Below are 536,434 nucleotides of genomic sequence, written 5' to 3' on the forward strand. Positions count from 1 at the left end.
GAATGCAGGTTTTGGAAATGCACATCTATTTTTGAATTTTATCAAATGCTTTTTCTGCTTCAATTGAGGTAATAATTTGGTTTTTCTCCTGATGTGATGAATTGTTAGTTCATTTTCTAGTGATAAACTAATCTTGCATTTCCAATATAAGCCCAACTTAATTATACACACACACACACACACACACACACACACACATATTTTATGCATTACTGGATTCAGTTTGCTATTATTTAGGTTAGGATATTTACATCTATTTTCTTTTCTCTTTTTGAATGAGATTGCTGTTTACTTTTCCTCTCGAACTGTTTTTATATTAAATTTAGGATATTTGCATCTATGTCCATGAGCAATTCTAGTCTTTAATTTTTCTTTTTTGTTCTGTCCTTTTAAAGTTTTGGTATAAAAATTGATCTGGATTCATAACATGGAATGCAACTGTTTCCACTTTGACTCTATAATCTGGAATATTTTGTGAGATATTAGGTTTATTTGCTTGTTTGAAAGCAAAGTCATTTGGGCCTGTAATTTTATTAGCAAAGAGATTTTGAAAGACTGACTAAGCTACTTATTGGCTGTCATTAATCCTAGCTGGGCTATTTCTTGTCAAATAAGTTTTTATTGCATTTTAAAAAGAATGTATCTATTTCATCCATGTTTTCGAATGTGTAGCTAAAGTTGTTCAGAGTATTTACTTATCTTTTAAATAACTACTAAGTGTGTAGTTGTCTCTTTCACTTATAATATTGCTGATTTTGCTTTCCGTTTTGTGCTTTATAAATAGTAGCAGAGAATTGTCAGCTCTTAAGAAACTGACAGTTCTCAAAATATCTAACATTTTTTGAGCCTCAATATTTTGCTCTTTTTAAAATATTTTTTTCTTTCATCTTAGTTTTTTCAATTTTTATTTTTGTAACAGAATAGATGTTTTGCTATTTAACTCTTAATATTCTTCTTTTCTAAGTTTTAAATTTCTACATATTTCATTCATAGAATAGTTTTGACTATACTCTTACAAGTTTTAAATTGTGATATTTTTCACTATTTTGAAGTCCTCAATATTTATTTTTTCATTATGACTCTTTAAATCGTAAATTTAGAAGTGTATTTAATAATTTACAAACTTATTTTTTTTTTCTAGTTAACATTTTACTATTGATTTGGAGTTAATTGTATTGTGATCCTAGAATGGCATATATAATAGTAATCCTTTGAAATATATTTAGGCTTGACTTTTTGTATAGCATAGGATCAATTTTCATCGGTGTTTTAGTGTGTTTGAAAAAAATGTATATTCCTCTGACATTGGCTTCAGTGTTCTGTATATTGCCATTAGATTCAATTTATTAATAAATGAACTTTATTTTTTCTGCTTAATCTATCAGTTACTGAACATGTCATACAATATATGTTAATATCCTACTATGATGGTAGATTTGTCAACTTTTTTTATTATTCTTATGCAAGTTCTCAAATTTGTACTTTATATATATATATTTACCATTGAATATATGATTTCAGAATTATGTCTTCATGATGAATTAAACCTTTTATTATTATGTAGTGCTCTTCTATCTCTTGCAATGTTTTTTTTCCCTAAAAATGCTTTTCTTTTGTGTAGTTATACTGGTGTAATCTAATTTACTCTTTGTGTGATAGAATTTTTCCCTTCCTTTGCTTTCACCTTTTAATATTCTAATGTTTCTGGTACATGTAGTATTTAGTTGGACTTTTAAATTTCAATATGACTAACTTCCTGTTATAATTAAGAAACTGTATTTTTTATTGAGGCACACTTTATAGACAGTAAAAGACACAGATTTTAAGTATAATATACTTAATATAATTACAGATTTACTTAGATTTAAATTCATCATCTTCCTTTGTTCTTTCTATTGCTCCTCTTTGTTCAATTTTTTTCTCTATCTTTTCTTGCCTTTTTTTTATTCATTTGGTATTTTTTGTCTATTATTTTATTTCACTTTTAATAGTTTGAATTTACATATCGTTAATGATTTTTATGATTATCTGAGAAAGTACAACATGCATCCATATCTTAGAAATCTTAAAAACATTTTACCTGCAATTTATATTCAAAATATTTAATATTAGCACATGACGAGCGTAGTCATTCCAAACATATACTTAACAGTCAGAACTGATACCAGCCAAAACATCTGATGATCAGCTCTATCTACCTGCTTACAAAATATACGTATACCTTAGGATACATTATCTCCGTTCATCCTGTCCCAACTTATTATTGCCATATAATTTAATGTTATTTAAAAATATTATGTCTTATTTACCGTTATATGTCTAAGTCTGTTTAGAATTATTAAGATATCTAATTTATTTTTCCTGTTCATTCTTGAAATTCAGACCTGTTTTGAGATCACATTTATATGTCTGAAATAGGTTCATAATTTCTTTTAGCGAGAGTTTGTTGGTAGAAAGCTTAAAACTTTTAATTTTCTGTAATGTCTTTATATTCCCCCTATTCAGGAAAGTTACTTTGCTGTAATAACCTGGGATGAGAGTTGTTTTCTTTCTTTCTAATGTAAATATCTTCCACTGTCTTGCTTCCATTATTACTGAAGCAAAACCAACCAACAGCCTGATTGATGCTCCTTTGAATGCGGTCTGTCTTTTCTCTCTAAGTTTAAGACCTTTTTTCCTTAACATTTGAAAGCTTCAACATTCCTCTTGCTTGGCAATTTTTGGGGCCCTCGAATTTGTGATATTACGTTTGCCTTGTTCTTGAAAGTTCCCAAACATTATTTATTGAAATACTGTCTTTGTCCTATTCCCTCTCATCCTTTCTGTAGGAATTTCACAGATTATGTTAGCTTTTGTCACTTTATCCATGTCTCTTGACACCTATTTATCTCTCCATGTTGCACGCTGAATAATTTCTTAAATGTTGTCATTCAGTTTACTGATTAGCTGTTCTCAAGTTAACTTGATCTATATGCCCAGTTTTTACTTTCTGTTATATTTTAATTTCTGGAAGTTCTTTTTAGTTACTTTTCAAATAATTTGACTCTTTACTCATAATATTAAACCTCTATTTTATTTCTTAAAACATATGAGACAGGAATGATCAGTATATGAGTTTTGCTAAATTTAGTATTTAAATTTTGTGCACATCAAGTTCTGTTTGTTTGTTTCTTTTCTGTTTGTTTCTACCTCATTACACATTTTGTCCTTTACTGTTTATTAACTCTTGATGGTCAGGTACATTATTTCTGTGGAAACTCTTTAGAGCCTTAATAAAAGAGGGTTGCTCCAGATAGATTTAGTGTTTGTTTCTGCCAGTTATCTGAGGGCCTTACTATATTAAGACTGTTCCCAACAAATTCTTGGCTTGAGGCTTTTTGACCACCAATGCAGTATGAACTCAGTTTGCAAACCATATGAGGTGTAGCTTTTGATTATTTTTGAAGATAGTTTTTATTTACTGACAAAGTTTTAAGATTAATTTTTTGTGTGTGGTCGGTCCATCAGTATAGAGATGGTAGAGTGTTGCCCTTTGGTGACTACTTTTTTAAGTAGGGTGATCTTCTATTTGACTCTCTCCTTTGAGTGGGCCCTAGAATTTTCATTCCTATGTCTTAAGCTACATAAGGATGAAAAATCAGGCATAATTTTCCTTGGTTATGTAAATACTCTCAAAAAACTATTTTAATCATCTTAACCTCCCTAGATTCTTGTCTTCATCTTATTTTTGACCTACTATTTTGTCAGCTTATGGATAAATTTAAGATGTGTTAAAATGATTTTCTGTCTTTATAAACTGATTTAAATAAGGTAGTTTACCCAGTTCCCTAGTATACCATATTCCTGAAAATAGAAATTTAATACCTTTTCTTTTCAACCATCTTATGAGCATTTATTAGCTACCTGTTTTGTGCCAATCATTGTGGAAAGAGCTTGGGATACAGTATTAAATAAGTTGTAGGTAGGTCCTAACTTCAAGTTAATCATGGCCTGAAGAGAGGTAAGAGTTCACATAAGAATTCACAACTTATATGAAAAACAATGAAAGAATTTTACTGAGAACATTATGATGTCAGAGAGCAGATACACCAATCCTGTTTTCAGTTAAAGCAGACGGTATGAGAGAATGAGTTTTGAAGAGTTAATGTCTGAGAAGTATAACTTGCTAAATATTTTATTCCTTATATCTACAACAGAAACTTAAATATTTGGTAAATTAACACATGTTCGAATAGGATGTAATTAAAATCTGTTTACTTTTTTTGCCTTTGCCTGAAAGCATTATGACTGTTGATGAATCACACTTGTCTTTGTTTTTCTAATTTTCAATCTATCCTTCCTCATATGAAAAATCATGTGTCTGCCTTTATCAGGTCTTTTATACGTATACAAGAATAGAAGAATGGGAAGTGGCTCTAGAGTTCAGAGGGCCCAAGGCCTATGACAGATAAGTTATTTGTCTAGTTCATTATTTTTCTTAATATTTTCATTTATCCTTACCTTTCTTTAAAATACAAGGAAAGAGTTCACTCTGACTCTTGAATATGCATTTAAATAGTTATGTCATAACAGAAAGAACTTTGGATACAGAGTTCTTCATTTAAACCTTAGCTCTAGAACTTATTAGCTATATGAACTATCTAAGCCTCATTTTCCTTATTTATAAAATAGAGTTAATAAAACTTCTATGCAGTATTTCAACATTTAGAAATAATATATATTATATGTAACATACTAAATATATAAAATATAAATAATATATGTAAATCCAAATGATAATGATGTATATAATATAAATAATACATTATATATACAATTTATATATAAACTTCCAAGCAGTATCAATATATGCAGCATTGTTATATTTTTTATCATTATTATTCTTGTAATATGGCTGAACATTTTATAGCTACTTTCCTCTGATTATCTCCTATTAAATAATGGCAGATTATCAATCAAAAATTAACTAATAAATTAAAAATTTTAATAAGTCAATATGCTTTAGGAGGTTGTCTATTACACTTTCCTCAAATATAGTTACTATAAGTTTTTGGTGAGTAGATCATATAATTTGGAGTTAAAAAGGTTGACGGAAATCCTTCTCTTCTTTTTTTATCTCTCCAGCTCTAATCTGGACAAATAGAAACAAGTTCACCTCATTAGATACATAGGGTGATGAAAGAAATTCATAGGAGAGGAATCTGGGCACATTATAAATTTCCAAATAAATGGTTTTTGGAAAATATATTTTTTATATTCCTAATTTATTTTTATTAAGTGGACTTCTGATATATTTAATAACAAAATATAATTTAGATTAAGTTATATTCTCTATCCTCTCCATAGTGTACGTTTTTATCCTACATTATGTATCCTGCTTTTTATAATGCATAGACATTTCTTCCCAAAGGTAAAGTAAGACAGTAAATGACCATGGAAAGAACATAATACCATTTCCTTCTTTTTTAGTACATTAAAGAAAAGAAACACAAAATTCTGATCAGAACCTCCTGATATATTTTTGTTAATATAAGAAATTCAATGGATCAAGAAATATGTACTGCAGTTGATATATATATTAATAATAACAAGGATCTTTTATTTTTCTATTTTTATTTTATTTATTTTTTAAATTACTTAATCTATTTTTTATGGTGACATTGGTTAACAAAATCCAAGAAGTTTCAGCTGTACATTTTAATAGTAAGGCATATATATGTTTACACTGCATGTTTATCTCCCATAGTTAGATTTCTTTCTTTTACCATATATTTGACCCCTTTTGCCTCATCTACCTCCCTGTTCCTCCCTACCCTCTGGCAAACTAGTCTATTGTCCATGTTCATGTATCTCTGTTTGTTTGTCCTGTTCATTTGTTTCTTTTAGGTTTATATTCCACATATAAGTGATATCATGTGATTTTCACCTTTTTCTATATGGCTTATTTCACTTAGCATGATTATCTTGAGGTCTATCCAAGTTGTTGCAAATGGAAGTATTTCATCTCTTCTTATGGCTGAGTAATATTCCATTGTCTATATGTACCACAGCTTCTTTAGCCAATCAGCTATAGCAGGACACTTCGGTTGCTTCCATGTCCTGGTTACTGTGAATAATGTTGCTATGAACATCGATGTGGAAATATCTTTTTGGATATGAGTTTTCAGGATTTTGAGGTAAATACCCAGTAGAGGGATTGCTGGATCATATGGTAGATCAATTCTTAGTTTTTTTGAGGACTCCCCCCATACCGTTTTCCATAGTGGCTGTACCAATTTGCAGTCCCACCAGCAGTGTACGAGGGTTCCTTTTTCTCTGCATCCTCTCTAACATTTGTTATTACTTGTCCTGTTGATCATGGCTATTCTAACAGGTGCGAGATAATATCTCATTGTGGTTTTGATTTACATTTCTCTAATAACTAGAGATGTTGAGTATCTTTTCATATATTTGTTGCCATTTGTATATCCTCTAGGGAGAAGTGTCTGTTCAGGTCTTCTGCCTATTTTTTGATTGGGTCATTTGTCTTTGTTGTTATCGAGCCATATGGGTTCTTTGTGTATTTTGGATATTAGGCCCTTATCAGAGGCGTTGCTTGCAAATATATTTTCCCATTAAGATGGTTCTCTCTTTACCTTGTTGATGATTTTCTTTTGCTGAGCAGAAGCTTTTTAGTTTGATGTAATCCCATTTATTTATTTTTGCTTTTATTTCCCTTGCCGTTGAGGTCAAATTCATAAAATCCTCTCTAAGTCCGAGGTCCCTGAGTTTAGTTCCTATGTTTTCTTCTATGCATTTTATTGATTCTGGTCTTATATTTAGGTCCTTAATCCATTTTGAGTTAATTTTGGTATGTGGTGATAGAAAACAGTCTAGTTTCATTCTTTCGCATGTGGTTTTCCAGTTTTCCTAGCACCATTTATTGAAAAGGATTTTCTTTTTCCGCTGTATGTTTTTGGCTTTTTGTTGAAAATCATTTGCCCATATAAACATGGATTTACTTCTGGACTCTTGATTCTGTTCCACTGGTCCATGTGTATGTTTTGCTGCCAATACCATGCTGTTTTGATTACTGTTGCTTTGTAGTATAATTTGAAGTCGGGCAGTGTGATGCCTCCAGCCTCAAACGACTTTCTTTTTGAGTGAATGCCTAGACTATTTCTTTCTGCACTACCAAAATTATGACTATTGGAAGACTAGAGAACTGTGGAAATGTAACTCTGACTTCGTATAATATTTAGGTACCTTTTTGGTCACCTATTCTAACAATTAATTTTCCTCTTTCATTTAAGTACCTTCTTCAGTTTGGAACATACTTTCAAGTTTTGAAATTAGTAGAAGCACGTTGAAATGTTGTCAGGTCAGTGAGGCAGTGTCCAGGTTTACATTCTTGTGTTATGGGAGTACAGTCATCCAAGTACTTTTGGCAGGCTTCACAAAAAGTTTAATAATCTTTCTTCATGTTTTCCAACACCGCCTTTCCATTTTTCTCTCAGGATTAGCAAGGACAAAATTCAAGTACTTAATGGGAAAAAAAGAAAGAAAACTAAGGAAATTTTCTTATTCTCCAGAAACTTGATGGAAAAAAGTTACTATGTTTAAGACAACAAATATTTACTGAGTGACTTTTATGTTAAACATTCTGTTACATCTGCAGGAGATATAAAAATAAGAAAGACTTTTTTTTTTTTACTTCAAATAACTTCTAATCTTTGAGTAATTGGACAAATAAGTAATGATCTATTAAATAAGGTACACAACAAACTCTAAGAGCATTTGGATGAGGAAAAGTTTGTATCTCCTTATAGGTAGAAGAATAAAAAATGAGATCATAAATTTGATGGCTTCAGAGTTAAGCTTTAAGGGCAAATATAATTTTGACAGGTGAGGATATGAGAGGTTTCAGAAATGGCAGTTTAGGGTAGCAGCGTATGATGACAAAAGACAAGGAATTCTGGGCATATTTAAAGAATAGCAAGTATAAGTTTAATATATAAGGGATCTTGAGAAGCTTAAAATGTGGGCTTCATCAGGTAATCAAGAAATTTAGGCTATATTAAATGTTCGCGGATCAACCTGCAGAGATTTTTAGCAGGATAGTGACATCATACAAGCTATTTTTCAGGTATTCATTTTTAGCATTATGTTCAAAAAGACCTAGAGAATGTAATGACCTGATGTACTCTGAGAAATGCAAAGACTTTGATACAAAAGGATTGAAAGAGGCACTTTGGGGAAATTCTAGAGAAGTGGTAAGAACCTTAGGTTTTAGGAAGCATTAAATTAATCTTAATAGTGAAAGAAAATCAAGGAACATCTTTAGAGTTAAAACAGTAAGTGCACATTAGAGATTTGAGAGCGGATGCACTGTATCCATCTCTCCCTCATCTTGTGCTTCTGGCCATGGACTATTCTCTTTTGCCTTCTTTCCTCAAGCTTACTTTTCGTTTTTTTTCTCTTTTCTTTTCTTTCTTTTCTCTTTCTTTTCTTCCTTTCCTTTTCCTTTTCCTTTTCCTTTTCCTTTTCCTTTTCCCCTTCCCTTCCCTTCCCTTCCCTTCCCTTCCCTTCCCTTCCCTTCCCTTCCCTTCCCTTCCCTTCCCTTCCCTTCCCTTTCCTTCCCTTTTCTTTCCTTTCTTTCCCTCTTCCTTCCCCTCCCCTCCCCTCCCGTCTCTCTTGTCCCAGGAAGATCTTCTGTCAGGACATCTGTCCTTCCCCATTTTTCTATTCTCAACATATTAAGACCTCACATTTGTGGACAACAAGCCACAATAAGGAAATAGCCTCAGCTGATTCTAACCTTCACAAATGACATTTCACGGCGCAAAGGAGAAGTTGAAACTATTTCATTGGGTGAGACTGTCAAGGGAGACCATGCATACAGAGGAGACAAGAAAGTCAAGAACAGGGCCTTGGGGAATGCTTATTTTTAAATGATTAGACCTTGAGAAAGAGAAAGAAGGACAGATCAGAAAAGTAGGAGTAGAACCAAGAACAGGAATGCAATGGAATAGAAAAGAGAGTCATCAAAGGAGTCGTAGTGAACAGGATCGATGGCATAAGACAGTGGTAAGGAGACCCCTTAGGTTAAACAGGTGAATTAAGAGCAGATTTAGATGGTTGTGAAGTGGGGCTGGGAAACAAATTCTAGATTGCAACAAGTCAGGGAATGGATTTAGACTGAAGACAAAGAATCAAAGATGGTTGGATAGAGAAAACATGGAAATAAGACCTGTCATTCAGAAAACAATAGAAGCAGATAGCCTGAGAAGAGAGAACAGAGACCAAAAAGAAATAAGAGAGGGACAACCAAGACAGAGAGAAATTTTAGGTATGTTACTTGACAACCTAAAACTTCAGTTTTCTTTTTTCCTTTTCCCCCAAATAGGGATAATGACAGTACTTACAGAATTGGAGCGAGGACTAAATAAGTTAAAACTTAAAATGGTACTTTTCCATAGTCATTACTACCACAGGGGACAGTGTGATATTCTCTGTAGAGTTTCTGGTGAGAACATCATGGAAAAATGAAGGTGTAGAGGTAGAGCTAGGGAATGGAGACCTTTTGAAATGGTTAATGTAAGTGAGTAACCAAGTCAGGTGGAACTAGAGCATCACTGAGATAGACTTTGAGAATATGGGAAGAAGTGGAAAGGAATTGAAGACTAAATGAGAAAAAAAGAGTCTTAAACCTTATATAATTATATATGTGAAAGAAATATAAAAATGAGGAACAGATCATCTACAAGAGTAAAGTTTGGGTTTTCACAAGTCAGATAGGCATAACCCTGCTATCCTCTGTATTACTGGTGGTTCGGGGCTTGTCCATGCGAAGCTTCTCAGATTTCTTGCAACCTGGCTATTTTTTTGAAGCAGCTTGAATAAATTAACAGAGAGAACCAGGTAACATCTGGTCTATAGTGTATGTATAACATTAGAATTCCTTTTCCCCTAAAGTACAGAATAAAAGATCATAGAACCTCAGGGTTAGAGGGTGCTTGAAAAGTTATCCAACAGAATCAACTAGCAGAGTATCAAATTCTATGTCATTGGAGCAAGTGATTGTTTTCTGTTTTTTTTTTGTTTTGTTTTGTTTTGTTTTTTAATCTTTGTTTTAAACTACTAGCTGCTCTAATCATTAGAAAGAAAGGGCTAAAACTTCCCTTTTTAAGTCAAATTGTTTTTCTGTAACATGCACTCATGATCACAGAGCTACCAGTTGGCACTCAATAGAATATGTGTAATGTTTTGTTTTTTTTTTCTTACCAATGTGTTCGATATTTAAACAGCCATTTCTTTCTTTCTGTAACTTTCCAAGTAGAGGGAGGTGGTGTGGTGAAACGGGTTTAGCTTACCCTATCATTCCTTCCCCGATACGTTTTGGAGTTACTGTGTTGCTTTGACTATTTTGGACTTCAGTTTGCTTCAGTGTTCCAGAAAAGTTGTTCCCAGGAAGGAGAGGATAAAGGCAGTGAACGGGTTAGGTTTGATCAGCGTGAAGGAGAGAACTGGAATCTAAATTTGTATTATTTTATATAAACTTACCTACTGACCAAGCAGAAACAGGGTAAACAGAAAGCTCTTAAGAGTTTCAGTTATCTTCCCTGTGAAGTAGGAGTGACAGTACCTACCTATTAAGGTCTCTGTAAGGATTAAATGAGCCTGTCACCAGAGACATCTTAGAGGTACTCATTAAAGAGTGCCTGTAATGGTTGTTATCATTATTATCAAATGGTGTCACCAATAATGGTAATAAAATCTATTTTTTTGTATGCGCATGGATAAATTTCACTTCTCTTCTAAGTTTTCAGTATGGAGAACATGTACATAGACATTCTTAATACCTTTAATGGAGCCACCTATTTGGCACTGTAATTTTTTCATTTAAAGTGGAGATTATTTAAAAAGTAATTATCATATATCATCAGGCTTCTTGTTGATCTTTATGTCCAGAATTTAAATCCATGAGATAGATCACTTCACAATTTACACTGGTATACAGAAGGAAATGGCAGTTCTGTTTTCATGATGGTCTATTTAAAATGGTCAGGAAAGAGTTTCTTATAACAAAGTTCTATTGTATTGATTTGCCTTTCAAGTATTTATTTATTTATTATATGTGCCATTTATGAAAAATGAAAAGTGCAACAAAAATTCATGGCTGTTTCCAGCTTCCAGCGAGCTGAATAGATGTAAGGGTATATTTATGGGATATTTATTTCCTAATATATGCAATAGAGTTGATTCCAAATGATTTGACTTAGAAGCAGAATATAAATCTCTACAGGCGCAAGTAGAGTTAAGGTTTGTACTAAATCTTTGCCTAAAATATGGCAAACCAAGTCATGAAAAGTTCCTTTTTATGTATCAAATTAAATGTAACCTTACTGGGAAGCCAGTGATGAAGCAGGACCCCTGGATGACATTGTATTTATCACAACATCCATCACTAACTTAATATTTGATTTATGGAGGAAATATCTTATTTCTGCCGCTATAATGTACATTCTTTAAAGACCGTCTTTGGCCATTTGTGCTTTACATATAATTGAAGATTTGGGGGGGAGGAAACTACTTACCCTGCTTCTCCTATATGCCAGGTACTGTCCTGGGCATTTTGACAGTAGTTACCATTTATGCACCATGGGCTGGGTATTGTGTCCCAAAACCTTTATATACATTAAGAATTTAATCCTTTCAATAACCATGTGACTAGATATTATCATCTCCATTTTCCAGGTGAGGAAACTCAGATTCTGAGAGATTAAATAACTTGCCCAGAGTTAGCCAGTTCTTAAATGGTCAATCCAGGCTGAGAACTCAAGTTTGATTAATTGAAAAGCCCATCTTCTTTTCATTATTTCTCAAATAATATTTAATATCTTTTGATCTAGGAATAAATGCATAAATGAGAATTTTCAGACTATATCTTTTTTTAGACTAAGACCACTGCTAAAACAAAAATTCTCACTCACCTTTGAGAAAGAAAAATAAAGAATATAATACTTATTCATTTATTTAATAAATACTTATTGCCAGTTTACTTTATGCCAAGCATTTCACTAGGAGTTGAAGACGTAGAGGTAAAAGATTGTCCCTGATAACCACTGACTCTGAGTCTTTAGGGGCTTCAGACAATAAAAAAGATATCTTTGAATATGCAGCTAACAGAGAAACTTTCACAGCTTGGGGGTACAGAGAGGTTATTAAATACTTTCCAGAGTGGCTGACAGCCAAGCTGAGTCTTGCAGACTAGGATCACTGAACCAAGAGAAGAGAGAAGTTGGGATGAAAGAAAGCAAATATAAAAACCTTTTTTTAACCTCTTATTTCAGTCAAAAGCTGTTTTTAAACTCATTTACTTGCAACTCATGGCAGCAGTTTGATGTGAGAAAACTCTTGGCAGAGGAGAGAGAGGAGAGAGGAGACAAGAGAGGGGAGAGGAGACAAGAGAGGGGAGAGGAGAGAAGGGGAAGGAGGTTGGGGGAGGAAGATGGGAGAGAGGGAGCGAGAGAGACACAGAGACAGAGACAGAGAGACATGAGAGCCTTCTGAGATTTCACTGCAGTTTGCACCTTGGTGTTGTCTTTTTATCTGGTTTGGGAAATTATACCCTTTCTCAGGAATTGATTGTCATTTTTGATTTTCTGTAAAGGAGGTTGACAGTTGAAAGACTGCTGAACTTTTCTGAGATTCTGCACTGTAACTTGCTTCCCTTCTCTTGCAGTCCTTTTCTTTCATAGACTGACATCATCAGCCACTGCAAAGGAGGATGCTGATTTTCTTGATAGCCAGACTGGGCTTTGAACACAAAGGCTCCTCTGGACCAGGGAGGGTGGGAATAAAGAAGTGGCTACTTAAACAACAAACCAGGTGTTTGGAGAATGAAATACAGGGTTGCTCCAAGTGCCACAAGAGTGCATTACAAGAGGGAGGCTCCAACCCTTATGCAGACTACAAAGATGGCGATTGTCAATTATTTCAGTCACAGTGCAGTCATCAAGGAGACCCTTTTCCTTGGAACGTTGTACTTTCCCCTACTGCTATGCATTTGCAGTCAATAGTACAGCGTTTAACATTCAATGTGAGCTCAAGAAATATATTCCCTAATAAATATTACACCTAAGGGAAGAATGATAAGGCTTTCTCTGGTTCATTCCCCTCTTAATACAGCACTATGGCAGATTTTCTTGTTTTTACATTTTCTATGCCTGGGCTTTTTTTAGCACTCTCATGACAGACTAAGTATTGTTTTCTTTTAGTTCTATTCTTGTTGACTTGCATATTGTCTAATGCAAACCTTATCCTCTTAGGAAACTGTAGTCCATCTTATTGCCGCCCCCTCAGCAGTTCCTTTTCTCTCTATATATACACCTTTGATGGTGAGCAGTTTTCCTATCCTGTCACAGTTCCATGTAGAGGCAAATCAACTGCAGCATCTGTGTGGACGACTTTCTCTATTGTGAAGACTTGAATTGCTTGGGTTCTGTCTTTGAAACTTAATGATTTCCCTGTTTAAGATTTTACAATTGACAAGATTTTTCTTCTTCACTATGATTTTATTTATTCCTATTTCCCTCCCTTGAAGTGATCCTAGAGGGTGTTTACTGATGGTTTGGTACAATTGTAAAATAGAAAGAGAAAGTTGGTTAAATCATTCTTCCCTTTAGGCAGCCCTTCTGTCACCCAAATACTTTCTTCTCAGAAAAATGTTTAGTTAAAAAAGGAGAAAAAAATCCAGTAAAGAAATATCTTAGATCTGGGGTGCTATTATTATTAATTTTGAAGGCACCTGATAACAGGTAAATGTGAAATTTTCTATATTTTTCATACCTCAATCACACCTCATATCAGATGTGTGTCAGTGATTAGTGTAAATTTCTCTCTTATTAAATAGTGTGTACTTTAAGAATAGAGGTTTCCCCCTATTTATTTTTATGTTCCTAGTACCTAGCATAATGCCTGGCTAATAGCAGGCCCTACATAAAGGTTCTTGAATATATATTTATTGTTGTTATCTCCTAGGAGTATCAGAGTTTTAATTTTCTCAGTGAATATTATATAAAATCCATATAGTTCAAATTCACATCATTCTTGTTGATTTACACTGTTGTGTCAGAATTTAAGCAACTGTTCTACACATCCAAATGCCCTTTTAAATTGTGAATACATTTTGCACAAACACATATTAGAACATTAAATTATGCAACCAACTTGAGAGAATACTTTTGAAAATATGAACATATGTGATTTAAAAACAGAAAGGTGAAAATTAGCATCTCCAAATAAAAGTTCTAAGGAAACATAAAGGATTTAAGAGATAGGCTATATTATACCATATAAAACGTTAAGAAGAGAGTTAATGTTACATCCAGATGTATAATTGTTAAGTCAAATGTTTAGATGTTATACTGTCCTCACCCAGATTTCTATTATATATCAAAAGCCAAGCCTGCTTAGCCATTATAGATAGATTGACTAACTGTTCTGATTGTAATCAACCATAAAGGAAACAAAATGCCCAAATGTATTTGTTTCCATTGATTCATCTGGGGTAGAATAGGAGATAAAAAAAAAAAAAATGTACAAAGTGCTGCTTATCAAGCACAAATACAAAGGTACCACTCTTGAAACAGAGAAGTAAAAAACCTGAATAAGAATCCCCAAATATCATTTTCATGAAGACAAAAATGCTGCAGTCTGAGGGGGAGGCATTCAAATTGGAACGAGCTAGCTGAGTTGCTGTGCCATGGAAACTCCTCAGCTTCTGCGTGGAAGAAATCTTCAAAAGCCCTAAAAAGGAAGAAAAAGCATCTTCAGTATGAATATGATGAAAAAAAATAGAGAGGGAGAGAAATTTAGAAGCTTGTTTGTAGATAGGCATGAATGTTTCCAAGATACTCCAACTAGGGAGAGGAGAAGCATTGGAAAAAGTAAATCCTGGGTGAAGTGTTTTTGGGGAAGACTAAAATATCTCAATATCAGGGTATTCTTTTGACTAGACTGGGGTTATAGTGTCAGCTTCTTAATTCATGTTGCTTGAAGTAGTTCTCTCTAGGTATGTTTCATGGTTTTATAGTTAAAAGAAAAGTTAGTTGCTATCTAGCCCCTTCGTGTTTCATTAGAGTTTCGTTTACATGACAGGGAAAAAAGTCAATGAAAATTTAAAGATAAATCTGAATAATTATCTATGCCTTGCTGAAAATAAAGATATGCTGAAAATGTAACTGGATGGATTGTTTGAAATTCATGATGGCAGGAATAGTTTGTGGAAGAGAATGGAGTTAGAGGGGAAAGCATGGGTTATGGAGTCAGTCAAACCTTTAGTCATTCATTCAGTAAATATTTATTGAGCACCTACTATAAGTCAAATACTGTACAGGCTTCTAAGTGAATAGTAGAGAAAAAGAGAAGGTCCCTGTCCCCTTGACTGTGAAGTAAACAGTCACACAGTGAACCTATGATTGCATTTTTTCAACAGATACAAAGGATAAAATATTACAAGAGAAAGAAATTGAAGTGTTTTGAGTTCCTTGTTTTTTGACTGTGGAGAAGTACTTTATCTCTTTGAAGCTCAGTTTTCTTATCTATAAAATGGATTTTAAAATATCTGCTAAATTATGTGTGAATAAAATTTAATGAAATGGGTAAAGTGTCTAACACATCCACTTTGGATCATTTGCACAGCTAAGAATGAACTAGAAAACACTTTTGTTCTAGTTATATGGCCAATGATTTAATCATTTAATCAATGTTTTCTCTTCCCTAAGTAAATCCCAAAGAACCTGACCCCAGACCTAGAGCAATATAGATTACTGACAATTGACCTTCAAGGTCAAATCCATTACATTCCCTGTGCTCTTGTTACCATTTGGGGCAATCTGAACTCCAACTCCCGGTAACATGTGATTCTCGATTATTTTCACTAACTTAGAGATAATTCCAGCACAGCAAGATTTATGAGAGGTAAGATTTATTAAAAGTATATTTTAGAAGGAGACAGGCCATTCTAAGGAAGCCTGCAGCCCTGTGGAATTTAGGAGGTGAAAAGATAAAAGGTAGAGTATGCTCCAAGGAAGGAGTGGGTTCTCAGTGAATAGGGCTGGAACCCCACAGAAGTGGAAAGATCTGTATTATATTAGGGCTGCAATGAGTTGTTATGAAGGCATTCCTAGATGATTGGCACGTGAGGTCAGTTTGATTGTAATTTGGCTGCTATATAACGCTTTGCCTGGTACGCACGTGTTTACCCAGAATCTAGTCTAATTAGGTTCATGAACTTCCAGGCATAGGCATGGTATTATAATAATGGTAAAATGAAGTTGAGATTATGAGCAGGTTAGGGTAGTACTTTCTGCTCAAGTGTCTGGGGCTGGTTAAACCCGTTATAGGTTTATAGCCCTCTAGTCTTTTGTCTCTCAGAATGTGGAAGTTATTTATTTTTTTTTAACTATAAACAGAATGTTCTTTGGGCAGTCTCTGGGCCTTCACTCTTTTGTTCCCCCATCACTTATGTCTGACTGACTACCTAATATTCTCAAGGAGGATCCTTTTCTTTCTTGGCCAGTTAGCAATAGATAGAACTTCTATATCAAAATGTGTCCAAAATCTTCTTACTAATTACTCTGTTACCAGCAAACAATCCATACCTTATTTTTTAAAGAAGTAGAAAGGAACTTAGTTCTTTATTTTTTACACTGGTGTCCTGATCAATTTATTGTCGGCCTATGGATTTCATATTTTAAACACCCTTCAGGGGACTGTGTGTAGGAGGTTCATTCTTGGTGCTGGGCATTCAGGAAGGCCTGAAGTCCAAGGTTGTCTGACATAAAGAAAAGTGTTAACATTTCAGGCTAACAGCACAGTGGGGTGAATAAAACTGGATAATACTTAGAAGATGCAGAGTCCTTTAATACCCTAGGGTTAACACACTAATGAATTGATAATCCAGCATGCTAAGATCACAAACCCTGGCCCACACCTCAGAAACTGATTTATTTAAAATGGAATCTTTATATGTCCTTATTTTATAATGTTCTTCTTTTTCTTAAAGGAATGAATTTTAGTTCATCAAATGATATGGAAAATATATTTCTGGTTATTTCATTTTTATTTTTTAATGCCTACAACACCTCGTCTTCCTAGGTGGTCTCCCATCCAAGTACTAACCAGGCCTGACCCTGCTTAGCTTCTGAAATCAGATGAGATCAGGCATGTCAAATTTTAAGAAATGAATTTGGGAGAATCTTAGCATTTAAAGTGAAAATTGTTGATGTGTAGATAGATTTTCTCCATCTATTCTTCAGCCACATATTTTAATAGCATATGCCATAGATTCATAAGTGAATTTTTCCTAATCTGGAAGTCATTTCTAGTTCAGGCAATATAATACATAACTCAATTTAGGGAAGCAATGACTGCCAAATCTTATTACACATCATCCAGGAAGAGCTTTTAACAATACTGCTTCCTAGGCCTTATCTCTGATACACAGACTGAGAAATTCTAGAAGTGGAGCCTCAAAATCTGTAATTAAAAAAAAATCCAAGTGATTTTGGTGCATGAGGTTCATGAGTACGCCTTTGAGAACTAACTGAGAGCAAGTAGCTGTGTGTGTTTTGTGCTAATGTGAATCCCTTTTTGCCCACAGGCACATCTCTGGCAGTCATTACAGGTGTAATCAGTGATTCTGCTGATTGCAGTTGTTCCTCTCTTTCTCTAGTTATGTCCCAGATGTGTTGTAATTCAAAATGAAGCTCTATTTCAAGTATTGGGAGGAAAGGTAACATTGCTCACAGAAGGGAATCCTTGCTCACTTATAAATATTCTCTTTCTTTCTTGGTAGTTACTCTTTTGAGAAAACACTGAAAATAAGGTGTGTTTATATGGGTTTGTGTGCATATATGAGCATGTATTTTTTTCCTGGAATAATAACAGCCTTGATGAGAAGCCCTTTCATTAGGATTATAACGTAAGAGGCTATAAAAACATTCCTAGGTAAATTGCCATTTTGTAAACTCCTCGGTTTGAATTATTCAGCTGTGGTTACTATGGAACCGCAAGCCTTGTTCACTTTGCAGAGGAAAATACTAATGGTCCCCCAGTGTCCCCAGACTGTGGAAGAGCTCATTAAAGGAAAAGTACTGCTCTCGCTGTTAAAGACACACAAGCCAAACACAGAACATCCACATCAGGGTTTTAGGTGTACCTTTCATTTGATAGAACTTGTGTTTTTAGACAGGGCTTGTTCTTTGAATTGATGGAAATAGTTATGCTTAGGATAACTCAGTTTTAGAGATGTGGCATTTGGAATAATGAAACTAGCTTGGTCTTCTTTTTGGATATGATAAGCGAAATAATTATTTCCCATTTATTTACTTAACACTTAATATTTTCCTTTTATACTGCTAGCGGTTTATGCATGTAAGTTAATATAATTCTACTGATGATTCTAAGAGAGGACTACTCCATTTTACAAAGGAAGAAGCAGATTCAGAGTAGTTGGGTAAATTGCCCAAGTATGTAAAGGAGCCTAGATTTGAAGTTCTAACTCTAACTCCTGGACTTAATCACTGAGTTAGAATATACAGTATAGACTCAATGGCATAGAAGACCTTGATTGCTACCCAGTTGCTCTCCCAAGAACCAGCGGTATAATAACTGCTGTCCCAGGGGAGATTCTGAGCAAGTTGCAGTCAGCAAAGCCCACACCCTCATCCCAGTACTGCTGTCAAAAATTTGCACCCTACTGTTAACTGCAACTCTACCCTTCATATGGATTCATGAGGTCCTGTGATGTTGTAAAGGAAATGAGTTTGTGGGTCCCCATCTCCTACCCACACAAGGTAAGTTTGATGGCAAGCAAGGAGGGTCTTGAGGCATGAATGAGCTAATGTTAACCTTGGAAGCAGACAGTAATCAGAACTTGGTAGGATAAAGGTGGGGCAGTCAACTAATATATTGTTAGCCTAATCTATTGAGTTGAAGTTTTTAGGTTTACGAAGGATACTGATGAAATTTAATTCAGCAATAGATCCAAAGCTTTTTTTAATTCAGTTGTAAAATCAAAGTATTTTATTGGCTGCAGAGATCTGAGAGATAACCTAGTTCAGCTTTATTTCACATGTGAGGAAATAGTAAGCCAGAGATAACAGACTTACCTGAGGAGTCCTAAGGCCTGCAGAGTGGAATCCCAGGTCTTATCTCCAACCTTCCGAATCACAGTCTACATTTGAGCAAGATTCTTAGATGATTCTTGTATACCTCCGACTTTAAGAAGCACTAGTTTAAATGGTGCATTTATTTGCTATTCTGCATATATCCTGCCATAGAACCACAGTCTCTGACAGCAAGACTGGCCTTTTCACACTAGATTATTTTTCTCTTTTATCAGGGGCCAATCCTGTGTGAAGAACAGCAGCCTATGGCTGGGTGTGGAGAGATGGAATTTGGAAAAGAACAGGAGATAGTTGAGAGGGTAGGTGGAGATGAATATAAAAGAGCAAGGCACGGGGATGTAGATGACAGGCAAATAGCACCTACTTACAATTGTGTCCAGAATTGCCTTACCGTCTAGAGGTGGTACACTTGTTTCAGGCCTCCAGAAAGTGTGAAGCTTCAGTCAATGAAGCAAATTGCATTCCTTAGAAGAAACTTGGAAGTATTCTCACAATTTTTTTCCCTTCTGGGCTTTATAACCTCAACTTTCACCTTTCATATGCAAAAGCAGCTTGGTTAAAAGCCTGAGAGTTTCTCTCCAAATTACTTTTGCCACTGTGCGGTGCTTTTAACTTCTATCCTGAGTATCAGTCCCAAATATTACAGGCAGTGACTCTCCACAAGAGGTGCCTGGGTTGGTGTCACTGAGGTGACCTGTGTTCTCAAAGTGCGTTCCAGCTTTCAAGGGAAAAATTGCAAGGTGACAGATGAGGAAAAGGATTGAATTTTTCTATGATACTTGAGGATCATCTTGGAAAGTAAGTCTCAAATTTTGGTGTGCATAAAATTGCTTAGTAAGCTTGTTAAAAATGTATATCCTTGGGACCTACTTCCTGGCCTAGAGTTTTTGATTTTGAAAGCTTGGACTCGGAAATCTGTCTGCTTAATGAGGCCCTAGGTTTTTCACCTCTAAAGAGTTCCGGGATTGCACTTTGAGAAATATTCATTTAGAGTATTGCTGCTCAAAGTGACCAGCATGTGCATCACTTGGGAGTTGATACAAATACAGAATCCCAGGTCTCACCTCCAACCTTCCAAATCACAGTCTTCATTTGAGCAAGATTCTTAGGTGATTCTTGTATACCTCCGACTTTGAGAAGCACTAGTTTAAATGGTGCATTTATTTGCTATTCTGCATATATCCTGCCATAACAAAATACCAAACTGGGTGGCTGAAGCAACAGAAATTTATTTTCTCCACTTCTGGAGGCTGGAGAGCTAAGATCAAAGTTTCATTAGGTGTGGTTTCTCTGAGGCTTCTCTCCTTTAGCTTGCAGATGGCCGCCTTCTCTCTGTGTGTTCACATGGTCTTTCCTTTGTGCGTGCACATCTCTGGTGTCTCTTCTTATATCCAAATTTCCTCTTCTTATAAGGATACCAGTTAGATTGGAGTATAGCCCATCCTAAGGACTTCACTTTAACTTAATCGCCTCTGTAGAGGTTCTGTCTCCAAACACAGTTACATTCTGAGGCACTGGGTCTTGGAGTTGCAATATAAGAATTTTGCGGGAACATATCTTAATCCATATCAGAGGGTATGGTGACCATTAACAGCCCTACTTACACGCAACTCTCTCATCGAGAAGAACCCTGAGAAATTCAGAAACTCAGATCTAATATGGCCCTGAATCCCCTAAACCATTCTTTATCCTGTGTTCTCCGTCTTTGTAAATGGCACTATCTTTGACTTAATTTGTCCAAGCCAGGTATCTTGGAACCCAACGCTCCCTCTCTTGTTATCACATTTAATTAGTTCTACACCCTGCTATATTTATTTTTACTATCTTTCCAATACAACAATTATTTTTTCCCATTCTAATTTCCTCTACTCTGGTCTGTGCCTCCTCATTTCTCATCACCTTGGGGATACCCCTAACCATGTACTGGAAATATTAGTTCATTTTTCATACTGATACCTTGCCCTCGAGTCCTATTTTTTGTTTATAGACCATTATTTATATTAGCTAATATGTGTGTTATAAAATAAAAATCTTATACTGTCACTCTTCTGCTTAAAATTATTAATGGGTTGCATTGCCTTAAAAAGAAAATGCAGTCTTCTTAGGATGGCCTACGAAGCTGCTTATGATCCAATCTAGTAAATGCTTCCTTTTTCAGCCACGTCTTCCCCTTCCACCCTGATTCGTTTTCACAACCACTCTGTTCTCTAGCTATACTGTCTTTTTTTTTTTTTTTTTCTTTCTGGTTTCTCTAACATTTCACACTGTCTCATGTCTGAGACTTTGCAAAAACTACACCCTCTACCTGGAACTCTATTTTCTATTTCTTTCTTTCTTTCTTTCTTTCTTTCTTTCTTTCTTTCTTTCTTTCTTTCTTTCTTTCTTTCTTTCTTTCTTTCTTTCCTTCCTTCCTTCCTTCCTTCCTTCCTTCCTTCCTTCCTTCCTTCCTTCCTTCCTTTCTCTCTCTCTCTCTTTCTCTTTTTCCTTCCTTCCTTTCTATTTTTTTTTGTTTTCTGTCTCCAATTAACTTTTTATTATCTCTCAAATCTCAGACCATATGTCATATTCTCATAAAAGCCTTATTTACCTCATGGTCTAGCATAGGTGGTCGCTTTCTTCAGTGCCCCTGGCATGTCACTCATCACAGGATGTCAGGAGTGCCTGTTTGCCTGTTTGTTTCCTGCAGTGGACTGATAACTCTCTGAGGCAGAGGTTGTGTTTCACTTACAGCTATATTTCTGAAACCTGTCCAGTGATGACAAGTAGCCAGTTCTCATATATATTTGTTGAATGTACTATTGAAGGAGTCATTGTTTATATGAAGTGTAAAAGTCTAGGGAATGGAGCGCCTAAATTCGAGTATAAATAATTGTCGCTAATGTGACATTCTTACGAGTACCTTCTAATTGGAAACAGGTGTTAGAGAGAAGCACTTGGTTTTCCCCTGAAGAAATTAAAAAAAAAATATTAGCCCTATAAGCATGTAGTTGTAGAACTTTGAGTGTCCTTATAGGGACAAAGGGACAGACTCTGAGACAGAGCCAGACACTGTGCCACCATAGCACCATCAAGCATCTCAGTCTTCTATGAATGTCTAAAGTCACCTGCCTCCCAAACTGCTATAAATCCAGCCTGGTCCTCCCTTTCAATGAGGTGTCACAGAAGAAATTCTATCAGACATGCTTTATTTTATGGCTACCCAGTGAAAAGAGCAGTCTACTGGGAATCCTTGCTTTTTCTTGGGCTCCGTTTTTAGAGTCCGAGAAACCTCTATTGTAACTCAGTCTCAGAGAGTAGTTACCAAGTCATAGATGTTATTTGATATTAGTTCAATATCTGTTTTTCCCGCACAGCTATAAAGTCCATAAAGTCAGAGATCAAATATATCTTGTTCAACATTGATTAACTAGCTGTTAAGAGCTAGTTAAGCACGTAGCATGTGCTTAATAAATACTGATGTTGAAGAGTTTTGCTTAGATAATTAGGAGGTGGCAAAGCCATGAGCTAGGACAGAAACAGAAGGAAGTACCCAGTTGACAAGGGAAGATAAAGCATGAAGGCAGTCAAATCGCCATGCAGATCTTGAGCCTCAGAAATATCCTGACACAGAGTTGTGGAGATTTATCGTCATGGAATATTGCCAAGATTCAAAACTTTGGCTAAGTATGAGAGTACACAGTGAGAACATTTTTAGCCTGTGTATATAATAATTATAATATTAAGTAAGACGTATTAAACACTTACCATATGCTCTGCATTGTTTTAAGTTTTTTACAAATATCAAACTAATTCTTAAAACTCCTTGCTGTAGGTGGTACTATTAGAGTCCTCTTGAACACATGAAGAAACTCAGCCAAAAAGAGGTTAAGGAATATATGCAAGTTCACACAGCTTTTACGTGGCAGCGACAAGCTTCAGATACTGCCAGCCTGGCTTATGAGCCAAGATACCTAAGGAAATAACAGGGAGAAAGATGGTTCCTCCTGTTTTTTTCCCATCATATATTAGTGAATGTTGATGAAAAAGTCATCTTTCGATTGAAATAGCAAAGTAAATGTAAACTTTGATACCTTGTCCGAAGAGTTTTGTGCTTTTATTCTTATTGAATGTATATCTATAGACTGGCAATGGCTTTGTTTAAGCTGCTTTAGGTACTGAAATGACCCACAGATAGTGTGATAGCAAAAGGCTTTCTATTACAGTGCCTTGAATTGTTCTTGGCAGCTTATCTTCCAGAAGGAAGGAGCATCAGAAAAATGAAACGAAACGTTCTTTGCATTGCTATGCCAGCTGCCTGTCACAGTCCAAAATAGTTGAGACTCTTCAGAAACTGTAAAATTGTCTTAAAGGTCCAATTATACTTTTTGCTTATCTGATTTTTCTTTTAAAAAAAAGTTTAAATCATTTAATATTCCTTTTTAAAAAAATGGTACCATATTCTACTTTGAATTGAGTTGACCCTAATATAGACTAAGGTGAACTGCTTGAGGACCCATTATCATATTTAAGTCACAATTGACATGCGCTTTTATTTTATCCACCTCTGTATTTTCATGTTGTATTTTAATACACTTCTTGGTACCTTATTAGATGTTTCCTATTCCCAGAAGAGCAATAAATACACTGAATAGAATACTTTCATGTAAATATGTTGAAAATACTTTTTGGGGGATGATAAATCTGCTTATCAAATGTTTAAAGAAACAGTTTTTGCTGAATTGTAGTTTCAGATAGATATTTGTGCTTCTAAATAACTGCTTTAAGGGAAAAAAAAAATACCCCTTCAAATCCCCAAAGACTGTTAGCATTTTAAAATCAGGTTCATAAATTCTGATTTCTAAAGATATGCCTGGTGCAACAGACCAGCATGATCACCAGCTTTGCACCTCATTAGGAGATTTCAGACAGAATCTGTACCAAGGAGCTGCAGCCAGCTGACTCTCCAGTGAAGACATACATTTTAAAGCATCTTCTTATATAGGTTCATTAAAATTGGGTTCAATCTTACGTTTGGCTTTTTAGTTAGCAGTTTATACCAAGCAGTCAGTTTTATCTGCATCATTGGAGGATTATTTAAAGAAAGTTTCACTGTTCATTTTCGTGTACATGTGTGAGTGAGTGTGTGTGTGTGTGTGTGAGAGAGAGAGAGAGAGAGAGAGAGAGAGAGAGAGAGAGAGAGAGAGAGAGAGAGAGAGAGAGACACAGAGAGAGAGAACCAGATTTTAACAATTAACTGTTAAAATTGAAAGCAAAAGTCCATCCCTGCATTTTTCTCACTCATCACTCATTTTGTGGTTCTCTTTGTTAATATTTAGGGGAGCAGAGGCATGACTACTGGAAGAGCTCCCTGCCTTAAACATGGTGATATAAATGTCCCTGCAATGGCTGTGGCAAATACTGCAAGATTCCCACTGTGTTTTTACTAAGCTCAGCTTGCTCTTTCCTGGGGCTTTGGAGAGAAGCCCATTTATTCACTTGAGCATTCTGAATATCGTTGACATTTTCTTTGACTGTGCCTCAGGCTGTTGTAGTGGTGAGGACTTTTAACAGGAGGGTTAACTGCTTGAATGTCAGAAAGCTTCAACATCCACATGTTTTACCAGCAAATAAATTTTTGTATTTTTGTATTTTTGGGTGGGTCTGATAGCTGGTTACATATTAATGGCTGTGTGAGGGGATGGGGAGAATGGGGTGGGGCTTTGAGGAAAGTTTCTGGCCTTACGTTTGAATATTGGCAGTTACACCCTCTTGGGGATTATGGTGATAGAGGATGGATTGGAGTTTATGGAGCAACCTTGATAATTCTATATTTATTCTATCTTATATTCTGCACACTTCAAAGCCCAACTTTAAATCCATCAAATACGATGAAAATCACTGGATTAATCAGAACCTAACTAGTCTGGTCTCCAGATTCTTCCTGGTAATTAGAAATGAGACCTACCTGCCAGGTTTCTCTTGTTGATTGCCTCAGTGTCCTCAACTGAGAAACAGAGATAATAATAGTACCTTCCTTAGAGAGGTGTCATGGGGATACAAGGAACTAATACATGTAAAAGACTTAGATTAGTGTCTGGCACATCTTCCTAAAGTGTTCACTCTCCTTATGTTCATCGCTGGTCATAACTCCATCTTGCTGCTGTATCAGTCATATTGGCCTATTGGCCCATTTTCTATAGGAAAGGTGAGGTTGCTTGTGCCCCCTACTCCATGGGTAGTGTAATAGGGCTGACTTCCTTTCTCTTGCAATGTACCTAAAATGCCGAGTCTGATTTGCTGTGGGATATGGATGAGGTGAAAGTCAGAGGTAAGGAGAACAGTCTGATGTAGTGGAAAAAATTCAGTTATAGGACTCTGCATGACATCCAATTTCTGCTTCCCGATCTTATGTATGACTTTAAAAATGAGACGAAGGGAGGAAAATTTCAAGTGTGAGCACCCTCTATAGGTTAACTACTGCGCTGTTGTTTTGTTTATATTCTCAAATGTTATACATTCTTATAACTAATTTAGTAGGTAACTGAACTCAATGAGATTAAATGAATAGCCTGAGTCTCTTGGCAGAGCTGAGGATCAGACACTCTGCCTCCCAAGAGTTATTATCTCTTGGGTTCTTTTTTTGGGAAAAGGAAGGCATTGGATTTAGGCAGTTCAAGATAATTCTCAGCTGTTCTGGAGGAATTTTACAATATCAGCTTGTTTTTCAGTACTACTTGGTAGGACTCCTTTCCCATTTGACACAATTCCTATGTCAGACTTCTCTCTCACACTCCACATTCAGGAATGTCCTCTGCTACCTGAGAGGATGATGCCACCTCCAACTTCACTGAGCATGTTTGGTTTCCCAGGACTGAAATGCCGCAGTCTCCCAATCTTGCCCTCATAAACTCATCCATGATTATACCCATTATATCTTATATTCTCAGAAGTATAATAACATAGAATAATATGAAAAGATTTATTGACCCTTTACTATATGCCAGGTACTTTATGTGGATTAATCTTCACAACTCTTTGAGGTAGATACTATTACTATTTACATTTTAAACATAAGGACAAAGAGAAGTTGCTGGAGCAGAATTGTGTCTCTCAAAATTCATATTTTGAAGTCCTCATTCCCAATGTGATGGCATTTGGAGATGGGGCCTTTGGAAGGTAATTAAGTTTAGATGAAGCCATGCGATTGGGGCCCTCATGATGGGATTAGTGCCTTTACGAGAAGAGACACCTTTTTCTCTTCTGCCATAGAAGGACACAATGAGAAGACAGCCATTTGTAAGCCAAAAAAGAGCCCTCACTGGGGAGCTAAATCAGCTGGCAACTTAACCTTGGCCTTCCCAGCCTCTAGAACTATGAGGAATAAATTCCTGTTAAGCCCCCTAGTGTATATATTTGTTATGTTAGGCTTACACTGACTAATATAGAGGTAATTTGTCTAAAGTTCAACAGCTACATGAGAAGAAGCCAGGCCTCAAACCTGGGTCTGTTCTTAACCACTCTGTCTCATGGCTGCTCACAGAGCCGCCCCTTTTCTGATCAAGGAATAGGCCTTACCTGGATTCTTGCTCCTCCAATCTGACTTTTACCATCTAGAACTTGCACCATCACTTTCTTTTTTGCATTTTACTCTCAATTGTCTTCTTCCTTCCTTAGATATATGCGCTCTAAAACACTCTTATCTTAAAACGTATTGCAGTCCTTTGCCGCCTCAGTAAGCTCTCTTAGCTGCCAGAATCAATGTGTTCTGTTCATTTGCTATGCTTAGTAATCTCATTTTAATGTTTGACGATGTTGAGCCTTTTTGTATGCTAATTTTTCTCTTGATTTACTGACATGAAACCATTCTCTACTGATATACATCCTTATCTGTTTCTTCTTGATTCTCTTTGTTCATCCTGGCCAAATGTTAGTATTTCTCAGAATTTGGTTCTCTTCTCTTTCTACAGCCTCAACCCAATAGATCTCACTTAATCTCACACCATCAGATTGCTGATGACTTCAGGATCTACATGAGTGGTCCAAATGAGTGTGCAGAGCATGGCTTGCTCTCTCCATCCAAGTTTGGGTTTTGTCGTTGTTTGGTTAACTCCTCAGAGAGGACTGCTTTACCTACCTAATTTAAAATGACACCTCTGTCCACTGCCTAATCCTGCAATTTCCTTCCTTTTTTTAATGAGGTATCATGACCTGCCTTTATATTCTATGTTCATTTATTTCTTGGTTTCTATTTACCCCACTAAATGAATACTTTAGGAGTAAGGGTACAATATTGTGATAAAAACATAGTTTTGCAGAGCAGATTGCTTGAGTTTGAATTCCAACTTTGCCACTTAATAACTATAAATATGGCAAGTTATTGAACTCTGTGCCTCAGTTTCCACATTTATAAAATGAGGATGAAATTAATAGTGCTTTTTGACATTAGTTAATGAATGCCTCCTATGTTCCAGGCTCTGTTCTAGGCATTGGAGATATAACAGCAGACGGAAATCTAGAGATAAAAATTCCTGCCCTTATAGAGCTTATAATTTAGAGAGGAGAAACAGACAATAAGCAAGATGAATGAGCAAACTGTGTAATTTGTCAGCCAGTAGTAAGGCTGTGGAGAAAAATAAAGTAGGAACTGGGGTGGAGAGTGAAGGTATCGTTCAGGATAATCCAGGGTGTTCAGTGGAGCCCTCCCTATTAAGGAGACCCTTCAGCAAAGATCCGAAACATGTAAGGGCACTAGCCATGTGCATACCTAGGAGAAGAGCTCTCCAGGCAAGGGGACAGAAAGAGCAGGGCCCCTTTCTCTGGGTTCATCTATTTTTTTCCCTTCCTGTTCTCATACGGTCCCACCAGCATTAAATTATATTTTGCTCATTCTGAACTACCAATGTTTTACACTTCTGTATCCTAACTTTTATCTCCTTCAGTTGGTAATCTCTGCCTCTCTTTATTTTTGCTGGAAAATATCCATGCATGTGTAAAATAGGGATAATGACAGCTGTATCAACCTCAAAGGTGGTTGCGAGGATTTAATTATTTTTATGTGTAAAGTGCGTACTAGAGTGTCTGAGTCATAGTATGAGTAACAGAAGTGTCAGTTATTATTTCTAAAATGCAAATATGTCATTCTCATGCCACTTTCATTGATGTGCCTGCTTGGCTAGCTCTTGTCCATTCTTTAGGTCCTGGTTTCCCTCAGCCTCATAGTCTGGAATGGTGCTTTTCTTAGGTAACTCTTGTGCTTCCTCTAAAACTGTATTTGTTGTAAAGAATTACATTTCTTGTTCATTTGACTGCATTCCAATCTAGATTTTAAGTGACTGGAGAATGGAAACTGTATCTGGTTAACTGTAGTATCTCTAGTACTATGTGTCTGACTGGCATGTGGTGAGAACTCAAAATAATTAATTATCATTATAAATACTAAATAATCATTATATTATATTAATAAATAAATAATAAATATTTGATGAATAAAAATTATCTAGGTAGATTATATTCTATTGAAAAGATTATTGAAAAACATACAATAAGGAAAGCTTGTCTGAAAGGATTTGATTTCTCAGAGCTTAACTGAGTTCTGAAATTCCTTAATATGGCCTTTTTTCCCTTCTGTTCTCCCACAGAAAGTGTACTTTTCCAAACCAATTTTTGTCCTGAATATCTATTATTGTCAATAATGTGTCTCTTAAGGGATTTATATTGCATTAGTCAGAGATGGTCAGGTTATGCTGAAGGAACAAATAATCTCCCAATTCTAGAGGCTTAATATAATAAGGTTTCATTTTTTTTTTCCTTTAGTGACCTGAGGTAACAGAAGCTCCACCAACTTGTGACTGCAATATTAGGAACAAGTGACATCCTAAGCCTTCATAATATAGGAGAAAGTCTGGAGAATTTTCATAGGCTTTTCCCTGCTCCTTCTGCAAGTGAGAGAGCTGCGTCTCTTCCACTCCTTTTCATTGGCTGTAATGGGCCATATGGTTCTACTCCCTGTGAAGTTCAGAAGTGCAGTCTTTGTGCCCAGAGAGGCAGGAGAACTGGATATGAAACATATGTTAACCCAGGACCAACAACTATGGTACAGGTTTTCTGCTTACAGAAAATGGAGCAGTGTGTCATGGTAGCTAGGAACAACAGTGAGGAGGCAAGGAGATATGGGTTTGAATCCTGGCTCTACTGCAGCCGAAAGCCTGTGGGCAAGTTAGCAAAGCTCTCTAAGACACATCTGTAATCTTCAACCCATAGTGTTCCCATGAGGTTATTTTGAAGATTTACTGAGATAATCCTTATCAAGTGCTGAGTATAGCATCTGGCATCTTAAAAGGCTTCAATTGATGTTAGCGCTTCTCATTCTCTAACTGGACTTTTGCCAGTTTTTTCCCGAGGATTTAGGCAGGATAGTAAATGAACATGAATATTTATTGAACACTTGTGTGCCAAGCACTGTGCTAAATGTTACATATTACATCCACATTTAATTCTTACAATAACCTTATAGCACTCCTATTATTTCTATTTAGAGAAACTGAGTTCTAAAGTATGTGCAAACTTAGCCAAGGTCATGCAGCTGATAAATGATAGAGCTGAGAATTGGACTCAGAACCACTCAACCACTTTGTCCCAACCACTGATTTAAATTCCAAGGGTTATCTTTTGGTTACCATTCTGAGAAGATGCTTCATCTTTATTAAAGTCCATTCTGTTTGCTTTGCTAACAGAAATAATTAAACCAGTTATTAAACTGAACCACTATGACAAGTGTTTCTTTTATCTGAGCTCATTGGTTTTTATATTCAACGTGGAAGCCTACTTGTAAATGACAGAAAATAGCCAGCTTTATTGCCACTCACTAGATGATTAAAATTTAACCACAACTATAAAAGTATTAGTAGTAAATCTGGGTTGCTGAGATTCTGTGTAACTATTGGTTTCTATTACCCATTTTTAATATTTATGTTTCACTTTGGAACCATTCTTAGTCCCATTTTGTAGTGTGGTAAGCTGTAGCACAGGGTCGATTTCTCCATATCATCCGCTGAGCTGTTTGCAAAAGCCAGATTGCAACTCTAAACCCCCCAGTGGTGGTGAATTACTTTACAACTATTTCTCACACCCCAGATAGTCTAATTGTGACCAGCTAATTGCAAATGAGGTAGTCATTCTTATTTATTGTTTATAAAAACTTAGTCTTAGAATGGGTAATAACTTGACCAAGGCCATACAGCTAGCTGTTAAGTGAAAAGTTGACTTAGAACCATTGGCCTAAAGGGAGCAATGTGATAATAATCTAACATAGCCAAGACATTTTAAGCTTTGTGTCCTGAGTTATTTGATGGAAAGAATTTCTTTTGTTCTTTTGTTCAACTGCTCATACTCTAAGCCGGTTATCTTTTTTTCTGTTAATAGGATTCTCTTCTTCTTTTTCCTCAGTTAGAATGTAAGTTGCATGAGAATGGGGAGTTTTGTCCGTTTCATTTCTCATTGCCTCTCCAAGACCTAGAGCTGTGTATGGTACATAGTAGGTGCTAAACATATAAATAAATTTGTTGTTCATCTGGAGCTGTAGTGTCAAAAGGTGAAAAGTTTTGAATTTTAATAAATACCTAGTGTGGATGGATGAGTGCTTCATTGGTCTCATGCCTTCCTGCGTCTATATCTTTTGTCATGTGGCCTTGTAATTCTTCCCACTAAAGGAGAGGCGATTATTTCATCACCCTTTCATTTTCAGTTCTACCATATGACTTGTTCTGGTCAATAGAGTGAGAAGGAAAAAACATGAAGCCACATCTGAGTTTAGATCTCAAACGGCCTTGTATGTTTCCTTCTTCTCCGTTTGTGCCTTTGCTATGAGCAGTGGATGCACTGGTCAGCTGGGTGCTCCAAAGAACATAGACATGTAGGGCAGATGAGAACTGAATGCTTGCAATGTAGTTCAGAACTACTGCATTAGCCTAGCATCTATGAGCCAGCCAGAAAACTACAGACATGTGAGTGAGCCAGCTAATATCAGCGAAGCCACCCCACAAAACCCAGCTTCGTAGCTGATCTATGGTCAATCCATAGATATTTGAGCCATAATAAATACTTGTTTCAAGTCACTGACTCTTAGCTTTTGACGTTTTGTTAGGTAGTATTTTCACAGAAATTATTAACTAATACATCCTATTTACTGTTGATAATTCATTTATAAATATATAAAATATGATATTCTGTGATATTGTGTGATTAAATCACTGCTTACATATTTTGATGTTGTTCGATACCACTAATTCTGACATAGGTTAAGACATAAAAATTAAACATTGATATAATTAAATGTTATTTGATTATATATATTATAAATTTTATTTAATTATATGCTAATACATTTGAGACTACTAAATTAAATGTTGCTGAATGGTAGAGTTTTAGGGACTGCTACCTTAGAATTGATTTAATGTATTATGATTATTATAATGTAGTATTTATTAATATTCTTACAGAAGACGAGTGGGGATAAAGAGGTAATATACATGACAACATGTAATATTTTTTATTTTAGAAAATGAAATGGTAGATATTTTGTATTCACAAGCTTGTGATGGAATTTTCCAGTAATTATTAAGAAGAATATATTTTAAGATTATGTAAAATATTTTTTGATAAGAAAAGCACGTATATATGAATCTTAAAGATTTCCTATTTCACCTTTTAACCACTTGGAATGAGGTTTACCATTCTTGGAGACAGAGAGGGACAGGGAACAAAGTATGAACATAAAGCTGTTAAAAATGGCCACAGTTTTCAAATAACTTCCTCAGGTCTTGTGCAGAATGAGCTCTGCAATTTTGTAGTGGAAAATACCTTCCACTTAGTTATGTCAACCTGTTGGAGAAGTAGAGAAACATGATTCTGCAATACAATAAACTTTACTTGTAGTGACTTCAACCAAACAAGTAAGATGACCAGCATGTACAGCACCTAGGAGGTTCTCAAATGTGTAGGCCATTAGAATTGTTTTCATCTCCAGCTACATTGATCTTGCAATCTTATTCTCTTTTACGCTCCTCTCAAACTTTTCTTAGCTAAAGTAAAGTTAGCTAGTTGATTGCTCCTTGTCTGATTACTATTTATTTATATGTATTTATATTGATAATGCTTGTGTAGATGTCTGCCAGCTGTGTTCTAGACATACTGTATTTTTGTAGATGCATATGTGCAATGTGCTTGAACTTTTCCATATCATCTCACTTTTATCACCCTATTCATGCGTTCTTCTGATTTAACTTAGTGGCTGAGGACCCAACAGAGTAAAAACAACATGTCTCCAAAGATCTGAGCTCTTTTACAAGGCTTTTAAAATAAATATAATTGTTATATCTCTACATGCATTTCACCAAATATTACTATTATATTAAAATTGATTACACTTTTTATATTGTCAATTTTAATGAACACAATGATCAATTGTGCTTGAGGAGATGACTATTTGGCACAAAACCTTCTGCCCACAAATTCAAATTCAGTACAATTCTTACATCGTGTTCTCATCCTTTCATTTCTGACCTAAGCCTTTTAAGCTACATAATGTCCCAAGTGGTGTCTTTAAAGCACATGGGTAAATAAGAGGCATGACGGTATATTGGGATGAGCATAAGTTTTTTATTCATATAGACTGAAATTTGAGTCTTCGATCTGCTATGTGATTTTGTACACATGTAATCACTCTGAATTTCAATTTCTACACCTGTAAAATGTGAATAATACTTCTCAAAGGTGGTGTGAATATTAAATTATATTAACAGTACCTATCATAAACACTGCTGTGAATAATAGTAAGTGCTCAGTTAATATTAGTTCCCTTTCAATCAATATTGGGATCCTAAGGAAGCCAATCATACTCTTCTCTCCAAGTTCCTAAGCAGGGGTGGGGAGTAGTGAGAGGAGTGAGAGAGAGAGAAATAGAGAAAAAGAAATAGATGGTAGAGTCATTTAGGGATCAAAATATCCACTTATTGCCAGTTAAAATGCAATAGAGAGCTCATCTTACATCTGAGTAATGGACTCTCAGTAATTTTTATATCATTTATGGTAGGTTAGTAACCTACATAGTTATGAGGTAGAGACGACGTCAGTCTTTTCCTTCAGGAATAGAGACTTCCCAACCTTAGTACCTTTTTACCTGGAGTAGATAAAAACATGTCATCCTGACATCGAGCTGAATCTAAAGAGAGCCAACAAAGGGGCTGAGTTATGCACACTTGGACTCTTCCCAATCTCTTTAGTGAGAGAAATCATGTCTTCTTCTTATGGAAAAAGTAGGTGAGATGGGCGTGGAAAATAGCACATACTTTCTTAGTGTTTCCGAAATTAACAAATGTACTAAATTTATAGATGGGCCTAGTAGGCATTTGGGCAGAGGTAATGAAATGTGCTACTTCGCTGTGGAAGCTTTGGGCTGTGATTCAAGCCTGGTGCATAAGAAAGAGGTAGTTGAAACCATTGTGTTATTTACCTTTTGCTTTCAAGCTGACATTTAGTTATCAGATTTTTTTTTTTCTGATAATCTTTCTCTTCATGGTAATTACCTTTAGGGATATTATAGGCATAGTTGAATATAGCATTGAGGAGCAAGGCAGATGGGGCAGATGTCTAAAAACTCTGACTGCTAAGATGTGGCACAGGTGGAGAAAGCATGATTTTAGTTGGACATAGCAAGACAGTCCAGTAGGCAGAGTGCCATTCTGAAGGGATAGCAGTAGTGAACAGTTCAGTTCTGCCTCTCCAATGCACTGCTATAGTCCCCTCCCTCCCTCCCTCACTCCCTCCCTCTCTCCTTTCCTATTCTTGAGGGAGGGAGGAATGGATGGGAGGGACTGTGCTGGCTGGGTGAGGCTGTAGGAGGAGCTGGAGGTATGGAGGGAGGGTAGGGATGGATCTTTGCTTTCGTTTCTTTCTTTCTTTATTTTCGGTTTCTTTGATTCTAGTTCGTAGGTGCTTTTCTGCTCTTTCTTTAGTTCTTTCTGTACTTTCTTCATTTCTCTTTCTTTCTTTCTTTCTTCTGTCTTTCTTTACTTCTCTCCTACTCTCCTCTCTCCCTTTCATTTTCATTTTCCTTTCCTTTCCTTTCCTTTCCTTTCCTTTCCTTTCCTTTCCTTTCCTTTCCTTTTCTTTTCTTTTCTTTTCTTTTCTTTTCTTTTCCTTTCTTCTTTCCTTCCTTCCTTCAGTCATTTATTCAAGACCTAGTATATGCCAGCTCTTATTCTAGATGCTGGGAATATATCAGTAAACTAAACTATCAAAAATCCCTGACCTTATGGCATTGCCTCACTCCGTCTTATTATCCTCCATTAGCTATTGAGCTCATTTAGGGTAGAAATTCTGTTGTATTCATTAGCAAATCTCTATCATTAGCACTGTGTCTGGGACTCTGTCTGGCCTGTGTGTACTCAATAAGTGTTTGTTGAATGAATGTTAAATTTGCTAACATATGCTAATGATGTGTCCTGATAGATGGAGAAATCAAGTAAAAGGGATTCATGTAGCATTCTGTAGTATACCATAATATTAATGGCTTTCTATAGGATTGTTTGTTTTATGCTTTCAAAATAAATAACTTTCGGAGATCGAAGGTGCAGGTAGGTAATTGACATTAAGAAAATCTTTCAATAGGAGTGCCATAAATATATAGGGGACTCAAAAAGTGAAGCACAATCCATTTAGCCTCCAGCACAGAGGTTTGAAATGACTTAGAAGAGGTAACACTTGAGCTAAGTCTTGCAAGCTAAGAAGATATTTCTAAAATTGAATTTTAAAAAAGACAATATGTTTATTAGAAATAGGTGGCAGTGGAAAATGAAGACCCATCACATGGCTCTCTCTAGATGGAGAACCTTGGGTGACTTTTAGATGTACAGACCACATGTCTGTGTGTCTGGGATTTTTTTTGTGTGTTTATTTCTGTTTGGTACAGTCTTCAGAAAGGAGATAACAGTTTCTCTTGCTGATTTATATTTGTTATCCTCTAATGGCTTCCCTGAAGGTTCAGAAATACCCATGTTAAAGAGAAGGCATTTGACATGAGAAGAGAAAATCAGCTGATCTTGCTAACCAGATCCTCCCTTTCCCCTGTGCCCTGAAAATGATGTTTTCTGGCGGTGGAGAAACTGGGCATTGTGCCACCATGGAGGTGCCTGGGCTTTGTTTAATAAGCAGCGTCATTAGATTGTCCTCAATTTCATGGGAGGTAATCCCATTAGACAGTGTTTATCAGTCATTGTGTGCTCTGTGTGTCATCATTTCCCTGTTCAGTAGCACCGGTACCCCCAGAAAACTATGGCGTGTGCACGTGTGAGTAGTGTGTGTATAAAAACAAAGCTGCCTGAGCTGACTTTTAGAAGGGATACCTTCCCAAAGTAGAAAATAAAGGGACTAAGCAGTCAGTACCTAAAATGCACACACACACACACACACACACACACACACACACACACACACACACTCATGCACAACAATGCAATAGTGCTTCCAGTTCAGGAATCAGATCTGTGGCAATAACCAGAAAGCACCTGGAAATATCACGTGTTAATTATTTAGACCATTTGATTGACCTAAGCTACACATGCTCTTATGAGCCTCCTGACAGAGAACTTTGTCCACAATTATTTGACATTATTTTCCCGAGGAATAATTTATTTCCTGATACTGGAATATTTTTCTTTTCCTTTTATTCCCTCTCTCTCATATTCATTTCTAATAGATAGACATAAGGCATATGTTAAAAAATCCTGTCATATGCTCCCCAACTCTTTTGCACTCAGACTTGAGTGGATGATATTTTTTTTATCTGATATTTCTGGTAAGCGTGCTGGAAGAGCCGTGTGCTCTCTAGTTCATACATCCTATTGATCATCTTTCTTTCATTTTCCTCTTTATGTAGATAGCTTTATTCCCCTAACCTTACTGATCGATAGACTATATATTTCATATAGTCTCAGTCTTACATGAAAATTTTTATCTTTTATGTCCTTACTTAAATCATAGCTGTTTTATTGCCTTTTTCTCCTCTTAGAGATTTAGAATTCCTTGAACATAGTATTAATTAAAAATTCTCTTCTAGGTATTATTTTTTTAGCTTCCTAAGTTTTCAAGAAATGAAGGCATCTTGTTTACTTTGTTGTTGACATTAAGAGTTCTTAGTGACAGGCCTCAAAACAGTAATGTTCACTTACCCTCAACTCTAGCTATTTCACTACCCACTATTCCCTATCTTCTAATTGCTTTTCATTTCTTCACCTTTGCCCATACTGGCCCTTCCTCTTGCAGCACCCTTCCTTTCTTCTCTGAGATCCAAAGCTTCTCATCCTATTCATCTCAATGTCCTTCTGACCAAAGGTTTGCTCCATCCTTTCCTCTGAAAGTTCATAGAATTTTATCTGTATTTTATTGATGGAACTGATTAGACATAAATGCCTTGACAGCAGAACCGGTGCCAAAGTTAACTTCATATCTTCACAGTGCTTAATATGAGATAAATCCTCAATATTAATTCTTGAATAAATACTATTTTTTGTATATTTCATCTACATATTCCCTTTAAAAATATTTAATGAACTAGTCAATTTTTGAGCACTCTGTGTATTATGCTGTAGGGATCATATTCCTGGTTCATAATGTCAGTAAGACATTATGAATATATATATATAAAATCATAATTATATATATAGTCATAATATGATTATATATATGTAGGAATATAATGCCCACACACACACACACACACACACACACACACACACACACCCCTATATTATTAATATCCCCATTTAAGCTGTTGGAACTGACTGGGCCTTGCCCTAAGACAAATGGAAAACTTAATAATTCTATTTCCTTCTTCTAACTAATAACTACCTCCCCTTCCCTTTATGTCTGGTTCTGTTCACACTCTGGTACCTCCAGGTAATTTTTTTTTTCCCTAGTCTATTTTTCCTCAGAATTTATCATTGTTATTGGTACGAAGTTTGGTTTGCTAGGATCTATTCAGCTATTTCCCGCATTATTTTTAAAGCAATCACTTTATTTTATTATTTTCTATATTAGTCCTGACCAGTAGTAATTCCTTTGTAGCAAATAATATTTACTCAAATAAGTAAGTTCTGATACTTTATAAAATCAATCTTGTTCTTTTGTGGCCACATGCCTTTACCATTATGCATTCATTGCTTGTTAGTTTCAATTGAGATTTGCTTGATTCTTGGCTTCTTCTTTTTTTTTTTAAATGTGTCTATAGCAAATATCCTAAATACTGTTTGCTTAATTCTTCTGTAATGCACACCAGGTAAAGTGAACGGACTCTGTAGTATCATCCTTCATTATTTCTCATTTAAGTTTTGGCCTAAACTGGCCTTTCCCAGAAGCGTGAACAACTGATTTCTTTCATCTTCTCGTAACATATTTTCCATATTTTAAATGTAAGTATTTAAGGCTATAAATTTCTAAGTAATTGTACTATTTGTGTTTTGTAGGTTTCAATGTTTCTTTATTTTTGTTGAATTCTTATACGTTGAAATTTAAAGTTTATGATTTCTTCTTTAGTTCATGAGTCATTTAAAACTTTTGAAATCTAACAGAAAAAATTTAATTAAAAAATTTTTAATGTTTTTTTGCTGTATGAAAAAATAATTTGTATGATATTGATTCTTTGACATGAGCTTTATGCCACTTGGTAAGTGGTCAAGTTTTGTAGATATTCAGGTGCACTTAGAAATATGTGTATTTTCCAGTTGATGGGGGTAGAAACAAGAACTGTATTCAATAAATCAAACTTACTAATTGTGTTGCTCAAATACTCTAGATTGTCATTTTTGAATGTCTTTTCAATTGAGAGAGTTATGTTGGAACATGCACTGTGATAGTGGATTTGTCCATTTTTTCCCTGTAGTTCTTCAAAATTTATCTACAAAGTCTGTAGCATTTTTATTATATTATATTTAATATTTTATCTTCCTAGTAAATTTAATAATTAACTTTTATGTAGTGATTTGTTCATCTCATAAAAATAATTTTCTTAAAATCTGTTTTTTCAGACAATATTATATTAATGTGCCTTTCATTTAGAGTTATCTTGTATCATTATTCAGCTTTGAACTTCTAACTATATCATCCTTATATTCTTGGTAGTTCTCTTAAACAGCATAAGTTGTTTAATAAAAAAAAAAAAGTTAAGCCTTTTTGTATTTATTGTGAGTATTCATTTATTTGAACTTGTTTCTAGCATCTTTCTTCTTCTTTTCATATGTCCATTTTTTTTTGTTCATTTTCTTCCTGGCCTTTTGTCTTTGTCATTGATTAAGTTTTGTAGTCATTTGTTTATTTGTTTTCTTATTCCATTTCTGCTTACTCCAAAGGTATGGAAATTATATACCCTGTTACTATTTTTTTAGTGCTTAACATCAAAACTTTATGGAGCATACTTACCTAACAAATTCGAAGATTAGTATTTTTGCTCCTTCTCCAAATAATCCAAGGGCCTTGAAACATTTTAATGACCTCATCTCAAGTATATATTATTTTGTATTTGAGATTTACATACAACCTAATACATTTTTTTGCATACAATTCCTTTTTGCTTATCATTCCAAGTTTATAAACTTCTTCGCTTACTATTATTCTCAGACTTTTTTTTTTCTTTTTTTGTAGAAAGATAAATGCTCTCCTTTTATTGATGTGTGTAAATATGAAACACGATCACCTAGGGAAATTAAAATATCAGTCACTTTACCCTTATGACAGATGGTGCTCAAGGTCAAGTATCAATGTTGTTCTGTTAGCATGCTGGTTTAGAGTCTTTTTAATTGATCTTTTCTTCTGCTTGGTAATGTCTGTACTTCGGCTTCAGCTCTCATGTGTTTTTGTAGACCCCTTTTACATTTGAATACCAATTTCTTTTAAGATTTCCTTCAGGTTATTTTGTGATGTCCACCAAGTCCTTTAATTATAATACTGATGTTTCTCAAAAGTAGAACCAGCATGTCTAAAACATATTGTTATCAACTCAAGCTCATTTTCAAAATTCTTTTTTCTCTCATATTTAATATTATATTGATGATTGGCAACAGGTTTGCAATTGGTTGTCACAACTTTGTTTAGTTCTTGTAATAGCCTCACAGGTTTGGAATATTTTTCTGTTAGCAGTCTCTTTAATAAAATGTAGGTTTTACTGGCAACAGATCAGCATTCAGCTCTTTGTTCCGCTATGCCTTCCAGTGAAAGCTTGTCTGATGAGCTCTCAGTAAATGCTGTTAATGTTTGTCCTTCAACACTTTCCAAAACAATGGATGTTCTCTAGGAGCACTGACTGAAGCTGGTTTTTCATTAGTCTCATGAACATTTGCAAGATCCTCATTCAAAGTAAATGACACCTCCATCCTCTTTGATTCTTGACAATCTGCAGTTTCCCAACTTCACCTATTCCAGAGGCCTTTAGCCCATCGCTGAGACAAAGATTTAGGAACCTTGAGCAGCCACACTCTGATGCTGGTCAGGGCAAGTTCTCCACACTTGGCTCTGGGTCTGTCTCCAGTGGAGGCCTGAGACCCAGAGCAGCAGCTTTGAGAGCTGGGCAGTTAGTGTCTGGAGCACCGGGCAAGCCTTGGCAGGAGACCTACTGTGCAGCGCTGGCATCCACCTCCCAGGAAGTTGGGAAAACAGGGAAAGAATTCCGACATTCTTTCTGGAATAATTTTTAAATGAAACACATCCTTTAGAATTATTTCAGCACATGACTGTTAGTTTAAAACACTTTTTAAAAATTGACTGCTGGATTTGTGCAGCTCTCATTCTTGAAAAATAATAATGATTTTTGGGGTACAAAGGTAGAAGAACTTGATGGCTATTTTCTCTCAGCAATTGGAATATATTATTTTGCTATCTTTAATTTCCATTTTTGCTGCTAAGAAGTATGGTATCCGCCTATTGTCTTTCTTTTCTAGATAAACTGTCTTTTTCATTCTTCTTAATATTTTCTCTTTGCTTTTGATTTTATGCAGTCTCAGTATAGTGTTTCTATGTGTGGACTTTATTTATTATGTATGGCATACATTGCACTTCATGTATAATGAATTCATGCCTTTCTTTTAGCTTTAGAAAATTCAAAGTTGTTATCTCTCCATATATTATCTCTTCTATTTTCTCCATTATTTCCTTCTGAGACTTCAATTAGCTTTATGTTAGACCTTTTTATTCAGTCTTCCATATCTCTTAATTTCTCTTGAATTTTTTCTATCTCCTGGCTCTCCACGTTATCCTGAGCAGTTCCTTCAGTTCTTTTGCTTTTTAATTTTCTCTTCATCTGTAGATAATATGCTCTTCAACCCCATGTGTTACATGTAAAAAATTTTAATAATTTGGGAGGCTCTGCATATGCAGGGGTAGGTGAGAAACCACCGTACTTTCTCCTCAGTACTGCTCTGAATCTAAAACTGCTATAAAAGAAAATCTTAATAAAAAAATAGGTGGGGAATTTTTTTTAACAACTATATATATTTTTTTCCTGAAAATTTTAGTTTTTAGGTATGTATGTATGTATGTATGTATTTATTTATTTAGAGAAACAAAAGCCAAGTTTATTTGTTCATTTCTTGCATGTGAAGTACTCTTCAATGCCATCGTTGGCCCTAGCCTCTTTGCCATAGTCCTTAACCACCACACACGGTAAGTATTTACTTTACGGGATTTTCCCTCTCTGTTTTACAGAGACCTACCTGTTTCTCTAGTTTCCTGTTGTCATCAACCTTACTTAGGTGGATTTGGTGTTCATTAAAAGGGCCTCAACCCACGGGACATACGTGGACTCATTGCAGTTGGATGCAAGAACACAAAGGTGGGACTGACACTTGTCTAAGATGTTGGCAAATCTCACATGCTAGGGCCATCGTGGATGAGGGCTGTCTTCAGCACCTGTTGTAAAGCAGCATTAACGTCCATTACACCTCCACAGCACTACTTTTCTCAGTCATGGAGATGGGTTACAAGTGGAGCTGTATTTTGAATGCGCTCAAGCCTTCGCCTCTGAGCGACTCCTCTGTGGCAGGGAAAGGGCTAGTTATTGTTTCCTTTAAAATTTACTTAATTATTTGGAATAGTTTCTTATTACTTACTCACTATTTTTATACCACTATTTATTACTAAATAGTTCATACAATTGTTAAATATTATACATCTCTTTAAGATCTAAAGTCGATGATTGTTATTTTATTAGCAATCCCTTAATGCTGTTTTCATGTGTATTTGGTGTTCTCTGATTGAGTCCATTCTTCACTGATCTTAATCCATGACAAATATGGGTGCTAAAATTGATTATTATTTCATTCAGTGGTTTAATGTTTGCTTTCTTCAACAACAGGAGCCTTCTGTCTTTGAACCTCTTTGTTTCTTTACATTATCCATAGCCCTCATGACTCAGGCAGGTTCAGTTTCATCAATTTGTTGCTATCTCAAAACTTAGTCTTCCAATAAATGGGAGTGGCCCTCATGACCACTCTGCATTTTGTATATAGTTAGCAGGATGCCTATTGTTTTACCTCATATTTTTTCATAATGTTTTTGCTTGAGAATGTCTTACTTTCTTTAAACCTAGAATAAATGAAACATATTTTATACAGGATCTTGTTTTGTAATGGGAGGGCCTTTCAGAGTATTTACTTCACAATACCAACTTACTCTCTTACTCTTTTCATATTTGGAATTTTCCATATTATTTTTATGATATTAATGGATACATACTCTATATTTAGAACATTATAAATCTAATTGTGTTGTTTTTTCTTTCTACTAGCTCTTCCTCCTGGTGTCTTATTTTTTGTCAAGTTAAATTATTTTATATTATAATCATATTTTTTTAGAACTTTATCCCGGTAATTCTTTGAGATCTGTGATGGAGGTACATTTTCCTCTAAACAAGATCTGTTTTTGCTTATTTTGGGTACCTGGAGATATTTAAAATATGAGGCCATTTATAGTTAAATTCTAAGATTGAGATTTTCAGGCCATCCATAGTGTGCTTTCAGCATATTAAGTTAAATATAGATGAGGTTGAAGTTTCAAATTATCAAGGGAGCTTTTATCCCTCATTAATTCAGTGCCAAAGTTCATGAAGAGCAGTTTTCCTTGCAAGACCCTGGAAGCACTGGGAGCAGTGCTGGTAAAGATAATTTCTAGTTTTTTTTTTTTCCCTGGAATCCCCAATTTACATGGGAATCCTTGATTTACATGAGGTGGTCTTCTGTTACACTCAACATTATGGGTTGGCTCCAAGCTTTGTCTTCCATTCTGTATGTTCATGAAAAACAAAGCTCAAATTCACTAGCTTAGCTTAGTTATTTTTATTTTTTATTTTATTTTTTTGTTATTTCTGAGCATTTCTTGCTTGCTTGCTAATTGATACATCAAATATTTCAAAATATATTTTATTCATCATTTTTAGTTTCTTACAGTAGGAGGGTCAATCAGAGTATATAGTTGCCAAAGTGCTGGAAACAGAAGTCAACCTATTCATTTGGAAAATTAGATTTTTACCCCAAATAGAGTGAGTCAGTGTTTTTAATTTAATTTGCTTGCTTGGTTAGTCAAGAAATTTAAAGAGCTATCCAATCAGTTTTCAAATGACAAGAGACCATGCTAAATAAACAAATAAAATTTTAGATTCAGTTTTATCATTTTAAGAGAATGTGGAAGTATCATTATATGTGATGGTACTGAGTTTGCTTAGCAAAGCTCATTTTATAAAGTAAAAATGACGGTGTGAGAGATGAGCTTAAGTGTCAAGTGGGTCATTAAAAATGAGTACATACAGAGAAGGTTATGTCACTAATTTCTATAGCATTTTTGTTAGACTTGAGCTTGATATTTAACACTCAGGACAGTTTAACACATTCTTTGCTGAAGCTCTAGGGAGGATGAGATGAATACATATACAGAGATATATAGTGTGTACGTTTGTGTAGTATATGTAAAGAGTGTACTGCTTTATTCTTCTTAAAGAATACTTATTTGAGACCGTACTATGTGGAGGGTTTGTCAACATGATGGTTGAATTCAGTTGTTCTGCTTTGAGGAAACGTACATTTTCTAGTGAATATAGTCTATGTGTTCTTTCTTAAGCTTCCACCTTCACATTTGCAGTATTCTCACCCATGTGCTTTACTTCTCATTTTCCTCTGGATGAATTGTCTATGCTCCATCTAGACATTGGCACCTTTACCTGTTGTCAATCCATACCATCCGTTTAAGGCCACTGCCCTATCAATTCTCTCCTGTCTCTCTCCTGCTCCATCAGTTTCTCTCCTTTAACTGGTTCGTTCTCTTTGGCAATATTAATGTTATTATTTTTGTCTGTGTTTTCCTCTTTAACTATAATTTGATTTTTTAGCTCTCTGAATACTTCTTAAAGAGTTTTCTAAACTCTGTCTACATTTCCTCTCTCATGCTCTCCAAGATTCACTTGATTAATTTTTTTGGTACTAACCATTAACAAAATTACTCTCTCAAGGTCAGTCATCTCTATGTTGTTGAATACAAGGATTGATTCTCAGTCTTGATCTTACTTGAAGAGCCTGAAACAATTGAACAGTCATTCATTCTTTGTATCTTGAAATGTTTTCTCTACTTTGTTTCTAGTCCAACCCACTTTGCATTTCTTCTGCTTTAATAACTACTTTTGCTTAGTTTCCTCTGCTGGTCTCTCCTTGGAGTGTCCAAAGGTTCATTCCCTCTTCTCTTTGTACATTCACTTGAAAATCTCACCGAATATCATTTCTTTTAATGCCATCTCTCTGCTGAGAACTCCCAAATTTAACGCTCCAGCCTGGTTTTCTCACCTCAACTCCAGACTTTTTGTCTAACCACCACCACAACATCTCCAGAGGATATTTACTGATCATATCAAACCTGGTATGACCAATAGTGATCTTCCTTGTTAAACATTTTTCAAATAAGTCTTTTACAACTTGGTAAATTACAGTTCTGTTCTTCAAATGGCAACCCTGCTCTTCCAGATGCTTAGGGAGAAGAAGCAAACCAACCCTGAAGTCATTACTAACTTCTCCTTTTCCCTCACAACCCACATCTAACGCATCAGGAAATCACGTGTCAACATTGTTTAGTTTTTGCCTTCCCTTTTACTACCACCCAGTTAAAGCTACTATCAATTTCTTACCTCTCTTATTGCACTAGCCTTTTAACTGGTCTCCCTAATTCTATCTGCCATCCATTCTCAACTCAGTGAATATACTGATTTTTTTAAAAAAACTCAAGTTATATTATGTCACTTCTCTGTTCTACTCCAGTGGCTTTCCACTTTACTAAGAGAAAAAGAAAAATAAAATCCTTAAAATGGCCTACAAAGCTTGGTATGATCTAACTTATCTCTTTCTCTTTCTCCTTATACATTATTTTTAGCATTATATCCTGCATGATTTATTAATTTATGTTATATATTAGCTGTCTCTTACCATTAAAGTATAAGCTTTATTAGTGCAGGGATTTTTTTTGTCTGTTTTGTTCAGTACTGGATTTTCAATACATAGAACAATGCATGATGTATAGGCAAGTATCCCTCTCACGATGTAAATTTCTTTCTTCCTTCCTTTCTTTCTTTCTGTCTTTTTTTATTATTATTATTATTATTTTCACTTTGAACAATTTCTCCAAATCTCCCTAGTGTCTTTCCCATCTCAGGTCACTTTTTTCTAAGAGGCTTTTCCTATTTCAAATCTAGATTAGAAAAAGGCTATTATTCTATAATGACTTATTTTCCTTCATAGAATTTAGACATGTTAGTCATAAGACATCACCATTTCTTTATTTTATTTAAGCATAGGGTCTGGTTTGTGGTATAAACTCTATATTCAAATACCCTAAATTGAACAGGCTGTGGCCCTTCATATTTAAAGGAAGCTTTTAGAATTCAATAACATTTTTCTTTCTCAAGAGACTTGGCTAACAAAAATTATAACTTTTAAGGCTTTTTTTACTTTTATAAATTTCAGACATTTCAATTAACTTTTTCATTTGACCTGTATCTGTTTTCCCCTTATAGAAACCCTTTAGAAAGCCATGAATGGTGGGAAAATAATGGGAATAAGGAAAATAATTATCCAGCTACACTAAGAATGTGGGAGAGTGTGCCAAGTGACAACAATAACAAGGAATGAGCCTTATCTATAGGGACAGCATCTACTTTAAAGAAAAATGGACTCACGATGGGATGAGCCTAGCACTGAGGAGCTGGAGAATGCCTATGCTACTACTGATAGACTATACAATGAAAGTAAAGGGAACCACTCCTCGTGGAAGAGAGGAGGCAAGAAAGTAGGGGTGTCCTATTAAGAAGCATGGAAACCAGAAGAGATTTGTTACTATATCAGAGAGCATAATGTGGAAAAATTGGGGCATGTGGCCAGTAGAGGGAAGGTAGACCAAGGGAGAAGAGAATAATATCCTGGTATAGAGCCCTGGGGAGAATGGATCCTAATATTTTGTGATGTGATCACAATTTGCACAGGTATGAGGCAGGGCGAGGTGGCCTTAAGGCCCCACAAGGAATGCTGGGAATGTTTGAGTGCTGGCAAGTGTTAAGGCAATTTTTCTCAGCATATTAGTTTCTGGATAACAGGATTGAAATGTACTGAGGACATTAGAAAAAATGTGGGCACAGTTATTAAAGCAGGAATAATAAAAAGGACTTGGCTATGAAACATATGGTTCAGTTGTTTTCATTTCTACCAGGCTTAATGCATGCTCTTTGTAACAGATATATTTAATGCTCTCTTTAGTATCCTTAAATGAAATTTAGATAATATAACAATTATATGTATTCTAATAAAAATCAATGTTACTCCATCAAGTATAATAAATATAATGGAGAAATCCTGAAAAAGTAATTTATGAAGATAACAATATATATTTCAACATATATACTTTCTAGAAAGACCACATTAGAAGCCTAAAATTGTTCCCTCAGATTCTCAAATCATACCCCACCCCTTGCAAATACTAATCTACTGTATTTCCTTGCCTAATAATGATCTACAGACAACTTTTTAGCCTGCATAGAGCCTTTGAAAGGAGAAAGACGGAATGAGGCAGGATGAAGTTCAGAATAAGAATGGAATATTTATACAAGCATGAGAAATAAGTTCTTTATTTGCTGACTGAGTGAATTCTATGCTAAGCACTTTGTTAACCATATATATGCTCTATCTTGACCTTGAATTTTGTAATAACAGCTCTAGCGAGTAGGTATTATATTATCTTCATTTCGTAATTGAGGAAACTTAAGATTAGAGATGTAAAATAACTCACTTATTGTCAGATAAGTGGGAGAGAAGGGATTCAAACCCAATTCTATATGCTTCTGGAGTGAACATTACAGTGGTTGCAATATATATTTCCATCATGGCGGGGCTCAGAAGGAGATGATTTCATAAACAACTGTTGAATGAATAAATCGATATGTAGAGATTTGGGGGAAGAATGTAGTTAATCAATCAGTAATTTTTAAAATGCTTACTCTGATAATAAGATTAAAAACAAAAACAAGAATGAAAGGCTGTAAGACATATAAAACATCTTTGGAAATCATCCTATAAAATCTTTATCAAGTCCCAGGCCTGGCATACTGTGAGATTCTCTAGATTGCAGTCTCACAAGAACAAGATCTGGTTTTCGTGGCTTCTGCCCACAGGGCAGCAATATTCTTTCAGACCTGAAAATGAATATAGCTAACCCTTTGAGACAAGAGGTTGAAGAAAGCAGCAGCACTCACAATATGGAGCAAAAACTACAGCGAATGATGAACTCGCAGAGTTCTGTTGGTGTCAGACAGCTCTCTCCAACCTCACCATTAATGGACGTGATCTACAGAAACGCTGGTGCAGGATGAAGAAGCCTGCTCTCCCTAGACAAGATAAAATTAACCACAAGATTGAGATTGCTTAATCTAACCATCTGGAGGTTGTGTAGACTGACTTTCCCTTTTTTATTTTTTATTTTTTTTTACTTTACTAAACTAACCTGGCACTTTGAACTTAACTCAGAAATACCAGTGATTCGGCCACCAGTGCTGAGCCCGAGAAGAGAGTCAGACAGCCAGTCAGAACCCTTCTACTTAGGGGGCCTGCCAAGGAGGGAAGAGTTCTGAATGCAAACATTGGACTCAAGAAACAAACGAAACAAAAGAAAGCACACAGTTTCTTTATCTTGCACCAGTGTGTTCTTTTAAAGTTTGGCTCTTATTCTTTAAAAAGCTGATTTCTTATACCATCTATACTATGAACAAGCAATCCTTTCCCATTCTTTACTTTCACATTTGGAAAGCCTTCTAATATGACATCCTGGCCAGCTTGTGACCCCGAACTTCCTCCTATTTCCTCTGCAGCCACTGAGGACTATATCTGTGGAGGAGCAGACTTTTAGACAGGTAGCAAAGTGATTTAAATCTGCATGGTTTTCTATGCCCCTGGGAGCAGGCCGGTCCCTGCTATGATTTTGGCACCCAGCCTTAATGTTTTTTTTTTTTTTTTTTAATGAAACCATCTGGCAGCCTCAGTTCTCTGGTAATAAGTGTGCTACTTACTCCATCTGTACTTGTATGATAACTAGTTGTCTTTACAAATTAAGCCAGCCCCATCTGTTTTCCTACCTTATAAATGAGTACAAGGGCTTCACACCCATCCTGGAATATGGACAACATGAAGCATCGAGAGACATGGGTGGGAGAGAAGGAGGGTTTCTCTTCCTACTACAGAGAAGTACTGAGTTCTGAGAGCCCAGCAGTTTTTATCCTGGGTTTGCAAGGGTGCAATGAGTCCACAGTGGTTGCTCTCTCCTGTTTGCATCCAGGCTGCTAGACTTCAGAAAGGCATAGTTACTCTGATGTATTGGCTGTTTGTAGGCTCTGTGCTCAGTTAAGAACCAAGGCAGATAATGCTGATGCAGTGACTATTCTGTTTTCTGTAAGTTTGGAATTGAGAAGAGAGAGGTTAAGAGAGAACACGAATAGGACCTCATCGAGTTGTTCTGATCCCCTTGCTGCTCTCAATCTGGGTCCGTGGAACAAAAGCCTAAATTTGTTTCATAACATGGTAGGACTTATAAGAGTTAACATGGTTTCCTAAAGTGACTAACAGAGAGTCGTTGACACATTTTGAATTTCAGGCTCAATATTTGATATAGCACATCGTCTTTCTGCCACCAGAAATCACAGGGAGACTTTTCTTGTGTTTCTAGGGAAGGTATTAGAGCTTGCTGAAATCTCCCCTGCATTAAAAGATAGTTTATTAAAAAACAAAACGAACAAACAAACAAACAAAAAAGCAGTAAAATTATGACTCTACTGCAAATATAAAATGAATGCATGTGAGTGATTCTAATAACTATCTTGTTAATTAATGAAGAAACCAGTAAGATATTATATAGCTGGTTCAAAGGAGCATCCAAAGAGTAAAAATATTTATAGGCAATTAGGGTGCTTAAATGAACCTGCCTAATAGATGTATTACTGACTTTTGCAGTGGGGGTGAAAAAAAATCAGTGCACCTATACCAGTCAAAATCTATTTACATATACATGGACAAGAATTATTTGCATGCATTATCAATTATCTACAGTTTACAGAGTTGTAAAATAGCTCAAACACAATGATACACAGGGATCATATAAAATAAGGTAGTGAGAAAAGTTTGTTCATTGAAGATACCCAGTAATAATTTTTGTTTATTTCAAAGTTATTTATACCTGCTTTGAGAGTAAGAATTTTGAAGTAGTAGCTGGGACCCGGGCTGTAGAGTTAAAGACTTGGGTTTGGGTTCTGGCTCTGTCACCTGTCAGGTTTTTAATTTTTTAAAACTAAATTTGTTAATTCATATAACCTTTCTCTGAGCCACTGGTTCCTCAACTATAAGATGGCATTTTAGTGCAATATTTACCTCACAAGGATGTTTTAATCATCATTTATGGATGTAGCTTTCTATAACTTCAGATATGCCAAGTGTTTTTCTATACAAATCTTACTATCAGTAATAGTGGCATTTTATTGAATTCTAAGTATGTACCAATCGTTGTTAAATACTGTCCATGGGTTGCCTCATTTAACTTTCATGTCGACTGTATGCAATTCTTACTATTATTATTGTCATATTGCTGATGACAAAATTAAGCTTAAAGAGGTGACTTACCACCCAACGTCACAGAGTGGCAAAGCTGGAATTTAAAGGTCAGAAGCCTGAATCAAAGTCTGTGTTCTTAATCCTACTATCCATACCATAGCAGGGATATATATGGAAAGACTTCGGGGCAGTTCACTATCTCTTGAACTACAAATAATTCCTTAGGCATTTGAGATAATTGCTCATTCTGGGGGTATAGTTGGGATGTTTGTGAGGGGGGTGGGAATCTTTGCTGAAGGAGTGGGTGGAGAAAGCTGACCTTTGTAAATGCCACTTTAGGTGTATCACATCATGCCTAAAAGATCTTTACATTGTGGTGTCTACAACTTAGTGCTGGCCTGCCATCTTCTCTTCTCATTTTAGACAATAGTCTCCAAGCAGAAAAGGAAGGACCCTGGCATATTTTGCCTGAGGCATGTCATAGATGACAAATTTGGAATGAATATTCCTACTTTTCTTTGTTATCCAAGAGTTTCCTGAGAGTTAGAGATTTTCTACTCTCCCACGTGAGAAACTCATAAAGAGTACATCATTTTAACAGCTATTTTATAGCATTGACAATATCTTTGGCATTTTTTTATTCAGAAGACATTGATTGGATTATCCTAATATTAACAATCTGTCTTTATCATTTCTTTTTGTATTCATAGATGGAATCATATAAAAATGCTGAGGAAAATATTATCCCAACTGTTAACATTTATTTCTGAAAAAAAAATATATTTATGAGTTATTTAACAAAACTCAATGAATTTAATTTTCATTGACATGTTTATTCTTTGGTGAGCTGAATATTTATAAATACTTTTACACATGTAAACTGACTTTTCTTTTTTTGAATTTTAACTTTTTAAAATTAAATTTATTGAGGTGACATTGGTTAATATACTCATATGTTTCAAGTGTGCAGTTCAGTAATATGTCACGTATATTGCATTGCGTGTTTACCACTCAAAGTTAAATTTCCTTCTGTCATCATTTGACCTCCTGTATTTTATCTACCTCCTCCCCGACCCCCCTTCCCTCTGGTTAACCACTAAACTGTGATCTGTGTCCATGAGTCTCTGATGGTCTTATTTGTTTTGCTTTCAGTTTTGTATCCCACCTATGAGTGAAATCGTATGGTTCTTAACTTTTTCTTTCTGACTTATTTCTCTTAGCATAATCTCATGATCCATCCACGCTTTTGCAAAATGGCAGTATTTCATCTTTTCTTATGGCTAAGTAATATTCCATTGTATATATATACCACATCTTTGTCCAGTCATCTATTGAAGGGCACTCCTGTTGTTTCCATGTCTTGGCCATCATGAATAATGCTGTGATGAACATCAGGGTGCATATATCTTTACAGATAAATGTTTTCATGCTGGGTCATATGATAATTCTATTCTTAATATTTTGAGGAACTTCCAAATAGTGGCTGTACCAATTTACATTCCTCCCTAACACTTGTTATTACTTGTCCTGTTGATAATAGCCATTCTAACAGGTGTGAAGTGGTATCCAATGTGATTTTGATTTTGATTTCCCTAATGGGTAGTGGACTTGAGCAGCTTTTTATAGGCTTCTTTTGCCTTTGAGGTCAAATTACTAAAATCCTCTCTAAATCCAGTGTCTGTGAGTTTAGTATTTAGTTTTCTTCAGGTCTTATATTTAGGTCTTTGATCCATTTTGAATTAATTTTGGTGTATGGTGACAGCAGTCTAGTTTCATTGTTTTGCATGTGGCTTTCCAATTTTCCCAGCACCATTTATTGAAGAGACTTTTCTTTCTCACTTGTGTGTTTTTGTCTCCTTTGTTGAAAATTATTTGTCCATATATACAGGGTTTATTTCTGGACTCTCAAATCTGTTCCATTTGTCTATGTGTCTGTTTTTCTGCCAATACCATACTGTTTTGATTATTGTCACTTTGTACTATTATTTGAAGTCAGACTGAGTGTTACCTTCAGCATTGTTCTTTCTTAGCGATTATATTTAGCTAACAAAAAGGTAAAACATAATATTTCTTTTTTAGTTTTGTTTTGTGTGCTCCTCCAGACACTAGTCAATTTTATAGCATTCTTTCTTTGTATTCAGGTGACACTGAATGATGGACCTCGGAAATGGAGAGCCAATCTGCTCTCATCCTCCATCATTATTTTATAGGCAGATAAATGAAGCCTAGGTTATTTTATGAGTAACATTATTGAAAAAATGAATATGTTTTAATCGCTCAGGCTCTATAAATCTTCCATCATTGTCATGAAATCTCTATTAACAAAAATGACTGATGCATTGGTAAAACTAGGCATTTCTCTTTCGCCATTCCTTAAAGGAGAATCATAGACATTTATTAACTTCTAATGTGTTTGATGTCAGCTGTTTGATTTCTTTTAAATATTGGTTATCTAGTTTAGGCTTATTAATTGTATAACTATCAGTCTCTTCTCTTTTTCTGTGAATGTGATTCTGGACGTGTGTAGAATAGCACCACAGTTGAATTCTTTAGGCACATTCCAAGCACTCTAGAGATTTTTTGAAGCATATTCAATTTCCACCTAAATATTTCAAGCCTAAAGAAGTGAATGCTTCAGTAACATTTTTGCATTCTAGTGTGTGGTTAGCTGACTGAAGCTAGGTTAGCAGGAAGACAATTTAAAAATGTATGGCTAAGGGGAAAGTGGCTGCCTTTCAAACTGAATGCTAATACGTAAGTATTTCTTTCTAAATTAGTGTTAAGGCTTCTTTGGTACTTACATGGATAGGTGTTAGGGAAAAATCTTTCAGTTACTTTTGAAATCCTGGGTCAAGAAGAAGAGGCCCTGATTTTTCTCCAAACCATAGCAATGCTGTTATTTAAACTGAATGATGAAATGATGAATTCCAGCAAGAAAAATAATTTAGCTATGTCAACATAAAAAATGTTCAAACCTGTGGAGAATTTCAATAAGCACTTATTTGAGCCAAACTGACTATATACATTAGGGAGCAAGATCTTAAATGCGCCAGAGAAAAACAGTTTTGCAGTTTATTTTATGTGTTTGCAATTAAGGAGGGGACATAAGGAAGATTGAAATTGGAGAAAGCAAGGCAGGAAATATTACAGGATAGTTATGATTATTTGCCCCTTTGAACATAGTTAAGTCTTATAAGGAGTGGTCTGAAAATGGGCCTTTTTAAAGGTTTGTTAACCTATATGCACAGAAACAATGGACAGGGCGTGCTTGGGGCAAAGATAAACCTTTTAGTAAAAAGTCATATGCCTGAGGCATGACTACCCACTGTGACCAGCCCAGTTAGGAATTTATGATCAGGTCACCTGTGAGGTTACTTTCCATAGAACCCCTTTTTTGTTCACGCCTACCTCTGGGATATTGCTGCATATTTCAAAGTTCTGCAAGGTTCTAGAAATAAGCTACAGTCATTTTACAGAAAGAATGACTTCTGAACTCAAACACCAGTATGTACGCACATGTATAGACACCCATGGCTACATCAAGAACTGAGAAACAGTTCATCACAGAATTTACTTCAGAATCTCACACAGGCTTCTGGATGGGTTCCTGTAAATTTCATCATTGCCATGAAATCTATCAGCTTTTTCTTTCTTGTTCACATACCACTTTCTCTTCACCTCTCTTTGTCTCTGAGAGCTTGCTCATGTCTTTTTTTATTTTTTTAAACTTCAGTTTGCCTTTCACTGATGCTTCTTTCAGGGATTGAAGCAAGTGGACCAGAAACTCGTTAGCATCATTCTTTTTTGTTGTTTAGAGCTAAGAGCATTTGAAGTCAGGTGAACAGAGTGTGATCTGTTCTCTTCTGTTCATCAACTGTAGGACCTTGGACAAATCATTCGAGGTCTGTGAGTCTCACTTTGCTCATCTATAATATGGAGCCAAGCATGTTTATCTCATTACCATGAGGATGACCGATTATAACTGTGCTTCGGTGAGTGTCTGCTTTTAACAGATACTGTGCAAGGTACTTTATATACATTTCCCAAACTTGAAACACCTCTCTAAAACAGGCTATTTTATCACCATTCTTCTGTATGAGGAAACCAAAGTTTTTAGAAGTTCCTCCGGCTACTGAGTGTCTGAACAGGATTCAAACCCAGGTATCTACCACCACAAAAGGGATTGATGTCTTAGAATCTGCTAGTGCTACAGTTGTTTTTAAATATTGTCTATAATCTATCCCTCTAGTTCATGACAAATTAAACCATATATATGAACTTTCTGCACTTGTTGGACTGTGTCCATTGGATTGTCTGTTTTTATAGCTCTAGCCTTTAGAATCAAGTTATTGTATCACTTGGTCAGGCTTTTCTTCCTTTTTAGTTGATAATTAAGAGCATAGACTTTGAAACTAGACAGGCTGGGTTCAAAGTCCAGCTTTCCAGCCCTGTGACCTTGAGCAAGTTACTCAACTTCTCTTTGTCTCAGTTTTCTCATATGTAAAATAGAGATAGTAGTACCTATGTCAGGGTTTTTGGTGAGATTAAACTAGTTGTTTTATGCAAAGCACTTAGAATACTGTCTGGAATGTGGTAATGCTGTATCAGTGTTGGCTATGTCATAGTCACAACATGCCTTGCCCATTCTGTGCCCACTCGTGCTATAACACCCAACTATAGCTTCCTTTCCTAACTTGCAATTGTCATCTTTGAATTTTATTTTTCGAGGTATATGGTATGGTATGAGTTACTCAGGCGGATATGTGAAAACGTGATGCCTCCCTTCTTTTAATGTGTGTTTAGTTCGGTATGTTGTTCTCTGACCGTTTCACAGAGGTGTTAATATCATATAAGGGAAAAAAAAGGTTCTCTTTATGTCATGAATTTCTGTCATTTATGTGTCAGATAAATTTGGGAATTGCTATAAACTATAACCTCTGCCTGGGGATTTATGAAGCATATTTGCAAATTTAATTATCTGAGAATTCTTATAGTAAAGGAGTCTGTTTAATTTTTTTTAAATAGTGTTTCTCAAATATTTTTTCCTAGAAGCTCAAAGAAATATTTGAAGCCTAAATAGGGCAATTTTGTTGTTCTTTATATTTGACATTTTTATACATTTTTCCTTGATCCTAGTTTTCTTTTTCCATTTAAATATTTGATTGCTGTGACTTTTATTATAAGCCACCTCAAGGTCTTTGTGGAAAGATGTAGGCATATAGTAAATATAAACATATTAAATAAGAATCACTTTAAAAAGGAAACACTTGCTATCAAATGAAGCAGTTGCAATATAAATTTCTGTGAGAGGCAAGGGCAAAATGCTTAGGAGCTCAGTTTTCAGATGTGGGAGTGGGTAGGGGAAAAGCGTCAGAGAGGACCTAAACTGTGAGATGCATCATGAAGGACGAAGCAGAGGAAAAGGTCTTCTTATTAAGAGAATAACATCTCTAAAGTCAAAGAAACAAAAAAGTGTCTGTGTACTATATTTAGAAATAGTCTGGTAGTGCAGCAGATCTGAAACATAGTGCTGTTGGGAGCAATAAAGAAGGTGTATTGAGTAGGCCTTGTAATGTGCAGTTTCTTTTCATCTCCACAGTGATTAGCAGTGTGCTCTCAGAGTCATTGTGACTCCTTGGTCCTTGAAGAACCTCCTCCCTACCCTAACGTATGATGGTGTTTCTGTGTCCGGTAAATTCTAGGGAAACTGCGATGACAGTGTTTTATAATCATTAAGAACCATCATAGGGCTTATAGGGCATATTGGGTGAGAATTTACATATTATAGAACTACGAAGGTCATAAGTCACCTGTGGTTGTATGAAATGTTCTAGGCAGCAATTACATCATAATAGCATTCCCGTCCCCCCCTCCTCGCCCCCAGTTTGTTTTCATTTGATGTTGTTCTGTCTGATTCTATACACTGTCTTACTACAACCTCTCACAGAGATTTTATTTTATTAAGGTAAATTAATTGCCTTGCCATTTTGTGCATTATCAACCTAATAACAAAAGAAGATACAGTTTTCCTTTTTAGTTAACTGAATCTTCTGCAAGCTGCTGTTTTAATGTTTTTCTTTATAGCACAGTTCCCAAGATGATTCACAGAGAACTCTTAACTTTTCCACTGCATGTTGCAATAAAAAGACATCTTTGTAACTCTACCAAAAGATGACAGTTCCAGGGTGGAGCCAGTCAGGGGCAATTCTCTCCAGTTTTTTTTTTTTTCTCTTTTTGTAAAGGACAGTATGCTATTTGGGGTCTCATGTCCCTTTTGCATACATTTCCTCATACTAATTCTTAATTTTTATACAAGGATATTTTCTGAATTATTAGAATATCTGATAACTTCTCTAAATGACCATTTTTACTTTTTTGTAAATCATAAAATGTGTGTTAGAAAAAAAAATGATTTATTTGATCTATAAGAGCTTTGCTTATACAAAGTCAATTCACAAGAGGAAAATACTCAATCCACCGAGTAATATGACATATGGTTTAAGAATTCTTTGATGTTTTCTGCGGAATTTTTATTTTTTAACCTAACATTTAGTGCTAAAAAGATATAAGATACATTGCAAACCTCTCTATACATTCTAAGAAGAGTATTGGTGTTACCTTTTCAAAATTCCTAGTCTTCTAGGATAAATTCTCAATGTCCTTAACATATTGTCTTCTACCTGACCTAAATAAGACTTTTTACCAATGCTGGCAATTTATGGCAATTGGGATGTTCTGTTTATTTATCATAATGGAACTCTTGATTTATTTGGAAATCTTTGTAAAAGTGTTATTTGGTTCCTGCCTTTAGAATAAATAGCATTTGGGGTGCTATTTTAAGTTTGTGTATAATTATTTTTCTTATTGAATTTTATTCATTTGAAGGTAATAAATTCCAAAATTCTACTCTTCCTCCACACATTTTATATATGTATTCATATAGAGAAGTTTGAACAGAGGGAAGGGAACTAGATTTAAAGCTCTCAGAATATTATGGAAAAATTCTAAATAACACAAATCCTGTGTTTTACAATATACTCCATGGATGAAATCTGTTGTTATTGTGTTATTGGAACAGAAGGTTGTGAATACATGATGCTTGTCTGATAATCCACAAAAGTATGATTTGGCTTCTGATTAATTATTTTTATTTCAATTCTGTGGTTTTATTCTTGATTTGTTGCACTCGCATGCACCTGAAGTTCACTGAAGATCAGGCCGCTGTCTCACATTCTTTGGAATAGAAGACCTTTAACGCAAGCTTTACATTTTAGTATTTCCTCATTTTACCAAGCGAGGCCTTTTGCTGAGGATGGTGAGGTAGAAAGTTCTTGTTATATAGTAAGGAATTTTGGAAGTTAATTTAAAGTAGATTTAAACCAAATCGTATCAATATTAACATTAAATGTGAATAGTCTAATACCATTATTTGAAAGTAGAAATTGCCAGATTGGATAAACTTCTCTGTTGCATGTAAAACATTCACTTTAAATAGAAAAAATACAAATAGATTAAAAGTAAAATGGTGATTTAAAAAAATGTGTCATGATAACACTAATAAAAAGAAAGTGCATATGGCTAAATTAATATAAGACAAAGTAGATTTTAGAGCAAAGAATATTACCAGAGATAAAGCAGGTCATTTCATAATGATGAAGGGGTCAATTTGTTAAAAGGACATAATAATCCTAAAGATTTATGTAACAATCCTAAACATTCAGGTAATGGAGCAAAAACTAACAGAGTTCTGAAGAGACATAGACAAATCTACAGATATACTTGAGTATTTTAATCATTTTAAAATACTCAATAAGAAACTGAGCAAGTAAATGAAAAAAACAGTAAATATACATACGATCTGCACATTATCAATCAATTAAACATAATTGACATTTATAGAATACTGAACTACAGAACAAAAAATATATTTTCAAGTACACAAGAACATTTACTAATATAGCCCATATTCTCGGCATAAAGGAAGTCTCTATAAATTTTAAAATGATCAAGTATATTCTCTGACCACTGTGGAATTAAACTAGAAATCAATAATGTAAAGGCATCTCAAAACTTCAAATATTTGGAAATTAAATAACACTTACAAATATCCTATGGATTAAAGGAGTAATCAAAAGGAAAATTAGAAAATACCTTGAATGGAATAGAGACAAAAACATAATCTATCAAAATTTGTGGATAACACTAAAGCAAGAATTACAGAAAGTTTATAGCCATAAATGTTTATGTTAGAAAAAAAGATTTTAAATCAATGATCTCAGCTTTTATTTTCAGAAACTAAAAATGGAAGAACAAATGAAATCCAAATCAAGTATGTGAAAGGAACTAATAAATATCAGAGCAGAAATCATTGAAATAGAAAAAAAGACAGTAAAGGAAATCAATGAAATAAAACTGGGGTTTTATTTTTTTTTGTAAATATCAATAATATTGATAACTCCCTAGCAAGATTTATGAAGAAAATAAGGGAAAAGACAAAAATCAGTTACATGAATGAGAGAAGTGATAGCCCTACATATTCTAGAGACATTAACAGGATAATAAGTGAATGTTATGAAAAGCTTTATGCCAATAAGTTCATCAAGTGAGATAAAGGGAACAAATTCCTTGAAAGGTGCCATCTATCACTGAAGAAGATATAAATAACTAAATAGTCTAATATTTATTAAGTAGATTAAATGTTTAGTTGAAATTCACTCAACAAAGACAACTACAGACCCAGATTGCTTTGCTTGTAAATTCTATCAAATAGTAAGGGAAAAAGTACATAAATTCTATATAAACTCTTATAAAAAATAGAAAAAGAGAAATAAAATTTTTTGAGGCCAGCATTATAATCGATACTAAAACCAAAGACATTACAACAGTGGTGACAACATATAACACTAATGAACGTAGATGCAAAACTTTAATAAAATTTTAGTAAATATAACTCACCAATGTATACAAAAGGTAATCTCCTTGACTAAGAGGAATTTCTTCCAAAAATACATTGTTGGTTTGGGATTCAAAAATCGACCATTGCAAGTCAGTATATTAAAAGGCAGAAAAATAAAACCCATTAAATCATCCCAATATATGCAAGAAAAGCATTAGACTAAATTCAAAAGCCATTAATTAAAAAACAAACAAACTAAAAACTACGTATAGAACTATATAGATACGTCTTTAACCTGTAACATAGGAATATATGAAAAACTATAGCCAAATCATGACGAAAGATTGAGTTCTTTCTTCTGCGGAGCAAGGATATCCTCTTTCACCATTTGTATTTAACCATACTGGTGGTTTTAGCCAGTACATTAAGACAATACAAGAAGTGAAAGGTATCCAGAAGGGAAAAGAAGTAAAACTGTCTTTATTTGCAAATGATATGATGATCTTTGCTGAAAATCCAAAGAATCTACAAAAATGCTACTAGAACTAATAACTATGTTTACTCCATTCACGGGATATGAGATCCATATATGAAGATCAATTCTATGTTTATAAACTAAGAGCAAAAATTTGGAAATTCAAAAAAGTTTACTGTAGCATTAAATAATGTGAAATACTTTGATGTAAATTTAGTGACATATGTACAAGACCTCCACACTGAGAACTATGAAATATTATTGAGAGAAATTCAAGGTGACCTAAATAAATGGATGGATATATCATGTTAATGGTTTAGAAGACATCATATTTCCAAGATGTCAGTTCCCTCTTAATTATCTGTAGATTCAGTGCAGTCTCAATCAAAATCTCAGCAGGCTTTTTTTTTGTTTTTGTTTTTGTTTTTTGTAAAAATTGACAAGCTGAGTTTACAATTCATATGCAAACGTAAAGGGAAAGACTAGACTTGCCAAAACAACTTAGAAAAAAGAAAAAATAAAGTTAGAGGTCAAATACTAACTGATCTCAAAATTATTATAAAGCTACAGCAAACAAGGCGGTGTGGTGTTACATATGATAGACATATAGGTCAGTGGATCAGAATAGATTCCAGAAATAGACAAAACATATAAAGTCAATTGTTTTTTTGGCAAAGATACTAAAGTTTATCATGAACTTGTTGAAAAGACTCAACATATGATGCCAGAACAATTAGGTATCTATGTGCAAACAAATAAACTTTAACGCGTTCTTCACATTATATATAAAAATTAACTTGAATAGAGTATTGATGTAAACATAACAGCTACTATTACAAATTTTCTAGAAGAAACCATAGAAGAAAAAGATTTTGTCATTGGGTTAGACAAGGACTTCTTAGATAGGATACTTAAAGCATAGCACATTTTAAAGAAATTTTATGTTGGACTTCTTTAAAATTCATATGCAAACTTTCAAAAGATATTGTTAAGAATCTGAAAAAGTAAGCAACATACTGATAATATCTGATAAAGGATTTGTAATAAAATATATAAACAAATCTTATAACTCAATAAAATCAATAAAACCTGAAAATTTAGACATTTTGCAAAGGGAGATATAGGAGTGGCAAATAAGCACATGAAAAAATATTTAACATCATTAGTTATTAGGTAAATACTAATTAAAATCATGATGAGTTATTACCACTACATACTAGAATGGCTAAAATGAAAAAGATTGACAAAATTAAGTATAGGCAAAATTATGGAGCAACTAATTGTAACTCTCATACATTGCTGTTGGTAATGCAAAATTGTACAACTACTTTGGAAAAAAAGTTTGGCAGTTAATTCTACTCTAAAGTATTTACCCAAGAGATATGAAGACATAAGCACACACACAGACTTGTTTATAGTAGCTTTATCCATAGTAGCCATAAAGTGGAAAGCCCCAAAGATCTATCACGTGGTCAGTGGACCACACACAAATTGTGATCATATCTCAGATGGTTTATTTAGCTCAAGGCTTCACATGATAAGGTCTGAAACAAGAGTGGAAGGGATGCTGAGGCGAACAATTTCTCAGACTGGCTTTTACCAATTGTGATTCAATTTTTGAATCTGAAGCATGGAGATAGATCCAACTTTTGTAGAGCTGAAAGGTTCTTTAAGTAAAGGAATCAAAATTCTGAACACCAACTTGCTAGGGTCCCTCTTAAGGCCTTAGAAGCAACCATGTGATTGAGGGGTCTTGAATCTTCATAAACCCACCTACCCCTGAGTACTTGTCACCTACTCTTTGAACAAACTCAAAGCTATGTTGCTAAGGGTCAGATAGCTGTTACGTGATCAATGAATAATTTCTGCCACAAGTCTCTTTTTAAGGAGTTTTGGAATATGGACAATCCTCTAAGGATATGATGCTGGAATTTATGGGAACTGGAAACTGCTAGGTATGGTCATTCCTGTTTAAACCTCCTTCAACAATTAGATGAGAAATGCTGCTAAATGCAGCCCCTTTGTAGGCCTGATAAAAGCAGCAGCATACAATAGGGTGTAGTGTGTAGTTAAAGATAAGGCTTTGTTTAGAGTTTCCTGGTTGCCATTTTCAGTTGCATGACCTTAAGCAAGTTACTTAATGTTTCTGGGTCTTAATTACTTTCTATATAATAGGGGTAATGGTGGATAGAAAAAAGCTAGATTTGAAATGTCTGCTCACTGGTTCCCTGATGGTATTTCCTTGTGAGGAGATTATTATGGGCATCTTGGAAGAAATATTCTCTTTGTATTGTTATACCTGCTTTTAGTTAATTAAATGAGGCTTTTTCATCTTTCTAGGCCTGTGCTACAAGATTAGGTTTTTTTTCTTTTTTCTTTTTCTTTTTTTTTCTTTTTTTTTTTTAATGACCATTTAATTCCAAAAATCCAAGTTACAGATTGTTGGGTGGGTGGTGAGAAGCAGTATATTTTTTCTTTCAAGTGCTTATTTAGAGTGATTGTTAACATGTATCCTTAGCGATTAAATCATTAAGCAAGAACACAGTTTGTGAAATAATGTTTTCTCAAGCTACTCAATTTTTTTAAAGCATAGCACAGCAAACATCAACTCATAGCTTTTATTCTGACTGATCTAGATTCCTATTACCAAACACTTCATAAATAATTCAAAAGGAAAACAATGGATAACTCATGTTATATTTTTCTTTCATAAATAATGCTTTCAAACCATTAAGTTGTATCTTCACAGCAGCTTGTGAAATGGAGACTTGCCCACTCTTTGGTTCAATCTAATCAGTTGCAGTCAGAGAAGATACATAATTATTATTTAATAATTAGGAAAGTTGCCTCCATTTATTGGGTACCTTCTGGATGTCAGGGACTATTTTAGGCCCTTTACATTATTTATTTCATTTAATTTTTACAACAGTCCTGCAAAGTATTAAACATTTCTTCCTTTTTACAAATGAGGAAACTGAAACAACAAAAAGTTAAATAACTACCCCCAGATCTTGCAGTAAAAAAAAAAAAGAAAGTCATCTCTATCTGATTTTAGACCAGAACCCTTAATCACCATGCCATTGTGTGCCCATCACCACCAGGTGACACTGCCGCTGGACAAGTAAACACCACCTGGAAGACAGAAGTTTGTGGAGTTCTTGGTTCATCTCTCTGACACTAAATTTATGGGTTCATAGTGGATTTGTATGCCTTACTCCCACTCCTCACTTTTTCCACCTTTGGAAATTCTTATTAAAAGACCTTAACAGTAGAAATAATTGGCAGACTATAAACAAATAAATATTTTTATTAGGTGGTCAGATACTCAGAATCCTCAAGATTCAGGGCGTATAGACATTAGACTCAGTCATGGGGGTTGGTCCCAGCATAATCTCCTTCCTGACGCCCACCCTGAACGTGGAAAGGCTTTTTTTGCATGGCTGAATGTCAAGTTCCAATAGAAATCATGAGATAATTCACCCAAATGACAGCATGGTCTAAGTGCTAGATCTTTGCTGTGTGCTTGTTGCATGAAAGAGGAGAAAATCGAGGAGGAGGTAGATACATGGGCCACTAGGAAGGAATAGCGGAAAAGATAAAGTGTGAGCAGACTTCTGTAGTAAGGAATCTTTGCATCTTTTCTGGTTCATGCAACACCAAATAAGCAAAGAAGGATAGCATTTGTTTTAGCCCCCATGGTGCAGTATTCCTGTTGTCTAATTAAATCATGGCTTCAAAAATATATTTGGCTGAGACAATTGTAAGAGAATGGTAGTATTTCACTTATTTAAGCCAAGAAACAATATGGTAGAATGGAATGAGTGCTTGTTTTCAATCCAGCCCTCACTGCTTACTTGCTCTGTTACTTCAGATATGGTATTTAGTATTTCTGAACCTCATTTTCTCATTGATTTATAATATCTATACTATAGAGATAGTATAACAATTGAAATATTTATAAAGTAAATGTTATTAGATATCTAGTAAGCATTCAATAAACATAACCTTTATTATTATTGATGTTATTGTTATAAATAATAATAAGACAAGTAATTGCCCATGAATTTTTAGAATAATAGGTTTAGACTTAGGAAACCATTATCTCAACTAATATTTACTGAATTTGTGCTCAATTCCAGGCATATATGAGGTATGGACTATTGTTATACCCTTTTTATACATAGAAAGCCATACAGAGGATGTTAATTACCCAAGGTGACATAGGTAATAAGTGGTAAAATGGTCACGTTCTTGTGTTATTCTATACCAGCTTGATGGGTTATTGATTTTATTTGGTTTATCTCAATATCTGAAAATCTTATTTTCAAAGTTAGTATGGCCTAAATATATAATTTCTGACTTAAATAGCTCCACTGTTTCTCCATTGCTTTCAGGATAGAATACAAACACTTTGGCGTGGTATTTGACATAGTATTTAGCATAGTCTTCCTCTCTGATCACATCTCCTGACAGTCTTCCTGCCCCACCCCCCTCTCTAAACCACTGCAGCCACAGTCCTCTCTCCCTTCCTTAAATATGACTAGCCCCTTGCAGGATTCCACACCTTGCATATTGCTTTACTGCTAAGAATATCCCTATAGCCCTCTATGTACTCTCCACCCATTCTTGAACTTAGGCTCTTTGATTAAGACTTGGTCAAATGTTATCTCCCATGTGAAAGCTTTTCTGAATCTCCCATGCAAGATTAACAGTATTCTCCTCAGTGCCTAGGTTTAGCATTTTTAATATTGTATTGTAGATATCTGTTTTATGTCTGCTCTTCTTACTAGAATATGAGTCCCTCAAGAGGGAGACTCCTGACTTATTCTGCTCTGTAGCCTCAGTACCTACAGTTGACTGTGAATAGGTTACAAGTCAATGTTGGCTGACTGAATGAATGAAATATACTGACTGATCTCCTCAACCCATCTCTGCATTGATGTGTAATCTATAGTTCTTTGAGTGACTAGGCTAGTGGTGACAGAGCTTGTATAGGAATCCAAGGTGCCACTGAATCCAGCCATATGTGTCTTCTGTGCTGGACCACACTTGTCTAGAGTTGACAAGGCAGCATTTTGACAGGACTTTTGACAAATAATCACCTTGGAGGAACACATATTTGTTTGTTCAATAGCTTAGCCTGAATACTTTGTCTTTTCTTGTTCCTAGTGGGGTTCCCACAGCACTGGAAGTATAGTGAAGCAGGTTCACATAAAGGGAAATGTGAAATCTTTGCTGACATTCATCTGTACTTCTGCAAGGCATTTGACAGACTCTCCTGATAGGCAGATAGACCAGATGGAGAAAAGCTAGCTGAATGAAAGTAGCATTTAATGGGTTAGTAGCTGGTTGAAGAGTTATACCTAAAATAAACAACCACACAATGGAATTCCTGTTTCCAGGTGTATTCACTCCTCTTCTCATTCTTTCTGGGTCTACTGAAGCACAGTCAAAGTTCTAACTTCTCCCAACAGCCAATTTTTGACTATTTCAGTCTATAATTACAAAAGAATTGAAAAATAATTTTAGGTCTTTTTGTTTGTTTACTTCACATGTGTTAGTTTTATGATCCTCAAAGCTCTTTATAATAGGACCTGAATTTCATTATTTTTCCTTTCACAGAACTTTTATAGGCCTGGCATAATGGAAAGACCATAGGACCTAGAGTCAGATAAGCTCGGGTCAAATCTCAGTTCTGCCATGGATTAGCCATGTAATAGTAAAGTCTTTGTTTTGATCCCCGTGTGTAAAATAGGGGCAAGAATATTTTTGCTGCCATAAATATGATCATTTTATGTCTTTTCTTGTAATCACCCCCTCAGGGTAGCATTTCTTGAAGCTTCATATACTATGTTAGCTTCCCATTAAAATGTTCTCATAACACTGTGTTTTTATATGGCCTTTCAGATAAATTACAGTATTTAATTTTATACGTAATTATTTGTTAAAAGTCTTGACCATTAAGTAATCTCTATGAGATCATGGATCGTGTTTGTGTTTTGTACTTTTCTATTTGCAGCTCCTAACTGAAAACAACCATGAGAGGTACTTAGTAAATAGTGCTTGGATAAAAAATCAGCTTTAACACTGTCTGCATGGTCCTGCCTGCCTCAGCAGCCCCATTTTGAGCCATCCTCCTCATCACTCTCCATGTGCCAGCCACATTGGCCTTCCTCAAAGGTGTCATGCTTTTTCTCTATTTGGAGCTTTTTCACACGCTATTCCATCTACTTGGAAGAGAATGCTTTCCTGGCCTCCTCCCACTCTAATCTTTGTCCAGCAAATGCCTACTTTTCCTCCAGGCATCTTCTTAATTACCTTTTTCTGGAAGAAGCCTTCTTTGCACACCTTTGCACCTACCTCTACCCTAAGGTGACTAATTTAGAACCCCAGTACAACCTATACTGCTTCTTCATTGCTATTATAATAATTGTACTAATTTATTTAATGTGAAGTCCTAGATACATAGTAAGCCTCAGGAAATCAGACTGCATTTATTGCTGCAGGAATCCCTAGGGTCCATCCAGCACAGTGCCTGGCGCATATGTACTAATAAATATTTGTTGCCCAAGAAATTTAGGATTTTTAACTGCAGGCAAGAAGACTAGGGAAGAGAGATGGGGAAATGAACAGCGTTGCAGTGGCAGAGACCTAAAGATGCTCAAAAGAAGTTCCTTTCCACTTCTTCTTTGGCATCCAGTGCAGCTAAATGTGACTGTGCTTTAGCAAAAGCAAAATGTGCCCTGTGCCATTTCAGACCTGACCCATACAGAATCTTACTCATGCTTCTCCATATTTTTTCCCTATTCTTGATGGCTGGATGGAGAATGCTGCAGTGATCTTGGAAGGTACATTTTTTAAGGTTTCATAGGCTCCTTTAGCCTGTGTCCCTAAATGTCCACTGTTTTGCTGACAGGAACACCTGCCTTGGACCATCACATGAATGAGAAATTAACCTCCTTTGTATTTGAGCCATTCTTCATTTTAGAATATATTGGTTATACCTAACCAATAAAATATCTTCTTAAAAACATATGATGGACCCTACTTCACACACTTACTCTGTGAAGTAGGTCGAATGTGTACTGAGGCAGTTGCCTTCAAAGTATGCATGGCAGCCTCACCATCCCAGTGAACCTTGTTAAAATGCAAATTCTCAGGCCACAGCCCTATAGAATCAGAAAACCTGTGGTCTGTGTTTTAACAAGTGTTTTAGGTGATTCTGATACACATCAAGTTGGAAAGCCATGGCACTTTGAGTTTAGAGGAGCTGAACTCTTGGAAGCTTTTTGACATTGAACAAATTATTTAATTAGTCTGAGTGTAATTTTTTTCCAACAAAATGAAAGAGGTATTTACTTTGTGACATTGTTTTTAGAGTTTGAATGAATGCTTTTTATAAAATACCTAGCACAGAGTAGATTCTCAAACCACATCTACTCTCTTCCTTCCATTTCTTTGTGGCTTCCTATGAAATTGGGCCATGTGAAGATTCTAGGAATTAGGGGAACAAGGATGAATAGAACATCATGAGTGTAACATGCGGAAATTAAGATGTCCTGGACAGCTATGCCAAGCTTAAGGGAAGAGGAACAGTGGGTGATCAATTAGAAATGATAATCAGCTCTGCTTGTCAGGTTAGGTTGACCTGTTCAATGTTTAATATCATGTTTTAACCTGATGATTTTTGAACATTTTCTTCAGCTACTAACTTCTTATTTTCTTGTGAACTACATGTATAAAAGGCTTAGAGAGCTCTTACTACCCATTAAGCACTCAGTATGAGTTAGCTAGTCGCTGTTACTCAATTACATGAAGTCAGGGATTGTTATTGTTTTATTTCCTGTAGTATCCTCAGCAGATAAAACAGTTTTCCAAACATGGCATGTGCTTAGTAAATATATGTTAAATGAAAATATGAAATAGCATGTTATATAATTTGCACAGTTCTATGCATAATGGCCTTTCTCCTCTTCTACCCACCCACTCTGGCTTTAGTTTACAAGAGTGCTGTGGAATCCTCCCTGACCTCTAGCTGACTGAGCCCCAAAGTTCAATTTGCATATCAGTCACAGGAGAGGTTGTTAAAATACAGATTTATATGCACAAAGTCTGGGGTGGGCATTTCTGACAAACTCCCAGGTGATGGCGGTGCTGTTCTTGCCTGTGTCCAATTCATTCCCACCTGTTCAGGCCCTTGAAATTCCATCACTATCATTTATTGTTGCAAAAGGCTTAATAATACCCTTGAATTTGCAGACATCGATTTTGAGTAATATTGGTCCATTGTATTTTGAGCGAATGAGCTTCCAATTCTTTTTATGGCAATTTTACATTTTGGGAGTGTTTTAGCTTTTTATTATAGAAAACCTCAAATGTAAACATAAGTGAAGAGAATGGAATAATAAACTCCTACATAACTATCATACTAATTTGACAGTAATTAATTTATGGCCAATCTAGTTAATCTGTAACTCTCCCCACCACAAGATATTTTGAAGACAATCCATGTATCATTTGATTCATATGTAATTCAGTATGTATCTATAAAATATAAAAGAAGTCTTAAAAATATAACAATAGTCTTATTCTCACAGCCCTTGAGTTGATAATTTCTTGTTATTATCAGGTAAGTTTTCAATGTCCAGATTTTCCTGATCATCTTTTTTGTTGTTCTTTTTCCAACAGTTGGTTGGTTTGTTCAAATCAGGATCCAAACAAAGGTTGCACATTGAATTGCTTGAGGTATCTCTTAAGATTATTTTAATCTATAGATTCTCCTTCCTTTTGTTTTCTTAAAAATATATTTGGTGAAGAAATAGGTCATTAGTTGTGTAGACTTTTCTACATTCTAGAATTTGATGGTTGTATTGTCATCATGTCCTATTAAATATTAATTTGTCCTCTGTAAATAGGTAGTTAGAGTTAAAGGCTTTATAAGTTTCAGGTTTTATTTTTTTAAATATTTTTGTCAAGAATGCCTTTGGAAACCTTGTTTTTTCCTAATGTGAAGATGTTACCTTGTTAGAGATATCTGACTCAGAAAGTCTGCTGCGAAATGCTTGTAGGGTTATATCTACTGGTTTCTTAAGAAAGCGGTGTGAGTCAACACAAAATTATCCTGTATGAAAAAGAAGAATGGAAGCATGTTTTCAAATGTCACAAGGTTCTTGGAATTGATTGATTGTTAGAATTTAAGAAGTTAAGAAAGGAACTAATCTCATTGGCTTTGACCTAGATGATAATAAAAAGTGCTACCCCTTTTTAATGAGGGTTGTATAGTTATTTCTGAGTGCCAGAGGTTAAATAACCAGTCTAAGGCCACACAGTTAATAACTGCTAGGAGTGAGCCAGATTCCAGAGTTTATGGGCATAACCACTGTACATACTACCTTCCAAGGAATTACATCCCTACTCTGCTAAAATCCTTTAGTGTCTCCCACTGAATATGTCCAAATTTATTAATATGGTGTACAAGGCTCTTCATGTGTGGACTTCACTATTTTAGACAGCTTCATCTCTGGACACTACCTCCTTCTTCTCTGGTTCCTCCCTAGAAACACAGATAATACGTGATCCAATTCTACTGAAATTCTTTCAGTTCTTTGAATGCACTCTGCTTTCCCACTTCTTGGCTTTTACACATGAAGTTTCTTCTCCTTGAAACAATATCTCCTTCTGTTTCCTCCCCTCCACCATCTCTTATACTAATTTTTACTTATCCAGCTGGCTCCTGGTTCAACTTTTTTCTTTTAAGTGTCTTCTATAATCCTCATCTGAGGTTAGCAGTTCCCATGAGCACTTATAAAACCTGTGTTTCTGTCATGAGACCATTTAGTGTACCATATTTCCATTTCTTATCTTACAATAAACTAGAAGATCTGCAAGGCCAGAGACCACTTCCATCTTATTTACTGCTCTGTCTTAGGTACCCTAAGAGTTGCTTACTACATATTAGAAGCTTGAGGACTCTGATTTAAATGAAGGATAACAGATTAGCACCCTTAGGTACAAATAGGCTTAGCCAGAATATCTCAATGGATATTCAAACCCCACTTCTCAGATCATGTTGCGTTCCTTCAAGTGGACGTCTCAAAATGAGGTTCTCGATCCTTGCCCATGACCCCTTCCATGAAGCACTCACACCTTTTGGCAAGATGATCAATTTTGCCTCAAATTCCTTCCAACAGATAGATGAGACAGAGGAGGCACATAGGATCTGCACTCCATAAGTACTAAAACCTTCCCATGGCTGAGAATTTTTTTTAATGAGGCGTGTTTTTACACGGAATTGCATTTTATAAAGTCCCGTTAAGAGGCGTGGAGGCAGCAATCTGTGGTGATCATTCATCACCCTGCCCACACAGCAATTTTAAGTTTGAAGCAGTGTTTTCTTTCATCCACAAACTGATAGTTCACCAGGGGGCTGGCAAGCTGACTAATATATATAGTATTATTGGCGGCTGTTTAGAAACCCCCCAGTTTCCCAGAATCATGTAAATTGTATTATTTTGACTCCCACTGACGAGATGTGACTTCTGTTAACTTTTCTTGCCAAACTCTGTTCTTCCCCTTTTGTCAAGTTCTCAAAGCACTTACTTCTCAGTAGGACACAGAAAATTACTGAGGATGTTATTAGAGCATATGTATTTTTATGTATAATACAACCTATAAATAGCATGTATATTATAGGGGGAAACCTAGCCTCCCTTTCCCTTTTCTGTTTGAAATTACATATGAAACATTTAAATATAAGAGGATATTTTCTCATCGTTAGTGTTATGTTTTAGCTACCAAGAACTTAGTGACACATCATCCACTAAACATGCTACTATAGAGTTGCAGATGAAGATGGTTGTTGATGCCCAAATAGAGGTCATAACCCTGAAATGATTAAGTTTTCAGAAATCAGATCCTTCCTTAAAGAGTGGAGATAATGCTGTGCTTTTCATGATCAATAAATCTATTAAACAGTTCCAAAATGATAATTGATTGGATTGATAGATTTGATCCTAATTTCAACTCTCTTGTTGGAAAGTTAATTTCTCAAGTATGAAAAAATGCTTTATTCACATTAGTATCCCCTTTGGTGCATAGCACTGTTTTATGTATTAAATAAGTATTCAATATATGTTTTCATGGATAAAACAAGTATTCAAATAATTGAATATTCATGGCCCTGAGTTGTGAAGACTTCATCCTTATTAGAAAGCATTAAAATATAAGTACTTTTTCAGATAGAGCAATGCAATTAAATTGATATGATTTGAGCTTTTTAGATATTAAAATATTCGGCATCAACACCTTAATAAAAACATTCTGTTAGGTACTTGGGATACAAAGGTAACTGTGATGTGATATCAGAATTCAGACGCATTACAGTCAAGCATGGTGGACAGCAAACAGATGATAAGAATGCAGTTACACTAGATCTTCTAGACATTTCTAAAATTACCGGAGGATAAAGACTAGCCACTATTGAGGATGGTCATAAAATTGTGGTACAGATTCTTATTTTCAAGACGGCTATTCTAAAAGTTAGTGATCTTGCCTGTTTTTAGATAGGACTGTCATCCCGCAGAATGCAGGAGAGTTCCTGCATTTGAAATAAGACCACCTTTCTGAAAGATATCTCAGCTTAATCAGCAGTAATAAAGGGGAGGCCTAAAACTCTTCTTGCCCTGGGAAATATTTTCCCTAACCCATTCTTCCCTTCTCTATATATTTATAACTTCTTTATCACTGTGTGCCTTGGATTTTTAGGACTCATCTCCACATGCCTCTAATCCAAATAAAGTCAGTCATCCCAAGAAAACCAGAGTCATATTGCATCCCCAGGACTCTAATCCCTAATGACTTTCCTAACTCTTTTTAAAGCTTTTCCATCTCCTAAACCTCCTGAACTACTGAAGTTCCTCCCATTCCTGCCTGAAACTCATCACTGATACTCAGCAAATCTTTAAGCTCAACCCATTTTGTGAGCCTCTCTTTATTTTCTTGCTTTGACAGAAAGCTGATTCTCTTCAGGTGTTTCCCCGACATTGCTCTCAATCCCAGGCTGTTTTGTCACCCAAATCTTGCCTACTATAGGCTCTAGGAGTAGATGGCATCCTTATTTCTCTGTGCTGCTTCACACCATTTTCCCTGTATCCTCCATAAAGACACCCAGCTTTGATTCTCATGTCATCAGGCTATCCTGCCCTTGTTTCTCAAAGATTTTAGCCCCCGGCTCATTGTCATTCTCCAACACCAATCCTGTATTAATTCTTAATGATTTCAATATACATAGTGATGATTGTTCCAATACTGTAGCTTCTCAGTTTTTAGAAATTTTCTCATGCAGTGATTATATCTTCCCCTCCCTGATACACTACCATGGTCATACCCTATACCTTGTCATTGCTAGTAACTGCACTCCGTGTATAACTGTCATTTTATATACTGTGTAAGCACCACCACCTTTTATTCTAATGGCTTACTGCTGTTTGTAAAACCAACTACAATAATCCTTCATACTCATTGGAACTTCCAATCCTTCAATGCCATATCCTTGTTCTTTACTACTCTCAGGGCTTCTCACTATATCCTAATCTTGACTCTGCTACTGACTTTCTTGAACATCTTGAATAAATCACTTTATTTCTCTATGTATCAAATCTTTACCTGTAAATTGAAGAAACTGCTAAAAGTAATAATGATGATAATAATAATATGGTCAACTTTTATTGAGCGCTTACTATGTGTTAAGGAATATGTTCTAAATACTAATTTATTAACTCAATCTTTCAATGTACATGCTATTATTCTCTTCTTCAGATGAGAAAACTGAGACAAAGCGTGGATAAATAAGTAGCTTGTCTAATGTAGTTAAGGTATCCTAGGACTTATGAGCTAATGGCTCATTAAGAATGTGGACTTCTTTAGGAAAAGTCTAATTTCAAGGTCATTTTTAAAATAATTTGTTTTATTGCTGTTATTTGTACCCTTCACTGACTACAAGGAAGTGGATAAAATTTGTCTTCTCTTCTAGACTTCAACTACTCTCAAATATTATGAGATCTAATGGATATGCCTTATATTCTAGATAAAGAAGAAGGTGTCCAATATAATATGATGTGGTGGTCTAGAAGATGGGAGAGGGTAAGAACTGGAAATATTTTTTTCTTTGTTAAAAAGAAATGGTGATACAGATGTAATACTTATTGACTTTCAACTCAAAGGCCTGCAAAGGCCAGTGATACAGTTTGAGTAAACATGCTTTTTTTCTCTACTTTATGAACAAAGCAAACACAACACAATACAAAACACACTAAAAAACAGAGGTAAGGGGCATATAAAAGAAACAACAACTACAACTGGGCTTTGAAGTAAACAGCATTTAACATCCTTTTTATCATCCCCAGGTTTGCGAGGCAACATATTTGTGCCTGTTTAAGAATGCACTTAAATAGAAAGCCCACCACACTATTTTCTCAGATTTCAAAGTTTCTCTGTAAACCAAAGAGGGGAAAACATCCCAACATGAGGTAGTCTGGCTGGTAGGTAAGGGTTTTCTTTCTGAAGTTCTCCATCCTTCTGTCTTTTCCCTACTTTTTGTCAATTTGATATTCATTTCAACATCATGCAAATTAATATTCATGATAGAGGATAATTACATTCATTAGAGAAAAAAAAAAAAAAACAGCAACATGGGTCATGGGGATCTTTCTGATCCAGAGGCAGTAGAGTCTATATTCCACAGGGTTTCTCTTTCTTAGGGGATACTGTATCTTAGGGGATTGTTGGGTGGACTTAAAGGTTCTATGAACTTTGGGAAATCATTTGCCAAACTGTTGTATATGTGAGCTTATTTTTAGGGTGAAAGGTTTTTAGTCTGAGGTTTTGTCATATTGTCAAATAGGTCTGTAACTCAATACAGAGTTTTTTGGGTCATCTCAATTAAGACGCCATCATCTGCCCAGTGGCCAAAGCTGAAACCCCACCACCATCAGTTACTTGTGTGTCTCCTCACTTGCCTCCCCATTTAATCAACCTCCTAAGTGACTCTAGTAGTTCTTAGTATGTCTCTCTGCCAGCATATTTGAAGGATGCACTCATTTTCATAAGTAACAATGACTTCAACAAAAGTAATCTCCAATTATAAGTAGAGCAATCCTTCTTAAAACATTTATCTCATGAAGGAGAGGCAAAGTGAATGTAATTTACTTTCTAAAAAAAATTTCAGTTTATTCTGATTTTTCTTTCTGAGAGTATGAACCAGGTAGTCAAAAAGTATGAGTCTAACTGACTCATATATTTATATATAATCTCATTCTTTTACTTCATTTCCACTGGCATTACCCTAATCTAGGCCTTCATCATTTCCTACTGAGATGATTATAATTTCTCTCTACCTGATTTTTCTGCCTTTAGTTTCTCCCCTCTCAGTTCCATTTTCCACCTGTAACTAGAATGATTCTTCTGTTAGGGTGAACCAGAGGAAATTGCTGGTATTTGAATATTTTGACTAGCAAAAATAAAAAAGACAATTTAATATGGTTCAACCTGATATAACAGATACAATCATGTCATACCTTGGCTTAAAATCTTTTCATAGCTCTCTGTTGTCTTTATAAAACAATTTAAACTCCTCAGAGTGACTTATAGGAGCATGCTCTATCAACAACAGACCGTGAACTCGACCATCTGACCAGGGTTTGAAAACTCAAATGTGCAGAGTGATTAAATAAACAGTGTAAATGTTTGACATGACTTAGAGCAAGACCTCGGGATGGTGCATGTGGGGTGTGGTGGTTGTGAGGCAGCATGCTCTCTTGGAAGGAGCTTCTCCAGTAGATTGCTTCAATGGTTCTATAGTTCTATTCTTTCAGCAAAAGCTGGAAATCTAGAGTTGCATGAGGAATATTTTTCAATATTAGTAGCAAGCAAGTATATAGCATACATATGAGTTAGACATTCTAATAATTCTTTACAATGTGGCCAGCTAATTAAAAATTTTAATAATCATTGCACAATCAAAACCTAACACATCCATTAAGAAATGGATGAAATTCATTTGTTATTGACCAGACATTGACCTGAAATTCATTAACCTGAAATACCTGGCTTCTTCCAGGCAATTCTACCAATATACCAAACTATTCCCAATCTTAGAACAAACAAATCATTTATACACCTCAGAGTTTTGCTCCTGTGTTGTTCTCTGCATTGAATTCCTTTTTCCTTCTTTCGCACTCCCTTTTCCCATTTCAGCTCCAATTGGCCACTTCTCATTCATTCTTTAAAGATAAATTCATGTATACTTCGTTGTTAAACTTTCCAGATTTCCTCCCTAACCTTAATTGTTTTCTCCCTTCCTTCAATAATGCTTTTCCCTACAATTTTCCTTAGCACACAGCTCACACGTAGTAGGCGTTCAAAACTGTTTATGAAATAAGAGAATGACTATTCTAGAGAATTATATTTAAATAAATTCATTTTTTTAACAAATGTGTTTGGTCATGCATTCTGCCTGGCATAGTTTTAAGGGAGTATAAAATACTTTTGTTAAAACTTTATACATTACAAACTCTCAAGGTTTATACTTTCCCAAAGCATCAGTTGTGATATGATTTCATCATTTACCTAAATCCTTTACAAGGAGCTAGTTCCTTGGAGACTCTATCAGGACCTACTGAATACTGGATTTTGTTACATCTTGAAAATAGCAGTTAGGTAGGAAGATGCAATTTCTGAAAGTTAATCCTTTTTAAAAACTCAACTAACTTTATTAGGCAGCTTCCACTAGCTGTATGGAAAAACAGGGAGAGTGAGTTGCAATCAGGTTGCTTATTGAATGCTTCATGGCAATCTACTGGAGTTTATTTAAGAAGATATTCTCGACTTTGTTGAACACATACACACACGCACACACTTGCATGCACATGCATGTGTACACACACACAAAGCTAATAAACAAGGAGAGAAAAATGAGGCAAAAAGAAAACAATAAGTAGTAGAGACATCACAGGAACTAGGAAGGAAGGTATTAAACTCTCTCTCTCCTCTTTTAAGATTGAGTGACTCTGTGTCTGAAATTATATTTCTAAGTTTCCAGATTGCTGCATCTCAAATGGTAATGAAATCACTGTAGCTGTGCCTTAATTATCTGTTGCTGAGTAACAACTTGTCACAGATTTAGTGATAACACATATTTATTTAACAACACATATTTATTATCTCACAGTTTCCAAGGGTCAGGATTCTGGATGTGGTTTAGCAAGGACCTCTGCTCAGGAGCTTACAAGGCTACGATAAAGGTGCTGGCTGAGCTACATTCTCATCTGGAAGCTGGGGAGGGGGGGAATCCACCTCCAAGCTTAACCTTCTTGACAGAATTCATTTCTTTGCAGTTGTATGACTGAGGGCCCTAGCATTTTGCTATTGGTTGTAGGATGTGTTCATGTCCTAGAAGCCACCTATAGTTCCTTGCCACATGGACTTCTCAATATGGCTGCTTACTTCATAGAGCCTCCAAGAAGAGGTTCTCTCTTTAGAAAGGGCCCACTCCCATTTTGAAGGGCTTAGGCATGGTTAGCTTAGCCCCATTCCAAGTCATTTCCTTTTCATTAGCTTAAAATCAACTGATTTGAGGCCTTAATTACATCCACAAAATTTTTTCACCTTTGCCATATTTAATTGGCTAGAAGCAAGTCACAGGTTGTTATAGACCGAATTGAATCCGCACCCTATACGCTCCCTGCCAGATTCATATCATGTTGAATTCTTAATCGCTAGTTCCTCAGAATGTGACTGTTTGGAGATAGGACCTTTAAGATAAGGTAAAATGAGGTCATTAGGATAGGCACTAATTCAATGTGATGATCTCCTTATAAGAAGAGGAGATTAGAATATAGACACACATAGAGGAAAGAGTGTAAACGCAGAACCCCAAAATGTCTTGTTACAGTTGTAGCATTTTACCATGGTGAACATCCATTAACCTGGGTCCCTGAATACTTATTAAGAACAGAGCCCCATCTACCAACACACTCTAAATATGTTATGAGCAAGAAATAAACCTAGATCAATTTTAAACCACTGACATTTGGGGGTTCTTTATTATAACAACATAATCTAGGTTAACTTAATGGATAATGGTATAAAGTTTTATACCATTAATGAATTCCAGGAATTAAAATAACTAAACAGTAAAAACCAAAGTTCTTGCACATATTTGTGAAAAATTGTGAAGTGAGGTGGCCACTTCCTTTATACCCAATGAAGTGCTGTGCTATCAGATGGTTATATGATACCAACTGGAATTGATGAAATAATAACTAGAATTCAGATGAAAAATTAGATGTGCTTCCCCCCCCCCAAAGATTCCTCTGATTAAACTATATAAACAAATTAACCATCTGAGTCATCAGCTTCTATAATAGAGCTGCATCTAACTCTAATAATGTGGTAGAAGGAAACTATATAAGACTATCTTAGAAAATCCACCAGTTTTAAAATGAATAATCTTCAAAGTGAATTAAAATTCTGCACCATATTGCCTCAAGTTTGCTTTTCATTTCACTTTCTTTTCTCTCAATCCTCTTGAATCCTTTTTTTTTTTTTTTCTATAGTGGTTTCTGTCTAAACAGAACAGTGGAAAAATTGTCGTTTGATTTTTTTTTTAGCTTTTTATGATTTGAGATCAAGAAAAAATAAAGTTAAGGAGGACCAACAAGGGTGTGCTTTTGTATAACTGTGCAAAAGAGTTGTGATGAGATATATCTGAAGCAATGAGAAAGAACTGAAGGGGCAAGCTAGAAAAAGCTCTTATAAGATTAATTTCTAATTTCCAACTAGTCTCCATGAATGGAGGCAGACAGGTCTATTCCATGAAGTCATCTTTGCCTTTCTGTGTGTGCTATCTTCAGATAAATGCTTTGAGATAAATACTTAGCTCAGATAAAAGAGAGGGTGGCTACCTTGTTTAATGAGAGGGAAGTAATGCAATTTATCCGCTTTTGGCAAGTGACATAATAATATGTCAAATTGTGTGCTCTACCTCCTTTGTGAGAAGCAGTTCACTTTCTCTTCCTAGTCCATCATGCCTACTGAAGCATTCCTTGGAAATGTCAAAGCCTCCTGGAAAAGATCAATCTTTTTTGGTTGAGAAAGAAGAGACATTAGGGGAAACCTGGAGAAGAGAGAATAGGTTAGATAGCATATTACTTAAAGAAAGAGCTGTTCTCTCTGTTACTATTACTTAGATATATATTCTTATATAAATATAAACTCTTATAAAAGTATATATTATATATTTTAATATACATAATTTATATACTTTAAATATATTATATATTTATACTATATATACTATATATATGTGTGTGTGTGTATATATAGTCAATTAACAGGCCAGTAAGTATTCTGGTTACTATGGATACCAAAGTGGAGCCTGGGCAAAATAAGAATTTTGATTTTTGAATGTTAACATTTTGCTACCATTCTTGAATTAAAAAAAAAAATCTAAAATTGCTTTAATTGGAAGCATTTAACACCTACTGTGAAATGGGTTTGATTATGTCTAGACAAGCATAGAATTTTTAATGTGTGTGTCTTTGTTACCCCCCAGATGTATCTATTTTCCCATTTTGAAAAGAAAGAAGTTCTGAAAGCATACAGTCCATTTCCTGAACATTGACAAGAAGCAGAGCATTAGACTTCATTTGAATATATTTATATTCTTAAGGTTCAGGTAAACAAATAAGAGGGTTAAGTGAAACTAGAGAGAAGACCCAAAAAAAGGAGCAATGATCTTATCTCTGTATATGATGGATCTATATATTTGGGTGTTTCTATGTGTATCTATGTGTGGGTTAATCTTGGTTTATGTGCTAGGATAGAAAAAGGAAATAAAATGAAAATTATTATATCTTAAAAAAAAGTACCTAGAAACTTAAGACTAGTTTTCAAATGACTTGCTTAACTGTAAGATAATTGATCAATTTTAGTTTCAGTAATTTTAAAGCGTGTTTTAGGTAAGCTGCTTTTTGAACTTTGAACTATAAACTAGTATATTTAGAAAATAAAGCATAATCCATGATTTTTTCCTAGTCTCCTAAGGATTAATTTCATGTGTATGATAGAGACAAAGTGATTTTTTTTTGTTTTAATCAATAGACTTTATTTGTATTGAAACATAATTGACCTATGACATTATATTAGTTTCAGGTGTACAACATAATTCAAATGTTTATATATATGTATATATGTGTGTGTATACACAGACACACACACACACAAACACAATCACCACAATCAGTCAAGTTAACATTCAGCACCATAATAGTATAATTTTTTTGTGTGTGATGAGGGTTTTTGATGGTAATAATACTAAGTTTTATAGTAATGCCTACATATGGTTGTCAAGTATTCTCTTTATTGAGTCCTTTTGCCTTTTCCCCACTCTCATTTATAATCCATTTCTATAAGTTTTTTGACTTTTAATATAATTTTTTTCTCAAATTTATCTTAATCTTTCCATTTCCGTGCAACCCTTTTTCTATCATCTCATCGCTTTTGTACTGCACTAGCCACCTACATAGTTTCCATGCTTTTGTTCTTGCCTACCTTTAATGTAATTCCCTACATTTCGGTAGAATACGATTTGTAAGACGGATCTGATTGTGTCACTCTCCCACTTGGAATACAAAGGGGTCTTGTCATTCTCGGTCTGAAAAGCGAGATGCATAACATGGTTTACAAGTGTCTGCAGAATCTGGTTGCTGCTCGTCCTCCTCCCACCGCCAAACGTACTCCCTAGTCTCACATGTCTTTGTGTTCTCTACCATGCAACTGTCTGGCTGACTTCTGTGGATATGTCATGCTCCCTCCTATATCAGGGTCTTTGAACATGCTGTACGGTGTGTCCAGAGTGCTCTTATCTTTTTCACCTCAGCAGTTTCATGCCTCATATCCTTCAAGCGTCATTTCAATATCACTTCCACAGGGAAACCATTTCGTATATCCTAGACTAGATTAGATCTATTGTAGTCTTGTACTTTGCCTTTACTTCAGAGGTCCCCAACCTTTTTGGAACCAGGGACCAGTGCTCCTATGAGAATCTAATGCCTGACGATCTGAGGTGGAGCTGTGGTGGTGATGCTAGAACGCTGGGGAGTGGCTGCAAATACAGATGAAGCTTTGCTGCCTTAGCCGCTGCTCACCTCCTGCTGTGCGGCCCAGTTCCTAACTATCCACAGATTGGTACTGGTCTGCAGCCTGGGGGTTGGGACCCCTGCTTTACAGTACCTTTCACAGACTGTAATTATGAATTGTACTATTTGAACTTTCATAGTTCGAAAATGCAAATGTGTACAAAGATGCGGTCTCTTCATTTCTGGTTGCTAGGATTATCTCCTGGGATTCCATTGTCATCCACGGTGCAACGAAATCTTGCCTCAAATGACTTCCAGAATATTTTCAGTCTCTTTCAGATAAATGCTATTTTTTCAGTTCAAGAGTTTCCTATCTCCAACCTTCTCCCCCCACCCCCACCCCCGCCCCATCTCTTTTCCCTGTCTCAGGGGTATATGAGTCCTTGGACTTGAGATGGAATGAGGTACTCTGTTCATAATGGTTTTCTATTCTCTATGACCTGTGCTGGAATCCACCTGCTTTCCATTATTCCTTCCTGTGCTGGCATTTCCTGCTACTACTCCTGGTCCTGCAGCGATGGCCGATTGCCACATCAGTGCCCTCTGTCTCATCCTAATCTCTACTGCAGAGGCCTGCTGACCTGTTTTTAGGACTTGTTTTTTTCTTACTTGGAGGGAGTCAGGGGGTTGCTTTCAAACTCAGTTGGCTTTTTATATCCTCCTGAGTGTGCTGCACTCTGTGAGGCTGCCCTCAGGCTCATCTACCTAGGATATAGCTCCCTGAACCGTAGCTACAGCAGGACTGTGATGCTATGGTAGAATTTGGCTTTCCTATGAGCCTTGCTTTCTTTCTAGAATGCAGCAGAAGAGATGAAGCCTTGCTCTAGCCCAACTTTTCTGTGGTTTTCTCAGGAGGAGGCAGAGCAGTCAGCAAGCTGTACCAACTACAGGCTTACTCTCTTGTTTTCTCTCCCAGTTCTGAAGTGCTTCAGTTATTTACTCTCAGTTACCCTAGATGAAAACTGGCTCTTCCTTGATTGCCTTTCAAATATAAAGTTATGGATAAACTGCGTACCCACCTCCTTAACGCTTTGCCTTCTCCTGATATTCAAACTTTTATTTTAAATCTTTTTTCATTGTCTTTAAGACAATTGTTCTTGCAATGAGATTTTCAAAATCCATTCAGAATCTCTATTGACTTCTTTTTTTTTTTTTTAAACTGATTCACACTTTCCCAGAGTGTCAAGGATACTTTTGAGAATGAAACACTTGGTTATTTTTCAAAATGTTATCTTTCCATAGGTGGTTAATTTTTGTATTGTTCGTAGAACTCTCTAAGGTCAAGAGTCAGGTTTTTGTATATCATTGTATCCGTTAGCCCATATTAGAGTTCTCTGTTAATAATTATTAGAGAAATGACTGTATAAACGTGAATCTTAGCAAAGGAGAATAAACTTATACTTTACTATTAATAGGTTGGTTCCAATATTCTATGTAGGAATCTCATACGCTCTGTTAGAGTAGTAGCCTGACCTTGGGTTTACCTATCTCTACCATCTCTGCTGGGAAGAGTGTTTTATCTCACTCTCTGGCCCTGTTCTGAGGGCCGAAAGATCATGGTCTTCTTTTGTCTCTGGCTACATGGAAAGAAGAATGAGATTAAAAAAAAAAAAGTGTATGTGCCAGAAAAAGCTTATAATCCACAGAAAGGGTCCAGAAAAGAGAGGAAAACACTAGAGGTTTGTCTAAACTTCTTTTCAGACAGAAAAAAAGAAAAAATACAAAAAAAGTTATGGGCCACTTTTTGGCAATAGTTGTGTGGAAGAAAGAAGGAAGAAAGTAAAGAAACATGTTCATTCATTTTGTTTTTAATGTGCAGTGACTTATCATTTGTAAATGTCTCTCAGCTGGTAACTTGGGATCTGACTAGTATCTGTTTTTGTGGGGGCTAGAATAGGAAAAAGAGGGTGGAGAAAGCTCTCCCCGCTGTATTCGTTTGTTTAAGCTTTTATAGGAAAGACTAAACCTAAACTGGCCCAAAGAGCAACCAGTTCTTTCACTGTGTGTGACAGCAAATGAATGTTAGGGCATGGCTCTCTGATGGGAGCATACAGTGTTGGGACTTGGAATCTAAACATCAAATGGGATTCCATCTTATTTCTCCTCCTGCTTTTTACTATTGACTTTTATAGTGTGAGAAATATTCAGTGAAATTTCTATTTTAGAGGTCAAGTCCCTCTCTGCTTTATTTTGACCACATTTCAGATTTCACAAAGAAGAACATTACAGAGGAAAATAAAACTAAACCGTCTTGAGAATCACAGTACAGCACAGTTTAGAAAGAGGTTTGGGAAAATAACTGAAGAAACATTCAGGAGGTTTCTTAAGACTACTACGAAATATAAAAGGCCCTAAATTTTATTTAGATTATAATTTCAGAGCTACAAACAATCACTGAAGTAATTTTGTTCATCATGCATAGTAATCACTTCATTTAGTGATTTGCTCAAGGTCAGACTCTATCTAATTCAGTGCCATTCGTTTTGTCTTTGACTCCCAACTAAGCCAGCCAGACTCTCTGTTCAAGTAAAGTGAAGATAAACACAAAGATGGAAGGGAGAAGGGAAAAGAAAGCTGGAGCCAAGGTAGCTGACAGATGTAGCTTAAAGAATAACCCACAAATTCTTGTGAAGATGCCCAAATCTGCCTTAACTAGCCCCTGTTCTGCTAGAGCAGGGGTCTCCAACCCCTGGGCCGCAGACTGGTACCAGTCTGTGGCCTGTTAGGAACCGGGCCACATATCAGAAGGTGAGCGGTGGGTAAGCCAGCGAAGCTTTGTCTATATTTGCAGCAGCTCCCCAGCTCTGCCGTCACCGCCTCAGCTCCACCTCAGATCATCAGGCATTAGATTCCTATCGGGGCACTGGTCCCTGGTGCTAAGAAGATGGGGACTACTGTCTAGAGGATTCCTTTATTTTCTGTTAGAATCCATGAGTTCTCCATCTAGAAGAATTTCCAATAAATTCCTTTGATTAAGTTAAAGAGTCCATTTAAGTTGCTTTCAGTCAAAGAACACAAAAGGCTTCATTAAGTATCTTTTTTTGTAATTTTTTTTTTGTTCTGTAAGATTTCTCAAAATCTTTTGTTTGCTAATGTAAATTTTCAAAAGGAGGTGTGACTGACATACATGTGGTGATTCCTATATTATTTTGACCTTCCTCATAGAGTATTGTTGTTGTTTTGGCAGAAAGCACTCTGGAAAACACCACATGACACTTTTACTGCAGTGCTGTCCCCTTAAGGCACTGCCATAGCCCTAGAACTAATTCTCAGCCTACTTAGAAGAGCTTCCTAAGCCTTTCATATTTATTTCCTGCATAAGGGTACTGCAATGGTGTAGTGGGAGGATAGTGTTGCCTCTAAGTTGTAATGTTTCAATGGTTAGGATACTAGTATCATTTTACTTGAGGCATTCTGGTTGAACTCCCTGGGTAGAGCTCCAGGTTTCCTATGATTCGATTTTTGTGTTACTGACCGTGGTATATTCCAATCAAGGTTTTATGCCTCAGGTTTCCAAGAGGTAAAACAGAGAGGAATGATACTTATCTGATATCTCTCTGAGTTCTGGCAGGTTGAATTAGGTAATGCCTACAACATGGCCTGAATTCTACAGCGACGAGACTTCTAGAACACCAACAATAAATGTTTGTTAAAGAAAAGACTGCAAAGAATTTTTCATGTATTTTAATCCAATGTTTAGGTAATTGCGTAACCAGTCTGTTAAATCCTTTTAAGAAAAGATAAAAATACCAGTTCACACCGAGCTCTGAATGTGCTTAAGAAAGTCAGACCTGTGGCAGGGCTATTGCTTCCCACTAACCCTGAGAGTGGAGATGTCAGTCACCCTGCAATCAGCATCAATGGGGCATGTATTTAATAAAGCCATGCATGGCTGGTGAGGAAATATAAATTCTTCATTGTCTTTGGTCAATACTTTGTCCCTTCAATTTGCCACAGTTGTTTCAACCTGAGGCAAAATGCTTGGGAGAAAGTACGAAAAGTTTTAGTAGAAGCCAGTGATTCATTCTACTCATTTATCACCATAAAATCTCTCACATTCAGCCTTCCCATTGAACCAATGTGGTTTTGAATCTTTATGTGAGAAACACCACTCCAAAGCCATGACCTCTTTCATTGGTCTTCACAGAGAGGGTTTCTACAGATGGAAGAATGCTCATAAAAGAGTGAGTCTGTTGCTTTCTCCAGTAACTTGAATGCTCAGCACAGGGCCTACAAGTGGGAGCTTGATGAACTCTGAACCACACAAGGGTGGAAGCAGTGATAGGTGAGCAGTGTCCGCATTGAGGAAAAGCGCACTGACAGTGACACCACTGAGCCTTTAAGGAATGGGGTGGGTTGGAGGTTGATGACATTGGTGCGTATAAACCCCTGAGTTCTCTACCTCTTGGTAAGGGAGCCACAGTAAAAGAATATAATTTGGTCATCCCTTAGATAAGGTTTCAAAACTTGTTATTAGCTGTTGCTTCTCTGCTTGGGGGACTCCCAACTGGAATCATATAGTTACTCAGAAACACTCCTACATGGAAAAAAGTACTTTTAATGTCAACCTGAATGTATCAGTTGGTGACATGTAGATGGTGCTTGCTTCTCTTTCTTATAAAATTTCCCAATGTATCTCACATCCGAGGTGAGGTACTCTTTCATGATGTTTGTTCATTAATTCATTTATTCAACAAGTACTTGTTAGGCACTACTGCATGAAGTATTTTCTTATTTTCTGGTAATATAATGACAACTAGGATACATCCCTTTCCCTAAGGTATCTCCTGTACTAGCTGTAAATTTAGACAGTAAGAAGTAATTTTAACTTTACTGTATGGTTTGCTAAAATAGGTAAATATCTGAGATAATGGACTTGTTAATTAACTATATATATTTTAACTATATATATAAAATACATCAAATTATCACATTGTGCATTCTAAGTATCTTACAATTTTATATGTCAGTTATACCTCAGTAAAGGTAAAAAAATAAAATCGAATGCAATTAGGAAAAAAGTGATTTTAGTACAGTGCACAAGGTCACATAGTGATTAAATAAGCGGAGGAATCTAGATTGAAACTCAGGTTGGTCTGGCCACAAAACCTGAGCTTTCTTTATGTTGCATACTGGCTGTCATTTCCCCCTAACTAGCCATCTTTAGCCAGACACAGGATAGGATTGTGATACAAGGCCACCAGTTGATTGACTGGTTAGGATCCAGTCAGATTATCTATTTCATGAATTCCACCAAGGAAAGACATAGACACTGTGGTGAGCTCATGTTTGGCACAGAAGCTGAAAGCTGTGATTTAATGATCCGGGATGGCCAGGATGGGACATGTGTAAAATGAACACATGGAAAAATCTGTTTAACAGCGAGTGAAGAATGGGGTGGTTTGCATAGAAAGGAGCAGATAGGTGTTATCTATGAGATGGAGAGAGGAGACTTGGTAGCTGCCTTTTAGTCCAGTGTCTATGAGGCCATTTCCCAAGAAAGTGTCAAAGGCATTATTACAACCCATGAATATAAGTCAGTTTCCATTTCTGGATGCCAAAATGTTTCAACTGAAACATATTCTACATGCCAGACATTATGCATATAATTGTACTAGTCTTCATAAACTCCTCCAAATTCAGTAAGTATTATGGCAAGTTTTCTTATTGTTCCTAGCTAATAAGAATGCATAGATAGAAGCCAAGACACTTGCTCAAAAATTAAACAGTTGGTAAATACTAAAGCTAGAATTTGGGTCCAGGACACTCTTAGTCCAAGGACTATTCCACACTCTGCACAAAATCACAAATCACATTTTTGGTACTTAAAGAGAGCAGAGTTCTCGTTATGCTCCTGCCAATAAGTCACTGTGATCTTGGGCATTTGTCTAAAATTCTCTGGGTCTCATTTTTATCTTTTGTAAATGATGAGATTGGTCAAAGCAATGTAAATATGTAAGTATGCATGCTTTAAAAAGTCTGCAAACATTTTTATAGTAGGTGTCTTGGTTCTTTCTCTCTCTGTACTAGACCTTTATTTTATTTTATTTTATTTTATTTTATTTTATTTTATTTTATTTTATTTTATTTTATAGCAGCTAGGGCATGGATACCATGTGAAATATGATACCACAACTTTGTGACTTTATGTACACGTTTTAACTTTGCTGAGCAGTGACTATCATATTTTCAAAGGGAAAATAGCAATATATAAGTTACATGATAGTCAAAAGGATTAAACAAAAGAATTAAGCAAAATAAAACAAAACAAAAAAACCTGTTGATCCAAATGCCCCAAATGTTGTGTCTCCTCCTTTTCTCCTTTGATCCTCTCTTGTCACAACTTCTTTTCTTCATTGCTGTCTTCTCATACTTCTTCTTTTCAAGGGTGCTCCTTAGAATGTTCAGGGCTTATGTTTCAGGTATCCTTTTTAGAGGGAAATGAGAGACACATTACAAAAAGTTTAATGGTGAGAGCCACAGGAGGAGTAGGAGGGCAAGAGTTCCTTTCCAGTGTCATTGTTTTTTCAGAGAAGTCCCAGGGGAATGAAAAAGAAGCTGAGCTCATGTGTCATAGCCTCTAATTTCCATGATCATTGCTTCTGGAACTGACTGATGCAGAGCCAGATGTGGTTCAGAGAGAAAATGTACATTTGACTTTGGAAGAAGGCTTCGGAGCATTTAATAAACTCTTAAGAATGTTTGATTAACCTTAGGGAGGTCCCTAGGAGACTCCAACAGACTTGTCATTTTTCTCATAAAGAGTATTTGGAAGAGGAGAGATTATATGCGGGGGCGGGGAGGGGCAGTAGGAATGATAAAGTATAAATGTTAGGGTGGGTCACGTAAAAGGTATCCATGCCAGATCAGAACTAGAGAGCTCTAATGTGTGTCTAGAGTTGTCAAGTTGGCTATGAAAGACTATGAGAGGATAATGAGAATGGCTGACACTTTTAGGAATAAGTGATTAAAATCTTCTCCCAGTGTCCATTTAGAACCAGGCTAATCTAGAGTCAGCCTCTTAGGGCCGGAAGTTTCCTGAGCAGATCTGTGGCATTGTATAGCTCCCAGGAGCAATGTTTACATTGTAATATATGTGAATGTCACTCCTGGGGTTCTGCAGTTGTGCAGTGCAAAGCCTGACATAGAGTCCTTCAGTCCAGAGCCTCCTTTGTAGATGAAAGGGGTATGAAACTCAGAGAGGACAAGTCCCTAGCCAAGGTAACATAGGCAAACAGAAAGCAAATTTCTCTACTCTCAGTTTAGTGATCTTTCAGCTACACTTGTGACTCCCGGCCTATGGGTTGAAGTTCTCTAAGGACCATGGAATCATTACAAGGACCAGTGTGTGTGTGTGTTTGGGTGTGTGTGATCTCTCTCAGTATGTCATGTCATTTAGAAGTACCATTTGAGAATTGCATATTAGCACTGATTTGTAATAATGGAAAACAAATATCGTTACTTAAATATAATTTGTTAGACAATTCTCTCAACTACAGGATGAATAGAGGAAGATGTGATTAAATGCATGGGGTTCTGGGGTGTTCTTATATGCTTTTGAGAAGCAGGACATTCATTGATGTACCCAGCTTATATATATTGCTCGAGTCACATGTTGAATTAACACATAAACATATCTAGGTTGTAGGCAATATGGCTTAGTGGATTCCCTTAATTCCTTGTTTTTCATTAGCTTTCAAATCCATGTTTCATTTACTCCTTCCCTCTCTGAGATAACGTTAAGCAAGAAACAGATACTAGGCAAATGTATCAAAATGTCTGGATCACCATCTCTTAAAATAAAATTTATTAATAAAGTCAATAAGAACTCGAAGTGTCACACTAGTAAGCTAGGCTTCTGCATAGGATAAGGATACTGAAATATACTTACTAGGATAAGACTTCTGCCTATTTTGAATTACAGGTCAATTTAATGACAACTTGTTTAGATTATAGGATACATAAGAATTTTAAGATACGGGATCCAACTTAAATGTATTTGCAATTAAATTAGGTACAAATCAATACAGATGAAACACTTCAAGAAGAGAAACTAAATAGTCATGGTGGCTGTCCTTCACTCCACCTTCTGTTTCCTAGTTCCCCTCAAACTGATGCAGGCTTCGGTTTGGGCTATAACTCCACCAAACACACCACTTTGTCATCTATATTACAGCCTCTGTAGTACCATTTAGTAAAATAGGAATAGTAATGTAATACTAACTTTGTAAGATTTCTGAGAAGGTGAAATGAGGTCACACATGCAAAACTTCTAGCACATAGAACACATTAAACTTTGGTGGTTACTAAGGGGTCGGTAGCAAGGAGTAAATGTGAGTGGCTTGAGTTTGAAATGAGAGCAACTGCTTATATACTTTTTTCTCTGTTTGTTACCAGTTTTGAGATCTCAGGTAAGTTAATTAACTTCTAAGAACTGCTTTTTCTCGATGTGTTAAGTGAGAATAAAACTCTTTTTCTGGAATTTATGTGAAGATAAAATTAACCAATCTATAGTATAGGCCTAGCATAGTTCTCACAACATAAAAGACAATACAAAGCAAACATTTTCTTTCTTGCATACTGGACAGTAAGAAACTTAGAAGCAGAGGCTTTCATTGAACTATATGCCATTTTATCTCCAGTATCTAGGACACAGCTTGGAACCCAGGAAGTTCTTAATATACGTTGAACTGAACTGAATTTTTAAAACACCTATTTAGTTAAGCTTATTTAGTGCATAGAATATATAGTCATTCAATTTAAGATTTCTCAAATGAAGGTACATACAGATTAGAGACATGAGAAATCTGGAAAATTAAGATCCAGAATTCTAATGGTCAAAGAATTCATTGTGTTGTTTTGTATCTAAATCGGAGGTTGTTCTGTGTATAAATGATGGGACGTTAGCAGCAGACTTTTGGGAATCTTGAGAATCTGTCCTAGTGCTCAGATGTTATAGACTCATCTGCGCTCCAAATGCTTGCTAATCTCTCTCTTTGCTCTAAACCAGCAAATTCTTCATATTTTTCCAGTTCAGTTTCCCCTGAATGGACACTGAGGTGCCTCAACTTATCTTTGGGAGCGAGCTTTGAAGTACTTCTCTAATCAGGCCACTTCTGGTCTACAGAGGCCGTACTGCCTCGTAGAGAAGGAAACCTGGGTAGTGCAGGTGCAGCTGGAAGAGGGAAGCTGGGCCAGTTTAGTATTCTTCATCTTTTAACTTTCATCCACTCACACCCTCATTTCTTAAAGTTCGTTGGTGATTACATCCTCCTGGGCCGAGAAAAGAATGGTAAATGCAGTGTTGGCCTCTCTATTGTGGGGTCTATTTAAAGTATGATGTTATGTTTCTCACCTGTACCTCCTTGAAGAAGAGATGCATGGGCTATGCTAATGTTCTTTTTAAAAATATACAGTGAATAAAAGATGATTATGAATTGCTCAGCATGATCTGGCCAGAGAAATATTTTGATTTCTAATGCTGTAAATCTAATGCTGTAAAGTAGTTGAGCTGATTAAATAAGAATCCTCCCACCTTGAGGGGAAGGGAGAGGTAAGATGAGAGGTTAGCTTTGTTCTAATAGTCAAGACTGAGGGAAGGGGAAGGTTAGTATTTAGGAAAGACTGAGTCTCAGCCAGGTATGGTTGCTGCAAGGCACAGCTTGAGATAATGCTTTAAGATCCAAATGGATCCCACTCCATTTCCTTGATAAGAACAAGAAAAGCAATTGGTAATGGAATCCAAGCAATAGTTCTTGGTTGTACAGGGGTTATTGCCACCAATCTATTACACGCTGCATCCTGAGCAAGAATATCCAGATTAGGAATATCTACCTGGGGACCAAAGGTTCGGGATTAAGAAAAGTGCAACTGGTGCCTTTTAAATTTTTTTCTCTTTTCTTCGCTGTACCTAATAAATACTTTAATGCCTTCTTTTAAAAGGATGTTTCATTTGATTAGACCATATAAGTTGTCTAGGGAGAATTGAAATAGACTATGTGGAAATTAAGGTGACTAAAAATTATTCCTAGCTGCCTTTCTTCCTAATAGTTACACAGATACTATTATCTCACATGATCCAATAATCATGCAAATTTAATGCATTTACCTTGTCCATAGTAAGAAACTCAAAATTATATGAAGCCACTACATTTAATGGTTGTGATATCTTGAAGGCCCTTTAAAGATCTTCATCAGCATTACCTACAAACTCCAGGTGATGCTAATTTTTCCGTTAGAGCTATCATACTTCCATCTTACTATCATGTGTCATTATTTCGCAACTGATAAACAATGCCAGTAATACACCTCATATATAGCAGTGGAAAAAGAGAAGTTTAAGTTAGTAATAGCTACCTTAACTATTCTTATGCTTAAAATGAAAAAGAGAGAGGGGACCAGTATCTTTTATTGCCATTCTCCTGCATTCATTTAACCTTCAGGCAACACTTCAGCTAGACAGGGATTTTACTTCAGGAACGTAATCTTCATCCCAGTGGGGTCTAAGTCCTCGGTTGTCTTGCCAATATGAAATTGAGGTCATTTTCCATTAACCTGCTTCTTTGGATATGATGAGCCAAAGAGTTGCCCAGGAAGTCTCCAAGTTCCAGGGGTTTACCCACACTCCTTACAGGCATACAATATAGGAGGAGCTAATTATCTCTTTAGACTTAGTGTCAACAATTTGGCCAATACTGGGACTATTTCCCGATGATTCCATCAGTGGCTTGAGAAGCTAGAAATGTCCACATGGCGATCTCAACTGCAATTTAGTATAAGCATTATTGTGTACCTAATTGGATAAGTCATCCTTTTGGGAACTGAATACTGCAGGCCAGCAGAGTTCAGAGTTATTGGGATGGGAAACAAAATTTGAAAGTGACTGATTCTGAGACCTATGTAACTTGGCTGTGGAAGAAAGAATGCCATTAATGGGTCACTGGTTCAGGATATGTGCCTTTAAGATTACACAGTGACTCAAGGGTTGATGTCTATAGCTGTCATTGAAGGAAAGTTTTAAATCAGTTTTTCCACCATTTTGTAACTCTAGCTGTTTTTAAATTTGTTTAATTAATTAATTAATTAATTAATTAATTAATTTTTGCATGATAGTCTATCTAGTAATTCCAGTTATCTCAAGGCTATCATACTATTGCCTCCCTACTTTCACTATGAAATGATGTCCTTTGATTAGAGACAATGCTGTGTCTTTAAAGCCTTTAACAAATTCGTGGATAAATGTTCTCTCAGAAGCAAGTCCAGAATAAGATTATATTTCAGTGGCAGGTGGGGCAGTAGATATGTGTTGGAAGAAGCTTGATGTAACTGATATAAAACAAGATAGCAGCAGAGCCTCTCTGTTTAGATGTCAGATTTCTGGGGTAGCTAACATTGTTCTCTGCCATTGGGAAATTGTATGTTTAGCTGTGATGGTATTCAGGTTAGCCAAAGTGAAGTACCCATGTAAGTCTCCCATTTCTTCCAATATCAGCTTTTAACTCTAAAGTATGTTCTAGTTGTTTGTTTGTTTGTTTGTTTGGAAGGGGGTAGGAATCATTAAATATGACAATAAACAGAGGTTTCTCATATCTAGGGAACCGTGCATGTTTTTTGAGTGGAAATAAAATTGCAAGTTAATCCTATTTTTCTGGTTTGTAGTTCTGAATTACAGAAATGGTATATATTTCTTGAGTTGTCAAAATGGAACTATTTGGAGGCCTTCAGAGGCTAATTTTAGTAAGAGTGGTAAACTACGGAAATCATCTTATAGGACTCAACAATGGAATAAAGAAATAACAATATGGGTATGAATATATTTAGGGAAGTCAGGAATTGAAAAGAAGCAAAATGGGGTCGAGCAGAAATCAGGCTCAGGTTAAGGCCCTTAAAAATGAGAAATGAATGATTGCATTTGAAGGCAGGGACCAAGAAGCCGGAAAAGAAGGAATGGATCAGGAATCGTGAGTCCTAGTCTCAGTTCTGTGGTTACCTACGTGACCTTGGGCAATTTGTTAGGCTTCTCTCTGGCTCAGATTACTCATTTGACAATGATAAATTAACTTCTTTCATCAAAGCTTATCAGAGTAATTGCCTTTGGTTCAGTCGCTTGCAAGTTATCTGTGTAATTGGGAAGGGGATGGATTATTACTTTTTTGAAGATCATGCTGTCCTTGATAACCCCTGGAATTCTGGCCATTTAGGATTAAAGTATATAAATAGCTATGAAAAACATCTCTTTGGCTCGCAAGGTATATAATTGGTGGCCTTTGCAAACCTTAGCTAACATCCTACACAGAAAATTTCCCCCTGCTGTCAGCCTTGCAAAGACAGCATCGTGTGGCCGAACAAAATGCATTCTGTTCTGCGTCATGCGTCATCAACAAAATTGCCCTGATTCCAGAATCTTTATTGTTAGTTCTAATTTATGGAGCAAACTCCAGAACACAGCTTGCTTTTTCAGATACCAAGATGAGTTGGCATTTGCTGAAATCTTGTTTTGACTTATAAACTGATTGTACTTGAGCTTAAAGCATGAGAAGGGCACAAATATGAGACTCCAGGGCCCTGTGAAAAATCCTACATTTATTGTTCTAGCTTTTGAACCTTTGGAAATTGTGTTAGGAAGGGAAAAGGATTGGGAATAGTCTTGCAGAATTCTTTTTTTATTAGTTTAACATTTGACTCAATACATCCATAGGTACATACACACATACATACATAAACAGTGCTAGCACTTAAACGTACATTTAATTGACTCATCCTTCAGTGTAGGAAGCAACTAGGAGCTTTAAGTTGTCTAGAAAACTAAGAACATATTTAGGTCAAACTGGCTGGAATTTGTCAGGGATGGGAAATATTAGGGCATCCTGTATGTTGTACAGAGAGAAAGTAGATGCCTATGAACTGTGGTTTCAGAAGGTGTTAATTGAGATAGCTGCCCATCTTCCACCTGTTTATGAAAAACTTCTGGTATAAATGAGGTTTGAGAAACAGTTTGAGGTAAACAAGCGGAAGGACTCTTTAAGAGAAGAGCTCTTAAGACCTAGTGATGAGGGCTGCCTGAGAAAGATTTAAAATTTGATTCCAAGTACCACATTACCTTTTTATCTGGTTATTCAAAGCCTTCTATAATCTAGTCTCATCTCACTTTTCTGGCCTAAGCCCTCATGTTTTCTTTCATGTGTATATCATGCTTATCAGTATAATGACAATATATAAAATTCCACCAGTCTTTACTGAACAGCCTGCAAGGGGCATTCCAAATATTACCTCAATCAAATTCTATAAGAAATGTACACGGTAGATATTATAATCTGCCTGGAGATAAGGAGAACTAAGGCAAAGGAAGGATAATTCACTTGCCAAGAGTCATATAGCATATCCATGGAATGGCCAGGATTAAAAATTAAGCCCGATTCTCTAGATTACAAGTGAAGGGTAAAAATATTTTAATACTATTGGTAGCCCAAGAAACTGATAGAATAAGGCAGCACTGATTAGTAGCCCAATCCAATAGTTTCAACACTGGTGGAGAGGCTCCCCTCACCTCCCATGTCAGCTTGAGCAATTTATGTGATTACCTGGGGCCAAGCCTCCTACTGGGGATAGCAGTAGTTCATATACAATGATGTTAGTAACCAAGCCAGTGAGGTAGGGAAGAAAAAAACAAAACAAAAGAAAACAAAAAACAAGAAGAACAAAAGCCCTAGACCACCATATTAAGGTCATGCTAAGACCAGTTCACATCACTGCTCTATACAGTGAGGGTACAGAATCGGCTAATTTAAGGTACAAAGTAGGAAGAATGTCCTAGTGGCTGCAGAAGAAACCAGTTATGTCTATCATAAACAGATCAACAGTCCCCCAAATATTTCCAGGTCCTAATCCCAAGAATGTATGAATATTTTTTCTTACATAGTGAAAGCGATGGTAAATATGATTATGTTAAGAGTTTTGAGGTCTATGGCCATGCTATCCTGAACAAGCCTGATCCCTTCTGATCTTGGAAGCTAATCAGGGGCAGGCATGGTTAGTACTTGAATGGGAGACCACCTAAGAAGACCGGTGCCATAGGCGTAAAAAATTTTAAAAAATAAGGGATTGTAAACTGACAAAGTCCTTGCAATCTGTAAGGTCAACCAAGGGTTGCCTCGCCAAAAAAAAAAAAAAAAAAAAAAGGAGTATTGAGATAGGGAGATTATTCTGAATTTTCTGAGTGGGTCCAGTGTAATCACAAAGGTCCTTGTAAGACGGAAGGTGATGTGACAATGAAAGCAGGGGTGGGGAGAGGAGAGAGAGAGAATGAAGGAAGGAAGGAAGGAAGGAAGGAAGGAAGGAAGGAAGGAAGGAAGGAAGGAAGGAAAAAGAGAGAGAATGATTGATTTGAAGAGCTGGCTTTTAAGGTGGAGGAAGCTGTTATGAGCCAGGAAATTCAGGTGGCCTCTAGAGGATGGAAAAGGCATAGAAATGAATTCCCCCCCTAGGACCTCCAGAAGGAACACAGCCCTGTCAACACATTGGTTTTAACTCAGTGAAATGCGTTTCAGACTTCTGACCTCTATAAATGCAAGAAAATAAATTTGTGTTATTTTAAGCCAGTAAGATGACAAACAAGAAGACTATGTGAGACTTCCTAAAAATATAACATTTACATGTGGGGGCACTTTAAACAATTAATGAGTGTTGAATGAAGGAAGAATAGAGGAAATGGATTAATAAAAAGAAGAATCCCTGTACTTCTTTCCTCTAAAGTTGCAAAATTTGTGTTGGTTCTTTATTTGCTTTACATCCTCATTTTAATTCCCGAGAGAACAGTCGTTTGCTTCAGGAATCACTCAAGTGTACCTACAATTAGAAGAATTTAAAGGAATGGCTTTCTATGGGTGTATCGATGTGTCAGAGGAAAGGTTTCTCTGCGTGGCTCAAGCATGGAGCCTGGAATGATAGCTGCAATGCCTGAGGCTTTCACGTATCAACACAGGTGCATTTCAGAAGTAGTACCGGTCTTAGGAGACCGAGAACGCTTCCTTGAATTGATGCTAAGAGGAAACCTGAAGGATTTATAGAAGAAACTAGGTCAACTGCAAGGGTCTAAAAGAAAAGGGTGTTACAACAAGTGATGCTGAACATGCAAAACTGAGAGCAAGAAGTGCACACGTCAAGCTCTGCAAGTAAGCAGTACTCTTGCTTAGTGTGGACTCAGGTGCTGAGCACTAAGAAGGAAGTCATGGTGAGTGATGAGGGATAAACCTGGAGGGTTAAGCAGGTGTTTGGATATGACAAGCAGCCGGCTGCTGAAGCCTTTGTGTTTTAGAAGGCTCATTCCTGCTAAACTGTATCATGAAGACAATGACCATGTTAATCTCATCTACTTCCTCACTATTCCTCCACTTCTAAAGCTTTGGTATTTTCATGGATACTGATGGCATTAACCATGATGGGCATCAAAGGACACATTAGTGGACAAGACCAGTTGGAGAAGACCTCGGTAGATACATGATAGGATCAGCTGGGATCCCATCTAATCTCTCCCTCAGGAAGGGGACGAGGTCTAGTTATGTGCCTGTATTGGAAAGCTGCAGAATGTGTGATTGTCCCCAGCTGTGAGGCACATGTGTGGCTTGTAAGTTTCTGGGTTTGGTGTCTTTGGAGGACATTGGTTGGTACTGACACATACTATGTGACTGGCATTAGATGTATTTCTGATATACTTATTCTATCATAATGCCTGCCTGCCTGCCTGCCTGAGTGAGTGACTGAATGAATGAATGAATGAAATGAATACGAGTCTAGAAACTTGAAATGTAAAATTAGGTGCTAGAGTCACCGTAGTACCTATGCAGGGTAGGGTTAAATCTTGCATGTTCCCAAGAAATGCCTGTTTTTAGGTTTGGGCTTTGGTCAGACAGTTTATGTTAACAATATGATTTATGGTAAACACCTATTTTTGGTTTTGATGTCTGGAGTCTGAGTAGGTGAGCTAGTCATGCAGATAGTACCTGCTTAAGTGACTGACTAACCCCTAATAAAAACTTGAACTCAAGGCTAGGGTGAGCTTCCCGGTTAGCAACACTTCACACGTATTGCCACACATCATTGCTGGGAGAATTAAGTGCTTCCTGGTGTTACTATTAGGGGTCAACACTTAGAAGCTTGTGCCTGGCTTTTTCTAGACTTTACCCCATGTGCCTTATCCCTTTGCTGATTTTATCTTTATCCTTTCACTGTACTAAACCATAACCATGAGTATTTTACCTTCTGAGTACTATAACCCCTCCTAGTACATTAATGAACCTGAAGGTGGTCTTGCAGACCCTTGACACAGTACTTTTATCCAAAATGTAACAATATTTTTTAGACAGTTTGCCCTGATTCTGTATAGTGTCAAAAATATAGAATAATACTTTTCTGTATTATTCAAAAGGTTCCATAGTTTTTAATCAAAAATATTAAATAATAAATGTATTAATGTTTTCTCAGGATAAGTTAAAGCACCTCTATATAGTGAAGATACAAAATATATTATCTCAATGACTGGCACTAGAATTCCTTTTAGGAGATAGCTCTTTTGGTTTAGGAGAAAGCGTTGAAAGCTGTTTGGGATACAAAAGAGACTCTGAGTATATGAGTATAAATGCAATAGAGAGCCTCCTGTTTACAAAAGAAAATGGGAGGGAAATGCTCCTGAGAAAGGGAAAGGGAAAAAAGAGGAGTGAATGATAGTTGGAAAAAAGAGGGAGAATATAAGTACCAGTAAAATGGCATGGAGCTGCAGTTAAGTGGCCATGAAAAAAATACGCTGATGGGAAGGTTAAAGGAAAATTTAAGGCCAAGGATATTTAACGCTCAATTAAAAATATTGCCTTATTGAAATGTCAACCCCTTCTTGGTGTTCTCAGATATTCAACAAAATCTACTGTACTCATCAATGAGTGAGATTTTTGTAAAAATTGAGAAAGTTTTCATTTAGAGTAATATAGTTCAAAATAAAGGCACTACGCAGGACAATAATATGTGTAAACTAATCAAACTGACAGTGGAAGCCTAAGAAGATTACTATACCTATTCCTCTATAATTTATAGAAATACCAGATAGAGCTTTCAATTTTCAAATGTCAAGGAATGGAGAGGGGCTTAAATTGAACTTATCTCATTCTCAAGAGTTAGGTAAAACCTAGATTATATCTAGGTTACAGTTATATCACAAATGACTAGACTAACTGCATGTGAAGAAAGAAGGGTTATTGAATATTATTATCTCCTTGACAGTCAACTTTCTTGTTTGAATTCACCACAAAAGGTGGACAGGCAGATTGCACAGGAAACAGATTCTGAGACTGAAATTTGTTTTCAGGTTTATTGGGTAGTGCTCTTGGTAATCCTACCAGCAGGGAGGGGACAGGGAAAGCAAGATCGGGTAGTAAGGGGATGTGAACTGGGGTACAGTGGCCTCAGCTGGTCCCACGGGATACTATGGAGCTAGAATACCTTTAAGAGATGTCCTGAATAAAGCAAAGAAACCAGGTTTTGTATCTTCACATAGATAAGTTCTTGGATCTGAGCTGCCCTTAGGGAGAAAGAATAATAACCTGTGCAAACCAGCTTTCTGGCAATGGGCAGTTCCTGGTGAGGGGCTCGCGTGTGATCCTCAGCAAGCAGCATTTCCTGGAGCTGCGAGCACGAATGCTTCCATCTTGAAAAGGGGGATCTGGGATCAGATTTTAGCAAATATGTGAGTCCCTGCTATGTACCAGTAACTGCTATTGTTGAGGCTAAAGAAATTGTTGAGCGATGCTGCTTGCTGCAATATTGCTCATAGCCCAACAGGGGGAGATAGATATATAAAAACAAAGAAAAACAAATCACAGTAATAAAAAAATGGGTGCTCTTATAGGATGTGTAGAAGGCATAGAAGTAAAGAAAGGTTGGTTACCACCAGATTCAGCAGTACCAGTCCTAGATATCTACCTAGTAGAGAGGAAAACATGTCCTTGCAAAGAATCGTACACGAATGTTCATAGCAGCATCATTCACAATAGACAAAAGCTAGATTGAGCTAAATGTCTATCAACTGGTGAGTGGGCAAACAAAATTTGGTGTATCAATGCAATAGAAAACTATTAATAAAAAGAATTAAGTATTGAAACAGCTACAACACAGATAACTCTCTGCTTGATCTTTGCCAAAATATCAAGAAGCAGTAAGTCAACTGAGATGACTCAAAATAAGATATGCTCAATGAAAGAAGCCAGATACAAAAAAACACCTATTGTATGATTTCATTTATATAAAATGTCTAGAAAAGGTAAATCCTAAGGAGATAAAACGTAGATTAGTGGTCGAAGGTGGGCCTGGGGAGAAACTATAAATGGGCATGATGTTTCTTTCTTGAGTGATGCAAATGTTCTAAAATTAGAGTGTGGCGATGCTTGCATAACTCTGTAACTATACTAAAATCACTGAACTGTAAACTTAACACAGGTGATATTATGTTATGTAACTCATTCCTCATTAAAGCTATTGATAATAATAATGATTTCAAAATATATGGGAGTGAGGGAAGAGAGAAAAACTGAGAGAATTAATGTCACCTGAGAAAAGTTTTTCCGAGTAAATATATTTTTCTTCTGTGTAGAGATGCCAGGAAAGGGTTTTTCAGGTAGAGGAAATAACATATGCAGAAGTGTAAAGGAATATGCAGTTCAGGAAATGTTCAAGGTGTTTTCTTTGAGTGTAAAGAGTGAAAGGGATAAAGAGCAGTTGGCATGTAATCAGTTCTTAGAAGCTACTTCACGGAGAATGTTTTATGGCATGGTAAGAGGTCCGAAATTTTTTATTTTAATGTCTTTGCACAAGCCTGTTTCTCTACCTGAATGCACACCCCCTCTTTGTTTGTTTGTTTGTTTGTTTGTTTGTTTGTTTGTTTTAATGTCCAGCTCTTTTTCATTCTTCAGGCCTTAGCTTAAAAATAACCTTTTCCATGATGTCTTGCCTGATCACTTTATCTCAAAAGGCTCTGCTCTCTGCTCACTGTTATTCTGCATCAAAAAACACTACTTGTTCATTCATTTTGTTTATGGCTTTTCAGTGCCTCATCAGGCAGCAAGTGGAGGCTAAGTCTGTTTTACTTACTGGAATTAGGCCACTAAAAACTGGACCCTGACTTTTCTACTTTTTAGCTGTGTAGCCTTGGAACATCCTGACACATTTACTTTCAGCTTTTTCTTCTGTGAAATCTGGTAGATTTAATTTATCCATCTATCTATCTATCTATCTATCTATCTATCTATCTATCATCTATCTATCTATCTATCTTTTAGTCTTAATGTAAAGATTATGTATCATAATAGATGAAAAAAAGCTTTGTAAATTTTAAATCTCTGAAAATTTCTTAAATGATTACAAACTAATAATACATAATGCACTGTTAATAATATTTATTAATAATTTATTAAAAGTAACACTCCCTGTAAATTTATTGAATTATTGCAACCACACAATAAATATTATTAATAATAAATAACACATTAAACTATTTAGAACTCAGAATATATTTTATGCACATAAGTTATTCTTCTGACTTGCATCATACTAAAATCCTCAGGTACATAAGAATTTTTTTCTCCCATATAAATGGTACCAGCGAGCTGTGTTTAGGGGAGCCTTGTGTTTGACTTTTGTGCTTCCTGACTTTTTATTCTTTCATATCTAACTTCTTAAAATTGTGTATAAACTATAAATTAAAAGACCTAAAGGATAATCGAAGAGATTCTCTTATAGGTAGAAAGCATTCTTTAAAAAATACATATTTATGTGTAAAAAGTACTGCACAAGATGTTTGTGGGACAAAAGTGTCTCAGACATGGATCCTGTCTTTAAAGAGTTTGTATTCTAGAAAAAAATGATAAATTATAAAACTTAGAATGCAAGACAGAAAAAGAATGGTACCATAGGAGAAGTGAAAACAAAGAGATGTGTTCGGAGCAGGGAGAAAGTACCATCAACTAGAGTGAACAAGGGGTGGGAGGTGGACTTAAGTTAAGTGACAGTGTTTGGAATGACACTGATAATAGATTAGTTTTCCACCAGGCAGTGTGACAGGCATGTGGTTCAATAGGCATTCCAAGCTGCAGAAATAGTATAAATCAATCCAGAGATGTGGACAAAGTATGAGATCTCTGGATATATCTGTAGCCAGGTGGATAGGAACATGGCAAAGAAAAATAAAGACAAATCTTAAGGATTAAAAGGAGATTAATGGATTACTCTGTCAGGAGCTAGCTGATCACTTAGGGGTAGCAGTTAAAATGGAATACTTCGCCCATTTGACAAGCATGTACTGAGCGTTTAATTTATGCCATCCAGAAGCCAGATTGCACTGCTTGTGTATATTAATTAAATTGTATGAGCTCTGTGAAAGCTGTATATAGCATGAAAAATATACAGATGTTATATATTATCGACTTTTTAAAATAGGGAAACAAAATGGACAAACACATCTACAAACACACATACCATTTGAAGGACTCAGAAAAATACAGATACTTGAGAAGATGCGATGTTTGAAAGGTAATACTGCTCTCACAGAGTTCTATACTTTGTTTTTAAAAAGCTACCAGTTTCTCTCTATTTTTTTTTTTCTTTTAAATTAACCATGCATCAGCATCTGGCTATCTAGCACCTTTCAGTAACAAGAGCAGCCACTTTGAATATTTTTAGTTCATTAATAAGTAAAGAAAATTGAGGCTTCCATTTGCACACTATTTAAGAATAACATAGGCTTTTAAAATTACATTAAAAATGGATTCATTTTAGGGAATTCTTTTAGGCTTTTAAACTATAGCCTTTTCTAAATTTAGTTCAGAAGGAATGTTGGTATTTTTTCAATTAGTATTTTAGAGCATACTGTGTTTCTATTTTTTTTTTTTTTTTTTTTTACTAACTTCTGTACCTTAGGGCAAAGTCCTTATGCTGCAGTTTGGGTAGAGTCTGTTTAGGATTGTGTTATCCTGTCCTTCTCCCTTCTAATTTTTCTCATCAGTACCTAGCCAAAAGAATACTTAAAACTAAATGTTATAGAGAGAGGCAATTTTCATAAATTGTATATAAACCATTAACCACAAAAATTAATATTTCTTCATCTCTGCTCTCTTCACATCCAATAAAGGTAATAGATACAGCCCAGGACATACTTGGTTAGGGGTGATTGTGGAACATCTGAACAGAGGTGTTTAGTAAGCAGCTGAATATTTAGGTCTGATAGTCAAGAGCTTATAGGAAAATATCTGAGGATCATTGGTTTATGAGGAGTGGAAGCTATGCACATTGATGGCTGGCCTGATTACTGACTGGGTATATAGAACATAAGGAAGAATATGATTATAAGAATAACACATAGATATAGATATAAATATAGATCTAGGTATGAAGACATATGTCTATATGTATACATAGAGATAGAGGAAAAATAAGGGAGGGGGGGCTCACAGAGAGGATGATGGAATGTTTGGTTTTCAGGCCTCTGCCATGTATATTTATGGGCCAATCTCATTAAAACCCATAGCTTTGGCCTCCACTTACACAGTATTAACTGAACCCTGGTGGCTGGTGACATGATACTCATGTTATGGTTACACAATAAAAAGTGGCCGAGGGAAATAATGAGACCACACCTGAGTGACACAGGTAAAGTGCTAGCATATTTTTATTTCTTTTCACCTTCACTGCCCATCCCCTAAACAACGTTTTGAAGCTATAAATTACTTAGCCATAACTGGATAATTATAGTAGCCTTTCACCTGTGACCATTCTTCAGAAAGCTGTTATATTAGTGTTTCTAAACAATGGCTTTTATTCTGTCATTTCCTTGCTCACATTTACTTGCTTTCCATTCCCTACGGAAGTCCAAAATCACTAGTTTGGCATTTTCGACCTCCTAGCAAGACTCCAACCATTTGTAACCTAGTAAGACTCCAAGCATTTGTAACCTCTTTTTCAGTTAACTTAGCAAACGGCTAAGCAGCTTTTATTGTCAAATACTGTTAGGCATTAGAAATGGAGAGCTTTTTAAACCAGTTATATCCCTGCCTACCCTCACAGATCTTAAAGTAGAAAATATAGACATTGAACAAAGAATTCAGATTGTGGTAAGTATTATGAAAGGGGAAACATAAGGTGATATAACATATGTATCTGGAGGGCACTATATTCTCTGTACTCTCATCATTTTAAAGGGATATTTGTCTCTTCAATAGGCATTAGCCTGATCACTGTGAGAGAATGATGATTTGGGGTCAGAGTTCAGAATAACTACGTTTCAGAGAACAAAGATGAGATTGAGGAAAAAGTAGAGGAAGCAGAGGTTTGATATAGAGGCAGTACTAAGAACCAGGATGACTGCCTAAGCCACATTTGGGGTTTGGGACTTTAAAAGCAATGGAAATCACTGCAGAGATTTAAGGTTTACAAACAATTGATCACACACACTTGTATTAAAAATGATAGTTTGGTTGAGGGTAGAAGACTAGAAGGAGACTCTCTGGAGGCATGGCTGTCGAGGGGATTTTTAAGGAATCCGTATGTAATTCAGTGTTGACCTTCATTATCTTTCTGGAAATGGAGATGGAAAGAAGTTAAATAGATCAAAAAATATATTGAAAGAAGAATTGGCAGAACTCTATTATTGATTGTGTATTCCTTGAGTGTGCTTTTTTCATTCATATTTTCTTATTTGCTTATATACTCTTTATGCTGGCTGGAGAGACAGTTCTAACATGGCTGAGAAGATGGATTGAATAATCTATACTTTTTATCCTTCCAATTTAAAGAATTCCTACTTTCATATTTGGGTTCAAGGTTGATAAACTTGCTATGTCAGAATATCAACTTGCTAAGCTGAGGTCAAATGGTAGACTTCCATAAATACACCTAGTCATTTCTTAATTTTTAAAAATCCATTTTGTGATTTCAAAATGCATTTAACAAGTATCTCGTACATTTGCAGTTTAATTTCAAGGAACACCAGGTTAAAGCATAGACAATCTGCCCCACCCTACTGTGACAGAAGCAACACAAAACTGTCATGTCAGAGACACCAAGTTAAGAGCATTCTCTCTGAGAAAAATGGCTTTAAAACAAAGAAGAATGAGTACATCTCAGACATGATAAATACCTATTTTAGCTGTGATTTTTCATTTCATTCTTCATAATATTTCATATTATGTACTGCCCAGATATTAACATGAAAGATCCATGACCTATGTGTACTATTGATGCATGGAAACTGTTAATGTTTCTCATGAGCACAATAAGCACCATCAGCATTCTTCACCATGAAAAATTGCATTTTCATTCTCAGAAGTGTTATACATTAGAGTGGATATGTCTGGCACATTCTTGAATTGGTTAGAGTGTTTAGCAGAGAGTATCTTTGTGCCCACTCTAAATTCTGTGATATTATACAGAGACATTCAGATTTCCTTTCCATATTTTCTCTGTAGTTCACTGACTTTTCATACAGTAGAAGGAGCTATTTAGAATGTGAGTGGTCTTGAGCCGACCTCTGAAAAGTTATCTGCATATTAATATGTTTCTTTTCAGGAAAGAAAAATAACCTTGACCTTATGAATCATACCTATTTGGGAAGGCTATGGATCGTGAATTGCTAACCTATTCATATTAATAAACTTCGTGCCAGCAAAATCATATCCGTTTGCATGAGCTTCTTCTCTCTGTAGCCCATGAAATTAACATTGTTTAATGGCTGGAAATAAGATTACCTTTGGCTGTACCAGTCATATTCTCATCTTGAAAGGAACAGATAAAGGGAACTTGACTCAGTAACTAGAAAACTTTAAAATTACAAGTACTTTCATTAAACAACCAGTGTGAGCCCAAGTGACATAAGCAGTGCCTTCTCTAAATGAGTGTAGAATTCTAAGGCAAATCTTAGAATATAAAGCCCTTTTCTACTTAGCTTCTGTGACCACCTTCTCATTCAATGAGTTTTTTACTGGATGCCTACTTATGTGGTAGATATTGTAATAGTTCTCGGGTCCTGTCTTCAAAGGCCTTACAGTTTATAATGGGAAAGAAATCCCCAACTTTGTCCTAAAGGCTTCAGGAAGATTTTCTTAGAGGAGATGATATTTACATTGGGCTTTGAAGACTGAGGAGGAACTTTCAAGTTTAGAAAGAAAAGAGCAATGCAGGTAGAAGAGTATCTGTGCTGTGAAAAGGGGCTTAGTATTTTGAAGAGCGGGAAGTTGAGTTACACAGGGCTGGCTACATAATTTTCAGGGCTCAGTGACAAAATGAAAATGTGGAGCCCTTTGTTTAAAAAAAATGCTGTTAAAGGTTTCTTTCAGTCTTTCTTTTGAATTGTCATGGTGTTTCTTATTTGCCTTTTAATGCTGTCCTAAGCAAACAAATATTAAAATTTTTGTTTTCATTAATTTTGCCATTCATCTTTACATTATGCAATGCCTGTTTTAAATGCAAATATGAGTATTTAACTCATATGCAGAATTACCAAAATTACAATATTCTGTCATAGAAAATACATGCATATGTATTTTGTTCTTACCATAATAATGGAAATGCCACACAAAACTGTTTCTGTTTCACAACTTGATATGTGCACGTTCTGCTGCTACTCTCAACCTTCAACTACTGATGAGTAAAAAGGACTGAAAGGAAACTATAGGTTTTCCTATTTCTGTCTTTCTTCCACATCATCATGATCAATAAGTAGGCGGTTAATACAGGGAGGTAACACAAAAAAGGATATGATAGGATTATTTTGGCATTCTAAAAAGTACAAATGGTAAGTACTTTTTAGAATGCCATTGCCTTGTTTTTGCTTTTAAAGTAAAACTTGTTGAGATAGAAAGTGTGGACTCTTAGAGCTATCAGTGAACCTAATTGCTTCATGTTAGATGTGACACACATACCTTACTCTTGCTTTGGGTCCCGCTAAATTCTCACATATTTGGGTTCACTGGAATGCTTGCTTATTGGGACATCACAAAGCTATTTGTGCATAGAGCAGCAAAAAACCGCAGACTTGCATAACGTGTATCTTATCTGCTCATGCACATACTCCATTGTTCCACTCTACTTCATTTACAGAACACATATTCAAAGATAAAATTATTAAGAACTTCAAGAAGGCAACAGCAGAGCATTAAACCAAGTGAAGGGCCCTCCTGAGAACAGGACCCTGTGTGACAGGTTGAATAGCCATGAGCTGGCTGTGATGTAATAACTACAGGGCGCATGGAAGAGAAGAGATTATGTTCGAGATAGGTTGGGCCCAGATTGTAAATGATCATGTATGCAGAGCTATGAATTTTGGAATTGATACTGTTGGACATATGGAATCAAAGCCATTCACGTATGGCAGTACTGTATCATATTTGGGTTTTACAAAGCTAAGACTGGAGGCAGTATGGAAAATGGATAGGAATGGTGGCAGAGACGATGGGAAGACTGAATGATGCCAGTGGCAGAAAGACTGTGAGGGAGAGATGCAAAGCTGTCTATGGATAACAGCCCTGAGAGAGAGAGGATCCTTGAAATTTGGTACCTGAATTTAGGAAATGAGGTAGAGAAGTATGTGAATAAATCTGACTTCTAGAGTAAGCTTAGCACTTAATTTTCAGCCTACAAATCACACCTTCTAGCTCCAAGTTTCCTAAATTATAATCAGTAAATGTGTAGCATTATGTTTTTCCCTCCTATCAAAGTCTTGAAAAATTGATGACAAGTGCTTAGATATATAGCAGATCTCATTTAGCAAGAACTCCGTATGCTCTGAACATGTGTTGTAGCTGAGCATATTGAAACCTTTTTAAAATAGTGGATCAAGGTTGCCATTGTGGCTCAGCATATAATAGGTGATAAATACTTTGTACATAAAGGGCAATGACCTGGTCATATTCCAAAAGCCAGAAAATATGTTACATATGCGAACCAACATTCTAAATCCCATGGTTTTGTTTAGTTCACTGATAATTAGAGACTCAATTAAAGACATTTTAAATAAAGAATATTCATTTAATGTCTTGATTCAATGATTGAGAGTGAGAACTATGAAAGATGTTGCCCTTCCAGCTGTCAGGAGCAGCTAGCTCTCTCATAGCTGGAATGGGTGAGACGTGTTAATCATTCAGTTGGTAGTATACTTCAAAGAAGGTGTTAATTGAAAAGGTGACATACTCGACTTTTCATTTGATTAACCAAGATGCTTTTCTTGGGACTTTTTCATTGTTTTATTTTACTTTAAAGCATTTTTTAAAATGTTGTCTTTTATTGTAAGATTATTTTTATTAACCTTTTTTTTTCTTTTTTTTCTTTTTTTTTTTTTTTTTTCTCTGGTCAATCTCCTATTTCCTGTAAGGATGGTAGTTTCATCCCTGGCTGCATATTAAAATTACCTGAAGAGATGCTTCCTAATGTATTTTTGCCTAGCCCCACCCAGACCAATTAAACGAGAATTTCTGGGAGAGAGTCCCAGGCATCTGTGTTTTTCAAAAAGCTTCCTGGGTGAGTCTCAAGCATAGCCCACGTTAAAAAAAAAAAAAAAAAAGAAAGAAACTAGGATGCTTTTCCCTTGGACACACAATTTTCACCCTAGTTCAAAGTATCTGATAAAAGTAAAAGATGGAAAAAATTGTTTCAATCAATTGCAGGTGGAAATAATTCAACCAGTAAAGAAAACAAAGGATTTTTGTTGTTGTTGTTTGGTATTTTTTCCGAATAAAAGAATTCACAAATGTATTTCTTTAATAATGATTAACCTGGTCAGAGATCAGCAAGAATGCTCAGATACTGTGGTTTTAAAGGTCATTAATCTCCTACTATCTCAGTTTTATTACATACCTATTAAAACATGTTGTTGTTGTTGTTGTTTTTCTCTTTGCTTAGAGCCTTATATAATTGCCTTTAGGAGTACTAGCTTAGAAGATAAGAACACCATTCTCTAAAATCCTATATACTTCTATTATTATTATTGAGTTGTTTTTTGAGTTTTCTCTATTGTTTTGAGAAATTTTTAAAGGCCTATGCATGGAAATTACTATTTTTCACAAATAAGATTATAACAGTGTAGTAGTCAGGAATTGCTACAATAATACTATATGACAAACAACCTTCCCAAATCTCAGTAGCTTATGTAACAAATATTTATATTTCTCATTCATGGACTCATGGGTCATCTACAGTTCTGCAGATCTTGGCCGAGTTAGTCTGGGCTTGGCTCTAGGCTGCACGTCAGGTCTGGGTGTTCACATGTCCCCTTCTGTGGCTAACTGAGGGGCAGAGGAGAACTGGGACACATTCCTTGCAGGACAGGTCTCAGGAGGTCAAGAGAGAAAGTGGGAATACCTGATGCCTCTTAAGTCCGCAGCTAGAAACTGTCACAGTGCCACTTGTGTCCCTTTCTGTTTGACGAAAGAAATTCACTTGTCTAGGTCCAATTATCAGTTTGTTAGGGCACTATACCCTGACAACAGTGGAGGCCTTAGAAAGTCAACATGGCAAAGAGCTCGAAGTCTGATTTCATTAAAGAACGGGGAACAGTAATCCAGTCTTTCCCAAACAATTATTTTGCCCTTAAGAAGTGATTCAGATGCATAGAAAAAGATAATTTCAAGTGAATGTAAAAAATAAGAGTTCAAAAGGTGATTATTCTGGGCTGTCTGCCTGGGATATCAGTGAATTTGAGAGTAGGGTAGACAATTTAAAGGCGTTCAAGGCACCAATACACCAGTTCTCAAGTCAAGACCCAGTTCTGCCATATATTTGAGTGACATTAAGGCAGTCTTTCCGGATCTACTTTCCTCAGCTATAAAAAATATAATATCTGCCCTACTTGTGAGGAAAATCTGAGACAATGTGCTTGATAACCCTTGGCAAAACTTAAAATACAATAAAAAATAAGTTTGATGTAATTATTAGCTTCGCTTAGTTCTTTGAATTTCAATTCAAAATTACTCGTAATTATATAACTGAGAGTGCCAAATTTTTCCTCGGGCTTGTTTCAAATGTGACAGATGAAGAAGCTGTGTCAAGGCCAGGAAAACTCCATGATGCCTAAAGTTGGGGTCACTCACTTAACAGTAGATGGGCCACATCTGGTTTGGTTTGGCACACATAGTATTTTGCAAACATCTACATTCACTGCCAATGTCAAAAAATTGGGACATTTCTCATTTAAATCACAATTTCTGGATTCTCTTGAAATACCAGAATATTTAGCACCCTCAGCCTATACTTCCACATGACAATGGTCTTTCACAACTGCATAACAGCTTCTTTAAGGGGTCTATGCTCTGCAGTTTCCCATACTTTTCATTACTTCCATTTGTTTTACACCCACATACTTAATCCATTTCCATTATTTTCTGACATTCTTTAAACAGGGCTAATATTCAGTATGTTTAGTTACTGAAGCCAAGAACCAATCAATCAGAAAGGATACCAGTCAGAGAGTGCTGAAGCGGGAACCCAAGGCACATGTCATTACGATGCCAGACAGTAACTGTTTAGGTGCTGGCATGTGGGAAAATTCAGGGGTTCTTGGAGATGGTGCCCGGGTGGCCATGGTGGTGGTGGGAGCACTCTGGGGGCTTAGAGTAGGTGCTTTTTATCAAACACTAAAGAAGTATGTCAACATTTTAATAATAGATGTGCCCTTACTGTACCTGTCTCTGAATATCAGTCTTATTGTAAAATTTGCATTTCTATCCTCGAGGGCAAGGATATGGATTGGAAAAGCTGTTTGTTTGTCCTACTATGTCAATATTCTTATACTATCTCTCTTAGGACAATCCTTCAGTTATCCACTAGATGAGCTTCTTCTTGGACCTCAGAATTCTTTGACTTTCTTCTGATAAGTCCATCTCAGCCTAACTCCTCTTGCTAGAAGTTTAGGTGGTGTCAGTGGGATTCAGATACTTGGGAAACCGTCTGACAGCTTTTGATCTTTTAGAGAGAAGATAACACCAATTTGTAGTGTCTCAATGAAATATAATGGGTTTAGCCTTGGAAGTTATAGCTCCTTTCTGAAAGTCTCCATGAAATATCTATGTTTGGTTTATTAGTTGTTTAAGCTTGCCGTCCAAAAAAAGTTAAGTTTGCTATTTCATCCCCGCCCCATGATTATCTAGAAGATTTTGTGCTCGTGGCAGGAGAAATTAGTTTTTTAAAAAATGTCAATTTTATGATTCTTCAAATAGCATATTTCTCTGAGCTTCCATTTTTAGATGGAGTAGAATGTGCCATTTAAATAGAATAGTCTATTTTATGGTGAAGAAAATCTGATGTTAGAGTGAAAAAAGATCAATAATTCAATGCTACAGCATGACATGCAGCAGAAAAGATGGCATAGGACAGTTTGAAGGACCTCAAGGTAACCCTACAGTCAATTCCTACTTCATACGCCTCACACCTGGCACCAAAACACTGCCAATTCGCTTTCTTTAGAACTGTGCAGCTGCAGGCTACTGAGCTCAGTCAGTCTTTGTAGCGGTGGCATGATTTGCACTATTTCTCTGGGAGCCCTGTACACTTAGAAAGCTTGGGATATTTTCATGAAAATTACAGTAAAGAAGCTGTGATGTGATCTGTTCTGCAACGTTTTCAAGTCTTCATGAGATCAAGGATATTTGCTAGCAGATTAAACCCACCACTCCTGAGTTTGTAAAAAATAGTAATAGTGGGTTTTGTGAAACTGTAACAGGTGATACAAAAAAAATTCCTGTTAGTTGTACTTACTCTGCCAACACAACTTCTCTGCATGCAGTTATAGCTGGGATGTTTCTCCATGTTACCGAAGTTTCCATGCTATTCTGGGGAGTATAAAGTAAAAAAAGAAAAAAAGAAATCCTGTACATCTGTAAATTCATTATTATTTTCTCTTTTTATTTCCCCTTTTTCTCTGGCCCTTGCCTCCTTTCTTCCCCTTTCCCTCACATTCTTTTTTTTTTTTTCTTTCTCATTTATTTCTCAAACTTTTTTGGTTATTATTGAACAAAATTTTAAGTAATTGGAAATGAAATGAAGTTCCAGGACCTTGCAGGGAAATGAAGCGAAAGAATACCCATCATTATGGAATGTCCTAACCAGGTCATCTCATTCCCCTTCACAAACATACATGACATGTTTGTGTTTTCCACTTGAAGAAAATGAGGGCAAAGGACCTTAAGTTAAAGGGTTTGACTGTAGTATTTGTATCTAGGTCTATTTTACATTAAATCTCTCCCTTTTCCCACCTCTGCCACTGTGGTGAAAAGTGAATTGGATGAAAAAGGAATTGGATGAAAAAACAATTCATTCTTTCTCATGATTTTTCTTTCATCCTTTCTATCTACATTCCTCTCCTCTTTCCATTTGACCTTTCTTAACCTCAATTCTGAATAGGATAGAAAAGTAAATCTCATGATTAATAGGGTGACAAGGATCTCAAATTTAGGTATAAAATGAATGAGCTATGGGATGTTATAATATTTTATTTTAGAGAGCAAAGAGTAGGTCATGGGTAGACAAATCTTTTCTCGAGATAATTTTAGAATTAACTGAATCAACTTACTCTTGAGCACCTACCATGAGTGAAATACCCTATTGATAATGTAGGAAAAAAAAAAGATGATTAATTCAAAATTTGTCTCTTCAAGAAGTGTCCTTAAATAGGCAAACACATACGGATATCTTAGTCTATGTAATACAAAGTGAACTAAAATAAGTTCTATGGTTGAGATACAATTAATGGGTAGGAGAAACAGAGGACAAAGGAAATTTATTTTTATCAGAGTTAATTGGGATCCATTTGTCAAGACTGTGGCATTTGAAATTTTTCTTGAAAGATAAGAAAATTGATGGAAGGAGAAGGTGGATATTAACATTCCAAACTGAGAATATAGCATTAAATAAAAAACACAAGAAGCTGTTTTGGTCTGGCTAGAGCATAAAAGGTTTATTGGGGGACATAATAGAAGATCATACTGAAAAAAAAAAAGGATTGATATCAGATTCTGAAGAGCAATGTTAAAAGTCTGGGCTTTAATAAAGAGGCAATTAAGAATTATTTTAAGTTAGAAAATAACATGACTTGACCTGTGCCAAAATGATTCTGACACAGTAAGAAGGATGTCCTAGGGAGAGTCTGTGGGCAGAGAGATATTTTAGAAGGCTATTGAAACAGTGTGGATGAGAGAAGAGAGATAATATGTTACTTATGTATTGCTGTACAATAGATATCCCCTAAACTTATGGTTTAAAATACCTAACATTTGTCTCAAAGTTTCTATGGGTCAGGGATCCCAGCGTGGCTTCACTGGGTGCTCCTAGCTCAAAGTCTGTAATAAGGTTGAAAGCGGGTTGTTGGCCCCAGTTGCAATCATCTCAAGGCTTGATTTAGGGACAGTCAATTTCCAAGCTCGTTCACATGACTGTTTACAGGCTCATGTCCTTCGTGGCTTTGGGCTGGGAGCATTAATTCCTTGACACATGAGCTTTCACAGGGAAACTCACGCATGGCTGCTAACTTCCTTCAGAGTAAACAAGCAAGAAAGGGAGCCCAAGACAAAAGTCACAGTCTTTTTGTAATCTCAACTTGGAAGTGACATGTTATCAATTTTGTCATATTTTGTTCATTACATGTAGTATATTTTAAAAACAAGTCACCAGATCCAGCTCACATTCAAGAAGAAGGGATTATACAAGGATATAACTTTGATTTTGGATTTTCAGCCTCCAGAATTGTGAGGAAATAAGTTTCTGTGTTAAATCCCCCCAGCCTGTGGTACTTTGTTATGGCAGCCTTAGAGAACTAAAACAAGGACAAAGGTCTAACCTTGAGCAGAAAGAGGAGTTTTGAAAAGAGAGGAAGCTTATAAGAAGCACTATGCTTTGTTAAACAAGTACTTTGTTAGTTCTTAGAAAAGAAATTGGTAACTCCCAGGTTACAAAAAGAGATTCTTAGGTAAAAATCAAGTTAAACAAAGCTATTTGTCTTTGTTCATGTATGCATATGTATGTATATACGTATGTATGTAAATATGTATGAATGAATGTGTTTTTATATTTGTTTGACAGAGGTATAGAACTGGTAGAGCATAAGCACTATAACTTGATTCCAGCCACACATTCAACAATACCATCTGTCACAGGTTTAAAGATTGAGATGTGGGATTTAGGGATTAACACATGCAAAAGAAAGCGAGAGGAGGCAGGACTAGCCAAAAGAAGTCAAACTGTAATGTGATGCAAATACATGTTAGGAGCTATGGAAAAATTATTGCCTGTTTAAGTTGTCCCACATTGGACTGAAATGGCTGGGCCTTAATAATCCACCACATCTAGTCACTTCATGTGACCCAGGGCTAGGTGCCCCTGTAGCTGAGGGCAGAAAGTCCTCTCTTGAAGAGGATCAGGTGACACATCTCCAGGTTTACCAAACCCTCTTGTGTTATGGAGTGAAAAACATGTTGTGAGATAGCATGGTTACCTGAACTTGAAATTAGGCTACACGTAAAAATATTGGCAATTAGAATAATTACACTTAACATTTTAACAAAGCCGATTATGTGCCAGTCACATTGTTAAGGTCTATAATATAATTTTATTTTATTTTTTAATAAAGCTTTCTGAAGATGTCTTATCATTATTTCCATTACACAGAGGAAAGGCCTCATGATTCAGACAAGTGAAGTTACTCTCTCAAAGTTGTACAATTGGTGGCAGACTCGGGAATAATATCTAGGTCACTTGACTGTAGAACCCATGGCTTAACTACTAATCTGTACTTCATGTTGATTAATAGATAGTGTTAAATTTAAAGCATTTCTTAAATGATGTGCTATAGAATTTCGTTCATATATCTATACTATTGGATAGCAGTGACTAAGTGAAGGCATAGCAGACGGGCTTGTCAAATCTAGATGACAAAAACTAGGAAGGATGGAAAAAATACTTTGGGCGCAGAAATCAAAGAGTTTTTCTTAGACTGTAACAATGTTCGACATTATGAAAACGTAATTTAGAAGGGATACGCATTAAATTTTATACTTGGGTTCGACATTTTTCTATACAAATTATGAATGAGGAAAATCTAACTTAAGAGCAAGTCACGTGAGAAAAAAGCCATAGGGGATTTAACTGACTCTAAGATGACTTGGCAAAAAGGAAATATATTTAGCTTGGATATCATCTAGACATGAATGTGAATACTGGTTCCAACATTTGCACTTGGCCAGGTACTTTGACTCTCTCAAGCTGGATTTGTTCATCCAAAATGGGAATCGTAATAACATTTGCTTTGATTAGTTCAGATACTTCTCAAGAATATTTTGTGAAAAACATAAGTAAAAAAAGCTTTATGAACTGTTCTATAGTGTATAAAAGCCAATTTTTTGCCATTATTTTATCATTTCATGTCAGACACATAGCAGACTGGCAGTGTGAAAAATGAGCTTAGAGCAGGTTTGTTTAGTATATACCTAATTTTTGCTAGGCTAGATCCACTTCAGCCTTTTCCTGTGTGATTTGAGGTCTGGCACTGGTCGAGAGCATAATTTTAAATGTGTAGACTTGGAAAAAATAGGCATCCATGAATGGTTGTGGTTAGATTTAGGCAACTTTCTGTGGAAATCTAACAAGAGGAAGAATAGCTACAGATTCCAGGAGTACTGAGAGTAGCCAAAAGAAGGAAAAAAATGCATATAATAAAATTTCATACTCAGAAAGTCTTTGGTAGGAAGTAGCTTTAAACGTTATTCACAGACTTTCTGAATATGAATTTTGTTATAACCGATTTTTCTTTGCCCCTCTTAGTCCTCCTGGAATCTTTAGCAATTCTGATTATTTGATTTCCACAAAAAGTTATCTAAGTAGAGAAATAAAGATAAAAATTAGTAGTGAGTATCAATTTTGTGGTAATCATTGTACAAAATAGTCTCCGAATATTTTGTCTCACCCTGGCCTTACTTTGCAACTGGAAAAATAGCCTTGGTGTAAATAAATATTTTAGGAATAGATAAATTATTCAATTGGCACTTTGTGGTGTTGGATTGGCACCCAGATTTCTGACTCCTAAAACCTGAACATCTTTCTATCCCGACCTTAGTATAGACAACATTGAACGAAGTATGCTTTTAATTCATTCCCCTTTGTGTTAGTGTCACCTTTGCCACTTTGTAAGAGGAGAATAGAGACAGTTATTCCCAGGATTGTCACAGTTCTTGTTTTAAGCAATAACCTCTTCTACAGAATGAGATAAAGTTTTAATGGCACGTGAAAGTTAATTTCTACTCTCATCCTTCGTATAGCTGTGACCTCCGTGGAGCTCCAAAGACTAGTCAGGCTTAAATATTTTTAAGAAATTTTATGAAGGCTATGAGTCATTAAAATAGATGGTGTAATATCTCAAGTCCAGCCCCAAGGAATCAATTGCGATAACAATGATGTAAGTTATAGGCCCTCTGAGACCCTCCAGATTGCAACAATATTTATTATACCCTCTCGGTTTAGTTTCTTACCTACACCATAATCCATATTCCAGAATAATACTGGGGTCAGTTTAGGGTAAGGTCTATAATATAATTTTATTTATTTTTTAGTAAAGCTTTCTGAAGATATCAGCGAAGATAGAGGAACTTTCTTGCATGTTCAGCTAGCAATCCCGTTTCAAAGGTGCTAGGTCTCTTCAGATGGCTAGGTAGGCCTTTAAATCATAGGCCAATCAGCAAGTCAAGCATCCTCATGTGGTACTGGATGTCACTGATGCTCACTATCTCAGTCAGTCCAGGCTTCTATAACAAAATACCATAGTCTGGGTGACATACACAGCAAACATTTATTTCTCACAGTTCTGAAATCTGGAAGTTTGAGATCAGGGTACCAGTATATTAGGATTTTGGTAAAGGGTCCTCTTTCTGGTTTGCAGATGACTGTCTTCTTGCTGTGTTCTTATATAGTGGTGTTTGGGGGGGAGATATTATCTCCTCATGTTTCTTCTTATAAGGTCACTAATCCAATTCATTAAAGTTTCAACCTCATGACCTAATTACCCCCTGAAGTCCCCGCCTCCAAATACCATCATGTTTGCGATTTAGGCTCCAATATATGAATTTTGGGAGCTACAAATGCTTAGACCATAGCACACATCTACCAAGAATATTGTTCAAATCTATAGATGCTCTCCCAAACAAACCACCACTACTAAGGGTACATAACTCCGGAGAGTCTCAGCTCACATTCTCTAACTATACGTGTCTTAGTCTGTTCAGGCTGCTATACCAAAATACCATAAACCAAGAGGTTTATAAACAACAAACAATTATTTCTTACAGTTCTGGAGCCTGGGAAATCCAAAATCATGGGTCTGACACATTCTATGTCTGGTGAGAGGCTACTTCCTAGATGGCCGTCTTTTCATTGTAACTTCACATGGCAGAAGGGGCAAGGGAGCTTCCTAGGGTGACTTTTATAAGGAGACCAACTTGATTCATGACTTAATCATCTCTCGAAGGCCCCACTTCCTAACACCATCACCCTGGGGATTAGATGTCAACATGTTAATTTTGGGGGAACACAAACTTTCAGACCACAATACCACCCAAATCATAAAAGGACTATAAAATGCTCTAATGTAAAAGGGAATGTGAGATGACACCAAATGACACTATCTATAGGTACAGAAACAGATCATATTGGAGAACTATAAAAGCACTCTTCCCAGCTTCAAAGGGAGAACATTCAGGTCTCGGCAAGTTTAGTTCTCCTAATTTAGTTTTCCAAATTTAGTTCCTTATTCTTGGTAGCGAATGCAGCCCACCCTTGTTCTATCTTTTTAAAACATTCCCTAGATAATAGTTGGAAGTGCTCTGCAAATATGAAGTACTATTTAAAATGCTGGGATTGTTATTATTTTCATTATCATATCTTTGGCCAGGAGGAGAGTGATATGTTATTAGGGTTGGACCCCACTGAGAGAAAGAGCATTTCTCTCTGATCGATTCAAAAAAGTTCTCTGAAAGAGGTTAATCAGTGTCATTATTCCATGACCTCAATAGGCATTCCTGGCATATCATATAAATGAACCCTGGGGAGCAAAAGCAAAGGAAGACCACAAACCTCCTCTCCTTCTTCTAAGGAATTTGATGCCAACAAATATTACTTATTAGAATGAAAAAAAAAAAAACAGTTGAAAGTTGTTCTGATTCGAAATTATTACTTGACACATAAACATAGACTGTGCTTGTAAGCTTATGTTTAAAAAATCACATATAACAGTAAGCTTCTCTGTTGCTAGAATGAACCTTTGACATCTGGAGAGCATAAAGTAAATTTCACATTAACCTTATCAAACATGAAAATGAGCCAACACAAAGTTAGTGCAATGGTTGATAAGAAGCCTTTGAAATTCCTTGTTTTTTATGTGAGGTAAAATAATTAATGAATTCAACTTCTTTTAAATTCCATATATAAATGATAGCATGTAGTGTTTGTCTTTTTTTGATTGTCAGGGGCTAGAGAGGCAGGATGCTGATGGTGATGGAGGAAATAGAGAGAGGTTGGCGAAAGGGTACAAACTTTTTGTTTTAGAATGAATACGTTCTGAGGATCTAAAATATCACATGGTGACTATAGTGGATAACATTGTCATGTTTAATTAGAATTTGCTAAGATAATAGACCTTAAATGCTCTCAACAACAAAAGAAAGAAAAGACAGGGCAAATAGATGGATGTGTTAATTAACTCATCATGTTGTGCACTTTACATATCTTTAAATTTTATTTGTCAATTACACCTCAGTAAAGCTGAAAAAAATAATCAGAACCCAAACAATCAGAACATTTGAATAAAATATCTTATGTACTTCCTCATAGTCTCCACTCTTGAATAAAGAGACACATAACAAGAATATTATCTGGTTATTTAAAAGCTTTTTTCCATAATTGCCCTAACAATAAAATAATGTCAGAATTAATGATGTAATTAATTGTCCAAACTCTGCTCTTGATCAGACAGCTACCTGTAGGTAGCCTACTGGGTGGTCAAAAATGCCATCAAATGCTAAAATAAAATTTATGTCCTTAAAAACTTCTCTTCAGTGAACATAATTCTGCCTTCTTCCTTCTGGTGTCACAAACCCTGGTCAAGCATTGATGCTCTCTTATCTATTGACACTGCTCATTTCAACATCACCAATGACCTCCACATCACTAAATACAAGGGCTAATTGTTGTCTAGGGTTGTCACAACAAAGTACCACAGACTGGAGCCTTAAATAATAGAGATTTATTTTATCACAGTTCTGAAAGCTGGAAGGTTGAGATAGAATTATTGACAGGGTTGGTTTCTCTTGATGCCTTTCTCCTTGGCTTGTAGATGGCTGTCTTCTTTCTCCCTGTGTCTTCATATGGTCAACCCTCTGTGCATGCCTGTGTTCAAATTTCCTCTTCTAATTAGGGCACTAGTCATATTGTATTAGGGTCCACCCTAATCACTTCATTTTAACATAATTATCTCTTAAAAGACCTTACCTACAAATATAGTCACATTCTGAGGAACTTGGGGTTTAGGACCTCAACATATGAATTATGAGGGGCACAATTCACCCCATAACACTAATTTTTCCAAATCTTATTTTGACTTAAAAAAAAACATATTCGAATTTTTTAATTTGACTTCTTAGTATCATACTCTCTAGCCTTCCTTATATTCTGTTGGTTGTTCCTTTTTATTATCCTTGCCTGATTCTTGATTTTTGTAATTTCCAAACCTTAGAATGTCCCAGGGCATTTTAATCACCTCTGTCTACACTTATACCTTAATGATCTCATCCTGTCCCAGAGATTAAAAACTATCTTTATATGCTAATGGCTAGCAAATGTATTACTGCAAGTCAGCACATTTCTCCTGACACCCATACATGTAAGGTATGTATGTAACTACCTATTTAATTCATTCAAAATTAAATTCCTTATCTAAGTCCTACCTCAAATCTACGCCTTAATTTCCTTACCCATCCCAGGAAATGACATATTCACCCAGTTGCTCAGGTCAACAATTTTGGAGTTATCTTCAGCTCAGTTCTTTCTTTCATGTCCCACATCATTTCCAGCAACAAATCCTGTTAGCTTCACTTGTCAAGTACATCCAGAACATGTTTTCTTCTCAACACCTCTACTGTGACTCCTTATGCAAACATCTCTCATCTGTAAAATAACTGTAGCCTCTTACTTCGTCAACTTGCTCCCATTATAAGCCTTCCTTTTAGTCTATTCTCCACACAGAAACCACAGTAATTTTCTTCAGACTCATTGTATAATGCGACTTCTATTTTCAAACCTTTCAATGGCTTCCTGTCATACAGAATAAAAAGCTAGAGTCTTTACCATAATGTACAATCGCCCAATTATTCTCCCCTTTACTTTTTCTAATCTATTTCCACTGAGCTCTTTGGGATGTTTCTTAACCTCTGTGCCTCAGCTATTTTTTGAACATGCCAGGGGTGCTGCCATGTCAGGGTTTTTGTTGTTATTGTTTTCCTCTGTCCGAAAGATTTTGCCCTGGTTAGCCACATGGCTTCCTTCTCACTTTCTGTATAGGTCTCTGCTCAAAAATCATCTCAACAGACAAGCCTTCATAACTTCATTTTTAAACCAGGATCTTCATGACTCTTTTTCTCCATACTCTGCCCTATTGTTTTAGAGCCTTTATCACCTTTATTTGCATTTGTGTTTATTTGTTGACTGCTATTACCTACCCCTAGAATGTCAGCTTTAGAAGTTAGGATATTTATTCCGTATTCCTTTATTTATTCATTCATTTAGCAAATATTAGATATTAGACAATCTTGGGGTAGAGTAGAGTGCATTATTGAGCACTACTACTATATACATGCACTGTTCTGGATGTTGTGAATTCATCGGTGAGTCAAACAAAGACTGAGTACGTGATAGCCTTTTAGGTACACTCTTTGGAGATCATGCATTTATGTCTCAAAATAATTCTTACACAGGTCCATAAGTGACAGAGAGAAGGATATTCGTGCCAGGTTATCTGTGATTGCAAAGAATTGGAGGAAGTCCAGAGGCCCACAACAATAGAAAGTAGATAGGTAAAATACGGTTGGATGAACATTATGAAGAATACTGCCACCGTTAGACACAGATTAGTACACAGCAATAAAATGGATTCCAGTGGCATAGTGCTGAATGGAAAGAGCAAGCTATTTAGTAAAATACCTTTTTATGTGAATTTAAAATGTATGTGCACAAAACACCAAAATGTTTCATAATAGCACATAAAAATAAATATATTGAATACATCAGAATACTTCCATGAGGGGAGGAGAATGAGAATGGAGGATGAAGAAGAAAGGCAATGAATGAGTCAGTGACTGAGTGAGCAAGTTAGACCTAAAAGACCAGCTTCAAGTGTGCCAACAATGCTAATAAGTCATGATCACTTTAATCAACACCTAAAGTCTTTTCATTTCCAGTGAAAGTAAGGATCTTTGAGCAGTTCCTAATGTGTCACAGTTTTCAGACACCTGGATCCAGTATCCTGTGTCATCTCTTCTGAATCATTTCATTCTTATCTCCAATTTATCTACTACCCCTACACGTTTTCCAGGTTTCTTACAGCTATGTGTGGAATAATAATTACTAAAATTAAAAATTATGTCTTTGAGGATGTATTTCCATAGTGTAGCAGTTAGCACATCTGCTTTACATGCAAAAGGTCCTGGGTTCATGCCCCGGTGGAGCCACAACCCATGGTCTATGGCCACACCACCCTGAACAAGCCCAATGTCTGATCTTGAAAGCTAAGCAGGGTTGGACCTGGTTAGTACCTGGATGGGAGACCACCTAGGAAGACCAGGTGCTGTAGGCATAAATAATAATAATAATAAAAAAATTATGTCCTTGAGAACCTAGGAGATTCTAAATTTGAAAATGAGTATTAAATCGTATTCCGTACTTACTAGGCAGAATGTTTTATTAACATTACTAAAATGTTAATAAAAAAATTTAATTAGCTAAATGCTCAGTTTTCCAGTTGACTGATATTTTATGGTATGTGACTTAAAGTTACAGAGCACACTTGACAATCATGAGCAGCAGTAAAAATAACCCAGACCATTGAATATCGAAGAGATTAAGACAAGGTTTCTGGATTCAGCCTGTTAATGTCTGAATTCTTTTTCTTTTCCTAGCTAACCATGTGTCTGGTATGTTTATATAACCTCACCAAGCCTCAGTGCCTTTATTTTTTAAAAACTGATGATAACATTACTGGTTTATAGGGTTGCTCTAAGAATTAAGTAAAGTTGTTCATATAAAACACCTAGAATACTGCTTAGTACACAGTGCATACTCAATAACGTTAGCTTTTTCTATCTCAGAAAAGTAGCTTATTCCTTATCTAAGATACATTCAGATTTCGCTCCCATGCCAAGAGCTGTATTTGATGCTGAGAGAAAAGAAACAAAGAGCTCAATTTTTTCTGTGGTATTTCTTTGATATTTCTAGTGATACAGTAAATAAATACACAAATCCTTCTGTGTAATTTGTGAAGAACTTACTATGTACAAGATGCTGGACATAATGGATTAATTCTATGTGAAGGAGTCTGGGAGACTTTTTAGTGGTGGTGACACTTGGAGATAAGACATTCAACCATTCATTCAACAAATATATGTTAAAAATCTAGTATGTGACAGATGTAGAAAGTAATAAAGGCAAGGAATATAAAATCAATAAACATAGTTTCTGTCCTAATAACATCTCCATTTAATGAGAGAGGTAGACATATAAATATACAGTGATACAAATTATAATATTCCATGGTGCATGGTTTGACAAAAGTATGAGTAAAATACTATAGGATGTTATGTCACATCATGTCATGGCAGGCACCTCCAGAGATTAGGTAATATGTTAGTGTATGGAACAATGAGCAGGAGATGGCAAACAGAGAAAAGGAAGGAGAGACTTCTGGCAGAAGAAAGAATGCCTGAAAAAAGAACCATAGAGAAAAGATTTGAGTAGGAGTAGATCTACCATGAATATGTGAAGCTTAAGTTTCAGGACCTCTTGCTCGAGAGTGCCCCTTCCATTTTTCCTTTGCAGTGCAGTACATCAAGCCTCTGAGTTCTTCTCTAAGATGGTAGGATTCAATAGAAAATTGGGATATCGGAGGCATGGAGCGCTGCCCTTGTTGGTGGTCCTGGGACTGTGCATGGGACCAGTAGGCTGTCAGCACTCCTTCGACTTCTGCCTGGTCTCCATCAACACCCTGCCTTTATTGATCATCCCAATCTTATTTTAGATCCCAGTAAGATGGAACTGAACAAGATGCTGCTCTGCATCCTATTTAGGGCCACTGTGATTCAAATAATAGCAACCTGCATCCCCTCAACCAATTCCCAGATCATCATGGTAGCACAGTATTATACTAGGGGAGGGGTGCTCAGGTAAGTAAGGAGCTGCCCGGACTGTGCAGGATCTAGGGAGGGTAAAAGGCTGCAGTTCTCACTGTGCTTGCCACTGAGCCAGAAATGGTACCTGAGCAGAACCACTGTTGGGACCCATTTCAAGGTAGTATGAAACTGCCAGTAAAGCTGGGAGTTTTGCAGAGTCGGCAAGCTGTGCAGTCTGCTGACTCGGGAGGAGGTGCACCTGGCTTGGGGGAGAGAAACTGAAGGTTCTTCGACCATGGGGAAGAGCATGTTAAGATAGCTACAAGGTTTCAGTGATTGTTTGTATTCTTAGAGGTCTTTGCTTCTTATGCACTCTGTAGGGTATAAATACGCTGTGCTAAATAAACTCGGGTCTGCTTGGTATTGACTGGGGGCCCCCCTGACTTTATCTCTTCTCTCTGTTTTTTTCTTAATCCTTACCCCTCCTCTTCAGGTGCTGTTCCACTTTAGCCGGCTGGCTCCGGTAAACCACAAAGTTACACACGAAATGGAAACACTTCTAAACTATCAACAATAATAATAAAAAAAAATCTAGATCAACCAATTAGAAGAAATTCAGAATGATCTTACTATTCTACAGTAAATATTAAAAATCATTGAGTGTGAAGAGACAATCAAGAAATTATAGCCGCTCAAATTTAGAAAAACAGATATTAAAGAAGTCAGTATATTAGTTAATAAAAAAGTTAATTTTCTGGATCGTTTTTTATATTTATGGTATTTGTCAACTTTCTAAAATTTGTAATTTATTATGATTTTTTTTTTTTAGAATTTTCTAATTGTTATTTTAACAAAGACCACCTGCCCAAACTTACATAAGCATCTGGCCTCACAAAAACTAGATTCTGTTCTGATTAATGGCATTAAAAATGAGAAGTGAAGCATTTTTTGTTGTAGTTTTCCTCCTCCTTTCCATGTAATTTCTGACCAAAAGAGCTACATGAAGGACAATAATCAAATGTATATATGTATTTATGAACACGCTCATACACACACTTAAAATTTGTTAATAGCTAGGCAAAGACTGATACCTTCCCGTGTAGTACTTTCTTGCAGAATGTGGTTTGGGAAACATTGTGTAGGCTAGGAGTATGGCCTCCTGCTTGTTTTCCCTTGAACTTGATATAGTTGTAGTTATAAATCATGTTCTAACTTAACCACTGAGTTGCTGGCGGTATAGAGAAAATGAAGCACAAGACCTGGCTGGATCTGACAGCTGAGTAGCAAGAGAATAACTGTTACATCTAATGAACTCACTCACTAGTAAGTATGCCCAGTCACTGTACTAGACTGCTTAATCCAAATCATCAGCTACTCTTTTCCTGGCCAGTGGTGCTAAATGAAAGAAAATGGTCAGAGGGAGATAGTTTTTATTTAGTAAAGGCAATTGTGAAGGGCCCTGCATGATAAACCTGATTTTATACTTTTACAATTGGGCATAACTGTAGGTTTTCAAGAGGTAGAGCTCAATTGCATAGATTTATGTTTGAGGAAAACAACTGAGTAAAATGAGTGAATAAGTGATTAGAAGTGAGAAGGACTATTCAGAGACATTGATGTCACATTTCAGACAAAAGTTGGTAACGATCTGGGTGGAAAGAATGGCAGAGGGAATGGAGAAGGTGGATTTCAAAGATTTTCTTAATAGATGTTTGAAGGTAGCAGACAATTAGTTTTATTCTGATACTGAAGAATTCAAAGGGACTTAGGTTTTCTTCTAGGCTGCTAGTTTTGGAGAACAGATAACTTGTAATATTGTTTGGAGAGTACAGTAATCCAGAGAGCAGGTTTTATTGGGAAAATAATGAGTTCAGTAGGTAGACAGAAATCTGAATCTCAAGCTTGAGTGAGATGTCAGGGCTTGAAATAAAGATGTGGGTGTTGTCAGCATATGGATAATAGTTGTAGTCATGCAAAAGAGGAAGATTTATAAAAATATTAAAGAACAAAGAGGGAAATTTGGGGGGGGAAATACAATTAAAATGGGAAAGTAAATAAAGCCAATGAATAGAAATAAGAGCAAACTGTCACAAAAGTTGGAACAAGAAAATTGTGTAACGGGAAGGCCGAGGAGAGAATGTCAAGAGATACAGGATGGCCAACTTGAAGAATTCTAAACAGAAATAGACTCCAATCAATTTTGCTTTTATAAATTGAACTAAATGAAAGAAAAACTTGAGACAGGAAAGCTAGCTGGAAGCTATCATAATACTCTGAGAGGAAGGGAGATGACTTCTACCAAGCAATAGAAGTTTAGATAAAAAGAGGAAAAAGAGACATTTAGAAATCCCTTTGGCAGAAACTAACTGAAGCTGGATATGAAGAGTAGGGAGGTAGGGAGGTAAAAGTCAAGGCCGATTTTGAGGTTTTTGTCTTGAATGGTGCTACTATTAACTGAGATGAAGATTGGCAGAGAAGCTGGCTTGAGGAAATTTGTGGGGAGGTAATGAGTTTTGTTTTAAATTTGTTGACTGTGACATACTTAAGACATTCAGGGAGAGATGTCTTGAACTAGTCTAGAACTGAGGAAAGAACTTTGAGCAGGAGTTAAAATGAGAGTGAGAAGAGCACAGGTTCTAGGTTAAACTAGAAGAGAGATTGAGATCTCATAGGAAAAGCATATGTGTATGTGAGAAAAGTGCTTAGGACAGAAAACAGACACATGCACAACAAAAGTGGAGTCAATAAGTAGCCCTAAATAAAAATCTTACTAAATACCTTCATGGAAGGTAACCGGCAAAGTCACAGTGAAACAGTAAGTTCACACTAAGCTTGGGATGTGTAATGTTTACTAATAACATATAAGTGGAAGGAGGAAAAAGAAGTAGACTTAAGAGTGTTTCAGAGTTGGATTCAGATCCTGGCCCTGCCAGGTACATGTTGTGGGGCTTTGCACAGAGTAGGTTCTCAGTAGTACCAACTCTCCCCAACTCTCACTCTTTCATGCTTCTCTTGTTCTCATCCCTCTCTCCCTTCCTTTCCTATTGTATTTAGTCATTGGAAATGAACCTTCTGTGGCTTTAAAAATCCCTAGTTGAAACACAAGGATTCAATTGTGTACTGTGCTGATAAGGAATAAAGAGTTCTAAACAGAGATAGACTTTAGGGGATGTAACTATAATTTAAAATAACTGTCCTAATACCCAGGTAAGTGGCACTCTCTTGAGAATAGCAATTGAACAGATTCTCTTCCTAGGACGAATCACCTACACACAAGGGAATAACTCAAAAGAGAAAGAGAAAGAGGGGAGAGAGTGGTGTGTGTTATGATGTTAAGACAGGCTAAATAATTTCTACTTTCAAAATAAATACAATTAAGAAATATTAGGCATATTATTGAATTATTGATGGAGCTGGTAAAGAATTGAGAAATCATTGAATATGATATTTTCCCTTTTATTTTCTTTTGCAGCAGAACCTTTCTTCTGCAAATGAAATCATACAAGTGGCAGAATTATTTTTTAAGAAAGTTAACGGAGTTTTTCAGATTGATGCAAGAGTGGGAGGTTATTTGCTAGGTTACTGTCTACCCCATTAGAGAACCCTGTTTTCTCAGTTTTCCCTAACCCCCTACTTCATCTGACCCCAGAGTACCCTGTGAAACTCTAGGGCTCGACAGAAGACAGTTTCTAATTATTGCTTTAGTCCAACTGCCTCATTTAATAAAAGTGAAACTGAGTCACATGGTGAGGATAAGTAGCTTCCTCTGAGTGCTGTTGGTGAAGTGGCAATACTCTTTTGACATCTCTTCCAGGGCTTTCATTGGAGGGGCCTTTTTAAACCTGCATATTGAGCAAATTACCATCTTCCCACTTTATTTTTATATCCAATGTTCTATAGAAATAAGAAAAGATTCAGAATGTTACTCCATCCTCTCCATATCCAGGCAGAGCCCCAGGAGGTTGACAGCCTCATGAGAAAATACATAAAGCTTTTAATTTGGGGAACTGACTAGCTGTCTGCCAAGTTTGATTAGGTAGGTGTGGTAGTTGGCTAAGGAGATGGAGCTGAATGAGTGGATTCCTTGAGGGCAGCCAAGAAACAGAAGTCTCCCACGAGGAGATGCGGCACAGAATCCCACTGGGACTGAATTCCTGTCTGGGAACCTGGACTTAAGGAGCACACATTCATCTTTGGTGCTCAGATGAAAATGCTTTCTGAAGACTGTAAGAACATATATGGGAGACAGGCTGAGCTCTGCCATGGGCAGGAGGGTGTTAAAAACAATTAGAGGGCGCTGGGAAGGGTGTTTGCTAGTATTAGGAAGAGGGAAATGGAATTAATGTTGTTTTTCTGAGTTGAAGTCTTGGACTTTGCCCCAGTGGAACTGGTTCAACATCATTTTCACAACATTTTCTGAGCTTCTACAGCGTCCTAAAAGTTGTGTGGTAAGCTTCGGATGATCAAAATGTTACTTCCCTAGAGAATTGTATATCCAAGAGAAATTAAATCAGCTTCTTGTTTTTTAAATTTACTTTTTAAAATATAAATTTATTTATTTATTTTAATTAGTTTCAATGGTTAGTACATTGGTTAGACACTTATATAGTTTATAAAATGATCCCCCTAATTGTTCCTCCTCTCTGGTTTTCCACCTAGCTATATATTAATGCTAACTGCATTCCTTCTGCTGTGCTCCCATCCCTGTGACCATCTATCAACTACTAATTTGTACTTCTGTAACCCTTCACCCCATTCTCCCAGCCTCCCAAGCTCCCATTCCCTTTGCAGCATCAAATTGAAAGTTCATGAGTCTCTTTTTGATTAGTTTGTTCTTTTTATCCCTTAGATTCTGCATATAAGTGAAATCATATGGTATTTATCTTTGTCTGACTTATTTCACTCATCATAATAACCTCTAGGTCCATCCATGTCATTGCAAATGCTAGGATTTCATTCTTTTAATGGCTGAGTAATATTCCATTGTATATATGAACCATATTCTTTATCCAGTCATCTGTTGATGGGCATTTAGGTTGCTTCCATATATTAGCTATTATAAATTGTGCTGCCATTAATATCAGGGTGCATAGATCTTTATGAATTATTGTTTTGGTTTTCTTTGGATAAATACCCAGACGTGCAATTGCTGGGTCAAAAGGTATGCCCATTTTTAATTTTTTGAGAAACCTCTATACTGTTTTCCATAGTCACTGTACTAATTTGCAATCTCACCAACAATATATTAGGTTTCCCTTTTCTCTGCATCCTCACCAACACTTGTTGATTTCTGATTTATTGATGATAGCCATTCTGACAGGTGTCAGGTGATATCTCATTGTGGTTTTAATTTATGTTTCGCTAATGACTAGTGACTTTGAGCATCTTTTCATATGTCTATTAGCCATCTGTATTTTCTCTTTGGAGAAGTATCTGTTCAGGTCTTCTGCCCATTTTTTAATTGGATTAGTTTTTTGTTGTTGTCGTTGAATTATATGAGCTTTTATATATTTTGGATATTAACCCCTCATCAGATGTATCATCAGCGAATATCTTCTCCCGAACTCCAGTTGGTTGTTTTTTGTTTTGTTGATGGTTTCCTTTGCTGTACAAATTACTCTTAGTAATATCAGAGAGTTTACTACCTATGTTTTTTTCTAGAAGTTTTATAGTTTTGGGTCTTACATTTAAGTCTTTAATCCATTTTGAGTCTATTCTTGTATATGGTGTAAGAAGGTGGTCCACCTTCCTTTTTTTCATCTATCTGCCCAGTTTTCACAACACCATTAATTGAAGAGACTGACTTTACCCCCATTGTATATTCTTACCTCCTTTGTCATATATTAAGTGGGCTTATAGGTGTGGATTTATTTCTGGGCTCTCTATTCTGTTCCATTGTTCAATGTATCTGTTTTTATGCCAGTACCATACTGTTTTGATTACTGTAGCCTTGTAGTGTAATTTGATATCAGGTAATGTGATACCTTTAAGATTTCTCAAGCTAGCTGTGGCTATTCGGGGTTTTTTATGGCTCCATATAAATTTTAGAATTATTTGTTCTAGCTCTCTGAAAAATGCCTTTGGTATTTTGATAGGGATTGCACTGAATTTATAGATTGCTTTGGGTAATATGGTCGTTTAATGATGTTGATTCTTACTACGCATGAACACAGTGTATGTTTCCATTAATTTGTATCTTCTTCAATTTCTTTTTTCAATGACTTATAATTTTATGAAAACAGGTCTTTTACCTTCTTGGTTAATTTGATTCTCAGGTATTTCATAGTTTTCAACACAATTGTAAATGAGATTATTTTCTTAATTTCTCTTTCTGAAAGTTCAGCATTGGCGTATAAAAATGCCACTGACTTCTGAATATTTATTTTGTAACCTGCTACTTTACTGAATTCATTGATCAATTCTAACAGTTTTTTGGTGGAATCTTTAGGGTTCTCTATGTAGAGTATCATGTCATCAGCACATAGCGAGAGTTGTACTTCTTCCTTTCCAATTTGAATACCTTTTATTCCTCTTTCTTGTCTTATTGCTATGGCTAAGACTTCCAATACAGTGTTGAAGAGGAGGGGGGAAAGTGGGCATCCTTGTCATGTTCCTGATCTTAAGGAAAATGCTTTTAGCTTTTCCTCATTGAGTTTGATGTTAGCTGTAGTTTTGTCATATATAGCCTTTATTATTATTCCCACTTTGCTGAGAGTTTTTATCATAAATGGACGCTGGATTTTGTCAAATGCTTTTTCTACATCTATTGATATGATCATATGGTTTTTATCTTTTGATTTGTTAATGTGGTGTATCACATTAATTGATTTGCAGATATTGAAGCAACCTTGCATCCCAAGAATAAATCCAACTTGATCATGGTGTATAATATTTTTAATATATTGCCAAATTCAGTTTGCTACTATTTTGTTGAGGATTTTTGCATCAATGTTCATAAGATATATTGGCCTATAGTTTTCTTTTTTTGTAATGTCTTTGCCTGGTTTTGGAATCAAGGTAATGGTGGCCTCATAAAAGGAGTTAGGGAGCTTTCTCATTTCTTGAATTTTTTTTTGAATAGTTTGAGAAGAATAGGTGATAATTCTTCTTTGAGTGTTTGGTAAAATTTGCCTATGAAGCCATTTGATTCAGGACTTTTTTTGGGGGGGAGGTTTTTGATTACTGATTCTATTTCATTGTTGGTAATCGATTGGTTCAGATTTTCCGTTTCTTCTTGACTCAGTCTTTGGGAGATTGTATGCTTCTAGGAATGTGTCCATTTCTTCCAGATTGTCCAATTTGTTGGCATATAATTGCTCGTAGTATTTTCTTATGATCCATTGTATTTCTGTGGAGTCCCTAGTTATTTCTCCTCTTTCATTTCTAATTTTATTTATTTGAATCTTCTCTCTTTTTTTCCTTGATGAGTCTGGCTAAGAGTCTGTCAATTTTGTTTATCCTTTCAAAGAACTAGCTTTTGATTTCATTAATCTTTTATATTGTTTTTCTAGACTCTATTTCATTTATTTCCACTCTGATCTTTATTATTTCCTCATTTCTATTTATTTTGGGCTTTGCTTGCTGTTCTTTTACTAGTTCTTTTAAGTGTAAAGTTAGACTGTTTATTTGAGCTTTTTATTGTTTTTTAAGGTAGGCCTGTATGGCTATGAATTTTCCTCTTAACGACTGCTTTTGCAGTGTCCCATAGATTTTGAGTTTCATTTTCATTTGTCTTTAGGTATCTTTTGATTTTTCCTTTGATATCATTAATAACCTATTCATTGTTTCATAGTATGTTATTTAGCCTCCATGTGTTCATGTATTTTCCGGTTATTTTATTGTAGTTGATTTCTAGTTTCATACCATCGTGAGCAGAGAAGATGGTTATTATTTCAATTTTCTTAAATTTATTGAGACTTGTTTTGTGTCCTAACATGTGATCTGTCCTAGAAAATGTTTCATGTGCATTTGAGAAGAATGTATATTTTGCTGCTTTGGGGTAAAGTGATCTGAAAATATCTATTAAATGCATCTGGTCTAGTGTGTCTTTTAGGCCCATTGTTTCCTTGTTGATTTTTTGCCTGGAAGACCTATCCATTGGTGTCAATGGGGTGTTAAAATCTCCTACTATAAGTGTATTACTGTTGATCTTTCCTTTTATGTCAGTCAATAATTGCTTTATGTATGTAGGTGCTCCTATGTTGGGTGCATATATGTTTACTGGGTTATATCCTCTTGATTTATCGATCCCTTTATCATTAAGTAATGACCTTTTCTGTTTCTTATTCTAGCCTTTGTTTTAAAGTCTATTTTATCTGATGTAAGTTATCATTACCCTGGCTTTATTTTCATTTCCATTTGCATGAAATATCTTTTTCCATCCCTTTACTTTCAGTCTGTGAGTGTCATTTGATCTGACGTGGGTCTCTTGAAGACATCATGTGCATGGGTCTTCTTTTCTTATCCATTTGGTTACCCTATGTCTTTTGATTGGAACATTTAATTCGTTTATATGTAAAGTGATTACTGATAGGTACATAGTTACTACCATTTTATTATTCATATTTGTTATTTCTATTTTCTTTTTTACCCCTTCTCATTTTACAGAAGTCCCTTTAACATTTATTATAATACTGGCTTGTCGAATTCCTTAAGCTTTTCCCTGTCTGGAAATATGCTTCCATTTTAATCAAAAGCCTTGCTGGGTATAGCGTTCATGGTTGTAGATTCTTATTTTTCATAACTTTGAATATTTCTTGTCAGTCTCTTCCGGCCTGCAAAGTTTCCATTGATAAATCAGCAGACATTCTTATGCAGGTACCCTTGTAACCAACTAGCTGCCTTTCTTTTGCTGCTTTTAAGAAATTCTCTTTGTCTTTCACCTTTAGCATTTTAATTATGATGTGTCTTTTTGTAGGTCTGTTTGAATTCCTCTTGTTTGGGGCTCTTTGTACTTCCTGCCTTGTATGTCTAATTCCTTCGCCAGGTTAGGGAAGTTTTCTGTCATTATTTCTTCAAATAGATTCTCAATCCCATGCTCTCTCTCTTCCTCTTCAGATACTCCTATGATCTGGATATTTTTACTTTTCATGTTGTCCCAGAGGTCTCTTGAACTATTCTCATTTTTTAAAATTCTTTTTTCGCTGCTTCAGTCTTCTGCTTTGTCCAATCTACTGTTGAATCCTTTTAGTGTATTCTTTATTTCAGTTACTGTATTCTTCATTTCTGTCTGGTTCCTTTTTATGATTTCAAGGTCCTTTTTTATGCTTACTGTCTCTCTGTTGAGGTTCTCATTTTGCTCATCCATTCTCTGTATAAGTACATTGAGCATCCTTATAACCATTATTTTGCACTATGTTTCTGGTAGGTTGCTTGCCTCTATTTCATTTAGCTTATTTTCTGGAGTTTTCTCCTGTTGTTTCATTTGTGGCATGTTTCTTTGTTTCCTCATGTCATTAGCTTTTCTGTGTTCATTTCTATGTGTCGGGAATGTTTGTTTTGTCTCTCAGCCTTAGCCAGATGGCCTAATGTGGAAGGTGTCCTGTGTGGCCCAATGGTGCACTATCCCCGAACTCCTATGCAGGGGGCTCTGGACATGATCTTTGTGTGAATTGTGTGTGATCTTCTCTTGTTGCCAAGCCTTTATTGTTGTTAGTAGATCAGTGGATGAGATTAATGCTCAGGCTGACTAATTATGGGAATTGGCTGCACCCATAGGATAAGAGTTGCTGTGTGACGGCTGACCTCACTGAGTGGGATTTGCCCTAGCAGGCTTGTGTACTTGTTGCAACCACCCTTTGTGTGTACCACTAATGGGACTAGTCGGGAGTTGCTCCATTGTGGCCTGGTGCCAGCCTCCAGATGCATTGGATTTGTGGCCCCTTGGGAAGGGCTCCCCTGTAGGCCAAGGTAAGCAGCTTCTTTTGATGGCTTAGGTCTACGCGGTGAGAACTGCAAAGTGATCTGTTGATGGTTGTCGCCTATTCTGGATCTATAGGTAAGTGGAAGAGACAATGCTGTAGGCAGTAGTTGGTTGTCTTCCCCCTCCCCACCCCTGGTCTGTGACCTATGGCAGTTTAGCAGAGGGACCAGTGCTCCCCAATGCCTGACACTACCTTTCAGTTACCTGTAAGTCTCTAAAACTGGATGAACCTCTGGGTAATATGCATGTTGGGTGGTATAGGGATCCTGGGAGTAAATTTCCCCCCTGCCACCGTAGTGTCAGTTTACATTCCAGTGCTGTCCCTGTGGCTCTCTGAACAAGTTTCCACTCATAGCAAGGTCAGCTGCTGCCCACCTTGGACCTGATTATGCCACCCCAGGGTAGGGGCAGCTGCCTATCAACATGCAGCGGGCACACTTTGTATATTGGTTGGGTCAGAAGCAGCTCAGGGAGTCAAGGACTGCCAGGCCAGTACAGACCCCTACAATCTCCTCATGAGATATTGCAGCTTGTACAGGCAACAGTGATCTGCCCACAACTGTTTTCCCTGAAATGCGCTCACTGTGCTAGCCAAGGTCTGTTGCCAGCCCAGACTGTGCAACCCCAGAGCCAAACAGGGCACGGGAGGCTTCCTGTCAATGGGCCGTAGGCACTCTGTGGCTTGGGTGAAGCAGGAACTCAGGGAGGCAAGGGCTATCAGGCCAGTACAGCTTCAGTCTAACTGCAACTTCTGTGCCCAGGCATTCCCGTTGTAGTCACAGATTGCAATGAGACCAGCTGCCATCTGGGGCAGTCCCACAGACCCCTGCACTCCCCTGACACAGTATTGCAACTCTCACAGGCAGCAGAGGTCTGCCTGCCACTGATTTCCATTCAGTGCCCACACAGTGTTTGCTGGTTGCCTTTGTGGATTGGGAGATTAGGGGAAGGGAGGGGCAGGGCAGTTCGCTGTCAGTGGACCACCTGGGGCAATTTGTGGGTAGGGTGGAGCGGGGTCTCAGAGAGATAATGGCAGTCAAATCAATACAGCCTCAGTCTTGCTGCAACTTTGGTACCATTTACAGGGTCCGGAAGAAGTCCCGGATCACAGCTACATCAGCTGCTGTCTGGGACTAGCCCACAAATCCCCGAGATCCATCCAAGTTCTTGTTGGCAGCAGTGATCTGCCAGACCCTCTCTCAGAAATGTGGCTCACAGTGCTGGCCACCTGCTGGGAATGTTTGGCCTTGAATTGGAGCAGGGTTTGGCAGCCATCTAGCCCAGGGCAATCTGCAGGCTGGGTGGGGCAGACTGATCCCCTCAGGCCAGAGCTTCCTAATAGCTCTATGGGAGGGGTCTGCACAGTCAAGCTGGCTAGGTTTGTAGATTGCCTGGTAGGGGGGCAGGACTAAGACACAATGGTGGCTTACTTTCCAGCCCTCGTTCTGGTGCCAGGTAATTCAGACTTTCTCGGTATGAATTCCATGTGAGCCTCTGACCCACCTCTGGTGTTCCAGGTGAGTGTCTGCTGGTCAGAAAGCCAATGCATGGGTGTTTCAAAGGGGCATCTAGGGTTTCAGTTTCCTTCAGTCTCACCCAGATGGTCTGAATCCCTTCTGGTTTTTACAGTCACAGTTATTGGAATCTCCTCTTACCTGGGCTAAGACCCTGGACTAGTCAGTGATCTTCCACCACCCAAGGGTGTGGATCCAGCCAGCTTTACAACTTTGTACCTCCTTTGGGCTTCATTGTGGCTTCTTTATATTGTCAGATGTAGGTGTTATGATCAGCCGGACTTCAGGTGATTCTCCACGTTGATTATTTTATAATTCAATTGTAATTTCAATGCAAAGTCGGGAGCGCTGGTGGCAGGGGTGGCAGTGACGGCGGGCGGGACAGTCCGTGCTGGGCAGCCTGCAATCCCCTCGAAGAACTATGTGCCCTTCCACGTTTATGCAGCACTATTTACAAAAGCTAAAACATGGAAACATGTCTCGTGTCCATCTACGAATGGATGAAGAAAATGTGCAATATATACGTATCTTTAGTTTTCTTCTACTTGCATACCTGTAAACCATGAAATATTATTAGGCATTAAAAATAGGAAATTCTGCCATTTATGACAGCATGGATGGACCTCAAGAGGATTAGGCTAAGTGAAATAAGTCAGACAGAGAAAGACAAACACTGTATGATCTCGCTTATATATGGACTCTGAAAACATTGAACTCATAGAAACAGAGTAGAATGGTGGTTGCCAGGAGATGAGGGGTGGGATAATGCAGAGATGTTGGTCAAAGGGTACAGACTTTCAGTTATAAGAAGTTCTGGGGAATCTAAGGCAAAGCATAGCGACTATAGATTTCAATACTGTATTGTATACTTGAATGTAGCTATGCGAGTAGAACTTTAATGTTCTCACCATAACAACAGCAACAAAATTGTGACTGCGAGGTGAAAGATGTATTAAATTAGCTTTATTGTAGTAAATATTTTGCAATATATATGTGTATCAAATCACCATATTGTATACCTTAAAATTACATAACATTACATGCCAGTTATGTTTCAACAAAGCTAGAAAATAAGAATTAGGTATAGCAAGAGAAACATATGTATGTAACAACTGAAATAATGGCTCATTCATCCTTTATCTTCATAGCCTAGCAAGATGCTTAATTTAGCATATTTATTGAATGCATTTATAGTCCATCTATACATGAAACGGATTCTAAGCATTTACAAAATGCTTAATAAGTACATTAATAGAATGGAAAATCAGGACCAGGATGGGAAAAATAACATAATTTTAGATTGCAAAGGAGAATCGAAATAAATTGGTTCAAGTTATGTGGACATTAGAAAGTTATTTAACCTCTTTACGCTCAGTCTCATCTATAATGGTGATAATAAAAGTTTCTACCTCACGGGTTATTGTGAAGTTTAAGTAACTTAACACATGCTAAATTAGTAACTGGTCAATAAAGTTTATATAGTATTTTGCCTTGCTTTCTGGGAATTTCTTTCATATTATTCTCCTTCTGTTTTATGCAGTTTTAAATTACTGTCCCATCTTGATGGTATTGTTTAACTTTCAAGGGTTCTTTATGGTTCGAGTATTCCTTTTGTTTTTTTGTAACTTGTTTAATTAGTACAATTATAATTTCTCTGAATATAGTAAGGTCTTTTACTTATAATTAACTTAAGTTTTTTTCTACCTGCATAGGTTCTGATTCTTCCTGGTTTTTTCTAAGCTTTTTTTGTTGTTGCTCATTATCATTCAAATTAGAGTATTGATTTTCAAAAACATTTGATTAGGATTCTTAATTAAAAAAGCACTTTTTATATCAGGACCTGCTACAAATCATACATTCACACATCCAGGATTAGACATTTATGTGATAGTGCTTAACCTTACTTTGTGAACTATCAGACATCTGATAACCTATGATTTAAAAACCTGATTGAGAGCTCTGGGTGTGCAGGTAGGCATTATTGACTGAGTTTGCTAAATTGGCCTGGCAGGGCCATTCGGTTGATGAAGCTTCAATATTAATATAAGTCTTTTTTCTTAGGCTGAGCAGATTCCTAGGGAGGTTACTACCAATTTCCTGTCTGAAAGGTCAAGGTACTGGCACAGCTGCCAGCATAGAGAGCTTAGTTAGGGATTAGTACTCAGGGTCTCAACATCTAAATGATTGTTTATTTCCTTTGCAACGCAATATATCAAGCCTCGATTCTATCCGGTCTGTTATTACAAAAAATCTGTGGTTACATGTCTAGAAAATAAACTCAATCTTTTGCCACAGGAAGGGAGGAATAGTCACCGGGTTACATGGGGTTCTATATGAGATCTGATGTTTATAATTGATTCCTAAACAGATTTTCAACCTATCTTCCTAATTTGGCCCTTGTTTACCCCCTCTTTCAGAGTACTGATATTGCCAATTCCTGAACCTTTTGAAGATTCTGCAGCCTTCAAGTTGATTAGGTTCTCAGTTTTAAACACCTGCTGGCCCATGACTCAGTACTCTTAAATCTCCTGAATTATTTACTCCTCATCCATCTGCTTTTTAGATTCTGTAATTTTGTTGCTGATGTCCTCTCTACTTTTCTCCCCATCCTTTGTGTTTATCCCTAAAAACTCCTTTATCATCAGTTTAATGGAGTTTTGGGAAGAGGTGAAAGTAAATATGTACATTCCACTCATCTTCTTTACTTGAAAATCCTGGATTCATTTTCCATCATTATACTTTAGTAGCTATGTGTCTTTGAGCAAGAATGTGAAAATATTAAGACCCTATAAAATAATGAGATGCCTCTTTGAATGTGAAAAGCACCTTACTGAGTTCCTGTAGCATTAAAGGCAGAGGTGATCTTTCAAATACTCGATACATATTAGAGTGTAGACGCTGACTACCTACATTTTCCATGATTTTTGTTTCCTTTATTTCCAGACTGTTAGGGTCTCAGGAGTAGGGAGTTTATTTCATGTTTTCTATATCTTCCCCTTAATGCACAGCATGGCCCAGTGTTTAGTGTAAGTCAATAATTGTATGGATCTTGCAGATATATGACTTTTCACTACCTTTTTTGATAACTCCTATAGATTTATACTTTTAAAAAGCCATTATCCTCATTCAGTTTAGACATTATCACCATGATTGTGATTTTTTTTTTTTTTTTCAAATGCTAGACTCCTTATTAGGATGGCATGACTCAGGTAGAAAGTGAAAGAAACATTTGGGGATCACTGAACTTTCTTCTCTCCAAAGAAACATTTGGGGATCACTGAACTTTCTTCTCTCCAACCAGAGACTTGAGAGTAAGAATCTTCTTTGGTTGGAGCAGATGGAGATCACTCTTTCTCCAAATGGAGTGAAGAAGTGGGTGAACTTGATCAGGAGGAAATATGGCCACTTCTCTGTGCTACCATAAAGAGTGCAAGCTTTAAAAGGATGTTAATGAGAAATAAGAAAAAGAAAAACATCTCAGTCAATGCAGTTTTCTACTCTATAAGTTTTGGGCTTTTCTTTACGATCTTTTCTGGGTAGCGCAGGGCACTATATTCTCTTAAGAGGTACTTTCTGGTCTAGTTAAGTTTTTCTTTTTCTTCATCATGCTTACAGTTATACAGGTACTTTTGCAATTTCAGTGAATTGTTGCTCAGCATAGATCAATACCAGTTTTGGTACTGACAGTTTCTCAAAGCGCATGTGCCTTTAAAGCTACCTTGTGAACAATTTTATACAAGCTTTGTTTCAGGCTCCCTCGAAACTGAAGTACTCTGTAAGGATGATGTCTGATTAGTTTTCTACAGCAAATCGACTCCCTCAGACCTTGGGCAAGCATTGGCGCTTGCCACAATAAAGTGAAATGGGAACCCTTAGGATAAATGATTGTAGGTGAAAGAGAAGATTCAGAGGTGCTGACCTGACTGGAAAATGCTGATTAATTCATCCTCCCCAATATTATGTTAGCATGGAGAAACTCTCACAGTGGTGAAAGAGATAACCATAGTGCCTAAATTCCTTTATTTGGTGAAAACTCCAGAGCCTTTAATTCACATTTTCTTGATATTTTTCTCTTCTTGATAGAGAATTCCATTAGATATGCTGATCATATTTTTTAAAAAAATGTAAATTTTTTTCCATTAAAAGAAGAGTATATACTCATAAAAAAAAAATGTAAAGACCCCAAAAGCAGGGAAATCATCTTCCTGCTATGTTCTTAACCTGGAGAAATAATCGTTGTTATGTGTATGTATTTTGTTTGTTTGTTTGTTTTTCCAAATGTAAATTTCTGAATATTTGAAAAAACATAGTTGTAATACTGTTGTTTCTAAAATTTAATTGCTAGCTCCCCTCTGCATTTATTATAAAATAAAAGCATTTTAATATTGCAAATTAATTATAAATATATTTAATTACAACTTAATATACTATGAAGTAGATGATTTAATTATCTTTTACTGTGGGATATTTAAGTTATTTCCAATGATTTCAAATTTAGAATATAATAAAAGTAGCTTTTTATAGTAGTGGGGAATAAAAAAACTGTTCTCACTGCCATCTTCTCATAAGTTAGAGCCCACTTTCTACCTTATTTCTAAATGAATTTTGGATAGATTAATAACTTAATATTTAAAATCACATTGTAAAAGGGCTAAAAGAATATAGGATGACTATTTAAATAATCTTGATATAAAAGGGTCTTTCGAAACAAGAAAACAAAACAGAAACTACAGCAAAATAATTGGCAGATGTAAAGCCGCTTAGCAATAAATAATAAAGCAAAAGAAAAAAAAAGAAGAAAAATGTTCTAAATTTGATGTATGGATGATTCATTATAGAAAAAAAGAAAAATTTACTTAAAATATTCATATATACTAGTAATAAAATATATGTAAATTAAAATAATGATATATCATTTCCTCTTTCATACTTACAAAGTTTAAAATGGTTAGAATACCTCATGTTGTCATAGTGTGAGGACATAGGCAATTCCAAACACAGAGTGGAATTGTAAATTGATATAACTTGCCTGGAAAATATTTTGACAATATATATCAAAGATCTTAAATATTGAGTACTTACAAGAAATTCTTGTAATTTATCCTAAGGATATATTTAAATAAGCGTCCCTAGATATGTATGTATAGATAGTTATCTCGGTATTCTATACAATCAAGAACAATTGGAAGTAACCCAAATGTCAACAACAGTGGGTTGTTAAAATTGTGTTGACTTGATCATGAAATAGAAAGCCTTGTAGTACTTAAATAAAATGATGTAAATTTATATACAGTGTTATAGGGTTGAGGACAATTATTATCTATTGAATGGAAAAAGAATAGTGAAGAAATCATATGATATTTGTTTTGTGTGTATACATTTCTGATTCCTTAGGGAAAAGTCTGGAAGAATAGCCAAGAAAATGTTAACAGTGGTTATTTTTAGGTCCTACCTGCCCAAATCTATATTTTCTATTTTTTATCTATTAGAATTATGCACTTCGTTTATACTTTTTTTGAATAAAAATATATAAATAATATTTTGGTAAATACTTAGGTCCATATGTTCTTATGTATATTTATTATTTTTTCCCTTTAGGATAAATGGCTAGAAGCGGGAAGGTTAGTTCTAAAGATGTGAATAGTTTTGAAACTCTTACATACCTTGGAAGTTGCCCTGTATCAACATAATACCCCCATGGCCTAATTAACACAAAAGTGCCATTTTCACCAAACTCTTATCATCATTGGTGAAGTGATTATTTGTAAGAGTACACTTTTAAACTTTAAATATTTGTTAATACGTTGAATTTTCACTGTTGGAGATTTTTTTCTTTGAGAGCATATTTTATAAACTATAACAATAGAGCTTATATTATAGGTGATGGATTTTCAGATAATTATTAAAACAAGCAGGCTTTTCACAAAAATGCTGTAGGATTACTATGATTTGTTTTTTGTGCCTTTTTTAGCTAAGAGTATACAGTAGTAGGCAAATTTCCTGATCTTTTCTTATTGCTTGCCTTTTGCAGTTCAGCTGTGCCCTTTGGAGGATCTCATGCCTTTCCCTCTTCATTCCAAAGAACAAAAATCAAAATTAAGGTAAAGGATATTTTACTGAATCCTGTTTCTAGGAGGCGACATTTTCACTGCACTGAACAAATGTGTTAAAGATTGTGGTACCTGGCAACAACTGTCTGTTTTATTCATCCTTTCCTCTTTAAATCACTCTTATGCAACTGGTGAAAGATCTGGATTTTCTCTTGAGAACAATTATATGAGTTACCTATCAGCTTTAGATGCTGAGACAAATGTTCTTTCTCTTTCTCTCCATCCGTTTTATTTTCCTTTCTCCCTTTCTTTCCATTTTTCTTCTCTTGTACCTGCCGTTTCTCACTGACTACCTTGCTGGCCCTCGTACTGGCCTTTCTTCACCATTGCTTTTGGAATGTACAGAGAATCAAATTTGAAGTTAGGCTTATGTAGAAAGGATCTAGAAAAACTAGTTGGCCTTATTTGGTTTATATCACCTTGGTAACAAAACATTTCTTTCTGAGGTCTACATTGGCTCACAAAGGTACTACATTTGTATTATAAGCAAAAAAGCCTCAAAGTTTTATAGAGCATGCATTTTACCTAGCTCTGTCCCCTGGGCAGTAGAGTTTACAGGAATCATGGGAGTATTGGGCTATGCTGTTGTAGTAGAGAATGCTTGCTGCTCACAAAGACCAGTACTCTCCTCTTCTTCTTAGGCACCAAGTTAGACTATACTTCCCAGCTTCCTTGATACTGAGTTGTAGTCATATGACTGAATTCCAGCTAATTCACTGTGAGTGAAGTGATTAATGTCACACCTAGGCCATGCCATGAAAACCTCCTACATATGCTTTTCCATGAATTTTCTACTTCTAGTTGTCAGGAATGGTACCTTACCTATGGAGACCTTAGGATCCATGAGTTAACGGTGCTATAGCCTCTAAGTTAGATAAAGAGTATTTATCAATGCGGGAATATTTTCATGTGATATAAGACTTACTATGTGGTCAAAGATCCTGGGTAATGTTGCTAAAATGCTGTTAGGATGGCTCTAGCAAGTCTGGAAAGGGTAATGGCCTGCAGTAAGTGGAGAAGAAAGGCTGGATGGTGGAAAGGGATATCTAAAGTTTCAGAAAAGTGTACGTGCCAGAGTGACTATAAGATTGGAAGATCCACCAGCCAACCATGATGGATGAGAGAGTCCAGAGTGAAATAATTATTCAGGTGAGAGGATCACCAACATCACTGAGCAATTCAGTATTGCCTGTTCTTTATAGGCCGAGACTGACACCAGGAGAAGCTATTACAGAACTAGTTTCCCTATAGCAATGGAAATAATAAGACCTCGAAATAATAGATGCGAAGTAGAGGCACTTAATCATTAGATAAAATATCAATTATAATGACTGGATGGTCAGGGTAGCATAGAAAAGGGCCCCACCTGTAAAGAACTGTGGCAGTGATTAATAAAACATGGCATTCCTAAGGGCAAGTAGATGGGCAGTCAATAAGGAAATTACTCAATTTATTCAAACAAAAAAAATCAAGGATAAGTGATAGGAAGGTGAGAGCAGCCTCCCCAGCAGAAGTCACAATTGTTGGCATGGTTTCTGGACATGAACCTCTTTTTAAACCTATAGCTCAGTGGCTGAAGGAGATACTGCATCTCTAAGAAGGACCCTGCAGCACCATAGTAACTGTACACAGTAATGATTTCCTTTGCCTTCTTCAAAGAGACCTACCATCATTTACTTAGGTATCCACATGCTGAGGCAAGGGGCAATAGTTAGCCATTTCATTGGATCCAAGCTGAGAGTGATGCCGTGTTATTATGCTCCCCTTGCAAAAGGGTGGGAATATATGGTGTCCAAGAAAAAAATAGACTCCTGATCCGGGTCCTGTTCACGGTGGATGCACTGGTTCCACAGATGCACATAGTGGTTAATTCTCTGTCCCTGAATGGATAATTGGAATGAACATACTTGATAGTTGGCAGAACTCCTGTATCAGCTCCTTGGCCTATGGAGTAAGAGCTATCCTATAAGGGGAATCAAAACAGAAGTCTGTGGAGCTAGCCCACTCCAAGGAAGGACAATAACAAAACAAGAAAATAACAACCTCATCCTGAGGGGTAACAGTAGAAATAGTGCCTACCTTAAAGTCTTCATGGTTTGTGGGGATGGTGATCTCATTATATTCACCAGTAAATTCTCACCATGAGAAAGCAGACAGGTCCTGAAGGATGCTAGTGAACTATCATAAATTTAAATAAGTACTAGTCCCAATTGTAGTTGCTGTGCCAGCTGTAGTATCTTTGCAAAAGCTGATTAGCACTGCCTCAAGATATGGTATGTGTCCACTGACTCTGAAAATGAATTCTTTGCTATTTCTATCCAGAAAAAGGAATGGAAGCAATTCGTGTTCACATGCTCTGGACAACACTTTATATTTATGATTTTGTTCCAGGACTGTGCTAACTTACTGGGCTTGTTATAATCCAGCAGGACCTAGGTAATCTGAATATTTCACAGAGTATCAAATTTAGCTGAACCTGTGGTACCATAGTTATAGGACCAGATAGGAAAAACTTGGCATGTATCTTAGAAGCATTCCTCTATGGGAGAAGAGGGTGGAAGATAAATCTTATGAAGTTTTAGTGTCCTGCTAAATCAATGAAGTTTTTGGAAGCTCATTATTCTAGGACATACTAGAATACTCTCTCTACATTATGGACAAATTATTTTATTTTGGACTTTCCACTACTAGGAAGGAAGCATAACACTTGGTAGATATCTTTGCATTCTAGAAGCACATATTCCACACACATAGCTCTAACCCATTTGCTAAGTGATTAGAAAGACTGATAGCTATTAATGAAACCAGAGCAGTAAAGTTCTCCATATTCAATGAAGGCTACAATGTAGGCAGCTCTGACTTTAGGTTGTTTACTGGACAGTTCCTATAGTGTGATAGATATCTGTGATGGAAAAAAAGATGCTATGTGAACTGCAGTAGAAAAATCACAATACGGGCCTCCACTGTTGTGAAGCAAGGTCAAGCCATCTGCAGCAGTGAGTTGTATGCCCTTTAATAAAGTGCTCGTGCCACACTCTGGGTACTGATAAAGACAGAGCTCCTGACCATGAGCTGTTAGGCAACTCTGTGAACAGAACTGCTCATTATTTGTTGGGTTCTCTCAGATCCATATGGTTGAACAGGTTTCACCAGGAATAAGATTGATCTGAAGAGTGCCATTCAAGAGCCCAGGAGTCATGATGGAACAGAGGACTGAGAAAGACTGGCTAGAGCTGGCCAGCCCACTGACTGAGTGGGAGCATTTTCAATCATGCTCCAAGATGTTGTTCTGCAAATGTTCATGAATTACTGTCAAACTTCTGATATTCAAATGGGTAGGGTCATTTTTTCTACAAGTGCTTTGAGACTCAATATTTTAAATAACATTATGAGATTGACTCTCAGTTAAATCTCAGAGCTTTCATAAACATGAGAATGATGCTGACACTTAAAACATTATATACATTCTTCACCTCTAATACTCTATCTACCTTTAATTTCTTTACCACAATTATCATCATATAACACATGATATATTTTATCTTGTTCATTGTCTCTTCCCCTCACTTGGATGTAAACTCAAGAGTATTAATTTTTTGTCTTTTCCAGTCATTGCTATATCTATCCCTAGGACCTAGGACTGTGCCTGGCATATAGTAGTTGCTCAGTAAATATTTTCTGAATTAATGATATAGAGGAGTCTAGTACAGTATCCTATTTCTGTTCTCTTTAGTTAATGTGGGTACATGAATGCACTGAACTTGGAGGGAAATAGAATACTCCAGTTCTAGCGACAGTGAGGAGATGTGGGGGAAGCCATTTTATGAATGTGTTGACTGTTTCTTGACTATTCCTTTGTATCCTCCCTTGAGAGGGGATACCGGCAATCCTGTTAACCATATACCCAGCTCTGAACTGTTTGTCTAAGTAAAAGGAACACCAAAAGTAGGAAAATGCTGGCCTCTAGGATTATTTAAAAAAAAATTTTCATTTGTCGAAGGAGTACAAGTGCAGAGGACATACCTACTGGTTTGTGGGCTGCCCCTTTGAAGGCTGTGGATAAACAGCCCAGATTTGCTCTACTCTGGGTATTGTAAAATTCTCTCTTACACTTGCCTCTTCTTTTGTGTTTTTATTTTCTTTGAACTGGAATAACTTTGTCCTCAGAGTGATAGATACAATGGGCAAGGTTTAGGGTAGATAAATAGAAATTTATAATTTGGTTAGCATATGAGCATGCCAAAAATGACACGTGGATTTACCTCAACCCCCCAGCAGATACAACGCAAAATGGGTAAAAGGAAATAATTTCCTAAGTCCAACAGCATGCATGAAGGCAAAATAATTTAATGTGAGGGTGAGAATACAACTATTTCAGAGAATAGGGAGTTAATAATGATGCTTCTGTATTCTTAGACTCAGACTTGAATTTGGTGGTTCCTGAGGATTCCAACAGATACTCATCCACATTCAAATTAAATTCATATCTACATCAGGCTAAGGGAAAGTATATCTGCTAATTTATTCCTATAAATTATCATATATCTACTTTCTATCTTAAGGAATTTATCACCTAAAACTTCTATGTGACACATGGCAAGTCATGCAAAGCAAGAATCGGAGAACCCTTGCCTTGGCACAGTAGTGGAAGTATATTTAGGTGAGAATTTTTAGCTAATGCTTCATTCCAGTCCCAAGTGAAAAAAATAACAAAATAATTTAAATTTACTCAAGTTCTTGATAACCTTTTCAATGTGCTGATACAAACTTCCATACTGTTCCATTAGAATATAATCACTTGAAATTCATTTTTTGTTGAGGGTTCTTTAAAAATGATGAAATTACGCCTACATACTATCACTAGAGTGAACTATAAAATGAGTTTTTGAGGCTTCAGTGTCTAAAATAAATATATATACATATATTTAAATTTGCCAAAATGCCAATGGTTTGTAGCGTGACACATGATGGAGTCTATCTAGCACAAAAACCCTGACTTTTGCATCCTTTGAATTCTAGAAGAATGCAGTAAATAGCTTGAAGGAAGTACCATGTACTCTGAAGTGCATTATACTCCATCCTAATTCCAGCTGTCTTTGCTGAATGAATGACCCAACACCAATAGCAACAGCTACAATAGCTGCTATTAGACTGATGGTTATTAAAAGTCAGGAACTTAATGAGGTAATATATATAAATTAATTCATTCCTCATAAATTCTACTATGGCTACAACTGTGGACAGTTGGTATTAGTATCTCCCTGTTACAAGTGAGGGAACTAAGACTCAATGAATTTAAATAATTTTATCCCAAATGTTCTGCAATCGGTAAGTGTGTTTGGCACATATTCCAATGCAGATTTGCCCAACAACAAATCCCATGCTTACCACCCTTATTTTGGTTGCTAGTTGCTATTGTGGTTACATTTTCTGACATCCATACCATTGTTTAATGTTTACCCAAAACTACCTGAAAAGGTGGTAGAAAGATAGCAAATTATTTTCTTGTTTCTTTTTTAACAGTCTCTGTATCCTATAAGCTAAATGGCTTTTAAAAGGTAAAAACAATTAGAGCAAATATTTAATATACTAAGAGAGAACTATGTTCCCTTGAGAGACATAGCATATTAGAAATACCAGATCTAGCTGTGTTGTGAAGGCATACAGGTCTGAGTTTCAAATATAGGTTTGCCAGTTATTGGCTGAGAGCCCTTGGTTGATATTCTGGTCACTTGCCTATTTGCTCTTAGATCCATTCCTTGCGTTTCTCTTGATCTATTCTGTGTTACAGGGCACTGACATCAGCAAAGAGCCTCTCACATGTTATTTTGCCAGTTAGAGTCTAGCTAGGATCAGCTAATGGAGGGCATTGGGAGAAGAATGGAACTGAGAGGAAATCAGGCTCTTTCTCTTTGTATTAGGGAGCACCTGAGCGGTGTTCCATCTCCCTTATAGTTCCCAGTTCCTTTAGGATAGTGGTTTTAGCTTACACTGGGCCATCTCAGTCCTAGGGCTAGTGGTGGTTTCCTGCTCTTCCTGAGCTCTGGGTTTCTTCATTGTCTTCTGTTTGCCCTTCCAGTTCCTCTAACCCCTTGATGAATAGTTCTGCATGTTAAATCTCCCTTATTGGACAACTTAATGTGGCTTCTATTTTATTAACTATACCTGACTGATACAGTATTGCCAAATACTTAACTTCACTGAGACTCAATTTCCTTATTTATAAAATAAGGATGATAATAACTCCTTACAAGTTACTGAAACTCTCAGTGCTTCAGTTTTATTATCTGTGAAATGTGAATAAGAACACCGCTTACCTGGGAAATAAGTAAGCTAACTGCTATAAGAAATAAACCATCCGAATTCAGCAACTTATCCTATCAGATGAACAGTGTAATACAAATCTAGGCAACACAGTATTGAGATGTGGAGTTGGGGTCATGTCTCTAATTCACAGTCACTCAGTGCCTCAAGTTGAGGGCAACTTTGGTGTCTTCAGCACCCGGCTTCCAGGATTGCCTCGGGGGTCATGCCCATTTCATTAACCAGAAAAATGAAAGGTCATATGCATGATTCTTATGGGCCGAGCCTGGAAGTGGTTCATATCACTTCTACCTACAATCCACTGATTAATTCAACTACACTGCCTCCTCTAATAGTTAGGGAGACTTTTGGTAAGTATCAAGAAGGAAAAGAAAATGATTTTGGTAATCAGCTAACAATTTCTGCCACAGTTTCCTAGGGATTTTATGAGGATTACATTTTTTAATAATCTAGACTATTTAGAACAGTGCCTAGTGTATAACTAGCATTATGTTAGTATAAGGTATTACTGTTATCATTTGTATTAAATGAGGTAATGTTTATAAAGAGTTTAGCAATGAGTCTGACACAAAAAATACGAGATGTAATAAATATATCATCATCATCATCATTATCATAGACATAATCATCATCTCAGAATTGAGATCTGAATATAAAATTTGGGTTTGCCACTATCTTGGACAGTGATTTTCTTTTTAGTTTATAGTTTCGCATCTGAAATATAAATGTCAGTATTTTTATTGATGATGAAAAATAATGATAAATTATAGAGTAATGTGGATATGAAGTTACCTACTGAAATACTTAATAATGATATATACTAAAAAATTATTAAGTCTCATCTCCTTCCATAGATTCCAAGGATAAGATGAAGGTGGAAAAGACCCAAGATCAGTAAGAATAGTTTAGTGTCCATAAAGTCAGATAAAGTCTGGAGGGAGAGAAGAAATATATCGTACAATATTCTAGGTACTCTGGCTGGCCTTCTCGGAAGATACATTCTAGTTGTGAAGAAAGTGATAAAAAAAGTAAGTAAGTAAATATGTGTGTGTGTATATATATAAATATATATATATACACACACACACACACACACACACACATATATATATAGACGCACACACATATGTATGTATGTTTGTTTATGTATACGATATATGTTCAGATAGCAAGAAGTGCTACAACAAAAGAATAAAGCAGAGAGAAGGTGTATAGAATAATGGTGGTGATGGGAAGGGCACTAGTTAAGGCTTTCTGCAGAGAGGCATTTGAGCAGAGGTAAGAAGTCCGTGATGGAGTTGGTAACGAGGGGAAAGGAAAGTAGGGTGTTGACTAACATAACCTGATGGCCTCAGGATCAAAACTGGAATATAAGTATGGTGGGATGTCCTGATTTTAATTTTTAGACCACCAGTGTTTATTGTAATAATCTTTCCTATGATTAGAGAAGGGAAAAGAGGCCAAATACAGGGGACCATTTTTAAATCCTAACTCAATGATTTGATCAATGGTAGGGATCATTCCTGAGATTAGAGGAAGGGCAGTACTAGGAGATTCCCACCCCAGCTTAATCCTTTGACATGACTCTTTCCGGCACTTGGGGAATGGCAAAACTGAGTCAACTGAACGTGCTTGGTGTGGTCAGTATAGAAACTTTGAACCGAGTTTATCAAAGCAAAGATGGTATGTAGGGAGGGATGTTCTGGAAATCCTCCTATATATTGAACTGAGGAGAATCATGTCTTGGATCCTCTAAGTGATATCCAGTTAGAGTTTTGTATCAATTGCAGGAAAAATGACACTGACAATAGACCTTATGTGGTGTAGTGGCAAAAGTCATGGACCAAAAAATGGACTGTGTCCTTGTCTCAACTCTTACTGGTTTATTTGGTGATATTCTGTTTCTCCATATGCAAATACTCTAACCCACAGGACTGGCCTCTGGTATTGTGAAATTCAAATATTTGTTGATCTTTTTTATGTGCTAGGCAGTGGTATACTTCTGAGGATGCAGCAAGGAGATTACATTTCAGAGGAGTCAGAAATAGAAAACAAATATATGAGTAGCATGGATAGTACATTAGATGGTGTTAATTATTGTAGAAAAATAAATAGGCAATGTGAACAGTGAAGGCCTCAATGAAAATATGAAATACAGGTAAAGACCTAAGAAAATGAAGAAGCAAGCAGTTGGTTTTCTGGGAGATAGATTATTCTAACAGAGGAAGTAGAAAGAGCAAATGTCCTGGTGCAGAAATGTACCTGGAGTGTTTATAGAACAAGAGAGCCAGCATGTAATTGAGAGTGAGAGGGCAGGGGATGATTCTGAGAAGTGGTGGAGTAGGAAGGGCAGAGCAAACCAAAGGATGGAGCCAGGTCAATAGGACCTTGGAGGCCACTATAAGGACTTTGGCTTTTAGTCAGAATGAAATGCAAGGCCATTCAAACGTTTTGAGAAGAAGAATTATATGATCCAATTTATGTTTTAACATGATGCCTTATTGCTATTTGTTAATAGAATTAAATATGGCAAGGGTAGGAGAAAGGACACTGGTTAGGAGAATACGCCTTCTGCTTATCAAGTCCTGGGGTGTCTGTCAAGCCAAATTAGAAGGAAGAAGATTGTTTAAAATATGAAATCAGAACAAAAGAAAATAGTTGAACAGGGATGGTATAGGGTATGTGGAACCCAGAGGTTGGTCATTATTCCAGAGTTCACCAGTTTGATTCGCAAAATGCAAATTTTTCATATAACATCTCTCTCTTCCTCCCTCCCTCCTTCTCCTTTTCTCTCTCTGTCTTTTCCGCTCTTTCCATGGGAGTGCAAACTCTGAAAGATGTTGCTTTCTAGCCTCTGGTCTCTCATTTCCGAAAGAGCATCCTATTAAACTTATTTCCAGTTACACAATTTCTTTATGATAAGCATTTTCAGGTTTTTATATTTGTCTCTTTTTAGGTATTTCTTTCTTTTTAGGAGCACTCACTTGTCTCCTTGCCAATCTGAAGAAAACATCCCGACCTGTTAGCAGTACACTTATAATAATCATGTCTTATTTCTTAGAAAATCTTATATTGTTTTTTGGGAGGAGGATTAATGCTACCTACTTTTTCTTTCATCATATGATCTACATTCAGAAAATGATGTTTTCTATCCTGTCTTTTGATTCTAGGAGTTTTTGATTGGAGTCCTGCTACCCTGTCTTACCTCTGTTCTTTGGAAATTAATGTTTAAGCTTAGTAAAGGCCCACTAATGAACTGAAGAATGACCTAGCAATCGTTGTTCCAATGGGGAAAAAAAACATTCAGGGGGTGAGGAGTATGGGTTTCTTTGGTTTCAATAGTAGCAATTAAACTTCTAATTAAAATTAGTCACTCAATTGCTTTCTAAATGAGTCTGGTGACTTCATTAATCTGCAGCAATAAGTTACCTCTGTAATATTTAATATTCTGACAAGACAAGCCATATATTACCAAGTACGAGCTAAATTTTAGTCAACCCTCCGATATTTCTGGGCTCTAGGAATCTGTTGCTTCTCTTGTATGATGAGGGCATATTTTGAGACATAGTTCATGTCCTAAATAGACTGAACACTTGTCTAACATTGTAAACTCCCAGAGGGCAGACACCAGTGGCAGCTATAATGCATTTTAGTTCACTTGAAGGAGTACTAAGAGGAGGTGATAAAGCTGTTCATCAACTTTGTCACTCGGCTGGAACTCCCCTGGTTTTGAGGGTGAAGAGGCTGTTCTCAGAGGTTAAAATACATCTTCCATCTCTGAGGTCAGAGTCACACTCTTGTATCATGATTCTTAAGAACAACTTAATGTGATGTGTCCAGAAGTTGCTTTTCTCACATAACCCCATCCCTATGATCCCATCATGTTCCTAACCATCCAAATAATTTCCGTACATCACTTGAATAATTAAGAGTTAGGGCCACTTCTCATGTTCAAAAGTCAACCTATCAGTTCTACTTCAAAATACACTTGTCCTCCAGGGATCCCATTTATTCTTCTCAGAAAGGTGAGAATGTGATCTCAATTCTCTTCTTCACTTCCCACATTCAATCAGCGACCAAATCTTTATCTTCCATTTCTTTAACATTGCTCTGCCATCTCCTTTACTTCATCCCTGACACTTCTTTCATTCAGGCCATCACCATAGAAGGTAGCTCCTGATGGCTGCCTCTTAAACACTCCTCTCCCCTTTCTAATAGTAATCTAAATCGTGTTTATATGTAAATCCTACCTCTCTATGGCCTGAGTTATTCAGAGAAAGCTGATCCAGTTCCCAGCTTCCAGTGTAGGTCTTATCAATCCAATAGTACTTTTACACTCCGTATCCCAGTGACTAGTTCAGAAACCCAGGTCTCCACATTCTGTGAACAATATGTTAGATTAAGAGCACATGATCCATTTTGCTAAGGAAATGCAAGAGGATGATTTGTGGAATATCGTAGTGGTGACATAAAGCCTAGACCCATTTACCACCATAACGGAAGCCAGCCAGAGGATGAAGCATAGCCAAAGGAAAGAAAATAAGTGGATCTGAAGAAACAGCATTAAGCCATACTTGAAGCTCACCCTACTTCATTATTTTCATTACATGAGCCAATAAGTTTACATATTGATAAACTGAATTTGACTAGGAGTTTGCAAAATAGAAATCCTAACTGATACATCTCTTGCCAATGTTTTCACGATTGTGTGGCAATTCATTTCTCTATCTATGGTATATACCCCTCCAGTTGACCACCCACTCTTCTGACAGGGTAATCTTTCAGAAAGCCCCACAAATCTATTCATATTCTTCCTACTTAATCCCCTACCATGGTAACCTATTATCTTCAGAATAAATTAAACCTCATCAGCATGACACACAAGGTCCCACATTATTGGATTTTTTTTCTACCTCCCTAACCTCATATCTCATTTTCTCCCAAAATGAATTCTGTGCACAATTCTGCTTAAATAATTTTGGCTCCTAGAATAGAAAGTCTACATCACTCACCTCTGTCTTTGTACACACAACTTCCTCATCTTAGAATTCACCTAACTACAGTCTATTCGTCAACCACCTACTTTGGACCTACGGTGTAAATATATGCGTTGTGCTGGTAAACTCCTCCCCTTGCTTTTTACTTGGTGAGGTTCTGCTGCAAAACCCGGCTGCTCCACAGAAGACTGTGTATGCTCTCCCTTGTCTTATGCCTCCCTTCCTGTTAGCACTTATCACTCTTTGTTTCAGTAATTGGTTATAATTGGTCTCTATTTGGTTCTTCCCTTGAAGGCAAGAGCTTTTTCTTATTTATTTCCATATTCCCAAGTTTCTAGCATTGAGGTTGGTATAATAACTTTTCCATGAACTTAAATAAGCAGAAAGCCAGTTGGTACATGAGATGTCAGGTAATCCTAAAGTTCAGTGAGGGAGGTGACTTGCTGCTTGATGAAAAATGGCTCCTGATACTTGGTTTCCATGTGAGAGGTCATAGCAAGTTAAGGGGCCAGAATGACTGGCAAACACATGTAGATACAAGGGACATTCACATCTCAGCTGAGGTGATCATCATCAGGGAGAAAAGTGGGGCCTGTATTGCTCACACTTCTGATATTTGTTCAAAGAAAAAAAGAAACCTACTGTGCAGGCTAATACAGTAGGTGGGTCTCCCATGTATGGGCTAGATTTGGCCATGGCCTGAGAGTCAGCATCCTTGGATTTATTCCAACTCTTTTGTTTTACAGGTGAGGAACCAAGACCAGGACCAAAACAGTTTCCCCTAAGAGATCCTTTAATCCAGAGTATGTGCCTCTTCTATATGCCATCATGCCCTCCTGCGCCCTTAACTCAGTGTCTTATAGCAGGCTATGTCTCCCTCCTCTATCGCAGTGCATATTCTCTGAGTACAGAGAATGCCTGTTCATATGTTGTCACAGGACCTGGTACTGAGAATGTGCTCAGTAGATATCTTTTTAATGAACACTGAATGTAAACCAGGCTCCTGTCAGACAGCATTCAATTTTTGACATGACCACCACTTTTAACATGTAGATTTGTAGATTCATCTCACAGGAAGTTTAATAAAGTTTTCCTTCCTAAGACCTTGGAAATTGTGAGTGGGATAGATAGGGGCTACTAAAATACTGGGAGAGTTATATAGATAACATCTCTGCTTTAAGACATAAACATCAAGTAGAACAATGTGTTGTGTTAGGCACAGAAGAAGGAGCATTAGTTATGTAGGGGAGTGTGGAAAGCTTCCTAAGCTGAGTGACCAAGGATATGCAGGATTTTGACAGGTAGAGAATTAGCTATTGGCCTGGGGAGTGAGCCCTGGTCATACACTCACAGTGTCATGCTTTCATTTTTGCCTCTATGAGCATCTCTGTACTGGTTAGCCTTTATAGAGAGCCTTGATTTAGGGACTAGAGCAAGACCCTCAAGCAAAGGGTCTCCGGATAGATTCATTTTATTTCCGGTCTGTGTTTTTGGCCCTGGGAGAATGTAGTCAAAACAAATAAAACACAAAAACACAAATAAAACAAAGAAAAACACCAACAAAATGAAAGTCCCTAGAGATTCTAAGAGAGTTTTAAAGCTTCTTGCTAAGTATCTGTAACCCAGTCCAGTTCTCCCTTCAGGTGAATCCAAGCAAGTCATAAAATGAGTCTGCATCTTCCCGTAGGAGCAAGTTTTTGTCATTGAATGGAAAATTATGCTTGTCTTGAACACTGAGGAAGCTGGCCCTAGCTCCACATTTGCTAAAAACTCTTTCAACATGATATTTGGTGCCATCCTGAGAGAGGTTGTGAATCTAACTGGTTTTTTATGTAATAATAATGATACCAATATTATGTACCTATTAAGTGCCAGGGTGCTTCTATCATTATCACTATCTCACCTAACAAGCTTTCAGAGTAAGTGTTACTGTGTTCCATTTACAGATGAAGAAACAGAGACTCAGAGAGGTTGAGGGGCTTATTAAGGGCCACACAGCCAGAATGTGGAGTTGTTGCAAATTGAATACGACGGTAAATGACTTTTTAAAACTAGAGTTCTTTCAGTTTTATTTGGCATGGGAAATGTATACAAAGACTCCAGCTCAAAACCTCAGGCTTTTATTAAAAGTGAAACTCTGCTCATGACACTTATTTCCTCTGATCCTAATATCTGAAATAGAGAATAATATTCTTTCTGCTGTCCACCGTACTGTGCTCTTGTGCTAAAATAAGATTATATAGTGTGAGATTAACAACAATTAATTATTTAGGTTTTTGGGAGAATGGACCTGGCAGGAACCATGAGAACTGTTCTGTTATTTCCTTTTGAAGGTAAAGACCTGATGTTTTTGCAGTAGTTTATTATAGTTAAGAGATGTGATGCCTTCAGAATCAGATATATTTGGGTTCTTCTTGCTTTACCCATTTCATATTAGCTGTGACAGGCAAAATAGTGGCTTTTCAAGGATATCCATATGCTAACTGCCAGAACCTAGAATATATTAGGTTACATGGCAAAGTTGCAGATGAAATTATGGATGGTAATCTGCTGATTTTTTTTTCAACTAATATTTTTGCTCCATTCCTACCAGTAAAAATTATTTAAAACCTTTTACTTTTCATTTACAGTTGACATACAATATTATATTAGTTTAAGGTATACAGCATAGTGGTTAGAGGTTAATATGACTTACATAGTGATCCCCTATAAGTCTTGTACGCACTTGACACCATATATAATTATTACAATATTATTGACTATATTCCCCAAGCTGTACTTTACATCTCTGTGACTGTTTTGTAACTGCCAATTGGTACTTCTTAATCCCTTCACCTTTTTCACCCAGCCCCCCAACCTCCCTTTCATCTAGTACCATAGTTTGTTCTTTGAATCTACGAGTTTGTTTTGTTTTGTTAATTTGTTCATTTTGTTTTTTAGATTCCACATATAAGTGAAATCATTCAGCATTTGTCTTTTTCTGCCTCTGACTTATTTCACTTAGCATAATACGCTCTAGGTTGATTTTTGTTGTTGCAAATGGTAAGATTCCGCTGTATATATGTGTCACTACTTCTTTAGCCAATTGTCTTTTCATTGGAGCATTTAATCCATTTACATTTAAAGTAATTATTAATAGGTATGTACTTATTAACATTTTATTAATTGTTTTCTGATTGTTTTTTGTAGTCTTCTAGTCCCTTTTTATTGTCTTGTGTGTTGATTGTTTTCTGTAGTGTTGTTTTTGGATTCCTTTCCCTTTATTTCTTGTTTATCTTTTGTAGATTTTTGGTTTGTGGTTATCATGTGCTTCGTATATACCAAGGTATCTTTGTAGCAGTCTATTTTAAGTTAGTAGTCACTTAAATTAAAACACATTCTAAAATCACAATTTTTACTCACCCCATCCACATTTATTTTTTTTATCATTTTTTATTTCTTTTGCATGTGTGTTTGTGTAATATCCTTTAATTTATTATTGTAATTACTCCTGATCTTTCTACTTTTGCTTTTTAATCTTTGTACTAGCTGTAGTGTTGGTTAAACCACAGAACAGGTTTTATTATGTGTTTGCCTTTGTCAATGATAACTTTTTTTTCTTTATAGTATTTTCTTATTCATATTTTTAATTTCTTTTTCTTTTTAAAGAAGTCCCTTTAACATTTCTTGTAGTACTGGTTTGGTGGTAATCAACTTCTTCAGCTTTTTCTTGTCTGGGAAGCTCTTTATCTCTCCTTCAATTCTAAATGATAGCCTAGCTGGGTAGAGTAATCTTTCTTGTAGGTCCTTCTTTTCATCACTTTGAAAATTTCATGCAAGTCTCTTCTGGTCTGCAAAGATTCTGTTGAGAAATCACCTGATCATCTTATGGAAGCTCCCTTGTAGGTAACTAACTGCTTTTCTCTTGCTGCTTTTAAGATTCTCTTTGTCTTTAATCTTTGATATTTTAATTACGATGTGTCTTGGTGTGGGTGTCTTTGAGCTCATCTTATTTGGGACTCTCTGTGCTTCCTGGACTTGTATGTCTATTTCCTTTGCCAGGTTAGGGAAGTTTTCAGTTATTATTTCTTCAAATTGGTTTTAATCCTTTGCTCTCTCTTCTCTTCTGGTATCCCTATAATCCAAATATTGTTGTGTTTAATGTTGGCCCAGAGTCCTCTTAAATTATCTGCATGTTTTTTTGATTTTTAAAAATTTTTGCTGTTTCAATTGGTTGTTTTCTGCTACCTTGTCTTCCAAATTATTGACTCAATCCTCTTCTTCATCTAGTCTGCTGTTGATTCAATCTAATGTAGTCTGCATTTTGATTATTGTATTCTTTTTTTTAACTGGTTCTTTTTTAATGTTTTCTATCTCCTTTTTTGTTTGTTTCCTATCTCTTTCTTGAAGTTCTCACTAAGAGTATCTATTATTCCCCTAAATTCATTGAGCATCCTTATAACCAGTGTTTTGAACTCTGCATCTGGTAGATTACTTATCTCCAGTTTGTTTCGTTTTTTTTTTTTCTGGAGTTTTGTCCTGTTTTTTCATTTAGGACATGTTTCTTTATCTCTTCATTTTGACTGCCTCCCTGTGTTTGTTTCTATGTATTGAATAGATCTGCTACATCTCCCAGTCTTGGCAGAGTGGCCTTATGTAGTAGGTGTTTTGTGGGGCCCAGTGCTGCAGTCTCCCTGTTTGCCTGAGCCGGTGCTTCGGGAGTGTCCCTTGTGTGGGTTGTGTGTGGTCCCCTGTTGTAATTGAGCCTTGATTGATGTTGGCATGTCAATGGATGGCATTGACCCTTAGGCTGACTGGCTGTGAGGACTAGCTGTGATTACAGCTGATAAGCTGTTGTGCAGGGATTGACCCCATGGAGCAGGATTTGCTTTAGTGGGGCTCTGATGCCTGCATAGTTCATCCTTTGAGTAAATCCTTTGTGGCACTTGTGTGGTCTGAGGCCAGCTACCAGATATTGGTTCTGGGGCCTCTAGGGAGGAGCTTTGATGCAGGCCAACATAAGCTATTTTCTATATTCAGCCTAAGGCCACCTGGTAGAAGCTCCAGAGTGATCTGCCAGTTAGTAGCTGCCTGTGCTAAGCATGGAGGTGCCTGAGAGAAACTATGCTGCAAACTGAGGCTGGTTGCCACTAGTGCTGGGCTTGGAAACTGCTCAGCAAGAGGTATAGGGTGCCTTGAGTCCACCCACTGCTTGTTTGGGGTTTGTGGACCTTTGAGAGGTTTTTGGAAAGTCTGCAGCATGAGTCTATGCTGGCAGCTTGTATAACTTAGCTTTGAAAAATGTTCCCTTCCTTACAGGAGTTGGGTGGGGCAGGGTCTCCAGGAATCACCAGGTTGGGGTAAGCAGAGTTGTCTAATTTGTTGAAGATTTAGGTTTGGTTCCTGCCAGCACCTGCAGACTGGGTTGGGAGAGGGCTCAACAAAGGAATAATGGCTCCTGCTGGCACTTTAGTCCTGGAGAGATGACCCTTCAGCCCTCTCCCCAAAGCTAGACAATTTAGTTCTCCATATGTCTCTGTTGCTTTTTGAGCTTATATTCCTTCACTGGAGCTTACGACAAGTGTTTGTCAGTGAGTGAGTCTGTACTTGACCCTTTAAGAGGACATCTGGGTCTACAGGAGCCCTCCATCTCACCAGGGCTAAGTCCCTTTTGATTTTCACAGCCAGCTATTGTGGGGACTTCTCTTCCCAGCAGTAGAGCTCTGGGCTGGGGAATTCAGTGTGGGGCAGGAACTCTCACTCCTCAGGGGGATCTCCACAAATCAGAGGATTTCTCCTGATTCTTTACCACCATATATCGATATGAGAGCAGCCCGTTTCATGTCTCTGCCTCTCTTACCAGTCTCGCAGAGTTTCTGCTTTATTTCTTTAGTCATAGGAATTCTGTTTAGCTAGTCTTCAGATGGTTCTCAGGGTGGTTCTATAATTGCAATTTTAATGTGGTCATGGAAGGAGGTGAGCACAACCATAGGCTGGTTACCATAGCCACGGCCCATTTACCTACTCCACTGTCTTGGCTTGAAGGCCACTAATCCACTGACCTTAAAAAGGGGAGATTATCTTGGATCATCTAAGTAAGACCAATATGTAATCATAAGGGTTCTTATAAGTAGAAGGAAGGAGAAGAGCCAGAGTGAGAGAAAAAGATATGACCATGAAAGCTAAGGTCAGAATGATGAAGTTGCTGGCTTTGAAGACTAAGGAAGCAGGCCATGAGACAAGATATATAGGCAGCCTCAAAAAGGTGCAAAAGGCAAGGAGATGGGTTCCTAGAAAAGGGTTTTAGAAAGAAATGCAGCAGCCCTGTTGATTTCTTGATCTTATTTATGATACTTTTGTGTTTCTCATCTCCAGAACTTTAAGAAAATAAATTAGTATTTTTTTTTTTTTTTTTATCACATTGCTATAACATATTATCACAAACTTAGTAGCTTTTACCACAAAGCTATTAATTTTGTGGTAATGTGTTATAGTGGCCATGGAAAACTAATACACTAGCTATGTTACTTTGGAAAAATTAGCAAACCTCTCTGAGCCTTGCCTGTAAGTAACTGATTAGTAAAAAGGAACTTCACTATTATGATAATAACATATAGACAATATTACTGGACAAACAATAGTTTTAGCAGGACATAGGACCCTGTCTTTATTATAATTAGGGTCAACCTTGATTTTCCTGTTTACGTGGCACTATCAACCCTGAGAAGCTCCAGGCAGAGAAATCTGGCTGACTCATTGCAAATATAGCTGAACACCCACTGCACTGCACGTTGCCACATTACTGACTGACGTTCCTGCCAGAAATATTGGTTGCTTAGTTAAGGGAGTGTTCCCTTCTTTGGAAGCCTAGGCAACTGCATATGTGAAAGTTTCTGGTTTCTGGGACTGCAAATTAAATGTCAGGGAAGATAGAAATGCTGTAAAAGGATTCTAAGAAGCAGTGCAATGAATTAGGCAAGGAGAAAGATCCTTGTTTGGCTCAGGAAGCCCTTTCATAGAAGCCATTAATAGATAAGTCTTAGACAATGGCATTCACCTCATCTACAGTTCCCTACATATCATGATGAAATTGGAAGTTGTGCTGGATGGAAGTCATGCACCCCTTCTCTCCTGCTAAGATCAAGTTTCGAAATAGCCAGAATTTGTGCCATTGACAAATAACCTAGCTTCTGTTCAAGATTCTTTTTCTCTTCTGTACCTTGGCATAGAGTAATAAAAAGCACTGTGAAATTTAAACATGCTAATGATAACTAATATTTATTGATTCTTTTATATATGCAAGGAATTATTCTAAGGACTTTACATGTAAAATCCCATTTAGTCTTAAAGCAGCACTACAAGACTATCCAACTTCACAGGTAAGAAAAGTGAGGCACAGAGACATTCATTTCAAAAGTTCACATGGCTCATAATTGGTGAAAACAGTTAACTTTTGTGCTCCAATGTCTCTCTAAGACTTGATACATGGCATTGTAATGGGTCAATAAATGTGAGCTGTTGTTAATATGGACCTACCTTGCAGTATAGTTGTTAGGATTAAATAGGAAGTCTTTAGAAATTAAAAATAAAAGCAGTTAAATAGATTCTATAATTGACATGCTGTTGTTTTTCCTCTTCCATATACTTCTAGCTCACCTGGGTTTTTGCAATGACCTACTATCTTTTTTTCTAGTGTGATTCCTGATCTCATAGTGCCTTGATAGTGGGCCTTCTAAAACACAACCCAGAGGATGGCATTGCCTGTCTGAAAGCATATATACGATACATTCAAGTTTTATATAGTGTATCATAAAATTCTTTCTATATGATGTGGTTAATGCCCACCTTTCCAGTCTCATCTTGAGCCTCATGTCCACAAATCAAGACTTGCCATTTCTTCATCATGTCTCCTTACCCTTCAGCTGAGCACACCTGCACATTATACCTGGAATATGCTTACTCCCGTTTCCTACCAGGTGAACTATGCCCATCTTTACATTTTAATCACTAGACTGGTACACCATTTTTAATGAGCATTACATGCATTGTGTAAAACACCCATTCTGCAAATAAATCTTTGTATAAAGGAAACATCTAGACTTTTGTTTATTGTTCTTATTTAGTTTCCTTGTCCCTTGCTTTATTTATGCAAGTTCCCTTGGACACTTATGATAGTTATCATCCTTATCTTTCTGCTTAGTACACAGAGTTCAGGTTCTCCTGACTCTGGGGTCCACCTTCCTTTCCCCTACATCATTATTCCCATTATTCACAGTCAATCATTATTGTAACATCTCTCTAGGCTTTCCATGGCCTCAGGACCTTCCCTTACCAAATGCTGGAGGTTAGGATCTGGTATCAAGGGTAGCCTTCTTTGTGGAAGCCTTTTCTGACCTTCCCAAGACTAGCCGTGGTCTTTTCTTACCTCCCATAGAGCTAGTTGACTACTTTATTATGGTGTCTGCCTTGCTGGGGTGACTATTATGCACTGAATTAAAATAATTATTTTAATTTAATACTTAATATTTAACTTAATATTAAAAATAATATTTATTATTATTATTATTATTATTAATCTGGAGTAAGCCCAGCCTCTGAACAACAGGAATAATGTTCTAGTTACTCCCGTTCTAGACCTCCACACTTAATCTTGAGTGAATCATTTAGCCATCTCTTAATTTCACTTTTGTAATCTAAAAAATGAGTATAATAATTATTTTGTAGAGTTATGCAGATTTAGGATAGTCTATTAAAGGGGTCCAGAACAGTGTCTGGTACATGGTCAGAACTAATATTTGGTGGCAAATATTACCACCCCAATTTAGAGAGAGACCAGACAACTTGCTCAAGTGGAGATGAAAAGAAGAGAGAATATTAGCTTTTGCCTTTTCCAACTCATCCAGGGACCACAACTGATTCAACATTAGCTATAACATTAGTCCTAACTGCCAGGATAAGAGGAAAATGTTTAGGGTTGTAAATTTGTGTCTTGTCATTAAATCTGATATCTGGTATGTCTGGAGTGTCCTGGGCACCTATTTACTGATCAATATTCATCCTTCCCCAGCCCACCTTTTTGGTGTTAGCTGTTCACTCTGGTGTTTGATTGGCTGTTCAAGCCATCCACAAACCTTGTCTATGTTCTTACCTGTACCCCAATTGGTTCCTGATTTGGAAATTGCCAACTTTCTTCTTTGAGGGACCGATCTGCTCCCTTCTGGGTCTTGGCTGAGGTCTCCCAAAAGGGGTTTACTCTACCCCTTGGCACCACTGATTGGATTACTGCCTAGGAAGAACTCAGCCCTTAAACTCAGTTTGGGCTCTAACCCTGTCTTCCTCCTACTACTCACCTATTGGCACTTTTAATGTTCCAGAATTTCTTGCAACTCAGAGTTCACATGAGTTATACGAGGGGATGACTCATCTTTTTCCAAGGGTAGAAGACTGATGACAATTAGCTAGATTCTGATGTTCTTTTCTTTTCTTCTCAAGCCAGTTTATGAATTCTGGTGATGCATATATTGGCAAAGGATCTGCCTTCACTTTAATAAGCCCTATTTCTATGTGTTCAGAGACCATCACTATCACTAACTATATCTTGTGAGAAGGGAAGCTATTTGATCAAGCTTCTCAGATTGCTTGGTTCCTTCAAGTGCCTTTTAAAAATTTAGAGAGGAACATATGTTTTCTATGAGACCTAGATATTGATACAAGCTATTAGTTTAAAAATAACTTATAGCAAGTACTGTTCATTAATACTATCCCGAAAATCTGCCTGGTACCTAAATTCCTACTGTTATATGAGGTTTTGTGGCAGAAAACTTTCTAAAGGAGATTTTATATAATGGAAAGGAGTGTAACTATTAAAAGAAGTGAGTGTTCGCCCATGCCCACATTTTCTTTTTTTTTATAAAAGGTATCTTTGAAGCAGAGGGATTCATCTTTTGCTATACTTTTCAATGCATAGATTGCCTCTTTCTTCTGTGCCAAATAGCAAACCTCAAGTCAGGGACCGGATCTCATCTGTAGAAATTACATTCCTCCCTCATTTATAAGTCAGTTGACAATTCAAAGGCAGTTTTTTCTCTTAAGTACTGAATTCCCAAAAGACCTTAAAAGGTAGCTCCTTGAAAGTTTCTTTAGTGAATTCAATTGTGAACTGGACTATATGACTTATCATTGCTTGAACAGTTCAACTTGTGTTCCTCTTGATAAGAGCTGAGGGAAACTGAATCATCAAAAAAAAAAAAAAAAAAAAAAAAGAGAGAGAGAGAAAAGAAGAAGAATTAAGTAGCCAAGTATGAGAACAGGGATGGGTAATAATGCAGTCTTGTAATGGATTTTTAAGAATATAACAGGGAACTCTCCCTTTATACATTGGTCTTTTCACACTTATTCATTCTGGGCATGAAATATTATTGGTTGCTGTTTTCCACCTGAAACTTACTTCTTCTTTAGATTTTGAATTCATATTATCATTTCTCACCTTTAAACTAGTTTATGTTTCTTAATGCCCTTGATTTCCTGATTGCAGGATTATCAGGATTATCTTCAGATCTTCCTTCTTCCGTACTTTACAGTCAATCAGCAAGTCCAGCCAGGTTTGCATTTGAAATACTTTTCTAGTTCATATCCACCATTACCACCACAAGATGCACAGGCTCATTCCATTACATTGCTAGTATTGTGGTCTAAGGGTCAGCAAACAACTGCCTGTGAGCTTTATTCAGCCTGCCAACTCTTTTGGTTATTTTAAGTTTTATTGGAATATGGCCATGTTCATTTCTTTATATAGTATCTGTGGCTACCTTGGTGCTACCATGGCAGAAATGAGTCGTTTCAAAACCTGAAATATTTACTTTCTGACCCCTTTACAAAAAATATTTGCTGGCCCCTGTTCTAATTCACGCTCATACCATCTTTCACCAGGGTAATTTTTAAAAGCCTTTCAATTGGTTTCCTTGCTCTTAGTCCTAACCCAGTCAATCCCCCATGTTGATCCAAAGTCCCTTTCTATCTCAAACCCTAGCAAGTGTTTTCTAATCCTTCAAGGCTTAGTTTATTTATAACCATTCTTTTTCTCTGGCACGAATTTCAGCCCTGGAGGTAAAATAGTGAGCAAGATAAACCAGATTCTTGCTCTCACAACTTTTGTTTTTTATTATGGAAAAACAGGCCATTAAACCAGCAATAATGTAACAGTGTGAAATGTACCGTAACAGGTATGCTAATATAGACAAACTCTCTAGATTTAAATAATAGTTCCATTCCATACCAACTATGTGACCATGAGAAATCTGCTAATGTTTAGCCTCAATTTTTATATCTCTACTCTGGTTCAAGTGATTGAATGAGATAATCCATGTTGGGCATGTGTCCTGGTGGCAGGTATATACTCAGTAATTTTAAATAATTATTGGGCAAGTATACCTCTTTGGGAATATTGAGCAGGAAAATTTAAATTAGTCTTGAATGTCAGGAATAGGCTGGTATGATTGTTGTTCATACTGAGATCTTAAGGCTGTTAGCAATAGTCGGACAGTTTCTGAGTGCAGGGATTGACTGGCACTTGTAAAGAAATGGAGGGGGACATTTTACTAGTTAATTATTAATGCTAAATAATTGCTGTCATGTCTGTGCTCCCCAAAGGTCTTTGTTTATACTGTGAATATAGCTATCATTACAACATATTAGAGTTATAATTTTGAGGGTAGAAGCTATACCAATATTTTCATCTTTGTATTCCTAACACTTGAATGAATGACTAACACACTGCAGCCTAACACACTACGCAGGTGCTTGAAAAAGATTGTTTCACGAGAAATAGCATAGCTGAGTCAAACAGCGTGATTTTTGGAATTTAAAAAACCCCATGCTTAATCTTGTTTCTGCCATTAAAGCAGTGGATTGACCTTGGATGTGTTAAATCTCTTCTCTGACCCTCAACTTAGCTCTTTAAAATGGAAAAGAATACCTGCCACATTGACTTATAAGGTTTAATTAGAGAGCATAAGTAAAGTTCTTGTTGTGCCTACATATAGTAGCTTTTTAATAAATAATTGTTGTTAATAATGAGATTTTTTGTTAATTCCAACCCAGGGTATTAGCACAATTTTTTTTTTTAGTGATAAATGAGCTGAACAACTGAGAGATACCAGTTGGCTTTACAAATATTCAGTCCATTCAAGCTCAGAAAAATATCCAGGTTTCATGCCCGCTTCTTCTTATTTCATGCCACAAATATTTATTGAGTTTCTACTATATGATGGATACTGAACGAGATGTCAGTACATTGAATAAGAGCCCAGCCCCTGCCCTCTTAATGCATATAATCTAACACAGTGTAATTATTAAGCATGTCATGCATTTTTTTCTGTTATTTTTTTTTAGAGAGAATATATCTTGGTGAGTAGCTGTGTATATCCCCTACATAAAAGTAAGTAAGCTCTTTCTAAGTGTCTTTAATTGAGGAGATACAGGATGGAGGCAGATATGACACACTGGGCCAACAAGAGTGAATATCTATTTTGTTTTTTGTTTTTCCTGTTTATATTCTGAAATGGTGATTACTCATTTTTGGCATCATTCCCACCGAGTAACCTTACTGAAGGCAACTTCCATTCCCATACATAGGTTTCTATTTCTCTTTACTACCTCCTGTTCACTTTTCTGTACATCGGATTATTTGATAATTAACTAACTAATAAATGTTTATTATTTAGTTAATATGCATCCTGGAAAAGAAGGTAAAGATCAAAGAAAATGGCATATTCTAAATTAAATAAGATTGATAATGGCTACTCAACTTTCTTTCTACCATGATTCAGGAATTTTATATTACTTCTAGTCCTCCTGATAAATCTTACAAGTTAGGAATTACTAAATTAACTTTTTGAATAGAAAACTAAGACTCAGGTTAAGTTATCTGGCCAACTCCTTCACTTGGTAACAGGCAACATCAAGATTCTACTATAGACCCACCTGACATTAAAGCCTACACACTTTCCATTGCACAATACTTTCTGTGGGAGGAAGAATAATGTATCATCCCTCAAATGTCCACATGCTAATTTTCAGAACTTATGAATATGTTACCTTACATGGCAATAGAGAATTATTTTTCAGATGAAATTATCTTGATTATCATGGTAGCCTTGTATAATCACAAAGGCCTTAAAAGTGGACAAGGGAGACAGAAGAGTAGGTCAGAATAATATGGTGTGAGGACTCAATCGAATTTTACTGGCTTTGAAGATACAGGAGCAGTTCACAAGCCAAGGAATGCAGGGAGCCTGTGGAAGTTGAAAAAAATAAGGAATCAGATTCCTCTCTATAGTCTCTTGAAAATAATACATGGCTACAGACACCTTGATTTTTGCCAGTGAAATCCATGTCAGACAACTGGTCTATAGATATTTGTTTAGCCACTAAACAATATTACTGTTATGATAGCAATATAAAACTAATACACTATTAATTTAGGCACAAAATGATTTAAAAGTTTATACAAAGTAATGATTAAAGGTTATCTTTTATTATCCTACTGGAAAGGACTATAGAATGGCAGAACTCAGAACAAGATACATTCAGTGTCAATTTTGATATATGAGTAAGACTTCAAGTAGAAGTAAAGGATTGTAAGAGTGATTTTATTTGGAGCTTATTAAGAAAGTGATTGAATATTATGGCTGTGAGTTATCTCATGGCTGAAAGCAGGGAAGAAAGGGGAGGAGGAAAGAAAGAAAGGAAAGGAAAAAGAAGGAACAATCTTTAGATTGTGTACTATTAAAAAAGAAAGATTAGATTTAAATATTTTAGTTTTTTAATTATTGAGAAGGAAGCAGCCTGGAAACAAAAATAATCGAGCAGGAAACATCTTTATCATTCCTTTCAGTTCTCAATCTTTGCATTAAATTAATCCAGTGGGGAAGTTTTTCTTCTTCTCTCTATGCCTTATCTAAGCAATCATTTCATCTTTAAAAAAAAAAAATACAAATAGGCTTCATGGAGATCTTGCATTCATTCATGAAAATAATAGAATTGAATTATTTATAAAACCAATTATTTTTACAAAGACAGTGAATGACAAGTAATAGTGAAGGAGTGCTTTCCTGGTAATTTAATTTTTAAAAAAATGTGAAGAAATTTATGCCAGTTTTTAAACTTTAACAGTAAATCTGCAGCGGATCAATAGAAACTCTTCAAAAGAGGCCTGTCTGGTCACGACTTTTTATTAAACTGGGAAAGTTACAGGCAAAACCAGTGTTACAGTATTACCTACATGAGGTCATAGGTGTTTTCCAATGGGAATTTGGTATATAAAAATTATTTGTAGCCTAGAAAGTTTAGGCAGAGGCTCATATTCTTTTCCTTGGAAAAGATGAAGTGCTGCCAAACAAGAATGGGTAAGGTAGAAAAGAGGTGAGTTTCTGTTGGCATCTTAATATTGGATCACGACAGGCAAAAGCAAAGAAATGCATCTCATTAGCTGGTCCTGGCCCACATAAGCCAGTCTAGCACTAATGTACAAAAGGTCAAAGTAGCAAAGAAATTTGTAATAATTTTCTCCTGTTCTTTCTCTTCTTTCTTTTCTTTACTAAAAGAAAAAAAAATCAGTAAAGTTTCTTAATAATTGTCCTCAAAAATATACATCTTGTGTGTGACTACTCACAGTTTAAATAATTCCAGATGAGAAGCTGAAGCTAGTAGAACATTTTCATGTTCAGTGAATACTTTTTCTTGCCTATAATGGTTCCTCTTAGACCTTTGCCTAAAAATCAGTATAAAAATGTGTGATGATTTCAACAATATTCTGAATTATATTCCAGGAGAAAAGCTGAGTTCCAAAGGCTAAGAGCTAGAAGACCTGATATAAGTTTACTAAACTTGTAAGATTTACTGGTTTTCCAGAAATCCAAAGAGATACAATTCCTTCTCAGTTGAAATATTCCTTAGGCTTTCTATTCTTTGTCAGAGACAACTCTTTCTGACTTTAAGAATAAATAGCTGCAATTACATTTTTGTGATAACAGCTTTTTGCACTCTTCCATATCAATTGAAAACTTTGATTGATTGGGTGACAATTTTATTTATTTATTTTAATCTAAGGTAAAACGAGCATGAGGGAAAGGAACTATCAGTGCTAGAGGATTTTTAGTAAAAACTAATTTGCCACCATTCCAGACTAGTAAGCCACATTCCAGTGGCAACCACTATTGTTAATCAGCCACCTAGAAATAGTATGTTTATACTTGAACCACATGTCCATTTTTTTTACACATTATTTTACAATGAACAGTATTCTGAAACTTGCTTTTCTCATTTAACAGTGCACTTCAGAGATAGTTAGATATCAGTATCTATAGATTTTACTTAATACTAATCATCAGAGGCCAGTTATTACATTGAATAGATATATCATAATCTCTTTAATATATGCCCTGTTGATGGGCATTTATATGATTTTCAGGCTTTTGCCATCACAAACAGTTCTGCAGTGAGTGAACATGCTTGAGCATGTATTTCTGCACACATGCGAGTGTATCTGTTGAATGCATTCCTGGAAGTAGATCAACATGACTAAGTGGGGAATATACATTTAAACTTTTAATAGAGATTTCTAGATTTTTCTTCAAGAAGATCATACCAGTCTCACGCCCACCAATGGTATCTGAAAGTCTTGTTTTACCGTAGTCTCTCTAACATAGTATCATGTCTTACTGGTCATTGTTAACATGACAAGAGTAGTGGAGACTCATTGTTGTAATATGTACTTGTTTAATTACACATTTATTCAACAAAACATTTTTTAAAAATATATTTTTCAATAAAAACAATTATTGAGAGAGCCTGTTTCAGGTCTCTATTGCTACGAACAAACTATGCTCAAACTTAGTAGCCTAAAACATTTTGTTCCTATTTTATCTCCTGATTCTGTGAGTGGGGAATTTCTGTAGAACCTACTTGGAACAGCCTGTCTCTGTTCCATAACCTCTGGGGACTCAGCTGAGTTAAGTCTAATGGCTGGGGCTAGAATAATGAGTTAGTCAGAGAGTCTAACTGTCTGTCTGTCTGTCTGTCTGTCTTTCTTCTTCCCTATGCGCACAAAAAGCTCTCCATTAGGCTAGCTTAGGCTTTTCAAACGAGGTTGATAAAACTCAAAAAAGGCCTAGTAATTAAGAACTTTTTTAGTTCTGCTTCACAAGTGTCTCTTTTGAGGATATGCATTTTTAAAATCCTTATAATTGTGCTAATTTTAAGATTTGTGAAACATTTTATTTATCGTATGAGGTTTTGAAATATGATTAACTAATGTAGAGGACTGGAACAGTTCTCAAATGGAATTCTTTCTTACCCTCCGAGGTTTTAACAAATTGGGGTGACTATTTGTTTCCTGGATTCTTTCCTCAAATTCTGTATAACTATTGATAATAGCGAAAGTAATTTTTTGATGCAATGCAAGCCATGGTTTATATATTAAACTGAATTTAAAGTGAAAATTTTTTTCAGCAGATGTTAATACTTTACTTCCCAACAAATTCATTTCTTGTCTTCATTGAACTTGTGTTTTGATAAGATCACAGTGAATAGTCAATAGTTACAGAAAATACAAACTTTGCTAAGTGCTATGACATGTATAATATAAGAGCCTTTTGTGCTTTTGGTGATTAGGGGGAGGTTTTCCTGAGGAAGTAAAATTTGAAATGGGATCAGAAAAAGAAGAGGAATTAAGTAGGTAAAGAACACCAATGTAGGAAGTGGAACTATAGGGAGAGGGTAGCCTGGGAAGAGAGGGTAGCAATAGGTAGGGCATATATTTCAGGAAGAATGCCAGAGCATTTAAAAATCCCTTGAAGTGAGAGAGAACATGATGGCTCAAGGACCTGAAGCAAAGCCATAATAGAGAGCCAGAACAGAGAGAGCTGAGACAGAAGGCACAAAATGAGTCTGAATTATAGCCTTTCTAATGGGCTATATTAAGGACTTGATCCTTTATCTTAAGATCACCAGGAAATAAACAACTAGGAAATGCCTCTCAACTCCAGGTCCATGTTCATTGCTGTGCTGACTTCCAGCCTCCAGACATATTAAGCCAGAGACTGGGAGTAGGAAGGAAAGAGATATTGTCCCAGGAGTTTGGATCCTGAATGGAGTCTAGGGTCTGGGAACGAAGCCATAGGAGTTTTAATGAAAAGATTTTATATCTGAAAGGTTTCACTTTCAATTAATGACTGTATTAGGAGATAGTGTAGGAAAGAGAAAAAATTCCGTTTTTCTAGAAAGAAGGGTTTTAGTGTAGGAAATTAGGTGCTTAGAATAATTATGTTTAGGGAAGTAGAAGTCAGGAATTCTTCTACTGGACTGTTGATTTCAAGATTCAGCTTCTGTTGTTGCGAACCGCATATCAGGATGCTACTGCTGCTATGACGATAGTCACAACTGCTTCACATTCATGTAGCTGGTGACTAGACATGGGAACAAGGAGTCCAGCCACCTCAAACACCGACATCTGTTGGAACTTGAGGAAAATAGACACTACCTCTTTTCCACCCTCCAAATCTTGACTAAGTGCATCTCGTTGACAGAAACCAAACTGTATAACATATTCCTATTTGCAATATAGCTGGGGTTAAGTTGTCTTCAGGCTTGTAATTGCTGTAATTTATAAAGGTAGTGGGAATGGATGAGTCGATAGATAATATCCACTGAGCAAACCTAATTCTCCTGAAAAACATTGACAAATAAGCCAGGGATGAGAAATGAAGAATGAGCCCCATAGAAAACTCTCAGTGATCTCCAGCAAAAAATGATAGCTGTGAGCTGAGGAGTTAAAAATTTAAAATTTCTAATACTGTGTTGGACATTAAATACATAATTCTTGCATGGGTGCCCCAAATAGATAATACCTTCCCTAATCTATTTGTGAATAAATTGAAAACATTCTAAAGAGGAAATATAGAGTTTTCCCTCACAGGTCACTAAAAGATGAACTTTTATGTATAGGATTTTTTTTTTATGGGTAAAAGTGTATAATGTGTGACAGTTCTTTTAATTATGACCACAGTTTTTATTTACTATAATCCTAAAAATAATTTATATAATTGCCTTACTTGGTTTTAAGAAATAGTATAAATTGTCTAAAACTGAATATGTGATAGTGGAGAAAACATGATAATTAGCATTAAAAGATATGTGTTCTAGTTCTTGCCTCTTCCTTGGAAAAGTTACCACCTCTTGGTGTCTCAGTTTCGTCAGATGTAAAATTAGATATTTGAGATTTAAAAATCTCCCGTGTCTTATGTTCGAAAATTCTACTTTATTATTTTATAAATGGACTAACTTGAGTTATATGCAGACATAACCACACTGACACTCAAAAAGATGATGTATCAAATGACTTTGACTCTCTTCCGCTTAGTTTGAAGTCTAGAGATCGCTCAGAAACTTTGATCTATTTTTCTCTTGCTGCTTTAAAGAAACGGAGCTTTATGGAGCTCCTTTTCTCCCCACATCTCACCACACAGATTCCTTTTCATTCCTGAGTTAAAAAAACAATCAGCACAATGTATCTATTTTTCAAGAAGAAAGTTTGCAATCATGGAAACATCCCTTTAAATCACCTGTGTGACCTTTTATGACGAGCAGAATGTCCAACAATTCAGCATCCATAGCACAGTTTCTAAATACCATGAGAGCAGCTGAGGACTAACTAGATCCTCATGGGAGACAATGTAATCATTTTGAACTACAGAGGACTCCATACACATCCGTCCATTCAGCTTTCTCAGGAGCCTCTTGTGCTGCTGTCAAACAAGTGAATGAACACCTTCCTGAGATATGAGCCTTCTCATTCGAAAAACTAATTTCATAAACAATAAAATTTTATGTTTTTTTTGGTCCTTACCAATTGCAATTGCTTGAGATTGATGCTGGGTTTTCATGGGCTTCGTTTTGAAATACGAAGAACAAAAGCCTCCCAGGCTTTTCCGGAGGTGCCAGCTGTAGCCTTACTATGAGGACTTATAAAATGCTGGCTTATTCCATAAAAGAAAGTGGAAAATTTGAATTTGTTTTAGGCATTTTCCTCTTCCAGATGCAGAGTTATCTTTTTTTTTTTTTTTTTTAATGCAAAGATATTTTACTTGTGCTGATGCTTCTTCTATCCTTATTTGGTCAATGGAACAATTTATTGAATGTCATCTTTCTAGAAAGATCTGTCTCTCAAGAATTAGCATGCTGAGTCAGAGGATGTTCCATAAATCCACTAAGCAAAAACATTAAGACTTCTGATTATATCAAGCTTACCCTGTAAGAGGAAGATATGAGCAAGGAATGCTTACCAACATTCATAACTCCCTTCAAAGAAATTAATTGCCTATCTTATTTTTCTACTTGATATTTAACATTATTGAAGTAAGGAAGCACAATAGGATTCAGGGACAGACTTAGAAGAGTTGAAGAGAGAGTGCTACACTTAAAAAAGGAATAAAAATAATAAGAGAGAGCAGTAATCAGAGAGGCCAGAGGGACGCAGAGAGGTTCCTGTAGCAAGAAATGGAAGGATGCTTTCTTCTCTCCATGTTTCCCCTTCCACTTGCTCCTAACTCAATTCATGTTTGGCTTAGTACTCCTAACATTCTCTGGATTAACTCCCCCCGCCCCACTTCTCAGATGTCCAAGGTTATATAGTATTGCTAATCCTACCTGTAAAACAGTTCAAAAATAGCTTACTAGGAGAGTGAAGGAGAACCTGAAGGAGTCATAAGATTGATGACTACTGAAAATATTCCCTAGAAACTGTTCATTTATTGATCTCATGTTTCATGTTCTGCTCTATACCAGAAGCTGAGATACAAAGATAAAATGAGATTTTAAGAAGCACACCATGTAGTGGACAAGTGAACAGGCTATTTCAGTAAATTGAGACAAGTACTAAACTGAAGGGATATGCCAGGTGTTTGGGGAATAAAGAAGGTTGGCTTTAAGAATAAAAACAGGGGACATTTGTGCTGAATATTCAAAGGGGTACTGGTGCTTCACCAAGTAGTCAAAAGCATAATAAAGGAAAGATATGATGGGATCAGCTGTGGGAGATATAATATGCAAAACTATGAAGAAACACATCCTCAGAGAGGTATAATTGGCTTGGCATGGTCGAATCCCCAGCTGAGTGGTGGTTATAGAATGAGTTATAAGATGAAATAAATACATATTGAAACAGTGGAATTTTTCCTCATTGCTTTGGTAGCTATACTACTTTTTGTCTAATTGAAGTCTTTCCCTCTTTTTCTTCCACTTATTCTTCTTCCCAAATCATGGATACATTCTTTAGATTTTTAGGACTCCTTATGTTTAACTTCGATTTTCAAGCAGATCTTTAAAACCTTTGTTTATTAAGGTAGGTGAGGTGATGATAGGTGCTTTTTAGGGAAAGACAACCCATCTGTAATTGTGGCAGGCAGTGGGGAGAAAAGCCCAGGGTGGTTACTGATGGGGTTGAGGAGGTGGGTATTGAGAAAGAGTGACCCTGAAGGAGACAGAAGTAAGTCTTCATGGAAAAGATGGTGGTGCCGTGGAGCTGCCTGAAGTGAGTATAGAACTAATAGGGAGTAAACTGGGATCTTCTCTTTCTACTGGAATAGTGGTATTCTGCAGCTGGAACTATAGAGACAGAACAGGAAACATATATGAGGATTGAACATCAGTGGATTCATGGACTAAAGCAGAAATTTATGCCTTCATGGAACTAGGGACAGGGATAAATGGGGGAGTTTTTGGGCCAGAGTAATGGATAAGGCTTAAGGAGAGATTGAAACTCGAGAGGAGATAAAGGTTGGGAAAAGGCAAAAAGTTGGTTAAGTGCTCAGAGATGGTTTGAGGAATTAAGATAACAATCAGGTATGTCTGTCTCCTGGCTCGATAACAATGTGGTTGTTGTGATGTGTCTATATCAAAATCGCCTTTGAACTTTGCACTGGAGTGTTCTTCTTTGAGTTAGAAATACCATTGCTAACTCAGGGGATGGTGTTGGGATTAGAGAGGATTTTCATCCTAGTATTAAAATTTAATGTATGTTTCCTATAGGGGAAAAATACATCAGTTACATCAGAAATCTGGCAAAGGAAATAATTTACAATATGTACTGGAGTAGATCTCAAATTTCCATTTAGGAAAGCGTAAGAACTTTAAGGATAGATGATTAGTTTTATAGTCTGGGCATCATCAGGAATTCTCAACATCTGAATGCAGTCTACATATTCAGTGTTAATAAATGTTCTCTGTGGCTTTTCTGTTAATTATAGTTAATATACATTTATGTTAAGAGCTCTATTTCAGAGATTCCCAGAAGTTCTGGTAAATGATGAGGTAGAATGCCTTTCCCACTTATCCGTGAAAATACTTGTATAGAGAATTCATGAAGAATTTCATTGTTGAAAATGCTGTAGAATTTTAGTTTTGTTTTATACTGTATTGCTTGGTTGTGAGCAGACAAGCATTTTGTATAAACAGGAAATCATGCAATATGAGTTGCAGAAAACTTATGTTTTAGTTCTAAGAGAGTTAATAGAGTTTGAGGATAATGGGTCAGTAATGGGAAATCTGAAGAAGAGTTAGCCCAATGCGTTACAAGAAGGTAACATGGAAACCAGAGTTCTTGGCAGACTTGCTCATAACCCAGCAGAACAAGAAAATATTTGAAGTTAAGAGGACACCTGATCAGAAATCTAAAAGCAGTTGGCATGGTTGTATTTAAGCATATCTAAGATTCAAAGATAATAAAATTAAAGGCATAAACTAACAATCATTGTACAGAAGAGCAGGATAAAAGGCATGATAAGCTTCAATGCATTTCTGTAACTGTGCTGTCATGATTCTAGCATGATTTTAATGCCTCTGAAAGCAACAGAGATGTAGCACAGAGCTTTGTACCCTAAATTATTTACCCTTTATGCAGCCTTCCTGAAGGATCCATTCAAAAAAGACAACCAACCTCGTAGGCAGGTTCTCTTGGACACTTCTTCAAATATCCTCATAGGTAACAGGGAGGCAGGGAAAAAAGACCTCTTGGTCATAAGGCTATGGATGACCAATGAAAAGGGCAGGGTGGCCTGTGCCATAGATAGTAACTAGGGAGAATGAGCATGCTGATTCTTAACTGCATCCCATCAATGACAGATGAGCACAGATGAACCGAGAACTTTCATTTAAAATTTCATGGCGAACATAATGTACAGCAATTCAAATTTTATCTATTTTTGAAATGTTATTCCATCACATATTTACAAGGAGGAAAAATATTATAGATGTAGTAAACAGTAGAAGTGTGACAGGTTCCAGAAGACATTAACCAGTCTCATGTAGCAATAACTCTCACACATTAACACTGCAAATGCCTGGCCAGAAAGTACTCCATCACCTGGAGGAGGATTTTAAGCTTGGCATTTCCACTGACGCTTTGCTTTGATTAAGGTTTCTGCCAATAGATGTGATCAATGTTCCGCTTGCCTAGTGGAACCTCCTAAATTCTCATTTGCAGCTGTCACTTTTCAGGGACTTGCAAACTCTCAGATCATTAAAGTGGCATGCCACGTGACTTGGATTTGACAGACAATCGCTTACTAAAAATATCTGTCCCTATCAGTGCTGATGTTCTAAAGGGATATTTTCAGCTTCTTGTTCTCTCTCCCTCTCTGTGATGACACTGTACCCGGTGAGTTGAAAGCAGCAGAAGAAATAGCATTATTAAAGGCAGCAGGTTATTGTGGTGCACAGCCTGCCAATGGGATTTGGGTCAAAAACAGGAACCCAAGCAGTCCTCTGAAGGGCTAATCTCTGTTGATCCCTGTAGACCATGGCCCCGTCACTGCACGCTCCCATGCTCCTCAGACAGCCATAACTCTTCTCTCCAAATGGCCTTTAATTAGAACTGCAATCTCTGTTGCTTGGTTGGGTAGGTTGGATCTGACTTTATTCAAGGCCATTATAATCGCTCTCAGTTCATGCTCAATTGGTTATGTCAGAGATTAAGGCCTTGCATGATTTCTCAAATTGACGAGTAGTGATGGTTATGGGTTGAGAAAGCTAGATACTTGTGAGAAATGGATCTCAAAAGACAAAGTAACTCTAGGGTCTCCTCAGTTCCTCTTTGCACATGTCTTGAGTTTTTCAACAGGGTAACACACAGCAAAGGAGAAATTCACCTTTCAAACTACATTCTTTTGTGAATTCTACTTATATGATCTGCCCACGCTGGACTTTGGAATTTTATCTGCAGTTGCCATTAGGATTTATCCCTTTCAGTGTATATCTTCACTCCTGAAGGGGCTGCTTTATAAACGCTCCTGGCATTTCTGTTGAAAAATACCTCTTTTCAAGCTGATTACTACCTCAATAAAGATTCCCCAGCCGAATAGAAATCAGTTGCTATTTTCCCCTGTCATATTTTCAAAGATTCTCTTTACTCCGAGTGTAGATGCCAAAGTTGTGATGTTTAAATATTTTACCCTCATATGTTATATTTGCTAACAGTTGCTTTTACCAAGTACTTAAATGAAGATGATGAAAATGTAATTGTTATTTTTTTTTCTTTCCACTTGTAACTTCTCCAGAACTCTAGAATTATATTGAATGAGGCACTCTATCAATAAGACAAGGCCCACAGACTACCCAGATTACTGAGTTTATTAAGGCAGGGGTTAGAGAAAATATAATGAGAGGTTATCAGTGTCACAGTATGATTGTTTTTAGATCAACGGTTTGTTTTAGTTGGCCCACTATCTGATGGGTTACAGATAAGGCCTATGAATAATCTCTTGAATTAAAGAATCCTACTTGCACTTCCTGGTTATGTCAGAGGAGTCTAATTTTAAATTGGATTCTTTGCCCAGAACTTCACATGAACTAGAATACTTCCTGAAATATCATCTCATTGCATGGGAACTTTCGTGTGGCTTCCATCTACTCCTTACCTTCAGGATTTGCATTCTCCTCTAGGTTACCCTGTGACTAACTGAACCCTTCAGCAAATAGTCTAGAAGTTCTTTCCACAATATCGATTCATGAAATTAAGTTCCCCCAACTCTCTCTCATGCCATATACAAAGGCCTAGCTTTTATAGCCTGTTTTCTCCAACCTATCCAATAATCTGTAGTGACTGAGGCTATATCTAAACCTAGAGTCCTCTGATTCCCATTGGCTAATTGTGCTGAGGTCCTAGGAGACTTTATATACAAGACTTCTCTCATTATGACCCATTACTGGTAACACCAGTAATGCTGTAGGATTTGAGAAGAAGGAAAAGGTTATTCAGTTACATTCTGGAAAGGCTGTTCAATATTTTCCTGCAGAGCTGTATTATAATTTTTTTTTCCATTTATCTGATTTGCAAAGTTTTTAATTTAATTTTTATCTAAGTTGCATGGAAAATATCAGTTAAATTCTCTAATGCTTATAATAAAAAAATCAGAAGTTTCTTTTCCTAATTTGCCTTTCGCCTAATTCTCAATTCATAGGGGCAACCCCTTTAAGTGCCTTTAGCTGTTTCTTCTGATATTTAATAATACTGTATTCCTAAAATAATCTGTATATTATTATTTTGGGGGTTATTTTTTTCAGGTTTCGACATTATCTTTGCATTTCGATGAGGCTTACCATTTTCACTCTCTTCCCCTTTCTGTACACCCATGCAAATGTTCTACATTTTCTCAAAATATATCTATGTCACCATTTAGATTGTACAAATTTTTTATATTTATGTCATGCTTACTATTGACTCTGTTCATAGCTTAGCTATGGAGTGTACTATGATTATATTTTCTTTCTTTAACTTTTAATTTTTCTTGGAGTTATCAATTGTTGTATTTTTTTGTTAACTTACTCTTCTGTTTATATATCACTAATTCATCTTCAGACTCTCCAGCACAGCTATGAAACTCCTCCCAATACTGTCAAAATGGTTGAGTAATCTACTGTCTTTTTTTTTTTTTTTTTTTTATTCTTCATGGAGGTATCTTCCCAGGAGCCCTCTCTTATCTTTCAGTCTGGACCATTTTCTCTCTGGGTTTGTTGCACAGCTGTCACCGTTAAGATTTCCTTTCATTTTCTTTCTAAAATTCTCTAAACTAATGCTGGGCAAAGGGCAGAGTGGGGGGCTGGGGGCGGGCGTGTGTCGGGGGGGGCGGGAGGGGGTTCGGTGCGTGGCGGCGGAGGGTCGGTGCGGGAGCGTTGGGAGGGGGGGAGGGGAGGGGCGGGGAGTTTCTGGGGTGGGTGTCGTTTCAGGGGGTTTAGGTGCGGCTTGAGGTCTTTAGTTATTCTAGTCTCTGGCTACCCTCAATTCTCCCTTCCCTTCTCCTTCCTTCCCTCCCCTCCCTTCCCTTCCTCTTCTTTTTTTTCTTTTTTTTTTGGTTTACTTTATTTGTTTGGGTAAAGCTTATCTGTGGCAAGAGATTCTAATCCCCATATCCTGGTGTCATGCCTCTTTGTGCTGTGGAATGTAGTGACTTGCTTCTAGGCAATAGAATATGCAAAGGTAATGGGCTGTAGGTTCCTTGGTTACATTGCATAGGCCGTGATTCTGATCTTGCTAGAAGGCTCTTTCTCTTACTGGCTTAAGAAAACTAGCTGCCATATTGAGCTACACATACTATGGAGAGGACCACATGGAAAGGAATTGAAAGCAGCCTCAGGAAGAAACTGAGGTCCTCAGTCTGGCTTCCTGCAAGGAACTGAATGCTGCCAACAAACAAGTGAACTCAGAAGAAAATTTTTCCCTAGCCAAACCTTTAGATGAAAACCCAGTTCTGGCTATCACCTTGATTGTAAACCCTGCACAGGACACAGCTATGTCACACCCCCAGATTCCTGACCTAAGAACATGTGAAATAAATGTGTGTAGGTTTAAACCACCACATGTGTGATATTATTACACAGCAACAGAAAATGAATATATTTTGGTACACGGAAAAGAAATGTTGTTATAACAAATACTTAAAAGTGTGGGAACAACTTTAGAATGAGGCAGTGGATGATGCCTGCTAGAATTTTGAGGAGGGTGATATGGAAAGCTTAAGTCACTTTGACAGATAGCTAATAGAAATCTAGACTTTAAGGATACTGCCAGTGAAAATTCAAAGGTAACAAGTAATATATTGGACACTGAATAAAGGGGTATCACTATTTTCTAATGGCAGAAAGCTTAGTGAAATTGTTACTTGCAGTTTTGTGAAGACCAGAACATGTAAGTGATAAACCTATTTAGCTAAGGAGATTTCTAAGCAAAGTGTGAAGATTTGACCTAGTTTCTTCTTGCTGCTTATAGTAAATGTGAAAGGAGTGACATATATTGATAGAAGAACTATTAAACAAAGAGGAACCAGAAATTGATAATTTCGAAAAATTTCAGCTTTTCCAGATGACAAAAGAGTAAAATTAGGAGGTGGCTTCTGAACACTATTAGAAAAGTCTGCGTTACAGCAGCGCCCAACCTTTTTGGCACCAGGATCCGGTACTTCTAAGAGAATATAACTCCTAACCTGAGGTGGAGCTGAAGCAGCGATGCTGACATCGGGGGTGGCTGCAAATACAGATGAAGCTTCGCTCGCTGGCTAGCCACTCACCCCCTGCTGTGTGGCCTGGCTCGAAACAGGCCATGGATCAGTACTGGTCTGCAACTCAAGGGTTGGGGACCCCTGATCAGGAGAAAAAGTCAAGGGTATGACTGTGTTATCTTTTGTTAAAAAGATTGGAGGACAAGAATAGTATTTAGTCACACAGGGAACCAATGAAAGAGATTAAGAGTATATTTTCTGAAATTTGTCAATTAAACCATTGGGCCTCTGGGAAGAATAAAGATGTTGTCCCTCAGCTATTTTAGCAGGAGCCCAAGGTAAAGAAGAATTCATCTCAAAAAAAAAAAATAATAAAATATTGCTTTTGCCTAATCAAATGAACCATGGACAGGCCACAAAGTTTCAGAGAGAGTTGTTTCAGCAAAAGCACTTACATGTTCTGGTCTTAGACTGAAAGATATAGTGAGAGTGCAAGATGAAAGGAGACTGACAGTCCCCAAAGTTTTACTGGCAGGAAGCAGGCTGATTTAACTACTCAGCAGCAAACACATATTACTTTTCATCACTCAGAGGGTGAAACCAAGAGCTCATGGAAAATTATTCCTGGATCTTGAAAGCTAGTTAAGGAGCTCTCAACATTTGCGCAGCTGGATTTCAGAATTCCCATGGACCAGCGATTCCTCTATATCTTTCTTTTATTTTTTTTTTAATAGAAATGTTCATTGTTGTTATCTTATACTTGTCCTACCCTTCTGTATTGGTTGTATGTGGGACAGATAACTTGTCTCTTCAGTTTTACAGATTGTGCATTAAGAGGAACTATACCTGAAGAACATCCTCTAGACCTGTACTTAATATAGATGATGAGATTCTGGACTTTGAATAGATGTTATAATGAGATGAGACTTTGGGAGGTTGTGAATGTATTTTGCATGTGAAAGAGACTTGAATCACTGAAAGCCAGGAGATGGATGGTGGCCAACAGACTCTAAGATGGTCCAATGGTCTCCACCTCCTGAGATCCATGCCTTCTGTAATCCTCTTTCTTTATCCAATAGAATATGATACAAAGAATAAGATATCACTTTTGTGATTATATTACAGAAAATTGTAATGCCTGTCTTGCTAGGAGGCTCTCTTCTTGCTGGCTTTAAAGAAAAGCGCTGTGTGTTGTGAGCTGTCCCATGAAGAGAGACCTCTGATAATAAACCAAGGGTAGACACTGGCCAAAAGTCAGCAAGAAACTAATGCCGTCAGTTTTGCATCCTTCAAGGAATTGAATGCTGCCAACAAAAATAAGAGCTTGGAAGTAGATCCTTCCCTAGTCAAAGCCTCTAGAGGGGAGAATAATCTTGGCTAAGACCTGATCCCAGCCATGCAGAGGACCCAGCTAAGCTGTGCCTGGACTTCTGACTCACAAATTGTGAGATGAAAAATGTGTGTCATTTAAAGCCACTGTTTGCAGTAATATTGTTATGCAATAGAAAATTAACTAATGCATTATCTTTAGATACCTCACTGAGAAGGGGTACACATTTTGTCTGTGTGCAAATGCTTTCCTTTTCTCCTCATTCTTGATTGATGTTTGTTCTGTATAAAATGTAGACTGGAATTTTTTTTTTTTAATTTGGAATTTTGAAAGCTACATTGTCTTCTAATCCATAATGCTGCTACTTAGAAATCTGATGTGTTATAATTTTTGAAGCCCTGTTTTTGTCCCTTGTTTCTGTCTCTATCCAAGTTTGTAGAATCTTTGCTTTATGATAAATATTTTAAAGGATACGGTTGATGTGCATTGATGCAAGTCTTTTGGATGGCCCTTGCCAATTTGAAAACAGGTATCCATCAGTTCTAGGAAACTGCTTGTGATTTTTAATGTTAATTTCATCTTTTTTTTTTTTGCCAGTTTTTTTCCCCCCTGGATCTCTTATTAACCACATTCCTGAATTGATTTTCTAAATCAAGTCTTTTATTTTTTCCCTCTGTTATTTTCCAAGACTTTTTATCTTTTTTCTCAACTTTACCTACCAGTCCATCCAGAAAATATTGTATTTCTATCATACTTTTAATTAACAAGTGTTCTTTATTATCTTTTTTTATAGCATTTTTTGTTTATCTGTTTATTTTCATGTCTTAAGACCAATCATTGACTTCATTGTAGAAGTTGTCGTTTGTTTTCTGAATCATCTCTACTACCTCCAAGTTGTTTGCTTGTATAGGTCTTTATCTTTCTTGTTAGTGGTATTTCTAAAATGTTTGGTAGTATTTGGCTATCCAGTCATGTTTCACAGTGAGGCACTAAAAGAAGAAATAAAAGCTGTGGATGGTAGGGGATAGTCACTTGTATTCTGGTGCATTTCACTGTGAGGTGATGTGTTTCTCCAAAATCAATACCTGTGGATCTTTTCTCTTTGGCTATTTTGTTTTCCAAAATAGAATCCTTGTAATCTCCATCTGCCCACATTCAGAGTGCTGAGTGAATGAAGGAGACTCTTCTGAGTCTATCATTCATGTCAGTATGGCTTCTAATCTTCAGTCTCAGCTGTGCCTGCTATTCTCAAGTCTGAAACCTTTCTGAACCAATGTCTACAGAATAATACTTTGATCTTCTGCTATAGTAAGGGAAGAGGTAGTTTGCTACCCAGTATATTTTCTACCCACATCTTGAGACAATTTCTTATAACATGTTTGGGAAATAAGTTTTAGTAAGCAAAAAGAATCACTGTAGGATAACTTATTACCATTTGAATGGCATGTAAGTTTTTTACTTCCCAGTATGTGTGCAGTGACACACTGGTATGCTGTGAATGGATTACAAGTATGTGAGCCAGTCAACCACCTTATCCCTTAAAGAGACACCAGGCCTCTAGCCATGAGCATCATAGTCCGTTCACCCCTGTGGAGCATAAAAAAATGAATATTTTCTATATGTTATGACATGAAAAACATTAGAAGCTCCATCCTCTATAATCTCACCTAACCTACATTTCTAGTCTTGCCACTCACAACTTCCCAGAATAAACCTCTGTTTCTAGTCAATACCTGAAATCTCTCATCGCCATACTTTCCCCCTCCTCTCTCACTTTTGCTTATTTACCTGGTCTCCCCACCTGCATATCTCACTTAACCTTTAAGACTAATCTCAAATTTCAACCACTATAATGTTTTCCTGGATCATTTCAGCTGTATATATTTCTAAACGAATTCTCTTAGTATTAATTTTCCATAATATTCATTTTCCTCATTCTTGTTTTGTTTATATTGTACTGATTTACATATATATATATTTTTTTCTTTTTTTTTCTTTTACGTAAGTTGTGAGCTTACTGGGTAATCCAACCATGTCTTATTTATTGTTTAGAGCTCTTTACCATTCCATTCCCTCAATAATCTTTTAAATGAATGAATGAATGAATGAATTTATCAATTAATGTGGTTAGTGCACTGTCATATTCTCTGACAACTTTTATTGCTAAATATAAGGTCAGATCTCTTCAGACACCCAAGTGCACTTTCTATGGGAGCATGCTCAGTAGTGATTTCTTTGTTTTGATGGAATGGTAATGTACTATCTGGATATGGGGAGTGATTTTGCCCTTTACTGAAACTTTTATCAGCAGAACATTGTTTTTTTTTTTTTTCCTTTCACTGTCCTCAGAATATAAAAACCAACATGATTCTGTCAACTGTGTTTATAATTTATTTAGAAACACTTTTTATTTCTTTTAAAATGATATGTGAAAAAAAAGAGAAAACCTTAGAATTAAGCAGAACATAAATCTGTGCCATGCAGAATTTCACCTTTTGTTTTCTCCTTAATCAGATTTGCATGTATAATGCATTTCAAAACTACCAGCCCACTCAGATTCTCCTCTGACTAGCCAAAGGAGTTGCTGTTGTTTTCCAAAGCAAGCACTTTTATTAGCTCTTTCTCATAATCTTATCCGTCTGGATGTGTTTACTTGCTTTGTTTTTGACTTCATAGTGTTACATTTCCACAGCTTTCATCCAGAGTTCTTTGACAACTTCTTTTTTTGTTTTCCCACTTTCTAACATCTGTCCTCATCTGGCTCTGCCCTTTGACCTACATTTGATAAGGCAGAGCTGTAAGTTCTGTACGCATTCTCTGCTTGCAAGTTACTTATTAAAATAATGTGATGTTCTTGGAAAAGTAGGGACTAGGGTTAAAAGCTCTGAGTTTGGATTCTGATTCTACTAATATTCAGTCAGTAACCTCTAGCAACTTTTGTCCTCTCTTAGGGCATTGTCCTTCATCTAGAAAGTAATAGGTTCTACCAAACCAGTGGTTTTCAAATAATAATTCTTAATAACCCAAGGAACACAGAAGAACAAGTTGTATACACATCAACAAAATAGTTCTAGCTAAAGCTAGAGTGGAGAAGTTGGGCTCCACAACAGGATGAAATTACATTGTCATATTCTACAGCCACATCCCTAATGTACAGAAGAGTTAAAGAGTTACTATGGAGAGAAAAATCATTTAAATTTTTGGCAAAATATTGCTTTTAGAGTTTGATAGTAGAAGTAATCAAAGAACATGATACAATACTATCATCATCAGTCTTGTGCAAAGATATTATAAACCTTCGCAAGAATTTATTTAAGATAAGTATTATGTAGCTAAAAATTCAAAATAAACTCTATAAACCACTGGATTATCTGATGCTATGGTTCCTTTCAACTCTAGATATTATGCCTGACTAACTAGGCAATGTAATAATGACTGGCCCAATGGGGTCTATTTTGATGTCTCTGGGTTGAAAGTGTCACAAGGACACTGGAGGAAGCGAATTAAGGGACAGCATATGACATCTCTGAACCTCTTATTGTAAAATTCTTTTGTATGATTGCACATGCTTTCTCATCTCTGACTTTATTTGTTCTTCCAGTCACCGAGGATTAAATCCCTGGTGGTTATAGAAATGGAGTTTCAGAGTCAGTTGTATCTGGGTTTAAGTCCTGGTTTTGTAGCTTAATCAGTATGATGTCTTGGGAAAGTGATTTTACTTTCTTTAATGTTTCACTTTTATCATCTATAAAATGTGATCAATTACACTTTCTTCAATTGCTTAGCATTAGGTTACAATTATATAATTGTTATCAAGTTCTTAATATAGTACCTGGTAAATGATCCATAAATGTATCTGTTGTTGAAGGTGCTGTTGTTACAAGCCTTTCTTTAGCCTTAGCTGGAGGAATACTTCTACAAAGTCTTCTTTGACAGTCTTTATCATACCTTAGGTATTTGTTTCCCTGTATTTCTACCTCACTAGTTCATGACCGCATTAGGTAATTATTATTTGAATATTTCAGATTCATACTGGAAGCTCCTTGAATTAAGCTCCATGTCTTTTCATTCATGTATTTCAGTGTCTAATGCAGTATCTGTGTTACACTAATGTTCATTAAATATTTTTTGAGTGTATGATGAATACATCCTCAAATGAAGTTTACATTTTTTTGAACTGAAACTTGTTCTTAATCAATTTTTGCTCTGTGTTGCATCCACACTTATCTGAGGCAGTGGAGGCATTGTTGATATAAATAGATTTATGCAGCTTAATATGCTATAAGCCACAAGCAAGATAACTGAAGCAAAATTGCATGCAAGCACAAATCTTGCTGAAAATTTTGTTCAACTCAAGGGCATAATTTCTTTCTATTCTTTAGATATACAGAGTTGTAGATGAAGCACCCAAATAGCCCTTTATATTAAAAAATAATTATTCTTTTAGACCTAACTAAAGCCCCGCCTCTCCCAAAGGGACTTTCTTGGTAAACCTGATCCAAACAGATTTCCTTTCCTCTTTCAATCTATCTTTCTTTTCCTGTTTGCATCCTTTCTTTACATATATTTATTGTGCATTTACTTACAAAATGTCAGGCATTATGGCAAATGCTAGATATGAAGCCATCAACTTGAGAGACATGATCTCTGCCCTTGTAGAACTCAGCCTTCTATTGAAGGGCTTATGGATTGGAAGATACTTTTGCAAGCATGGTACATGAATTATTTCATTTATTACTTATAAACATATGAAGTAGGTACTATTATTGCTGAATTTACAAATGAGAAAATTGAGACTCAGGAAAGTTAAATGACCAGCTCAGGGTCACACAGGTAGGTTATAGCAGATCTAGGACAAGAACCCAAGTGATCTGATCCCAAAGTATATGCTTATGTGTGTCTCACATATTTACCACTTCTCTAATTATTGTGTCTATTAATCTGTCTTTTGATTTGACGTAAGCCCTTTAAGGGCTAAATGCCTTGTGCTTGTTTTATACTAACCCCGAAAGCATTGGGTATGGGCGCCCCTCTGGGCAAGACTTTCAATAGTTAACTGCATTCTGTCACCCTAATGCGCTACTTGCTGCACTCCTTCACTCCCAGACCCTGTCACTCATGCATCTCAGGCGGTTACATTGTCTACTACTTCTTCAAACTATGTATCCTGGGTAGTTATTTACTTAGCCTGATCCCAACTGTCACATATTCCAATGTGTTTCTTCTTTCCTCCAAAGAAGTTTCCACCTCTTTAATACAACACCTTTTCATCAAGTGTATGGAGGAGAGGTATCTACCTAAGATAACTCAAGCCTGAAATCATTCCATAATCATTTACTGAATGTTTATTTTTTTTTAAGCACTATCATCAATAAGACTCAGTTTCTGCCTTAATAACTTCATAAACTAGTCTAGGTGCTGCGGTATTTGTAGTGAGCACTACAAAATTAGGTAGAAATGATTAAGTATCCAATTTGTGGTATAACAGGAGAATTCAGAAAGGGAAGAAATAACTCTGGGCTTGGGATACCAAGGCAACATAAAAGTGCCATTTATAATGGTCCTTGACATTTTGAAATACAGAGAAATGTTTATGTTTTGGGGAAGGGGCCAAGGTCAGTCCAATAAAAGAATCCTTTTATTCTTAATTTTTTAAGTGAATGTCTTTTAATTCAAATGGTTCTTTAATGGGTGAAACTGCTGCCAGTAAGAAAAGGGAATGAGCTCTGTGGATTTGACATTACTGTCTACATTCATAGATGAGAATATTATGGTTTAGAAGTTTAATAACTTGCCCAATGTTCTAAGTTAGTAAATGGCTGAACTAGGAGGCAGATTCAGATCTGCTGGGCGTAGAAATGGACTTTCTTCTGCCCAACTATTTCGAAGTGTATGCCAATGGGCATTACCAAAAAATAAGTGGGAGGAAAAATTTTAACTGGAGAGGAAGAGTTAGTTCTATGCCTCAAATAAGACTGAGAAACTATATTAAGGGTAAGCAGATACTATTACTTAGAGTCTTACCATGAATAAACATTAAGAACCTCCAAGAAGAGTTATAGGGTGTATTATCTCCCTAACTGGACCATAAACTGGATATTTGTGGAGCTTCTCTGGGATGAGTGTTTATCAAATATATCTTGGAGAGTGCTGCTAGGAAATAGCCCAGAAAATGGAGCAGAGCCTCAGGTGGTATAGAGGAAAAGAGGAATGGAGAGGTAGATATTTAGGACCCAAGAACCTTCCTTTTTCTTCTTGAAGCATAGCATGTAGACAGTCACTTTCTCTAGCTTCAAGTCAGGTCAGCCTCGGCTGCACACATCTTAGGAGCTCAATCAATACTTAGAGAATTGAATTGAATTAGAGAATGTGGCAGATCCTCTTATTTCACTGGAGGTGCTACCAACAGCAGAGCTATTTAGAGAGAGAAGCTGCGTGAAGAGCTGCCCTGGCAACGGCTTTGATTTTGCTGCTCTTAAGGCAGCAGAGGTCGTGTTATGGGAGTCCTCTGTCCCTGCAGTAAATTTCAGAGTTTCTCTTCCTTTCTCATCTCTGCTCCTTACACCCATCACCAAATTGTGACTTAAAGCCATATGGTGTGTTTTCTTAATGTTTCAAAGGGAGACTAGTTCACAGTTCTCTCTTTTCATCAAACGTTTTTACGGTAGTTCACGTTGAAGACAAAATATTGAACTCCAGGCTCACTCAGAGATAATTGCAACATTATGGACTTGATTTGAGCTGCAAAACCCATAGCATTTTTTATGAAAAATGAAACCACTAGAAATTTGAGTCCACATACTTTCCTGAATTGGTGGAGAGAAAATAGGATTTCAAAAACAAAGAGGGAAGATGTCTGACCTATATGAGTTCAAATTTTATCCAGTTGCCGTTTCAGTTTTTAAGGGATGGTGGCTTTTATGTTTTGTTTTGTTTTGTTTTGTTTTCACAGGGTATGGTCAGGAAGAATAATATCTCTATTTATATAGCACTCTTAGCTTATTGGGAATTTTAAAATATCCATTATCTCGCCAGCCTTGATTGTTACTGCAATCCTATAAAGTGAAAGGTCGATTATTGATTTACCTCCATGTCATAGAAAACTGACACTTGGATGGAAAGTGACTCTTAATGGCCACAACCTTAGTTAACTTGTTCAAACATATCTATTATGCAACTAATATGTGCTGAACACTGTAGTAGGACCTGAGATTATGAAGATGAAGATGAATAAGATACTGTCCCTATCCTCAAAATCTAGCCATCCAGGGAGAAAGACCAACATGGAAATGACAAATTAGAATCTGTGGTGATAAAGTCTGCTCCTGGTACTGAAGGAGCATCTGCTTTCTCAGTAATATATGATAAACGTGTGTTGAGAGTGATTCAGAGCAGTGGTTCCCAAATTTGAGTGTGCACCAGGATCACCAAGGAGTGCTGGATCCCTCTGCAGAGCTCCTGACTCAGTAGGCCTCACGTAGAGCCTGAGAATTTGCTTTTTTCACATGTGGTGCTGATGCTACTGGTCTGGGACCACATTTTGAGAGTCATTGATTTAGGGTCTGGTTGATGCAGAGTCTTAGAAGTGTGGCAAAAATCGGATTCATCATTAAAGGGACAGGGAGAGGCTGTTAATTAAAATTCAGAAAGAAGGCTGTCAAGTCATTTTAAGACCCCAGTGAGATGGGAAATTATACAGTTTTAATGGGATAAATTGCTACTTCTGCAATGTTGCTACCGAAGTTTAGGAGGATGTGAAGGGAAGTGGAAAAACAGTAAGTTATGGATAGATCTTTTCTTAAGACTGACCTGGGAGTAGAAAAATTATAGATGCTGGTAACAGTGGTTTTGGACATGTGGTCTTGCTTGGGTAGGAGGGAAATAAAGACAGGCTGGAGTGGTAGGCTTACCACAGTTGTTTTCATACTGCAAAATGATGGGAATAATTCTTAAAACAGCATATCTATGAAGATTTCTTGAGGGGAAGAGACAGGTTTTATGCCTGCCATGATTGCTTCAAATAGAGCATTTGGCTTTTATTATATGTTGCATCTATTGGGATTCCTTACAATAATTCGTTTCCATGAAAAGTTCTACAACTAACTGGAATTTGGTCAAAATTAAACTAGAATAAAAGGAAGAGGTCAAGGATTTGGGGATCTTAATGGCTTTTGCTGAAATGAGGGTTCTTTGTACTTCCAATCACAGCTCATGCTCCTTCTGGTTTCCAAGGTGAAATTTTCTTTCTGTAGCAGTGATTCTGAAATAATGTTTTCATGGAGAGTACCCAAGTGAGAGATAAACACAGCTGTCTGCTAGTGAAAGGTTATACATAATTACTCTCAAGACCCTTGGGAAAGCAAGAAATATGTAGCCCTTTTAGCTGGAAACTATTTCCAGGGGTCATTTTATTGGGAACATAGGGTAATTAGTAAATTCTCTGGCCCATTTGGTATTTGTATTATTGATCTCTTGCTATTTTATAAATGTTTTCATTCATGTAATGCTATTTGCTCTCCTTATAAAACCATTTCTAGTGTGTTACTGGAGAAAGTGTTTGGGGGAAAGACGAGACAATTATATACAAAGATATTTATATATTAATGCATCTATCAAAATAAGAATGAAAAGGAGACAAAATAAAAACCATGTTATAATTTAATCCAGTGTTTCCAAAATATATATGGATAACAAATCATATTAAATACTTGTTAAAAATAAAAAGTCTAGATTTGAAACTACAAAATCAAAATTTCCAGTTCTACTTGCTAAAAAATTCTCTTTTTAACAAGTTATGAAATCATTCTTATGCAGTCAACTCATTGTTAGGTATTTAAAAACTATAGCTTTAGGCCGCTGAGGCATTTATATGTGGCCTTATTTGATGTATTCACCCAGGGCCAGTCTACAATGTGGGAAGCTAGGTACAACCTGTAGGGGCAACCTAATCTCATCACCTACCACTCAGTCAGCACTACTATTTTTATTTGCCAACTTCCCACACATAATATTTTCACAATAAATATTCTCTAATGATCCTCTGGGGGAACAGGCAGCAAAAACTAAAAAGAATATAGTTTACAGAATCACCCTTAGGGAAAAATGTAAACCATTTCTAGGCCTGTAAATGTCACCTGATTCTTAAGTATTTAAGAATAGGTTTCAGCATTTTGGTGCCACTGAAATAATGCAGTCGCTACAGCATCTGCAGAGAATATGGGAAGAGTGACAAATTACGTTATCTTTTATTTCGCATTGTAGCGTTATGATCTCTCAGCATAAATAACTACTTCGTTGTCACACAGCTAAAAAGTGCTGATGTTAGGGCTCAAATCCAGACTTTTGATGTTTCAGAGTCTGTATTTTTTCATTATATAATTTAATGCCTATGCAGCTTATCATGTTCTCAGCTATCATTAACACTGATGAATGGCCAAGATGCATTCTAAGGAAGTAGATGTGTATCTGGGATTGCTTGACTAAGCCTCCTGTAAAGGAGGGCTGTCGTGTGTATGGAAGCTTTGGTGCACAGACGAAGAGAGATTATGCACTCTAAATTCAAGCTTAAGGTTAAATACTTCCAATAGCCATCTGTGTGACCTTAGGCAAGTTATTTTAGGATCACTAAGCCTTCGTTTTCTCATCAGTGAAATGGGCGTGCTTATTTTACCACTGGGAGGATTGTTGTAAGAGGCGTGTTACAATTTACATAAAGTACTCAGAACAGGGACTGGAGAGTAGTAAGCATTAAATACACTGAACAAGTTGGAGTCGTTTTCATACCCAAGTGGTCATGTAGGCCCACCTGACCCAAGTCCAGCACACTGAGAGTTCATTTTATTAAAGAAGTTCTTTTTATTAAAGAGGTTCCTCCAATCATATTAGTAAAACCATTTTTTTCAGTGTAATTTTGCTTCCATATAATTAAATGATTCTTGATGAATGTGTTTTTAACTATATAATTAAAAATAGTTTGAGTTTGACTGGTAAGGGCTTGAATTTTGAATTCATACAGGATTGGGCCCAAAATGTCTCCATTATCCTCTAGTTGTGTGAACTTGGGCAGTTTCCCTGAGACTCAGTTCTCATTTATAAAATGAAGATGATAATGTTAATGTCAAATGGTCATTGTGAAGATTAAATGTCGAAAGGATCTAATAATGTGTAAAATACCTGGCAGTTAGTAAAAATATATTTAAGAATGTTTCAGCAGTAAGTAACAGAAATCTAACAGACATATGTTACATAAAAAAATAGGGTTCTATTTTTATTTTTTTGATAACAAAATGCCAGAAAGATAGTTACTGACATTGGATAAACTGCTCGGTAATGATGTGAACTTTCTATTCTTTCTACCAGACTTGGAATATTTCCTTTTATCCTAAAGTTATTACCTCGTCATCACAAATGATATTCACAACCTCTGACTTCAGTATTAAGAAGGAAGAAGAAGAAGAAGAAGAAAAGAATTTAAAAATCTCTTCATGAGACTTGGGCTTTGTATTCAGAAACAGAATCCTCCTCTAGCAGAGTGCCTTTTATAGATTATTAGCCTTTCCTTTAGCCTAATCAATGGCCAGTGGTAATAAAATTACCATTATTTATCACCTGGTCTGGACAGGGAAAGGTCTGTTCTACATAAGATAAAAGGATCTCAAACATAGTAGGTTTTATCAGTCAAGTAGAAGGAAATGGGATGGACAAAGGAGATGCCATGGAGTAGGCCACGGAAAGCATCTTCCACAGTGGTCTTTCAACAAAGGCTAATTTCCCTCTCCCCATACTGAATAAAAATTAATAAACATAAGTGTTAAAAAATCTCTGACCAGATTACAAGTCCTGGTATTTAATTCATGAAAATATGACCCCTGAACCCAAATATACTGTAGGATCTAGGAATTTTCAAGAGACAGACTTTCAAGAAATAAGCTTAATAACTTAGACCAGGATTTTTTTTTTTTTTTTCAAGCATGGATTCCAAAGAATTGATTTCAATCTAAATATTAGAGGAGCTTAATAGCAACCATTGGGCTACTTTCAAAGAATGCTAGTCTTGGCTAAAGACTTAGGTAATAGAACTGTCTGTGAAGGTAAGATTTGCACTGGACCTTTTCCCAGAATTGCATTAGTCAGGCATGGTAAATGGAGGGGGGAAATGCTGGAGACATAGCTAAGAGTCAAAAACTGCTGCTTCTTATGTGGAAAGGTTTGATTTAAAAAGTCTGGACATTATTTTATTAAAGGTGAATCCCAAGCCAAGACCTGACTTTTACATTTCTAGCCTCAGTTCTCACCACTCTCCACTCTATCATCTCTCCCTTTGCGCCACAGCTACTTGCCTCCCCAGAAGGTTAGTCTCTCTGTACAAACTGCCTGAAAGCTTGGTGCTTTCCTTTCTATCACATACAACATTTATAAGTGATTGGTTACTTGTGTAATTATGGTTTACTGTCTCTTACTTAGGAGAATATAAGCTCCTTGAGGTGCTATATCCTCGACACCAACAATATTTGGTATATGGTAAGCAATCCATAAATATTTATTTTTGAACATGTATATTTAGAATGTACCAATTAAGAAATTCATCTGAAAGTCCAAATATACTGACAGATTGGGGAGGAGGAAGTGAATTTTCACTTCATAAAATAACTTCCCAAGGGAGTCCTTTAAACACGGAGCTTCTTTCAGGCATTTAAAATAAGATTTGATTTACCAGAATTTGATTCACATTACTTTTCAGGAACACGCACACACCTAGTGCAAAGCCATATGTTACAAACACACCCTCTAAATTCCTCATTTCCAGGCATGATCCAAAATTAGAATTAAAAAAAAAATGAAAAAGAAGGGAGGAAAAAAAGCTAGTTCTAGAATACCACCAGCCCAATGATTAACAGAGTAGAATAGTCATGAGAGAGATCAGATGCCTCCTAGGGACATTAAGAAAGGAGTATGTAGCCCAAAACAATTATCTCCCCCTCTTTCTCCTAACAGCCAGGTTGATTTTGAGTCAGTTCTGGGACATGAATCTGTTCTGTGGAGGACTAAAATGCTTGCTCTTGTCTGAAACAAGTCATTTTGCTGCTGGCAGAGTACAGTGTCGGGTTGGGGCTGGGGCGGTGATGGAGTACCAACATCTGAGTAATAATGATAATGACATCTACCAGTCCCGTGTGCTCACTGTGTAACACACATCGTGCTATACACTGGACTTGGATCATCTCTCTTAAACTTTGAACTCCCATCTGCCACTTATTTACTGTATAATTTTCAGAAAGTCATTCGATTTCTTATTGTTCAGGAAGTGAAACAAATGATGCCTACTTTAACTTCCTCACAAAATAAGGCTCAAAGGAAATAATGGATGTGAATACGCTCCATCACCTGTGAAGCACTGTAGAAATATAAGGCATTTATCCATGGTTTATGTTTGTATTTACTTATATAGATTAAATATATAGTTACATATGTTACATACACTTATATACTTTATGCTTTGATTTGCATTTGTATTTGTTTTATTTTAACGAACACTGAGTTGTATCTATGCTCAAGATATAATGGTAGCTGAGAAGCCACCTAGCTCACCAGCCCTTGAAATTAAAAAAAAGGTGTCTTGGAGAAAGAGCATCTAAATTTGCCTTTTAAAGTATGAGGAGGAGTCGCCCAAGTGAAGTAGGGCAGAGAATTCCTGGGCATGCCAGACAGAGGCAATGGAATAACAAAAACTAAAAAGGCATCCAGTGGTATCCAACAGTTGGTACTGGGAAGAAAAGCAGTTTAATATTACTAGATTTAGGACTTGAGTTAGAGTGTCAAACAAGGAGGCTGGAGAATTACACAAGAGCTAGGTCATCTAGGGCATTCCATACCCTACTAATGAATTTGATCTATACAGAGGACAAATGAACTGCCTTAAGCCAAGGAATGACACGGTCATATTTGTATTTTAAAAGAATCAATCTGGAGGCAGCTTGAAAGATAGATTTGAGAGGGACCAAACTAGAAAAGAAAAGTTAAGTCAGGAGGCTAAAATAGTAATTCTAGCCTGATGAGAAGGCCTCAACTGGAGAAATGGTAGTTGGAATAGAGAAGAAGGAATGGATTCTCTAAATATATATGTATAGGGTAGGAGTTTCGAGTTGGTAAAATCTGATTCATGATTAAATATGACAATAAAGAACATAAGATAAAAGAAAGTTAATGGTCAATCCAAGATCCATAAATGTTTCTCTGGATGGATAGATGGATGGGTGGATAAATAATTTGGGTATGTAAATGTTGAAAGAGTTTGATTTGGCTTTGGACCTCATGAGGTACTAGAGATTTGATTTTGCTTTTACTCCAATAAGTCTGATTATTCAGTCAAATTATTCAACCACTCAACCACTCAAACGTGAAAATTCCATGAGTCTTACCATGTACCAAACACTGTGTTGGACTCCATTGGCATGCAAAAATGGCCATTCCTTTTAAGAGGTTTATATTCTTGGTAGGAAAACAAGGCTTTTGTAATCTAAGACATCCTGGAAGCAAATGATATGTGCAGCATATCAGTGATTCAAGACCTCAGAAATGAAAGGGAGCGGGTAGGGTGGCATGAATGGCTTCACATTACATGCGCAATCTTATTTGGGCTTTGGAGAAGGACAACACAGTCAGGTCAAAGGAACAGGGAAGGAATTAACAGCAGGGAGAATGGAAGGAGTTAAATGGAGAGGGGATTGGTAGAGCTATGTTCGAAAATTATAAGTAGGCTAGTGTGTCTGGAGAAGCTCCCCCTCCAGTCTGGGCGCATGTCAGATATTCTGGGTGGTCCAGTTTTGCATGATCCTCTTTGCTCTGTCACAGCAAATCTTTGCAGGGACCTTTAGCTATCAAATCACTGCCCCTCCATGTTGGACAGTGAACTCCAAAATAGAAAATAGATAAAAGGAGAACTGCTAATTGACAGTGGAGGTGAGGGAGTGGTTTCTGTGCAACCAACCTCCTATGCAATAACTCCTAAGGCAGCCATAAGGAAACGCTAGTGTTCTAAATATCTCATAGTTTGGAAACAATGGTTTAGTTCAGCCCCTTCATTTTATAGGTGAAGAAACTGAGACCTAGAGAGAGTATGAGACTCATTCGAAGCCACGTACACTGATATTTCCTGACTCAGTGGAGTTAAGATGTAAATAAACTCATATTTCCTGGCGCAAGGCCATGCTGGAACAGTTTCCACATCCTTGGTGGGAGACAGGCACCTTGTTAAATTATAAGCTGGTCAGTTTTTGACCCTTTTTGGACATTTTTAAGTTGCCTTTACCTCGGTGAATTCAGAGTCTGCAGAAACTCCATATGATTTTTAAAAAGGGTGGTCAGAAGCCACTCAGCCGGCTTCTTCCTGTTTGAAAACAATGGGCAGAGAGAGGGAATATTAGCTCTTGGCAGTACGCACAGCCCTGATATGCCTTGTTCTGCTTTACAGAAAAGCTAATTTCCCCTGCTCTGTGTTCTGAGGAAAATATCCCCACTTTTGACAGATGTTCTAATTCAACAATTAGCAGTGACTAGGACATGCAAAAATTACCAGTTGCTAACGCCTTACTTAGCCAAATGGGAGACATAGAGTATTTTTATACCCGGCAGCCTTGGGCTGTGTAGCTTGAAGCACACACTTGCCCAGCATTTCTCTGGCTTATGTGTTTCACCACTAACTGTAATTTATTTTTAAATATTCTAAAAATGTGCCCATCGCAACAGCTTCTGGGTGGTGGGAGGAGAAAAGAAAAGCATGCGATGCTGTAAGAAATGGCATTCACTAAGGAGCTTGCTTTCCAACCCCTGGTACCATTATATCATGGGAAAGGCTGGCAACCCTTCAGCCAAAGGGCAGTTTTGTTAAGAGAGCGCCCAAGTGGGACATTTCTGCTCCAGCAAATGAATTAGTTCCTTCCTTGCTACTCAGATGTTCTGGGTAAAATTAAGACAGGAGATTTCAATGCTCCCAACTCCTCTCTCTGCATTCTTTCCCTCCCTTATTGATAATCTTCCATTTGTCCACTACATGCCAGGTTTTCTCATATTTCCATTTTTTTCTCCACAAAGTCTTCTCTCAAATTCAGTCTTAGTATTTTGCAATAATCACAGGGTTTCAGGTTTAGAAAATCATCGATAGCTTTTAGATGACATCTGTTTTGGTAAAATAAATAAATTCATACAGGTGAACAGGTGCCCACGATGTAAGTGTATTCATAAAATATATACACAGTATACATCTAGGAAAATAATGGCCATAGTGGATATAAGTAGTATTAATAACTTCAATGATTTTGACTAACTTGCTGTCAAGTCTGGTTTGAATGCTGCTCTACTTTTTGATGTAGCTACTGAAGGCCTCATGCCAGGAATAGGAAAAGTCTTACTTGTACCATTTATCTTGTAGATACTGCCTGAATTATTTGCACTATCTTCACTATGCAGTTTCTCAGAGGGGATTGTTATAAACCACAAGTGCGTTTTGTGAGGGGTAGCACGTTTAATATCAGATGATCTGCTCTGTACGCCTACTTTATGCAAATCAAAATATGTGGCAATATCCCAAAAGCAATCTTCTAGTGCAGGTGCTACTGCCAACCTCTTTCCACCTGTGAAATCCAGCTCTTCCAACAGGTACTTCTTTCACTGTCATAGGGACTCTAGACAAGAGGCTCATCTCAATCCAAATTTTAATAGTATTTTTTCCTTTAATTCTTTTTTATATTAAAAAAGTTATATCCGTTTTTCATTCCTTAGTTGCACGTGGATGGGCCTTGGTGGGTGGGTCCTTTTGTCCTCTCTAGTGGTCATGTATGCACCTGGGTTGTGTGAATGGTCTGCGTTGGTTGTGAGGCCTCAGAGAGAAGTCATGTGCAATAAGGACAGATACTTAGTTGTCAGAAACCTAGTTTCTAAGAGTTGAGGGTCATACACAATCCAATTCAAATTCTTCAAATTGACATTTTAGGTGGCCCTGCGTTTAGCCCAGGACAATATGGTTAGCCTGGTTGTGAATAACCCATTGACGGTGTGTCCAACCCAACCTCAAAGGCTCTATATTCTAAAGCTCAGTGGGGCTCCCTTTCTATGTGGTCCTATTTCTCTCATTACAATGTGTGTTCTCTTTCTAATGGTGTGGTCCCCTCACCACTTTCTGGAAGTCAAGTTAGGTGCTGTTTTTTTCTGCTCACCATTCTGGACACCCATAGTACTTTCAAATAGAGCATATCTTGCTCTTTACACCTAAATTCTTAACAATTTCTGTGGTTTCTGTTCTACAGTGTCTCTCTCATTCGTCTACTCTTCTCCATCTTCACTGTTAGTACCCTAATTTGGGCCTTATTATCTCTTGCCCGAACTGATATAACAGCCCCCCACTAACATTCCTGCTTCTCGTCTCTCCTCACACAAATTTTTTTCGCACCACTGCCACCTCCAAATGTACCTCTTCCTTGCCTGCAGATTTCCAGTGGTCCTCCAGTCACTCTACTCTAAATTAATCAGCAACTGAGGATGGCATTCATGTTCACTGTTGTATGTGCCCTTTTCTGACTTCTAGCACATCTCTGAGGTTCATTATTGTCCAAACAAACAAATCCTTCTGCTATTCATTTAACAGTTTCCACATTTTTACACCGTTTTGTTGTTGTAACTAGTTTTCTCTGCCTGAAAAAAAATCCCTCACCTTCATACTCTAATTCATTTATTCAACCATTATTTTTTTGAGCACCAATAAGATTTTCAAAAGGCTCTTACCTGCAAAATGTCTACCTGTTCTTCCAGGTCTATGTCAAATATAACCTCCTCCATTAAACCTTTTTGTCTTCACAAAACAATGCCATTCTAAACTTTTTCAATATTTTTTCTTATGGCACTTTTTTTGTTTGTTTGTTTTTGCCTTACCCTTTGGCTAAAACCACTTAACAAATATATAGTCTGTGCTGAGCACTGTGATGGGTCATATAAGATTATATTTAAGACTCTCTATACCCTTGGTAAGTCTATAATCTTCATTTTAAAAATCAGGAAAATGTAGTCCAGAAGAAAAAATAACTTGCCCAAGGCCAAATCACTAATGAAGTTTAGAGTCGGAAATCAAACCAAGACTGTTCTCTTTCCTGATTATTTGATGCCCTGATTATGATCATTATTGTACTTTTTCATCACCAGTAATGTACCTCAAACCCCTTGAAGATATGAGCTGTGTCTTATTTACCTCAGTGCTAGCCACATCATATTTATTAAGAACTGAATTGATTGATTTTTAATCAATTAAGCTGTACCCAATGCACCTTGGAAAAGGGGAGTCAAAAGAGTTGGTGGTTTCGGCACCTTTAGATTGGGCCTTTGCACACACAGATCAGAAAAGGGTTTGAGTAACTCAGTCATCCTCAGTCCACCTAGGTCTTCATTTTCTAGCTTTCTAAAAGTCACTGCTGCCTAGCTCTTGGCTGCCACGCAATCTGTTGTAGCTTTAAATATTCACTATGTTAATGCTCATTACTGAAAAAGTGGTAATTAAGTTTTCATGGCATAATTTCTATGTTTCACTGGAACAGTGCTAATAGTACATTGTGTCTGTCCCTTCAAAGAACCCACCTGTTTTTGGGGGGGAGATGGCAGCAGGCTGGAGATGTGGGATGCTCAGTGAAGTGCTGGTGTTAGTTACAGGATTCAATCACTATATCAAGAGCCACACAAGATCTGAACTACAGGAATGGTTAAGGATGTCTCCCTTCCTTCAACTCTGCCCTGGGCCTGACTAGAGTTAAGTTTGTCATGAGACTCAAAGGAAACATTCCTGGTATTTCGAAAGGTAACAGGAGCCCTATTTTATAGGCTGGTTCCCTCTGACCAACAGGCAAGAACACAAGGCTTCCCTAAATTTGTACCTTTGTCACAAGGACTTTCTCTTTATGTCGTGTATGAATTACTAAACTTGTAGTCTTAACCTTCATTTCCCACTGCAGTTTCTCAACCTTCAGCTAATTTTCTCTTCTCTGCTCCATCCCTGTGGGCCAGAACCCTTTTCCAAACTAAATCTTCATTTCTCCAGCCCACTACTATTATTTAGGAAGCTGACTTCTGTTTTTCTTTGCTCTGGCTTTAGGCCCCAGAACTAAGGGCCAGGCCCAGATCCTGGACTGCAGCCCAGTTTAGAGTCCTAAATATACCATTCCAGCAAGCTCTGCTCTGATCTGTGCTGGGAGCTGAATGGCAGGCAGGCTGGAGCAGAGCTAAAAATGAGAATGGGAAGAACTACAGATGGTGGGGACTGGCCCAGCTACAGAGATGACCAAGAGGAAGGCCATCAAACCAAATTTTACTTCCTTAGGAGCCTGAGTGACGCAGCCAGCACTGAGGCCCATATGGTTCTGTCTGGTCATCAGAGCCTAGAGATTAGAGCCCTAGTTAGTAGCCATATGCAAAGTCCAGCGTTGCTTTGTCAATGTGAATGGTTTGTATAATTTTGAGAAGTCTACCCTAGACAAAGGTGAGTTAGGCATAATGCAAAGGAGTTTGGGCTTTGGAAATAAAAAGACTTGGATTCTTAATCCTGCCCGTCCTTAACTAGTTCTGTGATTTGGGGGCAACTTAATTAATTTCCATGAGCCTTGGTTTCTTCACATTGAAATAGGGGACATAAAAATTACCTAATAAGGCTGGGATGAGACTTAAATGTGGTAATATATATCAAATACCTTACATGGAGGCTAACAATAAAAGATAGTTACTCATATTTCTGGGAAGATTGAGACCCCAGGAAAGGAGCAAGGCTATAGAAATACAGTTCAAATCAGGAAGTATGATCAGAAGATCAGGGATACAGATGGGGCACAGTTAGCCAGAGACAGAGGAAGATAATGTCAGGGCTCCCTAGTACACTTGACTCAGACAAGACACATTTTACACTTCATCAGCTTGTACATCAGAGGCTGCTTAATGTCCTCACTGCTTCTATCAGATTTGGTTCAAGTACTGGGCAGGGGGCCCTTGGCACCTATGGATGAGCAGGCGAGAGCATTTCAGAGCTAGCCAGCCTCTCAGGTTGATGATGAGAGCAGGTGCCTGAGAAATTGCAGGAACTGTACCACCTCACCTCTGCCAGGAGCTGGTGCAGCCACCTTGTATTCTGTCCCAGGATTCAGGAACACAGGTTGCAATGGCACTGTACTTGGCTCTTGTGTTAGAGGAACTGAGTAGGGCAGGAGATGATTGGTGTTCAGGACATAGCTTGGAACGGAGTAGAGTAATCCTCCAAGGAGGGAAGCAGGTTGGAAGTCACTACTGAGATATGCTCATTGACAAGGCCTGGCTGGTCACTTCTCTATTGTTTTTACTGGTTCTTGGCTAATTTCTGTATACCTGATTTTCTCAGCTCTTGCCACAGCCATAGTGATTGGTGTGTGTGTGTGTGTGTGTGTGTGTGTGTGTGTAAATAAGACAAGAGTGAACATTGGAAAATCAACAGGTGTAGTAACCAAGTTGCCTACATATTTTAAGGGCCCCATTATTTCAGTCTTTCTTCCCATATTAATTATAGTTTCTATAAGCATCCCTACCCCAAATATTAAACTTCATGAGGGCAGAGAGAATCTCCATTGTCGGCCTAGACAGAACAAGTGCCTGGAAAATATTAATTAAATGAGTCACCTGCGTTTATGTCCCTGTGTGGGACACTTTATTTTTAATTTTTGTTATAACCCTGTGAAATATCATTAACTAAATTTTATAAATGACAAAACTGAGATACAAAGAAAGTTCATACAAAATTTATAAGTGAAAGAGGTGGGAAAAAATGTTTAAGCATGTATCATATGTCTAGATTTGTGATTTGGAAATATAGTTATTCATCCCTGTAGCTGTAAAGTAGAAGGGAGAAACTTAGGGATTCTGGGGTCAATTGGGGATAATGAAGTTCAGACGGGGAGGAACAGGAATCTGCATTTTCTAGAATGACAATTAACATTAGCTCTCTTTGCTTGGTGTAGTATTCCAGATTTCACAAACAAACAAACCAACAAAAGATTCCCAGGTAAATTTGAATTTCAGATAAACAACAAATAATTTTTTATGTGAGTAGATCTCAAAAATTGCATGGGACACACTTAGACTAAAAAAAATAATGTATCATTAATCTGAAATTTAAATCTGAAATACTGAGCATCCCGTATTTTATCTGGCAACCCTATTCTTGTTTGATCGATAGAGTAGTTCCAAAAGACAATGGTTAAGATTGATGGGAATGGATTTCTGACCGAAGAAGTCATCTACAGTTGTAATAAGTTTATATGACTGTGTGTCCTTTCAGTCACTCAATAGACATTTGAGGGGCATTTGTCCTATGCTAGGCACTGTGAAGAAGGGAGAAATGTCTGGGCACCATTTAATCCTTCTCCAGTGCTTAGATCCCAATAGAAGAGCAGAGGAATGTACATAAGTTACTGTGATATTAGGTTATAGGAGGTACGTGACACATTGCTAGGGAAGATTTAGTATGGCCTGGATACAGGGAAGGCTTATTGGGGAAGATTTTACTTCGAGTAGGGATAACTTACTTCCCTCTTTCCACTCCACAATTTAAGCTCCACCTCCTACTGAAATGATCTCCCAAAATACAAGTCTATATACATCCCTGCCCTTGCTTAAACTCTTTTAATGGTCTTCATAACCTTTTTAATTAAACAACCAAAGCTCTCTGCTTGGGATAAAAGTCTCTGTATGACAGAGAGAGACCCTATGTATTGGCCCAGCCTCATCTCTACTCTGCCCTGGCTATGAAGAAATGTCCTGCAAGATCAATCAGTATTCCTCGACTTCATGCCTTCCCCTCAGGCTGGTCATCTCCCTGATGTGACTTCAGTTTTGCCTCACCTGCTTAAAACCTACTCTCATCTATGGCTACTAGGTATGAAACACCTTCTAGTTGGTCAGCTCTTTACTAGATATTTAAATTATTTAATCCTTCAAGACTCTCTTGCAGAGTCATACCTCCTTGAAGCACACCTTTCTCTGCCTGCAATCCTGTGGGCTCCTGCTATTAGCTTTACTTTATCAGAGCACCTGCTTTCAGTGTGGTCACTGTCAGTTTGCTTCTTTACTACAAAGTACACTTTTTTAACAGAAAGATAACATATTATTTTTGTCTGTATATTTAGGATCTAACACCATACCAGGCATGTAGGAAGGACTCAGCCATGTGCTGTATAAATGAATACACATCGTGAGGAAATTAGGTAGTCTTTATAATAACATTCCTACTAATGACAATAGCTATATCTTTACTGAGCCTGACTCTATGTTAAGTATTTTATATACATAGCTTTATTTAATACTCTCAGTGATTATGTGAGGTAGAAATTTTTTTATAACCTTCATTTCACAGATGAGGACACTAAGGTTAAGAATATTAGGTAATTTGCCCAAGCTAGTGGTGGAACTGGCATTCAAACCCAGGTGTGACTGACTGAAGAGCCCGTGGTTTTAATCACTAGGCAATCCTGCCTCTCTCAAAGGCTCCCTAAGGCTGTCATCATCTTCTCTAAGCTAGTCTCTTACTCTTTTCCTAGTGGGTTAAATGCACTTGTCACATCTCCCTACTCAGAAAAACCCAGCTGGCCCAAAGAAAACATCTCCATTGGAAGAATCAGGGCTTATGCAAATATCCAGACTGTGAGGGGGCCTGCAGTTTTCCTTTGAGCCCTGCTGTAATAAATAAGTTATGGCAGCGTGCTTTGGTCATTAACAGAGATAGATGGAACCAGCCAAGTCACTGCTCCGCACTTGACAAAATGGAAATGCTGCTTCCCCTTTGTGGAGCAGGGCAGTGAAGAAACTCCACAACCTTTCTGTGCTTTAAGAAAATGATTGCATATGGGCGGTGGGGGGGGGGGGGCAGCAGAAATGGGAGGGAGGAGATGCCTCTAAAGGGATTTATTGGGGAAGCCATTACTGGAGAAGGCAAATGAAGGGCCTGGCTAGCACTGCACTTGTATAGTAAAATTGAGTTTGGAATCTGTGTACAAGTCCCTCCACCCCCGGGACTTCAGCGTTCTCTATAAAGTGAGGTAAGTAATGTCACATTGGTTAGGGACTTTCCACAGCGTGTCCTTATGTATACTAGTTCTGTGTTGTGTTAGACGGCATTAAGTAGTAAGAATCACTTCATATTTGAAACAAGAACAGAAAGATCTGCTTATAAAATATTCGTTGTTGCAATTTTTCCTTTGTTGTTAACTGCAGGATTTCTCAGGGCCTTTATATGCTAATGTGAATTACTAATATCCCAGAGTTCATGTATTGGGTGGCATTTTCCAAACTTGATGGATCACCAAACCACATTTTCAAAGAACTTGTTATAGGATAGATTTTCACAGGATCTAGCTCAGGGGAATGTTATACTAAATGGTGTCTGAGGGTCATTTGTCTGAAGGAGAGCTTGGCTGCCACTTCTGTTTGTTAAGGAACATCTGGGACAGGGTAGCAGAGCTGATTTATCTTCTGGTAGAGGAGAAAACACACACAAATGTACTTTCTTGGTGCAAAAGGTCTTTGCTCAGATATGTTCCCAAAACTTACCCACTTACTTAGTTCCTAAAATCCTGTCAGAGACAAATCGAGCTATTGAGTTTAACAGTGTGCTTTGAAAGATAGAATTTATGACTCTATTGAACACTTACATGGTACCACATATTTGATATACATTTTATATAAATGATCTCATTTAATTTTCATAAGACCCCTTACAACTAATGGTTGTGTTTATTGTGTAAGAGATGACATTCACAGTCCTGCCAGATTTTATATATATACATATATATATGTATATATATGTGTAGATATATATATGTATGTGTGTGTGTGTGTATGTGTGTGTGTGTGTGTGTATAATTTGTTCCCATTTAACAGATAATTAAATTGAGGATCATAAGCATTAGAATAACCAGCAAGTATTGGAACCAGGACACAAACCTAAGTCTCTTCCTATTGAAGCACCAAAGATCATTTCAGTTCTTTTTCAGTTTTTTGTTTTGTTTTGTTTTTAAATTAGACTGACCTAGATAAGTAGTTATTTTATAAATGAAAGCTTTGGTTCAATTCAGGATTCAGTTTTTAGTACTTTCTTGGTCAGACAAAGAACAAAGAAGATTATTAAAATGTATGAAAATTTTTATCAGTTATCCATTTCTGTATAATAAACCACCCCCAAACATAGAAGCTTAAAACACAGCACTTTGCTCACAGCACTTCCATTGTACTCATTTGAAGTCACTCATGTGGTAGCTAAGCTGGGGCTGGAAAGTCTAACACAGCCTTGTTTTCATATCTATTGGTTATTGCAGGCTTACTGCGGTACCTTCTGTATCCAACAGGCAAATGTGGGAGTCTTCATGTGGTGGTGGCCGTGTGCTCAGGCCTCTTCAGAATTAGGCTTAAGAACTCCCACATGGTCACTTCCCCTGCATTCTGCTATCAAAGCAAGTCATAAAGCTAGCCCAGAATCAAAGGCCAGGAAGTGAACCCTCATTTTTTATGGGAGAAGCAGCAAAGTTACACTACAGAGGGGCCTGTGGAGAGGAATCGTTGTAGCCAAGTTTGCAAACTTTCGACCACTATTTTAACAGACAATTCTTTCGTAACCTGCTTGAGCAATGCACCCTTTTCTGAGAGTCTGCCTTTCTGTTAGATAGCGCTCCTTAGTAAGAGCTGATTAGACAAAAGATAGACCCTTACCCTAGAGGAACTCGATCTATTGCCAAGTAGAGTCAACCAGATTCTTTCTTAAGAATTTTGAACTGTGAAGCAGAGATATAAGTTAGTGATGCTGGAATCAAAAACCCTTCCATGAAGCCATTTCTCCTCCATATTCACGGATAAGCAGTGATATGACATTTATTCATTCACTCAAAATTATTTATAGCATACCAATAATGTGCTTGGCGCTGTGATAGTCACTAGATCCATTCAACTGAGAGAAAACAATGAAAGCGTTTCCACAGGGGTGAGGGATAAATTCCACCTATTTCCAAGAAACAGAGGCTCTGGTTCTTGGACCTGGATATGGCTGATTATCCATCTTTTCCTTGTCTGCTCTGAGTTGCCTCTGGAACTGGTAGAATTGGGTTCTGTTATTTCTATCTAACTGAGCCTGGATGGAGTATTCTCTTGAGCTAAGCTACCAGTTATTTTATGCATTGGCATAGAGAATATAATGTTGGAACAAATTGTCCACTATTCTGGGACTTTTAAGAATTAGTGCCTGAGTAACATGGTCATTTGGATTTTGTAATAGCAGGACCTCAAGATGTCAAGCGGATTCTCCTTTATTTTTATACAGCAATACACTTCTAAATATAGCAGATATTTTTTCGCTTACTAGGCACAAAATCACTCAGGAGGAAATTATCCTATCTTTCTGATAATAATTGTTCATTCAGTTTTACAATGGTTATTTTTCTAGTGCCTGCTATGTGCCAGGCACTACTCCAGGCACTTAACAAACATCAACCAATCAAATTGACAAGGGTCCCTGCCCTTATAAAGTTTACAGGCTAGCACATTGTTCCCAAGTTATGAAAAGTGAGAAAAATATAGAGTTCATTTTCACTCTTTTGATCTATTTAGAAATAGGCTTTTTCTAAAATAGCTATTTTATAGAATAGGTATTTTCTTACTGAGAAATCCAGTATCTAGTTTTAAGATAAACATTGTAAAATTTACAAGTACAATAGAAAATGAAAAACAACAACAAAAATATTAAAAGAACTCCATTAGTGTTGATATAATTTTTTCTGTGAAACAACTCACTGACTGTCTTGTAAGTTTGAGTCTATGCTTTTGACCTGGTGAAGTGCTAAGCTGCATTATGCATTGGGATAGAACTGGTAAGTTTGAGGATAATGTTCATATATTTTAGCAGGATTTGAGGCATTGTAACTCACCTACTGTATTACTGTTAAGAGCCCAATTTCACTCTCATCAGTCCTGGATAGGGTTTGTTTCTCCTCTGGTAATTACTGTTAATATAGGTTTAAATCTGTTATATCGTCTATCTTGGCTATACCTTGTGTAAAAAGCCTACTTAGGTTTTTAGTTGTTTTAAAAATGAAAAATCTTAAATATTTTCTGAGTTGTTTTTATGTGGAAGAAGCTTCAAATTTTATAAAAACGTGGCTCCTTTTATGAGAATCAAAATATTTCTTCTCAGGTGACTGACTGGATTTTATTCTTGATTCTGGGAGTTCAAACAATATCTTTTCTAAATATTCTACATGGGTTCACATATGAATATTTACTAAATCAATTGTTATGACAAACTCTCCAGGATATTGAAGATATTTCTACAGTAGGAGAATAAGGGAAATGGATAGATAGATAGATAGATAGATAGATAGATAGATAGATAGATAGATAGAGATGGATGATAGATGATAGAGATATGGATAGATATAGGTATTGTATAGATATATGGCTTCTGTTCTTGCTGCATTTGCAGCTTGGGGAATCATTTTCCTCCTGGTGGATGCTTTGAAAGCTTAGGCAAAACAATTGATGGTATGTATGCCTATGCTTGGTATTACCCCTTTTTGCTCAGCCCACAGAAACATGTCTGTACAATTAGCCTAGCCTATCAGAGGACATTACATGCACAGAGAGATCATGTACTAACTGTTCAGAAGGAAGAGAGGCGATAGGGCATAAGAACTAAGACTACAGGTCTTAAAGATAAATTGACAGGTTCAGATCCAAGCTTGGCCACTTACTGGCCACATAACCTCAAACGAATTACTTAACATCTCTAAATCTTGAGTTTCTCCATCTGTTATGTGGTCACTTTAATAACATCTAGTTCATAAGCTTATTGTAAGAAATGAATAAAATAATCCAAACAAATCACAAGGGCACAAAGTAAGGCAGTGTTTTTGCTAGTATAAGATGACTAAGAGGATACAAGTTAGTAGAACAAAGGTTTATGAAATCTTAAAGCAGGAAAGGAATTTACCAATCAGTTCTTCCAAGTTCTTTATTTTGTGGGTTGGAAATTAGAGGTTCAGAGAGGTTAAGCCACTCACAGAGTCACCGGGCAAGGTGGTAGAGCTATGACTTACACACTAGTCTATAGTCAGAGGTAAGATGCTTTTCAAATGGTCTGTTATTTTATGTTCCCCTCTCATAACAAGAAGGAAATATCTGTGATCATCACGGTCAGATTATCCGAGTGACCTTCTGCAGTAACTTTAGTCCAGGGGTTTACCACTTAAATGTGGCTTTTTCATGAGGAAACTTTTGTATCATCAGGATAAAAGGGAGCACAGTGGTTAAAGAACAAACTCTATCTCTAACTCTATTAACACTATTTGTATGTTTTCAAAAGGAAATTCTCTTGGGCAGATAAGTTGGCGTGCTGCAAGGTAATACATAAATTTCCATGCTTGATAGTCAGGACTTGAACAGGCTTGTCTGCAATGCAGCCCACGCCAACGATAGCTTTCCTCCAGCTTCCCAGCTCCTGTGCATTACTCATGGCTCTGAGCAACAGAGTGAAGCAATGCTTATTGTTCAGCGTACAAATTCATTATCTGAGGAGGCTGTTCTGAACAGAAATATACCTCCTCTATCTCCCCATATATCTCCCCCTTCAGTTAATGTGAAGAGGTTGTGGGGGCTATGGAGGAAGTGGCAGTTAGCACTGTATTGTGTGGACCCTGAGGCTTCCTGCTGGACCAGGATGCTGAGTTTCCTGTACTGAGCATCTGTGCCTTATAAATAGATCCTTTAAAAAAGTACATCCGTGACTTTCCCAGGTGATGCTCTCATGCAAACCTGGATAGAGGCGGAGGTATGAAATATCCATCTCAGTTGGGGATAGCAGCTCAGAAATGCCATAGTAATCAGCTGTTTTGTTCTATGGGCATGTTCTCCCATGGTCTCTAATGGGAAAATGTTTCTTTAATCTCTTCTGATTGCTAGGCCAGGCTGTTTTCAGGGGGAAAGGTCAAACAAAGAAAATAATAATATTATAATAAGTTAAGTTAGTTGCATATAATTGTTCTATAAAGACATCATCTGTAATTTATTCGAATTTATTTTTTAATTAAAAGTCTTTAATATTTTATAGATACCTGTTGAATGAAATGGCAAAAGGCTGTTTTGCTAACTATTATTATTCAAATAACTGGGAAATGAGTTTAGCCTTCCAAGCCCAAGTTTTCAGTCTGTGTTCTTAGAAGAAGAGAACTAATACAGACCTTTTGTCTCTGGTGTCCTAAGGATTACGCATATTTCATCTTAATCTTTATGTAGAGGAATTTTAATGAATTTAAGTTGAAGAGGCCAAATGATGCTAGTAAATAACATTCATTTAGTCAAATGAATATTAATTATAATATTCTAACTAAATTTATATGAAGGGGCAGAAACTATTTGAATTTGAGCTCTGACCTCCACCCACACTGGCTAGCATTATCTCCTGAAGCAGAATAGCTGTGAATGGCCCTAAATGGATTTCTCCTTGTTTCTTTGTTCCTCATTTCCCTTAATCACTTAGAATACCTAAGCTAAGGTATCTTAAAAGTCAGTTATAGCCCTATGAGAACAAGACTGTAGTCTGGGAAAGGTGTATTTTTCTACTAATGTAAAATAAAATAAAATTCAGTTTTCTTGGTATCTTTAAATCTCAAGCCTGGATATTTTTGCTGGTGCTGTGGATCATGGAGTAGCTAAGGAGACAAAGTACTCCCACCCCTCTGGATAAGCATCAGCAACCTCTTCTCCAATCTGTTTTGTTATATAGTTGCCATGGTGTTGGAAGGAGGTGGCCTAGATAAAGAATTGCAATACTGGGGCTCTTAGAAATGCTTTGTGAAATATCCTGCCTCTCCAAAAGGCTTAGATTAGCTAGGATCCTCTCTAACTTCCATGATTTGATGTATGCAACGTCAACGTTATCAGTACAATTATCTAAAGTCTCCTACATAATCTCTGCTATCTTTTACATTTCTGAAGGTCCTAAAAGTGCCTTGGCTGCTATCCTTTTCCTTCTCTCTCTCTTTAGCTTTTCTACCCCTACCCATCACAGCCTCCTGCACCTTTCTCTCTCTCTTTTACATGTATTTATTGAGTATCACATAATGTACTGTGCTTTAGGAGAATGGTTCCTGGTAACACGACACTACAACACATGTATTATTTTCCTTTCCTCACACTGATTGCACCTGAATGTTAGGGAGTTTGAATGCCATAATCAAGAACATATTGCCAAGAGGTTTAGCAGATTCATATTTTCAAGCCAAATTCTATTTGACTTCACAGCCCCTGCACTTTTTATTGCACCTGGCTACCTAAGGATGGGAGCATCTAAAGTGGTCTGATCACTACAGATGCCCCCTAAGGCTTTGCCAGTAGTTGACTTGGTAGTAATTTGTAGATCTCAGGATCTTCTTATCAGTGAGGAAATTGATAGTAAAATCTAAAAAAATAAAATAAAATATAATACTTGAGGTGCTTGAGGGGATTCTACAAGAATCAGAAAACGCTCAAAAGATTTTTATATTATCTACGTAAAAAAATTTAGTGTAACTTTAAATATATGTCATTCATCCAATAAACATTTTTAGTACTAAGATGTCTTGGTTACAGCCTATCATTTAATTTTGTGTCTTGAAGGAATTATTCCAGAAGTTAAGTTTATCTAAGTTTTGATTCAGAAAGCTCAAAACATGTAGTTATATTATAAAAATATTTAAAATTTAAAAAATAGTTTGCTCTAACCTTTTCAAAGACATTTTGGAAAAGTGACGACTGGCAGACCATCTTCTCTCTGCGATATGAAACCAGAAAAAAATCATAGTTTCACATTATGTATGTTTAATGTCTTGAAAGAGAAGACGATAGGACCAGCATTTGTTGATATTCCATTTGGAGCCTGTTTTCATTATGCATATTTTACATGATCTTGTTTAGTGTTTACATTCTACAGATGAGAAAACAAAGGAGAAGACCAATTTTCTTAGGTGAATAATTTTTAAAAGTAATTCATCAAATTTTAATCTCGATTTCTAGCTAGATCCACGTCACTATTCTCCTGTACTCCCTACCTGTAGAATATACTATTGTTCCCATTTTTGTTCTTTAAAAATGAGCTCAAGTATCACTTCCTCCAAGAAGCCTTTCAAGACTAGCCCAGCCCACACTGATCTTTCTCTCAGTTCAGAATTCCTGTAGGACTACTTTTCAGAATTACAAATGTAGTTTATCTCATACTGCCTTAAGTTTGTCTTTGTTTCATTAGAATATGTCTTGCTTCTTTGTTTAAGTTCCTGAGCCCCTCGAGAAGCTGACCGGAATCTTGTTCTTTTATTATTTCCTATTACAGCTAAAGTCTACAAGTCACATCCATACTTACCAAATGTTTTTGAATACAGATGAGTTCAAAGTACCCAAGAAGGGTTGAACGTTGTTATTGGATAATCATGTGTCTTTGGGCAGATCATCTAATTATTTTCTGGGTGTCCACATCTCACTTCTAAAGTCAGGGTGCTTAATTAATCCAAGCTTACAGCAACATTTCTTAATTTTATAAGTGCTACTTGGAGGATGCTCTTCAAAAAATTAGATTCTTTTTACTATAGCTCTTTTTCGTGATTTACTAAGACAGAATGGGGCTGGGAATCTGAATTTTTAGAAGTTTCCCTAGGTGATCCTATTCAAGTAGTTTGGAAACCATTCTTCAGTATTCACTCCTGGAGGGCAATGGTTACCAAAGTGGACAAGATTGGAATAACCTGAGTTGCTTAAAATAATATAGATTTCCAAGCCTTACTCTAGGCCAATGGAATCAGAATCTTTGGAATGGGCAGGACGTGGGAAATGAGAATCTGCACATTTTAAAATTTCCACACATGATTTCAAAATGACTGGTCTTTTGAATTTTTTTTTGTGCTTTAAAAAGCTTTATTGTTTTCATTTGGTCTATGGCTTTGGAGAGGCTCTAAAATGGTTAAAAAAACTGCCTAGTGGTTGCAGGTAGAGGCTCAAGCAGAAGTCTGGACACCAAGGATGAGGGTGAGGAGATACAGAGGGACCCCACAGGGCCCTCTGGGCTCCAAAAGCTCCTACTCATGCTTGGGGGTCAGTCTTTTGAAGGGATACACAGCCAAGCTTGGAGACTAGCCAGCCTGCAGAGATTAGTCAGATGGTCACTCATCTCCTTGATGAGTTTCACCTGGTCATCTGGGAAGTAGTTCTCTACAAGTTGCAAAGACGAGAGGCCAGAAACGAGAGCATGCCGATCTGGAAAGGCCTGGTTCAGGTTCTTCTCCACGGCCATGCGGCTTCCATGGCTTCCAGGGGTTTGGAGACAGCTTCTGTACATCCTGGAAGAGGGCACATCTTCGAGAGACCCTCGGTACCCTCTAGAGCTACATCTTCGTGGTCAAAATAGAAGCCCAGAGAGAGGTAGGTAGAGAAAGCCCGCAGATACAGTTTGGCGAGTTGGTTGACGGTGGCCTTCACTTTGGTAGAATAATTCTGGTGAACCTAGGAGTTCATGGTTGGTCAGTAATAAGGAGCTAACAATAACAAAACTGTGTTGCCTGGTATTAGATTGTCACTGGAGAGGAGTTTGAAGGGTTGTCAGAGGCTGAAAGAAGGGGAGTCCTTCGAAACACTGTTGAAGTGAGAGAAAAATATGTGTCATGCTCTGAAATAACCAGTTTCGTTACCATTATACAGGAATGGTTTGTTTGTTTGTTTGTTTTGTTTTTTAAAGCTACTTTTCCATTCTGTTTTGTTAGCATCAGGTTCGTGGTACTATGTCTGCAATGTTGACACCTTCTGCCAGGTCTCTGGCGGTATCCCATCACTGCTTTGTCTCTAAGGGGTGAGAAATGCCTAAAACCAGACTGCCATTTTGAAAAAATTCTCCACTAGGAGACAAGCACATTTCAAGTACCATTCTGAGCTAAATTCTTGATTCCAGCAATAAATATTTTTAAAAATTATGAAGAAATGTTGCTTACTGAAACTATTGGAAATTCCATAAAATTTATCTTACATGACTCAGCTCTTGGCAGCTTTTTGTATCCAGTTTAACCCACATGGAAAATGTTAAATTACCATATCAACAACACAATCCAGCGTTAAATAGCATGGCAGTTACCATGGAAATGTGCCAAATACAGGTGGGTTGGCAGTGTGTGTAGGGGGCATGGAAGGGGGGGATGTATTGTAGGTTCTTTCAAACTGCTGTGCCCCATTTTTGTATTTAAGATGCTTATGCAGTCAACTGATTTAAAGAGATGCAGCTGGGCTTTTAAAAGTACGCTCTCCTGTCTCTACCTGGTCAAACAGTTGGAAGGAATTATTTAATTGCTGTAAATGCAACCTCATTCTTTGGGTGGAAACATGGTTATGTCTTTCTTCTGCCAGAATCCCTGATTTTTTGTAGAATTTTCTAGGTGTAATAACCACTACCCCCCCCCCCACCACCAGAAATATAAACTCCTAATACATTCTAAGGCCCTAGATAAATGGAGCCCTCCCTACCTCTCTGATGCCGTTTTGTGCCAAAATTTCCCTTTCACCTTGTTTCAGCCACACTGGCCTGTCTGTTCCTTAATTATGCCAAGTCCATTCCTCCACCTGAGAGGTTGTGATTTGGCTGAATTGTATCACCCCCTAATTTATATGCTGTGGTCCTAAGCCCCAGTGCCTAACAGTGCAACTGTATTTGGAGATAGGGTCTTTAAAGAGAGAATTAAGTTAAAATGAGATCATTAGGGTGAGCCTTAATCCAATATGACTAGTGTCCTTTTAAGAAGAGGAGATTGGGATACAGACACACAGTGGGACAATTATGTGAAGGCACGGGGAGAATGTGCTATTTACAAAACAAAGAGAGAGGTCTCAGAAGAAACCAACCCTGCCAAAACCTTGATCTTGGACTTTTTAGCTGCCAGAATTTTGAGAAAATAAATTTCTGTTGTTTAAGCCCCCAGTCCCTGGTACTTAGTCCTAGCAAACTAATATCCAGGTGTTTGTACTTAACTTTGTGCATGAGAAGTTCTTCCCCCCAATCTTCAAAGGGCTAGATGTTTCTTTGGCATTCAAATCTCACCTCAGTGGTCACCTTCTCTGAAATACCATGATTATCCTAAATTTTGCCCTGCCCCATTCGCTCACGAAAGTAAAGACTGGAAAAGGGAATGGAACAAAATTTTCAATCAGGACAATGTGATTCCTTGCAGCACAGTTTAGTTTGAGGAACCCAGTCCTAAGCCAGTTAACTCAGGATGTTGTCCTAGCCACAAGAATTTGTGTACAGGCAGCCCAATCAGTGCACAGTATTGGACTTTTGTTCAGTGATTATGGGAAGTGACTGCCAGGGAAGCCTGCCTTGGTACTGGCAGTCATTTCGTGACCATAAGAACCACCACTTGAAGATGAAGCAGATGTATAAAGGAGAGCAGGCAGAGACAACCACAGAGAGACAAAGCCGGGACCTTAAATAACCATACTTGAATCCTACTCTATCATTTGACTTTAAGTTACCAATAAAACCCTTTTAGTACTTAAGCCAGTTTTATTTGGATTTCCTGTTCCTTGCAATGGAAAGAATACTAATGGGTGCACTTACTATCCCATTATTGTACTTTAGCTTCCTCATAGAGAATATTAGAAATTGTCCCGTACAATTATTATTTTCTTATTAGTTTGCTGTCTAATAGAATACGGGCTTTCTGAAAGCAGATACTCTTTCTTATTCTCTGTATTTTCAACATGTAGAACAGCCTGACACATATTGATGTGCACAAAATATTTGTGTAATAAACAGTATTATATTAAGGGTGACAGATACTGTGCTTTTTTTTTGTTTATGCTAAGTGTTTTACATGTATTATGAGTTTCCTCTCCTACCCACTAGAATGTGAGCATTATGAGGCTGGAGATTTGTTTCGTTCAATGCTGTAATCTATGGACCTAAAACAATGACATAGAGAAGGCTCTCAATGAATACTCGCTTTTGAACGAACGAATCTTACTAGGTCCTTATAAGAATCCCATGACATAAATGCCATTCTTATGCCCATTTTACAGATGAGTAGGGAGCTTACTAGGTATAAGAGCTAAAAAATAAGCCTAGTCTTTTGGACTCCAAGTCCACAACAGTGTAATGTCTCCTGACCAAGTAACTTATAGATTAAAACAGCAGCAGTAAAACTGAATGTTAAACTTGCTAAAGGAGATTTTCCACCCAGGCATAGCTAGATTCATTACTCATACTAGTTTGATCAACTAGTGGCACATTGTGAGTCTACTTCATAATCACTTGTGTATATTATTAACAATAATGATGAATCCACCCCAGGACTCCTGGAAAAGATTCCCAGGATCTGATGGAGAAGTAGGGGCATACAGAGCTCAGGTAAAAAGCAAATTATGTTATTCTGATGCACAACGGTTGAGAATCACTGTTGAATTAGAAAATAGCTTATTCTGCTATTGAGACAATAGAGAGAGACCTGTTGAAAGGAACTGAAAAAGAACCTTCTGAGGCCACTTCCATGTCCGATTCACCTTCGTACTGGCAATGCCTAGCCCACTGTTAGGTCAATAATAGCACTAAGACTGCTATTGTTAGTATTCCAAATAATGATAATAAATACTAATATAAACTTATTTCCCTGAACAGGTGCTGTACTAAGTTATGCATACTCTCCTAATTAATCTTACACACAATCTGGAGGCAGGTACCAAAATTTTCCGCATTTTTTAGATGAGAAAACTAAGGGTCAGCCATGCTAAGTGTTTAGTCCCGTGTCCTACATTAAATGTGTGAAGCAGGTTTTTTTCGTATTCTAACTTTAATCTTAATTTCTACATGGTATTCCTTTTCAGAGACATTCAATTTATGGTTTTGGAAGTGAGCAACTAGCAATAAGAAAGAAGGGAAAGACAGAAGGATGCAAGGAAGAAAAAGAGGGATGAAAGGAGGGAAGCGGAAGGAGGGAGGGGGACTCAGATAGGAAGGTGAGGGAATCCTGACGCTGTGAAAGCTGAAATACAAGTCGATTCTGAAGTGAACTCAGATCTGCTTTTTTTTTTTTTTTTTTAAAAAGGTGAGGATTTTTTTTTTTTTTTTTTGGTTACTTACCAGTGGTATGTCTTAGACCTGTTACCTGTGAGGTTGCTGGCTTCCAGAATTTTCTGAAACACCACCTCTCCCTGTTTCCCCCAGGAAGAGTATCAATATGGAAGGGTCAAGTTCAAGCACATTATTAGGTCAAGGGACTTGAGTAGAATTTTTGGTATGATGAGCAAAGAGAATTCTGTGGGGAGTCTTTTTTGGGGAGCCTCCTACCCATTAAATTTCTTTCTCTGAGTTTCATATGGAAATATAAAATATTCCCTCCTACCCTATACCTAGGTTGTACTATTGACCCTAGGTTGTACTATTATGGTAAGGTTGAGGGGAAAAGAAGGGGGAGTCAGCCAACTACTTTGGGTTTTAGGAGAAAAATCTATTTTTGGATTTATCTTTCATTGTCTCTTCTCACCATAAGAGTGGTAATATTTAGAAGGCTAAAGTTAGAGTGAGGGCCTGGGGTAAGGTGCCAAGGAGGTCCCAAGCTTGCTTTTGATCTGGGCCTTTCAGCTCTGCCTACTGTAATTTAACATTGTTCCAATTTCTCTACCACATGAGGTCAGGGACCAGTGTGCCAGAGGAGAATACAATGTGTGTACTTGCATGAAGTGTTTTTTCTACATATCTTATTTTGGAATCTGAGTTAGCAACATAAGGCTAGTCAAAAAATTCATGGATGCTGGGTCCTTGTCAAATATCATCTCTTCATGACCAACATGACCAGATGTCATCTCTTCATGACCTCTTCCCAGAGCCTGCAGTGAATAGAATTTTACCTATCTCAGGAGTGTCTAGCATCAGTGATTACCAAAGTCCTTGGTGACTAAACAACACTTGCTTTTGTTAGGGAGACAGCAGCTTTCTGGACAGGACTTCACTTGCATGAATCAAAAAGCTTTCCCAAGCCCCAAGTCTCTCACTCCGTGAAAAATGCAGCTTGCATTTTCCTTTAATGAAAAGTATGATATGTGAGAGCACAGCCTTCAGAGTCAGACATACCCTAGTTTTATTCATGACAACGTTATTTAACATGGCTATGGATAAACATTATCTAATATCTGTAAACCTCTGATTCCCTATCTCTAAATTGGATATAACAAAAACCTCATAGGGATTTTTTGATAATCAAATGCAATAATCCATGGCACATACTAAGTAGCAATGAACGGATGCCGTTCTTTACTACAAAATTTTATGGAATCAGACGCCAAACCCAAGAACTAGGTCCAAGGGTTTTGACTTTAAGTTGGGCTTCCTCTTCCAAATCTTGCTCTTTTGGCCTCAGAGGGCTTAACATGTTGCAGTTGAGTTCTACAGGAAGCTGACTCTGAGATGTAGTTTAGTGTACTCTGTGCTCAGATGGGAGGGTCCTTGGCACCGATCCCTATGAAAAACAGGAAAAAAGAAGGAGGTTTGAGCAAAGGGAGGAGTTGAGCTAGAATGCAGGCCAAGCAGCTTCACTCGACCCCACAACAAGTTCTAGACTAACATGGTAGTCAGAGCTGTCCAGCATTGGGACAAAATAAAAAGACATTTATACCTCTGGCTTAGTGGTCATTGGATGTGGCTGCCCCTAGGAAGACTCGATGTTGAGCGGGAGGGCTCTGCAGCTGAGGCAGCCCTTGAAAGGGCAGACAGCTGGAGTGTGTCTGCTGGCAGCACTCCCTGCAGCCTAGCAACAGATGCTCTTTGAAAAAGGATTTGTGTGGGCCATCCCTGCGTCCACCATACTGTATCCCTGCCATACTGTTGCATAATGAAAGCTAGCTTATGGTTTCTGTGTTCCAAGTAACGTTATTACAGATATTAATATCCTCATCTAACTACCTATCTAAATTGAGGCACAAATAAGTAAATTGCTCAAGATAAACTACCTGGTAAATGCCTTTTGAAACAGAAGAGTCTAGCTGCAGTTCTTACACACTTAAACACTGGTAGAATCTGTTTAGCAGTGAACTGGGTCTCCAAAGAGATTTGCTGATACTGTCAGATACAGATGTGTATCTCTATTACAGTGGTTCTCAAAACCCAGGTCAACAACATCAATATCACTAGACATTTATAAGAAATGCAAACCTGCTAGCCTCACCTAGACCAGAATCACCTAGACCGGTACTGAGACTCACAGCAGGAGGTGAGTGGCGGGCAAGCAGCAAAACTTCATCTGTATTTGCAGCTGCTCCACCTCAAATGATTAGGCATTAGCTTCTCATAGGAGTAGTGGTCCCTGGTGCCAAAAAGTTTGGGGACTGCTGCTGTAGGGGATTCAAATGCATCCTCAAACTTAAGAATCATTGCAACAGAGTAGAGGTACAGCCTACCAGAAAGGACCTACCAGATCTCTTCTAATAGCCTTTTTCTTTAATATTCCTTTCAGCTACCTGACTGACTCATCCCTCTCCCATGAAATTCTGTCCCCTCCTTGCCATTGGCTCCCATCTATGAGTACCTTCCCCTGCTAGATTTCACATTTGGAATAGAAGGTTCCCTGTTGCATGATTGTTACCATCAAACCCTTTTAGCTTAAGGGTAGCATTTAATTTATTATTTACAATTTGCTGTTATCCCAAGGCAAAGCTTTTCCCCCCAAACCAAGTGTGCTGGTTTTATTGGCAAGTTAAAGAGTCTTAAGTTCAAATCAACCCCATGATTGACTAACAGCATGCCCTTGACCAAATTCAAATTCAGCAAAAATGTGAATGAAAAAAACCATCTCACAGACTTGCTCTGCATAATTAGATCATTTATTTAGATAACTGCCTAGGTCTGACATACAGAATATTTTCTATAAGAAAATGTTTAAAACTTATGTGGATACTGTTTCTCGCTTATTTCGAAAGATCAACTGGACTTAAGAATTAATAGCATGCATGTGTGTATGTGTATGTGTGTGTATACATAATCATCTTCATGCTAGGTAAAGCATCCCTATTCATCTATCCTTATTCTTCCCCAAGAAAAGCATTTGTTGAAATATTTCACCTTGCTTTTTCTAAAGAAATTCCCAGGAGAGTGCCAGAAATATATTAGTTGCTCTAGTGGATTGGTCGAATCTGAATATATGTATATCTGTACACACACACCCCTAAGCTATTATAACAAATGTGTATAAAATCACATAATCATACCTTGAGTCCTATATCAGCCCTATGAGATATAGACACCTCCACTTTAGTGATGATAAACTATTATTAATAGTGGTTATCTATCTTGCCAGATATCACACATAGTTAATAAGGGACAGAACCAGAACTGTAGGTTAGAATCCCAGTGTAGTCTTCTGTCTGTTATAAAGCCCTCCCTCAAAGAATTCTGATCAACTATTAAATTATATATATTTTTTAATTGCAAAAGATTGTTTAGGTTGTTGATGATGAATAAAGACAGTATCAGATAATGTCATCAGATAATTCACCATCTCTAATCAGAGCATCACTAAAGTTCTCTTTGTGGACTGTAGTTGAGAATCCTACAGAAAAAAAGTAGTGATCAGTAGGGTCCAAGAAGGCTATGATGTGGAAGAGGCTGAGAAGTTATTTAAATACCCAGGGATTATTATTTACACCTAAACTTAGGAACCTATGAATAGAGGGAAGAATTATTCTCTCCTGGAGTGAGGCTCATATTCTGGGAAGAGCTAACTGTGGAATAGGGCACAGCTAGGAACCGAGAGTTTTCTAGAGGTTGAGGACCCAGTTAGTCTTCACAATGATCTTGATCCTCTGACTGAGCTAGAGTTCCCTGGGGGTCAGTTCACATAGGAGAAACCATACAGTAGTTCTTAACCTTGGCTGCATGTTAGGATCCTCTGAGGAGATTTAAAAAATGCAAACTTTCAAGGCACATCTGGATCAATTAAATCAGAATCCATGGGGTAGGACTCAGCCACTAGTATTTGTTGAAGTTCTTCATAGGTGATAATGTGTAGTTCAGGTCAAGAGTCACTGTTCTGGAAGCTAAAATGTTTTCCTGTCTTTTTTTTTTTTTTTTAATCTCTTGTTCCTTTTTTGCATTTCTTACCTTCATTGCTCCATTCCTTCTTCTCGTCCTTCGTTTACTTCTTTCTTAAAAACATGGTTGAGGGTTCATGAGAAGCCATGTGATACAAAGATAAATAAGATATGATTTTTATCCCTGTATTACTTGTATGCATCAGTGTAACAAATGAATACAAAGACCCATTTTTATAGTTTTATAGTTCAGAAGTCCAGCACAGCATAAATGGGTTCCTGGCTCAAGATATTACAAGGCCAAAATGGAAGTACTGACCAGGTTGAGTTGTTATCTGGAGGCCCTGGAAACAAATCTTCGAAGCTCATTCAGATCATTGGCTGTAGGACTGAAGTCCCAGTTTCCTTGCTGTTATCTAGATGCTGAGAACCGCACATAGATACCACTCACATTCCTCACCACTTAGTGCCTTACATCTTCAAACCAGCAGTGGTGTACTGGATGTTTTCCATGCGTTGAATCTATAATTTTCTGTGAACTGCTGGAGAAAATGCTTTGCTTTCAAAGATCTCACATGGTTAGGTCGGACCACTTAGATAATTTCCCCATCTTAAAGTCAGTGGATTTGTGATCTTAATTATGTTTGTAAAACCCTCTTTATAGCAACACCTAGATTATCATTTGGTGGAATAACTGGAAGAAGATTTGTAGTCACACAGGATGGGCATTTGGGAGGCTATCTTAGAATCCTGCCTACCACAAGTCCCCAAGGAGTTCACATTCAGGGAAACAGACTTGAAACCCCATGTAAAGCAGTAAAGGATGGTAATAGATACAAGGAATAGAGGTGGTACTAATGATTTATTGAAAGAGGGATTAACCCCATGGTAAACATGCAGAGAGTCATATTAGTCTCCTTAGAGGTGATGCCTGAGCTCATTCATACATTGGACAATCACTACTGAGCACTTACTGTATGCCATGCACTGAACTGAGTTTTGAGAGATGTATAGTTATTTTCCAGGTGAATAGGAACATGGATGAAGTTTCTAGAGAGGAGACACCATATGATAAAGTGTGTGTCCAACAAGTGACAACAGAGAGAGGTATTTAAGGGATGAGATGCTATTCATTTCTGCTAGGACATAAAACGTGTGGGAGAAGTGGCTGGAGATGAGGCCAGAGTGAGTCCGGGGCCTAAGTTATGAAAACCCTGTCACACAGATTTTACTTTACTCTTTCATGACAGATAACCACTAAGCGTGCCCCCCCCACACACACACACAACTTCGTTGAGGTATATTTAAAGTACATAAATTGCACATATGTATAGTGTGTAATTTGATGAATTTTGACACATACGTGCCCATGAAACCATCACCACAATCAAGAAAACGCATTTTCTATTACTCCAATTGTTTGCTCATGTACTTTTATAATCCATCTCCCCCAGTACTCTGCTCCAGGCAACCAATGATTTGCTTTCTGTCACTATATTAGTTTCTATTTTATCTAAATAGATTTATACAGTACGCACTCATTGTGCTTGGCTTCTTTCATTCAACATAATGATTTTTAGGTTCACCTCTGTTGCTGCAAACAGCAGTAGGACATTATATCTGGTAAACATTCCCCAGGTCACAAAGGCTTCCATGTTTTCTTCTGTATTGTTTTAGGTTTTATATTTAGGACTATGATTCATTTTGAGTTACTTTGAGGGTAAGGTATAAAATAAGTGTCAATGTTATTTTTAAAAAATATGTTTATTCAGTTGATCTAGGATGATATAAAGATTTTACATTCCTCATTGAACTGCTTTGATAAATATTGAAAATCAATTAACCGTATAAATGTGGGCCACATAGGAGTTTTAAGTAGAAGAAAGATAATGATTCATGCACTTTAAAGCCATCTATTTTTTATTAGTTCAACCTGTAATTTTTTAAAAAATATCCTACCAAATACTCTTCCAGGGACTGAGTCTTATTTGTTTCTGTCATCAAAGTTGGAATAGCATCTGTCACAGAATAGGCCCTTAGAAGTGTTTGTTTAACCAAAAAGACAAATAAGGTAGAGCCTCTGTCTTCAGGGTTCTTATAGTCTAGAGTAGAAGGAGCATCCTTGGTGAGAGTGAGTGAAACTACAGGCTAGGAGATGAATGAGAGTGAATGCTGTTCTCTAGCTGAAGAAAAGATGGAAAAGCATTGAATTAGGGTAGTGGTAGTAAAAGGAAATACAGAGAATGGCAACTTAATGAGAAGGAGTTTAAGATGCTTCTCAGGTTTGCCACTTAGAGGATACAAAAGTTAGAGTAGATTTAGTGGGAACGGAAGCTGGGAACCATACATTTGTCTGAGTGTCCTTAGGCAAAAAAGGGAATATATGGTGACTCCTGACTTCTAAGAGTTTATATCCCACTAAAGAATGGACAACAGTGAAGGGAATGTATGATGTATGTGGAAAGAAAGGAGTCAACATGAGATTAAGAGAAAGCAAGGAGAAGACTGTGTGGAGGAAATGGTATTTAAGTAAGACCTCAGATAAAGATGAGTTTTGTTGTTTGAAATGAGAGAACATTTCAGGCAAGCAGAGGGGCAGTATGAGTGAAAGCAGGAGGGTCTGGCTGTATGTGGCACATTTGCAGGTCAGTGAATTGTGTGTTGTGGATAAAGCAGTGCAATGTGGGTAAATGAGGGACTGGTGGGTTTGGTGGGATTTGAGGCGAGAAAGAAAGAAAGATTGAGACCAGATAGTGTGTGATTTCAGGTACTTAGAAATATAACACATTGCTTGTCAGGTCTTGTATTGGACTCATCTTATAGATTAGCAAGATGTGGCCCCAGCCTCCAAGAAATTTGTTTTCTAGTGAATAAAGTCACCCAACAAATAATTATAAAGAGACTGAAATATGTGACAAGGATATGTGCTTGGAAGGCATAAAGTAGGAAGTAACTTTATGGAAATCAGAATATCTTCACGCAGGAGAATTTTAAAGGGCAAATGGAGGATTCTGGAGGGTGTGGGGTGGAATATTGTTCCACTGTTTAAAGAAGGTTTTCCAAACAGAGGCAGCAGCAGCAGCAGCATCTGTGTAGAAGTATGTGTCCTCAGGCTCCATGCATCTTTCTTATTTCTTTTTTCCTTGCTTCTAGCTAGAGGAAATACAATCCTAAAATCTGAGTGGGGCTAAAGAAGAAAATGGAGATACTGCTTTGGCTTCTAGTCCTATCTCAACGAGATGATTTTAATCTCTCAATGGCAGAGAGACCTTGTTGTGGTATCATGTGATGGTCCATCTTTAATGATAAAGCAGTACTTTCTCTTCTTGGCACTGATGCTTGTGAAAATCTGCCTCAGAAATCTGATATGAGTAAGTGGCGATTACAAATCGTGATTTAGGTTTTCCCATATTTCCATAAACACTTTACCACCTGTAATAATTAGGTGTACAGGACTTAGTTCTGCTTAGAGCAGACAAGGCTTTGATTAGAAATGCTAAATTTCCAGAAGCTTCTATAAAGTTATTTGTTGTTTTCTTGGCAATATGGGATCCCCTTATCTCCTTTCTCAGACCTCTGCAGTTTGTCTTGAATCCTGATGGTAAGAAGCCTTTGGGAGGACAGTGCAGGTGTTTGGAATTTTAAGTGATTCAACTCCACTGGGGACATGGCGTACTGGAAATGACAGTCTATCCATTTCCGCCTGCCAGAAACTTGGGGAGCAGTGGCAGCCTCTCCTCAAGTCATGAATATGATGAATAGCCTGTGCTCACCAGGTAGTTTTCTTCTTAGGATAATTTAGGCTGAGAAGATACTTTTTAATAGAAAGATTGAGTTTCAGTTCAGAAAGTACTTAAGTACATTGGAGTCATTATGTATATAATTTGTTTCACTGAGTTTATTATTTTCATTTGGCTCCAAGGAATTGTGAATCCACAGTCAGTGGTGGTGCAAAGGCACACAGTCACAGGCTGGGTTTCCCGGGAAGCAGATGCTGAAGTGGAGTGCGTTAGTCAGCTGAGACTGCTATAGCAAAATACTGTAGCCTAGGTGGCTTAAATAACAGAAATTTATTTTCTCATAGTTCTAGAGGCTGGAAGTCTGAGGTCAGAGTGCAGCATGGCAAGGTCATTGTGAGGGTTCTCTTCCTGTCTTGCAAGTATCCACCTTCTCGCTGTGTGCTCAGACTGTTTCTCTGTGCATGCACATGGAAAGATATTTCTCTCTCTCCCACTCCCATCTTTCTTCTTATAAAGCCTTTAATCCTATTGGTTCAGGACTTTACCCTTACGCCCTCATTTAACCTTCATTACCTCCTAAAAGTCCTATCTCCAAGTGCAATCACACTGGGGGTTCGGGCTTCAACATATGGATTTGGGGCAACACAGTTCAGCCCATTGTACAGAATTTTATCCTGCAGGAAGTTTGTCAGGGAGTGCTTGAGTTCACTACTTCTAGAAGGGAATATAGGAAATAAGATTGAACAGAGATCGAAGTTGGCCTATGAAGTAGTCTCTCCAAAGACATCAGTTGACCCTACAGGGAGCTTTAAAACTGGAGAAGACCTTTCAGGGTTGTCCCAAGTTGAGGTCTTTTATTACCATGTCAAACAGTCATTGGATGTTGACTATCCCTTGTGAGAGTTTTCATATTCTCTCTTTGTTTATTTGTATGTATTTTGAGGATAGAATAGATTTCTAGACAGTTGTCATTATTCCATGGGACTGTGGAAAGCGTTTTTCAGATTCTTGCTGTAGATGATGATTTTAATGACTCATTCTTGACGTGGGGCGGGGGGAGAGGGAAACAGGCAAACAAACAAACAGACAAAAACAAGAAGAATTCAGGCAAATGGATTGTGCTTGTGAAGTCAAATGAAAGATGAGACACTAAAAATCTTCCAGTCTTGGGTGAAAATGCAGAAGATACCAGCATCAAAAATATATGCCACATTGCGTGACTCAGCCTCTAACCTATTCATCTGTATTTTCTTAAAGTCTAAGTAGACTGGCTCAGTTAGCTAAATTGACTGTTTCAGATTTTCACCTCTCATTTAGGAAATATTTTCATTAGAAAACACTGTCATTTCTCCACTCTTGTGTTTCACCCCTACAAAACTTTTGGGCTTTAGCATTCCTTAATCTCACAGAAATAACACTTCCCATTATGATCTTCGCATGCCTGTGCCATCTCCTTTGTAGTAATCCTCACGTGTGTAATTACTTGGCTAATCCTGTTACTTGTTAGTTCCATGAAGCTAGGTAACCATGCTTGTCACAGTCACCATTGCATCATCATCTAGCACAGTGTTTAGCACTTAGTGTTCAAATATTGTTTGTTGAATAAATAAATTGATGAGTCAATGAATATTAACAAGGCAAATTTATCAGTCAGAACTTTTGGGGTCATTTGATACCTCTAATCTGGAATTTAGTGTCTCTGTCCACATACTAAATATGCGACTTTTTAGTAATTCATTTGAAAAATGAATTGCCCGAATTTTACTTTGTCATATCTTTTCCTTGGACCATTACTTTGGGCAAACAACAACAATAAAAAATGATCTGTTTGCCTGCCAAATCAACAGCAATCTGTAATTATTAAAAAGTCAATGATTTTAATTTGTCCTTCATGGTACCTGACAACATGTTAGGAGGTTCCCACAGGTAGATGCACACACATATTCATATCCCTTTACTGAAGAGTGGTCCTTCGTTGTAGGAAGTCTGCCTTTTTGACTGGAGCAATGTGAGGAATACTTACCTCACTGGTCAGAGCATCAGAGTTCACCTGCTTTCCATTGAGTCAGTTAGATCCACTTAGCATACAACATTCCTTGTCTATTTTTTAAAAAAATTCTTAAATGGCATCCATAACTTAAAGTCATACAAAGAGGCCATACCATTAATTACCTTTGAAAAGACTATGTTAGGTTTGTCTTGGCCATGTGGGAGAGCATGATGTTAAGTAATATAAATCTTTTTTGTGCCGGTGTTAATAATGCTGATCTTAGAGTTGACAAGGAATATCTAGTTTATTGGAGTAACTGTTTTGAATTTTAAGGGAATTACTGCAAATATGTGGCATGGCTGCTCGTGTAGCCATACTGGTCCCTGTGGGAGATGTCATTAGTTATTTAAAATGTTTATGCCTATTAAACCTATTAATTCTTTGAAATTCTTTCCAATATAGTATTTTAGGCATCCACTATTACTTATCGTATTGATATGTGAGATGAAACCTCTTCTATCTTTAAGATAAGACATGATTTAATTGGACAAAACTATAACTTAGAAATATGAACGTAAAAGATGGATTCAGAGGATAGTGTAAATATACAGTTGAATATATTGAACACATTTATATACTAGTTACCAGGACTTTCATGTACATTATTTCATTTGATAGTCTAATATCCCTATAGAACAGACAAATCAGACATTTTCTTTCCATTTTGTAGATTAAAAAACCAAAACTGAGAGAAGCTTATGGACTTATTTGGGATCAAAACCTGATAAATAATAATTAAAAAAAGGTCTTTTGATTTCAAATTATTTTTATTTTCTATAGAAATAATTGTTTCTAATTATTTTATAGTTAGAATTATTTCCTATTGTAATTATAGAATTTTTTCTATATAATTAGAATTATTTTATTTTCTACATTTTATAATGACCTAATCTATTGATTGATATTTAAAGAATATGAGCAGGAAATTCATAAGGTTGAAAAATATACTGTGGCAAGCATACCCTTCCCTGACAAAACACCAATTAAAGACATCAGGGATAAAATATGATTCTAGTATGAACTTTACTCAAGACATCTGAAAAGGTCTTCTGACTCAGAGAGGAAAACTGGTTGTTTTCCAGCACAATTGTCAAAATATTGGCTGATTATGATCTTTCTGGCAAGTAAGCTGCAACCATTGTGGAGTGCTCAGGTTAAGCTGCATCACTAAGCAGGAAGGCAGAGAATGTTACCATGCTTACTAGGCATGGGCGCAGTCACTCAGGGAAGGAAGACAACACTGAAAATCTGTTTCTGGCTGTACTTCTATATTTTCCCCAGATCATTGCTCTCAGGGTGTTCTAGACAGGTTCAATACCAATGAGTCTGTCTCTTTGATTTGTTTTTGAGGCTACTTGAAATACCTGAATTTTACCAGTTTAAAAAATAATTGAATGACAGCCAGAGGCTGAGAAGTAGAGGTCAGGGTATGAAGGATTTCTAAAATAAACGTGTGTAAATGTGTGTGTGTGTGTGTGTGTGTGTGTGTGTGTGTGTGTGTGTGTGAATTTTTGGAAATGACAGACCTAAAAACAAGGCATGAAATTTACTAAATTTAGAGGGCCTTACAAATTTATATGAGATATATTTTAAAAATAATGCTGGGGAAAAGAACTACTCAAGAATAACAAAAGTAAAATGTCTTTGATAAAGATAACTATATCCAATATTCAGACCAAACATATAGGGTAATTAAAGACAAATTCATGATTTTAGGTACATTGATCAATCAAAGAAATATAAACCAGCGGGCATAAAAAGAAAGAAGTTCTATTTAAAAGCATAAAATATATAAAATATATAGATATTCATTTTAGTTTTACATTAGTTAATCAAGTCTCATTTGCTTTGGTTTTGTGATCCATACCTGCTCTAAGTAGTCCCTTTCTCTTTTTCATAAAATGGATAACCTTAATCTGCACACTCAGTCCCATCAAGACTGAGCCAATCCTTATGAAGGCCTATATAATAACAAAATTCTGGAGAACCAGGTAGTATGACCTAGATATTCAAAGGCTAGCATTGATTGTGCTTAAGTTGAACCCTGAGTAACATTCCCAGGAAATTATTTTTCTCTGTGTCTATTTATCTTAGAATAAAAGCATAAAGAAAGAGTGCCTAGAACAATGCCAATTGCATAGACTCATTTTCTATGATGGCTATTCTTAAAAGCAAGTTAATAATCTATCATAAAATAGCCAAACATTGATATCCTAAAGGTGTCAAGGAAAATCCACTGCTGTTACTTTTGATGTTCTTTGTCCTCCATACTTTTCAAGAATATGAAATATTTCTTTACAGTTGTATTTGCATATGCTGCACAGAGCTTTTCTTTGTTTTGTTTTGTTTTGCTTTGTTTTTTTGATGTTTCTATCACACGTCATATGATTATTACACAGCGGTATTTCAAAACTCAGAACAAATTAAAACTCCTTAATAGTGGTTAAAGAATCTGTGTGGTAAAATGACATGAATTCTGAATTTTGATTCAGTGATTCTTGCTTAGACTCTGATAATGTACCAGGTAGAACCAGGCATTATTGCATAGGGGAACATGCATGCACTTAAAATCAGAGGTATCAATTGAGGTTAAAAAGAAATGGTCTGAGTTGTCAAAACTGACCCAGCAATCAGGTATTTGGTACTGAACTTTACTCATAATTCAAAGGATATGAATGATAATAAAACACAGGCAATGCATCACTTCTCTCTTAGAAAGGTTTGAGATGATGACCAATGCAGCTCCCTAGGTTCATTAGGACCTATTCTGATTTTGATTAAATATGCGATGTTCTAACATGTAGGACATCACTTGTTGTAGAAGGAACCATATTGGTTATGGTTCATTTTTATACTTCAATATAGTTTATATGACACTTTCCAGTGGGCCATGTCCCATATTTCTATGAAGTCCTAGGATATATACAGTAAGCAATCTAGACAGATCAGATATGTTCTGCTAAAAGTATTTCACATATAAGGACTTTCTGTTATCTTTCTGCTAATGAGTTTGCAAGGGGCTTTGACCAGTGCAGCTTGTTCTTTCTCTGTTATCAGTGGTAAAAAAAGAAAATATTTCACGGATATTATAGCCTTGCTACTAACTCTTTCTTTCCCATATGAGCTCAAATCCTTCATTACTTGCTCACTGAGTGCGATTTTTCTAGAAGACTTTTGTCGTTTTCTACTAGTTATGTCTAAAACTCCAGGTATTCAATGTTCAGATTATTATTTTTTCCTTTTTTAGGTAAACAAAGAGAATAACAAAATGTAACTGTTAAGTATTGTTCTCAAAGATCTCACACCAAGAAGTGTGTGCACCTTCCCCAGAAATACATATTTCACTTCATTGCAAAAAAATAACACAAGAAATACTCTCACAGTTTTTGTAAAAATTCTTTGTTTAAAAAACTCACTTTTAATGCTACTACTAATGAAACCAAAACTATCTAAATTAATAGAGTTATACTTCATTACTACCATTGCCAATTATTTCTGTCCTTGAGCCTAGATCACCAGTGGGAGACAATAGGAGAAAGATGAAGCAAACATGTAAGTAGGTAAGAAAAAAAATCTGATAAAATTTTAATGGGTTACTAAAAGCCAAGTGTGAGCTGATAATATCATATAGTTATGCCCCACATAACGATGCTTCGGTCAACAATGGCCCGTATATATGATGGTAATATACCATACATCCTAGGTGCATAGTAGACTATACCACCTAGGATTGTGTAAGTACACTTGAGGATGTTCACATGATGACGTAATCATCTAACAATGCATTTCTCAGAATTTGTCCCCCTCATTAAGTGGGGCATGACTGTATAGAATCACTGGGAGGCCTGATGCATAGCGAGTTTGCATTTGCTCCTAAATTAGGAACAAGTCAGGAGTGCAGAGAGAGCTTCCCTAAGTGGTGGTATGTAGGAGAGGATCTTCTGCCACTACAGGAAAGGCATGAAGCCCCATCTCCTGCTTAGACTCTTCTCTGAAATCAGGGGGAAAAAAAGACTTGAACAGGGGAATGGCACAAGTCCCTGTCAATTCCCATTGCTGCAGAAAGGTGTGTGGGAAAGTATCCTCTACTTATGAGGATGCAGTAGACAAGAGTCCTCTGCCCCAAATGCTATGAAATTATTAGAGATCTCCTACCACTGGGAGAGGAGCAAAAACCTCTCACCTGCATATGACCCACAAGAGGCATAGTAGAGTTTGGCTCCATGAATACTGAGGAGGCCCCATACCCAAGGCCCACAGATCCTACCTACATTGATCTTGACCAAGCAACAAAGAACCTCCCCACCAGCATAGGAAGCACTGAGGAATAAACGACAACAGCTGATGCAGAGAAAGGGCAAACTGTCAAGAGATTCCCTATATGGTATAAGCATATTGGAATGGCAAAAACCAAAGGTGCAGCACAAACATTGGGACAAAATCAAAGAGGAATTTGAAGTTTGTTGTGCCCAGAGGGCAGCCACAGCAAGAAATCCCAAATCCAGTTTTACTTGACTAGATTAACTAGTCGAGTTAGATTAACCAGTACTCATGGCCTAATCAAAGAGGCATGCCCATTTTCAAGTATAAATTCTATTTACCTTAGTGTCTATTGTTATACACAATATCTGGTATTCAGTAATAATATAAAAAATATACAAGGTACAGGCACACACATAACCTATTATCAAGAGAAAAAAAAATCAGTAGAACTAAAAGATGACTCTGATTTTGGAACTATCACACCATGACCTTAAAACAACTATGTTTTCATATCTTAAAACATCTACTGAACAAGGTGGATAACATGCCTAAAGAGAGGGGGACTTTTAGTAGAGAGATGGAACTATAAAAAAGTGAAGTCGAAATGCTAGAGATAAAAGCCTGATATAAAAGATGAAGAATACCTTCGCCAGGTTCATCAATAGACTCAATACAGCTGAGGTAATAACCAATAAATGTAAATGTAGTTGAAGAGAAAATATTGAAACTGAATCATAAAGAGAAAAACAGTGGAGAAAAATAAAATCAAGAAAACAGAACAAATATCCACCAGCTATGGAACAATATTAAATAATTTAATATTCATGTAGTTGGGAGTCACAGAGATAGAACAAAACAGAATATTTGAAAAGAAAATATTCACGAATTTTCCAAAAAATAATATTATATAAAACTGTGGATTTAAGATGCTCAGAGAAACAAAGATAAGTAAAACATAAAACACACCTAATAGAGCATTTTTAAATTTCTGGGAACTAAAGAAGAGAAAACAGTAATATAGACAGAAAAAGAGATATTATAGACAGTGAAAAAAAGATGGATTACAGGAGGCTTCTCACCAGAAACTATGTACTAGAGAAGACAAGGAGTGGCATCTTTAACTACTGTGAAAAAAATTTTGGCTCTTAAGTTTATACCAAGAACACATCATGAACAATAGCTAGTGATAAAGTCAACCACAGATAAAATCCCTGGTATAATTTAGAGACATATAGAGATGTTAAAGGAGAAAGCAGCAGGTGATTTATTTAAAATGCATATGTTTGTCCAGGGGGGAAAAACACAATAGAACTTAATTTTTTTCCCTGAGATCTGCTTCTAGAAATTTATGTTGACACACTGGAATGCAGTTAGTTGGCTAATAATTGTGTTATTCCTGGTGCTAGTTTAGAAAAAAAAAAAAAATTCTGGGAATCCCAAGTTTCTTGTTACCTTGGCAACCACAGGTAGAATACAACAGGGATGAGATTGACTCACTAAATCCCTTTCTAAATCCTCTCAAAGAGTTAAGTTTGTTAGTTTATCAAGTCTATCTCTGGAATCTCATGCCTCTAAAAGACTTAGAAAAATCCTTTGATTAAGATCCGAAATGATTTCCATGTATCACTGATGAACTTTTATAAAGCCTGATCTTTTGAACACATATCAAACTAAAGTTTGAGCTTTTTTTCTAGTGGCAAATCACAGCTTCCAAACTAGGTTTTAGATATTTATGATTTGTAGATGTGGTCCACCAAAGTAGAAAATTTCCCAAGGAGATTTTAACCAAAGAGAGGCTCACTTTGCCTTAGTGTTTATGTTCAGTACTTAATGAATATTTTAAGACAAATATGATTGTTGTTATATAATAATCAGACAAACTTAACAGGCCATTAAAATTTCTTCTGCACTTATATTTACTAATATCCAATGTTCCTTCTAAATCTCTCCTACTTTTCATGTTATCCAGCCATTGAGCAAATGGATCAGCATTTTAAATATATCACCACACATTTATTTTATAAATAAAACCAACAACTATCATAACATGACAACATAAAATAGTATTTATCTTGCATTTCTACAGAATCTTGCAACCTAAAGAGAACTTCAGTATCACTCGTGTTAAACTTCAGGGCAATTGAAATGAATATTATTATCTTTGTATAAATGAGAGAAGTGAAACAATCCAAGTGATTTTTCCTAAGATCATACAAGTTTCTAAGCTAGAATTTAATACCACATTTATTGAGACTTCTGTTACATCAATTTAATAATATCAAAGAGGTTGAATTCCATCCTGTAAATTTTAGAGAAACATTGAAAGTCATTAAGTGAGAGAGGAATATGTATTTGTATTTTGGAATAGTTAGGAGTCATCAAGAAATAAAGATTTAAGTGATGCATGACGATAGGTGGAAAAGTCAGGATCTTACTTTTATTGAAGTGGTCCAAATAACTCACAATTATAAATGAAACAAATGGGTGTGACAGGGTAGAGGAGAAAGGCACCTACTAAAGAGCCAGATATTGCACAAATACTGTCTTTAAACCTCAGAAAAATCCCTATCATGTACTTTTAATTTCATGCCCTAGAAAAGTTACATATTTCATTTCTTACAGCCACCAAATAGTATGATTAGAATTTAAAATTAAGGTTTGTCTGTTCTAAATCTCTTAATTTTTCATTAGCATAATTCGAGTGCAATGGGATGGAATATAATCAGGTCTTATTTAGGAAACAAAACCTAACATTTGAATTCGAATAGGAAGTAAAGGAGAGAAGACTCCAGAATACTCAGTTTTATGGTTCAGCCATGGTTGAAATGTCTCTGCCTTCTCCCCTCCAATGTGCAAAATTTATGGGTTACTTTTCTTCACTCCGTGCCTTAAAAATACGTGTTTTCATGTACTTTCGTTCAATATAATACTTAATATACTGATAATTTGCTATATAATTTGCCATTTAATTCTGTTGTGTTTAATAATAACTTGTAATGTGTTTTCAAATCAGTGTTGTCACAGATTATACTCTTAAAGGTTATGACCACTTTACCGGTTCAAGGTATGTTATTCACAAATTGTACTCAACAAAAATCTAACCAGTTCTTAGAATCATAGAAGAGTGGAAATACTCTTCCAAGGAAACTAAATACCACCTAGTCTAATCTGTCACTCAGTGTACAAAACTCTTTCCTAATGTCTCAAAAACCAGCTATCTGGATCTTTATGGTGATGTAGTTCTTTCCATTTTTTTCTTTGCTCACAGATCAAATATTCAATCATTTCATGTGTAGAATTTATTTCCTTGTAATATGTAGCCAATTAAATATTCCTTATCAGATGAATAGCACAAAGTCATGATTCTGCTAGCCTTTACTCAGGCAGTAGATTATTTCTTTTCTGCGTAAATGCAAGACTAATCTCTCTAAAATGTTACCATGTTTATTTCAGTCATGTAATAATCTTTTATCTCAATTGTATCATCTAACACATAAGCCAAATTTCTCAGCTGTGGGTACCTCAGATAATAAAAGGGAGGGATTCTATGTATTAATTCAAAACACTGTTAAAATATGGGGAAAACAATTAGAATGAAACTGTTGGGTAAATCAGTACAATCCTGGCTTCAGCTGGACCTCAATCATTTAATGTTTGTTAAATTTAGCTACAAATCCACTTAACGAGCAACATAGTTTACATATATCAGTTTTGCTCAGAAGACGTCACATCTTGCTGAAATTCTTTAAAAATATTTTATTGAAATATAATTGACATACATTGAAATACACAGATTTTAGATGTTACTGTTTTATGAATTTTGGCAAATGCGACCATCCAGGTAGCATATCCAAATCAGGATAGAGATATTATCATCAACCCCCTAATTTACTTTATATTCCATCCCAGTCAAATCATACTCTCCTATCTCCAAAAGGAACCAATTAGATTGATTTTACTATAATTTCGTTTCATCTGTTCTAGAAGTATGCATAAAAGAAATCAATCAGTGCTTATGCTTTTACGTGTGCTCTTTTTTCTCAGCACAATGTCTTGGAGATTCAGCTACATTGTTGCATATCTTAAGTCATTGATATCTTTAATTAATGGCCAGTACATCATTATATAAATGTATTGTAATTTTGTTAATCCATTCTCCTTTATATAGATATTTGGATTATTTACAGGTTTGGTTATTATGAATAAACCTGATATGATCATTCTTATATAGGTATTTTTTGTTGACACATGTTTTCCTTTCTCTTGGACAAATACATAGAATTTCTGGATCATTGTATATGATTTTTCCAAAAATGATTGTACTACTTTATATTAACATCAGGAATATGTGAGATACTTGGATACTTCTGACCTTCATGGCCAATGTTTACAGTTTTTTGTAGTTTAATCATTCTAATGTGTGAATAGTAATATTGAACTGCATTTCATGTGCTTATTGGTCATTCATATATCTTCCTTTGTGATGGATGTTTCAAGTAATAAACTCCTTTTGTAATTAGGTTAGTTTTTAGCGGCAAAGGAATTCTTTATATATTTTGGATACGAGACCTTTGAGACAGAGGGAGAGAGACAGACACAGACACAGACACACACACACACACATATACATGCACACTCACACACTGACTGTTATATCTTAGTCTCTGACTTGCCCGCTCATGTTCTAATATTGCTTTTTTTATGAGCAGCTGTTTTAATTTTTTTAAGTACAGTTCATTATTTTTGATAGTTCCTTATTTCTGTGCTCTATCTAAATTTGTCTCCCTCAAGGTCATGAAAATATTTTCTTATGTTTTCACCAAAAATGTTTCTAGTTTTAGCTTCTATGCTTACGTCCATGAAGTAAAGGTTTAGTTTATATTTTCTCAGTAGTCTTATTACTATTTGTTGAAAAGACATTCTTTTCCACATTGAATTACTTTGACAAATTTTGTCTAAAAAGAAAAAATCAGCTGACCATACAAATGTGGTTCTAATTCTATTCCATTCCATCAATCAATTTGTCTGTCTTAACGATAATGTCAAGCAATTGGAATTACCACGCCTTAATAAAAAGTCTTGAAATTACACAGACCATTTATTTTTGCCCTGCTTTTTTTTTTTTTTTCAAAATTGTGTTGGCTATTCTAGGCCCTTTGAATTTCCATTTAAATTTAGAGTTGCCTTATTTCTACAAAAAGAAGTCTTCCGGGAATTTGCTGTGGATTGTATTGAGTCAGTGGGTCAATATGGGGAGAATGCATATCTTAACATCATTCAATCTCTTGGTTTATAAACATGTTATTGTTCTACTTTTATACAGGATTTCTATCATTTGTCTCACAGTATTTAATAGAGGTGCACTCTTTCAGTAAAATTAAACAAATTTTATACTTGTTTTTGCTATATAAATGGTATTTTTAAAAATTTTACATTTTTTGTTAGTATAATAAAAATAAATATATTTTTATATTGATATTAGGTACTAGTACCTTGCCAAATTCACTTATTAGTTTTAACATTTTTTCTTTGTAGGTTTATTGAGATTTTCATAGACATCATGTTTTTCTGCTTGAGAGTTTTGCTTCTCCCTTTCCAATCTATACAGCTTGTAATTGTTTTTCTGGCCTCATTACAGAGGCACAAATCTGCAGAACAGTGCTAAAGAGAAGTGATGAGAAATGATATTTTTCAGTTATATCTCATTTTATGGAGAATATATTCAATTATTTAGTATTTCACCATTAATTTTGATGTGAACTTTATCAAGTTGTTTATTATAAGGTTGAAGAAAATTCTTAATTTTCTGAGAATTTTTAAGTATGATTCGGTACTGAATTGTGTTGTTATTTTTCTGCATCTATTGAGATAATTATATGAATTCCCCTTTATTCTTTTAATACAGGAAATTACACCGATTTTTCAATGGTAAACCAACTTTGCTGTCCTTAGGCACAATATATTTTACTTTCAGGTATTTGGATTGAATATTCTAATATTTTGTTAAGTATTGAGCGTGCTTATATTTCAAATGTGTCTCTTAAAAAATAGTTGATTATTGTTTTTTAAATCCAGACTGTTGACCTCTGACTTCTAATTCAAGTATTTAATCTATTTACATTTAGTAAAATCATTATATGGTTGGGTTTAAAATCACAATTTGCTTTTTGTTTTGTCATTAAAGAAAACTGGAAACCTGGTTTTGTTCCTTTATTCTTCCTTTCCTTCCTTCATTTTTGTTATAGGGGGTGTTTTTTCCCCTCCAGAATTTATATGTTGAAACTCTGATCCCCAACATGATGGTATTTGCAGACACGGCCTTTGGAAGCTAATTAGGTCATGAGGATAGAGACCTTACCATGCTATTAGTGCCTTACAGAGCTCTCTCTGGTCTCTTCCCCCTTCATGTAAGGACACAATGAGAAGACTGCCTCTGCAAAGCAGGAAGAAAGTCCATACCAGAAACCGACTCTGTCAGCACCCTGATTTTAGACTTCCCAGGCTCTAGAACTAGGAGAAATAAATTTCTAAGCCATCCAGTCAATGATATTTTGTTATAGCAGTCTCAAGTAAGACAGTTATGTTAAATTTTTTAAGTATTTACTGTTAAATCATCTATTTTATTTATTTTTCTTACTAGTTGTTTAGGGATTGTACATGTATTTGTAACTAATCACAGTTCACCTTGAATTGATATTATATTTCCTCATATTATATATTACAGCAATATACTTTTACTTTCCTCCCCTCTTTGTGCCTTGTCAAATAATTTGTTCTACGTATTATAAACCCCTCTTAACAGTTAATTATCTGTTAAGTAAATTTTTCTCTTAACAGTTAATTATCTGTTAAGTAAATTAAAATATGAAGTACAAAATGTTTTTTATATTCACCCACATATTTACCTTTGAAGTAAAAAAAAAAAACCTTTTGTTTATATCTAACTTTTCTTGTGATGTTATTTTCCCTCTTTTCACGTTTTGTATAGTACAGTTTGTCTTCTGAAGACATTCTAGCAGTATTTTTTTTTTTAAGTCTTAAAAAATTTTTGCTTTGATTTCAAAGGATATTTTTGCAAGGCATTTTATTTTATGTTGGCAGTTTTTATTTTATTTAATTTTAGCACTATAAAGGCATTATTTCATTATTCTCTGCCTTGAATTGTTTTTGACTGGAATTCAGCAGCTAAGCTTATCTTTTTCTTTCTGTTATTTTTATTCTGGATGCCTTTAAAATTCTCTTTTCATCATTGGCTTTCGGCAATTTTACTGTGATTAATCTGGACGTGGTATTCTTTCTGTTTATCCTGCTTGGGATTCAGTGAACTGCTTATATTTTTGGTTTGATAGTCTTCCCTGAAATGTGTTAGTGGCCATTTTTCTTCACATTTTTTTTTTTGTGTGTGTGTGTGTAGCAATCTATGTGTCTTCTGGAACTGAACTCCAAGTCCATATATGTTAACCTGCTTGAGATTGCTCTGTTAACTTTTTCTTAACTTTTTTTTCTTTTAAATCTGTGTGCTTCATTTTAAATGATTTCTATTTTATTGTCTTTAAGTTTATAGGTCTTTCTTTTGTATTGCCCAATCAGCTCTAAAGCTTATCTACCAAATTTCTTATTTCAAATATTGTATTCTTTAATACTAGAATTTCTATTTTTTAGGGTATAAATTGGTTTTCTGAAATTTCCTAGCTCTTATATTGTTCGTCTTTCTTTTAATTTCTTAAAATATTTATAATAGCTCTCTTAACATCATTATCTGTTAATTTATCCAACATTTCTGTTACCTCTGTGTATGTTTCCATCAAATGCTACTTTTTTCTTGGTTATAGGTAACATATTCCTGCTTCTTTGCATGAGTAGTAATTTTTTATTGTTTGCTGAATATTGTCGATAGCATGGTATAAGGAATCTCGATTATATAACCTTTTTTTTTAAAGAATGCTGTGTTTTGTCCTGGCAGGAAGTTAATTTATTGGGTCATGTTTCTAAGTTTTTCTAGGGTGGGTCAGAAGTAACTGTTACCATAGGATTAAAGCAGCCCTACCTGCTTTTCTGTAGAATCATTTGAATTTTCAAGGTGTTCACTGAGCTCTTCATTCTGATTGGAACAACTCCTTTTCTTTGAACTATATGATTTCAAGAATTTCCAATCAGCTTTCATTTCCTCAGTAATTGTGCCCTGCTAGGCCTCAGGGATGTTCAACTTAGTATTCGGCCAGAGACCAAAAGGGGACCACAGTAAATTTTGTAGTGCTCCTGTTCTGCACAACACTTTTCTTTCCAGTATCATGTTCCACAGATTCTATCTGCCTCAGTATCCCCGAACTCTGGTCTCTGCCTCATCAGCTTAGTGAGAATATCATGCTCTGCTTATCTCGGCTCATGCTGTAGTACAGCCAGTACCTGCAGACAGAAAGGCAGGGTGACTATGGGTCTTACCTCATACATTATCCCTTATTCAGGGGATTATAGTCCTAAGTCAGTTCTTATTAAATATCTGATGACTGTCATTTATTTTGTCCAGCTTCATGGTTGCTCACAGTGGAAGGGATAGTCCAGTATTTATTCAATTATGTCCAGAAACAAAAACCCTTAAAATTCTACAGCTATCTCAATCTCTCTCTCTCTCTCTCTCTCTCTCTCTCTCACACACACACACACACACACACACACACACACACACACACACACACACACAGTTTACTCCTACTTCTAGAGTCAAAATAATATTCTTAGAATCAGTCTAAAGTAGAGACTTAAAGTTGCCTGAAGTTAAGAAAGAAGACAGTATATATTGATTTGGCAACTTCAAGATGACTGGCAGTTTAGGACATTTGTCCTGATAGCACCCATTATGAACAAAATTTCAACTTGGAGAAATCTATCAGGAGAGTAATTGTAAGAGGATGTGAATTGCCACAGGTGGAAAAAGCCTACCTGTGCATCTGTCTTCTGCTGGCAGAGAATAGTTTGAGATTTTGCTACATTTTTTATGCAGTTTTATAATTGCAGTGGTCACAGTCCCAACACTAAATCTTATTTTGAGGTGTCTTTCTTTCCCACCTAGCATATTCAAAACCTCTTAACTGTTATTTTACATTTGGCCCTGTGTTTCTGGAACTAGTACTGAAATGACTATAAGTTCTGTTTAGTGACAGCTTCTTTATTACATTTGAGCAGGCATTTTTAGTTTTGAGCTGTGGTAGCTATTGACAGCCTTGCTACGGGATTGCTAACACCTGAGAAAACTGCTTCCTTGGAAAGATACCTGCAGTCTTCACATTTGTTCCATCTGGATAATCATCCTCAGTGCATTTTAGAAAAGACGCTTGACTTTTCTGAAGCCTGTTTCCTCAAGGACCTAGTGATGCTATTGGCCTCTTCCTTGTACTCATCCAGTTATCACTTCTTTCTTATTTTTGGAAGATTTTCTGCTACTAGTCAGTCAAGTGAATTCTAGGGACAATAGGAGCAACCGATGAAGAAATAAATGTTATCAGCGTTAGCTCTTTGATCTGGGTAATTTCACCCAGGGATTGCAATCTCCTTGGACTAACATTTTGTCTAGGCCTGGACTCAATTTATTCTTGTCTTCGTATCTCCCTTTTAATTTGCCTTATTTTAGCAGTGTCTACCTATAGGGTGATAATTCAAACTTTTGGGAGGCAAAATTTCTCAGGACACACTCCATCATGTCACTTATAATGGGTGTCACCTTGAAGCTCACCAGCAATTCTTAGAGTCTGTGTTCATAGGGGACTTTCTGACCTTTTCATCTCAAACCTATACAATTTGTAACTTTCTAGTTTAGCTGTAGGAGCGATGGGTGGTATTTGCTACTATTTAGTATTATTTGTGAAATCTCCAACTGCAGCTTTCAGAGGGTATTCCTCAACGGTTTAGTGGGAAGCTCATTCTTTCTGGACAGCCTGTCAGCTCTTTGAGAATTTGCCATTTTTCTTTTGTTGGTTACTTTGTGCTCTATCCCACTTTGCTGGTTATAACAACATCTCCCTTTTTTCTAACACTCTCTTTAAGAATAACTAGATCTGGGTGATTTTTGTTTCCCCCTTCACATATTAGTTTCTTTAAATCTTTAAAATCTCATTTTCTTTTGTCATCTTTGACTCTATCCCCTGAAATCTTTATCATTACTTTCCAAAATGTATTTCTTCTTTCAGCCTCTTAGTCTTCATTTGTCCACCTTCGTTTACTCATTTGCATTCCTTTGCTTTAGTTCTATTTAAAAATCTAAAGATTATTTTTAAATATGCCAGTTCTGCTCTTGTTTTCTAGGCACTTGAAATTCTTAGAAATAAGGCTGATTTAAATACTGTTCGGTCCTTTGGATTTGCCACAATTTATTTTGATTCGTTTCTCTACATTAACCAAATAAAATTTACACACACACACACACACACACACACACACACACACCAATGAAATAAAATTAAATATATATTTAGGAAGCCTATTTTATTTTTTATGAACAAATTTTTTAATTCTTTTGGGGATATGCCACTTTGGTTGTCTGTAATCAAATTCAGAACTTGTATAATGAACAAAGTCCTTTATAAGTTGTAGCCGTGGAGTGGTGAGTAATTGTTGAATTTGCTGGAGTTCTGATAGCTCTACTACCAAGGCTGGCACTAAAGATTTAGAGCTAGACACTTAGAAAGGCTCTGCAGCAGGAGGATCTCAGCTTCATTTATAGTTTTAGGTCCGGATCCTGTGACCAGATACCTGATTGAGAAAAGGAGTAAAAGTAGTAATTATTTTTCCACAATACTCCCTGGCAAGTAATCCTTTCTAGGACAGGGGAGTAGGCAGCTTTTTGGTTATTCTGTTTATTTTTTAAAAACTCCAACCTATGGAAAAACTCACAAAAAATGACAAAGAAAACACACACATATACTTTACCTAGGTTCACCCAATGTTAACATTTTGCCACGTTTGTTTTCTTCTCTCTTTTTTCTCTTTCTCTCTCCACATGCACATCTATATACATCTGTGAATCTGTACAATATATACAATATAGCTATACATATCAGATATAATAGGTTATATAAATATATAATATATATTAGTTGAGAAAACAGTACAAAAATTATGACCTTTCACTTATAAAAACTTTAGCTTAGATTATGTATCTCCTAACAACAAGGGCATTCTCTTATATAACTACAGTGAAATGATCAAATTCAGGAATTTAACATCTAATGCTATTACCTAATTTTTATAATTATACAAATATTATCTTTTATAGAATTATTATTATTATTATTATTTTTTTTACCAGTACAAGATCCATTCCAAGATCTAGCACTATATTCAGTTGTCATATCTCTGGCATCCTTAAATTTGGTAAGTATGCTCAGCCTTCTTTTTTATAAAACTGACATTTTTAAAGAGGAGAGGCCCAATGATTTTTATAGCGCTCCTCAATTTTAGCTCGTCTGATGTCTCCTCATGTAAGTTTCCTCATCCTCATTTTGTGATTTCATTCCAGTATAAGCAGTAATATGTAGTTTAAGCTCAGCTCTAATTAGCCAGTACACTAAGGTCCCTACAGCTGGCATTTGCTAAGATCTGCACCTGCATTCTACCCTTTATGAAAACAATTCTTACCTGAACAATGTAGACAAATCTTACAGTCATCTACCAAGATTAAAATCCTACAGGTCTCCTACAGGTCTACTGAAGCCTTAGGCTTAAAGCCACTTACTGAGGCCATGTGAGCTTAAAACCATCTGTATAATTATAAATGATCATCTGCCTAGCACAATAGAAAGTGCCACAAACCGGCACCTAAAAAATACCTAGATGGACTGCTTTCATGAATATGTCTCAAAAGTCTAAAGTCACCTACCCTAGTCAGATTAAGAGCTCTAATATTTCAATGTTACCTTATTTTCAAATTATTCTCTTATTTCCCAAGAATTCCAATCCATGTGTACCAGTGCCTATCACTAGTGAGGTCTCAGTGTATGGTTGCTACATTGAATTGGATAGCACTAGATTAGATCGATGTTTAAATATTTGAGCCTAAAACAAGATGTCTTTTCGCACAGTGAGAGCATAATTGTCTACTAGTGTGGTAAAAAAGGTACCTCCCTTTTCCAATTAGATTATCCACCCACATAGACAAAGTCAATTTTTATATTTCAACAAGGCATCCCCACAAGTTCAGTTAACCAAAAAATTGGACATTCAAATAGAAGCACTCCTTAAGTGATAGGTTGTCTCGAGGGCACTCATCAGACCTTGGATTTTGACATTCATGAAAAAGAATAGTAGGCACAGAGAGCACAGATGTGTTGTTGCTGTTGACAGAAAAAGGCCCTGCAGTACTGGAAAAGAGAAATGGAAATAATGAACAAATCAACCCGGAGAACAGGTGCTGACATGTGGCTTCATATCAGATGAAACACTTCCTTCACTTGTGTGACAAGGAAATTAAGGACAGAATGCCCAGCAACATTACACAAAAACAAAATCTCAAAAAAAAAAGGAACACAGAGAGGCATGAAATGATAGATGATGGGACACTAAAAGGTGGCCTGATCTAACGATTTGAAAACTATTGTGGTTGAAGGCTGGGTGGTACTTTTACTTCTGGCCTCATTTGGCCTGTGGTGACTTCACCTCAGCTGGCTTTTGTATTGAAAGAAGGTCGTAATGTAGAAGGTTTTTTTTGTTGTTGTTGTTGTTGTTTTTTTTTTTTTTGGCCGACTAAAAAGGATCTTTCAGTTTAAATGTGGATTTGAAGAGTCCTGGATTTCTAACCATGAAAAAAGATAAAAAACTAGGACCAGGAAACCTATTTTAGCACATCATAATGCAGCATTTTCTAACCCACAGAGGGGACGTCAGCCAGCAATTCTCAAAGTTAGAAGCCCCAGAGACCCTTTAAGGATGGGTTTAAATGCAGTTAAAACTATTTTCATACTAATGATAAGATGTTATTTGCCTTTTTCACTCTTATTTCCTTATGAGGGTACAGTGAAATTTTCTAGAGGCTACCTGAAATGTGAAAACATTCTCACTTTGATAGCTAATTGGATGCTTACTTACGTATTTTGAAGTTTCTATAGTAGTAGACTTAGGATCTAAGTATACACTTTTTCAGGGACTAAATCAGTTTGTTCTCAGTGATTTTACTTTGCTATCACTGGCTATCTGTAATTATACCTTCCTTAATCACATTAACCTTATTGTCATCTAAAAAATTCCTTATTTTGAGATTCCAGGATATACTAACATTTTTTAAAAATGCAAAAGCCAAGTTTTAGAATTTCAGGATAATCATTCAGTAGATAACTAGGTTAGAGAGCTTATGGGAGGTAAAATTGCTCATTCAGCACTGGCAACAAGCTGTCCTAGCTTTTTACCATCACAATTTTTTTTAATGCCAATTTCACTTAAGAATGTCCTTAAGTAGTAAAAAATTGCTATATTAAATATTGATTCTTGACTACTTTTTAATACATTGAATGACAAAGTAGGAAGCACACATAAAACAATTCCGCATACCAAAGTACAAGATTGCATCAAGGAAAGGCACTTGTGCGATTGTTTGAGTAATGAACTAACTGCTTTTTTTTTCTCATGGAACAACAGACTTTGGTTATTCAGGCTTAGATATTTGGCAGGCATTTTTTTCAAAAATGAACAATGTGAGCCTGTCACTTTAAGGAAAATAACTGAAAGTATTTGTTGCCAATGATAAAATTTGAGCTTTCCAGCAAACATTAGAGTTTTGGCAAACTTGTATTCTCCAGAGTGAGTCTGGCAACTTCATAATACTTAAAAAAACTTGACTACTGAGCTCAATGATGATATTAACAAATGTGATCTATTGATGATATTGTCTAATGAAATACATTCACATTTAGAAGATCCTCATTAATTATTGAACTTATATTTTCCAAATGATCCAAGCATGATGTTTCAAAATCATATATGAGTAAAAGATTCATTCAGCCTACAGATAAACTAACAGAATTTAATGTAACAGAATTCATTGACATGGTTTCAGATTCCACATTGTAAATAACTTTGAAAAAACTGCCATTTCTTGCATTTGGGTCTAGTATTAAATAAGAATATTTAAAATTATCTGAAAATGCTATTGAAATACTAGTCTTTCCAACTCAAATCTTTGTGAAACTGGATTTTCTTCATACTTCAAGTAAAATTGCATATCGTATGTAATTAATTGGATGCTGGAGCCAATATGAGAATCTAGTTAACTTCTATTTAATCAAATGCATTAAAAATGTTTTTAGAAATATAAAACAATACCATGTTTATAACTAACTTTTTGTTTTGCTTTGGAAAGTTGTTATTTATGTTAACAAGTAGTGGTTTTATTTTTATAATTAATTGAATTAATATTTGCTTTTAACCTACAGTACAGTATATACAGATAGATATGACCAAGATAAACAATAGCTCTTTGAGGTCTTCAATAATTTTTACAGTATAAAGGGATAATGAGACCAAAAAGGTGAGAATAGCTGATATAAGCTATTTTTTATCCAGATAATAACAAAATTATTAGGTACTTTTATGTGTTAAGAATTATTCGAGGTGTCAGAATCTCAGAGAAAAAAGGCAGAACGTATATTTAAGATGTATATTGTTAAATGTAGTAAAGAAAAACATATTGAAATGTGTCTGCCCTTACTTCTGTACCACCAATGGAAACTTACAATATGTTGGGTGCTTTATATACATCATTTTTAACTTTTACAAGATCTTTGTAAAGTATTCTTATTTGAAAGATGAAGAAGCCAAAACCTAAAGAATTAAAGTGATATAACCATGATTATGTGGCTACTTATTGGCAAAACCATGAATCAAACACAAGTCTGTTTCTAAAATGGAGATTTCTTCCATTATATAAACTTGCACTTTATAGGCGATGCTTAAGTAGAAGTCTGATGACCCGTAGGAAAGATGCTATGTAAAATTTTCATGAGGTGGTTGGACTAGTAAGCATTTGGGTGTTATCTAAACTAGTGATGTTATGATTCAGAGATTCATATTTATTCTGTTAATATGGTGGTTAACTCAGAAAAGAGTTGCAGTTTGAATTCAAGACAGACTACTGGAAAAGCTGATATTGCAGATGAAGTGTGAAGGCAGCTTGCTGGAGAACATTTTCTTGACCAGTGAATGTCAGTCAGTCTTTTGTTCTAATCAGGCCTTCAACTGGTTGGGTGAGACCCAACGACATGACAGAGGGCAATCTGCTTTACTCAAAACTCTCCAGTTTAAATGTTAACCTCATCCAAAAACATTCAGGATAATGTCTGATCAAATATTTGGCACTGTGGCCCAGCCAAGTTGACACATAAAATTTACCATAACTGGGTTAAGTTTCATTAATTTCTCGATTTTTCTCCTGATCTCAACTTCATTGAGTTCTGCTCTTTTCCTTCTTATTTTTTTTCTTTTGCTTTCTATGGGCTTTGTTTTTTTTCTGTTTTTTTAGAGTGAAAAAGTAAGCTATTGATTTGGACCTTTCTTCTTTTATATTTCTATATTTAAAATTATACATTTCCCAATAAGAACTGCTTTATCTACATCATATAAATGTTGATATGTTACATTCTCATTTTCCTTCAATTGAAAATATGTTTTATTTCTCTTGAAAATTCCTCTTGTCCTTAGTTTAACTCCCAACTATTTGAGAATTTTGTTCAAATCTTTCTGTGATTGAGTGCTAGTTTAATTCCATTTTGGCCAGAGGACAAACTTTGCATGATTTCAATTCTTAAAATTTATTAAAATTTGTTTTATGAGCCAGGATATAGTCCATCTTGATAATTGTTTTGTGTGTATTTAAAAGGAATGTGGATTCTGCTGTTGTTACGTGGAAAGTTCTATAAATGTCAATAAGATTTAGATGATTGATGGTGTTTTTCTGTCATCTGTATTTATGCTGCTTTTTATCTACTTGTTCTATTGATCAGTGAGAAAAGAGTGTTGAAGTCTCAAACTATAATTTTGAATTGGTCCATTTATCCTTTCAGTTCTTCCTTCATTTCTGAAACTTCTTTATCTGAAGTTTTCTTCTACCTAAAGAACTTCCTTTAATATTTCTTTCAGTGTAAGTCTTCTGATAACAGAATCTCCTTGTTTTTCTTCATCTGGGAATGTCTTTATTTCATCTTCAGTCCTGAAGGATGTTTTCTTTTGATATAGAATTTTGGGTTGAAAGATACTTTCTCTCAGCACTTGACAAATGTTTTACTGTCTTCTGGTCTCCATGGTTTCAGGTGAGAAATCCACTGATACTTGAATTATTATTCTTCTAGAGGTAATATGTCATTTTTCTGTGGCTGATTTCAAAATCTTTTTTTTGTCTTTGATTTTTACTAGTTTGATAATCATGTGTCTGAATGTGGACTTCTTTGAGTTTACCTATTAAGGGATTTTTTAAACTGTCTTTAATCTGAAAGTTTATTTCAGACATTATTTCTTCAATTTTGTTTTTTGCACTATCTTCTCCTTCTGGAGCTTCAATAATATGAATATTAGACATTTTGTATTGTCTCACAGTTCAGTGTAAAATTAATGTTCCAAAGTATGAGGGAATCTTCATGGGCTACATGACAAGATAAAAGTTCATAGGCAAAGTAGACTAGAACTGGTCCTTGATAGATCAAAAGGATTGAAATATACTGAGAGCAATGGAGAAAATATTATTGGTGGTTTGAAAATCCTGAAACCACACTGCAAAACTAATGATTCCTATAATTCTCTATAAACCATACTTTTATTGAAAGAAGCTATCTTCAGATAAACATACTATACTCTTAGATCATAAGGTCAGTCATGAAAAGGGTGAAGATGTTGGCTGGCTTCACAAAATTGGGAGATGAGCACACACTTTCTTGGCATCTCATACCTGCCATCTTTCTTTATCTGCTCCTTGGCCATCTTCTATCTTGTCTTGTTCCTTGCCTACTAAGGATTTAGAATACTTCTTTATCTCAGGCTGCTTGTGAATTTTGGGTAGCAAGCTGAAAACTTCAAGCAGTAGTCTTCAATGAGGTTTGCCTTTAAAGAAAAATAGTAATTAGCATATAAAATGACTTATAAATGGTAGAATGTCATTATTAACAAATGTGTAAAAATTTGAAGTAAAGACAGTCCTTCTCTTCAGTTACAATATGTGGGTGAAAGCCCATGTACATAGAGCTGACCCACTGGTATTAGAAATCAATATTTCATCTTCATAAAATGTTTTTATGTGCTCACAAGACAATATAATTATACACACATATATACACACATAGATATTTATTATATACATATATTTTTAAGAAATGTTTGTTCAATGGCTTAAAATTTATCTCTGATAACAAAGGCAGAAGAGTAGAATGCAGTGGAATAGGTTTACCTCAAAGTAGGCATGAGAGTAATGATATGTTCCTCAATATAATCTGTGTATAAAATTGAGAGATGATTCAGAAGAATGTAGTTCTTTGATTCCAGATCACAAAGAAAACATCCAATTATAGATCAGTATTCTAGTCTCAAAGAAATATGAAATTTGTTGTTGTTCAAGACACAATGCTTCTGTCTTTCATTTCCTTGTGTGGTAATGAATTTTCTCTATAGAGCATTTTATTAACATTAAAGGATGGAAAGAAAGAACATTCATAGTCAAATCTAGGTTATGTTATCAAGTACTGTATTGTGAATTTAGGATTAAATTACATCCTTAGAAATCCAACTGAGTACCTATGATGTGGCCATCATTGTATAAGATGTTTAACAGCTATACTTCATTTATCTGTGATATTGTGATATTCCATCATATTGGTGTTATAATCCCTGTTTCCTTTTTTACAAATATGGAAATTAAAGTTATGAGAAGTTAAATAATTTGCACAAAGTAATACAGCTGGTCAGAGAAATGACTTGAACCCTATCCTTTAATTCTGAATCATGCACTTCTTTCAATTTACCTTTTTTCTCTCTCCACTATGAAAAGGAGTAGGCTATACTTTTTCTTCAAAAACTTTTAGTTTATTGAATTATAAATGATAATGTACAATGAAATGAGAAGTAGGATTAGCTCATCTCTTTACTAACTCAACTTAGACCTAAAACTCTGAAGAAAAAAAGAATGAAGGAAAGAAGGAAGGAAGGAATAAAGGCAGTCCTATAGGAGAAATTTGGAAACCTCAAAAAAAAAGTTAAAAGTACAAGTAAAATCTCAAAAATATTGTTGATACTAATGCCGTCTTTCTCTAAATTATCCAAATAGTTAAAATTATCTTTTGTGATCAGTTTCAATTAACTTTATAGTTTTAATTCCCCATGACATTAAGATTTCTTGAGAATGTAATTTTTAATGCTACTTAGGGATAAGCTATAATTTACTTAATTTTTTTACAGCACTATTGGAAATTTTGATTTCAGTTTTTGACACTACAAATAATGATATAATGAAATATTTGTACATGTATTTTTGTAAGCATTTCTGATTATTTTTATAGTGTAAATTCTGAAAAGTAGAATAAGTAGGCCAAAAGGTATGAATATTTTTAAGACTTCTGGAAAAGTTTTATCCTTGTGCATTAACATCAACTATATGTTAGAGTTTCTGTCTTAACACACTTTCTAAAACAGTTATTTTTACATTTGATAATTTATGAGTGAAATATGATATTGTATTTCAGATTTTTTAAATTACTGGTAAATTTGAAATATATCTTTTATGGTTATTGGCTGTAAAGAATGAAACATTTTTACATTTCTCAGTGCAAGGCTAATTTTTCTGGAACAGTAATATCTTTGTGTAGGCACTGTTTCAACACTATGTTAGTTTCAGGGGTACAGTATTGTGGGTACTAAGTCTAGTACCCCCTGGCACCACGTATAGTTATTACAATATTATTGACTATATTCTTTATGCTCTACTTTACATCCCCATGATTCTTTTGTAACTGCCAATGCGTTCTTCTTATCCTTTCTTCTTTTTCACCCAGCCTTCCTTTCCATCTAGCAACCATCGGTTTATTCTCTGTATCTATAAATCTGTTTCCATTTTGTTTATTTTGTTTTTTAGATTCCACATATAAGTGAAATTATATGATATTTGTCTCTGTCTGACTTATTTCACTTAGCATAATACCCTCTAGGTCATTCATGTTGTCACAAATGGTAAGATTTCATTCTTTCTATGGCCAAGTAATATTCCATTGTCTATATGTACCACTTCTTTATCCAATTATTTTTTTATAGACACTTCAGTTGCTTCCATGCCTTGGATATTGTAAATAATGCTGCAGTGAACATATGGATGCATATATCTTTTTGAATTAGTGTTTTGTATTTCTTCAGATAAATACCTAGAAGTGGAAGTGCTGCATCAAAGGTAGTTCTGTATTAAAAATTTCAAGGAAACACCATACTGTTTTTCATAGTGGGTGCACCAATATGTAATCCCACCAGCAGTGTACAAGGGTTCCCTTTCCTCCATATTCTCGCCAGCACTTGTTTGTTGAGTTATTGATGATAGCCATTCTAAAGTATGAAGTTATATCTTATGGTTTAAATTTGCATTTCTCTAAGGATTAGCGACATTGAGCATCTTTTTATGTCTATTGGCCATCTGCATGAACTCTTTGGAGAAATGTCTATTCAGATCCTCTGCCCATTTTTTAATTGGGCTGCTTGTCTTTTGGTGTTAAATTGTATGGGTTACATGTTTCAGATGTTAACCCCTTGTTGGATATATCATTGGAAGATATTTCTTCTTCCATTTGTAGGTGGTCTTTTCATTTCGTTGGTTTCCTTTGTTGTGCAAAACCTTTTTAGTTTGATGTAAAAGAAAAAAGTAAGTGTTAATATGTATCTTTAATGTGTAAGTTTTCTTTTAAATTTTACATTTTTGATATTCGGAAGATTTAAATTGCCTATATTTTAAAATCTTTTTAATAGTTTTTCTAATTGCTTTTGTCCTAAGTATATCATTCCATAAACTGTCTCTCAAATATTCCTCTCCTTATGATAACGTTTATAACTTTATAATTTACATGTTACTCTTTAAGTCATCAAGAATTTACTTTGATCTGTGGTGAAAACTAATAATCTGATTGTCTTCTAATAATTTGGAAATTTTCTCAACACTGGTTTTTTTTGTTTGTTTTACAGTGAGTGTTGTTAATTTTAGAGCTTTATTGTACTGTGATCAGAGAATAACAGTCTTACAAGTTTTACCTCTAAAAATTGATTGAGATTATTTTTCTCATTTGTTTTAAAATATTACATGAGCTTGGTAACACACATATTTTCTGTTCAATATACATCTAATAATTAAATTAGCATTAGGATTATTCAAATACTCTATATTTATTTTGGTTTAGTTATAACAATTATACTATGGGAAAAAGCATCAGGAACTTCTAGTTAATTGGCATTTTTGAACTTTTGAAGAGGTTGTTATATGAAGATTAAGTTGGACAATTAAAGAAACAGAAATGATTTTTGAAGTGATATAAAAATTCAAGTAAATTCAATCACAAATAATAGAACTCAAATAAAAGAATGTGAGGAGATGAAACAGCGATTAGATAGGGCTGGGTGACATGGAGTCTTGCTCTCCGTAGAAAGTAGATGAGACTTTATTCTTTAGGACAGCCATTCTTAAACATTGGTGTTTATATTAGCTGCATAAAAATAAATGGGGGATTTTGATAAATATACACTGAAGTCATATTAAAGTGAGAATTAGGTTCTAAAAGCAATTTTAAAAGGCAAAAATCATGGATTATCAAAATAACTTTAGAAAATCTTTTACGTTGACTATAAATTAGAGTATACCTGATGTGTGTGTATCTTATACAGTAGTTTTTATAAGTGCTAAAGTTTTAGGGTCAGCAAAGAAGGAAGTTGATATGAAGATTGGGCATTAAAACTTTTCTACATTTAAGATAATTATCAATCTATATTAGTGAATGTAGACTGGGTTAATATACTGGTTCTGGCCCAATATTTCTCTCATTTTCTTCTGGGACTCCAATTACTTGTGTGGTCATCCTTATTAATATAGCCCCTATTTCTCTTATATGCTTTTTTTAAAAAAAAAACTTCAATCCCCTGTCTTAATGCTTTAGATATATCTTTCTGAACTACCTTCTAGTTTATTTATTTATGTCTACTCTTAAGGCAGTCAATCAAGTTTTTAATTTTCATCATTTATTTTCAGTACTAGAATTTCTATTTGGTCTTTTATATAATTCTATTCTTCTGTTTATATTCTCCCTGTTGTATTTTAATTATTTGAGCATATTTACCACATTTATTTTAATGACTCAGTTGAAATTTTTATTATATATATATCTCTGGTGGCTCTGTTTTTTTTTTAAATTCATTTTCTTAGTTTTTTAAAAAAGTATTTTTCCTTTGTTTGATAATTTTTTACTGAATGTCAGATATTAAATACAAAAATTATAAAAATAATTCAAGACTATGTATGTTTTCTTTCTCTAAAAAGATTTAATTTTGTTTCTAGCATGCTTCTAGGCTATAGACAAGAGCAATACCAGGTTGTCTTAATATAATGAAGGCCTGAGGTAATTCGAAGAAGAGATTTAGTTCTTTTCATGGCTGTCACCCCTTCTCCTATGATTAAGAAGCTTTGGTATGTACCAGAGTCATGCCCACTTGGTGAATCCCGAAGTCCAGGTTTGGTTCTACCAGCCCAAAACTGTCAAAAACTATCTGCCTTCTGAAAATCTTCAGTATGACTTTTAGAATTAGCAAATTCCTTAACAATAAAACCAGTACTAATTGTCTAGTTTAACTCTTTGGCTCTCCTCTCCCACATTTTGGTCCTCCAAATTTTGTTGTTGGTAACTTTTCAATGCCTTTAAATTTTTGTTTTTTTTAAGACTGATTTGGCCAACTTTTAAGTTGTTATCAATAGGAAATCATATCTGAAATAACCCAGTCTAGCATTGCTGGATTTGGAACTCAATTTTGATTTTATACATTTACTCTGATTAATGGGAGTTGTTAAGAAAGTAAAATGTTGGGCGATAAGGGTTTAATAAGAGATTCACACAATAGTGTAAAAGTATAGGGAAAAGATAATGATGATTTAAAGCAAGCTCATAATGGTAAATAGAGAAAATCTGAGAGATTTTAGAAACATTTAGGAAGTAACATTTACATCCCAAGTGAAAGCCTGAGGTCATCTGAGACCTCTTCCTTTGTGCATTTGTACTGATTGTTTAGATGTGCCCAAAGAGGTATTTACACTAGATTTTTGCTTTAGATAACACTAAATGGTGATACTATTACCTGGGAAAGGAAACATTATATTTGAGGTATCTTGAACATATACACACAATGATAAGCAGAATTCTAAAGATGATCCCTCCAAGATTTTTGTCTCTTGGTGATTTTATCAAACACTATATATTGCTGTGAAGGGCCTTTGCAGATATAGGTAAGATTACTAATCAAATGACATTAAGATGGAGGGTTTAATCTGGATTATTCAAGTGGACTGAATATAATCACATGAGTCCTTAAAAGCAGAAGAGGAAAGTAGAAGAGTCAGTTGAAGAAATGCAACAGAAAAGGGCACTAGAGAAATTCCAAATATGAGAAGGATTCCTGGTGCCATAGTTGGCTTTGAGATGTAGGTGCCCATGTTCAGGGATTAGACTGAGTTTTCTAGGCACTAAGAGCAGTCCCCGATTGACAGCCGACAAGTAAGGGAGACCTCAGCCCTACAGCCACGAGGACCTGTATTCTGCCAAAAATCTGAAGGAATTTGGAAGTAGAATCTTCCCCAGAGTCTCCAAGATAGGAACACAGCCTGCCAACCCCTTGATATTAGTTTTGTGAGACCCAGAGCAGAGGAACCAGGTGAACCGTGCTCAAAATTCTGACTTATGGAAACTGAGAGCTAATAAATGGCTGTTGTTTTAAATTGATAAGTTTGCAGTAATTTTTACAACAGCAGCAGAAAACACATAGGTTACACACACATATATACACAAACATCTCTAAGTCAGGGCATAAGACAAGGATAGAATTACGTAGAGTGAGAGAAATAGTTCAATCATATGTACTTGGGAAATAATAATGTTTAAAGGGCAGATAAGCATAAGAGCATCCCAAAGAAGGAGAAAATCATAAGATATGTTATGGAGGCCAAAAACAGAAAAATCTCAAGTATAAAGGCATAAACAGCAGTATAGCAATGTGCAATGCCATAGAAGGAAAAAGTTCTTGACAAGGATTGTTACTATACTATATCCCTTTTTCGCTGTATCATTTTGTAAATTACTGTGCTTTTTTTCTTCTTGCAATGGTACTCTATTAGATCTTGGTGTGAATCATACTGTGAATTGTGTCACATACTATCTTTCCCACTCTTTAGTAGTGCTAAGAAGCTCAGAATCAAGCATGGAGTCCACCTCTAGGAAGCAGAAGGAATTGGTGTCAATTAGGGTCTTCCAAGAAGCAGAGGCCAAAATAAAACCCTTGCAGGAGATTTATTGGGACCAATGCTTGTAAAGATAAAGAGGAGTGGAAAAAGGAGTAGGTAAGGAAACTATAATATAGCTGAGCCCTGCAAAAGAGAGGGAAGGAAAAATTAGGCTGTAAGAGCCTCAAACTGCAATGTAATTCTGAAACAAGGTTGGCACAGGAAAGGGGAGGCTCAGAGAAAAAAATCATCTATCAGAGGGGTCTCAAGTTTGCAGAAATGGTGTACCAATTATACCCCCACCAAGCTCAGTCATTAGATTTGACCAACTCAGGGTGAGGGTCGGCTTGGAAGGAACACTGTAGTGGATCCAAAGATGTGGTTAGCTGGAAGTTACCTGCCAACTGTGCTCTGCACAGCAGGTTCTCTTAAACAGATATCTGATACCTAAGGCCACCACGAACTATACAGCATACATTTACTGCATAAATATTACCAAAGAATTATTCCCCAACCCCTTTCCTTCTTTTTGTTATTTTATTGATATGTATTTTTGTAAGGCTGCTTCAAAATATTACTGACATAAAGCAGATTATACTAATTTTTAACTTGAAGACTAAACTAAAATGTAATATTATAAAAATAAATGTTGAAATATAACTTTTGATTGTTCTTGTATCTGTATATAACATTATCAGAGTCAGTTTTTATTTGCATATTTCATTCACATAATTTCAGGCATTGAGGAATGCTCAAATGCATTTCCTTCTTTTCCCAGCTATTGCCTGATGCCTGAAATTACACAATCTGATTAGTTATACAGTCTCTTGCATTTCATGTTTCTTTTCCCTCTCCTCAGAGTGCTCTCCAATTCCTCCTACTCTGCTTATCCATCTTTCAAGGACCAGTTCAGGCGTCATCTTCTCCATGGAGCTCCCACACATACCCTTCCTCTGCCTCTGTATACCTCACATGTATATACGTTGCCACTTATCCCACTGTGCTTTCATGATTGTTTGGACTCCTTGAGCAGTGATCTTGTGTTTAATCATTGCATTCTTTACAATGAACACTTTTCTTAGAACATAATAGGAGCTCAGTAAATGAAGAGTAGAAATTCCACTAAAATATGTATAACCACAGGTATGTTTAGCCTTCTGTTTAGTTATTTTCACTTGAAGATGATTAAAAGACAAAAGCAGATTTTGATTGGGGTGGGGAGTGGTCTGGGGGCTAGAGATGGGGGTGCTGCTACTGAAGAAGGTTTTACAAAAGGCCATCCTCTTAAGATTGGAGAAAATGTTCAGAATTATAAAACCGAAACTGAGTTACTCATTCCATAGCAACTCTCAATTTTTCACAAAGCTGGCCGTGGGATAGGTTCATTTTAATTTCAATATGTTACCTAAGCCAAATTTGACTGGTTTCATAAACTGAGCTTTTCAGCCATTAGTCAAGGTAAATGACATTCACACACCTGCTTGAGGGGGAAAAAAAATGTTTTCTTGGTTTCCTACAGATGTGTCCTCAAGAATGGCATGTTAGTTAAATCCAAGAGCAAATAAATCAATACCAAACGTGAAGTGGCATTTAAAGGCTTACCGCATTGCCAGTTTTCCTTTCAGATCTGGCTTGATTTCTTTCAGCAACAGACCCTCTGGGACTGTACTGATTTGCATGGTGGTGTGAAGTCGCTTCCTCTCTGGAATACTTACTGACCTTTTGAGAATATTCCCATCTCCTCTTGTTTCTGTAGTCTCGGTCTCCAGGACTCTGTTCAGCTTGAATGAGAACTAGGTCCGAGGAACGATGTATCTTTGCCTAACGCAATACTGCACTTAAACAGTCGTTGGTATATTATCATGTTTAAAAAATTTAATGGAGTTATGACATGCTAGAGATTTTATAAATATGCTTATTCTGAATGATAATTGCCTCTTTTTTTTTATTTTTTTTATTTATTTATTTTTTTACCTTACAGTGAGCTTAAGATACTTAGCTGTTGAAAACTTGTAAGAGGGTAAAACAGAATAGTTTTCATTAGATTTGTGGAGATTAACCCTCTGCTTAAAACCTTCCAATGGCTTTGAATGGCAAATAGCATCAATTTTAAATGTCATTATCTATAAGGCCTTATGTCAGCTATCCCCAGCCTTTTTGGCACCAGGGACTGGCGCTCCTATGAAAATCTAATGCCCGATGATCAAAGGTGGAGCTGAGCTGGTAATGCTAGTGCTGGGGAGTGGCTGCAAATACAGAAGATGAAGCATCTCTTACTGGCCTGCCACTTACCTTCTGCTGTGTGGCCTGGTTCCTAATAGGCCACAGACAGGTACAGACGGGTACTAGCCCGTAACCCCGGGGTTGGGGACCCCCGCCTTATGTGATCTAGATGCAATTTGTTTTTATGACTTCTCTTAACATTCTCCCCTGTTTCCTTGGCCCCAATAGACTTCTTTTTGATATGTAGACAGACATGTCTAGGGCCTTTTTGCCTTAAGAACTTTGCATATGAAGGTCCGTATTTCCTCCGGTCTTCATGTGTACCTGCTTCCTTTTCATTTGATCTCAGCTCAAATGTATCTTCTTAGAAAGGCCTACTCTGACCATCATAGAAAGTAGACCCCACTCCATGCTGCATATACTCTATTATTTTATTTTATTTTATTTATTATTATTTTTATTTACTTTAAAGCACTCTGAAATTACATTAGTCTGCTGATTACATGAGGGCATGGGCTTCACCTGTTAGGTCACAAAGAAAGGAACACTTGGCTGCAAAGATAAACAGCTTATATGTGATCCTCTCACCTTCAAGTCCAGTTCTTCAAAAAGTATCAAAATTAACCTTCGTTGGCTGACTTGTATCAGGGGACCACACCTGAACCAAATATTAAGGCCAACAGGGCAGAACACATATTATACAAGCTGGGATTACATGCCACTTCTTACAAGCGTAGGACAAGCCCAGATAGTGATACCCAGAATGTGAACAAGGGTGATTAAAAAAAAAAAAAATTACAGTAATTTTTCTGAAAAAAGATAAACAGAGACCAGGAAGTGAAGGCAGTAGCATCTCACTATAAGAAAAAGAAATCGATATGGTCACTTTAAAGGTTGGCAAGGCATTCCTCAGTGGGGATGTATCCTAATTTAGTCAGCCAGTTTCCTCTGAATGGATATTTTATGTTGTTTGCAAAATGATGTTGTGATGAACATTATTATAAGTGTTTTTGGTTATATCAGGATAATTCCTAAAAGTGAAGTAGTTGGATCCTAGTGTATACATTAAACGTTCGATTTAGGAAACTTCTGGTAAATGAAAACAAGATTCCTTATGAAAACTCATTCTCCTTGTTAAGTCCTATCTTATAGAAATATAATATGAGGCACATACAAAATTATAATTTTTCTCATAGCCATATTAAGCAAGTAAAAAGAAGTGAAATTAATTTTAAAAATGTATTTTAACCCAATATATCAACATATTATCATTTCAACATTTAATCAATGTAAAATGTATTCATGAGATATATTACATTTTTTTCATACTACAGCCTTTGAAATCTGGTCAGCATTTTACACTTACAACACATCTTAATTTGAAGTAATGCTCAGTAGCCTTGTGGAATTAGTAACTGTCTTATTAGTGACAGCACAGCTCTAGAGAATTGTAGTTCTAGTAAGCACATAGAGAGCTTTATATACCCAAGTGCTCTCAGAAACGGGTTTCTGGGTGACTGTTCAAAGTTAGCTCTAAGTTGAATCTAGTAACCTAGTACAAATCGTACTAGGTTAACCAAGAGACCTCAGTCTAAGCAATAGGTTGTAAATATGTAATGGAGAGGACTTGGTAACATCTGATATCAGTCTTGAAGACTTACGGGGGGCGGGGGGGCTTGATAGAAAAGCTGAGGCCTAGAGTAATGAAAGGTTTGCTAGTAGGTATGGTGAGAAAGAGTATGAATATGGTCAACTAAAGTTATTGGTTACCATTAGAATGGTAAACTCCACTGTGATCACAGAAAATTTATCAGACACTTAGGGAAGATTGATTAAAATATGTATTTAGACTGTAAAAATCTTTTACTTTGATTTCAAAAAAATGTTTAACATATACTGCATTCTGGATCCACTTGTTCTATCCACAACACATGAATTAGATACTATTGTTACACCCATTTTACAGATTAAAAACTGAGATACAAAGTAATTAGTTTCTTAGCTTGTAATTCCTAGGGCTAGAATTTAAACCTCTGACTTCTAACTCCTATGTCCATGTCCATGAGCTCTGGTCTACATTCTTCTTACTATACTATGCATGCTCATACAACCCTAAAGTCTTAAACATAAATATTCTATCACCAAATTTATATTCCTGTTTGAAAATTAACATTTAGGAATTTAACTTACATGTTAATGTCTTACAAAATGAGCAAGTCAGTCTGGAGACCCTGATCAACTCTGGATGTACTCCGTATGCACCTCCCACCACCCCCAAAAAGAAAATGTTATTTAAAGTTAAAGATCAAATCCTGAATCCCGGGGATTCCATCAGACGCTAGCTGAATAGCCAGCCTCCTCACTTTCTTTATGGCATTTCCATCTTTCAGACAATTCCATATAGACAATTTAGGAAAAATATGCCCCGGGATAAATAAGAAAGTGTTCATCCTCTTAATGTAATAAAAAAGCAGCGCAAGACCAGAACAATAACCATTTAATTGTTTTTGATTGCTTTGGGAGATGCCGCTGAGCCTCAAAGAAATGCCGAGGGGAATATGTGATAAAAATGTTGGTGTCAGAATGTGCATTATTTGATTCTCATTCCCAAATCTAGTTGGAGACACAATATTATGACAAAAAAGTCAATAGCCTGTGAATGCAAAGGTTTTTATGTTTCTTTGCTATCAATGACTTTGAGGCTTTTTAAATAGACAGATTTGACTTTGAGAAACTTGTACCTTTCTCACCGGTCACATAAGTAATATTCAAAAACATGCCTAAGTACTTATTAATTGTCCACTTACGAAATTTTGGAGCTTGCCTTTGTAGCAGAAGTGTTAAATAATGGGACCATTAGACTGACATGGTTTGTTGCCTTAATAGCCTACTAAGCAAACCAAACCTAAACCTGTAAATGCCTCAAGGTTAAGAAGTTGAAACCAAAGGTCAACCAATGACAAACAGCAGCCAGGTTTTTCCAAATAAGGCAACTGCTTGAACTATAGTTAATCAAATAATGTTCTTGCTTTGCTTCTGTGTCTTCTCTGTAAAAAAGTCTGTCCTCTAGCTCCTGTCAGTAAGGCGCCCCTAACCACTTCTGGTTTAGAGCTGCCTGATCTGAATTGAGTTTTGCTCAAATAAACTTCTAAAACTTTCAGTATACCTCGGTTTATCTTTTAACATCAGCATAGAAAGGGTCCGTATAGTTATCTCATGAAGCACTTAAGTAACGGGCACTTGCTTGTGATTCCAAGCTTGGGGTCGATGGAAATAAATAAACAAGAATTCTTTCTACTTATAATCCAGGAAAGGAGCTCTGTTGTGCAGTCTTTATAAACAATCCATACAATGATTATCAAATTCAAAGACAGTTTATGGAAGGTAATTACAAATTTGAAAGTTTAAATTGCAGAGAAAATGATTCTTCCTTTCAAGGGGATTTATTTTTTTTTAAATGCTTGGAATATATTTTCCAAAAGTTAAAAAAAAATAGGGTCGAACAGATTTTTATAGCATCTCAGAGGTAGTGCTTGCGGAAAGCAGATTTCAAACTTCCTCAATCTGTTTTCGAGTCCTAACAGCATGGTAGGGAGAGGTATGGTTAAGCTGTTTCAGGTGGGGGTCTGTGTTCCTCTGGTTTTGTCACTGTAGCCTCAGGGTGTGGCACTGACAAGGATTATGCTAACGAGAGACTTCATCTCATTGTTCAGAACTTTCTTTTGTTAATGGCAGTTTGGCTACATAGTTGATATTAAATGTAAGCTGGTAGACCTCTTGGTGGCTGCCATAGAGGAAATTTAGGAAAGGTCCTTGATATCATTGTTTAAAATCTTTATTAAATTTATTGGGGTGACATTGGTTAATAAGATTATGTAGGTTTTGAGTGTGCAATTCTATAATATATCATATGTATATTGCATTGTGTGTTAACCACCCAAGGTCAGATCTTCTTTTGTTCCCATATATTTGACCCCCTTTACCATTTTCTACCTCTTCTCTCCTCTTGCCCTCTAGTAACCACCAAACTGTTATCTGTGAGTTTTTGTTTTTCTTTCTTGTTTTTTTTTTTTTTTTTTTTTTTGCTTTTAGCTTTATATCCCACCTAGGAGCAAAATCATGAGTTTTTCCATATGACTTATTTTGCTTAGCATCATATTCTCTAGATTCATTCATATTGTCACAAATGGCAGTACTCAGTGACTTAGTCCCAGAAGCACAGCCCCTCTGATAGAATATGGTGGTCTATTGATGAAGATAAACATTTCCAAGGATTGCTCTCCCTTTCAGATACAGGCTATAACACAGTGTTTGTCTGACACAAGTTTAAAATTAGAGCCTCCAAATACTTTTGAAAAATAATTTTTCATTAATATGAGACTCAGAAATGACCTCGTTAAAATGCTGGAGGACTTCTCTCAAGGCCCAGAAGCCCCATGGGGACCTTTCGAGTCTGGGGGAGACCTGAGCTTAGTTGCCTCCTTTTTGTGGCTCCTCTGAGACCCTCTGCCTCACTGCACACATGGAGGTAATGACACTTGCCACCTTGCATTCGTTAGTATAATAGCTTTAATGATTTGATTTGCTCCTATAAAAAGTACTATGTAAATGCAAATAATCACCAGGACTGAAAATTAACAGTCTTTACCTGCAAACCACTCACATCTAATGTCCTTACATCAGAAAATGAGAAAAGTAGAAGTATTATTTAAGAACACTGTCCCCTCTTTGTGCTAAATATGGTGACAGTCACTTGTAAAAGCTGTGCCTTTTCCAGTTTCATAGCCTGAGTATTTTGCTGACTGAGGGAGATTCTGATATAATTCATCTTTCAGAAATGTTAAATGCTAGGATGGCAAGATGCTGCATTAAATACGAGGGAAGGGAGTGGGGCATGGAGTCTATTTCCAGGTGGGGGAAAATGCAAAATCCCCAAACCCTAAGTGTATTTAATAGAGGGAGATTTATCATGGTTTGTACACTGCCAGCAGTGCACACAAATAGCTTTACAGGATGAGAAAAGTGCCAAAAGCAGGACCTGGGCGTCTCAGACTAAACTTGTAGCTCAGCCTCATACATACTGTTTTCTCTACCCTGTCTGATGTCACGTCCCACATACTGACAGCATTTGTTATCGCCATGAAACCAACACTCTGATTAACTAGCAAAAGCTTCAAGTCTCTTGATTTAAATCTGGAAGGAAGAGGGAATTTTCGTTACTAGAAATGTGCTTCATTTGTCTATTAAGAGCAACTGCTCATTCTGCTGATATATTATTTAAAAAAAAAAAGAGGCTAAAATGAAGGATAAAGGTATCCAGGCTTTCATTCCTTTATCAGGTTGTCTCCATTTTTTTTTAAAGGATAAATTTTGTGAGGTTTTTATTTTACTCTGTGAGCTGGAGTCTTTTGTTTTTCCTATTAACTCACATATTTAATAACTCCGATACTGATGAATATGTGACAAAACCATCTTCTCAGCATAGTACCCAAACAGAGCATTCATTTTGAGTAAGGAATCTTTGCCGTTAGCTTAGGCCCCTCATAGTCCTCATTTTGTCGTGCACTGTTATTCTTACATTCTTTGGAGATTTCTCATTGATTTCTTGTAGTGTCACAACTTGATTAGATCATAAATGCTTGCCTTCTCTTGTGTAGCCCATTCTAGTTTTACAGTTTGGCTTTTTCATGTTTCTTGATCCAAGATCAGGTTTTTCATCTGTTTATAGATAATTTACTTCTACTGGTTATTTGGGATTTTCAAGCTCAAAATCGAAGTGAGAATTTCAGAAAAGAAAAGAGACTCAAGTACCTAAGAGCTTAAGACATTTAAAGTTCATCCCAGGGAGTTAATTTTCCAATTCAAGGTGAGAAAGTTTATAAAGTTAGAGAGGCTGGTAAATTCATGAATTGACTTCTTAAAGTCTCATGTAATTTGCTTTTTAAAAAGAAGCAGAACATTAGTAATTTGGGTTCAAAGTAGAGTGCACACAGCAAGAGAATTACTCCTGAACTTTTTAAAAATATATTCTTCCATTAAAATAGGGATGTTGGTATAGAAAATAGGAGAAATTGACCATGTATCCAGCTAATGGTAAATCTTAACATATAAGTGGTAGTATTTTAAAAGCATAATTTAAAGCAGTCCGACCCCAGTTACAGCATTAGAGTCATTTGACTCCTCAGCAAATTTTCACAAGTTGAAACTTGTTTTTGTTTTGTCTTTTTTTTTCTCCATTTTTTTTTCATCCTGGTGCTGTTCTGCTTCACATATTTTAATTGTTCAAACCTCAGCTCACCACTTACCTGCTATCCCCCTTTTCCCCATATACCAATCAAAATTCCTTTCTCTGTAAGGTGATTTCAGTTGAGTGTTAGGAGAAAATAACTTGACTAAACTCCCCTTTACTAGGCTCTGTGAAAAATGTACATAGGAGACAATAAAACTGTCAAGCAATGACATTCTAGAATTAGTGGGGTGGCTACTTACTTACAGGTTGTGCCTACTCTGACAACAGAATCCTGACTTCAATGGTTAGAAAGGGTCTCCCCAATGAAAGAATGTATGTATAACAGAAGTGGCAAATTCATCTTATTAGGCTAATTTGAGCTGAGAGTGACTGCCTGAAGCTCTGTGTTAGGGTTTGTACAATAAAGTTAAGGTGCAGTAGGAAAGAGCAGGGCAATCAATTAGAGCTGTCATCTGTAGATTAGGAACGTGGGAATGGTGGTCCCAAGGCTAAACTTTTACCCTTCCTACTATACTGAACTACACTGAGAGAACTTTACCTTTAAAAAAGTCGAAGCTATTACATGAAATAATGCTTAGGGAGTATTTAGCGTGATGGTTCTCAACTCTAGCTGTTCATTGGAGTTACCATTTTGTATTGAGATTTTGATTTGGTATGTCTGAAGTGATTAAAATAAGACAGCAACAACATCCACAATAACAACTGACTAGATGTAAATGATTTTCCACTGGGATTGAGACCCATTAGGCCATTAAGTATATTAGCTATTGTTATTATCATTATCGTGGAAAAGCATTTCCCAAATGGTATACTCTCAACACTAATGTGTTCAATGACCTATGAGAATAAAAATTGTGATCATATATGTATGAGAAATGCTATATGATCTGTTCCCTTCTTCACAGCTAAATGGCACACTTACTATTAAAGAAGTTGAGAATTCCTTTAGTAAGTACATTTATTTCCCAACTTTTTTGTGAATTCGGAACTCTATCCCTGAACGTCCACTGATATTCTTTGAAAGTAGATTTTGGAAGAATATGTTCTGAGTATAGTTCTTAAAGGATTAGGTTAAGCAGGAGTATGTAAATCAAAATACACACACTATGTAATTGTGTTCTGTATAATTTCTTATTTTGCAACATTAAGTAACTATTCCTCCTACCAGATCAGTCATAGCAAAATGAAACATCATGCTGTCATTTCTGCCATAAATACAACAGAAAAACCTCTTTTTTTACTGAACTCAATCTGCATCCCCATTTTTTGTCCCTCTGTACAGCATATCTCCTCAAAAGAGTTGCCAATATGTGCTGCATTATGGATTAAATTATGCCCCTCCCAAGTTCATATGTTGTAGTCCTAACCCCCAGTATCTCAGAATATGACTATAATTGGAAACAGGGCCTTTGAAGAAGTGATTCAGTTAAAATGAGGTCCTTTGGGTGGACCCTAATTCACTCCTACTAGTGTCCTTACAAGAAGAGGTATTTAGATACATAAAGAGATACCAGGGATGCACACACAGAGACAAGACCATGTGAGGACAGTCAAAAGACAGCCATATGCAAGCTAGAGAGAGAAGGCTCAGAAGAAATCAAACCTGCTGATGCCTTGATCTTGGGCTTCCAGCCTCCAAAATTCTGAGAAAATACGTTTCTGCTGTTTAAGCCATTCAGTCTGTGATATTTTATCATGGCAGTCCTGGGAAACATGCTGCTTCCAATTTGTCTAATCCTTTTTTCTTTTTTCTTTTTTCTTTTTTTTTTTGGACCTGCTCCTTTTAGGTTTTGCCCTCACCATTTTTCCAAAGGCACATATCAGGACACCATAGCATTGGACACAATTGATGACCCCACCTGCTTGGAATTCTTTTTTCCACTTTGCTTCTAGGGTATCAGACTCTACTGTTGTTCCTCCTACTTCATTGAGCACATTTCCTCATTCTTCATTGTGGTTTTCCCTCATCTCCTTGATCTCTTGCATCCTGGGGCTCCCTATCCCCCTTTCCCTCTGCTTTTTCTCATAGCACTATCACTTATCTTAAATATCTATTATTGTTATCTAATTGCTTCCATAGGGATGTGAGAGGTTTTTGCTTCTTATTACTAATTTATCATCAGCATCTACAGCAGTGGCTAATACATACTAAGTAAGTTCAAGGAATGCTTTTTGAGTGAATAGGATAAAACCAATCCTTTGTACTTAGGAAAATGATCTCTTGTGCGGTCTAGAGTCTTCCTTATTATGTCATTTTCTAGTAAACTCTTCTTGTGTTTCACTCTGTTTGGATGCAATAGAGGTCCGTTCCAGCAGTACTTTAGTAAATTCTAGCATAGTCTAGTGGTCAAGAGCATAGGCTCCAGATCTGGACTCTGTGCCTTCACTGGTTGTCATAGCAGGGGCACATTCTTTAACCTTTCTCTGCCTGTTGCCTCCAATTGAATGAAAGCTAATGATTATTTTACCCTATAAAGTTATTGAGACTAAGGACGAGAATGCATATAAGGTACTTAACACAGTGCCTGGTACCTTGTAAACACTCAGTAAGTGTTATCTTCCATCATTATGGTCAGAATTTCTGTAGCAGAGCTATGCAAATTCCTTGAATGCAGAGACCATGACTTCTAATACCTTTACCAGTGCTAGTGCTGTAATCTGCATAACAAAGTTACTTTGAAGTGCTCCCATTAGTAGATGGAACACTAACCAACTACACAGATGTTATAAGCTACATCAGAGTCCCAAGGATTAACTGAACTTTCTAAATAGAAGAGTACTAGCACTCATTTTTTTTCCCTATTCAAGTGTCAGAATGTCCAAAGTATCTTTTATAATTCTGTGGAAAAGACTAAAGAGAATCTGAGATCTTCAAATTTAAGAGTTATGAGTCAGTAAAATGCTTTTTCTTTGATATGGAAATACACCATAAAATAGTTAAATAACCAGGGCATATAACATAGGAATTGTGATAGTGTCTGTATCTCTATTCAATTGAGGATGAGGGTAGTGTAGGTAGGAAGGGAGCTCTTTTAAGCTCACATTCTGTGAAGGAGTTTAAAAAATCTTTTATTTGCTGTGCTCCCCCTTGTTTGCAGCAGAAAGCAAAGGAATTAGTTTACAAGGCTATGGGCCAGAAAACATGGAGTATCCCGAGGGAACAGGCTTCGGCATTAAACACACAGACAAGTGAACCCAAACACAGGATGTTAACACATGCAGGAAGCCTATATTTGGCAGAGGGCTTTGGAGGGAACAAATCTTCTCAGCAATACTGATAATAAATATGCTGTTGAAAATTCACATTAAGTGTTAGAATAAAGAAAGGCTGGGCGTTTTGTAAATTTTAAGAAGGGAATTATAGGTAAATAGAAAAACAAGTGTAAAGCAGGGTCCAACTAGAACAAGTGGTTTAGTATGGTCAGAATATATTGTGGGGCTGAGGTTTTCAAAGCATTTTTATTATAAGGTCACTTTTAGATTGTTGGAGTTACAGGCTCTCCTCAACCCTGTAAATTCAAAGTAAACTGCAGTTTTCCTTTGCTGGGTAGTACATGAAGGGCTTTGGTCACTACAATGTAAAACTCTAACCAGGAAATGGATCAAAGTTAACAGGAGAGGTTGAAACTCAGCCTTGCTATAATACCCAAAAGATGGGCTTCGAATTCAGGCAGACTAGGATCAAATTAAAATCCTGTGACTTGCTAACTTGTGAAATCATGTTATTTCATGTCTTTTAGCCTAAACTCTATTTTACGTAACATGGAGATAATATTGTCTTTCTCGCAAGGTAGTTGTGAGAATTAATGGAATTTTGTGTAGAAACCATTTAGCACAGTTCCTACCTTTTAGTTATGTTTGGGAAGGGTAATTGATGGCATTGCTGTTGACAAGAGCAATGACTGAAAATGGCTTAGGAGGGTTATCTTAGGAAAGAATCTGTTAGTATCAGAAAATAGACATAACAAGCCCATATTCACATAAATAAATACAACTCAGTACCTAGATTATAGTGGGTACAAAGGAGAAAATCATAGCTTTGCAAGAGAGAATGTGCTGGGATATGGGACCTTCTTACATAACTGGAACTTAGAGAAGTAAGAAAATGTAATCGACTTTCATCATCTGTACTGTGGACCTAGCTCACTTGAGCATTCTTCGCTTTTGCCATCTGGCCAGCTTGTATCAGAAGATCAATGATAAATTCAGTAACTTCTGGAACTTCAGAAAAAGATGGGGGTGGGGGGGGGTGGTAAGCCCAATAACTGAGAAATAATCTAGTTGATTTGTCAATGGTAAAAAAATATACATATACACACACACACACATACATACACACACACACACACACGCATACTCAAACATAAAAAAAATCCTTTGGACTATAAAAGAAGGTATGCTTTTTGCAGTGGTCTTCCATAGTTCAGTGGGGCTAGCCAGATCTTATACTAGAAAAGATGCGCAAATGGTGGCCCAGGAATGCGCTGCCTGCTCTTTGTTCTAAATTTTCCCATGCTGCCCTTTGAGACACATTCCCCATGTAAATGTTATGTAAGGCCCTCTTTTATTTCTGAATTGTTTCTCAAGACCATTTTTAAAACGGTGAAGATTTTTATCTATGCTACCGCCATCCACATCGGTAAAACATTTTCCAGCTGATCCTTCCAAGTGTTCAAGCAAGGCTTCTTGCTATTCCGTAATATGCCCTGACTCCCGTGATGATTACATTTTACATTAGCTCATGACATAAACTTTCAAAACTGCCCGCTGAGTTGTCATTGTAGTACAGCTCATTCTTTGATTGATGTCTAGTATCTGAGATGTCTTTCTTCTCCTAGCTTCCCACTGGTTATCAGATTATAGATAAGAAAAAAAGAGTGTAACAATCAGAGCAACATAAGGGTCCCTAATGATATTAGAGGTTACCTTCTCTTTAAGAGAGCATTTGTTATTTTAAAATGATTGGATTTCCCAAATATGTCATGCTGGGCAAGTCAACTCAGCTATAGACTGGGACTTTGGAAAGCTTTCTTCCTATCCCAGAGTTCATCTCATTTTTGGCTGCAAGAAATCTACGCCCTGAGAAATTAGATGTCTGGAACAATCTTTAATCTCAGAGGATGGTTTTTTTTTGTTGTTGAAGTGTTGCTCAACTGTGAGGAAAAACACAATTTTCCTTGCTTTTAAAAAATTTTTGTTTAAAGGAAAGTGCTTAATGCTGGCCTACAACTTTGCAGAAAAGATATAATACTTTCCATATGCTCTGAGAAAACTTTTGTTTTTTGTTTTTCCAAAATGAAGGAAAATTGACACATTGAGATGATCTTTGAAAAGCATATAGGATATTTAGAGTTGGCTTGCAGTCTGTAGATACTCAGCCTATCAAAAGATTCAAAAATAAGCCTGGTTAATTAACCAAATTTCCTGTTTTGAAAACTTCTCTGAATCTGTTATTATGTAAAACAAATAAAAAAAAAGTTTTTCCTTCTAAAGATGTCTTCTAATATCCACTGTGCTTCAGTACCAGTCAAAATTGCAACTTCCTATATGTGTATACCATTCTCCTTACATAACTGGGAATTCTGCCTCCTTCTCTTCCCCATGGTACAAGACCAGGTGACTGTGACTGGGTAAACTACTTTTTGTTTAAAATGTATTTATGACTCACAGCTGTCAGGTTTTAATCTTCAGGGAAAACACAGATCTTATGTATTTGTGTCATGCAACAGCTACTTGGTGAAGGAAGCTGGCATGCCTAATACAGGGAATACTAATACCTCTAACAGGGAAACTGAGACAAATCACAGCAAATTGAACTGAAATAGCTGGAGGCCGAGGTCACCACAGAGAAAATGTACAGTGTGTAATTCAAATGGCCAAAGCAGATTATTTAAAACAAAAATCATTAGGCTGAAAATATTCTACTCAGCTATAAAATTTGAATGATCTTTCCATCCCCTCAAACAATCTCATCACATCCTACTCAGCCCAGGTCCACCAGGCTTAGGGACTCCAGTCACAGTCTGTAGCTAATCTATTTCTCCTAGCAGGTAAGATTATTCACGGAGAAGTTGCTGATGACAATAGAAAGCATTCCGCTTTCTTACAAGCAGACCCCGAAGGCTCTGACTTTTTCAGATAACTCAGGGTGATGTACCTGTCTGATTAGTCACAGTGGGAGAAATGTCCAGCTGATCCCTCTGATCAATCTCACCGACAGTGTGATTGTAACCAAAAATTTCCCAGAGCTAATGGGCAAATGGGCTCTGACAGGTAGCTTTGGATAAGAGAGTAGGGAGCCAACACGTGGATATTTCAGAATAGCAGCTCTAGCCGAGGAGAGAGAAGGGTAAGACATGGATAAAGTGAGCTCAGAGAAACCATTTCCAGTAAGAAGAGACTTCCCTTGGGTCTCCTGGTTCCCCTAGGATCAAATTCTTGTGCTGAACTATACATTGTGTTAATGCTTCTGCCCTGTGTCGCTTATGTAAATGACTGCTATTTGCTCAATGACTGTGTACCAGACACTACATACCTTAACTTAAAGTTTATTCTGTCACATATTAGCATTATATTCTTCTTGTTTTACAGATGAAGAAAGTGAGGCTCTGAGAGAGTAAGTAACTTGCCACAATTCACACAGGTAGTACTTAGGGATTAGGATTCAAACCCACGTATATTCAGTTTCTGTGTTTTAAGTATAATACACAGTGCCTCATTTCCTTTCCACTCTTTGTGGTCTCTTTTCTACCCTGAAAAGTCTCATTTTATTGTGAAGTTACTGTCCGAGGGCAGGATTCTGCCTGGAGTATCCTCACTTGAAGAGTTGCCTGGAGTGGTAGGTCATCAGAACAAGGACAACCACCGAGGCTGCTATTAACTGCTTGACCACAAGGTTCCAATGCAAAGCGGGCAATGCTAGGTGGACCTCTGCAGAAACAAGGTTAATAAAAAGTAACATTTGGCAAGCAAATAGCATCCACCGTGTGATACTCACTGAGTCCATATTATTCCCGTGCACTTCAGGTCTAATGAAAAACAGGCATTGAGATTTAACTTTTTTTTTTTTTTCTATTTAAGTGGATCTGTACCAGGTCCAGGCACATGCTTTCTCTTATGGCACAGTATTATATACATAATAGAGTTTAAATTACTCATATTTAATAAAGATATGTATTCCTAGCCTCATAGGTCTTAGACCAAGACATTGATGTATTCCTATCATGCTGTATATTCCTATTATGCTATTCCTAACAAGAAACAGAATTTTTCCAATTTCAGATCCTCAAATTAACAATGAAATGAGCTTAACAAGAAGAGCAAGAGAGAAGAGTTGAAGGTGTTACTCTAGCTGAGATGCGGTGGCATTTGTGAAGTCTGTCTCCAGCCACGAGTCCTTAGCTTAAATATAGTCCCTTCTCCTTCAGTACTACCACTTTGAGGCTGCTAAGGGACAGATCCTATTCCTAGGAAAGCAAGACTGCAGGCCTGTTGAATTAAAAAAAAAAAATTCTAGTTGCTTCTACTGGACTAGCACCATTCTTTTGGGTTTGCTCAGAGCAAGACATTGATAAAGAGGTAGATTTAAAGAAGTTTAGGATATGATGCCTAACTTAAGAAGCACAGACAAGGGAGAGAATGGGACAGAACAGGACATATGTGAGATGGGTACAGTATTTAATATAGATGCTTGTACTTGTAAAAAGTTGAGTGCCAGAGTTGTGGGATGGCAGTTCAGAAGGGGAAAGCTTGTATATTCCAACCATGATAACAGCTCATAGTTACGAGTACATCTTTGAGAGACCCTATGAATTTTTTTTTTCTCATTGCCCCAGAGTCAAGCTGTCAGGTTTTGACACTACCTTCACCACCAAGAAGTTGTGTGATGATGTCCAAAATCACTCTCTTTCTGTGCCTCTATCTCCTTACCCGTTAAGCAGCAACAACAACAACACTATTACTATTACTAAACACCTCATCTCATTAAAAGTGAAGAGTAAATGAAATCAGTCATATAAAGCACTCAATGCAGAGCTTGGCACCTGAAAGTGTAAGTAATAATACTATTACTACAGAAATTGTTGATTGCCTACTTAATATCCATTCTTACCATCCTTGCTGACAAAACCCCAACTGAATTGAAAGGCAATATGCATAGATAAGTGCTCACTTTCCAGCCTTTTGAACCAGACATAGTCACACAGTGTACCTCTGGTCAAATTATTGTAGGTGGAAGTCTCCTCAAAGTTTCTAGGGAAGGTTTCACTTCTCTGTTCAAAGGGAACACATCTGCATTTTTTTTCTTTCTTAAATATGGATCTAATGTCAAGAATCAAAGCCACCATTTGTGATGGAAGCAACAAGCACAGGGGATTCAAGAGAATTGCAGAAATCCCAGCCCAAACACCATCAGTCTACTAAACACTAGCAGTCACCCATATCCAGGTTTCTTTTTATGTGAGGAAAGTACTCCCTATTTTTGATTTTTATTGTTTTTATATTGACTCTGCAAGACAGTCTTCTGTTATTCTATAGAATGTTATTCTATAACATTCTTTATAGAGTTATTTATTATTATTTTGTATTTTTACTTAAGCTAGGCATCATTTAATCATTTATTTAATCTTTGTAAAAATTCAGGAAGGGTCTCTGTTCATGCCACCCCGAACAAGCCTGATCCTGTCTGATCTTGGAAGCTAAGCAGGGTCAGGCCTGGTTAGTATTTGGATGGGAGACCACCTAGGAACACCAGGTGCTATAGGCATAAAAAAAATAATAATAAAAAATAAGGGATTGTAAGCTGACAATGTCCTTGCAATCTGTGAGGTCAACCAAGGGTTGCCTCACTTAAAAAAAAAATTTCAGGAGGGTAGGTATTGTTATTCTCAGTTTTTTTTTTTTCAGTTGAGACTTAAATAAGAAAAATAACATTTTAATATTAAAAATAATATGATAAAGTATAATAAAATAATGTTATTACATTAATGTAATAATAGCTGCCAGTTTTTGAGTGCTTATTATGTGCCACTTGCATTGTATGTGTTTAATCCTCACAACTTTAGGAGGTACTGTTATCATGTCCATTTTATAGATGAGGAAGTTGAGGCACAGAAAGGTTAAGTAACTTGTTCAAAGTCACAGAATTGAGATTCAGATTCAGATAGTTCTGACCACTGAGCTTATGTGCCTAATTATCTAACTAATTCTATCCGCTTTTCTGTAGTTCCAAAATGCTTTCTTTTTCCTCCAGATTTTTTACATGCTTGTCTTGTGGCTGAAGGTTTTCTCTCTACTATCTTTTCTTGGCCAGATCTCATTTATGTTTGATACTTCAGCTTAAATATACCTTCTTGGAAGCCTTCTCTGACACTCCCTCCCCTCTGTGTGATTGCATCTTCTTGTGTTTACTCCTATCATAGCACTTAGCCCACTCTTTTGCATGTTCTAACTATCTTACCCATCAGAATGTTGTCTTCCTGTATGCTGGTTCTATTCCTTGTGCCCCATCATCCTCCTAGCATTTGACTCATAATAGACATTCAATTAAAGGTGTCAGAATTGACTGACACTTTGTTTTAGTTTGATGCTTGAGAGAACTGATGATGCCTGGGAGACTGGTACAAAAGCAGATTTGGGGGAAGTGGGAATGGTGGGCTCAATTCCTGGGTACCCAACAGGACTTGCATGCAGGTCAGTTCATGTAGTGCCAGAGACATCATGATCACTGTTTTAGCATTTACTGCAATCGGCCTAGGAGGGCCTCTTAGTCCATGGTCAAAATAAAAGAGAAAAAAAAAATGCTCAGAAAAGGTGGCAGTATGTGTCTCTGGAAGGCAAGCTAGACATGTGGTGGGAGTTAAAGAAATGCAGAATTACAAAAAAGAATTCCTCCCACGGATGTCTAAAAATGATGTTCCTAGCAGCTTTAGGTATCACAGTTGTGCAGGCAGAAAAGTATTTGATTAACTCACTGGCATTATCTCCAAGGTGTGGGTGTCTTAGAAATCTGCATGCCCAATATTCCTTTCAGATAAGCTATTGGGCATTGTTCTACATATACTACATCACTGCTCTTTAGCCCCGTGTATATGGCTGAAGTCATACACTTTAAACATTGTCCCTCCCAAGGTTAAAATAGCTGTGCTATCATCATTTTGTGCCTGGCATTTAGGAATAAGATTTAAAGTTGACTTGAAATAGAATTTCTGAATGTTCCAGAATGGGCAACATGCTCCACCCTACCTTCTTCCTTCTCTATACACTTCTTTCTCCTGAAGGTTTTCAGATGGATCTCTCTCATCTGCATTTTTCCTTCCGTATTTAGGTATATGGTGAATCAGGCTTGGTGCATTAGGTGGCATAGTTAGTCATAGTGCAATATTGAAGTCTGCAGGGGCCACACATAGGAGGATCTTCAGAAATAAAGTGATGAGAATATAGTTTGCACAGTATCCTAACCACTCTGCCCCCTTTCCGCCGCTGGGTGAGAAATACTTTTTAACTGAGTGATTCCGTGGTTAGAGAAGAGAACTTTCCACCCCAAGTTTAAGAAGGAGAAGCCCAGGCAAAAAGAAACCCAAGTTCCCAAATGTGACTAGGTATTCATGAGACCTTACCTGAGTCCACTGACGTATTAGTGATTCAGTTCCTGTATCTGATTTAGTAGTATTGATTGATACTTTTAGATCACAGGAATAGCTAGTAGGTTTATTTCTTTGTCACGTTTCAATCAGCCTGGTAGTGAATTCCAGGAGCAATTTATTGATGACTATGAAACTGTGTATTGGTTAGTAGAAAATTATATTCTAATCCAGGAGTTGATAATTTTTTTTTTTTTCTGTGTGGGCCAAAAAGTCAATATTTTGGGCTTGGAGGCCATATGATCTCTGTTGCTGGGATTCATCTCTGCTGTTGCAGCCCCAAAGCAACCAAGACAATACATAGACAAAAGGGTGTTCTGATAAAATTTTATTTACATAAACAGGTGGCAGGATCTGGTCCACTGCAGGGCCATAGTGTCTTCAGTGGACAGAGGTGACATGATGTCATACATTTCCCACCCCTGATATAGAGAGTTACAGCATCCAAACCTTTTCACTTTTATAGTCTCATTGGTTCCTCCCAACAAACACATGGTACTTGAGCTGCAGGTATTTTTAGAATAGTGGTGCATTCTGGTTAAGAGCACAGGCTTTGGAGAAAGAGCAGTGTTGGAATTCAGTTCTGTATTTATAAGACGAATGAATGGGCAGACTGTTACTTTCTTAGTGCTTCAGTCACCTAATCTGGTAATAGAATATAATAATAATATCTACCTCATGTATAAAGGGCCTTTTAATAGATGCTCATGATAAATTCAATTAGTATTATCATCTTCACTATCTATGAACTGGGGCTATCTTCATGGCATTTATGACTATTACATGTGGTAGCCTATATAAAGCTTATCACACAATGCTTAGTACATAGTAATGCTTAATAAATTAACTAGTATTCATATTCCCATTTTACCAATAAAGGAAGTTTAAAATGATCAAATAGTTCTGCCAAAGCTTTATAGTGAATAATCAGAAAAATGGGACTGAAATCTAGTCCTTAACACACCAGAGATCATGCTATGCCCACTAAAAATGAGCAAATTTATGTTAAGACTCCTTGAAAAGGTACAAAGTAAAACTCAAATGGATTTTTTTTTATTAGAAAGTAATAGGATATAGTCAAATCCTAACTTTTCTTTAGTTTTATTGATTGTTTGATTAACTTTTAGTCATGTATTTTCTTGTAAAATTCCTTAATTTGAGATATATTTTCTTTATATGCCAGTCAGGAAGCAACTCGTTTCTAGGAATGGAACACAGGCTTGAGAACTGTGAGGCGGGCAAAGATTTTATATTGCCTTGTCATCTAGAAATATTTCACTCTTTATGAAATAAACCCCACTACTCTAAATGCTCATGTTTTATTCCATGTTGGTACCATAATCTTGACCTCTTTTGAGTAAAGAAAATGGTGGATTTATAACCCAAAGTAAGGGGATGCTAGAGACCTCTGACTTGTGTGCTTGTGTGACTCAAAAAGATGATCTGGGCCAGTTAGATTACTTCTCACCTCCCTTCTCTCTCTGCTGTAGAGAGTGGCAGAGCAGTGAAGGACTTTGGAGAGGAGATGGCACTTGCATTAAGAGTGAATAAAAATTCAGAAAGAGCAGAAAGGGAAAGTTATTACAGGTATAAAGCACAGGCTAAGCAAAGAGGGATTGACTGGAAAGGAGAGAGAAATCCTAAAGAGAATTGCCAGGAAGCTTTTGAGACTGTTGCTTGGTAACCACCTAGCACAGTTGGGTGGCTGTTAGCTGAATCATTCAAATAACTCTTGGCTGCCCAATCCCATTTTCCACCCCCATAAGGGTGAACACTTGGAGAGGATTCTAATTCTAAAGCAGCTCCTGATACTGACATCAGTGATGGGAAGTAAGTTATCTCAGGAACATCTCTTCTTAACTCATAGGTTAAGTTCTTGCCTCCTCTCTTAGGGACACCCACAGGTCCCATAATATTAGTCAAGCTGGCCCTGGGATTAAATGAACTGCGATTGACTTGAATGAAACTCATCTTTGTAAATATTGTTTTCATGAAAATACCTAACTCTAGAAGAAGAAATCAAACTTAAAACAGAAGGGAGATGAGGAAGTAAAACTCAGGGGAAGGTGGAAATGAGCATCTTCGTTTATTAAAAAAGAAATGTAAACATTTTCAAAAGATGGCACTTTTAACACTGGCAGGCAAAGAAGAAAGAGAGTTGTCAAGATCACATGTGTTTTCTCGATGATACTTCTCCCTCAGTGAATACATTGATAAAATACCAAGAGCTGTTTTGGAGATAACAGGCACACAGGAACTTACAGTCGATGTTGTATATTGCAGTAGTGACTGTATCAGTTTGCTTCTAGCCCAAACAATCACCTACTCACCTATGGAGAGGGTGGAGATTCTGGTCATGACTCACAAGTAGGGGAGACCAGCATGGGCATCTCAGGCTTGAGTGGGCCTTATGTACCTTTACAAGCCTGGGGAATTGTGGGAGATAACTCCCTCCATCTGCCTCCATTTGTTTTTTATTTCTTTTTTACTCTCCACCCCCACAAACACATGCACACATTAAAGAGAAGAGGCTGTTTCTGGCTTGCTAGCAAAGACAGAAATCATAACCAGACACAAAAAAGCTAGGAGAGTATACTGCTAAGAGTGGACCACATTTTTGAATAACTAAGTTGAGGACCCTTCAGAAGGAAGAAGATTTGTAGGTGTCCTTTGTTTCTTCCCATTTGATCGACTTGTTTTGCTTCAGTGGTTAAAATTCTTGTGAACTTCTGTAATTAGCAATTTCTGTGACAGTTTCTGAAAAAACAATGGAGTGGCTCCATCAAACAGAATTCCCTCTCTGTAATACATTTGAATGTTTAATGTATATTTCTTTAATTTCCTGGAAGAGTGGCATTACCCAGCCAATGCCTGGGGGTCTGGTCATGTACTATTCTTTTTGATTCATATATTGGGAAAGAAATGAGTCATACTTGATTAGGGGTTGATACCACCTACTTATGCTAATTATGTGTATGGATGGGGACAGGATGAAATAGAATGCCATGGAGTGCACAACATTTCTTTCTGTACTTGAGTGTTGAGTTTGCAGACTGCAACTTCTGGCATCTTGATCCATGAGCTGTTGGGTCCACAGCCAACTCTGCAAAGAAGTGGGGTATGTGTGTGTGTGCAGCAAGGCTCTGGTTCAACACAAAATGTCAAACTTTTATGTTTGTGTGATCCTTATTGCTTCTGTAGAAGAGACTGTTTGCCAAATCAGAGTGCCAGACACAAATTACGATAATAACAATAATGGCTATTTATTATTTGTTTTGCACTTGGAAGTGTGCTAGGTGCATCTCCTCATTTAATTCTCTCAATATTCTATGAGTAGATATTTATAACCTCTACTATAATAATCCCAAGGAGACTAAATGAGTACATTCAACTTTAGGTCCGCTTACCTCTGAAATTTGTACTGGTTTATAGCCTTTCTGATCCAATTTTGGAATTGCACTGTGAAACCCTCCCTCTTTTTAAAACCCACCATAAAGTGTAAGGCAGTGATTTAGAATATTTTATTCATACTGTATGACAAAGCCAGAAATTTAAAATGCTTCAATATCTGTACTACTCAATTTACCACATCGTTTTATGTTCTCGCAAATTGTTCTGTTTCCTTTATGGAGACCAGTCCTTGCGGGCAGATTGTTTTTTACTGTTTTTTTTTTTTTTTTTTATTGTTTGTTTTGTATTTGTGTGTGTATGAGTGTGTGTGTATTCTCTTCTGGGCTTACCACAAGATAAGAAATCCAATTACAGCAAAGACAAAGGAGCAGACAGGACATCAACCCATGTTGCCCAATGCAAAGTGAGATATTTTTACATGGTTCCCATGGAGTTTATGTGGAAATTCAACTCTAAAGTCAGTACACATGTGATTATTTGTTAGCCTTTTCCCCAGCATCAAGTTGCCTTTATAACATAACCCCTTATTTCCCAGCCATGTGGAATTTGGATGGGATATTTTCATCATAACTTCAGAATGGGCCTTAATTGAATTAAATTAATCAGAAATTCCATCCCCTGGGCTACAATCATTCAGGGATGTTACATGATCCAAGCAAATAGTCAAGACATAATTTATGGGCTTTGGTTTCAGCTATAAGAAAAGTAAAATTCTTCTTTCCAAAGCTTCAACAACCTTTCAAAAATCAAGAAGGAAAAATCTTCATATGAATCCACACAACACTGAAAATGCAGAGCTATGACATGGTGGGAAAGACCTGTGTCTCAGGAACATTGTTTAAGTCCTGAGTTATCTCTAACACAGGACCGAAAAACAACAGATTTTTTATTGCTTAAGGATTATGAGTTGATTTTTCTGTTCCTAACATCATGAGTTCTACCTGATCCTCCAGGAAAGGTAAAACAACACAAAACTACAAAACAAAAACTTCACATTATAGATAGTCCAAAAAAAAAAAAAAATCTCATAGTAAGATCAATAAAGCTAGGTTTTTTTTTGGTTTGTTTTTTTTTTCTTTTTTTTGTTTGTTTTTTGTTTTTTTTCTTTATCATGAAAGCAGATTGTTATTTCTTACTTTGGACAAGTAATGAGGTAGCTGACTTTCATTCACTTAAGAGCTATGTTAGAAAAAAATACATACCTCTTTCAGCTTTAGAATAACAGCCTGTATAGTAAGATGCTCAAAATGGGTAAAGCACGTGAAAACTGTTTATCCAACGAAATAGCAGATTCTTGTGTTTTCCCTAGGAAAGTTGTTCATTGAGTAGATATCAGGTAATATCACTATCTTAGTTTGGGCTGCTGTAACAAGAATACCATAGTTTAGGTGACTCAAACAAAATACATTTACTTCTCACTATTCTAGACATGGGGTAATCTGAGATCAGGCTGCCAGCACATGGTCAGTTCTGCCAGTACATGGAACATCTTCCAGGTTGTCTCACATGGCAGAGAGGGAGCTCAGCTATTATTATAAAGGTTCCAATCATACTATAGGGGCTCCATCCCTACGACCTCTTCCAAACGTAATTACCTCCCAAAGATCTCACATCTAAATGCAATCACATTGGTGATTAAGGCTTAAACATATGAATTTGGAGGGGAACACAAATATTCTGTCCATAGAAAATACTGACATTATTTAAATTTTTTTTCTATCTCTTTCTCTCTCCCTTCCCTTCTCTCCTGACTCTACTAAGTACATGTATTTGAAATTACATAAAAAGATAAATATATCTAGACTATGACTTCATAGAATTATCTAACTTTTTCTTCACAGTATCACTTTAAGGAACAAGTCATTATTTCAGTATTCTGAATATAAGGGCATTGAGACTCAAGAAAATTTAGGGCTCGCTTTCAGCATTATAAAGATAGTAATTAAAGCCAGGATTTATAACCAGGAATGTCAGACACAAGCTACATGACACAGGAGATCAATAAATTCTTTGTTGATTGATTGAATTTCTTATTGGACTTCAACTTAATGAAAGTTATAAATATGGTAGAAAATTGCTACCACTTAAAGAATCAATAAGCCTGTTTAATAAAGTGGTATTTAGAAGTCTTGGCCTATCCCTTTGAGTTTTCCCCACTATACTTTAATTTTAGAATCTTTACAATCTCTAAATTTTAGGCTACCTGGGGATCATGTAGTGTCATGTCCCTCAAGTAGATCTTTATGGCTAAAGCATTGTAATTCCTTAGGAAACAAGGAAGTCACACATGTAATACATGAGTTAATAGTTACTAGAATTAAGGAAGAATATTATAATGACTACTGAAAGAAAAAAAAACAAACAAACCCTAGAAATAGAAGTGAGTTTAATATTAACTTTAAAAAAATCAAAGTAGTCTTTTGCTCCATCCAGAAAGGCTTCAGATGACATAGCAGGGGGAATGCATTTGAGGCTTATAAACCCAAATATTTTTATCCCTAGGATTTTCAAATGTGGAGTACAGTAGTGGGAATATAGCCAGGCACTGATTCTCTCTCTTAGAACCTTACCCTCAACAGAGTTTCTTTTCATATTCTCCTTATTGGCAGAGTAGAAAGAAGGAGTTAACATTTATAGGGGGCCTACACTGTACTGGTCTCTCTTAGATGGTGACATTATTTAAATTAATCACTCCAATATCTCTTTGAGATAGACTTTCATTTTAGAACAAACAAACATTTGGAAATTTTAAGAGTTTGTCAAAAATAATACAGGACAGAAAATTTGATTCTAAATTTATCATTCCAGGGCAGAATTCATGAGACTGCATATGTTTGCAGGTCTCCTGCTTATCAAAAGCAATCAGTACAGAGATCTTGTCTAAAGCTTTCTCCAAATCTAAACCTTGATGGTTGGAGGACTTTTTCAATTTGTTTGTTTTTTAGTTAGAGACATTAGTTCTCTTTACCTTCCTTTGAATTTCTTTGATAGACTGAAACCTTTTATCCTTTTTCTTCCCTGGTATACATATACTCTCTAGACTATTGAATCGTAGTATTCACTGGAGGAAGATGGGAAATGAGTGAAATAAAATAATTTTGAAAGAGTATAATGTCAGGCAGACCTGAGTCTCATTGGATCTTATTATTTCTTATTGTAGGATCTTGGAAGGTTCCTAATTACTATGAACCTTCCTTTTTTTCTTCATCAATAAAATGGAGATAATGACCTTTCATAAGAGTATTAGTAATAATTAAATAGTATATGTAAATCACCTTACATAGCTTTCTTTCAGTCATCCATGCCCATACTTCTTCTATGGTTCAGTTTGTCATAAGAGAGTCAGAATCAAGTAGCCATTAGACAAATACTCTGATCATCCAAAATGTTCCAGCAGATGTATTTCATTCTGGATCACCATCTTAGTAGAGGGTCATTCAGTAGTCTATTGTCCTTTAATGCTTTCGACTGTTGGTTGGCTTTAATTTCTTACAGTGATTCTCCATCCTGGCTGTGTATACAAATAGTTGATGGAGTTTAAAATACCCACATGTCTAAGACTGACTTGTAGAATTCTGGTTTAGTAGACTAGGAAGTCAGGGGGGAAGCCCAATAATGTGTGCCTTTTATAATCTCCATGGGAAATTTTGGTGCCTATGCCAGGTTGAGAATTCCTGCAGTTTGGACCACAGTCTCTAGAATGCCAGTGGTAAACTACTCTTGGAAATTAATGGGAAGATTGCATTTCCAATAGATCAGCTATGCTGAGCCCATCTTAATCCCCATAGCTTTATTATTATTATTTTTTCCCTTAAAGTGCAGTCTGAACTCGTTGGTGTTTTATTGTAAGTGCAGCTCCCTAGACCTGACTTTGGATCACAGTCCTTATTTATGGGGCCTCAGGAATCTGTATTTAGCAAATTGCCCAAGTGATACTTCTGTACACTGAAGTTTGAGATTTACTTCTAGAGAGATTTCAGACTAGAAATATGTCGAAGACAGATCTGAGAATAAAGCACAAACCTGAAAGGGCTTCCTTTGAAAATTAGCTGTGATGACAGTGCATTTGACTCATTGAGAACTGAATCTGCACTTGTTTCTTCAGTGAATTGATTTCACATACTAGACACTTAATTTTGACCTGATCTCCTCTTTTCTTACTCTTACTTACTTTTGCTGTGGACATTCAAGTATGTCAAGTCTTAAAGAGAACCAAGCTCAGTTTAGACCAACTTCAGAAGAAAAACTAAATTTTTTGCTTCCTCCTTAGAAAATCTTAGTATAGGCTCTACATAGGGTAGAGGCAAAATAATAGGTATTCTTTGAATTCCTTGATTTTGTATCACTTTGATGAAAGCCCAGAGTTGAGTTTATGTTACATTTCAGCGAATCCAATAAAGAAGGATGAAATATCACTTGTGTTTATAAGTCAAAAGGGGAACTACTTGGCAAAGCATGCAATTCAATGTTCCAGTTTTTGACAGCCTATCTGAGAAAATGTCATGCTGCAATGCCAGGGAAATTGCCAGTCTCCTACAAAGGAAAGCACTTTTTTTTTTTTCCTTTTGGTAACTAAGGATGTTTAGGGTGTAGTGGGATATGAAGAATTGAAAGCACTTGGGCCTTCTGTAGGAATGCCCAAGCTGTGCTTACCCTCCTCTATGTCCACATCAATCAAATGCAGTTTTGTCAGTTTCTTTAATTTAGTCCCTAACTAATCATGACACCTGCTAAGATTTTTGGTCACATGCCCAGGGCTTGAAAATAAAATAACAGTGGTTTTAGAGGTTTTCTTCTTTATTATTTTCTTATAAATTCTGATTAAAATGAATTAAGCTTCAGCTAATTTCACAACCTTTGCAATAAATTCATCAGACCTCTGAAAACATGGGAAAGCATAAAATTGCTGCTACGTGTATATATTAAACTTACGGTCTTTAGTATTCTGTAATTTATAAGTTTAGGTTTTCAGCAGACATTCTATGGAGGCCCCTCCTTTTTTAGTGATGAGGGAAGGGGCCAGGAAGGACAACAATTAGTTTATAATTTTCTCAATTCTTTTAATGCAATTAATCCTTTAACAGTCTTTAGATTCCATTTTTATTGAAAGAGTAAGAAATTGTAACTCATGAGGCAGAGTGTCTTGCTTTGCATACATCTGAATTTTGGCCATCAATGTTCTATGAAGTAGAAAGTCAAGAAATGTTTTGTGGGAGCTGATTTGCCTAGATATTAATTTCATAGGTATGAATCACAGTCATATCTCCTGAGAAATATTTAAATTCCCTATGGTGGGAAATAATTTTGTTACCCAAAGGAAATATACAGATTATGCTTCTAAAAGACATGGAAAAACTAGTAATTTGGAAGTAAAGATTCACATGGTGTTGAATAACTCAACACTATGATGGAGTTGCTGAAAGAAAAAAAAGTATGAGTATTTGAATTCAAGAAATTTTACTTAACAGGATAAATTTCATAACATATATTTGAAGTCCTTTATCAAGCTGCTTCCTACTTTTCCAGCTCATTTTCTGCCACTCACTGTCTTACACTGAATATTCCAACAACACTAAACTAAAATTTTTAGATACACCATGCTGGAAGGAAACAAGGAACAGGTGGTTCACTAGAGACTAGGAGCAGGAATTGTTCTGCAAGAGCTAGAACCATGGTATTGGCTGCCAGGTGGGACCTGGGACCACAAAGGCACTGTTCCTTGTGAGCTGAACCAGAGAAAGCACAGCTGCTATTGGCAATACCACTACCCAGAGTGTGGGAAATATAAATGACCTGGCTTCTACTCAGTTCCTGCCCTTCGTTCTTTCACCATTGCCTTCCACTGCACAAACCAACTAGAAGTCAGTTGGCAAGGGGACCTGGGAAATGTAATTCCCTGAGATACAAAGCAAGCTAGAAGGAGATAGAGAATGGATCTTAGAACAACCATGCATATGAATTTTACAACCTGTGTGAAGTTGAGCTTACCCAGAAATGCTCTAAAATGAAGACATGAATTCAAGCAGATTATTTGGGAGGTGAATCAAGAATGCACAGGAGCAGATGTGGGAAAGTGATACATAGAAGGCAACTATAGCTGAGAGCAGTAATAAGCAGGTTACCACTGTGGGAAGCTGGGGATCAGTAATGCTGGGAACCTCTGAGAAACTGCACCGAAAATGCCTCAGATACCCCACCTGAGAGAGAGGAAGCTGGGGTCTGTATGCACCAACTCTCCTCATTGGTGGAGAACTGCCCTTGGGAGAGGAGCATGGGGTGAATGGACATGCTCAGAGAAAGGTGTTTAAAGTCCAGTAGCAGACATCACAAGTGCTTGCAGTAAGAACCTGTCAGCAGGTATAGGAATAGTGAGTGTCAAGGGCAACAACAATACCTGCCGCATTCCCAAGAAGGAATTAGGTGCTTCTCTTCTGTGTGTCTTTTGTACTTTCCTCATGTCTATCATTGTTTTTATTAACTCAATCAGACCTAACTTCTACTTTTCTTAATCAAATAATTTGAAATATTCCATTTACTTTCCTGAAACTTAAATAATATAACCTACCTACACACATTTAAAAATATATATATATATATAATATATATATAATGTTCTAACTCCAATACAAAGGAAAAATAAACCAATTTATAATAAAATACTATGCATATCATTATGTAAAGGATAAGGCATGAGTGTATTAGATGACATAAGTTGTTAGATAATTGCACAAACTCATAAAAATGCATTTAGCTTTAAGGAAAAAACATCCAAATATTATTTATATTTTGTTATCTTGGTTAATTGAAATCGGCTAATACATAGACTTAGTGTACATGTGCATAGAGTTAGTGTGAATGCAACAACTGAAAATGCAAAATGACACAGGAATGTTGTATCGGCCATTTAAATTTTATAAGATTTGTTGTGTTTTATGACATGTTTCTCCAAAAGGGCGGACAAATCTTGGTAGATTTACTAAGAAGGTACTTCTTTATTAATAAGCACGATGGCATTACTGAAAATTCTGTGTAATTAAAATAGAGCATATGTGTGTATGTATGTGTGTGTAATAAAGTTAGAATCTAGGCTCGGATATTACATAGAAATTAGTCGACTGCATGAGTCTACCACAGGATATTTGATAGTTGTCAGTCAAGAAGAAGTTTTCTAATGTGCAGGATTTGCACTATGCACAGTGTTCCTGGTTATCCCTATACCCTAAGTTGCAACAGGACCATCTAATCATTGTGAAAACCAAAAATACTCTCAGATTTCTAAAACACTCCTTTGAGTGTGGGACTGCCTCTTTGAGAACTACTTTGTTAAATGTTTATTGAATGCATCTGCTTCCAGAGTAGATTAGCCCTGAATGTTGGTTTAGTTATGAATAGGTGAATAGGAGGCTGGAATTACCTACTAATGTAAAAAGTAGAAATTTACCAATGAATTAAAATTACTTCCTGACTATAAAAATGATGGATGGCTGCTTGAAAATATATGTTTAAAAATCTGGATATTTGTTGGAATGTTTCAAAATGTCCTCCAGAAGAAAATATAATGGACTTGGCTTTTCAGTTCAGCATTTTGATAATGGCTTGGAAAAAAGATATAGGAGCCATGTATATCAGATTTGGAAATAACACAAAATTGGAAGGAATAATTAATGTGATGGGTGACACTCATGGTAAAACAATGAGTTAAACCAATACAATGAAATTCAAACTGAGGTCCCAGAATATGATTGCATCAGTATAGAATGAAGGCATATGTTCACTTATATTCATTAGTGTGTTACTATCTTAATAAGTGTAGAGACACTGGTTTCACCTGTTTCTGTGTAGTCTTTAAGGTCAGTAGATGTCTAACATTCAAAACAAGCAATGTTATGACCCCATTCTGTTAGGCTTATTTATGGTAATCTATTTAATACTGAGTTGTGCTCTCTCAGAGGAACATTGAACAACCTGAGAGCTTTCAGAAAAGGTAAAGATAATGAAAGATCTAAAACTTCTTTGAAGAATCATGGACAGGATGTTTAGAGTGGATAAGAAATATTTAAAGACATAGTTTATACATGAATGAAGGCTCAGAGGGATTCAGTAATTTGCCTAAGATAACAAAATTAATATTCTTTGTAGTTTAATTTATTAGATATCCATTACCAAGTGACGGACTCCGCTTCATCTGTAATGTTCGTAATAAGCACATTTGTTGGTTATGATAATACAAACCACTGTGCAGTGCCCCAAATTTAGTGGCTTACTAATTCAGTAACTTAAAATTAGTTGATTTCCACATATATCACTGTTCAATCTTTTTTAAAAATAAATTGATTTATTTAAATTAGTTGCAAGTATACAGTACATTGGTTAGACATCTATAATGTTCATAAAACGATCCCCCCAATTGCTCCCTCCCACCCCTAGCCCTCCACTTAGCTATCATATTAATGCTAACTGCATTCCCTTTTCCATGCTCCCAGTGCCCAATGATCAACTACTAATTTGTACTTCTTTATCCCTTCACCCCATTCTCTACACCTCCCAACCTGCTCTCCCCCCTCTATCTGTCACCAAATTGTCCACTATATTTGTAAGTCTGTTTTTGATTAGTTTCACTGTTCAATCTTTGACCCTGTTAAGTGATGCGCTTTCCTTCCACATGGTGATTCTAGAATTCATATTGTCTCTATCCTGTGGTTTCTCTGTCCCTTAGGGCCTCAGCATCCTCCACATTTACCCTGACATCGCCAGGGGTTGGAGGGGGATGGGGGAGAGAATGTGAGAACATGTGGTAGCACAAGAGCTTCTTAAAATTGCCTGGGAAATGGCAGAAACATATTCCATTAGATAGAAGAACTCACATGGGAGGTGGCTAGAAGGCGATCAAGGAGTCAGGAGTAAGCTGAGAAATATCGGTCTATATGGGGCAGTGAGTGATTCCTGGCTATGAAAAAAAGAATGGATATGTTGATTGGCAACTGACCTTTTCAGCCACAACCAGCAAGATGAATTTTTTTCCCCCTCATTTTACAGTTGAGGATATCAAAGCTCATAAAGATTCAGGAAACTTTCCCAAAGACTCATGGCTTTTAAGTGACAGCTGAATTTTTGTCTAATTTAAAAGTCCAGGTATGTTCTTAGGCTTTATTAAACTATCTCTGGTCGAAACAGTTCTTCCATTACTACACTTTGCTCTTTTCCTCAAATGAGTTCAATCTTATTTTTACCAGTTTGTTTTGATCAGCCAGGGAAATTTTAGCTAGTTCTAACTTTTCTTGAATCAAGAATTACATCTCCTTTCTAGATAAATACTTTTTCCTCCTAAAGCATGCCACCAATCATCTTTCTTTCTTTTGGGAGTGGTATGTGCGTACACACACACACCCCCTTCCCCCTGCCCTTTCCTTTTCTGACCTTTCCTAACTCATGTATTTTTTTCTCCTTTGGGAGATTAAACTACTGCTGGCTCCACTCTCTGATATTTAAATAAAGTCTGCATAAAATACTGGTCACTTATCTTTCAGGCTTTCTCAGTCTTCTTAGCAACCTCCCTAGCAACAGACTTCTTTAAAAAGGAATCTCAAAAAAGTACACAGGAACCATATTCCTTATAATTAAATTATACTAAAAGTTGAAAACAAAAAAACAAAAACAAAACCCTCTCACCCTAACTTATACTAACTCCCCTTGCGTTGGTTTGTTCAGTAGCCCTCCAACTTACCGACCTGCTCCTGCTCCTACTGTCCATTCTCCACATCGCAGTCATAGCCATCTACAAACACAAATTAGTATGCATTGTTTTCCTACTTAAATTCTTCTTTCCGGTGACTTCTGCTTTCATTCTCATACAACTCAAATTTTGACCAGGGCCTACCAAGCCTTACAGCCTCCTCCCTGCCTCTGGAACTCATTCTCCTGCGCCCCTCCTTGCTCCTGCCGTCCAGTCTGCCGAGCTTGTTCCCTCATCAAGACCTTCACATTGGTTGTTCTTCCTGCCTGGCCTTCTCTGCCCTGAGTTTTTTTTTTACATGATTTGTACCTTCTCAAACTCATCACCTTAATTATTTGTTAATAACATTGGACACTATCTGAAAATAGTCTTTATTTGTTAATGCATTCATTATGTATATATTTCCATGAGAGGAAGACTTTGTCTTCTTCACTACTTTATTCATGTCTCTTGGCACAGGGTTGGCAATGGGTAGTCAGCCACTCAGTACTGAATAAATTAACTAATGACCAACATTTGTTTAGTGCCTCTCATGTGCCAGGCTTTCTTGAGTGATTTGTTTGCTGTTTCAGAGTGTTGATACAATGACTGACATTTGTTGAGAACAAGGCCCCGTGCCCATATCCGTCCTGAAAGTAGCACTCATGCATTAGGGGCAGTGCACTCCAGATTTAGGTTAAGTGTAGAACTGGGATTCTGTCTCTGTGGTTTTGCTCCCTGCGTTCATCTAGACTTCAAGATCTTGTGTAAAACATGTTCGTTTTAACTTTAGGCAAATGTCAGCATACTAGAGTTTGAGGGCAATTCATCTTTCAGACAGGTGGTTTCCAAGGTTGTAAAATTGAACACAGGTGATGAAAGAGACTTGCTTAAGAGGGGAGAAAGGATTTCTTAGTATTTTAAGCCTATCTCTCTCCTCCTCATTGGCTACAGAGGTTTTTTTATGGATGATGCAGGAAATAAATGCAGTGTATAAGCTAATAAAACAGATTTCTGCTGCATTGACTTTCCCTTTTAGCTCCTTAATTAGCTATTCAAGACCAGCACTTCTGTAGGTGTCTAAAAATAGACAAAAGCTTGGTCAGGAGAAAAGTTAGGCAACCTGTTTTCTCTGTATTTCAATAGTGGTTCATATTTGGATATTATTTTTAGGAGACTGATAGGTTTATATGTTTTTTTTTTCTTTTAAAATTTTTATAATAGAAATGACGTGCCCAGAGGTTTACTCATTTTTAAAGCATAGTATTACATTACTTCGGCATAGAACTTTGTAGTTTGCAAAGCACTTTTAATATCAAAAATTTGACTTTTATTCCCTGGATAGAAATAAGTGATGTTAACATTTAAAAACCAGTTGCTGTGGCATCTTGCCTTCATTTGCATATTAACCCGCAGCCCCTCTCACCTTTGTGTTTCTGACTGTCCCAAGGAGATGTCTGACCTTGCCTTACAATATTGTGTGTCAGCTGTTGCTATCACAGGTTGTCCATTGTTTTCTCTCTTGTATGAGGTATATTCTTTTGTTAATGTTCTCTGTTCTCCAAATTACTTTAAAAATATAAAGTGCCCACTGGCATCCCTGTTTACCATGAGAATGCTAATGTCCTTGCTGCCTTGAGGTGCCAGAGGGGTGCTGTGAACTCTATGGACATGAGAGAATGCTTTGGTTTAACTTACTTTATGCTACATTTTCCTCCCCTTTTCCACCTACTGAGACACTTATACCAGTGCATGGATTCTTACAGGATACGCTCATAGGATTCGCTTGCATTAATCCTAGCACTGGGCCCAATTTAAGCCCAAGCGGGAGTCTGCTATATATTATTTTCTTAGGTTTTCATGACAGCACTGTGAGGAAGTCAGGGTAAGGTATTATTCTTCCGATTTTATATCTTAGAAACTTAAATAGAGGAAGTTGATTTATTTTTTAAATTTAAAAAATAATTATAAAATATTATTGGGTTGAACTAGGGAATCAATCAGATGCCTTCCTACTTATATTAAAACAGATCTTTTTTGTTGTTATTATTTTTTTTTTTTTGTCTAAGGACATTTCTGTTCTTTCTTTTCTCTCTCTCTTTTTTTTTTTTTTAGTAAAATTGATAACAAGGACTTTCTAATTGCCTCTAAGAGATTTGGAAGCAGACATTGGCAGGTACATTGGGTGATCAAATACACCAGATGAGGAATATGGGCTAGATAATATCTAAAATCCCTTTCCACTTCTTTTGTGGTCAGTAATCCCATAACTAAATCTAAAACCAATGATGTGACTCTGCTAAAGGAAAAGGAGGAGGTTTGTGATTTTATCAAAAGAGAGCTAAGGCATGCACAAAGCAAAGTGGTTGATGAATCTGACAGAAAATCAGAGGAAAGGCAGAGGAGGACATTTTTGGTTTAGGCAAGAGCAGGGTCTGGTAGAGCAGTTTGTGGATTATTGTCTTCATCTTAATTCAAGGGTAGACTAAAGCTGACCTGATCTGAGGTCTTCCATGATTGTAGGAGTTTGAAGAGGGGAAGAAGGAAGTTGCCAGTGGGGATGAGATAAGTGAGAGCAAAATTTTGAGTTCAGAAACAGCCCGGCCCCACCAAGGCATTGCAAAACCCTTTTCTATTTGGTTTTGGCTGCCAGTTCAAGACTCAGCACAGCACAGCCCTGACAGACACCAGGGCTATAGTACTGGTGGTGGTGGAACAGAACTCTTTGATACCTAAGAGCCAGTTAGGGGAACCTAGCCTAACAGGAAAGAAGAAAGACTTGGCAATAGTGAAATGTGGAGAAATCCCCTCTTCTCTTCCTTCATTTAAGTAGGCATGACTCAAAAAGTTCTGGGACAAAGAATTGTAAACTGACCACTCTTACAGGTCACTTGTTTGGGAGAACTGTTACTCTCTATCTAATTGGCCTTTTCCTATAGTTTACAGTTCATTCATAACTAAAATTTTTCCAGCACCTGGGTTTCAATACACTTCTTTCCTGTGGGGCACTGGGGTTCATTGCTGTGTGTGTGTGTGTGTGTGTGTGTGTGTGTGTGTGTGTGTGTGTTGATGTGGACTAGGGGATTTTACTTGGTTACATAGTATCTTTCTCCTGAAGTGACCTCTGTTTCTTGGCTTTGACCCATGGACTTTGAACTTTGTTAAATTCTTGAACAATTAGGACATGATGATTTGTCTGACAACTCATATGGGTTGCTTTGCATCATTTATCTCAGCTTTGAAAGCTGAGCATTCTAACACAAAACACCCTTATGAGTGATGCAATAGTTTTTTTAAATTGTGTATCTTTTTTATTAATGGAAAAAAATGAGTTCAGATAGCTTAAATAATCTAGTTAAGGCTCACATCGGAAAAGAAAAGCAGTTTTTTTTTCTCCATATGGGTAAATTGAGACAGGTTAAATGTTTTTCTCCTGATAACAGAAAAAAATAACAGTTTGGGGAATATAACTCAGCAGCCTTGATTCCCAGTTCCCCGTTCTCATCAATAAAACACAGTCAACACCCTGCTCTCTTGCTCTGATTGCTGTATTTACATGCCCCAATTCTCCCATTAAATCTAAATTGCATTTGTATTTAAATCTAAATTGTACTTAGCATCTCCAGCAGAAGGCTTTAATTTTTAAATTATTTCTGAGAGCTATTGGAATTCTGTCTTTAGAGCACAGGTGAAAGGTAGTGCAAACTTAAATGACTGGTAAATTAGGGAACTTTTCCTTAAATGTCTTCTGAAAGAGGAAGTACACTTAGCCCATATAGCTTCAAAGACATAACGTAGGACAATGAAATAAGGAAGAACTTTCTAATAAATGTAACTTTGCCAAATAAGATAGTTTGGTTAGGCAGAAACAAATTTCCAGATAATGAAACTATGTCTGACATACATGATGCACCCAGTAAACAATTGTTAAATGAATAAGACTGATTGCTTTTGCTAAGAATTGTAAATGATAATGAAATAATGAATGAGGAGGTCTTTGAAATATCCTATACAGTTGATTTCTGTCGACTATTATGACGAAGATAATACATTAAATAGTTCTTTCCATTTTTTGAGACTTTTAAACATAAGGGCTCATCCGAAGGTAAGATTTCTCTAAGTATAACTCTATAAAATTAGCTTATCACCCTTTTGTGAGAAAATAATGCATCTGTGTTTGAGTTTACTTTGTCTAACATGATCTGCAAATCTAATAAGACATTAGTAGAAAACTATCACTTTGCCAATATCTTTACTTTGAACACGATTAGTTTCTTAAATAATTTTTCAGACTTAATTATTAGAGGAATTTTAGTTTTACAATAAAATTTAGAGGAAAATACAGAGATCTCTCAAACATCCTCTACCCCCTCCACACACGCACACACACACAGCCTCCTCCATTATCAATATCACTTACCAGAGTGATATATTTGTTACCAAGGATGGACCTAAATTGACACGTTATAATCACCATTGTCACCTTATCATTTACTCTTGGTGTTGCATATTCTATGGGTTTGGAGAAATGTGTAATGAGATATAGCCTCCTTAGATTGGGTTATTTCACTTAGATATATGTATTTAAGCTTCCTCCATGTCTTTTTATTGTTTGATAGATCATTTCTTTTTAGGGATGAATAATATTTCATTGTCTGATATAGCACAGTTTATTCATTCACTTATTGAAAAACATCTTAGTTGTTTCCAAGTTCTCGCAATTATGAATAAAGCTGATATAAGCATTTGTGTGCAGGTTTTTGTGTGGACATAGCTTTTCAACTCCTTTGAGTAAATACCAAGGAGCGTGAATGCTGGATTGTGTGTAAGAGCATGTTTAATTTTATAAGAAACTGTACTGTCTTTCAAAGTTGCTGTACCATTTTACATTTTCACCAGCAATGTAGGGTTCCTCAATATTTTTAAATTTTGTTTTATTTCATTCTAGTATCTCCTTTATCATTGTTGTAGCTGTGTAGAATCACAGTGATGAACATGGCTAGAAAAATCATTGATTAGTTCATCTCACTGGATTTGGACAGAATAATAATTAACTTTGGAGTAATGAGATAATAAAAAATTTTATAGAAATTTTGTGGCTTTTCATAATTTATATGTTATATAAACATTTAAAAGTGTGATATGCACAGGAATATATATTTGTTTTGCTTCAAGAGCCTATCTCTCACCTGTATGGTTTAAGCTTTTTTAAAAGGTACTAGATTACTTTTAAAGAGAACTCAAAATATTAGAAGATATGTCTGCAATATCTTCTAATATTTTCCTGTAGATATCATTCCAAAATTTGTTTCCTCTTATCTTATTTTTTTCTTACTGATAATGAAATGTATATATTTTTTATTTTATTCTATATTAAAATAAAAATTTTAGATTCCATACATCTGTGTTTATTGTTTTCAATGCCACTACAATGTTTCTGAATTAGAATAGTGTTTATCATTCTCAAAAGGCCTATTTCCTTGTCTTCCACCTCTAGATTTTCTGAAACCCAGTATTAATATGTAAAACACATTATTTTGATTACTGTACAGAACGCTTCTTTTCTTTAAAACATAGTACAACCATATTATGCTTCCTGGATGCAATAAGGACAGACTATATGAAAAATATCAACAAGAATAACAGTTGAGTGTTCGAATGTGCATCATAGTCATTTTAGGAACAAATCTAAATAGAAAATTCTGGTTAGATAAGGGTCAGTTTTCCTAAGTAGATGAGTCAATAAAGAAGTGATAACTTCTCCCGTAATATTGATATGATGGATGACATATCATATCATATCATATTTTTCTCATTGAGTTCTATGTGAAATTTTCAGTGTCCTACTTTTTGTATTAATGGACAAATAGAAATATCATGTTTCTCAGTCAACTCTGCACACCACAAAGTATATAGGATCCTCCATCCCAATTCAGTTTGATTGTAGGAATACATACTTTTTTTGGTTCTGTCCATATAGATCTAAATATTGATCAATAAGTTACTACCAAGTGTTTATTTTGTGCTTAGACTGTTCACATTTGTGTTGAAAGCCTGATGCCATCAACTAGGATTATGGTGATCTGGCCAGGCAAAGGTACTAAAGAGATAATCAGTCCAGGTTCGATTTAACATATGTATTTAGCATTTTTTATATACTGTGTACATAAAGAAAAAAATTACTGTTAATGTATCCCAAAGTATTAGCTGTGTGTTACAGGTTGTTTTAGGTAGTATGTTGGGATATTAAATGACAATCATACAAGGGGCAAGCTCTTTTCACTTCTCTCCCACACCTTCTGATTATCATCAAAGAATATCTCAGGTTCTTGCCTCCAAATCACCAACTACTCTCTAGTAGTGATAAATCTCTCTCTCTCTCTCTCTTTTTTTTTTTTTTTTTTGATGAATGAAAGTGGCATCAGTTTAAGAGTTTGAGGTAGACAACAGTATCATTATAATTTAATAGTACAATTTTATTTTTGTCATTTTTGTATTGGGCTTTCTCTTTAGAGTAAGAGAGATAATTTTCTTTTAAGATAAATTGATTTAAGCTAAAAAGTAAAAACTTACTTTTTAGGTGGCAAAACTTACAGATTGTTACACGTATGCCTGAAGTTGAAAGCACTGGAAAGCTGTATTCTTTGCTTTTGAGAATCATCCTTTGAATTATTTTGCATCAGGCAAACTTTTGTTCTTAAATGGTCTTTTCATTATACCTTTATTCCAAGTTTTTGTTTTGTACTCCTGGTTATATGGGGAAAAGATCATCGTCATCCTGGGATCTCATGCTATTTCAAAAACGGGATATAAGTGATAGGGATAAGGTTTATATGAAAAGACAAAATTTAAAAAATTTGAGAGCCTCTAATGGATTTTTCATCAAACATGAGAGCTGAATGTGCCCTTGACCTTGTTCTATAATACAATGTAGTTATGATCGTACATTATAAAATTATGGATTTGCTCTTTTTCTGGTTATAAAATCAAGTAGTTGTCATACTTTAAACACTTTCAGAGGGTAGATAAAGCAACTTTGGATGGTACAGGTTATATGTACAGGTATGTATTATTTCAGGTTATAATGGCTTCTGAATCGAGAAATGGTAAAAAAAAAAAAAAAATCAAGCACTTAACAAATTGGGCCTCCATAGATATTTACTAATTATGGTTTTCTGCTCTCCATGATAGAAAAGAACAGTGCTCTTGAGTCTTTATCATGAAGAGAATGAATGGCAGAAATGAGAATCAGATTCAGAAATTATGATACCTGGAGCACTGTTCTTTTGCTGTAGGAACAGCATGCAAACCCCAAACAAATGCTGCAATTAGAATACAAGCAGAAGAGAAACCCCTGGACTAGTAGTTAGGAAGCTAAGCTGTGGACCTTTGGCAACTCATTTAACTAGTTGAAGCTTCAATTTCTGCAACCAGCAATAAAACAGTTAATATTTTCCTTGTTTGTCTTATAGGTTTGCTTGGAGGCTTGAAGAAAATGCTGTGTGTGAAAGAGATGTGAAATTCTGACCTACTATGCAAAATGTAAGTCATTATTATAATTATATATTACCACTCTTCCTTTCACTATGTAGACCATTGTTCTGTATCATGATCTTTAGCCCATAATTCCTCACATTTGTTCTCCTGTATCTATGCTTCCAATTTCCTCATGGACAGCTGCCACGAGGAAATTGGTATTTGACAGAGAGCCCTCTCCCATCTTTACTGGGACTACCTCCTAGGGGCTCTCGACTGGTGTTACTTACTGCCTTGGGCAGGTTCATGTCATCATCTGTTCTCCTGTTCTCATGAACTAAGGGAAGCTAAAATTTGAAGAAAAGAGTCAAGATCCCTGAGGTATCTGGTAAGTATTTCTTCCTTACTTTGGGCTCTGGTGGAATATGGATGAAACTTGGGTTTTCTCATTGTACTTTGATTAAAACTCTGTTACAGCACATAACAACGTTGCACCAATTTCATATGTTTAAAGTTGTCTTTTGCAACTAATCTACTAGAGAGAAGAAATCTGTTTTGTTTACTCTATCACATCAGCACCCTACTCAGTGTCTGCTATATAATAAGCACTCACATTTTGGGGGGGAAATAAAAATGTGAGAAAGAAAAAAGAATGAAAGACTGGGAGAGAGGAAGGAAGAAGAGAAGAATGAGTGAATTTTCCTTGTCCTTTGGAGTGGACGATTTAGTTTTTATCATCCCTGAATGTAGAGCTATAATTTAAACCTAGATTTAACAAGGATATATTATTTTTCTAAGTGGTAAGATCACTGTAATAACTGTTAGTCAAAAGATATAAGGTATTTCTTTCTTAGAATCCAGTTTGACTACAGATTTTCCTTTAGTTTTAAAAATGAATGAATAATCATTTTTTTCTTAAGCGAGTACTGTTTATATGACATGGTAAATATATATAAATGACAATCAAAATGTTTTAATCAGTTTTTCCTTTGCCTATGGGATTATTTTGTTTTCCAGCTCCCAAATGCCAAAAGAAAAAATGTAATACATTTTTTAAAAATCTACACAATTTTGCCTTTTGGTTTGAGATCTGGGCTCTCATTTTATCTTCATATCGCAATTAGAATCAAGCAAATCATTAAGCATTTCTAAGAGGACATCCTATGTGAATTTAAATAGCTTATATTTTTAGTTCACTTTTCCCAGTTTTAAACCACTGCACCACAAATAAAAAGGCATTTTCTAGGTCAAGTGTTTACCTAAAAAAATTTCTTGCTACACTTTCTGAGATAAGAATTTAACATTTATCCTCTCTCCTCAGGTAGCTGCATTTTAAATTTTATATGATTAAGAAAGAAAAAAAGGAGGAAGAAAAAGAGGGAGGCAGAGAGACAGGAAGAGAGAAAGAAAATAAGGAACTTTTTACTTAGATTCTTAGAGCAGCAAACAGGAAATATCTTGGAGACAAGTCTACAATGCTGAGAGAAAAATAATCAGAGTGGAGAAAATCTTGAACAAACATAAAAAATCTAAGTAGAATACTTGTTTTTCTGTTGTACTCTAAAAACCTTTAAGGACTGACCCTATTATTTTTTCTTTATTGTACAACATTCACCATCAGCTGTCTCCAATGCATCTGATGTTTAGAAGTTGCTTATCTTCTCTCTTGAGATTATAGTACGGTCTCATTAAAACTGTTCTTATCAATCCTGAATGATGGTCTTCATAACAGAGCTAGTATAAACACTGATATTCCACTGAGGTCATGTATTTTTTCATCTTTTCCTCTTAGGGCTTAGTAAAGTGGTTGGTATCTAGGAGACACATAATAAAGGAGTTGATGAAAAATGCATAAATGATTGAGTGATATATGAATGAAAAGATCAAATCAAGACAAAATAAAACAATAGATTAAGTATTTAGTTGAAAATTGCAAATTTGTTCTGTGTGCTTGCCATGGTTTACATTGAATTTAATACTAAGTTATATAAAATTAGTTAGTTTCTGACCTTCAAAGAACAGTTTTAATATCAGTTATATATTCTATCATGGTATCTTTAATCAGCATCAATTTTTGCTTAATTGATATAATTATGACATACATTAATTACTGAGAACATCATGATTAACCTTACAGTTTTCAGACCTTTTACGCAGTGTGCAAAAACTCATAGAAGATAAAAAGTTTCCATGTATAAAACTTTGTCTCTGAACAGTATAACCTTCTTTCACTGATACTGGCGAAGCCTTTAAAATTTTTAGTTACACATGGAGCTTGAAGTATTTTAATTTTAGTTTGAAAATGGTTAATTTTTAGGCCCTGAATATTGAGGAACTAGATATCACAGTGATAAATTAGGACAATGGGCCCAATTGAAAGCAACATTCAAGCCTTTATTTTCTTACTGCGACAGAGCAAGCAAGAGACAAAAGTGGCACTGGTTCCTCAGTATTCCATTCCTTTCCAGTGAAACAGCACCATGCCAGGTCAGGTGGATTAGTGCAGAAGGGCCTTGGGGCAGGGGGCTCTTCTTACTGTTGAGCCCAGGACAAAAAGCTTCTGGCTTGTATAGACCTGGGGGTTTGGGGTGGGTTATATGTGTAAGAAATAGAAGTGGAAAGGTACCGAATTAAAGTGCCTCAGCCAAGGCCATCAATAAGGAAGGCTCTGAATGAAGGTACCTAGATTAGGAATGCAAATATATAATATATAAGTATGGTTGGCTGGCCCAAGGATGTGGGGCTTGAGTCCTTGACTACAACTCCCTCCAGAAAACTGCAGTTCACTGGCTGTGCATCAAGTCTGGTGTAGGGAGGGAAGCTTCTCCCTATGAGACATGCCAGGCAAAGCTCTGTAATCACCTGTGGTTGGGCCAGACAGATCACATATAGGATTTTGTCTTGGAGCCAGACCCCTAAATGTCCCATCCTCTTCCCTCTGCTTTTCACTGGGGATTATGCTGTGCGGCTCCTTTCTATTAGTGTCACTCTGCCTGGAATTCTACAGCCTGTGACGCAAAAATATCATTCCTTCCGATGCACTTACTGTCTTTCAGACACTCTTGATCTCATGGTCAATTAACCTCTGTCTCTGTTAACTTTCATTTCCACTTTACATCAGCAATGTGTCACAGATAACAGAAAAAAGTACTACCCCTGAGTTCCCTTAGTACTGTCCAAATGCAAAATATCATCACCTATCATCCCTTTCCTGCCTTCCTCTCATGCATAAAAATTCATTTTCCATCCATATTGATGTTTTAGAGTATTGTTCTGTTAAATTATTAAATAAAGCCCCTTGTGGTCAAATGGTGCTTTTTAAATCTATTTTTTATTTTTTTATTTTTTATTTCGCAAACCCAGCTACCTGAATTCTGTTACTTAAATTGCTGACATCTTCCGTTGGCCAAACCCACCCCTCTCTTGGCATTTTAGTACCAAATTCTACATTATTCTCACATTTTGCTTTTCTGCTTTGTTCCTGCTTCTGGACTACAGTATTTGCTGGAGCCATCAAACTTGGCTTACTAGAGGTCTGTGCTGTCCAACCACAACTTGGCTGTGGATATTTGCTTGGCAACCTTCTTTCTTGTTAATCCCTCATCGGATTTCTGGCTCTCTTTCTTCAGAGGCAGATTCAGGCTTTAGCTTTACATCACTTATGTTTTCCCCACCTCTTTTTACAGCTGACAACTTTCTGTATTCCTTCAATGAGATGTGAGCTCTCCATCTACCTCCTTAGTACCTCTTGTATGTCCTTTATAATTCCCTCTAGGAGAAAAAAAATGATGTCTCTTTTTTTCTCTAAAGGCAACATAGAATCTTCAGTAATAGAATATAGCATAATGGTAAAGAACACACATTTTTTTTTAGATTTAAAAAAGCATGACTTTGGATACTATATTCAGATCTAAATTAAAATATAATAAAGGAGTGTTAACAGGATCTGGATTTACACTCAAATCTGAAACAATCCAGAAAGACACAAAAAGATTAAAAAAAAAAATAATGGAACAATTGTTTTTAAGACACTGGAATTAGGTTATAAAAGATGATCCATAAATGATAAGAAGCAAGTGAGATAAACCCTATGATTGCCCAAGCTTAGTGCCTTGTGAGAGTTTCTAGGCTGCAGCTCAGGGGAGGGGAATTCAGGAAGAAACCAACTGACTCTGAGTTGAGAAGATGAATAGTGAGTTCAAGAAATCTGACATGGATTGGTAGAGGAAGATGTAAACAATAGAAGTTATAAAAAAAGGCTAAAGTCCAAAATATGCTTAAGTAAATGAAAATAGCACCAGAAACTGCTGGGACAATTTCAAGCAGCCCAATATGAAAAAATCAGTTTCTGAGTGGAGGATAGGGAGGTAGAGCTATAGATCCATGCTCAACAAATCCACAAAACAGCTGTGAGGAAAACTAAACCAAGGCACATTATGATTAAATTCCTCAAAACTTGCAATAAAAAAATTTTAGGATAAGCCAGAGTTAAAAAAAAAAAAAAAGATACATTTTATACAAAGGACCAAATTTAAGGATGACAGCAGATTTCTCCTTGAAAACAATTCAAGCAAGAAGAAAATAGGGCAGCATCTTGAAAATATGAAAGAAAAAAAAACTCTCTGGAATTTTATACCCAAGAAAATCTAATTAAAAGATAAATATGAAATAAAATCACTCTCAGATATACAAAAACTGAAAAACTTGATTACCAGATTGCTTACACTACAGAAATGTTAAAGACCTTTAGGGAGAACAAAAATGAGACAAGATAGAAATCTAGATCTACATAAATGAATCAAGATGCTGTGAATGGTAACCATATAGGTAAGTATATATGTTTTCTTACTAAGTCTCTTTAAAAAATATTAACAGTTGAAACAAAAGTAAGAACAATATATTGTAGATTTTATTATATAGCTGTAAGGAAAATGTATGACAACAGTAACATTTAGGCTAGAAAGAGGGAAAAAAGTATAATATTCTTAGATTCTTATACTATGCACAAAGTATTATAAATTGACTTAAAGGTATACTGTAATAAATCAAAGATATATACTATAATGCAATCACTAAAATTTTTTTAAAAGTTATAGCAAATAAAATAGTAAGAGAGATAAGGGAATCAATGGCTCCAGAAGAAGACAGTAAAAAAAAAAAAAAAAAAAAAAAAATGAGATCAGACAAATAGAAATTAAGTTGCAAGATGATAACTATGTCAATAATCAATTGAATGCAAATGATCTAAATACCCCAATTTGAGGATAAAGGTTATTATATTTGGTAAAAAAAAAAAAAAAAAAAAAAAAAGCCAGACTCAACTTTATGCTATCTATAAGAAACTCACTTAAAATTAAAATTTACTACCAATATAACTACAGACCCAGATGGTATTACTGGTAAATTATAACAAATAATTAAGGAAAATATTTCAATAGAAACTTTTCTGGAAAATTGAAGAAGAGGAAATACTTTCAAACTCAGCCAGTGATAGATATTATTAATGCTGCATATATGAAGGATTTATCAAATCTACCTGAGATGATAGGAAAGACTTAAATCTTCCCATAAAAGCTTATTGATTTTACATTTCAATTGACAACAGAGTGCTGTACCTTTAATGTCTACTATCTTTCCTATTAGTACTATAAGTGGTATATTGTAACCAAAAAAAAAAAAAAAATCAGCAAAGGAACAAATATTAAAATGCATCATGAACAGAACATCAGCCATGAATTCATTAAGTATCTATAAAATAATTCTAAAATCTTGATTTATTATTTACTGAGAAGCCTTTACAAGTTATTGTAAAAACGAAGTGATTTTTCTTGATAGAAATTTTGTATATCATTTCTTTGACACAGGTTACTCCAATTACCATTTAGCTAATGAACTCTTCGAATTTCATTTGCGTAATTGGTGCCAATTTTGACAAGGAGAATTTATCCTGCTGTGATAAAAGCATCATCGGACTCACCAATAGAGTGATTATTTAGTTTGAAGTCAGCATGGACCTACTATTGAACAGACAGGCTTGTCATTCTAGAAACACTACCTTGTCATTCTAGATTTCTATAGCCCTAGCTTGCTTTCTGGTTATAGGGCCAGGGACTCAAAACATGATTGACTATACTCAATGTTAAGGTTATAACTAGTGATGAGTGTTCATTTCCGTGGCATCTTCACATAAACTGAACATTCTGGTCTTCAAAATGTATCACTTCTTTTTTAAATTTGAGGACATCTTTATATGTTACTATTTATGTATCAGTGACTCTCAAATCTCAATCTCCATAGCTCTAACTTTGCTCCTGAGATCTATAGCCATGTATTAAATTGCCTACTCAACATTTTCACTTGGGTGTCTTGTATGATCTAACCTCTATGCTAAGCACTTTCAGAAATGTAACCTGATTATTTGGGGGATTGAAGCAGTGTTTAGATGAAACAGATTACTAGACAGAATTAATTTAAAACTGATTACTCTCTCAGACCTGGAGAGGTATGTAACATTTAGTAAAGACCCCTACATTATAACTCGTTATTCAAAAATAATATGCAGGTGTGAAAAATTGATCTAGACCAACTATTCTTTTGTATCTTAATTTGTTTTGTGTATATGCACCTAGACTTGTTTTTTTTATAAAATGCTTATGTCCATGAAATATACTCGGTTTGATTATTATGGTCAGGAATTAGAGATAAAGTCAAGCCAATACTTTCTTATTAAATGATATGAAACCCAGTTTCCTGCTGGAATTGGTATGTGGATTAAATGTGATGTGACAAAATCAGTGATAACAATGTTTCCTGTATAACACAATTATGTGTTTCAGTAAAGTAGAGGTTCACTATTTTTTTGTTGTTGATTTAGATAAATCAATCTGAGTCTTAATTACTACTGGGTGGAAAGTAGCCATTATTACACACTGGAGGAATATGTAAAATATATTTTAAAAAATAAATTTGAAAAAGAATCAGAAACTTACTAGAAATCAGAGCTTCAGTAGTCAGGGGAGTTTGAGTTTGATATTTATTAAATACAATTGATGTGCTGAGAAGGGTGTGCAAAGTGCTTAATATGCTTTATTACATTTATCCCACAAGGATTTTCTGAATGCTTACTGGGCTGTACACATTGTGTTCCAGGCATGATGCTAGTTAGGAAGCCTGAAATATCAGTGCAATTTGGTCTGTTTTTCTCTCTTGCAAATAAATTTAATATTGGAACTATAAGTAACTTGACTGGGATTGTGCAGCTTATCTCTGTGAAAAATTGAACCTGGGTTTATTTGACTTCAAAATATATGTTCTCAATCTCTGCACATGCTGATATTTTTCTACTAGACAGTGACATTAAAATAAAGAGCATGGGTTTACATTCTGGTTTCATGAATTATTAACTTTATAGTCATTGGCAAGTCCAGCCTCAGGGCCCTCAGTTTCTTGACCAGTATAATGAGTAATAAAACTCCCAATTTATCCGTCTTGCAGTGATGATTACATGAAACAATATATGCAAAGTGTGTGGTATATTGTACTCAGAAAAAAATGTTATATTATTTTTAAAGACTCGTGCTTCCTTCATTCTTTATTTACAGCATCTAGCACAGTGTCTGTTATGTTATAGATACTTAAGAAATGTTTGTAGACTAATGAATAAATGAGTGCATGGATGTATATAAGGCATTTGAAAGGCCATGTTTCTCTCACAGTAGTTTTTATATTCAAATAGCCAAGATTTGTTACCACATTGTCAATGTTCTTGCTTATCTGCTTGCTTTTGAATGATTCCTGCTGTGAGGCAACCTTACTGCTTCACCTCGTATTTTTAAAAGTATGTCACACAGGAACATATAGCAGGAATTGAATATGCACAAACCACATCCATACTAGTACAAGAGAAAATGATCCATTAATCCAGAGTGAAACACCTCTGTTAGTTTTACCTCTGATCAGTTTTACCAGAGATATTTTAATGAACTCTGATTTTGTAGAACAATCCATAGAAAAACATACTTAAACAATTCTCAGTTCTGTCCAACTCGATCTATAAATTCAATGCAGTCCTAAATAAAAGATCAGCAAGTTACTTTGTGGATACTGACAAAATGATTCAAAAGTTTATATGGAGAGACTAAAGACTTAGAATAGTCAAGTCAATATTGAAGAAGAAAAAAGTTGGATTGACACTACCTGACTTTAAGACTTATTCCAAAGCTACAGTAATCATGACAGCGTGGTATTAATGAAAGAATAGACAACTAGATCAATAGAACAGAATAGAGAGTCCAGAAATTGACCCACTTAAATATAGTCAATTGATCTTTGACAAAGGAGCAAAGGTAATACAATGGAGCAAAGATAGTCTTTTCAACAAATGGTGCTGGAACCACTCAAAATCCACATGAAAAAATCCAGACACAGACCTTACATCCTTCACAGAAGTTAACAAAAATAGATCACAGACCTAAATGTAAACTGATAAACAATAAAACACCTGAAAGATAAGAGAGGAGAAAACCTAGATAACCTTGGATATAGTGATACCTTTTTAGATACAACACCAAAGGCATTGTCCATGAAAGAAATAATTGATAAGCTGGACCTAATTAAACTTAAAAATGTCTGTGTTATGAAAGACAGTGTCAAGAGCATGAGAGGATAAGCCACAGACTAGGAGAAAGTATTTGCAAAAGATATATCTGGCATAGGACTATTACTAAAATATACAAAGACTCTTAAAATTCAACAGTAAGAAGACAACCTAACTCAAAAATGGTCAAAAGATTTTAACAGATCTCTCTCCAAAAATGGTATACAGATGGCAAATAAGCATAAGAAAAGAGCTCCACATTATATGTCATCAGGGAAATGCAAATTGAAACAATGATGAGATACCACTACACACCTATTAGAAAGGCCAAAATCTGAAACACCGACACACACCAAATACTGATGAGGATATGGAGTGATAGGAACTTTCATTCATGGAAGTGCAAAATGGTATAGCCACTTTGGAAGTCAGTTTGGTGATTTTTTACAAAACTAAACATTTTTTTTTGCTATAAGATCACCAATCATATCCCTTGATATTTATCCAAAGGAGTTGAAAACTTATGTCCACACAGAAACTCGTATGTGGATATTAATAACAGCTTAATTTCTAATTGGCAGAACTCTGAAGAAACAAAGATGTCCTTCAGTAGGTAAGTGGAATATTCCATCCAGACAATGGAATATTATTCGACTCTAACACAAAGGAGCTATCAAGTCATGAAAGACATAGATATTACTAAAGACTTAAATGCATATTACTAAATAAAAGAAGGTAATCTGGGAAGATTACTTGCTGTATGATTCCCACTATATGACATTCTGGAAAAGACAAAACTATGGAGATTTTTAACAGATCAACGGTTGCCATAGGTTGAGAAGGAGGAAGGGAGTGAATAGGTAGGTCACAGAGGATTTTAAGGCAGTGATAATACTATGTATGATACTGTAATTGTGAAATACATATCATTATACATTTGTCCAAATCTGTAGAACATAAAACAAAAGAATGAAACCATGATGTAAACTATAGTCTTTGAGGATTAAGTGTCAAATAAGTTCATGAGTTGTGACAAGTGTATCACTCTTGTGGGGGATGTTGATAATGGGGAGGGCTGTGCATTTTGGGGGCAGGGTACCTTTTCCTCAATTTTGCTATGAACCTACAACTGCTTTAAAATATAAAGTCTTATATTTTTTTATTTTTAAAACTTCCAACATATAAAGATATTTGGAACTGTTCTTGAAATGGATTCTCTAACCCAGAGATGAAACAGAAATTTATACTTCAGCAGGTATAATAAAAAAAGAACTATTCGATAAACACATAATTGTTTTAATACAAATAGGCACAAAAATATGCTTGGAGGAATAGAAATTGTAAGACACTATTATTTTAGGAAATGGGTATTTAAATTTAACTGACAGATTATTGGGAAATATTAGTATATTACCTTTTCTGTAAAACAAAAACAAAGCTATTGAGACTGATATTACTTTTTGGTCTATGGAACCTGCAATGTTATTTTATACTGCTGACATTATACGTGGGTTTTTTAAAATGAAAATAAAAAATGTTTAAAATATGTAACTTAGGTTCTATTGATCTCTTTGTAAGGATTGACTAATTATGGTAGATTGTTCAAAATATTCATTCTCTTCTCTCCATGGCGTGTATGTACCTGACTCTTTACTTTGGATTCTGCCGTGTAGCTTTCTTTAGCTGGTGAAATTTGGGTGGAAGCAGTAATATGCCACTTCTATATCCATAGTTTAAAATTAGGGTTGCCAGATTTACCAAATAAAACTACAGAATATCTAGTTAAATTTGAAATTCAAATGAAAAATAACTATATCTTAGTATATGTATGTCCCAAATATTGCATGAAATGTACTTATGCTAAAAAATATTTATCGTTTATCTGAATTTCAAATTTAACTGTGCATTCTGTATTTTATCTATCAACTCTACTAAAAATCCATTGAATACTTTTTTTTTGTCTTCCTGCTAATGCCATGGAAAGAATATTCCCTGGCTAGCCCACTAGTCCCAGGAAGAGGATAAGAAGTATGTAGATCAGATCTGGAGTTAACCTGCACACTAGAGCTGCTCAGCTGATATTTATTTAGATCATCTGATCCTCCACCAGCCCATTCAAACCACAGATGTGTCAGCAAAATAAGTGCTTATTGTTGTTCTCAACTGAAATTTTTGTGGTGGTTTGTTGTAAAACAATAGTTGACAGACTCAGGTTTTCAGGAAATAAAGGGAGTAAAGAGCCCATTTGCATCATTATAAACACAGAATTAGTAACTTAAGTGACTTTTTTCTAAGCTGCTCAATCATTTCACATAGATATAGTAACTATTTTACTTTTAATTTATACCCTGATAAAATTATCTCATGATTTAGAACAGTGTACCATGTGAATTACAAATTATTGTTGATCGATTACTGGACCTGAATCTTTTCCAGATCACATCTTTGTCCTGTTCTTATCTATTTTCTACCACATGTAGACCAACTGTTTACACTTATAGGTCTCATTCATTTATCACTTTATTCAATGAATATTTATTTAGTGCCTTTTTATTTACTGCCTACCTAACAAATTATTTCAACATTAAGTGGCTTAAAATAATATTTACCATCTCATGGTTTCCGTGAGTCAGGAATCTGGGAATGTCTTAACAGAGTCCTTTAAAGGCTTCAGGGTCTCTTATAGGCTACAATAGACTCAACTAGGGGAGGATTCCATTTCCATAGTTATTGACAAAGATGTTGGTAAATTCAGTTCCTCATGGGCTGTTGTACTGAGAGTCTCAGATTCTCAGTGGCTCTTGGTCAGAGGCCCTCTTCAATTCCTTGCCACATGGGCCTGTCCAATGTGATAGTTCATTTTATCAAAGTATCTAAGCCAAGAAAGCAATGGAAAGAGCAAATATCAGCATGGTAGATGTCGAAGTGTTTTATAACCTGATCACAGAAGTGACATCATATCATTTTTGCCATATTCATTATAAACAAGTTACTAGGCCCAACCCCCACTCAGGGAAAGGTATGACTACTGGGAAGTGAAGACCGTTGGGAGCCTTTGAACCTGTAAATATTACCTTATGTGGCAAAATAAGAGTCTGCAGATGTGATTAAATTAAGGATCTTGAAATGAGATTGTCCCAGATTATCTGGGTGGACCCTAAAAACAATACATGTATCTTTATAAAAGGGAGCCAAAGGAAAAGAGACATGAAGACAGAGCAGAGAGAGAAGTGAAGATGCTGCCCTTGAAAACTGGGGCGATGCAGCTACAAGCCAAGAAATGTCGACAGCCAACAGAAGCTGGAAGCAAAAAATATATTATCCCCTAGAGCCTCCAGAGGGAGTAAGACACTGCTGACATTTTGATTTTGGCTAGCGATACTGATTCTGGACTTCTGGTATCTAGAATCAAAGAATACATTTTTGTTTTAAGCCACCAAGTTTGTGGTAATTTGTTACAGCAGCCGTAAGAAACTAATATGCGGCTATGTCAGATCTGCTTAGTGTAGTACCATTTCGTGTGTATATATTCAGCTAACAGAAAGTTATTCTTAAACTAGCCTAAACAAGAAACATTTGTATTAGCTCATGTGAGTGAAAACTCCCACATCGAGTTAGTTTCGATTACTATCCACACTTGGGATTTGATAATGTCATACATCTTTCTTCATTGTTACTTTTATACTTACGCAGGATGAGAATTATTGCTGAAATGCAGCATCAAGATGATTGACAATAGCACCTACCTTACATGCTATTCTGTCATAAACCTCAGAAGAAAGTAATTCTCTTTTTCTCAGTTTATCTGCATAAAACCCAAGAGCAATTCTCATTGGCTATGATTGAGCCCATATGCCATCTATGAAACTGATCTGTGTTTAGAGGTATAAGATGGTCTGATTTTCCAGGCTGGTTCCCATATCCCCATTGGAGGTGATGTTAGCTACAGCAACTCATGGATTAAGAAGAGAAGGGTGATTTCTTAATAAAAACTAGAAACTATTATTGAAAAAAAGAACGAATGTAAAACAGGGGTATGTTATATTCTATTCAGTCCTAGTGAGAAATAGAGATGAAAAAATCAGTCTCTTTCAAGGAATTTAGAGTCTCATTTTAGGTGCAAAAAAAAATACATTATTATAATGTGTCTAAAATAATGTCTCAGAAACCAAGGCTAAACAATATCATAGGTACAGAAACAGATATGCATACATATATGTATTCTACTTAAAGCAAGTACCTCATTGACTTTCTTGACACTCCTTGGAAACAGCATACAATTTTACCTCTCAGAACCTTTGGAAACTTGTATAATATTTAAAACCATAGGTTCTGGGGTCATGCTCTCCTGAATTAAATCATGACACTACCCTTTTCTAGTTCTGTGATAACTGACAAGTTATTTAACCTACATGAGATTTGGCATCCTTGTTTTTACAATTGAAATGAGATTTTTTAAAAATTGTGATTAAACGAGCCAGCTTATGCTTAGAATTTTAATAAAATATCCAGCAATTACTCCATGAATATTATCAGCATTATCTCTCAACTTTGCCCAGCCTAGAATATTCTTCCTCCATTTTCTCCCCTGCCAATGAATTCCTTTATCTTAAAGGAGTAGGTTAAGTCAGCTCTTCTCTTTGAAGTCTTGTCTCACAGCTTTTTTCTTCACGTCTTCCCTTGGTCTTACCTCTGTTATTACACTTACCACTTAATCTTTTAAACATACACTTTTACATTTTTTTTCTTGCCAAACATTCAGAGCTTGAGATAGAGTATGTTTATTGAAATTCAATAAATTCAAAACTTAATAGATGTTTATTGAAATTCTCATGAATTTTAAGAAAAGGTAGTGAAGCCATCACTCAGTTTGCAAATCCCTGGGTATCAGAACATACTCTCTTCTGACTGTACTGGAATTTCACTTAATGGTCTCTGCAGTGTGATTAATTCATATATTTCTGTAATATATGACAGAACATTGTGAGATATCAGAATATTAGTAAGAAATAACATTATTTGTAAACTACATGAAATATTTTAGTGATTAGAGTTGTTATTTTCACTGTTCAATAATATAATTTTTCTAAAGTGACAGTTTTGTTTTTGAAAAAAACATCTAACCACATATTTAACCTTATGATCATGTTTGATTACCTTTTGTAAATAAGATTGACAGCTAAAATATAAGAAGATTGGAGTGGGGGAAGGGGAAAGAGAGAGAGAGAATGAGAATGAATGAGATGAGAAATCTGAAGGAGAAAAAAAAATGTCCTGAAATTGCCTGATTATTGGTTTCCAGATATTTGTTTGAAAGATCATATTCAGAGTTAATTAATCTATGGCTATATCCAACAAAACATTATTACCAAAAAATATATTCCATTTGGATTTACTTCTAGTGGGGGATGGTGAATTAATATTTGTTGAATTAAATTGAACTGGGTTGGAAATCTTTCTCCTGTAACTTTTTTTATGGAGATCTCCTGAGTTATTTTTTAGGTCTAAGAGGTCTAAATTTGAAAAGCCTAATGAATAGTAACAATTGTATCTTCAAATTTCTTTTCTGTCTTTCCTTTCTATGCCTGCCTTTCCATTGCTCTTATAAACGTTTTTCCAACTTTATTTATTAATCTCCCAAGTAGCAGTATCAGCAAATGGGGCCAACTCACAGATGGAAAGTTAGAACTTGGGCCAGACAGCTAATGTATTCATCCACTGCCTTCTAGAGTTTAGTCAAGTGTGTCCAGCTGGTTTAGCATAATAGGAGGCCTATTAATACAACATAGCATCATAATCAGTGAATTGAGACTAAATTTTCTTTTAACAGAAATGAAACAACATGGTCACAGTGAGTGTTCCACAGACTCTATGGGGAAAAGCACAAACCGGTTTAAACTTAGTATTCCTCAACATCTAACAGAAGGATTTTCATCATGGCAAGTAGAATGTGCAAGTCACTTGTAGTGTGTCCTATATCCCATTTCCCTTGAAGACCTTTCAATTAATAGCTAATTATAGCTACATAGGGTAGATTGGTAGGGCAATTGTAAACAGGCAAATGACAACATTCAAATCTAATTTTTTTGCAAGTGACTTACATTCCTGAATGCCAAAAGGTAGAAAAACTAGGATGCAAAATTCACAAGTGGCATTAAAACTAAGATTTAATAAGAGCTCACCATTTGTTATGTATTTTACAGTTAATATCTTAGGTACTGTTATTGTCTAATTATGAAAAGAACTCTCTTTCACATTGTTGCTACCAGCACACATGCTCATTGAAGCGGAGAAGTGAGACAATTCCAAAGCTATATTGAAAAAGTAAACAAAACACTTATGCTTAAATTATCTAAAGGAGTCCAGAACTTAATTTATGTAGACAAATTTTTAAATTTTCAAACTTTTCTGTCTGGTTTGTTCTCCAACATTTTGATCTTAATTAATCTTAGCTCTTAGAAGCATTCATTAAAAGTACAAAAACCTAGATATGATTTCAGGACGATGACATTGACAGTAGTACTATTATTGCTAATGAAAGTCAATCGACCAGTAAGAAAGATACCACACTGGAAAGAGCATTGCCCTTAAGGGCAGCAGGGTGCACTTAAGAGATGGTCTCTAGTGCTAGAGTATTTTTAAAATTTTTTAAATTAAAATATAGCTAACATACAATATTGTATTAGTTTCAGGTGTACACCATAGTTTTTCAATATTTATATATCTAAAGAAGTGATCACTAGGATAAATCCAGCAACCATCCGACACCATACAATGCTATCAAAATATTATTGACTATATTCCCTATGCTGTACATCATATCCTCACGACTTATTTGTTTTATACCTGGAAGTTTGAACTTCTTATTGTCCTTTATCTGCTCCCCTTTTTTGATTTTTCAATTATAGTTGATATTCAGTATTGTTTTGTATTAGCTTTAGATGTACGACATAGTTGTTATACATTCATATAATTTATGAAGTGATCCCTCTTATTAGTCTAGTACCTACCTGGCACTCTACATAGTCCTTACCATATTATTGACTGTGTTCTCTAGGGCTTGAATATTGCATCTACCTATTACTAACTTGGTTCAGTTATTTAAATTATATTTTAAACTCTAGTTACTAAACTCTATATAGATTAATTATAATAGTACTAGAATTCTTGTAAGGGTTATATAATACAATATAAAGCACTTAGAACCCTGACATGTAATAAAAACTCAATAAGTCTTAGACATTATTACTACAAGTGTTTTATTAGTAATATTATTATTTAGCTCCAGAAAGAAATGTATTTAAATAAAATGTAAGTTTGTCACTTACTAGCTTTGTAAATATGAGGAAGGTGTTTAGCTGCTCCCTCAGATTTCTGCTGTATCATCAAGGGATCATATTGACTACCTCACAGACATGCCGTGAGGTTTAAACAAAGTATTCTTGGACAGCTTATACTACACAGTAAATTGCCAATATAATTTCTGGCATAGCATTTCATAAGAGAGAACTATTTTATTATTGCCTATTACTCTTATATATTAAACAATATCCTAAAGGCTTTGAGGGGAAGTTGAAAAAAATGCATGTGCCCCAAGGCTTTTTAAACTTAATTAGAAAGTCAAGTCATACAGAGTAGACTAAGAAATAAACTGTCTAAACATTCAAACAGTTTTGATAACTCACCTATCAGTAAATAAATTGAACTTTCCCAATATATGATTGTCTCTTTATTTAAAAAAAATGTTATGGTACTAATATATAATGGATATTATATACAAATAGATAACTTTAAGAGAATGAGGTAAAATATTATTAAAGGTATAAAATTATTTTTACTCTCAATATTATTGATATATAAATATTTTGTAAGTTTTGGGAAAAGCAATGTGTTTGAATATGCCTCATTGATATTTAATCTTGCTTTAACATTTTGTGACAGCAGTATAACAGTTTAATCCTAGTTTCATTTTTTTTTTTATTCTTTATAGCTGTCATAGCTGAAAATGGTTTAAAAACACAAATAGCAGAAAGGCATCATCAAATGTACTTAAAAATTATCCCACAAAATTTTTAAGTTTATTCACTAGTTATGGAAAGGGTGTTGTTTCATATTATAAATTTCCTTCTTTGATTCAATTGGTTGTTTTTCAACCTAACTGTAGAATATTGCACTTTTTAATTTTTAAAAAGAGGTTTCAAACTTCCCAAAGTGTCATTTGTGAGAATTTTGTAGATAGTTAAAAATTTTTGTTTCTGAGGTTTTAGGGTCTACAGATATCAGTATTTTTATGGGTGATTTATAGCATTTTTGGCAGCAACACCAAAGATGAATGTAAACAGTTCTAAGCATCTATTTTCCAAATACCTTCTCCACAGCAAGAATTTTTTCAAGAGTAATTATTATCTTGCTTATTGTCGAAATATTGCTTTTACCTCGAAAGGATGTAAAAGCATATATTTATTTATTTAAAGATGTGATAGGTAGCTGCTATCTGATAGCCACTTGTTATACCAGAAAAAATATCAAATTTAGAACAGTTATCTTTTGGAAAATAAAAACACATAATGCATCTTTAGGGTCAATAACTCTTTTCCTTATATTGCCAAAAGTTAGCCAAGAAAACTTTGTGAGTAAAAAAGAATTTATAGCCAATTCCCATTTTATCACATAGTATTGTAACGATTTTGCAGAGGTCGGCCCATTTATTAAATATTACAAAACTTAAGTTCTACTTTATACTAAGAATATCACGTACTCTATTTTCTCCCTGCCCACAATGAGTCATCTTTTACATTCCTTGGTTTGTGACTCCCACTTTGGACACCACTGCAAAGTTGCAAACTTTGGATGTCGTCAGAGAATCTGCACAATCTGGGGTGGTTAAAAAATGTTAGTCCTTTGGGTTTGAGTCAGGGAGAAATAACCTTTAGTGGGCACTTACTTTGTGACGGTTGTTTTAATATGGACTTTCCCATAGATTTTCATTTTTCCTCATGAAATATAAATAGTAAACTGATATTTTCAGGAGTCTATACCTGTGCTGTCCAATAAAATATTCATTATATGTAGCTATTTAAATCTAAATCAGTTAACAGGAAATAAAAGTTTTGGTTCTTCAGTTGCACTAGCCACATGTCAAACTACATGGCTAGTAGCTATTGTATTGAACAGCATAGATTATAGAATATTTACATTATTTCAAAAGATGCTATTGGATAGAATTCATCTGAAATGAGATCTCGTAGGAGGTCTAGCACAAGCAGATTTTTTTTATTGCCACTGATACCACCTAAAATTCTAACCAAATACTTTATTTTAGTTTATAATATTTTAAAAGGAAGAATTATCCTTCCTTGATTAGTCAAAAACAAAAAATTAGAACTCCAGACATAAAAATACTAGTTCATATTTTTTGAGAACTTAGTTTGTGCCAGGCATTATACTGTTTCATAAGGGTTATTTTATTTAATTCTCAAAACAGATCTATGAAAAAAGTTTTTATAAAGGTGAAGTAAATAATCCAAGGCTATCTGGTTAATAAGTAAAGTTGTGATATGAATCTAAGCAGTTAGAAGTGATGTCATGTTTGTCTGCTGATATCACATACTCTCTGTGGCAAAGACACAAGTGGATTAAGAGGACTCAGGTGTATGACCTCAGCACAAAATTTAAGGAAAAGGAATGTGCCAAAAAACTCAGCAATCAAGATAAATAATCTTTTATTGCACTATTTTTAAAAAATCAAGTTAATGTAAAAAAATCCTTGGTGAAGACAATATCAAAAATTTTAAAGATAGGATTACTATTACTGATTTTTCCTTTTGCCTCAGGTTCTATTGTGGTTCTGTATGGTACTTTATTTAAAATTGTGATATTGTGTTAATCATGTATCTTTTTTGGCGTTAATTTGGTTTTTAAAATAGTTCCTTCATAAACTTTTTGAATCACTTGTTTTCTTTTTGGTGCTTGCTGAACCCATGACCGATACAACTTATTAAATCAGAATCTCCAAGGGTGTGAATCAGGAAGCTAAATTTTTTTGAAAGCTCTCTAAATTAGATTTGGTAAATACTGATCCATGTTTTTTTCCTCTGCTTTGCTTACTGGTAGCATATCCAGATAAATTAGCCATCTGGGTACAATGATTTCATTATACTAGCCTTTACAATAACATGACCAGTCTTGCTGTCTGTCTTGATTTTTATGCCAAGTCTCTCTTCCCTTGCCACCCTGAGTAACAAGAGATAAGAATTTTTAAATATAGAAATTATTTATAAATTTCTTAGATATAGAATTGTTGGGAGTACATAGTAAATAGTCAATAAAAGGTAGCGATGTTTTTTATTAAATGACATTTGTTTTTCCCTCTTTGTTTTTTGTTTGAGAGATGAGTAAGTTGGAATAGGATAATTAAGAATTGAAATGTTGTACTAGAACTCCTAATGTTACAAAAAATAAAGGCAACCATAGCAAATGATTAATAATCAAAAATGATATGTTCTATAAGAAACTAGTACCTTCTAGACTTACATTAGACCATGGCCACTGAAAGGACCACTCATCTTTCACCAGTGTCTATTCAGTTATATTCTAAGGTTTCATACTTTGTAGAGCACCTTAGTTTCTAGGAGGCACTGTGGTACAAAGAGGGAAAGAAAAAGAGAAAGACATAGACTTCTGGAACAGGCAGATTGGATGCAATCTTGGAAAAGATATCTGATCTCCCTGAAACTCAGTTTCCTCATAGAAAAAGCCATAATTTTTTAAGCATGTTTGTATTTCCTTGTGGCATGGGATTTATATTTTCCTAATCTATATTTTGTAGAGCTTGCTTAGTTATATAAATTTTAGATCTAACATATAACCTTTGCTTGGTTATCGATAACTATAAGACACTGTACTTTCAGCTTATGAGGGTAGAATCTTAATGAGAAAAAGAAAACTAAATGAGAGGACAATTTAACTTGATCTTTCCCAAAGCATATTTATCCAGCCTCCATCCTAATATGTGAGTAAATTATGTGAATAAAAATATAACTAACAGGTAAATCTTTAGTGGTCAATATCAGTCACCCATCTTTTGGTATACATTTGTTGAAACATTTGTAAATTTCTTATAACAAAAACATATGAAGTAATTCCTTCACAGTTATGGAGTCCAGATATATTTCTTATTGAGTCTTGGTCTTTATGACTCATTCTAATCAAATATGTTTAATGAAATTACTAAATAATTAATGAAACTGTCCTCAATCCCACATTATTGTAATACTTTTTAGTGTATACAAACAACTAAGTTAGTCACATGATTATATTTAAGTCGGAGCTATGCATGAAGGAATCACAGTTTTAACAGACATGTAATATAACTGTATTGTATGTGATTTTATCAAGATTTATTTCAGTTATCTGTTGCCACCTTTAAAAAAAAAACACGGTGAAACTTAGTGACATATAACATAATTCTTATTTCTCACAATTGTCTTCATTGACTTAGTTAAATTTGATGACTTTTTCTATGTTGTATAGGCTGAGTGAGGCCACAGTCAACTGGGGCTGAAATAACCAGAAAGACATCTTGTCCTCTACGGTGGGGCCTCTTGACATATATTAGTCTAATGACTGTCTTCCAAAAGGTTGAAAGCATAAAATATTACTCTTCTTAACACTTGGACTCAGAATGTCGTTTCACCTACATTCTAGGAAGTCATGAGACCAGACAGCTGCAGGGAGAGAGTAAAGAGATTCCACCTCTTTATGGAAAGGGTGGCATGCATATGTGAACAAGGATGGAAGGATGTGTTGATAACCATATTTGGAGTCCATCTGTCTCTGTACTTTGCCGCCACAATTCACATTCTCCTCACCTGCAAGATATATTCATTTTACATCCAATTATGAAATCAGCTCCAAGTTTAGAATTTTGTCACCCAGATCAATCCCAGGTGTACATAAAGCTCCTCAAGGGCAGTGGTTCAGATGCAGCACCTTTGGTGAAGTTTCATAAAATACATGGCATTGACATTGTGACTATGTGACTAGCAGAGGTCTGAATGGTAAGTAAGTGGTTAATCGAAGAATGGAAACTGGGGAAATCATTATGAGAGACTAGAAAAAAGGTAAGCCATTTAAATATTGATAGGAAAATTGAGATTGATGCCTGAAGTTACTTGAATGATAGAAACAGTATTTAATGAACCCTAGATCTGGTGGGGGAAAACTTCTTGGCAAATTTTTGAAAATGGCTTTTTTTTTTTTTTTTAGCAGCTACCTGTGAGAAGGTGTCACAAGAAATGGAACTAAAGAAGGAATTTTTCAGTTTTCAAACAGAATTGAGAAAAAATATTTTCCAACCCAGTAAAACCTGGGTTGGAAAATAACGTTATTTCTGATTCCCGACTTCTCAATCTGAAAAAAAGTTCTCAAAGTAAGAAATAGCTTCAGGACAAAGGTCCAACTGAGATTCTGATAATAAAAATATGGCCTCGGGGTTAAGATCAGATCAATGATACAGCTGTAATACTGCTTGTTAAGAACTCTGAAAGATTTAGGGCAATGCCTTATAGACCTTTTCAACCAGACAAAAGCCTTCAAGGGATTTTAAAGATATTAACCCCAGGCATCCTGAATCTCAACCCACCTAGAAGAAATTTGTGGTTGTGCTGTTTTTCTAAGACAGTGGGTTTTAATCTGATACCTTGTAAACACCATGTTTTTTAAAGATAGTTAAATTGTATTAAAATGGGCAAAGAAAGTTTAAAATGAAAAGAGACTTTAAGACCCCAACTTTCTATGGGGAGAGTAAAGACTAACAATGCCACTCAGCTATAAATACAGGGCGTTTCTTACAGAAAAGGATGATTCACAAGACAGAGGCAAAGGTCCAAGGATGAAGCTTAGAGCCATAGAAAATCACTCCCAGGAACAGAACTGAATCCTAATAAGGAATTCTTCTTGCTCAAGAGTAGAGTGCACTGAGGGCATTTATTTTGCCATTGTATGCTGAATTTATCTTTTTGGATTACAAGTCTCCAGATTTACAAGAGCCACACTGGAACAGCCTTATCTAGACATGAATATGGGTAACAAAATATTGGGCTTTGAACCTGATCCCATAATTGGATAAAATTCTGGGTCTTAAAGGAGGGTGAGAGATTTTTGCATGTGGAATAGATATGAACGGTTGTGGCCAGAGAGTAGGTTGTGGAAAATTACATACACATATTGTTGTCAACAATCAATCCCATTCTAGGATGCTCACAGTGCTCCTCTATTAAGAGATGGAGCCTATTTTTCCTATTCTTGGACTTGGAATAGTCTTATGACTTACTTTTACCAATAAAGTATGACAAGGGAGGTTCTAGGACTTCTGAGTTCAAGCCTTAAGAGAATTGGCAATTTATACTTTCTCTCTCTTTGAGTTCTGAGCATCATGTTGGGGAGACATGTAGAGAGGAGTGGAGGGGTGTGTGAGATTATCCTACACATTCCATCTGAGCTCCCAGCTGAAAATACCCCATGATTATCCCAGCTGATCTCACATGAGCCCAAATCAACCCAAAGAATCATGAGGGAAAAAAAAAATCTTTGTTGCAAGCTGCCGTGTTAATTTTTATTGATATATAACAAATAACCACAAACTTAGCCATTTAAAACAACATATATATTATCTCGCAGTATTGCTGGGTTAGGAGTCAGGTGTCAGCCTAGGTAGGTCTTCTGCAGAGAATCTCACAGTGCTTCAGTGAAGGTGTTAGGTAAGCTGTCCTCTCATCTGAACCTTGACTAGAGAAGAATGCCCTTTCAAGTTCATTCCATTAGCAGAATCCATATCCTGGTAGCTCTGTACCTGAGTGCTGGCTTCGTATTGATTGATAGCTGAAGACTTCTCACAGCTGTATAGGCCACCCATGGTTCCCTTCCACATAGCCTTTTCCATAGAGCACATGTGACTGTTTACTTCTTGCTCAAATCACTAAGACAGAGTCCTACATAATGTGACAATCAAAGGTGACATCCTATCATCTTTGCCATATAATAAACCTGATCAAGGGAATGATATTTCGTTGCTTTTGGCATATACTATTATTTAGAAAGAAGCCACAAATTCCACCTGCACTTACAGACTATTTTGATCATCTTAGGTTATGTGTCCCACAGCCATTGTTGTAGATGGCTTGTCAAGCAAACTTAGATAATTAAAATATCTTCCTTTCGGCAGAAACTCTTTGAGTAAAATCTGTCATTTTTAATCGCCAAAGTAAAGAACCTATTCAGAGAAACCACTTTATTAAATGCTTACAAAATTAAAGAAGCATCTTTTAAATAGAAGCCTTGGCTACAGTACTTAAACAGAGAGTTCTTCCCATCTGAGTCAGCAGGCGAGAAGAGCTAACTGTAGAAAATCTTTAGTCCATCCCAAATGCTGAGTTCAGGCTGAGCAGTATTCTGTCCAGATTTTGCTTTCAGATTCAAGATATTAGCTTCAAGTAATTTTCTTTAGAAACATAACCATATTGGGAGAATATGCCATTTTGGGTCTCAAGAATAAAGTTTAGAAAGTTACAATAATCACATCACCTGGCATTGGATGATCTTAAAAGCTAAAGGCCAAGGGTTGTGATGCATTGTATAGCAGAGGCCTTTGAATGTTATAATTTTTGCCCTAATACTCTAACCACCATAAGTGAAGGTGAGAAAAATTTGGATCACACTGATACTCTAACCTGTAAAGTAGCTTCCCAGGATACGCTTTTGCTAAAGGGCTGTTTACAAAGATCACCAGGATCAATATGTGTCATTCAGGTTCAAATTATATAACAGCATATTATTGCTCTAAACTCTGCAAACAGTAACTGTAACTTACATACTCATACTATATACAATAACAATAACAACCCTATGGTAGGTACTATGGTAAATCATTTAAGGAAATAAATAGAAGAAAATGAGTCTTAGAGAGTTTGTTAAAATGCCAAAGTTTACACAGCTAGGAAGTCACAGTGCCATGATACCAACTTCACTCATTTCCATCAGACTTCACATCCCATATGTGTTTTTCACTATCATGACCTGTCCCTTTATTTATCCTCAAAAGCAGATGATGCCAAAAATTTGGGGAAAGATTTGATTTTAATCTCTGGAAACTAAGCATTCCTCTCACTGGAAACTGAAAATAGTTTAAGGAGCTTCTGGGACAACATCAGGTGTAACAATATTCATATCATAATGATGGGAAACTTTCCTAAATATGTGAAGGAAATAGACAACCCCAGGAATTTCAGAGAGTCCAAACAAGATAAATCCAAAGAGACCACACCAAGGCACGTCATAATTAAAATGTTAAAAGTTAAATACAAAGGGATGGAAAAAGATATTTCATAATGGACCTCAAGGGTATTGTGCTGAGTAAATTAAGTCAGATAAAGACAAATGCCATATGATTTCATGTACATGTGGAATCTAAAGAATAGCAACAACAAACTCATAGATACAGAGAACATTTTGAGAGTTACCAGAAGGGAGGGGATTTGGGGGAGGTGTAGGTGAAAAAGGAGGAAAGGATTAAGAAGTATAAATAGGTAGTTACAAAATAGTCATGGAGATGCAAAGTACAGCATAAGAAATATAGTCAATAATGTAGTAATAACTACGTACAGTGTCAGAGGGGTACTAAATTTATTGGGGTGATCACTTTGGGAGTTATATAGCTGACTAATCACTATGTTGTACACTTGAAACTAATATAATATTTATGCCAACTATAACTGAAAAATAAAAAAATATTAAAGAATAGATTTTATAGAGTTTTCTTCAAAGGACTGAGATTATAGATGAAAGTGATAGTGTCATTCTGCATGTATCAAATCACTGATATCTAGAAATGTACTTTTTGTTTGTTCCTTTTTAAATCATAAAGATAAGTTGAAAATCTAAACCATATAAGAAGACTGACTCAGTCAGCATAGCTGGCTGGTTTTACCAATTGTAGTGGTAATAAAAACCAGTGGCATTCAGAGAATTGAAAAGAATCAAATAGAGTTTTAGAAAAGTAATTCTAAGCTTATGAAAAATAAAATCAATCAGTTGAAGAAAGAATTTTTGGTGAAAGAATCAGCACTTCTAGTCTCATAAATAAAGTGTGAAAAAGTCTCTTACTGCTGAGAAGAGTTGCTATACTTCATACCACAGAACTTCATAGAACTGCTGAACTTCAAACAGACCAGCTACAGCCAGCTATGAAAATTTAGGAATGTGGCAATTCTTCTAGGGTCACCACAGAGACCGGAATAGGCAAGAAAGGATATTACCCCAACCAGTCTGACCCAGATACTGCTTCAAAATAGGCTCAATAGTTCGCCTCATTTGCTTATTCATTTTTATCAGGCATCGGTACTGCTATTTCTACTAGGTGCAGCAGGTATTGAAATAAGAACTAGAGATACACGCCTGGTTTCTGCTTCCATGGAGCTTAGGGTATAAAGGAGCAGAAAAGGAGGACATTTGCAATAAAGTGAAATAGGTCAAACATTGCATTATATGAGCCATACGGGAAGGCTTCCGGGAGGAAATCACACATATGGTGAAACCTGAGTAACGAATGATAGATAGCCAGATTAAGAAAGCTCGGGAAGCCTGTTTTAGACAAAGAAATGGCTCATGTGAGAAAGAGCAAGATAGATAGGAGGAACAGAATGAATGTTAATCTGGTGGAGCCCAGTGTGTAAAGGTGGGAGTGGCCAGATGTAATGATAGAGTCTTGAGCCAGAGCACAGTCTTGTGAGTCTTATGAGCCTTGTTTAAGCAATGAGAAGGAGTTCATACAATGGGAAGCACTGAGGGGAAGAGGAATGGTCAGATTATTTCTGGCTACTATTTAGAAAATCAATCAGAGTTGGCAAGATGAGATGTAATGAGACTAGGGTAGCAGTTACTGCATTATAAAATCAATAAGGTTTTCTGATTGGCTGTAGGAGCTGAGGGTGAGGAGGAATTAAGGAAGCCTTCTGAGTTACTGGACTGGCCAGTTGTATGGATGGCAGTGCTAGTCAGTAAGTAATAAATCCAAGAGGAGAAATGGGCTTGTGGGTAAAGCAAGGGGTATTGCAGTGAAGAGGGATATTGCAGTGAAGAGGGGCAGGAAGAGGGATATGTGTGTTTACTGAGAACCACTATAGTAAAAGTTCAGTATAGTGTGTGTGTGTGTGTGTGTGTGTGTGTGTGTATAAATTTTGAAGAATTTGGTGCAGAAAGTAGAATTGATGATGATACTGTATTTGCATTCTTCATCTGATTTTCTTAATTGCCAGTTAATAAAAAGTGAAAAATGTATACTTTATATTTAAAACAAGAGAATGTTTTTTTTTTAATAATTATCTTCCATTTCATATCTCTTCTGTCATTCATAAGTAGTGTTTGTCATCATATTAGGGTTCTCCAGAGAAGAAGCACCAACAAGATATGTGTATATCTATATATAGAAAGAGAGATTTTAAGGAATTGACACATGAAATTGTGGGTGTTGGCAAGTCCCAAAATCTGCAGGGCAGGCCAGTAGGCTGGAGACCCATGGGAGTGAATGCTGCAGCTCGAGTCCAAAGACGAACTGGTGAAAGACTTTCCTCCTCGTTGGGGGAACCTCAGTCTCTTTCCCTTATGGCCTTTAACTGATTGAATAAGGACCATTCATGCTATAACGAGTAATATGCCTTACTCAAAGTATAATAATTTAAAAGGCAATCTCATCTTTTAAATTATCTTCACAGAAACCTCCAGACTGGTATTTGAACAAGTTTCAGAGTACCAGGGTTTAGTTAAGTTTGCACATACAATTAACTGTCACTGTCATCCATACTCAGTAACATATGGATTACAGTTATATGTGTATCATTAGCCTTGTTCAAAATATATTTCAAAAGTTAACAAGTACTTCTTGAATTTAAAATTGGCTTTTAAAAAAAGATCATTTATTCTTAGAGATTCCCATGTCATACATTAGTCAATTTCAGAATTACAACTAATTACAACAATTATGTTTAAGGAATCCTCAGTGGACCAGTCTCAAGATTGCTATAAAATTCTCAGCAGAGGTAATTAGTACTGTAAAAGAGGTTGCTGCTGTTTATTGTTGTTGGTTTTAAATTTCTATTCAAAAACAAGTCATCTTTGGTGGATAACTTAGGTAGTGTTTTTGTCCTAACTCTTTATACCATCCTTAACAATACAACTTTCCCATACACTTTGCCATATGCCTTTCAGGAGAATAAGTAGAGTATATCTTCTCCTCATGGACACTGAACCTGGCTCTCTGTCTTGTTTGGAGTATTAAAATATGCACAGATATCCAAACAAGTTACAATTGCATGGTTTGACTTACCTTCCTGTATTTCTATATTTCTCTTGTTCAGCATGAGGAGAGAATTCACTGAATAGCCACTGTCTCAGAATGAGAGACATGTGGGACAGATCTAAACTGGATATGTAGTTAGAAGTAGACCCATACCAACTGTCCAGGAAAGACCTTTGAGTAAGGGAATTTAATTAATTTTCTAAGTCACCGAAATTCCGGGGTTGTTTCTTACACAAATACTTAATAGCAAAAACTCAATAATACTATAGGAAATGGACCAATTTACATGTCACTGTTACTTGAATCAATTGGTATAATATTTATATCCATCCCACAAATATTTATTAAATGACTACTACATGTCTGAGATCATTGGGCAATAATAGTACTTTTCCACTGGCAGTAATATTTCTTCTCTTTTCTTATATAGGGCATAAAAATCTGCCTTGGTGGCTTTCTACTTAATTTGAATCCAGGTAGAGCTGCTATAAAAGAAAATAAACCTTTATGTTATTTTTACAAATAGTCAATGTTAGTCACTATGTGACCTGAAAGAAGAAAGACACAGAACGATGCTTTCTGATGAACAAAGTAACAGTGGAATTTTAAACACCTTTATACAAATAAAGTTACAGATTGCGAGTGGGAACACTGAGCAAAAACAAGTCAGGGTACATACTGCTGTGACAAATGACTCTAAAATCTTAGCGATCTGCTACAGCAAAAATTTATTGATTACTAATGCTATATGTCCAGCATAGTGTGGTCTGTGGCTCTTCTTCATGCTGTGTCTTGCCTCTCAGCCCTCCTTCTGGAATAAGCAGCGTATTAAACATTGTTAAACTCATAACAAAGGGAAGGTATGTGCTGGCTCTTAAAATATCTGCTTGAAATGGAATTCAGTTATTTCTAGTCTCACCTAATTGGCTGATTCTGTCACCCATGGGTCATGAAATTATAATCCTCCTCCAGAGAGGGGCCCTGAACAATTGTGAATCATAATACAGTCATGCTCCACAGAATGATGTTTTAGTAAACAATGAACCACATATACAGTGGTGGTCTCATAAAATTATAAGGGAGCTAAAAATCTCCGACTGCTTGGTGGTGTAGCTTGGTGGTGTCATAACCTTGTAGTACAATGCTTTACTCATGTCTGTGGTGATGCTGGTATAAACAAACCAACTGTGCTTCCAGTTATATGAAAATATGGCACATACAATTACGTACAGTACATAATACTTGATATAAATGACTGTTATTGGTATATGTATTTTCTATACTTTTTGTTGTTATTTTAGAGTGCACTCTTTCTACTTATAAAAAAAGTTTGCTTTCAAAAAATGTGCTGTGTTATGCTGGCAGCAACTTCATACATCTCCTGTTTACCACGTCTCTTGGTTGCATCATTTTCTCCTGTGTTTGATTTAATTTTGTATTGTACTCATCATGACCCCTAAGGGTACAAAAACCCATTGCTAATGTTGCCAGTAAGAGGTCGTGTTGAGGAAGAGTCTACATCAAACGTGGAGAAACTTCTAATAACCTAGGCTGAAGACCAGACACAATAGCATATCTCTGAGCACTGCAATGATCACAGCCAAGCAAAAAGTTTGTGATGTTGAAACAAAAATCTGGACCTTACTACAATGTCGAATGTCCTCCTACTTCTGGATAATTTAAATGATTCAGAAATCCCGATTCATTACATAATGTGACAGGTGGTGAATCTGTGAGTGCTGATGTGAAGGCAGCTGAAGAATTTTTGGAAACTCTACATTAGTTGATTATGGAGGAAAATCACTTGTTAGAGCAAATATTCAATATGGATGAAACATCCTTATTATGGAAATGGATGCCTGAAAGGACTTTTGTTCATAAGGAGACCAAGTCAATGCCAAGTTTCAAGGCTTTTAAGGACAGGATAACTTTTGCTTGGGAACCAATGTTGCAGGCTACAAATCAAAACCCCTTTTTGATCTAGCACAGTGAGAACCTCATGGCCTTCAAGTACATCAGTAAGTACGCACTGCCAATGTACTACAGGAGCAATAAGTCATGGATGACATAACTCTTCTTCCAAGATGCCTTCTTGAATTACTATGCCAGCAAAGTGGAGAAGTACTATTTGGAGAATAACATGTCTTTCAAGATTTTTATTATTGTTGATAATGCTCCCAGGCATCCTCCTTTTATTGGTGATCTTCATTTCAATACCAAAGTGATGTTTTTTTTCTTTAAATACCACCTCTTGATCCAACCAATGGATTAAGGAGTTGTAGCAACTTTTAAGGTCTAATACATGAGGAGAACTTTTCCCAGGCTACTGCTCCAACTGAGGAAGATACTGATGCAATTCTCGAAGCATTACAGCATTGAAGACTGCATCAAGAACCTTGCTTGTGCTTGGAGTGATGCCACCAAGGAGTGCATGAATGGCATTTGGAAAAAGACACTCAGGAGGTTCATTCATGACTTCAAAACATGTGCCAAGAATGAAGAAGTTGCAGAAATCAACAGGCTGTGGTTGAGAGGACAAACAACCTTAACCCGGGTGGGATGAAGATAACATTGAGGAGCTCCAAGAGGTGGTTCCTGAGGAACTGATTAGTGAGTTGTTGAACCTGGAATAGGAACACATAGTTAAAGAAAAGGCAAAAGAAAATGACACTGCAGGAAAAGAAAAAGAACTCCCAAGAAAATTTACAGTGAATGGTTCAGCAGAAGCTTTTATAGACCTCGACAACCTCTCAAAAAGTTTGAAAATGTGGGCCTCAACACTAAAAGGTTTTTATTAAGAGAGAGAAACATTCTCTGCTTACAAGCAAATCTATGATGAAAAAAGAAACAAACCAAGCAAACCACCCTGGATATACTTCTTAAAAGAGTGATATCTCCTTGAGAGGAGCCTAAGGCAGGTCCTATAGGAGGTAGTCCAGAAGTTATTATCATAGCAGATGTCAGCTCCACGTGTATTGCCCCAGAAAACCTCCCAATAGGACAAAATGTGGAGATGGGAGACAGTGTTATAGGTGACCCTGTGGAGGCCAGGCTACTATGTGTGTTCATATCTTAGTTTTTAACTAAAAAGTTTAAAAAGTAAAAAATAAAACTAAAAAAAATTTAAATAGAAAAAAGCTTATAGAATAAAGATATAAAGAAAGGAAATATTTTTGTATGGCCATATGTGTTTGTGTTTTAAGCTAAGTGTTATTACAAAAGAGATGAAAAAATGTTTATAAAGTAAAAAAGTTATAGTAAGCTAAGGCTAATTTATTATTGAAGAAAGAAAAATATTTTTATAAATTTAGTGTAGCCTAAGTGTACAGTATTTATAAAGTCTACAGTAGTGTCCAGTAATGTCCTAGACCTTCACATTCACCATTCACTCACAGAATCACTCTGCAACTTCCAGTTACACAAACTCTATTCATAAGTGTACTATACAGGTATGCCATTTTTTATTTTTTATTGTATTTTTCTGTACCTTTTCTATTTTTAGATATGTTTAGGTACACAAATACTTACCATTGTATTACAATTACCTACAGTATTCAGTACAGTAACATACTGTACAGGCTTGTCATTCTAAGAACAATAGGCTATACTGTATATCCCGGTCTACATCATCTAGTTCTATGTAAGTGCAAAAGGTCGAAATCACCAAACAACACAGAATATCATTAAGTATGCATGACCGTGTATGTTTTCCATGCATAAAACTGGAATGTATAGCCTCAGAATTATTGGTTGCATACCATAGGAGAGGACTTTCAACTTTTGAAGTCCGTAGCCTCAAGGGAAGTTCTCTGAAAACAGCCAAGCATTTTATAATGAGGAAATATTGAACAAATATAAATCTGACACAGATCTTACTCTAACAAGAAATATAGTGTGTATTTGTCATAACTGTAGGTCAAATGCCTTGCAAACATTTCAAAATTTTATCTTTATCAATAGCTTTAGAGTTCAGAATTTTGCTTTGTGATATGTACCTGAGTCCATAATCTTTTATCTTCCCCCAATTTTTCATTAACATTTGCTAATAAGATGCCTTATAGTCTCTGATATTGCCATGATTTTTATTAGAACCGACTGAATCAAAAAATATTAGGCTTATAGGTTTTCTATTTTGACATTAAAGATTATAAGGCTTATATATATATATTTTATCTTCTCAGTAAAGCAACTAGCAAAATCTCTGGCATAAAGCAAGACTAAGAAAATCCTCCTCTGCCTACAAATATACTTCCAGCTGCTTTTAAGGATCATTTAACCTTTATGAAACCTAAAAGAATGCTTTACCATTTATAAAGCACTTTTCAAAAATTCAATTAATTCTCATTACAATCCTATGAAATATGTATTGCTATGTTCCCTTCTTTATGGATGAATATATTGAGACTACAGGAAGTTATATGACTTTTGAAATAGCAAATAATTTAGCTAGCAAGTATTTGCTAAAGAGACTTTTATTCAAATTCTATACTTTTCCAGCATATGTGTTATATAATGCCTAAAATTTACTCTTAAATACTTCAGTATAGTTAATGTGATAGTGTGTGTCTGCCAGTTATTTAAATTTTATCTCTTGGGTCGGGGCTGGGGGGTTAGATGCTAACATACTAGGCCTTTAGAGTCTAGAGGAGGCCAACTAGCAATATAAGGGCTGCATTCCAAAGGTATCAGAGAAGCACATTCTTCAGCTATTAATACCTAGTCAACTAATACCTTACTAGGTAGACTGTAGGTGTAAAAAATGAGATTGTATTGGTAAAATTAATGTTATCATTTTTTTAAAAGGAGCCTTATTTGAAAAATTAAAAATATTCAAAATGTACAGTTTGGTGAAGCTATCCTCATTATCTGTGCCTCTCCGAGATGGCATCTGTGTTCTGGATTCCCTAATTGGCTCTGTGTTCTGTCATTGGTTTTGGGAGAATGTCTACATTGCATGATGCCAATTAGATGGATTCCATATGTCAGGAATTTTGCTGTGTCCTTATCAGAACCACTTTAATGATTAAAATACCTAAAGGACATAGAGTTGGGGATTCTTCAAGTATCTAAAACAGGTTGTATGAACCCAGTCTGTACCAGCTTTACTAATAAATAGTAATCTAATAAATGTCCATGTAGAGGACAGAATTAAGGAATAATCTGTGACTTGCTTTCTTTATAACCTAGCAGCTGGCTTATGGAGAATAACAAACAACAGTCACCTCTGGCTTTACTGGCAGCTTCTTTTATCTATGAGTAAATTGGCTTAGGTCCGTTCTCATTCATGTCATGTCTTCTCATAAACACTATGCAGCATTCCTTCTTGAATGCTGAACTTTGTAACCTGAGATCACCTGTGTGTTACTTTGAAGACATTGACTCTGCGACTAGAGCATGATTTTATCAGGACCTTAGAATACTCTGTGTGTGTGTGTGTGTGTGTGTGTGTGTCCTCTGCAAATAGTTCTGTAAACCAGAAATTAATTCCTTAAGAATGTTTCTTCAGACACTCCAGAGCCCCCTGATTCCTTCTGTACAGCTGTGTAGAATGTGAGATTCTACCACAATTTACAAAAATTATTTTTTATGTGCAGCAAACACAGGGAAAATATCAATTCTTTGTAATAAAAAAGTGTTTAACAGTTACACAAAGCCCATTTATAGACAGCTTTACAAATACCAGCTAATTAAAATTTATTAAAGACAATTTATTTATAACATAATAAACATATAGTGGAAATATATAAAACAAAGCATAGCCATAAAAATAGCACTCATATCAAATGCTAATTTATTGAAATTATTTTTCCCCTCATAGGGTAAAAATGTCCCCACTCTCTACAATATTTTTATTAGTTTTTCAAGAAAACTGGATAAATTTATTCTGAATATTGACTTTTACCAATGCCTTTGAGATTGCTTTCAATTACCATAGCCATCATCTCAAGGAAAAATAATTCTTTAACTGTTATAGTAAAATCCAATTTTGAATTAAAAAGAAGCAAGTTGTGTTATTATTAAAATAGGACATAAAAAGCCATTTCCTTTGGTTTTCCATTTTAGATGCTTTCATGCTCTGATTACCACCAATTTTTGTCTTTTTTTTGTTGTGCTTTCCAAACCGATACTATTATTTTGATGGTGAGCCTTTGCTGAAAGCAGAAAATAGTCAATTTTACAGCCCCAATCATTTTAAAAAATTTTTATTCAGCTTTATTTGTTTGAAATCAAGTCTGTAAGAAGAGATTTGCAAACTTTGATTTGGCCTTGTAACCTGAATTGCTAATTTCTGTATATGTAATTCCCTAGAATTATATGGATGGGAGTAGATGGTGCTATCATATTTTTGGTATTTTATGTTATAGCATAATAAACTTTTCCTTCTTTCCCTCTTTCATGGCTTTATGTCTTCCTAAACTATAATCCTCTTTTAAAACCTGCTTAGGCAGACTTTCTCATATAAATTAGAATATGCAAATTTACCACTTAACACTTCATTACCTGTTGGACAACATGATATAAATGACTTATTTATGGCCTTTATTTCCTGATCCTTATTGCTTTTTTAGCTTAATCTCTCAATGCTGTACCACTTGAATCTAGAACTCTAGTTATACAAGGAATTTAAATGCTATTTTATATCTTGATTATTTTGTACAGTGCCTTCTTTTGCATAAGCTAAACTTTCTTGCACCAAGCAAATTCCTAATTTTTTAAGGTAACTTTGAGAGTCCACTTTAACATTACCTTTACTGGGAGATCACTGAAATCTCCCAGGTAGAGCTCATAATGTTCTCCTCTGGTTCCCATATCTTGACAAACTGCCATTATATTTCTGTTCTTCTGTATTTCCTGCCTGATTTCTTGACTAGTCATTGAGCTCTTTGATGACAAAGAATATGATTATTTATGTTTTTGCCTCCCTCATCACTTTGGCTATTGGTGTAGGTCTTTAGAGGAAAAGAAGGATCTGGCTTTTCTTCCAGTTCCAAGGATGGTTTCTTCACTGGCCTGATATCTTTTTCATTAAACTTGAAGAAGGAGTAGTATTAATCAGATTGGTCAGATATAGCAGGCCCCCTTAGCTACCAGCAGGGTCTATTCTCTTTTCTGCTTCTTCCTATCATAAAGCTAGAGCAGGAAGTGGGGCAGGGCTCTCCCCTTTCAAGGTAAGCCGGTTTCCTCCTCTCTCTGGTAATCCTTTCCACAGAGTTAGAAATCTAAAGGACAATGAGATTTGGCTTTTGGGTTAGAGATAAGAGACTTACTAAACTTAAAGTTTAGAATGATCTGGAAGAGTTCTTTTTCATGACCATTCAGAGAACTCTTAGTCCAGGCTACTTTGTGCACACAGCACACAGGGGTAGAAAATGTTTTGCCTCACATAATTTATGATCCTATCAGTAGTTAAAGAATTGCAGAGGTCCGAACTTGACTCTATTGAGCTGACACACACACACACAAATCATATCAAAGAGAGTCACACACATTTAGAGGGAGAACAAGCAAAAGATCAGATGGCCAATGAACTATAATTGCTGGAGGAGAAAACTGTCAACTTGAACAGAAAAGTAATATGAATTCTTAAGAAAATTCAAATTAAACACAGAAATGATATTTTGGAAACAAAAAAAAATTACCAAGAAAACATGATTTCCAACTAAATATTTTGATAAATAAACTGGAAAAAAGATTAACCATTATCAAGATCTGAATTAGTATCTTTGAAGAAATAAATAAAAGCTCAGAGCAAATATTTTTAAATAGAATATTGATAGAAAAGAGATTCTGAGGATAAATCTAGGATACAGCATGCCAATAATAGAATTTTCAGAAAAAGGAACAAATGTAGGGGTTACACTAATTTAACAACCAGCAAAACTATCCCTAGGCTGAAGAAAGATCAGATTTCATCATTTTAAAGAATATACTAGGTTCCTGGTATGAATGATAAAAAAAAAAAAAGGACACATACCTAGGCCTAAAAATTTCTAAATTTAAAGATAAAGAGAAAATTTTCTTTAAGTTTCAGGAAGATCAAAGTGCCTACAAAAATAAAATCAGCTAGGAGATGATAGGCTAATACATTTAGAAAAATGTGAATTAAGAATTATTACCTCAGAAACCTATATCTGTCCTAAATATTAACATATAAGAACAAGATGATAGATAGATAGAAAAAAAAAGAAAGAAGGAAAGAAGAAAGAAAGAAAGAAAGAAAGAAGAAAGAAAGAAAGAAAGAAAGAAAGAAAGAAATTGGTAGGTAGATAGGTAGATGATAGATAGATATAGAGATAGATAATTCAGAATTTTGAATGTGTGTTCCCTTATATAGAGTAATTTATTCTAATTAAGAGTGAAAGGTGCCACTAGTAATAATTATATCATAACAACAGGCATAAACTAAGACTTGCTAGGAAAACTGGACTGGCATATAATTTATCATCCTAACTGAAAGTGGAAGATGCCACTATCAATACTTACACCAAAACAAGACTTCCTAAGAAATTGGACATGAATGATTGCTACCCATATACCACATTTGAGGAAAATTTTGAAGAACTTGAACTGTTAAAAAAAAAAAATCAAGAGAAAGAATTAAGAACTCAACATGAGAAAAAATGAATTGGGAGAAACCAATATTGAAGAATAAAACTTATAGTCAAAGTTAAATGAATAGTGACAAATCATTTGGGAATAGCAATGCAATATTAAATAAAGTTCTGAAATGTAGGAAGCATATTCAAGATAAATTCTAATAATAGTCAAGATATAAGAGTAATAAGCTCTTTTAACAAGAGTTAGTGTAAGAAAGGAAAAAGAGAGGGTGTAAAGCATTTTTATCACTTCATCTGGAGGGGGAAAGGCTATAAGAAGGTAGTAGAGGTATCCTTATGGTCTTAGTTTCTTTAGGTAAGTAGGGGAGAAGTAGTGCAATAGAGTACCCAGAATAGCCAAACTAAGGGCATATTCCTCCAAGACTTCCAAGTCTTCCCAAGACTTCAGGCACCAGCCACAAGTTTGGGGGTTTCACAGGCTACCCTCACTTCAGACCAGCTCGGACATCTCTACAGGCTTCCTCAGATTTAATAATTTGCTAGAATAACTCAGAGAACTCAGGAAAGCACTATACTTATGACCTCTGTTTTATTATATATGGCAAAAGGATACAAATCAGAACATTCCAAAGAAGAGATACATAGGGTAGAACTGGGGACTAAAAAAGTTTCAAATATGAAGACTCCATGTCCTCAGGGATGTGTTACCCTTCCAGCACTGATATGTAGCAACATAAGCACAGAGTATTGGCAACTCAGGAAGCTCATCTGAGCTTTTTGCAGTTTTTATCAAGCCTTCATCATGTAGGCATGACTGACTGAATTATTGCCCATATGGCTGAATTCAGTCTCAGTTACTACCACCCTTCCCTGGAGGTCAGGCTGACATCATATGGCTCAAAATGTCAACCCTCTAATCACATGGTTGGTACTTCTGATGTGGCCAGTGGCTGTCCTGAGTAATTTTGTTAGCATAAACTACCTGGAGGCCTGCCATGAACCATCTCATTAGCACAAATGATCAGTTATTAGGCCAACCTTGAACAACAGTTACTCCTATTACTTGAGAAATTCTCATGGGTTAGAGGTTACCCCAAAGAAACTAGAGACAAAGTTCACGCCTCTCTTTGGGCTCAGACCAAATTCTTTATTACATAAGATTATTCTTGTTGTGAAATTATTTGGTAACTTCTGTTTACATTACAAAGTTTATGTATCTGAAAAAGGAATGGAAAAATATATAGCACAATTTATAAATTATCCAGGGGATAAAAATGAATAAGTCATGGGGCTAAATCAGCAAAAATAAGGAAAAGTTAAAAGATGAAATATTGATCAGTAGATAAAAATGGAAATGACATTAACAACTTACAAGTAATTCCCATGAAAGGGAAAGTCCAGTCCACTCATTTGTTCTTTTCTCCATCCAAGTAACTGGAATGTGGATGAGATGGAAGAAAATAGACAGCTATTTTAAAACACAAGATAGAATCTGTGATTTGGGAGCTAGAAACCCTGGACTTCAACATCATTGAGCCATAAATTCAACTGTGGATCACCTACTTTGATATTTGTGAGATGGGAATAACTAAATTTTTAGAGAAGCCTAACTCATATCCTAACAAATACAGCTTGAAACAGGGATACCAACAAACTTACAAATAGATGCCCATTATAGAAATAATAATGCCATCAGACAAGATGACATTTAATGTTAAAACACATAGAAAAAATAGCTAAAATAGGTCACTGTATCTGATGAGACAAAATTCAATATGAGTTATTCATAATGGTTATAAACGTGTGTATTCCAAACAATATAGCACCTAACTACATAGGCATAACTGTTATAAATATAAGAAGAATTGAAAAGATAGAATTGTGAATTTATAATAGAAGACCTCTTCAGAAATGAAAAGATTTAATAGAAAAAATTTAAAAAATGAGGACTATAGAGACTTTAATGATGCAATAAATAAGCTTGATTTAATAAACACATATAAACTATTATAACTATTATATAAAAATTTCTAGGATTTTATTTAATGTACGCCTGCATTAAAAAGTCATAAGATTTTTAAAAATTCAAGATTTTTCCAGGGTATATTCTCTGATTATGGTCCAGCAAAATTAGAAATAAATAAGGATGTTAAAAATCTTAATAATTTCAGACACTAGTACATAACTTAGATAAGAAAAAAAAAACGAAGAAATAAACAATTATCTGTAAAGTAAAAAAGCAGTATAACATCTTATATCAAAACATATATAGGGTACAGACGGAGCAATACACATGGAAAGTTGTACAGCCTTGCGTGATAAAAAAAATGATGAAAAATAAAAGAATTTGGTATTTAAGTTAAGGAATTCTACATACACAATAAACAAAAATAATTTAGGAGGATGAAATTAAGAGGAAAAATGATATCAACATAATAGAAAGGATTTTTTAAAAATCTAAAAGCTGATACTATGAAAATGATTAATTTATAAATATTATGTGAGCTTAGAAACATTATAGTAGAATAAATCCTAGATTAACATGGGTCCAAAGAGGTTGTTTCCATGACAATGTTTTCGACTTTATTTCAAATCCCCTGTTTTTATTGTGGTTACTAATTTTTTTTAGTTAACAATATAGATGAAACTCGTGATAGGCAAATGTCATCTGAAGATGAAATCAACTTGTATGTCACCAGCTTTCAACTTTTAGTTTATAATATTCCTTGATGTAGCAGTCTCAGTTTTTAGCACACTGTCAAGTATGTTAGCTAAAATATGCACATCCTCATATAAAAATAATCAGAAACTCTTTTAGTCTATTGTTTTTGTTCTCAGTATACATGTTAATATTATTTGGAGCTCAGGATTCTTATTCATACTTCAAGTAAAGTGACATTGCATTGACTTCAAAAGTGAGAGAAACAATAAAAAAATTCTCCATAGAAAAGATGGTAGTTTCATAATAATGAAAAGGATGAACAAGGACAATTTTACTTGATGATTGTCACATTTATACACCCCAATTATAGTTTTCAAACACTTTCGTGGGGTTAACAAGTCATGGTCTCTTCCCTACATATCATGAGATATTCAGTAGTTTAATTCAACTATTCTTTTCATCTTCATACAGGAGTCATCACAGAAAACCAGAAATCAGTATTCTGGTTTATTTCAGCCAGGTAGGATAGAAACAGGGTGCACATCCCATGACTTTCAAGCCAAAGACACTCATCTTTCTCATGAATTCCAGATAAAATTCAGAATTGCCAAGGATTACACCATAGCAGATTATTCAGTGATGTGGATTAGTCACACAAATCTTGAATCAGTTCCATAAAAATGATAAATGGCTAAAACCATGTGCCAAAAGAAAGAAAAGGACAATGTGCAATCTGTAAACCAAAATGCAGGCCAGTTGGTGTTTAACTATAACTATGTCCAAGTGCTCTGCTAGAAGACAGGAAGGGCTTGGAAGGTAAATAATGAGTCCAGAGATTTATGCCCCATCTGTTCAGACAAGTCGGAGCTCACTGGCATGACACTGTTTATGCTGGGTATTGATTGATGTCATCTCAATTGGATGTTGACATGAGAGATAGTTGAGGATGTCTGAATTAGAAATTGGTTCCAGGATTCAGAACGTGAGCCAAGAGCAGTGGTTATGAAAACACTATAGTAAAAGAAAGTGAGTGTTCTTTTCTCATCGTCTATCCCTTCTCAAAAGAAAAGAAGAGAAGAAAAAGAAAAAGAGAGGGGGAAAAGGGCAAAAGAAAAGAAGAAAATATGGAATGTCACCCAAGGCTAAAAAATGGCAAAACACCAGCTGCTTATTTATAATTAATAATTATTTACATATATTTGACCCATGTGTTCCTTTCTGTCACATTTATTTATTTTATTTTTATTTTTATTGGTTTTCTCTTACATTATAAGAATTGATTTATAATCAGTATTTACAGTTTCTGATAATTTAATTCATTAAATTATTTTGTTTTTAATAATATGATAGACAACATAGTATTTCATTGTTATTTTAGTTTATATTTCTTAAATTACATGTGAGATCAATTAAAGTTTAATTTATTTCCATATATTTGTTAATCAGTTATTTATTCTCTGATGATTTGTTAGTCCAAGTTTCATCATGTGTGCGTCTTAGCATATCAGGCCTTGCAATCAGATCTGTCTTGTCTCTGCCACCTATAAATTGTATGGCCTTAGGAAAATTTCTTAATTCCTCTTATTTCAAGTAATTTGCCAGTTAAATGGGAATAATATTGGTATGATATTAACCTCTTGATTCATACAGTTATATTCACTTCTAAGTTCTGGATCAATATTTTCAATTATCTCTTTGATATGTTCTTTTCATATGTCTCAAAGTTATCTCTGATTCATTATAGCCAATATTGAATTCATGTATTTAACCCTCTTCCTCTCTTAAATTGTTCTCTGTTCTAGTGTTAGCGTTACCATTCAACCATTTGAAAAAAAAAAAAAAATGCTACCGATGCATGCACTGGCATGTTGCTTAAGGGTTCTAGAGGACCAGGTTTTTTCACATAATGTCATCTGTGACATCATGAACTTCTATTTCTAAGTGTGTTGCTCTACTTTCTTTCAGATTTTGCAAATTTCTATGCACTTGCACAGGCAAAGGAAATTGAACAATCAATATAGCATAGAAACTGTAAGAAGCATTCTTACATCAGAGATGTTAAATATTTTTAAGTGTGCCAGAATTTTAAAATATGATATTATTTCTCTTTATCACACTGCCATCTCAATAGTTCAAGCTATACTCATTTCTTGCTTAAACAACTATAATGGTTATTTAATAGTCTATCTGCATCCCTCCTATCTACCTTTTATCCAATTGTATCTCCACCCAGCAGCTAGATGGCTTGAAAATCTGACAATGTTACTTGACCCAGGTCTTCCTTCTCTGGCTCCTTTCAGTGGCTTCCCATTGTACTTAAAATAAAGACACACCTTTTCCTCTATCAACCATGTCTTGCATAGTCTGGCTCTCATCTCTTCTCCAACTTCATCCTTTTCTGCTTTTCTTTACTCTGCATTCCAGAGGACAGAGTTCTTCTGCTCCCCTGCCTCATTTTTGCACATATGTGCTGTTTCCTCTGACTAAATGCTCTTCTTTTCCATAATTAAATCATTCTTGTCCTTCATCACTCAACTCAAATTACTTCCTCAGAGAAGCATTCCTTGACCTTCTTCAGCCAGGTAAAATCACTGATTAAATTTATCAATATAGCACTTGACATAATTGCAATGTTATAATTACTTTTGTGATTATTTGGCTAAAGTATAAGCCCTATAAAGTGTAAGCAACTGGCACATGATCTAATAAAGAACAGATGCTCACTGTGTATGTATTGAATGTATGAAAGAACAAGTGTTCTTACTAAGGCCGAATATGATAATGTAGATTATAATAGCACAGTGTCATCAAGTGTTTCATAGTAAGCATTTTATACATGTTCGCTCTTATTATTGAGAAATAATTGTGATTGTTGACTGACATTCTTGATATGCCATTTCTGATTTCTCATTTTCTTGTAAAGAATTAACATTTTCTATATATCTTCACTAGTTTCAATGTGTTTAGAGTGAATTGGATCCAAATGATCTCCCTTAGTTGTAGAAAAATTGCACCAACTCTGCAACATTTGTTTCCTTGGCATTGATTTTGCTGAAAACTATTTTGTTGAGAACATATCAAGTTAACATTGTCTGATATGAGCCCCAGATTTGCATCTCTAGTAGGAGGAGAAATGAAGCTACAAATTTGCCCCTATTTGGGCAGCACAAGTCTGTAATCATGGTTTATCTGTTTTGTTTTTTTATTTGTTTTGTTATCTTTTGAAGAGGATAACAGATTTGCTCAATTGCTTGTTTTAATAATCTACTTAAGGAATGCCAACATTTCATTTTAATAGTCTCTCTTAAAAATATGTATTTCTTTGTTTAAAGGCCAACTCTATTTTTGTATTCAAACACTATTAGTATAGAAAGTGAGCCTATAAAAATGTCCCATTCAACACTAGCACTTTTGTGCATTTGCTTCTGTTTTAAATGAGTCCTTGATGGCTACTTCTTGATCATTCTACATTTATTAACCATGCATTGTGGATAGATTAGGTATTGTAAAGGATACAGAAAAGGATTAGAGGCATACTCCATAAGCTCTCTCAAGCTCTTTTTTGCTGCTGCTTTAACATCTCCAAATACTGGAAAGCATTTTTTTTTTTTTTTTTTTTTTAGAACTAGCAGCAAAAGTTTCAGTTAAGAGCTGGCTAACCCAAATCAAGTTTGTTAAGCAACCCGCATCGCTAACTCTTTACCTATACCAATATTGTAGAATCTGTGGTAGATTGCATTATTGTCACAAAATCTTCATCTTATTCTTTGTAATGCGCCTTTGCAGTTGCTCCCACTAATGCCAAATATATTTTCCCACTCCATTGATGTTGGCCTTGGCCAAGTGACTTACTTTGGCCAAAGAAATTTTATCGTGCCAGATGAGAACAAAGGCTTGGCATTCACTTGAATAGTTGGACTTGCTATCTTGTGTTTTTGTCATAGTGTTGAGAAACACTCAAGTTAGCCAATTAGTCCAAAGAAAATGAAAGGAACATAGAGCATATTTGGATAATCTGTGGCTTAGAGCCAACCCCAACTGAACTCAAACTAGATCAGTTGATTCCCAGCCTACTCCAAAATCCTGTGAACAAAAAAACAAAATACTTTTTGTTATTTATAACTGACTTTTGGGTTTATTTGTTATCTACCAGTAGCTGATTAACACATACCTCATCAGTTTTTTTTAGATAATTAAGAGGAACATAATATGTAAGGTGTTTAATATAGTAAGATGCTGAATAAATATTATGTAGAATAGGTAATGAAAGAAAAGATCATAATCCACTAAGAACCGAAGGCATTGGCAAAGCACTTAGAGCTCTGAAATTAATATGTCAGCATTTGACATTCATCTCTACCAATTATGTGCCTTTGGGGAAGATATGGAACTTCTATAAGGCTTGGTTTCTTTATATATAAATTGAGAATTATAATGGCGTGTAACTCATAGAGTTTTAAGAATTCAATGAGATTATGCTTTTGAAGGGCTTAGCAAAAATATAATACATAGTAAGTTTTCAATAAATGTTAGTGATTTTATGGTAATTTTATTAATAATTATATTATTAATTATAAGTATTAATTATTATCAGTACAATTTAGTATGTTCTTTATGGGCAAAGAGTGTTGTTCCATTTCAGAAATATTGGCCAATTATGCTTTTATTTCCTCAACTTCAAAAACATTACCAAATCAATAAATAGCAGCCTTCTTTTCAATAGGTCCAAATTTACCTATTGTTCAGTGTGTTGACTTTGACAAGGATTTCAAAATTCACAATATTTGAAACTCCCAATAATTTGACTTTCCTTATACTCTTTAACTTCAAGTTTCTTTGTGCTAAGTCTGTTGATTAATGACACAAGATCATGAGTGATCATTGAGATCATTCTATTCTGTCATCTAAACTTGGTAATTCCTTCTAGCCCAGGAAATTTCATTAATATAATATGGCTTTTGATTAAAGAGCTCTACTTAAGTGAATATTTTTCTTCACAGGAAAGATAACTTCCAAATATTATAACATATATTTATTAATTCATTTTTAACATTCATGTCTCACACTAGTAACTGAGCTCTCTTAAGGAATGGATCTTATCTCTTGCTCACTGTTCGTGCATCCCCAAACCCTAGAACAGTGCCTGGTACACAGGCTCACTCAGCTAGTACTTGATGAATGAATGAATGAATTTGTATTATTAAAAAATAGCTAGAAGTTCAAGCATGTTTATGTGAATTACTTCCTTTAATTCTTATAGCAGCCCTAAGAGATAACTACTATTATCCTATTCTACAGATAAGAAACCAGAATTTTCTAGTTATTTGGCAAATATTATACAACTTTTGGAAATGAAACCAAGCCAATTCCAAAGCCTAACTGTTAATGATTACTCAGTAGCTGCAACATTTTTATTGTTATTTAAGCCACTTCTTGGGGGAATTTACCTGGGTTAGACCCATTTGTAAAGAACCGAAAGAGAAAAAAAAGAAAGACATCAGCATACATGGAGAAAATCTCTCAACCCTAATTTCTCATTCAAAAAAGATTTTTACTACAAACAAGATTTTAAAGGCAGCAATAGGAAAAATATTTCATGAATCATTCATCTTTAGTGGATGGCTTTCTTCTTCATTCAGATGAAAGTTTGTTCCTTGTTTGCATACATTTATCTTTTGGGGTCATAGAATCATAGCTGCTCGAGACAGAAAAACAGCTTCAAGTCTGGTTCATTTACAGTCATATATTTTTTGTTTTGTTTGTTTTCTTTTATTTTGAGATCTCTCAGTTTGGAAGGGAAATTGGTTTTCCCTGGATCACTGAACCAGTTGCATGGCTTTTATTTGCCTGGGAAGGATCACCTGAAATTCAAAGGCTGTGACTCCAAAATATGATTTATTCACTGAAAGTAAAGGAGAGGATTAACAAATAAGTATGCATTGATTTATTTCAGGATAGATACGTAGACTCAAAAAAATAGAAATTTCCCAAGGGAAGTTATCTTTTTTTGGTTTCCTAACCAGATCACACAGTAGTACACACACAATTACACTTAAAATGCATTGAACTGAATGAATTAATAGCAACTAGCAGCTGAAGACAAATTATTTTTCAAGGTATATGAATATATATCTTAGAGATTTTCTGAAGCCTACATAAGGTCATTAGAGTGTGTCGAATTAATTTTGAGGAGTGATTTTTCATTGTCTAATAGATCTGTTGTGGAAATGCAACCTGCCCCATGAAAAGGACTTGTTGGTTCTAGCTGCTTAGTGTACCATTACTGTTACTGGTTGGCCTGAAGCTAACAAGTAGATTTCCCAGAGAAGCTGAACTTTTCATCTTAGGGCAAGTGTACATTCCATCTTTTTACCGGAGCTAGGGAGGCTTAATGCTCAAAAAAGAGAATATATCTTTACCCCAAAGGATTCAATATCTGAATTGATTAATCTTAGTACACATTGGTTTCAAGTGAAACAAACACATTTGAACTAGCTTAAGCAAAACAGGAACATTTATGATGAGATTCTGGAAGTAGTTCACAGAAACTGAGAGCATGCAGACTAATGGACTTCAAGAGTTAACTTAGGTTGTAGTGCAGCTACTGTTATAAACTGGTCAAAGCAAGGGTACATTCCTGGACCTCCTGAGCTTTAATATTTCTCTGAGCTGGCCACTACTCACAGTAGTTCCTAACTCCATGCAATTATTTTTCTAGCAGTCTAACAGCTTTGTCTTCTCTCAGTGAAAAGCGTTTGAAGGCTTCCTTGAAAAGAGAAGTGATGAAGGAAGCTCACCTTCAGCAATACTAGTTAATAAGGATCTCTTTTCTCTTTCCTATAAGCTTCAGAGAAAAGGATAATTCTTCAAATTATGGACAATTACACTTGCAAATAATTGGACTAATTAACCCTCTCGTTACGTATCCAGACTGGGAAGGAAGAGCAGTTTTCACCTTGAAGTAGGTTCTGGGGAACAGAAAAGCAGAGAAAGCTTATAATGTGAGGAGTCCCAGATGCCATTAGTTGCCTGTCGCTTAGAGTGACTTGTTATTTGCTCCTCCTATAATTATTCCAGATTGACATTTTTATGTATGTTGCAGAAGATTTTAAAAAATGAACATGCCAGGAATTCACATCTTAAGAAAGAATGATCTAAGTAAACAACCACTTAATGCCAATAAAACTTAAAAAGTTATTGAAAGTTTTGTGACATTGATACACTGACACTCAATACCAGTTGTGGACCCTTCATGTGAAGCTGTTGAAAAATAAATTGATATTAGTGTTTCTTATTACTGATACGGCTGGAAATATTTATTGCTAAATCAGTCGCTAATTGAAAATAACTTAAATACTCTTTTGTGTCTAATTTCAAAAAAAGTATGAAAGATGGACGATACCTGGCAAATAATTCTCAAGTTTCATCTGCAAGAAAAAATGCTATTCCCTATGGGCTAATGATCTGAATTCACAAGAATATTTTAACTCCATTTTTTATATTTTAAGTAGAAGGAGCATAGGCTTTTGAGTTGGGCATGCAGAAGTTTCAATCTTTATTATAATTTAATTGAGTGACATATGACATATTTTTAATATCTCTGAACTTCATTTGTAAAGCGTGGGATATAATACCCACCTTACAGAGTTATTATGAGAAACAAGTGGAGTGTAATATATATATCAATGAGTAGAGTGATGCAGCAGAGTCAATAAATAGTAGCAATTATTAGTAGTATTACATTAGAAAATATAGCACATAACAGCTCTATACCATAAATGAAGAGTTGTGCTTTACAGTATATAGGGTCCTGGAGGAACTGAAAATCCTGATTTCCAATAATATCAGTATACTTATTTTTCTTTCCTACTTTATACACAAAAATAATTTCAAAATTACAACACTTGTGTTGCTATCGAGAACAAAATTAGTAAATAGAAAATTCAGGAGAAGAAAGATCAAAACTATAAATACTAAAAAACAAATAAGAATTACACATACACATAAAAGTCATTCATTGAATCCAATATTGAGTCAAAAAATATAATTGAATTTTTATATACACACAGACTCACACTTTGTCTATGAATAAACTCAGTCAAGAAGTTTGCAGAACTTCCTTCACAGACCAAGCTTTCTCAGACTTGACACAATCCACATTTTAGACTGGATAATTTTTTGTTGTAGGAAACTTTCCTGTACATTGTAGGATATTTAGCAGCATCCCTAGCCTTTATTTACTAGGTTCCAATAGCATCCCTTGCTCCCCGCCCCCCCCACTCCCCCTCCAAGTCATGGTAGTCGAAGCTCCAGATATTGCCAAATGCTCCAGGGGAGAAAATTTGTCTCCATTTGAGAATCACTGGTATAGATTATATTGTCAAAGAATTCTCTCTTAAATGGAGGGAATGACTGATATTTTTCTCATTAACCTCAGTACTATAAAAATGCCAATTCTCTTCAGTTTTCAAAGAGCTTTGTAAAAAGTTATTAAGAAAAATAACCTAGAACAAAAAAGTATGTGGACAGAGAATTCAAAAGAAAAGAGCTACTATTGGCTAAAAAATATATAAATGAATTTTCTAACTCACTAATAATAAAAGAAAATAAAAACATAATTGATTAATAGAAAATATATTATTTTAAACATCAGAATTAGCAAGTGTACTTTGAAATAAATTTTCACTTTCTCCTCTGGCTGGAGTTTGTATTGGGTATGTTTTTTCAGAGGGCAATTTGACAAAAAGCTTTAAAGACATACGTCTCCTTTTTCCGGGTAATCTCACTCCTTGATGTTTATTCTTCCCAAATAATCACATAGGTTAAAAAATATTTGTAAATAGGGTGTTTGTAATGTGATATTTAAAGTAGTAAGAATTAGAAATACCATGAATGTCTAAGAATAGGAGATAGAATAATTATGGAATCATCATTGAATACATTATTATTTCTCTGTTATACTATCATTTTAATAATATGTGGTTATTACAATTACCTTTAATAATAATGATTGTGTGCATTCACATGTATGAGTGTGATAGGTTAGGTTTCTCAGGAAGCAGACTCAGCAGACTCAGAGATGGAACTTGTGTGCTGGATGTTTCTTAAGGAGAGCTTTCAGGAACAGCGGCTACAGAACAGTGAGAAAGAAAGCATTCGTGAGCAATAGAAGAAGTCAAGCTGTGACTTACAAATGATGATCTTTTTTGACTCTCAGGGAGCTCTAGATTTAGAATGTCCATTGAATGTCCCAAAAGAATGGGACAGGACTTTATACCCCTGAATCAATCAGTTATTGGATGTGGTTTCCCCAGGAAGGGGCATGGCTGTTGATGAGAGTGCTCTTTGCACCTGATGTGGTCCCCAAAGGAGCTGACAGCCTGTGCTGGTGCTAGTTGCAGCAATTGGGACAACAAGCCTTTATGGAAGGGCCATCTAAGTGGCACAACACAGCATCAATCACAGAGTGTGTGTGTTTGATCTCTGTGGGATCAAATACAAACACAAAGCAACATCCTTCTTTCCTGTCCAGGTTCTGAACAAATTGAAAAATAAGATAAAGTCCTTGGAATGAAGGCTAAAATATTATACTTATTTCAAAAAGGCACTGCTATTGAAGAATATGGCAAGTGGGCATTCTAATACTCCAAAATTAGGCAGAGTTTTCCATTCAATCTTCAGCACAGTTGGGCTGGGAAAGGCTTTCCACTGGCACCCACCTCACAAAACCACATGGAGGAGCAGAACAGAAAATGTGCTGCTTTGAAGGCAAGTGAATCCCATGAGAAAGAAAAGAGGAAGAGGCTGGCCAACTCATGTGCCAATTTTCACTTTCAAACTCACCAATTTGGTATCTCCTCCTTTGAGAAAAAGTGAGATCAGGTATATTAAAAAAAAAAAAAAAAAGGACCAGAGTGTTCCACTAATTGGCTTCCTCCATGATGAAGGGAAAAAATATCAGCAATTTGGAAAAAGCATTTCTAGTAATAATAAACTTGTGGGGGGAAAAGCAAACACAGTATGCTTAGAGTGTTATATCTGGGTTGTGCTATTAGGGTGATACAAATGTTTAGTTTTATATTTCCTTGAATTTTTACAGATGTCTTCTATTGAACATGTATTGCTTTATGATCTAAAAATGTTATAAAAAAATAAAACTAGTCAGTTTGTTCCCAATAAAATAAGTAGTATACAGAGCACAGGGATAGTGGAGTAGGAAAAGATTGAAATAAATAAATGAAGAAGAGTAGAAATAACGACTCAACAAGAATGGCAGATGCAGGTGTTTGGAAGATGAATTGAAAAGATGGTGGGCAGGACAATGTTCCTATTGAATGAAAGAGTACGCAGAGGTAAGAGTACCAGCTACAGTGACTGGTGGACTATGTTAGGAAATAGGTTTCTTTTACTTACCCTTAGAAACCTGAGAGCTTGGTAGCATGGTGGTTACTCTTGTTGCATTCCAGTTTAGATGATAAAACTTCAAAAATGGCCCTTAGATCCATCAGATAGAATTGAAACACAGTTGAATTCACAGGCTCTTCACATCTACTTTATTATTGTCCCTTTCCCCAAAACTAGATTGCAGGCATTATTAACAGGACTTTGTTTTCTATATGTGTTGCTCTTTCCATAGCACCTATAAGAAAATTCATAAAAGGTCATCAAACAATATTTTTAAATGCTTGGAAATGAGCTAGATGTGACTATCAACCCGTGAAAAGGAATCCAAACATATTCCGTAATTCATAAATTATAACAGTAACATAAACTCCCTTTTCTGGACATACATGGTAAAATTGGATTTTTAGGGTAAAATGCCCACTTTATACCAAAATCTTTTTATTAATATGGAAGATAGGCTAAAAATGGAAGGTTTTTGATAATGAACCCATAGACTAGTTTCTATAGCAATGAAGCAGCTTTAATTAAAGGTTTTATGATTTCAAATAAAAAAGGGCAAATATCACTGTCATTTTTTTCTGTGCGAATGGTCCACACCAAATACATATGCATAAACAAACACATCCACAGCTCATTAGTATTTATAACCTATTAACCAGATGAAACAGCTTTCTGCCCATGCCCTTGCTATTCATCATTATGGCCACTCTCTTTTCCTTTATTGCTTACATATTATAGCCTTCTTACGAGGGAAGAATTTGATGATTTGCACTACTCTTTAGGAATAATGCAGCTTATGTGCACAGTGACAAGACCAGCATAAATCAATGCATAGTGGTGGTTTGAAAGGTGGGTTTAAAAAATCTGTATATTTTAAATTTAACGTGCCTCAAATACAGCCTCTGTGAAACAGAGAAGTATTGAAAAGTGTTTTTTAGCATTGTACACATGGATACTTATGTGTATTTCTGTTATAATATTAACAATTCACATTTATTAAGTGCTTGCTATATGCTGGATACTTATAAGCATTTAAAAATTATTTTGCAAATCTTTATGATGACACTGAAAAAAAATGCTATACCTTCCCACTTTTAATATATTTAGAAACTGAAGGAGAGAGGTTAATTAAGTTGTGAATAGTTTGCACACTTCATCACTTATTCATTCATTTAACAAATGTTATTAAACGTTCTTTTATGTTAGGCATTGTTATGGGGATTAGGAATAAACTTGTGAACAACAGGACAGGTTTCCTGCTCTTGGAATGCTTAAATTCCTGAAAGAAATGTAAGCAAGAAATAAAAAATACAAAATAAACAAGATAATTTCCAATACTGAAATATACTATGAAAAACAAATTAAATACAGTGAATATACAGTAAATACGGTAATAAAGTTAAACTAGATAAGAATGTCAAAGGAGTTTGAAAAAGTGAAAGTTGAGATGAAGCTCAGTGTTGAGATGGACCAGGCATAAGAAGATGTAGGGAAAGAGAGGTCCAGCCAGGGTGAAGAGCACGTAGGAACATGAAGCCCATTGTACTTAGGGAAAAGCATAAGAGAGATAACAAAAAACAAATCAACCAGATAAACTCAGATACTCCAACTCCAGAAGATATGCTCTTATGCAATAGCTAACATTTAGCAAAATTCAGCTATAGAATATTCCCAGGTCGGGATTGAACCACAAGAGTTCTGAGACTTAGGCCAAGGTAGCTGTTATTTCAAAGTGAAATTTTCGAGAATTCCCCGGTATTCCTAAAGCTTACATAAATTTTGTATTTATTCTTAATATACCTTTGTAAAGAAGAGATGCATTTCTTTTGAGACTCTGCCAGGAAAACCCATGGAGCACTTCTGAGCACACCTGGTGTATGCACAATACTTTTTGAGAAACACAATTAACATAGTGCATAGTAAGTACATTAAATATTCATCAAATACTCATTCAGTTTGTTCCTTTTCTCTGAGCACATGAAGGTGTCACAACACAACCTTAAATGTCATGTTGAGGTGGCAAAGCATAGTGTTAAGTATACCAATTAGTTTTTTATTTAGGTTTACTTAAGTTTAAAGTTTGACTCTAGCATTTGCTAGTGTGTGACAGGGCAGATCATTTAAGCTCTATGTGCCTAAGTTTCCACACCTGTAGTAGCTGAGATACTAAAATGCAATGGTACTTTCAAAGGATGAGAATTGCATATGATAATATATATGAGGAACTTAGCAACGTTCCTGGGATATTGTGAGTGTTAGGTACTGTATATAGTGACATAGAAAATCCCACTGTTTGCCAATGACTAAAGAGGATCTGCTTTCAGGAACATGTGCATGAGCATTTTGAAACAGAGAACAGTAAAACTCAGAATATGTTAACATCTGGAAGTGATAACAGGGTAGTATTCAACTGTAGTACCTCAGTATACTAGTGTCTGTTGCTTCGTAAGTTCTCGAGTAGTTATTAAATAAGTAAATCAGTAAGTGAAAGGATAATCAATAGGATGGTATGCCACATGTAACTGGTGAGTAAAATAGTTGATAATATAATTTTTGATTAATTTATTTCTGTTATAGTTTATAAGGGATTCAGTTTTATTCTGATATAGTATTGCTGCCAGGAGTACTTCATGGCTAAAAATCTTAAACATCATGGGTATTATCATTTAAAAATCTCCCAGAAGTCCTATAATAACGAAATTATCATGTAGAGATATGCTGATAAATTGCTATCTCGAAAAAAAATTCTAGTGTGTAGTGTTTGCAGATTTCTGTGGTGTCAGTACTCCCACTATGGCCTATTTCAAAGTACCCATGTGACATCACTGAATACAAAGACAGAAAGCAACAAGTGAAATTAGTTCTTGTGAGCTGGTATGAACCAGCTCCAGCAAACTACTACTTTATCATAATATCAGGATTTTCTAAACTTCTATTTTGTTTAACAGCATGCCTATTATTAAAATGTAGAAATGTTTTATGTGACGCTTCTTTGTGAAAGGCTGTCCTAGTTGAAATGCTCTCTCATTTTATTTCGATACACTTTCTTGAGTGGGCAACAAAAGGGAAAGGTTATATATAGCTGGTACGTATTTCCTAGGAATGGTACTTCAGGTATGTGAACTTGTCCTTTCATTTGTGTCATATGGTACATGGACTGAGACTTGATCATGTAAGGAGACCTGTCTAATCCAGTTCTTCCCTTTGAAGGTCCAGTGATTTACTTATGTCAGTGCTCATAATAGATCAGATCCTGAGAGTCTAGCTAACTTGGGCTAACTGAAGTTAATGAGATACTGACATAGACTTAAAAAAGTGACATTGGCATGACTAGAATATATTCTTTTATCCTAATTATTATCAGTGGGAAAGTAAATATGAACCAGAAGCTACCAACTGACTTACCATAAGAAAATAGAATAATAGGGACTTAAAGAACTTGAAGTCCATTGATTAAGCCATTTTTCCCCATGTTGATTGCCCTGCAATAATTAGATAGTTATGTAATTTAACAGGATCAAGACAAGATCATCTGATCCTCTTGTTTCATTTTAGGGATAATGTCATTGTCACTGCTAGCTAAAGTGGCCTTTACCAATGTGATCGATAATAGGATGGGCTCTGCCAGATTTGCTTTTATTGTCTTTTTTTAATGATACTGTGTCCGACCACACCCCCATCCCCAAACATCACTGTATTATTTCTTTATATGTTTTTGTATATGTATTGAGGTTATAGTCTAGTCCTATATCTTAGAACATTCTATGAGAGTTTTTGAATATCTCTCCTCTGAGCCATTATGTTTTGTTCTCATTAGTTCATGGTTACATAATAATCTTTCCCCCTAATATCCTACCTGTTGTGAGTACCTCACTGTAACTCCAAAGTGCTAGAAATTTAGTAGCAAATATAATATTGGAAAGAACTTGTCCTCCAGGGTTTTATTTATTCATCCAAAACTACCGTATGCCTTCACTAAGCGCCAAATTTTGTGGAGCGTTGGGAATGCAGTTTTCAGCAAGAGACATGATCCAAAATTTCATGAACTTATAGACTCATTAGTTCTACAACATACTAAGTTGTCTGAATAGAATTGTCTGGATAGGCAAATCACTTACTCTCTTGGAGCCTCAGTTTTCTAACCTGTAAAGGAGTATAGTAATATTTACCTTGTAGATTGTGTTGGGAAAATAGACTTTAGACAGAAATCTTCTCCCAATCCAGAATGCTCTCTACAAATGTAGTAGGAAAAGAAAACAATTTTATTATTAAGTAAAAATTAAACAAGAAAATTTTGCATATCACCGGCAAGCCACTAAGACATTGCAAAGACAGAAAGAAATCTCACCCTTTTATCTACTCAAGCTGATACAACCCATTATATACATATTCTCAAGATGATAATTAGTACTTAAGTAAGAGGACTTGACAATATCATCCATTATATGTAAGTTCATCCTAATTTCAGTTGGTAGTTGGGGTGATCTCATCTATCTTTATTGGCTTTATCCAGAGGAAAAACAAACTTTTCCTGCCTTTATGATAGGAAGCAATTATGTAACTCAGAAGAAGGTATCCATAGAAGTTAGCCTTGTACCCTCCCACAGAAACTGGGACATAGTGGGGCTATCCCCCTTGACATATATATTTCAAAGAAATGGCTCCCAAGTGTTTAAGAAATTCCTGGGTCATAAAGGTGACAAAAGGCCTATCTAATTTTCCAATGAAGTTTTATGCATTTCACAGAGAGGAAAATAATATTTACAAGTTTAAGTTTTCTAAAGTAAATGTTCTAAGAAAAAGGAGGGAAGAGGTATCTCTCTTTTCCTTTATTTTCAATAGAGAGAATTAAATCTATTATTTTTTGTTTTTATCTGCTCTTATAATTGTTATAAGAATTGAGCAATGTGTATATAAATATATTAAAAAATGTTAAATCCTTAAATGTTTTACAAACTGAAAGTATCATTTTACCTGGAGTAGACATCTTCATTCCTTAAATTAAAGACATCTTGGAGGCAGATGCGTGAAGGGAGACACCATTAGAGAGGGTCCAAAACAGTATGAACAGAGATGGCAAAGTAGGAAGGAACAAGTCTCTCTAGGTCATAGGGTAGCACCTTGCATAGTTAGAACAAATGCTGCCTGTTGGGGAAAACTTTACAACAATATCATACCCAGAGTATGTTGGAATTTGTGTCACTAGAACAACATCGTGTTTTCTGATAGTTAAAAAGGAAGGGAAAGCAATCGTAATTTTCCTAACAAAGGAATGACGTGAGATAACAACATACAGGAAATTCAGTCTATTGGCATTTGGTTGGATTAAACTGTGGATAGAATGGCAGTTGAGAGCCCAGTTATTGACATCCAATAGACTTGGATTTTAATCTGAGCTTCAATATGTACTAGCAGGACAAATTTAGGTTTTTAATCTCCCCACAGCTCATTTTCCTCCTCATCTTTAAAATTAGGATCATAGCAGTAGAAGCATTGTAAGATTTAAAAACATTTAGTCAGTGTCTGGCACATAGTAAATGTCAATAAATGGTGACTGCCATCACTACCACCTTCATTATTAATAAAAATGATAAATGAATTGAGAAGCTTTTGGAATAATTAAATGATCTATGAAGGGCTGTTGAGAATCTGGTTTGGTTTCTAGTTTTTAGTTTGTATAGAAAAGTAGCAAGTATTACAGTTATTTCAAAAGTTAAATCAATGGAGTGTGGACAACAAATTGGTGAAATAAATAGACAATATTTAGCCTTTGTCATCTGTGGAGATTGATTGCTTTAATGGGCCCAATTCTTCACCTGTTGTCATAGGACAGGAGAATCTCCTGTCAAGAGGCGGAGTATATTTTCTACATATATTGGTGTGGCCAATGAGGTGTTAATAGAAATGAGCTAACAGAGGCTTCCAAAATAACTGCACATTCCCACCAGTCCCCCTACACCTTTGCTATTGCCATGAGAAGTAATGTCTGGGGCCTTTGGTAGTTTGAGAGACATGTGGAACAAAGCCAAATTGCTCCAGTAACAGCTGACAGCCAGACAACCTACAGTCCTGTGAGAAAACTCAGCCAAGAACAGAAGAGCTGATTCTGGATGCTATCAACTTTCTGTTGCATATTGCAAAGATTCGTGGTTGGTTGTTACTCAACAATAGCTAACTGACACATCATCAGACAGATATAATATTAAGCCCTCATCAGGGGGGAAAAATCAATAGCTACATCAAAAAATTGTTTTAAGGATTAAAACACACAAGATCTGCAAAGTACCTGGTATTAAAGAAATATTTAGTAAGGACTGGTTTCTGAGATTAAAAAAGTCAACATTTATACATATCTATAAACTTTTCATAATGCAATATATTTTAAAGTTTATGGTTACTATTTATTAGACTCAACAAAGAAAGAAAATGGAAATGCTGTATTAGAACCCTTAATGCTAGATTTCTCTATGTTCATAATTCCAAAATAGTTTGCCTTTCTAAAATGTTATCCATTGTTTTTAAAGGACCCATTTTACATGACAGACATTAAAATGTCTCTTTAAACAATAAACTGCTTAAGGTAAGACTTTATTTATTCCTCATTAACACAATGCCTTTATTTTCTATTTACATAATGGATTCAGGCAGTCAATAATTGGTTAAACTGCTCATTCTGCCTCTTGCTTGAACATCTAGCACAAAATCTGTCTGCTATGGAACATTAAACAGGTATTCTCCTTTTTAAACTTTGTGATCTCAATTTCCTGGAGTTATCCAATAGAAAACAGATGCAAATTAAGAGCTCAATTCACAAAAATAATAGTTAGCATTTATACTGGCTTCCTATGGAGATGACTCAGAAAAAGATTGGAAGGCACAGCTAGCCCTTGCAAATGAAATGTATGTTCCTACAGTTTCATAAATATCCTTCTTGTTCTCTTCCAAATATTGACCTTTCTGTACTGAATGCAAAGGTAAGCACAGGCACAAACAGGTAGAATCATAATAGAAAGCTGCCTCTCTTTAAAACATTCTTTGACAGGTTTTAGTGTTTCTTTTTTAGAAATACAGGAAAAAGCGGAACAGATTTATGCAGTCTGACTCATGCCTACTGAATCATGCGTGCATTAAAGGGCTAGGAAGCTGATAAGTTTCTGGCCCTCTCTGAACATTATTAGCAAAAGATCTCTAGCATTCTAGGGAAAGCCATTAAGAGGAGGTTCTTTGTTTTATGTTTGTGTGTGGTGTGCATGTGCGTGTTTATTTTTGTGCTCTATTTGTTCATTCACTTTGTTTTTGGTTTATGAGAGAAAGGGGGAAAAAACCTGGACAAGATAAATGACTCTTCTATATGTTGACTCATTAATGGTAATCCCTAAAAGAGTTGAGATCATGTTTTACCTACACCAATGGAAGTCTTCATGTAAACTGTGGTTTCCTCTAGAAAGTTTGTAACCTTTGGAGGCAATAATGAAAAAGAAAATAGAAGAGTGAACTCAAAGTATTGCTTGTATTTAGGGAAATGGAAAGTCAACGTGAAGATGTGGATACAGCATCAGTTTCTACACTGAACTGAACTCTGTTTTAGATGATCATTCAGTCTGAACAATTTGTAGAATCAACATCAAGTTTATTGAGAATTTTCACCAGCTAAATCTATGATATATATTTAAATTAACTGTGCACTCAGTAAGTGCTTATTGAATTGAAGCTGTCCTAGACATATAAAGGCAGAGAATTGGTCACTTGCATGGTAGACCAACATGGAGATGAATAGTTGGGTTCTTGGAAATCTCTAGACATTTGGCATGTGATGGATAAAAGAGCTGCTGATAGTTCATTTTTCTTGTGTTATTTTGGAAAGACAAAATCATGAATAAGGAGATCTTGGCTATAAGGAAGGTGTCAACTTCCATCCCAGCTCTTACATCTTAGTTGTCTGTTGGCAGCTTATGCCAAAATGGACTTGTTCGTAGATTCAAGGAGCAGACATTGATATCTGTTCCATAGCTCTCATATTCCAGGCTGAGAATTTTGCTTTTGTTCAAAACTGGCCATTGCCAAATTGTCCATCTACAATTATTAGATTATTTGAGGTAGATTTTTGTAGCTGCTATAGTTAGACGGAGAAAATTGTTAGCTACTTACTCCCTGACAACATCAATACCCAGATATCAGGTTATAATAAAAATAAGTGTCATAGCAAATTCAGCTACATTAGGAGATATTTCTTTGAAATAATATTTATTTAAAAACTTGTAATAACTCAACTGTCTATTCAGTACCTTCGAAGACATACCAGTTCTGTATTCTTAGGTGCTCAGAATATAACATACCATCTCTAGGTACACTAGAGACGATGCAAAATATAGAAGCCTTATAATTATCATCAGGGCAACAGAATACTCTGATCTCCTGGCTGGATACAGGATTATTCCAGAACCTAGGCCTCAGTATCATTTTAAAGAGTGAGGGGTAGAGGTCTTACTGAACTTCCTATTTATGGTAGTGTCTCCAAGACATCATAGACAACACATAGATCTTGAATACTACTAATTTGTCACCATTGGAAATTCATTCTTAATATTTATTAAGTTAATTAGCAAAGCCTCTGGTATTGATTGGAGATGAATATAGCTGACTCATATAGCAATTACCCCTGGAGCAGGGCCTTTCTGCTCTAGAATTCCTACGAACTATGAATTCTTGAAAGAACTACCTTTAGACTGTTAATTCAAACACACACACACACACACACACACACACACACACACTTTTATACCATATTGTCTGTAAACTTATAAAGCAAATTATACATATGGCAGTTGTCAAAATCTTTTTTGGGCCCTCTCAGCTTTTTTGGTGTTCTATTTGGGACCTGTTATATTTTGCAATTTGATTTCAGCACTTATTATCCGCCCCCCACCTCAACCCACCCCTTTCACCAAAGCTCTCTTAATCTCTCTCCACATAAAACCCTATAGGCTATGCCAACCCTCAGTCTTCTATTAGAGGAGGGGAGATTGAAGAGGATAACAGTCCTAATTACTTCCATAATATTGAAGAGTATGTATATCTTATTAGTAGCAAGAGGACATGGTGCTGAATGAAAAAAAAAAAATCTGTTGGTAGAGTACAATAGAAAGAATCTGCATGGGTTTGAGATTCTGTTCTCTTTGTATTTGAAATCTGACTTCACCATTTATGCCTTTATGACCTTGTGTATAACCTTAAGCATAAGCTCTTTAATCTAAGTTTCCTTATCTGTAAAATAGGGATCATTTTAAGTATTATGACATATATAAATAAAGTACAATTCCTGGCATATCCTACTTCAATAAGTGGTATTAGTGGCAATATTAGTAGTAGTCTTTGTTGTTGTGTTGTTGTTGATATTATTTATCCTACAGACTGGATGAGAAATTGTGAGAACTTGTCAAGATTCATAAAATGAAAAAAAGGTCTTTAGTGAATATATGGGAGGAAGTACTCTATGAATTAGTTTTCTATAGACAGCAGATTACGACTAATACTGTACAATAATTAGAGCTTCTATGTGCACAGATTGCTTATCATCTCTTGATCTTAAAACTTACCTGTATGCTGCAATTGTTTTCAGTAGTGCTATCTTCATACACGAAAGGCAACAAATACAGATTTATATGTGCAAATGTGGTGGACTGTATTTTACATGTGTGCTGACCTCAAAGAGAGGAATGCCAGCAAGGGTCTTAGTAGGAATCTGGATTCTAATCCAGGAAACAATTGATCATTTTCACAAAAGGTATTCTAATACAGTGATTAAGAGCTTTAAAGTTTGTGTAGGACAAGTCTAGATTTTATTTCTTCCTCTACTGTTTATAAGACATGAAACCTCAATGTGAGGTCAATAAAATGGGATGAGGAACAAAAAGTTGTGATGATAAAATCAGATAATGTATAGAAAGGATTTATCACAGTACCTGGCACATGGTAACTGTTAATTATATCTATTCGACAGCCAAGGAGAAAAACAGGAAGTCTCTCAGATAGTCTACTGATATATATTTTTAAAAATTATTGCTACAAAGCATATTTAGGTCCATAAAAATTTTCTAAATATTTTGGTCATCAGGAAAATGTTTGAATGTAGACATATAATTTCATCAGGCACAATGAAGAAGGTTTGGAGCTAATCTCAGATCAAAGTGCAGGAGAGGCTTGATCTCATGGTCTAAAGATGATCCCAGTGGGGCCAGATCTCAAGACCTTCTGACCCTGCTTCAACATTCCCTCCACTTTAGATTCTCATGTGGCCATGAACACAAATCTTAATTTCTTTTCTTAAACAGACCCTGTCAACTGATTGTGAAAGGGTAATGAGAATCTAGGATGCCTGCTGAGACCCAGTGGATGGAATGTAATATCAGTGGGGTGCTGGCCTCTAGCCAAAATGCCCTGCAACTCCTAATGCTGGGAGCTTTTCACCTTTTGCAGTCCTTGCACATGATAGGTAATCAGTAGGTATATGTTATATGTTCAAGAAACTATAGCAGTCACTTATAAAAATAAATATACTGATAAAAGCAAACGTGTTTGCTTTTCCATACACATGTGTTATAGTCACTTGGCTGAACACTCTTCTAATCTCCCCAATTACCATATGAAATTGGTACTGTTATGTACCTCATCATTACAGGTGAAGACACTGAGATTTAAGAAGTTAATTACTCAACGTTGCACGCTCACTGAGATTTTTGACTCAGGCTATCTGACTCCAGAAAGTAGATTTTTAACCTCCAACCTGTCATACCTCTTTTTCATGCCTTCTTAACCATTCAGGCCACAAGCACCAACAAATCTGCAAACAGGTGCAATTCAAGCCCCGAACAAATGTATTGTGAAGCCAAAGCTGACACATTACGGTCTAAGCATTGTCTCTGCCCGGAATAGTTAAGACATTCCTAAACCAACTTTAAAATTACAAAAAGCCCTTCACAGTCTTGCTCCAAGTTTACTTTCTGGCCCTCTCTCTCCACTAGCCAGCCCTTCACACTTTTGCTCCCAGTCTAAGCTTTAATCTCATAAATAGCTTCCTTTCACTCCTGTGGGAACTTTGCACAGTCCTTCCCACTGGCCAAGAGTCTCTCATCGGTGCCCAGGTATTCTGTCTAGTTTATCCTGTGCCCTGAACCAGCATAGCCAGTGACCTGACTATAAGACCAGTGATTTTCTCTAATAACTAAGCCTCGATGTTTGCCCCTGACATTAGAGACATACTTTTTCTCAATTACATTTCCTAAGATTTTCTATCGGAAATAGCACATTTGCAAAGGAAACAGGAGCAAAAAGTGTCCGCTGCATGCAAACCTATAAGAGTTTCTGAATTTAAAACTCTTTAAACTAAGAGTCAGGCTACTTACATAGATAATGGGGTTTAGCATCAATCTGTTTTCTAAGACTCTGAGTCCAGGCTGCACAATCACTGGTATGCATCTGCCACAGTCAATATTGAAGATCCTACAGCCAGAAACTCTGGGGAATGAAAGCATTTGAAGCTCATTCCCATTTTCTTTACAGTTATTCATTGTTCACCTTGTGTGCCTGTCATCTTCGAAGCTATTTAGATGGTACCTGCAGACCAATAATCACTTTGAACCCACAATCTAAAAGTAGCTAAGAAAAGGAGGACAAGAGAAGATAGAGCAGTAGCTTCTCCAGGAAGCCAGATCCTCATTGTGTGTATGTGTGTTTGAACATTTACAATTGAGCATGACTTTAGCATTTCATGGGGGAAAATGAGCCATAAAAGCATAACACAAAAATGTCTTTTACTGTAATCTTTTAAATTTTAATATACTGAATGATCTACTTATCATCTAGAGAAATCTCCTGAAGGGTATGCTTAATAATATAAATTATTTTTAAAATTTCCAAAGTGTTTTCACCTCTCTTTTAATTCGCACACTCAGTGGCTGACAGGGCAGCACTTAAAGGTGACGGGAAAAAGGGACAGGGAAGTTGACTAATTCAGAACATTGAAACTTTAAAACTCTTCATCTTCTAATTTCTCTAATGTTCTCCAAATCAATCTCTGTGCTCTCTTTATAGATCCTTAGTCATTAGAATCTGAGCCTCAAAAATCTGGTTTTTATTAGAAAAAAAATAAGCCACTCGATCATGAATCTTACATTGTGAAAAATTACTTTCTCAGAAGATTATTTCGCCAGTCCTTCTCTCTGCTTTTTCCTTGTTTTTGTTCACAATTTCAATTGTCCTTTATAGAAAAGATGCAAGCCTTCGGAAATGAGTGGGTGTTAAGGGTGAGAACATTTCCACTGGCTCTTGGCCCGCTTCCAGCCCCAAGAAGGATATCATTTTCAGTGTCATGCTTCCAGTTTCCCTGGAAAGGTCTCACCTCTTTTCCCACTCCATAGCCCTCCCTAATCTTGTAAACTCCTGTCTGAATTGCCTCTGCTCCTCTCTGCCTTTTCAAAAAACCTAGGCGCTTATCTCAGATTCACTATTACAAGCTCCTCATCTTTCCTGCTTTTGTTACTGATACCGACCCCTGTAGTCAGGGTTGATTATCAAGATTGTAATCTTTTTTATATATATGCTTTTGCTTTCTGAATGAGAGCAAGTTTGAATGCTAGCCTTGAAGGATGTTTTATTAGGATCTTTATTTGTCATCCTTCCTTCCTTTCGGGAACAAGAGGCAGCATATTGATGTTTACTATAAATGCTCTAATCCCAACAGGATTTGCATAATAGAATGAATTTCACTGTCATCACCTTAAACTAGATCCATATTATACTATGATAATTGTCTCCTTAGTGGCCTTCCTGCCTCTTTTTAAATAGAATTGGCAATATGGGCGAATAGAATTATCTTTTTGAAATGCAAATCTTCTCATGCTGTTCTCCTGCTTAAAACCTTTCAGTCTTCCAATAGCCTTTAGGATTAGAGTCTACATGCTATAGAATTATCTCTCAAACCTTCCACCATGTGGTCCCTGTTTATCTCTCCAGTCTCCTGCCTCTTCTTGCAGTCTTTTTTTCATTCATATTTTCTGCAACTTCCTAAACATGCTGGGCTCTCTATTGATTCTAGGGTTTGCACATGTCATCTTACTGTTTAGGATGCCATTTTTTTTTTCTTGCCTGGCCACTATTTCTTTATTTCATGGGACTTACCAGGCATTATCATCCTTGACTATACAAATGTGATGTGTCTGAGAGAATTCTTTGTCTGGGCTCTAACACTACCACAATTACCTGATAATTTCCTTATAGTCTGAGGGCAGAGACTCTATATCACTTATGTCTGTACCCTAGTGCTTAGCACAAAGTGGGCACTCAACAATGATTATTAAATGAATTATTGAGTTTTATGTTCAGTATATGATATATATGTTGAATCTCTCCTAGAGGCTGCCACAGTCGTAAGTACTGAAGATGCAGTGGTGTACAAAACAGAGCCCTTTCTCATTAAATTCACAACGTATTTGAGGAGACAAAGAACAAATGAATATACATAATGTATCAAGCTATTTTAAAAGTTAAATAAAAAAAAAATGAAACAGGGTAAGGAGATTAAAGAACCAAGTAGGTACAATTTTAAATAGAATGGTCAGTGAAGGCACTTCTGATAAGGTGATATTTGAGCAGAGACCTAAAGAAAATAAAGAAGCAAGCATGTGTACTTTTGAAAACAGAGCATTCCAGGCAAAGGGAACAACAAGATTAAGGAGTCAAGGTCATGCTTACATGTTTCAGAAACGCTCAGGCTGCCAGTGTGCTCTGAGCACAATGAGGGAGGAACAAGTGGTAAAGGACCAGGTCAGGGAATTGGTGGAACCAAGGCATGTAGCTCATGGCAAGGTAAGTCAGAGGAGAATCCATTGGAGGGATTTTGAGCAGATTTGAGGCATGATCCGATTGCTGTTTTGTGGTTTAAACACTGTTGGTGGGGCACGTGTGGAAACAGATCGGTTAGGAAGCACTGTCGAAACTTGGGCTAAGGTGGTGGCAGGGAAAGCAGTGAGAAAGTTATATTCTAGGTATATTTTGAAAGTAGATTTCATGGCATCAGATTTTTGCTGATGGATTGGAAATGAGATGTATGAGAAATAGAACCATAGGACTCTAATTTTAGGCCATTCACTGAGATGAGGAAGACTGTGTGAAGAACAGATTTGGGTTGGGTACAGAAGAATCAAAGGTTGGAATTAGTTGTTAAAATATATAGATATAGATATAAATATTGATGTAGATATAATGATATAGGTGTAGCTATAGATGGAGATATATAGAAGTAGATAGATATAGATGTATAGAAATGGAAATCTTGTCAACAGTAAATGAGTGGAGAGTAGGTGATCTCAGAGTTTGAAATTAAAATCTAAGAATCACCTAAATATGGCTAGATTTACAGCCACAGGATTGGAATTTGCCACCAAGAGAGTGAATGGAGGCAGAGAAGATGAGGGGCATGAGGTTCAGAGGCCAGGGAAAAACCATCAGAAGAGATTGAGGGCGGGTCCCACGGACCCATGGAGTAAGTGTAAAACCAAGAGAACACTTTGTTTTTGAAACCAAATCGTTCTGGAAAAAAAAGCATGCTTCAAAAGTTGCTAATAAGTTGAATACTATGAGGTCTGAGATTTTACCCTGGAACCCAATAATATGCAGGTTATTGATAACCCTGACAAATGCTGTTTGGGGGAATGTTGGGAACAAACCTAATAGAAGCAGTTCATGAATGATCAATGAGTACGTAGACACAAGGAACATAGATGATTCATAAAGTAAAGCTGTTGGGCTAAGTAATTTTCAAATTACCTTTTTATCTCTAATTTTTATTATTCAAAAAAAAAATTCGTGTTATATTCCTCAGTACTTACTTGAGTTTCCAATTCAGAACATTTGATTTCAACCCAGTATCCAGTTCAGAAGACACTTCAGTTGTTTTTGTTTGTTTGTTTGTTTTTTTAGAGTCTCAGGGCCACTTTCAGCTGCATAAGTTATCACTGTGCTGCAGAACTGGCGAAGTGTCAAGTTAATAGAATTCTGAGTAACAGAGAACTTCACACATTTATAGTCACCTTGTCTTTTGCTTCATCCTTCCCTCTGTTCTGTATATCTTGTCATCCATCCATCCATCCATCCACCCACCCACCCACCCACCCTTCACTTATCCATTAAGCATGGGAGATAGCAAGATCTCAAAGTCTTTTCTTTATTTGGGGACACAGATATGGTATATCTTCTGACCCATTGGGCACTGAGCAGGCAGACCCTGGGAGTGAGCATGTCCAGAGCTATAAAAAGAAAGGGAAAAATATGAAGAAAAGTCAAGGCATTATAGCCAGAAAGTCATTTTAATTATGATCTCAGAGTGAACCTTGGGTTGAAACTATTAATATTGTGCTAAGCATCAGATCCAAAAATGAATATTTGGAGAAAGTTAGGTGTGGTATACAGCCTGAGTCATGAAAAACAGTTTATGACAAAGTCCTTGCGAGAGGTACTAGAAATCCATCGTTACGTTATGAAGATTTGCGTAACAGTGGCAAGACTGATAGTAAAAGGTAATATGCAGCACCAGAATAAAATGTAAAAGTAATGAAGTTGTTGAATGTTCACTTTTTCATTTTTTATTTATTTCCTCTTTTGCTGTTCTTTCTTTTCTTAGTCTATTCCTTTTTTTCTCTTACACAGTACAAAGAAAAAGAGCGATACAAACCATAATGCTGAACTTCAGAATAAAATATTTATTTTTAAGCACACAATTGAGCTTTAATATAAATTAAGCCATTTCTTTTAATTTAACTTATCTTGTAAGTTCTATATCTTTTTTTTTGTCAGAAAAAAACATCTATTTTTCAGAAGTGACATTCTTGATACTTTCTTACTGGGCAGAAAATATTGCATTACATGATATTTGAACTGCAACCTTTGGCACAGCAACATGGATAAGCACAATGAATATAAGATAGATAGAAAATGAGAAAAATGGTCTATACATCTTTTACTCTTTGCCACTTCAGCAGAACAAGGAAAATAATGATTTGGGTTTACTGTAGGGGTTCAGAATCAAAGCCAATGAAGCCGAATGGAGCCAAGCTATCAGACAAAGAGGTACATGGCTACTACAGGAATATACTTTCCCTGCCAGAGAAAGATCCTGATATTCACACTTGCCTCTTTTATCAAACACTTAAGACAGTTGGAGCAGTAGGGCAGATGTGCCTAGACATGCCAAATAAATATACTTGATGGGGTAGCAGAGAGCGAGATAGCATCAAGTTCTTGAGTAAAATCAGTTGCTTCAATCAATGGAACTGAGAAGGCTCATTATGTGGGATGCTCCTTGTAGGATGTGGATCTTCCTGAGGCAATTCTCTGCCAGAGCCATAAGGACTTTTACCCTGCTTGGGCAGATTCTGAGTCTTGAAATTGATTTCTCATTTCAAAGTAGGTTAAGCTTTCCTTCTTAACCTGTGAAAAAGAAGTTTTGAGTAGTCATGACAGAGAAAAAAGAGAAAAATATTTTAAAGCCCAGAACTTATCTCTGAACTAAAGGAGGAATAGCTGTTCTTTGCCGATGGATCCTAAGACTAATTACTGAAAGGTAGGACCTGATAAATTCTAGAGTTCTTTCACTTTACCCTGTGGGCCACAATCCAATAATGTGAATATGCCAACCAAAGGACTGGAGTGCCAATCACTCTGAAAGAAAAGAAGGTGCTCCCTAGTATACCGTCCTGTGTTCTCAGGGCCTTGAAACATCATCCATCCAGTACAGAGTGATCCTGCCAAGCCATATACATGAGCTCCTGGCAGGATCACTCCAGAGTGGAAGATGTTTCGAGGCCCCAGTAACACAGCACATTATTGGATACAGGTCAAGTATTTTGACAAAAATTCAGCATCCAAATTGAGATATGCTAAAGTGTAAAATATGTACCAGATTTTTAAAGACAATACAAAAAAGAACATAAAGTCTTACTAATGATATTTCTAATGATCATCTATTGAGATGATAATAATTTGGATACTTTAGGTTAAAAATATTAAAATTAATTTCACTGTGTCTTTTTTTGTTTACATTTTTAAAACTTTTAAAATATGACTGCTAGAAAATGTTAAATTGCATATGTATCTTGCATCATATTTCTATTGGACTGTACTGCTCAAGTAATCCCCACTGAATCCCAGTCAAGCCCTAGTTTTGATTAATAGTCTGAACTTAAAACTTAGTTTATTTGAGGTGATGATGATAAGAATGATGATAATTGCAACAATAAAGATGGTATCTTAGTTTTACTAACTGTATGAAATGTAAGTGTTTAGAAAGCATGCTTATCTAGAACATTATATTAAATCCTATAAATAACTGTGATGTTTTATGAATTTATAGAAGCTCAGAGAAGCAGTGACTTTCCCAGAGTCATTCTGCCCATCATTGACAGGACCGAGGTGAGAACCCATGAGTCCTGATTCCCAGGGGACTTTTCTACCTGCTTCACTGGCCTTCCCTTTTGTTTCATTGTCTGTGAGTTCATCTAAATACATCATTTTGATTATAGTAGTATATTAAGCATAATTACATATGTTTATAAACTCTAGTAAGCTCAATAGTTATGTCCTGTAGAAGAGTGCTGAGGGTTAGGATTCATAAGTAGCCGTTTGTTAGACCATTATTTTCGATTATTTTTTCCCCCACAAGACTACAACAGTAAATCTAGAATCCCGCCAGTGGAATTGTTCATAATTTCTGGAGTATGTCTTTCATTCAGATACTGTCAGAGCACCTAAAATTATATAAACCTAATAACTTCCTTTAGCTTACCACCTATATTACATGACCATCGGCATGTTTGCCTACTAGTAAGTGACCATGTTACAGGATTTAGTCTGAGACTTGTTTATGGGACTTATTAATGTGTAGACTTTTTTTGAGAGAGGGCGCGAGGAGAGAGAGATTTTTTGAGAGCCTTTCCACATTATCTCTAGCAATAAATTAATGACCAGATTCTGTAGCAGTCATTTCATAAACTGGTAAAAATGAAAAAGGAAAAGAATTGCTATAAAGTGGGACAACAGATGATCAAAGCAGATTCCTTTAACTGTGTCCAATATGTTCTTTGTGTTGGAAGCTTTCATCATCTCATTTAATTTAAATATAAAATAGCTTCATGAGACATACATTATTACCGCTCTATAAGTAGAGGCCTAGAGTGGAAAGATGGTTCAATTCTGTGTCTATGGCTATGACTTTACCTCTTTATTTTCCCTTCTGTCTAAAAAGTGATAATTGTGCTTCAATGCAAATAAACTCTAGACTTTGAATCAAAATTGAATCCAAATTACAGGCATAATATTTGAGATTACACAATACTCAAGATTAAAAAATATTTATAATGCTCTAGATTTAAATTACAGGTACAATATTCAATCCCTATGCCAACATCGTTGTACATTTGTTCATTCCTTCACTTATTCATTCATTCGACAAGTGATGACTGGGTGCCAAGCCCTGCGTTAAATGCTTGGATGTTGTAAAGATTAATGAGATGCATCTGTGGAACAAAATTTTAAAAGTATTTTCTATTTTTAAATTAATAATGATACAGTAGCCTGTACTGATGTGGAGAAATGCTGTTACATATTCCAGCTACAAAGATTAAAGTAACAGACACTCATTATCCATTTGATTATTCAGGCTAGAATTCAATGTTATTTAGGAAACCCCATCTTCCTCATCCCTACGTAATATCTACAACCTTAACTGATATCTGGTGATTTCTCTCCATCCACATTGCTATTGTTTGGTTTAGGCACTGTCTTCTTCTTCTTTTTTTTTTTTTTTTTGACAGACTTTATTTTTAGAACAATTTTAGGTTTATGGCAAAATTTAGCAGAAAGTACAAATATTTCCCATATGCCCTTTGATCCCACATATGTAAAACTTCTCCCATTATCAGCATCCCCCACCAGAGTGGTGTATTTGTTGCAATTAATGAACCTATGTTGACACCTCATTATCACCCAGAATTCAGAATTTGCATTACAGTTTACTCTTGGTGTTGTACATGCTACTGGTTTGGATAGATGCATAATGATATGTATCTACCATGATAGTATCATACAGAGTGGTGTCATTGCCCTAAAAATATTCTGTATTCTTCCCATTTAACCCCCCCACCCACACACACACACACACATTACCATGTTATGTAGTTGGAATTATACAGTATGTAGCCATTCAAATTGACTTCTTTCACTTAGGAGTATTCATTTAAGTTTCCTCCATGCGTTCTTATGGCTTGATAGATCATTTCTTTTCAGTACTAAATTATATTTCTTTGTCTGGATATACCATAGTAGTTTATCCATTCACCTACTTAAAGACATCATGGTTACTTCCAAGTTTAGGCAACTATGAACAAAGCTACTTTAAACATCTGTGTTCAGGTTTTTGTACTGACATGTTTTCAACTTATTTGAGTAAAGAAGAGCAGTTATTGAATCATACAGTAGGAGTATGTTTAGTTTTGTAAAAAACTGCCTAACTCTCTTCCCAAGTGACTGTATTGTTTTGCATACCCACCAGCAATGAATGAAAGTGCCTGTTGCTCCACATCCTTGTCAGCATTTGGCATTGTCAGTGTTTTGGATTTTGGCCATTTTTATAGGTGTGCAGTGGTATCTTTTTTTTTTTTTTTTTATCTGTGTTTCCCTGATGACATATAACATGGAACATCTTTTCATATGCTTATTTCCCATCTATATACCTTCTTTGATGAGGTGTCAGAGTCTTTGGCTCATTTTCTAGTCAGGGTTTTTGTTCTTTTCCTGTTGAGAGTTAAGAGTTCTTTTTTTTTTTATTTTGGATAATAGACTTTTATTAGATGTATATTAGATGCAAATATTTTATCCTTCACCTATCCTGAACGAGCAATTATGATGATATTTTAACTAGGTCACTGATTCCAGCCTTAACCTTTCAGCACACTGTCAGATCCAGAACCCCACAAAGTGGACTCTAAGATGATTACCTGGCCTGCTAACTGCTTCCCACCTCCCCCCATCCCTGCACTCCAGATATGCTCAATTACTTAGTTTTCCAAACAAGCCGGCCAGTTAATGTTTCCATGCCCCGATCATGTTTTTGCCTGTAATAATAATTTCATTCTCTGCTCTTTCACCTACTGAGCTCTCACTGATCTTTCAAAGGTCACCTCATCAGCCTCCTCTTTTCGCTTGTTTTTCTTAAACCTCTTACTTAAACATTTAGGTTAAATTGAACAGTTTCTCATACCTCTTTCATATTTCTTAATAAACAAAATATACTACTAAGGCACTATTAATACTGAATTGCACTTATTTATTTACACAAGAGTCTTTCTCTACTAAACTGTATACTACTTGGGGTTGTGGGCTGTATTTTGTTCATCCTCAGTACCCAGCACACAGCAGGCACTTAGTACATATTTACTGAGAAACCAAATAATTATTTTATCATTTCTTATAATCTTTTAGTGAATGCTCTCTGGCAACAACATAAAGTCTGAACTCATTTCAGTAGTATACCCAGTCTCTTCCTCATGAGTCCTTACTAATCTAGTCTTTTGCTATGTCCATACATTTATTCATGATCTCATTATACTAAAATATAAGCAGTTCTTTCAATGGATGTTAGGATTTCAGGCTTCAAGGCCTTGACTCATCCAAGTTCACAGCTGAACTATTTCAGGGTCTGGTCAATCATGTTATCCCTGCATTAAAGGCCAGATGAGAAAGGGCTTGTGGGAGCTCTTTGTTGCCTATGGATCTAAAGAGAGTGGGTATGCTGAAATGTAGGCCAGCCTTTAAAGTGAAACTTAAAATGTTCCCAGCCCATTTTATATACCCCAGGTCTTGCCAATTTTGTCTCTCTTCAGCTGAAGTTCTCAAAAGCCTCCCTGTCTACCACTCTTACATACTCCTAGGCTCTCAGGTCTATTTTGTGGAATCTTGGGTTGCAAATAACACCCACTTTACCTCCTCATCTTGACTACCATCCTTCCTGGTAGAAGCAGTATGGATAGACCACTTCATTCTCCATGAAATGTTTAAGTGCTCAGAAACGAGAAGCAGTGCTTTCCAAGAGAAAACCCTGTGAGTGAGCTTTCTGCAAATTCCTAACACAGTGAGTTCACTTGACGTTCCCCACTCTACGTGGGCTGAAGCTGGCACACAGCAATCCCAGCATTTCCTCTGCTGCTAGCATGTAATTAAGTGCTTTGTGAACCATTTGGGGACATGCAGTAATGTGAAAAACATCACAAAAATTAAGGTTGCCTTTGTCCTGTAAAGCATCTCGTTTTTCACTTCCATTCAGTTATTCTTTCTTCGTGTGCTTATTGGTCCCCCAAAAGACTGGATATTTAGATAGATTTTGTATTTCAAATTGGGAGATCTCTAATAAATAATTTTGAAATATCAACTATAAAGGGCACACCTTTAATTTTACTAAGTGGAGCAATGGCTATTCTTTCTCCTGCCTCTGATTTATGTTCTCTAGTATTAGGTCAGTTTCAGGCTGCAGTTCCAGGTCAACTTAATTTCCACCCAGCTATGCCTTACCCAGCTCCTCTCTGCCTCCTTCTCTGCCTGAGCCAATTATGGCAAAGTCAGAGGCTATATAAGAAACTCTGTCTCTATTATGTGATAGGCTTTGGATAGATTATGTAACCTGTCAGCCTGGTGTCTAGTATGCCATGAATAAGCTCTTGATTGAGTTCATGTATCTTCTAAAACATGGTATTCTCTGCTCCTCAATCCCTACACCATTTTGGCACTTTTATTTCCAGAAGACAAAGCAGGTCCCTTGGTTTCTTTGCCTATTCCATTTGACTTAAACCTGAACTGCTTTGAAACCCGCCTTACTCCTACTAGCTGATCGTTATCCTCTCCTAAGTATCCCTTCAATTTCCCGTCCAAGACTGGGATTCATTGCAGCATCTTGAGAAGACCACTGCTGGATGATATTGGTTGCTCACCACTTGCACTTCCTCAAAGGACATGCTGTGCCTCACAGGCCAGTTTGACATTCATCTTCCTCCTCATTCCCCAGGCTCAGAGTAGTGGGTCTGCCCAAACCATGCTAAGGCTTACTCACCAACCAGACTCAGTCTCACAGAGCTAGGCCCTGTCTCCTTTAATTCCACCTTCTCCCCTCTCCTCACTGTTCTTGTTGCCATGGACTAAGTAAGCCTTTTACATTTCAGTTTTATCTTTGATGTTAAAAATACTAGCTGAATGATTTTCAAATTTGCAGACCTGGGTATATTTATAACTGGGCTCAAGTAATTTTTTTCATATTCTACTCATTATTATTTTGTTGCTTATTTCATTGAAAAGAGTACGTTAGGTAGATACTGACACACCCACCCACACACACACTTAAAGCATATGGTAAATATGTATATTTATTTATATATACATAAATATGAATCTTCATTTTCAAAATCAGAGACAGAGCAGAAGAACATTAATATTAATATTTTGGCCTTAAATATAAGAAATATTCTTTCATAAAAGCAATTTTAAATATTCTCTCAATTATCAAAAGCCTGCCTACATCACAGTATATATGAAAAAAAAAGTACAGCCAACAGTGTTCCAGTAATTCATAAAAAAAAACAAAAAACAAACAAAAAAAACAAGCAAAGGGCCCAGCCTCTACTTTGCCACCAGAGGCACAGACAAAATTTGTAATGATGCTTAATTACTCTCTTTGCAACAACTCAGGCTAGATTACATAATAACAATAGTGGTCCCAACGAACAAACTATTTCAATTTAGAAATAATATTCTATTCTTCCTAGGAGGTGCAATAGCTATTTACTTATATAGGAGAGCAAAGATGTCTCTTTTATTTGACAGTATCATATGCCCACTACATTCTGAAAAATTCAGTTAGAAATTTTAAAGAACACCTTAGGTTTCAGTTGTTATACTAGATAGTACATTATGTACCATTTGGTTCAGCAAAGGGACGACATTGTTCCATAAACATCCCTGAATTGCAGTTAACAAGGGCAGATGTTCAAAGTCAGTATTTAATAACATGCTCCCTAGTAAAATGACTATAGTTTAAAAAATAAATTATACACACACACACTTTTTCTGAAGTATAATTATCTGTTTTAAGACTACAATACTAAAGATGCAGACATTTAACTTCTCTGAATCTCAGTTTCTATGTCTATCATAAAAGAAGAGAAGAATAATGTTCACTTACCCACATGGCAATTATGAATATTAAATGAGGTAATAGATATGAAACACCTAATAAGAATGTAACAAATAAAAATTATACAATATGTGTTTTCTACCTTCTCATTCTCTTACATATGAAATTTGAGGTGATCTTGACAGCAGTCATCTCTATAAGCTGTGTTGTATCCCAAGAACAAGTCTGATTTATGTAGACATACCACTGTGTCGACTTGGTCATCTGGATTAATTTTTCAGTATAAATTGATTTAAAACAATCTTGGCTGCTTTTACATGAGCTAATATGCAATATCGTTCTAGAATGATAATAATGGTTCCAATTAATTGATAATTATGCTCTGTACGTTATTTCTACACCTAAAAGCTTCTCTGAAAGGTTGGAATTTACCCTTCTCTTTTTGTAAGTGAAGTTCAGGCACCATTAGGTTAGGAGACATCTCCACAGCTCCACAACTAGCAAGTGTAAAAGCTGGTAGCTAAGAAGTTGTGCTGGCTCTCCAGTTTCTGCTGTTCCACCACACTGCTTGGATTCTTTTGTTTTCTCATCTATTTACCTCAGAAGTCTGTGATATAGGGCCTGTGTTGTATTCATGCTGTTACCTTTACTGCATGATACAGTTCAAAGCATGAGTAGATCCAAAATAATTTCATGCAAGAAGAAAGAACCTTTCAGCCCAAATAATCATGTAATTAAATTAAGTTCAATAAGTACCTCTGAAAGTTTATACAATTGGCCTATAAAATTCTGGTCATAGGAGAACTACAATTCTCAACAAGAGAGAGTATTGTGGTTTCGATCTGGAGTTTATTCCCTTTGGAACTCGCAATGTACTAGGGCACATTGTCCTAAGGCACAGTACTAAGCTACTGCACGACTAAATATAGTGAGCTAAAGGTGATGCAACATTCTGGGATGTACACTTGGATTCTGCTTCAGGTGGTCTGAAAAGTGCCCATGGCAGAGGAGTGGGGTGGTAATATCGGATCTGGACATGAAAGATGAGCAGAATTTCAATATGTGACAATAGAGCAAATGACATTTGGATCAGAGGGAGATGTATTAGCAAAATAGAAAGAGTAGTTTGCATGCATAAAGATTGTACTTAGAGATGGTTTAGACTGAATCAAGGGCCTTCTAAAAGTCCAGAAGTGTTAAGCTTTCTTCCTTTGAGCTCAAAGTAACCACAGAAGCTAAACATTTATACTTCATCTTCAGGAACCAGAAATAATAGCCAGCTTATATCAACAAGTTTATCTTTATCTCCGCCCTTGTAAGGCATGACAGGGAAAAGTCAGCTATTATCCTTGACTCATACAGAAGTAGCTGAGTATGAATTAAATGGAAGGAGCAGTAAAAGATGAGTCCAAGGAGAAGGAAAGGAGCAAGATCAAAGAAATCCTTGAAGTGTTAATTGCAATCACTGAAAAAAAGGTAATATGAAGCTGAAAATAAGATGATCTGCTATAAATAGAATTTGAATGCAGAATATTAGAAGGTCAGCAGATGGGGCTCTAAGAGGTGAAAATTACACATAACTTCAGACTAAGAAATAAGGCTATGTAATAAGTTCAGAAAAAGATGAGATAAGATGAATCCAAAACTAGGAGATAAATTTTAACTTTGTAGGTTAAACCAGTTAAATACAAAAGGGAAGGATAAAACCAGTTCTCTGCAGAAGTAATTAGAAAATAAAATGACTCTCAAAATAAAGGAGAAAGCAGAGAGTTTGGGGAAATAGAATCCATGAACCAGCATGTGTTCTTTGGAAGGCAGGGCATATAGAGGAAAATATATGAACTCTGGTATAAGTGTTGTTAAAGTTCACATAATGTCTGTAGCTCTTACTGATTGTGTGACCTCGGGCAAGTCACTTAACCTTACTGAGCCTCAGTTTCCACATCTGTATAATTTCTCTGGTTATGCCATCAGCAGCAGTGCAGGAGCATGGGTTCCAGAATCAGGCTGCCTGGGTTTAAATCTTAACTCTACAACTTACCATTTGTGAACCTTGTGTAACATGATTTTCTTGCCTCATTTTTTTCATCTGTAATGTGTAAATAATTACCTATCTGTCACAACATTCACAAAAATCACTTTTAGGAGGAGAAAGGCAAAACTATCAAAACTTATGAAAGCACTATAGAATAATATTATGATCTCAGGATCAGGATACAGTTTTTCAACAGGAAACAAAAGTTATAAAGAGAGAGATGGATTAATTTGACTATGTTAAGATTAACAGACACAATAAAGAGAGCAAAAAGCAAAAAACAAACTGGGAGAAAATAGCATGAACTCATTTAAAACATAAATGTCGATATTCGGGATATACTGTTTATACTTAATGAAAGGAATACATTCTTAGAAATGCATTATTAGGCGATTTTGTGATTGTGAGAATGTCAGAGTGTACTTACACAAACCTAGATGATATAGCCTATTACACACATAGGCTATGTGGTAAAGCCTATTGTTCGTAGGCTACAAGCCTTGTAGCATGTCACTGCACAAAACAACACAAAATCAATTCAAGTACAAGAGAAAACAATGTAGTCAAGAGACAAAGTAAACAAGAAGCTGCTGTCAATGTAACGTGGCATATTGTTTTATAGTATTTTTTTTTTTTGCTTTATAAGTAAAAAGAGTGCACTCTAAAATAACCAAAAAAGTATAGTATGTTAAATACATAAGCAAGTAATATAGTCATTTGTTATCATTAATCTAGCATTATGTACATAACTATTTGTGCTATACTTTTGTACAACTGGCAGCACAGTAGGTTCATTTACACTCACCACAAACACATAAGTAATGTGTTGTGCTAGGAAATCACTAGGCAACAGGAATTTTTTAGCTCCATTTTAATCTTAAGGGACCACCGTTATATATGTGGTCCGTTGTCAACCAAAACATAGTTATTTGGTGCAGGACTGAAGTAAAAATAAAATCTTACAAATCGGTAAGATAAAAGACAATCCAACGAACCGATAAAGAATGGGAGTAATTAACAGCACATTCAAGATACTAGTTAATTGAGATAGAGTGGGAAAGGAGGGTGATGCATGTTTTATTTCTTAAGCTGGGTGGAGGTACTCAGGTGTTCATGTTATCACTCCTATTTTATACACTTTTTTTGTTAAAGAATATGTATTTCTCAGTACATTTTTTTTAAATGCAGATTGTAATAAGTACCTGCTTCATAAGGTTGCTATGAAGATAAACAAGGATTTTAGAATAGTGTCCAGAATATAGTAAGTACTTAATTTTTTATTATTATTATCTTAAAACATTAGAAGTATTGTAGGTACTTAATATAAAGCCACTATTATTTTTAAGCTATAGTCTCATGAGAGAATATGTGAGTGGAGAGAGTGACATAAGTGGAGATTAAAACACAAGAAACTATCCAAAAGAAGGTCAGATCTCTCCTTGGCAGGACTGTTTCTACAAGTGGAAGTGGTTCATCACAATATTGAAGATCTATTAGACTAGACTTTATGATACCCTTGCTATCATATTCAGTTCACATAATAACCTTACAGTTTTTCATCCAGCTCTTCTCAGAAAACTAGAATGTGCAAATCCAACAGTATAAATATTCTGCTTTTGTGGTTATTTTTATTGAATTTTATCTATAATTAGAGAAACATCCTATTTTACGTCTCAATCTCTTGTGAGCTCAGTTATTGGAAGTTTTATCTTCCTCAATTCAGAGAGCAACAATAAAATTGTGTTTATAGACCAGTGAAGCCAAAGACAGGTTCCTGACATGATCCAGACTCCACGGTGAAGCCTGGCCTCCACAGCCCAGCAGAGCCCCTCTCTGATCAGTCCCTAATTATGAAAGATGGAAGAAAAAAGTGAAAAATCTTGTGATAAAAGACTGTGTTTAGGGTTCTTGACATTGATACAGAATAGCAAATAAATGTTATCAATTGAGATCATTTAAGTATACTGGGATGGCCACATGGCATACTACTTGGAATCGAATTCTGAAGTATTGTTCACAGAGTGAAAGTGAGATTAAGTACAAAGAAAGGGAAGGCATGTGACAGCATGGTGGGCAGACAATAATCACCAAACTGAAGAGGGGAACAGTATTTTATGTGTTTGTTTCAAAAAGACATAAAATGTCACTACAACAACCACAACTATTATTGAGAAAGAATGAGGACCAACATTGAGGCTATATGTCCTTATAAATACAAAAGAGATGTTTTCTAGGGAGTATTGCACTTGTTCTTTGTACACCTTATAGCATGAAATGTAGAGTAAATTTTTCTACTTCCGGTGTTTAAGTTTAGAAATAAACAAAAATGATCAGAGAAACCACACATTTAGGTATTATTTGTACGTAAAAATGATTATAGAATCTGGGTTTGAATATCTGTGTTCTTAGGTTGGTCAGTATTATCAAAAGTGTGAAGTGATTACCAAGATAATTGATAGAGTTTGCATAAATAGAGATTGTAATAAAGTGAAAGACATTGTGTTTTCTGACTCTAATGTGATAATAGGTAAAATTAATTTCTTAAAAGCTAGAAAATATGACAGAGATAAATAAAAGTCAAATTCCCATTAGAGCAGATGAATTGTTCTTAATGGTAAGCAGGTTGATAAATGGTAGAGAAGGCTTCCTCTCTTCTCAAGATATCCAAGCGTGGTATTAAAGAAGAAAGTATCCTGACGCTTGTTAAAATGGAAAGGCAGACTTTATTCAGGACTGTCTCTACAGGTATAAGGACTACTGCAATGAGGTTTTGCAGTACTAGATAGCGATTGGACTCAGCTTCAAACACAAAAAGGAAAAGTGGGGGTTTATAGTCAAGGAGCTGAGTAGGGGTTTATAGATGTAAAAATAGAAGAGACATCAGAAGTAAGATGGAATAATTCTGGCTAAACTGACTGGACAGTATTCTTGCTGAAGACAGGTCAGGATGATCAGATTTCATCTTGGAATAGTGGGAGATGAGGGATTTGAACAGAGTGGGAGGTTATGACTAAATAGACTTAGCAGGAGTCTTAGTAAATTTGTGCTCTTGAAAACATGCTTAAGGAAAGGGCCTAGTTGGGTTTAGAGGAGAGTTTGGTCACAGAGAGAGTCTTTGTCAGTGGTTACATTGGGTAATAAATGATATTAAGAAAGCTCTCAGAGGAAGGAATAAAGTCCCTAACTCTTAGCCTATATCCAGACATTATGGGGGTGGAGGTGGCAGGGGATCCTTGAATAGAATTTTTAAAATGTGAAGAAATTGAGGCAAAAGGTATGCATACCATCAAAAGTAAATGAGGTAAGTATGATAACTCCAAGTTGATGAGTAAAAAGAGAAGATAAATAAGTGATAGAGGGAGAGATGATAGATAGATAGGAAGGAAGGAAGGAAGGAAGGAAGGAAGGAAGGAAGGAAGGAAGGAAGGAAAGAAAAGAAAAAAGAAAGAAAGGGAAGGTCCGGGCCCTTCTTTTCTTTCTTTGGAGTTAGCTTTCCTTGTCCCGGAAGGGTCCTTTACCTTCCTTTCAGGGAAGGCCTTTCTTTCCAAGGGAGGGGTAAGGACGTCAAGGGAGGGAGAATATATTCAGATAGTAGCACAGCCTTTTAAGCTTATACAGGAGAACAAAGAACATATTAAAAGAAAAATCATGAATAAGAAAATACTTCATTTTGGAATTGTTTTACAAGGAAAATAAAGCACACAGGAGGAATTATTTAATCATTCGTTCATTCTTATAGTCATCTTGCAGAAGCAGGATGGACCCCACTCAAAATTTGTTTTGGATGTCAAGACTGATAAACACACACATGCACTCACAAACTCACACCTCAAGAGAGTATGAAAAGGCATATTCCTTATATAATAAGGCTTTATGGAAGAACAGCATGGGCTTCCCAAGCTGATCCAAAAACGATTTGACAGGGCAAGGAAAGGAGATTAGCTTAGGGTTTTTTTATTGTGGTTGGAGTGGGGCTGGGTCAAGAGTTCCCATATAGGTAAGAGACTGTGTGGTTTGAATTTTCAACCTGCACCAAAGGAGTTTGCTCAGATGTGGGGTAGAGGGTGATGGGCCTTAGATGTGGGCCATGAAAATAAGGGAAGATATTTTTCTGATTGTATTGGAAAATATTGGAGGATTTTGTGCAAGGGGATTACATGACCAGGTTTACATGCTTAAAGCCTTGATTCTTTTGCTTCTAATTTGAGAATGGATTCTAGGGAACAAGAGCAAAAGTAGGAACATTAGTTAGAAGGATTACACAGCAATCCAGGTCATTTTTACTTAGCAAATAGCAGGGAAGCTGGTAGGAAGATGTTAGATTTGGGATCTATTTTGAGAGTACAAGTAACAGCACTTGGTGACAGATTGCATTTAAAGTGTGAGAAAAACAGAGGAGTATAAGATGATTCCTAAGGGTAAATCCTGGTCGACTGGGTGAATAGTGTTTCTATTTAATGAAATGGAAAAGATAGCTATGGGAGGCAGCATATGGAGTTGTGTTTGGGCGTATTAAATTTCAGATACCAGTGAGACAACTAAGGGGAGATATCAGCTAGGCATTTGGATGTACTGGAGGCAATACACTAACAAGAATCCCACACATTTTAAAGTTATTATTGAGAGAAGACCAATCAAAAACTAAGAAAGATTTAGCAACACATGTAAAAGTCCAGTACTTCAGTATAAAATATTTCAACAAGTTTAAGCAACAAGCATCATGAATTCGCTAAAAAACAAACAAACAAACAAACAAATGGACAAACAGACAAGCAAACAAACAACCTTAGAGTGAAGCTGAAATCTCTGCTTAAGTCCACTTGCCAAGAAGTGGGGTAAATTCTTTGTGATGCTCCCCAACTTGACTGCCAAGTTCTCTAAAACATCTGAGAATGGCTTTGAGGCAATCTTTGGTAATACTCTTAATGGCGTATGAGCAGAAAGTGTAATGGCATGCACAATGAAACAAGAGACATTAATAATTATTTTATAAAGTGGAGGCAATAAGCCATATTTATCATCTACTACAAATTTGAGGGGTAGAACCTTGTTCAATCTGGGGGAAAAAAAAAAAGGCAAGAAGATAAAGCTAAACAGAGAGCCAGAAACTCAAGGTTAAAATAAGTGTTAGGTGATTTGGAAAAAAATTACATTCATATTGATTAGACAAACTAGAATTTTTCTCTTTATGTTTATGTTCTACTCTTCAAAGGGAGATGATGGCATATATGAGGAAATTAGAGTGACCATGTCTTCAAAGCCCTCGGCATGCAGAACAATAAATGAACTTGGAAGGGGATATCATGTTCAGGCTGCCCTGACAACCTGACTAGTAGAATCTCACCGTAACTGGTGCTTGCTTTCCTATGCACATGCCACCCTTTACGTGCTTGCAGATCTATCTTCGAGGAACACAAATCATATTTTATTTCTCTTATTTCTCAAAAAGTTAACCAAAGTCCTCCATTATCTGATATCAAGCTGTTTTTCACACCAAGCATTCTGCTCACTGTGTCTCATTGTGTATTTTTCTCTGTCGTCCTTTTCTTATGTTCTGCCTTAACCTTTGGAAAACATTTTTTCTACAAAATTCTCATTCTTCAAAAACTAGGTTAAATGTCTTCTTTACTGAGAAGCTTTCCTTGCTCATCTAAACATGGTGAGCCTTTACTTTCTCTATTTCTCTTCATTAATTAACCTTGACTTCATGAGCAAGTAGCGCAGTTGTTACACAGTTGTTAATGCCTGTTTTCCCAGTTAGACTGTGAGCACCCTGGGGACAGACACCATGTTTCATTTCATGTGTTGGTATTTCTACAATCTTTACCAGAGTGTCATGGTTATTATGTTCAAGACAAGCTTGAAATTATGAATTTAAAAGTGTTTTACCAGTGCCTGATATAGAGATAGGATTCAATTAATCTTAGTTCTCGATATTAATATCAGAAAGTTTAGCACAATTAAACCCATATGGATTGAAGTTTTTTTTTTTTCTTAATTCCATTTTTTTCCACTATTACCTACCTGTGGATTAAGGTGAAATACAGAAGTTTGGAGTAAGGCCTAGCTCTAAGTCTTTCCCATTTATGTAACATATTCAAAGGATGAGCAGAGTATCAGTGCTTAGGTATGGATCTGTGAATTTTAGAAGACCTTCTGTTTCTTTCCCTCTGTTCCATAGTTAGTTTACAAGATCTGAAAATTTTAGATTTAAATACAGGGGCGATTTTCAGGGTACAGTGCACCAGACAACCTAACTAAGGTACATTTATGAAGTTCTTGATTTCTCTATGGAAATATGTGTAAAAGAACAAATGATTTTTCTTTATGGTTTCACTTAATTTCATTTCATTTATAGTTATTCATTCTAAAGCTAACAGGTTTGATCTTATCTTTACTGTCTGTGTTCTGGTTCATTAAAACAAACTGTTCTCCATTAGGAAATTATTTTAATGTGATTTTAGAACCTTATGTCACATAGAAATATAATAAAATAAATCTTTGGTAAAATATAATCCTTCCTTTTTCAAAAAATAGATTACCTATTCTTTCATTTTATTGGCAGTTCTGGAATGATTAACCTCATTGGAACATTTTGAACTTGCTGGAACTTAATATGTCTATCAGGAAACTAGGAGGTAAATGGTCTTTTCAAGATAGACTTGGCAATTCCTCATTTTGTTTCTGTACATCATTAACACTGTAAGCTATTGGCTCCATGTTTACCCCAAATTGCGAGGGGAGTTTAATTCCTGAAAAAGCTGTCTAAGAGGAAGATTTTTTTTTCAATGAAGAAAAAGAAGAAAGAAAATACCAAAGAATGCATTACAATGCAAAATTCATATACTATGCTGTTTTGGAGAATATTTATTATTATAAGCTGAATTGTGTCCTCCTCACATCATTCATGTTGAAGTCCTAACCCTCAGAACCTCAATATATAACTGTATTTGGAGATAAGGCATTTAAAGAGGTGATTAAGTCATAATGTGACCATTAGAGTGGGCCCTAATCCAATTTGACGAGGGTTCTTATAAGAGAGAATTTGTACACACAAAGAGACAGCAGAGATTCCAAACACATAGGAGATAGCCCATAGGAAGACCCAGTGAGAAGGTGACCTCTCTGCAAGTCAGACAGAGGTCTCAGTCCTTGATCTTGGACTTCCAGCCACAAATGTGAGAACAAATTTCTGTTGCTTAAGCCACCCAGTCTGTGGTATTTGTTATGGCAGCCCTAGCGAACTAATACCTTTTTTTATCTACTCTGGTGGAGGCCTGCTGATTGGAGTGACACTGGCCTCTCTACTACCTCGGTCACTTCTCTTCACCTAATAGGCTATTCGGAGAATGAGAAACTGGGAATGTTCTGCCACCTTCTTTCTGCTTAGATCTGCCTGTCTCCAAAGAGCACTGCACTCCAGTCTGCTGCTGGCAAGAGCAGCTACTGGACATGGTCATCTCAGTCATTCTCTCCTTTCTTTGCCTTTGGAACCTGTGTGCCGGCCGCGAGCATGCATCCTATTCTCATCCATGCCACAGTTTTATAGTGGGAATCTCTGCCCCTAATGGGGGAGAACTGCTCCTTTCCAAGTGCTTCTCAAACCTGAGTGTTTACATTTGTCTGCTTCTGGAGTGAACCTTTAAAAATCTTACTGTTAACCTACCCTAAGCCACATCTTAAGAGCTAATTATTTAAGTCATTCATTAAGCTGACTCTGTCTCTATCTGATTTATCATTTTGTCTATTCACTTTTATTCCATTTCAGGTAGCTTGGAAAGGGATATAATTCATTTACATTTTTAAAACTCAACATATAAGAAATTAAATATCAAGATAGAGTAATCATAGACTCTGGATATATGCGTGATAAATCTTTTTTTTATATAGGCTAATTAATTATGGTCCAAAAGTTAGATAAACCAGTGACTGGACTGCTGCTAGACACATTTGACTTTTATTAACTACAGATCACTGGTTGGTTGGCTGTGTTTAACTTGCCCCATATGAATAAAACTTCCAGTTTGTGCATGGTCTTAATATTTTCAACTGTTCCCTATATTCTGGTTTTTGGACATTTTATTAATTATAACCCATGTTTTCAAGAAGATGAATAGCAAACTCAGGGGAAACAAGGTATGCTAAATTCTGCTAGGATGTTTGATTTTTAGTAAAAAGGGAAATATCTGGTTGAGCAGTGTTGTCAAATCATCTAAGCTTTAAAACTAACATTATAATGATACTTATAGTTAAAATTCATTGAGCATGTATTATATGCCAGTATATATATATATATATTATCTCATTCTCTTACTTAATCCTTATAACAACCTCATGATGAAAAGGAGGGTACACTATGTTAAGTACCTTGCCCATTGTCACCCAGCTGCCAAGCAATGGAGCTGAGAATTAAATTTACGCTTTTTGACTCCAAAGCTGATGTGTTTACCACAACAAAGTGGTGCCTGCTCTATGCCAGGAATAGGCATTGAGAGCCACTCAGAACCTTTTAATAATGGCAAGACAAAACCACCCTGTCAACTGAAGGATATTAACTGCTGAACCAGTGACTTATTTCAATTCATATAAAAAATAATTGGATGAGTTTAAATCATAATTCAAACAGATCTCTATTTTTTTTCCCGAGTCCACCAAAATTCTTCTTCTTCTTTTTTTTTTTTTTTGTGAAATAAAAGAAAATGGTAATTTAGCTATTGCTATAATTGTTTTAAACGAACTTGTGGCTTTTTAGTCACATTTTTTATAGCTCTGGGGTGGGGTGGAGAGTCCATCTGATTTTGCCAGCAACCTAATTTTTTAGTGTTTTAAGATTCCTAAGTAAACTGTCCTCAAAAAGAAACACTAAAAATATGCTATTTAGCAAAACTAAACTTACATATGAGAGCTAACCTAAAAGTTGCCTAGCAAAAGTAAGTGATCAAAGGGCCTATTTCTGTTAAATTTTGTTTATAGAACAAAAATTCCCATTTGGCTTTATAAAATTATAAATAAACTTCCTAAATATTAGCAGATTTCATTAATTGCCGCCACTATCGTATTCTTCTCAATTAAAATCTATATCTGGAGTGTGTGAAAATAACAGTGTAAGCAGAGTAAGTCTTATATTACGTGGTAGATTAGCTAAGTATAGTTCTAAAAAATGCATATTCTCTGATGAGTTGGTCACTCACAAAAAATAACCTCAAATATGCAATGTGAAGATCCTCAAAACCACATGCCAAAAAATTTAATGAATATTAATGATATTCTAAAAGAGATGCTAGCTTTGTTAGTGGTGAGCAAGGGTGCTCAGATCATGCTAATGTTAAAGCTTAACAGATTCCCTAAATGCCTTTCATGTTGATGTGAGATCCTGTTTCTATGGCAACCTGCAGTGAGTTAAGAAGAGTACTGATAAACCGTACTGCAATTTTGCTTAGTCTCTCTGAAAGAAAAATGTCGGAAGAAACCATTTCTCTATCCATGATTGTAATCAGAGATCCTCCTCCTCCACCTCCACCCACAAGCTTCTGTTGTTGCTTCTGAAGAATAAATTAAAGGCAGAAAATCAGAAATCTGTTCAATGATCCACTATTTTCTACATGAACTACAGACCCTTTACTGGATCCAAGAATCACGTTTGCCTCACATCAACACTGGAAACTCTGTAGGAAGGCATCAAAACAGATAATGGTGCCAAATAATGAGCAGGAGAAATAATGAAGAAAGCATCTATGCCCTGATTCCTAGAGTCTGCTTTTATGTTTGTTAAAACAACTTACTCTAGGGTAGTGTGTTACTCTCTTGTTTTTGAAACTTTGCTATTCTTTTCATTTTGAAAGAAATGGAAATTCAACAAATATTTCTTTTGTTCTGCAAGGAAGCTAAATCAAAGCTCTGACAAGGGATATCCCCCGACATGTTTGCTTCAGCTTTCCTAATTCATTTATCATCCTGCTCAAAGCTCAAGACCAAAAGGTTCATCCAGAATGACAGAGGCAGTATGTCCACTGGCAATTATCCCAGACCATTCAAGGGAGAAATGTAACTGAAAATCAAAGATCCTGATACAGGGCAACTTTTATATGAAATGGAGTGATAGGAACATATAGTCAATTTTTTAAAACCACATTTATTTTGGTATATCACAGAACACTTGTAGCTAACATTTATTAAGGACCTTCTGTGTTCTAGACATTATGCTTTATGTGCATCATCTTATTGATTGTCATAAAAATACAAGTGAAAGAAATGATATTATCTTCAGTTTTACAAATGAGGAAATTATGCAAGTCACACTCATCCTGAAAAAATTTTAAAGTAATCAGAGGTAGACTTTGAGGCTGTCTACTTCTCCTTAATGTATTCGTCTGCTATTAAGAATATCTATCTAGATTTAGATTGATCAATAGACAGATAAATGCCAGTGTTTTCAGTAGGAGTCATACCAGCAGTTTAGCTGAGTAAAGTGGGCTGGTTGGAGTAGAGCGACAGACAATAAAGACTGGTGAGGGCTCCAGCCAATGGGAGTTCATGTGTTTCTAAAGGTGGCAGCTGCTACTCAGCTCCCACTGTTATTTGTCATGTGTAAATGTGGGCTCAGTATGGCCAGATTTTCTTACTTTTCAAGACAACTCGCTAATCCCAATTTTCATATGTAATCTATGCATTTTTAAATGTGAGTGCAAAAGAAATGTGAGAACCAAGGAAAAGATTTGTTCCAGGATTCCTTATTTTCTCTGTTAGGAATTAGTCATCCTTCTCTCCAAAAGCAAAAGTAACTTCAAAAAAAGGACCTCCTCATCAAAAAGAACACACACACACACACACACACACACACACACACACACACACACACAACAATACCAAAGACAAAATTTAACAAGGAAGAAGGAGTAGTAGAATTTTAGGTATTGGTGAGCCTTTCTGGTAAATAAAGTAGAAAGAACAGTTGTACAAATAGCATCTAAAGGTAATATCAAGTTCTGATTTTGGCTTCACTTACCAAACTTTTCATAGAAACTTAATGGTTTCCCTTTTCTTTTCAATGTTGTATTTTTCATACCAAACAATTGAAGCAGAACAGAATTGTGTTTGCTTCTTAATTAAATAACATTTAAAAAAAAAAAAAAAACTTGTTCTATAATTTTCTTCTGTGCAATAGTGTAAGTGGCAGGTTTAATTTCATTCAACTGAATAACAGCAATAAACACACAGCAAAGATGAATAACTTAGATTTTCAAAGCTCCTGCTGTTGAGGTAACCCAAGGTATCAAAGGTAGGGCAACCTTCCAGGCATACACCTCCTAGAGCGGCAGCCCCTTTCAGACAGCAAGCAAAAATGATGCTGAAGATCACACTGGAAAATGTTTAGTATTGATTTTCTTAATATATTTATTTTTGATGACAGGTCATATTACATGACTATTTCTATATACAGGGAAAAAAAGAAGAATCTAGTCCCTTGTTTCAATTTAACTGTCTCATTAAATGAACAGTAAAACTATCTCTGGGGAGAGATATGGATATGTATGTTCAAAACATGCCTTAGCTATTTTCTAAGGCACTGTTAATGTTACATTAAATATCAGTAAATCATTTTGTTCAAATAGTGATATTAGACCGTATTCTCATAATTTTTCTGTAGTCAGTAGCTGATCAAATAAAAGGCCCAAAGCTACACAAAAGCGAGCATGATCATAAAAATAATTTTGAGTGCTCTCAGCAGTTCAGCAACACGTGTTAATTCATGAATATGGCCCTACATTGATATTTCAGGGATTTTGTTTCCCAACTGTACAAAACTGTGGGAGACTGTAAAGCAACCAAGCTCAACTAGCAGTCTGACATTAATAGCAGCCAATCAGACCTAATGAATTTTTGAAATGCAAGCACATACGGGTGGAGGTAAAATTTTGTTTTCCGGGAATCTAAATTTTAGGGCTATGATGGAGAATTAAAGCAAATAACCTGAATCTCCATTTCCCTTTATTTGAACATTTTATTTACCGCTATCCACTGTTATTTAATAACAATGATGATGATAACATTAGCCAGCAATATATTCAGTTCATACTATGTACCAGACATGGTGCTGTTTATATATTTTCACACACAACAACTCTTGACAAATAAGGGTTATTATCTTTATGTTACAGTGTGGGAGACAAGACATGGAAGTTAAGAAATTCACCTAAGGGCATAGCTGGTAAGGACTGGAGTGAAGATTTGAAGCCATTCTTTTTCATTGTTGTGCCCTCATCTCTACAATGTTATAATCCTGTTGTTACACTACTGTCGTGGGACTGCAAATCCAGGATACAAGTGAATGTCTCTGGATAACAAAATGCAGAGTTCTAAAGAGCTGAATAGGTTGAGCAAGCCACTTTATCATTTGAGGTACAGTCTCCTCCTCTGTAAAATGGGAATAATCTCTTTGCATGACCAACTCTATGGTATTAATGTGAAGATCAAACAAGTACAGATATATGGGAGCAATTCGAGCAATAGAGACTGCTATCAAATATATTGTTAATATGACACCATTGGTTCATCTAGTTAATTAAGTGTAGGTTTATTTGTTTTGAAAGGGGCAATCAATAACATTCCTTTTATGATTTAGCTCAATCCAGAGTAAAACGAAAGAGCTAGGCAGATAGAAATTAAAATATAAGCATGCAAAGATACTGGCATGGAGAACCTGACATGACTGTGTGGTAACAGTGGAATTTCTAATCTTCCCACACCCCAGTCTACTTTGAATAGACAAACAGGGGAATTTGAGTTTTATAGAGATTTCCCTTATTCATTACCAGCAACATACTGGCCTGGAGAGAAGAGGATAGAAAGAGAGAGAATCTCCCATGTCTTTTGATTAGATAAGCCCTACCAGATCAAAGATCATGGGAAAAGGTTCTTCCTTACCAAAGCCTCCTGGAGAAAATAAGGGATATGGTTAAAGGCCTGGAGGGTTTCATGATAAACTTTCCTAATATGAATTAGATGAGTGTTTGAGAACCATCTTCAAATAGTATCTTAAATGTCAGTGGCTACAATTGTTGTGGGATTATAGGCCATGATTTCAGGCTAAATAAAAATAAGTAATAAACACTAAAATCTGATTAAAGCAAATTATGTTTAGAATTGTAAAAATATTCTGCTTAAGGCAGAGCTTCCCAGGCTGTATTGCATTTGTCGGTTTGCCACTGAAGCATTCATCAATTAAAAATATTGGTCTTTATTGTGCATCTTTCTTTAAATCTTTTTTCTGTTCCCTAAACAGAGTTAAAGAATATGTAACAAATAAGGATGAATGAAAGTTTAACCTTACTGATGAATGATAGCAGAATATGCTACTTCCAAGTATACCACTTTGGCCTAAAGGTTATTTTGAGCTAAAGTCAATTGAGAAGCAGCAGCTATAACAAAAGCTCTCTGTCCTCCCCTACTCCTTTCTCTACTAGGAAGGACAAAAGTTAATCATTGGAGACAACTCTGGGCCCTCATCAGCCCCAAGATTACATGAAAGGAATCAAAGTAACGAATTTTCTAAGACTAGACCTTATCTGAGATTAGTTTCCCCACATATTTGCCTTTGCAAGTTTGCTGCACCTAGAAGCTACAGGTCCTTCTCTTTCGTCTTGTCACTTCTCTAAAATGTACTTTTATTGTATTAAGATGCTGTACGAGCTCAAGTTCTAACCATTTCTGTGAGTTCCTTATCTGAGTGTTCCCATGTGTATATATGTGATGCACATGTAATAAACTTCTGTTTGTTTTCTCTTTGTAATCTGTCTTTTGTTAGTTTAATTTATGGGACCACAGCCAATGAATGTAAGATGGTTAGAGGGGAAAAAAGATTTTTTTATTCCTCTCCTACACTGAGAGCCACTTAGAAAATATTTAATTGAAAATTTTCTAGAATGGCAGCCACTCTGAATTTGGCCCCATCCTTTCTAGCTTCATTTCCCCGAACTGCCTCCTCACATGCACACCCTAACACACAGCTTATTTACTAATCACATCCAAGAACTCCATGCTCTTTCATGCATCTAAGCCTTTGTATTTCCAGTGTCCTCAGCCAAACATGCTATAATGACTCTATTGAACAATAAACTTCTGCTCAATTTTCAAGACTGAGCCTAAGGATCATTGCCTCAGCAAAGGTTTCCAGAACTCCCAGAGAGTATGATCCTCTGTGCTCCTCAAGCACTTTGCTCCTGCCTCTATGAGAGCACTCACCATGTTCTATGTATAGCAGGGTGTCTATTTGAGTCCAAACTAAGTCAGGCTGTGCATATTATTAATGGGCCGATGGCCACAGTTTCCATCACTATTTTACATAAGACTTTCTATGCTTTTTTGTTTTTGTTTTGCAAAAGGACAATGGACATGTTTTTTTCTGTTGTTTGTGTTTTATCTGTTTCAAGCTCTGAGAGACTTGAGAGACTGAAAAAGAAAAAAAAAAAACAAGGAAACATACATCTCTGCCTAATCCTTTGGATAGGTTGTGGCTTTTTTTTTTTTTTTTTTTTTTTTTTTTTTTGAGGGTAGAGAGTCACAGTCACAGCTGGAGATACTTTTTATTTTTTATTTTATTTTTTTAGAGTCTGCAAGACCCCTGGGCACCACTGGGCTCTGCTACAGAATACCCTGTTAACCAAATGTAACAGAATCAAAGCAAGCATGATTTTTCCCACCCCACTGTGATGTGATTTAGGCCCACCATCAGCAGTGGCCAAGTGAACTTTCCATAGGCAAATTTATGTTCTATTTCTGTGATTCTAGTTATCAGTGCGTCTACCATAAAGTCCTGTAGCTGATGAATTAGTTCACGTACCAGAAGATACGTGATATTTCTAGAAATCTTTGGAAATATTTTGTAAAAGGGAGGAAAGTCCTAAGTGAGCAGGTAGGGAAAAGGGCAAGACTAAGAGTCACTGGAAAAATGAGTACGTATTCTTTAGAACATTAAATGGCTAGCATTCAATGAGGCAGCTTTTTCTGCCAATGTTATTACCATTTTGATAGTTTCCTTTCATGTCTATATATGCCTTTAGGTTGTGCAGTTCTTCAGATCAGGATCTACGTCTTGATAATCGAATTTAGTGCATCTCAACCAACAGGCACTCCATGCCTGATTATTTAAAGAAAGAATGAATGGATATAGATTAAATCAAAGCACAGGTTTGATTGTTACATTGAGCAAGTACTGTTCGCAACCACATATACTTTTCTTTATGTATTGTAAATCCTTTCAAAGTTATCTAGAATTGTGGAAAAGCAAAGGGAAATTGGGAAAAACTATTAGACTTGAATGTCTTAGCAAAGCAACTCAATTTGATCTACACTCATATTTTATGGGCCATACAAGTGTTCTTTACTTGTAAAGAATAAGAGTAGTATAATGGTTAAAAGTACAGCTTTGGAGTGAAATTACCTGTATTGAATCTTTGGTCTGTCACTCTTGAGCTGTGTATCTTTGGCTAATATCTTTTGCTCTTTATGTTTCGATTCTCTCATATGTGTAGTAGTTAGGATAATAATACCTACCTTGTAAAATTGTAGTGGGCATTAAATAGTTATCATTTAAGTGTTGATAATAATTTCTGGCACATGGTAAACATTTATCAGATGTTAGCCAGAGTTGATATTTATTTGCTGAACTGTATTTCTCTTAGTATGGTCTTGGCTTGGCCTAAAAGGTAATTCTAGCCACTTACTCAGGTTTTCTATATTTTTGTTTTACTTTTGCAATATTGAGGCTAGGACTGGATGAACATTAGCAATGGCATGTGTTAATTTTTTTTTTTTTATTTTTTGGTAAGGCAGTATTTTAAAATGCCTGCCATATATTGTAGCCACATTCCTTGCCTTATATATAAAAAAAAGTCTTTGGCCTTTTCTTTTCCATTTTAACACCACTCCTATCACTTATGGCTGTTGACCTGTAGAGAGACTGGTGATGCATGTACTCACACAGTTGCAGAAATTGACCAATTGGTAGGTGAGAACAACTCATTCCAGTCTGGACATCACTGTGTTCCAGAGACTGGCAATTAGAACGCCAACAATTGTTACATGAGAGAACTCCAATGGAAAAGGTTACAAAGAAGGGGCACATAGGTATTTAGGAAACACATGAAGTCATAATTAAAAGTGAGAATTTGTCTTTAGAAAATAGATATTAAATCAGGAGAACAGTTTCTGCTCACTGGTAATGAGCCCATTCCTCTGCAGGTAGCATGGGATGTTGTTCCTCAATGTCAGTCCATTGAAAACACCTCACTGTGAATCAGACCGAGGTGACCATGAACTCAGCAGAAGTCACTGCATTCTGAAAAAAAGTCAGGCACAATAACACAGGCTATATGGAAAGTTAGAGAGGTGTGGCATCTTTCAATGGAGGCAAAATGAGTGTGCACAGTTTCGAAAGTAAATTGCTGTGTTCCTTAGTAACTTTTGTATATTGCTTTTTACCCTGCAGAACATTAATACTAAGAGAGAGAATCCAAATTCCCACTTTTGTTGTAAGTCAGATTTGTTTGCCCTATTACTGAGACTGTAATTTATTTTCATCAGGTTGTGTTTACAATAGCATGAGTCGCAGGATATAGCAGGATCTCATTGCTATTGCTTTTACAGTGAGGCTATTTTGAAAGGGGCCCTAAAGAAACTTGAGAACATTTAGAAAGAGATGTTTGTTTTTTGCTGCACGAATGGTTTTCTTTATCTCTGATTTCTAATCATATCACTTCAATGTTTTCAAGACTTCATTGGTTTGTCATTTCCCTTAGGATAAAGTTGCAAGATAAAATACAGGATGCTTAGTTAAATTTGAATTTCAAATAAACAATGAATATACCTTTTTAAAGTAAAAGTATACCCCATATATTGCAAATTTTGCATGGGACATACTTATACTAAAAAATTTTTTTATTAGAAATTCAAATTAAAGTGAGAATCTTATCTTTTTATTTGTTTAATCTGGCAAACACCTTAGGACAAAAATCTCAAGTTCATAGTGAAGCTTTACACAGTGTTTCTCTCTTGTATACAGATTCGCTCACTCTCTACTTTTTGTGTTCCAGTCATATAGGACTTATTTCAGTTTGCTAAATATATTATTTGCTCTTTCATTGCCATGCCTTTGCACAGCTATTCCCTTTAGCCTAGAAAACCTCTGCTCCCATTACCAACCACCAACACTATATCTTTGCCCAGCCCAACAACTTCAGATCTTGGAAGGATTTACCAGGAAAGCCAATATTGTATAGTCTTGTCCTCATTAGGGTTTCAATGGAGGCAATAAATCAAAAACATGCATTGATCTCTTGAGTTAGGAGCTGATTGACAAATAAGGTATAGAAGACAAACAGAAAGCCACATTGACTGAAGAATATGATTATAAATTTACAGCCAAAGAGATCTTCTACCACCCTCCCTGACTTGGATTTAATCCCCCAGATGTAGGCATTGCGAAGATTAAGCCAGGGTGCTGCTTCGAAAGGAGAGAGAAAAGACAGGACTAAGCTGAGTCTCTTCTCACAAATTAATGAGTTAGATAAGTCTCTCGTCCTCTTTCGGGGCTGGAGAGAGATTGAGAGACTTCCTTCTAAAAAGGTCCTTCTCAGGATACTTGAATAGAAATTCTTTACTCTCTCATCCACCTCCCCTTTGAAAAAGTATGTGTATGGATTAAGTGTCTGTCTTCAATACCCTTTTTATACCTTTAACTCACTGAGTTTGTTCATTAAGTCAGTGATCAATTATTGGTGTTGCTAGTTTACTGGTGAGAGGAGGTTAGGATGGTCATGCTATCACCTTTGTGAGGCTACCTTACCATATCAACCATTCATCCTCTAAAGCCTGCCAGGCAATGGGTGGGCAGTTTATCTTTTGTCTTCAAAATGTTCTGACATGGGCCAGAGTAGAACTAACTTCAAAGTCTTTCTGAATCCTGGTAGAAAAACCATTCTTCATTTAGTTTTCCATCCTGATTTACAATGAGACATGTAGTCTAAATACAATCCTAAAGAAGACCCAGATTTGAATAAAAACTCTCTCCTATTATGAAGAGCATGAATTCACAAGGAAGTTCAAAAGTTATGTCCCTTTTTCTTTATAAGACCAAATAAAGTGAAAAATTCTTTAATCATGATCACCCAGTTTCTTATTCTGTTCAATATGACCCAGAGGGATCCTCAATCTGATTGTCTGGTAAAGTTGAGATTGAGTAGATAGCTGCCTGGACTTTCTGCTAAAGAGTATATCTTCTAAGGTATTTTTGAGGTAGAATTAATCCAACCTAAAAACTCATATGTACCATATTTTTTCTAGTATTTATACACAAAAGAAAATCACATCAGTCCCACCATACAAAATTTAAAAATACAAATCAACCTCTAGCCTCTGCAGAATACTGTTTCCAGACCAGTACTCTGTACAACACAGCCCCCCTCCTTTTTTTTATTGCCAGAAATGAGAGCAGAAACTTAGTAGCTGCAGGAAAGAGGGGAGGTAAAGGGAAGTCTTGGTTTTAGACTTTTGCCAGAATTCCTCTTAGTTCACGTCAGTTATCTAAGGGCTACAACCTGTGAAATTAAACTTTTATGATACAAATCTCCCACAAGTTTAACTGTAGTGCTATATTTGTGATTTGAAGGGAGAGGATGAGGAGGAAGGATCCATTATCTCAGTTCTCTGAGAACAGCATTTGAGACACCTGAGCGGAAGTGGCAGCTTCAGTCACCAGATCTCAGTAGACATGCCTTTCTTCCCCATTTGCCATATGCAAAACCTCTTATTTCTGCCTTCTCTTCTAAATTTTGGTATTTGGAACTATGTGGGGTATTTTGTCTAGTGACACAGTCTCCACCCTTTTCTGGTTAGCAGGCATTTTAATCTTATGTCATTGTGGTCATTGCCATTGCTTCTTGTGACAAAAGTTCTTGGATACTTTTCCACATTCCTATTATGCTGGAGAATTATCTTGCATTGTAAATGCTATTGATGCTTCTGAAGCCTGAATTATATGGGCCAAGTGAGCATCAAGATGCCTGCCATCTGCTCCTCAACACCTTGCCTTTCCAGGCTTTGTTTAGAGAAGAAACCCTGCTCTTCTAAAACCTCAACTCTCTTTCTTCTATTATTTTCACTTCATTATTTTTATTGATCCAGAAATAATACACCTCTCATGTTCTTTAATTCATTTTTATCATTTTGAATTTTAATTTTTTTCATTGTTATTATTTAGATAATAAGAAATAAGCATATTTTATAATTTTCCATCTCTCTTTGATTTGTTCAGCAAGCTTGGCTTCTAAAGGCCAAGTAATCTAGGTACATTTCTTCTTAGCTCACAGGTTTAAATAAGAATCATGGAATTGTTTCTCTATGTCAACCCAAGAAGAAGCTAGATTCTCCATTTCTTTCAAGGTGTTAATTAATTATTAATTAATAAAAACTAACTTGCTTCTGTGATCAATTCCAAGGTATGAATCTCTGTAATCTAAAGCCATGGTCGAAGCTTATGTAACCAATAAATCAGAGCACTAACCTGAAAAGACTTGTTAGAGGGGAAGATGACCCAGGATTCTATAGACAAACTACATGAATCCTTGAGTTTAGTTATGATTTGCTCCCCATTTAGCCCTGAACCATGATTTACATAAAGAAAAGCATTTGGAGTATGTGAGCTTTGATTTCTTCTCTATGGCTAGCACAAAATACACACCAGTATTCAGTAGCCCTTATTGAACTTACCTGTCCTTAGAGTTTAAATTTCAGCTTATAGTCTTCACTGATAAATAAATGCAGGGGAAAAAACATTGTTTCGCCAAGCACTGCCTATCTTAAGGTGAGGTTTAGATCATCTCTTTCTTCTATAATATGATCCCTTATGTGTCTCCTTAAATTACATCAAGGTCAGTCACAAAGACCTACACAGTAACCCGAGTGTCACCATCCTCAGTCACGAAAAGCAAAGCTGCCACATGGCTAAACTTACTAAAGCACTGCCAAATTTCAATGCCTGTTCAGTTTAAGCCAAAAAAAAAAAAAAAAAAATCTCTATTTGCCAATGGATTAATTTGGTTCTTGAAAGCCATTTTCTTGCACCTACTTCTCAGATATCTGGCAAAGACACCAAGATAATGGAGTATAAGGGACACAATAAATAACATACTTGTTTTCTATTTGTTATTTAGAATTTATTGAGAAATTAGGCCTGGGACAGATGGATCAATATAAAAATATAAGCTCAAGTTTTGTTCCATAAAGCTAACTGGAGAATGTAATTTAGTTCTGATGCTGAGGCCCAAATTGAACCAACCTTTCACCATTTCTGGATTGCCCCCTGCTGGGGGCCAGAGCCTTTCTGCTGAACAATATTCTTGGGCACATGAAGATCATGATGCACAACCCATGAGGCTCTTTATTCAAAAAGGAGAAACCAGAGGGGTTGAGCATGCTCAGTTTTCTTCCCCACCCAACTCACCATTCAGTAAAGGCTTCCACTGATGGAGAGAAGAAAGTGAGGGAGGCAGAGAAAAGGTGAAAATGAGGGCGATGGGAAATTAATGTCCTTGGCCCCAATTCCCTTGCCTAAGTCAGTGCTTCCTGTTGTGAGCTTCATAGCTATTCTTCTCATTTTAACTGTCTTCTGCTATATGACAGCTTTGAAGATAAGGATTCTGTTTGCCTTGTTTGTCAGTGTTTCCTTGGCATCTGGCATTTATAGTGCTGAGACTCAGTAAATAGCCGCTGAATGAATAAATGATTGCATGTCATCACCAGTGTGGAATTCTGGGATAGCACGTTGCTCAATAAACCGGGTTGTAGCAACGCGCAGTGATATCACCTAGAAATTCAGACAGACTGCATTTCTTCTCCTCTCTTTCCATAGCACAGGAATAAATAGCATGGCTCTGATATGAAGATATTCACCATGTCACTGTCCCCTGTGTGCCTTATTTCTGGCAGTGCAGAGTATCACTGAATAGCCCCAGGGACCCATCAGTCATTCTTCTCTTCTCATCTTATGCAGTGGCAGCAGGATAATATTCTAGGTATCTGTCCCCTGAGACTACTGAGTAGTTCTCAGAAACATCACCTTCTCACAGAATGACAGGTTAACTGGATATCCTCAACTAAAGAACATTGTAAACAATATTTATTTTATTTTATTTTTCCTAAGCTCTATTTTAATATAAAGTAATAACTCAAAAGACATCATTTTGGTGGCCACATGGTCTAGACACAAGTTTTCCAATAAACGTAAGCATGTTTAAAGGAAATGGTGTTGATCACAAGGTCTCACTCTTTGCTGTAATTTCATGTAGATGTGCTGACATCAAAGACATATGAGAAGAAAATTTGAATAGAGACAACCATGGAAGAAAATAGCTTATATCCTTTCAAAGAACTGAATGTGAAATTTTTAATAGAAAAATTAAATACACCAAACACAAAATCGAATGGGCTTTTCACTCTGTCCTATCCAGCAACTGGCATAATATGACAGAGGTTTTGTGAGGAATAGACTATCTTGAATAAAAATTGCTGTCACATATAAAGTACTTACTATATAAGGCACATATAGTACTTTATGCTTAGTGTACATGACTCAATTACCCATTCTAACCTATGAAGCAGGAACTCTTAGTTTCATTGTACAGATGAGGAAACTGAGCTTTAAAGACCTTATCTAATGACACTGTGTTCATTGCCAACACACTGCAAAGAGGAAACTAAGTATAGTGTTTGAATTGGCTCTAGTTTAGGGTTTAAGGTAAAAGTTTGAAAGATCCCCAAAAGTTCATACAATATCTTGTCCAGTTCACCTGATGTAGGGGTGAGTTCCAGAAGAAATAGAATATATAATAGCTTAATAAAGTTTTCTCTGCTATAAGACCCTCAAGGAACAAGCATGGAGGCAGTGAAAAGTTGCACAACTATTACTACTAATAGCCTGGAGTAGAGCCTAATCCAATCAGGATTGAATGAAATGACAGCCAAAACCTCTAAGTAGAAAAATCCAAATGAAACTGCCCATCCTGTAGCAGTTGGCCAGTGCAGGGGGCTCTTGCTTACGTTGCAGCCTGACTCTATGGGCTGCCTTGGGATAAAATGGCACTCAGAGTGGGGAGGGTTGAGTGGGATCAGCTGGTTTGAGAGGTTGTCAACTTTCAAATATAAAGCATGTCCCTGAGGTCCCATCATAAGTACTATCTACTAATGGAGTCATGTAGACACTTTTTTTTTCACTATTCTCTAGCTTTTTTCCTTTTTTTTTTACTCTCCCCCCTCCCACCACTTTTCTTTAGTTCTTAAAGATGTTTGGAGCACATAGAACGCTGCCTGTAGTTTTTACATACTTTCACTGAGTTTCTTTTTTAGCCTGAGTTACAATTAATTACTTATGTGGCTATACGAGACTGACTAGACTCAGGTAAATGCATTTGACAATAATAGCACATCAACCTATAGGCCAACAAGAAATCTATCCAAAGAGGCACAGAGCTGGCAAAAGCTTGTTTCTCTTATTTAGTGGATGGTTTCTGAGAAGATCACTTGGATTTTTTTTAAAGGGTCAACTTCACAGCATCAGAGTTAAGAGAGGCATTAGTATACAGCCTGTGATCAAATTCAGAAATATTTTTCAGTGTCTTGGAATGTGGTCATGTATATATCTTTAAACATTAAAATCTCATTGGATGGAGAGATAATTAATTTCTCTAACAGCTATTTTGTTTTGAAGCTGATTTAATCACTATGCAATTCTTTATCCTAATTCAAAACATGCCTATTGTAATTTAGGAACTGAAAAAAGACTTTAAAATTCATTTGCCAAACACCTCTTTTTATAATAAGCCCATTCATTCACTCTACAAAGAAATATTGTGAATTCACCAAGTGCATGATATTGTTCTAGGTACAAGGGATATAGCACTGAATACCACAGACAGAAATCCCTAACCTATGGAGCAAAATCCTTTTCAGTAGTGTTGCTCAAAGTCATACAGTATTGGACAGAAATGGGGGAAAAAATAGACTTTCATTGCTCTGTACTATACATTACCTTCTTTATTTACTCTTCCTTTATTTCCCGGTTATATCCTACTAGCCATGAGAAACTTTATTTAAGGTCACCTGTATTTTCCAGTTAGTCATCTACATGCTTTCAGAATCATTTTTCATTATTCTGTAACAGTATGTTTTGTTGTTTTATGTTACCTCCATTTATTTGTCTTGTCCAGTAGACTTTGACGTCCTCAGTTATTCCAATTTATGTATGTTGTGAGCTCAGCATATTTGAGTGTTTAATTGAATGAATTAGTGAACTATTGGATATTATCTTTTCAAAATTTATTTATTCAGTAAATATCTACTAAGTGTCTATTATTTGCCAATCACAATGCTAGCTACTGGTGATCTAAATTAAAAACAAACAAACAAACAAACATAATGCTTATACTGTGATACAGACAATAACAAATTAAGTAGATTAAATATTAAGTGATAAGATCATATATTCTGTGTAAAAAATAGATGAGTAAAGGTTTTCAGGAATGCCAGGGTACAGGAAGCAATTTAAATTTTAATGAAGTAGTCAAAACAGGTCTCAATGGAAAGATGACATTTAAGGAAAAGACTTGAAGGAGGTGAGGGTATGAGCTACATGGATATTAAAGGAACAACATTCTAACAGAAGGAGCAGCCACTGCCAAGATCCCCAAGGAGGAATGTGCCTGGTGAGTTCCAGGAGCAGTGAGGTTCTTGGTGTGGTTGGAGCAGAGTGACAATAGAGCACATTGTGGGACATGAGAACAGAGAGGTAATGGGGGGCATAGAAATTGCCACTGCCTTGTGATCATTAGAAGGACTAGCTTTTACTCTGGGAAATTGGAGAGCCATTTGAGTATTTTGAGTGGAGGCATGAGAGGCCATGACTTAGATTTTAACAGGATCTCTCTGGATATTCTATTGAGAAGAGTCTGTAGTAGGGCATGGGAGATTAAAAAAAGACACCAACAGACCAATAAAGACGATATTTTAATAATCCAGTAAACAGATGATGATGTGAAGTAACAGAGAAGGCCCTAAGAAGTGGTTGAATTTGTTACATACTAAAGGGAAATTCAATAGAATTTGCTACTTGAGGGTTGGCAAGTGATAGAGAGGTAACAAGAATGATTTTAAGATTTTAGGCATGGATGACTGAAGGAATGAAGTTGCCATCAACTAAGATTTAGAACATAGTAAAGGAGATTATCAGAGAGGATGAAGAAGTAGCAGTCTTAGACATAAGTTTGAAAAACTTATATGGCATCCAATTGAAGATACCTTGTAAGCAGTTGGATATATAGTAGGAAGCTTGAGAGAATGAATGAGATGATCCTAATTGTCTATGTTCATGTATGTGTTTATGTCTATGTGTATATGCATATTTATGTGTAGTATCAATGTACAGATAACATTAAAAGCCATGTAACTGGATGAGATTACCAAGAGGCAAGGTGTAAGATGGAAATAAAAGAGAGAGAATGAAGAAAAAAAGGTTGTTGCTGCGGTATTAAAGAGAGGAAAGCATAAAATAGTCATTTAGGAGAATGGGGACAGTGACTAGAGTAAGGAGACATAGTATGATTTCTAGGCAGCATGAAGGTACATCAGAAGTTCATTATCATAAATCTAAAGTAAGATGAGTCAGCGTGGTTTACGTTTCCCTCCATCATGTTCAGTTTCACAGGTGCAGGTAGAGTAGAGCTGGGAAGTTGAGTTTAACATTTTAGACAACATTAAATATATCCTGCATGAAATACAGCTGTCTGGGAAAATATTTTGGTAAATAACAGCAGACTTATGGTTGTTGTTTTTTTTTTTCAGTTCTGTGCTGTTTCTGATTTATTATATACTTTCAAAACAGCAAAAACTTGCAAATATGTGCAAATATTTTGGTCCATTTGTAGTACTGCTTAGTTATCATCTTTGATAACTAAGATGAGTTATCATCTTTCTCCTCCTCCTCCTCCTCTTCCTCTTCTGCTTCTTTAAAACCCCTGCTGTCCTCCTGGTTTCATTTCTGTCGAGTGCCGTTTGCCACTATGTGTGATTTTCTGGCATACGCTTAGCCTCATGAACTTCTAACTTCAAAAGTTGCATCTGATCCAAATCCATACATGAGTGTGATCTCAGACACACTGCATACTGATAATTTCCAGACTCGCCTGGTGCAGGAAACTTCAGTTCTACCTCTTCTGTGTCTTTTTGTATATACACATGATATGACATAGATATTAATATCTGTTCTCTCCTATATGTAATATAAAGCCATCACCACTCTTGTTTTTCCCCAAGGAAGTGAGGACTATAAACAGAATGTGTTATCTTTGATTTGGTTTCCGGTAGAGCTCTCTCCTTTCACTGTCTAATTTGTTGTAATTCTTGCCACTCTGCTTCATTATATTTGCTTTTATTTTCATCTCCTCTCCATCAGAGTCTCTGTCACTATCATCTTTTTCCTTTTGGGAGTCTCTTGTTGGTTTCTTCTTTAGAATCACTGCCTTTGTCAGAAACTTCTTCATCTTCTTTTACTGCAGACATGTTTAAGGAGAGAATTCTCTATTTGTCAGAATATGTATTGGTTAGTCTTTTGAATGTAGAAGATAGAACTCCAACTATGTAAAAGGATACAATAAATATACACCAAGGGAAGAATGTACTCTGTGTAAGAAATTACCAAGATTTGTCATGGAGAAAGTAGGAAATGAAAAGGGTGCTGGTGAAGGAACAGATCTGTAAGACAGCGGAATTCCAGAGTCAGAGGAAGAACATAACTAAGGATAAATTTCTGGTGACCAGGCAGCCAAGAAGATTTTTATGAACAAAAATGACTAGTTAATGTTATTTTTAATATTTTAGCATAATAAAATCCAGTTACTCTAAACATTCGGTAAACTCTCCCATATTCAAAAAAACCAAAGTGAACATAGAGAGAAAATCAAAAGAAAATCAGAGACAAGAGAGGAGAAAAGCCATGGAAAAGGAGACATGACATGAGTCAGAGCTCAAGGGAAGCAAGAGCTTGCAAAGATAACTATTGGGGAGCACGTAAACCCACAGGAATGTGCAGAAAAATTAGAAAGACATTAGATATGACATAAAGTTCATGGGTTTAGATCAATATTTTATTGAATTTTAAGTAATATCAAGGTATCAGCTGCTATTTCACTTAAATAATGATAATTACCATATTTGAATGCCTACCATGTGCCATAAATACCTACAGATTTATCTACTCCAAATAAAACTTTAAGACCTTGCAAGATAAGGCTTAAGTTTTTATATTAAAACACCTACTTGTTTATGTTTTATAATTGATGTGTATTGCATCTCCTATAATCTATCATTTGTGAAATGTTTATTAAATTGCTGATGTGTCATGTTTGATATTATTTTAAACTTAAGGAAATGTAATATTCTTATTATATAAGTGATATAACTAAAATTTAGAAAGTTTAATTAGCTCTTCTAATTTCCCACAAATGTCTGAGCAAAGAATTCAAAATCTAGGTCTGTAGGACTCCAAAGTTCTGGTTTTTCCTTCTGTAAATTCTGTTTCTTTCTTCCGCTATTTTAGAACCAAACCTTATTCAGCCTAGCAAGCTTAATTCCTTTTGAATGCCAGGGTTACACATTCATGTCATGAAAGCAAAACATTTTTACATAGCAACAACTCATCAGACCAAAAAATCTTGGTGTCAGCAGTGACACAGGAAGTGTCTTGGTGGTAGACACAAAAACAAGTAATGCAGCTATCTGATTTATAGAAAGAAAAAAAAAAGAAAAAGAAAAGAGAGGTCACAAAGAATACAATAAATTATTAAAGAATGGAAAGAAATCTTGTTTTCTTAGTAAAGCAGAGAAATGAAAAACAAACCAAAAAAAAAAAAAATCAGCCTGAACTACTGGATTTTAAACACAAGAGTGAAACAACAGTTGACAAAAACAAATGATTCAAGCAAGGTGGTTATTTCATGTGATGGAACAAGTATTTGTGAAACCGTTAGTCTGCTGTCAAGTCACTCATCATATAACCCCACTGTACCTTTCAAGCAGATATTCTTTTATGACTCTAAGCTATTCCAACCAACCTGGTATTCTTATGTTTTCTCAAAACACACTACATATTTTGGGTTCTAGGCTCAAGAATTGGAGGCCCAGGCCAAAGCAGTAATAAAAGAGGCCAGGAATAGACTAGAACTGGCATTCGATGAGAGAGAAAGAAAGCAGGAGTGGCTGAGCCATAAGAGAAGGGAGGATTTTGAACAGAAATATATTATGTCTATGCTATGTATGATTATGAATATGTATGTGCTATGAATTAATAGCAGTCAGCCAGGGGAAGAACCAAGTAAAATAACCAAAGCTACTGGGGAAGAGATATTACTGGAAATACTATGACAAGGGAATAAAAATAGTGGCATAAGGTCCTAGAAGGCAAGTTCAGTGAAAACATGAAATAGTTTCATGGTAGGGCAGTGACAAAGGGTGTATAAAGTTAACTGAAATATTTTTAATCATTTACATTCTACCTCTTATGGTCCAGCTTCAGGAACCACTCACTACCTCTTTGGCTCTATGCCTTAGATGTTCTGTTAAAATTTCAATTTGTTAAATTCCTCTCAATATTTCAACAATCTTTGTCTAAAATGACAGTACCCTAAACAGCTTCCTCCCAAATCACTGGTCAGCTGCCTGGACTCCCTACCCCTGGGTATAATACCATTCTCAGTTTACACTCTTAATTTCCTGCAACAGTGGATGTCAGCAGACTTAATTTTATAAATCTAATGGATGTGAAAATGTGAGATTGAACATCCTTTCATATCTTTCTGTCTTTTAGCTTTTTTCCTTCTGTTTATTCCCTTTATTCATTTATGAAATAGGTTGTTTATCTCTTTTCTACTGATTTGTAGTCTATATGTACTGACTACTAATCTTTATTGTTATAAGCATGACAGATATCTTCTGTTGAGTGTATTGTTTCTCTTTTAACTTTGTTTATGGGATCAATTTATTAATACTTTCATTTATGGTTTGTTACTGTTTTTCCTTATTTAAGAAATCTTTATCAATTAAGACATAATTAGAGTATCCTACATTCTGTTTTAAAAGTTTTAGTTTCGTTTATCATAATTTTTCTTTAATCAATCTGGAATTTACTTTTGTATATGGTATAGGGTAGGATGTCAGTATCACTTTTTCAACATATAATCCAATTTGATTAATACTTTGCCATTTCCCATTGATTTCTAATGCTACCTATGACATTTACAAAGTCGCTTATATACATGTCTATTTTGCCTTTTGTATTATAATTAACTCTTTTTCTCAACTTTCAAAGCCCTGAATAATCAAATCATATAAACCTCCAGTGTGTACTCTTTAGTATAACAACAGCCTTAAACCCACAGAATCAGAGAATCTTAGAACTTTAAGGTAACATGTGATTTTAAAAATCTGATTGTATAATTTTATAGATAAGAACATTCAGGCCCAGAAAAGCTAAATAGAGTTGCCTAGGGTAAAACAACCAGTCATTGGTAGATTCATTTCTAGAAATATGTTTACACTCACTGTAGCGCCATGTTCATAGAACAAATACTCAGCCCATGTTAGACTGATTTACTGTTTAAATTAAAAACAGCATCGAATTAAATCAGTGGAGGAAATATGATTTGTTGAGTCCCTATCAGTTGAACATTGTGCTGATATTTCCCTAAAACCAGCAAGTGACTTGCCTTTGAACTTTGTCCCATGAGTTCTAACTGGTGAGCTCTTTTCTCTACCTCTGATTATTCTGAGCATACCCTTAGTCTGATAAGAGGATTCTATTCCAACTTGAGTCCTACATTGTGGTAGTGTAATTTTCTCCAACATGCAGAACAATTTTGAAAAACTCCTGAACCATGTATATTATGTAAGAACTATAAACATAGAATTTCTCCTCAGAAATTCAAACTGAAACTGTCATCTACTTTTCTTGCTTCAGTTTACTTATTCCACAAACATATGTTAAAGACCCACGAGGACACAGATTACCGTCATGAACAACATCCCTGTCCAATTGGGTTGTAAGGGCTAATTATAGAATTAGCTCATAAAAAAATTATTATTTAGTTTAGTAATATCATTAAATAGATAAAAACAACAAAGTTATAGAAAAACACAAAAAGATTAGAACTAGTCATTTTACATCATGGAGAGTAGGAAATTCTTATGAGTGGGAATATATGGAACTGAACTGAAAGTTTAGGAAGGGAAGCAAGTATTTGTGCCTAAATATAGATGTTGATGTGAAATGTTATAACACAAAAGTTAAAGAAAATTAAAATTTTGTGTTAGCTAGTAATATGTCAAACTTTTCTTGCCAAGATCTTACATTGTAATCAGCATCACTTAATATTTATTAAGCAGTCAATTATTTTACAGGTACCTTAAAGCTCCAGGAAATACTGAACAGACAACATATATTTGATTCCTGCTTTCAGAGGTAAGATATCTATATATTTTAACAATCCAATGAGTACATTTTGAGATTGCAAATATTATTATTAATAATTACAGTGTGGGAACAAGTGTGGATCAGATCTGTGCTGAGCTAACTGGAATTTATGTCACCACAAACAAAGGAAAAGCCCTGCAGTTAATTTAAAGCTCTGTTGTCGCTTTCTTGAAATTATGAATATTTTTTAACAAAGGGTTCCACATTTTTATTTTGTACTCAGATTCACAAATCATATTGACAACACTAAATAGAAAATATAATTTAATACAATTTAGCAGGAATATAATCAGAATGCCAGAGGATTCAGGGACCATATGAATGTGAGACTGGTTGAAAGACCTGGAAATACTTAGCTGAATAAAAAACTTCTAAGGGTTAATAAGTAACTACCTTAAGGTAGTGAGAGTTCAGATGGTCCAAAGAAGTAGAATTTCCAGTGCTGTTCTGGAAGGGGAGACAAGAACAACACTTGGAAGTTATAATAGAAAAACTGAGAAATGGCAGAATTTCACTCTGCTATTCAGAATTCCAATATAAGGAAAGATATCATTAAATGTAAACTCCCCAATGTCAGAGCTGTTACAACTGAGATGTGGTAATCATTAAGTCATGATTGTTGCAAACAAATTTTTGCATTTATTAAGAGGAGAAAAAAATGAGATGACAGCAATGGTTTGAACTAATCCTAAGATTTCATTTTTATGAAATACATCAAAACTTCCTTGTCAAAAAGACCCATATTTAAGAAACAGAGAACATGAAACATAATCTACTTTCAATTTTCTTTTCTTTTCTTTTTTTTTTTTTTGAGCAGAGAAAATGAAGAGAAATTGTAGAAGTCTGATAGTGTGTCTCACTTACATTGTCTCATTAGTGAGCACACAAATCATACTGACCTTAGATGTGGCTATGACTCCGAAGACATGACTTTAAAATTAGGAAATAATGATTATAATAACTCAACATTCAACCAGTAAAGCCTAACTTAGTTGTTTAAGCCTCAAAAAGAACTTGCAAGTTAAGACTAAACTAAAGGAAACTAAAGCTCAAAGAGCTTACTCTGTTGTTATTATTGTTTACTCACAGAAGATTCAGTGGCTTATTTCTTCATTGAGGAACTATTTATTGAGTACCTAGTAAGTTTAGGCATTGTACTATTTGCTAAGAATGCAAATATGAGCAAAATAGAATGGAGTCTACATTTTAACAAACTAGCCAGGATGTAGTAAACTTTTTGTTATGTTCTAAAGGAAACTCTTAGACAACTTTATGATCAAATATTATTTTGGGTAGTTCTGATTGACAAAGACAATGTTTATTTAGCCTTTATTTTAAGCCTATATGAGCCTTGTACTATGATATCAGGAAGTGAATAAAATATATCACCTTGTCTTTTGAGGGATATAGGCCTGGATAAATAATTGACTGCAAATACAAAGCAGAATAAAATAAATAGTAAGTTGATATAAAAATATGGGAGACCAAGAGAAGAGGAAGAATTATGTGTTATCAGGAAAGATTTCATGGAGAACATAAGCTGAGAACCATTATGTTTAGATAAAAGTTCAAAATTTGGATAAAATTCAAAAGAGGATATACTATGATGTATCTACTCACATACCCATAGCACTTAACATAGTAACTAGCATATATTGGATTAATAAACAAAAAATGTTTACTAATTAATACAAAATTATTGCATTTTCTACAAATCACAAAGTATTGTAATTTATTGGTATATATTTAATATTGAACAAGGAGAAAAATCAAAATCAGAGTTATGACTATGTATGGAAATTTTGGGTAGTGAGCAGTCTGAGGAATATGAATGGTGAATGATATGACAGGGATTATGGATAAGTACTTTTGGGAGAAAGATTAAATGATACTTAGAAAGACAAATAGAAATCAAATTTTGGAAAGACTTATTTTCTAAATGAAGCTTGAAGTGTAACTTTTAGCACCTAGCACCTATCACAGTGTCTTAGGCAATAGTATACCATATGTGTTTGCTGAATGAATAAATTAAATGTGAAATAATACATGAGGAAAAAGAGTGACATTTTTCCATTTATTCAACAAATATTTATTTAACACTGTTCTGTGCTAAGTACTGTGCTACAAGAACAAGAAAGAAATTATTTATATCCTCATATACCTCATTGACTAATGTATTATATAAACAGATGTCAGCAAGCAATGATATGAAATGAGTACTATGTGGTAGGGAAAGAGAAAGTTCTTTGGAATCCATTAGGGAGATTTCTTAACCCAGCTTCTGTGGGTTTGCAGATTTCTTTTATTTTTTTATTTTCCAGGATAAAGGGGTAGTAGAGGACAATTGACAGGAAAAAAAAGTGGCATTTATGTTAAGTCATGAAATATGAACAGGAATTGGGGAGAAAGAACAAAGTGTGGAAAGGTCTAGAACATAGAAAAGTTCAGTAAAACATTCAAAGACATGAATATTTTCAAAGAGTGAAAGCTAGAGATGTAGAAAGGAAAGAGATGAAAAATAAAACTGGAAAATAGAGAAACTGAATGCCAGAATGCCAAAGGGGTGACTACAGCAATTGTTTATGGGAGAGATAACTAAGCCAATGACCAAAATAGAAAAGGGGGATGACTTTGTCACTTCCACATACTCGGTGTTCAATAATGTATGACAACATGATTTTGGGACTGATAGCTTATTTGGGGTAAAGAAGAAAGAGAAGAGAAGATGCACTCTGAGATATCTGGTTTGAGAGATTAAATTGAAGCTGACAATATAATTTAAGTTTGGAAATATGGTAATTGAGCAGATTTTGAGATTAAATTAGTATAATTAATTTCGGACTCAACTTGGTTAAGAATTTTCCCTGCCATTTCTTTGGGTTGCCTACCAGAGTGGAAATATATCTGGATCTCAAACATCATAGTGTGATAGGAAAGTCCTGAGAGAATCTTTTCTATCATACCAGCATGTAGCAATATTTCCTTTCAATGGAAAGTAAATGGAATAAAAAATGGTAACTATTTTCTATTGTTCATAAGTAAGAGATTATCAATATGTGATTGCCCTTTTTCAAAAAGATAGGCTGCTTCTCTACATTAAGGGATTATACAACATCTTCAGATCTCCTACTTAAAGCTATTTACTTAGAAATCATGCTTGTTTAACTTTTTGTGTTTGTGTTTAGTTAAATAAGTCAGTTGTAGGAAAATATGCCCCTTTGAATATTTTGAATATTGAATAAAGCAAGATGAATTGTTCTTGGATGCTTCTTAATTTCTGCACAAGGAAGGTGATGAAATGAATCAGAACAGTTCCTGTTCCCTTGATGAACACTTTCCATAGGAGCTTGTCTTTAGACTACTAGCAAGGAGCCTTCTGTAAACACTCTTTTCACTAAGGTAGCCCTGCCAAAGCATCTTAGAACAAGACAAATCCCACCTTTGACAAAGACCTTAATGCAATATTTCAAATGGCATTCATTTAATGGAGTATTAAGGAAAAGTAAAAACATATCACTGGATTTGGTCTAATGATATCCTGAAATATTTTTCCATATACAACCAGAGAAATTAAAGTGGAGCCCTCAGAAGGAGGCATTCATTATTCGAGGACTGTTAGATATTTATAATGACAGATATAGCATTTGAGTTTGAGCATTATCTGGACAAATATAACATTTCAGTCCATGGGAAAGAATAATAGGAGACAGAGACAGAGAGAGGGAGGGAGAGGGAGAAGAGGGAGCAAGGGAACTGGAAAAAAAGGAGAGGGGAGGTAAAGGAAGAAAGAAAAAAGGCTGAGGTTAATAATGTGAATTGAATAGTCCGAAGGAAGAGAATTTAGAAGTGAAGAAAAGTGAAACATGTTCAACATAAGATGATGAGAAATTGTCAAATAGATGAAGATAGAGGTGAGACCACTGGATCTGATCTCCAGGGATTCTTTGGCAATTCTATGTGAACCACTTTTACAAACATTCTAACTTGGGCGAAATGGAAAGGAAATCACTAAATTTAGAGAAAATACTTATGATAGTAGTGATAAATGTGAGACAAGATACAGGGTGTATGGAGAGGTGAAATATTATAAACATTTAAGAGGAAATCAGATTTTTATGTCATGACATATTCCTCTTAGCCTGATTTCTGTTCTTAGCATTAATTGTGATAAAGTCTGGTGGGATTGCAAAATTAGCTTCTTGTGGAGAGTCTACTTCTCACTAAGTTTATCCCTGAGTATTTTGAGTGGAGAACCAAAATCAAGTTCAGTGCATTTCAGTTATTCAGGTTAATTCTTTTAATACAGATATATTGGCCAGATAGATGACACTTATGTTCAATCATCTTTCAAGTCTGGTTAGTCCTTAATCCTAATTATGCCTGACCTGATTTAAAGCAAACGGAAATTCATTTTCAACTAAGTAAACAGGAAGCATAGAGCTTTTGTTATTTGTTAGAATAAGCCTTGTTAAATAGCAAGCATCTGCTCTTCATTCCAATTATTATTTGTAGGTTTTAAGGGTCTAGGTTAAATAGAGTTGTCAGATTGCACTTTGTTGGATAATGAAGTCAGAAAAATGAATTAATAACAACAGCTCAAATCTGTCATGTTTTACAGTTTACTAGTGCATCCGTTAGTTCATTTGATTCTGATACTGCTGGGAGGTAAGTAATGTCTGGCTCTTCATCTGTATGATGGGGATAAGAATTATATCCTCCTCATAAGGGTTTGGTGAGGATTAAATGCGTTAATAAATGCAAGGAGCTTAAAACTGTGACAGCAAATATTCAATGTGTTAGCTGTTTTTCATTGATCCTGTTATTATGATTATTAAGTTCAGTGTGCTTTTTACAATCAGTATCATACTGAAAGAAGTGAGAGAGGAAAAGAAATGAGAGAGTGAGGGAGGGCAGGGAGATAAATATAAAGAAAAGAAAATCAGGCATATAGTTGAGAGCATCTGAACCTTGCCTATTGAAAAAGGCTATTCGGGGTAGCACCATGTCATTAAGTAGAGCTGATTGAAGCAGATACATTAAACTAGTATTGATTAGCTTTGTAAATATCCATTCTCTTGCAGTCAGTAATGGCAGATCATTTAGATTAGAAGAAAGTGTAAAGAGACAGGGTGTTCCAGGGATTAAATTGAAGATCTAAGAACCACTGACCATCTTTATGACCCTGTGTGCTTATAATTAATCTATCAGGACCTGAGCCACTTTCTCTACAAAGAGGAATTAAATAACAATTTCTTATTTTTGTCTTGTGATGAGGCTACCAAAGTCAAGTCAGAAAGGCATTTTAAGTTCTTCACATAGGATGAATACAGTGATGAAGAATGTCAACAAATTGTACTCTGCAGTTATTTTCTTTTCTTTTGTTTTTTCTAGCCTCAGTTCACAACCTTATTATGCCTCATTTGAATGATTTTATTACTTCTCACTTTCCAGTTCCTTCTCCCTTCAATCTGTGTACCATGATACATACCAGACACACATCTGATCAAGTTAACCCTATTGTCGAATGAATAATTAAGTCGATCACTATAGAATGGATTTTATAGTCTGAGACTAGAAACTTTATTAAAGCTTATTTTTTATGTCCTCATCTTTACAGGACATTATTCATTGTATCCTTGTCTTTACAGGGGTCATATAGACTAATTTCTCATTGCTGTTCTATCATTTGCTGTGTGACCTTGGAAAAAATTGCTTTACCTTTCTTGGCCTCATTTTCCTGACTTTAGCAGTGATTCTTAATGGTGGTTGCAATGGTTGCAGGAAGTGACTGGATCCCAAGGAACATTTGTCAAAATATGGAGACTTATTTTTTTTTTAATTTTTACAACTGAGGGGCAGGGTGCTATTGGCATCTAGCAGGTAGAAACAAGAGATACTACTAAACATTCTACAATGCACAGATGACCCCCCACTATAAAGAATTATTCGTTATCAAATGTCAGTTGTGTTGAGGCTGAGAAGCTCTGTGTTATAGAGATTATAAACCTACTGACTCATTTGGCTGTGGTAGTTAAGAATTAAGTGCCATACAGTGTGTGGCATTCATAAACATTCAACAAATGCTCATTTTTATTGTCTGTCAAATTTTATGTTCTTCCTTTCCTGATTTCTATTTTTATTTATTTAACAAAACCTTCCTTTATACTTACTATGTGGCAAGCACTTTAAAATATTAATCCATTTAATCCACAAGCTAGTCTGTAAGGTGGATTCATGCCCATTTTACAGATGAGGAAACCAACACAAAGAGAGGTTGACTAGCTTGGCTAAAGTTACACACTCCATAAGTTGTACATGTGGCATTTGAACATTGGCAGTCTGACTCTAGTGTCTGCGTTCTAATTACTGTTTTGTGCTGCTTTCCTATACTAATGAATAAGAAATGATAAGCTTTTAAAGACAGGAACACATTGTTGTTTCTCTTAGAATCCCCTGTAATTAGCACAGTGCTTAGCATGAAACAGACCACTCATGAATAAATGAACCAATCCATCAACCTATCAGCCAGAGTTTTCTGGTGCAGTTTTCTTTCTAGTCACTAGTGTAGGATCAGGAGAGAAGTGCTTGACTCAAGAACAGAATTAAGTCCACTGGTTCTCTAGGGGCTTTGTATCTACCTTCTACCAAGGCTTCTTTGCTGGGCTCTAACCACCTAAACTAACCAAAACTAACCCTAAGTGATTTTATGGGTACTGAGCCCCACCAGGGGTTCCAGTTGGCTCGATGAAAACACTTTTGTAAAAATAGATACAATTATATTCCCATCATTCAGCAACTAGACAGGCACCAACAGAAGCATATTTTGGTTGTTAGCAAGCATCAAACCAACAAACATGTATATTATCTTTTGAGTAAGTAGGTAGGGCAATTATTAAAGCCTTCTCGCCTATTTTTTGTGACACAGTCCTAACACGTGAAAAATAAATAAATAACATCCACCATATGGAGAATGTTCCAATGTAAATATTGTTTTAATGGCCAAAACTTGGATTCAGAAGCCTCAGATTTAAGTCTCAACTCTGCTCCTTCCAAAATGTATGACTTTGGCCATGCCCATTAACCTCTCTGTGGTTCTGTTTCTTCAATTTGAAAGGACGTCAGTACAAACACAAGTGCATGCACATGTGCATACACACACACCATGTATGACTGTAGCAAGGATCAAATAAGATGAAGTATATGAAAGTATCTACAAAAGTTTTATTAAAAGTGCATGAATTTAGCTAATACAGGAAAATAATTATCATCCTCATAATCTTCAGAAATGGAATAGGCTAAAAGAATTATTTAGGAGTATTTGCAAAACACGCCTATAGTAGCTTTAAAAAATAGACTAAAAAAAATAGAAAGGACTGGTGATAGTTGATAGGATGCCAAAAGTCTCACATTTGAGAATAAACAGTTTCTGCTTAATCTTTTCATCTCTATTAAAATATTTAGCTTCATAGAGCTTTCATTTTAGGAGTAACTCATCAATATGCTAGTCCTGTCCTCTTCCTCCAAGTTGCCCTCACTTTGGCCCTCATGACAGGTAGTGGACATCACATACAAAGGAAACGTCACCAATCATTCTATACGCATGCAGGGTCTTGTGCTCAGTCACTCTTCACTTCTGAACCTATGGTTTTTCTGGATGCAGACAGATTTTGTAAAACGTTTTCTTGTTATCTTTGCCCTTTACAAAGACTCTCTCCATAACCAAACTTTAGTCAGGCTCACTGAGCCTTTTTTAAAACTTGACACTGTTCTCGGGCCATGTCCACATGAGCAAAAATCTTGCTAAGTTAGTTTACTGAAAATCCCCTACCCTATATATCTGATCATCTGTAATATCTGATCAAATTCCTCATTTCCCAACATCCCTCAGGCAATATCCAATCACCCTGGCCTGCCTTCAACAAGAATACTCTCCAGTCTGTTTAACTAGAGTCTCCTCTTACCTCTGATATTTCCTTTTAGTAATTGTTTTATTCATAAACCCCCCTACCATGATCCATGGCTACAAATCCCCACTTTTCCTCATATTCAGAGTTGAGCCCCACCTCTATTGCAAATCCCCAGTTGAAGTAGTCCCTTGAATGAATCTTCCTTATCATCTTTAACAGATATTAAAATCATTTCTCTTTGAATTTGATTCCCTGAATCAGCTCTTTTTAAGAGTAATTCTGAATCACGGTCATGGTAATGCTACTTCATGCCACCCTTGGGGAAATATTCTCCCCCTCTAAGTTTGTCAAGCTCGGTAGTACATGTGGTGGTCTCTAAGGGTATATTCTCAATTAGGAAAAGTCATGTACCCAGATGAAAAGAACCTTAGCATCATATGATAAAATATACTTACTGAGAAATCCTGCTGTGACTCTTATTTCTACCCAAAAAGAGTTTTAAAATAAAATAAGGACCAGTTGAAGCCAAAACAGATTATGTGGCAGATTCTTTGCAAATACAGTGCTTTTAAACTAGAGTTTATAAAGGCATTGCCCTCCTTTTGCATCAATTGCTATATACTTCTCCAATAATAACTGCAGAGAAGCTGCACAAATTCTAGCTAAAACTAGGTCCCCAGTTTCAGCTATCTGGGCATAGGTTGCTAGAGAAGTAAAACAGACAAGCTAATATGATGGCACCATTAGGACATTGCCAGGCAGGGTCAGAAATGAAACGGTTTTGTCCCTACAAACTTCTCAGCTAATTGACTTATACTTTTAAGTGTCCTCTCAATTCAAATTCAGTTCTAGTTCTCATTCCTTATATCCTTCTAACTTGTAGCAAAATGAGACAAAAGAGATTTCATCAAAGATAAATTTCAGACTCAAAAAGGGTGAGCCATATCAAAGAGGTCTATGCAGACAGAGAGTAAGCCTTTACTACTCCCAACTAATCAGAGAAAGGAGGGGAAATGTGTGACTTTCAGGCAATTTTAAAAGAAATTATTAAAATAAATTTATTCTTAAGAATACAGCAATTTGAACTTTGTGTTGACAGTTTATTGTCAAATGAAGATACCTGCTCTCACAAAGGAGATTAATTTGTAAGCAGGAGCACCAATCTGCGTACAGTCCTTCAAACAGAGTTCTTTTAGCAGATTAAAGCTTCCCCTTTTACTCTTGTCAACCCAAAACAATTTAAGGGAAACTATGTAGCTACAAATAAAACAAAAGAAAAAATCTCAGTATTTGAAATCCTAAACTCTAAAAACGCACAAATTCAGTTTTCTTGTGTAATCTCACATAATATAATGCAAAGATAATTGGGCTAGAAGTAAGACGACTTGCATTCTCTTCTTAGCTTCAAGTCAATTGTTTTGTTAATGTATTCATTCAATAACAATTATTTGTCTAGCGTTAACTGTGCTGTATACTGTTTTAGACCTTAGAGATACAGTAGTAATGAAAAGGGCACATAGCATTATAGATCTTAGTTTGTAGTTGGAAGAGACAGAACAACAACCAAAAGTAAGCATATAAATATATATAATTCACATAGTGGTTAGTTAAACATTAAAAAAATAGCAGTATAAAAGGATAGAATATGAGAGTGAGGATGCAGAAAATCAAGATTTAACTTATTACAGGGTGATTAGGAAAGCTATTTAATTAGATGACATTTGAGCTGAGCCTTGCAGGTGGGGAAAATTCTGTAAGTCTCAGTCTCCTTATCTGAAAAATGAGGATAATGATAGTATATATTATTACATAATGTTAAAAACATTAATACCTTGCACTGAATATACTTACTAATTGTAAATAATGAATGATAATTATTATTGTTATTATGTGAGGCATTACAATGATGACAAGAGCAGATATATTTAAATAATAATGCAAATAGCAAGTGCTCTCTAGAGAGCATGAAGTCAGATGGTATCACTGTCGAAAATGCACAATTAATTTAAAAAACTAATTAGGTAGAATGATTATAAAAGCATGAAAAAACTGTAAAAAATCAAGATGTATCATCATCTATTATAGTTCTATTACCACTTATAATCATATTACATTAAAAATAATGCTGCTTATTTATAATAACACCTTTTATCTGAGCACCTTAGCATGCCTGTGTCATATCTGGAGGTATAGCTATTAATCTTTGTTGATGTTTGTCCAAAACAAGTTTCGTCTGTTATAATATTGCAAGGTAAAATTAGAATTAAAGGTGAACAAGAGTCTTGTATCTTCTACAGAGTTTGATTTTTTACCCCTTTTAGAATAGCAGCAGCAAGATGTTGTAGAATGTGCCTTTGTTTGAGAGTCACAGATCTCTGAGTATCAATCATTTCTTGACACTTACTGTGTACCTTTTAAAAGGATACTTACCATCTTGAAAACTTGGTTTTCCTATCTGTAAAAGGCAGATAGTAGTTCATAATTATAGGTAGCTTTTGAAGTTTAAGTGATATAATATGTACAAAACCAACTAGCATAGTGTTAGTTATAGAGTGATGAATAGAACAGATATAATCCTTCACTTGTGGAACTTAATCTAGTGGGAAAAACAGACATGAACAAATATGATTACAAGTGAGAAAAATACTATAAAAAATAAAATAATATAAAAGTGATAAACTAATAATGAAAATATCATAAAGAATGACAAAGACTATTTTTTTTTTTTTTAATAGCAGTGCCTATTTTGGAAATGAATTTGAGGACAGGAGAAGTCATGTTTCTTTGTTACTTGGTAGAGGATGGAACACAATGAAAATGTCATATCTAAAAAATTGAGTAGATAAAAGCAATTGGTTATTGCAATTTCATAGAATAAGTAGGCAAGGAAAATATAGCTATAGTAAAATAAAAAGATACCTAAGACGAGTGTCTCTTCCATGCTTCAATGAGTCTAAACTCTGGGTTGGAGATACAAAGGAAGAAATACCCTTAGCCAAAGAATAATACTCCTCTCTCTGGGAAGATCACCCTCTTAAACAGCCTTTAAAAGGGGTAGCAGGGAGACAAAGGGATTCAGGAAGAAAGAGAAAGCTTACCTTGCCAATAGATCAGCCCGCTCAACTTTGTCACTCAAAGAGGTTACTATTTTTGTCAGAACAACCTCCTACCCAATTGCCACAAGAACAAGACAGAACACTATACTGGATTGAACCACAAGTTAAGTTAGCTTTATCCGAAAAGAGCTGGAAAACGATCTATACTGACCCTTTGAATTTGGAGAATTCAGGTTTCAGAAGTTCATATTCACTGTAAACAATTTGCAAAGTACTCCAATTTACTCGACAAATTTAGATAGGACTGAATGAACTTACACAATTGCCAAGTCAAGTCTTGGGAAAGAAATTTTCTACTGTTAGCTACCTCTCTGTGTTATTTTTTCCCTTGATGTCTACCCAAAACCAAAAGTAAGGCACCAGAATTTTTTCATATAAAATATACACAAAAATTTTGCTTACATTACTTCAATAAATGCATGCCAAAGAGTAAAAGAGATCATAGTACCCTAGAATGCTGTACATTTTTCTTACACATTGTAGGGGCTTAAAGATCATTGTTCATTAATCTTATTTCATGAGTCTGTTTGTCAAAAGGTTATGGTTCCACACACTCTGGCAGCCTGTTTGTTTTTCTGCCACTGCAATTGTGAAAACCAAAAAGAAGTGACAACTAGGAAAGGGAATTTTTCTGTTTTCTGTGTGTGTGTGTGTGTGTGTGTAGTGTTTTAAGCACTACAGTTTTCACACATATGCATAAATTGTATTTCTTTCAAGTAAATTTGGTAGGTTCTGCGACTCAAATGTCTGTCCCTGGTTTCTTCCAAAAACACCAGCTATCTGTCTTGTAGAAGTGGTAGTTTCCTTGCAACATAATACAGAACATTTTGGCAAAGAGAAGGTTCAGGGGCTAGGAGAAAGGGGTGAAGGGTTAAAGAAGTACAAATTAGTAGTTGATAGATGGTCATGGGGATGGGGAGCGCACCATAGGGAATGCAGTCAGCAGTAATGTAATGGCTATATTTAGAGCAAGAGGAGAGAAAGAGTAATCAGAAGGATCATTTCATAAACTATATAAATGTCTAACCAAATGCACTGTATACTTGAAACTCATAATAAAATAAAATTTGAAAAAATAATCAAGCACATAGAAAACCGCCTAAACAAACAAAAAAGATCAACCCCAGGAAGAAAAACAATTAATGTATATGGCAAATGCTTCATTGACACTCTATTTTTATTCTTATGATAGAAAGCTATGTAAAAAGATTTTTCCATTAACTTTATTATTTTAATAATAGGCCGATGTGTGAAACAAGAATCCTGAGATTCTTTTGAAAATAGATTCTACTCAAATATTATTGAATAATGTATCTTCTATTTTTTGAGGATGAATGAGATTGAGAAAAGTGGAGTGCCATAGTCAAGTTCACACATTAAGTCAAGGGTGGAGAAATCAGGTATTCTGACTACCAGCAATATGCCCTGTCCTTATGAATACCTTAAATGCAGAGTTAGCAAATCTTTCCCAGACATATCAATGTAGGAAAAAAGTAGCTGGAGCTGGTAATAACAATAACAATAACAATAACATTTTTTTATAGAGGCTCAGAAAGTTTAGTCTCAGAATATCGCTTTGTGAAGCTTAAAGGTAAATAAGAAATAAGGTACATAAATATCTTAAAGAGCTTAAGACAAGTGGGATAGCATTAAAAGCATTTGCCACGCCACCTCCAATTAGTAGGGCAAAGGAGAAGGGCCTCCTGATCCTGGCATCTTTGTGTTTCCTACACTTCTTTTGGCAGAGGAATGCTATCACCTAGCTCATCTCTGGATGTCATAAGTACTGAATGAAGTCAGATACATTTTGACAATTGTGGATGACTATCCCAAAACCATTAAGATACCTACAGAATTGGTCAGACATTTCTGAAATAATTATTTAGGCTTTTAAATTATAGATTGCAAAGGCTATAAAATTATAACAATCATATCAAAAGAATCAGCCTCCTTCCAGATCACAGCATGATAGGTTTGAATACAGAAGATTTCAAAAGAGTCACGTTTTCTGATTTGGCATAAATTACATGCAGTAAGTGTTAGCAACCCATGTTTTTATCTACGTCAAAAAAAAAATGTAGGTAGTACATTAATAACTGTGATAAGCTAATAACTTTGAAGAAAGATGATGTCTACTAGTTTTTTCATTTTCTACCCCTTTCCTTTTGGGAAGATTTTAAGAATTAGAATATATTAATTAATGTCTCTAAAAAGATAGATTTGGAAATATGGAACATTGATGGAGATAGTGTAGAATAGTGGTTAAGTGTCAGGCTTTGTAGACAAGTCAGCTGAGTTATACTCTCAAATGCACTAATTACAAGCTCTATTATGTCACAGTCATTTATTACCTGTGTTGAATATAGTTGATTTGATGGACACTTCACGTCTATTCTCACCTCCTTTTAGAATATCTTTCCTTACTACAGAGGATGGAAGGCTGAAAACTACATTTCTCAGATTTCTTTGCATCCAGGATCTGGCATCAAATTAGTTGTACCAGTTAGATGCACTCACTGAATTTTGAAAGGCAGTGGAGTGATCATGTAGATCATATTTCCATTGCACTTAGATTTTTTTTTTCTTGCCAAAAATATTTTAAAATGATGGCTTTTTCTGCACCGATGTGTTAGTGTGTCTACCTTTATAAGTATCAAGAGGGGGATCATGATGGCTTCTAAATCTTACTAGTTCTTTTTCCTAGTTTCTTTCATAGTTGGCTGCTAGAGCCATATGGTCTTATATTCAGCAGCTCAGCAGAGCCTTCCTAATCCTCCACCTTTTTCCTAGGAGATGAGTCCTGTCCTATTTGTTTGTCCTATATTCTTCTACTATTCAGTTATTTTTATTAACACCCAAGTCCATGTGTTAATTTTATTTCTGCTTAAATTACCTTAAACCTTAGCTTCCTTATCTGCAAAGTGAGTAATTATTTAATATGAGTGCTATGAGAATGAAGTCTGATAGCTTATGTAAATACTTGATTCAATGCTAGACACATAGTAAGCAGGTATATATTTGATGTTATTATTTTAAATATCAATTTAATGCTATTTTACGCAGCAACATATTACTCTCTCTAAACCTTGGACATGATGATAATAAGAACAATTGAGAAAAAGAAAATAGTAACAATTGAGATAAGAGAAAACATTTTTAAGATCTCCTGATTGTCTCAAAACCTAGACTAGAAAACAGATATGTTTCACAACCAGAGAGATAGGTGGGAGAACTATCTGGAAAGAAAGGCTCTAGTAAAGAAAATGTTAAAGGATGAGATAAGAACAAGGGGGCAAGTGAAAGTGAATGGGGTGGAAGGATCATTTAGGACAATTCTATCATACTAAAACAGTTAACTGGGAAATATAGTAAGAATACCCCATGCTGGTATTACAAACAACAATGTAAAACTGTTGACACTAGGTAGCTAAATGTCTTAAAGTGAGGCATTTCTTTTGCCTCCAGTACCTGAAATGTCCACTACCTTGTTCACTGCCCCTTGACCTGAATTACTTTAGTGGTATTTAATCCCTGACCTATGGAAAATACACTGAGAGGGTTAATTTTTAGAACCAGCAGAAATAAGGATTATGAGAGTATTTATAGCATGAATATTAATCTTTTTTGCCATCTTTTGGATGTGGAGCAATTGCTCCCCCACCTCTGCTAGGTTCAGTCAATCAATCCCGCCTGTAAGTTTAAGCAGTATCTCTCTTATGCAAATTGGAGGTCACATCATAGGAGATAAAATTAGAAGAGGGTCTATGAAGAGACTTTAATGGAAGTTATTGATCTGCTCATTACTTGGCCTTCAGTTTTTAGACATCATTAGCAGGGAAGAACTTAACTGAAAAGCCTCATTAGTATAGGGAGGGTATACTGGCATAAGAAATGAATGAAAGTAAAATCAGGTGTGAGAACTCTTTAGATACATATAAAGTATGTCCCATGCGCCTGAAAGAGCGGAGGAAAGGCCTCCCTAAAAGCAGCTCTCCTTTCACGCCTCGGTTCCCCCGGCAAAGATGTTATAAATTCAGATCCGGACACAACTTGGAAAAAGAATCCATCTTTTCCTGTTCACCCCTTCAAACCTTAGAAATTACAAAATGAATATATGGAATTTATGACCCAATTAGAGGTAGAGCCTGGATTTCCTAATGCCCCACTCAAATGTCTTTTCTGCCAAATCACACTTTGTTATTTCCAATACATATGATTTATGTCCTGAAGTGATTTATTTTTTTCTGAATTTTCTTGTAGGGCTGAGCACATACTTTAAATTAATTGTTTTATTTTAAAGATTACATTTTATTATTTACTGGATACGTCTAGTTTAAGGGAGATTCACAAATCTTTATATGAATGTCATATATTCTCAGTATTTCATTTTATTTTACACAAGGTAAATCTAGTTTCAGAGAAATTTATAAATCTTCACAGAAAGTGACAGTCATCATGGAAACTAGGATTTAAGAAATAAAATTTACAGAGTTCAAATGAGAGGCCTTGATTTTAGAGCTGTTCACAGACATATTGGTGGGCTCTGAGAAGGAAAAAAAATCTCATAAAAAAAAAGCAGAAAACCATGAAGAAGATTAAAAAGGTGGAAAGTACTTTTTTTTTATCCTACCCAGGCAAAAAATGTCTTTGTTTCTAGGGAGAATAAATTAGAATTACACTGTGATGGAGAAAATGCATAATCTGCATCTAAGCAACCTATCCCGAACTCATTAGGAAAAACCTCAAGAAAGTTTGGCTCTTTTCCCGATCTTGTAAAAAATTCTGTGATATCTGGCCAAATAATTTTACCTCCCAAGGCTTTAATATTCCTTGTCAGTGAAATGAAAAGATGGCTCTGTGGTTTTCAAACTGGGTTTTACTAGCCCCAGGCCTCTTCTCAAAAGTCTGCAAGTACAAGGGGGAAGCCATGTGGGTGTGTCTTCAAGAAAAATAGAGTGGCTGTACTTTTGTCTTTTTTTAATGAATTTTACTGATGGTTTTGTTTAAAAATAAGGATTCATTATGGAAAAAATTAAGTCCTGATTATTTGAGTGCATTTCCAGCTCTGAAACTCAAGATTCCAAATGGCTGACAGTTGTCAGATCTCACTTTTGGTAATTGGATGGAGACAATGTAGGAGAAGAACAATATCATTTTCCTCTACCCTTCTAAGTTATCAACTGGAATTCTTGTAACAAAAGACAGATTAAAAGAAAAGCCTACATCTTTATTTAATGTAAGTTTTATGTGACACTGGAGCCTTCCAGAGGAAATGAATTTCCGAAGAAACAGTTACATTTGAGTAGATAGTCATAGGAAGATGTGATAGGATGAAGGTGAGTTAAGTGTAGTAAACTGGGGGAAACTTATCAAGGCCCATTTGTATAGATTTCTCTCTGTGTCTCTTCATCTTCAAAGATAAGAATGTTCCTTCTGGTTAGTGGGAGAGCACCTCTCACATGAAGTTTTTATGGCCTGTTTCATTCCTTGTATTCCCTCAGCTTAAAATATTCAGTAGGACAGGGTGCCATATTTTGGTGTAGATAGTGTATCCTGAACCTCACCAATTTTTCAGAGGAATTTGCCTTAGAAGTAGAAATAAAGAAATGTGATCTATGGAAACTATAGGAGAAGATATATATTTTTTTCTTATGAGAAAATTTCTTAGTTAGATCTCACATTGTGTCTATGGTGTCTTGAGTTTACCCAAGTGTGATTATAAATCCTGTCAGCAAACAGCAGATATCTGTCAAGTCATCAGCATGCAGTTATTCTTAGTCAATACTTGTTTTCTGAGGTCTTACCAGGAATTATTATAATTCTAGGCCCCAAGAATAAAGAGTTAGGTAGTCATATTCATCGGCCTCTCAGAGCTTACAGTATCATGGGAGAGGCAGACATTAAACAAATTCATACCTAATAAATACTTCTGCTCTCCTTTAAAACTTTTTATTGTGAGATAATTTTAGATTTACACACAAGATGAAAAGTTAGTACAAAGAATACTCATACACTATTCACACAGTTCTCCCTAATGTTAACATATTTTATAAACATGGGACATAGTATTTACATTAACATTGGTAAATACTGTTAACTAAACTAGAGACTTTATTTGGATTTTGTCTGTTTTTCCACTAAATTTATTTTCCCTGTTCCAAAATCCAATCTAGGATTCCACGTTGCATTTAATCATCATGCTTTCTTAGTCTCTAATCTGTGATGGTATCTTAGTTTTTCCTTACTTTTCCTGACCTTGATACTTTTGGAAAATTCTGGTAAGGGATTTTGTAGGTTGTTTCTCAATTTGTGTTTGTATGATATTTTTTCATAATTAGACTGGGGTTAAAAATTTGGGGGAAGAATTCTACAGAAATAAAATGAACTTCCATCACATTTTTATTAGGGAGTACATGCAATTAGCATGACTTATCATTGGTGATAACCTCAGTTACTTGGTTAAGTAGAGCCGGATCTCTACACTGCAAAGTTAGTATTTTTACTTTTCACACTCTTCATTTGAAGGAAGTCACTGAGTTCAGGCTACAGTCAAAAGGAAGAGAATTAAGCTTACTTCCTAGAGTGGAGTGGATCTGTATTTATTATTTGGAATTGTTATCTGAGGAAGAGTTGTCTCTTTATTCCATTTCCAATAAATAGCTTTATAAATTATGATAAATGCCATACAGGAAAATAAAAGGGATATATGGGAGATATAACAGGAGAAGTTTTTTTAGAAAGCTCTGAAAGCAAGTCATTTAAACTTCAGGTCTCCTAGACTGATGGCCCTAAAGTCATAGGGGACGCAAAAGAGACTATGACAGAAGAAAATATACCGTTATTCATTTTCTTTTCTCCCCTACCACCCATAGCAGGGATTACTTACAGATATTCAGGATTAGTGGTGCTGTGAGGCAGCATGAGAAAAAAAAAAAAAAACACACAGCAAAATTAAAAATAAAAAACTGTACAACTCTATCTGGGATATGAACAGAATCCTTGTACTGCAATGATATCTACTACTGAAACAGAGTATCATGAAGGAATTCTTGAAAAATATCCCTTGAGTTAGAGAAAAGAAAAATGTCATAAATTGATTTTGCTATCTGAGGTATTACTGAAGAGTTTACATCCCTTTACTTCCTCTTTTTCATATTTATTAAACATGTACAAAAGATAAGAATTTTAATATGCAGCATCACAGGATCTCAGACTGATATATTTGGCGTATATAAATAAAGAGAAGAATTGAGGCAAGGATATGAGGAGAAATAGGCTGGAGTTGGCAGTTAAGAGCCAGTTGGAATGAAAGTAGTTAAATAAAAGGAGGCAGGTGTGTTCACATTCCGTCTTAAATCTGTGTGACCTAAGTTCATGGGACAAATGAGAAATTGGCAAATATAAATGTCTGGCTTTAGAATCTTTTCTTAAAAGGATGTGAAACTAAACCCCCCCTGTGAGTTTCCAAGCACTATTGTGAGATAACCCAAAATGCAAAAAAAAACCCGACAATATTTTAAATAAAATTAAAACAGAAAAGACAACTGCATTATGAGATCAAAGAGAAAATAAATTGATTAGTTAATTGAGACCATTTCCAGAAGAAAAGCAGATGAAATAAGCAGATAAAAGTACTTTCTAAGCTTCCATGGCCTTGTTTTATATACTTTAACTTTCTTTTCACAGCTCTCAATCCTGTGCCCTATTTCAGAGCTTTTTTCCCATCTTGGGAACCTCAGGACACTGAGGAAATTTGATGTTCAGACATTTTATTTTTAGGATATCACATTATGTAATATCTTAGGCTGGTGTCATTCATTCCAAAAACTGCAGTTTTGAATGAGAACTAAGAAAAAAATACCCAGTAGATAAGAACCTTTTACATTCAGACTGTCTTAAAAACACCTTATAAAAACTCAGCAATCCCTCCTGAAAGCAGTTTTCTTCTTTTATCCATTAACAAATACATATGTGACTCCAAGTTCATTTTCAAAGTCTAATGCCTGCACTTCCATTTCTGGCAGTATTTCTCAATTAATTAATATTCCTGAGAGCATAGTTAGGCACAATACTGAAGAAGATAACTTTTATTTATTCAGTTTTCCTGCTGTGTAAAGGATATTACAACTCTAGTATACTTTATCCTTTGAAAAATATTCTCTTGTTCTCCCATCAAGGATACCATGAAAGCAAGATACAGAGAAGGAAAAGGAGAAAAGGTACAAAAATAAAGAATAACGAACGATGTATGTGTACTGAGGCTCAACTATCAATAGGGCTCTGCTACATAAAGGGCCCGCAGTTGTCTCTGCTCACCATTCAAAGTACTCTTTTCATCTCAAAGGAAAAAATTTTGCAGGATGTCACTGACAACAAGATCAATGTCAATTTTGAAATTCTTTGTGGAAAAGAATAGTAAGCTTCTGACCAGCAATTATCATAAACTCAAAACATCTTATAGTTTTATGCTGAATTAGTACAGTTGTTTTGGTACGGTATTTATTTGAAAGTCTATTCATCAGCTCCAACAAGCATTTGATCCATGCATCCTGCCAATGTAGCTCATCTGATGTTTAAACAGAATTCTGCAGGAGTAAAGTGGGGCAACAATCCTCGAATGCTACTGAAATGCCCATGGATATGCCAGCCTAGTCATTAGCTTTATTGCTAACAAAGAGGAAAATAGTGCATATAATTATACGGATTGCAGAGCCGGCAACGGGAGTTGGCACCAGGGAGTTATTTCCCTGCCACCATTACTTCATCGGGATCAGAAGTTGCCTGTAGGCCTTCAGAGGAACACGGGGCTGGGAACAAAATAAACATGTGCTCTCTTTTTGCTGTAGATTATTTTTTTTTACCCCTAAGCAGCCCTTTCTCTAGTTCCTGCCAGTTAAGCTAATTTTAGAAGTCAGTGAGTACAATGAGTCAGTGACTTTAGGCTTCTTGTGATTACTCTAATGTCAGTTCAGTATTACTAATTAAAAAAAACAATATTGATGAGAATATGATATGAGAACCGAAGTTCAGAGAAATTTGAGTTATTTAAAGTTACAAAGCTGAGGGGAGAGAGCGAGAGTGAGAGTGGGGGAGAGAGAGAGAGAGGGAGAGAGAAAAATGTGTGTGTGTGTGTAGGAGCTGGAGCTAGAACAACTAGGTCTTTTTGCCAGGCTAGTTTCTTCTATACATATCTCTTGTTCATTGCCATCACTACAATAAGAGATACCAATACCAACATTTTGATGTTCAGTCACAGATAGTATGCTTCTAAATGCCACAAACAGACATAAACACAAGACTATTTCTGCTACTTGGAACTGCTATGGCAATTCTTATACTCTTATTCTAGATATCAATTTCTTAGTCATCCTTGCACCACTCATATTTCTCCTATGCCATTAAATGGGATAAAATGCATAATTCACCAGCACATTCCTGACATAAAGCAGATATTCTCCCTTCTTCCTATTCCTCTTTTCCTTTGTAGTAGAAGAGATCTTGCTTTGGAATCCAAAGGACTCTTACTGACAATAATCTTGAACTATTCAGATTCCTTCCTATAAAATGAAGATCATAACACCTGCCATACCTTTCCCAAAGGATAGATGTAAAATTCAAAGGAGATAATGATTATGATCGGCTGTCTGATTTTATTTCAAAATTCTACATAATTTTTATGAAGCATCATTGCTTGATGCCATTGGGATTTCTTGCCTCTTGGAAATCAGACTTTGTCATTATCCTTGATTTTCTTTGACAAATCATATCTATTGATTATAAGATCTCTTTTTAATATATCCAGTGCCTAGAGATTTATAAGTAAAAAAAGTGGTCGCTGGAAGCTTTGTCAATATGTTGATATTGGGAAGATGAAATATTATCAGGCAGAATGAAGATAAATGACAGTTCCAAATGGTTGGAGGCCTCCCAGTGACCCAGCTCAGATCACAGATGCAGCTGTGACAAATAATAGCCAGGGAGAGATGATCATTGTGATTTCAGTTTATTATTACCAAAAGACTGATATACATAAAATGTAGGTCAAAGCATTCTGTTTAATGCTATATTTATGTTCAGAATATGAAGTATGAGAACGATGTCTCAGCACTAAAAAAACAGGTGATAAATTAGTAGTTTCCAATGTGCTATTTAAATGACCACATTCAATTTCTATCTTCTCGGCGAAATATAAACTCCATAAGGAAGAGGATCATACTTATTTTGTTTTCTACCATCTCAGAGCTTAGCCCAGTGTCTGCCTCATATAGACCCTCAATCAAATGAATGTAAAGGATTAATTAGTTAATTATTGAGACCTATTGATTGTTGCACTTCTTATTTACAACTGTTTTTCCTTACTAAACTGCCCCCACCATTGGGAAGGATTATACTGTGGTCATCTTTATTCATTCTCTGTCTTGATAGGTACTTATTTAGTAAACAAGTAGATATAAGAAAGACGCTGTCTAAGAAGTTGTTGCTAAGAATTGCTTTCTTCTCTGGGTCTTCAGCATATGGAAGAAGAGAATACAAGTTCTCCTCTTAAATCAGCAAGAGGAATTGGTCAATAAAACAAGACAGAAACTATTATAGTCCATTAAGGAAAAGTTAGAGGAAAGACAAAAAAATTAAAATGTTCTGAGTATAAACTAATTGGCACCAAAGAAGACCAAAGGTAACGTTGAAACATTTAAAAAGCAAAAAGATTAAAAGAAATTCATGAAGTCAAAGAAGTTAATAATGGTAAATGCAGAACGTTGCTTTTTAAATGTTAGAGCGCAAAGAAAAATTTAGAGAAGTTATGGGTTTCAACTGTAAGAGTTTAAAAGAAATGTCATGGAGACAATTGTTGGAAGGTTAGTGATGTGTTTAGATGTAATTATGTGAGGAATATGGCAGTTTTGATTGTGAAAAGCTGTGGTTAAGAATATAGGGAACTGTTTTTTTAAACTAAGTAAGTAAATTCAGATTGTTGGAGCTAACCCAGCAGCTGTTTTGCATAGAATTTAGTGTTTACATCTTGGAGAATAATACATTATATCTGGCCTTTAGTTAAAAAGTGATTTAGCCAATACTTTTTCAGAAAGATGACATCAAATTTACCGTCATAATTTCCACTAATCCTATTCAACTATTTGAAAATTCTGGGGAGAGATTCAAACATTGGCTGTCTTTTATATGCATCTCTCTCTCTCTCTCTCTCTCCCCTCCTCCTCCTCCTTTCCTCCTCTCTCTGTCCCTCTCCCTCTCTCTGTATATATATAAACATATGTATGTATATATCTCACTCTTTTATATAAAGGTGAACTTCAATTGTTTATTTCCAAAATATGCTTTTTACATTTTATGAAAATATGAGTTTCGAAAATGAAAAAATAATTGAACAATATTTGTGTTACTCAAAATTGTTTATTTGTTGATTTAAATCTATATTTATCCTGAATTTTTAAAAGAACCAATTCAGGTGTATATACACACCTTCTATCACCTGACAGATGACAGTGATAATAATTCACCATGATAAGATGCTTAAACACTTTATATCTAACTAGACACTTTGGGAAATTAAGTAGCAGAACATCCTAGAAGTACAAAAATAGATAAAGTAATCTGTGATTTTACTTTAATTTTAAGTATTAGAGAAAAAATAATAAAAATATGAATACCAATCAGTCAATATAGAAAGCAAATCCATTTAAAACAATACTAATACATACAAGGGCCATAGTTTTTTAAGTAAAGATCATTGATGAACTTATATTGGTGTCTGCTATCTCTCCTTCAAGTAATCACCTCTTCTTGAAGCCACATTATAAAAATTTTGTCTCATTTGTGAAGAGATATACCACTCTTCTATCTATAAATAAAAAATGAATTCACAAAGTCATTTAAAAATGAGTCTATGGAATATTTGCATCCCTGTAGATTCTGTAAATGTTTTAAAAATCTCTATAAATTTGTATTTATGCATAAATAAATTAATTGCATTCAGAATTTTAATCTTTTTATGGGAAATATATGTGGTAAATTGAGAGTCAAAAGAACTAAAAAGTTGTTTCAATTTTGTCTCTGAATAGCTCTGGATTCTGGGAAAGTCATTTAACTGTTTGGGTCTCAGTATGTAAAATGAGGAGATTGTGTTAAATATCCTTTAACATATTAAATAAATGAAATTCTGTGATAACATTGACTACTGAAAAAAAAGTTAATATAAATTGAATTGATAAAGAATAATATAATCAATCATTATAGATCATGTGGTGTTGATTAAAGCAAGTACTTGTAGAATGTAATTAAATGTATTTAGTGGGTTGTAGTGATTGTTATGTTACAGTTAACATGTACAGCAACAATAGTTAAGTGAAAGATATGTTGTTATAGGTTTATACAAAGACTAAACTTACAGAAATTATTAGTAAGCTATCAATCACATATTTTAATATGTATCGATTATAGGTATCAGTTCTATTTCTAATTAATGTCTTCACTATTTGGCTATTTTTGATAGAAGTATAAATATCTATATTATTATCGTCACCTGCATTGATACCGTCAAGTTTATTAGCAGTTCAAATGTGTATTAATGTTTTTCTCTAGCTGGTTAAAAAGAAATTCTTATTTCTGGGGATATTTATCAACTAGTTAATGTTAAAATTAGGAAGTTAATATTGATCTTGATTTAGGTCTAATAATTGTAGCACACATGATAAAGTTAATGCTAGAACATTTGATTGGTCCTGGAGCATAATCGTAGCCAAAAATCAGAGCACATATCAATTATTTTATGAGTAGAATCAATACAAAATTTCTGTTTGGGATATTGAAAAAATTCTGAAAATGACTAGTGGTGATGGTTGCACAACATTGTGAATATACTTAATGCCACTAAATCATACACTTAAATATGGTTAAAATGGTACATTTTATGTTACATATATTTCTCTTTAATGAAAGAGGAAGAATGAGAGGGAGAAAGGAAGGGAGGGAAGGAAGAATGGAGAGAGAAAAGGAGGAAGAGAGGGAGAATACCAGTGGCTACAGATCTCAAAAAAAACAAAAAACAAAAAACAAAAAACAAAGTAAACCTTTCCAAGGTGAAGGAAACTCCCTTAGGTGCAAAATCAAAACCTCATAGTTACAACAAAGGGAATGGACATATAGGGAATGGGATTTTCTCTTTATCTCGTTCTTGGTTTCTAAGTAACAGAATAGAAAGAGAGTCTCTGTTGTCAGCAACCGTACAGCTACCTAGATCCACTAGCACACAAGAAGCTAAAGCAAAAAGAATTCATTAAATCTCAAGAGAAATTTCTGTTGCTCAGATATGGCCATGGCATCTTCTCAACATGTATGTTCTGTAAAGAATTGGCAGGAAAAAAAAAATGAAAAAAAAAAATAAAACAAACCAAAAAGAAAAACACCAAAAAATGAGAAACTCACTTATTCGAATTTGAAGAATTTAAAAGGAATGAGTACAATATCATTATAAAATAAAGTGAAGGAAGAAACACGAAAAACTAATTGCAGATGAAAATCACCTACATTAAGGATGTTATTATGGAGCAAATGAAAAGTATACCCAAGTATGTCCATTTAATTTTTAAAATTCACTAATTTTTTATTAAAAAGAGTAAAAACAGAAATATAAGAGGTTAGGGAAGAAATGGTGAGAACAGTAGGAAAAATGAAGACAAAATGGAAGCATTTCAAGAATAAACTGAAAGTTGAAATATAGTAAGGGACATAATAGATAGGAATGCTAAAACTGAACAAAATAAAATGAAGATAATATATGACAAATATTATAGAGAAAATGATGGATATGGGAGATTTTAAAAGGAGATTTAAAGTATACATTACATGATTCCATAAAAAAAAAAAAGGTAATGAAACAGGAAACTTATAAGAAATAAAAGACTTACTTAAAAGAGCCTACCTAGGAAAATTTGATGTCAGTCAACTCTATAAATCTTGTTAAACATTGAATCTAAAGAAATAACCCTCTAAAAATGTCCAAGATGGAAAAAAAATAAACAAAAACAGATTTTAGTCTTCTTCTCAATAGACTGAAATACATAAATACAAATGTTATAGACACAAAGGGAGGATCCTACAAAGCTTTCAAGGAAAGAAAATGTGACCTACAATTTTTATATTCAGCCAAAAATTCTTCAAGTGTGAAGACATCAATTAACATTTTTATAAACAAGGATGTCTGAAATATTACCAGAAGAACTGGTAGTGAACATTAAATCTATTTGGGAGTGGGTCTAATATTAAATAAAGGAAGGTATATGCTTATAAAAAAGAGTGTCAATAGTTTAAACTGAGACAATACAGAAATTATATCATTTAAAAAGAGAAGCTGAGTGTAGAAGGAAGAGAAATGATGGAAGGGAGTATAAGCCTACATACAGACTTCCTCATATTTACTAGCAAAAGGTCAAGAGATTCTATGTGAGGTTGATGAATAAATAAGTAAAAATATAATGTATCTATAAGGGTCTCAGAAGGAAGTAGATGACATACTTGAATATGATAATTCAAGTATGAAGAGTTGACAAATGGACAGTTTTTTTTCTTTTTAATATTGTCAGATTAAAAGAAATCAACAAGCAATGGTAAAATTCCCAGGAGCTAGTAAGGAACTGTTACCAATCCTAGACCTGAAGGCAAGGGTCTTCTACCATAGTATAAGGTCATGTGATGGTGGCTTCCCTTGACTGATCCGATTGGATGTCAGAAAATAATAAACTTTTTGATACAGCTCATATAGTCACCTTTTAGGACAGAATGGAGTGGAGAATTACGAAGAGTAGTTCTTGAGAAACAAGAAGAGAATATCTAGTCCAAACATATTACTAAATCAGGAAAACACTATGAAAAATAATATAATCTGCAAAGAGAAAAGAGAAGAGAATAGAAAGGAGAGGAAGATAAAATCATGCCAGAACTTGTTAAGGTAAAAAATCAATAGATACTGTCTAAAGAATTAGAAAATCAAGTCTTGTAGAGAAATATTTATTATTAACCACTGGAACAAAAGGGAAACATTGAAAAAATAACAGAAGATTCAAATACCCAAAACAAAGCAAACAAATTACAGAATGACCTGATCTTAATGTAAAACCTAAATTCAAGAAATTATGTGATTCAATAAAATTAAAAACACATGCACACAGAGTTGAAGGACAGATAAAGAGCTTCCCAGACGAAAAGAAGCTAAAGGAATTTATCACTATCAAGCCAGTATTACAGGAAATGTTGGAGGGACTTCTTTAAGAAGAAAAAACATGTATCAAAAACAGGAATAAAGAATGGTAACAACTACATTCCTATCAATTAGTATCTTAAAAGAAAAAGAATTAAGTGCTCCAACCAAAAGATAGAGTGGCTGAAAGGATAAGAAAACAAGAACCCTACATATGAAAAGGAAGGGGATGGAAAAACATTATTGCTTTGATTGACCTAGAAGATATTTAAGTCAGACAAAGTTAGACACTATATGATTTCACTTATATGTGGAATCTAAGGAATAAAAAGAACAAAACTAATCAAAAACAGACTTACAAATATAGTGGACAATTTGGTGTTGTATAGAGAGGAGGGAGACTTGCGGGGCTGGGAGAATGGGGTGAAGGGTTAAAGAAGTACAAATTAGTAGCTGATAGATGGTCAGGGGGATGGAGAGCACAGCATAGGGAATGCAGTTAACAATATGTTGGCTAGGTGGAGGGTCAGGGGAGGAGGAAGCACTGAAGGGATCATTTTACAAACTATATAGATGTCTAACCAATGTCCTGTAATACTTGAAACTAATTAAAATAAAAAATAAAATTAAAATAACATATACACACATGCACACATCATATGTATGTCTATGTATACATGCATTTAGTATCTATGTGGTCTAAACTTCATCTCTCTCGGTCCATGTCCAATTAAGTAAGCCATAACTAAGCTGTAAGATACTTAAATAGTATATCTAGTGATTTATACTTGTATTTACTCTATATGTTTGCATAAGACAAGAGAAAGAAATTAATGATTAAAAAATAAAATGAAGAGATAAAACACAATTATTACTTAAGATAGTAAAAGTACACACTCTTTAGCCAGAGAGGATCAATTAAAAAATTTCTACAAACAATAAGAACATTCAGTAACATGGTTTCATACAAAATTAACAAAAATCAATAGAATTTATGTGAAAAAAAGCACTTAGAAGATGTAATGAGAAAATATATCTATTCACAGAACCAATAAAATAATTATAAAGAGAAATATATAAAATCTGTATTAAAAAGTAAATGTTACTGAGGGAAGAAAGAGTTACACAGACAGAAAGGAGCATATAATCTTGAATGAGAAAATTTAATGATGTTTATTTTGATGTTAATTAAAAAGTAATGCATTCACAATAAAAAATACTAATAGTATTTTTTTATAGGAGATATTAGGGACTGATTCTAAATTTACCAGGAAATAAAAAACAAAAGAACAAAACTTTTCAGGAAAGTTTTTAAGAAAGGGAGAGCAATAAGGGGAAACTAAAATATATTGAATATAGTTTAAAGCCACAATAAATTAATTACCACTGTGGTTCTGATAAATAAACAGAGTGACCCTTGAAACAGAGTAAAATGTTAATAAACGCACAAATTGCTATAAAATTTAAGTAAATGGTAATGACATTTCAAATTAGTGAAGGAAATATGAATTATTCCGTGAATAATGTCAAAAGAAAACTAGGACATCTGGTAAAATAAACTTTAGATGGATGAAAGATTTACATATGAAAACACAAAGCAATAAAAGTAATAGCAGATGTTTTTTGTATTATCTTAATGGAGCAGATTCTCACTAAGTTTGACATTAAACCTAGAATTTGTAGTTTGAACCAGGTAATATTACATACAATTTTTATTTTCTAAAGGGCAATCAATTTTTGAGCAAAGACAAATATCAAGTGACAACTAGTAAAACAATCTTATATTATAAACAGTATTCATATTATAAAATATAGAACTATATAAGAGAAAGGCCACCACAAGGTGGGTAAAGGTTTGTAGGCACATTTAATTTAGCACGTGTTTATGGGGTACATAGTATATCCCAAGCACTGTTCTATGACTAGATGTTCATCAATGAAAAAAAGCAAACTAAAGATATTTCTCTCACTTTATTACATTCTGGAAGAGAAGCAATTAATAAATATAATAAATAAGTACATTATGTAGTATATCAGAAAGTCAGGTTCTATGGGAGAGCAGAGTATGCATACGGGGAGTCAGAGTCAGGGGTAAGAGTGGTCAGGATGAATTTCACGGAAAAGATAACATTTGAACAAAATCTTGCAGTCATTGGAGGAGTTACCCCTAAGAATATTTTATAGATATCATAATAATATAGTAAGGAAGAACTAGTATAGACACCTTAAGACAACAATATGCTTGGAATATTTGAGGAAATGTAAGATCAGTGGCATGAAAGCAGAATAGGTAAGAAAGAAAGGAGCTGATGATTAAGTCTAAGAAGAAATGGGGGACAGGTCATGTAAGTCTGAGTAAAATGATCATTAAAGGATTCATTCAGAATAGTGACGTGACCTGTCTCATTATTTAACAAGATCATCTAATCTCATATTGAGATTAGATTGTGAGAAAGCAAGAATGGAAGCAAGATGAAGTCAGGAGGGCTTCTGATTACCCAGGTAATGAATATCCGTTCATTGTGGTAGTAGCAGAGGTAGAGTGAAGTGATTGTATTCTTTCTATATTTTGAAGGTAGAGCCAATAGAGTTCAGTAAAATAAATATAAATAAGTGTTAATATATTAAAAGGTAATTCTCATTCATAGTAAGGGAAATTCAAATTAAGACTATACTAAGATACATGTATTACAATAGTAAAAGTGAAAAAGATAATCTCAAGTGTTAGAGAAGATGTGAAACTACTCAAATTCACATACAATGCTTGTAGGAGTGTATATTGGTATGGTCACTTTGGAAAACTGTAGCAGAATTTAACTAAAACTGAATCTGTATATACTCTATGACTCAGTAATTATATTTCTAGATATGTATCTAACAGAGGTGTGGCTATAGGTCCACCAAAAGACATGTATAAAAATGTTCGTAAGATGACTATTTGCAAAAGCTGAAAACTGAAAACTTTCCAACATACATGAAAAGTACAATATAAATTGTGTTAATAATCACACAATGGAATACAATACAGCAATGAAAATGAACAAACTATACACACACACACACACACACACTTAATGGCTGAGTTCCACAGATAAAAAATGTTGATTGAAAGATTTCAGATATATAAAGCATACAGATTCAATTTATATAAAGGTCAAAAATAAGTATAGCTAATCTACAGTGTTAAAAGTCAGATAGAGGGTACCCTTAGGTGGGAATTGGTGACTCCCTGGAGATACAAGAAAGGATTCTAGAATGCTGGTAATGCTTTGTTTATTGATATAGGTGCAAGTCACATGGAATTTCTCAGCTTATGAAAATTCATTGATCCATTTGAGATTTTGTACATTTTTTCTGTACATATGTCACACTTCACTTTAAAAAAGAAGATGCTGCTTTTCACCTATGAGAATGGCAGAAATATAAAAGAGTATTTTGGCTAGCGAATGAGAAGAAAAATATTCTTTTACAGTGATTGTATGAATATATATTAGTGCAACCACTATGAAAATTTTTTTATCATATCAAATATCAAAACTACAAATGAACATATTCTGTTTCCCAGCAAATCTACTTCAAAGAATATATTCTTCAGGTATTCTCACACAGGAGCAAAATGATATATATTCAAAGTTATTCATTCCAGCGTTGTTTGCACAACTAAGAAATTGAAACAACCTCAAAGGCCATCAGTAAATATCTTTTAAAATAAATATGGTAATGGCTATTCAATATAAAATTATGAAGTTATAAAAAAATAAGGAAGAGCTTTATGCACTCAAGGTATATATTGTTATGTTTCAAGAAATATTGAGGTGAAAGAGTCATTTATTTGAAAAAATAAATGCTCGTACACACATTGGGAAGGATGGATAAGAAATTTATAACATTTAATGCCTCTGGGCAGAAGAATGGCTAATGAACAACTAATAGTAGTGGCAGGAAGACTTTCTACAGTACATGTTTGTGTTTGTTTTAATAAGTAAATGTATCACCTTTTTTAAAAAATTTTATTTTTCAATTTCAGTTGAGAATATTATTTCAGTTTCAGGTGTACAGCATAGTAGTTAGACATTTATATAACATAACAAAATGGTCCCCATGATAAGTCTAGTACCCACCTGGCACAATAAACAGTCATTAAAGTATTATTGACTATATTTCCTGTGCTATACTTTACATCCTTGTGACTATTTTGTAACTGCCAATTTGTACTTGTTTTATTTTATATTAGTTTCAAGTATACAGTACATTGGTTAGACATTTATATAGTTTATGAAACAATTCCCCCGATTACTCTATCACCCATCTGGCTCTACACATAGCCATTACATTACTGCTGACTATATTCCCTATGCTGTGCTCTCTATCCTTGTGAACATCTCTCAGCTACCAATTTGTGCTTCTTTAGCCCTTCACCCTTTCTCCCAGCTCCCCAACCCCACTTCCTTATGGCAACCATCAGTTTGCTCTCTGTATCTATGAGTCTGTTTCTATTTTGTTTATTCATTTATTTGTTTTTGTATCACCTTTCGAAAAGCAAATACAATGTATGCTAAAAAGAAAAATCATTTCATTAGGGAGGAAAATATACATATTCTACCATAAAATAATGGTAAACAGAGAGAGAAGTGAATTTTTTTACTTGGATGTCATGCTTATGTAGTATTCTAAAATCATACCTTATATATCATTAAGTGCAAACTTGAATAAATCATTGGAGACATTCAGAGAAGGCAGTTTTATAGTTTCCACTTAATAGAATATAGAATACCCTTGTGAGTACATTTATTGGACTATGTCATTGTCGATTTAAGATCATGTCAACTTCTTTATTCGCTGAATTAAAAAGAAAATAGATTATCTAACATACAGTCAATTTACACTTGTCTTTTCATTTTCATAATTTGAAAGAAATACTGCAGAGACATACTCTTTAAGGGTAGCCGTGTTTATAAGTTATCACATATTTGGATGAAAAGTAAAAAAATGCTTTAGTTCTAATTCTCTCTCTTTAGATTCTTGGGTTAATAACCTTTTGTTATTTCAGCAACATATAGATAGAATCAACATGGTTGTAACCTTAAAGATTTTATGAAAATCAGTTTTTTTTATGAAACATCCTTGGAAATGTTCAATGACTGTCTTCTGTTAATATGGAAATATATCCAGTGGAAAAGCTAACAACTTTATTTCAATGATTTATTAATGTAATATTTTTTCTCTCATCATTTGGCTGTGTGGTATGATTTATATCTAGATTCAAACGGTTAGTCAGAAATATTTCATTTTATCACTGTATGCCAAAAGTTAATATACTGTGGATGTATATTTTTTAAATGAGATAAACATAGCTGTTATTCAATATTTTAAAATGGTGACATCTTTAGTTTTCAGATAAATTTTGTAACTACATCAAAATACTAAATGAAGAATTATTTAAGCATTTGACAAAATCGTTCCACTAAAAGCAAATAGTATTTATTAGAAATCTAATCCGTCTTCTAGCAACCACAGGAGGTTTAAAAGAACTATTAGGTCATAAAAAAAAACCTCACAACTGGATTCTGAGGATACAGAACAATAAGCTCCAGTCTCTATCTAAAAAAAAAAATTATTTTATTTTAGACATCGGTCATGTATAGTAAAAATATATAAATTTATCTATAAAATAAATTTTGTGTGGGTTGTGTAGACAACAGATATTACATTAGAACACGAGATACAAGAGCCTATCAGGGAGAAAACTAAGAAGCTAACAGGACTACAGAGAATTGTGAAAGAATTTAGCTTATTAAATAAACTTTTCTCAGTCCCACTCTATAGTAAGCTTAGTATGTGGTATACTGTAGAAAACTCATGTAGTTGAAAAATATACTTATTAACAATTGAATTTTTCTTATTTTAATGAAATTATAATCTGCCATGGGCACAGCATTTTTATAATTAATAAAATACAGGAAAGAATAAATACTATATTTACAAAGTAAATAAAGGACTTTTATAGCACTTACCAATGTACTTTTAATTGTATGTTTTATTTATTGTTTGTTTGTTTTGTTATGGGAGTATTTGTTATTGAGGTGTAAGTACCTGGAGGCACTGGTATACTCAACCAGTTCCATAACTCTGCGTTGTTATGTGGTCTTAAAATACACCATAGAAATCAACAAAGGCTACAAATCAGGACTTATCCCCTACCTTCAAAAGCAGTTGTTAAACTTGTTTGACACAGCGCAGCAAATACAATTTAATATAACACCCCACTGGCTAGGGGACAGGTAAATATGCACTTCTTTGGGTAAAATTTGCAGTCAGGTTGGCACTTATTGGATGAAACTGTCTCATTCTAAAATCAGATATTCTCTACCCATTTTGCCTGATTCTCTGTTACTGAATTTGCTGCATTTAAAGAAAACTATATAATTTATACTAATAAGATTATTCATAATATCATTGTCGGGTCCACAGTTCTCAGAATGAAATTGAAGGTTGCAATGTCCAAACGACTAGGAAAGAATGGTTGGGCAAAAGATAGAGAAGAGGAGGAGTTGGAACTGGTTGACCATTTGGTTGCTAAAACCAGAATGATCCTTACCTCTTGCACAATACCTTCCAAATTCTGTCAGTAAATACCATGTAAGTCAAAGATTTTGTTTTTTTCTTTTTCCTGTTGTTTATGAGTATTGAAAAAATTTAGGAGATTTCACTGGGGACTACTGGATAGATTAGTTGGCATTCACTGAACATAACTCTGCCATCCTAAAAATTGGATATTCTCCAAATAGGACCCTTTTTCCCCTTCTTCCCACTCCCACTGCCCCTACCACACTTGGCAAAACTTTGTCTCTAACTACAGTTTTAGTTTTCACAATTAAACCTACTGGCCCCATATGTTGTTTATCTTCTTAGGAATACTCAGGGTAAAGATATTGCTAATCCCCTAGGAAAAATACAGTAAATTTTGCTCCCAAGAGTAGCAAAGGTAGTTCCTAAGTGACTCCAACTTTCTACAACACAGCGCATTTTGCTGATACAAAAATATGATGAATGAATTACTTAAATACACATCTCCCTACCAAGTCATCTAAGGATAGTTCTGGTGGTAGCATTCAAACCAGTCTATATTATGGTCTTACTGATATCTGAGACTATTTTATGTCAGCAGATTCAAACCCTTCAAATGTGTATAATATAAAATATTAGCATTTGTGACACATTTCCTGAGATCATTTGCCCATAATTAAAGGGAAGTAACTTTTTAGATCAATTAAGTTCAGAAAATGCTGCTGTATACCAAATTATGTACATTGAACATCTCTCAAGGAGAGTATAGTGTTATACTTTTCCTGAATTTACATCATCTGTCAACACTTTTTTCCTGGATTACTTATTACATCTTTGGAAACAAGGAAAGATTAAAGCACCTAAGCAATTGGGTAAGGAGAGAGGAATGCTGAGTGAAAGTACCTTAGCTGACAGCAAATTTTACTTTTGTTTTTGGGAGAGAAAGAGGAAAGGTCAAGAATCGGGCATATGTTGTAAAGGGACACTTTATGGTGGTTGAGTTAGAAAAGCCAAAGTAAAACTGGATCTGAGCAAAATTAAGTTGCCTGAAATGTGTTATTATTACCATTGCCATCAGCAAACCCAAGATTATGTGGAGTCCTTCATAAAACTTGCCACTTTCCCATCTTTTTTTTTTTAAAGAGCACTTTATTTCAAAGGATGTTCACAACTTTAATTACAAGATTCATTCATTTATTCATCAATTTATTCATTCATTTATTCAGCGAGTAACTATCGAGTACCTAATGGATGAATAACTCTGTCCCAAGTTGTAAACATTATTTTTGCCAGAGAACATTTACCAGTTATTAGGAAAATGTACTTCAGGTGACTGTTCCTTTCTCTTATAGTTATTGATGGACTGCATTTTCTTTATTTTGTTCAAGCATCACAATTTTACCTGGAAAATTCTGATTTAGCATCAGCATGAACCCCTATGTCCCTATCTCAGGCAGAGACATTTTAGACTCTAAAGAGACCCTGAAGCCACTTGAGGAAAAGTGTCCTTGCCAATAATGATATCTAGATATCTTTTACTCATACTTGTGCCAATTTTTTTTTCTTCTGGGAAAATTGATATGATAGTCTTCTAAGATTGCTTCTAATCAAACTTGTTCCACTGAGTAACTTAGAGGCGCTTCAAATTATCGTGACAGTCAATAAAATAAACCAGAGAATTCCCTTTGTTTTAGCTGGTAAAAACAGATGCGTATATTGGCTTTCAGTTTCCCTCACACAAACATTATAGCGGATAATGAGAATGGGAAGCTCTACTGGAATGTCATCTTACTGCCCCCATCATTCAAATAGAATTGCTTTCAATTTTCAATGTAACTTTTTCTTTTGAAATGAGGCTTTTTTGTATTGTCCTTAATGATAAAGTAAATACTTATAAAACTTGCAGTTAGTAGTAATGAAATAGCAAAACCAGACACCAACAATTAAATGTCATTTAGGAAAACAAATATACTCATGGTATATTTAGTATAACTCTATAATTATTTTTTTTATGCTATAGCCATCAAAAATCAATGCAAATTCCTTTATATGTCCCCTTTTTAAATTAGGAACTTCTTAGAACTCAATTGGCAAGTTGTACATTTTCAAATGCCAGATATTTGCTGAAGCAACTTAATCCCCTCATGTAACATTTTCTTTCTAAATATAAAGTATAAGGATATGAATACATAACCACATATCATCATTTGGAATAATTATACACTAAAAGTCTTTTTATCTATGTTATAGTTCCAAAATTTTTATTTAAATGATCTTATCTCTATAGCACAAATTTAACTTCTTTTATGTCAGCATAGATTGATTAACTGATTGATTAAATTATTTATTTAAAAGTATTGATTGTGGACTGACTATATATATAGTTAGCTCAGTGATAAGGCTGGAGATATTTGAGGATGGCTACCCTCGAAGATCTTTCAGTTCAATGGCAATGTAGCTACATAAACAAATTATAATCAATGTGAAGGTAAAAAAAAAAAAGGCGGGGCTGCAGGAGCAGAGAAAATAGCATTAATTACAGTTTGGGCATGGGGAAAATCTTAAGGTATTTTTAAATCGAATCTTGAAAATCAAGAGAATAGGCTTCCTACACTTGGAGTAAAAAGGATATTCCACACAGAGAGGGGTAAAGGGTCTTCTACACAGAAGGAAGTGTCTGTTCACAGTCATGGTTGAGTGGACATGGTTGGGTGGTGTGTTCTAGAAACTAGAGGTTCTGTACTCCAAGTGACTGGAGCACTGAATACTTGTGAACAGGAGAAATGAGCCAGGACAGCCAGGCAAGAGAGGCTTATATGCAGGTCTCAGGAACTTTAACCTACATCTATAGTATGGGGTGGGAAGATACTGAAGAGTCTGCGGTCCATGGATGAAATCACATTTCGCAGTTTGTCAGCAAAGAGGGAAATGAAAAGAGAACCAAGGGGAGATAAGATGTAAGGAATCCGGGCCCATTGTTATAAGCATTTTGGTGAAAGGCTCTGGAGGACCGAACTAAAGCAGTGCAGTGAAATAATGACTGGAATATAGGTCTGAGAAGTATTGAGGAGGTAAATTTCAGATGATTTCTAATTAGAAGTAGATGTAGTAAATGCATGCATATTTAGGTACATACACATTAATTCAATCATTTCACAACTGTCTGCTGAGCACTCTTTATACAAAATATCAAATGAATTGGTCACAGCTCCCGCTTTTAACCAAACTATAGCCCAGAAGTGGAAAAATGACATATTTAAATACCCAAAAGGAAAGGTAAAAGGTGGCTAACATCTCACCAATGAGAAACTTGATATATAAAATGTGTAAAAAGACAAAAGAGATTGTATGCTTAGCTAGCTTATTATTATGTGAAATAGAACAATAATGTATGATGTCAAATGTTAGGGTATGACCCACAGGCTTATTCATTCTTGGAACACTAGCTAAATGACTAAGTTCAAGCATCAGTTAGAAGTTAAGTGAGTAGTTTTTACCTTCTAGGTGTTTTATTAAACTGAAAAAAAATTATTAAAGCCTCCTTAACTTGAGAGAGTTTAGAGTGACAGAGAGAAGGAAAGGTATTCCAGTCTGGGGAAGCAGTATGAGCAAAGGAAAAGGTGAAAATCAGATTGTCTGTATGATCAGAATTAAAATTGAATTTTAGAGAGGAGTGATTCTCAGTAAACATGGATCTTAGTGCTGTGTAAGGCAGCTGATTATACATCATAAGCGATTAACATGGACAAAAGCAGAAGTAAGAAGGAAACAAATATTTATCAGTATTTAGAAACTATTAATAAAAATACAATAAAGTGTGCTTAAAAGCACTATGTTATACTGTTTACTAGATGTTTGACCTTGGATGAGTTGCTTAGGCTTTCTGTGCCTAAGTTTTATCTGTAAATTAGAGATAATGATAATGCCCACCTTATACGATTGTTAATAAGTTGATACATATAAAGTATTCAGAACAGAGCCTAGTATATAGTGAATGTTTTATAAGTATCATCTGTTATTGTATACAACATAAAAGGCACTTTTGTGTGGTGGAATGCTCATAGCTGATGGCACATGGTAGATTCTCAAGAAATATTTGCTGGAAAAAAAAATGAAGTAATGCTGAAAAAAATGTGAATTTGAGTTTCTGCTCTATTATTTACTGCTTGTGTGACCCTGGACAAATGGATTAGCTGCTGTTTAATTTATTCATTAATTTATTAAACACTTGAATAATTATTCTGTGCCAGACCCAGTAGCAAATAAGACAAACTTTTCCTTTTCCTTTTTTTTTTTTTCAACACCTACAGCACCTGGTATTTCTAGGTGGTCTCCCATCTAAGTACTAACCCAGCCCGACCCTGCTTAGCTTCTGAGATTAGATGAGATTGGGTGCATTCAGGGTGCCATGGCCATAGACATTTTTTCTTTGTTTTTAGAGAATTTTTCTCTTTTAGAAGGAGAGACAACTACAAACATATAAACAAATTCATAAAAATAAGAATTTCAATTTGTGATAAGCACCTCAATTTCTTTATCTGCAAATGGAATGTAACAATAATATAGACTACAGGAAAGTACTGAATGATTTAGTAGTAATAGAATTAGTAGTGTTCAGATAAATATAATGTAGTTTCTGCATTCAGAAGCTGATGGTATAATAGAGGGGTCCGCAAACCATAGCCCTTGGGCTAGCCAACTGTTTCTGTTTTATAAAGTGTTACTGGAAAACAGCCATGCCTTTTTGTTTACATATTGTCTACAACTGCTCTCTCAAAAAAAAGGCAGAGTTGAGTAGTGTAACAAAGATCCTATAGTCTCCAAGCCATATTCACTTAAACATTTACTATCTGGCCTTTAAGGACGTTTTCTGATCCTGGTCTAGTATGCCAGTTAAGTCATGTTTACCACAACTGGCTCTAATTAAGAGAGGAGGCACCTGAGAAATGCAAAGGAAAGGGCTTACAGAAATGACTGACTCAGCCAGTTATAGATTAACCACGTCCTACAGATCTCTGAATGGTCTTCTAGAAACTTGTCACACCTACACAAGAAAGGATCTGTAAATAGATAGGACTGGTGGTTCAGTCCTTGCAGCCCCCACCTGAAACTCCCTCTCCCATCCTGAGTCAGGAAGTGCACATAGACCCTCAGACAAAGGAGTCATGCGCCCCTTGCATGGACACTGCAGGGGTATGTAAGCTGTAAGAAATCTAACCAGGGTGAGCTCGTGCTTTTGTGCTGTCCAGAGCCTTACGCGCTCCACCACCCTAATAAATTCTCCTTCCTTTAATAAAGTTGTCTGAGCATCCAAATTCCTCCATCGGGTGTTGCTTACTGCAACAAATGTAGGACTGAGTATGTTGCAACCAATGACAGATATAAACCTTTAGCATTATTAAAAGGGAGAGATTGCTCCTAAGTGAAGTAATCAGAGAAAACTTTGTGGTCATAAATATCCAAACCAGTAGAGTATTTTTATAAGCATATACCAGGGAGCAAGATCTCAAATCTTCTAGAGAATAACAATTTTGCAGTTTCTTTTATGCATTTGAAATTAACGAAAGGACATAAGGAAGATTACATAGGTGGTCATGCATTAGGACGGGTCTAGAAAGAGGCATTTCAAAGCATGTTAACCTAGATGCACAGAAACAATGGACAGGGCTTGCTTAAGGCAAAGATACACCTTTTACTATAGAAGTTATATGCCCGGGGTGTGACTACCCACCATGACCTGCCCAATTAGGAATTTATAATCAGATTACTCAGTGATAAAGCCCCCCTTTTTTTTGTCTTCACATTCGTAGGGGAGAAAGCATTTTAACCAGACCTTGAAGGATGAATTAAAATTCAAGAGGTATAAATGGCTTGGGAGAGGGCATTCTAGGCAAATTTCTGAATGAATAAAGGTCTCAATAGAAGCAGAGTAAGAGATGAGCACCATATTTCAAAAACTGATTTGTTATGAGGCTGGAAGGCATGGTAAGAGATAAATTAAGAAGTGTTTTGAACAATGTGTTTGAACCTAATTTGGTAGACAATAGAAAATCACTGAAAATTTCTGAGAATAAGAACGACAATCAGTATTTTAAAGATATTCATTTATCAGTTGGTGTACAAAATGAATTGAAGCAGAGATCATGAAAAAAATCAGCTATCGTTAATGAATAAAAATTTTGCACAGGCATAAGATAATGAGGGTTAGTACTAAGATGATAGATGGAAAAGAAAAAGAGGACCACAAATATTGCCAAGTTACTCTGACAGATTGAGTGTGCAGGGTAGAATGGAGGGGAAGAATGAAAGCTGGAACATGCCATTACTGTCAATGGCAGTGAGAACTGATGAGAATGATGAACAATGTCAGAGTCAGGAATGAAACCAAGATGAATGGGGACTGAGAAAAGATCAATGACTTTTGGTATGTAGGAAGTCAGTTTTTGCCTCTAAAGTAATGGTGGCAGATGTGAGATTATGACTTAAAGAGAGTATACTGGAAAAAAAGAGGGAACAGCAAATAATACCATGGTGATGATAAAACCTGTCTCACCATCATTCAAGACTTATGATGTGCCAGATTATGTTGTAAACACTCAGGTCACTATTTCATTTAATTTATATAATGACTCTATGAATAGTCACTATCATTTTTATTTTTAGTTTTAATTAAAAATATATTTTTTAATTTTTCTATTACAGTAGACATTCAATATTATATTAGTTTCAGGTGTACAGCATAGTGGTTAGACATTTACATAATTTACATAGTGATCACCTTCATAAGTCTTGTGCCCATCTGACGCTATATATATTTATTATAATATTATTGGCTGTATTCTCTAAGCTGTACTTTACATCCCCCTGACTGTTATGTAACTGCCAATTTATCCTTCTTAATCTCTTCACCTTTTTCATTTAGTCCCCCAACATCCTCCCATCTGGCAACCCTCAGTTTGTTCTCTGTATCTGTGAGTCCATATCTGTTTTGTTTGTTCATTTATTTTGTTTTTTAGATTCCACATATAAGTGAAATCATATGGCATTTGTCTTTCTCGGTCTGGAATAGTCACTATTTATTATTATGCCCATTTTACAGATGAAGAAATTAAAGTTTAGCATGACCGAATTGCCCCAGGCTTTCACAGTTAGTTAATACTAGAGTTTAATACTAGTATACTGACTCTTGCAAAAAAAAAAAAAAAAAGTGTGATCCTCTTAAATTTTCTCATTGGTTATTGAAAATTTTTGTTACCATTTGATAAGGGTTACTATGAAATCCTCATGGTTTGGAGGAGGGAGTTAATTTAGAACACAAGTACTTATCAGAAACGCAGTATCACATTATTTTCGTTAGTTCAGCCTTTCTGTAAAGTGTTGAGAGATGAGGAGCTACCTAAGCCTGGTCCTGTGTGTGGCAGAACAGCAGGATCCTGTAGCTAACTACTATAATGTAACTTCTAATCCCCAAGCTTCCCGAGGCAGGCAGCCTAAGCTAGCAGCTCTTCGTGGACCAATTATGCAGTGCTGTTCTGTATTTCCTAGTAGATTCAACTCAAGCTCTCCCAAAGATTTTGAAAGCACTAAATTTCCTCTGTTAAATCCCTTTCTACTTAACCTAGATGGAGTGATTTCTGTTGTATGAATTCTAATATATCCTATACAGTATTAAAGCAGTAAAATTAGCAAGCATGAGATCGATAACACTGAAGTTCCAGAAATTTCTCTAAAATGGCTTTTTTAAGCTTTCTCTTCCAAACAGAGGAAGTACGGGTTAAAGCTGGCGTTTCTTTCACTGTGGCTGTTTCCAAATTACAAATATATAGAGAAAAAGACCAGTGGCCAACAGATTAGATTGCTCAGGCTTAACATCTTTGTCTTTGTATATAGTTTACTCTCTTATGGAATTGACTGGAATCAAATAATCCTTATGCACTCTAAGATTTTAAAGAAACTGTTGCCCCCACCCTGTCCCCCCCCCACCCTCTCACTCCCCCACCCCGCTCCGACCACACCACCAAATATGTCCAGTAGCAGCCTGTGACTGTTCCACCTCAAGAAATCCTTGGGCTCCTGAGTTCTACCAACAGGAGCAAGGTGTGAATGTTGTATGATTCCCAGAAGGGCAACCTGTTCAGAGTATACCTGAGAGAGTTGTAGATTTCCTTTGCTTTCTAATTTTGCCCTTGATTTCTAGTCTAATTATGTTATTATCTGGTAATGCAGTCTGTACTATTTTGAATTGAGAATTAAATGAATTTTTCTTTGACTTTAATATTTACTACATTTTTATAACTGTTTCGTTGGTGAGTTCCTTAGTTATACATATATCTATAGATGTATGCTCATTCAACTTTATTAATACAATTGTTAAAATCCCTTCTGTTCTTACCTATACTTTTGTCTATGCAATCTAACATGACATGCATGTTAGAGATACACTTCTGTATTTATTATTATCTATCTATTCATTTACTTCTTGAAGATTTGACTGTCAATATTTTGATGCTATGATATTTAAATATCCATGACAACTATATCATCATTGTAGATTTGCACATTACAATTATAAAGTGGTACTTTTTATACCATTCAGTTTACCTTGAATTTAATTTTGTCTCAAGCAAATTTTTAAAAGATTTAAATAGACACTCAGTTGATCTGATTGAAGAGCCATGAAATTTTAAAAGATAGTTAATGGAAAACAATATCCCTCCAGCAGAATATAACTACTATATTCACATTAGTTCTACATATTTCTGAAGTGAGAATCCAAGAAAAGAGAGAATTGATGTATTCCAGTGAAAAAAATGAAGCTAATTAATGAGAAAAAAATCTTTAGTTTTCATCCTTCATTAAAGTACATTAACAAATAACAAACACTGGGGAAAGAATTAAAATTTATTTAGAAAAAAAGAACCCTTCATTATTCCTTATCTTTCCTGATAAATCTGTTTAATATGATATTTCTAGGTACAAATATGGTCTTATTATGCAGGAGTCATAAATTATTTGTAGTAGTTTACATATTATTTGACATTTATATAAGTATAATTTGGGGAATTAGAGTTCACTAAGTGTACTTAAATCTCAGAATTCCCCCCTTTTTTTGAGTGTATATTTTAATGGACTTGATTTTTCCTTATATTAATCACAGCATACTTAGCAATCAGATGATGATGATGATTATTGTTATTATTATTATTATTGGCATTTGAAAAATGTCCTTAATCCTGAGGAGCATCCCACTGCAAATACAATGAATATACTTAATAGATACAGAGATGTGTAACTGAACTGAGAAAAAAATCTTATTTAATGCTTCTTTATTTTTCATTATACGTTTTATTTCTAAATCGGCACGTTTGTTGCCTTTTATAACTGTTAATTGTTTTTAGTAGTGTCCTAATGATAGTTGTTCTATGGTACCGTCCCTATTTAAACTAATAAAGCCTGAACAATTTTCACAACCTGAACATGCACCCCCATCGTGATGACCCCTTTCCCCAATATTTTCCAGAATTTCCCTAGTATTTGGGTTTATCTCAACCTTACGTTCAGTGACGTAGTTCTCCAACTTGTGTTCTGCATGGATCATTTGTAAGTCTATCCAGACTCTATTGGTTTCATCTCCTGTTTCTATTCTTTCTGGTCTTCAACACCATGTCACCCCACTTTTCTTTGTCTATTACTGACCCTTCGCTGTCACCTACTTGACTTGTTCTCCTAGATTCAAGCCAGTCTTAATGAATAGATATTTATATAATTATTTTTTTCCTCCTCAAGTCCTGATTATCATCACAGGGTTGACTGTGAAAGGTCTAGAATAATTCTGATTATAGAATTACTCAGACTCCTTAAGCATTTTTAAAAATCTCCCATTTAATGTGGAAAAATAAGGGTTTCACCAAAGCCATTCTTCTTACTTTTTTTTTTTTTTTTTTTGATGATCACTGAGCATCATTTATTTTTCTCTTTATGAGGGAATATGTGTTACTTTTTAATGACTTTTTTCCATTTCTGAATATTTACCCTGCATACCCTGCTGGACTCAGTTTCTCTGCATACTAACAATCCAGCTTCATTCAACTATGCTTTCTCCTATATATCATTCACACCTGCATCTCAGGACTTTACATTTCCAATGAAGAATAGTTGTGCCTTATAGCTCTTTGAGGGACTCTCCTCCAAATAATGGGTTACAGGCCAGAGACCTTGGTATTAAGCTGTTCTTTCAAGTCATATTGGCTGCCCTGACTCTTTTAGGCAATATGGCCTCACCCAGACTAAGTTTTATTTTGCAGAAGAAAATACAAGAAATGTTTTGTTTCTCTCTCACACATACACGTGTAATACACAACTGCACACAGAAACTCTTAGAAGAGACTAACGATTGATAAACTACTTCTAGAACATTAAATATTGCTTTATGTGAGTGAATTATTAATGTGTTTTTAAAATTTTTAAGTCACTTTTACACAATAATATGTAAATTTTCTAATTCATCAATTATATGGACACAATTGAGCATTGTCTTAATTTACACATTTGTTACATGACAGCTATAAAATTTTCTGCCTAAAAACAAGTCTTACTGAATACCTTTTTTTTCCATAAGGATTAAATTAAGTCAGGTCTATTGTCATGTTTAATCTCAATGAGATTCAAAGGTAAGATCCACAGTTTCTTGAGAAAATCTTTAAGTTAATCAGCTACACAAGACATCACCAATCAGTATTTGTATATAATTTGTCCCTGTATTTCAATCTGTACTAGCCTGAAGTAAATTTAGAGAAAGCAGCAAATGTTTAGCTTATAGGAACTTAGGATTTTTTTTAGTTATTAGAAGTCGTAATGTCCCAATCCAAATCTAACTCAGAGAAAAAGATGTCACCAAGTTCTCTGAGTTTCAAAATTCCATTTTCCCCCATGTCTCTTTAATTCTTGTTACTTCTGTTACATCTAACAGACCAGGAGACAAAATTCTAATGCCTGTTTAATCCTTTTATTTGCAATCACGTTGTTCATTTTTGATATTCTAGCCACCGAGTTCAGCCTCGTGATTTAAAATATTTTAAACATTATAAATTAAGAAAGCAGAGTTTCTCTCAAAGAACTAGAAGATATTTTAGGCAAGAAATGTGTGATAAATAGGAGCAGTATTTTAAAACAGTTGACACAGTAAGAAAAATGAGGAATTTATTTATGGCTATTATATATTGAGGAATAATAGCATATATTAGTTATAAACACAAATAATTATTTTCTGCCTATCTGCTTATATTTTGAGGAAAAAGTATCTGAAACTTGTAAAAAGGCAAAAAGATGTTTACATATATTTTCAATGTCATACTGAAGCATCGCTTAACAGAATCACTTCACAGTTACTTTTTAAGGAGAATATACCATTGTTTGGCATTGCTTTACATTATTTATTAAGATTTAAGACTATATACTTACATGTGAACTTGGAAACTTTTATATAGGATATAAATAATTTCTGTCATAGAAAATTATTTGCTAATCAAATGCTTATAAATATCCAGGTCCTAAAATACCCTTTGAGCAACCTTGACTATTATACTGGTCCCTCATCAATTAATTAAATAAATAAAATTAAGACACATGTTCATTCTACATTTATATGAGGATCATGATTTTACTATTTGGAAATTATTCCTGGTTAGCATATCCCAATTCTGCTTGAATTCTAGGCCTTTTTCAATTAATCTTAGGCCTCCATGGCAAGCACTTCTTCAAACTTAATTCATTAATTCTTTGCAATTGATGAAATAGAAAAAACTCTCTAAAGTGATGAAAGGAAGACCCCCTTCTGTGGGTGTTCTTTGCTTTAGTTTAGGCGGTAATCTAGTCTAATTTCCTGGGTTTCCCTGTAGAGGAACCACCTCTCAGAGCAAGAGAGAGGTAAGTAGCCTACAGCCTTGGCGGGTTCACACAGGTTGATGACTAATGTGGTTTCCAGGCTGCCCCTTACCTCCAGCCTCCTTCTGTGCTTCCACTTAGATGCTGTTTTTAATGCTATTTTGTTAACATTTCTTGCCTAAACAGTTCCTTTCATTTTACTTTCTGTACCCTTGACTCCCACTGCAAAACAAAAACAAAAACAAAAACATTAAAAAACATCTTGCTCCTGCTACTGGCCAATTAACTGGGGGTGCTAATGGAAACCCAAAAGATCATAACACAGTTGTCAGATTTGATTATATTTAGTAAATAGAAAGATTCAATAGAAAGCTAAACCATTCAAAGAAATAAGCAGCAGGTAAATACAGGCTTCTCATGTGAAAATTGTTTTAGAAATAAGCAAATATATTTATTTTCTACTTTCAAGATCAAAAAATTTGAGAGTAGACATCAAAAGGCCAACATCATTACTGCCAAAGTTCCTAGAAGGAAAGAAAACAGACTGTGAACATGATGCTGTGGGCACCAGATATGGCCATGGTTCAGACTTCAAAGAGCAGAGAGGGTCTCAAGGTTCCTAAAGTTGTTCTGTTTGCCAGTTCTAAAAATGGCTTCTCAACCAGCAGGTTAAAGCTGTGACAAACTTTGCAAAATCCCAGAGTAATAATTTACATGGGATAGAAATACACCCCTTCTGATATATTATGTGTGACCCAGGTTTTTTTAATCTTTGCATCACAGAATAGTGGCATTTAACAGTAGACATTTTGCGGTCTTTTTCTTTTATAGGAAGATTTCCTATTCTTATTTTTGTTTCAATGCTGCGTTATAGCCATTTATCTTAATTGTTATCTAGCTTAACACAAAATGACTGAATAAAACATTTGACTTACTGGACTAGTTAATTCTTTAAAACCAACTGCAAATTTAGGAAAGCAAGCAGTTCGATAAAGAGATTGTGAGACATTTTTTACTTTTTGTTTGTTTATTTACAAAATGTATTGAATCACTGTGTTCAGGGACCAAATATAAGAACCGTATATGACATCAAAATAACGAATTGAGAAAGTTATGTATAATTTTTAATCAATCAAACCAATATGTTATAGACCAAAGACTTTATTGGCCAAGTTTAACATTGTTTTTCCAGAATGTAATCAAACAATTTTATATGTTGATATATATATATATATATATATATATATATATATATATATATATATATATAAAACCCATGGAATAGAATTCCTGAACTTGATATTCAAGAAATCTAACTTTCGAAAGTACAGACATCTCTGAGGGAACTCGGCAGGAAATCCAGCATCTGCTACAGTGACTGGAGAAATCCCTTCGTTCCCAAACTGCCTCTGTCTTAATTTCCTATCCTCCTTTTTGTAAGCTTATTTAACCTGCAATTTTATAATTAAAGTACAATGTTTTCAGCTCACTGAAAATAACCTTATTCAACCTCTCTTCTCCTCACATGAGTCCTGGAGCCCTTGCGGATTTACAACATGTTACAAGGATGTCTCTCTCTCTTTTTTTTTTCTTTCTGAGCTCCTGCATTCTACACAGAGTTTTACAGATTGAATATCTTACCTTACACAACACAGAAAGGAATAGGGCGTGACTATTAGTGAGATATTTTGGTCAGATGTCCTGTGTCTTATTCCTTGGATCAAAAAAGATAATACCAATGATGTTTTTTTGTGTCATTCCTTCTAACCCTTTACAATGCCAAATCTGGCAATGAGAGAGCCATAGACCTCACTTTTAATTCAGATGACTATATACCTGAGTAAAATCCACATTCCTATTTTCCTAATTACAAAGATCTTATTGGGAAGCATCACAGTGGCTTTCATCTACTGACATAAATAAAATTCTTACATCTTTTCAATGAAATTTATTCCTTTTTTTTTTTTTTTTAACTTAGCAAATCCTTCTCCCCCTGGCCATCAGACAATATTTATCAATTGTATTATTAGGATTCTTTGAGAGACAAATTATAGAAGTTCAATTTAAACTAGCTTGAGCAAAAAGAAAACAAAGGAAATGTGCATACATTCTGATTGTATGCAGTCTACTTTCTTTGACCCCTGGATCCTTATATAATAATTTTTCTCTTTTTTTTTTAGATAAAGGTGGATACCAGGGAGTGCATAGCTCAGGAATTTGTCTCTCCGTTCCTCAGCTCTACTTCCTTCACAGCCAGGCCCTATTCTTGTTGTGGCCCATGACAGGTTCAAACTTACATCACCCCAGTTTAGCAAACAGTGACACAGAGTGTTTCTTTCCCAGTAATTCTAACAAAAGTCCTGGGCCTGACTGTTATGAGAGCAGTGTAGGTTCTGTGTCCAACTACTATCCAATCACTATGTGTAGAAGGGTTTCTTTTTTGCTTAGCTAGGTCTTGGTCCTGGCTCCACCATTGAGCTGGCAGGTAGATAGGGTTAGAACTAGCTATACTATTATTTTCATAATGATATAAATGATCTGAGGGGCTAAAAAAGCAGGGCTGTGAAGATGAGAAACCAAGCAGAGATTTCATCAATCTCAGATGCTGAGGGAATAAACATTTATGAGAGTTCTGTGTCTTAAAGAATTAAGAAATGTGAGGAGTGGATAATTAAAATTGCCTTCAGTAACCATGTTGCAATGTTCACATTGCATTGGTTTTAAGTTTTTTTTTTTTTTTTTTTCCTTTTGGCTTTGAAATTAGATTTTGTGGAACCTTTGGGTCATAAGTTGCTTACTTAGGTTTCTGAAAGACAGGGCCAAGAACTGCAGCATTTTCAGTGTGTATATAAATGTGATTTTTTTTTTTTTTGGCACTTGAAACTATTTTGCTGCTATGCATTTATTCACTCGTTCAGTATTTGCTGATGATAAAACAGAAAAGTTAAGAGTATAGATCTAGAGCAGACTGCTAGGGTAGCATCTGTGCTCTGTTACATATGAGCTATATAAGCTTGGGCAAGTTAATTTGTCTGTCTGAGCTCTAGTTTTCACATCTTTGAAGTGAGAATAAAATAGTAATAATCTTAAAGGAGTCTTTTTAGAGGAATAAATTAATTTATATAGGTAACTAAGAATAATGCTTATCAAGTAGTGAGACCTGTATGAATGCTCATTATTATCTACCACCATCATCATCTTCTCTACCCTAAGGCCTTCTTTGTAGCCAGAAAAACAGAATTTTGTTATTTGAGGCTAACCATTTTATTTTGTGTTGTCATAAATTCCCTGCCAAAGCACTTCCTTAGTGGGATTTTTATATACCTGTCAATTAGTTCTGGGAACTTGATCATGATGTGAGAAGTAACAGGACATGGTAAAACAGATCTGGTTGTCAAGATTACAGTGTGTTATTTTTCACTGAGAGTATTTTTGTCCATTAATACCCAAGAATTCCTGATTCTTGTCTTTTTTCTACTTCCACGAAAACTTGAATTTGCCATAACTATATTCAAGGTAGGAGAACTGCTTTTGAGGTGTACTGCCTATAACTTTTAGGGACATTAATCAGCCCAGGTCCATTCAAAAGACTGGCAGAGACCCAGAGATGTTTGCATAATGTATTGAGCAGATAGAGGTTTATAAATTCTTCTGAAATAGCAAGCTAAAACAATTCTGAAAGAAGTAGACAGCTATGCTGGCTGACGCAATGCTGACATTTCGATGTTACCAGATGATTTTGAGATTATTTTCTTCACTAATTTTAAGTGCCATGAAAGTCAAAACCATTTCTTATTTGTGATGATTTAGTAATTTATTTTCTGATTTGAATCACAAAATTTCTTTGCAACTCAAAATGATAACTGATTGATTGTGTACTCTTATCCCATGGAATGTCAATGACATGAAAATCCAAATATACTCTCATTCTTTTATACTTTACAACATTTAACCTGATTATGTCAAGCTTCTAGACATCTACTTGCCAAGTGAAAAGCTAAAAAAAAAAAAAAATTAAAACCAGTGGATTTAGCTGAAAAAAAAAAATTAAAACCAGTGGATTGGCCAAGTATGATTTCTTTGTTTCAGTTCACAAATTTCAAGTGTCACTTTCTTAATCAATCTAGCAGTACTTTTTTCCATATTAAGTGACTGATAACTACTGAAGTAAGTTAATACTGATTTGAGTGAAATTAGATCAATAAAGGATAAGATATTTGACTTTATGCTTTTAAAAATTACTATACTGGGCTTCATCCTAGGAGCGCAGGAATGGTTCAACTTATGAGAATCAATTAATGTGATACATCACAGAAACAAATTAAAAAATAAGAATTATATGCTCATATCAATAAATGCAAAAAAAGCCTTTGGCCACATACAGCACCCATTTATGATCAAAACACTTAACAAAATCAGTATAGAAGGAAAGTACCTTAACATAATAAAGGCCATATATGACAAGCCCTCAACCAATGTTATACTTAATGGTGAAAAATTTAAAACCTTCCCTTTAAGATCAGGAACAAGGCAAGGCTGTCCACTATCACCACTGTTATTCACTATAACATTGGAGATCCTAGCAAGTGCAGTCAGGCAAGAGAAAGATATAAAAGGCATCTAAATAGGAAATGAAGAAGTGAAACTGTCACTATTTGCGGATGACATGATTCTCTATATTGAAAACCCTAAAGACTCCACAAGAACACTACTAGAAACAATAAGCCAATACAGTAAAGTCTCTGGATACAAAATCAACATTCGAAAATCCATAGCATTCCTATACTCTAATAACGAAGTGTCAGAAAAAGAAGTGGAAAAAATAATTCCTTTTGCAACTGCAACAACAACATCAACAACAAAGTACCTAGGAATAAATCTAATGAAACATGAAGAACTTATATAATGAAAATTCTAAGACCCTATTAAAAGAAATCGAAGAAGATACAAAGAAATGGAAAGATATTTCATATTCTTGGATCAGAAGAATCAACATAGTTAAATTGACCATGTTATCTAAAGCATTATACAATCTCCATCAAAATCCCATTGGCAATTTTAAAGAAATATAACAAGAAACCATCAGATTTGTATGGAAGTACAAAAGACCCCGAATTGCCAAAGCCAACCTGAGAATAAAAAACGAGGCTGGAAGCATCACTCTGCCCAACATCAAATTATACTACAAAGTGACAGTAATCAAAATAGCATGGTATTGCCAGAAAAAAAGACACACAGACAAGTGGAACAGAATCGAGAGTCCCGAAGTGAAGCAATATTTATGTGGGCAAATAATTTTTGACAAAAATGCCAAAAATATACAATGGAGAAAGGAAAGCCTCTTCAATAAGTGGTGCTGTGAAAACTGGAAAGCCACCTGCAAAAAAATGAAACTAGACTGTTGTCTATCACCACACACCAAAATTAACTCAAAATGGGTTAAGGACCTGAATATGACACCCGAAACAATAAAATGCATAGAAGAAAACATAGGAATAAAATTTAAGGACCTTGGGCTTAAAGAGGATTTTATGAATTTGACCTCACAGTCAAGGGAAATAAGAGCAAAAATAAATGAATGGGACTACATCAAACTAAAAAGCTTCTGCTTAGCAAAAGAAATCATCAACAAGGCAAAGAGACAACCATCTGAATGGGAAAATATATTTGCATGCGATGCCTCTGATAAAAGCCTAATATCCGAAATATACAAAAAACTCATACACTCAATAACAACAAAAAAACAAACAATCCAATCAAAAAATGGGCAGAGGACCTGAACAGACACTTCTCCCTAGAGGACATACAATGGCCAACAAATATATGAAAAGATGCTCAGCATTGCTAGCCATTAGGGAAGTGCAAATCAAAACCACAAAGATATCATCTCACACCTGTTAGAATAGCTATAATCAACAGGACAAGTAGTAATAAGTGTTGGAGAGGAGGTGGAGAAATAGGAACCCTCATACACTGCTGGTGGGACTGAAAATTGGTACAGCCACTATGGAAAGCTGTATGGAGGTTCCTCAGAAAACTAAGAATCTACCTACCATATGATCCCAGCAATCTCTCTACTGGGTATGTACCCCAAAGACTTGAAAACTAATATTTGAAAAGATATTTGCACACTGATGCAGCATTATTCACAGTGGCCAGGACATAGAAGCAACCAAAGTATCCTACAATAGATGATTGACAAAAGAAGCTGTGGTACATATATACAATGGAATATTACTCAGCCTTAAGAAGAGATGAAATACTGCTATTTGCAACAACATGGATGGACCTTGAAATAACCATACTAAGCAAAATAAGCCAGACAGAAAAGGTTGAAAATCACATGATATCACATATATGGGATATAAACCTAAAAGCAACAAATGAACAGGACAGAGACTCTAGGACATGGACAATGGACTAGTGGTTACTAGAAGGGAGGGAGAAAGGGAATATAAAAAAAAAATGTTTTAAAAAATTATGTCTATGTAGTATGAAAAAAATAAACTGGCATTTAAGAATCAAAAAAATAAAAACAAAAATTACTGTATCACATACTTTGGGATATAGTGTCTTTTTGGATATGGGGTCTTGAGTGAGTTGATGAATCAAATTTCTCAGTGCTAATGATGCAATTCTCAAGAAAAAGTAAATACAATGCAACCCAATTCATTTCATATTAATTGCTGGTGCAGAGCACAGTGTATTGTATGATAACTATATACAACTACATACAACACATTATTTGTAACACATATAATGTACTATATAGTACAGTGCATTATAATTTGTTGTATACCTGCTCTTAAAGTGAGAATCATACTATTTTTCTATCTTATTTGCCTCAGCCAGGGCCTCAATAATTTAGAAAGTGGTTTTGAAAAAATATAGGAATAAGTTAGTATAAAGGAGTTCTACAATATTCACTTTTTTAATAGATCAAGTTTCTGGTACTGAAATGAACATCAGTGTTTTCAGCACACAGATAATTCATATAATAATTTGTTTATAGCTGTATTATATTTATTGTTAATAATCAAGTCACAGTTCAGTTCATAAAATTGCAAATGTCCACCGATAATCAGTCATTTAGTAGTTTTGGCCTGTGGCACTTTTCAAACTAATGGTTAATTTTAAAATTTCTGTCATCTTTGGAGTTATTTGGAGCTATTAAGCCATCTGGATTGTATTTATTAAATCTGTCACAGGGAAAATGTTTATATTTGCTTTTGTTTTTATTTTGGATATTATTTTTCAAAATTAATATCTTTACAGTTTTATGATTCGAATTTTACATGTTCCAACATCTGTAGTTATAATTTATTTTAACCTTTTATAAATATAACATTAATATATATTTAACTCTGAAAACTAGAAAAATACAGAAAATCACTAAAGAAAAAATAACCCATAGTTCCACTAAATAAATGCCCTTGTTTTGAGTATTTTGTTGTATATGCAATTTGTATATAAATATGTTTGCCTTTATACATGACGATGACATATATGCTGTTTTATAGCCATTTTATTTTCTACTTAACGTTTTATACAACAGTAAATATTTCTGTCTTAATAACATGTTTTTTAAATGGCATATATTATTATATCATGATTTAGTAAATTAATTCCCCATTTTTGAGCATTCAGGTTGTTGCCAAGTTTTTAGTGTTATTAAATGTACCTTCCTAAATATCCTGATAATTTGCACAAATATCTGTAATATCTTGGTAAGAATAATTATAAGTGCATTATTGTTTCAAAGATCGTGCACATATTTATACATATTCAACCCAAAAGATTGTATTTCAGCTTCCACTGTTTTTTCCCAACCTAATGAAAAAAGTACGTCCTTCACTTTATTTTTTAAAAAATCACTAAAAATTGAATAAGCGATTTTTTAACCTCACAAAGTTAATTGCTCTACAGCCTCTTATGAATTATAAAAAGCTCCTCTGATGTAAAACAATATTAATGGTTTAAAGAAATTGTTGTAATCATGGTAATATTTAACTCTGATTGAGTGCTTACTAAGTACGTGGCACGTTCCTCAGAACAGCTTGCTGTATAGTGTCCACTCAATTAAACTTTGCATCTCCTATGAGGTCAATATAATTAATGTCTCCATTTTGAAATAGAAGAAACTGATTCACAAAGAGTTTAAGGAATATGTTCACAGTCACACAGCCAAAGAGTGACAAAACTGGAATACAAAGCCAAGCACTCTGGCTCTTGAACCCATGTTATTAACCACTAAGTTATACTGCCTCTAAAACAGCCACTATGATGTGAATAATAGTGTACTTGCTAATTATTAGTGGATTCTTGGCATTTTCTAGTATATATTCGAATTACTTCATAAAACTGTTCATTTTTGCAAAATGATAGCAAACTATTTTTACATTAAAATATTTTTAGATAGAAGTATTAGACATCTATGGCCCCTACTTGGTACATAGACTAGTTTTGTATATACTATATTTAAAATATGGAAAACTGCTCAACTTTCTTTTGGCAGGAGTATCAAATATGATATTTGAAGAAAGGAAAAATATAGTCGATTGATACCTTAGCAAGTGCCTTGCTATTTTTCCCATTAAGCCTGATCAAATATGCTTATTTATAGTGCCAAGCAGAGCTCTTTATATGTATCTCATGTGAAATCTCTGGCTTTGCAAAGGGCAGAAAAGCTTAAAAATTACTTCTGAAAAGGAAATTAGCTGTTCTGCACTGTTATACATATTAACCTAAATCATAAAAGAGATGAGATCGCTCCGTTCTCTTCTACTACTTGAGACTTTTGATATATTTATCATCTTCACTCTTTCAAACTTTTTCCCTATCTACCAGTGCCTGCCCTTAAATTCAACAATAGAATGCCATGGACTTTGGAACTATGAGGCCCAACACCATCAGTTAAGAATAATCAAAAGAATAAGAATATTAATAGCGTTCTACAATGATTTTTTTCTAATCAGTATTTGAGGTAGGTAGCTTTATTATCCCTATTTATAGAAGAGGAAATGGAGACATAAAGACAGTGTATAAACTAAGCCCTAACACACAGCTAGTAAGTGGCAGATAATAGACTTGAACCCCAGCCCTCAGACTCCAGAGTCCTTGCCAATAATCACTACTACATGATTCTATATAGCATGAAGGTAATTACTATCTTATAGAGTTTCTGTGAGAATTAATAGAAAGTGTCTACCACAGTATCTGGAACATGATGTGCAATTCATAAATGATTTCATTGTTGTTGATGATATTTCAGCTATCACCCCTGTGAATACTGCAAGGGAAATAGGACTCATTTCATATCCCAAATGCCAGTGGGGATGTGACTCCTATGATACCACTAGATTTTTTCCCCTAGATTGTCTAGATATTCTCAGCAGTTGTCTGCTCTGGACCAAGCTTGAATGTGTCCAGAGTCTGATGCCAAATAGAGCTGGTGAAAGAAGCAATGCATAATCCTGTTTTCATGTCTTAATTTTCTATTCCTCTCAATCTCTTGAGAAGGTAGCTTTTATCTGTATCGCACCACCAAATGCTGCCCAGTGCTCTCAGTTCTCCAATTCATTCTCATTGACTTGAAGTATTTAAGATTCCAATCACTATTTCTTTCTTAACCTCTTTTCCCTTTTCTTCCTTAATATATACGTGTATATAGATAGATAGATAGATAGATAGATAGATAGATAGATAGATATCTACTTCTGTTTTCTGTCTGTATCTTACTTCTTGTCTCATTTTCTGGTTGCCATTTAATTTTCTTTCCTGTAAATGCAATTTCAAATGGCTCTGTCTTTCCTTCTAACTTCTAGACCCTCCCTTTGACCACCTACCCATTCCTATAATTTCAAACTATTGTCTAATCTCTCTTTCGAATTCTTATTTACATTTTCACTTGTCATAGGTAGCCCTCCATGAATATTTTATATTAATTCCATCTCAGTAAATCTAAAGCTGATCTCACCATCTGTCCCTCTAAAACTCACTCTTTCTCACATATTCCCTGTCTTCATTAATGGTATCTACATAATCCCAAACACCAAGGCTTAAAATCTTAGTTCAGCAGTTCTCAAAAGGGTAGATACTCTCCTGAAGGGGAATTTTGGACATTTGTGGTTCCTTTGGGTTGTGGTTGTCAAGAGGATTGAAGGTTGCTAGTACCATTTAGTGTGTAGGGGCTAGAGATGGCTACATACTCTGCAGATCAGACTGCCGTGTCCCAAAAATTGTTTTGTGCCTTGAATGAATTTTAAATGTCCCACTAGATATTCAGATAGGTAAAAAAACCTTTTGTAAACAATCTTTTCAGCTCAGAATCCAACTCTGTTTTACATTAAACAGGAACTATTCTGGGCAGTATTGATATATATTGAATTTCCAGAAATTCATGCAGCATGTAAATCGTCCTCTTTTCTAAATATTGCCAAGAGTTTTTCATCATTGCAGAAAACTATATCATTGCTGGCAACAGAATTCATGGTGTTTGAGTAACCAATATGCAGCCATTCCATAAGTTTGCATTTATAGTTGTGATATTTGTATTGATTATTTACGTGGGTGCAAACATTTTGAAGACTCACTGATACATTCATTCATTCATTCACTCATTTATTTATTCATCCAAGACTTAATAACTTCATTATGCCTTCCCAAGGTAACTGCTATGATTTATATATTGAAAGATATATAGCTAAAATTGATTTTTTAAATTTCTTTTTTATATGTCACAGTTAAAGGATTTATACTAATTTTGTTACTGAGTGAAGCCTATGTCTTTAAGTATCTGAAGATTTTATTTCAGGATAAAAAAGGAAAGTTATTAGTAATATTTTTACATGTGGGAATTTTGGGGTCTGACAGAATTTAAAACTATTAGAGTCTTCTAAATTTCTCCTCTCATCTACTAACATAAAATACTTGCCAGATTTTATAAATTTTACTTTTATCAATATTCTAACATTTTTCACACATTACCAGTTCCTATACCTCAAGTTAAATGATCTTAATCTGAGTTCTCAGTGGCTTTCTAATATTTTTACCTTGAAAGTCAATATTATGTCATTTTTGAAAATATGGGCTTTGAAATCAGACTGATTTAGATTCATATTTTATCTTTTAAGTTATTGGTTATATCTTAATTTTGTGTGTTTAAAAAAGAAAGGACTAATTAATCCTATCTAGCAATAACAATGTCATTAGAAATCAATAGAGTGAGGAGGTAGATGGGGTAAAAGGGGTCAAATATGTGGTGACAGAAAGAAATCTAACTATGGCAGTGAACACAAAATGCAAAATACACACACACACACACACACACACACACACACACACCCCTTACTGTTAATATATACCTGAAACTTACTAGATTTTGTTAATCTATGTCACCATAATAAAAATTAATTAAAAAAAGAAAAAATCAATACAGAAATATATAATGTCTAATGCATAATAACAAATATTTAATATTAGTTTTTTCTTTCAATTCTATTAAATATATTATCGTGATCATAACATTTTAGATTCTATAAAACAATCTTGATTACAATATTAAATATTGTTGTCAGACCATGTTAGGCTTAGAAAATATGATCAACATAATTACAATGTGTCTTTTGATGTACACATTAAAGGCCTAGATATGTGTGTACCCACAGAACAAGTAATTGAGAACTCCTTTGGTAACCAGTATTACATGACCTCAGGAAATAAATTCTCATTACTTCTTCAATAATACTGCAGATACATTTGTTGCTGGGTATGAACAAAATTTTCTTCTTCCATCTAAGTTGCCATTTCTACTGAATGTCAAGAACTTACTTATTTTTAGCTTACATTTTTTATGAACTATATTTTCATTCAATTTCTTTTCACCTGAAATAGAAATATGAAACACTTATCAGGAAGCAGGATTTTTCCTGCTTCTTTATAAATGAAACATTTCTGAAAATTAATGTGGTACCCTAAGTTAACAACAGTAATTTGAATGCCTGTATGGATGCTGCATAAAGGAATAGAGAACATAAGTCATTTTTATTATTATCATTATCAGTAAAGCCCATTTCAGAAAATTGTTTATGTCCTCCAGTTCAGGCTTCCTTATTTTAAATGTTAATCTGTAAATTAAGTTGTAGGAAGGTTAATTTAAAACTCTGTCTGGTTTTCTGAGATGACTTTCCTAAACATTCATGGATTGGCTCATTTATGTCAGGAATATTCCCAAAAGGAGATTGGAAATGACTATAGAACAAAATGAATGAGTCAAGTTTGGGACATTAAGGAAAGTCAGAGAATGTGCCTTTAACTGATTTTAAAGAACTAGATCTATGTAGAGAATATATAGAGAGCAAACCCAGAGTATTTTGAACCAGAAAGGTAAATGTGTGAGTTTGTCAATAGAGTATGATTTATAGGCAGAGAAGGGAACATTATTTCAAAGAAACACTCTACACACAATTCTGAAAAAAACAGAAACAAAAATATTAGATGGACTCAAGAGTAAAAAATGTGGGAGGAGAGTAGGGGCATGTAAATATAAAAAGAGATAATATCAAATTGAATGAGAAAGATTTTGAAAAATAAGAAAAATATGAAAGGTGGGTTTATGAAGAATGAATGTATCATATTATAAATGTTTAGATGGACACATTGTCAGATAAGAATAATCATAATTCAGGGTAGATATGACAAATTTAAGAAAACTGATCGGCTTCTTTAGTGTAATTATAAACAGAACTTGTAGCTTTATGTATAACTTTATGTCTGAGGCATCTATTTTGTAAAGTATGATGCACGCGGTCATTACATGTCTAAAAATTAAGTTTTCTTCTGTTATTAATAATAGAAAATAATCAAAATGAAAATCATTTATGTTTTCTAATTAGCTTCTATTTTAGAAGCTAGGATAACATACTTTGGGTGTACTGTTACCCTTGACTCTCTGTAAATCAATTTAAAATGTCATGGTTTAATTTAGTAAAATATAAATGGTCATGGAACTTCTGCTTTCAGCCATGGTAGGAAGCTATAGAATAGGTAGACTAAAATTGCCATCCTGCTGTAAACAACTACAACACTGGAGAAAATATTTGAGGCAATTAATTTCAGGCAGTGAAAAAACTGGCAGTGCAGGACTGGATTTTTTAAAAGTAACACATGAGTTTAGTGAGCCCCCTGTTCACTGAACTCTTTGCCCAGATTTTCCTGACCAGGGGCCCTGGAGGTAGACCTAAAGTAGAGCACAGCAAGAGACAGAGATTGGACCTTGAGACTGCTGTAACACTTGTAATATATATGGTAGAGAAGCAGACAAAGGGTAGCTTCTCTACCATAATTTTCAGAAGTCAGAAGAGAGTGCCCTACAATTTATTGACAAAGGCTATACTGCACATAACAGGGCAACATTCTCTCTGACTGGCAAAGAGCAAGTGCACTGATTTTTGCAGAGGAGTTGTTTTCTCCTTAAGGGAATTAAATTAAATTAGTAATTAATAAATAAAAATATCTGGGATATCTGGAAAATCTTCAATTATTTGGAAAGTAAACAACACACTTTTGCATGAGCCTAAAGTTAATAAAAAATATGACAAGAGAAATTAGAACTATATCAAACTCAAGTATAACATATCAAAATTTGTGGTAGATGGCTAAAGCAGTGCTTAGAGTGTCATTTTTAGCTATAATTGCTTATATTAGCAAAGAAGAAAGGTTTAAATTTAATATAATTTTCAATCATAAGAGACTAGAAAAAGCAAGGAAATTTTAAATGAAAGTAAGTGAAAATATAAAAACTAAAACTAAGAACAAAAATCAATGAGATAGAAAACAGACATAATAGAAGAAAATAACAAAAGCAAAAGTTGGTACTTTGATAAGTCAATACAATTATGAAATCTTGGCTATAGTAGTAAAGAGCAAAAGAAAAGAAAATTTAAATTATCAATATCAAAAATAAAAGATGGGATATTGCTATAGATCATGCAAATACTAAGAAGATAATAAGGAAACATTACTATGAATAAAATAAAACCAATGAATTTAATGACTTAGACGAATAAATTTCCTGAATCACACAGCTTAAAACACTGACACAAGATGTTGAAATAGAAAATACGAATAACAATTATATGTTAAAAGAATTCATTTTGAAACCATTCCAAATAACAATTCAGGTCCAGAAGATATTCTTGGGAAATTTATCAAATATTTAAAAAAGTAAAAACAATAATCTTTACAATATTTTAGAAAATAGACCAGAGAACACTTCCCAATTTATTTATATGGCGAGCATATCTTCAATACCAAAACTTAGTAAAAACATTATAAGAAAAATAAAAACTAGACCAGTCTCCTTCATGGACATTGCTATGAGTAAGTTTCTTTAACACATATTAACTATACAAACCCAGATATAAATAAAAATATATTCTGAACAAGTTGCCTTTATCACAGTTATGTAATTTTGGTTTAACATTTCAATACCGGTAAATCAAATTTACCACATTAACAGGATAAACTCCCAAACAGGATCACCTAAATAGTTGCCTAAAAATTAGCAAAACCAACAACAACCTGCTTGATAGGGTTGTAGAGAGGAATAAGAGAGAGAGAGAGAGAGAGAGAGAGAGAGAGAGAGAGAGAGAGAGAGAGAGAGAGAGAGAGAGAGAGAGAGAGTGTGTGTGTGTGTGTGTGTGTCCTAATACAAATCCTAGTACATGGAGGTGCTTAGTTAATGTCAACAGCTGTTGTTACTAAACATTCTGAAGTAGTTTCTTATTTTAATATGACTTTCAAAACAAAATCTTATATATTTCATCAAGGACCAACTTTCATAAGAGCTCATGAGAAAAGTGAGCAGAGTTTAATTCTGAGAGGTACTAAAGACAATATCTCTGATTTATTCCTGCTATCATGAGGACTAGCTTCCAGCTGATGGGTAACCAGAGTAATCTGCAGTTCGACATCATCCTCACAGCAGCAGTCAGTATTTTTACACTGGTTATTATGTGCTTGGCCAGAAAGCATAGAGAATATGCTTAGCTCGATGCCTAGAAAATGATGTTAGCTGAAACTGAATTCACCTCCAGCTCCCATAAATGACTACTTAGGAGACAAGAACTTAGAATAGGAAAAAAAATTAGTGAAGTAAAAAACACAAGTAGGACAAACTCTAATTAATAATAATTTAGAAAGGAGTATGATGAATGTTACATCTGTCTTCTATTTTACGCTATAAAAGGCACTTTCATAAATATTAACTCAGATCTTTATTTGTTAATACCACAATGATTTAAACCAAGATTTTTTAAAGTCTTCAATATGCTAATGTGCATTACAAATCTCCAAAATATGACATACAATTAATTGTTCCCCATACTTTTCCATCCAAACATCATTAACCTCCTATAAAACCAGAAAGCTACAGAATACAATTTAGAAAATGTTGCACTGAAAAGCTGTATGGTCTATGTTTCTATTAAATCTGTATCTTCAGAACCAAGCACAAAACCTGGCATTCTATCAATGTTTCTTTATTTATTTTTTTCCATTTATTATTATTCTTGCTTTACAGATGAAAAAATCAATGCTCAGAGAAGATAAGTGATTTGCCTAAGTCAATGACAAAGATGAGATTTAATTCTTATTTGCAATCTTCTGCTCTCTGAATTCAAGTAGTCAGACTTCATGCTAGAGGTAGACAGGAGGATTCAAGAAGGCAGAAATGGTATCAAATTGGTAATTGGTTAATAAATGATCTACTACTCTTTGGCAAGGTGATTTTGAGGAAATTATGTAATCATTCTGGGCTTTATATGCTTCCTTTGCTATGAAATAGAGGAGCAATTAGATTAATGACTTCTGAAATGCCCAATAGCTCTAAAATTCTTTAACTTGATCTATCTGAGTTTGAAGAAATGACAGAATATAAATTAGGTGAAGAAACTGAGCAAGATAGTTTCAGGTATGTGGGGAGCAAGTTGACCCTTCAAAATTAGTACCCATTAGCAGACTCTCCCTAACCTGAGCACCATCTCCAGTTATCTTATTTCGTTAATATTGTTATTTTAGTCTGTTTATTATTACTATTATTAATGCTATTAATAATAATAATTGCTTAAGTTAGAGGAAGGTTTTTCTACCTTAAAACTATTTTCTCAGTTTTTTTTTCCCATCTTATCCTTTGCTCATTATAAGGTAGAAAGTGAAGGCAGACATCTCTGGCTGTATCTAGGCCTTTAGGACAAACAGGACTTGCATAAGGTCTCCCAATAAGCAGAGTGTAGAGTCAAGGTATGCTGACTTCCAGTCTTGTATTCCTTTTTTTAAGATTGCTTTTATACTTTCTCTTGCTAATATTTTAAAATATTTTTCTTAGTATGTGGACCTCTTCCAGATTTAGATTTCTCACCTTTAGTTTTGCTCAGGGATCATGATCTCTATATAACTAGAGTCAGAACTTATTTCCTTTCAACCCTGGAGCTTTCTTAACTATAGATGATTAAAACATCTCTCAACTTGTAGGGATGCCCCTTGTAACACCAAACTTTAAATCGTCTGTTACAAAAAATGTCTCAAACCTCAGCTTGAAGAAAGAGGTATTATACTTGAAACTATACCAGAGATTTAATAATTCACTCTTTAAACTTAGTTTTCATATAAATCATATTAGCTTTTCACAGCACAGTAAAGGTTAAGAAAGTGTTTTAGGTTGCAGACTTATTTGTCAGATATTTATGGGTGAAGATGGTGTTGATAGAGGAATATAAGTGCCATAAGCCAAATAAAATACTTAACAATGATGTTACACAATTCTTAAATAATTTAACCTAAATGGGTAAAATATGCCTTTTTTATACAATAGCTTTTAATCTTTTGTGAAATATTAGATGGGTACCTTTTGACAGACTTCGTGCTAGGCTCTTGTTTACTTAAAGATAATCAAGATAAAATAAAATAAAATAAAATAAAATAACAACAGGAACAGAAAAAAATTCTTTGCCTCAAATTCTTAATAGTCTAATAAGGAGAGGAGCAAGGCAAAGTGTCATATTGTTTCATAGTGTTAGAGTCCAAGTGAAAATGACTCTAATATCTATAGAAAGAAGATGCTATGGCTACAAAGGGAGGAAGCCCCTGAAGGTCAGGGTCAGTTTGGAGGAGAAGTGATGCCTAAGTTGAGTTGTAAAGGATGGATGGGAATCCATCAGGAAATGTGTGGGGAAATGATAATTCCAGGCAAGGGTTTTAGCATATGGAAAGAGAATATCACTTTATGGGAAATGGATATTCTTTATTAGAGTTATATTACTGGTCGCATGAAAAAGTAGTATTTGTTAAAGATAGAAATAAAATAAATCATAAGGGCACTTTGTGCCAATTTAAGAAATTTGGATTTTAACAGATATTTGGGAATGATCTCTTTGATGACTGTGTGAAGAAAATCGACCTGAATGGATTAAAAAGGATAAATAAAGGATTTCCCCAACTCGTAAATGAGAATGGTTACTTAGAAAAAGAAAATTTGGAAGAACAGATGCTCTTTTTTAGACATGATATTAAACATTCAGGTAGAAATATAGAAAGTTAGAGACACAATTCAGGAATTTAAGGAACATTTATAGGCTGAAATTATAAATTTTAATCTTATCAGCATATAGGTGAGATTTAAAACCAAAGACTAATGAGATCACCTAAAGAAAGAGTATAGATGTCTCCCAGTATTTTAGCTGGGAATATATGAAAGAGAGAGAGTTGTTGGGGAAAATCATTGCTGTAAGAGATAATCATGCCTCTTTCCTTCTTTTCTCCTACTTATTGTAATCCAAGAATAAATCTAGAGCAGAACAAGATAATCCGTCCACAAGAATAAAGGCAGTACTTAAATTTGAGGACACTACTTCCTGGATGTAGGTTGCAAAGCAGATAAAATGCTAGCTAACTTTGATGTGGACTACTGTTCTTCCTCTTCCACCTGGGAACCTTGAATGGCCTTCAGGATAAGAATGAGCCACCTGTCTCTCTCTGAGATGGATGCACTCTCTTTTGCCCATGTGACCATGAGGACAAGGACTACTTCCTGAACTTGGGAAGCGTGGAGGCAAGCAGCTCAAACATTCTCTGTTTAATGAATTTAATTTTGTTGATTCAAAGAAATCAACATAATGAACCATACCTAATATGGAAATAAAATTTCATAAAGCTACAAATAGAATATTGCAATTACTAAATGTCCTTCTATGACCACAATTTTTCATTTTTATGCCAACATTATCAGACATTTCTCTTAATCTTTTTCTATTTTCTCTAGGATATAGAGACTGGTAGTAATATCTGAAGATTGGGTGTAAGAATATTGAATATTGGGTATAAGAATGTATTCTGATTAGTTATATATCAATATTCTGTCTCAAGGAAGTCTATTTTAACTAGCTTAGGTCCAACTCACAACACTCAACTGATGATTTTGATTGAAGCAAATGAAATATTTCTAATTGACCAACCCATGGAGGAGGCATGGTTCATATTATGACTGAAAATTATTTAGGGTGGAGAGTGGAGATCAAGTGGGTTCTTATCACATGAAGGCAGAAAGGGGAGTCATAACAACAGATGATCTCTTTAAAATGACCTAGTGGTAGTGTAGCAATCTTGATCTATGCCTCCTTTGAGTACTGGACAAGATTATTGCTTTGCAACTATTTTGTTTCATAGATAAATTAAGCAGTGACTACACATACTCTGATCAAGTTATAAAGAGTAAAAAGCTACATGCTTATTCGTGTAAATGAAGCATGCCGTTTTCTGATGGTTCCCAGGGAATAAAGCTTGTTTATATGAATACATTATTATTTGTTAAATTATATATTAATAACATTATAATATAATGTATTATATATCGTTATATTAAATTATATTATTAAATAATAATAGATATTTATTTAAACCTCTTCAGTGTGTGTGTTTATAGATAATAATGAAAATCTTTCAGGATTCTGAATGTGCTTAATGTTATTATAATTTTATAGATTAAGTTAAAGGTCTAGGAGTATATGGTATTCACCTAATTTACAGGAGTAAGTAACAAAACTAAAACTCAAAACAGTCTCCACAAGTTTTCATCAGTAGCTAGGGGAGAAAATGAGATATCAACACAAATATAATTATGGAAGAATTTCTGGGTACTAGTCTACAAATAATTAGTGAATTTTGACATATTCAATAAAGCCTTCACATCTCCATAATCCCTTTTTAGACCTTTACTCTGACCTTTTTTCTTTCTTTCTTTCTTCTAATCTCCTTCAAATCACAAGTAACTTTTGCAAAGTGAAGGTGCTGGTGTCCTTGAGCCCTCTACTCTAGGTCTGAATTCTTTGCTTGCTTTCCACTGAGTAAAAAAGAAACAGAATTGAGGCAAAATTTTGTCTTAATGATATCCAGGTTAGAGAGGGTAGACCAAAGACTGAAATCTTATACTCACCTGTAAAGGCAAACCAACAGACCAAGTTAAATGAGAGGGGATTACAGAAACACAGGAAAAATGAAATCAGAATAGGTTTAATCTTTTAAAATACATACATATATATTTACTGTCACTCTAGAAATTTGGTTCACTTGATAGCTTAGACGAATATTTATGTATTCTGCATTATGCATTTGAATTTAATATAAAATGAGTTTAAAATATTCCCAATTGCAGCATAGCTGACAAATTGAATACTGAATAGGATTACTGCTATAAGGCAAACCATTCCGCTAGTGGTTGCCTTAGGTAAAATGATATTCTCATATTAGACTCCCTTAACAGCAAAACTTGTTATCAAGTTGTTATCAAAAGGGCAGTTTGAGATACTTTCATTTTAAAATTACTCCTCCAAATAGCCAAAGAAAATGACAGTAAATCCAGGAAATATTGCAGCCATTGTAGTTCCAAACATGAAAAGGTAGGGAAAAAAAAAAAAATTTTTTTCTCTCAAATAATAATGCCTTACATTGAGATGAAGCTTTGCCATTTTAACTTGCTTTGACATAATCTCATTTGAGTTTCTTTAAATAAACACTCTATTTTGTAGATGAGGAAACTAAATCAACTGCCTAAAATTATACAGCTAGGATGAGGTGAGACTAGGGACCTGCACTGAATGTCTGTTCTACTTCCTAGAGAGCTTCTGCTTCATTGATTTTTCTATAGTATTTGAGAATATATTATTGCAAATTATTATTTTGTGCCAAATTAAGATAAATTTACTTTCAGGACTAAATTTTTAGTAAAGTTACTTTACTATTCAAAATCCAAAGGTTATTTTTCTTACTCTAATAATAGGATTTAAAAGTTCTGCTTGTTTTTCTCTCAGAGTAGAAAGGAAGGGGAAAAAAAAATACAGTGAATGAAGAAAGGCAAAAAGGATTACAGATGAGAAAGAGAAGGGTGAGAGAGAGAGATGAGACAGGAAATGAAAGAAAAAAGGAAGAGGAAAGGGGAGTCTGAGGAGGAAAGAAAGGGAGGAAGGAAGGAAGGAATTGCGAAATTATTCAGGTTTATCGCTTCATCATAATAAAGAGAAATTACCAAGAAGATAGAAAGTCTATCTTTGCTATTATTTTAAGATGGAAGACACCAAATCTATAGCTGTTTATGATACATGAAAACAATCAGCAAGCTCTTGAGCAGTCTCTTTCTCAGTGCCCATTCCCTCATATCACATAGAAATTATTTCTAGACAAAATCTAAGTACTTTACTTCATTATTTATTGGCTTAAAAAACACTAAATATATGGCAGCCAAAATGTTTTTCTCCAGTTCACTAATTCTACAATGAACGTCTTGTGATTCTATTAACAAAACATTCCCAAGCTAGTGGGTAGAGGTCTTGGGAAATAGCAGATGCTTGCTTATCAAATTAATCTTGCTTATAAATTAAGAAGCTGTCAAAGCACAGTAATTATTTAACACACATAGCTACTTCAGTGGAAAGGGAGAGAGAGTCTCCAGACTCTTAAACCAAGTATAGTTTAAGTTTGAGGAAACCTTATATTAAAAGTAAAAAGTTTCCTCTGTGTAAAACAATATGGCTATTATATAATAACTTTACAACCTTTTGAAATTATAGAATTTATAGCAGAGAGGCCTAATCATTAATAGTTACTTAGAATCACAAAAAAGGAAAAAAACAGAATTAAAAGGATTCACTTATGGTAAGATTGTTTATATAGCACATTGTCTAAAATGTTTCATGTATGAGATAATGTAATTTCCAATTATTAAATTAACTTTTGTGGTCTAGGGTTATACAGACATATAACTCAAGGTGGAAAAAAGATCACAGACTAAAAACAAGCAACCAAACAAAAAATAATGTTTAGGTAAGGACCATATTTTCAGGAAACACATTTATTCCTTCCCTCATTAAAGATTTACTAATCTCTTATTCCATTGAAGGCACTCTGCTCAATGTCTCTGACACCTAGTAATCCGTTTACATGTGGGGTGGCCGTGTGTGATGGGGAGTGACTTGATTTCAGAATCTGAAGACCAGAAATTCTCTTTTCTACCCTTTATTAGCTGGGTATTCACAGGTAAATTACTTAATCATTCCCGAGACTGTTTTTTATCTGCAAAGTAGAATGATAACAGATGCATCATTAGTTCATGAGAATTAATTGAGATACTGCCTATAAATATCTAACAGAGCGTCTGATCCAGAATTCAGCAGTTCTTGGACTCTGCCTTGAAAGAAGCAAAACTAAGGATAATAACTGATAAAATTACTTTCATTTATCTTTTTCTCTACCATATAAGAGGTTCTTAGGTGAGCAAAGAGTACAGCTTTGTACATGGATATAGAATTTTGAGCAAATCTGAAAATTTGGGGCATGCAAATTAATCAAATAAAGCTGGAGACTTGTATGAGTGGAATCATAAAAGTGTGTTAAGATGTGTGCTGAAATAATTTAGAAACCTCGAAGTCTTTATATTTACATGGATAAATAAATAAAAATGACATTTATTTTTTGTTTTAAATACTTTATTGTTAAATGTACCTTAGGTTTGGAGAGCTTTCAAACATATATTCAAATTTACAGATGATTAAAGGAATAACTAGAGACCCGAGTTAACAGATAACATGACTAGTATTTTAGAAGCTTCTTCTGTGTCTCTTGTATGTTTCTCCTCGATCACACCATCTTTCTTTACCATAAGTGGAAACTATCATTCTTATTTTTGTGCAGCCCCTTTATTTTCTTTATAGTTTTTGCCACATATATAGGTGGCTCTAATGTATACATATAATTAGTATTGTCTAATATTAAATTTTTTAATGATGGAATCATACTGCACATGGTTCTGTGATTTTTTTCCTTCCAACATTACGGTTTTGGGAATTGGATTAACCTAGTTTGTAGCTGCTGTAAATTTATTTTCACTGCTGAATATTATCATACTGTATGACCATAGAACAATTATTAATCTATTCTACAATTGATTAGCATTTAAAACGTTAACATTTATTTTCTAATGCCAACATGCTGCCTTGTAAATCACCTTCATCTATACTTATGCAGGATTTTCCCTAGTATGTATACTTAGGAGTGGAAGTGTACTTGTTCACCATTGTTACACACTGGCATTCTCTCTTCCAAAGTGTCTGCAACAGCTTTCAGTTCATGAGTAGTGGATGAATGTTCTCATTGTTCCACATTCTTGCCAACACATAGTTTTGGAAAGCAATATGTTATTGAGACATCAACATGTGCTTCTGGGGTTGCTTTTGAGTTTGAGCATCTTCTCATGTATTCAAAGGTTATTCATGTACCTCTTCTATGAAATATCTGCTGATGCTTTTTGTTAAATTTTAATTGGCTGTTTCCCTTTCTCTTAGTGATGATTGGAAGGATAATAATCCTTTGTTGGTTATATATGTTGTGAGAATTTTCTCAGTTCTTAGCTTCTTTTTTTGGTCTCATTGTATCTTATTGTATCTTAAGATGTTCATTTTAATATAATAATAGATATCAATCTTTAGTAATTTGCATTTTCTGTTTTTTGTTTAATAAACTCTTCCCTGCCCTGAGGTCATAAAACATCCTATAATAATTCTAGAGGTTTCCATTCTCATTTAAATTTTATACCATGTGGAATTGCTTTTTCAAATGATGTAGAGAGCTAATTTGACATTTTTTTTCCTTCAGTGGATAAACAGTGATCCCAAACCATTATTTCCATTGATCTGCATGACAACTATGACATAAATTAAATTGAATTTTAATATCTAGATATGGTCATTTGTGGACTTTCTATTCTGTTACATTTGTCTAAAGAGATGGATATCTCTCTAGATTTTCTATAACATCTTCAAATAAATGTTATAATCCTTTTCACAAAAGTCAAAGTAGTTTTTATTCCTACATTAAATCATATGTTTTCATTCTCTATGGAATAAAGGGTTTACTTTAAATTGCATTTTCTAATCAGTCATTGCTTTTATTTTGCATATTGATATCCATTATCCTTGATAAATATATTTATAAAATCTAATATTTCACCTGTGGATTCATTACTGATTTTAATAGCAATAAGATTATCTGCAATACAGATAGTTTTCTTTTTCTTTTTAATCATTATGCATTGGTTTCTTTTGCCTTTTTTCTTTTTTAACTGTTGTGACTGGGGTTTCCAGTGCAATGTTAAGGAAAGGTAGTGAGAATACAGGTGTGGGCATCCTTCACTTATCCCTGATGTTAGAGAGGATGATCTCAACATTTCATCTGTAGATATACTAGGTGTTCAAAATATTTTTGTAGATGTCCTATATCAGCTTAAGGAAGCTCCTGTCTTTTATTGATCTGTTTGTTTTTAAGTCTTAAATGGATTTTTTTTTTTTAAGTGTTAGTATTTACAAATTGTCAAACCAAAGCCATATGTGATCTGGTACTTTATTATCTCTTCTGTTTCATTTCCTACTTCACTTCTGCTCACAACTCTATGCACACTGAACCCCTTTTTACTACTGCAACATTCCAGACATGCTTCTACCTCAGTACTTCTGTTTTGTCGAATCTTCTGTCCCTTTCCCAAGATATCTACATGAGTTATCCCTTTCTCCCTCATTCTGGGTTATTACTAGAAAGCTCCCCTTCTCAGTAATGCATTCCCGGAATACACCACCTAAAACAAGTTCTCACCCTCTCCCTGGTATTTCCTGTCTTCCTTCCTCCCTTTACCTTTGCTGTTAGAATCTATTCAGTAGTATGTTATATGCATTTTTTTTGTTAGTGTTTTATTAAGGAAAAATTGCATCTCTGTGTTTGTTTTTTCAAATCTGCATTTCTTCCTTTACTGCCTTCTTGGTCATTATGTCTCTAACATGTAGCCCAAACCCTGCTACAAAATAGATATTTAATAAATGTTTAAGGAGTGAATAAACAAAAAGGTGGTTTCACAAATATGCCTGTAGAACATAATAGTCAAGATGAATTTATAGCAGCTAATTTATCTAATAATTGAAATTAAAAGCAATTATATATAAATACATTTTTTAAATTGATGGAATTTAACTTAAAGAATATTGCAAAATTAAAGTACGAATAAGTGGGTAGAGAGTGATTACATCAGAGAGCAAAATTCAAGATTTTGAAATTTCACATAGCTGTAAGGGTCTGACACTGTATATCTCGCAGAGGCATCTCTCTTAGTTAAACAGTTTTCATATAGGTACACTTGTGAATAGTGGGCTCAAGGAAGCCTCGCGAGAATGAACAAAAATCATGGAAGTTAAGCATAATCACAATTGAGAACAAAGTGGGAAAGTCATACCATGAGCCTTTGTTCCTTAACATAAACAATTGAGTTATGCCTGCTCATTCTGCCTGCATGGTAAGCAGCAGAACCCTGGTTAACATTCCATGGCATCTTCAGAAGGAAACAATTTAAGGGAAAGTAATAAAAACCACTTGAGCTCTAGATTTTATTTATATGTCATTAAAACACCCATCTAAGTAACAACATGGAGAATGAATTTTCTTTATTTTACCATGATGCCTCATTGAGAAAATAAAGAGTATAAGGCTCTGGGTATACAAAAGCAATAAAACAAGGACCCTATCCCTGGGTTCAGAATAATTTCATGGAGGGCATAGACAGAAAAAGAAATTATAACACAACATGGCAAAGTGCTGTAAAAGGGTATGAATAAAGAGCAGCAGAGATAACCGGAAAGTCCACCAAAGAAAATTCTCAAAAAGTTTAGTAAAGAAAATGAAGAATATGACCTTTTCTAAAAGTTAGAGTTTTGAACACTATTGACATTCCTTAAGCTAAGTATAGCAAGTTTTATTGGCTATCTTTTCCCTACCCCCATATTTCACTGAGTAAAATATCTACTAGGGATCTTAGAGAGAAAGGGCAATTTGCTAAATAGAATAGGATCTGTTTGGGAAAATTATCAAGCCTTATTATTTATTGCTATTATAAATATTTATGTTTCATATTCTTATTCTTGATCATCTATAAGGTACTTATTCTTATGAAGTTAAAAAATAAGAATAGTTCATTAATTTTCTTCTTACATATGTGAAGTACACTGATACTATGTATAAGTGGGACCGACCCTACAAAAGAGGAGGATGGGCAGCTATTAATTTAATTTGTAGAAGATAGGATCTTGCCTGCTTAAAAATGTTACCTTCTCTCTGGGCTGCTTTTGCATGAGTTTCTTATGAAGTAAGCTATGCATTTTTTATTAAGGCATTTCCTTCAAAAAAGTCACTCTTACTGTGTACAATAGCTAATGTGTTACTGTATCAGTGTGTGTCCTGTCCCAACAAGCATATGAAGGAATAGGACACAAAATTCTGAGTTTTGCTGGAAAAGAAAAAAAAAGAAAAAGTTTTTAAGTATGAGAAGGCATTCAAGAAAGGCAGATTCAGTAAAAAACAAAAGCACTGTAGTTGGAAGAAAAATGTGAAATTAAGTGCAAACTACTCAAATTAAAATAACACAATATGTTTACTTCACAATTTTTGTTGTATACGTTATCCCTATAACCAACATTATCGATATATCTTTAGTCGTGTGTGTGTGTCTGTACATTCATTTAAGTAAACCTATACATTTATTTGAGAAACTGCTATTGAATACTTACATGTGCCAAACAGTCTTGTAGGACCTGGAGATAAATGGTAGTAAGAATGACCCAGGTCCCTGTATCGTAAAGAACTTAGAGTCTACTGAAAGACAGGCAATTTTAGTGATACAACTTGATAGTAGGAGATATACTCGAAATATAAGAGCATTGAGGTGAACTTAAGTTAAATGTGAGATATAAAGAAGGGCTTCTAAAACAAGTGATTTCTAAGCTGAGATATAGAATATGGGCAAGAATAAACCAGTTAAGCCCAGGAGAGGCAGGAAGGGAGAAGGCAGAGAGAATAACATGTGTAAATACCTATTAAGATTAAAGAGAATATCAAATTCAGGGAGCTAAGAGACATTTGTATAGTTAAAGTTCAGAGTATGAAAAAGGAATGTTAAAAGATGAGTCGGTAAGTATATTTGGATACTTTTAGAGCAAGATACAGAAACACATTTTTCTTAGCTTAAACAAGTAAAGGAAGGATATAACTTAAGCCTGCTATGAACCCAAAGTCAAGGATGTCTTTGGCATCAAGAAAAGAGGAAATTCAGCACTTAAGTGTTACTAAGATTTCTGTTTTATCATTCATCTTTGATCTACTATCTGGGTTGATGCTTCTTTATGCTCCCTACCAACACTCTCTTTACTTGATAGGCTATAATTTTGTCTGTCTTAGGAGAAGTAGCGGGTAGAAGCAGATGCTGTTCAATAATTTCCTTCACTTTTGGCATTTAGGTTTCTGATCTAATATAACGTTCCTCTTTTTACTTTGGATGTAGTCTTGTAGTTTTCTCCAAGGCATTTAACAATCTGTATACAGTAGAAGTACTGATCCTTAGTCATGGGGCAGATCACATGTCTATGAATGATGCAGTATGCTGATATGCCAACAAGCAAATACTTTGACAAAGCATGGAATGGTACAGACTGTCTGGGTAGCCCTTTCTTATTCTTACTGGCATGCTTTAAAAAATGGTTTTGAAAACTCCTGGACCCTAGCATATTGAGAGTAAAAGAGGTTTGCAGAGCTTTTGTTTCTTGTGTTATTTAAGATGAATAACAGCTATCTTTTATTAAGTACATGCTGTATTCCAAGTGGTTTATGTAATTGTACATTACTATGGACTCTTTCTTACTTAGGTGTGGTTGAGAACACAAAGCTGGGGAAAACACGCACACATGCGTGCACATACACACACACACACACACACACACACACAAAACAAGTACTTGTTCCAGTTACTAGTGAGTGAAAAAATAAGCCAAAACTTAGAAACACAAGGCAATCATTTCATTATGCTTGCAGATTCTGTGTGTTAGGAATTTGTATACAATGTATATCTTGGCTGACTCTAAGACTGAGGGTGACTCAAAAACTGGGAGCCAAAGTCATCTAAAGGTTCATTCACTTACACACATCTCTGGCACCTGAGCTGGGAGGACTGAAAACCAGAATGTTTCACCGAAGTTACTACCACATGCCTTTTTGGCTTTCTCACAGGGTAGCTACCTCAGGATATTTAAACTATTTACATGGAGGCTCAGGAACTCCAATGAAAGTATTTCAGTAAGCAAGTCAGAAGCTACATCACTTTTTATGACCCAGCATCAAAAGTCACAGAGTTTTACTTGCACCATATTCTATTGATCAAAGCCTGCCCACATTCAAAGGGAAGAGTTATAGACCCTCTTTTTAATGGGTATCAAAAATTCTATGCCATATTTTCAAGAAGACAAAGGATTGCATGAGTGGGACACGCTTTAAAAAATTATAAAAATGGTATTGGAGTTCTTAGCTTATCACCCACATCAAGGGTAAAAAGAGATGTGAAGAATTAAAGCAGTTATTAGAATTGCTTTGGAGAAATTATCAGTCTGTCTAGTATTCTACTGCTCCATATCAATTACTGTGAAAAATGGGATGAGAGGAGATTGCTTTGCACTTACCTGAGCTGAAGAGATGCTTTAAGAGTCTGTAGTGTCTGATATGCATCTTCTGGAATTTGAAGGATACAGTGACTACTATCTGACTCATGCATAAAAAGTCTAAAGGATAGCAGCTTTGACTAGCAGAAGTAGCCTATAGCAACAGGGTAAAAAATGTCTTCACTGAAAGCAAACCAAACGTTCTGTAATTTCCATGTGTCAGAAAGTAGATAGTCACAAATTGCCTTGAAAATAACTCTATGCCCATCTCTTTCCTTCAAAGATTAAGGAGACCTTGGGGAAAAGAAGCTAGAGGTGTTAAAGGAAAAAGCTAAAGGGGATGGATGTGGCCAGCTAGAGATCATCACGTGCACCAAGGAATTAAATTCAGAAATTCACGGAAGTGACAGAGGACATAAATAAATGGTTTTATATATCCACCACATCCAGTAGTGTAACTGAAAGATTTCAAGTGTAAGCAAACCTCCTTTGCCCATTACCTTTCCTGTCTTCTATTGCGTCACAAGACAATTATCTTGTATTAAAAGAGTAAAGTCAAAACAGCAATAGAAGCTTTCTCATCCCGTCCCCATCAGAGGATAAGGGGAAAGAAAAATTTTTAATAGATATAAATTCAGTCTTTCAGGTGCCTATAGACTGATCTATTATTGAAACCTGGGAAAAGAAAATATTCTTGAATACCAGAGAATGACTAACTCTTCTATGATATCTGCTGGAGATTTTATGGAGGATTAGAGCTAAATGAACCCTATAAAAGGTGATAGTTTGCAGGAGTGGTTGTTAGGAGATAATCATACAGCAAGCTTGCTTTCTTTTTCAAGTATTTCATTAAACCTGATTCATATGCATTAAATTTTATTTAAGACTCATAATAACTCTAGGAAATATTCCCTAAAGCAGACAAAAGATGGGCCTAAACTCTTTGGCATTTCATCAAGAGATAGCATCTATGTGTCCTTACCTGGAATATAGGTCATCTCCGTGATTGCTGAAAAGAACACAATAGAAGTGATACAGTATCATTTTCCAGGGTGAGGATGTAAGAGACTGATAGCTTCCATTTGGATTCTCTTAAAAGACTCTAGAGTCCTAAGCCACAGTGAAGAAATCCAACTACCATGAGGGTATCATGCTAGAAGCCACATATAGGTGTTCTAATCAACTAACCCCAATTAAGTCCATCCATACACAAGGTTCCAAACAAGGCAGTGAAGCTATCTAGGATTCTTCAGGCCAGACAGTCTCCCAAATGAACAATACTTAGGTGATCTCAGTCAATACTTCATAGAGCAGATAAATTGTCCAGCAGAAACATGTCCAAATTAACTATTCACAATAGCATGTTTTATAATAAAATTGTTAGTAGTTATTATTTTAAGCCACTGAGTTTTAGAATAACTTGTATACAAAAATAGCTAGAATATCTCCAGTGTATAAATGAGGAAACTGAGGTCAAAAAGGTCAAGGTGTTTCCAACAAAAATATTTAACAAATGGTAGAAAATATTTACAAATTAGATTTTTTTTTACTCCAAATTTTTTTCACTATGCCATACTACCTCAAAGCCAAATACTGGATTGACTGGAGAACTTTAAGTGACTCCTTATTTTTTTTTTTTTTTATGTTTAGTAACAACAGTAATAACAAAGTAGAATGATTATATCTAGGAAATTGGAATGGACTTCAGGTACTATTTGGATATATTCTCTTTATGAAGCTTAATGTTTATACACTGGATTGACCTATTTTATGGGTTAACTTACCTGACAGATAACTTTGCTCTTTTGTATAATTATTACCTAATTTTTTAGCCTTAATATGTGTTCCTCTCATTTAGCTATTAACTGTATATTTCCTTGTAGAAACTTTGTACATATGCATGTATACATGTATGTAATTACACATTCATTTAGTCATTCACCCATTTATTTGCTCCTTCTTTGCTGCTTATTTATAGCTTTAGGACTGGTTTCTATAATTCGATAAAAACCTAGGAAAAGACATAGGGTTTTAGTTTTTTTTTATTATCATTCCTCAGATTTTTAACCTGTGATGCAATAAAATGGTCTCTAGTTGGACTTCAGAGATTTTTAAACACCCTTAAATTTCATGTAAAATGTATTAATTGGCAGGTGTGTATTTTTAAGAGAAAAGTATCCAAAACTTTTATGCATTCTCAAATCTTTATTTTTTTTAATTTTTTAATTTTTTAATTTTTTATTTTTTTTAATGAAGACTACCTGCCCTTGATTACTTGGTAGAGTTTTGGGCTCATAGTAAATTTATAATAAATATTGGTGATTTAACTTATAGCTTAGAACAAAATCTCCTTCTTAATATTTATGGAACTAAGAGCAAATGTGTGACATTGGGACCCTACCAAATTAAGTTTGAATTCAACTTTAAGAAATAATAATAATAACAACTATAAAAACAGTAAAGTCCAAAGGAAGAATAAAATACAGACACACACACACACAGATTTGTTTTCACTCAGAGATAATCCAGTTAACATTTTACAGAATACTTTGCAAGTCTTTTCTATCAGGAAAACAGCAACCATGTCAGGTAATTTATAAAGGGAATCTGTTGCACAGTTGTGATCGCTTATATTTATTGGGAAACTGGAAAAGCAATTGAAAAAAGAAAAAGACAGTGAAGTAACCTAAAAGTTAGAAGCTTCCATCACCCGCTTCTGTCCCTGAATCTGGGTGAATAAAACATGACTGGAATGTAAGATTAGATGGATATCATGAGTCAGAGTTAGGCAGCTAGGCTAGAATGTACACAAAACACCACCAGTTTTTAGAAAAAAGCAATAATGAATAGTCAGGTAGATAAAGCCTAAGAGGTTTCAAATTTGCTATTATAAAACAACTATTGAAAAGTGCTATGCTGGCCTTTGTATGTTAACTTGGCTAGATATATTCCCAGTTATTCAATTAAACACCAATCTAGATGTTGCTGAGAAGTTATTTTACATATGTGATTAAGAAGTCTGAAATCAGTTGACTGGATGTAAGGGAGATTGTCCTAGATAATCTGGGTGGAGCTGATTCCATAAGAGCTGAAGTTTCCCTAAGCAGAATAAATTCTACCTGTGTACAGCAACGTACGTAGGCTCATGTCCCAGAGTTTCAGTTTGCCCTTCCCAATGTCCTGTCCTGTGAATTTTGGACTTTCCTAACCAGGTCCTGCAATCAACATGAATCTTGCGATAAATATATCTCTTACTGGTTCTCCTTCTCTAGTTGATTCCTAACTGACATGAGTGCTAAAGGAGATGACTATAGCAAGTGGTAAGTTGTCAGTGGGTAAAGAAACAAAGGAATGGAGTGAAGGCAACAATTATCAGGTGGAACCTTGACAAATGAAGTGACTTTTGTCACAATCATGGAACTTATATTCTTTCTGTTTGGGTAGTAGTTGGTCCTTAAGTATGACTTACTCTGAAGACTGAGGTGGAAATGCTAAGTTACCCCCATATGAAATCAAGAAGAAGGTGAGCCATTGATTACTGGAGACTGTTATGTTAAAGGCCCTCAATGGATTACATCTAGTGTTCACACCCTCATTTATTCATCTCTCAAGTGATACACCTGCAAACCCACCAGGTGAATACAGTTGCGTGAAAGAGCTCGTACCAGAAAAATCACCTCACCAACACAAAAACCATGTACAAATAAAAGTTTAGTTTTAATCTACAAAAGTCTGGAGTGGTTAAAAATAGCTAAGTGATACATTGATATTCTTTGGCGATGCTGTACCCTGAGAGCAAAATCCCCAATAGTAATGATAGAGTGCCAATATGTAATATTTTAGCAGTATTTATTTTAAGAAATTTTATTCTATGGATTGTACAATCATTTTAGGATTTCTAATGATTAGAATATAAATTGCTTTCATATCCTATTTGAAAAAAAAGAATATGAATGTGCATAATTGTATAAAATTGTTATCTAAATATAAGTGATACAGTGGTTATTGTGGACTGAGGAAAAAGAGAAGTGAGGATACCAATAACATTATAAAGTAGATAATTTTTATATAACTTCAGAGAACAATATTATGAAAGAATAAAACTTCCTGCTGCCCAGCAGGCCTGCAAAGTTGTTCTGCATGTTTGAGTCAGAGCCATTTAGGGGATGTAGCTCCTAAATTATAACTAATTCCCTCTGAAGATGTGGCTCTGCCTACTAATACAGATATGGAAAACTTCCAAAACAATACTTTTGCTGCTACTGTCATTGTTGTCTGGACTACATTTATTGCATTTTCTTTTCCCTTTTCACTTAGCACATCTGAGAGTTAAATTCAGCTTTTGCAAGACCCAGTTGTCCTATGTTCTTTTCTGCCCTGAATTTAGCATCACACACTCTCAAAGTTGTGCTTTCTCTTTGGTCTTGTGTCTTTCTTCTTTCTCTTTAACTTCTAAAGTCCTTTACCTTTTCTACTATATTAAAACCTTACTTGTCCTATCGGCCAGCTGGCTTAATAGATGTACAAGCCACCATATTTCTTTAGTTGACCAGTTAATCAAATTTCAAACTACTCTGATGTTCAGGAATGAAAAGTGGGCAGAAGAGTGAATTCCAGTTCCCTTTTCCCAATCTCTTGTTTGTAAGAATGAGAAGAACCTTCTTAAGATACTATACTACTAGAAAAACTAACTCAGAGGGAAAAAAAGAAAAAAAAAGTCTCCATGGTCTTTTCTCTTTAGTTGTTTTAAATTATGATGACTCTGCATCTTATAAAAATATATCTTTAATACATTAAGGGAAAAAATGCATAAAGTGGTTTACTTAATGGGCTCTAAAGTCAGATAGATATGGATTTGCCAGCTATGGAGTGTTACCTAACTTCTCTCCAGTCTTTAATCTTATCTTATGAAATCAAATAATAAGCTTGTGATGAGTCAAGTAAGACAGTTATAAAGCTTTAGGATGAGTTTTTGACATACAATGACTGTTCAATATCACTCGCTGTCAATAGTGGCCATGCTTGTTATCTTCATGTATTTGCTTGAGGAAATAAGTGACAACAACAACAACGACACCCAAACTTCAGTCAGCTCAGTAAATTAGTAGAAAACAAGTCTTTATCAGCAATTAATTTGCTATTCAACAAAATGCTTAATAACTTAATATAGGAAAATGTCACTTTTTCTTGTTTGTTATAGAAAGTAATTCTGAGTGGATTTGGTGAGCTTCACCTCTGTGGAGTTGAGGCTGAGTCATTCATCAAAGGCTGTTAGAAGTCATCTATATCTGCTCTAACAGTAGCAGCATCTCTGCTCCTGGTGACCTCATGTTGCACTATCGCTCATGGGTGTTAAATGCACTCTCTCCAGGGCATGGCTTTATACATAGAACCTTCAAGCAAGCACTAAAGTGCCTTGACAAAATTGGGCACTCTGAAAATGAAAAGCCCAGTGTGTGTGCTGAAAGTTGTTAATAATATACTATCTCAATAATTGCTATCACAGAGCAGATATTAGGCTGTTTGGGCTTATGCAGTTTAGAAAGCTATATGTGGGGGGAAAAAAAAATCTATTTTCTAAGACAGAAATTCTTTATAGAGAGTAAAACTGATATAGCAAGACAAGCATTGAACTTGGTGTCAGGAGAACTGGGTGGCATGCCAGCTCCATTTACATGTGAATTTTTCCAATGGTTGACCAAGCCTTATCTCAGTTTTGTTATGGAGAAATTAGAGATAATTACACTTATCAAGAAGGCCCCATAAGGTAATGTATGTGGTAAAACTTTCCACTGTTAATATTAAATAATGTATATGAAAATTATGTTTGTGTAGAAAACTCGTTAAAATGCCAGTTCTCTAAAAATTTAGATTTAGATCTGGAGCGAGGGCTACAAATCTGAATATTGAAGATGTATTCTATAGATCCTCAGACTTTCTGCAGGTTATCTGTGGACCACTCTTTCAGAAACCTCATAATTTTTGTATATTATATACTTTTAAATTATTTAGTACTACTAAAAATTAGAAAAGGAGGAAATGTACCAAATTTTTTCTCTAATGTTTGAAAATATCAAATATGAAAATCCCTGAGAGAAATATATTGGATTCCCCCCTCCAATATTTTGAGCAGAATTATTCTTATCAAGAGTGAAACAAAGGATGAAAACTGATGTACGAATAAGTTAAGACAGATTCTAATGCCCTAACCATCATGTGCTTAAACATATTTAAGGCTTGAATGTGAATAAAAAGACTAACGGAAAAACAAAGGATGATATAGACTAAATCGAACTTTGTTTTGGCTTGAATAAGTTAGGCAATACCACTGACCTGTCACTTTTCCTTAACCATATAGCTATGGCCTCTAAAGTAACCTGTGTTTTTCTTAATACCAAAGACCTAGAACAAAGCAATAAATGGGGAGAAAATCAAAATTTAAAAAGATACCACAGTAATTCTGTTCTCCCAAAACCAGGTTCTGAGCCATAATAGACCTTGTACAATAGAAACAAGTGTTGTCATTAATTTTCAGACTCTACTACAAACAGATAATCTCTACCATTACAGGAGAGCCTTTACAGAGATGGACTCAGCATCCACCTCCAGATTATCATTTGAAAGGTTTTTAAAGGACTCCTTTCTCTGGTCAAAAATGTACTTCTTTCATTGAATATTAAATTAAACATATGTTCTATTCCATATCAAGAAGTGTCAGATAAACAGAAACTTACTGGGTTTCTTTCTCTTTTATGAAGGTAGATAGCCATTAGAGGCCTTAACTTACATTTTTGAAAGTTTTGTTTTAGACAGTATAGACTAGTTTATTTCGAAACAACTCTCCTGCTTAGAAAATAGAGAAAAAAAATTAGACAAAATAATAAAATAAAATCTTTGTGTAAGCATTTGTAAGCTACCAAAAAAGTCAGGTTCATCAGACTACAAAGCCAGAAATGAAGGAAACACAGAAATGTGAACCTAATGCTTAGGACAACTTTTCCTCAAAGAATTTGCTAACTTGAAAGTGGTAGCAGAGAGGCAAGATAATGTACAGAAACTTTGGCAGATTCACAAGCTAGGGGAACAAAAGGGGAACAAAAATCAGAAATTGGAGCTCACCACAAGTGGAAAAGTTCTGAAATAGGACACTAAAAATTTAGACTCCAGGCATAAGAGTCAACTTGAAATACATTAGGGCTTCAAAACTTCTCAATCCCTGTTTCCATGAAGGTTGCATGCTCTGAACTTAGAATCTGACAGAAGCAAGTCTACAACCTCAGTAGTGTAAGGTAACATTAATTTAGAACTTTAAATTAATTTACTTCAAATTATTCCTAGAAAATATCATCTAATAATCTCAACCAGTGGTGCTGGGTTAATTGGATATCTCTACATAAAAATGATGACTAGATCTTTACTTATAAAAATGCATAAAAACACATAAAAACAATGTTTAATAATGCTAAATGTGAAAGGCAAAATAATAAAGCTTATAGAATATAATATAGAAGCAATAACTATCCAGGAGAATATCTTTGACTACACTAAAATTAAAAGTTCTCTTAAACAAAAGAAACTCTTAAAGAGGGCAAAACCTATACATGTTTTTTTGTAAACCATATACCCCAATAGGAACCTGTAGCCAAATTGTGTATAGAATTTCTGTAAATCAACAAGAAAAAGTGAACCCAATAGAAAAATGGGCAAAAGATTTGAACAGGCACCTCACATGAGAAGGTATCCAAATTGCCATCATCAGGAAAATGGAATGGAGTAAAAATAAAAAATAAAAACTGCAATGAACCATCAACATAGCCACCACAACAGCTAAAACTTTTGAAGACTGATAATAGTGTTGGCAAACATCTGGAGCAATCAAAACTATCACACACTTCTGGTAGGAGAATAAATTGGTACAATTACCCTAAGAAGCTACACAAAAGTAACTATTAAAATGAACATGAGTATACGTTATGGCCCAGCCATCTTAGTCCTAGCAGTGTGTGTATATGTTCACCAAAAATATGTATGTATAAGATAAGACTATTTATAGCAGTGTCATTTATAATTGCTTCAAGTTGGGAATACGGGGGAAAAAATTCTCTATTATATATGAGAGCATGAATGAATCTCACAAACATAATAATGAGTAAAATAATCTATATTTTTTAAATTAAATTTATCTAGGTGACATTGGTTAATAAAATTATATAGGTTTCAAGTAAACAGTTCAATAATATGTCATATGTATATTGCATTGTGTGTTCACCACCCAAAGTTAAATCTCCTTCCATCATCATATATTTGATAAGGGTAAATGGGGTCAAATAAAATAATCCACATTCAAATTTTTAAAAATTTTGTTTTTATGAAGTTCAAAATAGGCAAAATATTCTTTGATGTTAAAATTCAAGCAAATAGTTATCCTTGGGAAAGGATACTTTGGAAGTATCATGAAGGGGCCTCCATTCTTTGTTATTTTTTATTTCTTGACATGAATAGGCCTTACATGGGTGTGTTCCTTTGTGATCATTCACTGAACTGTACTCTAAAGCCTTTATACTTTTCTCTATATTAAACTTCAATTTTAAAAGTTCACATTAAACCCTTGGTGAAAGCAGCTGATTCTTGAAGTGTCTTTTTTCTCACGTTAGATGTCAACTCCCTGAGGACCCCAGCTAGGGCTATGTACAAGATTAATTACTGCCTTGACCTACAATTAAATTAGAATCTGTAGGAATGGAACCCAGGAGTTTGCTTTTTACAATCACTCTGGATGCATTTTGGCAGCCAGGACTGAGAACTACTATACAAGATGCATCTTTCTCAGATGCATCTATATAAACAAAATTATTTTTCCCATTTGGTACTCAATAGTTTTATACACACACGTACACACACACATGTATACATATATATTCTTAGACAAATATGCATAATATGAGAACATATATCATTTTCTTATGTTTCCATAAAGATTTCTATGAGCTCAATTTCTGTAAGAAAAGAAAATGATTGATCATTGGGTCCAAAATGAATTACTTATGTTAAATGACTTTTCTTCATAAATGATTATATATAAAATTTTGTTTTCTGTTATATTTAGTAAATTGAGTCATAATATCAATATAGAATTTACTGGGATTCCTCAGGTATTACTTAAAATGTAAATCTCATAATGCCATAATTCTGGGAACTTAAAACTGTTATTATCTTCTTGATATTACATCTGAATGGGAAAAAAATAACCAAACCTGGTTTATGTAGGCTTTTAGAGAAAGACTTTGGGCTAGATGGTATTGTTCAAGAGTATATAACATATTATAATGGTAGGATTTCCAACCCCTCTGGTATACATGCCTTATATAATTCCAGGGATTTTAAACTATGTATTTATAATAAAAATTATAGATTTTATTCCTATAATTAGGTTATGTCATAAAACCCAGTTGACCCTAAGAAAGGGAGCTCACTCAGATGGGCTGGACATAACCATGGAAGCCCTTTAAAGGTAGAGTTTTCTCCACCTGGTAGCAAAAGAAGTTGAGAGACACAATCTGGCAGGCCCAGAAGAAAGCAAACAACCACATTGTGAATTGCCTGTGGAGAGGAGTGACCTTAAGGAGTTGAGAGTGGCCTCTGCTGACACCCAGCCAAGAATCAGGGATCTCAGGCCTACAAAGTTTAGGAACTGTATTCTTTTAACAATCAGTGGGCTTGGAAGGTATCTCAAGTCACAGGTGAGAACTGTAGCCAGCTGAAACCTCATTTTTAGACTTGTGCTACCCTGAACATTAAACCCAGCCACACTTTGTCCAGACTTCTAACCTACATAACTGTGAGTTAATAAATAGGTGTTTCGAGATGCTACATCGTGTTAATTTATTACATTGTAAGGGAAAATTAATACAGATTTTGGTACCTGGAAGTGGAGTGATGCTGTAACAAATACCTAAAAATGTGGGATAACTTTGAAACTGAGCAGTGAGCAGATGGAAAAATGTTGAAGAGACTGTTGAGAAGCATCCTAGAAAAAGCCTAAATTCCCTTGAACAGCTCATTAAGAGAAACATAGATGTTGAAAATGCTGTTGATGAGGATTCATAAGTGTGGAATGCATTACTGGGGACTAGAGCCAGAGGGATGGATCCTCGTTCTATACTGACAGAAATTGCATCCTACAGTTATGTGGAGAGTAGAACTTATGAGTGATGAACCTGGATATGTAGCTAAGGAGATTTCCAAGCAAAGATTTGAAGGTTTAGCCTGGTTTCTTCTTTTGCTTATAGTAAAATGGAAGAAGAAAGAGACAAATTGAAGGAAGAACTTTTTAACTAAGAGGTTCCTTGTTTGGAAAGCACACAGGACAAAAGGCTGAGGGCGTGACTCTATAGTCTTTCGCTGAAACCTCAGAAAGATCAAAAGATCAAAGGGTTCATTAACAACAGATTAAGAATGTGCCTTACAGATCTCAATCAAACCAAGAAGACCTCTAGGAAGCTTGAGTGTTATCTCTAAGCCTCCTCAACCAGAAGTCAGGAATGAGAAAGGCATTATCTTAAAAATCTGTAGATATAGTTTTTGACAAATGGAGTGAATTCCTGTGAAATCCACATTGGACCCACAAGATTCTTGAGAAAATTATGTCAGCAGAAACTTCCAGCTTGGACTACAAGAAACAGAAAGAATGTAAAATTAAAAGAGGCTCCTAACCCCCACAAATTCTATTAGCAGGCTGATAAAAATATTCAGGGGCAAACACTTGCTACTTTTCATGAAAAAGGTAAGGATGACTCAGAGGGTAGAACCAAGAGCCCAGAGGGTATAAACAAATACCCAGAAGGCAGATTTGAGAGCCATGGAGGATTTCTTCTAGGCCTGGAAGCTGAAGCAAGGAACTCTGACTGGATTAGGCCCAGATAGATTACAAAATTATCTGAGACCTGTGACTATGTTTTATCTTTCATTTTTTCCCTTAAAAAATTTAACAGTAACACCTGTAATTGTTATCCTATGCCTGCACCATGATTTTATGTAGGGAGTTTTGGGGGCAGATAATTTGTGTCATTAGTTTCAAAAGCCCAGAGATGGAGAGCAATTGTGCCCACAAGCTTCATTTAATGGATTACTCATTGGCCCCTTATTTAGATGCCTTAGGTGATGTAATTTTGGACTTTGAATTGTTACTGAGATAAAACCCTTAGTCACCTAGGAAGAAGGGGAAGTAAAAGGGTGAACTGAAAGTGTTTAGCACCTTAAGGTTAGGATAAGTGGGGTATTCCATAGGCAATGGGGAATACAGAGAACTTACGAATTTTTAAAATGACAAAGTTCAAGAAGTATCTAAAGAAAAAGCCACTTTTACTGTAATGGTAGACTTTTTAGAAAAAAAAATCCATCTGAAATGAGGCATTCTTCAAAAAATGAAAAAAAAAATCACTATGAAATGGGCTTAATATACTCGAAAGATTTAGTTTCTTGTCAGGGATGCTCCTATAGTTATAAAGGTCCTGTGAAGAAGGATGGAAAGATCTTTCTTCATTAATCATTTTGGAATTTGCCTTTTGTTGGAAATATTTGTTAGGGACTCTTTGATGTTTTAGAAATTACAAGCTTTTTCCTCGTTATGTCAAGAAAGGATGTGTAATGGACTCATATTTGTATTTATGTATGCCTTGCAGATTTAAGGCAGTGTCTCATCAGTATTGCATCTGTGACAGCTTTTTAAAGTACAAATTAGGAAAACCTTTTTTCCCCCTAATTATCCTTATTTTAACTGCACAGGATGCCATTTCTTCCAGAGTTTTAGTGCATCATATATTCAACTATAATGAGGCCATTTTTCCTTTGTTTAAAAAACTCCAGATTGGTATGCTTTATGATCCCCAAAACTTTGTCATGGTTCATTTAGCAGATGATGGTCTCCTGCACTGTAACTGATGACAGCATGCCCTGGATTTAGAATGTGAATGAATTTTCTAGGCTCTTTGTTGACTGTAGGGTTTCTTGAATTTTGGTACAATCATTCAACCATAGACTATCCAATTAATTAGAAATTGGTTTCAAGAACAGAGCATTTTTATATCAATTTTGACATAGGCCTGAGGGATCAAGAAACCATGTCATATGAAGAATGACTAAAGAACTGGAGGACATTTAAAATTGGAAAGACATATAGGACAGATGGAAATGAAGTGTTATGCATTTAGTGGACTACATATTTAGTGTTCACTAATGAACTATTGCCAATAGGTGGGTATTAATACAAATCAGTATTTGAAAGGCATATCTAAGACCTTGATTTGTTCAACAAAATTTATTTCTACTAAATTATTTGTGAACTTTTCCTAAGAGAGTTAGTTGAGAGCCTGTCAGTTTCTATTGCATTATTTGTGTAGGCTGCATTGGGTCAAAAGAACTACATGATTTAAACTTCCTTTGAACTCAGTCTAGGATTCTGTCTTGCGGGATTTTGGATGTAAAGAAGGCCAGCTCAGCTGGTTAAAAAAAAAAAAAAAAAGAAGAAGAAGAAAGGTGACCTATATTATTTTTGTAATAGAAAATTTGCCCGACAGAATTCAAAGCAAAAATAAAAGCATTTTATTAAAAAAAAAAAAAAATCTGACAGCAACCCTGGAACTCATCTGGTCCTAACTTCTAATTTTACCAATGAAGAAACTGAGTCCCAGATAGTTGACATGACCTGCCTAAGATTGTACCAAAATCATACCCCTAAAATGTGGGCATGTCAAACCAACTCCTGGTACTCCGGTTGTAGCTATTATGTATCTTGAGCTGTGTTACAATTGCAGGTCTCCACACCCCCTCCCCCCCATTAAATTATCCTTAAAAAGCAGTGTGTTCTTTCTCAGCTTCCCTTTGTCATCTCACATAGTAAATTGACAATATTAATTTCCACTTCTCTATCCTTTTACTTCACTTCTAACTTCACACTAAATACTCAAAAGCCCCATTGTTCTTCAGGAAAATAACAATAGGCAGATGGTTGCATGATCTAAAGTAGAGTACACCTTAGGTTTTAGGGACAGAGAGCAATACTAAAAGTGAGAAAACTACTGCTTGCTATTGTTAGTGGATATCAGAAGTCAAAAGTCATGACATAAAAAGAAAAGGGAAGGAGGTCTTTAGGAGGAAATATAAGAGGTGATTGTGCAGGAGTCCCAGGACTAAGAAGATTTGTAGGCATGAACAACACAGGAAGTTATGGCTGAAAATTCCTCCCTCCTTCTTTGCTTGACCTCCTGGAACTCCAATCTCTTTACTTAAGAGGCTATAATAGTCATCTGGGGCTGCCTTAAAAAAGTACCATAGACTGTGTGGCTTGAACAACAACAATTTGTTTTCTTAGAGTTCTGGAAGCTGGAAGTCCAAGATTGGGTGCCGGGTTCTGGTGAGAGCTCACTTCCTAGCTTGCAGACAGCATATATCTCTCACCATACGCTCACATAACCTCTTTTGTGCTTACTGAGAGAGAGAACTCTCTGATGTCTCTTCTTCTAAGGTCCCTAATTCCATCCTGAGGGCCCTATCATCATGGCTTCATCTAACCCAAATTATCTCCCAAAGACACATCTCCAGATATCATCATACTAGGGGTAGGACTTCAACATATGAATTTAGAGAGGTGTGGAGGGATACAAACTAGTATATAACTGAGGCCCACTTGTCTGCCCTAGAATAAGAAGGGTGTCAACAAACTGACAGTACATTTTCATAGCAGAACAGAGATTCCACAGATTTCCAGGTCGTGAAAAGTTTTGAAATTGTGTACTTACACTCAGGACAACAAATATGAAGATATTCATTCTTCTTCTTTATTTAGTAGGTCTCAGAGTTTTTTGAAAGGCTTATCTAAACATAGCTTAAACATTGAATATGAGACTAGTTCGAAATCATTTATCTCTATCTTACAATTATACTTTAGGATTCAGAATAAAATGAAATTCTCTCTAAACCAGTCATACATATTCCAGTAACCCCTCAAATCACCCCCTTCCTAGTTCTATGTTAATACATTTCTGGTTTAAATAACTATGCCATATGCTATGTAGGATATCATTTTGTTTATACTGAGATCCTTTTATTTGGGGCTCTTAAACATGTAGATAGATCAGTCTATTCTTATAATTTTTTTTAATTTTGAAATTTTATTTTCCCTCCACTCATGCACATTTTGTGTTCTCAGTGGGAAAGTATATTAAGTAAACATTGATTTTTTTTCTCTCACACTCTGCTGTACACTGACTATTTTTGAAAAAAATATCAGGCATCCACACAAGGTGTCTGGATTACTATCAACATACTTTTTTTTCAACAGATTAGTGTTTGAGTAGAGTTAATGAGAGATGACACTTTAATGCCATTCTTCAATGACCTATGAACATTGCTTGTTTTCAGATATGAACTTAATAAAGGTTTAGGGGAAATTATATCCATCCATATATAATTAGAAGGCCAGGATATTATTACTTCTATGTTGAATGAGTCAAAGCCAAGGATCCCAGAATAGATTTTTAGCATTCAGCAAACTTAAAAAGAAAGAAGGCTTGATAAAATATATATTCAGTAAAGTGTATTACTAACTTACTTTGTTCTCACTCAGAACAATCCTAATTATAAAATGAAGAGACACTTTGGTCAAGTATCCATCTGTAATAATGCCCGAAAATGCTCTTAATATCAAGACATACACAGACAAAATAGTTTGTTAAGAATGAGCAAACTCATGATGTGGAAATAGAAGTCAGTTTATTTTACTATATGTAATTATGTATAATTTACTCTAAATTTTATATGTATATATAATTTTATATATATTATATATAATTTTATATATATTATATATATAATTTTATATATATTTAAAATTTAGAGTAAATTATACATATATATGTATATTCACATATATGTATTTGGGTTATAATTAAAAATTTTAACTTCTCTCTTTTAAGACAATGACAAAAAATGGATTCTGTATTCTTAAGACTAAGTTTCAGAATAGAATACATCTTTTCTACCCCCATTTTTCTGCCTGCATGATCCATATCTGAGTCATGATGCTCCCGATTAAAACTACTTGCATGAAGATATTGATATCTTGTATTTGGCTCTAATTTCTAACTGTTGAAAACATGTTATCTTTATTTAAGGTTCAGGTTGAGTACTAAGTGTTTTCCAATGGCATGTATTGTATATTGGGCAAGTCGTAATTGGAGTGTATAAGAAATGGAGTGTTATGCTTTGTATTAATGGACCTTATGTTAAATCCACATTCCTCCAGAAATTTGAAATTTATGTTCAGTTAATTTGGAACCTCACCATCCTTTCCCGGGAGTTATATCCAAATTCTATAGGAAATGGGGATTATATAGCACTCTGATCTTGCTGTATTAGAAATGTAATTGCACAGTAAGTTCTACATTATCATTTATCTGTTCTAGCAGCCATTGACATATTCTGGTTCCCATCTGATCTATAGTCATAGATTTTCCCAGGCTGCTGTTTACTCTCCTTTTCCCAAATTCAGGGAATTATTCTATATGCCATGGTCACACTACTCTCCATGTACAATAGATGCATTCTGCTAATTCTAAACCCATCAGACTACGGGTACCTTTTGATTTCCACTTTGAAAGGTATTGGCTTAGTTCTTCCTTTGGATTTTGCTCTAGCAGCATGTTTGTTGTGTGGCTACTCTAAGCTCTACTTTGGGGACGAGATTACAATTTCTTTCTCTGTTTTTAGATCTCCAAGTATATCCAGAATATTCTCTCATATCCTTTCTCAAGAGCTCTGTATGTGGTGAGGTAGGGATAAGGCAAAAATTCCCTTCCTGGGAACACCATAGACTAAATTATTTGCTTTCTCTGTTTTCCTTCTCTCATTTCCTTCCAAAGAATCGCCATATAATCTAGAGAAAAAGATTAGATGGGTAGCTTATTTCTTTATCTTTTCTTTCAAAGTTTTCTTCATTTTGTTTTGTTTTGTTTGTTTGTTTGTTTGTTTGTTTTGTGGCATGTTATACCTAAGTACTTTAAAGTCTGGGCTTTCAAAACCTTAACATTAGACTTTTGTAATATTAAATGGTTTACTTTTTTTTTTTTTTTTTTTTAATGCTTTTGTGCTATATTGTCCCTCTAAAGTTGGGGAGTACAAAGAGTACAAGACAATCTGAGGAAATCACCTTGATAAATATTTCAAATATTAGTCCTGTATTTGCTTTACTGTGAAACTTTTTGTTTACATCCTGCTGTGACTTTCAGCACTGTTTTGTGTATGTGTATTTCTCCTCCAGTTGCCTCTGTCTTCTACGCAAGTTGTAACAACAGGAGGTAAATTTACTTTTTCTACAAAAGAGCTGAGTTTTAATTTTCTGTTTATAACATTAGCTCCCTTCTTTCATTGGAAAGAAATATGAATGCAATGACACCTGCTGAGCTATGTCATTAAATATTGTCCACTCTGCCCCAGCTCTATCCTCTTGGCTTTGATAACCCAGCAAAATAATCATATAATCATATTATGCTCAATATTGTATGAGCTTCAGAAGTATATAACTATTAAATGCTATGGATATGCTCAGTGCCAAGCAATCAACACGGATCAAAGAATGTGTTAGTTTTGTAGGATGAGATCCAATTTGAGCTGTTGTTGTTGATGAAGGGTCGTGTGTACTGGATCAATATCAAGAGTATTACAGTAATTGACTGTTCTAGTGAGTACTATGCAGATGTCAACACATCGTAACAGAGTCACATGTTTAATAAGTAACTGATAACACCTCAGTTTTGGTCTAAAAGATAGTAATTATTGATCTAAAGACCAACACATAACAGGGAAACCATGGAGTCCATGCTCATGATACATAAATCTTATATGAAATTGACCTTTAACAATTAACTAAGCTGAAGAATTTTTATCTCCTAAAACAGATCCTTCCCAGAACCTAACAAAAAACTCTTTGTCTGATTACAAAAATACTATTAAAATAAAATCAGTTTCCTTTATGTCTGTCAGTTTATCTTATGCTAAAAAACTCTTTGTCTGATTACAAAAATACTATTAAAATAAAATCAGTTTCCTTTATGTCTATCAGTTTATCTTATGTCATTTTAAGTTTATATGAAACCTAGAGTATTTAGGAGTGAAGGGAGATGAGATACTGCAATGCTGTTCTTACAAATTTGTGTTTACAAATGGTCATTTACATTTCTAATAGACTCATTGTATCAATTTTCATTCTCATAATCTATTATTCTATTTCAATGTTTTTATATAGAATCATCCATCAACTGCAAATACTATTTATCTTCACTAGGCTTCTTGATAATTTTACACAGTATGATAAGATGTAACTAAATGTAAATAGAGTTATCAGAAGAATATTGTGTTTTTCTTCAAATCAACACATTTCTTTCACTCATTATTTATTTGTTTATTTATTTATTAAATTTATTGAGGTGACATTGGTTAATAAAATTATATAGGTTTGAAATGAACAGTTTAATAATAAGTCATATGTATATTGCATTGTGTGTTCACCACCCAAAGTCAAATCTCCTTTCATCACCATAAGTTTGACCCACTTTCCCTATAGTAACCACTAAACTGTTGTCTGTATGAGTTTTTGTTGGTTTATCTTGTTTGTTTGCTGCTTTCAGTTTTATATCCCACATTGGAGTGAAATCATAAGATTTCACTCATTTTTTTTCCATTCAAGGTTCTAGACCTGGTGCTAAAAATAACAAAAGTTTGAGAAAATTGTTTTTATGAAAGGAGGACAAGTGTAGAATTAAATGAAAAAAATTTATGTCAAACATTCTATAAGAAATAATTTTTAAAAAGTACTATGAAGGTTTAGTTGTTTGTTCACATTCAGGTGGAGAAATCAAGTCTTCATAGAGAAGTTGTCATCCAAGACATGTTTTAAAAGATGACTAAAACTCAAATAGCAGACATTGTGAGTAAAAACAAGAAAATATAATTAAAGGTCATTAAGATGGAAGATGGCATAAATAAATTAGAAAAATATGGGCATATGTAAGAAGTAGGTTAGACCTATGTGGTTGGAACATAGAGTTATTAAGACCAAAAAGTAAACTGGAAATGAGTCTGAAGCCAGGTACTGAAGGATCTTAAAAATTAAGGGGATCTACCAAAATCGTTAGGCAATGAGAAACCACTGAGGAAATGATATTATGTGGAGTGTGTTTTCTGTAACTTTTCCTGGATTATAAATGAGTTGTCACATATAAAAACTAACTCTTATTATTCTTTCTTGGTCTGTTTCCTATGTCTATATCTTTTATCTAGGTTCCAGATGTTGGTCTTTACATTTCATTCACTCCTCCTACACACATATGGATACATATACTCTGGCAAGCTCATTTCTGGACTGGCTCTTTGCTGTTTTTTTTTTAGTGTGTGTTTGTGTGTGTGTGTGTGTGTGTTTCCTACCATAAAAAATATAGGCAATAGATAAATACTATGATGATTTCTTATTTCACTGTATGAAATATCCAGCACCATTTTTCTAACTTCTTTCCCTTGCTGTTTCTATGACAGAGGCTGAAAGAATAAATATTTACTTTCTGAGGCTCTCTTACAAGTAGAGAGTGATAATGTGGTACAAATCTTGATGTATAACTGGAACTCTGCTAGAATGATTCCTGGGAAAGTTCTTGCTTTCTTAGTGTAAGAGATTGGATCAGTATAATCAACACCACTTTCTTTCTCTTCTTTCTAGTATATGGATATGATGTTGCTTACAGTTGGGGCAGAGATGTGGTCTGGAGGAAGACTGAGATAATTTAAGGAATATTAATTTTTATGTATTTGAGCTATTGAACCAATATTACCAGAAATCTACAGATATATATATATATAGTATCTGATTATATGATAAAAATAAATCCCAAATTACTTAATTTGCTTTATTTTACTTGCTACTAAAAAAAAAAAAAAAGGTTCCTAACTAGTGTACACTGTTTGTTTACTTTATGTAAATCTTGATTTTACATAAATCTATAGAGCATGTTTGGTTAAAGTCAAATAATTTATTTGCTGAATTCCATATAATTTCTCTGATTCTCTTTTTATCTATAAAATGAAGAAAATGCTACCTACTCTGAAAAATTATGAGGATTAAGGGCAATAAAACACCCAATATAAGATAAAAACACTTATCACAAGAGCCTGGTCTCTAGCAGCAGATGAATAAATATTTTTAAATGAAGTATAAAAGAAACTAATTTGAATGGTACTAAGTTTTTGTTGGGTTGACTAATTAAAGGTACAATTGGTAATATTTTCTTGCCATTAGAATAGAGTTGGCAATTGAAGAACATTTGATACCAGTCCAAATATGGATTTGGAGGTTAATATTATTTCTATATTTAAACTGATTCTGACAGCATCTTGGGTTTGATTTCTCTACCTTGAACTAGAATTTAACACTAAGTCAACTTTGATGATCAATAGTTTATAAATATATTTAAATTTGATACTGATACAATTCTACAATGTTTAGAAGATTGCCAATGAAAAATTTGATTTCTGTCATCCAGGATTATGTTCCTTACTTGTGCATTACTTAAGAGCTTACTATATAGAGAGTAGCATATAATAACAACTTTCAACATTGTACAGGAAATATAAAATTAAATTTGTCAAGGCTCCCTGCTATATTATGATTCTATTTAAAAACCATTAAAATGTAGCATGATGCTGATTGACAATACAAAGTATTTGTTATTTAATGCTTATAAAGCATGATGAGGGACAATTGACATTTAATCACCCCAAATCAATATTACCTTTGTGGACTCTGAGAAAGAAGATACCTACCAAAAAGGGCTCCTGGTGACTAACTGGGCTTAAATTTAAAAGCAGATCTTAGCAACATTTCTAAACAGAAACCCGTCAGGCCCTTCAGGAAAACAACCTGCACTGAACTGCTTGCCTGCAGTGTGTTCCTGCCATCTGAACCAGCCCTTATAAAGAAGTTCCTGGAATTATATGTCAACCAATAGGACTGAGGCTTTTCTTGTACAGTTGGAGCCTCTCAGCTATATCCCACCGTGCCTTTTGGACCAATCAACTTGCAAGGATTCGAAGTTATCATTTACATGAAGATGGACTAGGGTGGGAGACTTCTATATCAGTCATCTGCTTTCTGGCTCAGAGAACACACTTTCCCCTCTATCAAAGACGGAAGCCGAAGCCAAAACACTGGAGAAATCTCAAGGGACTAGAGCAGCTTGGAATGGAGCAGAGCAGACCAGGCAGAGCAGACCAGACTAAGCTGGTGCAGAAGAGAGCAGGGAAGAACAGAGTGGTCTGCAGCAGGTAGAACAGAAAGGAACAGAGCAGGACCACCTTACCCCAGGACCACCTTTCCTCAGGGCTTGCTCCCTGCAGTGTCTCCTCATAACCATGGTATTTCATAGTCATGCTGCTTCATAATTGAGCTGTAACATTGTTGAGCTGTTCCGCAGCCATGCTCTTTTCACAGACATGCTCTATCACAATCGAACTGTTTGCACTGAATAAGATTTCCTTCTTCGCCACACCTCAAATTGGGGATTCCCGTTGTCATTGAATTGGCACTAAACCGACCATCAGTTGACACTTTCAAGAGTTTATTCATAAGCAGGAGATGGTACCCAACTTCAGATAAAGAGGAGATATAGAAAACACGGTCAATAAAAAGAGGTAGCAGGATGTTTGGCTGGCAGTTTGGGGATCGTTCATGTCAGTCTTCAATGTCTTCTTGTAATATCACCCTACAACTATTGGATTCATATCTAAATGCTTATAAAACTTTATGTAGAATTTGTGAAACTGATTTTGTTTTAAATCACAATAATTGGCTATTATGTCTTATAGTAACTCACATCCAAAATTAATTTTTTCTCCCCTCACTCCCAGGACTCAGTCTTGCCTAGTAATATGTAGAAATTCAGAAAAAAAATTATGAAGAGTTCTTTATTGGAGCTCACTATTGGAATTTAGATGAAATCTTTAAAACAATAAACATGACCTCACTGGCCATAATTCACAGGCAAAAAGAATCTCTAGGTTTCAAAAAACTCTGGCAAAACTTTTTTGTCTTTGAAGTTTAATAAAAGACAAGTGGGAATACCTTCAGAGTTCAAACAACTTCCTGTTCAAAGAAAAATATTCCATTCTCTTCTTCCACTTAGAGCATGTTTTCAGAGTCTTTATGTCAATGCTTTGAATGTATAGTTTTACTCCCTTCTTTATTTCAGTGGACTCAAATGTGCGTTCTTTCTTTATATATAAACATAGATTAGAGCAAGGGTGGGAACTTTAAAAGAGAGAAATCATGAGTTTGGTATTAAATTCTAAAACATTTTCTCCTATAAGTGTGAAATCTCCCTTTAGTTCCCCCAAAGTGTGTTTTTATTTTATACTTGTTTTATAAACAAGCAGTTCAAATCATATTGAAGAAAACGACCTGGCCAGGTCAACTTTTGCCAAATAAATCAAGATATAATAAATTAACTACATGGCTTTTTGAGTACTTTTTCCTCTTCAGGAAGCACATTTATGTTATGGAAATTTAGTGTGAAAGTAATTAAGTTAAGGATTGGAATGGTGTCGTACTAGATTAGGATGGGCCTTAAATTCTGTCAATGTCTTAGAAGTCACAAAATATGGCAAAGACACAGAAAGAGACAGAGATTTAAGTTATGCTGCCATAAACCAATGAATGTTAGAAGCCACTGGAAGCTGAAAGCACAAAGAATTCTCCGTTAGAGCCTTTGGAGGAAGTCTGGTCCTCAAAATACCTCGATTTTGGACATCTGGCTCCAAAACTGTTAGAGAATAAATTGCTATTATTTTAAGTCTCCAAATTTGTGGTAATTTCTTGCATTGGCCTTAGTAGACAAGTATAAGCAGGTTCCCATCCTCTGAGACTCCTTCTTGTATTTGAGAAGCTAACAAGTCTAGATGCTCATTTTTCCGACTTCCCTTGTTGCTAGTGTGCAGGCCTAGGGTCTAGGCTTAGTCGTCATATTCATTATCTGTTGTCGTATAACAGCTACCACACACTTAGTGGCTTAAAACAACCCACATTTATTATTCCACAGTTTAGTCTGGGCAATGCTTAATTGGGTCCAGTACCTCAAGTTGTTAGCCAGGACTGCAGTCTCCTGTGAGGCTCAACTGAGGTAGGCCCTGCTTCCATGCTTATGTGGTCATGGCAGCATTCATGTTTTGGAGGGTTTCAGTTTTTTGCTGGCTGTCAGCTGGAAGAATACCTCACTTCCTCACCAGTGGGCCTTCCCAACAAGGCTGCCTGTTTCCTCAAAGCCAGCAAAGAAAAGTGTTTCTTTGGAAAGTGGATATTTCAATCTTATGTAACTTAATCATGTATGTGTAATCACAGATATTTTGTCACTTTCATCATTCTATTGCTTAGAAGGAAGTCTTAGGTCCTGCACACACTCTAAGAGAGGGCATCATGCACAGGCATGAATACCAGGAGGCACTGATTGTGAGAACCACCTTAAAGTCTGCCGGCATAGTCATTCAGACACATCTATTCTTTAAGCTGGGGAATAGTGACATGGAGAATTAGGGGAAGTAAGAAATCTATGTTGGAATAAGTAGTAGTGGTACCAGCAGCATCAAGCTCCAGTGGCAGCTGTGTTGGAGGCAGTTGGCAGGGTCTAGTCCTGGCAGTTTGGTAGGTATGCTACTGAGACTTATATTTATGAGCAGGGCCAGTGGTGTTGTCATCAAACTCGTTCTACAGCATGGTTTTGGCTTTGGCTTTGGGTATAAAACCTCCCTTGTTTCTGCTCTTCAGCCTACCTAGTGATTTTGTGAGTTACCTGAATACTTTCCAATAAATTCATTTTATTCTTTAATCAACCAGACCTGGTTTCTATTGTGTGTAATCACAAACCATGACTGATACACTTAGTATAATAAGAATTGTTTCCTAGGATTCCAGCCCACCTGTATGCCTCCTGCATTTTCTTACTATACACAATAAAGACGAGATCATAGTCATTAAATTTGGGTGTAAGCAACATTAGAAGAGATGTAAACTGTGTTTCTTTCTCTCTAGAAAGGCCTGCTCTGACTTTTTGATTAGGATAAGTACCCAAGCTACATGTTTCTGTAGTATACCCTCTTATAACAGTCATCCCATTTTACTATCATCATTTGTTAAGTCCTCCCTGCTAGACTCAAAGTCTTCTCTATCCATCAGCCTAAATCAGTACCTAGTAAATCAACACAGTTTCTTAAATGCTTGCTAAAATATTGTGTGTAAACAAATGGATGAGTGAATTTATATTACTACTTTCTTTATAGTTTTAGTCCCTCTTAGTAATCAATTGTGTCTAATTTTGGCGGCACCACATGTTAAATGAGCTGGAATTAACCTTTGTTTAGATCATTTTGAATTGTTTTCCCCCTGAGAATGCTGTTTCAAAATTCATTCACAACAAAATTTCATAATTTCTCTAATGTCATGAAAAATAGAGGTCTCATTTCATCTTTCGGCCTGCCCGAGAATTTCTAAATCACCTTCCCAACTTTATGACATTTGATAAATATCAGATAAAATTATTTTTAGCTTATGTTTGCAATTAATTTAGCTTGTTTTATTGCCATATTTCTACTCCACTTCCAAAAATTCTCTCTCCTTCACTTCACAAATTTTTGCAGATCTACTCTGTTTTTCATCAGACCACAATGTTCTACCACCACAGCTTTGTTCATACCATTCTTTTCCCTGCAACACTCACTTCTCCCTTCTACAAATATTCAAATGCTATTTATTTCTCAAGGTCCAACAAAAATATGCTCTCTTTCATCACTATCATTTTCCTGCCTAGCCCAAAGTAATCTTTTCCTCCTTCAAACTCTCACATTTATTATTTTATAACTTCTGTAGTAAATATACATGTCTTATCTTTTTTAAACAATATAAGTTCTCTGAATATACAATGCATGATGATTCATCTTTATATTCTCTGAGTACCTCATATCTACTAGATATTCACTAAGTACATTAATGGCTTATAGTAAGGATAACACAGAATGCAATAGCAGTGAAAACAACCCCATTAAAGACTGCCTGTGAATGCTGGTCCTCTCCTGAATAAAGTATACCAAGTTCTCTCAATTGTCTCATATAGATATAACTCAAATACCACAGGTTAGTACGACATCCATTGGGCAACCCAAATCATAAAATTTATGAAAACCTTATAGAATGGATCACCTCCCTCAGTTTCTATAGTAGCCATTGATGATACTGTATACCAGATATTTCTGGCTTTCTTCCATCTACCTTCCAGACACAATTTGAGATAGAGTGAGGCCATACGACTAGTCTTGACTAATGAATATGAGTAAAAGAGACATTGGCCAGTTCAGAACCAGAACATCTAATTGTCTAATGACACTTCCAGAGTCCTCTTTCATTCTGATATGATAACTTAGAAATTTAAGATGATACAGCTCTATCCTCTGGGTTCCTGAGATGTTATGATAAAGAGCATTCCATGATGACTTACAATGAACAAGAAATCAAACTATAGATATTTACACCATCGAGAATTGCAGTTTTTGTTCCCACAGCATAAACCAGGTTACTGTAACTGATAGTATTTTTATTTTGAATCTAGAAAGCTTCAATATGTTTTATAACACAAAATCTTTGCAGTTTTTTCTTTCTCACTATTCTTTACATCACACTTCTTATCGCCTATTGCAGAACATCAATCATAATTTATGTACAAGTGAAAGAAAGATAGAATCATTGATGGGGAAAATTAGCCATTATGAATTGGGTACAGAGATATGCTTATGTAGTAAAAACATAGGGCATCATAGAATAAATTTCTTGAGAAGAGAAGAAAGGATTTAACTGTATTTTAAGTGTAAAATGTTATACTGCTGTCTTAAATTTCTCTAGACATTTGTTGTTTATTTTGAGAATTATTTATAAAAGAAAGACAAGATGATGAATGCAACTAATAAAAATTTTGGTTTTAGGTTATGAGTATAAAGGAAAACTTTTCTATGTTAAAATCTGGATTTTTATTAGATAAGCAAGCATGCTTATAGAAAAAATTATATTACTACATAAATATATCTTTCTAACGAAGAGTGCTAACTATTATCACAAAATTTCAACAAATTATTTTTATTAGAGGATCTAAATTTTAGACATAAGTGACTGGCTTTAGGACACAAATGAAAGCAATAGAAGTTTAAAAAATGGTATGACATACCTGTTTAGTATTGAAATGGCTTTTATTTTTGCAGTCTGCTTCCTGGTAACCCAAAATTTTAGCATAATAGGCATGTTTTACTGAAGATCAGAGTAAAGATTTTATCCTAGAGTAAGTTGCAGTAAATTCTTAATTATGATGTCCTTTGAACCCACAATGATATATAGGTGGTAGGAAATTTCTTTAAGTTGTATGTCTAAGGAAGACCATAGAAAACATTAAGAAAGTCCCATCCATTGTTCTTGAAAAGTTACTGATATACTACTAATGAATTCATGACATAAGTAGTTTTTGTGCAATGATATTAATAAAACATGATCCTGTGAAAGACAAAATGCACCTGATCATCGAAGAAATAATTTTATTCAGGATATTGTTAACAAGGGAACATTTATTAAAGAAGAATGTCTCAAAGAGAAGGAAGGAGCCTGTGTTTTACAGACAGGTAAGCAAGGAAGTCATCATGGTCTCACGAGATTCATGAAGAAGGATGGAGCAAGGCCTTATCTTAGAGTATGTGAGGGCAGGAGTGGCTGAGAACAAAAAAGGTGAGATTATTTCATAATTATTAGTATTTTCTAGGCATATAGGGCTCAAATAAAGTTTAACATCCTCAACTCCAAATCTGAGTGTCAGGACACAGAAATCACTTTAAAGTTTTTTTGTTTTGTTTTGTTTTTTTACGCAAAGGGGACTTAATACATGAAATAAATTGCTTACGAAATCATTGCAAGGGCTTAAGATGCAAACAGCTGGAGGAAGTTCCACTAGCTCTCAGGTTTACCACCTCGGGAGTAGTGTGGAGAACCAGGGGATAACTGGGTTCTACCAACCAGAAGAGAAAGCTACAGGAAGCTATTCTTGATGATCACAGCGAAACCTCTACAATATCCCACGCCTGCTGAAGCCCATGCATTGGCCCACCACTATCAAAGAAAAAAATAGTATTGTTCTGTTTCGTTTCTACCTTCCAAATCATGTTCAAATGCCCCTGGTTGATAGAATGTTAATTGTATGTCAAGCCCTGGAGTCAAGACAATCTGGAGAATATGGTCTCTAAAGACCCAGTCACAGTGAAACAGAGGAAACCCTAGAAGGATTTAGCTGCTTATAAAATTAAATTTAATCACCATGCTAATTTTTATTCTCTTAATAAAAATGTTAAAGAGATTTAATTCATGATACTCAGTAATGTTTCTCCTTATGTCAACTCATATATGGAACACAGCCCCTTTTTCTTTGTTTACTCACATCATAGCAGCACTCTTGAAAGTCACCATTGGTATAAAATGTTTGGTTTGACAGGGTAAGAATTACATCGTAGCATCACATGGCAAGGATAAAATTGGATAGTCCACGCGTTTCTTTCTTTAAAAAAAAAACTTAAAAAATTAAGTTTATTGGGGTAAGATTGGTTAATACAATCATATAATGTTCAGGTGTACATCATAATTTAACATCTAAATATTCTATTGTGTGTTTACCACCCAAAGTCCAGTTTCCTTCAGCTACTATACATTTGGTCCCCTTTACCCACGTCACCCCCCCACCTCCTTATATTTGACCCCCTTTACCACATCTACCTCCCCTCTCCTCCTCCACCTCTTATCCTTTGATAACCACTGGTCTGTACTTTCCTTTCTTTGACCACCTCTACTACTGAGAAAATTTTGCTGATAGACTCTCTTGCCACCTTCTTGTCCTCTCTTTTCCTGCCTTCTTCCTTCTGTTTTTCCAGCGCCCAAGCTGTCATCATTTCTTAATGCAGAACATAAGTTTCACAGTTTTCTGCTATCCTACAGTGGGTACAGGGAGTTAAGGAGCATCTCATTTTCCTTATTTTGTTAAATAAAATCATCTACTATGATATATATATGAAAATATGTGTGTGTACATATATATATACACATACATACATATACATATACATATGTATATGTATATATATAATTCTATAGGAACAAGAGTAGTGGCCAATATTGTGATTCTAAACAGAGCAGTTATTTCGATTTTATGCTGTTTAAAGAAAGACCATCTCTTTAATTTTCAGATTTTTAACCATATAAAAGAGAACACTGTAATTAACACAGAAGCAAGATGAAGACTAGAGTGTACAGAAAAACAAACTATTGTATTAGTTTAATAATCTAGCCGGGACACCATAGGACTCCTTAGTGAAGTCTTTAGTGAGATGTGCAAGGGTAGAACTATAGCAATCCTCCCTTCTTAAAAAATGTTTTAATTTTGTGGGAAAATGGTGGGCGTAGTGGATAAAAGTGTAGAGTCTAGACTTCCTGCATGAGAATCCTCACACTGATACTTAATTGTTATGCAGTCTTGGATCTAGGACAACTTACATTTCTAAGACTCTGTCTCATGAACTGTAAAAGAGAGATAAAATAAAGACAAATAACTTGCCTCATTCAGAGTCATTGAAAGTATTAATAAGGTGATGTGTGTAAAGCATACAATACAATGTGTGTATTAATTCACACACACTTTTATGAAATACCAGTAACCAAAGGAAAAAACCTCATAGTCATTCTAGGCTCCTTCCTCCACTCTATCCTTCACATCTAATTGATCATAAACTGTGACCCATCCTACTTTAATTTAAATCTTCAACAATATCTCCTGCCTGGATTGTAGCAATTACATCTTAACTCATTTTTATTATTATCGTATCACCAACCCCCTGCCCCATTTATCACCTATGCTGCAGCCAATGATCTTACTGTACAGAAAATATGATCAGTCTAAATCGAATTTTAAAACCTTTATTGTTTCCCAAATATACATAAAGTTTAACCTCCATAGTTTAGTAAATAAGAAACTCATCTTCCAAATTTGCCACACTCTATAGCAGTGAATATCAAACTTTAGAGTACATCAAAGTCACCTGGGATGTCTGTTAAAAATGCAGATTTTAGATCCTTACTCTCTGAACAGCATCATATGATAGGTATCAATTAAAGATCATAAATCTGAGCTTTTAACCATCAGTTTAGGAAATTCTGATGCAAGGTTCCTGAGATCACCTGCTCTAGAGCTCCACAGCTAACCATTTCCCACTACCCCTGCTCTCTGTGCGCCCTTGTGACCACTGGGTCTTCAATTATGGTATGCTTTATATGCCTTTTTGCACCTTCATTCATTTCTGATTCCTTGAAAGTCCTTCTACACTTTCTATCTAGCTAATTTCCATTTATCTTTCAGTATTTCATTCAAATGTCACTCCTCTGTGATCTCGGAGTTCTCTTGGAGAGCAGGTAGTAAGATCCTATACTAACTTCTACTTGTAGCTATGAGGTATAAGCAAATTTTAAATGTTATACCTCTCTACTATACTCATAAAGGCATTGCAAGCAGGAAAAACATCCCATTCATTCTTGTGTTACCATTATCCAGGGCCTGGCACATTTTAGGTGATCAATAAGTATTCATTGGCTAAAAGAAAGAAATAATACATGTTAGAAAGTCACTTGGGATCATTTAAGGATTTAGGTCATCTCTATATGACAAAATATTTTCTCCATAAACTTTTTGCTCTTATCTGAACCATTATCATTGGATATTTTCTCAAATCTTCACAAGGTGAAGAGATAAATATTAGTAACTTTATATTAGAACACTCAACAAATATAAATTGTTTTCTGTTTATTTGATTATTTGATTTCAATTAAGTAGAAATTACAAGACACTGAAGAGAAAGTAAAAAGTGGTTTCATTTTTTTTTTATTTTCTATTAAATACAGTGTCCAGACTAACTTAATTATGCCCTGAACCGCTGGTGACTCTGCCTGAACGTGAGATTCCATCGCTATCCCAAACAGTTCCTGGGTACTGCAGTGGGTGCAGTGCACTTGGCCATGGGAGTGGATGATTCATATGTTTATCTGAGATTTGTATCCAGCTTTGTCTACACAATGGAATGACCATTCAAAGAAGGGCTGGTGTCCTTTCTAGCACTTTACTGTTTTATTTATAGACGATATTAAGGACCGAAATTATTGGCTTTACCTAAGGCCTGTGCTTCAGGAAAATAACAATGGTTAAAAAATCCATCCACTCTTTTGTATTCCAGGTAATGGTTCACTGCTACAAAGAACGACTCTTCCCCATATGCCTTAGATAAGGCTCTCAGATGTCTTCTTGTTTATCTATAACAAGGCCAGACACAGATCCTCTAGTCTGCCGCTTTTTGTCTCATAAATGTTTAGCTAAACTGTTGTCCCTGCTGACCAATCTGGACAAAATGCCCACTAATTTGGCTTGAACAAATCATAGCCAGGCTTCTCTCCTTTCCCTAGGCCCCTGTATTTGGCTCACCATTGAACTGAAGCATTGGGAGCTTAAGCAGGCATTGGAACATGGAACAAACCCCATTTAAAAGCTCTTCCCAAGATTCAACTGGTTGCAAGAAAGACATTTCCTGTTCAACTGTGTGTTCATGTCCACCTGCACATCCCACTCCCCACACCCATACACCAAAGCATAATTATAATAAAGAGATGAGTAAGTCATAGTTTTCTTCTCCAAATGTACTGGTCTACTACAATAATTCCTTTTTCAAAATTATCAGAGAATTAGTTTCATGGCAATTTATTAAGTGCAGAGATGAGCAGAGTAATTAACAAAGCACCTATCATTGAGTAGGGTTTCTACTATGGGCCAACGAATGTGCTAGTCATTTTACTTTACAAAATTAGAGGAAACTAGAGTTAAAAGGTAATTACTTAAATAAAGTAACAGTGCATCATGATTAAGATTTAGGTACAGAAATCACTCAATACACAGGAAGAGGTCACCATTTATCAGAACTTTCTTAATTTTAATAGGTGGAAATAGAGGCATTAGACACTTCAATGTCTAGGAATAGTACTCTAGGCTTTGCAGAGAGAAAAAATGTAAAAAATTATAAAGGAGCATTTTCTAACAAACGATGTTGTACTGACTTTTTAAAAATTACTTTACTTATCTTCATCTGGGTCCTGACATATAGATGTAGGTATTGAGGGATTTTTGTGTGGAAGGTAGAATCTTAAGCAGCTCTATTGATGGTGATTGATGATTTTTTTTCAATTGCGTGATTCTCATTAAAAGAGCTTTCTTTTCATAGTATTTGTTAATTGAGGTATCACTATACAAGGCAGCATGCAATACATTCATTTTAAAAGCATCATTTAAAAAAAGGCACCAATTTTTAGATTAAAAATCTATTGATACTATAATGTTCAGGTTCTGTAAGTGTACAAATCAAATGTTACATTATGTTCTAATTCTAAGCATATTATGGAAATCATTATTTTTGGCTTGTGTATTCTAATCATATTCCTGAGATTTATAGATGTGATTAGAAACACTTGGAGGTTCAATGTAATACAATGACTTTTTGAAAGTTATATTTACATCTAGTAATATGTGTGCTTCATCATTCTCTATCTGAGCTATCAATGTATTCTTATTAGAATACACAATACAAATTTTAAATAAAACCAGGAAATAAAATTTCTTACATTTCAATATTATAACAGCAGGGTAAATTATAAAAAGTAAGACTATCAAAGAAAAGAAATAGAAAACTATCAATGCTTAAAATTTAACTACAAAAAAGAATAGTGATACCAAGGGTAGGGGTAAGATACTGAAAAGCCATCATTGTTACACACATAATTTCTAATGTAATATTTTATCAAGCACTCATTACTTAACCAAAATAGAGCATCCTATTACTTTTACACATCTATTAATATTGGAATAGCTCTAGATTCAAATTAATAGGGATTCACATCTGCTGAATAGAATAGTACTACTGTTCTGCTTCATTATGCTAATTTTATTTTGAATGTGTTTCTTTTTAATTACCTTAACTATCCACCTATGAAGAAAATAGGAAAATTTATTTTTCTTTGAAAGGCAAGAATCCCTTTGAAATTTCCTGGGAGCAAATGGCCAAAATCAAATTTTACCATTTCCAGTATCTGCTATACCGCTTCACAGAATTTGGGTGAACCTTAATTCTTCTACCTCCTTCCTCAATTCTTTTTTGAAGTCCAGTTATGCCCATAAAAGAAACAGCAGTGTGTCTTAGAATATATACCATATTTTATAGGATAATACCCTAACTTCACAAAGTTTTGCTTCCCACATAGCACCATAGTTGATTAGTTAATGGGCCATTCCTCATAAGGCCAGCTACAACAGGACAATAATGAAATAATAAATTTCATAGTTTTAATCCATTACTATATTTATCTTGCTGTAAAATTAGTTATTTGATCAGAAGCAATGTTTTGTGGAATATTTTGACCGTAAATAAGGCATTCTATGAGCCCACATGTGGAATCATCACAAGTACGGGTAGATATCAAGAATAAGTATCTGACAGATTAAGATAAACTACCCACTGCCCACTCCATGAGGGAAGAGGTCCAGTAGAATCAGTCTACTGAATGGCTGGCTTGATCTCCCCCCAGAATGGTGCTGTGTTCTGGGCTCAACATTGGTCTCATTCGTTGGCAGATTGGAAACACTGCATGGGCAGTAGCCATATCAGCTTTGATGGTTAAGCAGATGCATAGCTTTCAACTGTGATGCCTAGTCCACTTTTCCATTAAGCAAGCACCACATATTAGTTTCTAAGAGCTGCTATAACATCACAAATTGGGTGGCTTAAAACCACAAAATGTGTTCTTTCACAGTGTTGGAGATCAGAAGTGTGAAATCAGGTTGTTGGCCAGGTTGGTTCCTACTGGAGGCTTTAAGGAAAAATTTGTTACATGTCTCTCTCCTGCTTTTGGAGGCTGCCAGCGTCCCGATTTTGTTCCTGTGCAAAATCTCTAATCTCTGCCTTTGTCTTCACATGACCTTCTTCCCAGTGTGTCTCTGTGTCTCAGATCTTCCTCTTCTTTCTCTTGTAAGAATCCAGTCATTGGATTTAGAATCACCCTAAATTCAGGATGATATTATCTCAAAATTCTAAACTTGGTTACATCTGGAAAGACCCTATTTCCAAATAAGGTCACATTCAGAGGTACCAGGGGCTAGAATTTGGATGTGTCTTTTTGCAGGGCACAATTGAACTACTACACATAAGGTTGAAGAAAGAGGTTGACCACAACAAAGATTCATCTTATCTTTCTGACTATTGAGAGATTCCTCTGCTCTGAATGCCCTTTGTTAGTTATTCACATGGAGCACAAACATTATCACAGTCTATTCCTGTCTTGTGATGTCCATCACACACCCCATCTGTAGATGTTTTTTGTTAACGAGTTGCCAACCTTTTCCTCTCTAAGTCCTGACCATCTGGCCAAAATGTTAGCAGTGTAGATAAATACAGTGTAGATCTATCATCCCTCTATTAAAGTGTCAATTAGTTATACTGCTTGAATTTTTGCTCTTTGGGAAAATTTCCTACTCTTCTTTCAGGACTTTCTTTGAGTAGACCTGTAATATTGCAACAATTCTCTGCTGGTTAGTTCCAGCATATTGTGCAGAATGATTAGTAAACCTAGGCCTAATATTTTTATCCTTCAGTGACCCAGTTATAAATGACTCTCTATGACACAGGTTGGCAAACTATGGCCAATGGGCCCAATCCAACCTGCTTTTGTAAAGTTTTGTGTGAACATAGTCACATTCATTTGTTTGCACATTGCCTATGACTGCTTACACACTGTTATAGCAGAGTTGAGTAGTTGCAAACATGACTGTTAAGTCCATAAAATCTAAAAGATTTACTTTTTAGCCCTTTACAGAAAAATTTGCCAACCTTTGTTCTTTGGGATCACAGAAATGGGTTAAAGGAGAGTAAACAATATGGTTACCATAATTGTTTAAGATCATGCCTTTAATACCTGTTCAAGACCAATCTTGTATTGTTTACTTCCACTTGATGATGACGTGCTGCTGCATTCACTGGGTCAATGGATCAGATAAGTCCAATTCTTGTTACTTGCTGTCCCATGATCTAGGATTCAGACATTGCTTGTGGCCAATAGCAAGTGAAGTGCTGTTGTTCTAAAAGAAATAGTTATTTTCTAAAGAGGACTTGACTTTGTCTCCTAAACCTTATAATTTGCTCCTTCTAGGCTTGTATCAGTAGAATCTCTATCTATTACATATACTTTGAGCATAATTTAATCTGTTGGGTCACATGGACCAAGTAGAGAAAAGATTGCATTGTATACTGGCTCTGTGGCAAATTCTTCTCCTACCTAGACACCTCTCAAAACTGTTAAGCTTATTGGCTATTTAGTAATTGAATCAGAGAAGCACCCATAAATAGAGTTGTTTGTTGTTTCTAAAATCCAATAGGTCCACTAAGCATTATACTGCTTTCTTAGTAGTAGGTTATAAAAGAAGTAAAATTTGTCTTTGATTTTTCTATGTCCCCAGTTACTATATTAAAAGAAATTTACTAGATGCTCCTTAGTTTTCAGAAATGTGTTTGCCACAATGTGATTTTTGTCTATTACCAAGTTATTTAGAACACTTGTTATGATGTCCAAATAGTATGATGTCATCAATGTAGAGGACCAGCATGATATTTTTGTAGAGGCAAAATGACCAACATTCCTGAAATCTGGATCATGACAAGAGAGACATAGGGCTATGTCAATAGCCCTAACATAACACAGTAAAGGTATACAGTTGTCATTGTCAGATGAAAGCCAATTTTTATCATGGTCCTTACTAAACAGTATAAAGAAAGCATTTTTCAGCCTAATAATACTATACTTAAAGCCCAGGGCTATGCTGATTTACTCCAATTAACAGATCAATCTGGAGCATAATCTGGAACACAAGGAGTAACCGCCTGGTAGGCTTATGATAATGCACATTCTCCAGGACCCATTGGTGTTTTTCACAGGTCAAGAAGTAAATTAAATGAAGATTTTGGAGGAGTCACGACCTTGAATCTTTAATATCTTTTATAGTGGCACTGATTTCTGAAAAGCTCCCAAGGATGCAGAATTATGTTTGATTTTTCTATTTTAGTTGTTATTGACATTTCAGTGGCTTTTCTAATAATAGAGCTTACTGTACAGGTCAGGAAGCCAATGTGGGATTTTACTAGTTGCCATAAATGTCTATTTCAACTGTATTTTCAGGAACTGATTATGTCAGTGTAATCATTGGGGCTCACTTTGAGAGTCTTAGTCCAAAATTTGATTTAATAGCTGACCTCTATAGGCCTCTACTATTGGACCAGAGTGTTACTTTAGGTCCCTGGAGATTAGTGTCAAATCTGAGCCATTGTTTAGTAATCCCTCCCAAGTCTATTTCCCTCCATTTCTTCAATTGCTTTAGTGAAGTTTTGAAGATTTATAATATTGTGGCAGTATGAGGGAAGTTGACCTCCCCTTCAATAAAGTGACTGTTGATCTATGAATTGGCTTAGGAATAGAGACTGGAAAAAAGCTCTTTATGACAGCTCAAGTCAGAGTTCTTAACACCAGACTCAGTTTTATTTTTATGTTATTTAGATCAAGTAATATTTTAGTAGGCTCTCCATCTCTTCTGTTCCAAGGAACAAAGCGATTATTTAGCCACTGCTAAAACTCCCTGTGGATCAAACATTTTGATTGTCCTCTGACTTTGCTGCCTATTATGTTAACTATATCCCATCTTGTATCTGATGTTTTAAGTTTTGCCACCAGACCTTTACTGCTCCAGCGTCCTATTATTCCCAGTGTTTCCTAGTCATCATTTCTCATCTTCAGAGGAAATTCACTCTAAAGTTTTTAATGGATGCTGGTGCTCCCTTCACTAAGGAATTAAAAAATTCTTGGTGAAAGGAATGCCTATATACTTACCTAAGTGATTCTCACATTGTGGTCCCTGGACCAGCAGCCTCAGTATCACTTGGAAAATTGTTAAAAATGCAATTTTCCCCCTTAACCCAGACTTAATAAGTCAGAAACTTTGAGGGTGGTGCTCAGTAATCTGTGTTTTAACAAGCCTTCCAGGAGATTCTTATTTGCAGCTCCAAGGAACATTATACCAAGTGAAGTCTGTTGTTGAATGTTAGTCATCACTTAGTTGAGCTATGAAATGAGTTCAGAGGTCTCAAATCAATCAAGTGAACTGCTTGATCAGTTCTTAGAAGCTTGGATAACACATTAAATACTAAATGTCAGTGTATTAGTTTATTAGAGCTGCCATAACAAAAAACAACAGATTAGGTGGCTTAAACAACAGAAATTTATTTTCTCACAGTTTTAGAGGTCAGAAATCTAAGAAGAAGCTGTTGACAGGTTTGATTTCTCCTAAGAATTCTTTTCTTGGCTTGCAGATGGCCACCTTCTTACCATGTCTTCACAAGGCCTTTGCATGTACATCCCTGGTGGCCCTACCCCGTCTTAAAAGGACACCAATCATATTGGATTAGAGTCCAACCTCATGGCTTCATTTTAACTCAACCTCTCTTTTAAGGTCCTGTAACTATAGCTACATTTATTACGGCTTATCCGAATGATTTCATTTAACTTTAATTACCTCTTTAAAACATCTTTCTCCAAATATTATTATATTCTAAGGTGCTGGGGTTTGGGACTTCAACATTTAAATTTGTCAGCAAATAAATTGGTCAGCAAATCCTCTGAATTATAATGAGACTTACATTATAGCATACTCATTGGTCAATTTTGGTAAACGTTTCATATGTACTTAAGCATAAAATCTTTTCTGCATTTGTTAATGTTATGCTTTAAACAAATGAATTAGGATATTTTGTTAATCATGATATCTTAATCTTCTATTTCTTACTGAGTTTTAGTCTATTTTTTCTCTCAGTGATAGAGGTGTGTGATAAAATCTCTAGTTATAATTATAAGGTTTTTAAAATTTCTCCTATAATTCTTCCAGAATTTGCTATGAATATTTTGGATTATAATAATTTCATAAATTATGGAATATTATGTTTCCATTGAATTAACTTTTATTATTATAAAAGTCTCTTTTGTTCCCAATAATACTTTATGCCTCCAAGTCCAAGTAGTCTATTAATATAGCTTCCCTGGCTTTCTTTTAGTTACAGTTTTTACAATATATCTTTTTCAGCATTTTACTTTAATCTTAATCTTCCTTTATATTTTTCTTTCCGGTTTAACTTTTCTTTCTTTTTAAGTGGGCATTAGCTTATACCCATAAAGTAAATACTAATTTATTTGTATTTTAATCTACTATATTATATTTTGCTCTTTGTTTCATTTCTTTTTTTCTATTCCTTTTCTTATATTCTATTTGTTGGATCAAGCATGTTTCATTATTCTGTTTAGTCCCCTATTGAGCTTATTAGTCATATTGTCTTTTATTATTCTTTTAGTTGGTTTCTTAGAGATAACAATGATTATCTTTGACTTGGTACATCCTACCTTAAATTAGTACACTTTTCATTTTGTAGATATGCTAAAGACCTTAGAAAAATTACTCTTTCACCTAACTCTCAATTTTTGTTATTATTCACATGCATTGCAATTACACATATTATTAAACCACAAAAGACACTATCAATGAACCAATATCAAATTGTTGTTCTGAGTTCCACATCCATCCTTCTTGGCCTGTTTTGTGATACTCAAGTGGCACTGTCTGAACATTTCTCTTTCCTATCTGGAGCAGTGTTAGACTTTGTCAATAGAAGACATTGCGGTTATGACGGAAGGCAATAGCAGCAGGAAGACACCTTCTTTCTAGTTGTCCTGAAGGGTGCCATATGTTTATTTTTATTTAGCACTGGTGCCATGCAGACCTCACTGACCAATGTCAGTGTACCCTCAGGCCTTGCTCTCTGCACCTGGTGGCCATTTCCATGAGCTTATTGTGCTCTTTGTGTAGCCTTGGCTGAATCCATTTCTCTGTATCCAGTGGCTGCTTCTAAGAGGCTCCAAAAGGCTGCTTTAACAGCAGTTCTGGTTGCATCCTCAGGCAACTGCTTTTCATCTTTGAGAGCTCTTGCCTTACAACAGCTCCGGCATGTCCCTGCTTTCAAGCCATGGCAGGTCATTCCTAAAGACTAGTTTGGGCCTCTGCCCTCTGGAATCTTTCTTTACTATGGTGAGGTTACATACTTTGATGGTACCCATTCCTTCTTTTAAAAAGTCTGAATCTCAGCTTTGAGATGAGGTATGGGGAGAGTAAGGAGGGACTGTCTCTTGAGTCATCAGTTCCTTTGTTTTTCATTCTCTATCAGCTGGGAATAACAGATATTTGTTTGTGTTTGCAAATGCTATCATGGACTACCTACAGTCTTTTCTTACCTCTTTTAATACTTAGCTATCTTTGACTAGTGAACAAATCTTTACATTAAATTTTCTCTGTTCTAGTAACTTGTTTGGTTTCTGGCTTCTGGGTAGATCCTGACTAATAAAATCAGATTTCTACTGTTTTTCATTATTTACCATCAATGGTAGTCTTTATTCCTTTCAGCATTTCTGTAATTTCATCTGAGATAATTTTATTTCTGTCTGAAGATCACCCTTTATTATTTTTCGAAGTGTATATCTGCTAACAATAAATTATCTCAATCTTTGTTTAAAAATGCTTTATTTTGCATCACTTACTAATGAATAATTCTGCTCTATGTAGACTCTGAGATTGGCAGCTGCTTCTTTTCAGCACTTTAATGATGTAATTTGTTGTGTTTGGTTTTATCACTCCTATTGATTTGTCAGCTGTCAGTCTCATTGATGTTTCCTTGAAAGCAATGGCATTTTCTCTAGTTACTTTGAAGGTTTTCAGTTATCATGTATGTGTATGTGTGTGTGTGTGTGTGTGCGCGCGCGCGCGCGCACGTGTGTGTTTAAGGAGATTTTACTATTATGCACCTAAGAATAGTCTTCTTTCCATTTCTTCTTAGGTTCATAGAAATCCTTGAATCACATTGACTGATATCTTTCATCAGTTTTAGAAAATTCCCAAACATTGCATTTTTTCAAATACTACTTTTTCCTCACTCCCTTGTCTTCTTCCTCTGTGTCCCAATTATATTTATATTAAATCTTTTCATCATGTCCCTTTCACTTTTTTGTGTATTTTCATTTTTTTTCTCTGTGTGTATCACTTTGGGAACCTTTTATTGCTTTGTCTTCTAAATTATTATTGTTCTTTTCAGCAGGTCCAATCTATTGTTATAATAAATCTATCAATTTCTTTATTTTTGTTATTATATTTCCCACATAGTTTTTTTTCTCACAGACCAGTGAAGTTTCAAGATTTTTTCTTATTTCCATAAACATATCAATAATAATTATTTTATGTTTATGTTCCATTACTCAGATGTTTGGACCATGTGTGAGTCTATCTCTATTGCAAACATTCTTGGCCATTTGGTCCTGCTTCTTTAAATGTCTGTTAATTCTTGATTAAATATCAGAAATTTTATTTAATAATTATAGTGTCTATCTTGTTCTGCTTTTTGTAGTTTTATTTTTTATTTTTACATTACCTTCAAAATAAATTCTAAATTCTATATCTAAGGAAAACTGAAGTTTACTCTGATATGTGGGGGTTTGGGAGTATGTATATCTCATTATATAATGTAATTCTGTAAAGCATGTAATTAAAGTCACTATTTAAATCATTATATACTTATTATTGGCTTTATTGTTTTTGACATCTTTTAATACCTTTCTATGTAATAGTGCCTGTGATTTATTTTTTGAAATGCTCTACTAAAGAAATCTCAAATAAACATCATCTTTACTAAAGGAGTAGGTTACATTTGGGAGAGATTTGCTTCTGTCTTGAGGAATTTATGATATAAATATGTAGAACACAAAATTATTTTTTAAATTTAACAGCTGTTATTAAAATGAAGAAAAAAATCTACCTAAGATTTTTAAATTTTTATAGACGTTAAGTAAGTAACACATATGTCACAACAAGATATTTAAAGTCCTGGGTATATGTCATCATCAATTATTGTTTTTAAGTCAGAGAATTACACATTAAAAAAATCATGGAGGAAAATATCTTTAAACAGCTATCTAACTATATGACTATGGTGAGAGAGAGACAGAGACAGAAAGGGAAGAAAAGAATATATAACAAAAGATAATAGTGTCAATGAATCTCATATTCCACCATTATGGAAGAATTACATTTATACCAGTCATATCTAAATATAACAGAACAATTCAGTATGCTGAAGGAAGCGTATTAAAATAGAAGTGCTTGAGCTTGAATGTTAGCAGGCAACAGAGATAGACTTCAAATATGAGTCTGGAAAAAGGTATTTTCTTTTCATGTTCTAGTCCTATATATTTACCTCTTGTGAGTATTGATAATTTTTAGACACTGGACATTGATCTATATGGCCGTAAGATATCCAAGGGTCTCCATGTTTTTAGTAGCAATACTATTAATTACACAATTGTTTAACTTATGTAAATAAAATTAATATTCTCTATGTCCCACAGAATAAACGAGCATATTTTTTCACAAAATTTGATATTATATCTATGATGCTCTAAATTAACATGCTTGTGTGTCAGGGTCTTGACTGCTAACTCTAGGAGCTGTTAAATATTGAATTTTGGTGAGAGGAGAGTGAATGATTACACACTAGACACTCAATAAGGCTTGCTAGACAAATCTTTGATGTTGCTTATAGAAATTCAATATAAAGCATTGAGCACCATGGAATAAAGTTCTTGGATTTCAAGAGATACTTCAGGTGTAAAAATTATCACGCTACAGAGAGAATTGATCCATTTTTTTTCAAAATTATTTTGTGACTTCTGAAAACATAGAAAAATGACAAATTGAAAATAAAATATTTTATCTTAAATACTTTTTTTAATGATCTCACTTGACTTTTAATGTAAATTGCTACAGGCCGAGTGGGCATTAAGATTGCCAAAACTGGACTCATAGGAAGAAACAGAAGAGAGATTAAACAAGAGTATGTAGCAAGCTAGAGATTGAACAAGAGTATGTAGAAAGCTTTTCACAAGCTAAATTTTAGATAAAAGAATGCATGTATAAGAAAATATTCTATACCTTTGACTGCTTTAAGCCACACCAAAAGGCATTGACATGTGACTAGGAGCAACAATTACTCTTTTAATAAGGTTAGCAAGTTAGACAATAGTATTACTAATGATAACTTAAAAACATGCAGGAAAAACTTATTTTGAATACTTTTATTCAGATATTCAGAAGTTCTTTTCTACTTATTAATGAGCATACTTTTTTTTTCTGTATTTGTTCAACAAGCGTTTGTTGGATTTAAGAGGTATATGTTTTCAGGTATTGCAGTGTTTCTGAAAACAAATCTTAATGGTGCTTTCAGTGGGCATTCCTAGTTATAATTTTTTTGTAAAAGCTTGCCATGTTAGTTTCATTCCACCTAGACCTGTTCTGTGCAAAGACCTCTGACATGCATATGGGGTGCAAGAATGAATAATATAGATTTTTCTGCCAATAGGAAATGAGACATAAATTTGTAAGAAGACGCATTGTATTAGTCTAAGTATGAATTTCAGCCTCATTTTCTAACTTGTCTTCTCGCTTCCTAAGGAATAAATTTTCTAGATATTTGATCAAATTTTGCATCAAAATAGTAATGAAACAAAGTGAATGTAAATATAAGCTATTTCTTATTTTTTATGAGCACAGAATTTTGGTCTAGTTGAAGTCATAAAAAAATATAGTCTTCTTCAAAAATAAGAAAAATACATCTCAGAGATAAATTAACAACACGTTTTTGAAATCTTTTCTTCAAAATGTTAGTTTTATGAGATTTTCTATATAAAAACAGTTTCAATCAAAATGAGTTTGTGAAATAATTTTTCTCATATCCTTCTGTGAAGAATTCCAAGATAGAGGGAATATCAGAATTTTTTACAAGTCCTGTGATTTAAAAATTTTATTTAAATTTGTTTAGACTAGCAATTTCCACTTAATGATAGAGCCTCCCTTTTGAAATACAAAACAAACAAACAAACAAACAACAACAACAACAAAACAAAAACAAAAACTGCATTGTGGAAAATTATGGAATAGTTAGAGTTTGCACAGTGAGGAAAACAATACCTAAATTTTATTCTCAGACCAGAGTGCTTTCCACTAACCACACTTACCTGGACAGATAAAATAAGAGAGTAAAGTTAACATTCTACATAAAGATTGAGTCAATGGTCCATTAAAGTAATATGCCAAAGGTAGGATACTGACCAGAATGCAAAACTGTATTAGAGGGGATACTGAAAGTTTCTATGTGGTGGTATACAGCAAGGGCTCTGGACCCAGACTACTTGTGTTCAAATTAACTCATTATTAACAAATAGTCTGGGTTGCTTAACTCTATGTGCCTCACTTTTCCTATATATAAAGTGAAAATAGTGATAGAAGCTACCATAATCACATAGTATGATCAAATTAGTTTATTGTCAAAGCACTTAAAATATTGTATAGCACATAAGAAACAACATCTATTTGTATAAATAAATAATCTTCACAGTTCTTTGTCTTTATTGGGTCTCCTAGTTGATAGATTGTCTTCTTCCAGTTGAGAATTTCATTTTTCTTACAAATTCAGGCTCACTGGGTTGATACCCATCAAATATCATGTTTGGAAAATTCACAACATGTGTTTATGAGTGAAAGAAAATAAAAGGAAAAGCTTCAGCCATGTTCATATTCTATGTCTTGGGGCATGCTCACTGGAGAAAACCAACTAACCTCATGTAATGAGAACAACAGATTACTTTCTATATTGGTCCCTGTTGCCTCCAAATGTTTGCTTGTGGACTTAGTTATGCAATGTTAATAATAGCAGTATATTTACTGAGTGCTTGCCATATGCCCTGTGCTCTTCTTAGGGATTTGTACATTTTTTCTCTGAATCCTACAACAATCCTAGGAGTCAGATATTGTTACTATTCTTACAGTTAAACAAATATAGAGTTTCAAAATATTTTAAAATATTACAAACATTTTAAATTCTTCCACCATAGAAAGGCCTTAAACATGAGTTTTTATAAGATGGGGCTATTGGAGAGAATAATCATGGCTTACAGGTATGAATATTCATAGTTTATACATTAAGAGGGTATGGCTTTGATACTCACCAAAATCCATAAAGTCATTATTATTATTATGTGTTACAAAGAAGCAAATTTAAGTTCAGTGAAGTTAATTTGCTCATCCATGTTTACAATGAAAACTATTAACTTATTTCTTTAAAAATGAGCTAGAAAAGTCTGACCACGAAGTGCGCATACTTTTATCACTGAGGCTAAAGAAAGAAGATATGTTAGCAGTAATGGTAGATTCATAAGAGATTATCAAAGACAGGAAGGTCTCCAATGTGGAGCTAGAAAAGTAGAAGATAATTCAGAACAACTTTAATGAGAATTTCTTACTGCTCATTTTCACTGTGCAGAGGCCAATTGTGGATTTATTTATCTCATCAAAAACAAAGTGTAGGAAAGTTGCTTCAATACATACTAAATAAGACATAAAATTAGCAAATGAACATTTATGTAATTCCATATTTCCCATGTAGGTATATGCACAACACTAAATTGAACATAGGCCTTTGAACTACTGTTGCGATTACAGGAATCGTCAGAAGAAAATTCACAGTGATTTCTTTTGTATCTACTTATGTCTGGTTTCCCTGTCAAAATGGCATGGAGCATCCTCCAAAGAGCATAAATATGTATCTCTTAGCTATGTAAATATTTTGAAGTGACTCCAACACCTTCAGTTTTAACAGAAAATGTAGTTTTTCTGTCTCTATGCAAAAAGCTCGCTATGAGTCTGTCTCCCCCAGGAGCAAAATTAATACACTTTATGACTTTGTAATTGTCTTAAAATTTTCATGCCTCAGTTTAGCTACTTAAGAAAAAAAGATCTTTACAATGTATCATTGTAAAGGCTGGAAAAACATCAACTAATTGTAGAGAAAAATTAAAATTTATATTCAAGTTTTCAAGCATTAAATATGATGAAAATGCAAAGAAGACATTCTGTTTCACTTCTAATTTGTTCTAGGCTTTAGATCTACCACCTAAAATACAATAAATTATTGGGTGGCAATTAAATTTCCTTTGAATACAAGTTAGGGCAGCAAAAAAGAAATATGCTAAGACTCTCTCTTGTATTGCAAGTGAACAGTAACTAAACATAAACGATACCTGGATATAAAATCATAGAACATTCAGAGAATAATTAGTTATGGCCATAGTGTGGAACATGGAATCCTGGGTTCTGACAGTAGGCTGACTTGGCTTTAATTCCTCCCCAGCTATTCCACTAACTAGTTGTTTGATGATGGGCTTCCTGCATCTCAATTTTTTTCTGTAAAATTATAATAATTATAATAATTAATTATAGAACATACATTATAATTATATATTTATACATAATCCTAATATAAAGGAATATTTTAAAGTTTACATGAGATCATGAGATAATGGATGCAGTCTACATATTGTGCATTGTAAGTGGTAGATGCTATTATTACTTTGGTTAGATTGAAACTCTGATTTAAACTGGAGGGGTCAGAGCCACAGCTTGAGAAATCTGTTAGGCTATGTAACAGATTACATACTGTGATAGACAATGGAAAGCCATTAAAGAATTTTACTCAAAAGAGTACTATGATACAATTTGAATTTTAAAGAGATCATTCTACTTGCACTGTGAAGAGTGAATTGAAGGGAACAATAAGGAAATCAGTTGCAAGACTATTTTAGTGGTCCATGAAAGAAATAATAAAGGCTTGAACCAAATCAAGCATAGAAACAACATAGATTATTAGGAGCCAGAAATAATGGAGCATGGCTACTAATATAATGTTGCAGCATGAAAAAGGGAGGAATCAAGAATGACACCAGCCTCTACAAAGATGATGACTTCATCAGTAACTCCAAGAAGAGGCACAGGTTGGGAGGTAAGGGTGGGAAGAGGGGAGGGGAGGACTAGATGAGTAAAATAAGGTTGGTTTGAAGAAGAGTTTGAGTTGCCTGTAGGACATAAAAACACAGAAATCTATCACACAATGGGTATGTTGGTTCAACTTGGAGTTCAAGACATTTGTGTATCACCTACATATAACAGGTAGATGAAGTTATGGAACCATATATGACTACTTGTAGAGATTAGATAAAGTGATAAGATGAGAATTTAGGATTGAACTTGGGAAACATCAAAATATAAAAGGTATGTAGAAGAAAGAAGATTAAATGGAGTCTGAGAAGACATATCCATATAGTCCAAGGGAAATCTAGACATACTGTTGCCAGGGAAACCAAAGTAGAAAGAAGTGATCGACCCTCCCAAATGTTGCAGGTTAATAAAGTAAGATTAGGAGAAAGAAAAACCATATGATTTCACAATTATTGGGTTGCTAATGATTTCCGAGAAGTTTCATTGCAATGATAGAGACTGTAATTAGACTGTAGAAGTTTGAGGTATGTATGAAACAGGCTGGTAGACTGTTCTTTTCCAAAAGTGGGCACAGTAATATTTTTGATAGAGATAGAGATGGAGACAGAGGCAGATGATAGATAAATAAATAGAAGCCAGCTAGATGATAGATAGATAGATAGATAGATAGATAGATAGATAGATAGATAGATAGATGGATAGATGATGGATAGATGAACAAATAGATGATAGAAGTTTCCCTTTATGATGTAAACACAGCATAATTTCTGCTGGATTCTGTTCATTGAGACAGTCACAACATCCTACTCTGTTTCAAGGAAATAGGATATGGACTCCACCTTTGATAGGGTGTATCAAGATTCTGGAAAAATATTTAGAGAATCAAGAATATTTGGGAGTTTTATTTTGCTATTTAAAAAAGCATTATCCTGAGCCATATAAAATATAATATGGCAATGTATGTTATGAAAGAATATTGGCACAAATTCTGTATCCTGGTAGATATAAAGGATATCAAACGGAGATTTTAAGGGGTATGATTATTTTTAAGTTAGGGAAACTAGTATTTGTATGTATGTAGGTACTCATACATGTGGGCACAAGAAGCTAAAGGTCATTCTCAATATTCTAAGTTGTCTATTATCTTTTTATTACATAGATTTAATTATCGGACACTGTGTATACTTAGTCTTTAACCCTAACGTAATCATTAAGTGGGATCTATCACCATTGATTACTGGTTTTCCTTTTTCTATTTTTTGAAATATACTTAAATGAAATCTTAGAGTAGGTACTCTTTTGTGTCTGGCTTTTGATGCTTGGCATTTTGCATATTAGATTCATACATGTTTTGCATATAGGAGTGGTTATTCATTAACATTACTAAATAATATTTTATTATATGAATACAAAATTTATTTTTTCCATTTAATATAGATGAATATTTGAGGTATTTCAAGTATGTGGATATTAAAAATAAAGCTATGAGCCTTTTTGTGCATGACTTTGCTGCACATATAAATACATTTTTGTTAAAAATATACCTAGGAAAGAAATTGTTGTGTTATTAGTTATGCATATTTTCGGCTGTTGATACTATCAGACAGCTTTCCCAAGTAATTATACCAAATTACATTTCCACAAGCAGTGTGTGTGAGTTTTGGTTCCTTCCCATTATCACCGACACTAGGTGTTACTGATAACTTGTATTTTAGCTGTGCTGGTGTATACATAATCCTTTTTATTTTTCTATCGGGTTTCTCGCCATTTTTTTAACAATTTTCTTAAGGAATATTTTGTTTTTGTTTTTGTTTTAATTCTGGGTTCAAGTCTTTTTTCAGATATATGGATTGTAAATACTTTTTCCACTCTGAAGTTTGCTTTTTCACTCTCTTAATGATGCTCTTTGAAGAACAAAAGAACTTAATTTCAATGTCATCTAATTTAGTACTTTTTTCCTTTGTTGTTAGGCCTTTGCATTCAGATAAAAGAAATCTGTTTATCTCAAAGTCGTAAGAATATTTTCCCATTTTATTCCATTGCTAAAAACTTCAAGTTTTATCTTTTTGCATTTATATCAGCACTATATTGCAAATTAATTTTTGAGTAAGGCTTAAGGTAGATTTTAAGCTGCATTATTTTTCATACAAATGACCTAGCATCATTAATAAAAAAATATTCTTTTTTCCACCGTACTCGTGTCATCTTTATGAACATGTGTGTGTCAGTTTTTAGATTCTATTTCTTTGGTCTGTTAGTCTATTCTTGCGCCAACACAGAACTCTTCTTTATGACTATAGCTTTTATATTAAGCCTTGATTAGTGACAGTGAAAAGCCTCAAGCTTTGTCCTTCTCACGATTGCCTTGTCTATTTTCTGCTCTGTTCACTTCCATATATATTTTAGAATTATTTTTTTCCACAAAATAAAATTCTACTGCAATTTTGATTGAGATTGCAGTAAACCTAGGAGAAAATTGATACTTTTGTAATACTGAAATTTCTAATCCACAGAAGAGTGTGTTGTCTGGAGATTAATCTATGTCATTGCTAATATTGTTAGTTTGCTTCTTTTTTATTACAAAATAATATTCCATTGTACAACTATATCACTGTTGTTTATCCATTCTCTTATTTGAAGGACATCTGGGTTATTTTCATCTTTTGGCTATTATGAATTAACTTCTAAACTTCTATAATATTCTTGTACAAGTCTTGTCATGGACATTTCTTCTTTTATCTTGGGTAAATACTAAGATGGAAATTATTAGCCATTTGTATATCTTGTTTTGCAAAGAGTTTGTTCAATTCTTTATCCAAATTTTAAATTCGATTGTTTGCCATTCTATTGTTGAGTTGTAGAAGTTTTTTTCTGTATCCCGAATACCAGTTCTTTATTAGATATAATTTTAGTAATATTTTCTCATAGTTTTTGGTCTTCCTAATCATTTTATTAATGATGTATTTTGATGAGCAGAAGTTTTTTAGTTATAATAAAGTCTATTAAATTTTCTTTTGTGGTCATTAATTTTTATCATATGTTGAAGCAACTTTTACCTACTTGTTATTCAAAATGATATTATCATATTATCTTCTGAAAATTGTGTACTTCTAGTATTTATAGTTAGGTCTATAATATATCTCAAATTAATTTGTGTTTATGGTATAAATGTAGGAGTTAAGGATTATTTTTTTCCATGTGTATATATCTAGTTATTCCAGTACCATTTGTTGAAAAGGCCTTCCTTTCTCCATTAAGTTTGGTACCTTCGTTTAAAGTGAGGATTTAATTTGAGCTGCTTATTCTATTTCATTGATCTATTTATCAACCTTTGTGCTAGTACTACACTGTCTTGATTTATAATAACTCTTGAAGTCAGGTAGTGTATGTCCTCTACTTAAACTTTCTACTTTATCAATATAGCTTTGGATATCCTAAGTCCTTTGTGTTACAGTATAAAATTTAGACTTCTAATCAAAGAACAACATGGATTACCTGTTTATTTGAGTCTTCTTAAAATTTTTCAATTTTTTTTTTTTTTAGTTTTCAGGGCAGAAGTCTTGCATGTCTTTTGTTAAATTTACTACTTTATTTGTTTTTATTGTTGCTCTGGTAGAGGAAATTCTGTTCTGAATTATATTTTCTGATTGTTTGCTACTAGCATATAAAAATAAAATTATTTTTTCTATATTAAACTTGTGTCCTGCCACATTGCTAAATTTGACATTTGGTTCTGTTCTTGCTCGAAGATTTTATAGGACTTTTTATAGAAATGATCATGTTATCTGCAAAAAGACAGTTTTACTTCTTTCTTTCCATTCTATGCCTATTATTTCTGTTTCTTGTCTTACAGTCAGGTTCTCTAGAAGAATGTTTGATAGAAGTCATGAGAATGTGAAGTTTTACTTTATTCTCAATTTTAGAAAATATTAAATATTACATCATTGACTATTTTCATATGATTTTTCAGAGATAGTTTATCAGATTGAGTTTTTTTTAAATTTTTAGCTTGTCGAGAGTTATTTTTAATATTAGTGAGCATTGAATTTTGCCCAATGCTTTTACTTCATATTGAATTTACTGTATTTTTTCTCTTAGTCAAGATCCAGTATTCTTTTGATATATTACTATATTCGATTTGCCAGCTTTTTTGTAGATTTTTTTTTCAATATTAATGAGGATTTGTGGGCTGCAATATTTTCTTGTACTCTTCTTGTAAATTTTTAATGTTATGATTGTGCTGGCTCCATACAATAAGTTGGTAATTGTTCCCTATGCTTTTATTTTCTGAATAAGTTTAAGACTGGTGATATTTCTTCCTTAAATGATTGAATGTTCTAGTAACACCAATGTGAAAGTCTACAGCACCTATTGAAAATTTTTGTATAACAAATTTATTTTCTAATATATGTGGAATTAACCAGATTTTTCTGTTTTATCTAGTGTTAATTTGGGCTAGTTGCACCTTTAAATTTTCATTTTTTTTCATCTAAACTGTCAAATATGTTGCCATAAACTTGGTCACAAAATTCCCTTTTTATTCTTTTAATATCTGTGGAATAAATAATGTTAATCTTTCTTTTATTCTTTATATTGGAATTTGTGTTCTCTAGTATTTAATCACTATCAATAAGTCTGGTTTTGTTAATTTTCTCTACTGTTTGTTTTTTCTGTCATTCATTTCTAGCCTCATCTTTTTAGTGTAAAAATGTTGTTTCTCCCCATTTCCCCGATCTTTATTGAAGTATAGTAGACAATTTGTTGCTTCTATTTCTACCATACAATTCAATGAGTTTTTTTTATTATAGCTGGCATACAATAATATATTAGTTTCAGTTGTACAGCATAGTGATTAGAGCTCAAGTGATCACCCCACTAAAACTAGTACCCTTCTTACCCCTTACATATTTATTACAACATTATTGACTATTTTCCTTATGCTACACTTTATATCTCCATGACTATTTTGTAACTATCCATTTATATTTCTTAATCCCTTTGCCCTTTTTCACCATACTCCATAACCCCCACCCCCTACCATCTAGTAGTCTTCAAAATATTCTCTGTATCTATGAGTTTGTTTTTGTTTTTGTTATTATTGTTGTTTATTTTATTCTTTAGATTCTGCATGTATGTGGAATCACATGGTATTTGTCTTTCTCTATCTGACTTATTTCATTTAGCACATACTCTCTAGGTTCATCAAGGCAATTTCTTTTTCCATCCCCTTACTTTCAGTCTGTGTGTGTCTTTTAATCTGAAGTAAATCTTTGTAGGCAGCATATGTAGATGCCTTGTTTTTTTTATCTATTCTGCCACCCTATTCTTTTGTTGAAGCACTTAATTCTTTTTCATTTGAGGTACTTGTTGATAGATATGTAATTATTACTATTCTTTGTTGCTGTTTTTTAAATATATGTTCTTCTTAATGATGTCCCTCCAACATTTCCTGTAATAGTGACTTGATATTGATGAATTTCTTTAGCTTATTTTCGTCTGGGAAGCTTTTTATCTGTCCTTCAACTCTAAATGATAGCTTTGCTGGGTAAAGTATTCTTGGTTGTGATCCTGAGTTTTTACCACTTTGAATATTTTGTGCCAAGTCCTTCTGCCCCACAAAGTTTCTTTTGAGAAATTAGCTGCCAATCTTATGAGTGCTCTCTTGTAGGTAAGTGACTGCTTTTCTCTTGCTGCTTTTAAGATTCTCTCTTTGTTTTTAACCTGTGACATTTTAATTATGATATGTCTTGATGTGGATCTCTTCTGGTTCCTCTTTCTTGGTACTCTCTGAGCTTCCTGGGGTTGCATGTTTATTTCCTGCACCAGTTAAGAAAGTTTTCCATCATTATTTCTTCAAATAGCTTTTCCACTTCTTGCTCTCTTTCTCCTCCTTCAGGTACCCCTATTACACAGATATTTTTATAATTAATTTTGTTCCAAAGACCCCTAAAATTATTATTATAGTCATGGCTTCTTTTTTCTTGCCATCCTGATTGGGTTACCTTGGTCTCCCCATCCTCTATATTAGTCGATCCTCTTCATCCCCTCTGTTAATTCCCAATAATATACTATTCATCTCAGATAATGTATGCTTCATTTCTGACTGTTTCCCTTTTATAATTTCCATTTTCATTTTCATACTTTTTATCTCCTTGTTAAATTTCTCTCTGAGTTCATCTACTCTTCCCCTAAGTTCATTGAGCATCTTTATAACTAGTATTTTGAACTCTGCATCTGTTTGATTGCTTGGCTCCAATATTCCTGATTCTGTGTTCTCTTCTCTCACATGGTTTCTGCTTTCTTCCCATTTGGGCTGCATTTCTGTGTATACTACTAAGCTAAGATCCTAAGTCTCCAACTCTTATTATTGTAGTTTTGTGTAGTAGGTGTCCAGAGGCACAGTCCTGAGAGGGGTTCAGCAGCAGGCCAATTTTAGCCCCAGCCTCTGTCCCTCCAGGGCTAATTCCAACATGTGGGTCTTCTTTGGGGATGGCCTCTATTTTGTCTTTTCTCTTAAGAATAGGTCATATTTTCCTGGATTGTTGCTTTGTTTTGCTTTGTTGGTAACATTGTGGAATTCATGAATATTATGTTTGGAATTCTGAATTCTCTCCCAACCCTCTGAAGAGTTTGGGTTGTTTTGTATTGCCTGTCCTTTCTCTTGATCCTGTTTCTGGGTAGGTCAAAAATATCTTTTTTAATATTAAATGTTACATCTGAAAACACGTGGGCTCAGGATAATGTTATCTTCCTTTAGAGATGGTTCATCCTATTCTCTGATAGGCAACAGAAGGCAGACCACTCAATTGAATCATGGACTAAACTGACTCAAAGCTGGTTTTCAGTATCTGATAGGCTCAAACTTTCTCTTTTTACCCCATATTCCTGGAGTATAGCCACCCAGGAGTCCCAGCTGACAGCCTGGGTTATTACATTGAACTTCCTTAATATCTTTCCATTTTACCACATTTACAATAATCTTACTTTAACAAACATTTACAGTAGGCATTTTATTCCATGTAGCTTTTTTCTGAGAAGTTATTTTTTTCAGAATGAATCTCCAAGAACATGAGATTCATTAATGTTCTAACGGATATGAACAACGTACTGTTCATTAAAGGTATTTCTTAATAAATTTTCAAAAAGATTGTGCCAATCTGCAGTACCACTTACAATATATAATTGCTGCAATTTTTTTACAAGATAACCAGCACTGAAGAATTTTATAATATATAGTTTTGGATGACTTAATAATCGGAAATGGTATGTCTTTTTTCACTTTGAATTATCTTTGCTTAAAGAGTAAAAATTATGTTATATTTGGAGAGTAGAGAGTTATCTCAAAGATTACATGTCAGTAGAGCTACTAGGAAAATTTTCATAATTATACCAATACCTTGATTCATGTCCCCAGTTATTTATGGTATATTTATCCTTGTATACTACTCATAATTTTTCATAATATCGAAGATAAAGGACATATTCAGTAAACATTTGTTAAATTGAATACCATTTTTTTCTTTAATTTTTCAAAGGTTTTAGACAATCTTTGAATAACATTTCAGGGGCTTTAGTTGTACATGGTACAAAATTGTGGCTTATCTATTTAAAACACTTACCATATGTCCAATATCCCCCTTTCCTGGATGCCTCATTCTGATCTATTTCCCCATCATGAGAAATAATAGATTCATAAGTTATATATCAGTTATCTAGACTTATATTGGTAGGTTTTTCTTTTTATCTATAGCAAACTGGCAAAAGGGACACATTCCTGGACTTGAACAGGCACATAATAATAGAATTTTGAAAAATGAGGACATTACTCAAGGCTGCTAGATAAAGCATGTCAACCAGAATTGTTGATTGGAAAAACAGCCAGTTTTGTTCAACTATTATTCTCTACACTCCTATCTTTCTGTAAGTAAAGATAATGTAGCTAACTTGTCATCAGTAATGTGGTTTTGAGTTGCTTTTCCAGGAGCAGTAATCAATTTGCAATGATTCTTTCTTGTATTGTAAAATTTCTGGACAAGTCGAAATCATGGTAGAGCAGTTTATTGTTCTTAGTGATATTTTCAAGAAAAAAATCCACATTAAAGTATGTAATACTCTTTAGAAGTTCTTTATAGATTTAAAATTACATAGAAGCATAAAATGCATGCATCTTGATTTTCTATAAAACTCTTATATTTGCTATATTAAATTTATAAGTGTAGTTTATTCAAGCAATCACTACATGTGTCCCAATCAAATTTGTATATATATTTTTAAATTAATTAATGTATTATTATTTTTTAATGTGAAGCCATAAGCTATTAACATTAAGGATTTTAGTATCCCTTGAGATATTATGAAGCAGGCCAAAATTTGTGAACACCTTTGTGAAATAAAAATAAATATAAAAAACAAATACATACTTTTGAGTTACTCTCTTCTGGAAAGACAAACAAAAATAAAGCTATTTTTTAAATGAGCAAAAAATATAAAAAATACAGAAAAAAATGTCCTTTAACTCTTGAATTAAAATTGGTTTTGTTTCTGGGTTGGAAATAGATGAGGTGGTTCTATTCTTCATCTATCCAGTAAATAAATACCCTTTCCACCATCTCTTATAGGTTATCTACACTCTGAGATTTCATAGCTGATAAAAGATATACATTTTAAGACATATCCAAGGAAGCTAGTGTAATATTTATAACTCATCATTTTGTCTAGTTAAGGACAATAAAAACATCAACCAAGAAAGCCTAAGATCTACAAATATCATTTCCCAATAGAAAAGGTATCTTAACCCTCCTAAAATCAAAAAGACATAGTCTCAGGATAAGACAGCTTTTCACTGAATACACTACACATTTAACTTTGTAGAAAAGTCATTACAGCTTTTATATTTTCTTTCATTATTATATTTTATTTCACTTTTATATAATATTTTATTTCTAGATCTGAATGTTGGTTACATGGATGTACCTCAGTAAAACAAAAATTATTTAAAATTGAAAACTTCACAGACTAGAACCAATTTCCAGATGAACATACATCTACATACTTCCTGCCACAAAAACAAAGTACTTTTTAAAATTGAGAAGCTCCACTTTTTTAGAAATAATTTTTTAAATTTTGAAATAAAGTCTGTTTCCCTTATTTCCCCTCACATACCCAGGCCTGTCTTCTAGAACTATGTGGAATAAGTTCACTCTCCATTTCTGAAACATACCCCTGTAAGTATTAAAACAATTATTGAATCAGAAAGGTTGGAATTGTATTAATAGTTTCGAAATGTCTTCATGCCACATTTTATCATTTTCAGGGACTTGTAAAAGCAAAAACTTTGAACATATTGAGAACAACTTTCTATAATATAATGGGCTAGTTTATTTCTTAATTTTGTCTGATTCAAGCAGATATGTGAGTTCCAGATAATGGCAGACAGCTTTGAAGTAAGAAGCAATAATCAGAGGCCGTACCCACAGAGTGCCAGTAGGCATTTTTTGGCAGCATCTGGGACGGCATTACGGATCAAATAGCTGAAGGTGTACTCTGTTCTCTAACTGCTGAAAATGCCTTTCCACCAAGTCATGTTTTCTATCCTATTGAGGGCGTGCCATAATAGTGCTGCCCTTATCTAATGAGAGGTGTCTCTGGAGGCAGACATGAATTTTGCTTGCTTTTGAGAGTGTATTATTTGTCCTTGGTTACAGAAATAGTAATGATCTGTTCCTGTGTAATTTAACATCCTCCTCTTGCAACATTTGTAGAAATCACTCTGGGGGAGTAAAAGCTTAGTAACAGTAGTACAGCACTTAACCAAAGGGATTTAATTTTATTATTCTCATCCTATCTATTTTCCATGCTGCTGTAAAACTTCTCTGCAGATATGTCCATCACCTTCATACTGGTGTCCTGTAATTTTCAGAGTAAAATATAGGCTCTTCTTGTGGCATGGAGAACCTTCTGACCTGACTCCTCTCTGCCTTATCTATATAATCTTTTGTCATGACTGTCCCCATTCAAAACTCCAACCATGTTGAACCACCAGCACCCTACACTCATTCTTGCCTCGGTAGCCTTGTGCCATCTACCCCCTCTGCCCTTTTCTACCACCCTTTTCCTGCACTGTATACACCTACAGTTATCATCTCACCAAATAAGCCTCGCCTTATTCTTGCATTTCTCTATGTGCAGCTCCATCACAAACCACATTTTTACTGGAGCTTTTATTGTGCCCTACCATAGACTGTGAGTATCTTGAAAATGAGGGTCTTATTGAATCCACTTATGCATCCCCAGGATTTTGCACAATGCCTGCAACATGGTAGTCTCACTGGAAAATTTATTTTCCCTGTCCTCTACTTCGATAATTGATAAATCCTCTTTAAATGATCCCTTACAAACAGCTGCACACATTTATAGGAAAACTGGCTAGAAATTGGGATGAAAATGAAAAGAAACAACCCTACCTGCCCCCCACACCTATCAAAACAACATAATTAGCCTCATTGCCAAAGTTGTCCAGCCACATAGTGGACAAATCACAGACCTTTTGATATCCCTGGTCTTACTAGGAATAATGGGCATTTCCCTTTTTGGTAGTCCACTGATATTTGGTATTTTTGTAAATACCTCAAGTTCTGCTAGTGACAACCATAAGTGCCTATGTGACCACCGTATGTAGAATAGCTGACAACTGTGAAGTCGGGATAACAATAAATTTGTCATGCTCTTTTACAATGACAAGTAGAAAATACTGCTTTATATTTTCAGCTTCCTAGTAAGTACATTTTGTATCTTCTCTCAAATATTTCCCAGTCATCATGCCTGATGGACTGACAAGCTCAAAATCATTTTCTCACAGGGAAAATTTAGCAAAGCTTCACAACATTGTTCAAGATAGAATAAAGTTCAAAAAATAAAAGAACATGGATAAAATAAAATAGTGTCTTCATCAGGGCATACTCCACTTAGATTAAGAAGAAAAGTCAAAAGATATTTCTCTGCATAAGATCATCCCAGCTTTACATATATAAACACATACATCATTTTTTTTCATTCAGTAAAATAACAAATGCTACCAATAGATAATTTAAAAAACAAAGCATGCTCTTTTACTTAGGAATAATCTATTAATAATCTAGTGACCACCCATTTTAATTAAAATAATCCAACAAATTCCTCTCTGTTACTCTGCAAGTCTGTTGCTATAGATATGACCAGTTGAATTAGCCTACCTGCATGGTAGACCCCAATATTCTTAGTTGTGCTCAATTAAATGTATCGTATTGTGAGTATGATATGTATAGAGATGGGGTGTTGAACTCTTTGCCAGGTGTTGGGTCAGTTGCATTACATATTTTTAAGTATTACAAGAACTCGATGGGTATTTGTATCTGCTTTTAACATGGGATGAAATGTGGCTCAAGTAAATAGCCAAACAAGGACAAAAAACCGATCAAAGTGACTTTAAAGCCTCTACTCGTTCCATAGTGTATTATTAATGAGATATATCATTTGTGGTTCCATCTACATATACTCCACATCGATGCTGACCAGGACAGAAAGCTGCCCAAATAGTTGACATTTGCATTCTATACAATCAAATTTGCCTAGTTTTTCTGTTTCACATCATCTGCTCAAATTTCTTGAAATCCATATATCTAACTTCTGCTTCAGATCTACATAATCAGAAATCTTAATGGAATAGAACTTAGGCATCTACAATTTTAAAACTTTACAGATGATTTATATGTGAATGCTAGACAATATTCTGAATTTTTCAATCTGCTTAAATCAAATCGTTAATTATTTATTGAAAACCTACTATGGCACTCTGACAAAGGCTAATTTTCTACAAAGACTTGGTAAGTTCTAGGAAATCCATCTTATCATTTCCTTTATATTTTTCCCAGAATATGGAAAATGTCCCTCATTGACCAGAGAGTATTCCAAGAGTGCTTTTTTTTTTTTAATCTTCAATTTTTTTTTTTTTTAGTTTCAAGTATACAGTACATTGGTTAGACATCTATATAGTTGATAAAACGATCCCCTCAATTTCACCCTCCTTCCCCTGACCCTCCACCTAGCCAACGTATTAATGCTAACTACATTCCCTATGCCATGCTCCCCAACCCCATGGCCACCCATCAGCTACTAATTTGTACTTATTTAGACCTTCATTCCATTCTCTCAGCCCCCTAAAACTCCCCTCCTCTCTGTCCAACACCAAATTGTCCACAATATTTGTGAGTCTGTTTTTGATTAGTTCTTTTTATTTCTTAGATTCCACTTGTAAGTGAAATCATAGAGTGTTTACCTTTGTCTGACTTAAACACCTTCTAGGTCCATCAAAGCAACATATTTTCCCATTCCCTTCCTTTTCATATTTAGAGTTCTTGTTTTCTTATCCTTTCAGCCACTCTATCTTTTGATTGGAGCACTTAATTCTTTTCCATTTAAGGTACTTATTGGTAAGAGTGTAGTTGTTACCATTCTTTGTTCCTGTTTTTGATATATGTTTTTTCTTCTTAAAGAAGTCCATCCAACATTTCCTGTAATACTGGCTTGGTGGTGATAAATTCCTTTAACTTCTTTTTGTCTGGGAAGCTCTTTATCTGTCCTTCAACTATAAAAGATAGTTTTGCTGGATAAAGTATTCTTGGTTATAGATCCTGGGTCTTCATCCTGTCAAATTTTTTTTTTTTTTTTTTTTTTTTTGCCATGCCCTTCTGTCGTGCATAGTTTCTTTTGAGAAATCAGCTGCCAGTCTTATGGGTGTTCCTTTGTATGTAATTATTTGTTTTTCTCTTGCTACTTTTAATATTCTTTCTTTGTATTTAAACTTTGGCATTTTAATTATGATGTATCTTGGTGTAGGCCTTTTTGGATCTGATTTTTGGAATTCTCTGAGCTTCCTGGGGTTTTATGTCCATTTCCTTCACCAAGTTAGGGAAGTTTTCCATCATTATTTCTTCAAACAGCTGTTCAAAATCTTGATTTTCTTCAGTTACATCAATCAGACAAATATTTGGAGCATTAGTAGTGTTCTATATCCTCCTTAAATTATTTTTATAGTCTTGGCATCTTTTTTTCTTGCCATTCTGATTGAGTGTCCTGATTGGCTTTCCTGTCCTCTATATAGTGCATTTAATCCTCTTCTTTATTCACTTTGTTTATTCCTTTGTTTATTCCATTTAATGTACTCCTCATCTCAGATAATGTGTTCTTCATTTCAGACTGGTTTCCTTTTAAAATTTCCAATTCCATTTTTATGTTTTTTATCTCTTTGTGGAAGTTCTCACTGAATTTGTCTACACTTCCCAAAAGTTCACTGAGCATCTTTATAACTATTGAGCATCTTTTGAATTCTGCATCTGTTAGATTACTTGACTCGATTATATCTGGATCTCTGTTCTCTTTTCTCATATAGTTTCTGCTTCTTTATCTTCCCATTTTGGCTGTCTTTCCATGTCTCTTTCTATGGACTAAGCAAAGCTTCTAAGTCTCCCCGTCTTATTAGTGTGGATTTGTGAAGTATGTGTCTAGTGGCACAGTCCTGAGAGGTGTTGAGACATAGCCCAAGCCTTTATCTCTCCAGGGCCACCTGTTAAGATTCAGCAAGCAATCCACAGATGCTATGCTTATAGTGGCCTCAAAAGGCCACACCAGAAAATTAGGCCAGCTGCCTCCTCCAGTGTGAGTCTAAGCAAGGAGCACCTGACTTGCTTAGGATACACCTGGATGTGGCTTGGGTGAGGCCGTGAGTTGGGGGAGGCAGGGTTTCATGGTATCCTCTGGGCAGAGTGACCTCTGATTTCACAACGTTATGGCAGCACTGTGTCCAGCACACTGGTAGTGGGGAAGGCTCGACAGGCAACAATGGATACTGCCAGCACTTCTGTACCGAGCAAGTATCGCCTTGGCCGTCACTCCGACAATGTCTCCTTGTAAGTCCCTGGTGCCCCTGTGAGAAGCCGAATTGGCGCTGGTGCTCAGAGCAAGCAGGTCTGTCACCACGACAATCTGCTTGTGGGTGGGGCCCCTTTAAGAGGCATCTGCTGCTACTGCAGACTGTCTCACTCAGCCACTTGAGACTGGGTAGCCCCACGCCCTCGCTCCATCCTAACTTCTGCCGTTGCAAGATGACTTCTTGGATTTCTCCCTAGTTGTATGGCTTCTTCATCCCAGGCAATTTTTCCTTGCTGCTCCTCCTTGTTTCTGTCATAACTTTGATTTGGTCACCAGAGGGATGAACAGAGCCTCTGTCATCTACACCATTTTTTTTTCTCAACTTTCGTTTTTTGTAAACTGCATCTTCAACTTATACTTTCCCTCTAACTCTTTCTACTTAGCCCACAAATACTCCCAAGAGTCCCGTAAGTATAAAAATTACTAATCAGCCCAAAGAGATGCCTATCAAGTATAGGCAAAGCAGGCTGAGTCACCTTTGCTTGTGCTCATTGGGAAGCAACCTTGTTTGATTTTGGTTCTTCCTGCTGGAAAGTGTGATATATAACTCATCGGCGATGTGTTTTGGTCTTTGCTTGAATCAAATCAGTAAATATCACTATTTTGATTCTTTGGCCAAGGATCAGTAAAGTTTAAAATATCTTAATCATCTCATTACATTATCGGTGAGGCTAAAACAACTTGATTTTCCTCAAATTAAAAGGAAAACAAATTACTTCTAGCTTTGAGGGAAAATACTTTCCTATTTATGAAAAAAAACACAAACCATAGACTTCCAGTTACCAGTCCAGCATGTAAGTTGCTTAGAAGGTGCCATTCCACTCTAACAATTAAAATTCTGAACAAACTGAAAAACTCTTCTTAGATCTGTAAGAGTGTTCTGTGAAAGGCCGTATATGCAAAAGGGTCCCCAAATGAAGAAGGAGCAAAGGGACCAAAGAATAAAGGAGGCAAGACTAGTTTGTCAGTTTAAAGCAGGGGTCCCGAAGTCTTGGGCTGCAGACCAGCACCAGTCCGTGACCCGTTAGAAACAAGGCCATACAGCAGGAAGTGAGTGGTGAGCAAGGGAGTAAAGCTTCATCTGTATTTGCAGCCACTCCCCAGTGCTAGCATCACCACCTCAGCTCCACCTCAGATCATGAGGCATTATATTCTCATTGGAGCACTGGTCCCTAGTGCCAAAATGGTTGGGGACTGCTGGTTTAAAGAGTTTTCATAGGGAACTTACAGAAATGCAGTTCTGGGTGGCAGCAGGACAAAACGGATCCCCAAAACATTCACCACCACCACCACCTCCCCAGACCACCTGTTTTATATTCTGCTGAGAAATGAACTTATGTACTCTGAAAGGAATGTAAAGGAATAAATGGATCAGATTTGGGGAGCTCTGGCACCAGGAAGAGTTAAAAGATAAATAACATTGAGGGTGCCTTTCCCCAGAGAAAGAGCTAAATGGTGAAGGAAGGATTAAAGGTAGTTCGTGATTAACCTGGAACCTCTATACATATTCTAGAGTCCACTCACAGAAATGGGGAGGGGGTCAAGTGTTCAAGTGGATTAGTTTTAAAATGGAGTCAGCTTTTTAAGATGGAGTTAGCTCTGTCCACACAAAGATAAATGAATTTACAGAGCAAACTGCTACCCTCAGATTAGAGAGACAAACAGGTGGATGAATTACAGCTTAATAGAGCAGAAACTTATGAGTAAAAGTCTCCTTGGAAACCAGTGCAGTAGGGAAACCTGAACTGTAATTGTTGAATTTCTAAAGACTCTGTGGATGAGGCTGAGAAATAAAAATTCCAGAAGGACTCAGTCATTAGGGGCCCCCCTACTTTGATGAATCTGACTGCCAGGAGCTAGCTCTCCCAGATCCTCATAGTGAATAGGAGAGAAAAAAAAATCCCCGTATACTACCTACAGGGAGAGAGGAAAAGGAATCATTTTGAAATATGCCAGAGCATTTCATTCTTCTAAAAATGTCTGCCCTCAGAAGTTATTTACCAGAGCCTAACCTGCTAGGGTTTTGTCAATGAAGAAATCTCAATAGATTTAAAAAAATAAATAAATAAAATAAAATAAAATTGAAAAGACAACTTATCAAAATTTGTGGGATGCAGTGAAAGCAGTACTTAGAGGAAAATTTCTAGTATTGAATGCATATATTAGAAAAGAAGAAAAGTCTAAGATTAATAATCTAAACTTCATCTAGGAAACTAAAAAAAAAAAAATTAATCCCAAAGTAAGCATAATAAAAGAAATAATAAGAATTAGAGCAGAATCGATGATATTGAAAACAAGAAATCAACAGAAGAAATCAACAACACAAAAACTTGTTCTTTGAAAAGAACAGTAATTTCAATATCCTCTAGCCAGGCTAAGAAAAAAAGAGAACACGAATTACTAATACCAGAAATAAAAGAGGAGACATCACTACATATTCCATAGACATTGAAAGGATAATAAAGGAACACTATGAACAATTCTATGCCCCAAAATTTGGTGACCTAGATGAAATAGACCAATTCCTTGAAATACACAATCTACAAAAACTTGTATAAGAAGAAATAGACAATCAATCGACAGACCTATATCTATTAAATAAATTGACTCAATAATTAATACATTTAACTCTTGAACAACACTGGGGTGAGGTACTGACCTCTCACACACTAGAAAATCCATGTATAACTAAAGTTGGCCCTCCATATCTGCAGATTCTCAACTGCAGAATTGACATTTGAACAATGCAGGTTTAACTACATACTTCAATTGAACTGCGGTCAAATGAAAAAATTCTCCATATAAGTATGTGAGTTCATTTCTGGGCTCTTATTTTGTACTATGGATACATTTGTCTATTCTTTTGCCAATCCCACACTATATGGATATCTGTAGCTTTATAGTAAGTCTTAAAACTGGGTAATATCAATCCTTCAACTTTATTCTTCTCCTTCAATATTGCATGAGCTATTGTAGGTCTTTTGGCTTTCTATATAAACTTTAGAATCAGGTTTTCAATAAGCCCAAAAATAACTTGCTGAGAAAAGGAACTATCATTCATTATTGGTGAGGATGAAAACTTTTTTTTAAGACCGTTTGGCAGTTTCTTGTAAAACTAAACGTACTCTTACCATATGATCCAGCTACTGCATTCCTTGGTATTTACTAAAGGAGTTGAAAATGTATGTCCACATTAAAACCTGTACATGGATGTATATAGCAGCTTTATTTGTAGTTGTCAAAACTTAGATGCAACAAAGATGTCCTTCACTAGGCAAATAGATAAACTGTGGTACATCTAGACTGTAGAATATTATTTAGCACTGAAAAGAAATGAGCTATCATGCCATGAAAAGACACGGAGAAAACTTAAATGCATATTACTAAGTGAAGGAAGTCAATCTGAAATGACTACATAATTGATGATTCCAAATATTTGATATTCTGAGAAAGTCAAACTACAGAGATAGTTAGAAGATCAGTGATTGCCAGAGGGTAGGGAGTAGAGAGAGGATTTTTGCGGCAGTGAAACTATTTTATTTATGGTGGATGCATGTCTTTATACATTTGCCCAAACCCATGGAATGTATAACACCATGAATGGAACCCAATGTAAACTATGGGCTTTAAAAGATAACGATAAATCAATTTATAGGTTCATCACTGTATACAATGTACAAAGGTACCACTGTGGTGTGGGATGTCAACAGTAGAAGTTGTGTATGTATAGGGATAGATTATATGGGAACTCTGTACTTTCTACTCAATTTTTCTGTGAATATAAACCTACTGTAAAAAATAAATTTATTATTAAAAAGTAGCACAAACCATATAATGTTATGTCAAGGTACCCAAATTATTCTTTAGTTGCGAAAATAATATATAGTGAAAGTAATATTCATGTAGTATAATACACACACATATATTAATTTGGAGCACATTGATGTAACGATAGTGAATTTATTTAGCTATGTATCTTACCTGGAGAAAGCATATCATTAAATGTTGGATTTGAAATCAACTCATTCCATTGTTTGCTTATTTCACTTGATAGTAAATGTTGACTGAGATACCAATTATAATTTGACTTCCAAAAAAAAAGATAAACAGTTGGAATATTATTTTGTAAGTGACAAATGAGCAGTCTATATTTTTCTCATTTAAATTGATAGATCACAGTGAGCGATCCACCACTTTGACCATAAATGACCATATTGAAGAATATTCTTTACATTCCAGTTTATTATTCTTTGGTTATAGACAATTGCATTACTGTTGATCTGATTAGAGAGAATTTCCCAGTGGGGATTAAAATTTTCTTAACGTTATCCATAGAAGCATATTATTGTTAATTGTGTGTGTGTGTGTGTGTGTGTGTGTGTGTGAGAGAGAGAGAGAGAGAGAGAGAGAGAGAGACAGAGAGACAGAGAGACAGAGAGAGGTTATGAATTTACTATGTTTAACAATAGTGCCTTGCACCTTTGTGAAGTCTTTCAATTCTTACCTTTCTGCCCCACATATACTTAAGACCTAGTCTGGGACCATGAATATGGCCAGCATGATGAAGTGGGGAAAATAACCTCCGAATTCAAATACTTAACCACTATGCGCATGCTACTTATTTAGCCTCTTTGTGCCTCAGTTTGCTGTTTATTCAACATCTCTTGTGATAACCAATCATATCAAAGGAGAAGGAAATATGAACTAACATGCAAATATAGTGAGGGGTTGCTATACAATCAAATTCTTACTGAACCCTATGTTAATATGGAGTGATAGGAAACAGTGGAATTGAAAACTGACAAAACTGGTGACATTGACCTTCCCTTAATTGTAGGAGTGTTTTTTGAAAGTTAGAGAGGCCCTTGAGACCTTGGTGATTTGAAGTTCGCGAAGATCTAGAATACAGGCGCTTAAAAGAAATTTCCCATCTATACAGGAATCCAGCAGCCCAAAATGACATTACTTTTGGAAAGAAGTTTCCAGAAATAAAAATGTTGGGCTCTAGGACACCAGGATTAAAACTCTCTAACAGAATGAGAAATAAACCTTCCCAAAGTGGATAAACAGACATTTATCTAAAGCTCAGAGTTTAAGCGCAGCTGAACACATCTTGAGAGTTTGCTTAGTGAAAAAATATATTTATTAATGGGAAGTTGAATGGTGACACACAAATATACTTTCTTTTAGTTTTATTGGAATATGCTCCCAGGACCTAGAGTGAGAGATACTAGAAGAAACTGGGACCTAAAGACGGCCTTTTTGAGACTCTACTAAAAGATATGGTGATATGGCAAAATATTGAGGAGTGAGGTCATTTTTAAAGAGCCTAAATTTGAAGGAGAGGGGTTGCAAGTAGAATTTTGAGACTCAGACTCACAAGAGACTTTCAACACCACAGGTCATTCTCAGAAGCTACAGGAACAGCAGTGACACTTCTAGCTCATGAGGCTGGTGTGGACCTCAGTATAAAAGATCAGTGTGGAAGAAATGGTGGATGAGGAGACTTTTTACCAGAGACAGTGCCAGGTGATCAAGGGACTTGAGTGTTTTTTGTTTTTTGTTTTTTTTCACTAGGTTGACCTTAGAGCCAAATGTGCTTTATTAAACTATTTCTGTTTTTCACACATGCCATAAAATGGTATGACCCAAGGGTGATGCAAGAGCCACACAAATAAATACATCTAAAAACTAATCAATGATGGATATGGGAGGAAGTATTTCATAAAGAAATTAATAGTAACAGTAAGGCTAAAGCAAAGAGAAATGAAATTACATAGATTTCTGCAGTGAAGATTCATATATTTGTGAATATAACATTGTTTTTACTTAATTTTGACAGCAAAAGATAAAGATCAGCCAAACTGAGGTATAAGTACTAACTCTAATATGTAGATCTGTCTCTGGTCCATATCATTAAGTTTCATCAGAATTTTTCTAAGACTATCTCCTTTGGTAAGGTACATAAAACACTTCAGTATTTTCTCCTAGGAGAAATATGTCATCATTTGTTATCCTACAGGTTTCGGTGTGCTGTTCAATGGGAAGACAAAATACCTACTTTCAGAGATAGTATCAGAAAAAAATTTTTTGGACAAAAAAATTTTTTTGGCTTTAGAAATGAAGACACTTGAAATGCATGTTTTAAACTTACAAATACTTATTTTTAAAAAATGTGTCATATGAATGAGGTAAAAATATCAATAGAAAATGTAATTGTATCTATATTAGACAGGATTCTCCAGAGAAACAGAACCGATAAGATGTGTTTGTTTGTTTGTGTGTGGGTTTATTTGTTTCTTCAGTGCAGTTTGCTCACATGATGATGGAGGCTGGCGAGTTGGAGCCCTAGAAAGTGCTAATGGTGCAGTTCAAGTCCAAAGGCTATCAGATTGCAGAATCAGAAAAAAGCCAATGTTGTAGTCTTCATAGAATTCTTTCTTGCTTGAGAGAAGTCTTTTTCTATTAAGATCTTTAAATGATTGGATAAGGCCCACACACATTATAGAGATCTTTTTCTTAATTCGATGTCTACTGATTTAAATGTTAATACCATCAAAAAACATTCTCAATAGGAACATTCAAAATAATGTTTGACCACACATTTGGGCACCATCACCCAGCCAAATTAACACATAAAATGAACCATTAAAGTATCTATATTATCCATTGATTTTTTTTAATTAAAATTTTTTCCCCAAATTATAAATGTGTTGTTAAAGTAGACCTTTTAAATATAACATATTTCATTGACTGCCTACAATTATTAAATCAGTAATAAACTTGTCATGATTTCTATTAGTATTAGTCTTTTAAGAATAGATACCTCCGGTATTCTCTTGCTGATTAGTAAATTAGCTTAAAAGTGCCCCAGATTATGTCTCTGCTTAAGAACCATAGAAAGAGGGTAATGAGAGGCCATTGAAAAAAGTTTCTCTTTCTTTCTTTTTTTTTATTTAAGCTAAAATTTTTTATTATTGTTAAATTTATTAGGGTGACATTGGTAAATAGGTTTCAAGTGTACAATTCAATAGTACACCATCTGTATAATGCATTGTGTGTTCACCATCTAAAGTCAAATCTCCTTTTATCACCATATATTTGGTCCCCTTTACCCTGATCTACCTCATTCCCTCTCTCTGCCCAACCCCACTTCCCTCTGGTAACCACTAAACTATCGTCTGTCTTCTTGCTCATTTGTTACTTTCAGCTTTATATCCCACATAGGAATGAAATCATATGGTTCTCAACCCTTTCCATCTGACTTATTTCACTTAGCATGATTATCTCAAGAAATATCCATTTTGTCACAAATAGCAGTATTTCAGCTTTTCTTATAGTTGAGTAATATTCCATTGTATATACATACCACATCTTCTTTATCTAATCGTCTATCTAAGAGCACGTTGGTTGTTTCCACATCTTGGCCACCATAAATAATGCTGCTATGAACATTGGGGTGCATATATCTTTATGGACAAATGTTTTCCAATTTTATGGGTAGATACCCCTAAGAGAGATTGCTGGGTCATATGGTAATTCTATTTTTAATTTTTTGAGGAAACTCTATACTGTTTTTCATAGTGGGTATGCATTCTCACTATAAGTGTATGAGAGTTCCTTTTTCCCCATAACCTCTCCAATACTTGTTATTATTTGTCTTGTTGGTAATAGCCATTCTTACAGGTATGAGGTGGTATCTCACTGTGGTTTTAATTTTCATTTCCCTAATAGCTAATAAAGTTGAGTAGTATCTTTTCATATGTCTTCTGGCCATTTGCATGGCTTCTTGGGAGAAGTATCTGTCCAGGTCCTCTGCCCATTTTTTAATTGGTTTGTTTGTTTTCTGGTTGTTGAGTTCTATAAGATTTTTTATATATTTTGGATATTAGCCTCTTATTGGAGGTGTTGTTTACAAATATCTTTCCCCATTCAGAAGATTGCCTCTTAGTTCTGTTGACAGTTTCTTTTACTGTGCAGAAACTTTTTAGTTCGATATAGACCTATTTGTTTTTGAGGTTAAATTCATAAAATCATCTCTGAAACCAAGGTCCATAAGTTTAACACCTAAGGTTTCTTCTATGCAATTTATTGTTTTATCTTTTATATTTAGGTCTTTAATCAATTTTGACTTAATTTTTGTATATGGTGACAGTGGTCTAGTTTTATTCTTTTGCATGTGGCTTTCCAATTTTCTCAGCACCATTTATTGAAGTTTTTTTTTTTTTTCTCTATTATATGTTTTTGGCTCCTCTGTTGAAAATTATTTGACCATATGTATGTGAATTTATTTCTGGGCTCTCGATTCTGTTCAATTAGTCTGTGTGTCTGTTTTTCTGCCAATGTCATACTGTTTTGATTATTGTTGCTTTGTAGTATATAATTTGAAGTCAGACAGTGTGATACTTCTGGCCTTGTTCTTTTTTCTCTGGCTATTCAGGGTCTTTTGTGATTCCATACAAATGACTTTACAGTCTAAACATCTAGGATATTTGCTAATATTTGACACACCTGCAAGTCCTGTTTGCCAAAACAATTGCTAATTGAGAAGCCCAATTTGAAAGCCAATAGTGCTTGGCACATACTAGGCATTCAAAAATATGTATAGAACATATGAGTGAAAAAGTCGGCTATGAATATCATGCATTTTTCTTTGCTTCTTCAGATAGCATAAGACAAAAAGATGGGTACTTTAATGTTTGTTTTTTGTTGCACCTCAGTATCAGTGGAATGACTGAACTGGGCCTGGAAAATCACTTCCAAGATGGCTTTTTTTAATTGGCTGCTATGTTAGTTATTTATTACAGCATAACAATTTAACTCAAATTTAGCATCTTAAAAAGACAGTAAGTTTTTTTTTTATTATTATTATTATTCACTCTCTGTGGGTCAGGTATTTGAGAGAGAATTAACTGGGTGGCTCTGTTCAGGGTCTCTCATGACACTGTATCCAAGACATTGTCTAGGGTTGCAGTCATCTGAAGACTTAACTGAGGCTGGAGAATCCACTTTCAAGATGACTCACTCAGATGAATGATGAGTTGGTACTGGATGTTGGCAGAAGACTTCAATTTCTTACCATGTGAACCTCTCCATAAAGCCACTTGAGTGACATTATGACATGGCCACTGGATTTCCCCACAGTAGCCTAAGAGAGAGCAATACAGAAATTGTAATGTCTTTTAATGCTTAGCCTAAGATGTCACACACTACTATTTCTGTCACATCCTTCTAGTCACATAGTTTGGCTTTATTTGGTGTGGAAGGGCACTACACAGGTGATGAATACCAGAAGGCATGGATTGTTGTGCACCATTTTAGAGGTGGGTTAGCACAAGTGGAATATTGGTATTGACTGTTACCAGGGCTTCCCTATAAGTCTATTTTGGCTTCTTCACAGACTGGTGACTAAGTTTCAAAGAGAAGGAAGAGGCAAGGAGACCAACAGGCAGGAAGTGGCACAATTGTGGAGTTGGTTATTAAGGCCTGTACTCAGAAATTGGTATATATCATATCCATTTTATTCTATCAGTGAAAGCAGTTATTTATCTCACATGGAATATTTGAAGAAGTAGTGTCGAAGATTTTGTGGTCATCTTTAATCTTCGAAATAATTATTTTTATAAACATGTGCATGACTTCTGAATATAGCACAATATTTAGAATTCAGTAGGCATTCACTAAAATATTGGTGCAAAGATAGAATGAACTTGGTGTTTATTTTTTAAAGTATTGACTGGCACAGGTATATACCACAGCATTTTAGAATTAATATTTTTACATATATTAGTACATCCACAAATAAAAGGAATAAAAGCTGCTATTATGTACAGTTAAAATAAGTGTTGCACTATTTAAGATTGGCCATTTAGCACTGTTCTTTTAAATAGAAAAAAATCAAATTATGAAAGCTGGGTTTCCAAAACAGCTTTGTAAAAATGAGTCTTGAGTAGAATCTGAGACTATTAAAAGCTGTGATGATATAACATTGTTATTATTTAATGTTGAATTAATACAGAGTATATATTACAGCCATTAATAAATGGAATTCACAGCATTTCTTTCAAAGAAATGAGGGCCTTATAAAGTAGGAATCAGAAGAAAGAGCTAAGAGAAAGGTTCATGAATTTTCTAGGTATCTATAACATATAGGTTATTCATAATCAACATAATCTTTGATAAGAATGTATAATTTCAGATTTTTGGGGGGACATTATTATACAATGATATGTTTAAATCGTTTTGAGAAAAATTCTTTTAGTTAAGGACAGCACTTGAAGCATTAATGTTTATGTCGTTTACAGTTTTTAACAAAAAGCTCACTATTTTTGAAAGGTAGTAAAATAAAATTATACTCCTGCTGAGTCTAATTTCATCTTTAGGCAATAACCAAATTATAAAGGTTTTATAAAAGCAAGACAGATATTTAATTACTATCACAAGAGCAGCACCATTCCAATATAACATTCAGTAACACATATTATCAATCGAATTGAATTTTTAAGACTTCTTTGTACAGACTGCACACTCGATTATGTACTCTGTGCCATAAATGGATTTCTGAGGACCTTAATCCACACTGGCTTTACTCCTATCCCATATGATTCTTTTTAGAATTAAATCTGGAGTGAGAAATTATAATGATTAGATATAATGATTAGACAGTACAATATTTAATAGTATTGTGTAAACCACTAGCACAGAGTGAGTTTTGTTGCTATTTCACAGATAAGCACAAGCTGCAGCAACTTGACTGTGACCTGAATGATCAGAAAATAACAAAAAGCTTGCATGAATTTTCACCCTGAATAACAATGCTTAAGTTTTATTTATCAAAAAAAAAAAAAAAAAAAAAGTCCATAAAATTGTCTCTTTGTTAGCACATCTTCTAGTAAATTATTTTGAAAACAGAGCTAATCTACAATGGTAAACTTGGACAGGCTGATGTGCATGAACAACAACAAAAAATCTCCTGCTTGATTTTTTACCATATCAAAAAGAAAAAAAAAAATGTTCTTCTTGGAGATATTTAAACTTAAATCTAAAATTTGAAAAGAAGGTTTCAAGGAGCCCCAGGAAGATGATTCTAATTACAGGGAAAGAGAACTCTAGAGCCTGAGCTACAAAAGAACTTAGCATTTATAGTTATGTTTTTCTTAATGATGAAGATTTCTGAAAAATGCATCATTTGGCGATTTTGGGGTTATCTGAACATCATAGAGTGAACTCACAGGCCTAGATGATATAGCCTACTGCACACCTAGGCTAGATGATATAGCCTCTTGCTCTGTAGGAGTCGAATAATAATTTTCCCTCTACTATTCTAGGAAATTGATATAAGAAACACGTAAAGGATTTTTACAAGTATTTATTTGAGCTAAAACTGATGATAATTGAAGGGAAGCAAGATCTTAAATACTCTCAAGAATCATCATTTTGCAGCTTCTTTTGTGCATTTGAAATTAAAGAGGAGATTTAAGGAAGATTACATTAAGGTGAGAGAAGCAAGGTGAGGATCGGATTACAGGATAGTCAACAAAATTACATGCTCTCCTGAGGGTGGTTGTGCTTATTTAAAAGGTGTGTTAACCTAAATGCATAAGGACAATGGGCAGGGCTTGCTTAAGGCAAAGATAAACCTTTTACTGAAAAAGTTATATGCCTCGAGTGTAACTACCCACCATGACCTGCCCAGTTAGAAATCTATGATCAGATCATCCTGCCAGGTTACTTTCAAGAACCCCTTTTTTGTCCACAGGGTTCTTAGCTAAGATATTCCTATAATAAAAGACAGATTAATGAAGACAAACAAACAACAGTTTAATAACATATATACCCTGTACACATGAGAGAGACTCAGTAAAAGGGAGTCACTCAACAAAATGGCTGAAATTACCATAAGTACCATCTTTGGCTGAAGATAAAAAATGTTAAGAGTAGGGGAATCAATTATGGCAGTTTACCAGGAAAAGCACAGTAAACAAGGGTGAGATTGTTACTGCAAATTTAAGTTCTTATGTTCTGCATTGTTAAGAGTTCCTAGAGATAAAATCATCCTACTCTGCCTAATACAGCCAGGAGATTTCCCTTACGAATGTATCTTTTATAAAGGAGTGATAAATTATTTTCCCCTACAGGTTCTAAGCTACAAACCTGTACAGCATATTACTATACCCAATACTGTAGGCAACTGTAACACAACGGTATTTGTTTAATGTGTTATGCTAAGGGGTTATGATGGCTATGACATCACTGGGTGATAGGAATTTCTCAATTCCATTACAGTCTTAGGGGACCACCATAGTCTTTGTGGTCCGCTGTTGACTGAAATCTCATTATGTGGTGCATGACTGTATAAGGGACTATTGGAGAGTCAGTGTGACTGAAGCGTAGGAGTGAAGCAAGGGTGAGAGTGTTATAATATGAATTTAGAGAGGTAAGCAAACAACAATGTCTGTCATAATAATGATAATAATGATAATAATAAAACAATAATAAAACAATAACAATAATAATTATAAATGGACTTTTTTTCCAAGGACAATGGAACTATATATGAGTTTGAAGTTAAAAAATATGTTCATATGAGGATTTAATGACTAAATCTTAAAGCTGCAAACTCAAACTATGGAGACTAGTTAGGAGATAATTCAGATTGGATATGATGATTACTTACCCTAGGGTAGCAGCAATGATGATAAAGTAGGACAGACATATTTAAAATCCATTATATAGAACCAGTAGAACTTGAGGTGATTGGATATGCAATCTATAAGAACTGGAGATACCAAGAAGGACTTTCTAAGTTGATGCTTCAGTATTGGTGCCATTTAGTGAGATGGGAGAAGATTCGGCGGGGGGGGGGCGGAGGGAGGATAGGTTTTGGGGGAAGGTCAATGGTGGGTATGTTAAGTCTGAAATTCTCATGAAATATGTAAGTGGGAAAATCAAGTACTCCTTCAGTTATAAAAGTCCAAATATCAGAAACAAATATCAATACTGTAAATATAGAAGCTGACGGCATAAAGATAATTTTCAAAGTCACAGGAATAAATGAGCTCATCTAGCAAGAAAATATAAAGAAAAGGACAAAGGGCTGATCTCCACACAGAATTTTACAAGTTACATACAAAAAGAAGAGCCTAAACCTTTTGAAGGGAACCAGTAGAGCATAGTGCTATAAACACTGAGAAGGGTTTATTTAAGAAAAGAGCGATCAACTATGTTGAAAGGTGCTTCAGGATCCAATAGATAAATTTAGCAACTGGCAATTTCAGTGACCTGGTGGGTACAGAAGACTGGTTGGAAAAGTTAACAGAGTAACTAGAATGTGAAGAAATGAAAACAATAGATGATTCTCTCAAAATATTTTACTATGAATGAAAGCAAAGAAATGTGGAGAAACTATGTGTGGGATCCAGGACAGAATTTTTGATATGACAGAAAATGCCTTGGCAGGTTTTAATATACTGATCGGAATGATAGTAGAAAGGGAGAAAATGATGTTGCAAAAAAAGAGAGATTATTGTCAAAGCAGCCCTCTGCTTGGCTAAGGTAAAGATAAAAAAAAGAAAGAGAGTGATAAAAGGGCTAAAGTGTTAAATATGAAGAGTCAGTTCCTCAAGAAGATGATAAGAATGGAATATAGAACATAAAAATAAGAGAAAGGAGCCTGTATCTACTATAACTGGAACAGGAGCAGACGAGACAAAGTGTAAAGTAATTATGT

The 536,434-nt window shown here is 35.3% G+C and overlaps 1 long non-coding RNA gene and 5 pseudogenes across 1 annotated transcript; 3 read left to right on the forward strand and 3 right to left on the reverse strand.

The window, feature by feature from the left end:
- Positions 1-39,111: 39,111 nt before the first annotated feature.
- On the reverse strand, positions 39,112-39,874 carry LOC107520560 (annotated as a pseudogene).
- Positions 39,875-40,779: 905 nt separating this feature from the next.
- Positions 40,780-41,135, reverse strand: LOC107520561 (annotated as a pseudogene).
- A 30,631-nt stretch (positions 41,136-71,766) lies between these two features.
- Positions 71,767-397,784, forward strand: LOC118612924. Its single transcript, XR_004955284.1, has 5 exons — positions 71,767-71,823; positions 137,778-137,847; positions 288,379-288,448; positions 391,713-391,773; positions 396,404-397,784. It is a non-coding gene; the product is annotated as an uncharacterized LOC118612924 (long non-coding RNA).
- LOC118605302 lies at positions 92,837-92,954 on the forward strand (annotated as a pseudogene).
- Positions 118,667-118,782, forward strand: LOC118604229 (annotated as a pseudogene).
- Positions 397,785-428,887: 31,103 nt separating the features above from the next.
- Positions 428,888-429,006, reverse strand: LOC118604449 (annotated as a pseudogene).
- Positions 429,007-536,434: the final 107,428 nt, after the last annotated feature.

The sequence above is a fragment of the Rousettus aegyptiacus genome, unplaced genomic scaffold, assembly GCF_014176215.1.
Source record: "Rousettus aegyptiacus isolate mRouAeg1 unplaced genomic scaffold, mRouAeg1.p scaffold_m13_p_1, whole genome shotgun sequence".
In the NCBI taxonomy this organism is placed as follows: Eukaryota; Metazoa; Chordata; class Mammalia; order Chiroptera; family Pteropodidae; genus Rousettus; species Rousettus aegyptiacus.